The sequence below is a fragment of the Sorex araneus genome, chromosome 6 (assembly GCF_027595985.1).
Source record: "Sorex araneus isolate mSorAra2 chromosome 6, mSorAra2.pri, whole genome shotgun sequence".
NCBI classification, from domain to species: domain Eukaryota; kingdom Metazoa; phylum Chordata; class Mammalia; order Eulipotyphla; family Soricidae; genus Sorex; species Sorex araneus.
The window spans coordinates 97104067-97645662 of record NC_073307.1 but is presented as its reverse complement, the minus strand read 5'-3'; the positions used below and the strand labels follow the sequence as shown (position 1 = coordinate 97645662).

The 541596-nt window shown below is 56.8% G+C and overlaps 24 protein-coding genes, 1 long non-coding RNA gene, 1 other non-coding gene and 3 pseudogenes across 36 annotated transcripts; 13 read left to right on the top strand and 16 right to left on the bottom strand.

Moving 5' to 3' along the window:
* The first annotated feature begins 10918 nt into the window (after window positions 1-10918).
* On the top strand, window positions 10919-146124 carry TCF20 (transcription factor 20). Of its 3 annotated transcripts, XM_055142541.1 has the most exons (7): window positions 10919-11010; window positions 57609-57659; window positions 107365-113148; window positions 135543-135636; window positions 141377-141426; window positions 142119-142245; window positions 144994-146124. In XM_055142541.1, the coding sequence occupies exons 2-6, from the start codon at window positions 57654-57656 to the stop codon at window positions 142200-142202; spliced, it is 6018 nt and encodes a 2005-aa protein (XP_054998516.1). In that variant the 5' UTR covers window positions 10919-11010; window positions 57609-57653; the 3' UTR covers window positions 142203-142245; window positions 144994-146124. The 3 variants fall into 3 exon arrangements, with proteins under 3 accessions (XP_054998516.1, XP_054998515.1, XP_054998517.1); XM_055142542.1 differs by lacking the exons at window positions 10919-11010; window positions 57609-57659 and adding an exon at window positions 64856-64937; XM_055142540.1 differs by lacking the exons at window positions 10919-11010; window positions 142119-142245.
* A 1314-nt stretch (window positions 146125-147438) lies between these two features.
* On the top strand, window positions 147439-154452 carry LOC101553347 (cytochrome P450 2D14-like). The gene is made up of 10 exons (XM_004610733.2): window positions 147439-147485; window positions 150465-150683; window positions 151447-151618; window positions 152212-152364; window positions 152437-152597; window positions 152847-153023; window positions 153154-153295; window positions 153482-153669; window positions 153982-154123; window positions 154209-154452. Exons 2-10 carry the CDS (start codon window positions 150498-150500, stop codon window positions 154385-154387), a joined length of 1500 nt encoding a protein of 499 aa, XP_004610790.2. The 5' UTR covers window positions 147439-147485; window positions 150465-150497; the 3' UTR covers window positions 154388-154452.
* Window positions 154453-157982: 3530 nt separating this feature from the next.
* On the top strand, window positions 157983-161810 carry LOC129405628 (cytochrome P450 2D17-like; annotated as a pseudogene).
* A 7324-nt stretch (window positions 161811-169134) lies between these two features.
* On the top strand, window positions 169135-174130 carry LOC101546292 (cytochrome P450 2D17-like). The gene is made up of 9 exons (XM_004610550.2): window positions 169135-169380; window positions 171249-171420; window positions 171715-171867; window positions 171941-172101; window positions 172386-172562; window positions 172689-172830; window positions 173019-173206; window positions 173516-173657; window positions 173743-174130. The coding sequence occupies exons 1-9, from the start codon at window positions 169192-169194 to the stop codon at window positions 173919-173921; spliced, it is 1503 nt and encodes a 500-aa protein (XP_004610607.2). The 5' UTR covers window positions 169135-169191; the 3' UTR covers window positions 173922-174130.
* A 2388-nt stretch (window positions 174131-176518) lies between these two features.
* Window positions 176519-218010, bottom strand: LOC129405613 (uncharacterized). The gene is made up of 4 exons (XR_008630687.1): window positions 216827-218010; window positions 212563-212640; window positions 180850-180926; window positions 176519-176585 (listed from the first exon to the last, which is right to left on the bottom strand). It is a non-coding gene; the product is annotated as an uncharacterized LOC129405613 (long non-coding RNA).
* Window positions 206477-210160, bottom strand: LOC101545142 (heterogeneous nuclear ribonucleoprotein A3-like; annotated as a pseudogene).
* NDUFA6 (NADH:ubiquinone oxidoreductase subunit A6) lies at window positions 214130-219395 on the top strand. The gene is made up of 3 exons (XM_004610549.3): window positions 214130-214310; window positions 218017-218132; window positions 219192-219395. Exons 1-3 carry the CDS (start codon window positions 214172-214174, stop codon window positions 219321-219323), a joined length of 387 nt encoding a protein of 128 aa, XP_004610606.1. The 5' UTR covers window positions 214130-214171; the 3' UTR covers window positions 219324-219395.
* Window positions 219396-220682: 1287 nt separating this feature from the next.
* SMDT1 (single-pass membrane protein with aspartate rich tail 1) lies at window positions 220683-225063 on the bottom strand. 2 transcript variants are annotated; one of them, XR_008630686.1, is made up of 4 exons: window positions 224794-225063; window positions 223270-223410; window positions 221727-221868; window positions 220683-220877 (listed from the first exon to the last, which is right to left on the bottom strand). XR_008630686.1 is itself a non-coding variant. In XM_004610548.2 (3 exons), the coding sequence occupies exons 1-2, from the start codon at window positions 224977-224979 to the stop codon at window positions 223273-223275; spliced, it is 324 nt and encodes a 107-aa protein (XP_004610605.1). In that variant the 5' UTR covers window positions 224980-225061; the 3' UTR covers window positions 220683-220877; window positions 223270-223272. The 2 variants fall into 2 exon arrangements, 1 of the variants encoding a protein (XP_004610605.1); XM_004610548.2 differs by lacking the exon at window positions 221727-221868 and having other exon boundaries at window positions 224794-225061.
* Window positions 225064-225674: 611 nt separating this feature from the next.
* PHETA2 (PH domain containing endocytic trafficking adaptor 2) lies at window positions 225675-231938 on the bottom strand. 2 transcript variants are annotated; one of them, XM_055142381.1, is made up of 3 exons: window positions 231777-231938; window positions 229164-229238; window positions 225675-227901 (listed from the first exon to the last, which is right to left on the bottom strand). In XM_055142381.1, the coding sequence occupies exon 3, from the start codon at window positions 227886-227888 to the stop codon at window positions 227109-227111; it is 780 nt and encodes a 259-aa protein (XP_054998356.1). In that variant the 5' UTR covers window positions 227889-227901; window positions 229164-229238; window positions 231777-231938; the 3' UTR covers window positions 225675-227108. The 2 variants fall into 2 exon arrangements, with proteins under 2 accessions (XP_054998356.1, XP_054998357.1); XM_055142382.1 differs by lacking the exon at window positions 231777-231938 and adding an exon at window positions 230195-230706.
* A 94-nt stretch (window positions 231939-232032) lies between these two features.
* NAGA (alpha-N-acetylgalactosaminidase) lies at window positions 232033-240766 on the top strand. Its single transcript, XM_004610731.2, has 10 exons — window positions 232033-232131; window positions 232509-232595; window positions 233259-233394; window positions 233945-234116; window positions 234890-235067; window positions 236104-236198; window positions 236430-236591; window positions 238979-239176; window positions 239755-239898; window positions 240183-240766. The coding sequence occupies exons 2-10, from the start codon at window positions 232580-232582 to the stop codon at window positions 240315-240317; spliced, it is 1236 nt and encodes a 411-aa protein (XP_004610788.1). The 5' UTR covers window positions 232033-232131; window positions 232509-232579; the 3' UTR covers window positions 240318-240766.
* Window positions 240767-243095: 2329 nt separating this feature from the next.
* Window positions 243096-243202, top strand: LOC129406177 (U6 spliceosomal RNA). The gene has a single exon (XR_008630840.1). It is a non-coding gene; the product is annotated as a U6 spliceosomal RNA (small nuclear RNA).
* Window positions 243203-245659: 2457 nt separating this feature from the next.
* Window positions 245660-254690, bottom strand: WBP2NL (WBP2 N-terminal like). The gene is made up of 6 exons (XM_055143629.1): window positions 254487-254690; window positions 253937-254078; window positions 253500-253592; window positions 249279-249333; window positions 245782-245945; window positions 245660-245700 (listed from the first exon to the last, which is right to left on the bottom strand). The coding sequence occupies exons 1-6, from the start codon at window positions 254688-254690 to the stop codon at window positions 245660-245662; spliced, it is 699 nt and encodes a 232-aa protein (XP_054999604.1).
* Window positions 254691-270457: 15767 nt separating this feature from the next.
* Window positions 270458-288915, bottom strand: SEPTIN3 (septin 3). Of its 2 annotated transcripts, none has more exons than XM_055141440.1 (11): window positions 288773-288915; window positions 284214-284399; window positions 281542-281670; window positions 280768-280849; window positions 279956-280093; window positions 278829-278946; window positions 277652-277747; window positions 275746-275845; window positions 273914-273965; window positions 273549-273642; window positions 270458-271746 (listed from the first exon to the last, which is right to left on the bottom strand). In XM_055141440.1, the coding sequence occupies exons 1-11, from the start codon at window positions 288780-288782 to the stop codon at window positions 271681-271683; spliced, it is 1071 nt and encodes a 356-aa protein (XP_054997415.1). In that variant the 5' UTR covers window positions 288783-288915; the 3' UTR covers window positions 270458-271680. The 2 variants fall into 2 exon arrangements, with proteins under 2 accessions (XP_054997415.1, XP_054997416.1); XM_055141441.1 differs by having other exon boundaries at window positions 275746-275842.
* Window positions 288916-291020: 2105 nt separating this feature from the next.
* LOC129405910 (basic proline-rich protein-like) lies at window positions 291021-292256 on the bottom strand. Its single transcript, XM_055143627.1, has one exon. It carries the CDS (start codon window positions 292254-292256, stop codon window positions 291021-291023), a length of 1236 nt encoding a protein of 411 aa, XP_054999602.1.
* Window positions 292257-297628: 5372 nt separating this feature from the next.
* SMIM45 (small integral membrane protein 45) lies at window positions 297629-300173 on the bottom strand. Its single transcript, XM_055142339.1, has 2 exons — window positions 299872-300173; window positions 297629-298605 (listed from the first exon to the last, which is right to left on the bottom strand). Exons 1-2 carry the CDS (start codon window positions 300122-300124, stop codon window positions 298382-298384), a joined length of 477 nt encoding a protein of 158 aa, XP_054998314.1. The 5' UTR covers window positions 300125-300173; the 3' UTR covers window positions 297629-298381.
* A 1142-nt stretch (window positions 300174-301315) lies between these two features.
* LOC129405909 (collagen alpha-1(I) chain-like) lies at window positions 301316-329608 on the bottom strand. The gene is made up of 4 exons (XM_055143626.1): window positions 329596-329608; window positions 327319-327461; window positions 323477-324544; window positions 301316-303021 (listed from the first exon to the last, which is right to left on the bottom strand). The coding sequence occupies exons 1-4, from the start codon at window positions 329606-329608 to the stop codon at window positions 302995-302997; spliced, it is 1251 nt and encodes a 416-aa protein (XP_054999601.1). The 3' UTR covers window positions 301316-302994.
* CENPM (centromere protein M) lies at window positions 303725-309749 on the top strand. 2 transcript variants are annotated; one of them, XM_004610546.2, is made up of 6 exons: window positions 303725-304507; window positions 304917-304996; window positions 305603-305695; window positions 306186-306265; window positions 307231-307322; window positions 309461-309749. In XM_004610546.2, exons 1-6 carry the CDS (start codon window positions 304451-304453, stop codon window positions 309599-309601), a joined length of 543 nt encoding a protein of 180 aa, XP_004610603.1. In that variant the 5' UTR covers window positions 303725-304450; the 3' UTR covers window positions 309602-309749. The 2 variants fall into 2 exon arrangements, with proteins under 2 accessions (XP_004610603.1, XP_054998312.1); XM_055142337.1 differs by having other exon boundaries at window positions 303742-305695; window positions 309461-309747.
* TNFRSF13C (TNF receptor superfamily member 13C) lies at window positions 315562-320177 on the top strand. Its single transcript, XM_055142338.1, has 3 exons — window positions 315562-315837; window positions 315937-316170; window positions 316427-320177. The coding sequence occupies exons 1-3, from the start codon at window positions 315702-315704 to the stop codon at window positions 316609-316611; spliced, it is 555 nt and encodes a 184-aa protein (XP_054998313.1). The 5' UTR covers window positions 315562-315701; the 3' UTR covers window positions 316612-320177.
* SHISA8 (shisa family member 8) lies at window positions 323947-328271 on the top strand. 2 transcript variants are annotated; one of them, XM_055142336.1, is made up of 4 exons: window positions 323947-324588; window positions 326728-326849; window positions 327300-327431; window positions 327710-328271. In XM_055142336.1, the coding sequence occupies exons 1-4, from the start codon at window positions 324092-324094 to the stop codon at window positions 328105-328107; spliced, it is 1149 nt and encodes a 382-aa protein (XP_054998311.1). In that variant the 5' UTR covers window positions 323947-324091; the 3' UTR covers window positions 328108-328271. The 2 variants fall into 2 exon arrangements, with proteins under 2 accessions (XP_054998311.1, XP_054998310.1); XM_055142335.1 differs by having other exon boundaries at window positions 327689-328271.
* Window positions 329609-329690: 82 nt separating the features above from the next.
* On the bottom strand, window positions 329691-378461 carry SREBF2 (sterol regulatory element binding transcription factor 2). 3 transcript variants are annotated; one of them, XM_055142332.1, is made up of 19 exons: window positions 378199-378461; window positions 352562-353017; window positions 351650-351822; window positions 350783-350929; window positions 349025-349246; window positions 347894-348008; window positions 347632-347813; window positions 345053-345245; window positions 344543-344724; window positions 343505-343781; window positions 342249-342418; window positions 336870-337038; window positions 335446-335563; window positions 334933-335042; window positions 334162-334294; window positions 332960-333128; window positions 331805-331990; window positions 331133-331244; window positions 329691-331046 (listed from the first exon to the last, which is right to left on the bottom strand). In XM_055142332.1, the coding sequence occupies exons 1-19, from the start codon at window positions 378284-378286 to the stop codon at window positions 330829-330831; spliced, it is 3420 nt and encodes a 1139-aa protein (XP_054998307.1). In that variant the 5' UTR covers window positions 378287-378461; the 3' UTR covers window positions 329691-330828. The 3 variants fall into 3 exon arrangements, with proteins under 3 accessions (XP_054998307.1, XP_054998308.1, XP_054998309.1); XM_055142333.1 differs by having other exon boundaries at window positions 351656-351822; XM_055142334.1 differs by lacking the exon at window positions 378199-378461 and adding an exon at window positions 377798-377914.
* A 4418-nt stretch (window positions 378462-382879) lies between these two features.
* On the bottom strand, window positions 382880-391622 carry CCDC134 (coiled-coil domain containing 134). The gene is made up of 7 exons (XM_004610727.2): window positions 391504-391622; window positions 389207-389431; window positions 388368-388489; window positions 388116-388200; window positions 386530-386711; window positions 386368-386439; window positions 382880-383306 (listed from the first exon to the last, which is right to left on the bottom strand). The coding sequence occupies exons 2-7, from the start codon at window positions 389283-389285 to the stop codon at window positions 383181-383183; spliced, it is 666 nt and encodes a 221-aa protein (XP_004610784.1). The 5' UTR covers window positions 389286-389431; window positions 391504-391622; the 3' UTR covers window positions 382880-383180.
* Window positions 391623-394239: 2617 nt separating this feature from the next.
* On the bottom strand, window positions 394240-455334 carry MEI1 (meiotic double-stranded break formation protein 1). The gene is made up of 31 exons (XM_004610726.2): window positions 455194-455334; window positions 452217-452340; window positions 450960-451010; window positions 448287-448360; window positions 446578-446683; window positions 445518-445721; window positions 442880-443007; window positions 436543-436657; window positions 435814-435930; window positions 434925-435024; window positions 434685-434819; window positions 426419-426533; window positions 425323-425414; window positions 423875-424016; window positions 420977-421088; window positions 419324-419384; window positions 417897-417994; window positions 417519-417669; window positions 412203-412350; window positions 408687-408962; window positions 404645-404810; window positions 403659-403763; window positions 402529-402639; window positions 402146-402306; window positions 401022-401103; window positions 400756-400934; window positions 396906-396987; window positions 396358-396464; window positions 395258-395389; window positions 395021-395133; window positions 394240-394285 (listed from the first exon to the last, which is right to left on the bottom strand). Exons 1-31 carry the CDS (start codon window positions 455332-455334, stop codon window positions 394240-394242), a joined length of 3774 nt encoding a protein of 1257 aa, XP_004610783.1.
* Window positions 455335-455349: 15 nt separating this feature from the next.
* CUNH22orf46 (chromosome unknown C22orf46 homolog) lies at window positions 455350-466528 on the bottom strand. Its single transcript, XM_055143624.1, has 4 exons — window positions 466382-466528; window positions 460266-463448; window positions 459964-460135; window positions 455350-455444 (listed from the first exon to the last, which is right to left on the bottom strand). Exons 1-4 carry the CDS (start codon window positions 466526-466528, stop codon window positions 455350-455352), a joined length of 3597 nt encoding a protein of 1198 aa, XP_054999599.1.
* Window positions 455952-456128, bottom strand: LOC129406149 (small nucleolar RNA U3; annotated as a pseudogene).
* A 3264-nt stretch (window positions 466529-469792) lies between the features above and the next one.
* Window positions 469793-472960, top strand: SNU13 (small nuclear ribonucleoprotein 13). The gene is made up of 3 exons (XM_055142735.1): window positions 469793-469949; window positions 471676-471796; window positions 472600-472960. Exons 1-3 carry the CDS (start codon window positions 469947-469949, stop codon window positions 472860-472862), a joined length of 387 nt encoding a protein of 128 aa, XP_054998710.1. The 5' UTR covers window positions 469793-469946; the 3' UTR covers window positions 472863-472960.
* A 1834-nt stretch (window positions 472961-474794) lies between these two features.
* XRCC6 (X-ray repair cross complementing 6) lies at window positions 474795-517173 on the bottom strand. Of its 2 annotated transcripts, none has more exons than XM_055141499.1 (13): window positions 517004-517173; window positions 493241-493334; window positions 492728-492840; window positions 492177-492315; window positions 490994-491248; window positions 488453-488636; window positions 486182-486368; window positions 483256-483424; window positions 482138-482299; window positions 480365-480494; window positions 478091-478191; window positions 477852-477965; window positions 474795-475137 (listed from the first exon to the last, which is right to left on the bottom strand). In XM_055141499.1, exons 2-13 carry the CDS (start codon window positions 493317-493319, stop codon window positions 474944-474946), a joined length of 1827 nt encoding a protein of 608 aa, XP_054997474.1. In that variant the 5' UTR covers window positions 493320-493334; window positions 517004-517173; the 3' UTR covers window positions 474795-474943. The 2 variants fall into 2 exon arrangements, with proteins under 2 accessions (XP_054997474.1, XP_004610780.2); XM_004610723.2 differs by lacking the exon at window positions 517004-517173 and adding an exon at window positions 494171-494361.
* On the top strand, window positions 494564-513258 carry DESI1 (desumoylating isopeptidase 1). Its single transcript, XM_004610545.2, has 6 exons — window positions 494564-494865; window positions 505612-505633; window positions 506854-506923; window positions 508720-508829; window positions 509542-509664; window positions 511527-513258. Exons 1-6 carry the CDS (start codon window positions 494778-494780, stop codon window positions 511618-511620), a joined length of 507 nt encoding a protein of 168 aa, XP_004610602.1. The 5' UTR covers window positions 494564-494777; the 3' UTR covers window positions 511621-513258.
* Window positions 517174-521184: 4011 nt separating the features above from the next.
* Window positions 521185-527326, top strand: PMM1 (phosphomannomutase 1). Its single transcript, XM_055142655.1, has 8 exons — window positions 521185-521347; window positions 522865-522982; window positions 523794-523870; window positions 523966-524057; window positions 524172-524271; window positions 526244-526319; window positions 526680-526795; window positions 526927-527326. The coding sequence occupies exons 1-8, from the start codon at window positions 521261-521263 to the stop codon at window positions 527047-527049; spliced, it is 789 nt and encodes a 262-aa protein (XP_054998630.1). The 5' UTR covers window positions 521185-521260; the 3' UTR covers window positions 527050-527326.
* Window positions 527327-527490: 164 nt separating this feature from the next.
* On the bottom strand, window positions 527491-537574 carry CSDC2 (cold shock domain containing C2). The gene is made up of 4 exons (XM_004610544.2): window positions 537357-537574; window positions 530825-531120; window positions 529195-529317; window positions 527491-528656 (listed from the first exon to the last, which is right to left on the bottom strand). The coding sequence occupies exons 2-4, from the start codon at window positions 530998-531000 to the stop codon at window positions 528494-528496; spliced, it is 462 nt and encodes a 153-aa protein (XP_004610601.1). The 5' UTR covers window positions 531001-531120; window positions 537357-537574; the 3' UTR covers window positions 527491-528493.
* Window positions 537575-541596: the final 4022 nt, after the last annotated feature.

Genomic DNA, 541596 nt, shown 5'->3' with positions numbered 1-541596 from the left:
GCTGACTGCTGAGATGAAGGGGATGTCACAAAGCAATCCGACATATCTGATGGATTCCCAAATCAGACGCCCTCGGGCGGCACCGAGCCTGGAGTCAGGAGAACGTGAGCGGGGAAAACAATAACAAAAATAAAAATAAAATAAAATAAAATGCAACCTTGCCCTGGATGAAATGCCTTTAAAAAAAAAAAATCGAATCCTTTCGGACACCCTCTGGTTTTCACAGAGATTTTGGCTGCCAGTGATCAGCTAATGAAATGGGATTCTCTCTCTCTCCTCTCTCTCTCTCTCTCTCTCTCTCTCTCTCTCTCTCTCTCTCTCTCCCTCCCTCTCTCCCTCTCCCTCTCTCCCTCTCCCTCTCTCTCTCCCCCTTCCCTCTCTCTCCCTCTCTCCCTCCCCCTCTCTCTCTCTCCCCTCTCCCTCTCTCTCTCTCTCTCTCTCCCTCTCTCCCTCTCCCTCTCTCCCTCTCCCTCTCTCTCTCCCCCTTCCCTCTCTCTCCCTCTCTCCCTCCCCCTCTCTCTCTCTCCCCTCTCCCTCTCTCTCTCTCTCTCTCTCTCTCCCTCCCTCTCTCTCTGTCTCTCTCTCCCTCCTCCCTCCCCCTCTCTCTTTTGAATGATAAAAATTCCTGCCATTTTTCCGCAGGAATCGCTTTTTAGGGTGTGACCTTGACCTCGCTGTCCGCTGGCCTTGAGCCCATTCAGGCCACACAGGGCAGGGCAGCGGGGGAGGGTGGTCCTGGGCGCAAAGTCTCTCTTATTTATTTGCTTTTGGTCTTTCGGCCACACCTGCGGTGCTCAGGACTTACTCCTGGCTCTGTGCTCAGAATCACTCCTGGTAGGCTTGAGGGACCCTCTGGCAAGTGCCCTCCCCTCGGCACTGTTACTCTAGCCCCCGAAAGTCTCTTTGAAAGGACAAAGTCTGGATAGGAGCTCGGGGCCCAGAGGGGGGGACCCTCCATCCTCACAGCCCCCCCCACCCGCAAATGAGCCCCAGGAAGAGCTGCGGGCTGAGGGGTTCCCCCCTGCCACTCCCACCCCAGTTAGAGGCAGCACAGACATCCTGCCCGCCCCCTGCGTGGACAAGCTGTGGGAGCCACTGTCTGTGCCACGGAGACTGAACCGTGTCTGTGTACACACACACACACACACACACACACACACACACACACACACACACACACACACACAGGTGCTGGCCAGGAAGGCCCAGGCTGGCCTCACAGCCAGGAGGGTCCTGTGTACAACTGAGGGCTCTCATCACGGTTCTGCCCCCCCCCCCCCCCCCGTGATCTGTGATCTGTGTGACCGCAGTGACCTCTGGGCCTGGCTCTCCTCGCGACCACCCTGCAGGCCCCGAGTGAGCAGGTCCCCGGGTGTCACTCTGAGAGGTGACTGAGTTTGGCAGGGGCTGCTGGGGCACCGGTGGGAAGCACCTGGCTGATGGTGGGGTGAGGGTGGTAGTCAGGGGCTGCAGGACCCCCGCCCCCCACTCTCCAGATGTGCGACGCTCTGTGGCTCCCCGTTGTCCCGTAAAGTCCCTGCAGGCCCTGGAGCACCGCCTGTTCTCTGGGGGGATGACGGGGGATGTCCTGAGCACCTGCGGTCAGTCACTTTATTCTGGGCATTTTATTTTATTATTATTTGTTTGCTTTGGATTTGGGAGTCACACCCAGCCATGCTCAGGGCTTCCTCCTGGCTCTGTGCTCTGGGATCACTCCTGGCAGGCTGGGGGGGTGCGGGGAGGCGGGGGGGGGCACATGGAGTGCCCGGGATTGAATCCGGTTGGCCGTGTGCCAGGCAAGCGCCCGGCATCACTCCCCGCCAGAGCCGGAGCCTCCACTGCCCCACGCGCGCCCCCTCGCCTCTGCCAAGGCTCTTTAATCATCCGAGCGTCAGGGAGGCCTGGTCGCCCCCAAGCAGGGCCAGCCCTCCAGTGAGGTTTCTCTCTGGCTGTGGGCCCGAGCTTCTCCAGAGAGATGTTTCTGGATGTTTCTGGAAGCTTCTGTTGACACCTTAAAGCGTCATGTCTGCTGCATGGGCCAGGGGCTGGTGCCGGGCCAGCGGGGACGGCTTGGGTTGCCCCAGCAGGCTGCTGAGAGCCGGGCCCGAGGGCCAGTTTCTCCCCTTGTGGGCACTGCCCGTGTGGTGTCTTGGTGGGACTGAGCTCCCGGTCGTGTCAGCAGCTTCAGGATGGGGGGGGGAGGCGGGGGGGGGGGAAGGCTGGCACAAGGGCCAGTTTGTTTCCGCGTCTCTCCAGGCTCACCCGGAGCTGAACTCCCGGCTGTCAAAGGCAGAGGGGCCGGGGCCCTGCAGGACACCCAGCTCCTCCCAGGGTCCCCTGTCCCCTCCTGGGCACCCAAGCTTCCCTTTGGCGGTGGGCAAAGGCGCCCTTCCACCCAGCCTCCAACCCTGGGAGCCCCCGGACGGACGTCAGCCTCCCGTCTGGGCTGTCCTCGTCCCCTGGGCACTCGAGGTGCCTTCTTGGGCTCTGCTCAGCTGGTGCCTGCTGGGCAGCTGGGACCGATGCCTGCCCCTCTCCGTTTTTGCACCAGTAGGGTGATCACACGCACATATGCACGTGTGCATGTGCACATGCATGTGCGCACACACACATGCACCGACACCATGACGTATGCACAGACATGCACATGTAGGCATGCACACACGTACGCACACCTATATGCATGGACACCATGCACACATGTGCACACATGCACACACAGACACGCATGCACACACATATGCACACACACCCACATCCCGTTTCTCTGGTGCATGCAGTGAGGGTGTCTGTGGGAAGTCACAAAGCAGGGTGCCCCCAAGCCAGCACAGACACCCCCCCCCCCGAGCTGCAAACACCCTCACTGCTGTTTGCGAGTCCCTTTGAGGGCCGAGAGGATGCTCCCTGGAACCTTCTGGAAGGAGTGGACTGAGGTCCTGGGGGAAGGAGCAGTGAGCTGGAGCGTGTGGTCTCAGTCAGGCCCGGCGCCTGCGGTGGGAACTGAGTCTGCCCAGGCCGTGCTGGGGACCCTACAGCGAAGCGGGGGCGGCGGGGGGTGGTCCGCAGGGGTCCGCCCAGTGCCGGCACTGCAGGGCCACCTCGGGCAGGACTCAGCCCAGACCCCCCCCCCACCCCGCTGCTCTTCCCTCTCCTGCCCCTGCCCCGGCCTGGAACTCTGGGGGAGGGGGAGATGTGGGTCTCTCACGTGTGGACACACGTGTGTCCCAGCCGGGCCCTCCCGCAGAGCCCCCTGAAACACCGCCATGGGGCTGGTGGTCTCGCGCGTCCTTAGCTTAGCGCCCGTGTCCCGGGCCGGGCACCTGTCCCTGTCCACTCGCCCCCAAAGCCTGGGGCTCGGCTGGGGCCCTGCTCCTCTGGGGACCCCAGTGACCTTATGTGACTCCCCCCACCGCCCCTCTGTCCACTCTGGGCCCTGCCAGGCTGGAGGGTTAGAGCAGGGGGGAGGGAGACGGGCGGGTCTGGACCAGCCCTGCCGGCTCCCCTTGAACTCAGCTCAGAGGGGGCAGGCCTGGGGGGCTCAAGTGGCAGCAGGTAGGACCAGCTGGGTGCCAGGCTCGAGGCAGTGGACTGGGCCCTGAGGAGCTCATTCATTCATTCATTCATTCCTTCATTCCTTCATTTGTCTGCGCTAGAGACCCCAGGGCATGTCCTCACTGTAATGGGGTCATGCCACAGGATTTGCTAAGGGAGTAAGAGGTGCCAGGCCCCAAAGGAGGAGAGGGGAGGGAGAGGAAAGGGTGATCCAGGAGGGGACAGTGCCCTTGGGAAAGTGACCTTTGAGCAAAGTTGGCAGCGTTTGGGACAGAAGGCCAGGGCAGGGAGCAAAGGCTGAGCGGCCAGAGAAGGAATAGACCTGGCCAGGAAGCAGGGCCGAGGGAGAGAGGGAAGGTGGGGACAGGCAGGGAGGAGGGAGGGAGGGAGGGAGGGAGGGTCTGAGCGGGAAGGAAGGCAGGAAGGAAGGGCAGGAGGGGGAGCTGGGGTGGCCCCAGGGAAGGAGGGAGGAGGCGTGTGTGCAGATGAGCTCAGAAGAGAAGGGGGGGCCAGGTGGTGGAGCCGCTGAGACTCCCCCCAGAGCCCCTCTGCTGAGAGTTGAGAATAGACAGGAGGGGCGAGGAGGGCCCAGCCAGGGAGGCAGATCAGAAGCTGCCGTGGAAAATCATCTAACAGGATCTGATGAGGGATTGGCTGCAGAGAGAGAGGGAGAGAGAGGGAGAGAGGGAGAGAGAGAGGGAGAGGGAGAGGGGGGAGGAAGGGAGGGAGGAGGGGGAGGGGAGGAGGAGCAGAGAAGGAAGAAGGAAGGAGGAAGAGCTGGAGAAAGGGAGAGAAGGGGAGAGGGCAAGAGCAGAGGAGAGGGAGGTGGGGAGGGGAGGGGCGGAGGGGGAGAAGATGGGAGAGAGGGAGCAGGAAAGATGGAGACAGAGGCTGGGAGGGAGGGAGGGAGCGGAGAGGGAGAGAGAGATGGATTGACGGAGAGGGGGGGCTGGAGGGGAGGGGGGGAGCTGGGAGCAGGGCTGAGTCTCTGCCCTCACTCGGGGCTCCAGGGAACTCTGGTCAGCCTGCAGGGAAGGCCAGTAAGACTGGGGGGGAGCCCTGAGGAGGGGTGCTGGTACCCCAAACAGTCAGACCTCTGCACTGGGGGCGGGGCTTAGGGGGCCTGGGGCCGACCACGCCCTCCACCCACTAGGCCCCACCCACCTTCTAGCGGGACGCTGTGGCACCCAGCACCCCCCAGCACTCAGGACGGGCCTTCTGCACGTCCGAGCCCCTTCCCCACACCCAGTGGCAGGAGAACCCCCCCCAAATCAGGCCACTGAGGCCAGGCTGCCCAGCCTTTCAAAGCAGGGGTTCCCCGGGGTGGACGGTCCAACCAGCTGGGCACTGCCTCGAGGGGCCTGACCCTGGCACCCCATAGGGTCCCTGAGCCCAGCCAGCAGTGATCCCTGAGGGCAGAGCCAGGGGTCCGCCCTGAGCACAGCCGGGTGTGGCCCCAGACCCAAAGCATCCTCAAGGGATTTCATAAAATCATTGTCACAAAACCATTGTCACATCAGGCTGGGCCACTCCCCACGAGGGTTCCGGAAGGGACCCGGAAGACGTCAGCTCTTCTGCAGGTAGACAGAGGCACAGGAATCCAGCTCTCGTGAGACGGTCCCGCCATCCAGTGGCCTGTGAAGTTGGAGGCGTGGATCTCGGTGCCTTCACAGAGCTGCGCTCCCACTGCAGAGCTCATTCCAGAACATTCTTAGCTCCTCCCGAAGAAACCCTGAATCCACGTTTGATCTCTCTCTCCCTCTCCCTTTCCTCCCGGCCCTTTACCACCCTTAAGTCTGCATTCTGCGTCTCTTGGAGCTGGCAGCCCTGGACATTCCATAGACATGGAATCGGGTGTTTGTGACCTTTCGTGTTGCTTGAAGATCCTTTCACATCGGTGGAGGGATGAGCACTTTTCTTCTTTTTTACAGCTGAATAGTACTCCATTCTGAGAGCTGGCCAGTGGGGCTCCCAGCCCCCCAATTCTGTGTGGCCATGCTGGGGGGCGTCCACGCACTCTTCAATCTGAGGCTGTTCAGAAGAAATGCCGCAGCCTGCAGCCTGCAGCCAGGCTCGAAGGGGTCTGTCTGGGGTCTCTCTGCGACTTGCATTTAACCCTTTGGTGGCGGCGAGACTGCTCTCCGCAGTGGCCACCCCGTGCCCTTCCCTCCAGCAGGGTCGGGGAGCCCCGAATCCTCCAGCCTCCTCTGCCCCCTCCCTGTGGGTGTGGGGGTGCAGCCCCCCTGGTTTCAACAATGCCCCGTGACTTTGCACTCTTTCTCCTGAGCGTATTAGCTGTTTGGGAGTCGCCTGTGGCAAGGTGACAGAGTCCTCACTTTCCATTTCTTGTCTTGGTTTTGGGGTCACCCCCGGTGATACTCAGGGGTTACAACTAGTCCTGTGCTCTGGGAGCCCTGCGTGCGTGCTGGGGTTCGAATCGGAGCTCTTGGTCCGGTGGCCACAGCAAGGCAAGTGCTGTCCTTTAAAATCAGGCCAGTGGGCTGGCGGGGGGCCGGGGGGGGAGTCAAGTGGGGCTGATCACGTGTTTTGCAGGTGAGAGCACTAGGTTTGAGTCCCCAGCACCCCACGGTTCCTGGACCTCAGCCGGGAGTGGTCCCCAAGCACCGAGCCAGAAGCCCTGACCACAGCTGAGTGTGGCCCAAGCAGTGCTAAAACAACAAAGCTAAATGAAAACCAGGTGCTGGTGGCTCAGTTCTCGGGGGGCGAGGTGGGGGCCCTGGCCATGCTCAGGGCTCCGTGTGCAAAGCCTGAGCAAGAGCCTTTCACCTAGCCCTGCCGAGGCGACTTTCTCCCCGTTTTCCCGTTCTGGGGTTTTGCTGGTGGTTTGGGCGGTGCTGGGTGATGCTGTCCCGCCCAGTGGACGGGGGAGAGGTCACGGCCCCGGCACTTCCCTGAGCGATTTCTCGGGGTCCTGGTGCTCCTGTGTCCTCGGGCTGGGGGTGTCCATCTTCTACCAGAAACACCTTGTGCCCCCAAGTTCCCCCGCAGCCTGTGGTTGGCCCAACAGGCGGCCAGTGCTGAGCCGCGGGAGAGTGGGGTCCTCACTGCCCCCATGCGGGGTCCTGGCCCGGCTGCCGGCTTTTTTCTTTTTTTTTTTTTCTTTTTGGGTCATACCTGGCAATGCACAGGAGTTACTCCTGGCGGTGCTCAGGGGACCCTATGGGATGCTGGGAATCGAACCTGGGTCGGCCACATGCAAGCCAAACACCCTACCTGTGTGCTATCGCTCCAGCACCTGCCGGCTTTCATGAATCCAGGAGAAGGGCAGAGGCAGCCCTGGCCCCAGGTGACCGCAGACGCCAGGTGACCCCAGGTGACTGCAAACCGCAGACCTGTCGGTGCCTCAGAGCCCCGACCTGGCTGGGACGTCTGGGATCTGCGGTCGCCGGCTGGCCGGCCAGCTCCCCACCCTGTGCCCCCACTGGCTTAAACGTTCCTGAACTTTCCAGGCTTTGTAAGTTGAGCAACTCTGGCTGGGAAAATCAAGGGAAGTGAGTGTAAGACAGACCGGACCCAAGTGTGTGCAGCGGCTGCTGGCTGGCCGGGCGCAGACCTAGGCCTGGAAATGCAGAAAAGTGGGCCCCGACACAGCTAAGGGGCCCCCCAGGTGTGAGCTCTGGGGAACTGTGATGGGTCAGGAGGGCGTTTCACTGTCCTGGAGTGGGAGATGGGCACTGAGCTGAAAGCTGCTGGGCTGACTGTCCCTGGCCCCAGCCCCCTCCCCGTGGCGCTCTGCCCCTCCCCAACAGTGCTCTGCCCCCTCCCAGGCCCTTTGGTCCTGCCCAGCTGGTCTCCCTGCTGGAGGCAGCCGCGTTTTCCCCTCTAGTCCTGCTCCCCGGCTTCCCCGCTGCCTCTGCGCCCCAGCTGGGCCTGCCACCTGCCCCCCGCAGTGCCCCCTCGCCCCCCGCTGGCATCACTTTGGCAGGCGCTGTGCCCTGAGCCCCTCTGCTCCCTCCCAGAGCACTCAGCAGCCGGTGGGCTCGGGAGCCAGAGCGTGAGATTTATTGTGGTTTTTAGGGGGCGTTTAGGAGCCGATGTGATAATGTCTGTGAAGGCACTTTGTAAACTGTGGCGGGGGAGTGCCGTGTGCACTCGAGGGGCTGGGGCTGAGGGGTGGCAGCTCAGCCCCCCGCAGGACACCCTGGGGCTCAGCCTGGGGGGCCGGGGGGCGAGCATCATCATCATCATCATCATCATCATCATCATCAGAGGCTGCTGGCAGCTCTGGGGTGAAGTGAGAGCAGGTGAGTGGCGGGTCCCTCCGGCGTCCTAGAGGGGCTGTTTCGCTGACACCAGGCAGGCGACTGGGGGTGAGACTTCTGGCTCAGCCTGGGGTGGGGTGGGGACCTGCCTCAGCTCCCAGCTCCCGCCGTGGGGGAGTGGAAAGAGAGAGAGACAGAGAGAGAGAGAGACTAGGCTGCCTGCCAGCAGGGAAGCTGCCCGAGTGGGCCCCGGGACAAGTGTCCCCATCCAGGGGGCTTCTTTGGTGCCACGTGCTTATGAGCCTATAAAGCTCCTACTAAATGCTGGTCCTGCTCGAGCCGCTGATGGAGGAAGAGGAGGCCCCATCCTCCAGAATTCTCTGCCTCCCGAGGAGGGCAGAGACGGTCCACAGGGGAATAAAGGCGGGTTTTTCAAGGGGATGGTCAGAAGTGCCGGTTCTGGGGGTCAGGGCGGCTCAGCCTGTGACCTCAGGGATGCTCACGGGCCCTGGGGGGCTCAGCTGGTTCCCCACTGTGTCACCTGGCCATCACACTGCCCAGGACTGCAGACAAGGCGGCCTTGGGGGCTCTGGGCTAGACAGAAGCCGGCCCCGGGGACGTTCCCTACACTGGGCGTGTCCCCCGCCGAGGCTCCCACACGGGGTGGATGCTGGGAACCGCTCTCTGCCCCCAAGTTCCAGCTGGGCAAATGGAGGCCTGCCCGGAGCCGCCAGCACCCACACCCCAGCGTGCAGGGGAGGTCGGGACTGGAAAAGCCCGTCTGCCAAACGGAAAACCACAACCGTAGTCTTGTGAGAACAAGGACCCTCAGGGGGGCTGGGGGGGCGCTCCTCCTTCCCTTCGAGAAGCCCACGGGTGGACGGATGTTGTGTCCCCGGCGTCACAGTCTCCAGCACGAGTCCCCCAGGCTGTGAGCGCCGGCCTGGATAGGCCTGTTTTGTGGGCAGGGAGACCCAAGGCCACACAGCTGGCGGGGGGGAGGGGGGCTAGGAGGACACCTCACCCTCCGGGCTCCAAGCTTTGAGCTGTGTCTTCTGTCTCCTTCCAAAGGGTCCCCAAGCCTCGAGGCCACAGCAATGAGGCTGAACAACCCTGAATCCAGGTGAGGAAACTGAGGCCTGAGCTGGTCCATCCCATAGGGACGTGGAGAAAATCAGCGTCTAAGCTCAGGCCTGCTCACCCCAGGACCCTGACACTGGCTCTCCCGGCTCCCCCCCCCCCAGCTTTGCAGGTCTGCAGGACACTGTGGTGGGCTGAGCCTGGGACTCCCCCCGCCCGTCTGGGGCTGGGGTCCCCATCACTCCGGTTCCCCCCTCTACCCAGGACTCAGCACTGTACCTGGCCCCTAGGAGGTGGATGTCTCAGTCCTGGGGCTGCCTCAGTTGCCCTCCCTGACTGGGCTCTTTCCCGTACAGTGGGATCCTGGGAGGCTGACCACACAGTTTTAGTGTCACGGAGATGTGTGTGCGTGTGTGTGTGTGTGTGTGTGTGTGTGTGTGTGCGCGCGCGTGTGTGTGTGGTGGTGGGGGGTCCTGACCCGTCCCTCCCCTCCCCTGCTGAGAAAGGGCCATGAGACGGCCGTGCCAGCCGGGGACAGCTCTCAGCTCTCCGTCCTCCGCCAGAGCCCTGACCATCTGCAGCCCTCGGACCCTGTTTGCTTGCCCAGCTCCACAGTGGCCGGCCAAGCCCTCCCCTGCGCCCGCCGGCCACTCCCCCAGGTGCATGGCACCTTCTGGGCAGGATCTGTGCCAGTGTGAGGGCAGCGGCGGCAGCCCCGGAGCCTTGGCAGTGGGATTATCGCAGAGAAAAATGAAGCGTGGAGATCATTAGCCGCCTTGGCTGGCAGGAGCTTTCCCGAACAAACATTTGGAGCTTTTAAAATGAACATCAGCTATGGGGACTGGTGCCCTGTGCCCACCATGCTCAGGCGGCCTGGTGGTATCCGGATCCCAGCCACTGCGGGCGCCACCCCGCCAACGCTTGCGGAGCCAGCCAGAAGGCAGAGGCCCCGGTGCCAGCCAGGAGCTGAGCGGGTGGGTGGAGCCGCCTGGGGCCGGGTGGGCATCAGGGCTCGTGCCAGGGGGGGTTCACAGAAGTTGAGGCCCCCATTCGGCCAGAGTGACAGGACAGCCGGGAGCCGCTAGCCTTGCACGTGGTGGGCCTCGGTTCAGCCCCGGGCACCACACGGGGTCCCCTGAGGTGCACCCGCGTGATCCCTGAGCACAGAGCCAGGAGTCAGCCCCGAGCATCTCCAGGTGTGGCCCCAAACCCCAAAACGGGGAAAAAGAAGAAATGAGGCCCATCCCGGGCTGAGGGGCCTCGTGGTGGCCCCCGGGGGCTAGGTGGGGGCCCAGGGGCCGCTGGACTTCAGCGCAGCCTCGCCAGGGCGCAGGTCGGTGCCCAGCCCCGCGACCCCCGTCCTCTCCCAAACTCTGCTGGCCGTGCGGCTTTCCCCGAGACCATGCCCGATTTTTCAAACGATGGTAATTAATTTTAATTAACCGCCCCCCGCCAAACTATCCTGGGTTCCAACCAAGCCGGGCCGGGCGCCCCCTTCCACCACCCCACCCCACCCCAGGCCGGGATTTCTCCGCTGGGGGTGGCGCGGGGGGAGCGAGGCCGGCGCGGGTGGGGGCCGCGGGGCGGGGCTCGGCCCCCCCAGGGCGGAGAGGGGGGCTGCGCGGTGGGCGGGGGCTGGCGCGGCCCCCCCCCCCCAGCCCTGCGCGCGGCGGCCGCCCGCCGCCTCCATCCGGGCCTCTCCCCACCGCCCGCGCCCCTCCCCCGCCGGCGCGCACGGCGCCCGCGCCCCTCCTCCGCCCGCCGCCCTCCGCCCGTCCTCCCGCTCCCTCCCGGTCTCTCTTAAGTGCCATCGAGGGGCGCCGGGAATTGCAGCCAGTAAATCGCGTCCCGGCACTCGGCAGCGGGGCCACCGCCGCGGCGCCGCCCGCCCGCCCGCCGGGAGCCCGCGCCGCCCGGGCGCCTCTCCGGGGCCCGCCAGGCCCGCCCCCCGCGCCGCGCAGGGCCTGCCCCGGGCCGGCCGGGGCGCGCGGGGCCCGCGCTGGAGGCGAGGACGCGGCGGCCGCGGGGCGCCCGGCCCGGAGCGCGCGGCCCGCGCCCCCGCGCGCCCTGCCCGCGCCCGCGCCCCGCGCTCCGGAGCCCGGCCCCGCCGCCCGGGCTCTCCTGCGGGACCGATGCCGGCCCTCCGGCCGCCAGGGTAAGGGGGCAGCGCGGGCGCGGCGGGCAGAGGCGGGAGGGGTGGGTGGGGGGGAAACGACGCGGCGCGGCGCGGCGCGGCGCGGGCGGGCGGGGGGCGCCGCCCGCACCCCGGGGACCCGGCGCCCGCCCTGCGCCCGGCGGCTGGCACGTGGGGGCGTCTCAAGTTCCCTCCGGAGGCCGGACAGGTGGCGAGGACGCGGGGGCGCGCTGCTCCGAGCGGGCACCCGCTGCGTGCCTGCCGGGGCCCCATTGTACAGATGAGAAAACAGAGGCCCGGCCAGGGCAGAACCGGCCCAGGGGCCACCCCCCGGCCCCCGTCATCGCTAGCAAGTGGCCGAGCCAGCATTGACCCCCTCCTCCCGTCCCCCAGGCGCTGGACGCCCGAGCTGGGGATCCCCCCAGGGGGACGCACACAGCCCCCCCCTCCAGTGAGGCTCTGCCTGTTTCATTGTGGGGAAGGAGGGGGGGAACCAACCCAGCTATTGTCCCGCACCGCGTTGCAGCCCCTGGAGCTGCTTTTGTCGGCGCCTCGCTGCCTCTGCACCCCTGCCCCGCCTGACTCCCGCACCCCAAGGCCCAGAGGCTCGGGCCTGGGTCTCCAGCCTGGGCAGCTGCCCGCCCCGGGCTCCCGGGGGATTCTGGGACAGCCCTGTTGGGGGGCCCTGCAGGAGCCGGTAGATGTGGGGAGGGCCAGGACCGGGGGTCAAGGTTTGGCCCTTTGCTCGGAGAGGAGCACTGGGCTGGGCCCCGCGTGGAGGGGCTCCCTCGCACCCCCTCCACCTCTGCCCGAACCTGGCTCCCCCGAGAGCCTGGAGGGGGGGCAGCCTCCTGCTTCCCCTGCTGGCCCGAACACCCCAGGGCCTCTCAGAACAGTGCTCCCCGCCCCGGGGGCCAGCGTTTGGGTCCTGGTTTCTTCAAGTGCAGCCCTGGGTGTGGGGGCTGCTGGGAAGGTCCCTTCTGCACCAGTCCAGCTCCTTAGCTGACCACTGACCATGGCGTTGCTTCCCCCAGCACCCAAACCCCAGGCCCCATCACCTGCCGGCCCATCCCGTCTTCCCGCTGTCCTGGGGCAGCCCGGCCTCTGCTCCGGGACCCTCGGGGACACTGTGGCCGGAGGCCTTCCTGCCGCAGTGCCCGCTTCCCATCTCCCGTCCCAGGCCCGACTAGGCCAAACTCCTGCGCGGCCTCGAAGGCTGGCCCTCGTGTGTGCCCTGCTGCCCACGCGGGCAGAGCTGCCCTGGGCGCCCCCGGCTGGCCCCCGCCTGCACCCCTCCCCACCTGCCAGGGTCCCAGGCCCTCCCCGCCCCGTCCCCCACGCCCCCAACCCCCAGCCCTGCAGCCAACAACACTCTTTCCCAGGGGCATCGCCCGCTCTCTGCGAATCTGCCCCTCACAGCCCTGGGGGGGCACCACCCCCGCCCCCCTCCACACTGGGCACTCCTGCAAAGTCGGGCCAGGCATGGGGGCCCCGAGTGGCCAGCTGGGGGACCCTTGGGGAATGCCCCCTGCAGGGGGTTGGCAGAGGCTGGTGACCCCAGAGCCCCAGGGAGAGGCACCACCTCGTGCCCCCGAGCCTCCTGCTGCTGACCGGGGGCTGCGGACCAGCCGGCCTGAGTGGCCTCCCAGAGGAGCCGGGTCCGAGGTCCCACGTGGAGGTGCTGGGGCCGTGCTGGCGGGGGCCCCGGGCCCCTCCCTGCCCAGTCCCCCGAGGCCCCTGGTCCCTCGACCCCACGGAGCTCACCCTGCCGTGCTCCTGGGGAGCGGGGAGAGTTATGTCAGGCCCTCTGGCCGCGCGCCAGGGCTCCCCACGGAACTATAAATTGACCTGTCGGAGAGGGAAGAGATTAATGTCGGCCATCTTCATTAGCGCGTCCCCCGGGGTGACAGCGGCTGCCCTGAGCTGGCGGATCGGACGGGGGGGGGGGGGGGGGGGGGGGAGGGGGGAGGCCGGCCGGGAGGGGGCGGGGAGGGGGTCTGCGCTCCCCCCCACCCAGAGGGGAGGGCCAGGGGCCAGGGCCTGCCGAGAGCCGCGTGTCCCCCTGCTGGCCGGGGCGTCCCCCTGGCCTGCGCCTGGCAGAGGGCCGGGCTTTGATGGAGGACCCATGTGCTAATTGGGAGCAGGGATGCGGCCCCCGGGCTCCGCGGGGGCTCCCGGCCGCCCCGCCAGCTCCCGCTCTCGAGTCTATGGGGCCTTCATTAGAGGCATCTCCCCTGACCGGAGCCGAGCGAGCGCGCTGCAGGCTGGGGGGGGCCGTGCTCCCCCCTCGCTGCCTTCCCCCCTCCACTGCATTGATGGAGGGGAGGAGGCGAGGCGGCAGCGTCTGCGCAGGGAGGCGGGGGAGGGGGGGAGGGCTGGGAGCTTGGCGGGGCTTTCAGACCCCGGTGCGTCGCTCCTGCGGCCCCCGTGACCTTGGGCTAGCCCCCCCACCCCGAGCCCCGCCCCTGCTTGCTCTGCACCTCGCCCATGGCCGCTGGTGGGGCACGGTCAGCCATGGGGGGGCGGGCAGGGGGGGACGTGGGGAGCCTGTTTGGCTGCGTCTCCGGGAAGCAGGACAAGGCAGAACCCGGGGCCCAGCTGCAGGTGGGGTTTGTCCAGGTCTGGGGGTTGTCTCCCCCAGCCCGAGAGTCCCCCCGCCCTCCAAGCCTCAGTTTCCCGGCCCGTGGTGGTCTCAGGGCTGCAGGGAGCAGGCTTGGTGGGGGGAGTGGCGCGGTGCACCCTGGGGCCCTTCATTCGTTCGTCCCGGTCCGGGGCCTGCACCTCTGACCCACAGGGGCTGGGGTGTGACCTGGTGCCCGCTGGGCTCCCTGGGGAAGTGGCCCCGGGACAGGTGGGCGCGGCGGAAGCTGCCGGGACCTTGCAAAAGGCGTCTCCCCAAGCCTCAGCGTTCTGGAAGGATCCCGGGGGCCGCGGGGGAGCGGGAGCCGCTGTGGACCCCCCTTGCAGATGGCGCCACGCCAGGCTCTGCAGTGGGGCCCCCTGAGCACAAGTGCCCACTTCCCGGGCCCCCCCGACCTGGCTCTTGGGGGTGGGGAATGCCGAGACCCCCCCACACCCTTCCCCACGTCTCCACCTTTCCTGGGGTGGGTGCGAGGGTCCGGCTGGGCCCCTTGGGTTGGGCCCCGTGACCGTCAGCTGGGGTGGGCAGCAACCGAGCCGGGGCCTTCATGGGACTGTCAGGGGTTCTGTGGGCGCCGCTCTCTGAGCCCCTTGCCAGGGGCCCTCGGAGAACAGCAGGGTGGCACCTTGCCAGGGGCTGGCGCAAGCCTGGTGCTGGTGGCTGTGCTGAGCTCTGCACCCTGGTCAGCCCTGCCTCGGGCACGTCCCCCCCGACTCCTGCTCGTGGTCCCGAGGCCCCCAGGTAGGGGAGGTGTGGCTTGTCCCCCCCACCACCCGCCGTTCCGACTCTCGCCCCCCAGGCACCCGCTCTGCACTGGGCATCTTTGCACGGGCGCCTGTGATCCTGGGGTCAGAGAGTAACCACTTCTGAGTCTCCGCCAAGCCGCTGTGTGGCCCCGGGCATGTTGCTCCCAGTCTCTGAGTCTGTCCGTCTGTGTGAGTTGGCCAGCACACCCGGGGCGTGGGTGGGGGCCTCGAGCGCCCCCTCGCGAGCAGGTGAGCTCCTGCCCCTGGGTCTTGCCAGGAGAACCTGGGTATACCTCGTGGGGCGGGGGGGGGGGCGCTGGGGTCCCTGCCGGCTTCACTGAGCCATGGGGAGGCGGGGGGGGGGGGCCGCAGAGGGCTGGAGGCTTTTCCGGAACAGTCCGTGTGGCCTGGCGAGGTGGCCGATGTCCCGTCCGGAAAACGGCATCAGATGCCCCCACTTGGCCCTGCGCTCAGAGCCTGGTGAGGCTGAGCAACGTCTCCCGGCGGGGGTCCCGGCGGAGGTCCCGGCACGGCCCCGGCGGCTTCCCCACCCCGAGCCCATCAGGACTCACGTGTGGCGGCGGCTGAGGAGGAGGCGCCTTTTGTGCCAGCCCCGTCCCGCCTGGCAGCCTGTCGGGACCTGGCAACATGGCTGTCTGCCTCCGCCCCCAGCAGGCAGGAATCACTAGCGCGTTAGCGGTTTCATTAAGCCTCGCGCCAGCCTCCGCCTCCCGCCCCGGCCTCCCCACTAATTATTTTCCCAGCCCTTCCACTCGCAGCCCCTTCGCCGTGCCTGGGGATTGGCCGAGTGGCCCCGCAGGCGGGCGGGCTGGCGGGCAGCGGGGGCCAGGCTCTGCCCGGGGGGCCCCCCCAGGGGGGCACCCCCCGCCTGGCTTGCTGCAGTTCATGGAAGCTTTGTGTCCCCCTGGGGCCTCCGTGGAAGTGCGAATCCGTGGCCTGAAGGGGTGAAGGTTAACCCGTTAGGACACGCAAGGTCTTCACCGCTTCCTGGGCACGCCGCCCCGTGCAGACGGCATGAGTGGTCCCGGGCCGGGGGCTGGGTGGGCACCCGGCTGGGAGGACACTGGATTTTGGGTGCTGCTGCAAAGTTTCGACAGCCAGGCCCTCTCTCTGGGGTGTGGACAGGCCCCGCCGGGCTCAGACCTCTGATGGGGTGGAGGGTCGACCTCCCGGAACTTGGGAGCCCTGGGGGTCCCGGCCCCCTGCTTTCCAGGGGGAGCCTGAGGGGGCCTGTGGGCCTGATGTGGGGTGGGGGGGCCTCTGATAAGCTCATCACGTGAAGGGAGGCAGAGCTGGGGGCGGGGGTGGCCTCTGGATCCAGCCGCGCCTGAACCCGGCCCTAGGGTTTTTGGTTACCTGCGGAAGAACATGCCCTGTGGGGCTCGAGTCCTCTTGAAGGGGGTTTCTTTCTCTGGCAGCCAGCAGAGGGTGGGCCCAGGGGGAGACTCAGGCAGGAACTTCCTAAATGGGTGACGTGTGTAGTTGGGCTTTGACGGATGAGTAGGAGTCCCTGTGTTAGAGGAGTGGAGTGAACGGCAGGGGTCAGCTGTCGGGGCAGGACGGGGCACCTGCTATTGTCCGTCTAAATGACCCGAGAGGAGGTGGGGGCAGGGGGTGATGTTGGGGCGAAGAGTGGGATTGGCTGAGGACCCCGGGGAGCTGGGCAGCAGACAGGCGCCATGGCGAGGAGGAGGAGGGTGAGTCGGGGGAGGAGGGGGGCTGGACCCCCTGGGAGTGGGTCTCGGGCTTCTGAATTGTCTCTATTTGGGGGCCCCTGACAGCAGTGCTCGGGACTAACTCCTGACTGCTCAGGGATTGTGCCCGGTGGGCCGGGGGCCCCAGGTGTGGTGCCGGGATGCTCCTCCCACCCCCGCCCTGCGGGGTTTCTCAGCCCTTCCCGCACGGTGGCCCCTTCTGGCCTTATTTCCTTCTGTGTCCCTTCCCACCCCCACGGTCCTACCTACCAGCTGTCCCCGACAGTTACACAGTCTTCACCTGTGGCCCCCTCGGGATATGCTGGGGCCCGTGTGGCTTCCTCGGGAGGGACCCCGAGCCCCCCTTGAGTGGCCAGGCAGGTGCAGTGGCCCCGTGGAGACGGCCAGGCCGTCACGGGAGCCGGGCTCTGGGGCCAGCGGGGACCCAGAAAGCAGCCGCCCGTGGACAGCCCACCTGCTCTGTTCCCCGGTGGGGGTGTGGGTCCCCGAGGCACTCAGGGGGGCCTCACGGGGGGTGACAAGCCCAGCCTGCGGGACGCTGGGCTGGGGGTGTCCCGGGCAAAGAGAGGGGACACAGGGGTGCCTGGAGACAGGGTTGCCGTGGGGCCGGAAACCCCCGTTTCTGGACAGAGCCCCTGGCCGGAGCTGGGGGGGCCGTGGGGGTGCAGGAGGCGGGAGATTCGGCTCAGCGCCTGTGGTTGGAGCTGGGGTGTCCCCTTGGGGGGCCGCGGGGGACGCCCACCGTGTTTCCGGTCGAGTCAGGGCATTCCGACCTCACGTCCCTGAGGGTCTCATGCCTGTGGCACCCAGGTGCCCGCCCCCACGTGCCCGCCAGCTGTGGGGGAGACAGGGTGCCCTCTGGGGCAGGAACTGGGCTGCGGGCCGGGGGAGCTGGGCTGATGGGGGCCTGGCGGGGAGGGGGAGAGTGAGGCCCCTGGGGGCCTCCTGTGCTCCTGCTGCAGTGCTGAGTGCCCCGGTGCCTGCCAGCCCCCCACCGTCGGGCCTGTCCCCTCGCTGTCCCCATTTCGCAGGTGCAGAGACTGAGACCGGGAAGGCTGGGCTGACGGAGCAGACACTGGGTGCCTGGGGACACATTCCCAGGGACGCGTGCGACTGTGTGTGTGGCAGCAGCTCTGTGCGGGTCAAACCTCTGACAGGCCGGGAAGCTCCCCCAGGCCCCTCCCGGTCCTGGCCCAGCCGGACCCTGGCCGTGACGGTCGGCGGCTGCCTCTTCCCTCAGACGTTCCCGCCGGCATCCCTGCGCCCGGAGACCTGGGACTCGAACCCTCCCACCGACCACGCGGCGCCCAGAGCTGGGTCCTGCTCCCCGCCCTGCAGGGGCTCCTGAGGCGGGCGGGGCTGGTGTCACGCGTCCTCTCGGTCGGTCGGTCCCCCCCCCCCCCGCCGGGCGCTGCTGTGACCCTCCTGCGTGGGCGTCGGGACCTTCAAGGATTTCGCTGGGGCTTGAGAAGCAAGAACCTCTTTCCGCGATGCTCCGCTCTCGGTGATCCGGACAGACCGGTCACCTCCGGGCCTCGGTTTCCCTGCGTGACCGATCCCTCCCGGCCTCGTTCTGACTCCTCGCGCGGGGGTCCCCCTGGGCTGCGTGTGGGGTCTCAGGGGTGCAGCCAGACAGCACCGCCTCAGGGCTCATGTCCCGGGAGCCCCCCGATGGCCCCGCTGGGCCTTGAGGGGCGGGAGAGAGGAGGGTCGCGGGCAGGTGGGAACCAGGGGGGGGGCGTGGGGACGCTCGTGTTCACCCCCACCCCCGTCCCGAGCGGCTCTGTGGCCCCGGCTGCTTCCCTTCCCCCAGCTCGCTCTTCCCGGGCGGAGCATCCTGTCCTGGCGGTGTTGGGGAGCACACTGGCTGGCCCGAGGGGCCCGAGGGGCCGGCGGGAGCCGAGCGCGGCGGCGGCTGGCGGCTGTGCGGCTCGTCAGCCGGGCGGGCGGGCGGGCGGGCGTCCCGGGGCTGCGTTTGATTAGTTCAGGTTGACAGTCGTGCTCCGTGGCGCTGCCGGGAGGGAGCCCGTGATTACCCTAATGAAGCTTGAACGCAGTTTGTCATCCAAACAGCTGGTTCGGAGCCGCACCGCCGCCAGCTGCCCGGCGCAGCCGTGCAACTGCTCACCCGGCCCCGAGCAGCTCTGCCACCGGGGCCGCCAGGCTGGGGGCCAGCCCGGGGCCACTGCGGGTGGTGGTGGTGGGGTGTCTCAGGGGGCTGTGGAGCGGCCCGGCTGGGCAGGCCGGACCCCCTGCCGACGGACATGGAGACAGTGGCGCAGGGCAGCTTCTGAGGACTGGCCGGGCACCTCCTGGACCCCAGGACTCAGTTTCCCCCTCTCTGAAGTGGGTGCTGAGGGCTCGATGCTAGTGTTCAGAGGGGTTGTCGGCCTTCTTGGGGAGGGACCCCCCTGGACTCTGGGTCAGGGACCCCCACAGGACTTCACAGCTCTCCGACAGGGCTCCTGTCCCCTCCCAGTGGTCCTGGGCTGTCCCCGAGGGCCAGGAGGGCTGCCCGTGTGTTCCATGGATCCTGTCAGCGAGTACTTGTGTGCTCACCGCACAGGGCATGACTGTCCTGTGTGTTTGTGGGGTTTGCCTCTGACGTCGGCAGCTCCCGGCCTGCCACCTTATCTGGGGAGCTAGTGGTGGCACCCAAAAGGACAAGGAGGGGAGAGAGACACACCCAAGAAGAAAGACCCAGGCGGAAGCACAGCACGTGCAAAGGTCCTGCGGTCTGAGCGCTGTGCTGGGGAGGAAATGAGTCTGCTGGTCATGCCTTGGGTGGGGGTGGGGCGAGGTTACTGCCGATGGGGAAACTGAGGCCCATTGTCCAGGAGGGGGGGATACCCTGCAGTCCTCTTCAGCCAGCCCTGGGTAAGCCTGGAGCACGTACTGGGCCCAAATCCCGGGAGCCCTCCAGGGCGTGCTGAGCTGTGTGGCCCGTCCAGGAAAGTGGCCTCTTCCGTGCAGCCTGGTGGAGAAAGAGAGGGGGCTGGGGTCCCCCCGACAGAGAGGGCCTCTGTCACTCTGGGTCAGGAGCTGCACCTTCTGTAGCACCCGCAGAGCCTTCCCTGGGCCCGGCTTGGACAGGAAGGGCCGGGCAGGGGGACAGGGGTCCCTGGGGGCGCTGGCTCCCCCCGCCTGCAGGCCGGCCCGCTCCCCCTCGCCTCTCAGCCTCTCAGCCGCGGGGCTCCTCCTGCGTCCGCCTGCCGTGCCCGCCCTGCCCGCCCCTGTGTCAGGGGGACCACCAGGACTACCCTGACCCCGCCCCCTGCTGTCTGCACTAGGACCCCGTCTCCTCCTTCTGGAGCCCCAGCCCCTCCCCCCCGCCCCGCCCGGCCATCTGTCCGGGTCCCCGCCGCCAGGTGTGGGCAGGTGGGTGGCCAGACGCGCGGGCGGGCGCCCCCGCTGCCGGAGCCGAGCATCCCGCGGGCGGCCTGTGAGCGCGGGAAGGAGGTTTATGGCCTCGCGGCGGGAGGGCGCTTCCCGCACCGCCTTATCGCCGTTGCCGCCCGCTCCCCGCCCGCCCCGCGGTGACCGCCTGCGCCCGCGGCTCTGTGCTGCATGCTGGGAGGGGGCTGGCTTATCAGCCGCCCACCGCGGGACCCCTCGCGCCTCTGCCCTGCGCACAGGGATGGGGGGCCAGATGCCTGCCGGTCTGTCCCCCTGGTCACGGCCTTTCCTGGGTGAGGCCCGAGTGAGGGGCCAGACTGGGTTAAACGGGTCGTGTGCCTGGGCCCTGGGCTCCACGGCTGGCCCGGGGCGGGGGCCGGCAGGGGTGCGGGGGGGGGGGCGCGCATGATTTGGGGGTGGGGGCTGGCGGCAGAACTGCAGGGGGCGGGCGGGTGGCCGAGGGGGAAGGTCCAGGACGAGGCTGGGCTGTCTCCTTGTGCATCAGTGAGACCACCAGGTACCTCCCATCCTGAAGGCCCGGCTGCCTCCAGGAAGCCCGCCAGGATACTCCTCAGTGAGCCTCCAGCCCCAGGACCCTGGGCGTTGGCTGGGGAGTCCTTTGCAGACTGGCTACACTGGCGCATCTGGCCCGACTGAGGGGAGTTGAGGCAGCCGGTACAGCCGTCCTCCGTTCGAGGGTGTGCTCCCAGCCACCCCGCGACCTGGACCTGGGAGTCGAGGGGAGGGTGTCCTCCTGACGGGAGATGGGCCTGGCTGACAGTGACCGGGGCCAGTTGGGTGCTCAAGGATGGGAAAACAAGAATATGACTCAAGGCCTGTGCTGTGGAGACGCAGGGAAATCAGGAAGACTTCCTGGAGGAGGGGGCTTGATGCTGTGATAGAGGGATATGGCAGAATGAAGCGTGGTGTGTCAGGTGGAGGAGAAGCCTGTGCAAAGGCCCCGGGGATGGCAGTGACACCCATAGGAGGAGCCCATGGCAGCATTTGTGGTGGGAGCAAGATTGTGAGCTGGTGTGAGGCCTCCATGAGGCAGGACCTTGGCGGGGGGGGGGGGGGGGATGGGGTGTGGTTGCTTTAAGCTGGGCGGTGGTCCGATCCGCTGTCGAGCTGGACTCTGGGATCCTGGGCTGCCCTCCTGCCTGTCCCTCCATGTGCCTTCCTGGGCAGGGCAGCATGTCCCTGGGCCTCAGTTTCCCTGCCTGTGAACTGGGCTCCCTCTCCCTGGGTGGGAGACGGTGTGGGGTCCGGGCCCGGGGCGACCTTGTTAGCCCCCCAACCCCTAGGGGAAGCCCCCACTTGGGAAGTGAGTGACCCACCTCCCTCCTGGGCTCTGTCTTCCCCTGAGACTCTCAGCCCAGTGCTCCTTCATCTCCCCTGACCTGAACTGAGTGTGGCTGCCGAGGGGGCTTTGCTGGGAGTGGCCGCCATGGTCGGCCTCACGCAGACGGGGCGGGCCGGGGGGCCGTGACCCGTCCACACAGGAGCCTCTCGGCCTGCCGCGGGGGCCCCCGACGCCTGTCCCAGGCTGGGGAGGAGACACTTTGCCCCCCAGGGTACCCAGCTGTGAGCCCTGGGCAGCCGCCCTTAGCTGGGGGAACCCTGCGGGACCCCCCAAAGGGAGCCTGAGGGTGGGACCCCCATAGGAGTCCTGTAGCAGGCAGAGCCGGACGGGCTCTGGGGACCATCCCAGGACCATTATGTCCCCGAGACAGGCCCTGTCCTGGGGGCTGGAGTCAGGGCAGAGTCGGCCCGGCCCCGCCCCCAGCGCAGGCCCCGCCCCGCCCCGCCCCGCCCCCAGCGCAGACCGGGCCGGCCCGCAGTGGCCCCACCCGCCCGGTGGTGCCCGCGCTCTTCCAGGGGCCGCGTTCTCCGTCCGTCCTGCTGCCCGGGGCCCCCGCCGGGCGCTTGCGTGAGGGCGTCTGCGCCGCCCCCCGGGCGCCACCCACCTGCGTCCTGGCACGGTGCCCAGGCGTGGCGCCCGCAGACGCCGGCGGGATTGAATTAAACCTGCAGGCCGGCCCGCCGCGATGCTCGCCGCCAGGGAGCGAGGGGCCGCCTGGGCCAGTGCCAGCCCCCCGCCCCCCGCCCCCCGCCCCGGGCCTCGGGCAGCAGGCGGGGCCGGGGTGGCCGGGCCATGGGTGGCCTGGCTGCCAGGGGCCCTGCCCGGGAGGGCTGAGGCGCGGCTGGCAGGCCTGGACGCGGGGCACCCTGGGCGCGGGGACACTTCCCTGGGTGCCCTCCCCAGGGCTGGTCGGCCTGACCCCTGCCCCTGGGCCCCTGCCCCTGGGCCCCCGCCCGGCGCTGCCGCACCAAATGACCCTGAGGCCTCTGGGGGGAGACCCGCGGGACATGCAGCCCGCTCACGTTTGCCGCGTGTTCACGCGTGCATCTGCGCATTCTTTCATCCGCATTCATTCGTTCATTCACACTCATTCATTCCTGTATTCGCAGAGTCATTCGTTCATTCACATTCATTCTTGTATTCGACGAGTCATTCATTCATTCACATTCATTTATTCCTGTATTTGCCGAACCACTCATTCATTCACACTCATTCCTGTATTCACCGAGTCATTCATTCCTGTAGTCACCATGTCAATCATTCATTCACATTCATTTCTGTATTCACCGAATCATTCATTCCTGTATTCACCACGTGTCAATCATTCATTCACACTCATTCCTGTATTCACCTAGTCATTCATTCATTCACACTCATTCATTCACACTCATTCCTGTATTCACCGAGTCATTCATTCCTGTAGTCACCATGTCAATCATTCATTCACATTCATTTCTGTATTCACCGAGTCATTGATTCGCACTCATTCCTATATTCACCAAGTCATTCATTCCTGTATTCACCACGTGTCAATCATTTATTCAGACTCATTCATTCCTGTATTCACCAAGTCATTCATTCATTCACTCATTCATTTTCACTCATTCCTGTATTCACCAAGTCATTCATTCATTCACACTCATTGAGTCACTCATTCATTCACACTCATTTATTCCTCTATTCAGTCATTCATTCATTCGCACTCATTAATTCATTCACCCATTCATCCACACATTCACTGAGCCACTCGTTCCTTCACTCATTCATTCCTTCGTTCACTTATCTGTTCATCCGTGTATTCACCTCTTCATGCCTTCCCCGAGTCACTCCTTTCTTCATTTGCGCCTTCATCCCTTCACTCCCCACCCCTCCCTGCAGGTACCTAGTCACTCATTTCTTCCCTAATCCATCACCGAGTCACTCAGGCTCACTCCTTTGCCCCCTCCCTTCGCCCATGCAGTCACCTCCTCTCATTCCTTCACTTTGTGCATTCTCGGACTTACTCCTCCCTTCCCTCACCCGTCCATCCAGTCACCAGGTCGCATCTCACTTACTGATTCATCATTTCCTTCCCCAGGTCACCCACGCGGTCAGTCACCTGCTCCTCCATCCATCCCTGGGTTCCTCACGGTCACAGCCATTCACATCCCCTCACCCCTGCCCTCCTTCCCCCCTCCGGGCCTGGCCTTCACCTCCGCATTCAGCCCTGCCTCCTCCTTCCGCTGTGTGCCGGCGCTGGGGTGCCCAGCCAGGCCTCTCCGGACAGTCCCCGCAAGGACCTAGCTTCCCGTGTCAGGGCTCCTCCCCGGGGCGCTCCCGCACCCCCTGTGGGCTCCGACTAGCCCTGCGGTGCCCAGAGAGGGGCCTGATGGTTCTGCTCCTGGTGCCCCCAAGACAAACCAGCTCAGAGCTGCTGTGTCCCTGCCTCAGGCTGCCCTGCCTCCGGCCACTATGTCCTTGCTCTTCCGACCACATCGTGAATTTGTCCCCGAGCTCACGTGCACCTGAGCTCAGGGGCCGTGACGCAGGGACCTCAGCTGGTGCCTCCCGGCCCCCGCCCTGGTGCTGGGGCGGCCGCGGCTCTTTATGGGACCTTGGGGGCCTGTGAGTCTGCGCCGCCTGACTCCTGGGTGTTGGCACTCTCAGCCTGACATTGTAGTCACTCTTTTTTTTTTTTTTGGCAGTGTCCTGGGAGGCATGTGTCCATTCCTGGGGGTGGGGGGCCGACTGGCCAGGCACATGGACAAATGCAGCCATGAGGGCGCCCAGTCTATGGGGCTACGGGGGATGGTCCCCCCTCTTTCAGCCCCACGTTTCTCCTCTCTGCTTCTTTCCCGGGGCCTCACGTTCCCCCCCCCCCACCCCCCGAGTCTGAGCTGCAGAGCGGCTGCCTGGGGGGCCGAGGGCCCTGGGTCATCTTGTCACTCACCCGGGTGTCTTCCTGGGCCCCCACTGGGCACCCCGCCTGCAGACCTGGGGGGTTCACAGCCCACCCCCATCAGCGTGATGGACGAGGCAGAGGGCAGTGGTGACCGGAGCTCTCAGAGGATGTCCAGGCGGGGCCCGGAGGCAGGACACACTGGGTGGAGACCCTCAGGAGGAGGGCGAGGCCCGAGGCTCCGAGTGCTCCAGGGAGCATGGCTGGCCGGGCTCTCCTCTATGCAGCCCTGCGCCATGTGCCCAGGCACAGACAGATGCTTGTGGGCGAGGAGGGGAACCCCCCCTGTGCTGAGCTCGTGGCCTGGGGGACCGGGCTCTGGTGGGCTCTGGTGCCCGGCGCGGTTATGAGGACTTGGGGTTCCCCGCGGCACAGAGGGGGCCGTGGTCCATGCAGGGGGTGCCGGGGGAGTGGGATGAGATCAGCAGGGCCCGAGTGTCCCCCGGCCTGGCCCTGTGGTCCCCCGCGGCCTCTGTCTCTGAATTCAGCAGGCAGGCCTGGTGCTCCTGAGCACCGGGGGGCCGGAAAGAGGGTCTCACTAGGGTTGGATTCTCAGGGCTCGCGAGTGTCCCCACTTTATGGAGGCAGCTCAGGGCCAGGGACTGGAATTGCCCAGAGCCCCTGGGCCGTCTCCTTCACGGGGCTTTCCTGGGCTTCCCCAGCTGTCTGGGCAAGGGCAGGCCCTGGAGCCCCCGCCTAGGGCAGCTGGGCAAGGCCAGACATACACCAGCCCCCCTCCAGGCTGCCCGGGACCCTGCCAAGTCCCCACTCAGCAGCACCTCCTCCAGGGAGGCCTCTCAGATTTTCCCTCCCGCCATCACAACCCACCTCCCAGCTTGGGTTCAGTGAGTGAGGAGCTGGGTGCCCCTGGCGGGGTCTTCTCTCTCCTGGTGGGGGCTTCCCATCTGCAGTGTTGTGTCTGGTGTCCCTCGAGGTGACACTGAGCTGGGGCCAGCGACTGCAGGACCTGATCTCCCTGAGGAGGTGCCGGCCCTCTGGTCTGTGCTGGTTCCCGCCGGTCCCACAGTGGACCGTGTGCTGCCAGGGCCCGAGTGGCCACTACTGCCTGCTTCTGCATAGCAGACCCCGGTGACATCTAGTGACAGGGCAGGACCCCCGTGACAGCCCCTGGGCTACCCCAGAATGAGGCCAGTGACTTAGCCCAGAGCCAGCCCTCAGGCGGGGTCACTGGGCAGGGGGGCATACCCCGTGCACCCCGTTTCTGCCCATCTCCCCCATCCCTGCCCTGCTGCTGCTGCTGCTGTCCCCCTCCTTCAAGGCTCTGCCTTGCCGCCACCCCCCCAGGGGCCCGGGGAAGTGGAGGATGTTATTGTGTATTTTAGCCGATTGTTCCCCATAAGCCCCAGCCTCTCTGGGGTGGGGCCGGGGGGGATGGGGGAGTAAGTAAATTATATATTGAGCTCCTAACTGGGGCTGAGGCCTTGTGGTTGCCATGGTAACCGGGCTGGAAATAGCTCTACGTGACATCAGCCGGCACAGGTATAGCCGGATCCAGCCCATCCCCAGACTAGCTGGTGGGGGGGAGCCAGGGAGGAGCGGCTGATTAGCATATGCAAATCAGGGTGTGAGCTGGGTGGGGCCAGGGATGCCCCAGGGGGAGTGGGGGGGCCTGTGGCCTTGGCCCAGGGCTCTGGCAGGTAGGTGGGCGGGGCCGGGGTGCTGCGGGGTTGGCCCAGCCGCCCTGGCCCGTGCCCCTGAGCTGGTGCCTCGGTGCCCAGGCCTGCCCGCCCTGCGGGCTCTGGGACTGCAGCCAGGGGGCCCCCCAGGCTGGGCGCTGAGCGGGCGGGTCTCTCCTGGGGGCTGCCACAGGGCGTGGCTCCCCGGGCTGGCGGGTGCCTTCAGCAGCCGACTGGGCCTGTGAGGGGCTCCCTGTGCCCCCTGCACCCCTCCTGTCCCTCCAGACCGAGGGAGAGCACAGCCCCGGCCCCTGCTCCCTGCTGCACCTCACACCCCCTCTCTGGCCCAGCCCCAGCAGGACGACCGAGAGGAGCCCCTTGGGGCTCGGCGTGGCCTCCGCACTTGGCCTCCCTGGGTCTCGGGGTGGGGCCCTGCCCGTCTGTCGGCAGGTACACAGGGCAAGTCGGGGGGCCGGGGATGTCTGGGAGGTTTGTGTTCATAACGCTTGTCTGTTACTGCCCCCTCATCGTTCGTACACACACACACACACACACACACACACACACACACTTACATACTTACCACCCCCCCACACCCACAGAGCTCCTCGACTTGGCTCACACACACACATACCCACTCACACACACACACACACACACACACACACACACCTCACACACACACTCACATACCACCCGCCCCCCCCACACCCACACCCACAGAGCTCCGCGACTTGGCTCACACACATACCCACTCATACACACACACACACACACACACACACAACTCAGCTCACACTCCCACACACCAGTACCCACACCCTCACACTCACACCTGCACACACTCTCACCCTCCCCCCCCCACATACACACACACAGAGCCGAGTCCCCACCTGAGGGTCCCCACCGGCCCTCTGGCCGCTTCCTGGCCCAATGGGCTCGTTTCTCCGTGGGGGTTAGGGTGGGAGCGGGTGGTGGGGGCTGGAAACATGGTGCGGAGGGCCGGACCACATGCTTTGCACGCAGTAGTCCCAGGTTAGACCCTGGCACCTTGTGGGCCCCCAGCACCATTGGAACTCATCTCTGAGCACTGCTGGGTGTGGCCCCCCAAAAAAGAAAGAACGGGGGGGGCTGACAAGGGCAGGAGGCGGGATGTGGATGGGGCTCCGGGTGGGAATGTCCAGAGGTCCCTGTGGGAGCCCCAGCACCCAGAACTGTGTCCAGGTCGGTGACCCTGGGCAGTCAGGAGGGTGCTGGGGGGCCCCGGCAGGAGCCATGGTTCTCCTGGGCCCCAGGCCTGGTGGAGACTGTGGGAGGGAGGAGACCCCCGAATGTTCCGGGAGGGGCACGGCCGATGGTGGGTGCTGGTTTCCTGCACGGACGGGTGCTCCTTTGCCTGCTGCGTGCGGGCCCTCAGGGGTAGTGAGGGCACCCTGTTCCCCTCTCCCCAGAGACCTTTCCTCTGGCCTCGTGACTGGCTCCAGGACAGCTGGGTGGTCAGGGTGGCGCTGCCCTTGAGGGGGTGGATCGGCTCAGGGGAACAGTGACTCCACCCCGAGGATCATTGCCGCAGGGTCGGGAACCCCGTGGACTTCGGGAGCCTGGAGCAGACCCACAGCCACCCTGGCATCCAGGAAGGCTTCCTGGAGGAGGGGGCATTCGGGCTGAGTTTTTTTTTTGGGGGGAGGTGTCACACCCGGTGATGCACAGGGGTTACTCCTGGCTCTGCACTTAGGAATTAGCCCTGGTGGTGCTCGGGGGCCCTATGGGATGCTGGGAATGGAACCCGGGTCGGCTGCGTGCAAGGCAAACGCCCTCCCCGCTGTGCTATCGCTCCAGCCCCTCGGGCTGAGCCTTGAGGGGAGAGGCCGTTACAGGCAGAGGGCGAGGCGGCAGCAGAGGCTCCCGGAGCCGGGGTGGGGGGGGGGGTCACCGTACCCACAGCACAGTGTGACGGGGACCTTCCGGCGCCTTCTCTCATCCTCTGGCTGTGGGCAGGGGGTGGCGTGAATGTCCCGAGGTCCTTTTTATGCCCTTCCAGCTGTCCCACTCTCACAGTGACACACAGACACCTCCAAGGGTCCCAGCAGCGCTGGCTCCAAAGTGAACAAATAGAGGATGGGGTCTTCCTTGTGCCAGCCCGGAGGCCAGCTCAGAGGCAGCATCCGTGGGTGTTGAGTGACTCAGTGAGCAGGTGTGTGTGGTTCCGCCTGCCTGTCCCCTGGGCCTTCCGTCCACTGCCCCAGGCCCCTCCTCTCCGGACTCCCCGTGCTGCCTGCCTGCTCTGTGCCAGGCTGGGCTGGGGTATAGGGTGATTGAGGGGCAGGGTCCCTGCTCCCGCCACGCCCCGGGCGCCTGCTGGGAAGCAGCTGGGTCTAGCGGAGCCCCCGCCCCCAGGAGGCTGTGCTGTGCGGTGGTCTGGGCCCCCCGGGGGATGTCGCCGCCTGACAGCGGCCATCAATCCCCTGAGAGCAAATGCTCCGTGTCAGGCCCTCCGAGTCCCGGTGACAGCAGCCCTGGCGTTGAGGGACGGCTGAGCACAGGGCCAGGAGGGAAGGTTCCGGCCCTCCAGGCCCGGGATTAGAGGCCAAGTCTCGTCCCTGCGTCCACCCGGTGGCCCAGGGTTGTGTCCCCGCTGCCCTGCCCGGGCCCTGCTGGCCTTCAGTGCAGCCATGGGTGGGGGGAGGGGGATGGCGCCAAGGGACGGGGACACTCGGCACGGACCCGCAGATCCACTGCCCGGAGGCCCGGGACACAGAGACAGAGACAGAGACAGAGAGGAACTCAGAGGCAGACAGACACACAGTGAGACAGATAAATAGAGTAAGACAGAGACACACAGAGACGGGAGAGATAGAGACAGAGTCAGAGACTGGAGAGAGCAAGAACAGACAGAGACATGGGGAGAGAGTCGGGAGAGATAGGGAGGAGAGATAGGAGAGACAGAAGCAGACGAGAGATAGAGACAGTGAGTCAGAGATAGGAGTGAGATAGAGACAGACACAGTGAGGCAGAGAGAGACACACGCAGAAAGAGAGACATAGGAGAGAGAGACAGAGTAGAGAGACAGAGAGGCAGAGGAGAGACAGAGAGACAGCGAGAGAGCCTGGGCCAAAGTGTGGCAGGTGGGGGCTTGTCCCTCATGCTCGATCCCCGGCATCCCATGTGTCTCCGCGTCCCGCCCAGAGTGGCCCCTGAGTGTCTCTCAGGAGTGAGTCCTGACCACTGCCAGTGGCCCCCACCCCCCAGAGGGGAGCGGAACCCGCCACACACCCTTCTCGGGGAAGAACATTCCAGGCTGAGCGTCCACAGCCCGGGTCCGCTGAGGCCACGGTGCCTCTCGTGTCCAGGGGTGATCGGGTCAGAGTCGGGGTCCTACTGGCCCGGGGTGCCCCTGGCGGAAGTAGGGGCGGATTCTGGCTGACGATCGTGGATGCCCGGGGGGGGGGCTCTCTCGAGAGGGGCGGGAAGCAGGTGCTATGGGCTCTGCGGTGGGAGGGGCTGCCCTTGGTCCTGACGGGCCAGACGGTTGATGCCCAGAGAAGCCGTATGGCGCTGTTCTCTGGTGGGGAAACTGAGGCATGAAGCCGTCAAGAGCTTCACTCGTGGTTGTCCAGGAGGGGTTTAGAGCCGGGAGTCCCGCCCCTCCTCCCTGCTTCCTGCAAAGGGCCCGCGGCGCACCCTGCTCTGATCGCAGCCACCCTGGGCTGCCCGGCTGGGCCCGAGGGTCCCCTCCCAGGCTGTATCTTCTTGGGTATTGATGAAGGCGACCCCAGGATGCGGCCAGAAGTGGTGCTGAGCCCATGACAGATGGACGGGGCGTCTGCCCGTGAGTGAGCCGAGCAGGGGTGCCCACCGCTCCCCTCCCCACTCTCCATCTCACCTCCCCCCTGCGGGCGGCCTCATGGCTTCTCCCCCAGGAACTGCGACCTGCTCCCCCCGCCCCCATCCGCCCCTGTGGCCGGAAGCGATACTCAAACCCTCACCTGGGCCCCGGGCCTTCCCCCATGCCCGTCGGGGCCACACGAGAAGGTGCTGTTCACTCCGCGGAGCGTGTTCTCCCGGCCTGTCCCCACCTCACCCTGCGGGACTCCTTGAAATGTCACTTCCTCAGCCCAGCCCCCCTCCCCGGCCCCTGCCCTCCTCGACCCTCCGTCTCAGCCAGCAGCTTTCAGCCTTGACGCCTGGGAGTGGCCCGGGCCACGCAGGGCCATTTGCGAAAGGAGACGGTAGAATTGGTGACTCGCTGCTTAGGGTCCCGTGTCCCGTTTCTTGTGTCCCGTTTCCCAGCCCCATCACCTCCTGCCACCACACACATGTGCTCCGTGCCCCCACGAACCACGGGGCTGTACTTGGTCCTCAGCGCATGTGGGTGAGTGAATGTCATCTGTCATCTGTTGCCCTGATTTTTAAAATTCAGTTCCCGGGGCTGGAGCGATAGCACAGCGGGTAGGGCGTTTGCCTTGCACGCGGCCGACCCGGGTTCGATTCCCAGCATCCCATAGGGTCCCCTGGGCGGTGCCAGGAGTAATTCCTGAGTGCAGAGCCAGGAGTAACCCCTGTGCATCGCTGGGTGTGACCCAAAAAGCAAAAAAATAATAATAATAAAATAAAATTCAGTTCCCCGTGCCCCTGGGGTGAAGTCCAACCCCTCTTCATGGCATTCGAGACCTGCGGAAGCAAGGCCTTCTGCCTAGCCTTTCTCCTTTCCTGGGCCCTTGGCAAACTCCTATGCACCCTTCAAAGCCTCAGTCGATGTCACCTTTTCTATGAAGCCTTCCTGGATACTCCAGACAGCTGGAGGCTCTTCCTTCTGAATCAGTAGCTGCTGGACAACAGCCTCTGCAGGCCCTTGGGGAGATGGGCCCCTGGGAAGACGGCAGGGGGGGAGGCCTGAGGCCTGGGGCCAGTGTGGAATTGGTCTGCGGGAGCAGCCTTAGTGCATTCTGCCGTGCAGGTGGCGAGAAAGCCTGCACACTAACATGGGATTTTCTTGGGTTTTGGCTTTTTGGGTCATACCTGGCGATGCTCCGGGGTTACTCCCGGCTCTGCACTCAGGAATTACCCCTGGTGGTACTTAGGGGATCCTACAGTAGGATGCTGGGGCTCGAACCTGGGTCGGTCACATGCAAGGCAAATGCCCTCTCTGTTGTCTGGTCACTCCGGCCCTGGTTTTCTTGTCCTCATCTCCTGGGCCCTGGGTCCTCCTAAACTCTCGGATTGCGCCCGAGAAGCTGGATTTGAACTCAGGGCTGCATTCCTCGTGCGGTGCTGTGGTCTCCCGTGAGGGGCGTAGAAAGGCTGTAAGGATGTGGACTGAGCCCTGACTCCGTGTCTGGTGGGAGGACCAGGGAGGACCACAGAGACACAGGAGTGACATGTGTTTTCCAGGCAGACGAGCCTGGAGGGGTGAATGAGGCGGCAGGGTGGGCGTGCAGGAAGTGAGGCTGGGTCACCCTGGTGTCTCCCTTAGCAGCCTCCACGCCCCTGGCAAAGGAGCTCTCTGACTGTTTCCCTGTCTGTAAAGTGGACGTGGGAGGGTGCCGTTCCTGGGTGTGAAATGCTGAGTCTCCGGCTCCAGGTCCAGTGCTCACGGCGCCTCCTCCAGGAAGCACCCCCAGATCCTCCAGCCTGTGGAGCACTTCCCTGCCTTAAGCTCCCGCAGGCTGGCTTCCTGTCTCCATGGCGGGTCCCAAGGGTGCCTCGGGGGCTGGGCCTGCCCCTCCCACCCCGGGCCCCCTCTCCCCCCCTCGGCTTCCAGAGTAGGGCCGTACACATAATAGACACTTAATACATGTTTATGGAATTGAATTAACGATAAAACGAGATAATGGCCTGGAAGGAGCCTGAGTTGTTAGGCGGGAAGGCACAGTGCAAAAAACCAGGCATATTTTTTTAAGCAGATTAATCTGGTCTTAACTCATTCTAATAGCCGGGGCCCCTATTGGCCAAGGCCATTATCATAATATATGGCGAGGCCCGCGCAGCCGGGAGAGCACAGCGCCTCCGAGTCGGCCCGCCACCTCTTGGCGCTCCGGGCTGCAGGCCGGGTCACACGGCCCGCCACCCGGGAGGGGAGGCTGGAGGAGGCTCGGAGAGGCCTGGGGAGCACCGCAGAGGGAGGAGGGGCCGGCCCTGCCTTCCTGAAGCCCGGGTGCTTGCACCCCACCGCAGGTGGGAGGCTTGGAGCTAGACCCTCGTCTTCCTCCTCCCGGAGGGCTCCCCGCGCTGCTCCCCCCGTCTCTGCCCCAGGCCGTGATGTCCTGCCTGTTCTGTGGAGGTGCCCCTGAGCCATGCTGGGGGCCCCTCCTGTAGTCACTGGGCTGGTGCCGGGGGGTCTCTACAGCCATGTCCAGTGATGCTCTGGGGGCCCACGTGGTGCTGAGGCTACACCCGGGGGATGCCCTGGGCCCACGTGGTGCTGAGGCTACACCTGGTGATGCTCTGGGGGCCCACGTGGTGCTGAGGCTACACCCGGGGATGCCCTGGGCCCACGTGGTGCTGAGGCTACACTCGGTGATGCCCTGGGGTCACGTGCTGAGGCTACACTTGGGGATGCTCTGGGGGCCCACTTGATCCTGGGCTATATCCGGTGGTGTTCTGAGGGGCCCACGTGGTGCTGGGGCTTGCGTGGGCCTGAATCCCTGCTCCCCCCGGGCGGCTTTCGATCTTTTCCATGCCCCTCATGGCACCCGTCGGAGGGCCGGTGGTGGAGGCACTGGCCTAGAGCAACTGGAGGGGGTGAGGCTGGATTCCCCGGGGGCTCCGAGTGCGGGGCTTGTAGACGGGAGATGCGAGCTGACAGCTGTGAGTGAGGATTGTGGGACCCGGAACAGGGACCCCCGCCCTGCCCTTCACCTGGGGAGCAGGCTAGGGAATTGGGGGGACTGGGCTTGAATATAGGAGCTGAGGTGGCCCCTCAAGGCCCTGACCTCAGAGCACAGGAGCAAGGGTGGACAGTGCTGTCCGGTGGGGCGGGCGGGGGCACGGTGGCCCCCCCCAGCGACCTCCTTTCCGGTTCTGGAAAGTTCTGCGCTGCCCCAGCATAATCCAGCCACATTCCCCAGGGTCTCCCCCAGCCTCTGAGAACCCCGCCCTGGGGAGAGGGTGTCTCATGCTCTTTTTTTGTGGGGGGTCCTACCAGGCGATGCACAGGGGTTACTCCTGGCTCTGCACTCAGGAATTACTCCTGGCGGTGCTCAGGGGACCCTATGGGATGCTGGGAATCGAACCCGGGTTGGCTTGTGCAAGGCAGACGCCCTCCCCGCTGTGCTATCGCTCTGGCCCCGTGTCTCATGCTCTTAATCCGTGGTGCTCGGGTGTGCCGGAGGCCCCCTGCATGCAAGACATACCAAAGGGGAGGCCCAGGGGGGGCAGGATTCCCCCGTCCCAGGGTCCCTGGGGCCCCCCGAGCCCCCCCTCCCCGTTACTTCCCACCTGTCTCTTTGCAGGCGGACGAGGTCCTCAGCTGCCGGCCCAGCCTGGCGGGGCGGCTGTGCCTTAATCAGCCGTCGCCCCACTTTCCCTGGAAGGAGAAATTGCAGGTGGCAACTCGTAATTTCCCAGGCTTCTCCCTTTCATTAATTTCTCCCTGCAAAATGGAGGCTTTCTGCTGAGCTGGGGGATTGGCAGCGCCGCCGCCAAGGCTCTGGGCCGCCGTGCTGGGCGCCGGGTGGGGGGGGGGGCGGCAGGCGGTGGGGGGGGGCTCGCTCCATCGGCCGTGCATCCTCTCGGAGGCCAGAGGTCCCGCCCGTGTCCAGATTGGCTCTCCGAGCCCACTGGGTCTGGGAAATCGCTGGGTCCGCCCGGTGCTGGTGGCGCCGCCGTGCCGGGGAGGGGGAGGGGGAGGGGGAGGGGGCCCGCCCAGGGCCGTGTCCTGTGTGCGCTGGGGAGGGTCCCCCCTGGCGGGTGCCTGACCCTGGGGCTGCTCTGCCTCCCCTCCCTGCCCCAGGACACTTTCGCCTTCACCCACCTGGCCCCGTGGGGCACAGCTGGCCGCCTCCTGGAAAGCCTTGGGGAAAACCCCCGTCTCCGGCCCTGGGGTCTGGGCGATCTCGGTCAGGTGGGCAGTTGGGGACACTCTGGGGGCGGTCATGCAGGGATGGGGGGTGCCCCAGGGAAAGGACAAAGCCATTTCCCTTTTTCTTACTTTTTGGGTTTTCTTTTTGGCGGGGTGGGGGGCACCTCGGGAGTGCTCAGTACTTACTCTGTGCTCTGAACTTGGGGGTCGCTCCCGGAGAGGCTGGGCAGCAGGGCTCAAACCTGGCCACCTGTCCCCAGTGTGTCCTCAGCCTTGGGGCGGGCGGCCCGTTGGGGCCCAGGGTGGGGCAGGGCCCAGGGCCTCTTGCCAGGATCAGGGAGGGTGCTGCAGGAGGGGCCGAGCCTGTGCCTTTGTTCCAGCGTTCCTGCTGCTGCTGCTGCTGCTGCAGAGGGGACACTCACGGTCCTGGGGCCCCCCTGAGGCACGGGGAATGCACCCCGAGGCTGTGCATCTGCAGTAATTCTCAGGACCTCTCTGAACCCATTTTCCCCCTTGGGCAGAGCATACGCCCCGGGAAATAAGCAAAGCTGCCCCGGGTGGGGGGGACCCAGGCAGGGCCCCCCCCCCCCCCCGAACCAAAGTCAAGGGCTTCCATCTGGAGGAGTGGCCCCTGGCTGCCCCGTGTCCGTGCTCACCACCCTGGGACAAACCATGTAGCTCCCTGCCTCAGTTTCCCCAGATCTAAACTGAGACAAATCTGCAGCATTTGGGTGGGACTTTGATGCTTAGGAGCCTGACAGGCTGAGGGGTCGGGGAGGGGGGTTGTGGGGAGGACTAGGGGATGCTGGCGGGGGCCGGGCGGGGGGGGGGGACAGTGACAGCCAGAGACTTGCCTCCCAGGGCTCTGCTGACGAGAGGGTCCCTCAACGCCCCGCAGCAGAGTTGAGGATTGGGGAGCCTGGCGGCCAGTGGGGGGGGGGTGCCCAGGACGCGGGATGAGGACCCCCCTCTACAGCTCAGGCTTCTCTGCCCTCCGGGCCCAGCCCCGCGCCCCGTGGGCACCGCCATGGGCATGCTACCCGCCTCTGCGCCCGGCCGCCCGTTCCTGGGGCTTCTGGGCTGGCCTCCAGCACGGCCTTTCTGTGCCGGGGGAGCCCGGGCAGCTGGGGCCGGGCGGGCGCTGCCTGGATGCGTTTTCTCCCGTAATGGGGTATTAAGTAGATGGCCCAGATGGGGCTGCGGCGGGCGGGGGTGGGCTTCAGCCTGCTTTGTATCAGCCTGAAATATGGGCCCCGCACCGCCAGACCTCAAAGGACGCTACCTTGGGGCTGGTGGGCAGCCAGCTTTGATGTCCCCCCTGCAGCTGGGCCCCCCCTTGGCCCGGCTGCACCCCAGTGGGGTCTCCCACCCGGGGGGCCGCGTCTCACCCCCCCAGCTCTTCGCCCAAACCCCTCTTTGTTCCTTTTCCTTCCCCTCCCTTTCCCCTTCTTGCTCCCCCTCCTCCCCGTGCTCCTCCTCCCTCCTCCCTTCCCCGTTCCTTCTCCTTTTAGTCGAAGCCTTTGCAAGCTGTGAGCCCCCCATGCGCCCCTGTAAGTGCCCGGGAAGGGCTGCAGAGACTCCGAGGGGGTGTGAACCCCACTCTCTCCCACCGAGGGGGAGTTGCGGGTCGGGACAGGGCCGGGGAACCCGAGTCCAGCCTGGTTCTGTGCTTCTCAGACATGACTGGAATTCCGTGTCCCCGGGGCCTGATCTGGCCGGGAAAGTGAGGCAGGAAGAGCCTCACCTGGCTGCCAGCTGCTGCCGCCGCGTGCCCCGGTGGGTGCTTGGCTCAAGTGTGTGGTGGGGTGGCCCCGGGGAGGGCCCCGGTGTCCTCCCTGCGTGAAGGTGGGCGAGGGCGAGGTCATGTGCTGGGGGGGGGGTGTCCCAGGGGTGGCGCATGCTTTGCTGGTCTCCACGGGGCTCGGGCCCTGGAGCGTCGCAGGAGTGACACCCCCCACCCCAGCACAAAGATCTCCCTTAGGCCCCGCCTTCAGCTATGGCCCCAGCTCCCGGCCACGTGTCACCCGCTGAGCACTTGGCCCTTCCCTGAGGGGTTGCTGAGCGTCTGCTGAGCCCCGGTGGGGTGAGACGGGGTGAGACCTCCAGGATAGAGGCGCCAGGGGGGCCGCGTCTCTGAGCGGTGAGTGTGGGGGGTGGGGGAGGGCCAGGTCAACTTCCTGTCAGCAGCCCCTAGCCTGGCCCTGCCCCTGGCTAACTATGCCCCGGGCTAGGTGGCCCCTTGCTCTGTTTTCTCCCCCCCCCACCCCGGGCAGGGAGCTCCGTGGCCCCTGGAGGGCAGTGGGGCCCTTTGAGGAGAGAGACGGGGCCTCCCGGGCTGGTGCACAGGTGAGGTGTAGCGGAGGGCACCTGGGTGGTCCCCCTCTGTCCCCCCCTCCGCCGGTCCCGTCTGCCCAGTGTCCCTGATGGGGGTCTCCACCTAGTCAGAGCTCCAGTCCTGACTGCTGTGGGAAGCCTCCCAGCCTCAGTTTCCCCTTTTAGACAATGAGACGCTTAGCACCCTACAGTGCTGTCCCTGGTGATGTCAGGGCTTGTGCTGGGGGATGGGGGGAGCCCCCAGGCCCCCAAGCCGCCTGCCTGATGCTGCAGGGCTCGGGGTCTGCAGCAGGGGAGGTGTGACTGGCTCCCTTTGGGACCCCCCACACCCAGAAGAGCGGCTGCCCGGGCCCTGCTCCCTGCCCGCGCGGCTGCCCGGCTGGTGGCTGTACGCAGCAGGGTGTCCTCTTGCGACTGTCCACGCCCCCAGGTTTTTTAGCTGAGCAGAGGTGGGCTGCCCCCCCAAGCTCACACGCTGAGCCCCCACCCCGTCCTTGGGGTCCCGGAGCTCCGGCCCCCACTCCAGCTGCTGCCTCTCCTTGGAGGGACCCCGCCTCCTCCCATCTCTGGGCCTGTTTCTGCCGTCCCCCTGGCACCCGCCCGCCCCCGCCGGCCTCTCTCAGTCAGGCCCGGGTTCAAGCCTTGTGTCACGAGCTGGCAGAGAGTGAATGGAGCTGTCTCCTCCCCAGCCTGAGACCCCCCCCCACCAGCTCTGCAAGGACCCCCTGACCCTCCTTTCTCCTACAGACACCCCCAGGGGTGCCCCGGTCCCCTGGGAAAGCTGTCCCCAGCTTCCGCAGTCACACGGCCTCAACTTCCCTCTAACTACCAGGGGCCACACCTGCTGTCTAGCCTCCCCCCGGCCTGGGGCTGGAGCGAGCACAGTAGAAAGAGCACTGGCCTTGCACGTGGCTAACCTGGCTCAGTCCCCGGCACCCAAGTGGTCCCTGTCAGGAGGGACCCCTGAGCACAGAGCTGGGAGCAAGCCCTGGGTCCGCTCAATAATAAGCCGACCCCACTACACGGGGGGCTGGGGAGGGACTCAGAAGGCCGAGCACAGGCTTTGTCAGAGGGAGGCCGGGGTTTGACCCTCCGCACTGCAGGGTCCCCTGAGCACTGCTGGGAGCGAGCCCCGAGCAGCCTGAGAACAGCTGGGTGTGACCCAGAAACCAAAATGAAGCGGGGAGCAGGGTGGGGGGAGAGAAGAGAGAAGGAGAGACAGAGACAGAGACAGAGAGACAGAGAGGGAGAGACAGGGAGAGAGACAGAGACAGAGAAGGAGAGAGGGAGGGAGAGAAAGAGAGAGAGACAGAGACAGAGAGGGAGAGACAGAGAAGGAGAGAGGGAGGGAGAGGAGAGAGAGACAGAGAGAGAGAGGGAGAGACAGGGAGAGAGACAGAGACAGAAGGAGAGAGGGAGAGAGAAGAAGAGAGAGGGAGAGAGAGAGAGAGGGCGTGCGCGCGCGCGCGAGAGAGAGACAGAGACAGAGACAGAGAGACAGCGAGAGACAGAGTGCAGAGTGAGCTCTGCTCCGTTCTCCAAGGCTTCTTCCCTGTCCCAATCCCGGCAGGCATCCCGGAGGGCGTGTCCAGGGCTGATTCCCTGTGACCCCCAGGGCCCCAGCATGGCTTCTGGGAAGGGCCCACCTGGCTTTTCCCTTTTCCCTTGAACTTGATCCCGACTCAGAGAAGCACCTTGAGCCCGAGTGTCACCCGTGGGCGGGAGCGCGTGCGGGATGATCTGGGCATGGCGGGGTCCCCTGAGCACCGCCCAGGGGGACCCCCGGAGCCATTTGCGCCCCGATTCCTTCCCTGCAGCTCCTGGAGCCCTGGGCTGGCCCCGACCTCCCACCAGCTCTGGGGAGGCCCCGAGCCCCTTCCCCGACCCTCTCCTGGAAACCGGCCCCCAGACGCCGCTCCTGGGCCCCGCCCGCCCATCCCAGCAATCTGCCTGGCTTCCAGATCCTTCCAGCAGCCCCAGGCCCAGCGCCTTCTCCCCGCGAAGGAGCCGCACGCGGGCACGTGACCGGCTGCCGCGGCTGCGGGAAGCAGGCTTTGATGTTGCGGGATTTCAGGGGCCCCTCCCCCACCTCCTCCGCTCCCCCTCCTCCCTCCATTCCCTCCTCCACTCCTCCTCCCCCGGTTCTTCCTGCTTTTTCCCCTCCTCCACTCCCCCTGCAGCTCTTCCTTCCCCTCCGGATTCCTGCTAATTGGGGGGTTGGGGGGGGTCTGTTCCTGGCATGGGGACCTGGTCACAGGCTGCCGCGTGGGGTGCAGGGGAGGGGGCCGAGGGCCATCCTCAGCCTAGGGGCGCTTTCCTGGGTGACCCGCCACCTCCCCTGCCACCAGCACTTGGGACTAACGAGCCCCCCTCCCCCCACCAGGGTCGAGGTTGGCAGCTCCCAGCTTCATCCTTGTGTGTCCTGGGGGAAAACTGAGGCCAGGAGCATTGGCGACCCCCTGCTGGGAGGGAGGGGCGGCTCAGACAGGGAATGTGGGGGCGGGGTGTGAGGCTAACAGGAGAGGCAGCAAGTACCGGGGAGGCTGGATGGAGGGGAGGGGGAGGGGGGGCAGGGAGAGAGGGGGGGAGGGGGGAGAGGAAGAGACAGGGAGAGAGACAGAGAGAGGGAGAGAAAGAGACAAGGAGATAGAGTGACAGGGAGGGAAAGAGAGACAGGGAGATAGAAAGATAGAAAGGGAGGGAAAGGGAGGGAGGGAGAGAGAGAGGGAGAGGGAGGGAGGGAGAGAGCGCGCAGGATCCTGCCCAGGGGGTGTTCTCTGGGGGTCTCTGAAGGCTGGGGGCGGGGGGGGGGGTGCTGGCCCCCTGCCCCCCACAATCCTCAATCCCTGCCTCCTTGGCCCGTCCTGTTCCTGATCCCACTGTTTCAGGGGGCCCAGGAGGGGGTGCCCAGGGAGCTGCCTGGGGTCTTGGGGGGCCAGGTGCCGCTGGCTGGTGCTCAGGGTGGGGGGAGCAGCCTCTCCTAGTCCGGGGACCCCCCCTGCCTGTGACCCTGCTCCACTTTCCGCAGTTAAATTTGTCCTGGCGGCTGAGGCATGAAAGGCAAGTGCGGAGACGAAGCAATTAGGGCAAAAACGCTAACTGTCCCGAGGGCGCTGGGGCTCCTGTGTGCTCCGGGACACTGCAGGGATGGGGGGGGGCTGGGGCGCAGGGAGGGGCCCTCCACCCCACCCACCTGCAGCCCCCTCCTGTCCCTGTCCTGCCCCGAAGCCGCAGTGGGCCTGGCTGCCCCTGTCTCGCCCAGAAGGTCTGGCCACAGCTCGGCCAGCTCCCGGCCCTGCCGCTGGCCTCGGGTGGGCCCTTCTGGTAGCCTGGCCCGGTCCTCCCGGGGGCCCCATTTGCACCCTGGTTGGCTGTGTGGCCCTGGGTAAGCCCCTGGCCCTCTCTGGGCGGTGGGGATGGGGAGCATGGACTATTGTCTCCCAGGGGCTGCACCCAGCTGAGCTTAAGGCCGCCTCCTGGCTCTGTGCTTAGGGGCCCCTCCTGGAGGTGCTCAGGACCAAGTGCCGGTCAGGGGATAAAACTGGGTTCATGGGCTGGAGCGACAGCACAGCGGGGAGGGTGTTTGCCTTGCACGCGCCCGACCCAGGTTCGATTCCCAGCATCCATATGGTTCCCTGAGCACCGCCAGGAGTAATTCCTGAGTGCAGAGCCAGGAGTGACCCCTGTGCATTGCCGGGTGTGACCCAAAAAGCAAAAAAAAAAAACCAAAAAAAAACCTGGGTTCATGGGCTGGAGCGACAGCACAGCGGGGAGGGCGTTGGCCTTGCACACGGCCAACCCGGGTTCGATCCCTGCATCCCATAGGGTCCCCCGAACACCGCCAGGGGTGATTCCTGAGTGCAGAGCCAGGAGGAACCGCTGAGCATCGCCGGGTGTAACCCAAGAAGAAAAACAAAACAAAACAAAACTGGGTTCACCCACGTGCAAGGCAGGTGCTCCCTCCGCCCCGCCCCTGCCCTCCCGTCCCTTTCTGGGCCTGGTGCTTGTTGGCTCGCGTGAGGAGAAGGATGGTGGGGGGAGGCAGTCGAGTTGAGTCCTGCCACCTTGCGCTGATGTGAAGGGCCGGGTGTGCGGTTGCCTTGGCAGCCCTCCACCCCCACCCCGTGCCCAGCGTCAGCCCAGCACGTGCCCGAGGCTGCTCTGCGCCCTGGCCGGCTGAGGTCCAGGTCCTCTGGCCAGTTTGTCCTGAGCTCACCTTGTCTTGGGCTGGGGACGGGGCCCTGCTGCCCTGGGAACTGTCCTCCCCCTTGCCTGGGTGCAGGAGGGTTTGGGCCTGGGCAGGCTGGCAGAGCCTCTGGTGCTGAACCCATAATCCAACGGGCTGGGCGTTTGCCTTGCACGCGGCCGACCTCGGTTCAATCCCCGGCATCCCACAGGGTCCCCTGGGCACCGCCAGGAGTGATTCCTGAGTGCAGAGCCAGGAGGAAGCCCTGAGCATCGCTGGGTGTGGGCCAAAAAGCCCAAATGAAAAATATAAATGAACAACCAAGAAAAAAGCCACCCAGAGCCTCATGCCTAGGGCTCCCCGCTTCCTGCCCTGCAGGCAAGGCTGTCTGACCTGCTGTCGTGGTTCGTGGCCCTGCCTGCTGTCCTCCCTGTCCGGGGAGGGGCCAGGCCCTGTGGAGAGCCAGCAGAGCGGGGCAGGTCCTGGAGTGGGACTTTGGAGTTTGCATCTGGGTCCCACTTGCTGTGTGGCTCCGGGTGAGTGGGCACCCTGTCTGGGCTCAGTGGCTCTGTCTGGGGGGGGGGCGGGGACAGGCAGAAAGGCAGAGCCCCCCCTTCCGTCGGAGCCCCTGCGGGAGCACTGGGAGCTCCGGCAGGGAGTGAGCACTTGCCCCCGGCCGACTGTGGCTGCTGCTGTTTCTGTTATGATTTGACTTGGAAACTGCCCCCGTGCACGTGCTGCTCCTTGCAGGCTGCGTGAATCCCAGGGTGCCGCCCCCCCTCCCCCCCAGCCTGCAGGATTCCAGCCCCGAGCCTGGCCCGGTGCTGGCGTCCCCTTGGAGCAGAGGCCTGGCCAGGGTCCCGGTTGGGGCCAGGGGGCTTGGCCCTGCCTGGCCTGCCTCCTGCTTGACAGCTCCGGCCCCGGGAGCTGGCTGCCAGCCAAGCTGCCTCCTCTCCCGACTGGCTGGCGTCCCGGGCCCGGTGCCAGGGGGCCGGCTGGTGGGCAGCAGCTCGAACGCTGCAGGGCTGTGGTCCCTGCCAGGAGGCTCCGGGCAGGGCTGCGTGGTGCGGCCTCCAGCCACCCGATGTGGCCCTTGGGAGCCAGGCACAGCTGCACGGGCTCCTGGTATCGCCCCCCCACTCCCGCCCCCCCCCCCGCCCCCACACCCAGCCTGGCACCTCTGCAGGGCTAGGAAGCAGATTCTCAGAAGCGGCATGAAGAGAGCGCGGCCACGGCAGTGGGTTCCCCCCGCAGCCTCTGTCCTCACCCCGAGCTCGGGCCCGTCCTGCCTGCCTGGCCACTCTCACAGTAGGGAGGAGGACCGGCCACTGCCACTGCTAATGGCGGGGTGATGGCGGAGGTCAGGGGGATGGGGATGGTGGTGATGGTGGAGATGAGGAGGATGGTGGTGGTGGAGGTGATGGTGAAGTTAACGCCAGCCCCGGCCCTGGCACTCTTCTCCCTCCCCTACGTACATACAGTGCTGTTGCTCTGGAAGTGAGTGCTCCAAGGCTCCCAGACAGAGCACGCCCAGCGAAGCCCCCACCCCTGAGTGCAGCTGAGCTGGGGGGAAGCCGTCGCAGTGTCTGCAGAGGTGCTGGATGTGGGGGCACTGCAGACCCCACTGCATTGCTGCTGGTGTGGGCCAGAGCAGTGGGCGGGAGGGAGAGTCCAGGATGGGCTTCTTGGAGGAGGTGTCCCCTTGGTCTGGGACCAGTTGTGCCAAGATGGAGGGAAAAGCACCCTGGGGAGAGACAGGGACGGGCTCATCCGTGGGAAGGAGCGGAGCGAAGCTGCTGTCGGTGGCCCGTGGCTGTGGGGGTGGGGCAGGAGTTGGGGGGGCGGGGGGGGGGACAGAGGCAACACCCAGCCCTGTTGTGCAGGGAGGGGGTTCCCGGGGAGAGCGTGGGGCTGGGGTCCAGCTTGTGTCCCTCCCCCGCGACCATCACGGGGGTGTCTGAGCTCCCCCGCCTCTGTGATTTTGGGGTGTTCCAGGCTGGCAGCAGCCGAACTGTTCCGGCCCAAGGACAGCGTGGGGGTCCGTCCGGAGGCCAGCCCAGACCCCCTCCACCCACCCCGATCCCCACACTGACAGCAGGACTGTCCAGGCCCTCGTGAGTCCCCTCAGCATGTCCCTGCGCCCCTCGGGGCCTCGCCTCAGCACTGGGGACACGGCCTCCGCTCTCCGTCCAGTGCCCCGTGCAGGTCCGGATCCTGTGTCGGCCGGCCCAGCACCCTGGACAGCAGCGGCCTGGCCCTGCCCTTTCCCCTCTCCCCCCCCCCCCCCCCCCGCGGCCTCTCCTGGACTCCCCCTGCTCCTGGAGTCTTTACTCTCCGGCACAGCCTGGTAATTAAAAACCTTCAAGGGAGACGTTATTGAGTTAGCATTAGTTATTTTGTCAGGCTGGGAGAGCGAGAGAATTATCAGTCCTCCGGGAGAGGGCTGGGGCGGGAGCCGTGGGCTGAGATTGGCAGGTGTCTGAGCTGCGTGCTGGGGCGGCGACGCGTGTGCACTCTGTGAATGCACCGCAGTGCGGCCGGCCGGCCTCCCGGACCCTGGGGATCCCACAGCGGGGTCTCTTCCTGCCGGGATATTCCCACTTTCCGGGCCTCGGACTGGGGCTCCTGCCTTTCAGAACCAGCCCGGGACAGAGCTTGGACGGGGGCGGGGTGTCAGGATGGGGGTCAGGGTGGAGGGGGCTCCTTTGCGCCCTGAGCTTTGGGCCAGGCTGAGTCTTGCTTCGAGGAATCAGAAAAGACCCCCTTGGGATTGGGGACCCCTTGCGCTGGGCCCTGCTTTGACCTTGAGCAAGACCCACCCCCCGGCCCCCGTGCGATTGGAAACTGGCCCGGGAGTCTGTCGGAAACTGACCTAGGCTCTTGGCATTCATTTGACGCGCGCGCGTGTGTGTGCGTGCGTGCGTGCGTATGTGTGTGTGCATGTGTGTGTGTGTGCGTGGGGGGGGAGAATCACCTGCTTAGACTCCCCAGGCCCTGTAAGTTGGGTTCCCGGAAGGCGGCGTGGAGGAAGCCCTCCTTCCTTCTGTGCCACCCAGACTGCTCACGCACCAGGCGCCCACCGTGGAAGCTCTCCCTAACTGCCCAGGCCCAGGGCCCGCAGCTGGGCTCAGCCACGGCCAGGAGCAGAGGCGCAGGGCTAGACCCTGAGTCTTCGGGGGGGGGAAGCAGGGGTGCCCGCAAGGACGCTTGCCCGCCTCCGCCTGGCCTCCTGCAGGCTGGCTGGGCCCCTGCCCCGAGCACCCAGGCCACGTGCTCTGCCCTGTCTGCTCCAAAGACGGTCGAGGCAGGAGCCTGATTCCCCGACCAGCCTGGGCCTAGCAGGCCCTCCTCTGGGGGTACCGGGGCGGCCCCGGGGCCGGCCTCAGGAAAGGGCACCCTTGCAGAGCGGGCAACTGGCAGGGCTGGTGCCATTTTCCTTCTCGTCACGGCAGCTGGCCCAGGCCCCTTTGTTGTCCAGGTAGCTGCCAAGTGCCTCCTTCTCCAGGAAGCCTCTGGGCTTTTCCCAGGCAGGCCTGCTGCCCGCTCCCCCCCGGGGACCTGCTACGGTATGGTTACAGTGACCCTCTTAGCCCACTTGGACCTACAAGGAGCTGGGGGGTTGCCCACGTCCCACTTTCCTCAGCCCACACAACCCTACTGATATCTGTATCTGTCCCTATCCCCACTCTGAAGGATTCTAGTTAGGGACCCCTTTCCCCCACTCCTAGTGACTGCCTCCTCCAGGAAGCTCTCCCTAACTGCCCAGGCCCAGGGGCACTGGCAGCCCCTTCCCCGGGGCTCAGCAGGACTGTGGTCATAGCTTTCCCGGAGTTTCCATCCTCCTTCCCTTCCCCATTGAGCAACTTGTACAGCGAAGGCATTTCTGCACACAGTAGGTGCTCAGTTAATGCTTTTGCTCATGAGAGATCTGGCTGAACTCGGAGGGCTGTTTCTGAGAGGAGGAGGTGAGGTCCCCAAGACGGGCTGGAGTGGAGGAGGGAGTCTGTGTGCAGACTCCCGGGTTCAGATCCTCATGCCCTGGCTTATGCACTTCCCCTCTGTGCCTCAGTTTCTTTCTTTCTTTCTTTCTTTCTTTTTTTAATTTCCATGGTGCTGGGGCTGGAGCCCACGTTCTCGGCTTATGTGCCAGCTCTTGCTTTATCACGGAGTCCCCTGCCCAGCTCTCGAGTCTCGTCACCCAGCCCGGTCCCTGCTCTCTGCCTGTTTCAGTCTGTGTCAGCGCCATCTCCCCTGGTTCTGCGGACTCAGCGCCAAAGCCAGGTGTGTGCGAGGGGCCGTTTGGCGAAGGCCTCGGGGGTGGCAAGGCCTGGCCCAGGTCTCGGGGGCACAGGAGACTTGGTCCTCTATTTCTGGATACGGGGAATGGTCTGGAATCACCGGCTCACTGGTAGCGCCCCATGGCCAGGCCCGCGCGACCACCCCCCTCACCCAGCACATGCTCCTGAAGGGCAGCGCCAGAGGTGGCCCCCAGACACTGTGCTGACCGCTCCGTGCGGACCCCGAAGCCTGTCCCGTGCTGACCTTCCTTGGCACCTCCTGTTACCCTCACTCTATGGGGGGGTCTGCCTACTTGTGCCAAGTGAGGGGCTGCCAGCGCAGAGCTGTGCCCTGCAGGGTCCCCGACCCCCACCTGCCTCTCCCTGCGTCTGCAGTGCCCCCCACAGTTGTGGTTGTGTGTTTGGTGCAGAGGAAAGCTTCTGGTGCTTTTTTGTCTGTGTGTGTGTGTGTGGCGCGTTTGGTTGCCCTGTGGTGTGAAGACGGACGAGAAGACCCACACTGTGTCTTTGCGGGGTGCTGGGCCTCCTGCAGCTCCGGCCAGGACGTCTGAGGGGCCAGCGATGGGGAGGGGGTATGGGATGAGCGGGGCGACCCTCGGTGGATCCCTGGGACTTCTCAGGCTGCTGCTTCCTGCCGGGCCATTGCGGGGGGGGGGGGGGACGCCCTGGGGAGGGTTTGGGGTTGGGCTCTTGGCCTCCCGCTGGCCCCCCATCCTCCTGCTGGGCCCGGGGAGCCCCCTGAGCGGCGGCCAGCGGTGCAGGGGGCGCATGCGTGCGGCGGGAGTGAGCCGGCGGTGGAGAATTAATATTCCTGGAACATCGCCCCGGCCGCCTGCACACGCCGGAGAATATTACGGCGATTAGCGGTGGGAGTTCGGCCTGCGCGCAATATCTGGATGGAGAATTCGGTGTGATTAATCTGGCGCTAAGTAGCAGCCTCCGGGGTCCGCGGGGCGCTGCCATGTTTGGAATGGGAAAAAGGCTCAGGAGCGTAGCCGCGCTTCGGGGGTCTGCTGGGGCAGCAGCTGTGCCCGTGGCAGGCCGCGGGCCCCCCGCCCCTCCCCCACCGACGGCCCCCGGGACAGCAGATCTCCCCTCCATGGCGGCTCGTTGGCAGAATGCCAGCCGAGCACCGAGGGGGGTGGTGAGAATGGCAGCCCCTCCCCATGCCTCGCCCGGCCCGAGTCTCCCCCGAACCTCCTGCCCTCAGCCCCACAGGCTTGGGGCTGGGGAACCTCTGCACAGTGAACCTCGCCCCTGGCAACCTCTCTTTCCTCCTCTGTAAAAAGGGGGCACATGATTCTGTTTCACCGTCCCGGGGAAGAGGGCCTCCCCATTTTATGGCGCAAGAAACGGCCCCGTGCCCTGCACCTGGGGGTCACCCTTCAGAATTCCGTGGCTGTGGCAACCGCCCGCTTCCCCGGCTCGGTCTCTGCCCTCTGCGGGCTGAACACTCCCAAGTCTGATTTGCAGGATCACTTTTTCCCAGGATCGGTTTTAGCCTCTCCCCCCGTCTGGTGGAGAGGCGTCCATGTGTCTGAGGGGGCCCGGTCTAACCCCGGCCGGAAAAGGGACCTTCTCGTCCTGTTGCAGGCTGGCGGGGCACCGGGAACGTGTGCTGGCCCCGTTCGTCCGTGCACTCTCCTGGCTCTCAGCGTCAGAGGCCGGGCCTGGGAGGGAGCTGCTTGCTCTGTCTCGCTGACATCTTCACTTTAGAGGCTTGGGAGGAGGACCTGGACCACTTTGCTGACCGGCTGGACCTGGTCAGCAAAGTGGCAACGTTGAGGGAGGATCAATCTTGGGAATCAGTCAGACCTTGCGCGTGCCCTTCTGTCCTGGGATCTCAGTTTTCTCCTCTGGAGAATGGGACCGTCATGCCTGTGCTTTGCCGGGAGCGGTGTGGTGGGCCTGGAACGCTCAGGTGCCCAGGAGAGGCTGGAGTGAGAGCACAGTGGGGAGGGTGTTTGCCTTGCATGTCCCTGACCTGGGTTCGATTCCCAGCATCCTGGATGGTTCCCCCGAGCACCTCCAGGAGTAATTCCTGATTGCAGAGCCAGCAGTAACCCCTGAGCATCGCTGGGTGTGACCCAAAAAAGAAAAAAAGAAAAAGTCAGGTGCTCTGGAAAGGGTGCTAGGGGAAAGAACTGTTTTCTCGGGAGTCCCAGGGGCTTTTGGAAAGGGTGTCCTGCACCTCCGCCTGGCCTGCTCCCTGCCCAGAGGCCGGGGCAGCCTATGCTCTGAGCAGGGCAGAACACAGGAGTCTCAACCTCTGTGGACTGAACGTTTCCAAATCTGATTTGCAGGATCACTTTTTGCCAGTGAGGCCTTGAACCTCCATGCAAGAAATTGATACCAGATCGATCTCTCCCCCTTCCCCCTCTCCGAGGCGAGCAGTGGAATGGCGTGTGAAAGGGGGTGGGGCTGTGGTTTCCCGGTCCTGGGCTGCTCTGTCTGAAGCCAGGCTTCCCAGGAGGACTGTTTTTAGTTAGCGCTGAGATGACGGGGCACAGGACAAGGCGACAGGGCTCCCGGGGAGGTGGGCAGCTCCGAACGGCCGCTGCACACTCACGCTAACTCCTCATGCCTGGGACTGGAGAGCTCAGATTAGCTCTGCTTGAATGACACACGTGTGAAGGGATGGCTGTGCTGGCATGCCTGGTGGGACGGAAGACTGCATGCACGGTGGGAGGAAAGGCTGCATGCACGGTGGGATGGAAGGTTGCATGCATGGTGGGATGGAAGGTTGCATGCACGGTGGGATGAAAGGCTGCATGCATGGAAGGTTGCATGCACGGTGGGATGGAAGGCTGCATGCCTGGTGGGATGAAAGGCTGCATGCATGGTGGGACAGAAGGTTGCATCACGGTGGGACGGAAGGCTGCATGCACGGTGGGACAGAAAGCTGCTGCACCGTGGGATGGAAGACTGCATGCATGGTGGGATGGAAGATTGCATGCATGGAAGGTTGCATGCACGGTGGGATGGAAGGCTGCATGCCTGGTGGGATGAAAGGCTGCATGCACAGTGGGGCAGATGACTGCATGTGTGGTGGGATGGTGGCTTCGTGCACGTGGGACAGATAGCTGAATGCACGATGGGATGGTGGCTGCATGCATGGTGGGACAGGTCAGAGGGGTGGATACTCTAAGGACTGCATGCCTGCTGGTCTGAATGGTGGCCCCGTGCTTTGATAAGAAGCAGTTGGCAGAGGCCGGAGCAATAGTACAGCAGGTAGAGTCCTTACCTTGCATGTGGCCAACCTGTGTTCGATCCCTGGCAGCCCACATCGTCCCCTGAGCCCTGCCAGGGGTGATTCCTAATGGTAGAACCAGGAGTAAGTCCGGAACATCGCTGGGTGTGACCTCTCCCCGCTAAAAAAAAGCAACAAGAAAGGAGCCATAGGCAGACTGATGGGCAGATCAGGCCTGGAGCCCAGCATCCTGGGGATGGTCCCTTAGTCCTGGAGACTCCTCACTGACCTCGGAGTGCTCAGGTGTGTGGTGGGGGTCCTAGTCGCCCCTCACCTGAGACCACTTGGGGGGGCCTTCACTGAGTTCTTCCTTTAAAATGAAGGTGCGATACATGCAGCTGACTGACTCTTAGTGAAAGTCTTCTGGCCAAGGGGTGACAGAGCTACATGTGGGCCTCAGCACTGCCACGACCTGGCCATATGACCCACTTGTCTCTGAGCCTCAGTTTCCACATCTGCAAAGTGGCTAAGCCCGACAGTTCTAGCATCTGCTCCCAGCCTGTCTCTTTCAGGTCTCCATGTGACTGGCTTTTCTCCCTGGTCACATGCTCAGAGCCGAGCGTGGGTGCTCCCTGAGCACTCCAGCTCCCAGAGCCCCTGCTCTCAGGCGGGGGAACCCCACTGCCCACGCATGCCGTGGCTGCTGCCTCAGAAATGCGCTATGCCCTGTGGGTGGGGGTGGGGGGTGGCCTGGACTCTTCTGTCTGTGCGTGTGCGCCTGCCTCCCTCTCTTCCCCCAGTCTGCTTGACTGAACACATACACCTCCTCCTCCAGGAAGCCTTTCCTGGTGCCCCCTCCCAGACACACTCCCTCCAGAGTCTCTTCTTCGCATCTGTTGCTCCTGGCTGGGCTCCCACTGCAGCTGTGCGGGGGAGGCTGGCGGCATGTTTGTTGCTGAGTAACGGCATGCGCGCCCCTGGTTCAAGGAGACGGAGGGAATCCCCTTCATTGGCCGCTGAGCGCCTGGCCTGGTGCTCGGCACAACCTCAAACCCGGTGCCTGCTCCAAAGCTCAGTTAAGTCGAAGGTGTTGCTGTGCTTCCAGAGTGGAGACTCAGGCCGGAGAGATAGCGCAGTGGGAGGACACTGGCTTTGCACTCGGCCGACGTGGGTTCAATTCCCAGCACCCCAGGAGTGATCCCTGAGCACAGAGCCAGGACTAAGCCCTGAGCAGCGTCGGGTGTCCCCCAAACAAGCAAAAAAGAGTGGGGCCTTTGGACTTGGGAGGTAGTACAGGGCTTAAGGTACCTGCTGCACTGGGCTGACCCGGGTTCAAGCCTTAACACTGCAAGTGATCCCCTGAGCACCACCAGGAGTGATCCCTGAGCACAGAGCTAGGAGCAAGCCCTGAATTCAGTCAGGTATGGCCCGATACACTTCCCAAATACAATTACAGTAGTTAAGTGAGAAGCTCAGGCGTGTGGAGCCTGGTCTATTCGTTGAAAGCCCCTTTCCTGCCACTGGCCCACCCCGTCACTCAGACTTCTCTCCGCCCACTGTGGCATCTTGCAGACCCTGTCAGGAAGAGCGGGTCAAGCCCCAGCGGCCTCTGGCTGAGTGTCCACACTGCTCCAGGCGCTTCCCTTCCCTTCCACAGTCTCCAGCTTCTACCCACAGGTGCAGTAGGTAAGGCTTGGAGCAGTAACTTGTTCGAGATTGCAGAGAAAGGCGGTGGTGCAGCCAAGACTGAAAACCATAGGGTAATGGCGGTAACCATGGGATGCCCCACACAGTCTGACGGCGGTGGCCCTGGGATGCCCCACACAGTCTGACGGCAGTGGCCATGGGATGCCCCACAGAGTCTGACGGCGGTGGCCCTGGGATGCCCCACACAGTCTGACGGCGGTGGCCCTGGGATGCCCCACACAGTCTGACGGCGGTGGCCCTGGGATGTCCCACACAGTCTGATGGCAGTGGCCCTGGGATGCCCCACACAGTCTGACGGCGGTGGCCATGGGGATGTTCCACACAGTCTGACGGCGGTAGCCATGGGAGGTCATTAAAATTTTCCAGTCTGGGGGCTGGAGAGTTAGTAGTACTTTCCATGCAGCCAACCTGGGTTCATCCATGGCATCCCATCCTTCCCCCAAGCACCGCCAGGAGTAATTCCTGAGTGCAGAGCCAGGAGTAACCCCTGTGCATTTGCCGGGTGTGACCCAAAAAGCAAAAAAAAAAAAAAAAAAAACCAACAAAAAAACAGATCATGGTCTGGTCTAAAAAGAAATTTGTTTTGGGGCTTTTGGGGCTGGAGCGATAGCACAGTGGGTAGGGCGTTTGCCTTGCACGCGGCAGACCTGGGTTCGATTCCCAGCATCCCATAGGGTCCCCCTGAGCACCGCCAGGAGTGATTCCTGAGTGCAGAGCCAGGAGGAACCCCTGTGCATCACCGGGTGTGACCCAAAAAGCCAAAAAAAAAAAAGAAGAAAAAAGAAAAATTTGTTTAAAATAAATAAAACTCTGAGTGGGGTGAGGGGAGGGGAAAAAATAAATAAATAAAACTCTGATCTGGGACTAGAGGGCTGGAGCTCTCCCTCCATGTAGGGGTGCCTCCTGGTTGGTCCTCGGCCCATGGGTGCCCCCCCTGCATCTTTGGAAAGAACCCCCGGACCCTGGTCTGGGACTAGGTGGCACCTCCAGGTGTGGGTCAGATCCTCAGAAAATTTTTTTTTTGGCTTTTCGGATCACACCCGACGATGCACAGGGGTTACTCCTGGCTCTGCACTCAGGAATTACCCCTGGCGGTGCTCAGGGGACCCTATGGGATGCTGGGAATCGAACCCAGGTCTGCCGTGTGCAAGGCAAACGCCCTCCCCGCTGTGCTATTGCTCCAGCCCCACTGCTAATTCTCAAATCCACTGTGTGTCACCCAGTTTCCATAGCACAGAGATGTGTGTGTGTGTGTGTGTGTGTGTGTGTGTGTGTGTGTGTCCAGCCCGAGGACAGATGGACAGTGCCCTGAGCTGGCAGGCGGGCGCGTAGACCAGCTCTGCAGACGCACAGACCGCTCTGCTGGGGTCTCACGAGGGTCTGCTACTGCCCCCCTGGCTGAGGAGGAAATGTGAGGGTCAGTGGCCTGCCCACGGCCGCAGTGATGAGAAGCAACGCCCGCTGCCTCCCAGGGCCCAGCCGCAGGAAGTGTGGCCACACGCGGCGTGGCTGGGTCTGGAATGCTCCTCAGCGGAGACGCAGTGACCCGGAGAGGGGTGTGTTCTCGGCAGGGCCTGGAGGCTCGCGGGGAACCCACTGTGGGCGTTTGCCCGGGTCTCTGCTGGTGTTTGCGACGCTGCGCCCATTTCTATAGGGGTCACTTGATGCTAAGGTTCGCCGAGCACCCGGCTCGGGCTGGGTGGGGGAAGGACCCGTGCAAAGCCGAGTGGGGGTCTGGGGTCGGGGGTGGTAACCTTAGCTGTGGGTTTGGGGGAGTCCTTGCTGACACCCTGGATGGGTGAGGGAGTTGGGGGGGTTCCTGGTGCCTATGAACCTCATGCCATGCGGACTGGGCACTGCACAGGCAGCTGTGTGCCAGGGAAGAGCTGTTAGGGGCTGCAACCCACGCCTGGAGGGGCTTTGCAGTTGGGGGAGCTGAGAGCTTGGGCTCAAGGGAGCACTGGTAAGCGGGCTATGATCTCCCTCCTGAGGGCAGTGCTCCCGGCCTCTGTTTTGTCTGTCCCAGTGCTCCCTGGGCCCCAAGGGCCTCCGTCTGGCCATGGGGCACTGCCCCTCCCTCTTAGGCACACCCATGGGGTAAGAGGGCACGTAGCGGGGTACCAGGGGGCACGGACTGCAGTAGGGGCCCCCGAGACAGGACTTGGGGTGATGAGGACTGTTCTCCTCCTGCCCCTCCACACCCCACCTCTGCTTGGGGGTGACCTGGGCAGCTTGAGCTCAGGGGCAGCATCATTCCAGCAGCTGCCAAATCCCTGGAGGCCCTGACCCCCAACTGCAGGCTTGGGGCGCCTTCCTTCCTCCTGTGACCCCCTGAGAGGGTTTCCCACCTCTCTGAGCCCAGACCCCTCCCCCCAACCGAGGCGCCGGGAGCGGGACCCCCGTGCCCCAGCTGCTGCCCTTGACCCCGTGGTGCCCAGAGCTGTCATTCGTGGGGGGAGGGGGTGGCTCAGGCGGGAGCCAATCGTCGGGTAAGGGCCCCTGTCCAGAGCTCAAACGCGGGAGGGCTGCGCCCCTCCCCGCCCCCGCCCCCTCCACTCCGCCCCCTCCTCCCCGCCGCTCCGCCACCTCCACCCTGCAGAGGTGAGAGCGGGCAGGGGCCGTGATGTCACGGGCTCTGCTGATGTCACCGCCCCGGCCCTGTGACTTCACTTCTTGCCGGCTCGGGCAGGAGGAGCCGCGAGGAGGCTGAGAGCCGAGAAACTGCCCCCCCTTTTTCCTCCCCCTTTTTTTCCCACCCCCTTCCTTCCTCCCTTCCCTTCTCCTTCCCTTTCCCCGCCTGCTGCCGGGCCTCCCGGGGCGCTCCCTGGCCGCGGGGGCCGCGGCGGGCCGGGGTCTGGGCCAGGTGGCCGGCGGGATGCGGCCGCCCAGGTAAGGTGCGCGCGGCGGGCGCCGCTCCCTGCGGCCGGGAAAGTTTGCCGGGCGCGCGGGGCGGGCCCGCGGGGCGCTGCCTGCACGCGGCGGCCGGCGCGGGGGGCGCGCGCGGGGGCGGCGGCGGCAGCCGCGGCCCCCATCAAAGGCCGCAGCTGCTCGAGTGGCGGCTGCAGCTTTGAAACTGCCATAAAGAGCGGAGGAGGGAGGGAGGGGCGCGGGGGACGGCGCGAGCGGTGCCCAGGAGGGTGGCCGGGGCGCGCGGGAGGGGGCGCGCGGGGGGCTGCGGGGGAGCCGGGGCGGGGGGCGCGGCACGGCCCGGGAGGGGCGGGGCGGGGCGGCGAGGGCAGGACCCGGGGCTCAGGGTCCCGGAGGCCGAGTCCCCCCGCGCCTGCCCTCTTATCCCTTCGGGTCCACTTCGCATCCGTAGCCGGGGCCCCCAGCGAGGTGGGCTAAGAGGCCGAGGGGGCTGGAGGCAGGGCCGGGGAGAAAGGGGAGGGGAGCTGGCATTTCCTTCCCCACCCACCCCCAAGCCCCCCCCCCCCATTATTTCCAGGCATTTTCTTCCACCTCCAACAGGCCATTTGTCAGCGGCGATCTGGGGACAAAGGCGGGGGCAGTGGGTGGTCGCCGCAAGTTGGGCCCCGGGCACGGAGCGGCAGCGGCTGCAGAGAAAGGCCAACAATTAGGGAGCGGATCGCGGCTGGGCTCATTCAGGCTGTCGAGGGAGCCGTCATTTTGTGTTAGCGTGTGTGTCTGAGCGGGGAGGAGGGAGAGCGGGAGAACGACAGGAGGAGGATTATGACATTGTGTTGTCTCTGTTTGTGGTAAATGCAAATTTGGCACCAGCCGCTTCCCCCGGAGAAGCCGCGGCGAGTAACGGGGTCCAAGGCCCCGGCCCCAGCCGCACAGGGCGCCCGCGTGGGAGGCTGGGCTTCCCCCCCCCACACCCCGTGTGTGTCCCTCCCCCCCTTTCCTCTCTGGCTGTGCGTCTTCCATTTATTTTTACAGTGAAGTGCAGGAGACAGACAGGCCGCATGGCGGGAGGAGCTGGTTCTCCCCCTCCTCCCGCGCTGGAGGGAGACCCCCCCCAGCAAGCCCCTCTCTGCAGCCCTCACCCCTCCCCCTTGGCTGCCCTCCTCCTGCCAGGTCCCCGAGGACCTGCCCCACGAGGACCTGCCCCACGCGCCGTCCTGCCCTTAGCCTGGGCGGCCTGAGGTCACAGAAGGCGACAGCTTCCTCCGGCGGCTTCCCAAAGGGGTCCAGAGAGGAGCGCCCGGGCAGGAAGCCCCCACGGGGGGGAGGGGGTACTTGAGACCACCGCAAGGCCCAGAGCTGGGCTTGGCTCTGGCTGCAGCGCTGACCTGGCCTCCCCACGGGGCTGGCAAGGGCTTCTGCAGCCCTGTACTCCAGCCCCTTCCAGAAAGGGCCCCTGGGGTGGGAGCGGGCGCCTGACCGGGGCCAGGCAGAGCCAGAGCTGCCCCCTGGCCGGCTCGCACAGGTGGGAGCTGGGCTCCATGGAGGATGGTGTGGGTTTGACTGCGGCACAGACAGACGCCTGCAGGGACAGAGTTTGGAGCCGAGAGGCTGAGGAGGGGGCCGAGGAGGGGGCCATCCCTAGGGTGGAGGGTCTGGGCCGGCGAGGGCGGGAGGCCTGGCCTGCTGGGCCCCACCTGCGAACGTCAGCCCCTCGGATTGTGGCAGTCCCAGTCCCCCTTCCCAGACCTCCCTGCCTCTGCTGTTGCTGGAACAAGTCTTTCTGGGCTTGATCTGCCTCCTCCAGGAAGCCTCCCTGGCCCTCTGCCTGGGTGTCTATGACCTGCCTATCCCTGACAGCCTTCCCATGGGGTAGCCCACCCTCTGATGCCCACCAGACAGACCCTCATTCAGGCACCAGGTGGGCATCTGGAGGTACCAGCCGTCCAGTCATTTGCTGAGTACGGAGGAAATGGGTGCCTGGAGACCAGAGGGTGGGTCGTCGCCAGATGGAAGCTAGAGAGAGGGGGTGAGGGCTCACTTCCTTTGGACACCTGCACCCCAAAGAGATACCCCCCCCTGACAGACACACACACACACAGCCTGCTGTGAGGGAGCAATCTGCAGTTCGCCGAGGGGGGCGAAATGTCTGCCCTGAGCTGGAGGAACCTCCCAGGACTCGAAGACCCCCCGCTCTGGAGCACAGCCCTGCGTGGGGACCCCTGGGCTCGACCCCCTCAGCAACCCTGGGAATCCTTCTCCCCTTGCCCTTTTATCCCCTGACCCCCGCACCAAACACGCATTGTCTTCCGGTCCTGTGCCCCTAAGCTAATCTGTAGCACATGGCCGGGGGGGGTACGAAGAGGTGCCCACCTGGCCACCCTTCAACTGCAGCCCTGATGCCCGCGGTGCCCGCTGCTAGTGGACAGGAGAGACCAGGTGACCCTCCCGGGCACCCATGGGGGGCTGCAGGCCCACTTCTGGGCTGGGGAGGCTGGGAGGACACACGGAAGCCACGCAGGCGCCTGTCCAGGGCCCCGCGCCTGGCCCGCTGGACGGGCACCCTCTCCCTCGCAGAGGCAGGAGTTCGGCAGTGCCCACTCTTGCCGCCCTCCCGATGCGAAAGGCCCTGAGCGTTGGCGGCAGTCAGGCCCCCTGGGCGCGTTTCTCCCCGGCCATGTGCTGACGGTGTGACGTGCAGCAAGTTATTTGGTCTCTCAGAGCTGCGTGTTCAAAGGGTACAGTCCAGGAAGTGGTAACCTCGCCCCGTAAGCGGGTCACCAAGGTGAAGTTGGGGTGCCTGCACACAGCAGGGGCTCCGTGGCAGCAGGAGGTGGGGGACCGAGGAATGTCTGAGGGCGCTGCTTGTAACTTCGAGACTGAAGGGTCGGCCCGTGTGTGCTCCCAAGGGCACTCACGAGGGGCTTCAGTGGGGAGGTGGCGTTGGAAGGCTTTGAAGAGTAAATAGGAGTTTGCCAGGCTGAGGGTTCGCCGTCAGACGGGAAAGCAACAGCAGAGATTCCCAGCGACTGGAGTGAGCGAAAGGTGGGGGTGAGGAGGGAGAGGAGCTGACTCAGTGACAGACTGAGCGGGTTCCCCACCTTTTGGTTGGTGCTGGCTTGCCTTCAGGGACCGTGCCGGCACTTCGCTGGCTCTCTGCGATCCCACACAGTTCTGTTCTTGCAGGTAGTGCTGGGGGCCAGGGGAGCAGGCGGTGCCGGGGCCACACCCAGGCCTCTGCCATGCTGGTCATGTGCTCTGCCACTTGAGTCGTGGTCGCCCGGGCCGGGGCTGTATAACTGGGTGGCAGAAACTGCCCGTCTCCAGCCGGGCAGTTTCTTGCCCCCCAGTGCTGCCCAGTGGGGGTTCTGGGGGGCAGCAATCCAGCTGGGCACCCCGGGTGGCCGGAAGCTGCTGCCAGAGGCCAGGGAGGCTACTCTCAGCCTCACCATCCCCTGCTGAGACAGCAGCAGGGGGGGTGCCAGCGGTGGGCACCACCCCGGCCCTGCCCATTTTGGAGCTGTGGGAGGTCAAGGCAAGTGGCCTGGCCCTTCGGAGGTGATAACTGAAAATTGCAGGGTGGAGGGGACGGTGCCAGGAGGTGGTTCTCACCTGCGCGTAGTCACCCACTAGCTGCTGGGGGCATATGACGCTGTGTCAGCACCTGTCAGCTTGTTGCGAAGCGAGACACGCATGTCCAGGAACAGAGGCGCAAACTCCTGGCAGCCTGCTCGGAACCTCAGTTTCCCTTGCTGTGACATGGGGAGAAGGACTGTGCTTGGCGTCCCAGCTCGCACTGCCTTGACATTAGGCTTTGCTGGGGGGGGGAGGGTAGGGGTGGGGGACAAGGAGCCCAGCTCTCCCCCCTACCCTGCGCATAATGTGGGGGGACGGCCGTGTCCCAGAAGCCGACAGGGCAGAGCCCTGGACATCTGATGCTTTCTGGCGACGTTAAACTTGGTAGAGTGGCCCAGGCCAGACGGAACTGGACAGCCAGGCAGAGAGGCAAGGCCAGCGAGGGCTCACGGCCAGGGGACACCCCTCACGAGGGCCAAGCTCCCCTTCTGCCGTCGGTCGGGCCTGGAGCCGTCACCCCTGTTCCCTGACCCCCAGCATCCCTCCTGTCTGCTGCGGGGGGCTGTTGTCCCCCTTCCTGGCGACTTCTTCCCCTGGCCAGCTGCCATGGAGGTGTGAGTGGGCGGGAGGCCGGGCTCATTGATTTTTCCAGAAAGGACGCTCGCTTCCCTGAGCCATCAGCTTTGAAGAGCGAGCTGCTGACTGGCCTGCCCGCTGCCTCCTGCACCTCGGCTGGGCCGGGGGAGGCGTCCCCCCAGCGGCCAGCACCTCCTTGTATTCGGGGAGGAGCGTCCAGGCGCCTGGCTGTGAGGCAGTGGCCGGGGGTGGGGGTGGGTGGCAGATGGTGGCTTTACTGCCTTTCTGTCCCCCCAGCACAACATGGGGTCACGTGCTGGCTGTGTCCATGTTGGGGTGTGTCGCGGGCGCCTCGCTACTTGTTCCCGGGACAGCGGACCCCTAAGGTGGGCAGGGGCAAGCAGAGGGGCCGCAGCTTCTGCACGGGTGACATCAGTGCCTAGTGTCCGTGTTCCGGAGGGCTCGTGTCCCGCTGGGGTCCCCCTCCAGGTTTCCAGCCTGTCAAAGCTGGGAGCAAAGACGCGAGGCAGGGCAGGAGCGAGGACCCCGGGGTGGGCACTGAGGCCGGGGTGCAGGGCGAGGCCTCGGGGGCTGGTGTGTCTGTGCGGCTGAGACAGCACCCTCCGAGGGTGGGAATCCCGGTGGGTGGGCAGAGGGGCGTCCCTCAGCAAGCACCCGCGTGGCTGGGCCACTCCCGCACCCGTTCCTCAGCCAGGATGTGGGAGGTGGGGGTTCTGTGTGGGATGGACCCCCCCAGCTCTGCCACGCTCTGGGCTTTGGGTTCCGCACCTGTAATTGGGGAGCACCGAATGCATGCGGGTGCTTCCGGAATGTTCTCCATTGTTAGCCTCTCTGTCAGCTGCTCCGCCCCACCCCCACACTCGGAGTTCCTGAGATGCCCTTGGGGTGTGGGCGGCAGCCCCCAGCCGAGGGGGTTGTTCCGGGGCTCCCCCTTACCTCCAGCTAGGCTGCCAGCCTCGGCCCGGCCCGGGGCGGGGTGTGCGTATGGGAGCGGGGAAACGGGGCGCAGCCTGCCAGAGAATCGTGTGTTGGCTCCCACTGCTGGCCTGACAGACAACTGATGAAATATGTCACTTTCAGACCTTTGCAGAAAGAAAATTCTGGAAAGCGTTCTTAACCCCATGGGGGCCGTCAGTCCTCTGCGCTGTTAGCAGGTTCCAGCCTTGGCTGGGCCACAACGAAGCTCGGGATGCCCCGTGCCCAGGCCTCAGTTTCCTCATCTGTAAGGCAGGGCTCTTGAGCCTGCAGTGCTTCTGGGCTTCTGTTGGTGGGGGTTCCTTCCCCCCGCTGGTCCCTGGCAGACTTGGGGTGTGCAGAACTGTGGGGTATCTGCTTGGAGACCCTCCCAGCTGGAGTCTCACTAAAACCCTTGACTTTTGTGATTTCCAGAGAACGTGGAAGGCCCCTCAGGCAGCCTGGCCCCTCCCGGGGGAGATGCTGGTAAGTGCCTTGCTCTGTCTGTGACGCTCATTCCACATGTTTTGGGGGGCACTCCATCTGTTGTTGGGATATTGGGGGGGTCTGCCCTGCTTAGAGAGTTGATGCAGAAGGGGCTCCTGGCATCTGCACCTCCAAAGGGCCAGGGGTGACTGGCTGCCAAGCTGCTCACCCCCAGGGCAGCTGGTCTAGTTGAAGCGAATCCTGTGGCTCCTGCTTTTTCTGCAACCTTACATGGGTTTCCTGCCCTTCCCTGCTGCCTCCTGCTCCAGGGCCTTTGCTCCTGCCCTGCCTCCTCCGACTTCCTCACCTGGTTCCTTCTCCTTCAGCTCTCAGCTCCTGAGTCTCAGGCCCCTTTCTGTCCTGTGTGCACCTGTCACCGGCTCCCCCTAGCACACGTCACTGTGGTGATTGCCGGTGACTTAGGCTTCCTCCTGGCTCTGCACTCAGCTCAGGGGTGCCAGGGGTCAAACTCAGTCAGCAGCGGGCAAGGCAAGCGCCCTCCCCCCTCTACTGTCACTCAGGCCTCTTGTTCCCTCTGAAGCCCCGTGGGACCCTAAGCTCTCTGACCCCGGGCCCCCCTGGGGCTGAATGGCCGGCCCGCGGCAGGGGCCGCTGTTTGTGAGTGGACTTACGGTGAGCGTGAAGGTAAGGCTTCGTGAAGGCGGTTGGGTCTGGTGACGCACCAAAGAGGCCGTGACCACCGAGCGCAGGAAGAGGGACGCGCTTCCGGAGCAGGGACAGGCGCGGTCTGGCCAGCAGGCCGAGGGGCATGGGGGGAGCTGGAGAGGAGGGGGTGGCCCTGGCAGCCCTGAGGGAGGGGCCTGGGGCCGAGCGCCTTCACAGCTGGCTTTAAAGGAGGCAGCGGCTCGGAGCTGGAAGAACAGCGGGGGCAGCCGTTAGCCCCCACCTCCACCTGGCGTGGACGCTTCCAGAACATGCTGGTGCCTTCCAGGTGCCCGAGAGTCCTGGCTGGGGGTCCAGCCTGGGACCAGGGAGCAGAAACTTGGCCCCAAGCCCAGTGCCATGCCCCGGGACGGTGCCGGTGGCCCAGTCCCGAGCGAGCGGGGGAGGGGGGCTCCCCAGCGGCAGCCGGCTCGTCCTGCTCTGAGGCTCACGGTCTTCGCAGGGAGCTTGGGTTTCGGGCTGGAGATGAAGAGCGTGTCAACAGCACAGGATGGAACAAAGTCCTCCCAGCATGCCCCGGCGTGCGCGCGGCCTTCCCGCCGGGCCCGGCAGCGGCGGGGCGAGAGGCTTGAGCTTTCAAGCAGGAATAATCCCCGCGGAAAGGACCCTCCCTGTTGCTCCTCCCGCTCCTGAGGAGACGCCCCCCCACGCCACCCCCCCGCTCGCAGCCCGTCGGCTCGGCCCCTTCGCGGCCGCTCTGGGCCTCAGTTTCCTCATCTGCACAAGAAGCGCCCATGGGAGTCCCCACCTCCACCTGAGCCTGCTGGTGAGAGGATTAAGCAAGCCACCGTGGTGGAGGGTGTGTGTGTGTGTGTGTGTGTGTGTGTGTGTGTGTGTGTGTGTGTGTGCGCGCGCGCGCATGCGCATGTGTGTACATACTCTTGGAACACGTCTTTGTCACTACCTGGTGACTAGCACACGTCCGATCATTTCGTCTTCACCTTCGCACTTCACTGTGCCACGAACTGAGTGATCCGTGGAGCCCGGAGGCTGAGCTCCAATTCCTGCCGACTGCTAGCTGTGCGACCTCAAGCGAGTGTCTTGACCTCTCTGCGTGCCCGTTTTCCCGCCATGTCCACTGAAGAGGAAAATAAATCCCTGAGGGGTTGTTCGGAGGAGTGAGTGGGGCTACCCAGGTAAGGGGCTTGGCTTCCTGGAGGCAGACTGCTGGCCCCTCCTCTCGTCCACCCACGCCAGTTTGCAGGGGACAGGATCCAGATGTGCGACCAGGCTGGACTCTGGCTCTGGGGCCTGTGCTAGGCTGCCATGCCACGGGCTGCCCAGGGGTTGCTCCACAAGGGCCGGGGGGGGGTGCTCAGGGGGCAGAGAGTGAGCGCCTGGAGGCGTGGGGCTGCCAGCTTCCAGATGCCCCGCTCTGGCCCCTCGTGGCCCTGCCTGAAAACTATCGGGCTACACAGTGGTGCGGGGCCGGGGATGCAGTGACCACGAGGTGGCGGAGAGGCTGGTGCTGGCTTGTGTGCACACCCTGCATCCGCTGGCCACCAGCAGCACGTACCCCGTGTTTGTGGGGTGCCAGGGAGCGCAGCGGTCAAGACTCCAGCTACCGACCGCGGAGCACTGGGTTCGAGCCCCCCCCACCTGACCTCTTCCCAGCTGCGTGACTTGGGACAAGTTACTTAAATGCTCTGTGCCTCAGTGGCCCCATCTGGAAGGTGGGCGTGATGACCGGAGCCACCTCATGGCACGCCCTGCGCCTGCTCGCCTTGACGTGGATTCTTCTGGGCTGCCTCGTCGTTGATGGACATCTGTGCTGAAAGGCCTCAGTGCGGGAGAGTGGGGGGCACATGTGGCCCAGAGTGGCCGTGGGAGCCACAGCTGGGGTTCCGGAGGCAGATCCCCGAGCAGAGAGCCCGTGACATGAATCCATGGCGGGCGGGCAGTGGGGACAGGACCCTGCCCTCCTGTGTCTCCTGCCCGCCCTGCCCCCGGCCGTGTGCCTCATGCACACCCTTGGGCTCCCCTGGGCCCCCTCTGGACCCCCTTGTACCTCTTTGGCCTTCAAGGTGGCCCTGAGCTTGTCCAGGAATGAATTCTTCCAACCGCCTATGCCCGCGCCTGGGGGCCCTATGCGGAAGGAAGGATCCGCCACCATACTGGCCCTGCTCTTGGTTCAGACTTTTTTTTTTCTTTTTCTTTTTGGGTCACACCTGGCGGTGCACAGGGGTTCCTCCTGGCTCATGCACTCAGGAATTCTTCCTGGCGGTGCTCGGGGGATGCTGGGAATTGAACCCTGGTTGGCCGCGTGCGAGGCAAACGCCCTCCCCGCTGTGCTGTCGCTCCAGCCCCTGGCCGTGCTCTCGGTACCCCTCCACTTTGCCTGGGGAAAGTGGCTTGGCACCGCAGGGCGGGTCCCTGCTCTGAGCCGAGCCTCGGCTGGGCCCTGCCGGGGAGAGTCGGCAGGAGTCGCCCCTTGCAGAGAGCAGAGCCTGGCGCAGGCCAGAGACACAGGAGGCTGGACGCCTGCTCCAACCAGCAGGGGGAGGGACACGGCTGCAGCCCCTACCTGGCTCCCTCCACAGTCTCTGGTCTGCCGCTTGGGGCCGGGCGCCTCCATCCATCGGCGCTGACAGATGGTGGCAGGGCCCGTGACCTGCAGGCAGAAGACGCCGTTTGTAAAGTGGAGTGGCCCTGGCGCCTGGAGGAGGAGGCGGCTGAGGAGCCTGAAAGAAAGGGAGTGACACGGGGTCTCCAGAAGCTGCCGCGAGCGGGGGACAGGGAAAGTGTCCACTAAGCTTCTGCAACTGAAAGCCACAGCTTCCGTGCCAGTGGACGGGGGTTAGGAGAGAGAGAGAGAGCAGGACACGCACTGGGTCTCCACGGCTTCCGTGCCAGTGGACGGGGGTTAGGAGAGAGAGAGCAGGACACCTGCTGGATCTCCTGTCCGCTCCTCAGGGAAACCGGATTCCCGCGGCAGACATGGGGGAACAATGGGTCAGAGGTGGCCGAGAGAATGTGGGCAGGGACTCCACCTCCCGGGCCTTGGGGCCTGTGGAGCACTCTGCGCCCATGTCACAGCTCCCCCGAACCCGTGCCTGGTACTGTCCCCACGTCATTAGCTGTTTCAATTCTCAAGACCTTGTTAGATTCCTACAACAGAGAGAAATCTTTTTTTTTTTTTTTCTTATTTTGCTTTTTGTGTCACACCCGGCGATGCACAGGGGTTACTCCTGGCTCATGCACTCAAATTACTCCTGGTGGTGCTCAGGGGACCATATGGGATGCTGGGAATCAAACCCTGGTCGGCCACGTGCAAGGCAAACGCCCTAACCACTGTGCTATGGCTCCAGCCCTGAGAAATCATTTTGTCCTCTTTTAGGAAGCTTTTTTTGTTGTTGTTTGGTTTGGAGTCACACCCCATGGTACTGGGCGCTACTTCTCCTGGTGTTGGCGGGGGGGTGCTCTGCCAGAGGACGAATGGGTTTCTGCATGCACTCCAGCTCTTCAGTCATTTCCCTGGTCCCTGCCTCCCTTTTCCAGTGGGGAAACCAAGGTTCAGAGAGGTGAATTGACTTGCCCGAGGCTGCACAGCACAAAAGTGCACAGAGCTTCATCTCTGGGCCATAACGTTTGCATCAGTTCTTTGAGTTCACCCAGAGAATGAATGACACCCAAGGGAGCTGAGGAATGTGGGAAAGGAAAGGAGGGACGAGGGCCTGGGAGGCTCTGAGGAACGGGCTTCTCCCCTGCCCACCTTTTTTTCTTGGTGTTTGGGCCATAGCTGGTGATGCTCAGGGGTTACTCCTGGCTCTGCACTCGGAAATCACTCCTGGCGATGTTGAGGGGACTCTGGGATGCCGGGTTTTTTTTTTTTTTTTTTTTTTGCTTTTTGGGTCACACCCGGCGTTGCAGAGGGGTTACTCCTGGCTCATGCACTCAGGAGTCACTCCTTGCGGCGCTTAGGGGACCCTATGGGATGCTGGGAATCGAACCCGGGTCGGCGGCATACAAGGCAAACGGGGATGCCGGGGTTTGAACCTGAGTTGGCTGCGTGCAAGGCAAGTGCCCCACCTGCTGTGCTGTCTCTCCAGCCCCTCTTTCCCCTTATGAGTTCTCCCCACAGAAAAAACTGAGGGTACCCCAGCACCCCGACTTCAGGAAGACCCCCAGCATCCTTCCTCATCTGTCCACACAACACGGGACTGTGTCTAGGGTATGTCCTCTCCCCCCCTCCTGTCCCTATGTGACCCAGAGCAGAAACAAACACATGCCACTTGTTCGGGTGCTTGCTTTGGGGTGGCGCTCTGGGCTCACGCCTGGTTCTGCACTCAGGAATCACCTTTGGTGGAAGCTCCGAGGAGACCAAATAGGGTCCCGCGGATCCCACCGCACTGATGGCAGTGTCTTCCCGCCTTTGTGCTCACACCTCAACGCAGCACTCTCTCTCTCTGGCCCCTGTCTTTAATTTTTTTGCTTTTTGGGTCACACCCGGCGATGCACAGGGGTTACTCCTGGCTCATGCACTCAGGAATTACTCCTGGTGGTGCTCAGGGGACCATATGGGATGCTGGGAATTGAACCCGGGTTGGCCACGTGCAAGGCAAACGCGCCCCACCCCCTGTGCTATTGCTCCAGTCCTGGCCCCTGTCTTTTAAAAGTCTTGGTGCCAAAGAATGTGAAAAGGAAACTCACAGAACAATGGGAACGGCCAGAGGGTAGGGCCTGGCAGCCGGCTCCCCCTGGCTCCCTCTGCCCCGGAAGAGCCCAGCCCTGCCTGGCATTCAGGAGGTGTTGGGGAATCAAACGTCCAAGAATAGCCCTGACCCACTTCGGTGCCAGCCCCAACTTTGGGAGGTGGGACAGAAGCCAGGAGGTATGCAGCCTCTTGGGGTGCCACAGTTCAGCACCCCCTGCCCGACCGCCCCTGTCACACACTCCCGACCTGCCTTCCTTGGGTCCCTTTCCTGGGGCTCAGGTTGCTACAGCCTGCACCGCCTTGGGTGGCCCCTGACAAGGCGAGCGAAGTCTCTGGCTTGTGGGTGAGAGGTGAAGGGGTGGGGGCAGGCCCGGGGAGTAGTGCTGTGAGCCTCAAACCTACTAGAGCAGCGCCCTGGGCCACACCTGGTTCCTATCAGCCTCCACCTGCTGTGCAGAGCAGACCTCCAATGGCAGCCGGCTTTGCATTGAGCCGCTGCAGGGAAGGGCACGGCACACTCTCCCAACGTCTAGAATAGACACCGGCCTAAGGGACTGGTCCAAACATTCCTTCCCATTTTACCAGGGGGAAACTGAGGCCCGGAGTGGGGAGGGAATTTGGTGAACGGGCGTATCAGAGGCCAAATCACAAATACTCCTGACAGCCCTGCCTTTACTGGGACCTCACTTTTGTCAGAGGGTGGCGGGTGGCACAGGGCACATCTCCCTGGTGCTTCTACAACTGAGATTCTAAAAGGGGAAAAAAAAAATCAAGCTGTATCTTTGCTGCATAAAACATGCATGAGGTTTGCAGAGTCAGTCTGGGAATAGCCAGAGACTTGGCATTGCAAATCCACCTTCGCTCCCTATTAACCCAGGACCCAGGGTGGGGCCTCTGCAGCATTTAGTGCCCCTGCAGGTGAAGACCTTGGCACGGGAGTGTTCTGGTGTGTGTGTGTGTGTGTGTGTGTGTGTGTGTGTGTGTGTGTGTGTGTGTAGAGGGGGCTATTCAGTGGTCCAGAGATTTAGCGCTTGGACCCCTCCCGCGACGATGAGCATCACTGTACACGCTATTTTGTGGGTTTCCTCCCCGCCCCCACTCTTGCTTTCAGTGAGGAGGAAACTGAGGCTCCAGAGGGAACCAAGTAAACGCGGTGCAAAGGGTGGAGGCAGCAAGGGAACGGGGCCTGCAGGGCGCTGAGCCCGGCCAAGCCGTCCCCACGTCACGACCCACGGAGCAGGTTGCCCGGAGCGGGCCGTGCCCACACCCGCAGGTGCCCGGGCGGCTCCAGGCAACTCCAGAGAGCACAGGGAGAGAGTCGGGGCCACCAACTGCCCCCGAAGTTGGCTCGCGGCCACTCCCGGGGCGGCCCGGAGCTGCGGGTCCAGGAGGCCCGGGGGTGGGCGGCGGGACCCGCGCGCGGGGCGGCCCCCGCGGCCCCGCCGGCCCCCGGCGCGCAGGCCCGGACCCCCGCGCCGCCGCACGCGGGTGGGCACGCGCGCGCCCGCCGGCCCCGCCCCCGCGGCCCCGCCCCCGCCGCGCGCCCCGCCCCGCCCTCCCGCCCGCCCGCGCGCGCCGGCCCGGAGCCTCCCCATTGGCCGCGCGCCGTCACCTGACGCTCTGTTATTTCCTGTGTGTTGGGAGAATGGAGAGAAAAAACCCCGAGCCCAGCCGCTGTCGGCCCCTGCGAGGCGGCCGCGGCCTCCGCCGGGGGAGCCCGCCCTGAGGCGCGCCCGAGCGGGGAGCGAGCGCGCGGGCCGGAGCGAGCCTCGAGGGGCCGCGGCCCCGGCCCGCCCCGCCGCCGGCCCGGGCGCCCGAGCTGGAGGCGGCGGAGGCTCCCCCACCCCCACCCCGCGCCGCCGCCGCCGCCGCTGCCGCCGCCGCTCCCTCCCCGCCCGCCCCCGCCCGCGGCCGCGGGTCCGGGCGGGGGGCTCCCGCAGGTAACCGCCGCCGGCCCGCGCGTCCGGCCGTGGGGGCCACGGGAGGGGGCGGAGGTCCGCGCCCGGCCGGCGCCGCTGAGGGGAGCCGGCCCGGGAGCGCGGCGCGCCGCGGCCGGGCCTCGGCGGGCGCTGAGGGGGGGGGGGGGCAGGGGCAGGGGCGCCGCGGGGGGCTCGGCGGGCGCGGGGGGGTCCGCGGGTACCTGCGGGGCGCGCGGGCGGCGCCGCCCGGGGGGCTCGGCTGAGGCGCCGCGGCCGCCGGCCCCGCGAACACCTGATGCCATGTGGACGCGGCGGCCGGGGCCGCGGGGACGTCCCGCGCGCGCGCGCGCCCGGCGTGGGGCGCCCCGTTCGTCGGGGGGGCCCGGTGTGGGGGGCGCCCTCGTGCCTGCGGGGGGCCGGGGGCGGGGGTGCCGGCCCGCGAGGGGCCGCGCCGCGCGGTGGAACGTCTCGGAGCGCCGGGACGGGAGTGGAATCTAGTAAGTTGGGGTGTGGGGGTGTGGGGGGGGCGGCGCCTGCCCGGGCCTGTGGGTGGGGATTATTGTTTTTTTAAAAAAAATTTAATTTATTTATTATTATTATTATTATTTTTTGGCGTGTGTGTGGCTTTGGAGACCGGCGCGCGCCAGCCTCCCTCTGGGCAGCCCTTTGGCTTGTCCTGAGGGGACGGATCAGAACCGGGACCTTCCCCACCCCTCGGTTCCCCGGCTTGGGCTGTTTCTTTTTTTTTTTCCCCTTTTCCCTTCCTCCGAGACGAGATGACTCTGGCAACTGCTGTAAAATGGATGGAATTTTCGAGCCATTATCTACCAGGCAGATCTTTGAATGATAATTGGACCCTTATGTTAACAGCCTCAGTGAAGAGTTTTCTGAAACATCTGACGTGGGGTGGCGGCCCTGTGGAGTGGGAGACGCGGCGCCGCGGCCTCACAGGGAGACCCGGGACCCCCTGGCAGCTCCCCCCCACCCCCCATAAGTGACCCAGGGGGACTGACCGGCCCTGGGCTCTGGACCCGCGTCGGTCGGTCGCTGCCTCTGCAGCCGCCTCTCCCGCTCAGTACTTTTGTTCCCGCCGTGGGCACCTTTCCAGGGAGTGGCGGCCGTACCTGCCCCGGCTCCTCAGAGCCTGTCTCCCCGGTGACTTGCCAGCCTCTGCCTGCAGCAGCGCGTCAGCTGGGGCAGGGTCTGTCTGGGCTTCCCGCCGCCCCCCCCCAGCCCCCCCATCCCCGCCCCTCTCCTCCCGGTGCTGCTGCTGGGTGCCTCTTTGGAGTGGACCCACTCTGGGCCGCGCAGAATGTCCCTGGAACTCTCTTTTGTCTTTTCGAGAGAGACGTTACCAAAGAACACGTTTCAGCCGGGTATGCCCGGCTGGGCACTGTGCACAGGTGCCGTGTGGTGTTGACTTCAAGGGCCTCGGAGATGCCACCGTGCTGGGGCGCCGGGCAGGGTTCTTACTTACAGTTCTTTGGAGGGAGAGTTGCCAGTGGTTGGCTAAGCTTGACATTCCCAGCTCCCGGGACTCAAGGTAGGGGCAAGGTAAATTCTAGATTCTCTCCTGCAGGAAGGCAGTGCTAGTGGAATTAACTGTCACCTCAGGGTGCACTAATTATTTGCATCCCCAATTTATTCCTTAATGGCAGTGGAATGCATCCTCTCAGATGCTGAAGCACCCCAATTAGTTGCACTGAATTTATGGAGTGTGAGGGCCTTAGGCCATGCTTTGACTCAGAGATCTCCCTACCAGCCCCAGGAGTGGGTTTGTTTATCCTGAGTGCATTGGGGGACATGGGCCCATTGTGGTGTAAAATGTCTTTTTAGACCAGTTTTAAAGTTCGCTCTCTATAAACACAATTTCAGAACCGCTCGCAGCACTGGGAGGGCTGCTTATAATGTTGACTTGGAAGAGGGACTGGTCGAAATTTTCTTGGGATACTTACCAGGTCTTACACATCAGTAGACACTTTTATACAACTGTACAGTTAAATTTTTTTTTGAGGTTTCCCAAATGTAGCAATTTATGTTAGTATCTGAATTATCTATTTGGGATGAGATGTAATTTTTTTTAAATTTACAAATGTCTATATTTAATTTTATGATTTGGAGGGCAGGCTTACTCCTGGCTCTAGGCTCAGGGATCACTCCTGGCAGTGCTCAGGGGACCATGTGTGGTGCAAGGGGTAGGAACCAGGGTAGCAGCTACCACAGCCAATTGTAAAGCAAGTGTCCTACCTTATCATCTCCTGGGATGAAATTCTAAAAAAACCCTGGGTACTTAAGATTGCAAGCAGTATGACATTCATGTGTATTTGTCTTTAGAAGGGAAAGATGTAGAAACCTATTCTGCAGAGGTAATTTGTGAGCGTATATGTGAGAGAATGTCAAGGTGGAAAGATGGGAATTTTGTGAGATACTTCTGTTTGATTTGTGGAGTATAATTGGACTGACACCTCTTAGATGAAGACATTAGAGTTGGACTTCCGGTGAGTTCAACCTTCTATGGATAGATAGGAAACATTGTGGGCACTTATAAATCCTACAGGTTAAGTTCTGTTCACGGTATTTTAACTAGACTTATGAAATCTACCCTGGAGACCTGAGAACTGTATGACTGGCTCCCTTTTTTCTGAGAGGACCTTGAGGTGGTGAGGGTCAGGGCTTGAGCAGGACTCTCCTTCCCTGGGCTCCAACGCCTTTACTAGGTCCTTTATAACCTGCTGCTTGCTCAAGGCACAGATCATTTGTCTTAAGTATGGCCTTGGAGTCCATATTCCCTGCTGTGCCTCTCCCACTAGCCCTCTCTTTCCCCTTTTTAAGTGTTAGTGAACTTGAGCTCTGGATTTGGTCAAGTACTGGAAAGCATTTTTGGGATAACTCTACCATGTGATTTAGTGAACCCAGGAGTTTTCTTAACGTTCACTTTCCCCATACCTTGACAGTTTTGCCAGTGCACTTGCGATTCAGTCTAAAAGTTTCTCTTTCAGACCCGATGCTGCCATATCAGCTCATAGAGTGATAGCATATGTAAGGCACTGTCTGTGTCCGGCTGTACAGTGCTTGAATCATTATCTAATGGCTCTTCTCAGTTTGACCAGATGCACACGATGCAGAAGGAAGATAAACTAGAAAGTGAGTTATTTTATGTCTGCAACTTGTTATTTGATGCTTCTTTGTAGAGAAGTTAAGAAAGAGAAACTATTACAGACTCTGGGGAGATATTTCTGTTACTAATGTGCACCTGTAAATTCTGTAGGAAAGAGGGGAAGTTCCTTGGTATACTTGAATGTCCATTAGATCGGAAGAGGACTTCCACTTTTGAGTCTGACATCCCAGAATGTGGATGAAGGTCCTATGTGTGATTTAATTTCCACAGGCATTGCAGGGTGTTGGGGAGGACAGGGGGAGAAGGAGCCTGCTCTGTTGACAGACTGCGGTCTGAGCACTGGGGAGGGAATGGAAAGACAGCGTGGAGCGACTCCAATTGCTCCTTCACAGTGGTCATGGGGATAGCCCTGCTTTTGAAGCTTTTTCTGCCAGCAGGGCAGTCAGACTTGATCTGTGGGGTGGATGAACTGACATTAAACAAAGTAAATAATTTGCTTCAGCCCTGAGCATTTTGAGAAGTTAATCCAAAGACGAGAAGTTGGTTGATTGGTCTTCCCTTTGCTTATATGTATATGCATATATATATATATTTTTTGGGGGGGGTCACACCTGGCAATACACAGGGGTTACTCCTGGCTTTGCACTCAGGAATTACTCCTGGTGGTGCTCAGGGGACCATATGGGATGCTGGGAATCTAACCCAGGTCTGCCGCGTGCAAGGCAAACGCCCTCCCTGCTGTGCTATTGCTCCAGCACCTGTTTATATATTTATATATTGTGAATGAGGACCTGGTTGAAAAGAGCTTAAAAGGGATCATTAATGCCATGTAAACGGGAGAAAGAGGAACGTTGTCTGTTGTATTTCATATAAAAACAGGAGATGTGCCGTAATGCAGTCTTCTGCCAGGGTCATGATGAGAACCCTGCCAGCTATCCTAGTGTTCTCAGCGGAGGATTGAGGAGTGGACGGAGAGGGCCTGTAGGAGCTAATATACTAGCACAGTTTGGGAAACAAGCTTGTGTAGTTCCAGCCTCAAGAAGTGAAGGAGAAGGCTTCCCGGTTCTTGAAAGCGGAGTATGAACAGCGGAGATTCCACCACTGTCACTTCACAAAGTTGTATAGTGTCGGTTTCCCAGACCCCACTGGCTTCTCTCATCCTGACTGTGTCTTGGTCCAGATGGGAGGATACCGAGGAACCGGTTGCTGCATTCAGCATTAGCTGTGGGCTTTAGACAAGGCCCTCTAAATGTAGGAGAAATTTCTGATACGCCGTCGAAATTGAGTTCTAGATTTCGAGAAAGCTGAGGTTCCAACAGTCCTCCGTTGTTTCGCCTCCAGATCTCAGTGTCAGGGAAGCCCATTTTCACTTCTGCCCTGGCAGTGTGGGAGGTGGGTGTGAAGGTGTAGTTCAGAAACCCAGAGCTTGGGACAGGGCTGTTTGCCTGCTTTGTGCACTGGGGGACCAGTTCCCTGGGGACAGATCTAGCATCCCTTTGTCAGCAGTGCTAGAGTGTAGAAAGTTGTGAGGGGCACATTGTGGCCGTGAGGAGGAGGAAGTGGGCCTTGGTCTTCTGGCTTCTTCTCTTGTTGCCAATGACCTTGGGCATTTTGCCCACATCACCGTTTCCTCAGCTATAAAATGGAGATTGGCCCGAGAAAAGGAACTGAACTAGGGAGTTTGTGATGAGGTGCACTGCCTGCTGTCCATTGAACAAACACACCACTTTGTGCTTTGAACTGAGGCACTGCAGGAGAGCATGGATGGTTCCTGCCCATTCTATTGATTTTATGCTCTTAAATATTTGCCTGTTAGAGTAGGGCAATTAAGCGGAGGTATCAACAGTACTCCACGAGGGGGAGTATAGGACAAGGTGATATACCAAGTTGTGTCAGCCTGCCTTGAGGGCGGTCTTGGGAAACCTCCAAGACTGGCCCTGTGGTGCTCATCTACCTGCTGGTCTCAGAAAAGTCTCTGTGGCATGTTACTGTGTTCCTGGTGTTTTCTGGACCCTCAGGGTTCAGTGTAATATCCATGTCCCTTGGTTTCTTGCTAGTGTTGAAGTTGACAGACTCTCTGCTCCTCCTGCACCTACTTGGAGCTGCAGCTTGGATGGCCCCCTAGTAACTGCAGCTTCTCAAGTCAGACTCTGAGGACTTGCTCCTTGCCTGTGCTTTCTCTCCATTTATCCCCCTTTCCAGTTTCTCAATCAGATTTCTCCTCTCTCACTACTTTCTCCATCTCAGTCCATCATCAGGTTGCCATCAGGGTTTTTTCTTTTGGGGGGCAGAGTGGGCAGGTGGTGGGGATTACACTTATCGATGCTCAGGGCTTACTCCTGGCTCTGTACTCAGGAATCACTCCTGGTGGTGCTCAGGGGACTACATGGGGTCCTGGAAATCAACCAGGTTGGCCACATGCAAGGCAAGTGCCCTACCTACTGTACTATTGCTCCGGCCCCTTGTTCTTTTCATAGTGTGACTCGAATCCGTCTGCTTCCTTCACCTGTACCTTCGCTCTGCTCTGATGCTCTTGTCTGCCTGGATTTCTGGAGTCGCCATTTCACGTGCGGCTCCTCCTGTCCCCCCTCCCCCCACCACCATTTTCATTTCTGTCTCTATCCTGCTTTGCGCAGAGCAGTCAGAAGTCACCTGCCTTTCCCCCACTTCAAATCTTTGATGGTTTCCCAGAGAACTTAGAATTCCAGACTCCTCTTTCCCTCCCCCCATTTCTCATAAGCCCCTGGATACCTGGCTGCCTTTGGTGATTGACCTCCAGCCGCAAAGCCTTTCTCGTCCCGGGGATTTCTTTATATGCCATTTCTCTGCTCAGCACATTCTGGCCAGTTCAGCTTTTCTCACACCACAGGGTATTTGTTGAATGAATGACTATTATGAGATAAGGTAGCAGAGGGGTGGGGTTAAAGACAAAAAGTAACTTTGGTATGTGTCCACAAAGGTCTTTTAAAATAGGAGATACAGAAGAAGCTATGACTGAAGAACTGATAGCGTGTGTGGTTTGGCAGAGGTAGAGTTGTTCCCAGGAAAAACACCTCGGAGTCTCGGTGCTGGAACTCAGATGCTCTGCGCTGAGAGTGACTGTTGGCACTTTGGACTACTGTTGGGAGCTTCTGAAAAAGCTCCGCGGTCTGCACACGGACCCAGAAGTTCCACTTGCAGGTATTTATCCGAGAGAAGTGGAGATATATGTCCACATTGCACAAGAGGTTCATAGCACTTTTATTTTTCATTGTCCCAGTTGGAAACTGTCCAGATATCCCTCGGCAGAAAGCCGATAAATGGAACTGGTGTATTCCTACAGTGGCAGACCACTGAGCCACAGAAAAGAACTACCGGTAACTGTATAAGGAACAAACTGCTCAAACGTGCCATGTGAAAAGCCAGGCACAGGCTACAAAAATGGCCGATCGCACTTAAAGACATCCTAGAAAAGGCAAAACTAGTCTTTCATGCCAGAAATTAGGTCAGTGGCTGCCTTTTAGGTGGAAGAGGAATGACTGAGAAAGAATAGAGTGATAGAAATGTTCTGATTTTTGGTAGGCATTCACCAAATCTGTGATTTTACTATATGTAAATAAAAGCTAAAAGCAACCTAGAATTTGTCCTGGATTTCTTTGTCTCTTTCTTTCTTTTTTATTTTATTTTTTTAAAGTAATATTTATCTGTCAGGGATTGAAACCAGGGCTGCGCATATCAGAGAATGCACCCTACACGGAGCCACATTCCAGCTCCAGTTTTTTGCACTTATCAGTTAAAGTGATCTCTAATATTCAAATTGACTTATGATAGTTGCTTTCCTCAGAACCCTCCAGTAGCTTTCTTTGCTTCCCTGTGAGCACCCCTCCCCCTTGCTCCCCTCTCTTGAATACCATGAGCCGGCTACATTTTATTTGTTACTCCTGCCTGCAGCATTCCAGGCCCTGATTCTGCTGGGGCTTCTTTCTGGTGAGATTTGTTTCAGATTGTCAGGGAAGTGCTGTTAAAATGTAAACTTCTCTCAGAGGTTTACTCTGATCCTCCCTCTCACACCACCCTGCTTTATTTTTAACTCTTATCACCCTCTGAAATCATCTCACCTTTCTTTTGTTTGGCCAGGCTAGGATTGAGTTGGGCTTGGTCATTGTTGTGTACTAAATAAATGAAACTGGCTTGCGTAGACTTTGTGCGCAAATGAGTGGAGGTGGGGTGGAGGGGAAGGTGACGCCCAGAAGAGTCAAGATTTCTGGCAGAAGATACCAAGGTTAGCCTTTCTCCCATTCTCTTCATCCCCCTCTCGTCAAATACTCTTATGTTGAGTATTTACATGCACTGTCGTCCCTTCCCGTTGTTCATCGGTTTGCTCGAGCAGGTACCAGTAACGTCTCCATTGTGAGATTTGTTACTATTGGCATATCGAATACAACACGGGTAGCTTGCCAGGCTCTGGCGTGTGGGCGGGATACTCTCGGTAGCTTGCCGGGCTCTCCGAGAGGGACGGAGGAATCAAACCCAGGTCAGCTTTGTGCAAGTCTAACGCCCTACCCACTGTGCTCTCTCGCTCCAGCCCAAGTATTTACATAAGATTTCTTTTTGTTTTGTGGCTGTACCGGTGGTGCTCAGGACTTACTCCTGGCTCTGTACTCAGGGATTACTCCAGATCAGTCATGTGCAAGGCAAGTGCCCTACTGGCTGCACCATCACTCCAGGAACTGCAGATTTTCAGACACCTCTGTGTTAGGCTCTACTAATCTTGTAAAGTTGTGTTTTATTTTATTGCCCAGAATCTGTCATGTTACCTATGTGTATTGCAGAGTGAAGGCACCTTTTTGCTTGAGCCTCTGCTCTGGAATGCATCTTCCAGCATCTTTTATTTATTTTTTATTTTATTTTATTTTTTGGGTTTTTTGGGTCACACCTGGCAATGCACAGGGGCTACTCCTGGCTCTACACTCAGGAATTACTCCTGGCGGTGCTCAGGGGACCATATGGGATGCTGGGATTTGAACCCAGGTCGGCCGCGTACAAGGACGCCCTACCCGCTATGCTATCACTCCAGCCCCTTTCCAGCATCTTTTATAGTTAAAAATGTTGCCTATTTCCCTAATGTAAAATGACTTAATTTCTCCTTGGATTGTATACATGGCCACCATGTGTCCTTGGTCTCTATGTTCCCCTTACTTTTTTTTTTTCTTTTTGTGTCACACCTGGGGATGCACAGGGGTTACTCCTGGCTGATGCACTCAGGAATGCCCCTGGCGGTGCTCAGGGGACCATATGGGATCCTGGGGATCGAACCCGGGTCGGCCACGTGAAGGCAAACGCCCTCCCCTATGTGCTATCGCTCCAGCTCCCCCTTACATATTAAAGTAACAGGGAAATTGCATTCCTATATAAAGTTTGCAAGAATTTCTTTAAATAACTGAAATAGTTGTTTAAAAAAAGGGAAGAAATAGAAAATATTAGCAAAAGCACTGAGTTGATTTAGCAATAAGTTAATGAGAGTCTTATGAGGGAGTATGCTAAAGGGTGAAGTCGGGCAGGCAGATGCGGCTGGAAGGAGTGCTCGTCGGGTAAGTGAGCAAAACCAACACTTTTGGCCTTGTGAAGATCACTGGGAATTTTTCATGAGCGTTTTAGAATAAAGGAATAGACCCGTTTGTGTTCAGTTATTCCTATTTGATGGCAGAGTGTGGCGAGTATGCCCTTAGATGACTGCAGGGTACACAGTGTTAGTAAGCCTGAGATTACCAAAACCTGTACATTAGTGGATAGATGTAGGTAAAAAGTACTTGTTGCATTGAATTTGGTGTTGCTATTCTGTTTATTTTCCTAGTGGGTATGTGAGAGTAGAATTTTCATCCGTTCTCAGTTGGAGAAGTTTTTTTCCCTTAATTTTGGGCCACAGCTAGTGGTGCTCAGAGCTTACTCCTGCCTCTGCGTCAGAAATTACTCCTGGCAGTGCTTGGGAGACAATATAGGGTGCTGGGGATTGAACCTGGTTGGCTGTGTCACTCTGGCCCCGGGTTGGAGAAATTTTTGCGGACATGGATTTAGGTTCTAACATAATGAGGTGGAAATATTTGATTTACAGTGGATTCTGCTCATTTATTAAATGTTTTTTATTTTTTGGTGTTTGGGACACACTTGGTGGTGCTCAGGGGTTACTCCTGAATCTGCACTCAGGAATCACTGCTGGTGGGCTGGGGGGAACCGTAGGAGATGGCGGGAATCGAACCTGGGCTCGCTGGGCTTGCAAGGCAAGTTCCTTACCCACTATGCTATTGCTCCAGCCCCAAATGTGTGTTTGTTTTTTAAGAAAAACTTGAGCATTTTGCTACATTGGCTAGCAAAGTGCTAAAAGTTGCCTACCCCTAAAGATTAGGGACTTGGAACAAATGAAGCCTATGGGAATGAAACACTGGGGAAAATGCAAGGCAAAGACAATTCCTATTTAATTTCAGCCAAGATTGTTAAGTGGATACTATACTAGACACAGGGAATGTAGAATTATAAACCTCTTCTCTGTCCCTGGAGGTCAGTAACTGTGGGAGTATGACAGGGAAAATGAACATTTGTTCAATCTAATAGGATCTGTGGGGCTGTAAGTCTGGAGAAGCCAGAATTCTCAGAGTAGAAAGGTGGCCACAGGAGGCCAGGGCAGGGGAGGCCCTTGAACAAGAACTGGAGAGTTGAGTGGGCAGTGGCATTCCAAGGGCAGATCCTGGAATGACAGGGAAGGGCCAGTGTTAGTGCGGTTTGTGGGGGTTCAGTTAAGTGGATTATCTTGATGATGGGCCTTATTTGGGGCCAGAACACTCGGTTCTCAAGAATGGAATAAGGTTTTATAAAGAAAGTTGTGGTGTGTCCTTAAAATAGTTCTGAATGGGGCTGGAGTGTTAGTCCAGTGGGTTGGTGTTTGCCTTGCACACAGCCTACCCAGGTTCGATTCCCAGCATCCCAAAGGGTCCCCTGAGCACAGCCAGGAGTAATTCCTGAGTGCAAAGCTAAGAGTAACCCCTGTGCATCACTGGGTGTGACCCAAAAAGAAAGAAAAAAAGTTCCCATTTTAGAAAAGGCAGATGGGAAGGAAATGGGGAGCAGGAACAAAATGATAAGAGATGGTCTTTGCTTCTTCCTTTTCTGGTTTTCTAGTAGTCAAAACCCTGGTCCAGAGATTACCAAAAGTATTTGACCTACCGCCGCCTTTTCAGAGAAAATTAAATTAAAAAGGACCTCCTTTGGAAACTGTCACTGTCACTGTCGTCCCGTTGCTCATCGATTTGTTCGAGCGGGCACCAGTAACGTCTCTCATTGAGAGACTTATTGTTACTTTTTTTTTTGGCATATCCAATACGCATGGGTAGCTTGCCAGGCTCTGCTGCGCGGGCTCTATACTCTCAGTAGCTTGTCGGGCTCTCCGAGAGGGGGAGGAATCGAACTCGGGTCGGCCGTGTGAAAGGTGAACGCCCAACCGCTGTGCTATAGCTCCAGCCCCCCTTTGGAAACTACTTTCTTTAAATGAATAAGCAGAAGGTGCTCCCCAGTTGCAACTAGGGCTGCCAGCACCTCACATAGATTGTTCTAGATTCCCTTGCAGGGTTACCGTCATTCTCTTTGGGAAATACTGCCCCACTCTGTACTACTAAATTCCAGCCCTGCTGATGTCAGACATGTTGCTGGTCTTCATAAAAGGGGCTTATGGGGAATCTGATACCGCTTACTTTGATTCCAAACAGACAAAGATATTTTATTTACTGAAAACCTGAATAAATAATAGCTACTAAATGATATGACATTTTATATACAAAGTTATAAGTGCCAGAGATTGGCACATAAACTTGCTTAATTCCCCTAACAATCCCATGAGGAGAGCAGTATTATTGCCTCCATTTTTCACAGGAGGAATTTGAATAACAGCAGAGAGACTGAATGACCTGCCCCGAACTCCACCCAGAGTAGCAGAGCCAGCTTGCGGGAGGAGAGGAGAGGGTATCCTGGCTCCTGCTTCTGCTCACCTGAACACGTTACATAGACTCTGTTTAAGTGTGAGCAACTGAAACAGCTCTTGCAGAGAGAGTTTCTGAGAGAGGAGAGTGGGTTTGACCTGTAGGAAGAGGGAGTAGAGCCCGGGAACTGCCTTTGTGGGACCTGCCTGGTAGAACCTAGGCAAGGCAGGGACTTTGGTCCTCGCCAAACCTCAAGCGGCCTGCATGGCCTACAGTCAGCGCTCAGCATGTGTTTTTTGGAGTGAATTAATAATGAAATCAACGTTTGCTGCCAGTTCTCAAAGGAATATGCCATAGAAGCTTCAGTTGCTCTTCCCTGTCCCTTACCATTCACGATACCCTTTTCTGAATTAGTGAGTTCTCTAGGTTTCTCAACCTGTTCAGTTTTAGTGAACCTGTTTTATTTAGCTTTCAAAAGATGCCAGCTCAATCTACTATTTTTTGGATTTTAGAAGCCAGTGATTTATTTTCTGAACTAAAACCTTAGGTTTTAGAATTTCTTCTGTTAATGCTTTTATCTTTTCATGTGCTTTTTTTTTTTTTTTTTTTAAAGATGTAAACCTTAGACATTGGTGAAAGTTTGGATTGGTTTCTAGTTAGAGTTGTTCAGATGATGTATTTATGGGATCTTCAGCAGACCAACCCAGCATTATCTTTCTCTTTTTCCCCAGCCAGTGTTTTCTATTGTCGCTGGTCAGGGGAGGACTTGCCCAGCGGTGTCCCAGCCCTGGGGCTGCTTCCTGGTGTTTGAGACTAGCCCACCTCTTTCTCCTGAAGAGCTTTCTCAGTGAGGGATTTTATTAGGAAATCCAGAAACCCAATGATAGTACAAGACATACTGTATACTCAAGAAGTGTCTGCTGATGCAGAGTCACACCGTGGCCCATCCCTGCAGGAGTCATAGATGAATCTAATTGGTGTTGGTTGAGGGTCACTCTTTTTTTTTTTCTTCTTTTTGGGTCATACCCAGTGATGCTCCGGGGTTACTCCTGGCTTTGCACTCAGGAATCACTCCTGGCGGTGCTCGGGGGAGCATATGGGAGGCTGGGAATTGAACCCAGGTTGCCGTGTGCAAAGCAAACACCCTCCTCACTGTACTATCGCTCCAGCCCTGAGCGAGGGTCACTCTTGGTATTGCTAGGGGGTACCTGGCTTGGTGCTCAGGCGTTCCTCCCTGCAGGTCCACCCAGCTCCAGCCATTTGAGTTTTATCCTTGGCTCCTGTATCTGACTTTATTAATAAATTATTATTTTGTTCTGTTTTTTTTTTTTTTTTCCACAGCCAGTGATGCTCAGGGCGTTACTTCTGGCTATGCCCTCAGGAATTACTTACTCCTGGTGGTACTCAGGTACCACATGGGATCCTGGGGGATTGAACCTGGGTCAGCCACATGCAAGGCAAGCTTTCTTCTTGCTCTGGTCCTATTATTAAGTAGTATAGGTTCCGAAGAAGAATTCAATTTTGGTGTGTGTGGGGGCAGATACTCCTAGGAGGTGCTCAGAAGATCCGGGGCCCACCCCTGCAATTCCCAACCTCACAGTTTACTACAGGGGACCAAGAATGTGGTGCCACTCAGAATGTTCAGTGCTATTTTCTTGATTTTCAAAGTTAGAACCTCCTAGCCTGTTACCTAGGTTCTAAAAGGCAGGCCACTCTGGCATGCCTCCAGGGCTGCAGCACTCCGCGGTACTTGGAGGGTCATTTGGTGTTGGGGACCCACCAAGGCCAGCTGCTCGAAAGCATGCACCGTGACCCCTAGAGTAGCTTTCTGGCCTTAGGTGGAAAAGTCTTTTTCCTGCTTTCGTTCATTCTAAGATCATTTGGGCTTAGAAAAATGGGGGAGATGTTCTAAATTTCCATTTATAAGTGTTCTATTCAGTTTATTAATATTTTGTTAAATATAACACTTTAGAAATGATTTTGACTCCACTACATAAAAAATTGGGGGTGGGGGGAATCCCACTACCCTACAGTATTTTTTGTTCCAGAGTTAAATGGTCATATGAAAGTAGTTACTCTTGCTGAAATAGTCAAATATGGAAATAATTATATATGTAAAAGAAACAATGTCAAGAATGTTAGCATAGTGTCTTAGTTTGAACAACTTTAAAACTCTTTTTTTCTTGAAATGTATCTTTTATTATAAAATTAATACATGCTCCTGGTACAAAAGTAAAATAACAGATGTTTACATACTTTTTTGTTTTGTATTTGGGCTACATATGGTGGTGTTCAGTGATCACTCCTGGTGGCTTGGGGGACCATATGGGATGCCAGTGGTGTGTATATCCAGTGGTTCTAGACAACCTTAGAGTGACATGTGTCCACTATTAGAGCATCATACAGAGTAGCTTCACTCTCCTAAAAACTCTTAACTCTTGCTGCCTGTTCATCTTTTCTTCCTGCTTCTCTCATCCCAGGCAACCACTGATCATTTTACTGTCTCTATAGTTTTTACTTTTCTCGAAACAGTATAGTTAGAATCATACAATGTATACCTTTCTAGATGGCTTCTTTTACTTAGTAATAGGCATTTATGTTTTTCTTTCTTTTTTGGGGAGAGGAGGAATACACCCAGCTGTGTTCAGGGCTTATTCCTGGCTTTGCATTCAGAGTAAGGGTGGGGCTCAGGTGACCCTGTGTGGTGCTTGGGATTAAACGTGGGTTGGCTGCATGCAAGGCCAAGTGCCTTCCCTGCTGTACTATTGCTTCAGTCCTTTCTTTCTTTCTTTCTTTCTTTCTTTCTTTCTTTCTTTCTTTCTTTCTTTCTTTCTTTCTTTCTTTCTTTCTTTCTTTCTCTCTTTCTCTCTTTCTTTTCTTTTTATGGCTTGGTAGTCCACTTATTAGCAACGAGTAACAACTGTTTTTTGTGTGAAGATGAAGGTAATTCTTGTTTTCTTCTTTTTTTTCTGGGGCTAAAGGGAGCGTATCTGGTAGATCTCAGGGCTTCCTCTTGGCTTAGTGCTTAAGTATCACTCCTGGAAGTACTCAGGAGACTGTATGGTGCCTAGGATTGAACTTGCATGGGCCTGGTGCAAGGCAAATGTTTACTTGCTGTACTCTCTTTCTAGCCTCCTAAGGTGATTCTGTTTTTTTTTTTTTCTTCTTCTTTTTGGGTCACACCTGGCGATGCACAGGGGTTACTCCTGGCTTTACACTCAGGAATCACCCCTGGCAGTGCTCGCAGTGCTCAGAGGACCATATGGGATGCTGGGAATTGAACCCGGGTCGGCTGCGTGCAAGGCAAACGCCCTACCCGCTGTACTATTGCTCCAGTCCGTAAAGGTGATTCTTTTTATTTATTTATTTATTTTTTGGCCACACCAGGTGTGCTCAGGGATTACTCCTGTGTCTGCACTCAGGGATCACTCCTGACTGGACTCAGGGGGTCATAGGTGGTGCTGAAGATTGACCCCGTGTTGATTGCATGCAAGGCAAGAGCTCTACCCACTATACTATTTCTTGACCCTTTTTCAGACAACTCATGCTAACTTGTTAACAAGTGTCTTTAATACAGTAGCAAAATCATTTGTATATTACACCACTGATTATTATTTTTTTCTTTTTGGGTCACACCTGGCATTGCCCAGGTCTTACTCCTGGCTCATGCACTCAGGAATTACTCCTGGTGGTGCTCGGGTGACCATATGGGATGCTGGGAATTGAACCTGGGTCAGCTGCATGCCAGGCAAATGCCCTCCCTGTTGTGCTATCGCTCCAGCCCCCAACACCACTGATCTAATGGCTAACATTTATGGATTCCATAGTAAATATCGGATAGCTATACTCATTTAATTCTCACAGAGCAGCCTTTTATGGTTAGTACTTTCTCTGTAAAGTGGGCATAAAGAAAAAAATTCACTGGGGATGAAGAGATGGCAGAGGGGTAAGGCACTTGCCTTGCACACAGCTGACCCGGGTTCAATCCCCAGTACCTTATATGATCAGGGTTCAATCCCCAGTACCTCAGGAGTGATCCCTGAGCCAGAGCCAGGAGTAAGCCCTGAGCATTGCCAGTATGGCCCAAAAACAAAAAGAAAAAATTTCAAGAACAGTTAAATAATTTTAGAAGTTCCCTCAGCCACTAAATTATCAAACCAAGGATGGAAACAGTGGAACCAGCTCTGTGACTCGGATCCAGTATCTCCCTTCGGTGTAAAATACGTGTCTTGTGTAAGCACATCCTGAATGGTGACTTCCTTCCCTACTGCTCCAGCTCACAGCGCCGCCCTGCCCCCCCCCCCCATACACGCACACACTCCAATCCATTCTTCACACTTTCAGCTCAGAGAGTTTTGTGTCTTTTGTTAGTTTCTTTCACTGACTAGTATCAACTGACTAGCGTAAACTCTAGAAGCTGGAGGGTAGAAGCTGCCTTCTTGGTGCTCCCCTGACCCCCCACCCTCCATCCCTGATGTCTTGCCTTTGTTGTAAAGGGTTTGCCAGTTATCTCAGCAACTAAGCTTTACTTTGAATAGGGCAGACTATTAAGTGATGTTCCTGTGTTATTAGGGGTAGGGGATAGGATGAAGGAGAGGCCCTTTGAAGATGCTGAGGAATGCGCTGAGGGGACCAGGCACTGCTTGCCTGTGCTGTCTCCAGTTCCAGTCTCTGATACCACATACAGTCGTCCCCTGAACACTGCCAGGAATTACCCCTGAGAGTGCTGAGTTTGGTCAAACCCTCTCCCCACCAAAATTAAGCACTATGTGTGTAATGAAACCAGGCCCTTGAATAATGTCATTTTGTTTAACGTAGGCTTGGGTGCTTTTTTTCCTCATCATTGTTAAAAGGAAACGACATTGAACCAAGCAACGTTATTCTCAAATGGAAAACTAGAAGTACAGTGGATCTAGCAGTGTGGAATAGAAGGCAGGAAGCTCTAGGGGAAGTCTCTCTGGAGCCTGTATTCTGATGAGTCCCAGTACTTTCCCCAGGGCCTTTGCGAATGCCATGAGGCAGCAAGCACGTTGGCCATCCACTGAATACATAGTAAAGATGGATGGCAAGGAAGGGCTGGTACTAGAAAAACATCAGCAGATCTAGAGACGTGTTAGGGGACCATGGCAGGGTTGAGTCCAGAGGTGGCAGCAGAGGCTGGCGGCCTGCAACAGCAGGACTGCCTTGGGGTCAGGACCTTAATTGCTCCCCAAAATGAATGATGCAGAAGGGAACACAGATTTTTTTTTTTTTTTTTTTTTTAGGAAGATGATCATGAAAGGGTAGGGCTAGTATTTGAGTGTGTAGAGGAAGACTATGATTGATTGTGGTTTTCTGTTCTTCCTGTGTTTGGGGATCGGAGGGGATGGAGCAAGTGGGAATTCAGGAGCGAGGGATCTAACTAACCAAGTAGTGAAATTATTCACGCTTGGGTGTCGTTGGTCCTTTTAGACTGCGAACACTGCCTTTGCTTTATTTTTGTGAATAAATCACGTTCAATAGGTTTAACTCTAATAGCCACACTATACATGAAATCTCTCAACTTACTGATTTCCAGCCGAAAGTTTATTTTACTCTTTGGTCAAAATGAATTACTTTAGAGTGAATGTCATTAGTTCAGTGACGTTTAATATACTTGCAGCACTGTGTACTCACTAATTCTGACTAGCTCTAACTTCAATTTGCTTCTCCCAAGAAAACCCAGGCCTCTTTAGCAGTCCCCTTCGGCCCTGACCTGGTTTGGCCATTTACTATCAGTATGAAATCACATAGTATGTGACCTTTTGTGCCTAATCTATTCCATTTGTCATGTGTCTGAGGTTCGTCTTTTTTCAGTGTTTTCCAAAGTGGCCAGTACTTGGTGCTGCCCACCCAGAGGCCGTTGGAGCACCTTCCAGGCTGTGGTCAGGGAGTGCTTCCTTTCTGCTTGCTGAAAGAGGGTCGGTTTCCAGGGCCCAATGAGTGGTGGTGTGTTTTCCTGAAGAAAGGGCAGTTGGCCACAAAAATTTGGAAACATTATCTACATTGTAGTGGTAACTATGTATATCAATGTTTCCTTTTTCTGCAGGGGTAGCGGGAGACAGCCAGCGGTCTTACTCCTGGCAGTGCTTGAGGGACCATATGCGGTTTGGGGGAATTGAACTGGGGTCTTTCACGTGCAAGGCAAATGCCTTTACAGCCCTGTGCTTTCTTTCCAGCCCCCAGTATTTGATGTTTTTTCCTTGAAGAGTATTATATGTATGTACTATAGTCTATTCACTTTTTTTTTTTTGTTGTTGTTGCTGTTACTTGGCTTGGTTTGTCTTGTTTTGGGGCCACAGCTGATGATGCCCGGGGGTTACTCTGGCTCGTCTCTCAAGGACACTCCTGGCAGGGCTTGGGGCACCTTATGAGCCGTCCAGGATTGAACCTGGGTTGTCTGCGTGCAAGGCAAGTGCCCTCCTGGCTGACCCCCATTTATCCACTCTTATGTTGCCAGCCACTTGGGTAGTTGCCACTTTGGAACTCTTTTGAATAGTGCTGCCCTGAACCTTGGCTTAGGAGTTGTCTTTGGATATGTGTAAATGTGCAGCTGGTGTGTAATTGCTGGGTCAGACGGCAGTTTTTGTTTCATCCTTTGAGGAACTGCTAAACTTTATTTCCGTGGGTTCTTGCACCATTTGAAATTCCCACAGGCAGTGACCCTCTGAAGTCCCAGCTTCACCACATCCTGGCCAATACTTGCAATTTTGTTCTTTTATTATGTCCATCCAAGTGTGAGATAGTAACTCAATGTGTTTGATTTGTATTTCCCTAATAACGTGTAACAAATTTCCCTGTTCCTTTTGGACTTTGTTTATTTGATTTGGAAAAATGACTATTCAGGTTCTTGTTTCTTAATTTGTGGTCTTTTGTTGATTTGGAAGGACTCTTTATTCTTTAATGTTAGACCTTTATCAGATGTGTGACATGCATGGGAAATTTAGCATTTTTTCTTGTTATCATTTAAGTGAGTTAAGGATACATTGAAACTACAGGATTGAAAAATAGTGGGATCTCGGGGCTAGAGCGATAGCACAGCAGGCAGGGTGTTTGCCTTGCACGTGGCCAACCTGGGCTCAATTCTCAGCATCCCATAGGGTCCCCCAAGCACCACCAGGAATAATTCCTGAGTGCATGAGCCAGGAGTAATCCCTGTGCAACGCAGGGTATGACCCAAAAAGCAATTTGATGACCATGTTTTAGTTGTCTGTTTTTCTGATTTCTCTGAAACCGATGTGGTGCTGGGGCTTAACTCGTGTTAGCCACATGCTAAGGAGACACCTTACCCATTTTACTGTCTCTCCAGCCCTCTTTAACCATTTGAGCTTAATAGAAGGAAGAGTACTTAGACATTTTCCCACTGTTTTGTGGGGAAGGGGTAACACACACCCAACTGTGTTTGGGAATGGGCCTCCTGCTCCCAAAACATGGGCCTGGCCTGTGGAGTTGTTTCTCCAGCCCAGGCTTCTTTCTTGTTGTTGTTGTTGTTGTTGGTTCTTTTTTCTTTTGGGCTACACCTGGCGGTGCTCAGGGCTTACTCCTGATTCTGTGCTTAGCTCTACTGGCAGCTTGGGGGACCATATGATGTGCCGGGAATCGATCCCGGGTTGGCCATGTGAAGACAAATGCCCTAATGCTGTACTATTGCTCTGCACCCTTTAAGTTTGCTTTAAAATAATTCTCTTACGAATTAAAAAATCTACAAGTGAGAGCCCGGCAAGCTACCGAGAGTATCGCACCCCCACGGCAGAGCCTGGCAAGCTACCCATGTATTTAAAAAAAAAAAAAGCTACCCATTTGATACGACGAAAACGGTAACAATAAGTCTCACAATGAAACGTTACTGGTGCCCACTTGAGCAGATCGATGAGCAACGGGATGACTGACTGTGACTGTGGCAAGTGCTTGATTTGTGTACCTATTTTATATCCCTATATTTGGGGCCACAGAAATTTTTAAAAAATTGTTTTATTTTATAGGTTACTCCACAATATTTGATTACACTTAATATTCAAACACCAATCCCACCACCATTACACCTTCCCACCACCAAATTCAGGATGTTCCATCCCAAGCCCCAAGCTCTGTCCCAAAACACAAACGAAAGAATATGTTTTGTATTGTCTTTTATGAAGAACTGCCAAACATGCTTACAAAAAAGTGTTCATATAGAAAACAGTGTGAAGGGGCTGGAGTGATAGCACAGCGGGTAGGGCGTTTGCCTTGCACGCGGCCGACCCAGGTTCGAATCCCAGCATCCCATATGGTCCCCTGAGCACCGCCAGGGTGATTCCTGAGTGCATGAGCCAGGAGTGACCCCTGTGCATCGCCGGGTGTGACCCAAAAAGAAAAAAAAAAAAAAAGAAAAAAGAAAACAGTGTGAAGATTGTTCTGTTTTAGCAGGAGCCATTAAGACATTCTATAGGATATCACTAACATGTTAAAGTTTGGGCGATGTGAGCTTTGGTATTTATGTTTGAAAATATGCATATATGCATATATATATTTCCTTCTATGATTTGTTGCCTACTGTCTGAACCCCACCAGATATGGTGTGGTAATTATGGAAAATGGGTAGGGAGTGTCTTATGATGTGTCGCATGGCCGGTTTCACAGCTGCACGGTCCAGGAATATGTTCACTCATGTGTGAAGTTTGGCCCAAGCATGTGGAAAGCAGCCTGGAGCGTGACGGCGGCGTTGGGTTGTGGAAATCAGCTGCCAGGGCTGGGTCCCTTGGGGTGGGGAGGGCTCTCACCTGTCCCCCTCTGGGGTGCCCCGAGTGAAAACAGTCTGGTGTGGAGTCCAGTGGCATGGTTCTGGGGGCCTCATTTTATGCTCCCTTCCGGGAGAAGCAGCCGGGTCACAGAAATTTTTTGAGTAAAAATGGGTTGCAAGAGGAAAAAGTTTAAGACACCCTGTTTTCCAGGTTCAATCCCTGACACCCCGTATGGTTCCCTGAACCTTCCAGGAGTGATTCCTGAGTGCAAAACCAGGACGTTACTCTGAGCATTGCCGGATGTGGCCCAAAACCAAACAGGAGAGAAACCTTGTGCTGAAGGCATTCTCTGCTCCCCAGTGCTGCCCGTTGTCAACGAGTGCTGGGTGGAAATGTCCTTCCTTTTTTGCTTAACCTTTTCAGAGCCGGCTTGCCATGTCAGTTCAAGTATCAGAGGAAAAGGTGCTCATTAGAATGAATTATTTATGGCACCATGAATAGAACTAAGAAAGACTTGTCTGTTTAAATTTAAAACATTAAAAAATTCTTCTTCAGGTAGATGATGGGAGAGTATGAAGACAAGACTCTTGACTTTCTCGTGTCAAGGACCTGGAACTTCGTTTGGGAGGTGTTTGTTGGGCCTGCAAGAGGGATGGAAAAGCTTCTTGGGCTACACCATGGGGCACGTTGGCCTGGTTGTTACCCCTCCAAGTGGTTCTGTGCAAAGGCCTGAGGATATAGTGCTGTTTGGCTCTGTAGTGCCAGGCGGTTACTTGGGTGACTCAACTGTTGCTTGGGTGACAGTTTGTGCTGTCAGGGACCAAACTGTAGCCCCTCTACCATCTTGCCAGCATCAATCCATTGTTTTTCGTTTGTTTGTTTTGGTGTTACACCTGGGGGTGCTCAGGGCTTACTCCTGTCTCTGCGTTCAGGGATCGCTGCTGGCAGGCTTGGGGGTCTGTGTGAGGGGTTGATGATTGAATGTGGGTCTGCTGTATGCAGAGCAAGCACTTTTGCTGTACTATCTCTCTGAGCCCCCATTTTCTTTTTAAGTACTGTTGCTAGTGTTTTGTTCCTGCTGTTTTATTAGTTCTTTGATAACATAGGTAACAAGATTAGTATGATTTAGCATTATCTTATCAAGTGCTCACTTTCAAATGCCTCATATATTCGATATCTTTTTCTTTCTCCTCCTCTATGTTGTCTTCATCTTCTTCCTCCTCTTCTCCTCCTCCTCTCTCTCCTGCTCTTCCTTTTCCTCTTGTGCCTGGCTGTGCTCAGACTCTTTGCTCAGGGATCTCTCCTGGAGGGGTTCAGGGGATCATACAAGGTGCTGGGTATTGAACCTGGGTTGGCTGCATGCAAGGCAGGTGCTTTCCCTGCTGTACTATCTCTCCAGCCTCCATTGTCTTTATTTTTTATTTGGCCTCTAGTTGGATCATGGTAGGTAGTTAACTGTAGCTCTGTATTAGCAGGGTAAGCCTGTCAGTTTTGTTGTAGTTATGGGGGACATTTCTGTGGGACTTAAGGGCCATGAGGGATCGAACTCAGGGCCTTTTATGAAGACATGCTAGGGTAATAGAGGTCACGCTGGGTCTGACTTGATCATGGCCTGTGTGTTGTAGAACTCACAGCAGTTATTCTTTACCTGTTGCTTTGCACTCCCTCCCTCCCCCCCTCCTCTTAAGCTCTGGTTTGTGGGTGCATTAGACCTTCTCACTATTCTTACTGTCACTTATCCTCACCTGTATTTTTAATCCCTTTATCCTCACCTGTGTTACTGTCATATATTACCTCACTGACATTTATCCTCACCTGTATTTTTAATCCTTTTCTGTTTATTCCATTCTGCATAGTTTCTTTTTTTACCTGTCTTTATTAATCAAGTCTCTCTGATTAATCCACATTTAATTAAACTCAAGGATTCTGGGTATTTATTGTGTTTAGTTTGGGCTCATTTTATTCAAACTTGTTGCTTTCTTTTTTTTTTTTCTTTTTTGCTTTTTTGGGTCACACCCAGCAATGCTCAGGGGTTACTCCTGGCTATGCACTCAGGAACTACTCCTGGCGGTGCTTGGGGGACCATATGGGATGCCGGGGATCGAACCCGGGTCGGCCGCGTGCAAGGCAAACGCCCTACCCGCTGTGCTATCGCTCCGGCCCCCCAAACTTGTTGCTTTCAAACCTTCCTATTCTGTGCTGTTTTTCACTGTTTTTTCTTATTATTATTATTCCTAAAACAGTAAATATAATTGCTTATAAACTCTTGACTTAGTTTTAGTATCCCACGAGCCCCTTTTGGTTTGTGACTATTTGTGGTGGTTCTTACCCATGGTGTTCTGTTTATTCATATTTCTGTGTAGTACACAGGGTATTTGAAACATTATTTATAGCATAATTGATGTGTTTTTCCAAGAAGACTTTTAATTGCTTTTTCACAGTGCCTGAGAGTACAAGCAAACCAGAGTGACTATTTAGTGCCTGGGATTGAACCCGGGTCTCAGGTGTGCAAGGCATGCACTTTGCCACTGAGTCACATACCAGAATCGATTTAATCCACGTTGAGAGTTTGGAGTATCTGGAGAAACCATTTGAATCTGAATTTATTGGAAGGTTGATTTTCTTCTCGTTCACGCTTCCTCCTGGGATGCCACCATCAGGGCCCGGTCCTCTGGCTTGGGGGAGTGTAGTTACTGAGTACTTTTTGTTTGTTTGTTTCTTTGTTTTGTGCAGGACCTGGGAGGGCCAAGGCACACAGGGTTGTGTGTCTTGGCCCTCCCCCCGGCAGATCTGCCATTGATTGCCCACCCCAGTTTCCAGTTTTTCCAGGATTTTAACATGGCAAATCCTTGCACCATTGTTTGCTTTTTATTACCTTAAAAAAAGATGCATGAGTGCCAGTTGCTTGCTTTGCAGAGGTGAGGCCTGAGGCAGTGAGCTCCATGCCCGGAACTGTCCTGAGGACAGTCTGGGCGAGGTAGCCCTATTCTTGGCGACCCACAGACTGGGATCTTTGGAACCTCACAGCACGGTGTGCTTCATGGCTGAGTCAGTGAGTCCTGCAGCCAGATCTGTGGCTCAGGGAAGCCCCGCAGCCCCGGTACATAGCATCGTAGCCGAGCCCCTGGGGCACGCAGCAACAGTAGCACCGAAGGGAAGAGGAAAGAAAAGAATTTTTAAGTATATTTTATCCTATTTTTTTTTTTGCACCTAAAAAATTCTCTTTTCCTTGAGTTTATTTATTTATTTGGGGGGGCACACCGGGCAGTGTTCTGGGCTTACGGGCTTACTCCTGGCTCTGCTCGGGGATGACTGGCGGGCCTGGGGTGCCACATGGAGTGCCAGGAATCTAACCCGACTCCGCCACGTGCAAAGCAAACCATTCTGCCTGCCGTGCCAGCTCTCCCGCTCCTTTTGTTGTGTGGGTGAGGGAGGCTTCCAAACAATGCTCAGGGGTCCCTGGCACCACTCCCAGCAACAGTGGCCAGCAAGCTGGACCCATGACTGCTGGGTCCAGAGGTGCAGTGCCCTGTGGTGCCAGGCACTTACCTGTGGTGCGCTAGGAGCCTCGTGGTGCTGCGGATTGTTGAGCCGCGTCTCTGCCGCTTCCCCTGAGTCTGCCTTCCTTCCCTGCCAGTTGACTGGATGGAAGAGTGGGACCGACCGAGACCAGAGGGGTCTGCACACTTGGTTGTGGTGTTGGACTTGACCATGCTTTTAGAATTTAACTCTGCACATGAAGGGAGGTGCTGGGTATTGATGTCTGGGCCTCATCTGCCAGCTAGTCTCTGCCACTCAGCCATCCCCGCATCTCTTTGTTGAGTTTGTACTTTGTCACTGTTAGATGTAGAAAAGGCCTTCCTTGTGTGAACTTACTCTAAAATTTGCCTCGCAGCCCTGCTGTGGGTGAAACCCCAGCCCAGAGCCTGGCTTCTGCCTCCAGGTGCTGCCGAGTATGAGGCCGCCAACGGGTCAGGTGGACCTCGAGTGGGGCTGAGGAGTCTCTCAGGGTTCTGTAGCTGGAGCAGAGGTGGGAAGCCTCTTTTTTTTTTTTTTTTTTGCTTTTTGGGTCATACCCGGCGATACACAGGGGTTACTCCTGGCTCTGCACTCAGGAATCACTCCTGGCGGTGCTCAGGGGACCATATGGGATGCTGGGAATCAAACCCGGGTCGACTGCGTGCAAGGCAAACGCCCTACCCGCTGTGCTATCGCTCCAGTCCCCAGGTGGGAAGCCTTTTGAGTGTTTATAATGCCATTTGCTTCACAGTGTAGGCAGACAGGCCACGGGCAGCCAATGAGAAGCATCTGTGTCTGTCCCGTCACGTGCCAGGCCAGACCATGTGATTGATTGCATAAGCTTTATATGTAGGTCTACAGGTAGATGCCCCTTACCCCTGATTTGGAGTATGGGGTCTCGGACCAGCTGCCAGTTTTTTTTTTTCTTTCTTTCTTTTTGGGTCACACCTGACTATGCACAGGGGTTACTCTTGGCTCATGCACTCAGGAATTACTCCTGGCGGTGCTGGGGGACCATATGGGATGCTGGGGATTGAACCTGGGTCGGCTGCCTGCAAAGCCAACGCCCTACCCGCTGTGGTTTTTGTTTGTTGGTGTTTGGATCCTACCTGCTGTGCTCAGGGCCACCTCCCAGCATGTGGCTTGACAGCTGCTCCCTGCGGTGCTGGGGGCTCAGCTGGGTCTCTGGCATGTGCAGTATGCATGCTAGGTCTTGGAGCTGTCTTCCCCGCCTCTGTCAGTTTTTTTTTTTTTTTTCATCCCAATCTGCTATTTACGCTTATGGTCCTGAGCATGAAGTACTCTGTGCCTGTGATTTCTTGCTAAAAAATGGAAATAACTGTGACAGTGTTGATTAAATTAATTAATAACTAAAGTTTTCAGAATGTTGCCTGACAAATTACTAGATACATTTTAGCTATTAAAGCCCTGTGGAAAATTTAGAAGTAGCTGATTTTTCAGAAAACATTTGTGTCCTTTGACTTTACTTTTCAAATTTGGAATTGCAAGTGATGTTGCTTTCTCATCTCCCTGCTGGCAGGTTTCAGTACTGCAGAGGTAGCGTTGGCTGATCTCTTGGCAGTGGTCAGGGGAGGGGAGACAGTCTCCTTCTCTGTAGACCAGCTCCTCCCAGCTCTTCTCCCACAGTCAGGGCGCCTTCCTCAACAGGGAGAGAGAGTGGCGTTGGGCTTAGGACTCTTACCTTTGGAGTAAGCAGAGGGAATTTATTGGGGTCGGGGTGAATGTTGGGTCTGATGAGGTTTAACTCCGGGACTTATCAGATGCCTGCAGATCCTAGGGCCTGGAGTTTTCAAGATAGTGACTTAATCATAGTAGTTTTTTTGTTTTGTTCTCCCAGGTTTGTTTTGTTGTCATTCATTTATTTGATTGATAACTAATCCTTCAAGTTTCTTCCCATTGTTAGTCTTTGGACTCTCTTGTCATTGGTTTAGACATTCACTTAGGGGTTACAGAGAGGAGAGTAATAGAGTAATCCAATCATTTTAATTTCTGTGATGCTTAACACTTTGCAGATTTATTGTGGATATTCCTCTGAGACAGCAAGGTGGATTACTTTTTTTTTTTTTTTTTGCAAATTCATAAAGTAGGAACTGTGGGTTAAGGAACTCATTTTTGCAAATGCATAAAGTAGGAATTGTGGGTTAAGGAACTCATTTCAGGTCACAGAGCAAGTGGCAAAACCGGTAAGCATTTAAACATAGGTTTCCTGATTCTAAATACAGTATGTTTTCCAATGCATCACCCAGGAGAATCTGTGAAAACAAGTTTAATAGGGGAACAAGGCACTTTACTAAAATAAAATTGTGTATTTGCTCATTTTGCTTGCCAAAATAAAACTACCTTTCCAGATGATGTTTTCAATGGCTCTTGCTGCCACCTCCTTAAGGTGGCTGCTGACGGGTCCCTGATCTGTTCTCCCTAGTGCCAGGCCTCGGTGGGGGCCTCTGAGGCTTTCATGGTGATTTTTCAAGTTTTCTCACAGTAGTTCTTTCTGTCATTTTTTTTTTTTTTTTTGCTTTTTGGGTCACACCCGGCGGTGCACAGGGGTCACTCCTGGCTCTGCACCCAGGAATCACTCCCTGGCGGTGCTCAGGGGACCATATGGGATGCTGGGAATCGAACCCGGGTCAGCCGCGTGCAAGGCAAATGCCCTACCCGCTGTGCTATTGCTCCAGCCCCTCTTTCTGTCATTTTTTGTGTCTGTTAATATGTATCTTGCATCCGTCTCGTTACCGTTATGACTTGCTTTTTTAAAAAATGAAATTAGGACCCTAAATATCATCTAGGACTAGAGGCATTTGTAAATATATTATACTGTTAAGATGCTGTGCTTGTTTGTTTTTCTTTAGAAGAGCCTCCAAATTAATTTACTAAATTCTTTTTTTTGTAGGGGTGTTTATTTTTTGGGGGGGTGGTTGTTGGTCCGGATTTAATCCTGGCTCTGTGCTTGGGGGACTCTGTGGGGAGCTGGTGATTGAACCTGGCTCAGCCAGGTGTAAGACAGACGCCTTACCTATTGTACTGCCTCTCAGATTCGCTGTCTTTTTTTAAGTGGTGAGCTCAGTAACGGAACACTCTTCACGTATAGATGCCTCTAACAAAAATTGACGTGTTTTTGGAGTAGGGTGAAGTGTGACTGCGCAGTGCAGATGATCTCACCTCATCAGCTCTTATGCTCCTCTCCCAGGGACTAATCATCTGGACCCGGCCGTCCCAGGCTTGCCTCCCCAGCCATATGAAGGGGACCCCATAAACTGTTAAAAGGTCCATTGACTTTTATCTGGCGTGTCTGTACGTGGACTTCAGTTCTGCCTTTTGCTTCGTTTGACAGGTTGACCTATGGTATTGGTACCGCCAATAAAAGCAAGTCTCAGTGCTTTGGTTGACTGCATTTCTCATCCCTTTGCCCCAGCAGGCCAAGGGCATGTTAAAAATCAGTCTGTCCCATCTTGTATTTCTTCTGTAAGGTTGGGTGGTGGGAGTGGGGAAGTACTTTTGTTTTACAATGTGTTATTTGTTCGTACATGAACTTGAGTTCATCTATCCATATTGGTCACTTGGTGTTACAAGAGCTTCTTTCACTTTAAACAGGTCTGATTTACTGGCTGGTGTCTTCACTTATTATATAAGTATCTTTCAACTTTTTTTTTTTTTTTTTTTTTTGCTTTTTGGGTCACACCTGGCAATGCACAGGGGTTATTCCTGACTCTGCACTCAGGAATTACTCCTGGCGGTGCTGTGGGACCATATGGGGTGCTGGGATTTGAACCCCAGGTCGGCCTCGTGCAAGGCAAACGCCCTACCCGCTGTCTATGGCTTCAGCCCCTCAACTTTTTTTTTCTTTTTTTTTTTTTCTTTTTGGGTCACACCCGGCAGTGCACAGGGGTCACTCCTGGCTCTGCACTCAGGAATTACCCCTGATGGTACTCAGGGGACCGTATGGGATGCTGGGAATTGAACCCGAGTCGGCCTCGTGCAAGGCAAATGCCCTACCCACTGTGCTATCACTTCAGCCCCCTCCCAACGTTTTTAAAAGTATCTTTTAATATTTCACATTTCTTTGTACTAAACTTTATTTGCTTTGGGTTTTGGGCAGTACCTGACAATCTTCAGGAGCTACTCCTGGCTTAGTGCTCTGAGATCATTCCTGGTGGTGCACGGGAATCTGTGTGGTGTCAAGGATCAAATCCAGGCCTTTTGCATACAAAGCATATGTTCAATTCCTTGAGCTGAGTGTGGTGTTTTTTTGTTTTGTTTTGTTTTAATGCCCTTTGAAAGCTCAGTGCCTTTGGGAAGTACCTAATTTAAAATTGTTTTTTTAAATTTTTAAGGTTTTTTTGAGCTACAGCTAGAAGTGCTCAGGGCTTACTCCTGGCTCTGAGCTCAGGGATCATTCCTGGCAGGGCTTGAGGGACCCTCTGTGGCTCCAAAGCTTGAACCTGGGTCGTTTTGTATGCAAGGCAAGTGCCCTACCTGCTGTACTACCATTCCAGTTCCTAGAAACTCTTTTTAATTTTTACTTTTAGGGTTTTCCCTAAAATAAAGGCAGTGCTGGGGTAGACACCCTGGCCATACTCAGTCCATCAACCTAGATGTGGCAGCTTATGCTCAGGCTCCATGGTACAGTGCTTGGAGACCACCAGAGCTGCGCCGCAGGGCACTAAAGGGCCTGGTGGTCCTGGGGATTAAACCCAGGGCCAGTTAAACTGTTTCCTTGGCCCTACAGATGAAAACTTTTAAGTCTCCATTGGTTATTTTTTTTTTTTTGTAGAGAGGGAAAATTATATTGTCAATGCATTTCGCCAGCATTTGAATGCTTGCTCTGTCTTTGTACCCCCTCTCCCCGCAAAAAGAGGAGGAGCTGGAGAAATAATGCAGCGGTTAAGGTGCTTCCTGCTGCTCCAGAGGGTGCACCTTTGCGGGCACACAGCAGTGTCCCCAGGTCTGGTAAGAGGCCTGGCTCATTCAATTAATACTTGCTGCCTATGGAAATTAGCCTTGATGTCCTGCTGTCTCCCCAAACTTAGGGTCTCAAATATAATCCTGATCTCATTCCTTCCTTCAGGAGCACTGTTCCACCTAGGAGTCCTGGGCTGGGCTGGTAGCTTGTTAGCAGGTGGGTCCTGGTTCTGCAGGGCTCAGGATCACATTTTGACCATGTGCTCAGGTGTCAGGAAAGCTCAGGGCCCCCTTCTTGGGCTGCACCTCTGTCCTCTTCTTACACTTGGCTCTTGACATATCAGCTGTTGTCTTTTGTTTGGGATGGGGGTGAAGGCGGTAAGATGGGGAGAGTGGGGAGGCGGCCAAGCAGGTCTCAGGGTGTTCGGGTGCCACTCCTGACCGCATGGGACCAGGTGCTGTGGGCCACATGGCATTTGGGTGCTGGGGAGACCATTCGGTGCTGGGGGTTCAACTTGGGGCCCGAATCATGCACTGCAGCTCTTGGGAGTTCTCTCTAGACCCAGCCGTGTTGTTCTCCTAAGGCTCAGTGTTTGGACTCACTTCCCACTGGTCTTTAGGCCTGTCCTCACCTCGCTGAGTCCTCTCCGAGGTCACTTCCTCACCTATGAGAGCTGAGCCTGACCTTAACTATGCTGCGTAAGCCCCAGTTTCCTCTATGCTATCTCTGGCCCTTTAGATCCCCTTATTTTTCTCTGAGCATTTCTGAGTTCCTGATATAGCTTTGTCTGAGTGTTTGGACACTCTTTTCAGACTTTGAGAGGCTTGCTCATAGCGGATCCCAGACCAAGACCCAGTGCCCTGGGTGCAGTGTTTGCTCGATGTTGTCTATTTAGTGACAGATATACATATGTGGTCGATGTCTCCCCTGTGACCTGTGGGCTTTGGGGAGTGGAGATTTCCCCCCTCCTGTTTGCTGCTTAGCCTGCGCGTGTTCTCCAGTGCCCCTTCACTCCTCGGGCTTTCAGCCTTGCCATCACTGGGTATTGGCTGTCTGCCGCGCTGTTCTCTAAGGGCTTTCTGTGATGTTATTTAATTTCTGAAGAGTTTTGAAAATAAGTAGCATGGCTCTAGTCTTTTTTTTTTTTTTTTTTTGCTTTTTGGGTCACACCCGGCGATGCACAGGGGTCACTCCTGGCTCATGCACTCAGGAATCACCCCTCGCGGTGCTCAGGGGACCATATGGGATGCTGGGATTCGAACCCGGGTCGGCCGCGTGCAAGGCAAACGCCCTACCCGCTGTGCTATCACTCCAGCCCCAGCATGGCTCTAGTCTTAAAAAAAAAAAAATTGTTTTTTAAATGGTCATTGTCATCCTAACTTTTTGCATTCTTCCCAGCCATTTTCTGGATATCGGTTTAAAGTTTATCCGTAACAAAAGAAAGTTGGAAGTTGCTTCACAGCTTAGGAGGAATCTTGGCAAGATAGTGCATGTATCATTCATTTTACCCCAGGTGTAGCGAGTTTCGTTCTGTGGAGCACTAGAGGAAAAACCAAGGCTTGACGAAGTAATTGGCTCGAGATCTCTCTGGGAGTAAGGGTTTGACTACGTGTGGGCACAGAGGCTGCTAGCGAAGGGCACACATGGATGGTGCACATCTTGCCAGGAGAGACCCGGAGATGAGATGGTGAGCACCGGCAGGTGTTGGCACTCCAGACTTGGGCAAAAACTCAGGCGAAGTTCCACCTGTGGGGGTGGGGAGACATCGCGTGTCCGTGGAGTAGGTGACATGAGGTTGTGAGAGGTAGGTCTGGAAATTCTCTTGGTGTCAGAAGTTCAAGCCCAGTGGCTCTTAAACTAGTTAAGTATAAAACCAGAATTTTGTCTGTTTGTAAAATGTGTCAGATAAACTGAGAAGACCAGTGGCACCTCTGTACCCATCACCCAGATTTAACAGATGTCACAGTTGGTGCCTTCTGAGTCCCCTCCTCCACTTAGACCCAGGACACCAAACACCATGCCTTTTCCATGTATATTGTTTCTAAAATTATCTACAGTCATACAGAGTTGAGAGCGAGTTTGTAAAAAATCCATTTGTTATTTAAGATAATACAGTACGACTCCTTAGAAGCCCGGTCCTACTACAGGCTCACAAGTAGCCGCTCGGGCTGGTGAGATGTGCCTCCGTTAGGCAGAGGCGTCTCCTGGCTAGCAGGCACAGTGAAGGATTCTCCACTGTACCTTGTCATTTGACTGCCTCTCAGAAAGCCAGCCTCCCCTTCCTCCTCCCTCCCCTCCCACCTTCGTTCTTTCCTGTTTTCTTTCCAGGTGCCACACTTGGTGGCACTCAGGGGATGCTTGTGGCTCTGTGCTCAGGTGTGAACCCCAGCAGTACTGAGGGCACCATGTGGCTGACTCCTTTCTTGTCCCCCCCAAAACCCCCCACCAAATTTTCTTAAAACTGTCAGCATGGTTCCTCAGGAACATGAATATTTTCTTCTAAAATGAAAAATGGGGATCAGGGTGGGGGACTTGGAGAGATAGTACAGCAGGTAAGGCTCTTGCCTTGTATGTGGCTGCCTCGGGTTCGAACCCTGACAGTCCCCTGAGTCCCACCAGGAGTGATCCATGAGCAAAGCCCAGGGGTAAGCCCTGAGCACTGTCGGGTGTGGTCCCAAAACAAAAATACAATAAACGAGAAACAGGGTTTTTAAAAAATAATTTTATGGATCTTGGGTGTTGAAGTCTAAAATTATTTTTCTTCCAGAAAAGTATTACCCTTTAATTTATTGTCACTTAGAAGAAGTTGGTAGCCTGCGAGCACATATTTCCAGACTCTTCCTGGTTTTTTAAATTTCACTGAAGAAAATTAACATCTTTCCTTTTTCTTTCTGTTCCCCCCTTTGGTGAAGCAAGGTAGTTTTTATTGAAACTTATTTTGAAAGATGTAAGGGGAGAGAGGGAGAGAAGTACTTGTCTGAGAGAGAACACAGGCTTCTGCAGAGTGGGAATAAGCAAAGAAACAAGAGACCAGCAGGTGAGCTCCCTGTTCAAGGAACCCGGCCTTGAAGAGCGAGCAGCATATTCCCTTTAGGGGAATTCTGGGATTCACTTTTCAAACCCGATGGGAGGGGCTCGCAGCAGTGGCGCGGTGAGTCTCTTGGCTGAGATTTCCAGCCAAGGGGGTGTGAAAGATGAGGGTGAAGAGCGTGGGGGTTGGCTACCTTTAGCACAGTGCCTTTGTAGGTGAAGCATTGCATATATAGACATTATGGGAAATAGACCCGGTCTCTTACCTCTTGTCACATGTCATGATGAACGGGGGCCCCCGTTCAGTGGCAAAAGCCGTGAAACCACAAGTTTCATGTGCGGCTCACTGCCAAACAGGGACCCCTGTGGCCTCAACAGTGTGTGAGCTCTCTGCACTGCACACAGCCAGACCCAGGTCCTGGCAAGCATGTGTGTGACCCTAGCTTTGCAGCAGCAGCAGCAAAAGGGAAGGAGACAAAATCAATTTCAGAAGTCGGTTTAAACGCCGGGGAGGTTAGGAAGAACCCTGGAAGGGAGGGCTGGGATGGGAGGCAGCCGGCTGTGTTCACTGACCCTGTGCACCACAGAGAGAAGCCGCAGAGCAGGCATGCGTGTATTATGCATGTTGTCATTTCTGTCTAGAAGCAGCAAAGTCCCAGGAGCAATGACCAGTTGTTTAGGGCCAGACCTTTGCTTGTAAATGCTCTTCTCCTCTCCACCTCTGGGTGTCCTTGGAGAAACGGCTGGTTCTGGAAGTTGGGGCAGGGAAGTACAAGATAGCACACAGTGAGGAACAGTTCAAAGAGGGCACGTGTCAGGACATGGGAGTCTGTTTGAAGAGGTTCCCATTGGCTTAACTGGTTAATGACTGCATGAATGAAGCAATATATGGACAAAGAGGGGAAGTTCTGCCTGCTCAGGATAGCTCAGGGACCAGAGTTTTGCAACCGGCAAGGAGATGGAGTCACAGGGGAGCTGTATGAGCATGGATGTGTGGCAGGGAACAAGGTGCTGGTATAGAGGCGTGGCCTCTCCGAGGAGGTCACTACCAGTTTCAGAGTGACTGAAACTGGTAGACCCCAGCACAGTACTGATGGGGTCGCTGAGTGGAGAAATGCGACATAGACAGACTCAAGCAGGTGACAGTGCTGTTCTCCGAAGAGTGGCTCGGTTCTCCCTCTACCCCGACAGGGAGAGTGGAGCCTGCGCCGTGTACATTCAGGAGAAGTGTGTGGGGCCCCGGCCATGGAAGGCAGGAGCAGAGAGGAACAAGCCCTGGCGAGTGAGGCATCACCTGAGACTGTTCCTGGGTCTGATCTTGAACCGGTGGGAACCGTGCTGTTGGGATAACTCACAGCACCTGAATTCAAGATTCAGGTGAACCTCGATTGCGTTAGTGATGGAGCATGAAGATTGGTTTCCTAGTGTGGAGGACGGTGTGCTGGTTATGTAGGAAATGTCCTTGTATTTGGAAATAAGCCGTGTTCATTCGGAGTACATAGGTAATGACTGTGTGGGAAACAGGGCAAATGATTTGAAACATTAATTATCAGGGGCCAGGGCTCATGTGGTAGATCACATGCCTTACATATGTGCAAGGCACTGCCTGGTTCCCTAGATACCATTGGTGGGGCCCTCCCACGGCAATTAAAGAAAAATCAGTTGGGCAGCCTGGTTGAAGAGGGGGGTTATTGGAGTCTGCGCTGTTTTCTGTCTTGCGGTGGAGGCTCTCCGGCAGAGCTCAGGGGACCTGAGTCACTCTCCAGGATACTCAGTCCAGCTGTTGGGGGTTGGTGCTTCAGAGCTGGGCTCAACAATGTGTCTGTTGGGCTCAGTGGTGGTGGGGGGGGGTGAGGGGTGGGGCCAGGGCAAAATAGTATTCTTCCATTTTCCTGTACTTTTGGGAAAAAAGGTTGAAGATCCTGAAAAGCTTTGGTCACTCTTAGGTTTACAAACCTGTGAGACTCAATCTCTTAGTGACACTTGGTTTGGGTCTTTGCATCAAGAGATGCTTTGTGTATTTTAGCCTCTTTGTTATTTTTTGTTTTGAGCTCTTTTTGGGAAAGTTTGTGATTTTCATCACAAAGCTTTTAGCACTTTCACCTTGGATTAGTTCTCTGGTATTCTTCTTCCTTCCCATTTTTACTAAGACACTATGGATTACAGTACTGTTAATGATGGTTTCATGCATACATGGTTCCAACACTCTGGTACACTTTTAATTTTGTTGCTGTGCCAAGGAAAACATTTTTGCCTATGCATTGCAACATAAATGCTTCCTATGACCCTTTTGTCTATGGAGATTTACAAATGATGCACAGTTACAACCTTTAAATGAGAATCCAGTCATGGCCTGAACCCTTGGACTCAACTCTTTTTTTTTTTTTTTTTTTTGCCTTTTGGGTCACACCCAACAATGCTCAGGGGTTACTCCTGGCTTTGCACTCAGGAATTACCCCTGGCAGTGCTTGGGGGACCATATGGGATGCCGGGGATCGAACCCGGGCCGCGTGCAAGGCAAACGCCCTCCCCGATGTGCTATCGCTCCGGCCCCTGGACTCAACTCTTAATGAATATTTGTAGATACCCCCAGCTAGCCTGAGAGACGACTGGGTCCTTCTCTTGCCCCTTACCCCAGAATCCGTGGCCACCCTGCGCGTGAGGGTGTCTGGACTGGTGCGAGGTGCCCTGTGATATTAGACCTACGGCTGTCCGGGGCAGGTGGCTGGGCTGCTCTGGCCTGCCAGGAGTAGGTTTATGGCCTTTTCCTCACAGTTACAGAGCACACGCTTGATGGATGCTGCAGCCGCTGGGTGGTTTGATGGGATTCTAAAAATAGGCCTGCCCACTGTGGAGTGGGATTCAGCTGTTTTTAAGCCTGGTTCAGAAAAAAATGGCTCCAAGCCGGCGCTTTCTGTGAGCGCGCTCCCTGGGCTCCATGGTGTCTGGGACGTGTGGAGTTGGCATCAGGGTTTCTGGAGCAGAAATTCTAGAAGCCTGGCAGTGCCTCCTCTTCCCCAGCTGCCCTGGACTGGTGCGGCGTCCTGGGCCTCCTCTTTTGCCCTTTGCACAGGGAACTGCATTGCTGTTTGTCAGTCGAGCAGAGATGTGTGAGCTAGTGTGAGGGATTTGTTTTTGCTGTGGGATGAATGAGATTTTAAGGCAGTTATTTTCTTCGTAAGCACTAATATGAGTAGAAATGTAAATGAAGAAAGTCCTTGGACAATCCTTCCCTCCTGGATTAGTAAAGGGTTTTAATTTCCCCGACTGTTCTCTTTGGCCCTCTACCAGAAATGAAAGTTCAATATCCAAGTAGTTGTAACCATGAAATGGGTATGACTTTATCTGTTACTTTTCTTTATCAGACTGTACATAATAAGCTTTTTCTATGGCGCCTAGAGTCTTTATTATTTTATTTTTGTTGTTGTTGTTGGGCTGTTAGGCCTTATTTGGCTGTGCTCAGGACTTGCTCTTGTTTCTGCGATCAGGGATCCTTGTCGGTGGAGCTTCTGGGACCATATGGAGGCCCACGGAATCGAACCTGGGTTTGCTGCTCTACGATCATTTCCACCTGGTTCCATTCTCTACTGCTTTTTTCTGGCCTATTGAGAGACTTGCTGTGGTTTGAGGAAGGCTTCCTGCAGAAGGGCAGAAGGGGATCGGGACTGGGTGTCACCATCTCATGCTGTGTTGCTTGCTCAACTTCTCCACACCTGTGTCTGTAAGGAACCACTCTTTAGAGTGAGGGTGAACTACTTTGACTTTTATGCAAAAGCGCCTGGTACAGGGGGTGGTAGGTGTTAGATGTGCAGTAAATAGGGGAGCACTGCATTGGTGACAGATTTGACTGAAGTCATCAGAATCTTAAAACTGGGTTTGGGTGCTCCTTGCTGAGTTTGTGGTGCAGTGAAAGAGAGATCACGAATTTCACAGTCAAAAGAACTTGAATGCTAGGGTATTGGGTACCTTTCATGCTAGAAGAGAGTCTTAACCGCGAAGTCTCTTATTATTTGGCTCATCTTGGGTTTTTTTTTTCTCTTTTCGAAGTTGAAATATGTGTAAATCTGTATAGTGCCTAGAACATTCATTAAGAGGTGGTGTTGTATTAATGCCCACACCTTAGCTACTAGTTAAAGGAACATGCACTTTACCAAATTTATTACTACACAGAGAAAAAGCCACAAATCCTCCGTTTTCCCTTGTAGAAAAGATCGCATTTCCAGAGCCCTTAATTTTGAGAATCTGCCCAGGACACTAGGAAGGAATTTGTAGACCCGGGGATGCTTTGGGAAGGATTGTGGTCACAGAGGGTCCACAACACAGAGGGAGAGGAGTGGGTTTGCTCACAGAGTGCAGAGGAGCTGAGACTGTGCTGGGAAGATGCCAGGGGGCTTCAAGCACAGGGGAGGAACGGCTGCCCAGTATCAGGTGCAGAAATGCCCTTCCCATGAGTGGCTCTGGGACAAGAGTGACATGGAAACGATGGGGCAGGGCATGGTAGGAGGGACAAAAGGCAAACACCAGAAAATACAGGAGCAGGATTCAGAGATGTCAGAAATTCAGAGTGTCAGGAAGAGAAAAGCAGCATTTTGGTTTTTGTCACTGAAGATTAATTTAGTCACTCCTTAGTCGTGAGAGAGGAGTATAGAGATTATGCACAATGATTAGATTTTTTTTTTTTGGTTTGGCTTTTTGGGCTACACCTGGGGCTCCTGCATGCGAAGCGCCTACTGCAGTCTTGAGCTGCCTCCCTGGCTCTATATTTTAAATTCTCCAGTTCTTATAGAAATCACTGTGGCCAGGAGTGGCTCTGCTCAGTGGCTGCCTCCCGAAGACTGGAGGCTCCAGTCATTGCCAGATGGTTGCATAGTCCTGCAGCATCCTCTCACCCCCTGGTCAGAGCCCAGTACCCGGCGCTGGGGCTTAGTTTTGGCATTCCCTTCAGTTTGGAGCCCTGGGCATTTATTACTTCCCTGCAGCTTGGCTGTGCGTTTTGTCTGACATTTCTAGGTGTTTTGTAGAGGGAGGATTTTGAGTCCCTCTGGTATGCCATATTGCATGAAATAGAAGTCTCTCACTCCCCAAGTGATGATATTCTGCTCTGAAATCCTGGGAATGAGAGGGAGAACTCTATTAGTCAGGGTCCTGGTAGGAAACAGATGGCACATTCACACTGTGTAATTGGAGGAGCATTTAATTGTATCGTTCAGGGTTCATTCAGGAAAAGGAAAGCTTTCTCTTCCAGCTCTGAAAGGTTTTGCTGAAAGAAATAAGGATTTACCCAACCATTGGAAGGAGTGGGTCTGGGAAGTCAGGGCTGGTGCTCCTGACGGTCGCAGGATCCTGAGCCCCTCAGCGAGTGGTGCCCCCTCCGCACCATGAAGGTCAGCTGCCGGGAAGCTGTGTCCAATGCAGCTACCGCCAGGGTCAGCTGCTCCTTTTCTTCCGTCTTCCAAATCTCTCTCGTGCTTTTCTGTCCAACGCTAGCCCTGTTCCCAGCATGTGATCTGCAGAGGAGAACTTAGAGGGTGATGGTGAGGGACCATTTGCAAAGATGAAGCAGACGGGAGAAACGGCATCTCGAGCTGGCAGTAGCAGCTGTTACTAGCCTTCGGCCTGGAAGGGAAGAGGCCCCTGCAGTTCCTGGGGCAGAAGCGGTTGGTGGCTTGTCTCAGCCAGCCTCAGGGACTGCAGGGTGGAAACCGGAGAGAAAATTCCTCCTTGCTTTCCTCCTTTTCCCAGCCAACCAGTCTTTGAAGCTAGAAGGTCCTTTGGAGCCATTTTCTGTTTGTTTTTGTTTTGGGACCACACCTGGTAGTGCTCGGGAGGTTCCTCCTGGCTCTGCACTCAGGAATCACTCCTGGGGGTGCTTCGGGGACCATATGGGGTGCTGGGGATCGAATGGGGTCAGATACTTGCAAGGCAAGTGCCCTACCTGCTCTACTATCTCTCCGCTAGCTTTGGGGCCTTTTGACAGCCCCTAGAATATACCGCCCCCCTCCTGGCACAGGTGGGACAGGAATGCATGAGAAAGGCTGCAGGCAGCTGGCTGCTGCAGAGGGCTGTAACTTAGAAGCGGTGTTTTTTAAGGTAAGTAAGAATGAGCAGAACATTGTGATTAAACTTGGAAAAGGAGAGTTACTCGAAAAGAAGGCAGAAACTGTGTTGGAAACAGTTTGGAGAACTTTGTGACTTTTCGAAGAACAGAGAACAGATCAGAGAGTGGGGGGTGCTGGCCACGGAGGAAGAAGGGGAATGTCAGTCTCCTTTGGAGCACAGGAGGGTAGTGGAGGCTGCGCTCTGGTGCCCTCTTCCATAGACTCAGGGACATGGAAGCCCAATGCTCTGGTTCTTGCTGGTACCGCCTTAACACTCCAACCACTGAGGAAGCTAGGAGAGCGGCAAAGGGCAGGGGACGGAAAGGAAGTTGAAATGGGAGGTTTGTGGGACGAGAAAATTCAGGCGTTTCTCATTATTAATCACATGCTTCGGACTGATGATGAGGATACTTTGAGTTGTCTTAAATGGCAGTATTGGAGTGATTTTTTTGTTTTTTTTTGGGTCACACCCGGCGATGCACAGGGGTTACTCCTGGCTCTGAACTCAGGAATTACCCCTGGCGGTGCTCAGGGGACCATATGCTGGGATTAGAACCCGGGTTGGCCGCGTGCAAGGCAAACGCCCCACCCCCTGTGCTATCGCTCCAGCCCCTATTGGAGTGATCTTTGTTATTAGCCTGTTTCCTACGCTGATGGCAGTGCCCCATATACTACTCCGTGTATTCTTTGAAGTGCTGGGGTACCTGGCTTTCCTACTTGCTTTCCTTAGAACTCCTAAAAAAGATGAACTTGCACCGACTTTCTGGTAATCATTTACTTAGAATATTGAATTTGGTTTATTTAGGATGTTTGTGTACGGGCGGGGGAGGGGACTTCTGTTCTTCTGGCCAGTGAATCAGAACCCATGAGTTGTTGGGAGAAGGGTCAGCAGGGCTTCCGAGACGCCGGGAGTAGGCCTGCGTAGACTCCTATCCAACTCGTTTTTCCTTCTGTGTAAAGTGGCACACTCAGCGGTGCTCAGGGCTTACACTGGCTCTGCTCAAGGTCTCTCCTGGCCGTGCTCTGGGGACCACATGCAGTGCTGGGGCTTGAACCCGTGTCGGTCTCTCTCAGGACAAGCACTATCTGATAGGACAGGTTCAGGCGCTGCGGCTCAGGTGACCTTCAGCTCTCCTGAGCTCCTGTTTGGGAAAAATTGAGAGCAAGTAGCAACATTGTTTATACCAGATTTTTCAGAAGCCTCCTTTTATTTACAGAGGGCTAATTAAGCAACACTGTAAACTATTTCTTACGGAGAAATGGTCTTTTTGAGGAAGCTTTTAATTAAACTGCTGCATTTAGTCTGTGCTCGGCGTAACCTGTGTAGCCCCTTATTTTCCGCATAGGATAGGGCCGCTGGCGTGTGGCGCTGGGAGCGCCCCATTAGCAGAAGCAGAGCTTGTGGGCAGAGTCCTCTTCAGCTCAGTGAAACGGGTGGGAGCAGCTGAGGTGGAGGTTGAGAAAGGACACACGCAACGTCATGTTGGTGGCTGCACACTTGGACGGCTGAACTGTGACAGAACAAGCCGCGCCAGTCCCTGGCCCTTGATCCCCCTGGCTGTGTGGGAGGGCTGTGGCCTGAGGCAGACGGCCAGGCCCCGCAGCTCAGTGAATTGTTTGGGCTCCCTTGGCTGGGAAGTGCCGCTGGGGTGTGATGGGGTTTCAGCAGGTCACGGAAACACGGAGCAGTGTGCCGCGGAGGCCTCCGGAAGAGGATGCCTTGTGTTCATTTAAAGATGGCGTTTATCATGGGGCTGGAGCAATAGCACAGTGGGTAGGGCGCTTGCCTTGCACATGGCCGACCTGGGTTCGATTTCCGGCATCCCATATGGTCCCCTGAGCACCGCCAGGAGTAACCCTTGAGCATCACCGGGTGTGACCCTCCCCCCCAAAAAAAAGGTGGCATTTATCAGAAGCAGAGACCCTAGTTAAGCTCTTTCCAGAAGTGAGCCGGACTCCTGAGAGGCACTGACCCTTGAGCCATGATCCGCCCATGGAACAGTCTGAAGTCTCCGGGTCTTGTGTGACTGGGTACGGGCAGCACCTCAGCATTACACCCCCATCTCTGCATGGACAGAGGTTTGGTTTTGGATATACCTGGTGATACTCGGGAAGGTGTGGTACCAGGGATGGATTCCAGGTGTCCTGCACGCTAGGCATGTATGTAGTCTGTTGGTAATGAACTCTCTCTGGCCGACATGTGTTTTTGTCATTCTCTGAGGTCTAGTTCCCACGCCATTTACTGGTTCCAGCCTGAAAGGCTGGAGGGGAAAGTGCTTCATTGTTCCAGGCTAACCCCAAGGAACAGTTTCTGCCCACTGAAGGCTACAGCTAGTGGGGGAGAGTCAGTATGTAAGTGGCATGTGTGTGACTGGGGGAGGCAGGTTGGTAAGGCAGGGGGCGCTGTGGAGACTCTGGGTGAGGCTGCAGAGTTAGCAGTTTTCCATTATTAATGGGATGGCCAGGGAAGACCCTCCTAATCTAGCAGCCTTTCTCTTGCTGTGGAGAAAGGGCAGCCCAGGTGTGGTGGTTCCTCTGGAAATGCCACTGGCCGTTCCAGGTTCGGAGGTTAGAGGGTAGGGCAGGCTGTCAGGAGGAAGTGGGCCTCCTGGGGTGGTGTAAGACTTGGAGATAGAGAATACAAACTTACCTTTTAGGGCCAGGGTGATAGTACAGCAGGTAGGGTGCTTGCCTTGCAGCTGGTGGACCCAGGTTCAATTCCTGGCATCCAGTATGGTCACTCTAGCCTGCCAGGAGTCAACCCTGAGCACTGCCAAGTGTCCCCTCCCCCCCCAAAAAAAAACAAACAAAAAAATGAAACAAAAACCTAAAACTAAAAGCAAATTTTCCTTTAAAAGTATTGACTTGACTGTCAGCAATTTTCTTTTCAACTCCCTGTAGTAGGGAACCAAAAAAGTAGCTGTATAATAAGCCCTGGTTGGAAACTCTTTCAGCAGCTCATCCTGGCCTGTGTTTGTTTCATAATCACTCTTTAAAATACTTGATGTTGGGGTCAGGGAGCCAGCTCAGCAGTCGGGCTACATACTTCGCGTATACCAGGACCATGTTCAGACCACAGCTCCACATGCCGCCCAGCTCTCACGGTGTTTGTGCCCTGGTGGGGTACCCCAGGGCCCAGAGCAAAGCTCTAGCACTGAAGCACTGGCGGGTCTGCTGATCTCAGGCCCCAGGCCCCTTGAACACTGCCTGGGAGAACCAAACCCACCTCACGCCCCAATATTTGATACTAAAATCATTTGGCTTTGTCTTAATTCATTTGGCTCAGAAAAAGACAGACTAGAAAAAATAAAATTCCTCTTGGTTTTAGAGGAGCATTACATTCTGTTCATTACTATTAGCAGAATATGTGGTGACTTTGGGAGGAACCCAGGTGCTTGGTTTTTACTTAGTTTTGGTTTTGGGGCCACACCTGGCCATGCTCAGGGGTTTACACCTGACTCTGCACTTAGAAATTACTCCTGGCAGTGTGAAGGGGATCATGTAGGGTACCGGGGATCAAACCCAGGTCAGCCTTGTGCAAGGCAAAGTTCCCTACCTGCTGTACTATTGCTCCAATCCCCTGAGTGTTTGGTTTAGTAAATTATTTTCCTCATATCCTTTGCAGTCCTCCAAAGTGACCTATTAGATTCCCTTTTTTCATAATACTGGCTAGTGATAACTTGGTCAAATCCTGGATCAGTTCAAAACACCAAAAAACAAAACCAAGATAATCTCGTTGGGGGTTGAAGGTCTTAGTTCTTATAAACCTTCAAAAGTAATCTTTGACTGGTCAGTGGCGCTCTTCCTTATACTGCCCAGTTCTTCGGAGTGAGTGGTGAGAAGGAAGCCTTGGACGGAATCGTGATAGTACAGTACTGAGTGAGTGTCTGCAGGAATTTACACTGATTGGCATTGAGCAGCCCGGGGCCTGAACTCATCACTGTAGGCTCGCAGTAACACGCTTCGGCCAGGCTAAGGGGTTCCCTTCTGTTCTCGGACAGCTTTGCTTCTCAGCCAGGCTGGAGGGGAAAGTGCTTCATCGTTCCAGGCTCAACTCCACGATCAGTCTAATGCGTGACATGTACTTGCTCACTCCTCCTGCACCGGAACTTGAAGACTTTTTTTGAGGAATCCTTTATTTGGGAGGGGTGGCCGTGCTCGGGGCTTACTTCTGGGTCTGTGCTCATGGTCACTTCTGGTGGGCTCTGGGGACCATGTGGGATACTGGGGATTGAACCCCTGTCTGCCATGTGCAAGGCAAGTGCCCTACCTGCTGTACTGTTTTCTCCAGCCCCTGAAAACTTTTTGTTTTGTTTGGGGGCCATACCGGACAATACTGAGAGTTTACTCCCTTACTCTCTTGACTCAGAAATTACCTTTTGCAGGCTCAGAGGATCATATGGGATGTCAAGGATCAGACATGGATTGCCTGTGTGCAAGGCAAACGCCCTACCTATCACCTGTGCCTCCCCCGCCTCCTGCCCCTCCCCCCCCGCTGCCAAAGACTTGTTTTTAAATGACTGTTTTTTATTGGCAGTAACAGCCATCCCCCCCCTTTTTTTTTTTTTTTGCTTTTTGGGTCACACCCGGCAATGCACAGGGGTTACTCCTGGTTCTGCACTCAGGAATTACTCCTGGCGGTGCTCAGGGGACCATATGGGATGCTGGGAATTGAACCTGGGTTAGCCGCGTGCAAGGCAAACGCCCAACCCGCTGTGCTGTTGCTCCAGCCCCCAGCCATCCCATTTTAAAATCTAGTTGAAGGGGGCAGGGGTGTGGCTAATTTGGGGGCACTCACTTATCCAATAGTGAGGTTTTTGCTATACTGGATGTGTACTTAATTAGCCAGAGTATTTCTCCTCACACTGCCACGGGCTCGGGCCTCACTCACCAATCCATTTCTCTCGCTTATTTGCATTTTTAGAAATGGATAGGATAAGAATTAACAGGAGAGAGGCTGCAGAGTGACCATATCCACCCGGATAGCGGAATACCGCGCCCTCTCTGTTGTGCCGCCGGGGTCTGGTTTATACTCTGGAGCCACGTGGCTCATCATTCTCTCTTTTCTTCGTTTCCAGGAGGGCTGTTGGCCTGCCGCCGTGCTGCTGAACAGCATGCAGTCCTTCCGGGAGCAGAGCAGCTACCACGGAAACCAGCAGAGCTACCCGCAGGAGGCACACAGCTCATCCCGGGTAGAGGAGTTCAGCCCTCGGCAGGCCCAGATGTTCCAGAATTTTGGGGGTGCAGGCGGTGGCAGTGGAGGCAGTGGCAGCAGCGGTGGTGGTGGTGGACGGCGAGGAACAGCAGCCGCTGCAGCCGCGATGGCGAGTGAGACATCTGGCCACCAAGGCTACCAGGGCTTCCGGAAAGAGCCCGGGGACTTTTACTACATGGCAGGCAGCAAAGACCCCGTGGCCTCTGGAACCCCGCAGCCTCCGCAGCGAAGGCCTTCAGGGCCTGTGCAGAGCTACGGACCTCCCCAGGGAAGCAGTTTTGGCAATCAGTACGGGAGCGAAGGTCACGTGGGCCAGTTTCAGGCCCAGCACTCTGCCCTGGGTGGTGTGTCTCATTATCAGCAGGATTACACGGGGCCTTTCTCCCCGGGGAGCGCTCAGTACCAGCAGCAGGCGTCCGGCCAGCAGCAGCAAGTGCAGCAGCTGAGACAACAGCTTTACCAGTCCCATCAGCCTCTGCCGCAAGCCACTGGCCAGCCTGCGTCCGGCTCCTCGCATCTGCAGCCGATGCAGCGGCCGTCCACTCTGCCCTCCTCTGCCGCTGGCTACCAGTTAAGAGTGGGTCAGTTTGCCCAGCACTACCAGTCTTCTGCCGCCGCCTCCTCCTCCTCTTCCTCCTTCCCTTCCCCACAGCGCTTTAGCCAGTCCGGGCAGAGCTACGACGGCAGTTACAGCGTCAATGCTGGATCCCAGTATGAAGGCCATAACGTGGGCTCCAATGCCCAGGCCTACGGGACCCAGTCCAATTACAGCTACCAGCCGCCGTCGATGAAAAATTTCGAGCAAGCAAAGATTCCACAAGGGACCCAGCAGGGCCAGCAGCAGCAGCAGCAGCAGCAACAACAACAACAGCAGCAGCAGCAGCAGCAACAGCAGCAGCAGCAGCAGCAGCAGCAGCAGCAGCAGCAGCAACAGCAGCAGCAGCAGCAGCAGCAGCAGCACCCCCCGCAGCATGTGATGCAGTATTCCAATGCTGCCACCAAGCTCCCCCTGCAGAGCCAGGTGGGCCAGTACAACCAGCCCGAGGTGCCGGTGAGGTCACCCATGCAGTTTCACCAGAACTTCAGCCCCATCTCCAACCCTTCCCCAGCCGCCTCTGTGGTCCAGTCTCCCAGCTGCAGCTCTACCCCTTCTCCTCTGATGCAGAGCGGGGAGAACCTGCAGTGTGGGCAAGGCAGTGTGCCCATGGGCTCCAGAAACAGAATCCTACAGCTGATGCCGCAGCTCAGCCCCACCCCGTCCGTGATGCCCAGTCCTAATTCTCATGCTTCGGGCTTCAAAGGGTTTGGACTGGAAGGGGTGTCGGAAAAGCGACTGACAGACCCCGGGTTGAGTAGTTTGAGTGCTCTGAGTACACAGGTGGCCAATCTTCCCAATACCGTCCAGCACATGCTGCTCTCCGACGCCCTGACCCCGCAGAAGAAGACCTCCAAGAGGCCCTCCTCTTCTTCCAAGAAGGACAGCTGCACCAACTCCGAAGGCTCCTCGCAGCCCGGGGAGCAGCTTAAGTCCCCAATGGCAGAGTCACTGGACGGCGGCTGCTCCAGCAGCTCGGAGGATCAAGGCGAGAGAGTGCGGCAGCTGAGTGGCCAGAGCACCAGCTCCGACACCACCTACAAGGGTGGCACCTCTGAGAAAGCTGGCTCTTCGCCAGCGCAGGGGGCTCAGAATGAAGCCCCCCGGCTCAGTGGCAGCCCTGCAGCCAGGGAAGAGGCTGCCTCCCCAGGTGCTAAGGACACGCCGTCGTCCTCTGAGGGCAATCCAAAAGTCAACGAGAAGTCAGTCGGGGTCATTGTCTCCCGAGAAGCTATGACAAGTCGGCCAGAAAAGCCTGGTGGCCAGGATAAAGGCTCTCAAGATGACGATCCCGCGGTCGCCCAGAGGCCCCCCAGCACTGGCGCGGCCAAAGAAACCGGCCACACAGCGGCTGCGCAGCCGGAGCCTGCAGCCACGGGGAGCAAAGGAAGCAAGAACGGAGACAGTAACTCCAACCACAACGGGGAGGGCAATGGCCAGGGCGGGCACCCTGCCGTGGGCCCTGGCTTCATAGGTCGAACCGAGCCCAGCAAATCTCCTGGAAGCCTGCGTTACAGTTACAAAGACACTTTTGGGTCTGGCATGCCGAGAAATGTCAGTGGCTTCCCTCAGTATCCCACCGGACAAGATAAGGGGGACTTCGCTGGGCACGGGGAGCGGAAAAGTAGAAACGAGAAGTTCCCCAGCCTCCTGCAGGAAGTGCTCCAGGGGTACCACCACCACCCCGACAGGAGATACTCCAGGAGTACTCAGGAGCATCAGGGCATGGCTGGGGGCCTAGACGGTGCCTCGAGGCCTAATGTCTTAGTTAGTCAAACCAATGAATTAGCTAGCAGGGGCCTTTTGAACAAAAGCATCGGGTCCTTATTAGAAAACCCCCACTGGGGCCCCTGGGAAAGGAAGTCGAGCAGCTCAGCTCCTGATATGAAGCAGATCAACCTGGCTGACTATCCCATCCCCAGGAAGTTCGAGATAGAGTCCCAGTCTTCCGCCCACGAGCCTGGGGGTTCCCTCTCAGAGAGGCGATCAGTGATCTGTGATATATCTCCACTCAGACAGATTGTCAGGGACCCGGGGGCTCACTCCCTGGGACACATGGGTGCTGACACCAGAATGGGAAGGAATGAACGTCTCAATCCGAGTTTAAGTCAGTCAGTCATTCTTCCAGGTGGGTTGGTAACCATGGAAACAAAGCTGAAGGCTCAGAGCGGGCAGATAAAAGAGGAGGACTTTGAGCAGTCCAAATCCCAAGCGAGTTTCAACAACAAGAAATCCGGAGACCACTGCCACCCTGCCAGCATCAAGCACGAGTCCTACCGGGGTGGCGCTGGCCCCGGAGCAGCCACCCACGATGCCCTTTCCGACTATGGCCCCCAAGACAGCAGACCCATGCCCATGCGGCGGGTCCCCGGTCGAGTTGGCCGAGAGGGCATGAGGGGTCGGTCCCCTTCTCAGTATCACGACTTTTCCGAAAAGTTGAAACTGTCCCCTGGCAGGAGCAGAGGCCCCGGGGGAGACCCGCACCACATGAACCCACACATGACCTTCTCCGAGCGGGCCAACCGGAGTTCCTTACACGCTCCCTTTGCGCCCAACTCGGAGAGCTTGGCCTCCGCCTACCACGCCAACGCTCGGGCTCACGCTTACGGGGACCCCGGCGCGAGCTTGAACTCACAGCTCCATTACAAGAGGCAGATGTACCAGCAGCAGCAGGAGGAGTATAAGGACTGGGGCAGCAGCTCTGCCCAGGGCGTCCTCGCCGCCCAGCACAGGCAGGAGGCGCCACGCAAGAGCCCTAGGCAGCAGCAGTTTCTCGACCGAGTCCGGAGCCCTCTGAAGAACGATAAAGACGGGATGATGTACGGCCCACCCATGGGGACGTACCATGACCCCAGCGGGCAGGAAGGGGGCCGCTGCCTCATGTCTAGCGACGGTCTGTCTAACAAAGGCCTTGACTTGAAGCACAGCGCCCAGAAGCTACAGCAGGAATCCTGCTGGGATCTTTCTCGGCAAACTGCTCCGGCCAAAAGCAGTGGCCCGCCCGGGATGAGCAACCAGAAGAGGTACGGGCCCCCCCACGAGAGCGACGGGCACGGGCTGGCTGAGTCCGCGCAGGCATCCAAGGCTAGCAACGTCATGCTGAGACTGCCGGGCCAAGAGGACCATTCTTCCCAGAACCCTTTAATCATGAGGAGGCGCGTCCGATCTTTCATCTCCCCCATTCCCAGCAAGAGACAGTCCCAGGACGTGAAGAACACCAACACTGAGGACAGAGGGCGCCTCCTCCACCCCTCCAAAGAAGGCGCCGAGAAGGCGTTCAATTCCTACGCCCACCTTTCCCACAGTCAGGACCTCAGATCTGTTGCGAAGAGAGAATCCGCCAAGGACCTCCCCAGCCCAGACAGTAGAAACTGCCCTGCCGTTACCCTCACCAGCCCTGCCAAGACCAAAATCCTGCCCCCACGGAAAGGCCGAGGACTGAAACTGGAAGCTATCGTGCAGAAGATCACGTCTCCCAACATCCGGAGAAGTGCCTCCTCGAACAGTGCCGAGGCCGGGGCGGACGCCGTCACTCTCGACGACATACTGTCTCTGAAGAGCGGCCCGCCCGAAGGTGGCAGTGTTGCCGCCCAGGAGGCCGAGATGGAGAAAAGGAAGGGAGAGGTGACATCGGACCTGGGCTGTCCAGCAAGTCAAGAGCTGAACGTGGAAAAACCTCTGGCGAGGTCTTCAGAGGAGTGGCGCGGTAGCGGGGACAACCAAGTGAAAACCGAGACCCTCCCGGAAACGGTTACTGTGGGGAAGGAGCCCCCTGGAGCCGTGACAACTGCAACCTCACAGAAGCCTGGGAGTAACCAGGGGAGACCAGATGGCTCCCTGGCTGGGACGGCACCTTTAATCTTCCCTGACTCAAAGAATGTAACTCCGGCGGGCGTGCTGGCCACTGAGGCGAGCTCCAAGGCCGAAGAGAAGGAGAGCGATACGGTGACAATTTCCCCCAAACAGGAGGGCTTCCCCCCGAAGGGATATTTCCCCTCGGGAAAGAAGAAGGGGCGGCCCATCGGGAGCGTGAACAAGCAGAAGAAGCAGCAGCAGCAGCAGCAGCCGCCACCTCCTCCCCCTCAGCCCCCTCAGATACCAGAAGGTTCTGCAGATGGAGAGCCCAAGCCAAAAAAGCAGAGGCAAAGGAGGGAGCGAAGGAAGCCTGGGGCGCAGCCCAGGAAGCGGAAAACCAAACAAGCAGTTCCCATCGTAGAACCCCAAGAACCCGAGATCAAACTGAAGTACGCCACCCAGCCGTTGGATAAAACCGATGCCAAGAACAAGTCTTTTTTCCCGTATATCCATGTAGTAAATAAGTGTGAACTTGGAGCCGTTTGTACAATCATCAACGCTGAGGAAGAAGAACAGACCAAATTGGTGAGGGGTCGGAAGGGGCAGAGGTCGCTCACCCCTCCTCCCAGCAGCGCCGAGAGCAAGGCGCTCCCGGCCTCCTCCTTTATGCTGCAGGGACCTGTCGTGACAGAGTCTTCTGTCATGGGACACCTGGTGTGCTGTCTGTGTGGCAAGTGGGCCAGCTACCGGAACATGGGCGACCTCTTTGGACCCTTCTACCCCCAAGATTATGCAGCCACTCTCCCGAAGAACCCGCCTCCCAAGAGGGCCACAGAAATGCAGAGCAAAGTTAAGGTACGGCACAAAAGCGCTTCGAATGGCTCCAAGACGGACACTGAGGAGGAGGAAGAGCAGAAGGAGCAGAAGGAGCAGAGGAGCCTGGCAGCCCACCCCAGGTTTAAGCGGCGACATCGCTCCGAAGACTGTTCCGGAGGCCCTCGGTCCCTGTCCCGGGGCCTTCCTTGTAAAAAAGCATCTGCCGAGGGCAGCAGCGAGAAGACTGTTTCAGACTCAAAGCCCCCCATGCCCTCGACTTCAGAAGGCGGCCCCGAGCTGGAGTTACAAATTCCTGAACTACCTCTTGACAGCAATGAATTTTGGGTCCACGAGGGTTGTATTCTCTGGGCCAATGGAATCTACCTGGTCTGTGGCAGGCTGTATGGCCTGCAGGAAGCGCTGGAAATAGCCAGAGAGATGGTGAGTACCCGCAGCCTCCCAGCTGCCTGCTCTCGGTACCGTTTCATTCTGGTTCCGGTTACCCTTTTCTTCACGAGTGTCTCATGTTTGGTCATTCCTCCGAATCCAAGCCCTAAGGCCCCAGTGATGAGTGGAAAATGAAATTGGACAATTTGACTTCCTTTTATCTATACTACATGTTTGTGGGTTGTAGAGCTATGAAGGTGTGAGACAGAGCATTAAGACAAAGTTCCTAGCCCATCCTCCTCAATCCTGATTCTTCTGCTCTTCCTAGATAATATTTTGTGCGCTTTGTTGTTTAGTGATTTAAAAAAAAAAAATTTCCAACATCTTATAACTTAGAGAGTTTATGAAGTATATTTAGTTATATTTATAGTTAGATTTCTGTTTGGTTTTTGGTTTGTTTAGGGGCCACACCTGGCAGTTCTTAGGGTTTATTGCTGGCTCTCTGCTCAGGGATCACTTCTGGCGGGTCTCGGGGGACCTTAGGAGAGGCCAGGAGAGGCTACGTGAGTTGGCCACATGCACAGCAAGTGCCTTCCTTGTGCTCTCTCCAGCCCCCACTTAAGGCTGTATATTTTTTCTCCTAAAGCTTTTTCTCTCTCTCTCTGGAATTATTAGTATCTGTTTTCTGGAACTGTATCTTTTGTAGCCATACTTCCCGGTCAGGGTATTTATTCTTTTGGTCTGTTTCAAATTGGGGTCATGTTCACATGATGTTTTCTGCAGCCTGGAGGTCTCACCCTCTCTGTGTGGCCCCTCATTCAGGACAGGGCCATCCTGCACTAGTTTCCCAGAGAGGGAGTCGGGAGGTGGATAGGCAAAGATCTTTTTTGTCTGGACTTGTCTATTGCTGTCAAGTTTCATTGGCCGTTGTTTGTGTTTAAAATTCTTGATTTCAAGTACTTTTCCCGTCTTAGAGTCATTGTTCCTGACTCTCCTCTGGTGTGTCCCAGGATTAGGTGGGAGAGAACTCAGGCAGTTGTGGATTTCCTCCCTTGGTGTATTTTCTTCCTCTGTGTGTTAGAGGGTCTGAGTTCCAGGGTTCTGAAATCTTAAAACGGTCTGTCTGGAGGTGATGTCTCTCCACCGTCCTGCTGGCTGCACAGAGACCTTCCACGGTGAGCACGCCTCTCCCGTTCAGGCTCTTCCGGTGGGTCGTGTTGTGCCTTCCCTGTGTTCCCTCTGTCCCTGCTTCCTGGAGCGCCAGGCGTTGTGTCTCCTGGAGTGATGCTTTGGATTTAGCGCGCTCTCCTTTTCTAATCCTTTCACACCCTTTAACTTTATCATTTAATCTTCTGTTTATCTTTATATCTGTTCTATTTTTCTGAGAGCATTTTCTTCTAGATGCACAGTGGGATGGTGATGGTGGGGGTCGCCGAGTCAAGTTGGCACTGTCGCTCTGGTCTCCTGTTCTGTCTGGTACACCCTCCACCCTGTCGCAGATGCTTGATGCGCTGTCTTCCCGGGCTCTGCCAGGTAGCTGACACTCCACTGGCTCCCGACTGCTTTCATTCTTTTCTTCCCCCTTCGGGCCACTTGCTCTGTTCTTTCAGCTTCCAGAATGTGGCTGACTCTTGCACGTTACCGCCTCTCCTGAGACAGCTTCATGGATTTGTCTTAGAAACTTGTACCTTTATTTTTGTGGAAAGGGAGAGCAAATGTGTCAATACACATTCAGTTGGCCATATTTAAATCAAATGAGCATTTTGGGCGTGACTTAGTATTTAAACTCATACTTGATGAATTCAGATGACTGAGTTATAGTTAATATAGATTATATTTATCTGAATAGCATTCTTGGAACCTTTTTTATTGTCCTTTTTTTTGCTTCCAAAACACTTATTTTTTTGTTGCGTATGTAATGGTATTTGGAACTACTCACAAATTGTAGTCAGAATGATGATATGAAATTTAGGGGTTCTAAACAGAATGCTGGAGCTCAGTCACAGGAGTCTGCCCTGCCCTTCTCCCCTCCCTTTCTCGTCACACATGCATTCCTCTTTCTTTCTTACAGAGGCACAGCCCGCAGTGCTGGGGGTGCAGGGAGGCATCAGCCTACGTCATGGGGGGGGAGAGGGGGGACACGGACACGACTCAAGGCCTCATACATGCAGGGCACATGTGCTACAAGCTGTGCTCTCTCCCTGCCCCAACACTTTTTTTTTTTTAACCTCTTTTCTTTCCTTTCTCCATCCTCAGTGTCATTCCCAAACTCCAAGTTTAAAGTAAATTTACTTCTTAGATACAGTGACATTTCAAAATGCAAGTCCTGTAGACAGAAAAATGTTGAAGACCCTTAAAGCAAAGAATTCTTTAAGCCATTTCAAGCCCCCAGCTGTTTCTTCATTGTCCTCCAGCCCCTGGTGCTGGCCTGCTTAGGCTCTACCGAAAGTTAGAACTTGCTGCATTTGTTTGTTTTGTTTGTTACTTTTTGGTGTGTATCCCTGTCACTCTGCTGCTGTTTCAACATAGAATATTTTTACACTCTCAGAGTAATTTCAATGTGTAAATTTTTAAACACTCTGTAGCAATGATTGGTAACAAGTAATCAGACTCAATTCTGCTCAAAGGATAGATGCCTAGATTTTTGTCTCAAGCCAAACCTTGCTTATCGAAAGTAGAAGCCCTCCCCCACCTGGTCTCCCTAAATCTTAGCCCCCTCCCCCACCCCTGAGAGGCTGGGGAACAGCAGGCCTGCTTCTCAAGCTCATCAGGAATGCCTGTCTTCAGAAAGTGACACTGTAGTCTACTGCTTGTCAGCTTTGATCCCAAAATAAAATGTGGGATGTTATTATTGGAACAAATGCACTGAATATGATAAATCAGTCTTCAGCTCCCCCCCCCCTTTCACTGACTAAATGGTTTAAATAACATGATGTCTTTTAGACTGGGGATTTTTTAAGTAATTTTAAAAAATCAGGACCCTATCTCAGTGGGCTGAGTGTGGGAGTCCAGATTTGATCCCCAGCACCTCACGGTCACCCAAGCGCCACCAGGAGTGACCCCTGAGCACAGGACCAGGAGCAGCCCCTGAGCACCCCCAGGTTGACCCGAAAAATTCAAATTGGAAATGCTTCAAATTGCTCAGAGGAACAAACATTGGGAAGGCTTCATTTCCAGCTGAAGGGTAGTGGGCTGGAGGGCTAGTACAGCAGGGGGGCACTTGCCTGCACCCCTCAGACCTGGGTTTCATCCCTGGCACTGCCCTGAGCCTGCCAGGAGTAAGCCCCAAGCCTCCCCCTGCCCCTTGCCAACGAAGCAAAAAGTTAAAGCATATAAAGATGGGTAGATACAGGGGCAGGAGCGAGAGTGCAGAAAGGGGCTTGCCTTGCATGTAGCTGACCCTGGTTCCCGTCCCTGGCACTGAATGTGTTGTTTTGTTCCTCTGCCAGTTTCCATAGAGTGGGAACCAACCATAGAGTTAGGACTCCACATTTTACCTCGTCCTTTAATGACAGCTTTTAGATCACAGTTGACCAACTTGAAATGAATCCCATGGTATAGCTTTGCAGTTATCTTCTCCTTCAGATGGGTGGTCTCCTGCTTCATGAGCTTAACTTGAGGATGGTGCTAAAACCCACACGTACTCAGTAGAGGCTGTCTTTCATTTTCACTGGTTTCTGGGCTGGCAGCGTGCCATTGTGCGGCGTATTACTCTTGGGATGCTGGTAGTGACCCTCGACCCGGAGCCACCCACCACCAGCTCTGGCAGGAGAGAGAAGTGGGCGGCCCTGGCCCAGCCGCTCAGTGTTCGAGGCATGCTCAGGCCGGGGCTGCCTTCAGCTCTGCGTGTCAATGGCAGAACCTGTGTGGCCACTTTGATTGTCACTTACAGGACAGTGCTCCACAAAAGCATTCTCCTCCGTAAGATGGGCTTTGTGTGAGATGGCTTTCCTCACCGAGAGGACAGTGGTAGGGGCAACGTGCCCAGAGCACATGTCAGGCGAGGCCAGCAGGGCTGTTCTCAGGATTAGCTCATTGAATGCGTTCTCGGCTTCGTGCAGGGTTGTCATAGTCGAGGAAGACTGGCATGTTTGCTGTCCTCTGCCAAGACCAGAATACTAGCTGCGTGTGTAGAACGTAATGTCAGTCGACTTGCACGTTTTATTCTCATAAGCCGGGCAGTGTGGTGAGAGGGCAGGAGATACCGTCCCGTGGCCCTCAGATTTAAAGATGACTTAGCGTCTTCAGTGGCACACTCAGACAGTGGTGTGCTGATTTCAGACGTTGCTCTGAAATTAGTTTCTTGTCTCGGGGATGTGGCTCAAGTTATTAAGCTCATCCCAGCATGTGTGAAGTCCTGAGTTCAACCCCCAGTACCAAATGGCTTCACCAGAACATTGCTGGGTCTGTCCCTGGTGGCCTCAAGTACCACTCAGAAAGCCTCTGCCCCCAGCGTCAAAGTGTGGTCCCTATACCAGAATAAAGCCGGGGCCAGGGAGATGGCTCAGAGGAGTTGAATGTGAAAGCCCCAGGTTCAATTCTAGCAGCGTAGTTTCCCAAGCGCTGTTGCACGATGGCTGTACGACCCTTTCCTGCTTCGTCTGCCTGGCTCTGGTTTCCTTAATGTGCCTCAAGAACAAATTAAAATGACAGCAACTTGCCCTTTATTTAATTTGATAGAGGTGATTCAGTCTCCCAAGGTCACTTCAAGTCTCGTTTGAGCTAGATTTTGTCTGCTTCGTAAGCATGCCTCCAGCCCCTCACACAGGGAGACGAGGCTGCCCCGATTCATGAGGTCCATTGTGGCTTGTGGATTTATTACCTGGTGTTTCATTAAATATGCTCTCCTAACAAAATACTGTGGAGTCTCCTGTGTGCCTGCGTGAGTGCCACCTGACTCTGAAAACTGCCTAACCCGGAAAATTCAGATGGATTTTACTGTCCTCCCCCTCCAGGCTTGAGGCGGCTGAGCCGATCCCCTTCTGTTGCAGGTCTCTGATTGTGTCACACACTGGTGGCCTAGCATCTGCTCCCTTGCCTTGGTCTCAGAGCTCCCTGCCCCTTGGCCTGGGCAAGGCCTTGCACTGTGGCTGCTGCCAGGGCACTGGTGACTGTGACCTCCTGTGTTCTGCTAGACCATACCTCCCTGCTGTGCCCTAAGTGATGGTCTCCTGTCTGCGCACCCCCAACTGACCGCACCCCTTCCAGATGGACTTTTTTTTTTTTTTTTTTTGAGTGGCGGGGGGAAGGTCTGGGCCTCACCCAGTGATACTCAGAGCTTATTCCTGGCTCCGTGCTCAGGGATCTGCGAAGCCTGGAAGGCCCATTGCACCCGGTGAGAGAAGGTTGATGTGAGCTTTTCATGCGTCAGTCTGCAAATTAGAGGTGTGTGCCGATGCAGTGGGCTGCTGATGGCCGCAGACTCTGCCCTCCACGGCCAGTTTATGTGCTGTTTCTCTAACTTACAGCTTAAGTATTGCAAGACTGCTGGTAGTATCTAGCGTGTAAGAGTTACACACTTAGGTGTGAGTTTCTTCAGTAAGCTCGGGAAAGCAGCAGGGGGGGGGGGCGGGCAGCCGCATGGCATTTTCCAGAAGAGCTGGTAGGGGAAGGGACTCACAGGAGCAGGTGGCCTTTTAAGCGGACAGAAATGAGAAAGGGCTGAGTTGTTGCAGGGGAAGGGAAGGATAGAGCTTGAATTTTCAGGTGAGTGCAGACGATGCCAGTAAGAGAGGGGGAAGGTAGTAAAGAAAAACAAAAGTTACATCCTCTGTACAGCAGACAGAGGAAAACCGGGCAGTCTGATCTGCAAGTTTGCATCAGCTGATAATGCGGGTCTTCAGGACAGTGGTTTTTGTAAGAACTGGTTGGTTTTCATTTAGCTTCTCCGTAGATAAGAAACGGATAGACTTTCAATCCCAAGTTACCTGAGAGTGGGGTTTTTGCTGTAGGGGACCCCTGATTATACTTTAGTGAGAGAGAGCTGGTGTACAGGATGACATGATTGGAGCCTGTGTGGGGGGAGTTGGGGGGGGTGTGCAGGGGGGTCGAGACGACTCTGGTGCAGGAGACAGCTGTGAGCTCGGTCCGATGGTCACTGCACGATCCGGCCCTTCCTACCACACTGCTCTCAAGGTGGCATGGAAGCCTCGGAAAGGCCCATGACCTAGAAGTGGGGTGGCAGCCCACGCATTTGCTCCTGTGGCCTGGGTGGGTGTCGGGTGAAGTTCCTGCAGGGAGGGCTCTTATATTTGTAGAAAAGTAGGTTCAGGGGGCTGGAGCAATAGCACAGCAGGTAGGACGTTTGCCTTGCATGCTGCCGACCCGGGTTCGATTCCTCCGCCTCTCTCAGAGAGCCCGGCAAGCTACCGAGAGTATCTCGCCCGCATGGCAGAGCCTGGCAAGCTCCCCGTGGCGTATTCAATATGCCAAAAACAGTAACAAGTCTCACAATGGAGACGTTACTGGCGCCCGCTGCACCAAATCGATGAACAACGGGATGACAGTGATACAGCGATACAGGTTCATGAGGCTGTGCTGAGGCTGATTGACCCGTGGAAGCCACAGTCCTGGCAGTCCATTGCATAGTGTTGGGGGGTTTCCTTGACGATGTCTGCTCATTGTCTCACTGGAGAGGATAGTCCAGAAATGCTGATTGCTAACGGGGTGTGGGGCGTGTGTGTTTCTCATAGTGTCTCATCACATTTAAGCCTCCAAACAACCCTTAGGAGCCAGGAGACAGACTCGCTGTCACCACCGTCACACCACAGTAACCAGGCTCTGTGGCTTTTTTTTCCCTGTTTCATCATTTTGATTTTTGTGTTAATCTGGCTTTTTTTGTTTTGTTTTAATGTGACTGTAATGTAATTTATCCAGCCATTCCTGCCCTGTTGAACATTAAAACCTTATGTTAATTTACTAAGTTTATGCAGCAGTAAGCCTTTTTATTCATGAAGGAATATGGGGAATTTTTTTTTTCAGATATTGGACTGCTAAATCGGAAAGTAAGAACATTTTGTAGGTTTTGACAGACTTTAACTTCTTTGTGGTTGAGCTGGACCGGGCCATACGGAGCTGACCATCACCAAGACCCCGGGGCCTGGCTCTCCCGCAGCCTCCATTCACTGGTGTTCTTTCTAAATTTTTAGGATATGTCTCTTGGGGGGGGTTGTTTGTTGTTTGTTTTGGGGCCACATCTGGTGATGCTCAGGGTTTCCTCTCCTGGCTCTGCATTCAGGAATCACTCCTGGCAGTGCTTGTGGAACCATATGGGGTGCCAGGGATTGAACCCGGGTCAGCCGTGTGCAAGGCAAGTGCCTCACGCACTGTGCTCTCTCCAGCCCGCTGGTGTTCTCTCTTTGTCCCATGCTGGTGACATTGATCCCTATTTCAGTGTTTTATGCTCATTGATCACGCACTTGGAAACTTAATGTTTCTGCTTAATTGGCTGTCATTTTTCTGTGCATATTTTTTTCTTATCTGGGTGAATAACTCCTGTCGTCTGGAGATTCAGAGGTATGGAAGTTCCCCGTCAATGAGGCTTTGATAGCACTCTCAGAATGCTATAAATAGGCCAGTGACCCAAGACTGCTCGGCCTAAAAATAACTTCCTTGAAGATCTGGTAGTTTCCTCGGTGGCACCAACCCATTCCAGGCGTGTTGTGGGCTGGCTGGCGGCAGTCCTGGGAGGTGTGTGTGGCTTCTGTGAAGTTGGGTAACTCTGCTTAAACTTACTTTTCAGTTTGCAGTCAGCCAGGGGCAGCCCTGTGATTTGGGTCAAAGGTGCTTAGCAGAACTTTTTTTTTTTTTTAAACTTTTATTGAGAGATAGACCCTTACACTTAAGCTGACTCTTACTCTGTTTTCATTTTGTTTTGGGGGCCATCCCTGGCAGTATTGGCAAGGGGCAGGGGGTTGGGCAGGAAGCACACGGGAACTATTTCTGGCTCCGTGCCTGGGAGCTGTTCCTGGTGGCGCCCAGGGGATGACCACAACTGTCTCATGCAGGCAGAGCTTGCACTCTAGCCCCCCAATATTTGTTTATTGGGGGGCCATTTTTTGTTTCTTTCTGGCCACACCTGGCAGCGCTCAGGGATCTAACCTGGGTTGGCCACATGCAAGGCGAATGCGCTACCTGCTCTACCACCCCAGCATTTCTTCTGCAGTGTTGCCAGCCAACATCTCTCTGGTCATGTGTCCTGTGAGAACAGGGTGGGTAGTTGCCGAGAGCACACGCCCCCCTCTGAGCTGGCACACTGTTCTGAAGTGACTCTGGTCCCTTCTAGTGGCAGTGGGGCCCAGCTGCGGTGACACTAACTTGAGAGGCTTTTTCTTTCTTCCATGAGGCAGAGCTGTTTGTGGAAGTTTCTAGTAAAGCATGCTCTCCAAACAGCAGGCATCTTCATTGTAACTGGCCCCACGGAGAGGCCGGAGGTTCCAGACTCTGGAATCTCTGTCCGTGAAGCTTAACTGTTGGTTCAGGTGGGCCTCGGGTGTAGGCCCTGGGTGTGCTTCGAAGTTGTTTTTCTTGTTGTATAGAAACTTCTGGAAAGGTGGTTTCATTGACTAATCACTCCTTCCGATAAGCTGCCGGAGAATTGCCAGGTGATTCCCTTTGCGTGTTTCTGCAGAGGACTCTGGGAAGGAATCAGAATACATGAATGCGGTGAGAGGACAGCCCCTCAAAGACACATTATTTGCTGGCACCAGACTCTCATGCCTCCTCTCTCCCCGACTCACCATGCATTTTAGCCGCTTTTGCTCGTCAGTAGCGCGTTGATTTGAGCAGCAGCTCACACGCCCTATTCTCTGGCATCAAGCGTGTCCCCGCGCTCCCAGTCTGGCTGGCGTGCGCTGTGAGCACCTGCTGCCGTGTCTGTTGGCTGCACAGAGCAATTCCTGGGGGCCGGGTCAGCCCCAGAGCTCACCCCACTCCCCCACAGAGGGGGAACAGAACAGGCAGCTTCCGGAAGCTGGCAGAGAAGCACATGACGTGCTGGAGGCAGTTGGACCTCCGAAGCCTAAACTTAAAGTATTTCTCTGGAATCACCTGAGAGGCGGGTATCATTTGTGGAAGAACTGGGTAGATCTTAATTTCTGGAGAGATACTAAAATATAATAAGACATAGTAGCCGTCCCTTCTCTGTGCGCCTTATAGTTAGCTTCGCTGAGAAATTGGCCGATCTTCCTTTGCTGTCCAGATGCTGCTCCATGAGGCACCGGCTCCCCACCACGGCCCTGCGTTCACACAGACCTGTGCAGCCCTGCCTCTGCCTCGGCAGGTGCCTCCTGAGACGAGCATTGGGGACTGGCCTTTGAGAGCACAGCCTCCACTCGGACAGGGAGGAAGAGATGACATATGGCCAAGGGCACTCAGGCCTCAGGCACCTCCCCCGAAGCCTGCCCCGTGTGCCCCCGCCGCCCCCCCTCCACATGCATCCCATAGTTCTTGTTCCGGAATAACCCAGCTCTCATCTCTTGCCGGTCCCATTATGGAACAGCATCTCCCCCGTCCCTGGTTGGTGTTGGGGCTGTTGTAGCCGTGACTGGGGGTTCCGGTCCTTAGATACACACCTGCTATGGCACCGGGGAATCACGGCAGGTGCCGGCCACTCAGCAGTCCCCGGTGGTATCTTGATCAGTTTCCCCCATCCTGTGTTTCCACCGAGCTCTGCCCTGGCTGCTGGTGTGATGTTTGCCAGACCCTGCGTGGCTGTGGCAGTGCCAGTTCACACCCCGCTTCCTAGTAGCTCATCAGCATCTGCTGGGTGCCAGGAACAAAGCTGCCATGTCATTAAAGTAAGCATGTGACGGAACAAGAACCCGGAGCTTCTTGAGATGGGGGCCAGGTGGAGCTCCCCAGGAGCTGAGGTGAGCAGAGCTAGATCAGGCATTGCAGAGGTGCAGCAGGGGAGGGAGCGAGCGCGGTGGGTTTCAGGGCAGAGAGAGCCGGTGTCCAGGCTGGGGTCTTCCAGTGGAGCATGCTGCGGGTTTGAGACACAGACCCAGAGGAGTGCCCGTTGGGTGGGGATCATGACGTGCTGTGTCACGTTAGTCCAGACGCCTTTGAGACGTGGAGGGGAGGGGAGTGGGACAGATTCAGAGGAAGAACTTGCTGGTGGATGTTTTTGCGGCCATGCGTAGCCAAGAGTTTAGTCTAGCTCTGCTCTGAGGACAAAGGACCCGTCCAAGCTCCAGGAAGCTGCTCCTAGTGGTCAAGGAACATGAGGAAGGTCTCGGAGGCCTGACCTGCCCAAGCCTTGACCTGCCTTGGCGCATTCAGCCCTGCCGGTACAGGGGTGATGAGGGACCTGAAGAGTGAGGGGCAGGGCCGGAGCCATAGCCCAGTGGGGAGGGTGTTTGCTTTGCACATGGCTGGCCCAGGTTCCATCCCTGGCATCGCATATGGTCCCCCGAGCACCGCCAGGAGTAATTTGAGTCCAGAGTCAGGAGTAACCTCTGAGCATCTCTAGTTTGGCCCAAAAAAGACCCCCCCCTCCAAAAAAAAAAGAGTGAGGGGCAAGAGAAATGGGCCCCTGGCCCAGCCCACCCCCTGTGGCTTTCCTGAGCTGCTGCTACCCGTATCCTGAAAGCCTGCCAGGGAGCACCGCCCCCTGCTCGGAGCCAGACGCTCTCATGTCCTCCCACCGCAGCCCTGAGCATCCTCATGTGGCTTCTGTCAGCATCCAGCAGCTGACAGTGCCTCCCATGGATCTGTACAGACCCCCCCAGCTTCAGTCACGCCCCACAATGTGCCCCTGCAAGGGAATCTTGAGCAAGCACAGAGCTTCTGCCCCAGACAGCGTCCATTCTCCCAGATCCACCCCCACTCCTCGTGAATGAAGAGAACTTCATTCATGTCCTCTGGTCAGCTTGGTGCCACTAAGCTGTCTTCCAGAGCTGTCTTCCATTTCAGGTCCAGAACTTCAGAAAGTGACTCTTCTCCATGCTCCATCTGCCAGACAGTACTAGTTACTTCCACACCCAGCAGTACTCAGGTCCTATTCCCAGCTCTCTGCTTAGGGATCACTTCCGGAAGGGCTGGGGGGACCATATGGGGTGCCTGCGATTGAATCCAGGTTGGCTGCCCGCAGAGCCAGCACTGTCTTTCGCTCCCTATCTGACCGGAAACACCTTGACAATTGATTTTTTTTTTTCCAGTTTTGCTGCTGGGGCTGCCCCCATCTTCTGCGTGTTTGTTGCTTGCTTGTAATTTGCAGAAGAGCCCTGTGATGGCACCGCCTTTTGTCACATAGTCACATATCGGGGAGCCCAGGAGACCCTGGGATTGATCGAAGACACTGGGGGTGTGTGCAGGGGGAGTGTTGGCAGGGTTCCAGCGCAGCGTTCATCCGGGCATCCCTGAGAGTCGGCTTCCTGGGGACTTGTGAGATGATAAAGCCCGCAGAGCCAGCCGCTCACAGTGCAACTTCCTATCCTAACCTGTGGACCAGGCCTCTCAGGGGGCCGGAGGGGTCCTGGTCGGGGGAGTGGGAAGGGGAAGACTGAATGTGGCCGCTATACCTCATGTCACAGCACGGTGCCCCAAGCCCGGCTCTGTCGGAGCAGAGGCCGCTGTGGTGTGTCCTGTGCTCTGAGATTAATCTTCTGAAACAAACATCTCCATGTTTGTGAAAGTAGATTGAGCCCATAGCTCAACTTTTGGGGATAAGAAGCAGGGGGGTGGGGCGGGGGGCTGCTGCCGGCTCATCTTCCCTCGGCAGCCCAGACTCTGAAGTCCAGGGTGTCGCCAGCCAGCTCTCGTGCCAGTCTCTGCCCTGGGTTTGGGGATAAGTGCTTCCTCCTGTGCAAGGCGCCGAGAAGAGGGCGTCACGGGACGCAGCTGTGGGCATAGGGTGGCTTGTGAGGTGTCTTCCATCTCACCTCATTAATGGCCCCTGAAGCCTGGCGGGCAGGGCTGGGGGAGCGTCCCACAGCCCTTCCCGTGGAATCTGCCCCTTCCTTCCGGGCGGCCGAACCCTCCAGACACTTGGAAGTGGGTGACTTTGCCTAATGACTTTGTGGGGGAGGGGCACTCCAAGGTGCCGAGAGGCAGGGGCCGCGGGATTGATCCTGCAACAAAGCTTGTGCTGCAGCCCTTTGAGCTCTCCCCGGGCCTGCGGGCGGCTTTGAGCTCCGCGTGCCGGGGCTGACATGAGAGGGTGACGAGGCAGAGGGAAGGGCATGGCCGGCGCTTTTCAGCCTTTTCACTCTGCGAACCGGCAGCCCAACTGGCAGTGGGAAACCACTGATCTAGGCAAGAGAGAATAAAACCCAGACAGGTAGGAAGAAGGGCTGGGAGCTAGGGGGCGCGCCCCGGAGCCACATGTGGGCATGGCCCGGGGCCCGTGTGATCTGCACGGGAGGGGAGTCCTGTGCGCGAGGCCTCTGGCACCGGGTTTGTCAGTTCGGCTGCTGCAATCAGCAGCTAAAAATGGCACCTTGCGAGTGCCTGGCTCCGACTCCATAATTACTTTACCAGCTTTCTGGAGGCATCGAATCCCCCCCGGCCACCCCTACCCACCCCAACACCCCCTCCCCCCCCCCCCCCCCCCCCGCTCTTGGGCTCGAGAGAAACAGGGTTATGGGGAAAAGTCACTTTGCTGGCGGGTCCTTTCTCTTATCGGAAAAGATGGCCTTTTCCGATTCCGAAAGCCCTGAAGGTAATCATTCCCTCATAGGCCAATCCATCGTGTGAGCAAAGGGAAAATAAAAATAAGCTAGTACGGAGCCCTGCGTGACTCAGATCTCAGCGCAGGGTTTATCTCCGAGGCGCGGGGCGCCAGCGCCTTCTCCCGCAGACTCCCGCTGGGTCAGCCCTTTCTCAGGTTCTCAGCTGCTCTTCAGAGGAAATGTGCTAATTACTGCCTTCAGCCGCCCGGCCTCCCAGCCCCGCCTTTCTAACTTCTTAAAGGGCACAGATCCCTTTCTTCCGAAACCAGCGACTCCCCTAGCTGAAGTATTAGAATGTTTTCCAGCGAAGTTGCGCTACTGTTCTGCTGGGCCGTGAAGCGTGTGGGGAGCAGAGGGAACAGAGGCCGGGGGCTGCCTGTCCGGAGTCAGCATTGGGACCTGCTGGGAATCAATGAGGGACGTGTGGCGGCCGACTGATGTGCATCCTTTCCCAGGGGAGAAAGATAATTCGCCCAAAGTCCTGTTTTAGTGCTCTTCAAATATTCCTCCAGGGGTTGGGGTGAAGATGAGTGGCAAATGCGTCTCATGGGGAAACGCTGGCCGTTGCCTCCCTTCGTTGGACCGCAAGGGGAGAGCTGGGCACACTCGCCCGCGTCCCAGGCCCCGCCAGCTCCATGGGAGGAAGGAAGAGGTTTCCGCTTTGTGTGCCCCTTGGGAGTCGTGGTTGCCAGACCCCGTGCAGGTTGCTGTGTAGAGGGCGGTGTTGCCGCGAGGTCCTGACTGGAGCAGACCAGGAGAGGGGGAATGGGGAGAGCCGGACCCTCCGGGCCCACTCCCTGGCCTTGAGATAAGCCCGGCGCCCTGCGGGCCAGCGGCTGTCTGTCACACGGACCAGGGGAGCTGCCGCTGCCACTTCCCTCCCGTTTTCATGCTGGCTGGCTCCGAACATCCCAGATGGCATCTTAGAAAGATTCCCTTCATTGTTCGAGGTTTGATTGGGGGTTTTGCCTTCACTGGTGTTCTTAAAGGATGCTCCAGTCCCTGCCCCCCCCACCGCCCCCAGCTGGGTGTTATTTGAATGTGAGAAGACTGGGGCTTTAATTAACTGAGCTGGGGTGACTCAACAGTAGCTGGTGAGGGCAGTGCCCAGGGCTTCTGCTCCCTCCAGCCAGCACAGCCTGGGACCCGGGCCCAAGTTTGACCCTTCTGTACCCCAGAGCTCTGGCTGCGCCCATTCCTCTCTCCCTCTTCCCCCTTCCCTCCCTCTCCTCCTCCTCCGTCCCCCCTTTCTCCCCTCCCTTCTCCCTCCCTCCCCTCTAGTTTTGGGCCCTTATATCTCAGGCCACTGTGGGTGAGGCAGGAGCCAAGAGAAGGCTTCCTCCCTGGATCCCAGGAAGGCAGGCAGCCGCGCTGGCCTCCCTGGGCTCTTGCTGCTCTGTACTGGAGGGTGAACAACAGAGTAGGACAGAAGGAAGCTTCCTAGCTGGGCTTTACTCTACAGGCAAGTTTTGGATTCAGTCTTGAAATCATTTTCTTTGATAAAGCCCATTCTCAACCATCTCCTACAAAAAGATTTCTAGTAGAATCCTCACTTCGGGGCACTAGAGAGTTCGTTTAATTCAGAATAGCATTGATTAATGTCTTCTAGCTTTACTTACCTTCATTTGTCAGAAAACATTTCTTGAGATGGGACCCTCTGCTGATCCCTTGATGTCTGCCTTCAGTCAGGCTGTTTCCTCCTCCTCTGCTGGGCTTCCCTGGTGGGGGCGGGGCAGTCCCTGGTCCTGCTCTCCGGCCCTGAAGTGTCTCTGGCCTCTGGGATGTGTCCTGGAGTAAGTAGCTTTTGGGGAGAGGGAGGCTGAGGGGGCTCCCAAGCACTACTTAGGACTGTTAGCCCCAAGCCCTTCCTTGCCCACACACAGCGCTGACCACCCATGACCGGTCTCGGGAACCCCGTGGCACGAAGCTAAGCCCTAAGTCCTGCCGGTTTCCAGAGTGTCTCAAACGCAGGCATCTCCACCTCCCTCCACACGCCCACGCTCTTTATTACTTCTAGTTTGGGGGCCACATCGGCTGTGCTGCAGGTTACTCCTGACTGCCCTGTGGGCGGAGGGGGCGCAGAAGGCTTGCTGGGCTCAAACCCAGGTATGCAAGGCAAGTACCTGGCATCCACCCCTTCCCCGACTCATCCCTCGCACCCCTAACCAAGCACCAGTGAGCAGCTGCTGCCCCCCAGCGCCCTCCGTGGGCTCCCCACCCCTCTTGACGGTGCCTCTTGAAGGCACTCAGGTGTCAGCCGCTCACACCTGAGTGCTTCATTTCCGGTGTCCTGGCTTCCTTTCTCCACTTTACGCCCAGTTTCCGTGTCAGCGGTTCTCAAACTCGGACTTGCTTGGCCTCCTGCCCCAGAAGACCCTCTTCAATTAAGCAGGGTGCCCCTCAGCCCGGCCCACAGCCCTTTGGGGAAGCCCTGTCTCCGTCTCAGCCTTGCTGCAAGCCCGGGTCTCCTCTTGGTACCTGAGGCAGACACTATCCTTTCATGCCTCCCTCCGTCACTTTGCCTGGCACGTAGGACTGCAAGGAAAAAATTGAGCGAAGAGGAAATATTGCATTTCTGAAATTCATGCCCCTCAAGAAAATTTGGGTATCAAAGCGGAGACCACAAAGAATCAAAGACACCGGACTGTGAGGTCTCTTGCCTGCAGAGAAACCCGCGCCCGAGGAAGGTGGAGAGCAGCGGGGCTGAGTGGAACGGCCGCACCGCTGGGATCTGCTTTTCTGCTTTTGTGGTTTTGGTTTGCGGTGGGACAACCCAAAGTGCCTGGGGACCATGCTCAGAGGCCATGCGGGGCCGGGAGTCGGGGGCAGGCATCTTGCGTGCAGAGGCACGTGTTGGGCCCATTCACGGCGTGTTCTCCATCACCCCAGCCCAGTTCTCACGGGGTCCCCGAGTTCCCTCTTTCTGTCTCCTAGACCAAGTTGTTCGTGCGTTATGCACCCCTGTTGCCTGCGCACTCGCGTCGCACCGTGGCTGTCGTCCTAGCACACCTGCGTCCTGAAAATCTAGGTTCGTAACGGCCGCACATGCGTGTGTCGTCTCTGGAGTGGTAGTTGGGGATTGACAAAACAACAGCAGGTGCGTCTGATAGTCTCCTAGAACAGTGGTTTTCAGCTGTCCACGACTGGTGTCGCCCTTTTGCAGACTGCAGGACAGGCTTGCTGCGGGGCGTGGGGGCGGGGTAGGCACGGGAACTGAAGACTGTGGTGAAGGGGCACGGGCGGCCTGCGCTGGAGGCGAACTGTTGCCTACAAATCGTGCAGGCAGAGATTTTTTAAAACAAAAGACTGTTCTCAGAGAAGCTGTCCTCTCCCAGCGCGCTGCAGACCGAAGGTTTTCCCCGGGCCTCTGCCCCGGGCCGCTGCCCTGGGGGAAGGTGCGCAGGCTCCCTTCTGCACAGCTCCTGCCGGGCAGACAAAGGTGCAGAGGGAAGGAAGGGGTGTGGGTCGGAAGGCACCCTTCACCCCGAGTCTTCCCACTGCTACAGCGCTACAGAAAGGAGGACCCCCAAGGGCGGGCGTTCCTTGCAGGTCAGACCGGGGGTGGGAGGCACGCCAGGCAGGGCGGCTGCTGTTGATTCACAGCTCGGTCAGGCTGCCTCTGCTTGGCTCCATTTCCAAGGCCAGCCGCCCTCCCACCCCCGCCCCCTGCCGACTCAGCCCGGAGACACTCTAGATTTATAGCGTGCTTTGGAAAGGGTTCCCGGGGACGCTGATAGTTCTCAGGATATGCATCAGAGCCGCTTTGGTGGTCATCCTGGTAGTGGTTGTGGTGTGGCCACACTGCTTGAGGGTCACACTGGGCCGAGGATCAGACCAAGGGCCTCCCAGCACAGCCCAGACCCCTGGCCCTGAGAAGCACCCTGGGAGGGGCTGGGCGGGAGAGGAGCGGAGTGGAAACGGCGCTTCCATTCCACTAGGTCTCATACCTGAAAGCGGGCCATCGGGTCTCGGACTTTGGGCCAGGTGTGTTTCCTGTCGGGGGCTCGATGGGAGCCGGGGCAGGTGACCAGTGTTGGAGGAGCAGGACCACCTGCTGGGCACAGACCCACGTGGCAGCTGTGGACCCAGAAGCAAATCAGTGGTGGATGGTTCTAGAGAGCAGCTCTCCGGATAGGACACAGCTGGTACCGCCTGCAGCGCGGCGTGGGGTGGGAGGCGTCTCCGCCAGAGCCGGCTGGGAGGGCAGTCACAGTTGTGGCCTGGAATGTTGGAAGGATGTTAGGAATTCCCAAAGCCCTCTAGAGCCGCTTCATATCTTTCAGACTTTCCTTCCTATCTAGATGATTCTAGTAAGAAGGAAAGTTTGCAAGTAGCGGCTCTAGGTCTCACCTCTGAGCGGGGTCACCGAAGGAGGCCGGGGAGAGACCTGGCTCTGCGGGCAGCCCTCCTCGCGCACCGCTGGACGTGGCCCACGGCCCAGCCTGGCCGCTTGCCCTCAGCTTAGCTGTGGAGCTCAGCAGGCCTTTCTGGGGTCATTTTCCATGTCTTTGACATCCTGCTGGCGCATTTAATTTGCATATGATTTTGTGTAGTCTGCTTTCTGTTCATTTTCCTCCCAACACGGACATGGTCCTCACGCCATCGCACACAGTGCTTGCTGCCATGTGGTGGTGGACACCGTGAGGAGGGCAGAGTGAGCGTGTGACTGACCAGGAGCCAAGGGGCACCACACACTGGCAGATGGGACAGCCGCGAGGGTGCTCGCTGGCACAGACCGCCTGGGTCTGCTCAGGCGTGGTCCCCGAGCACCCCAGGTGGGGCCGCAGTTGGACAGATCTCTCAGACATGGCAGACGGGCATGCCGCCCAGACAGCGGGTGCTGTGGGTTTCGGGCACTTTTGTTAAGAGAAGATCAGCTGCAAGAGAGAATTCAGGGGCTGGAGCGATAGCACAGCGGGGAGGGCGTTTGCTTTGCATGCGGCCGACCCGGGTTTGATTCCCAGCATCCCATATGGTCCCCTGAGCACCACCAGGAGTAATTCCTGAGTACAGAGCCAGGAGTAACCCCTGAGCATTGCCGGGTGTGACTCAAAAAGCAAAAAAAAAAAAAAAAAAATTCAGTGTGTCTTTCACAGCCTCCCTCAGTGTGTGTCCTGGCTAATTTTAATGTTCAACAGCCAGGGAACATTTTGTGTCAGTTTATAAGGCCTAAGAAAGGAGGAAAACTCCCACTTAGGAAGCACCGTTGGGGTTACGTTACATGGCATCCTCAAAGGTGACACGGACTTTTGTCATTCCCATTTTACAGGGGATAAACTGATGTGCATTTTTTCTTTTTTGTTTTTTGGGTCACACCCAGCGATGCACAGGGGTTACTCCTGGCTCTGCACTCAGGAATTACCCCTGGCGGTGCTCAGGGAACCCGGGTTGGCCAAGTGCATGGCAAATGCCCTCCCCACTGTGCTATCGCTCCAGCCCCTGATGTGGAATTTTTAACTTTTGTATAAGAACTGATCACCTGGATGTCTTTCGTGGGTCCTGGCAGCACCCCAGCATTCACACAAGACCGGGCATCCCCGCCTTAGAAAGCCAGAGAGCCCCGGAGCCACAGAAAAGGACGTGAGAGCCACCGAGGCTGTGGGTGCCGCCAGCCTTGCTGCCTTCCTCGGGGGTGTTGAGAGGCTGCTCGATGGTCCCGTTCTGAACGGAGGGCTTGGCCGGGCGGGCTGAGCGCCCCGCTCTCCTCCTGAGTCTGTCAGGGTGCTGAGCCTCGGATCGGAACCGTCCTTCTGAGCTCAAAGGTAGCAAGGACCCGAAATGAGCAGGTTGGAAATACCAGCTCAGGTGCCAAGTTGCAGGGGTGCTGCAGCTTGGCCGGAGAGTCGGTGCTTGCTGGGCAGCGGGGCGTAGGGGTGTCGGCCGGCGGGGGAGAGCTCTCGCCGCACGCCGTGTCCCCCTTCACAGGCTCTGCCAGCTCAGTCTTGCCCACAGCTGGGGTTGCCAGGGCAGTCTTCATGGCACTCTCCTTCCCCCGGCAGCTCGGGCAGGTCTCAGTGCAGGGAGGCGGAAGGACGAGTCAGTGCCCGAGCGTGTGCAGCGGCTTGGACAGCGCCTCCCTCACCCACGCCTGCTAATCGTCTGACCCGAGGGCAGCGTGCACGGCTGAGTGACAGGGCAAGTTGCCCTGCCTGCCACAGGGAGTGTCCTCAGGGAGAGAAGGGTGTGGGGACTCAGCTCAGCGCCTGCGTGGGGTTCGGGTTAAACTATGTGGGAATTGGGAACTGCCTCTGACTTGACCCCCAACACACACACACACACACACACACACACACCCCTACTTTAGTGCCATGGCCAATACAAGGACCCACGTCCCTGTTGGGCTGGCCTGTTGTTTATCCGTGCCAAAGAACTAAGAATGCCTTTTATCATTCATCGCCCAGGATGATAGCATCAAAAAATGCAGAACTGCCAGAAGTGGTTTGAGTGGCCTGTACTCCCTCCCTTAGTTAGTGGACTGTTTGTTATTGAGAAGCTCGCCGCTGGGCTGTTGTGTGTTTTTCAGATGTGCCTCGGTTGCAAAGCTTCCTGCAGCGCCCCCCCCCCCCAATACTGCACTTGGATGTGTGTTTGGGGCCCCATGCACTTTTGTTGGGGTCTTTATTTCTTCTTAGACTTGGACGTAAGACTTGGAGCTGCTGTCTTGGTGCCCTTTGGGGATGGGGTCACGTCTCCGTCCTCCTGCCAGAATTCCTTGTGACCATTGGCTGGCCCCCCGAGTCTCCGGTCCCGGACTGCAGATAGCCGGATAGAGGAGCTCGTGACGTCCACACCTCTGGTCTCAGGGACGCTGGTTCAGCGTCTGTGTGGCTCTCGGTGCTTCTCGGTGCTTCTGTGTGTTCACGTCTTCCCCAGACCTGGGCGGTCTTTCTCCCAGCGTGCCTGTGTTGGTCCCTTTGCAGCTCGCACAGGCTCCGGCCTCGTGTTCCCATCTCTCTTTCTCCCGTCCCTTGGATTTGCTCGCTCCCACTGGCCTGTTCACCGTCATGATTCTTCATGCTCGCGCTCACGCCTGCCCTCGCATGCCCTGGTGAATTCGTTTACCAGTTCTCTCTCCCTCTCACTTCCTTCCCTCCGCCCTCAGTGAGCAGCCCGAGGCAGAAACTTGGTCTTGTCGGAGTATTTCCCTCGCATCACTTGCTCTTCTCGTTTCCCAGTACGTGTGTGTCTTTTAATACCCTTGTCTTTAGTATCTGCACAGAAGAAATGGGGGTGCCGGTGGCAGGCAGGTTTCCGCCAGTGGAACCCTCTGGCTCACTTCAGCTAGAGGGGGGCTTGCAGCAGTGAGGGTACCCCGCCCGCCCCACCCCCAGTGGCAGTGGGCCTGTCTGCACCTCTGTTTCCAGAAGTGGGGCCCACATCGCGACGCCAGGACAGCATATGGAAGACAGGCTTCTGTGGCGGCCACCTGGTTCCCCGCAGCTCCTTACGGGCTGCTGTGTGTCACATGCACGGCTGCTGTGGGGTGGGGGGGACACTGCAAGGCTGTGAGCCAGAAGGGACACATTAACTGCCACTTACTGGCCAAGTCTTCCTGGAAACTGCAGCTGCGAGCAGGCCAAGCCGTCCCGCCCCAGTTTCTGAGTGGCCACAGGGACCCTTCTGGCCCCGGGACTGTGCGGGATTGTCTCCGTCCTCCCGCCCCCTTGTTGCTGTTGCCTCGAGGGTTCACATGCGCTCTTGCCTCCTCGGTGGCTGTGTTTGCGAGAGCACGTCTGCTTGTGGCGCGCCCACACGCCGGGCTGTGCCCGGGCCAGCGTCCCAGAGAACAGAGCCGCCAGGCCGCAGGCCCGGGGCTGGATTGGGGGGGTTCCTGCTCTGAGGGTGCATCTTTCCGAACCCCTGGGGTTTGTATTTCCAGCACATTCCCCAGTGATGCTGCCGCTTCAGGGACCACACTCTGAGGGTCCCTGGACTCGGCACAGCCAGCCCTCCCATCACGTCTGTCTCCCTGGGGTGGGTGTCGGCAGTCCTTGCACCTTTCGACGGGCAGAAGCGAGCGCTGCTCTGTGATGCTATTTCTGGCTGAGGAACGATTCTGCTTTCTCTGGTCAGGCTGTAGGGAGAAGAAAGGCCATGGCTGGGCTCCGGGCCCGTCCTTTCCCTTTGCCTCTGAGACGGAGGATTGAGGGGGTGAGAGTGGCGGCCCCCAGGGGCCTTCTCAGGGCGTCTGCAGAGACCGTGTCACGGCAGCTGGTGCTCGTGGGTCGTGTGTCCTGTGTGTTTGCTCTCAGGTGGAGTCAGCGCACGGGCCCTCACATATGTCCGTGAGCGGACAGCCTTGGGCATGAGGCAGTGGGGAGACAAGCATTAGGGGGTGCAGGGCCCCAGGAAGTGGGCACTGGTTTCCCGGGGAGGGGTTTAGGTTTCAGCAGTGCCTCTGGTGCTTGGTTCCTCTCTATAGCCATGAGATTATTTTGACTACAGTTTTGTTTAATCGTAATTACAATTCTTTAATTGTTTGTTTAGGGTTTTTTGTTTAATTATAAGTACAAGTTACAATTTTTACTGCAAGTTACAAAGTCATTTCTGGATGATTTTAATTCAGAAACGCTTCTTCCTGTAGCAGACCTGGAGCCGGGGGACCATCTGCAGAGACCGCTCAGCGCTCGGTCATCCCGGCACCCAGCTCCTGCCCGAGGTTCCCGTGGGTGCACCCTTAGTCCCAGACATGCTCTGTGGCTCCGGCAGAAATAGACGGAGCACAGGGGCCAGGGGCCACCTTCTCCCTTGGCAAAGGTGTGAGGGCGCACTGTGGCGCGCCCCGCCGCCCAGCCCAGAGCACGGCTGTCAGCGCCCACCTGAAGCCCCCCTTCCTCAGGCGCCTCCTGCACATGCCCGAAGGAGCCCCGGCAGTCCTGTTCAGGGGCGCCCCCCTGTGGTGGCTCCTGCGCCCAGGGCCGCCTGACTCGCTCCCACTGGGGCCGTCAGGGCCTTCCCTGCTACAGGCCTACGGAACTCAGAACTCAGAACTCAGAACTCGTAGGGAGAAGGTTGCCCTTTGGCCCTTTTCCTGGGAGGGCAGTAATCGGGGCTCTCTCTCCCGTCAGTCTGAGTGCTCCGGGAGCACTTCCTGCTACCCCTCCTGGCACCAGGGACAGCGTGGGCCTCTCCCAGCTCCCTGAGATGGGCGCAGCCAGGGGGAGCGTGCCCTTCCATCCTGGCTGGCTGATGGGGGGTGGGCACGGGCGCTTGCTCACGGCAGCCACGCAGGGAGGTGGGGGTGGGGCGTGCGCTCTGACCGGAGAAGAAGGAGCATGTCGGCCGCAGAATCCTGCCTCACTTAGCCAGAAATTTGTAGCAGATTTCCTGGTGCATTTAAAATAGGATTTGTGTGTAAAAATACCGTTTGCACACAGGAACTCATATTTTCTGAAAAGGGAGATATACTTACATTGGGCATTTGGGATCAGTAGAATAAAAATAAAAAATTCCAAACATAAGAACTAGAACCCAATTCTGCTTTGAATTCCACAAGGTTTATATATAACACTACTCGCTCCCCTCTCCCCTCCTACCCCAGCCTTCCCCGGCACACACAGGCAGGCAGGCTCTGGAGGCAGCCCTGATTGGTGAGAAATGAGGGCAGGACCGGCCAGGCCAGCAGATGGGGGGGGGGGGGGAGGAAAGCTGCGTCCCTGGTGGGGGCCCTCCGCCACTTAAGTGCCTGCGGAAGTTCTGTGTGTCGTGATCGAGACCCTTCCCCCTGCGGGCGGGACACCAGGCTGTGCTGACCTCTGCCTTCCTCCTTCCTCCCAGAAATGTTCCCACTGCCAGGAGGCAGGCGCCACGCTGGGCTGTTACAACAAAGGCTGCTCCTTCCGCTACCATTACCCGTGTGCCATCGACGCAGGTAAGACCAGGCCAGCCTCTGCAGGGCGGCTGCGCGCGACTGCTGGCTCCCGACCTGGTGCTCTGTGTGATTCTGAAGGAGCATCGGAGAACAGGAAGTGGGGTGGGGAGGGCCTGTCTGACTCGGCCTTGGTCAGACAACTCGCGCTCCACCTATGCAGGATGCTCGCCTACATTCATGACGAGAAAGCGTAGATTCTCACCACCGGATAGAAAAAATAACCACTTCCTTCCCAGGGCCAGAGAGACTTTTAAAGAGGTAAATGATTCCCCGAGCACCACTGGGCTTGACTCCCAGACACAGCTGGGAGCAGCCCCTGAGCACAGAGCCAGGTGTGACCTCAGATTCCTAGCCGTGGACCCACACACATTCTCGAGTGTTCTCTCTCTCTCTCTCTCTCCCCCCCTCCCCCTCCTCCCTCTCTCTCCACCTCTCTCCCCCTCCCCCCTCTCTCCTTTCCCCTCCCCGCTCTCCCTCTCTCTCTCTCCCCCACCCTCTCCTTCTCTCTCCCTCTTCCTCTTTCTCTCCCTCTCTCTCCCTCTCTCCCTCCTCTCATACACACATGCGCACATATACATATACCCCCCACCCCCCCACCTCACAGCAGCTCCTTCTGACAGTCCCGACCTGTCAGTGGTCTATACACTACGTAGTCTTCAGACTGGCCACCTTTGCCTCACATGACGTTTGTGAGGTTTATCATGTTGTAGCAAGGACCGAGGTTTCATTGGTCTTCAGTACCAGACAGTATTTTTTTGTCAGGAATTAGATATCCTCGTTACTTGGCCTTCAGCAGTTGGTGGGTATTTCAGTGATTTCAACCTTTTGACAATAAATTAACAGGCGGTGCTGCTTGAATTTCACACGCAAGTCTGTCCTCGCTTGTACAACCCTAGGCGTGAGCTATGCCTCCTGGGGGACGCCTTCTCTGACCTTTGGAGGAACAGTCGCGTTGTTTCTCCTCTGTGGCCGGAGCAGCAGGCATCTGTCCAGCAGTGTAGGAGGCGTCCAACCCTCTGTGTCCTCTCGTGTTTATTAGCTATGACCGTCTCAGTGGGGGTGATGGAGTAACTTGTGATTTTGTCTTCTCCAAACGCAGTGGAAAGCCAGTCATCTTTTCCTGTATGTTTTAGCCATTTATGTGTCTTTGGGAAAATGTCTATTTGAATCTCTCACCCATTGCAAAATTGGAGTATTTATCTTTTTTATTGTCCAAGTTGTAAGATTTGTCTTATTAAATACATGACATCTAAGTATGTTTCTTCATTTTCCTAATAGTACTCTTTGAAGCACAAAAGTGTTTTAAAGTGTGTGTGTCCCCCACCATGTTGCTTGTTGCATTTTCAAAATCATTGCCTAATTCAAAGTCTTGAAGATTTTATGCCTATAGTGTCCTCTGGGTTTTTAAGATTTAGCTCTAACACGTGCAGCTCTTTTTTTAACTTTTAAAAAATTTTAATTTGATTTTTTTTTTAAATTTTTTATTGAATCACCATGTGAAAAGTTACATTTCAGGCTTAAGTCTCAGTGATACAGTGCTCAAACACCCATCCCTTCACCAGTGCCCATGTTCCACCACCAAGAACCCCAGTATACCTCCCACCCCCCCACCCCCCCGCCTGTGTAGCTGATAATTTTCACTTTACTTTCTCTTTACTTTGATTACATACAATATTTCAACATAAAACTCACTATTATTTGGAATTTTCCCCCCAAAATCGAACCTGCTGAAAAGGCAGCATTTGATAATTTGTTTTCCCTTGCTGAGAATAAAGAGATATGAGGTCGTGGCCGCGCGGTTCTGGATTTCTGTATTTTTGTAGCTAAGTCCAGAGAAATTTCTGCCAAAAATTGTATCACTGCAAGCTCGTACCTCTGTTTAGTGGGCCTTATAAGATGGCGGTCGCCACGCCGCCCCACCGGAAAGGAAAAGCCGAGAGAGAAAAACCTTTCCCCTCCTGGGGCGGCAGGGGGCCGTGGCTTAGTTCACAGTCTGGAGGTGTTTCTGCAAGAAGCTGCTGGTGCCGAGAGTAGTCAGATGGCCTCTGGGATCATGGGCGCTCAGCAACGGATCACATCTGGGCGGAGAGCCTTGATTTTTTTTTTTTTTTAATTGAATACACAGTTCCAAAGTTGATTAGGTTTTGGTCATAGATTATTCCAGCACCTGTCACTTTGCCAGTGCAAGTTTCCCACCAGTGTCCCGGTTTCTCTCCCGTCCTCCACCTGCCTCTATGGCAGACACTTTTCTTCTTTGCCCCTTTGATGCATTTTTAGTGTACATTTGTTTATAATGTCAGTGAAGAGTCCCAAGCGAGTTCCAGTTTTCCCGCGCCACTTGCAGAAAAGACTATTGTTTCCTCATTGAATGATCTTGGCACCTTTGCCAACAGTTGACCCGGGGCCGGGGTGAGAGTACAGAGGGGAGCGCATTTGCCTTGCAATCGGCCGACCTGGGTTTGAATTCCAGCATCCCGTAGAGTCCCCCGAGCACCACCAGGAGTGGTTCTTGATTGCAGAGCCAGGAGTAATCCTTGAGCATTGTTGGGTGTGACCCCAAAAAAGCAAGAAAAAATCAGTTACCCTAGATGTGGGGGGTTCTCAGTTGCCCAGTGCCGCCCTGTCTTGGTCACTGCGTTTGTGGGAGACCTTGAGGCTGGGAGATGCCTGTGAGGACACTGACGGTGCAGTGACTTTGGCCATCAGAACCTTTGCTGCTTCCTGAGAATTTCTGGATCGGTTTGTGAGCCATGGAAGGGGATGGAAATATAGGACCGGTGTAAGACCTGAGTTCAAGCCCTAGCACCACACCTGGTCCTCTGAGTACGGCCTCGGGTCACTCCTGACCATAGAACCAGGTGTGCCACCCAACCGCCTCACAACCCCCCAAAAAGTGTGTGTGTGTGTGTGTGTGTGTGTGTGTGTGTGTGTGCGCGTTCGTTTGGGGCAGCAGTGCTCAGGTCTTACTCCTGGCTCTGTGCTCAGCAGTCAGTCCTGGTGGACTCAGGAGACCATATGGAGTGCAGGGTTGAACCCGGGTCGGCCATGTGCTGTGCAGGCGCCCTACCTGCCGTTGAAATTCTGCTGGGGTGGGACCGGCATAGCGCGCTTCGCCGTCTGCTTAGGGAGGTGCCTTCCAGCCCCTGTCACGGGACGGCTTTCTGTTTGTTTCCAGTCTTTAATTTCTTTGAATCTTATTTCAGAACTTACAGGCCCCGAGTCTGAATTTACTCCAAAGTTTTAGTGTTGGCGACACTGTCACAGGTGGAATATTTTTGTTCCTTTCATTTCCAGCTCGTTCCTCCTGATCCCGTAGCACTGCAGTGGCATTTCGTGTCTGGAAGTTGTGTCCTGTAGCCTCCGGCCCGGCCCGTGGGCGCACAGGGCATCTCTGGGTGCCGGACATTCCTCCCGTGACTGGCTCTGCTGCTTCCGTGCCAGCCCGGGGCCTCGCGCTTCCTTCTTGCTGATTGAGGTGCCGGGCAGACATGCCGGGAGCCAGCGGGCAGCTCTAGCGCTCGGCGCTTTCCCTGGTGGCTTTTCTTTTGCCTGGGGTCAAACCCAAGTGCCTCCCCCCAGCAAGGCGTATCCTGTCCCCCTGACTGGCAGTGTTTGCACTGCCTCCGGGCAAAGTCCCGCCTGCTGCCTGCTGCCGCTCTGTGGCTGATGAAGCTGGTTGGCGTGTGTCCCTGCCGCTGCCGAGTGAGAATCTGCCCAGGAGGTGCCGCGGCAGCACTGATGGGCACCGGGCAGTGCCTGTCTCTGGGCCGAGGGCTCTCCTGGCCCCACTTGCTCTGTGTGCCAGCCCTCTGGCTCATTGCCGAGGCCCCTGCATGGGAGAAGCTCCCCACCCGCTGAGGGCCTCGCTCTGCCCGGGCCGTGGGTCACAGCTGGCCAGGTGTGAGATGGAGGCTGCCTGGGTGGGCACAGCTGGGTTCAGCCTGTGTCGGGCTCTGGCTCGGCTGCCCAGCTGTTGGTCCTCTGCGTGAAGAGCATCCGGGTGACCCTGTCACGGCGCCCGGTCACCCAGAGGCTGGGGAGGCAGGCACTGACTGCCCTGCTCGAGGGCCAGGGGCCCCCATTTGTACCTGGCACCTCTGCCTTGCCTGTAAACTGAAGGCGCGCGGCGTTCTGGCCCATCTCCGCGGAAACAGCCTTTGTCCCACGTGTATCCGTGGCCTCATGCTCTGCTCCACGTGGTGCTGACGTGAGCAGCTGGCTCGGGCTCCCACTGGGCGCAGACACGGGGTCTGGCTCCGGCCGGGAGATGCAGGGGCAGGCCCCTGAGTGCCGGTCAGAGAGAAGATGGACTGTGTTGCAGGCCGTGAGCGCGGCCCATAACAATCCCAGTGAACGCCGGGATCTGGCCTGGAGGGGCAGCTGGAGTCCCCACGGCCGCCGAGCCGTGTTGACAGCCATCAGGGGTCCGAGGGGCCTAGCCCCCTCCCCCCGGGAAGACCTCTGGCCGTCTGATGCCCTCGGAGCCTGGCTCTGCCCTCCAGACGGCCCGCCGAGGCGGGGGCTGAGGCCGCAGCCCTGGGGTCAGTGGGGCTGGAGACAGACGGCCCGGAGCACCACAGCGTCCCTGCAGAGAGTGAGCCGGCAGCCGGGCTCTCCCTGGCCGCTGCCCATCCTGCCCGCTGTCCGGCTCCGGGGACGGGAAAGCTCGGGACTCTTCCCTGTGGCCCTGCCTGGCCCAGCGTAGGTGCAGGCCCCGGACAGGACCCAGGCGGCCTCTGCTGCAGGCCCAGTGCCCGTGGCCTCTGCCCTCCTCCTCCCTCTCCCCCGCGCCTGGAGACATCTGTCCTTGGTGCCCTCCCAGGCCGGGCACCAGTCTTCGCCCTGGCTCCCCGCTCCCCTGTCCATCGTGGCAGACGAGACGGTGCCCAGGTGAGGGGGTTCCACGCCATGTTCTTGTGGGTTTTAAATGAACGTCTCACTGCCTGCGCGCTGCTGGCGGGGGGTCGTGCGGGCACGGCCGAGTCGAGTCACAAACTGATTGATTTGTGTAGGGCACAGGAGCGCCAGGAAGGCTCTCGAGTGTGTCCCCGCCCTGGTCCTGGCTTGGCCGAGGCCCGCAGGCGCGCTCCACCGCCTCCCGGGCCCGGCTGCACTCGGAGGACGCGCCATCAATATTTATTAACATTCGCCACCGCCGCGTGCCCTGTGACCCGGCTGTCGGGCTCCGGGCGCTGCGGAGTGCCGAGTGAACTCATTAATTAGATTTCCTCGCCAGCCTCTGGCGCCCGGGGCCCGCTCTCACCTGCAGGCAGGCTCATCACGTGGCACGCAGCTGTGAAGCGTTTTCCTCCGAGATGAGCCACCCCTCGTGGGATTACGCTTCCCTCCGAGGACGAGCGCGTGTTACGGCCTCCCCGTCCCTGCGGCGGGAAGGATGGGCTGGGCTCACCCCTTCGCCCCGGCCGCAGCGCCTGCGGGACTAGAATCCAGGCGCTTTCAAAGGCGTCTTTGGAGATGGTTGCTCTTCATTAAAGTAACGGGTCCTCGTGGAAGTTCAGGTCCTGCGCAGTCCTCCGAGAGCGCACTTAGGTTTTGGTACATTTCCTCTGCCTTTTTGATGCGTGAGGGCATTTTATAATAAAAAGTAGGGTTACGCTTAATAATGTGCATGTCCTGGTTTCCCAGGGAGTTTGGGGTTGCATTGTCCCTTTCGGCGGGGGAGGGGGGGGCGATCCAGGGGGCCCCTCCCCAGGTGCTGACTGTGCGCCTTGTCTTGCAGATTGTTTGCTCCATGAGGAGAACTTCTCGGTGAGGTGCCGCAAGCACAAGGTGAGCCTGGGTGAGCTGTGCCCCAGCGGGAGGGAAGGGGGGGACTCAGCTCAGGGCAGCGCTGGGACACCCAGAGATTGAGGGGCCCCAGGACTCTCTGCTCGGACACCCAGAGAGATTGAGGGGCCCCAGGACTGTGGGAAACACTGTCTCCTCCAGATTTCCCCCAGCAGGAGCGGCTGGCGGAGTTGGGGTGCTGCTGTGTTCTCCCGGACGCCCCTTTCAGGGTGCAAAGGAAGGGACCCAGTGGTCTCGGGCATCACGCTTGGCAGTGCTCTGACTGAGCTGGTTCCACGTGTTTGGCGAGAGGAAGGGTGGCACATGGGGACGCAGGATTTGGGACACGCCATCGCCTGCAGGGGCTGCACATCTCTGCTGAGGTCACACTGACACCTGGTGGTCACTGGCCATGCACAGGCCAGAAATTACTAGAAAGAGGAGGTCTCCACAGACGTGCCCAGAGATGCTCGCGTGTGTGCGCCTCCGAGCAGCTTTCTCAGCGTTGGGGGTCATTGTGTCGCATTTTCACTAACTTGCCGTGAGCGCCGCCCTATGCCCAAGAGCAGCCTGCATCCCTGCGTCTCTCCTGCTGGTCTCCGTCTGACTCCGCTTTCTCTCTCCTCTTCCATGTGCCGCTCCGCTCCTCCCTCCGCCCTGCTGTCCCTCCTGCCCGTCTCTGGGCGCCGCTGCAGCCTCCCCTGCCGTGCCCGCTGCCCCCCTTGCAGAACAAGACAGCGAAAGGCAGCCTCAGCACAGAGCAGTCGGAGCGGGGGTGAGGGGGGCGGTGTGCGCAGGGGAGTGAAAGCACAGCACGCACAGGTGAGTCGGGGCAGGCCCAGGCCCCAGCTTCACCCCTGCTCGACCCCTCTAGCAGCTCCTGGCCTCTGCCTTCCCGCTCACCCGGCCCCGAGTGTGCGGCTCGCCAGCACCTGGGGGACCAAGTGTCTCTGCGTTTGTGCCTCGCTCCCGGAGCAGCTGTGGAGAGGGAGGGGTGTGGGCAGAGCCTGGAACCGTCGCCCGTCAGAGCGGAGGGTTCGGGCTTCCAGATCGGGCCTGTGTGTGTCCTTTCAAACCGCCCCATGCCACTGGGGAGCGGCTTTCTGTTTCCGTTGAAATCTCTCTCCCCAGTCCTGTGGCGGATCCCTGTCCCCTGAAGCACGGAGGGACGGAAGATCCCTCCAAGGCTCCGGGCCTGAGGCGTCCACTTCCCGTCTCACTCTGGAATCTCCCCTGAGGGGGCCGGAGCCATAGCACAGCAGGGCGGTGTTTGCCTTGCACGTCAGTCCCCGGCCCCCCATATGGTCCCCGAGCCCTGCCAGGAGTAATTCCTGAGTCAGCCCCGAGCATCGCCAGGTGTGGCCCCCAAGAGCCCCCTCCCGAAATAAATCTCCCCCGAGTGCCTTGTGCTCGGAGTGTGTGTAGGGGGAGGGGGCTGCCGTCGTGGGGGCTGTTTGAGTCCGGGTGCATCGAGCAGAGCTGTGAGGGGAGTCGGAAGCTGACCGTTTCTCCGTCCGAGGGGGGGCCTCTGCAGGCCCCGAGGGTCTCTGGAATGGGCCCCAGTTCCACCTGTGGGAGGACGAGCCCCCCTCCCCGGGGTCAGTGTCTCGGCCCTTTCCCGAGTGGCCCTGCTGCCCTGTTCCCCGGGCCTGCGTCTCGGGAGGTGGCAGGGCGCCCCTACCCCCACAGGATTCCGGCCCCCTCCCGCAATGAAAAATGAATGAGGAATGCTGCCCGAGGGAGCTGTCGGCACCGAAACGTGCTGCCCGGGACGCGGCTGGCCCCTCTGAGGCGTCATTTGTTCTGGCGGCCCAGATAGCTCCCCTGGCGCTGTGGCGCGTGCGCGGGGCAGCGGGGCCGACACGTGAGGACTTTGAGGTCATGCTTCTCTCTCTTCCTCCTCAGGGTGGGGCTGGGATGGAGGGCGCAGAGCGGGAGCGGTGGTGCGTCTCGCAGCCAGACAGCCGCCCGGAGCCCCGTGGACCATCGGCAGCGGCCACTGGACTTCTAGAACCCTCCGGGGCCCACTGACTCTGCACTGCTTCCCTGCGGATGAGGCCGAGTGTGGGGGTCCGAGCACACGTCTCGAGCTCTGCCCGGCCTGTCCTCCCGCCTCGTGGCCTCCATGGGTGGGCCTGGGAGGCGGCCAGTAGGGCCGGCCCCGCCTCCGTGCTCCTAGTTTTCACTCAGGGAGAAAGGGCGTGTGGCCTGGGGCAGCTCTCAGCGTGTTGGTCCTTCCCCACGCGCTCAGCCCCGGGGAGGGGGGCCTGAGGGTGGGGGCTGATGGGGGCTCAGGCCGGGTGGCACCTGCCCACTGTCCCACTGCCACAGCCGGACTGTCCACACGAGCCTGGAGGCAGTTGGAAGGCGCCTGCGAACAGGGGCTGTGTCCCAGGGCTGTTCTGCGGAGAGCAGTCGGGGCGGAGCACTGTGGCCGTGGTCAGGGCCCTCGGCATCTGGGCGTCCTTCCTGTGATGGCAGGGTGGCCACAGGGTGGCCGCAGGCGGGCCTGGGCAGTGTGGGGCGCGGCTCTCACAGGTGGCCAGGAAAGGGGAGCCCTGGGGGTTGCGCCACCCCCTGTCCCGAGTGCCAGCACCAGCCCCCGCTGCCGAATCCTTCCCCTCACTCCCGATTGGTCCCCAGCACCCCCTTGCGAAGGTCCGGACCCCTTGCCGTGCCTTCCTGCCCATGGAAGGCTCCAGAAGGCACTCCGGGTTGGACCCCTGCAATTCCCCGGTGCCCCCCTGACCCAGTTACTGGCTCCTGCTCCAAGCACAAGGACCCCCGGAAAAGGGCTCACTGCAGTCGGGAAGGATTTGGCCAAGGCACTCCGTTCCCAAGGCAGTGGTGGCTCCCTGCTTGTCAAGCGCGACTGGGGTTGGCGGGGGACTGGGAAGGGACCCCCGTAGCCTCAAGCAAGGTGGGGCCCAGGGCCAGCAGGTCAGACCCCTCCCACCCCTGAGTGGCAGGCTTGGGTGCCCTCACACCCTCTATTCTGAGGTGGGGGCCACGCTCTGAGTTCGAGGCCGCATGGATGTCCCTCCCCTCTCCTCCCCTCTCCGGCCATGGCTTGAAGTGACTCAGACTGCTCCGTATCCTCACAGGGACTCCAGGTGGTCCCTGATCTGGGGAGTGGGACAAGCTCTAAGGATCCCTAAGCCTCGTGGCTGGACATGCGTGTGCTTCCAGAATGTTCTGAGTTCAGGACACCACCCGTTTCTGGTGCTGAGCCATGCAGCAGCAGAGTCTAGCACCCGAGTTCTCCCGAGGCCCTGTGTGAGCCCCGCGAGGGCCCGGGGGAGCTGAGTGCCAGGCACGCCAGAGCTGTTCTCGGGAGCCACCGTCAGGATCTGGTCGCACAGATGGGCCCAGCCAAGCGGCTCCTGCCAGGCACCACCCTGTGTCGGGGTGACGTGGGGTGTGCCAGGGCCGGGCCTTGAGATACCCGGTGGCCCCTGAGGGTCAGCACTGTCTCGGGGCTACAGAAGGGCCCCTCCCAGTGCACGCCCGAGGGCACTGGGGGTTACTGGCAGCGGGGTCCCAGCACCCAGGCTCTGCTCTGTCTTGCAGGTAAGACTGTGGAGATGACCAGGTGGTGGACACCCCGATGGATGGAACCGGCTCTGCTGGCAGCCCCACCCCGCCCCCGCGCCAGCTCTTCCTCAGCTCCCATCACACGCACCCGAGACACCCCAGGAAAGAAAGACCCAAGAAGTTGGAGTGGCTGTTTCCATGGACACAATCTCCATAGTGACAATGTGGGGGGAGGGGGGAGGGGAAGGGGGGTGACAGGGAGGGATAAAATATATATATATAAATCTATTTTTAGTCTGGAAAGACTTTGTTTAAATGAAAGGTGCGCTATCCCTTTTGATTCTATTTTAAAATTATCTAGTTAACTCCAAATTTGTTCCAATAACAGTGAAATTTAAATGTGAAATTGAACTGAATAAGCTCATCTCATAAAGGACGAGGGTGTGGCTTTGTTCTGAGTCTGTCTCACACCAGTTCAGAACATTCTAGATCCAAGATCATAAAAGCCGACCAGCCACACCCTAACCACCCTCGGTCATTCATTTGTCTCAGAGTGGGAAGGTGGGTGGCGGGGGACGGTCCATGTTTTCAAGTGTGTGGGAAAATGATGTTTCAACACAAAAATAAATTTTTTCATTTCCAGAAACACTATTTATTATTTTTAAGCTTTTTATCTTTTGGAGGGGTGAAGTTGGCAGATGCCTCAGGGTCACAACCATGACTGGCGTCACTGAGCATAGGGCCCGAGCGTCCACCCGGTATGCAGGCAGGTCAGGGTGGCCACCTCGGGGTGGGGGGAGCCGGGTAGGGTTACAGACAGGAACCTGAGTGTGGAGGGTGCAGGGGTGTGGTGACCAGGAGCGCCAGAACCCCTTTTTTCCTTTTAGCTTTCATCTTTATGAAAAGGGGGCCTGTCAGTTGAGCAGCCCGTGCTACATGATTCTTTTATGTTGTATTGTTTTGTTTTGTAAATTGTATAATTTTTAAATATCTGAGTTTTAAAAAAATTTTTAAAAGTACAAAAAAAATCTTGTTAAGGCCTTAAGAAGGGGTTAGTGCATCTTTCAGGGGTCACTCTGCCGTGGGGATAAAATAGCTGTTTCACAAACAGTTTTATTTAAAAAACAAAAAAAAATTTTAAAAAAAATAAACTTCATTTTAACCTTGTCTCTGTGTGATGTGACTGAAATGCATCTTCCTGCAGCCCCCAAAGGCGGCCCTGGGGAACACCTGCAGGAGGGAGGGTTCGGGCATTTGCTTGGTTCATCTCGGGCAATGGGCATTTCCCCAACGGTGCTGAAAACTGCACCTTTCACTCCTGCCTCCCCTGGCCTGCAGGTGGCACTTGCCAGGGGCGTGGGGTCTCGACTTGAGAAGGGAGTAGCCGGGAGCCAGGCTTCACTACAGCCCCGCTGTCTGCGTTTCAACCCCGCCACTCTCACGTTCACAGCTGTCGCAAATGCTTGATTTAAGCTGTTCTAGGTTAATCACAGTGCGCAGAAGGCACCGCAACCTTCAGGTTTGCCCTGTTTCCCCCGACAGTCTCCACCAGCTGTGCGTGAGACATGGTGATGAACCCCCACAGCTAGAGCTGATGTGACATTTCCGGGGTCGGGACTGACGCTTAATCCCCACTATAGTTGCCTCTGGCAACAACTGACGTCTCCATTGCTGCTCCTGCAGGTTCTGCCCCTCGGAGCTTCAGGAGTCATTTCTTTTTTTAATTTAATTAATTTTTATTTTTATTTTTGGGTTACACCTGGCTCTGCACTCAGGAATTACTCCTGATGGTGCTCAGGGGACCATATGGGATGCTGGGAATTGAACTCGGGTTGGCCGTGTGCAAGGCAAACGCCCTACCGCTGTGCTATTGCTCCAGCCCCCAGGAGTCATTTCTGATTGGCTCCGTTGTCTGGGTCAAGTTTCGGCATGGTGCAGCCTGTTTTTTGAACCAGGAGTTAGATCCATGGCACCACTAGGGGTCACTCGTCAGTCCAGAGCAAACTCCCCGCCACCACCATACATACACCCCAAGTGTGGCTGCTGGACTCCACTGGTGGTGAGGGCACTTTTCGTTTTGGGGTCGCTGCTGGCAGGGCATAGGTGCCAGGGGTGGAGCTGTGTCAGCTGCGTGCCAATCAAGTGTCCTACCTGCTGCACAATCGCTCTGGCCCCAAGGGGTGTGTTTCTTCAGTTGAGAGAGACAGAGGGCTTGCAGCCAGCCGTCTGCATCCTGCAGCGTTGCCCCATTTGGAGAGTTCTAAGGAGTGTAGTGGTCACGCACTTATTTCTACAGTTCTTCGGATTCTGTTACTATAAAAAAAAAAAAAAAATTCTCTTACCATCTTGCCCCGTAAGTGTTAAGGATTTTCGTGTTGTGCAATACGCCCTGAATTTGTCTTGCCAAATGGGCACTTCGGGGGCTGGCCCCGCCCCGTGGAGCTGCACCGCCCCAAGGCTTATGTGGAGCCAGAGCCGGGATCCAGGATCGCTGCGGGCACCGCTGCTTGCTGCTGGGGGCACGTCAGGTGAGACGCTTCTGGCCCCGCAGGAGCGGGAATCCAAGTTTTTAACGCTGCAGCCAAGAACCAGCCTGCGGCAGGGAGGGGCTGGACTGGCGCAGGTGGGGCCTCTAGACGGGGTGTGTGTGTGTGTGGGGGGGGGTCCCTCTGACTCTGGGGGCCCCCTCGCTGCTGCCTTACTGCTTCAGCCCCAGTGGCAGTGATGCAGGACCGTTCTCTTGGGGGGTGGGGGTGGCTCCTAAATCACAAACCGAAACCACTTAGACGTTTGGATCAAGGGGAACAATAGCTCTGCGAATGTGTCTGTTGTTTCTTGCTTTTTTTTTTTTTTTTTTTTTGCTTTTTGGGTCACACCCAGCCATGCTCAGGGGTTACTCCTGGCTCTCAACTCAGGAATTAATCCTGGCAGTGCTTGGGGGACCATATGGGATGCCGGGGATTGAACCTGGGTCGGCCGCGTGCAAGGCAAACGCCCTACCCGCTGTGCTATCGCTCCGGCCCCTGTTGTTTCTTGCTTTGAGGCCACACCCGGCGATGCTCAGGGCTTACTCCTGGTTCTGAGTTTAGGAATTACTCCTGGGGGTGCTTGGGAACCCTTTGGGGTGCCCGGATTGAACCCAGGTCAGCTGCATGGAAGGCAAACGCCATCTGGCCCAAGCACATGTTTTTGAGGGGGGCCCAATGCCACTTTGGGGCTCCTGACAGACCCCCAGGAATCCAGCACACACACCTCTTCACCCTGTGTGAAGAATGCAAGAGCCAACCGCAGAGCCAGTGCCTCACGTGCACACCTACAACTAGCGAGGTGCTGTGTGTGACCTGGACCCGTCGGTCACCCACTGACCGAGACACTCACCTGAGGCCAGAGACTCCACAGGCTTCACAGGAAGGTCCAAGGGGCCTTGGGGCTAGCCCACCAGGCCTTCGAGTGACCTCAAAACTGATCTGACTTCTGGAGGTGGGGGCCCAAACCCCACGGTCCAGTCCTTGGTCCTGTGGCCAGTGCCCACCGCCCCTTCTGCCCCTCCCTGCACAGAGCCAGACCTTTTGTTCTACGACCAGACCCCTCCCTACACACCCCATCAGCTGTCCCCGCACTGCTGGGCTGGCCAGGAATTCACTTTTCCTGAAATGCCAGACCTGTCCCACACCCTGAGCCTGACATGACCTGCGCTGAGTGTGACTGGGAGAGCACATGTGCATGTGTGTGCATGTGTGTGCTTGCAAACAGTGGGGCTGGAGGTGTCTGTGAGAAAGGAAGGGCAGTTCTCGCCACCAGGCAGGGCTGCAGCTCTGGGGAGCCAATCCCCAGGACCACGTGACCCCCCCCTCCCCCCGGCTGCAGAGCCGGGAGGGATTTGGGGATGCCGAGAGGCACCCTGGGAAGAACTTAATTCTCGTGCTGCTGGAGAGGGAGACGCTGTTTACGGGGTGTGGGGAGCCCCACTTCAGCTGCAGGGGAGCCCACACAGTGCTTGGACAGACCTGCTGCTTCCAGAAAGGAGCAAGGTTATCCCATTGGGTCTGAGGGAAGGCCCTCCCCCGTCTGAGTGTGTGCGGGCTCAGAGTCCCATCCGCACCTCTTCACCCCTGCCAATCTCCTCGATTTCCACCCTTAGTTCTGAATACAGCCCTTTCACTGGGAAGCTGGCAGGCCGCGCCCCTGCCCTGCCTTAGTCACCCACTCCTGGGCGGGGAGGAGGCACTGCCTGTCAGTAGATACTGGTGGCCTCAGCTCCTGCCTGCAGTGAACTTGCTGGCCAGGTGGTGTCAAGGTGGCAATCCCTGAGGGACCATGGAGGGGGTCAGGAGAGGGGCTGGGGCTGAGACCTGGAGTACGCGGGGAAGCTACGTCCCGTGGTTCTCCATCCCCTTCTCTTCGTCAGCCTGCGGTGCTGACGCCAGGGCAGCTGTGATGGAGCGGCAGCAGGCAGCCAGGGCACGTGCCCGCCCCATATGGCTTCATCTGGGAGGTGGACACAGGCAGGAGACTGGCCACGAGAAGGTCCAGCCACTCTGAGCAAACTGAGGCAAGCATCTCGGGCCCCCAGCTGCTCTCAGGGGTGGGCAAGGTGCCAGGGACCCTGACACCCCCACCACAAGACTGAAACCCAGAAAGCTGGCCAGCGGGTGGTCTGCTGAGGTTCTCCTGACACTTGCCACTGCCTGAGGGGCCGGGTAAAGATCTGGCCTCCCTGGCTGTCCAGGAGCTGGGGGATTCAGGGCATGGTGGATCGTAGATGTGCAAGTGGTGCATGTGCTGGTCTGGCTGAGCGTGTGAATGGCGTCAGAGGGAGTGTTCAGCGTGTGCCTGCTGGTGCGTGTGCTGAGGGTGTCGGTACCAGGTCAGGGTTCAGTGACCACCTAATTGCCACTCAAGTCCTTCTGATCACCGTGACCTCTCTACAGTACAGGCAGGTCGAGCTACATGCCAGGAAGGTGAGGGTTGCTGCAAGACTCAGATGACATATGACCCCTCCTCTGAGATATCAGTGACCAGAAAAACTGAAGCTAGACTGGGCTGGAGCGATAGGACAGCATATAGGGAATTTGTCTTGCACGCAGAAAACCCGGGTTAGATTCCCGGCATCCCATATGGTCCCTGAGCACTGCCAGAGGTAATTCCTGAGTTTAGAGCCAGAGACCCCTGTGCATCGCCGGGTATGCCCAAAAGGCAAAAAAAAAAAAAAAAAACCCAAAAACCTGACCCAAGAGACTTGAAGACCAGGGTAGTCCTTGTCCCTCAGAGTCAGGCAAGCAGGAGCTTGGCATGGGAAGGGGTACTATCCTGCCCCCCACCCTCAGACTCAAGGTTGCCCAGGACTGAGCAGCTGGCCCAGCAAGCACCTGACCCCATGCCCTCATCTGCATGCCACACTCTGAATCTGGCTCAGGGCAGAGGGCAAAGGCCAGATCAACAGCCTCATAAGAGCTGGTAGGTCGGCCCTGACTTACCCTGCACGCGTCCTACTTGGTCTGGCTCAGGTACCGGCTGTGGCGACTGCTGTTCTGCCCGGCATGGGGCTGCTGACTGGAATGTTGGGACCCCTGGCAGTGGCCGTGGTCATCTTCCTGCTCCTGGTGGACCTCATGCACCGGCGAGTCCGCTGGGCCCCTCGATACCCGCCAGGCCCCAGGCCCTTGCCTGGGCTGGGCAACCTGCTGCATGTGGACTTTCAGAACATGTCCTATTCCATGAACCGGGTAAGTCAGGGAGCGAGGGGAGAGGGGCCCGGGAGGGGGTAAGGGAAGGACGGAGGGAGGGGGCAGAGCACATCCTGGCATCCCTGACCGGGCAGGAGGCTAAAGACCTGAGTGGGACAAGAAACTGGGCCCAGAAGAGGCAGATGGACAGGCTTTCTGGAGGAGGGCCTTGTACGGCCCAAAGACAGCCTGGACTTTGCCTGAAATGTCAGTGGCACAGGCCTGCCCAATGGAGGAGGGGGTGCTGGCAGCCTGCTGGGCTGGTGATGGGGAGCAGGAAGTCTAATCAGAGAGGCACAGTGACCTGAGTGAGGTCATTTCCTCTGAGGGTCCTTGGCCCTTTTCTCCCCACTGTGACCATAGTCTCCAACTGTACTTTGGACACTGACTTGCACAAAGGCCATTCTGGGGACAAGGCCAAGGTCCCATCCAAGGTGCTGCTGCCTGCGAGATGACAGGACAGACAAAGCCTGTCAGCTGGAGGTCATCAGAGTGTACCCCAGGCAGACAGGGCACTGGTCTTGTGTAAGGTTCACCCAGGTTCAATCCCTGGCAGCCCATAGGGTCCCCTGAGCACCATCAGGAGTGACTTGAGTGCAAAGCCAGGAGTAAGCTCTGAGCACTGCCGAGTGTGCCCCCCCCCAAACAAAATGCCCTACAACTGCATGTTCAGGCAGCCAGGGTCCCCCAAATAAACAGCCATGACTGGGCTGGGCAGCCAGAGGGGCTGGCCTTGACAAAAGCCTGTGTCCTTGGCCTACAGCTACGCAGCCGCTTCGGGGACGTTTTCAGCCTGCAAGTGGCCTGGACACCGATGGTTGTGCTCAATGGGCTGTCGGCGGTGCGAGAGGCGCTGGTGCAGCACAGCGAGGCCACCTCAGACAGGCCCCCTGAACCCTCCTACGAGCACCTGGGTTTCCACTCACACTCTGAAGGCAAGGAGAGGAGGGAGGGAGGAGCAGGGGTGGGGGGAGACGGGCTGTGCTTACCACTTAGCAGAGATAGGTGTGGTCAGTGGGCACAGAGAAGCAGGTGCAAGAGGCCAGTACCCACGAGGCAGGGAGGGCAGCCATGTCAGTGTGGGCCTGCAGGGGCAGATGCGGGTCATTGCCAGAAGCCCTAGTCAGGAGGGCTGAAAAGGTGTCAGTTGGGTGGGAAAGGACACTCCAGATGTGGAGAAGGGTCAAGGTGGAGAACGTAAAATCTGTCACTGTCACTGTCCTCCCGTTTGTTCATCAATTTGCTCAAGCGGGCACCAGTAACATCTCCATTGTGAGACTTGCTGTTACTGTTTTAGGAATATCAAAGAAGCCAGGGTAGCTTGCCAGGCTTCCCCGGGGGAGAGAACATGCTGTGGGCAAGGGTGGGGTTCCCTGTGGGCAGTTCCCGGTGGGCTTGCCGCTAAGAGCTGGTGGGTGTCCACAGGTTCTGGGACTTGTAGGTACATGAGAGTGACAGCAATACTGACAGGGAGAATTAGGGTGGTCGAGGGTTCCGAGTCCATTCAAGTACCTTCCCCCGTGCCCAGGCGTGATTCTAGCGCGCTACGGGCAGGCGTGGCGCGAGCAGCGGCGCTTCTCCGTGTCCACCATGCGCAACTTCGGCCTGGGCAAGAAGTCACTGGAGCAGTGGGTGACAGAGGAGGCCGGCTGCCTCTGCGAGGCCTTCAGCGACCATGCTGGTGAGTGAAGGGATGAGGGCTCGGGGCAGGGATCCTGAGGGAGGTGACCGCTGACCTGCATTGCCCTTTCAGGACGCCCCTTTAGTCCCCGCCTCCTTCTGAATAAAGCCGTGAGCAACGTGATCTCCTCCCTCATCTACGCGCGCCGCTTTGAGTACAGGGACCCGCGCTTCACCAAGCTGCTGGAGATAATGGACACGGCCCTGGAGGAAGACTTTGGTTTGATGCGTGAGGTGCGAGGAGTGGGGGATGGGGTTGTGCTGACCAGGCACTTCCTCCCTCCGGTTACAGGACTGGACAGAGGAGCTGACAGGAGTCTTGGATCTCCTTTGGGGCCAGGGGAGCCGATGCATTTGGATCTTCCCAGGTCAGGGCTGGAGTCTGAGGCTCACAAGGAGCCTCAGGCTGTGGCTGAGCCTGGCTGTTCTCCCGGACACCTGAGCAGCCAGCACTCAGGGCCTCTCTCTGATCCCGGGCCCCAGGTTCTGAATTCTATCCCGGTGCTTCTGAAAATCCCGGGGCTCCCTGCCAAGGCCTTCCCAGGGCAGACTGCCATGATGGCCATGCTGGATGAGCTGAACACGGAGAACAGACAGACCTGGGACCCCACACAGCCACCTCGAGCCCTGACTGATGCCTTCCTGGAGGAGGTGGAGAAGGTGAGGGGCTGCCTCTTGGGCTCAGTGTGGGTGGAAGCTGAGTCACCAGTGAGCAGGCGACGGTGGCATTTGGGGGTATCCTTGGTCATCTCCTCCCCGGCCCCTGAGCCTTCTTCTCTGCATGGCGCAGGCCAAGGGGAACCCCGAAAGCAGCTTCAGTGATGCCAACCTGCGCATGGTGGTGGCGGACCTTTTTACTGCCGGGATGGTGACCACCTCGACCACACTGGCCTGGGCCCTGCTGCTCATGATCCTGCACCCCGACGTGCAGCGTGAGCGCCACTGGGCTGGGGGGTGGTACCAAACAACCAAGGGCACACCCAGGACCCAAAACTGGCTGGGCCGAGAGCTCAGAGGGAAGCTCAGCCTCCTGCCCTGTAAACTCAGCCCCAATCCCGAATCAGGAGGGGCCAGAGCACAGGCCCAGCCTCTGACCCACGGGGACCCTGTCTGTCCAGGTCGTGTCCAGCAGGAGATCGATGAGGTGGTCGGGCAGGCACGGCCACCAGAGATGGGAGACCAGGCCCGCATGCCCTACACCATGGCCGTGATCCACGAAGTGCAGCGGTTTGGGGACATAGTTCCAATGGGTTTACCCCACATGACATCCCGTGATGTTGAAATCCAGGGCTTCCTCATCCCCAAGGTAGGCGGTGACCCCTCAGCCTCACACACCACAGACCACCACTGGGGCAGGATGAGCCCCCGCCTTTCCCCAGGGCCCCTCCCGCAGCCTGGCAGGCTGGGGCTGTGCAGAGGGTCAGCCCTGCCCCACAGGTCCCAGGAAGATGAATGATGACAGGCCTGGGCCCTGGAGGGGGCCTTGCCCACCAGGATGGGTGGACTGAGGTGCCTGGGGAGACGGGTCCCTGTCCTGCCCAGGGCTCAGGAGGTGCTGGGTTACCTGAGTCCAGGTGTGCCCAGCCACTGCCCCACCCAGCCTGGCCTCTGTCCCCAGGGGACGACGCTGCTCACCAACCTGTCATCGGTGCTGAAGGATGAGACTGTCTGGGCGAAGCCACTCCAATTCCACCCAGAGCACTTCCTGGATGCCCAGGGCCGCTTCGTGAAGCACGAGGCCTTCATGCCCTTCTCAGCAGGTGCCTGCGGGTGCCCGGTGTCTGTGCCTCCTTGGGGTGTCCTGGGGGAGGAGCCCACACACACTGAACCCCCATTTTCATACAGGTCGGCGTGCATGCCTCGGGGAGCCCCTGGCCCGCATGGAGCTCTTCCTCTTCTTCACCTGCCTCCTGCAGCGCTTCAGCTTCTCGGTGCCCGCAGGCCAGCCCAGGCCCAGCGACCACGGCATCCCTGGCTTCCTAGTGATCCCAGCCCCCTACGAGCTCTGTGCTGTGTCTCACTAAGCCCCGACACCCAGTCTCTGCTGTGGATCCAAATGCTCAATAAAGCATCCTAGGCCTGGGCCTGATCTGAATCTACCAAGTTCCTTCACAATGGGGCCCCCACTCTACCACTATCCACTGACCCTAACAGCCCATCTCAGACGTGGGCATACTGAGGCGCAGTAGGCTCCATCTTGCCTTACCATTTCTTTTTACTGTCAGTCATGAGATGTCTTGGCTGCTGGTATGTCAAGCAGAGTGAGGGGGGGACTTCTGATGCGACTAGGCCCAAAGCTTGAGTGAGGTTATTGGCTGCCAGGGGTGCCAGGAGCTTCCTGGCTTTCAGGGACTCCCCGTTGTCCTCACGGCTGAGTTTGCTGCTGTCCTTGTGCGGAGGTTCTCATGGACGGGCCCAGGAGCGTCATCTGAGATAAGGGTGCTTGGGAGCAGCCAGCACAGCTCCTGCTGCCTCCGGAGGCCTCCTGCAGCTCTCAGCTGTGGGTGCTGTGGGTCTCCCCAGAGACGAATCTCCACCCAGGCTCCTTGGTGGGTTTCCAGGCAGTCAGGACAGGCACACGGCTGCCTCCACACTCAGCATCTCCCTGTAAGGGCAAATGCACACATGGTCAAGGCACTTCCACAAGTCACAGTGTGTTCTGGAACCATGATCTCAGTGCAGGGCCTGGCCTGTGTCCCAGCTGCTGTGAAATCAATATTACATTCCCTTTTGTGCAGAGTTCATATTTTGCATCACAGGCTGTCCCTGGCTTGTGCCTAACACACCAATGCCATCATATTTGTTTGTGTGTGCTCGTGTGTATATAGGGAGGGTAACACTGCGTTCCATCCTGGGCCCTATTCCTGGCTCTGCTTTCAGGAATCACTCTTTGCAATTCTCAGGAACCAAATGGGATGCTGGGTATAGAAGTCAGGTCAGCTGACTGCAAGGCAAGCCCCCCTACCCACTATCTCTCTGTTGCCTATTTTGCATCTGTTAGTGTGTGTGGTAACACCACCACCACATGACCTCTCTTAACTGTTTCCAAGGCACTTGAATTGCCCCCACTGACTTCAAGTATGGAGTCACCAACATCCTTTCCCAGAATCTTCCTCACTGGGCATCAAGGAACTCTGTCCTCGCCAGACATTATGTCCCCTCCACTCTTAGGCCTTAAGATCATCCACTTCCTCTCTGTGAACTTCATAACCAGAGACCTACCTCACGGGATGGAGTCTGGCCCGTGATCACTGTCTCCCAGTCCTCAGGCTCCGGCCCTGTTGCAGCAGGTGTCACAGCTGCCCTGTGAAGGCTGAAGGCCACGAGCCCAGAGAGGCCAGGCTGCCTCTGCTTCCAGCTCCTCTGGAGACTGCTGCTCTGAACAGGAGGCGCAAGCTCCCTTTGAAACACTGCGTTCCCTCCTGGGGACTCTACACCCAAAGTGGAACTGCTAGGTCATAGATTAGTCTGATTAGTAATAACCTAAATTTATTAAGAGCTTAAATATCATTATCATCAATCATTGATTAATGATTAACAACTATTTCAATTACATCTGTGTCTCCTCTTGTCAAGCACTGAACTGGGGTCTGCCACATGCAAGGCAAGTGTCAGAACTCCTGTCTGGCTCTATTCTGATTCTTTTGGGGCCACACCCAGTGTGCTCAGGTCTCCCTCCTGCTGGGGCTCAGGACTCAGGGAACCACATGCAATGGTTGCCCTACACACCCCCTGGCCCGAAGCTAGGACGTTAAAAGTGTGTCAATACCAACAGAGAATACCCCAGCAAAGACTAGAAGACTCATTCAAAGCACATTTGTTAACCCAATAATCATGAACCCACCACTCCCAAGACAAGAGACTTTGGTGGTCACAGGAAACAACATTGTGACCATAGAGTTGGTCAGAAAAGTCACTAAGGGGACCGGAGTGAAAGTACAGTGGGTAGGCTGTTTGCCATGCACATGGCTGACCCAGGTTTGGTTCCTGGCATCCCATATGGGCTCCCAGGCGCTGCCAGGGGTAATTTCTGAGTGCGAAGCCAGGAGTAACCCCTGGGCATCACCAGGTGTGACCCAAAATGAAAAAAAAAGCAGTCACTGAGAGAACCAGCAGGCACTATTAAACAATCATGAGCAAGCCCTGGGGATCAAAGAGAATCTGATTTCCAAAGGCCGGGTTATTTCAAATGTCTTGTTTTCAATAAAAAATGCCATGCCGGGGCTGGTGCAATAGCACAGCGGGTAGGGCATTTGCCTTGCACGTGGCCGCCCCGGGTTCAATTCCCGGCATCCCGTATGGTCCCCCAGCACCGCCAGGAGTAATTCCTGAATGCAGAGCTAGGAGTAACCCCTGTGCATAGTTGGATGTGATCCGAAATGCCAAAAACAAACAAACAAACAAAAAGCCATACCATTGTGAGGAAAGTATGATCTATCGAGAGGAAGGAGCTGAATGGAAGCAGTTCTTGGCGTGGAAGCCACTGGCCAAAGCCGGGCCTGAGCTGAGTCCACATGTGCAGAATGAAGACCACAAACAGGTCATATGGGACATGAAGTGTCACCAGCGGAAGGACTATCTATGGGAGAGAATTAGACTGTGGATGTGACTCCAGGATAATCTATATCCCTGGCATGCCTGTGAGCTGGGTTTGATTCCACAATACTGTGAAGACAATGAATAAAAAGGACACAGAATTTTTTCTAAAAGAGCAGGGCAGTGACAGCAGGCAGCCAGGGCACGTGCCCGCACCACATGGCTTAATCGGGGAGGTGGACACAGGCGGGAGACTGGCCACGAGGAGGTCCGGCCACTCTGAGCAAACCGAGGCCACGGTCTCGGGCCCCCTGCTGCTGGTCAGTGGCAGGGGGAGTTTCTGGCACTCTGACACCCCCATCCACTAGGCTGAAACCCAGAAAGCTGGGCCAGCAGGCAGCCTGCTGAGATTCTCTTGACACTTGTCACTGCCTGAGGGGCCGGGTAATGATCTGGCCTCCCTGGCAGTCTGGGGGCTGGGGGATTCAGGGCATGGTGGGTTGTAGATGTGCAAGTGGTGCATGTGCTGGTTTGGCTAAGCGTGTGAATGGCGTCGGCGGGAGTGTTCGGCGTATGCCTGCTGGTGCGTGTGCTATGGGTGTTGATACAAGGTGAGGGTTCAATGACCACCTAATTGCCACTCAAGTCCCTCTGATCACGGTGACCTCTCTACAGCAGAGGCAGGTCGAGCTACATGCCAGGAAGGTGAGGGTTGCTGCAGAGGACTCAGGTGATATATGACCCCTCCTCTGAGATATCGGTGACCACAAAAACTGAAGTTAGAGACTTGGAGACCAAGGTAGTCCTTGTTCCTCAAGCCAAGCAAGCAGGAGCCTGGCACAGGAAGGGGGTACTTTCCAGCCCCCAACCCTCGGATCCGAGGACACCCAGATTGGGCAACTGGCCCAGCAAGCAAGGACCTCACACTCATTGCATGCCACACTCTGAATCTGACTCAGGGCAGAGAGCAAAGGCCAGATCAACAGCCTCACAAGAGCTGGTGGGTCGGCCCTGACTTACCCTGCACGCGTCCTTCTTGTTCTGGCTGAGGTACCGGCTGTGGCGACAGCTGTTCTGCCCAGCATGGGGCTGCTGACTGGAATATTGGGGCCCCTGGCAGTGGCCGTGGTCATCTTCCTGCTCCTGGTGGACCTCATGCACCGGCGAGTCCGCTGGGCCCCTCGATACCCGCCAGGCCCCAGGCCCTTGCCTGGGCTGGGCAACCTGCTGCATGTGGACTTTCAGAACATGTCCTATTCCATGAACCGGGTAAGACAGGGAGCGAGGGGAGAGGGGCCCGGGAGGGGGTAAGGGAAGGACGGAGGGAGGGGGCAGAGCACATCCTGGCATCCCTGACCGGGCAGGAGGCTAAAGACCTGAGTGGGACAAGAAACTGGGCCCAGAAGAGGCAGATGGACAGGCTTTCTGGAGGAGGGCCTTGTACGGCCCAAAGACAGCCTGGACTTTGCCTGAAATGTCAGTGGCACAGGCCTGCCCAATGGAGGAGGGGGTGCTGGCAGCCTGCTGGGCTGGTGATGGGGAGCAGAAGTGCGGCCAGAGAGGCACAGTGACCTGAGTGAGGTCATTTCCTCTGAGGGTCCTTGGCCCTTTTCTCCCCACTGTGACCATAGTCTCCAACTGTACTTTGGACACTGACTTGCACAAAGGCCATTCTGGGGACAAGGCCAAGGTCCCATCCAAGGTGCTGCTGCCTGCGAGATGACAGGACAGACAAAGCCTGTCAGCTGGAGGTCATCAGAGTGTACCCCAGGCAGACAGGGCACTGGTCTTGTGTAAGGTTCACCCAGGTTCAATCCCTGGCAGCCCATAGGGTCCCCTGAGCACCATCAGGAGTGACTTGAGTGCAAAGCCAGGAGTAAGCTCTGAGCACTGCCGAGTGTGCCCCCCCCCCAAACAAAATGCCCTACAACTGCATGTTCAGGCAGCCAGGGTCCCCCAAATAAACAGCCATGACTGGGCTGGGCAGCCAGAGGGGCTGGCCTTGACAAAAGCCTGTGTCCTTGGCCTACAGCTACGCAGCCACTTCGGGGACGTTTTCAGCCTGCAAGTGGCCTGGACACCGATGGTTGTGCTCAATGGGCTGTCGGCGGTGCGAGAGGCGCTGGTGCAGCACTAGCGAGGCCACCTCAGACAGGCCCCCTGAACCCTCCTACGAGCACCTGGGTTTCCACTCACACTCTGAAGGTAAGGAGAGGAGGGAGGGAGGAGCAGAGGTGGGGGGGGGGGCGGGGAGGAGATGGCTGCGCTTATTACTCAGCAGAGAAAGGTGTGGTCAGTGGGCACAGAGAAGCAGGTGCAAGAGGCCAGTACCCACTAGGCAGGGAGGGCAGCCATGTCAGTGTGAGCCTGCAGGGGCAGATGCGGGTCATTGCCAGAAGCCCTAGTCAGGAGGGCTGAAAAGGTGTCAGTTGGGTGGGAAAGGACACTCCCGATGTGAAGAAGGGTTCAAGGTGGAGCACTTAAAATAGGAAGAGAAAACCCAGAAGAGTGGAGACCATGTTATCGGCAAGGAGGTGGGAATTTTTTCTGTGGTGGTGGGGCCTGGTGGGTGGGGCTCTGCTGGTGCTAGGGGCCCCAGTTGATGTGACGCTAATGCTGGTGGGTGTGCACAGGTTCTGGGACTTGTCATGTACATGAGAGTGACAGCAATATTGACAGGGAGAATTTGGGTAGTAGAGGGTTCCGAGTCCAATTCAAGTACCTTCCCCCGTGCCCAGGCGTGGTCCTAGCGCGCTACGGGCAAGCGTGGCGCGAGCAGCGGCGCTTCTCCGTGTCCACCATGCGCAACTTCGGCCTGGGCAAGAAGTCACTGGAGCAGTGGGTGACCGAGGAGGCCGGCTGCCTCTGCGAGGCCTTCAGCGACCATGCTGGTGAGTGAAGGGATGAGGGCTTGGGGCAGGGATCCTGAGGGAGGTGACCACTGACCTGCATTGCCCTTTCAGGACGCCCCTTTAGCCCCCGCCTCCTTCTGAATAAAGCCGTGAGCAACGTGATCTCCTCCCTCATCTACGCGCGCCGCTTTGAGTACAGGGACCCGAGCTTCACCAAGCTGCTGGAGATAATGGACGTGGCCCTGCAGGAAGACTCTGGCTGGAAGCGTGAGGTGTGGGGCAGCTCCAGAGCTGACCAGGAACACCCTGCCTCCGGTTACAGGACTGGAGAGATGGGCTGCCAGGGGTCCTGGACCTCCCTCAGGGGCCAGGGGAGCCGATGCACTTGGATCTTCCCGGGTCAGGGCTGGAGTCTGAGGCTCACAAGGAGCCTCAGGCTGTGGCTGAGCCTGGCTGTTCTCCCGGACACCTGAGCAGCCAGCACTCAGGGCCTCTCTCTGATCCCGGGCCCCAGGTTCTGAATTCTATCCCGGTGCTTCTGAAAATCCCGGGGCTCCCTGCCAAGGCCTTCCCAGGGCAGACTGCCATGATGGCCATGCTGGATGAGCTGAACACGGAGAACAGACAGACCTGGGACCCCACACAGCCACCTTGAGCCCTGACTGATGCCTTCCTGGAGGAGGTGGAGAAGGTGAGGGGCTGCCTCTTGGGCTCAGTGTGGGTGGAAGCTGAGTCACCAGTGAGCAGGCGACGGTGGCATTTGGGGGTATCCTTGGTCATCTCCTCCCCGGCCCCTGAGCCTTCTTCTCTGCATGGCGCAGGCCAAGGGGAACCTCGAAAGCAGCTTCAATGATGCCAACCTGCGCATGGTGGTGGGGGACCTTTTTACTGCCAGGATGGTGACCACCTCGACCACACTAGCGTGGGCCCTGCTGCTCATGATCCTGCACCCCGACGTGCAGCGTGAGCACCACTGGTTTGGGGGGTGGTACCAAACAACCAAGGGCACACCTGGGACCCGAACCTTGGCTGGGTCGAGAGCTCAGAGGGAAGGAAGCTCAGCCTCCTGCCCTGTAAACTCAGCCCAGTCCCGAATCAGGAGTGGTCAGAGCACAGGCCCAGCCTCTGACCCACGGGGACCCTGTCTGTCCAGGTCGTGTCCAACAGGAGATCGATGAGGTGGTGGGGCAGGCGCGGCCTCCAGAGATGGGAGACCAGGCCCGCATGCCCTACACCATGGCCGTGATCCACGAAGTGCAGCGGTTTGGGGACATAGTTCCAATAGGTGTACCCCACATGACATCCCGTGATGTTGAAATCCAGGGCTTCCTCATCCCCAAGGTAGGCGGTGACCCCTCAGCCTCACACACCACAGGCCACTACTGGGGCAGGATGAGCCCCCGCCTTTCCCCAGGGCCCCTCCCGCAGCCTGGCAGGCTGGGGCTGTGCAGAGGGTCAGCCCCGCCCCTCAGGTCCCAGGAAGATGAATGATGACAGGCCTGGGCCCTGGAGGGGGCCTTGCCCACCAGGATGGGTGGACTGAGGTGCCTGGGGAGACGTGTTCCTGTCCTGCCCAGGGCTCAGGAGGTGCTGGGTTACCTGAGTCCAGGTGTGCCCAGCCACTGCCCCACCCAGCCCGGCCTCTGTCCCCAGGGGACGACGCTGCTCACCAACCTGTCATCGGTGCTGAAGGATGAGACTGTCTGGGCGAAGCCCCTCCAATTCCACCCGGAGCACTTCCTGGATGCCCAGGGCCGCTTCGTGAAGCACGAGGCCTTCATGCCCTTCTCAGCAGGTGCCTGCGGGTGCCCGGTGTCTGTGCCTCCTTGGGGTGTCCTGGGGGAGGAGCCCACACACACTGAACCCCATTTTCCCCACAGGCCGCCGCGCGTGCCTCGGGGAGCCCCTGGCCCGCATGGAGCTCTTCCTCTTCTTCACCTGCCTCCTGCAGCGCTTCAGCTTCTCGGTGCCTTCAGGCCAGCCCAGGCCCAGCGAATTCGGTGTCTCTGCCTTAGTGGTGACCCCAGCCCCCTACGAGCTCTGTGCTGTGTCTCGCTAAGCCCCGACATCCAGTCTCTGCTGTGGATCCAAATGCTCAATAAAGCATCCTAGGCTTGGGCCTGATCTGAATCCACCCAAGCAGCTTCTCTTGGGGCCCCATCCTACCACTATCCACTGACCCTAACAGCCCATTTCAGACGTGGGCATACTGAGGCGCAATAGGCTCCAGCTTGCCTTACCATTTCTTTTTACTATCAGTCATGAGACGTCTTGGCTGCTGGTGTGTCAAGCAAAGTGAGGGGGGGACTTCTGATGGGACTAGGCCCAAAGCTTGAGTGAGGTTATTGGCTGCCAGGGGTGCCAAGAGCTTCCTGGCTGTCAGGGACTCCCCGTTGTCCTCACGGCTGTGTTTGCTGCTGTCCTCATGAGGAGGTTCTCATGGACGGGCCCAGGAGCGTCATCCGCTGTGGGGTCCCCCCTGCGGGCATCATCCTGTCCCGCAGGGAGGACCCTTCGTGGGGCTAAGGAGGGGACGCAACCGAATGAAGAGACGCAGAGCCAGAAGGAGGAGAAAAAGAGAGAGAGTTTATTCACAGCAGTTACAATACTTATACCTCTTGGTGGGAGGGGGTGGTATGCATGCTTGGACCCCCACAGGAACAATAGTAAAATGTTGATCAGGCATGGCCGTTCGCTAGTGAGACAAGTGGTGAAATGATAAGATCACAGGAATCCCAAGCAGCCTCTGCTTGACTAGACGATAAGAGCCAAGCTCTGTAAGATGGCTCCCTACAATCCGCGATAAGGGTGCCTGGGAGCAGCCAGCACAGCTCCCGCTGCCTCCCGAGGCCTTTTCAGCTCTCAGCTGTGGGTGCTGTGGGTCTCCCCAGAGATGAGTCTGCTCCCAGGCTCCTTGGTGGGATCCCGCCAGTCCGGACGGGCACATGGCTGCCTCCACACTCAGCATCGCCCTGCAAGGCCAAATGCGCACATGGTCAAGGCGCCTCCTAAGTCACAGTGTGTCCTGGGACCCATGACCTCAGTGCAGGGCCTGGTCTGTGTCCCAGTAGCTGAGGAATCAATATTAGCATTCCCTTTTGTGATGAGTTAATGTTTTATGTCACAGGCTGTCCCCGGCCTGATACTAAAACACCAAGGTAATCATATTTGTGTGCATGTGTGTGTGTATTTGGGAGAGGTATCTCACCGGCAATGCTCAAGGCCTACTCCTGGCTCTGCTTTCAGGAATCACACTTGGCAGTGCTCAGGAAACCAAATGGAATGCTGGGTATCAGCTCAGCTGAGCAATGCAAGCCCCTTCTACCCACTGTACTATCTCTCAGATGCCTATTTAGTATTTGTTAGTGTGTGTGGTTACTACACCACATGAGCTTTTTTTTTCTTTCTGGGTCACATCCGGCGATGCACAGGGGTCACTCCTGGCTCTGCAATCAGGAATTACTCCTGGCAGTGCTTGGGGGACCATATGGGATACTGGGGATTGAACCCGGGTCAGCTGCATGCAAGGCAAATGCCCTACCCACTGTACTATAGCTCCAGTCCCTCTGATAGTTCTTAATTTCAAATTCTTTTTTTTAATTTTGCTTTTTGGGTCACACCCGGCAATGCACAGGGGTTACTCCTAGCTCTGCACTCAGGAATTACCCCTGGCGGTGCGCAGGGGACCATATGAGATGCTGGGATTCAAACCCAGGTTGGCCAGTGTGCAAGGCAAACGCCCTACCCGCTGTGCTATCACTCCAGCCCCTAGACTTTTCTCTTAGAAGTTATGCAAATGGGCACTCAGCACCTAAAAAGATAAGAAATGGGTCGTCATTAAGAATTTGAAATTAAGGGCTGGAGCGATAGCACAGCGGGGAAGGCGTTTGCCTTGCACTCGGCCAACCCGGGTTTGAATCCCAGCATCTCATATGGTCCCCTGAGCACCACCAGTAGTAATTCCTGAGTGAAGAGCCAGGAGTAACCCCTGTGCATCACCGGGTGTGACCCAAAAAGAAAAAAAAAAAAGGAAAAGTCTATTCCATTTCTTTGCCCATTTTAAAATCAGGTTGTGTTTTCATTGCTTAGCTGAGTTGTAGTTCTCTATGTAAGCCATCATTTTTGTGGGTATAGAACTTCCTTTTCATACAGTCAACCCATATTCAATCACTGGAATTGCATATGGCCCCCTAAACCCCACCACAAGCCCTGAACACTACCAGCTATAGTAAAAAAAAATCATATATATCCATACAAATATATAGACAAATATATCATCATTATATATAATCATGTATGACTATCATCATAGTGATCCATGATTTGCAAATTCATACCTATTTGTAGGTTGCCTAGTATTTCTTACTATCACTTTATGGGCTGGAGCGATAGCACAGGGCTGGATTGATAGCACAGGGGTTGGGTGTTCACCTTTCACGCGGCTGACCCGAGTCCAATTCCTCCGCCCCTCTCAGAGAGCCCGGAAAGCTACTGAGAGTATCGAGCCCGCACGGCAGAGCCTGGCAAGCTACCCGTGCATATTGGATATGCCAAAAACAGTAAGAATAAGTCTCTCAATGAGAGACGTTACAGGTGCCCGCTCGAACAAATCGATGAGCAACGGGATGACAGTGAACAGTGAATCACTTTATGTATAATGCTTTTCCATTTTCACAAAATCCAGCAAGTATTTTTTCTTTTCACCTTTGTATTTGCCATCATATCCCAGATATCACCGAGAACCATTGTGGTGAGGTGCTGTCCGATCCTTCCAAAGAGTTTTTTGTTCTAGCTCTTATAGTTAGGTCTGTAACCTACTCAGGTAATTTTCATACAAGAATTTAGATATGGGTCCAGCTTAGTTATTTTGCAGTTAGATATTGAGATTTCCCAACATATGCTGAAAAGACAGCCTTTTCCCCCAATGAGTATTTTTGGCAGTCAGCCCAAAATTCTGACCTTATAATGGGTTTCATTCTTGGTCTCTATGCTGTTATCTGTCTTTATGCTGACATCAGTGTTCCTACAGAACATTGTAGTGTGGTTTCTGATATCAGAAACTCCTCCAGTGTAGTTCTGATTGAAGTTCTTGTACCATGTGAAATCCCTATAAATTCCATACTTTTAGGGGGTGGCAGAGTGTTGAGGGAGCCCAAGGGCCACCCTCAGCAATACACAGCCTCATGATACAGAACTAGAAGCTGGAAGTCACCAGGGCTGCCCTCAGGCATGCACTCTAGGAGGCTTCCACCTATCACCCAGCTGCACCATATGTTTTTAAGGAATTTTTCTATGCAAAGTCACTGGATACTGGTAGGCAGAGAGTGCAGTCCATCTGTAGATCACACGTTTACATGACTTCCCAGTCCACGGGTGTCAAGCAGCCTCTCATTTATTGGGTTCTGCATTTCTCAGCAGTGATTTGTTTTCATAGTCCTTTGCCTCTCTCTTCTCTGTAAGTCACTGTTTGCTTCATTCCATTTTCAGACTGTGCTGTTTGTACAGCCATTGCCAGCTGACCTTTGTACACAGGTTTCTTACCCTGTCTGATGCTGGCTTTGCCCGAGCTCTGGCCGGTCTGTTCTGGAGTGGCTGGCATCGACATACATGGTCGTTGTGCTCCTGATCTCAGGTTGGTGCGGCTGCTTCCAACTTAGAGCCTTTTTCTTTCCTCTCCTATTGTTCTAGCAAGGACCTTCAGAATTCAGTTGACTGCCAAGTTGTAAAACTAAACAGCCCACCAGAATTTGGCATCTGGAAAGAGAATTCTCACACCCCTCAGGAATGGCTTTTGGTTTGAGGGCAAGAATGTCCATTTCTGACTCTTTAGAGGAAAAAGCCTAGGCACCTACTTTTGCGAATGAAGCCGGGTGTGAGCCTGTAAACACTAGTAGGCGAGGGGAGCCAGAGTACTCCTCAGTAACCTTGAGCCCTTGCACACAAGACGTGAAGGCTAAGAAAAGTTGTAAATGTTCAATCTTTAAATTAATTTTTTAAGCTTTTTAGGTCACACCCGGCAATGCTCAGGGGTTACTCCTAGGTCTGCCTCAGAATTCCTCCTGGCAGTGCTCGGGGGACCACATGGGATGCTGGGAGTCGAACCTGGGTCCACTGTGTGTAAGGCAAACGCCCTACCCGCTGTGCTATCTCTCCAGCCCCTGTAATGTTTTTAAACAACTTTTGCTTTACTTCCTTTGTGGGCTGTACCCACAAAGCGGTGCTCAGGGCTTACTCCGGGCTCTGCACTCAGAGGTCACTCCTGTTGGGGGTCAGGACTCAGGGAACCACATGCAGTGGTTGGCCACTTGCAAGGCAAGTTCCCTACCCACTCCCTAGCCACAAGCTAGGGTGTTAAAAGTGTGTTCAACACCCACAGAGAATATCACAGCAAAGACTGGGAGACTCAGTCACAGGCATATTTGGAAATCTGTTGTTAACCTGCCAATCATTAACCCACAACTCCCAAGAGAAGAGACTTTGGTGTCACAGGAAATAACGTTGTGACCATAGAGTTGGTCAGAAAAATCACTAAGGGACCGGAGTGAAAGTATAGTGGGCAGGCTATTTGCCCTGCACATGGTTGAGCCGGGTTCGATTCCTGGCATCCCATATGGTCCCCCCAGCATTGCCAGGTGTAATTTCTGAGTGCAGAGCCAGGAGCTAACCCTGAGCATCGCCAGGTGTGACCCAAAAAGAAAATTAAAAAGTCACTGAAAGAACCAGCAGGCACCATTAAACAATCATGAGCAAGCCCTGGGGATCAAAGAGAATCTGATTTCCAGAGGCCGGGTTATTTCAAGTGTCTTGTTTTCAATAAAAACTACCAGGACAGGGGCCGGAGCGATAGCACAGCGGGTAGGGCGTTTGCCTTGCACGAGGCGGACTTGGGTTCGATCCCCGGCATCCCATATGGTCCCCCAAGCACTGCCAGGAGTAATTCCTGAGTGCAAAGCCAGGAGTAACCCCTGAGCATCGCTGGGTGTGACCCAAAAAGAAAAAAAAAAACTACCAGGATGGGCAAAGGGAGAGGAAAGTATGACCAATCCAGAGGAAGAAGCCGAACGGAAGCATTCCCTGGTGTGGAAGCTTTTAGCCAAATCCAGACCTGAGCTGAGTCCATATGTGTGCAGAATGAAGACCATCTCCACAAACTGGTCATTTGGGATATGAAGTGTCACCAGTGGAAGGAATATCCGTGAGAGAGAATTAGCCTGTGGATGTGACTCAGTAGTGATCTACATCCCTGGCATGCATGTGAGCTGGGCTTGATTCCACAACACTGCAAAGACAATGAATAAAAAGGACATAGGATTTTTTTTTTAGAAGAAAACCAAATACAAATTGTCCAATAACTGCAGAGGTTCATGGAACTCTCTGACCAGATAGAGAAAACAGGTGAGCATGAGGCTGGCTGACAGTATGAGCCTGAAGATCAGAAACAAGAATGAAGAACAAGCAATGGAAACTAGGACCTGTGAGATGCCTTCAGGTGTAGAACACACACAAGGAGGTGGAGTGCAGGAGAAAAGCTCAGAAGGAGTATCTGAAGAAACGGTTGTTGCAAACTCCACAGGCAGCATGAAAAGCTCTCCAACAACAGAGGCTTTTGTCCAGGAAATGCTGGGACAGGCACCGGATGCTGATGCTGTGTATGTGTCTGTGTTCCAATGTCTGAGGCTGGGTGCTTTGAAGGGTGTGAATATTTGTGTGTTTGCAGGCAAGGTCTGGTGACAGAACGCAGTGTGAAAATTTAAAAACAAATTAGAAGATGAAGGCAGTCAAGGGGTTGGTAGGGATGTTGCTCCCCTCCCAGGTTCCTGTCTCATCAGGAAAATGCAGGGGGCCAGCCCCGGGAGGGGAAGGGTTTCTGTCCCTTGGCCTTTTCTCCCCTGGACAGCATGGCGACCGCCACCGTTCAGAACCAATTGGACAGAGAGGTAGGAGTTTTCAGTGACGGGATGGGATGCATGGGGAATCCTGTGATGGGGGAGGCAGAACCGGCCCTGCCTCCTGCCCAAATGAGACCCTGAGCCGTCGCCCATGAACAGCTCCTCTGCTCCTGAACAGCCATGATCCCAGCACCACACAAACCAATCTCAGAATGCAGCAGCTGCTGGCAGAAATACCTCTGGGCTTAATACCAGAATTCCAAAACTGGGCGGCTGCTTTCAAGACCATGCAACATCATATGCTCTTTGTTACCAACAACAGAAAACATACAATCTAATGATGCCATTCCGACAGGTCTGACTGTTGGAGGAAAAACTCCAAATAATGATAGAGAGTTCCTTGTCGGAAATTGAATTTAATCAAAGTAAGGAAAGAGTAAAGTGAAAATCATCTGCCACACAGGCAGAGGAGGAGTAGGAAGGGGGGGAATGCTGGGGGTTTTGGTGGTGGAACATGTGCACTGGTGAAGGGATGGGTGTTTGAGCATAGTATGACTGAGACTTGATCCTAAAAGCCCTGTAACTGTTCTCATGGTGACTCAATTAAAAAATAAATAAAAAAAAAAACTACTATACTAAAAGAATTAAAAAAAAAAAAGAAAATGCAGGGAGCCCCAAAAAAAGGCAATCAAGAGGGTCATTTGACATATCTACGGGCAGGATCTCTTCCTGAGATGAGACTGTGACCACAATCAAGCCATGAGCCTAAGGGCCAGGAGACAGTACAGCAAGTGGTTAGGGCCCAGGCCTAACGTGCTCCCAAGCTGGGTATGATCCCCAGGACCACATGGTCCCCTGAGCATTAAGAGTGGTGGCCCTGGAGGCCCCCAGCACTTGCTGGGTGGCCCAGATAATGCATCGAAATCCTTGGGATCACGTTCTGAATGGACAGCCAGACCAAGAATGGCCAGCAGGGCCTCTGTCTTCCTGGCCTCGACTTGGGACACCCAATAAATCAATAAAAGACAACCTGTGGGCCCGAGACCAGAAAGACAGTACAGCAATTGAACATCTGCTATGCATGCTGCTGACCTGGGTTTGATTCCTCATGGTCTCCTGAGCCCTGCCAGGAGTGATCCTGAGCACAGAGTCAGGAGTAAGCCCTGAGCATAGCCAAGGGCAGCCCACAATCAAACAAACAAAAAACAATAACCTGTGGGCCTAGAGGAAGCTGCAGGCATCAGAATCGAGCAGAAACACCAGCTCCTCCCTCAGGGTCCTGACAAGTGCTGAGCCAGGACCGGGAGGGGTCCAGTTTCTCTCCTGTACTCTCTGCAGCGGGAGAAAGCCCAGAGAAGGCAGAAGGGACAGGACTCAGTGGACGCCCAGCACCTTCCCTAACCCCATCCTGCTCTGTTATATATTACACCCATATCTGAGTGCAAGGGACAAAGGGCAAAGGGTAGTATTACTCCCTTTATAGAAAGATTCACAGTAGGAATTCAGAGACTTCCTGGAGTAAGTAAAGCTGCCAACAGAACCAACACAGCCATGGGGCTGCTGACTGGAGGTCTACTGGAGCCACTGGCAGTGGCCGTGGCCATCTTCCTGCTCCTCGTAGATTTCATGCATCGACGAGTATGCTGGGCCCCTCGCTACCCGCCAGGCCCCTGGCCCTTACCTGGGCTGGGCAACCTACTGCACATGGACTTTCAGAACATGCACTATTCCATAAACCGGGTAAGACAGGGAGGGAGGAAGAGAGGGAGGGTGGAGAAGGGGGAGGGGAGAGGGCGAAGGGAAGGGGGGAAAGGGGGAAGAGGGAGAGGAGGGAAGGAGGGGAATGGGGAGAGGGGAGAGGAAAGGGGAGGGATGAGAAGGAGGGAAAAAGAAGAGGGGGAAGGGGAGGAGGGAAAGACCATAAGGGGGGTGGTAGAGCACATCCTGGCACCCCTGACCCGGCAAGGGGTTGAAAACTAGATGGGACAAGAAGCCAGGCCTAGAAGAGGCAGATGGACAGGATTCCTGGGGGAGGGCCTCATACAGGCCCAAAGACAGCCTGGACTTTGCCTAAAAGTTCAGAGAGGCAAAGGCCTGCCCATGGGGGGCGGGGGGGGGGTTGCTGCTTGGCAGCCTGCTGGGGTGGTGATGGGGAGCAGGAAATGCAGCTCAGAGAAGTACAGTGACCTGAGTGAGGTCATTTCCTCTGGGGGTCCCTGGCCCTCACTCTCCCCACTGTGACCACAGTCTCCATCTGTACATGGGACACTGACTAGCCCACTGACAGTTCTGAGGACATGGGTGAGTCCTAACTGGAAGGCCCCATCTGTAAAACATACAAAGGCACGTGTGCGGGAGGGGGTGATGTGATGTGTGTCGAGTTGTTCGAGGGCTCTCAAGGCAGCGTGCTCTCTCTCTCGCCGCTTGCATTTGGTGCTCTCATGTATGGACCAGATCGGGGATGGCTCCTCCTTGTGCTCTGCTTCTGTGTGTGCCGCTGTGCTCTCTTCTGTCTATCTCTATCTCTGTAGTCTCTTCTCTGGTCTCCTCCGACCTCTCTCTATCTCTGCTTCTGTGTCTTCTCTCTGCTTCTGTGTCTTCCCTGTTGCTTCCGTGTCTTCTCCTGTGTCTTCTGTCTTGCCTCCGTTTTCTCTCCACTTCTGTCTCTTCTCCTTGCTTCTGTCTTACCTCTGCTTCTTCTCCCTCCCTCTGTGCCTTCTACCTACTTCTGTTAGTCTTAGTTTACATAACAATCACATAGGGCAGTAAGAGAAAGGTGGGTTGAATATTAACAAATCAACAAAGAGGGGTAAAACCACTTCTCCAGGAGATTAACAAAATCGCATCTAAGGATATTAGTCCAGATTACTAGGAGATCAGCTCAAGGGTGGGATCCAAACAAGGGTGTGTGGACTTCTTCCTTCCTCAGCTAGTAATCCACTTAAATAGTTATAGTAAATTTACTTCTAATATTTCTGACAATGTCATTCTGTATGAGCAAAGAGATATATCAAACTTAGAGTTTGGTTCTTCCTGAGGACACTTCACTGTATATTCCAGACCACAGTCCTCAGGTCAGGTTAGTCTTCCTAACCCCAGCAGGGTCCTAGTCTCGTTGTTACTTTTGGATCATGACAGTATTTGTCTATGACCATGTTCTCAACTTATAGTTGAGTATTGTGGTGCTTTGGCCTGGCCCATTTCGATGCCAGGGTAGCTCACAGCTTGCCCTGGGTCCATTCCGTCCCTCATTGGGACCCTGCTTTTGGGGTGCTAGGAACAAAGGGCAACTGAGTTGAGAAAGCAGATGCCCAGGAGTAAATATTATTGGAGTCAATCAGCTCCCAAGTTCAAAGCATAATATTAACTGTCTTCCTGTGTCCATACAGAAAGAACGTTGCTTTAAGGTAAACTAAGTTCCCTGCCGCAAGGACAAACCCAATGTTATCCTACACCCATCCAAAGTGTTGTTGCCTGCAAAGTGACAGGACAAATAACGCCCTTCACTGCTTACTACAGGCACCCAGGCATCCCCCAAACAGTCAAGAGACTGGGGTGGGCAGCTGGAAGTGCTGGACCTGACAAAAGCCTGTGTCCCTTCGCTGCAGCTACGGAGCCGCTTCGGGAATGTGTTCACCCTGCAGATGGCCTGGACACCCGTGATAGTGCTCAACGGGCTAGAGGCGGTGCGTGAGGCGCTGGTGCACCAGAGCGAGGACACCTCTGACCGCCTTATTATACCCATCACTACCTGCTTTGGTTGGGGCCCCCGCTCTCAAGGCAAGAAATGGCTTTCCCGTGGCCTTGAGGGACTGAGCCACAGAGGGACAGGTTCCCGGCCAGCCTCGCCCTCTTGAGGAGCAGTAGCGGGGCTGGCCAGGGAACAGCGGGAACTGTGTGGAGCAGGAGCTGAGCGACATTTAGGGTTGAGTGGGGCCTTTGCAGAAGGGTCGGAAGCATTGGAGTGGGTAGAGGGGCCAGAGCCGTCCTACAGAGGGGTCAGCTAAAAGTGGGCAGTGTCCTGGTGCATAAGCTTGGGAGAACAAACCCACCACGTGCCCATCTTGCCCCCAGGTGTGATTCTAGCACGCTACGGGCAGGCATGGCGCGAGCAGCGGCGCTTCTCCGTGTCCACCATGCGCAACTTCGGCCTGGGCAAGAAGTCACTGGAGCAGTGGGTGACCGAGGAGGCCGGCTACCTCTGCGAGGCCTTCAGCGACCACGCTGGTGAGTGAAGGGATGAGGGTTGCGGGACCGGGATCCCGAGGGAGGTGACCACTGACGTGCACTGCCCCTTCAGGACGCCCCTTTAGCCCCCGCCTCCTTCTGAATAAAGCCGTGAGCAATGTGATCTCCTCCCTCATCTACGCTTGCCGCTTTGAGTACGGGGACCCGCGCATTATCAAGATGCTGGAGCTAATGGACACAGCCCTGGGAGAACAATCGGGGTTCCTGGCCCAGGTACGGGAGACTAAACACATCCACTGAGGCCACTGAGGCAGAAATGGCTTTCCTGTAGAGTTGGCCCCAGGAGCAGGCTGGGTCCTGCACTTCCATCATGGAGCCAGTGCCATGCGATTTCAGATCTATCCTCTGTGCAGAGAGTCTGGGCCTACCCCTCACTCTACCCCACTGACCCCCCCGCCCAGGAAGAAATCAGGGCATTATGGGCGAGCCTGCAGGCAGCAGGATCCATGGACCACTGACGACAGGAGACCCAGATCCTTTCTGTTCCTGGCCCCCAGATTCTGAATGCCGTCCCAGTGGTTCTGAAAATCCCGGGGCTCCCTGCCAAGGCCTTCCCAGCGCAGATTGCCTTCAAACGCATGCTGGATGAGCTGATCACAGAGCACAAGGGGACCTGGGACCCCACCCAGCCACCTCGACACCTGACTGACGCCTTCCTGGAGGAGGTGGAGAAGGTGAGAGGCCACGGTTTCGGCTCGGTGCGGGTGGAAGCTGAGTTACCCAGTGAGCCCAAGGAGGGGAAGGGGGAGCAGAGTGGTCATCTCCTTCCTGGCACGAGCCTTTTTCTCTGCATGGTGCAGGCCAAGGGGAACCCCGAAAGCAGCTTCAATGATGCCAACCTGCACATGGTGGTGGCTGACCTGTTTTCTGCCGGGATGGTGACCACCTCAACCACACTGGCCTGGGCCCTGCTGCTCATGATCCTGCATCCCGATGTGCAGCGTGAGCGCCACTGGGCTGGGGGGTGGTACCAAACAACCAAGGGCACACCTGGGGCCCGAACCTTGGCTGGGCCGAGAGCTCAGAGGGAAGCTCAGCCTCCTGCCCTGTAAACTCAGCTCCAGTCCAGAATCAGGAGGGGCTAGAGCACAGGCCCAGCCTCTGACTCTCAGGGAACCCTGTCTGTCCAGGTCGTGTCCAGCAGGAGATCGATGAGGTGGTGGGGCAGTCGCGGCCTCCAGAGATGGGAGACCAGGCCCGCATGCCCTACACCATGGCCGTGATCCACGAAGTGCAGCGGTTTGGGGACATTACCCCAATGGGTGTACCCCACATGACATCCCGTGATATTGAAATCCAGGGCTTCCTCATCCCCAAGGTAGGCGGTGACCCCTCAGCCTCACACACCACAGGCCACCACTGGGGCAGGATGAGCCCCCCCTTTCCCCAGGGCCCCCTGTGCAGCCTGGCTGGCTGGGGCTGTGCAGAGGGTCAGCCCCGTCCCTCAGGTCCCAGGAGGATGAATGATGACAGGCCTGGGCCCTGGAGGGGGCCTTGCACCAGGACGGGTGGATTGAGGTGCCTGGGGAGAGGGGTCCCTGTCCTGCCCAGGGCTCAGGAGGTGCTGGGTTACCTGAGTCCAGGTGTGCCCAGCCGCTGCCCCACCCAGGCTGGCCTCTGTCCCCAGGGAACGACGCTGCTCACCAACCTGTCATCGGTGCTGAAGGATGAGACTGTCTGGGCGAAGCCCCTCCGCTTCCACCCAGAGCACTTCCTGGATGCCCAGGGTCGCTTCGTGAAGCACGAGGCCTTCATGCCCTTCTCAGCAGGTGCCTGCGGGTGCCCGGTGTCTGTGCCTCTTTGGGGCATCTTGGGGGGAGGAGCCCACACTCACTGAGGCTCTTTTCCCCACAGGTCGGCGCGCATGCCTCGGGGAGCCCCTGGCCCGCATGGAGCTCTTCCTCTTCTTCACCTGCCTCCTGCAGCGCTTCAGCTTCTCGGTGCCCGCGGGCCAGCCCAGGCCCAGCGACCACGGCGTCTTTTCCGGCATGGTGGTCCCGTCCCCCTATGAGCTCTGTGCTGTGCCTCGATAAGGGGAGACACCGTGCCCCACCTGCTCTCTGCTTTGATCTAAAAGCTCAATAAACCAATCTGGATTGAGGCCTGATCTGAATTTACCAAGTCCCCTTCCCTTTACTTACAGGCCCCCTCCCTACCCCAGATCTACTGAACCTGAACCTGACAACCAGCCCATATCAGAAGTGGGGATATTGCGCTCAGAAGGTGGCCCGGCCACTTAAGCCCTGAGGTCCATGGAGCCCCCATGTGGGTACTCAGGTTGGAAAGAGTTTGCTCCTAGTCTTGCTTTCCCTGAACAGGCTCAGAAACACTCACCTCATGGTAACAGGTAAAACTGCTCAGCCTGAGTCCACAGTCGGGGCAAATTCCACACTGCCCCACAGACCAGCACCCAGTGTGCACCACTGATCCCGAACCTTCACTGTCTATGACATGTCTCAGATGGCTATCGGGGACCCAAAATACAAGACTTAGATAGCAGGGGCCAGAATGCACCCTGGGTTCTGACTGCCGCCAGGAGTGAGCATGCGCAAAGCCCTGAGTCCCCCGAGAGAAGATCGCTGCCTCCCCAAGCCTAGAATATGTTTGTCCAGGCATCTGCCCCCTGGGAGTGGCCCTGGAGGCCAGGCTGCAGTGTGAGGGGGAAACATGTTTCGGCTCAACCAGGGGCACTGTCCTCTGAGCGGAGACTTTAGTGGGGCCTCAAGATCTACCCCGAGGCAAGAAACAAACTCCCTAAACCCACATGCCCTAGGGATAGTGGCAACCTTGAACCCTGTGACACTGGGGTGGCCTGATGAGCAGGTAGATGGGGGCCCTGGAGGACACATCCCTGAGTCCCTGTACTTCTAGCACCCTTCAGTCAATGAGGTGGCACTGGCCAGCTCTATCTCCCTACTCTGTCTTCTGGGCTGTGAAAAGGTGTTAGCCTGGAGTCCCACTGAGGGCAGGGACTGCCCGTTTCCATCTGTACCCCTACCCCACAATGGAAGGTTCTGGACTAAGCACACAGGCAGCACCTAGGGCTGAGTGCTTAACCACGTGTGGGCAGACACTCTGATGGAAGAGTTCGGGATGAGACCAGAGATCCACAGGGCAGAAGCAACCCAGGAGTTTGGCAGGATACCAATTGGACCCACCCAACAGCACCCCTAGGGGTCCAGTGATCCTTTCAAGGCCCCGGAGAGAGCGCACTCCCAGCCCCCGTGTGAGGGGCTTCTCTAACACCCAACCGGGGAACCTTCCCGAGCTATTCTCGCAGTCTACGGGCAGCTGGGGGCCAGGAGGCAATGGGCCTGCAGGGGTGTCCTCTGGCACATTTATTGGGTGCTTCACTGTTTGTGACTCAGAGTCTTGGGGATACCGGAGGCTGGGAACTAGTCCGGCCAGAACTTCCTCAGCAACAAGGGGACCAAGTCCCCAGGACTCTCCTCTTTGCGCTTCTCCTCAGAGGCCTCTAGAACAGCACAAACAGGCAGGCACTGTGGGTCCCCTGCCGGAGGAACCAACCCCAGGGTCCAGGGACCCTCTGACCCTGAGGGGCAAGTCACTCTGTGCTCTCCAGTCAGGAATAGTGGTTGGGAGTTCCCGCCCCCACCCCCCACCCCAGGCAGAAGCAGGAAGCTGCGGAGGCTTTCTCATGGGTCTCTGACTACGGGGCTCCCTCCCCACCCTCCAGGCAAAGGTCCGAGAGGAGCATGACTCTCCGTGACTTCAGCAAGGTCTCGGGATTGGGGGGAACATGGTCCTGCTTTTCAGGGTGGAGTCTGCTCTCCTACCTGTGGGATACACAGCGATCGCTTCTCGGGCCTTTCCATTCTCCTGGAAAGGAAACAGAGTGACCAGTTGGGCCAGTGAAAAAGAGGAAGTGGAGGCCTGGTTCACTAGAAGTCGGGGAGCTATGGGAGACTCTCAGCTGCCTGCTTCACTGGCTGCTGCCTGGTCAGTGGTCTCAGGGGTGCTGCACACCAGCCTCTGCCCCTCCCCACCCGCTGTGCTCTTGCTCCAGGTAACATTCCGGTGACCAGTCTTCTCCTCCTCCTTTCTGGGGTCCCTCCAAGCAGCCTCCTTCCCAGCAGGATTGTATCTATTGCCTCCTGCCCCGGGGCCTCACCTTCCCCTTGTCCTGAGACTGGTCACTCCCCTTCCCAAGGGCAGCATCCTTCTGCAGGGAGAAACATGAGGGCAGCTTCTGGGCCGGATGGTCCTGAGCATCCCGTCTCACCTCCCTGCACCAGCATTGTGGGTAATCCTGCTTTTCCGGGGCGCCCTTCCCTCCCTCCAGAGTAGTAGAGGGTCCAAGTTTCTAAGCAGGGGTGGAGGGACCCCGCCACAACCCCTGGAGCTCCTTGCCATGAGCTAAGCAGGGGCAGCTGGGGCCTCTTTGGGTTGCATGGCACGGCAACAGGAGAGTCCCCCAGCCCTATCCCTGTGGGGCTCACTGACCTCTGAGGCCCGCTGTGTCCCAGGCTTGACTCTGCGTCTCTGCAGAGGGAACCAAGAGAGAGGCTGCCACCTAGGATGCCCAGTGCTCCCCGGGCCCACCATGCCTCCCCCAGGAACTGAGCACAAGCCAGCCACTCCCAGGAACGGGGTGCCCGGCCCTCACCCACCTGAGCAGTCCGAGGGTAGCACTTATCCATCAGCCCCCACACTGGCCTTATGGTCTCCCCTTTGGGCTGCAAGATGAGAAGGAGAAAGGAAGAGGGGCTGAGGGGAGGCCTTAGACACCCGCTGCTTATGCAGACCCAAAAGCCCGGCAGCAAGAGGAAAACTCCAGGAGCAAACCGAAGTCAAACTACACTTGATGTCTTCAGAAATTAAAACTTTGCATGCGCACAAGAATAGAAGGCTCTAGCCTAGAAATGTTTAGATAGTACTACCTCTTTTTTAAGCTTATGTGACCAACAACCAGTGGTGCCAGGGGCCCAGGGCCATACCCAGTGGTGTTCAGAGAGTCCTGTGGTGCCTGGCACAGGCCCGTTACCTGATGTCACTTGAGCTACACCCAGCCCAACCTGTAGCTCTGTGGGGGAGGGGAATAGAAAACTCAATAAAAGTTATAACAGGTAAAGTTGAGGGGGGAAATACAAAAAAGAATAGGGAGAAGAAAACAACTAGATCTTAGTTTTTTTCTGAAATCTGAGACAGAGATTGACAGACTGGGGTGGATACCAAATAAATTTTTTTTGCCCACACCTGATAGTGCTCAGAGCTTGCTCCTGGTTTGGTGCTCAGGAGTCTCCTGGCAGGTCTCTGGGGACGGTACGTGTTGTTGGGGATTGAACCTGTTCAGCCTCATGCAAGGCAAGTGCCTTACTCACTGTACTAACTCTACACCCTAATTCATTTCTTTCTTGTCAAAGACATGAGTTTCCAAGAGAGGAGTTAAGTGTCCAGATTAAAGAGCAATACCCCAGAGCTTACTACTGATGCCTTTCAGAGTACCAAGGACAAAGAACTGGAAAATGGAGGCTGGAGTGATAGCACAGCGGGTAGAGAGTTTGCCTTGCACACAGCCAACCCTGTTTTGATTCCCAACATCCCATATGGTCCCCAAGCATGGCCAGGGGTGATTCCTGAGTGCAGAGCCAGGAGTGACCCCTGAGCATCGCTGGGTGTGACCCAAAAAGAAAAAAAAAAAACTGGAAAATGTCTATAGAGAAACAAGGTAAAAAAGGAACTCAACTTTCTTGTGTGTGTTTTTGGACCACATCTGGCAGTGCTCATTGTGCTCCGTGCTGGGGGCTGTGGCGGGGAGGGGGCGTCACTGCCAGCAGTGCTCAGGGGACCATGCGGTGCTGGGGATCAAATCCAAGTTTCTGGCACATAAAGTGTGCATATGAGCCCTTTGAACTATCCACCCAAGCCCCAGGAATTTGACTGTCTTTTAGGAATTCAACTTTCATCACACTTTTCAACACCAGTCTTTGAAGCTAAAAGACAATGTAGATCTTTAAAATCTGAGAGGAAACAATTTGCAGTCTCAGAATTCTAGAACTAACCACACTCTTATTCAAACTGAATTGAAACTTTGTGAGGTCCAGTGCCACCGCAGTTTCTGGCTGCATCCCAGCTGAGTACATGCATCACAGCTATAAGGACGCAAACCCCAGTGAGCACACCTGGAAGGAAACAGAGGTGACTGCAGCCAGGAGTGCGGCCCCTGGTGAGCATGGTGACCAGAACGCACACAAGCACAGGGCAAGTGAGAACCTGGTAGGTGTGTGCATGAGCACCCAACTAGAGGAGGGAAGCCTCAGTAAACACTGTGGCTGAGAGTGCAAGCATCTGACGCATGCACCCCCCTGAGCACAACTAAACGTGTGAGTGTCATAACCAAAGCAAGTGTGTAGGCCCCAGGCCACACAACAAAAAGGGAAGAGAAAGGGGGCTGGGGCTGGTGTTTTTTTTTTGTATTTTTTTTTTTTGCTTTTTGGGTCACACCCGGCGATGCACAGGGGTTACTCCTGGCTCATGCACTCAGGATACTCCTGGCGGTGCTCAGGGGACCATATGGGATGCTGGGAATCGAACCCGGGTCGGCCGCGTGCAAGGCAAACGCCCTACTCGCTGTGCTATTGCTCCAGCCCTGGGGCTGGTGTTTTTAAAGCAATCTCTAACAGGAATCAGGAAGTCCAGAGGGAAGTGAGGTACATGTGGAAGTGGCGGTGCAGAGATGTAGTGGTTACTCCCTCCCCCACTGCAGGAGTTCATGGATAATGTTTACATCTGAAAATCTGAGGCAAAGCAGGCTAAGATCTGTTTAGAAGCATTGGTTATTTTTTCTTTTTCTTTGCTTTATGGGTCACAACTGGCAATGCAGAGAGGTTACTCCTGGCTCTGCACTCAGGAATCACCCCTGGCAGTGCTCAGAGGACCATATGGGATGCTGGGAATCAAACCCAAGTCAGCCGCGTGCAAGGCAAATGCCCTACCCGCTGTACTATTGCTCCAGCCCCAAGAAGCATCGAAGTTTCAAATCCAAGGCTACAACTGGAGGATTTCCATGCTAGGTAAGTGAATCATAAACAGGAGGCTTGGGCCACCAGGACAGCAGTATTCCTTCCAGTGCACAACACTGATCCATCAAACTATGCACATATATATCTACAGTGGTAACAAAACTTTGATATGATTTTGATTTGGGGGTCACATCCGGCAGTGCCCAGGGTTAATTGTGGCTCTGCATTCACGATTCACTCCTGGCAGGCCCAGAGGACCATGTGGGATGCCAGGGATAGAACCTGGGTCAGCACATGCAAGGTAAGTGCTTTACCTGCTATACTATCACTCCAGCTCCAAGAAAACTTTTTTAAATGGAAATTTGGGGGCCAGGGAGACAGGACAGACCCCAGTCCAATCCCTAGCTATGCATCGCTCCTGAGCATCCCCAGGTGTGGGGTCTCATTCCCCTGCACTGTTGCCCAAGCAGCACCGCATCCTCGGGCATAGTACTGAACCACTCAGCCCAGTTGTCCAAGTATTGCTGGGAATAGTCCGGGGCCCCTGTTCACTGCTTAGGAGGCCCCAAAATAAACCTAAATAATCACTGTATCATTGTCATCCCATTGTTCATCAATTTACTTGAGCGGGCACCAGTAACATCTCTATTACTCTCAGCCCTGAGATTTTAGCATCCTCTCCTTACTCGTCTTTCCCAACGATTGGAGGCTCTTTCAGGATCAGGGTAATGAGACCTAAATATGCCTGTTTTTGGCATATCGAACACGCAGGGGGCAAGAGAGCACATTGCTCTCTTCTGGAAGCTTGGTTTTATAGTCTCTGGAAGTTGGCCGTTGGTGGGATTACATGGTGCTGGGGGCAGTTTGTGGGTGTGGCTGCCAAGCTACTAGAAAATGGGGGGTCTGGGTGGAAAAGGCCCAGTCCCAATCTGAGCAGGCTTGGAGATCTCAGCCCCGGGTCCTGCACACTTGGGTTCCTCTGCTGGTCCCTTCATGTGTCAGGCTTGTCTGAACATGTGGAGAGTGGCTTTGAGCGTGGCTGTGGCTATGCTAAATAAATAGATGGGAAATTAACCTTTATTAAAAAAAAATCTGCAAAGCTAGACTCAGTGGTCTCTATGGACTTAATGGGGGCTTTACAATGGGCTCCATGCAGAGCAAACTACTTGGTGTTTCTGAGTCACAGATAGGCTTGAACCCACGGGGATCCCATCTTACTGAGAGCACTGGATGAACAGTTGGAGACCTCCTGGGACCAGATATGGAATTTTTTTTCTTTTTGGGTCACACCTGGCGGTGCACAGGGGTTACACCTGGCTCTGTACTCAGGAATTACCCCTAGCAGTGCTCAGGGGGACCACATGGGATGCTGGGAATCAAACCTGGGTTGGCCGAGTGCAAAACAAACGCCCTACCCACTGTGCTATTGCTCCAGCTCCAGATATGAAATTCTGCTCTGTCCCCTTGGACAGTCTGAGTCCAGTCATTGCCATGGGAATCTTTTTCCCATAAGTGGGAGCTGCTGGGATGCTGTGACATTTCAGTGACATAACAAGTGGGCAAAAGAAAACCCAAAAAGAAAAAACAAGTGGGCAGCACACAATCAGCACACTACTTGGTGGGCACTCAGCAGGTCTTCTGTCCAGGCCTAAGAGGCAAGGCCTCCGCCATAGGTTTTTGGGCCTGAGACACTGAAGTATGCAACTCAAGCAAAGGTTCTGGGCCCCTCCATGCACTCACAGGAGTGCTGAACCCCTTTCCACAGATTCCACAGATACTCCGTGCTGAAGGGTACTGTTCCTTTAGGTCTAAAATGCTGCTATGGCAGACAGAAATGATCATAGATCCAGTACAGGAGGGGGCACCTCTGATGTCTCCAGAACAACCCCAGAACAACACATCACACACACACAGAGGATGATTCCTAGAGGTTACAGCAAGACTGCCTCAGTCTTCACATACCAGCAGACATCCCTACCTGTGATGATTCTTCAGAAATCTCATGTTTAGGGGATGTTTTCCTCACAGATCCCTGAAAACAGTAGTATACCACTCCTGGAAATAATGAAGGAAGACTTGTTGAAGCGTTTGAAAGTGATATCATTAAAAAAAAGTGATATCATTACTTTAAAATGTTTATATTTACAATACAACAAAAGTATACGCTCTTGGGGATCAAACTCAGAACCTTTGACATAAAAGACATGTTCTTCCACTGAGCTGCATCCTTGGTCCAAAAAGTCATCCAATTTAAAACAAAACTTGAAATGAAAGGGACCAGTTATTAGCTTTAAAGGTGTTAAGAGAGAGGATAATTTTCCAAAAAGTCTGCAAGCAAAAGCTTCTTGTTTGTTTGTTTTGTTTGCTTTTTGGGTCACACCCAGTGATGCATAGGGGTTACTCCTGGCTCATGTACTCAGGAATTACTCCTGGCAGTGCTCGGGGAACTATATGGGATGCTGGGAATTGAACCTGGGTTGACCACATGCAAGGGGCAAATGCCTTCCCCACTGTGCTATTGCTCCAGCTCTGAACAAGAGCTTTAAAAAATATATTTATTTATTTATTTATTTACTGGCTTTAGGGTCACACCTGGTGATGCTCAGGGGTTACTCCTGTCTCTGCACTCAGGAATCGCTCCTGGCATTGCTCAAGGACCATATGGAATGCTGGGGATTGAACCCTGGTCAGATGTGTGCAAGAAAAACACCTTACTCACTGTACTATCGATTCGACTCCAAGCAAAAGCTTTAATACCACTCCTAACAGGGCATGACATTGTTTCAGGTGTATTCTTTGTGTGTGATGGGGAGGGCAGAGGGCATGGGTATCAGGGACTTAAGAGATAATGTGTGCTCAAATCCCAGTTTCACTATAAAAGTGCAGAGGAGAGAAGGAGATCAAGAAGAATAGCTTTGAGCAGTCCCTGGGGAAGTGGGAAGCCTTGGAAGATCTCCAATGCGCAGTGAGCTACTGGTCACTGGAGTGGTCCTGAAGTGAGAACCCCTTTCCTGAGTCCTGCTGTCACCTTTTATTTGCCCCAGCATCTGAGCGCTTACCTGCAAGAACAAGGATCTGTACTATGTAGAGGAACTTGGAGAGCCTAGGTGGAAAGCAGAGCTGATGTGACACTGGAATTCTTATGCCCTGACCAGTGAAACTGGCTTTCCTTCCCCGTCCAAGCCTCAGGGCCTGCTCTACCAGGGCAAGTCCAAACATCTGGGGATCTGGGGATGAATCAATCTATTGGCTCTAAGAGGATCAGCCTGGGTTCTCTGCTGACTTTGTGCCTCTTACATTTCAAAATCCAAACTTAGAACCTGGAGTACACACAAAGACCTCTGCCCTTCCCTTCTCCTTCCCCCCGCCCCTGTTTACAGGTCCCATCTTGCTTCTCTATCTCCAGTTACTTGGTCTTGGCTGAGCATGCATAGCTGTTCACTCAGTGCTGGACCAACTTTTCTCCCCACAGTGTTCCAAATCCATTCCATGTCTGTAATGTTCTATTACTTCTTCCTCTTCAGGGACCACCCCCACCCCACTGCCTTGGGACAAGTAGAGTATCTTGGCACTGCCAGAATGTGTCTCCCTGCCTACACATGCACACACACATGCACACACTGGAAGGATGATTCCTCCTGCCAATATCAGACCCAATAGAGCAATTCTGAGTCTCAGATACAGAAGATCAGTTAAGAAAAGGGGAACCCTGTTTTCCCTCCATCTTGGGTCCTTTCTGGCCATTTGGGGCATGGTAGCAGAGCCCACCTAAACTTTACCTCTCTCTCAGGTAGCAGAGAACAAACACCATTTTCAGTCTAAAAAGAAAAGATGGGCAACAGTTAATGCACCACATAGTCTTTGGATCACATTCCCATTACCTGTGGTGGCAGGGCGGCAGTGGGTCAGAGGCAGTTGAGGTTATGACAAGTTTCTCTACCTCCCTTACTCAAACCAGTGGAAGGCCTGTTATTCACAGCTGAAGGTCAAACTGAGGATGAAGTGTGCCAAAAACTTGAAAAATACTCCCAAATTTCTACAGACTTCGGAGTCACAAACCAAAGTTGGCTTCACTGTCCTCATTGCTCAAGATGTGGGTCTCAGCAATTCAGAATGGGAAAAAGGCTTGGCACAGGATTAGAGAAGCAAGAGGGCCAGAGCAACAATACAGAGGTAGAATGCTTGCTTTGCATGCAGCCAACCCCCTGGGTTCAATTCCTGGCACCCCATATGGCCCCTCAATCCCCACCAGGAGTGATTCCTGAGTACAGAGGTAGGAGTAAGCCCTGAATATTGCCAGATGGGACAAAAAAAAGGTATAACTCTACTAAACAAAAATTTTATTATAATAGTTAATAATAACATTGAATAATAAAGTTAAAGATAATCAATATTTTATGTATTGGAGGGAGGGAAGCTTGAGCCATACCCAGTAGTGCTCAGGGTTATTCCCAGCTCTGTGTTTAGGGGACCATATGGTGCTAGGGACTGAATCATGGTCAGGGACATGCAAAGCAAGAACCTTAACCTCTATGCTACCTCATCAGTCTAAAAACTACCAACACTTTAATTTTTTTGTTTGTTTCGGTTTTGGTTTCTGGGCTGTTCAGGCCTTACTCCTGGCTCTGTGCTCAAGGATCACTCCTGGCAGGCTCAGGGTACCATATGGGGTGCTGGGGATCAAACCCAGGTTGGCAGCATGCAAGGTATGCACCCCACCTTCTGTACTATCACTCCATCCCATCCGACCAACACTTCAAAGTATTTTCTATGTCATGCTATGTTTTTAAAGTAAGTTTAGGAGTATTTGGGGAGATCCCTGGTCTACTTAAAGATACCCTGTATGAAATCCCTCACCAGCATCAAATTCTGCGGAAACTACACATGAAATCAGCTGGATCCATAAACTAGCATCAAAGACTGCACTTTGTTCTTCACCAATGTATTTCCTTCTTTTCCCTTTTTAGGTGGTAGGAGTGGAATGGGGTTGGGGCACACCCAGCCATGCTCAGAGCTCCCACCTGGTTCTGCACTCAGAGATCACTCTTGGTGGGCTCGGGGAATCACATGAGTTGCCAGGGATCGAACCCACATTAGCTGTGTGCAAAGCAAGCACTCGACCTGCTGTGCTATTACTCTGGCCCAACAATGCATTTCTTTTCTTTTTGGGGCAACACCCGGCAATACTCAGGAGTTATTCTTGGCTCTGCACTCAGGAATTACTCCTTGTAGGGATTGGGGATATCAGATGGAATGCCAGGGATTGAACCCGGGTAGGTCACGTGCAAGGCAAACACCCTAGTGGATGTACTATTGCTTCAGTACTTACTAATGTCTTTTTTATCATCTCTCACACCCCTTTGGCTCTTGTCCTGCCTTCTGACATTAAAAGATATTCTTAAGCATTGTGTGTTTGAAATTGAACCAGGTCCTCTTATAGATGGAAGGGGGGACCTGCTGAGACTCCTGAAGCTTACCCTGCCCCAGGATGCCACAGAGAACAGCCAACACAAACACTCTGAAAAGATATCTGAAGCTTAGCAGACTTCTTCTTCCTGATCACCCACTTCCCCAAACTTTCTCCTAACTTACTTTCCCATGCAGCCCTTAATAAACACATAATAGTCTAAGAATAAGATGGCTGGGGTTGAAGGACAGAGAGCACAAGGGTTAAGGAACTTGTCGTGCATGTATTCAATCCAAACTTATCCCGCACACTGAATACTGCCAGGAGTGACCCTGAGCTCAGAGCTGAGTGAGCCCTAAGCACTGTCCAGAGTGCCCTAACCCCAAAGCCCCACCAAAAAAAAAAAAAAAAAAAAAGATTGGTTTGGGGGACCAGAGAAATAACAAGCTGGGTATGTGCTTTGCATGCTGGAGGCCTGGGTTCAATTCCTAGCCCCATGGTCCCCCAAACACTGCTAGAAATAACCCTTTAAACACTAGACTGGGAGTAGCCTCTGAGCACTACTGGGTGTGACCCAAAACAAACAGACAAAACAAGTCTGCCCTCTTAGGTTACTACCACCTGAATAAACCTGTTTTCCTCAGACCCGTTCCTGTTTCTTGAATATTTGCTTTCAAGAGGCAAATCATCAAAGTTGGGTTAGGTATCCACTGAGTCTCCAATGTGAGTTGGAACCTTGTATGTCCTGCTAAACCTCCATTTCCTAGGTCTGCTCCCCACTCTCTAGTGGGACTATTTCAGAATATTTCATTAAAAATCATCTCCAGTTCCAGCTCTTCCTCCCTCTCTTTCTGCAGAGAACCCAGGCACCGTAAGAATGGAGCTCTCTCAACATCCTGCCACCAAGCTCACTTCTTGGCTTCTGAAAGACCATTTCCTTCTTCAGAGGAAAAAGCTTCTATCTCTGAGGATGATCCCCTGCTTCCTGCTCTCCACTGTGTCTGGGTTTCTCACAACCTGATATTGTTTAGAGGTTCCCTCTTTCACTTGGACATTTGGTCTTTCCTTCTGATTTCTTCTAAGCAGCATTTAAACACATGGCCTCTTCCATTAAAACATCTCTGGACATATCTGAACTCAGAGGTCTTCCTCAGCTTCCATCCACCTCATCTCTCCCTTCACATCAGTCTATAGGAGAGCATTGTCCTTGGTCCCTTCTCCCACTCAATCCCTTCCTGGTCCTATGAGCTCTGAAGCCTCTTATTATGTCCACTCCAGCTCTTAGTCACCACTATGGGGACCTTTCTCAACCTTGGCTCACTTCCTCACCCTGCATAGTACAACAGCGCCTCCCTTGAGTCACCTCTGAAAATACTGCTAACCATATTCTCCATGCAAGCCTTTCAATTATTTATAACTTAGAATGAGTGAAATTATCAGGCTTTTCTGAGAGTTTTGGAGTTTGGAGGGAGCGGATCTGAGTCCTGAGGAAGAAGAGGAGAAGCAGAAGGAGAAAGTCATGTAGGAGGGGACGCAGAAAAGTTAAGGTACTAGTCAAAAAGCCTATTTCCACCCACTTGATAGTTTACGGCAGGCAGCCTTTAGTGTCTGCTTACCAACTCTGCCACCCCTGACGAATTCAGCGATGTGTAGGGTATTCTTTGACCATATCTGTGTGCTGGCAGCCTGCTCCCCTTATGCTCCAGGACTGAGCCCGAGACGGGCAGTGGAGCCAAGCAAAGTCTGGGAGTTCAGTGCACAGCCCCTCCCTTTGCAGGGAGAATGGTGTCTGTGTGTGACATCATGTCTTAGGGGGCTTTGTGACAGGACCACCTCTCCAACTTTGGTCAGCACAGTTTGTCAGTTGCCTCAATGAGGGGAGATGTTTAAACATCCTTGTCAGCCAGAAGCAATCCTCTGTAGGTGACTCTTGGGCTCCAGGCGATATATCAGTCTGAACAAGCACCAACCAAGTGCCTACACCTGCTCAAAATTCCACAGAAGACTAGAGGTGTGTAAGTCCTGTCATGTAACACATGAGTGTATTTATGAATCAAAAGCAAAACATGGCCTGGCCATTCCTAAATGTCATCCATTAATTAAACCAGGGTCTGCTAAGCCTCCATTCTGCACTAGGAAGAATGCTGAGGGAGCAGCAAAGTCAACAAGGATCCAGAATCTGCCCTTGAGGAAACTGAAGAAATCCACAAACATCCTCTCACTCAAAATAATAATGTCTAGGGGCTGGAGCGATAGCACAGCAGGCAGGGTGTTTGCCTTGCACACGGCCAACCCGGGTTCGATTCCCAGCATCCCATAGGGTCCCCCGAGCACCAACAGGGGTAATTCCTGAGTGCAGAGCCAGGAGTAACCCCTGAGCATCACCGGGTGTGACCCAAAAAGAAAAAAAAAGTCTATCCTCTTCAAATTACTATAAAGTTGTTCACTAATTATCATGATCTGTAAATCATTACAAAATGGGACCAGAGAGACAGTATATTAGGTCTTGCACGTGGACAGCCTAGATTCAAGTCCTATCACTCCATATGGTACCCTGAAACCGCCAGAAGTGATCCCGAATGCAGAACCACGAGTAAATACTGGGCACAGTGGATGTGGCCCAAAAAAACAAAACCAAAAATTTTTAAAAATCACCAAATCATGGATGGTAGAACTAGAAGAGTATCTTAGTTCTAATAAGCATGAGATATTTACCAAGAAACACTATATTCCCATTCATAAAACATACTTTGGCCAACTGAAAAATTTTAATTCAATCCATGACACCACATATAGTCCACACTAGGTGTGACCCAAAAACCAAAAAATAAATTTAAAAGATTAAACTCATTTCAAGTATGTTCTTCAACTCACTGGTACTGGACATCAGAAACAGGAATTTCTGTAACTAGTTATAAAAAAACTCAACAATACACCTTAACAAGGGGCTGGAGCAATAGCACAGCGGGAAGGGCGTTTGCCTTGCACGAGGCCGACCCAGGTTCAATTCCCAGCATCCCATATGGTCCCCCGAGCACCGCCAGGCGTAATTTCTGAGTGCAGATCCAGGAATGACCCCTGTGCATCGCCGGATGTGACCCAAAAAGCAAAAAAAAGAACAATACACCTTAACAAAATGCACGGGGTTCTAAGAGAATGAACAGTGGGCAGGGCTTTTGTTTTTCATGTGGCATACCTGTGTTTGATCCCTGGCACCTCCATATGACATTCCAAGCAATACCAGGAATGATCCCTAAGCACAAAGCCAGGAGTAAGCCCTGAGCACAAATGGGTGTGTCCCCCCACAAAAAGCTGGAATGCGTGACCCAAAATGCCAATAAATAAATAAATAAAGGTAGAGCTGCCACATGAGTCAGTTATTACCACTCTGGGTTACTACCCAAAGGATATTTAAAAAAATGTAGACTGTGATAGAAAGGTATATTCACTCCAATGTTCATTCAATAATTACCTACAATAAAAAATATGGAGCAACCAAAGTACTTATTATAGATAATTAAAGACAATGTGCTATATTTGTATGTTGGAATACTATTCAGCTATTTTAAAAAAGATGAAATTAGACTGGAGAGACAGCAACATGGAATGAGAACATGTTTTGCATGCAAGAGATTCAAGTTCAATCCTCAGTATCACATATAGTTCCCCAATCACCACCAGGAGTAATTCCCAGTCACAGATCTGGAAATAGCATCTGAGTACTACAGATGTGACCCAAATCTCCCCCCACAGAAAAGAAAGAACAAAAGGAAGGAAGGAAGGAAGGAAGGAAGGAAGGAAGGAAGGAAGGAAGGAAGGAAGGAAGGAAGGAAGGAAGGAGGGAGGGAGGGAGGGAGGGAGGGAGGGAGGGAGGGAGGGGAGGGGAGGGGAGGGCGGGAGACTGGAGCAATAGCACAACGGGTAGGGCATTTGCCTTGCACATGGCCGATCTGGGTTCGATTCCCAGCATCCCATAAGATCCCCTGAGCACCGCCAGGAGTGATTCCTGAGTGCAGAGCCAGGAGTAACCCCTGTGCATCGCTGGGTGTGACCAAAAAAGTACAAAAAAAGAGAGAAAGAAAGGGAAAAAAATTGAAATTTTGCCATTCACAAAATGGAAGAAGCTTGAGGAATTTGTGTGAAGTGAAATAAATAAGAAGTTAAAAAAAAGACAAGTACTGGATTATTTTACCCATATGTGCAATATAAAAAAATAAAATAACGACAAAAATAAATTTCAAAATAAACCAGCAGAAACTGGTAACAGAACTAAGGTTACTTTAGAGGAAAACTGTGGAAATGGAAGATAAGGTGGCAGAGTATAGAAAGGTAATGGGAGGAGGGAAAATAATCCCTGGAAGGGATTAACCTACTGAACTACATTCATTAACTCTTTCAGAAAATGTATTGATTCCCTACTATGTGAGAGGCATCATGTGTAAATTAGAAAATTACCCAGTCATTGGGGCTGGAGAAATAGTACAGTGGAAAGGGCATGTGCCAGACCAGAGCAATAGTATAGCAGGTAGGGCGTTTGCCTTGCATGCAGCCGACCCGGGTTCAATCCCCGGCATCCCATATGATACCCCCCAGCAACGCCAGGAATAATTCCTGAGTGCAGAGCCAGGAGTAAACCTGAGTATCACTGGGTGTGACCCAAACGGCAAAAAAAAAAACACAAAAGGCAGGTGCCTATCCTGGGTTCAATCCCTGGCACACCATATGGTGCCCTGGGTATGGCCAGGACTGATCTCTAAGCACAAAACCAAGAGTAAACCCTGAATGCAGTTGGTATGGCCTAAAGGGAAAAAAGAGAATTGGGGCCAGAGTGATAGTGCAGCAGGTAGGTGTTTGCCTTGCATGTGGCCAACTTGTATTTGATCCCCAGCATACCATATGGTCCCCTGAGCACCACCAGGAGTAACTCCTGAGTGCAGAGCCAGAGGTAACCCCTGAGCGTGAGCATCGCTGGGTGTGACCCAAAAAGAAAAAAAAAATTAACCAGACACATATTTTGATCAGAGAGCTTATTTCTAATACTGCGCTTGTTTCACTTTCTTTTTAATTTGGGGGAAGTGGGGTTCTCCAATACAACACATGATCATGATGGTTGTCATTCCTATTTTTAATACATTTCCCTGTGCATATTTAGGGATATTCCCAATGCAATAAAAGTGAATAAGACATTGTTAAAAAGATAGCCTTAGAAAGAAATGCGTAGGGGCTGGAGCAATAGCACAGCGGGTATGGCGTTTGCCTTGCACGCAGCCAATCCGGGTTCAAATCCCAGCATCCCATATGGTCCCCTGAGCACTGCTAAGGGTAATTCTTGAGTGCAGAGCCAGGAGTAACCCCTGTGCGTTGCTGGGTGTGACCCAAAAAGCAAAAAAAAAAAATGCGTAAATAAATAGACACTAGAAGTACCAAGGCCTAAACAGAAACATATAACCTGAATAACTAAAGACATTGAATTAACTTTCCCACAAAGAAAACTGTCCACCAGCTTCAATAATGAATATGAAAGTTTTTAGAAAGATATAAGACCAATTCCACACAAACTCAACCCAGAAAAAGTGGGAACACTTAAAATCCCATTCCAGGAGGATACCATTATCTAACATTCAAAGCAGGGCCTGGGGGTGGAATATGTGCACTGGTGAAGGGATGGGTGTTTGAGCATTGTATAACTGAGACTTAAGACTGAAAGCTTTGTAACTTTCCATATGGTGACTCAATTTAAAAAATAAATAAATAAAAGCAGGGCCAAAGTAATAGTATGAGAGGGTAGGGCACCTGCCTTGCATGCTGACCCAGATTTGGCACCATAACTCAGGTTTAGTCCCCCAAGTCCTTCCAGGGGTCACTCTGAGAACAGAGCCAGGAGTAAGCCCTGAATATTGCCAGGTGTGGCCCCAAAACAAAAACAAACCAAAAATCCAAAGCAGACAAAGATTACATAAGAAATCTACAAAGCAATATCTCTCATAAACACAAATAATATAATTTTTATCATTTTTATTGAGACATGGGATTTAGAATACCATTAATTATACTTTTCATGTATATATAATTGCAACACCACACCTAACACGAGAGTGACTGCTTCCCTCCACTATGTGACACAAATATTATTAACAAAAATGTATTTATCTGAGGGGCCAGAGCAATAGTACAACAGGTAGGGCATTTGCCTTGCATATGGCTGACCCAGGTTCGATCCCTGGCATCCCATATGGTCTCCCAAGCACCTCCAGGAGTAATTCCTGAGTGCAAAGCCAGGCCAAAAAGCAAAACAAAAAAAAATGTATCTATCTGAAACCAAAGACATATAAAAGGGACTATATATGACTACAAAAGTAATTTATCTTCAGAAATGCCAAACTGGCTCACATTCAAAAATCAATCAACAGACAGGGTGTAGCTTAGCAGTAGAGCACATGTGAAGTCCTGGGTTCAATCTCAAGCACCTCAAAAACAACAACACAAACCAATACAACTCACTATGTTAACAGACTTTTTAAAGTCATGTGATTATCTCAATCACTGCACTTGAAAATGAACAAAATCAGTATCTGTTTCTGAAAAATAACAAAAATCTTTTGGCAAATGAGAAATAGTGGAGGACATGCTTAACCTAATAAAGGCCAGCAGTTAAAAAAAAAGAAAAGAAACACCTGGAGCGGGCCAGAGAGGTAGTATAGCGAGGAGGACGTTTGCCTTGCACACAAACAATCTGGGTTCAATCCCCAGCATCCCATAGGGTCCCCCAAGCACCACCAGGACTAATTTCTGAGTGCAGAGCCAAGAGTATCCCCTGAGCATTGCTGTGTGTGACCCAAAAAGAAAAAATGTCACAAAACCTAGAGCTACCAACATACTCAGTAGTAAAATATGGAGTAATTTCTCCCTACATTCAGGAATAATCCATGGAGGGCTGACCATGCCAATTCTATAAAACACCAAACTGGAAGTCATGGACTATGACAAGAATCAAGAAAAAGAAGCAATTTTTTGTGTGGGGGGGGTGTTGGAGAAATACCTAAATGAACTGGGTGCATGCTTTGCACACAGGATGCCCAGGTTCAATCCCTTGGCACAACATCATCCCCTGTTGGGGACTGCTCAGGACCCTGAACAAAAGAGGACCCCAAAACCTTTACCCTGGACAAACCAGAAAATTCCATTACCAGCTTTGCTTGACCTGAGGCACAGGTGCCCTTGTGACAAAGGAAATAGCCAAACTCAAGAGGTAAAAGTAGCCCAGGGCAGTTAACTAAGAGACGCCCCTAAGTAGAATACCTTCCTCTACCTTGTGCATTCCTCCTGCCAGATGCTCCTGCCAGATAGACCCTTGCCTTCCCCTCCCCACTATTTCTCAATCTACTCTTGAAGAATGTTGTAAGCCCACCTAATACACCCCGAACCTTTCCTTATTTGGTCTGAGAAGACACTTCCCTGATGATTGACAACTTATGTACTAACCCCCTGCTAAGAAAAGTATAAAACCAGCGTGGCAGTTAATAAAGTTGCCCTTGATCGGCATGTGTCGTCTTGGGCCCCCTATTTATTATCCTCACTAGTTTTATTTCAGGTCGGAACCGCTCACAGAACCCACCCAATTAGGAGCGCTTTCCACTGCTGTCTCTCCGCGGGCCGGAGAGATCTCCAGGGGAACTCGCAACTGGCGCCCAGCGTGGATTCGTGAGAAAGGTCACCGATCGGACGGCAGAGCGACGAGTCCGGAGCCACTCGTAAGACGTCAGGTACTCCCTCTAGGGCGACGCAGAGCTGGGTTAGTCTAATAAGGTACCTTTCCACCGCCGTCCCATCCACCCCTCTTAAAGATGGGGTCCCGTGTTAGCCAGGAGGCTGGATTTATTAAAGGCATTCAGAAGAATTGCGTGATAGACATCTCGAGGTTAGGAATAGGGTTATTTTAAAGTTCCTCCTTTTTGTTCACAAGATTTGTCCCTGGTTTGTTGTTACTTGTCCCACTATCAATTGTGTTTCTTGGGAGCGGGTAGGCTCTGAGCTCACTTCCTTTTTTGCTTCTAAAGGGTCGGAGGCTGACAAAAGATTTATGCTCCAATACTGGTCACTCCTCAAATCCATTATCACTAGTGCCCACAACAACCCCCGTTCAGCCCAGATTATTAGCACGGCCCAAGTGCGCTTAGAGATGGTCTCCAGGGGCTGTTCCCGTGCCGCCTCTCACGCCCAATCCTTCTTGGACCTTCCTACTGTTGCTTCTAATCCTTCCCCTCCGAAACCCAAATCCCTGCCCCCGGACAAGGGCATGATGACTTTAGAAATCAACGGGAAGGTGCTTTCGGGTCTGATTGACACTGGTGCAGATGTAACGATCATTGCCAAAAAAGACTGGCCAAAGGAGTGGCCCCTCACCGCCTCGCTGACTCACCTTCAGGGTACAGGCCAATCCCAAAACCCTATGTTAAGTTTGTCCCCACTTGATTGGCGCACCGAGGAGGGCAAATCCAGGACTGTATGCCCTTATGTTCTGCCTGGGCTCCCTGTCACTCTCTGGGGCAGGGATATTCTCTCACAAATGGGCTTTTTACTAATTGACACCTAGGGCCCCCTTCCCATTGAAAAATTACAGGCCGCCAAGTTGTTAGTACAGGAACAGCCCGGCACCCCACCCCCATTTTTGTGATTAAAAAAGGAAATCCGGTAGCTGGAGGCTCCTCCATGACCTCCGGGAAATAAATAAAACTATGATCCCCATAGACGCCACCCAGCCTGGCCTCCCTTACCCATCGGCTATTCCCCACGGCGGCTCTAAGATTGTCCTTATTCTTAAGAATTGCCTTTTCTCCATTCCCCTCCACCCAGAGGATTGCAAACGGTTTGCCTTTTCTCTCCCTGTCACAAACTGTGCTGGGCCCCAGCCCTCGCTTCCATTGGAAAGTCCTGCCCCAAGGCATGTCCTATAGCCCTACCCTTTGCCAAAAATACGTTGTTTCCATAATTTACCCTTTTTGCGCTCTTTTATCCCTCCTTTTACTTTGTTCGTTACATGGACAACATCCTCTTGGCCGGTGCAGCCGCTGACCTGCTTCACTCGGCTGCGCAGCGTCTGACTCAGACGCTGCGACACAGGGGTTTCCCCATTTCCTAGGATAATACAGATGCACCCTCCCCAGCTTTTCCTTGGTTTTGAACTTGCTGCCGTGTCCAAATTATTTGCCTCGACCCCTCAACCCTTTAATCTTTATACAGATAGCTTTTATATTGCCACCCCCTCTCCCTGGAACACACCAAAAAAAAAAAAAAAATTGGCAGTTGGTGACTGCTACGGGATCTATGAGCAGTAAATAATACCATGATCATTTTTTGGGGTACTTGAACCTGGACTGCCGTCCCCAGCAGCCATTCCTTCAGAAATGTGTAAGATAGTACTTGATTTAAAAGACTGCTTTTTCTCAATTCCCTTGCATCCTGATGATCACCCCTGCTTTGCCTCTAGTTTGCTAGTTTCTAATTAGAAAGAGCCCGATGTACATTGGAGCAACCCCATTGTCAGGGGGACTAGACCAAAGGTAATGTGGATGCCCGTAGGGCAGGTTTAAGAATTTCTGTGTGAATGTGGTGCGTGGGGTGCGCACCGGAATGAAAGAGGACCGGTCCGAATGAGTGCAGGAGTGTGATTTGTGCGTGTGCCTTTAGTGTGTGTGTATATTTGCCTCATTATATTTCTCTTAGTTATGCTTATTATTATCAGCAGAGAAGTCAGGAAAATGCAAGATCATGTGGTTGAGTGTTTAATAATATCAGGAATGAAACAGAGTGTCGCTAAGGTGGTCTATCCACCTCAGAAGTAGTCTTGATCTTAAAATTGTGACATCTGACATCTTAGGTTTCAACAACTTTGTCATGGATTGTTTTGCCGGCTTATATCAACAAAAGCGCTTTCTTGACCCGTTTTTCACAAGCAAGGAAACTGGCTGGTCAGGCAGAGAAACGGGGAGCAATGTTCCCAATCGGCCGACAGGGCTTAACTTTGCCCTGGGGACTTGTTCCTTCTTTTCTCAGTCTATCAGTTTTTTCCCTGCCATTTCTGAGGGGGGTCAGATCGATAGATCAACTGCAGATGTGTGCACATGTACATGTGGTGTTTTTTAGTGAACTTATTGTCTGTCTGTTTGTCTGTCTGTCTGTCTCTCTATGTGGAACACTTGAGTGCTGGAGCCAGAATGAAAATCAGTGGTAAAAAAATTAGGCCTGGGGAAAACAGGATCATCTCGAGAGATCAGGGTGATATGCAGTTCAGCAATTTAAAGGATCTATGTGATTTTGGAACCTGTTAGACCAGGTTTAAACAAAGATTTCTAATTAGAATGTGGCGCCTACAACGAAATTGAAATTTTTAGTCTAAATTTTTTATTGGAAGAACATTAATAGTTATTACCAATTGAAATTCTTTTGAATTCCAGTATCTGTACTATCTAGAAACAGCTACAGAACTAGAGCCAGAAATCTAAAAGTGAATTGAGAATTCAGAGTGCAAGGTTTATCTTATAAGCCTCCGCCAATTTTAATGAGGAATTTAGCTGTTTTTCAAACAACAGAGGTACAGAAACCCTCAAAATAAACAAAGTTACTTGTGTTTCCATAGACATTTGATAGTCAAAATTTTTTTTCCTATGCTATTATCAAAGTTTGGTTAAAAAAAAAAAAAATATATATATATATATATGTATGTATACCCGAAGGGCTCTTTCTGTGTTTGACAGCATGCTTGTATTGTGGAATTGATAAAGTTAGAAAGCTCATGATTTGAACTAAGGTACAAAAGCTGTTGAACTTAAGCCAAAGAAGATTTACTCATGTTTCATGAAAATTGATGGTTTAAAGGTCTTATGCTGTTGTGTCAATGTACATATACATCTGCATTAGAATGTGAGCTGAAATAATTGTAATAAAAACAGGTTCGGGGAGTAATGATTTAGTTAAAACATGAGTTTTTTTGAGTTCTAAAATTGGTTGCAAAACTTGTCCTACCAGTGTTTTATTTGATTTGAGATAACAAAAAAAAAAAAATTTAAGCTACTTAGCTCAGGGTTATAAGGAGTTAATCTCAGATGTCAGTTCGAGGGTTTTTAAAGATTTCCCTGGATCCCCCCACCCCCAGCATTCCCAGCTCTGCCCCAGTCAGACTGGAAAATGCAGACCCTCCTCAACAGTGAATTCTAATCACACTTTTGCCCAACAGATAAGACTGGCTAATCCAGTTTTTTGACTCTTCCAAGTATCTGGTTCTTGCAACTTTGTGAATGAGAAAGGGCTTGGGAAACAATTGATTCTTATATTTGCATTAGAACACACAAAAAAGAAATAGTGGGAAACCTCCTTGTAGGAGGAGAAGTCTATGCTTATATTTTAACAGATAACACCTACTAATGTATTCCTGGTCCTGCTATGGCTTCATCTGGAGTAAACTTCATCCTCCTGGTACTGACTCAGACTCCACAACCCACAAGGTCCTGCCGAGCTGACTGCTGCGGTTCGCAACCTCGCTGACCCTGTCCAGGACGCCGTGACGCCCGATTCTCCTGTCCACCATGACGGGGCTCATGCTTCCACCTCCCCTGCCCCCTTATCTCCCCTTTCCCCATCTCCTTCTGATTTTTAGCCCCCCTCCTTTTTTTTGGGTACCTCCCCTGATTCCTCCCAGATTTTTAATTTTACTTGGCAAGTCCTTAATGAAGCGGGCGATGTTGTCAATTCCACTTCCACTTTGCTTCCACTACACCCTGGCCCGAGCTCTGGGTTGACCTCTGCGCCCTCCCAATGCCCAGCAGTTTCTGGTCTCTCCCTGATTACGCTGGCGGCCACGCGCCCAAAGCCATTCCTGGCCATGGTGTCATTTCTGAATGCTCCACCCGCCGCCACCGCCAGAAACTTCTCTCCGACCCCATCTACGTTTGCCCTGGCGGCCGCCATAGGCTACACCTCTCTTGCCCGCACTTGTGGCGATCGCCCTGATTTTTTTTTGTGCCACCTGGGGCTGCGAGACCACGGGTGACACCTATAGGAAACCTTCCTCCCCCTGGGACTTTATCACGATCCGATGAGCACCTCACAGGCCCTCTGTCGATTGCAACCGTGCGTGAAATTTCCTCACCATCCAATTCACTTCTGCTGGCTAAGGGCATCCCTGGTCCAGTACTTTGCCCTGGGCTCTTCGCCTGTATCACCTCAGCTACGATAAAGGCTTCACCTTCTCCCTTCGCCTTCTAAAAACTGCCCTCTCCTCACGCCCTATTTCCATGGGCCCCAACAACACCCTTCACCATCATCGCCCCCCTACCCCCCGTCGCTACCCACCGGCGCCCTCCGGGACCCCGCCACCCACATCCTTCTTCCGTCCTACTCTGCCTGCGGGTCCAGCACCCTCTTCTCAGCCCATCCTGGATATGGTCAACGCCTCTGCTGCCGCCATCACCGACCCCGCCTATGACCAATGCTGGATCTGCTACTCCTCTCAACCGCCATTCTACGAAGGCATTGCTGTCCTCGGCTCTCCATTGAACGTCTCTGACACCAACGAACTCTGCTGGGAAGTGGGGCCCACGCACCGATTGACTTTGGGACATGTGGTGGGATCCGGACTTTGCCTATTGGGGCCCAATATGCTCCCCCCGTATGATTTAGTACCCGTTTGCAATCAGACTCTTGTTATATCCAATTCCTCCCTCCGCGTTAATGCCACCTTCTATCCTTCCTAAGTCGTGGCCCCCGCTGATACCTACTTCGCCTGTTCCTCTGGCCTGACTCCTCACATTGTTACATCTGCCTTCCTGGCACATAGAGATTATTGCATTTTGGTTCTGCTTTTGCCACGCCTCACGGTTCGCCCTGCCAATGCCCTGGTCTTCTCCTCTTCTTCCTCTCTCCTGCGCCACCGCCGTGAGCCTGTTACTGCCATCACCTTTGCCCTCCTCCTCGGTCTGGGTGCTCCAGGCGCCGGTACGGGCATCTACTCCCTTGTCTCCTCTCAGAAAACCCTCCACCAACTGTCCCTTGCTGTGGAGGCTGATGTCCGCGAACTTAAACAGGGCCTTAACTACCTAACTGACACTGTTGGCTCTCTGGCTGAGGTCATCCACCTTAACAGACACAGCCCTGACCTGGCCTTTTTGAGAGAGGGGGGAGTATGTGCCGCTCTTTAGGAGGAATGCTGTTTCTTTAAAGATAAGCTTGGGCTAGTTAAGGATAGCATTAGACGAGTGGAAGAAAACTTAGAGGAAAGTAAAAGATTGAGAGACCAGGAGGAATCTTGGTATAAAAATTGGTTCTCCACCTCACCCTGGCTCTCGACCCTGTTGCCTAGCCTCCTTGGACCCTTCATCGGGTTCTTACTGCTAGTTTCCTTTGGCCCATGGGCATTCCGCCAACTCATAAATTTCATTAAGAACCAGGTTGATGAGGCAACCAAACGTTCAGTACAGGTGCACTCTCAGCAGCTCTCCCAACACGACCCCGAAGGGCTGGATAACTTGGAAAAGCCCACACTTCAGCCCCTGAGCTTTGCGGAGTTCGAGCACCTGAGTACCTGGCATACCGCCCCCGCTCACTCTGTTCCCGGCTGTGGAAATGCCTAAGACGGGGATAGCTTGGTGCCAGTATCTGGGTGCAAACATGGCACCACCCAGAGTCGTGCACACATTTTTTTCTAACCTTTTTTGGTCACTGCCATGTCCAGAACTGGGAGCCCACCAAGTAACCTAAGACAGGCACTCCACCCACTCGCTCATTATTATAATAGAAAAAGGGGGGAGATGTTGGGGACTGCTCAGGACCCTGAACAAAAGAGGACCCCGAAACCTTTACCCTGGACAAACCAGAAAATTCCATTACCAGCTTTGCTTGACCTGAGGCACAGGTGCCCTTGTGACAAAGGAAATAGCCAAACTCAAGAGGTAAAAGTAGCCCAGGGCAGTTAACTAAGAGACGCCCCTAAGTAGAATACCTTCCTCTACCTTGTGCATTCCTCCTGCCAGATGCTCCTGCCAGATAGACCCTTGCCTTCCCCTCCCCACTATTTCTCAATCTACTCTTGAAGAATGTTGTAAGCCCACCTAATACACCCCGAACCTTTCCTTATTTGGTCTGAGAAGACACTTCCCTGATGATTGACAACTTATGTACCAACCCCCTGCTAAGAAAAGTATAAAACCAGCGTGGCAGTTAATAAAGTTGCCCTTGATCGGCATGTGTCGTCTTGGGCCCCCTATTTATTATCCTCACTAGTTTTATTTCAGGTCGGAACCGCTCACAGAACCCACCCAATTAGGAGCGCTTTCCACTGCTGTCTCTCCGCGGGCCGGAGAGATCTCCAGGGGAACTCGCAATCCCCCACACACTGCTGGAAGTGAACGTCCCCAGCAGAGTCAGGTGTAGCCCATGAACAATGTCAGGTGTGGCCCTCAAACAAGCAAAGCTTTTAAAAAAGAAGCAATTGTCCTTTACTTCATCAACAAACAATATCAATGGGAAGTGTTATATCAAACTTCACTTTCTCATATCTAATCTAGCCTAATAGCCATCTAAAATTGGAAACGATTTTTTCAAATTTACCACTTTATTTCCCCCACCCCCAAAGTCAAACTGCACACTCTGAATTATCTATGGATAGAGCATCGTTACTACAATTATTTCGTCTTTACATACTAACACACATATACACATCTCTTAAAATACTGTTTGTCCATTTCATAAAAGTTGCAACATTTTCTCCATCAATCCTGCTGCAGTTTGCAAACTAGAAAAAAAGATTTTAACTTGGTAATATTGTCCATAAATTATACTGTTTTTCTTTTTTGTTGTGATTTTTGTTTGGGGGCCCATATCCAACAATGCTGAGGGGTTACCCCTGGCTCTACACTCAGGAACACTTTTGGTGGTGCTCAAGGGACCATATGGGATGCCAGAGATGGAAACTGTGTTGATGGTATGCAAGGCAAGTGCCTTACCCGCTGTACTATCACTCAGGCCCAGTAATACTGTTTTCAACATTAATAATCACCACGGCCAGAAAGGCATTTACTTTGCACAATGCAGACTCTGGTTTAATCCCCAGCACCACATGGCACCCAGAATACCACCAGAGTGATCTCTGGAGCACAGAGCCAAGAGTAATACCTGAGTACTTCTGGGTGTGGCCTAAAGACAAACATACAAACAACCTTCCCCCAATTTCTTATGATCATTCCACCCTATTATTAACAGTATAATAAACCATTGTGCTTTATTTTTTTAATTTATTTTTTTTAATTTCTTTTTCTTTTTTTTTGGGTCACACCCGGCAATGCACAGGGGTCATTCCTGGCTCATGCACTCAGGAATTACCCCTACTGGTGCTCAGGGGACCATATGGGATGCTGGGATTCGAACCCGGGTCGGCCTCGTGCAAGGCAAACGCCCTACCCGCTGTGCTATCACTCCAGCCCAAACCATTGTGCTTTAAATAAAAAAATAATAATATAGAGGTCAAGAGATAGTACAGCAGGTAAGGACTCTGTCTTGTACACGGCCAGACAGGTTTCTATCCCCGCATCCTGTGTGGTCTCCCAAGCACTGCCAGGAGTGATCCCTGAGCACAGAGCTAAGAATAAGGCCTGAACATATCCAAGTATGACCACCAAAAAAAAAAGTATGTAAATATAATTCCTTTCAATGAACAACAAAGCTTAAAGTAAAAGAGAAGTATAAAAGGCAATAATGTTGGAAAGAATGAAGTAAAACTGCTGTATTTACTCTGCAAATAACATGACTGGATCAAAATCACATGGGGGCACCCAGAGGCCCCAGGGGCTCAGCATCAAGAGCACCTGCCTTGCAAGCCTGTGGCTATAGTTCAATCCCCGATGCGGCCCACATGTGCAAGCCAGTCCCAGTGGGTTTGCTGTCTGAGCCTCCTGATGTTGCAACAGAGCCTGTGATCGCTAAGCACTGTGGCCAGGTGTTGTGTAGCTATGCTGTTGACCAACAGCAAGCACCACAACCCAAATATGCACAAATACAATGACTAAGAGAAGGTGACACCCAACAAGCTTGTGTGCACGCACAACACTGAAAGGTGGACCACAGCCAAATGTCCAAACACTAAAACTAACTGCATGTCTCCCTTGTCACTGCAACAACAAAACAAAGGGCAGGGGGACAATGCCACAGTTAGGGCACAGGCCCAATCCAGGTTCATTCCTGATATCACATGGCCCCCTGAGTATCACTGGGCACAGTCCTACTAGCCCTCAAACCATCGGAGGGGGGAGGGGGCAGGTGTTCCCAGCACCACAAAGTCTGAGCAGCACTGCATCCTCACGCCTTGAACTGAATCACTGGCCCGGTGGGCTGAGAATCATCTGTGGTGGCCCCAACCTCCTGAATACCTCTTGAGAATCTCCCCCCATCAACAAAAGGATATAGCAAAGGGAAGAAAAGAGAAAAGAACCCTCTTAGATCATCCAAAAAGCTACCAGATATTTTATTTTGGGAGGCTGGGGTGATAGCACAGCAGGTAGGGTGTTTGCCTTGCACGCAGCCGACCCGGGTTCGATTCCTTCATCCCTCTGGAAGAGCCCAGCAAGCTACAGAGTATCCCGCCCGCACAGCAGAGCCTGGCAAGCTCCCCGCGGCGCATTCGATATGTCAAAAACAGTAATAAGAAATCTCACAATGGAGACATTACTGGTGCCCGCTCGAGCAAATCGAACAATGGACAACAGTGCTACAGTGCTATTTTTTAAGTGTAGGAGTACTGCTATTTTGTCAGCCATTGATCAAGCTGATTGAATTGGACACGAAATCCACATTACATTTTTTTTTATTTTTTATTTTATTTTATTTATTTTTTTTTTATTGAATCAACATGTGGGGGGTTACATAGTTCTCAGGATTATGTCGGTTATACAATTCTCAAACACCCTTCCCTTCACCAGTGCCCATCTTCCATCACCAACCCCCCCAGTATACCCGCCGCCCCCTCCCACCTCCCCAGTCCCCACCCTTGTAAATGATGCTTCGCTTCATTTACGCCTTATCACGATTACATTCCATGTTTCAACACATAACTCACTACCGTTGTTGGGGTTTCCCCCAAAAAAGAAAAGCAGTCCTATTGCCAAGGAGGCATTTGATAGTTCTCCACTGCTAAGAATATAGAGATATTAAGTCCCGCTGTTTGTTACCTAACTTTTCTTTTTCCCCCTTGCCCCGCGCCACCGAGTTCACGCCTGTTTTGTAATCGCCACGCTGCCTGACAAGGGAAAAAAAAACCAAAAAGGGTGGTTATTTCCCGTCATCAGCAGGCGTGGGGCTCTGGCTTAGTTGATAGACCAGCAGAGTGTCTGCAGGCAGTTTCTGGAACCAGAGGTCCTGCGCTGGTATCGGCTCCGGCTCGAGATTCCACCAGCGTCCCACTGTTCCATGTACATAATTTCCCCCTTATATCCCATTCCCACGCCACCAGGTCTATTCGCCTAATGGACATCACACTATGTTTAACACCACGCCGCGCTTCTTCCCGAGAAAGAAGGGTATTTCTTCTCAGCCGGTGTGGGGATATAGCTTAGTTCAGTCTAGAGAGATGGCTACCACTTTGATTGCCTTCAATATTTCAGCAACAGACTATTCTTGATTAGGATCTCCCACAAAAGTCTGACCTGTTAAAGAGGAACCATTACATATTGCTAATGCTAAGATGACATTAGGCCGCGCGGTTTTGGGTTTGTGTATAAAGTCCAGGGAAAGTACAACCAGAAATAACATCACTACAAACTTTTACCCTTATATGGTGCTCCTAAGATGGAGAAATCTAGAGAGAGACTCGGAGTTGAGAGAGAGAGAGGTTAGAGGAATTGGGGGATGCCCGGCTCCCACTGTTTCAGCGCCGTGAGGTCTCTGGTCCCGTGCCGGAATTAGTTCAGTGGGCAGCTTAGAGTCCAAGGGCGCTTCCTTGGGCTCTTCCATCGTGCTGGCTCCGCAGCAGGTTCCAAAAGGAGGCACACGTGGGGGAGGTGGGTTTAAGTATCTATTGCGGTGGGCGGGGGTCACTGCCCCCGCCCCCTGGGGCCTCCCGCAGCCGCGCGCATCCTCTTTCAGCCCGCTCAGCATTTCCATTTTGCGCTCAGGAAAACCGCGGGTCCTGCGCTCTGTTCAGAAGGAGTTGAGAGAGAGAGAGAGGTTAGAGGAATTGGGGGATGCCCGGCTCCCACTGTTTCAGCGCCGTGAGGTCTCTGGTCCCGTGCCGGAATTAGTTCAGTGGGCAGCTTAGAGTCCAAGGGCGCTTCCTTGGGCTCTTCCATCGTGCTGGCTCCGCAGCAGGTTCCAAAAGCTACATTTTTTTTTAATTGAATCACCATGAGATATAGTTACAAAGCAGAAAATAAAGCTACTAGATATTTTAGCCAGGCTGAAGAATACCAGATAAACCAGATTAAAAATGAATTATACTGCAGAGAACCTAAATTTTCTCTTAAAAATGAAGTATATTTAAAGTGCATTTATTTTAAAAGAAGGTATATTTAAAGTGTATTCGGTCCATTCAATAGGATTTGGGTTATTTTTACTTTGGGGCATTATGAATTATGCTGTTTTAAAGTCTTTGTGCGGAGAAATATTTTAATTTCTTCTGGGTAAGTACCTGAATTGGAACTGCTGGATCACATAAGTCTACGCTTAAGTTTTTTCTTTTTGAGGGGAGGTCTAGGGGCACACCCAGCAGTGCTCAAGGATTGATTCCAATCATGCTTGGGAGCCATGTGATACTAGAGATTAAGCCAGGGCTGGCTGAATGCATGGCAAGCACCTTAACCCCTTAACTATGTCCAGTCATATATTTAACTTTGTTTTTATTTTTGGGTCACACCCGGCGATGCACAGGGGTTACTCCTGGCTCTGCACTCAGTAATTACTCCTGGCGGTGCTCGGGGGGACTATATGCAATTCTGGGAATCGAACCCAGTTTGGCCGAGTGCAAGGCAAACGCCCTTCCCACTGTGCTTTTTTCCACAGTGGCTGCATCATGTTAAAATCCCATGAAACCATATTCCCATTAATATAATTCCATTTCAGAGTTGTAATTTCTTCATATCCTGAATATGGATTATAAATTGTCTTTTTTATTGTTCTAGTTTGTAAGAAATGTTATTTTGTGTTGAATTTGATTTCAATTTTCTTTTTTTTTAATTTATTTATTTTATTGAATCACCATGTGGAAAGTTACAAAGCTTTCAGGCTTATGTCTCAGTTATACAATGCTCGAACACCCGTCCCTTCACCAGTGCACATATTCCACCACCAAAAACCCCAGTATACCTCCCACCCTCCCACCCCCCACCCTCACCTGTGTAGCTGATAAATTTCACTTCACTTTCTCTTTATCTTGATTACATTCCATATTTCAACACAAAACTCACTATTGTTGTTGGAGTTTCCCCCAAAAAAACCAGCCCTGCTGAAAAGGAAGCATTTGACAATTAGTTTTTCATCCGGCCGCTATTGCAGCCACGCGGTTTGGGATTTCTGTATTATAGTATTTTAGTAACTAAGTCCAGGGTAGATTTATGTCAAAAATTGCATCATTTCCCTTACTGGGGCAGCCTGGGGCTATGGCTTAGTTCACAGTCTAGAGAAATTTCTGCGAGCAGCTGATGGTACCAAAAGTAGTCTAGCTGGCCTCCGGATCGTGGTGGATCAGCAGCAGAGCGGCCGCACAAACGTGCAGCTACCTGGTCGCACCTCGGCAGAGAGCACGCCGGTATCGCCCCCATCCTGAGAACACCCACGCGTCCCACTGTTGCAAGTTCATATCTCTTTTTTTTTCTTTTCTTCCTGCACCTCCAAGTTCATACCTCCTTAATGGTCCTTATAAAATGGAGGACGCCATGCCGTCTTTCCCTGAAAAGGGAAAAAAAGCCGAGAAAGAAAGAACTTTCCCCTCCTCGATCGGCATGGGGCTATGACTTAGTTCACAGTCTAGAGACATTTCTGCAAGCAACTGCTGGTACCAAAAGTAGTCTAGCTAGCCTCCAGATCGTGGTGGATCAGCAGTACAGCGCTGATCCGGGTGGCATCCCAGCAGAGAGCCTCAATTTTCTTAATGACTAATATTTTTTCAAATATTTATTATTCATCCTTATATCTTGTAGGAGAAGATATTCTGCCCAGATTATCTTCTTATCCCATTTTCCAGTAGCTAGGGGGTCACACCCAGGGACTGCCCCCCCCCAGCCGTGTAATCCCATCAACAGCCAATATCCAGAGACTATAAATCCAAGCTCCCGGAAGCGACATCTTATAGCCTACTTCTCCCTCTGGGAGAACCTGGCAAGCTACCGAGAGTTTCCTGCCCATATGGAAGAGCCTCACAAACTCCCTGTGGTGTATTCATATGCCAAAACCAGTAACAATGCTGGGTCTCATTCCCCTGACCCTGAAAGAGCCTCCAATGCGTCATCGTTGGGAAGGATGAGTAAAGAGAGGCTCCTAAAATCTCAGGGCTAGGATGAATGGAGATGTTACTGAGACCGCTCGAGAAATTTGACGATCAACAGGATGATGATGATGATGATGATGATGGTGATGATGATATCTTATAAGAAAGAACTATTCAAATCCTTTGTCGTTAAAATTATATATACATGTATATATATATATACATATATATATATATTTGTTCTTGGCGTCACACCCAGAGATGCTCAGGAGTTTCTCCTGGCTCTGTACTCAGGAATTACTCCTGGCAGTTCTCGGGGTCTATAAAGGATGCTGGGGATCAAACCCAGTCAGCGGCATGCAAGGCAAACGCCCTACCCATTGTACTATCACTCTGACCCAAAATTAGATTTTTTTTTAAGCCTATTTTAGGTTCACACAAAATTGAGTGGAAAGCAATAAAAATTTTAAAACATTTTAAAAGGGGGGCTGGAGCGATAGCACAGCGGGTAGGGCATTTGTCTTGCACGTGGCTGACCCGGGTTCAATTCCCAGCATCCCATATAGTCCCCCGAGCACTGCCAGGAGTAATTCCTGAGTGCAGAGCCAGTAGTAATCCCTGAGCATCACTGGGTGTGACCCAAATAGAAAAAAAAATGAGTGGAAAGTACAAACTTCCCATATACTCCTTGCCTCTATCCCTCACTGCCCTCCCCACACCCTCCACTCTCAACACCTCCCTCCAATTTATAACCATAAAACCTACACTGATACAGCACTGTCACCCATTCATAGCTTACCAAAAATAAGCTTAGCATTGTGCACTTACTCAACCCACAATGGCAGGCAGCTATCATTTTACTATCATACAAAATAATTTTACTACCCTAAAAATCCTCTTGCTATACTTAAACATTCTCCCTTCCTTATGCTCAGTCCCTGAAAGTAATCTTTTTATTGTTTCCACAGTTTTGCCTTCTTCAAGTATGTCAAGAATGTTAAGTATTTCACATATGGAATGGACAGCATGAAGCCTTTCAGACTGGCCTTTTAAAATTGTATAAAACTTAGTAATATCCATTTAAGCTTCCTCCATGTGTCTCTTCAAAGCTTGAGCATTCATTTCTTTCTAAATGTAAAGAATATTCGATTATCTGAGGGGTAGAACCAAATTTATTTATTCATTCACATCCTAAAGAAATTCTTGGTTGCACCTAAGTTTTGGCAATCAGGGAATAAGGCTGTTATAAACATCTGCATGCAAATTTCTGTGTGCACGTAAGTATTCAATTCATTTGGATAATATCAAGGAACATGTTGCTCAGTCATGTGGTAAAAGTATATTTAGTTTTGTAAGAAACATTTTTCCAAGAGTGGCTGTATGATTTTGTGTTCCTGCCAGTAGTGAACGTATCAATCCTCATTTTTATGTCACCTTTGCTCATTTTTTTTCTTTGCTTTTTGGGTCACACCCGGCGATGTACAGGGGTTACTCCTGGCTCATGCACTCAGGAATTACTCCTGGCGGTGCTCAGGGGATCATATGGGATGCTGGGAATCGAACCCGGGTCGGCCGCGTGCAAGGCAAACGCCCTACCCACTGTGCTATTGCTCCAGCCCATCTTTGCTCATTTTTACTAGGATATTTTGTTTTTTTATTATTGAGTTTTTAAGTCTTTTATACATTCTAAATATGAGCAAATTTTTCTTTCAGTTTGTGGGGTTTTTTTTTGAGAAGTTAAAAATTCCTTAATTTTTTATTCCTGGTACCACTACCACAATTTACAGGGCAATATACCTGATGTAATGAAAAGAAAAAGAAAAAGACAAAGCTACAACAGATAAAAGACCTCAGGAATGTACATCTAATTAACACTACATTGCATTAATCAATAGCTGCACTTCTGCAAACTGTGGCTATGACAGTCCCGAACAAGAAGGGTTTCCTGTTTAAGCTGCAGTAACTTTTCTGACTATGGATCATCGCTCCTTCTGTGGCAGATTTTTACAGTTCCTCTAATGGATTTGGGACGACTGTCTCAAAGTGACCTGCAGCTTTCCTGACAACTCCTCTCTCTCCTGCTAAGAACTGTAGCCCTTTTCTGCTGAGTTTTTAGAACCTTCTGCTACCATAGCCACCACTTCCACCACCAGATCCATAACCACCACCATAGGGACTGCCCAAGCTTCTTCCACCAAAACTGCCCCCTTTCATGGGTCCATAATTTGATTGCTGTTGTCCACTATACTTTCCAAAATCATTATAGTTCCCACCACCATCATAGTTACCACCGCCAAAATTTCCTCCTTCATTGTAACCATCATATCCTCCACCACCTCCACCATATCCACCACCTTGGTTTCCATATCCTGGTCCTCCACCACCATAGCCTCCTCTACTACTTTAACCAGGACCTCCGCCATAGTTGCCACCATCACCTCCAAATCCATTATATCCACAATCACCTCCTTCATAACTATCTCTGCTGCCACCACCGCCACCACCATAGTCTCCTCTTCCACCAGAGTTTCCACCACGGCCAAAGTTTCCTCCACCACCTCCAAAATTGCCTCCATGACCCATAAAGTTGCCAGATCCACCTCCATGACCTCTTTGCAATCCAGCAGACTGCATTTCTTGTTTAGAAAGGGCCTTTTTCACTTCACAATTATGCCCACTAATAGTGTGGTATTTCTGAACAACAATTTTATCAACTGTATCATGATCATCAAAAGTTACAAAAGCAAATCCTCTCTTTTTCCCACTCTGCCTGTCTTCCATAACTTCTATGGTTTCAATTTTGCCATACTTTTCAAAGTAGTCTCTCAAATTATATTCCTCTGTATCTTCTTTAATACCACCAACAAAAATTTTCTTCACTGTTAGATGGGCATCAGGCTTCACAGAATCCTCTTTAGAAACAGCTCTCCTTCCGCCCAGAGATGAACCAAGAGCCGCGGCACGAGAAGCAGAGCCTCCCGCCTACTGACTGTGATCCTGAGGTCTCCTAACCCATTTTGGCACCAGAGCAGATTCTTGCAGCCATGCATTTTGACTGTGAACTGAACTACAACCTCGTGCAGCCCGGGGAGGGATTTTTTTCCCTCTCCACCCCATTTTTCTGAGCGAAAATGGCGGCAGCGGCAGCAGCCACGCGGTGAGAGCCACCCTCTAAGACCCCTCCACCAGGAGGTAGGACTTTCTTTAGTGACGTAGCCTGTAGGTGATCCTGGGAGGGGAGGTGTTCCCGGCGCGCCTTCCGCCCAGAGATGAACCAAGAGCCGCGGTACGAGAAGCAGAGCCTCCTGCCTACTGACTGTGATCCTGAGGTCTCCTAACCCATTTTGGCACCAGAGCAGATTCTTGCAGCCATGCATTTTGACTGTGAACTGAACTACAACCTCGTGCAGCCCGGGGAGGGATTTTTTTCCCTCTCCACCCCATTTTTCTGAGCGAAAATGGCGGCAGCGGCAGCAGCCACGCGGTGAGAGCCACCCTCTAAGACCCCTCCACCAGGAGGTAGGACTTTCTTTAGTGACGTAGCCTGTAGGTGATCCTGGGAGGGGAGGTGTTCCCGGCGCGCCTTCCGCCCAGAGATGAACCAAGAGCCGCGGTACGAGAAGCAGAGCCTCCTGCCTACTGACTGTGATCCTGAGGTCTCCTAACCCATTTTGGCACCAGAGCAGATTCTTGCAGCCATGCATTTTGACTGTGAACTGAACTACAACCTCGTGCAGCCCGGGGAGGGATTTTTTTCCCTCTCCACCCCATTTTTCTGAGCGAAAATGGCGGCAGCGGCAGCAGCCACGCGGTGAGAGCCACCCTCTAAGACCCCTCCACCAGGAGGTAGGACTTTCTTTAGTGACGTAGCCTGTAGGTGATCCTGGGAGGGGAGGTGTTCCCGGCGCGCCTTCCGCCCAGAGATGAACCAAGAGCCGCGGTACGAGAAGCAGAGCCTCCTGCCTACTGACTGTGATCCTGAGGTCTCCTAACCCATTTTGGCACCAGAGCAGATTCTTGCAGCCATGCATTTTGACTGTGAACTGAACTACAACCTCGTGCAGCCCGGGGAGGGATTTTTTTCCCTCTCCACCCCATTTTTCTGAGCGAAAATGGCGGCAGCGGCAGCAGCCACGCGGTGAGAGCCACCCTCTAAGACCCCTCCACCAGGAGGTAGGACTTTCTTTAGTGACGTAGCCTGTAGGTGATCCTGGGAGGGGAGGTGTTCCCGGCGCGCCTTCCGCCCAGAGATGAACCAAGAGCCGCGGTACGAGAAGCAGAGCCTCCTGCCTACTGACTGTGATCCTGAGGTCTCCTAACCCATTTTGGCACCAGAGCAGATTCTTGCAGCCATGCATTTTGACTGTGAACTGAACTACAACCTCGTGCAGCCCGGGGAGGGATTTTTTTCCCTCTCCACCCCATTTTTCTGAGCGAAAATGGCGGCAGCGGCAGCAGCCACGCGGTGAGAGCCACCCTCTAAGACCCCTCCACCAGGAGGTAGGACTTTCTTTAGTGACGTAGCCTGTAGGTGATCCTGGGAGGGGAGGTGTTCCCGGCGCGCCTTCCGCCCAGAGATGAACCAAGAGCCGCGGTACGAGAAGCAGAGCCTCCTGCCTACTGACTGTGATCCTGAGGTCTCCTAACCCATTTTGGCACCAGAGCAGATTCTTGCAGCCATCCATTTTGACTGTGAACTGAGCTAAAATATTAGAAACCCAAAACCGCGCGGCCGCAGTAGCGGCCGCGCGGACTCAAAGTCTTCACTTTTACCAAGGAAGAGAAATTATTAGATGATGCTTATTCAGCAGGCCTGATTGTTGGGGAAAATTTCCAATCAACAATAGTGAGTTCTGTATGGAAATATGAAATGTACTCAATATATAGAGAGAATAATGGGAATATCATCAGCTACTTAGATGGGGGGTGGGGTGGGAGGGGGGTGTATTGGGGTTCTTGGTGGTGGAATGGGTGCACTGGTGAAGGGATGGTGGTTTAATCAGTATTTGACTGTGACTTAAACCTGAAAGCTTTGTATTTTTTTTTCTTGTTTTCACGGTGGTTCAATAAAATATTTCTTTAAAAAAAAAGAAAAAAGAAACAGCTCTCCTTGGTTCCACCACACGCCCATCAACCTTATATGGTCGAGCACACATAGCTGCATCCACCTCTTCAACACATGAGTAAGTCACAAAACCAAAGCCTCTGGAACGTTCTGTTTGGGGGTCTCTCATCACCACACAATCTGTAAGTGTGCCCCATTTCTCAAAATGTTCTCTTAAACTATCATCTGTAGTTTCAAAGCTCAAATCTCCAATAAACAGTTTTCTCAACTGCTCTGGTTCCTTTGGATCATGGCCCTCCTCCCCCCCGGCGGCGGCGGCTGGGCTGGGGGCGACCGGGTGGCGGTTTTACCTCCATTTTGAGACCGAACCCGCCTCTTCCAACTCAAGTTCAAAATGGGACCCAGTTTGTGGGTTTTTACTTGGGGTGGGGATCACACCTGGCTGTGCTCAGGGTTTACTCCTGGCTCTGCACTCAGTGATCATGCCTGAAGGGGCCTGGGGAGCCCTATGGGGTGCCTGGGATCAAACCCCAGTCATTCTGTGCAAGGCAAGTTCCCTACGTGGTCCCTGTATACATTGTTTTAAAGACCTTTTGTGAAAATAAAAAGGAGAGGGCCAGAGAGATAGTCTAGCAGGTAAGGCACTTGCCTTGCACACAGTTGACCTGTATGACCCCCAGCATCCTATATGGTTCCCTAAGCCCTGCCAAGAGTAATTCCTGAGCACAGAGCCAGGAGTCAGTCCTGAGTACAGCCAGGTATATCCCAAACGCCATATATATGTTTGTATATATAACACAATATATAATATACATATATAAATTTTTTGAAGTAAACAGATTTTATTTATTTAGAGGTTTCTGAGGGAAGGAGGAAGGGATAAGTGGGAGAGATAATAGTAAGAATAACACGCTCAAGAGAGAATGCAGGCTTCTCCAAAGGGTGGAGAGAGCTCTACACACATCCTAGCACTGGACACAAAAGCATGAAAGTACACATCTCAAGGGGGAAGATGCGGGCGACACATGTGCTTGGGCACCAAATGTGCTCGGCCACGTGGGCACAAGCAGCACATGGGCTCAGGCAGCATATGTGCCTATATATTTTTTTAACACTAGAGTTCAGTTCTAGGCAGTCACACCCAGAAACTGCCCCCGGCGCCCTGTAATCGCATCAACAGCCAACATCCAGAGACTGTAAAACCAAGCTCCCGGAAGCGACATCTTATAGCCTACTTCTCCCTCAGAGAACCTGGCAAGCTACTGAGAGTTTCCTGCCCGCATGGGAGAGCCTGGCAAGCTCCCCATGGCGTATTCATATCAGTAACAATGATGGGTCTCATTCCCCTGACCCTGAAAGAGCCTCCAATGTGGCACCATTAGGAAGTAAAGAGTAAACAGTAAACAGTAAAGTAAAGTAAATAGAGGCTTCTAAAATCTCAGGGCCAGGACGAATAGACACATTACTGAGAGCACTCGAGAAAATCAAATTCGACGATCAACCGGATGATGAGGATGATGATGAGAGTTCAGTTCACGTATGAAGGAACTGGCAGAGGAACCCAGGCATGCAGGACCTGGGGCTGAGCTCTCCAAGCCTGCTCGGATTGGGACTGGGCCTCCTCCACCCAGACCCCCCCACTCTCCAGTAGTTTGGCAGTCACACCCACAAACTGCTCCCAGTGCCACAACGGCCAAGATCCAGAGACTACATAAAACAAAGCTCCTGGAAGCGCTCAGCTGCAAAGCAGCCATGCGAGTTCTTATACTCTAGCCCGCCGATGTGCCTAAAAGCAGCATAGAAGTATTTGATTTTAACATACTTGCTTGTATTCTCTGATATACATTTCAGTTCCTCTCGGAGAGCCTGGCAAGCTACCGAGAGTATCCCACCTGCACGGAAGAGGCTGGCAAGCTCCCCGTGGTGTATTCGATATGCCAAATACAGTAACAATAACAGGTCTCATTCCCTTCACCCTGAAAGAGCCTCCAATCGTTGGGAAAGACAAGTAAGGAGAGGCTGCTAAAATCTCAGGGCTGGGACGAACAGAGACGTTACTGGTTTTTGCTCAAGCAAATCGATGAACAACGGGATAACAGTGATACAGTGATAGCTAGAGTTCAAAAGTTTCCCTTTTCTAAAAAACAAACAAAAGGGGGCTGGAGTGATAGCACAGTGGGGAAAGCGTTTGCCTTGCACACAGCCGACCCGGGTTCGATTCCCAGCATCCCATATGATCCCCTGAGCACCGCCAGGGATAGTTCCTGAGTGCAGAGCCAGGAGTGACCCCTGTGCGTTGCTAGGTGTGATCCAAAAAGCAAAAAAAAAACAAAAAAATAAATAAAAACAAACAAACAAACAAACAAAAAAAAAAAAACCTACTCAGAATTGAACTCCCATATGACCCAGCAATTCTACTTCTTGGTATCTACCCCAAGGGCCCAAAACCTCTATTCAGAAAAGACAAGCGTGCTCCTATGTTCATTGCAACACTGTTCACAGTAGTATAAGAACAGATGACCGGGTAAAGAAACTATATAGCACATATACACGACTACTACTAATTGACTACAAGAAAAGACAAAACCACGCAATTTCCTGCTACATGGATTGATCTGAGAGTATCATACTGAGGGCCAGGAGAAGAGGGACAGATGCAGAATGATCTCTCACATAGGGGGCAGAAATAACACACGGCGAAATAACGAATGGCCAAAGACAACAGAGCCAGAGAACTGGTCTGCAGAATGGAGCTTACCATGGCAGGGAGGGGAAGCGAGGTCGCCAGGGCCACCCTGGTGGGAGGTGTGGTGTTGGACGCTGAATGCAGGAAACCCTACAATAACAAATCAAGTTTGTTTTGTTATTAAATTTTTTCAAGTTTCCTTTTCATTATAGTTCAGAACATATATGCTGCATGCATTTTTTTGTTTTTTTGCTTTTTGGGTCACACCCGGCGATGCTCAGGGGTTACTCCTGACTCTGCACTCAGGAATTACTCCTGGCGGTGCTTTAGGAAAATTTAATTTTCCTAAAATTAAATTTTTTCAAGTTTCCTTTTCATTATACTTCAGAACATATATGCTGCATGTGGGGTTTTTTTTTTCGTTTTTTTTGGTCTTTTTTTTTTTTTCTTTTTGGGTCACACCCGGTGATGCACAGGGGTTACTCCTGGCTCTGAACTCAGGAATCACCCCTGGCGGTGCTCAGGGGACCATGTGGGATGCTGGGAATTGAACCCGGGTCGGTCGCGTGCAAGGCAAACGCCCTCCCCGCTGTGCTATCGCTCCAGCCCCCTGCATGCGTTCTTTTAACTGAAAACTCAAACGTACAAAAACACCACAACACATAATAAAAGAGGGAAATCCATTTGGGGGGCAGTGTTGGGACCACAACAGACGACTCTCACAAGCGATCCCAGCTTGCTGCTCTGGGACCGAACCCCGCAAATCCTGTGCTCCAGCCCTCTGGGGTCACCCCGCTGGCCATCAACTCTGATTTCTGACCCTTTAAGGAAAAATGGGTGCACCGCAGGCTCCGGAATCAGCGCTAAGTCCAGCTCTGTTCCTTCTGTCACACATGTCCCCTATCACACGTCACACGTTCAGCCTGTGACCTGTGTCCCTGTCACACCTGTCCTTGTCACACTTTTGCGCTTCTGCAAAAGTTCAGAAACGGGAGTCGGTTGGGGGGCAGGGAGGTGCCCCTTAACACACGTCACACCTGTGACCTGTGTCCCTGTCACACCTGTCCCTGTCACACTTTTGCGCTTCTGCAAAAGTTCGAAACGGGAGTCAGTCGTGGGGCGGGGGGGTGCCCCTTAACACCACAGGTGACCCCAACTCGATCCCACCTCGGTTCCTTTCCCTAAGGCTCGGGGCTCATAGGACGAACCTGAACCAGCAGATTCGGGGTCCGACAAATATTTCGGGCTCTGGGGCCTGAGGAGCTTTCACAGAGACCGCAGGTTTCGAAGGAGAACGTTCCAGAATATTCCAGAAGCTCGGCGGGGCCGCGAGTCCCACACGCCACCTGAGGGGCGCGCCGCGAGCGCGGGCCGAGACTGGTCGTCGCGCGACCCAGCGGCCAGCCTGACGTCCGCGCGCCCCCTGGCGGCAGTTCTAGCGACTAACGGCCGATCTCGCGGTTTCGCGAAGGAGCGCACGCAGTTCTCGCAGAGCCTGTCCATCCCTTCGAGAGAAAGGCCTTCCCGCCAATCAGAGAGCCTCAACAGCTCTCCTCCCGCCCATCCCCGGGTTTGGGGGTGTGGCTTTCCATTTCAGCCAATAGGAAGAGAGGTTCGACCTTCGCCCACACTCCCGAGTTAAAAAAAGGGGGTGGGCCTGGGACGAGGCTTCCCGAGCAAGATGGCGGCGAGCGGCCTCCGACGGGCCGCTGCGGCGACCAGCACGTCGGTGAAGCCCATTTTCAGTCGGGACATGAACGAGGCCAAGCGGAGGGTGCGCGAGCTCTACCGAGCCTGGTATCGGGAGGTGCCGAACACCGGTGAGAGGCAGCGGCGCACTCGGGCCCCCCGCCGGGGGCAGCTTGCCCAAGGTCGCAGCCGCCCCGGCCGCCCGTGTCTCCTGGGTCCCGCTGAGGTCACCAGCTGGGGCACAGACGCCTTCGGGGCCCGGAGGGGAGGAGGGTCACCATCACCATGGTGGGTCCGTCCTAGCAGCAACCTCGGGGTCAGACCTGCGGGGCCCCACCTCCGAAATCGCGCGCCTAGGCGCCCACGGCGATTTGGATCGCTTGACAACCCCCCACCCCCGCACTTTTTTAATCGGACCCCCTGATCGGGGGAACAGGGACCGTCTGTGACATGCTTATTGCACAGGTGAGGCAGCGGAGGCACTTGGCAGGGACAGTCAGGCGCGCCCCAGCACCAGCCCCCGTGCGGGCTCTGGACCGCTCAGGTCAACTCGCATGCACCTGAAGATAACTGACCAAGGGTGCCTACGGGCCAGGTGTAGGATTTGAGCCATCCTCTGGTTCCCACAACACCCACGAAGACAGAAACAAAGGGAGGGGGTTTGCCCAAGGTCATCCTGTAAGTCAGCGGTGCCTCCTCCAGCCCCTCCTGCCCGGCTTCCTACCTTGTCCCCTAGCTCGGTCAGCGCCTGCCCCCACCCACCCCCACCTGTGCAGGGATGGATGGCTGTTCACTCAAAGGTTTAACTAGAACTGTCCCCATGCTGTTTCCTGTTGTACTTGATGGAAGAAATTAGGAGACAATCCCCCATACACACTCCCCAAATTGTCATAGATGTCAGAGTTGGTGGATATTTGGCTGACTGAGTGTTTTCATATGTGCATCCCTGATTGTCTGAGCGCAGAAAGTGTTTCTAAGCAGCAGGAGTCCGTGGCACCCACTCAGGGCAGTCACTTCCCGCCTGGGTGAGAGGCAGCCAGACATGCTGGTTGCATTAATTTTTTTTTTCTTTTTGGGTCACACGTGGCGGTGCACAGGGGTTACTCCTGGCTCTGCACTCAGGAATTACCCCTGGTGGTGCTCAGGGAACCATATGGGATACTGAGAATCAAACCCAGGTGGGCCGCGTGCAAGGCAAACGCCCTACCCGCTGTGCTATCGCTCTAGCCCCTAGTTGCATGAATTTGATTCCAGACTTTGCCCCTCACTAGCTGTGTGTCCTTGAGCAACTTACTTAGTGGTGCTGTGCCTCCGGTTCCTCTTCTGTAAAATGAGGTTGATGACAGGACCTCCTTCAAAGATGTGAGTTTATTTGCTTAGTATAACTCAGGCACTTAGGATAGGACCTGGCCCTGGGGAACACATTAAATTGCTGTTCTTATTGTTCCTGTTATTTGCCTAACCAGTTCTTTGATGAACAGAACTTAAACCCAAAAGGCAGTAGCAGGAGGGAAGAATTGTAAATGATCTGGTTCAGGGACTGCAGATTCACGTGCCTCAGGGAACTGGTGTATAAGTGTAGGGGAGTGGAGCCTAGTAGGCGAGGTACCGTGGGTATGTTGGTGTGGCAGGGTATGTCGTGACCACCCGTGTATGCACGTTCATGTTTGGGAACAGGCTGTTTGCTAAGCAGCATGCTCCTGTGAGTGTGCAGAACCCTTTCTAGTTGCAGGAAGGAGCAGCAGGTGGCGAACAGGGCAACAAATCCAGATGCAAGGAAGGGCCAGAGCAATGTAGTACACCGGGTAAGGCATTTGCCTTGCATGTGGCCAACCCTGGAACCACATATGGTCCCCTGGGGCCCACCAGGAGTGATCCCTGAGTGCAGAACCAAGATTAAGCCTGAGCCCCAAAACAAAAAATAAATTAACAGACACCTTAAATTCAGGGCTCACATTGGTAGGACGCTGGTATTAAGACTTAAGGCAGGGGGGCTGGAGCGATAGCACAGCGGGTAGGGCGTTTGCCTTGCACGCGGCCAACCCGGGTTTGAATCCCAGCATCCCATATGGTCCCCTGAGCACCGCCAGGAGTAATTCCTGAGTGCAAAGCCAGGAGTAACCCCTGTGCATTGCCGGGTGTGACCCAAAAAGCAAAAAAAAAAAAAAAAAAAAAGACTTAAGGCAGGACCCAGAGCGCTCCCTCAATCCCGCAGTGGTGAGAGGCTCCTCTCCAGGATTCCTGCGCCTGTGCATTGCTTCTCTGCCTGCACCTACTCCTTGGTTTGCTCTTTTCTGAACTTCCTGATAGACAGCTGGCGCCTGCCAGCTCTCTGGAGAGAAACCGGGCATCACAGTGCTCAGTAGTCCCATGCTGCGAGGAGCCCCACCACCACCCAGGTATAGATCCCAAGGTGGAAGCCGCTCGCTGGGTGCTGAGTCCTGGGAGAGTGAGGACTCCTGTCTCTGCGAGCAGTTCCCTGCAAGGCCGGGAGGCCAGTTCTAGTGGACTGGCTTATGGCCTGGTAAGCGCCGGGAGGTGTGTACTCACAGTCCAGCTTTAGTTTTTGTCAGTTCTGTCACTAGACCTTGTGAGGGGCCAGAGCGACAGCACAGTGGGGAGCATGCTTGCCTTGCACACTGCTTACTTGGGTCCGATCCTCAGCACCCCATATGCTTCCCTCTCCAGGAGTCTTTCTGAGTATCGCCAGGTGGGGCCCAAAACCAAAAACTAGCCCTTGTGGTTCTCCTGGTTGTTCTGTAGAGATGTCGCGGGAATGACCACAGCACGTGGGTCTCCTCAATCCCAGTCCTTGATCCAGCCCCATCCTGGTTTCCACTGCCCCCTCAGCTGAGGGCCCCTCTCTTCCTCTCCTAGTACCCAGCAGGTCTGCAGAAGGTTGCCAGGGGCTGGGACTACTGATGACTGAAAGCTGATTTCCCAGGATGTCCATGTACCTGCCCCTAAGTCCCAGAGTCTGAGGCGCTGCTGTGGTTTTTACCCTTGTGTTCATGGATGGTGCTCCCGCCCGAGAGAACAGAGGTTCCTTGGAAACGTCTTTCCATCCCCTAAGTAACCTCACAGAGTGGTGACTGCTGCTGAGACGCTGTCATGCCCACAGGCCCTCCACTGTGTCCGTCAGCTCAAAGCCTGCGTGGGGTACAAGCCTAGACCATTGTTTGTCATGTGTCGACCCCCTCATCTTTTGCAAGTTGGCCCATATACTACTAACAGGGCTAGTGATATTGAGTACTTCACACCGGCCACTGGCCACAGGTTCCTGGACTACCTCAGGATGGACACAAACCGCGCTGATGCTCAGGGCGCTCCTCAGTTCTCTCAGAGTTGGGCACAGAGAAGTTCATGTTCTCAGAGCCACAGAGCAGGGATGTAAGCCTTGTGATTTTTGGGTTCTTTTTTTGTTTTCTTTTTTGCTTTCTGGGTCACGCCCAGCGATGCTCAGGGCTTATTCCTGGCTCTGCACTCAGGAATTACTTCTGGTGGTACTCCAGGGACCCTATGGGATGCTGAGGCTCAAACCTTGGTTGGCCGCATGGAAGGCAAACGCCCTCTCCGCTGTACTCCAGCCCCAGTTTGTGCTCTTGAACTAGACTTTCCTTGTCAAAATGCACTGGTCTGGCTTCCCCAGGCTGGAAGCTCTTTGGGAGCATCTGGGCGTCCTGTGCCTCGCCTTCTCCAGCACCTGGCTTGGGTCCAGCTTGTATCGGAGAGTGAAATGAACGAGCGCCTGTCTGTTCAGTGTCAGGTCCTGACGCCACTTTCTGAACACCTGAATAGCCACGTAATCTCTACCCTGCGTCGTGTTTTCTCTCTTAGTGCACCTATTCCAGCTGGATATCACTGTGAAACAGGGTCGGGATAAAGTTCGGGAAATGTTTAAGAAGAACGCCCACGTCACAGACCCCAGGGTGGTGGACCTGCTGGTCATTAAGGTAACTAACTCAGCCACAGCTCGTGCTGTGTCTCTCTTTCCAGGTGGACATTTTGTCTCCCAGGTTTTAAAAGGCCTGCGAGGCCAGCACGCAGTTGCTTAATTTTCAAAGAACAGCTGAATTTGGATCTTATCACCTGGTTAAATAGAAAATAAGATTATTCAAGGGAAAAAAGTTCACCTAGGGGTTGCATTTTAAAACTAAACCAAGAGAGGGCCAGAAAGTGCAGCAGGTAAGGTGCCTGACTTGCATGCAGCTGACCCAAGTTCGAGCCCCGCCACCCCATGTGGTCCCCCAAGCCCATCAGGAGTGATCCCTGAGCCCAGAGCCAGGAGTAAATCCCTAGGCACTGCTGGGTGTGGCCTAAAAAGCAAAAACAAAAAGAACTAAGCCAAGAGAGCAGGAGGAAACTTTGAACTCCTCCTGAAGGTTGTCCCCAAGGGCGACTGCTTCTCCCCGTTGCCAGCTTAAGAGCTGCACTGTGGGGCTGGAGCGATAGCACAGCGGGTAGGGAGTTTGCCTTGCACGCGGCCGACCCGGGTTCGATCCCCGGCATCCCGTATGGTCCCCCGAGCACCGCTAGGAGTAATTCCTGAGTGCAAAGCCAGGAGTAACCCCTGAGCATCACTGGGTTGTGACCAAAAAAGGAAAAAAAAAAAAAAAGAGCTGCACTATGTAGGCCTGTAGGCGAGTCCTCTGAAATCAGAATCAAATCTTGGGCCCTCTTGAGCTCACATGAGCATAAGATTTCAGCACGAACCCGGGAAATAACAAGGAAGGACTGTTAAGCAGAAACATATGAAGCCAGTCAGGTGAGGCATTCAGGGCTTGCAAGTGATCTGGAAACCTCTTAAAGCCGGTTAGCCAGAGGAGAGCAGTGGAAAGGCCTCCAGGTCATCATTTAGTTCAGCTCCCTCATTTTCTAGATGCAGAAACTGGTCTAGGCCTGAGTGTGTTACTTTCCCAAGGCCACTCAGCAGGTCCATGCCAGAGCAGATCCAGGTCCTGATCTTGTGTTGTGCCCTTTCCATTGACCACTTGTCCCCCCCACGTGTGCAGGGGAAGATGGAACTGGAGGAAACGATTAAAGTGTGGAAGCAGCGGACACACGTTATGCGGTTCTTCCATGAAACAGAAGCGCCGAGGCCAAAGGATTTTCTGTCCAAGTTCTACATTGGCCACGACCCGTGAAGTCTCCGTGGAAAGATGCATGTTGCTATTTAAGTACTTTAGAGCACAAATAAACCCAGTCTGTGATGGTCACTCTGTGGTAGCGTTGCATTGGAGAACCAAATGGATGCTCCCCTTCTGCAGGCTTTCTAGTTTTTTGCCAGAACAAGTGGGGTCTTCATATACACACCACCTGTTCTTCCCTGTAAATTAGATTCCCTCTTCTCGGAGCCTTACATGTGGGTAAACAGGAAGGGTAAGGCCATCTGCTCAGAAACTGTCACGCTGGGTTTAATAAGCTCGGCTGCCTCTGACTTTGCTAACTTCACCGGCTTTCTACAGCCTCCAGGATTGGAGAGCTTGGCATTACAGTACAGTTTGCCCAAATCAGCCAGCTCTCTCTGTCCCCAAGGATCACGCAGAGGTGGGCTGACACGCCGCGGTACACACCGCTGCTGATGTTTTTACAAGCTGGGGTGTAGCTTTATAAATTTTTTTTTTTTTGCTTTTTGCTTTTTGGGTCACACTCAGTGATGCACAGGGGACAGGGGTTACTCCTGGCAATACTCGGGGGACCATATGGGATGCTGGGAATAGAACTCAGGTTGGTTGCGTGCAAGGCAAATGCCCTACCCACTGTACTATCACTCCAGCCCCAGTAGAATAAATCTTGACCAAAGTTTGGGGTTGTTTTTTTGGGAGGGGGCGGAGGGCAGAGTTGGTCACACCTGAAAACACTCAGGAGTTACTCCTGGTAGTGCTTGGGGACCATATGGAATGTCGGGGATCGAACCCCAGTCGGTTGTATGCAAGCCCTGCGCACTATAATCTTGACCAAATTTAACTTGATCAATTTGTTTTGGATCAGTTTCGTTTTCCTTCCCTGGGTCATTTAAACTGATGTAAAATGAGGGTAGGGCATTTGCCTTGCATACGGCCAACCCAGGTTCGATTCCCAGCATCCCATATGGTCCCCTGAGCACCGCCAGGAGTAATTCCTGAGTGCAGAGCTAGGAGTAACCCCTGTGCATTGCCGAATGTACCCAAAAAGCAAAAAAATAAATAGACTCGGAATCTCATGTGGTTCCCTAAGTCCCGCCAGGAGTGACCCTCAGCAGTCAGGAGAAAAAGCCCTGACCATTGCTGGGTGTGGCCAAGAAGAAAATAAAGAACAATTTTTAAAGCCTATGTAGTTTTAGTGAGGGAAAGATGTTAAATAGTTCCCAGGCCCCCATAGTTCTCTTTGTGGCTCCGTACTGGGCCCTGAAGTTAAGAGATTAGAAGTCAGAGTTCTCTGTTCAGATAGTAAAGAAAAGCAGAAGAAGCAGCAGTAACTACAGCCTTGAGTTGAGAAACCAGCCATCACTCAGTCTACAGAGCTGATATTTATTCTGTTTATTTATAATCTGATGGCGTTCAGAGGAAAGCACAGCTCAGGGAACCTCACGGGTCCCATGGATCTGGGGTGTGGTCACAGACCATGCACGAGGCGTCACTGATTTGAAGGAGAGGCTGTGAGCATCACCATTTCTTCAGGAACTGAGGGCTTGTGTCGTCTTGTACCTCTTCCATGCCCTTAAAGAAGGAAAGCAGCAGTGAACAAAGTGGTGTCCTGTCCACATCCTAGAGGGCGGTACAACAGTCCTGTCCACACCCTAGGGCAACAGAACAGTGCTCTGTCCACATGCTAGAGGAATCCCAGAGTAGTTTTACCACACAGGGCAGTAGAAAGGTTTGGAGTATATTTTCATTCATTTCCTGAATACTCGTCAGAGACCTCCCATGTGGGTTCAAAGGTATTAAAACTTCCTTGCCAGTAATAAGCTCATGATCTAGTGGAGTTAGGTGTGGGCGCATGCTTAAGCATGTAGTACTAGGTACTGAAAGAGGAGCAGGTCAGCCAGAAAGCACAGATTTACTGACAAATGAGGGAAAATGAAAAATCAGTAAAAATAAGAGCAGTCAGAAGTCGTTTTCTGGGGCTGGATAGTACCAAGGGTAGGGCACTTGCTTTGCATATGGCTGGTCCAGGATGGATCCCCAACATCCCACATGGTCCCCCAAGCACTGCCAGATGTAGCCAAAAAAACAAAGTGCTTTCCTGGGCCAGAGCGTACAGGGGTTAAGGCTTATGCCTTAGATGTAGATGACCCAGGACTGATCCCCAGCACACATCATCTGTCCACAAATACCACCAGGTACTGCCCTGGAGGCTTCCCTACCCCTCTGGCACAGCCAGGGTGACCCCAGCGTAATACCTGGCACCACAGGGCCTGAGCTGCACTGCATCCTTGGACCCTCTCACTGCCAGGTTGGCCGAGAACTCCGGAGGGGCCCTCAGGCCTCCTGATCATTGCTTATGAGGTCCAATAAAATAAATAATGTCCTAAAAAGAAAACTTGGTTTAAGAAAGAAAAAAACCACCTTCCAGTTAGGAGGAACAGCGAACCCGTGCTTGAAGTTGGATAATAGCATAGTCTGGAGCTGAGAGAAGTCCAACAGGGAAGCTGCCTGCACTGTACACGGCTGAGTTCGCTCCCCAGCCCAGCACAGGGTTCCTCGGGGCCTGAAATAGAGCCAGAGTAAACCTTGGGCACTGCCAGGTGTGGCCCCAAAACAAAAGAATGGAGTATAATTCAAGAAATAGTGAACTCTGGGAGAGGTTTGTGGTTGGGAGTGTAGATCGTGGGTGTGGCCAACCTTGAATGCCAGAGTAATCATAAGGGTTTTATCGACTATAGTAATGCGTCAAGCGCTTATCAGAGCACCTGAAGTCAGCACAAGCAAGCTGAATGGGACTGGCTCTGGGCGCAGGTGAGAGTCTTCAGGAGCCAGGCTATGGCGCCTGTGTGCACACTACTTGTGCAGAGCTTAGAAATCAAAACCAGGGCTGGAGCAATAGTACAGCGGGTAGGGCATTTGCCTTGCACACAGCCGACCCAGGTTCGATCCCCGGCATATCATATGGTCCCCCAAGCACCACCAGGAATAATTCCTGAGTGCAGAGCCAGGAGTAACCCTGAGCATCGCTGGGTGTGGCTCAAAAAGAAAAAAAATAATAAATCAAAACCAGTGGCTGGAGTGATAGCATAGGGTAGGGCATTTGCCTTGCACGCGGCCAACCCAGGTTCGAATCCCAGCATCCCATATGGTCCCCTGAGCACCGCCAGGAGTAATTCCTGAGTGCAAAGCCAGGAGTAACCCCTGTGCATCGCCGGGTATGACCAAAAAGCAAAAAAAAAGAAAAAAAAAAAAAGAAATCAAAACCAATGGGTGAAAGTAGCCAGGAGATGGAACAGACTCAGAATGATCTCTCTCATATGTGGAATAGAAAGAAACCTCGTACGGGAATATCAAATGCCCAATGGCAATAAAAATAAAGAGCAAGAGAACAGGTCTTGGAGTAGGAGTGAAGGAGATAAGTTAGGGAAGGGAACACTAGGACAATGGGGGTGGGGGAAAGTGCCTGCCACAGAGGCAGACTGGGGGGAGGGCAGTAGGCATTGGTGAAAGGACTGGTGTTGGAATGATGTACACCTGAAACTCGATCATTAATATCTTTGTAACTTCCCTCCTCCAACAGAAAAGGCAAACCAAACAGCAGGGGTGGGGGGAATGGCTCAAAGGGCTGGAGCACATACTTTGCATGTGGGAGCCCCAGGTTTGATTCCCACAGGTTAACACATAAACACACCCCAGACAGAGCAAAATATCTTTCAAGCAGGTGGAAGCAGCCAAACTGCCACAGTTGACGGGGCCGGAGCAACAGTACAGTGGGGCTCGGGCTCTTGCCTTGCACACAGCTGACCTGACTTCAATCCCTAGCACCCCGATAGTCCACCGAGCCCACCAGGAGTGATCCCTGAGCACCGCTGGCTGGGCCCCCCTCCACCCAAAAAAAAAAAAAAAAAGCTGCGTCACAGTTGAGATGCCTCACCTGGCACTCCCCAGGGGAAAGGCAACATACCTGTTAATCATCGTCATCGTCATCCTCTGGGACAAAAATGTCATGTTCCTCAAGCAGGGCAGCAAAGTTCTTGCTAATGAGTGTCCCGACATAGAGGAAGGGGATCACGATGGAGAAGACGCGGAGCAGGCCGAAGGACATCTGCGGAGGGCCAGAGAGCAGCTGAGTCCAGCGCGCACCCGGCTAGGACAGAAGGCCTGGCACTCTCGGCAAGCCTGCTGTGAAGCCCAGACCCCGCATAAGAAGTGATTTTAAAATCCTTGGAAATCAATTCAAAGAGGGGAAATGGTTTTATGGTCTTACTTAAGGTGGATACTGGAAATCAAAATATAAGACTTTCTAAATGAGTGCAGTACCTGATAGTTACTTGCAGGTAGAGGAATTGCACTACAAACAGAGTTAAGAGCTGGACTCTGAAGGGGTGTTTTGCAGGTTTTTAACTAACAGTTTCCCTGGTGCCTGAGACATTTTAATTTGTCACATTAATTGTACATACATCTATCTTGAAAAAACAAGTTTTCCTTCACATTGGCTATTGAGATGGCCTGGGGGAAGTGTCAATAAAATCTCCCTATTTCCTTGTATTTTCATAGTTTCAGAAAACTTTTCCAGCTGTGCCTTTTCTAAGACATCTTTTCCCCGATTCTTGGGAAACCCTGAACTCGCCAGATTAATTGGGAGTATAAGGGCCTGTCTGCATTTTGCTTGGATCTATCCAAGCAAAGTTTACTGAGGGCACGCGATAGCATCCTGTCTTGGGTGGTCGGGCAGGAAGGAGAGTCGGATTCCAGGTCCAAACTCAGCCTCGAGACACGGGCTTCAAGACTGCCCGCCACGCCCCCATTTATTGGGTAAAAACAATCATTCCGCTGATTCTCTGCAAACCTCGCGGAAGTACAAAAACACACTTAATAGGTCAAAACATTTTTTAAAAAAATGGGAGCTAGAGAGAGCAGCGGGTAGGCCTCTTGAGCATCCTAGGTGTGGTCCCAAAACAAAAAAGCTTTCAAGGTCTGAGGGCCAGAAAGATAATACAGCGAATAAGGCGCTGGCTTTGCACGCGGCTGGACCCCGACACTACATACGGTGTCCGAGCCCGCCTGGACAGAGTCCTGAGCACCGCGTGGAGGGGAAGGGACAAAAAATGACATGAAGTGTCCCACGTACTCTATTTTCAAAGTCTTCCCATCTCATCAACTGGGGGAACACTACGATGTGGCATGATGTCTATAGTGGACGCATAAAGCCGAACTCCGGAAAACGTGTTTACTACAAAATGCCACTTTTCTCAGCTCTTCCCCCTTCCCTTGTTCTGTCTCCAAGCAACTCCGGGCTCTGAACGCGACTTTTCCTCCCACCTGTCAAAGTTAGCGGCGCATTAGCGCAAATCTTTGTCCTTGATCCGTCTTCCGGTCTAAGCAGGCGTACGATTGGCCTCTGCTGCTATCAATCAGCGCCGACCCACGCACAAGCCCCATGCGATTGGCTTCAGCCCCTTCGCCCCGCCTCCAGGCAGACACTCACTTTCACCGGCTTGGGCAAAATGGCGCCGCTGCGAGTAACGATGACTGACCTCGACGGTACCAGGCTCCGACCCAAGCCGCCCGGTCCGGCGGAGACATCTCCAACGTTTTGTAGGTTCTGCCCGCGCCGGAAAACCCCAGACCGGACAGGTGCCAAAGCCAGCCAGCGAGCCGCTCCGGACGCCATCGTGCAGCTCCGCCCCTAGCCCGGCACCGGGACCCCACGCCCTGCCTCGGCGACGCCCTCCGGAAGAACGCCGCCCCAAGCCTCGCGAGCCTTCAGGGTTGAGGCGAGAGGCCCAGCCCTCACGCTTGCGCAGTGCACACGTCCCCGGGCGCCGGGGAGAGGCGGGGACCGGAGATCCGGAGTGGTGACGTCACAAGACGCCGCGACCGCGGGCCCCGCCTCCCCGGCCATGATGGCTGCTGCAGTCGCCTGTGACCTCGGGTACCTGCCCTTATGCCTCCCGCAGTACAGTAGATGGTTGTTGAAATTTTAAAACATCACATTAAGCGAACCTGACAGCTGTATTTTTGTTTCTAATCCTTTTAAGGTAGCGGCCAAATTTATTCTGAATTTCTCCAACCCCCAATACGTAAATGGTTCGAAATTTCATATCCATGACAAGGTGCGTGTTATCCATAAAGATGTGTCTGAAAAGGGTGGAGATTGGACCTTTTTTTGTTTGTTTGTTTGTTTTTGACCCATACGCGGCATTGCTCAGGTTTTTTTCCTGACTTTGCGTTCAAGGATTATTCCTGGTGAGCTTGGAGGACCATACAGGGTATCGGGGTCCCCTGTCAACGGGTGCAAGGTATTGTGGCTTCCTTTCAGAGCCACTGTCCCGGTGATTGCTGATATAAACAAACCAAAAATGAATAATAAAATCAAGTTTTTATTCATATATAAAAAAGAACAAGATCAAAGAGCCTGTAGTGTCTGCGTGTATGACAGGTGCTGTGGAGCCGGACAGCCCTCTTCTGGGGAGCAGGAAGGAGCCCTGGACCCTGGGCAGCGGCTCAGCTTCCTGGACTTGAGGTTCCCAACTGAAGCCACTGGAACTGGTTGGGCCTTGGTCACAGCACCCAGAGAGCCCCATAAGGGAGAGAGGGGCTAAGACAGGGCAGATTGTGGACATGGGGGACAGGACTTGGTCTGTGCCGGGCTCTGCATCTTCATCCAGCCACTTCCTGGCCCCGTCAGCCCAGCTACTTTGCCTCCCAGAACATTCAGGAAAGAACATAGTTGTCCTCTTGCTGCTGAATAGCTCAGAAAGAGTTTTGGCATATACACAGAAGGGTGGCAGCAGGGCTGGAAATTCTGCCAGCGGTGGACAGGACCAGAAATACCTCCTTGGGGGCCCCGGTGAGAAGTTTATTACCGGGGTTCTAGGGATCCGGTGCCCAGAGCTCTTCCAAATGCCCAAGACTGGGAAGAAACCAAGTAATAAAGCTTATCTTTGGCTGTCTCTTTGGCACTCCAGGAGTTGGCTGCCAAGGACAGAGGGCAGAGTACAGGAAGGTTTCTGCCGTTACCGCAGCAACTAGCACCGCTGGGGGGGATGTCCTGTTGATGGACAGCCAGGGCCCCCGGCACTTTGAAGCAGAACAAAACTCTTTGTTGTCTGAAGGCCCTCTTCCTCCAAAGGGCCCCACCCCAGTTGCACAACAGGGGGCCCACACCCCCACCTTCCCACCATTGGTGGGAGCAAGGTCTTGGGAAATCTGGTCTCTTAAACTAGGCTGCAGGGCTGCAGACAACTTCTGGTCCTTTTTTTTTTTTTTTTTTTTGGCTTGTTGGATCACACCTGGCGATGCACAGGGGTTACTCCTTGCTCTGCACTCAGGAATAACCCCGGGCTGTGCTCCGAGGACCACATGGCATGCTGGGAATCGAACCCGGATCGGCCGCATGCAAGGTAAACGCCCTCCCCGCTGTGCTATCGCTCCAGCCCCCAACTTCTGGTTCTTGAATGCACACAACTCTTGACACTGGAACATCGAAAAAGGGCAGGGCGTGACAGGCACTTCTTGCCCCTAAGTAACAGGTGGGCCAGCACCATCAGACATGGATTTCCTGCACTGACAGCTGAGCTATGACATGTGCTCTCTGGGCCTTGGGGAAGGGCTGGGAGGTGTAGATTCCTCGGGCCTCTCCAGGACGGGGAGCAGGAGAAGGCTGGAAAGCAGTGGGGAAACGTCCCCTTAAGAAACAGCAACTTCAGGAATGAGTAAACATAAACGTGTAAAATCGCGAGGGCGGGCGTGGGCCAGGCCGGGTGTCCTGGCCAGCAGGACAAACCCGAAGGGCCTGGCTCAGGGACTCTCCTGCTCGTCACATTGTGACTGCTGGCCCTGCGCCCTCTGCAGCCACCCGCGCCTCAGTGCCAAGATCTCCTGGCCGTACCAGTCGTGCAGGGTGGAGAAGCAGGAGGTCTCGGGGGACACAGGGCTCTGTCCCCTGCCAAGGAGGAGACTGGCGGGGCCCTGCGGCTCCCACTCCACCATGCCCCGCCCCACGGACCTGCTGCCCCCCTCCCCGACCAAGCCCAGAGGGCTGCAGTCCCTGGAGAGGGAGTGGCCGTTCTCCAAGGCCTGCGAGCAGCCGTCAGGAGTCTGGGGTCTGCAGCGGGAGCTGGCAGCTTTCCAGGAGGCGCGCCGGTGGCACGCCAGGCTGTGGCGGGCCTCGCGCAGCTGGCTCTCCAGCTCCCGCACTACCAGGCGCATGTAGCCGAAGTTGGCCCTGGACAGCACCTTCAGCCAGGCCTCCTGCGCCGCCAGCCCATCCGCCGCCAGCACATGCGGGCGCACCCCGGGGGCGTTGAAGCGGATGGCGAAGGCGAACTCCTCGGGCACCGGGGCCTCGGCCAGCTCCACCGTGCAGCCCTCCAGCACCACCAGGCCCAGCGGGGTGCGGCTGTCCGGACTCTCGAAGGAGAAGAGCAGGTTGCCCTTGAGGACAAACCAGCACCTCCGGCCAGTGCCACTGGGGGTGGAGGGAGTCCCGGGTCCCCCCCAGGTGCGCAAGAAACCCGTGTGGTCAGCTGGGGAGTCGCTCAGTGCATAGTGGGTCACACTTCTCTCGTTCAGCTTCATGGCTCCCCTAGAACTGGGAGAGGGGAGAGGTGGTCAGGGGGGAGGAGTGCTGGGAGGAGGGAGAGGCGGTCCCAGGGGGAGGAGGACTAATGGGAGGAGGGAGAGATGGTCAGGGGAGGATTAGTGGGAGGAGGGAGAGGCAGTCAGGGGGAGGACTCGTGGGAGGAGGGAGAGATGGTCAGGGGAGGATTAGTGGGAGGAAGGAGAAGCGGTCAGGGGGAAGACTGCTGGGAGCAGGGAGAGGCAGTTGCGGGGGAGGACTTCTGGGAGGAGGGAGAGGGGATGGGGAGGACTGCTAGGAGGGGGAGAAAAAGAGGGAGGAGTACTGCTGGGAGGAGGGAGAGGCAGAGGCGGGTATTGGGGGAGGCCTGCTGGGTCTGGAGGGGGCCTGAACCCCTGCCTAGTGTCCTCTGGTCTCTATCTCCCTGTGGGGACGGGCTGGCCTGCCGCCCTCCCAGAGGGGCCGGTTTCGAGAACCGGCCTCAGGGTGCAGAGAAAGGCTGTGACTGTCAGACTGGGGAGGGGTGGCTGGGTACTGAACCACATTTCTTCCAGGATGAGGGGTTGTTTGGGACACACCCCGTGGTGCTCAGGGGTCACTCCTGGGAGTGCTTGGGGAACCACATTTCGGGTGGGGATTCATACCAGGGTTGTGGGTGCAGACGTCTAACCCTGGGTACTAGATCTCCAATTCACCAATCCAAAGTACCTTTGTTTTCTGTTTTTGTTTTGGGGTCACATTCAGCAGTGCTCAGGGCTTACTCCTGGCTCTGTGCTCAATGAGCCACTCCTGACAGTGCTCGGGGAACCACACTTAGTGCTGGGATTTACCCTGCACGAGCCCCATGCAGGGCAAGCATCATGATCCCTGGACTAGGCCTCAGGCCCTCAACCACTTTTTTAAAAATTAAAAAAAAAGGGGGCCAGAAGAACTAAAATAGACCCCAGCTCCCCCTCCCATGATATAAAATCTGTGAATTTAGCTCATTCCCTAATCAGAGGCCCCCTCAGCTCCTGCCCTGAGGCCCTCCGGGGCTATAGCTGTCACCTGCAGCTACCCTGTCATCTGTGTGAGAGCCTGTAGCCTGCAGGGGAGACTGGGGGTGATGGCTGTAATTCTGTCACCTTCCTCTTCATGAAGCCCCAAAGTGGCACCTGATCCGAGGGTCCTGACTTAGGAACCCCCGAGGCCCAGGTCACCCAGGCAGGAAGAAGAGCCTGGCTTCCCGATTCTCCCACATCCCTGGGGACAAAACTGAGCAGTGACCCACTTACCAGCAGACCTCACTGGGCTTGGGCCTCTCTGGTCCGGATGCTCAGCTCAGGCCTGGGAGCGCAGGGCCCCGGCACCTGCAAAACAGACGCCAAGCCCCCTCAGTGATCAGGATGCCCCTCAGCCACTGAAACCACCTCCTCCCGCCTTCTGAGCACTGAGGGCCCCCACCAAGGCCCACCCAGGAGAGCTGTTCATGAGCAATTGCAGGCATCGGGATACACACACACACACACACACACACACACACACACACAGAGGCTTGCAGCTCCTTACAGTTTATGGCTTCTGTTATGACCCCAAATATCCTGCCTCCTGCAGGGCTCAGGAAGCGTTTGATTGGTCTGAGGCCACAGCCGGTGATGCTCAGGGGTTACTCCTGGTTCAGGAATGCCCCCCCCCCCGCCCCGCAGCATAGGGGGTGCGGGGGGGAGGGGGTGTTGATAAGTGTACTATCTCCCAGCTCAGCAAGTTTCTATTGTATCACCTGAAACTTCCCGGTGGGCCAAACCGTGACCCCGCTGCTGCACCGAGCCAGCGTTCTGGAAAGGAGACACCCGGGGAGCAAACTTTATGATAAATGTAGGGGCCGTTCTAGGCCGGGTGGGGGGGTCAAGAAGGAGGCGGCGGCGGCTGAGAGGAAGGGGGAATCACGGGCGTTTGCGCCAGTCTCCGCCAGCCCCGGGTGCGAGGCTGCTGCCCCGGCTGTTCCCGAATTCTTTTGTTGCAGGGGCGGGGGGCGGGGAGAAGGAGCGGGGCTGGCCCGAGCTGGAAGGCCCCGCGGCGGACCCCCGCTCGCTGCAGCCTCGGTTTCCCGGTGCTGGCAACGAAGCTGCCACGTCCCCGCCGGCCACGCCCTCCCGGAGCCGCCTTCTCCCGGAGCCCGCCGGGCGGCTCTCACCTCCGCGCGCGCGCGGCCCGCGGGGCAATCCCGGCTCCGGACCCTCCCCCCACCCCCCACGCGCTGCTCGGCCGGCCGCTGCCCAGGACCCCGCCGCGAGAGCCCCCAGGCCGCTCCCCGCCCGGGACTCACCAGGCCTCGGGTCCCTGAAACCTCCCCCTGGATCCTCGCGGGCGGGAAACTGAGGCCCGAGAAGAAGCCGGCACGCTTCTGGCCCCCAGAACTGGGCAGGCGCGGGCAGCCTCGAACCCAGGGCCGGCGGCCCGAGAACCCCGCGGCCTCCGGATCGACCCTCCGGCGCCCCGCTCCCCGCCCGGCCGGCCCACTTCTCCGGCGGAGCCAAACCCGGGGCGGCTCCGGGCGCCTCCTCTGGGCGGGCCACCGCGCTGCCCAGCCGCGCGATAAGACCCCCCAGCCCCGCTCTGGGACGACCGGTTTCCGCTCCTGCCCGCCAGGGGCCTGCCAGTCCACCGTGGCCCCCCACTTTGGTCTGGTTCCGCTGCGGCTGGTCGCTGGAACCCCCCAAGCCAGCTCAGGACCCAACTGGTGTCCCCCTCAAAGCTCGCAGAGCCTGCAGCCAGCAGAGCCCTTGCAGCTCACCTGACCGCTGGGTGGCCGGGCCGCTGGGCACCTTCCCATCCCCACAGGCCCCAGGCTCGCAGGGGTCTCTGGCTCATCCAGGACACCCACTTTCTCCATGGCACTAACCGTCCCCAAATTCCTGTTTCCCCGCTTAAGGACCGGGTCTCAAACTTAGTCCATTCCTTCTGGAAGCCCCTCCAGCTGTTGAAGGAACCACCAGGTCATGGGTTGGGGGGTGGGGTGGGGAACTGCCTGCAGGTAAAGGGTCAGGAGGCTTCCCTGAGGAGGGACACTTGCAAAAAGGAAAAAAAGGAAAGAACTGGGCCAGAGAGAGAGAGAACTCAGTGGGGAGGACGCTTGCCCTGCCCAGGGGCCCCAGGTTCATCCCAGCACCACATACGGTCTCCTTGAACCTCACCAGGAACTGAGCACAGCTGGGTGTGGCCCCCAAACCAACCCAACAACCAAAGGAAACCTGGAAGGCACTTGAGGTTATCAGTTCTGCCAAAACCTGAAGGATGAGCATTCCAGCAGGGAGGACAGGAGGCATGTGCAAAGGCCCAGAGGCACAAGACTGAAAGGGGTGGAGGGTGGAAGGGTGAGGTGGGGAGGGAGCAGAAAGGGATTGGGTCAGACCCCACGAAGAATTCTGACTACAGGCAGGATGAACAGCCACCCCAGGGGTCCACGGAGGTGTGGCCTGGGCTAGGGTTTCCCCATCTGCTTGGCACATTGGTGGGTGGTGGGGGTGCTGGGGGCACCCGCGAGAAGTTTGAAAGCTCTATGAACGCACGATACACACGGAAGCCCCCTTGCTTGCTTTTCCCCAACAGGCTGGGGGTAGGGGGGAAGGGAGAGTGCAGGGCGGGTGCAGCAGCCCCAAGCTGGGACCCCTGGAGGAAATCTTGCCATTCCCCTACGCCAAGGAGGGGGCAGGGGCTGGGTCCGGGCCCAGGGATGCTCGAGAAGCTGCGGCCATGCAAGAAAAGGTGAGAGCACTGAAGTTCCCAGAGACTCCATCAATATTCGACTAAGGAGAGAGGGGCGGGAGGGACAGAGAGCGGCGGGGGTGCCCGGCGGGGGCAGGGGGCGCCCCTTCTTCTCCCGCGCCCGTTTCTCCCCAGCAGCTTACTACTTCGGGGCCTCGGCTCATTTCTTCCCAACCCAGGGCCTCCGCCGGAATTCACGCCACCGTGAGAGGCCGAACCCCGCGGAGGGGCCAGGCCGAAGCCCCTTCGGGGAGCGCCGCGCTCAGGGTCCCCCAGAGCCAGCGCGCGCGGCCCCGCCTCGGCAAGCGCGCCCTGGCGAAGTGGGCGGGGCCCGGAGCGGGGCGGGGGCGGGGCTTTGTTGTGGACGTTCTGATAGGCTCGCGGGCAGGGGCGGGCTGTCGCCGGGCCCCGCCCCCCAGAACGGTAGGTCGAACCTTGCGATTGCCCAGCGCGCGGACTGTGGGCCCCCGACGCTGGAACGGGCGGCGGTTCCGAGCGGTAAGAGTCGCGGGCTGGGTGGGGGGGGTTCCCGGGAACGGAGGGGAAGGTCCCCGTGCCGACAGAGCCAGGCCCCGTGGGAGCCGGGAACCCGGCCCCGGCCCACTCCCTGGGCTCTCCCAGCTGGTCGCTACCTGGCCCCCCCCACCCCCCGGCGGGGTGCAGGGCCGCCCATGGGTGCTGGGGCTCCCGACCCTGCAGAGATATGCGGGACAACGGCTCCTGGTTGAATATTCCTTAAGCCAGAAAGGATTAGTAAACGGGAAGTGGCGGCTGGGGGAGGCGGGTGGCGGTGGGGCGGCCCCGTGCGCTCCACGCCCCGGGAAGGGCAGCCGGCGATGGTGACACCCCACCTCGTGCTTTTTTAACTGTTTTAGCTTCCAAAGTTCAACACTTTCAAGTGTCCAAAGCGGAGCAGATCAGGTGCTGAGCCGCGGGGTCCAGAGCAATGCTGCTGAAGAGAGGTACCTGCCGGGCCCCGCGGGGACGGGACACCCAGGGGTGGGACACCCTCGGGGCTGGTTCCTCTTGCTCTGTTCTTGGAATTAGACCGGGGAAGGAGAAGGAAATGACACCACCTAGGAATCAGTTTCCCCCACAGGAACCTCTCCCTCCCCCTCCAGACCCCAAAATACAGAGACCGCATCTTCTGTGACAGTCACATAAAGTCCCCCGCAGGAATTCCGTCAATTCCATCTCACAGGGAAAGTGCTCCCGCAGGAAAGGCAGGATTCCAGCCTGCTGATGGCTTAAACCCTTCCGAGGCCTCTTGGGGGTTGGGAGAGGTGCTGGTCTGAGCCCCAGCAGAGAGCCTGGGTGAAGACCCCAAGGTCCTGTACCCCACAGTGCCGGGTTCTATCTGAGCAGGACAGGGAGAGCTGGGCAGGGTATGGGAAGGATTTCATCTCAGACATCATTATTGCAAGTTCCCACACTGCTGTGGCCACATCAAGTGGCCCCCCCAGGTCCCACTCCTTTTTTTCCACGGGCACCGGAAGTTGGGAGTGGGAGAAAAGCCAGATTCTGTCTCTAGCCCAGGGATCTGGTTCCCCGTGTGGTGCTTATGGATGGGGGTGGGGGGGCCATGAAGGCCCACACAGTCGCGCCCCCCCCCGCCCGCTTCGCAGTGCTCCTGCTGACCCTGCTGGCCCAGGTGCAGACGCTGGAGAATGGGCTGCTGAGGCGGCCGCCCATGGGCTGGCTGGCCTGGGAGCGTTTCCGCTGCAACACAGACTGTGATAAGGACCCCAAGAACTGCATCAGGTGAGGACAGCACATACCAGGCCTGCCAGGGGAGTGGGACGAGGGGATCAGAAAAAAGGGCAGCAGGCCAGGGTGCCAGGACTGTGGGGAGGGCGTTTGCCTTGCAGGCAGCCAACTGGGGGTTCTAGCATGGGCCTCTCCTATGGTCCCCTGAGCTCTGCCAGGAGTGATCCCTGAGGGCAGAGCCAGGAGTAAGCCGAGGGCAGCCCCCCAGGCTTCCCGCCTCTGCTCCAAGGACCACCTGCCGCCTGAGGGGACTTCTGAGATCACCTGGTGCTGCCTTAGGCCCTGGCTGCTGGGAGCTAACCCTGAGGCTTTGTGTTGGACCCAGCCCCCGAGGTCATCTAGAGGAGATCCCTGGCAAGGTGGCCCCCCACTGGCCCCATGACCTAGCCCTGGTGTCTTCACCTTTGCTGAGAATAAACTCAGATTCACCTTTTGAACGTCGGAGGTGTCTGCACAGCTTGGGCACAATGAGGCCGGGGCGGGGGAAGAGACAGAGTGAGGGCCTTGTCCACTGAGCTGCCCCTCCCTCCCTCCCCATGGCCAGCGAGCGGCTCTTCATGGAGATGGCTGACCGGCTGGCACAAGATGGATGGCGGGACCTGGGCTACGTGTACCTCAACATTGACGACTGCTGGATCGGCGGGCGCGATTCCACAGGCCGCCTCGTACCCGATCAGAAGCGTTTCCCCAACGGCATTGCCTTCCTGGCTGACTACGTGAGCCCCGGGGCCCACTCCATCCCGGGGCCTGGCCCATCCTTCCACCCTGGGAAGCTCAGCCTGACAGGAGGAAAAATAGATGAATTTATTAGTTTGGGTGCATAAAAGGGCTGGGGGTTCTTTTCTTTTTTTTTTCTTTTTCGGGTCACACCTGACGATGCACAGGGGTCACTCCTGGCTCTGCGCTCAGGAATTACTCCTGGCGATGCTCAGGGGACCCTATGGGATGCTGGGAATCGAACCCGGGTCGACCGCATGCAAGGCAAACGCCCTCCCCACTGTGTGATTGCCCCAGCCTCAGAGGCAGTTTTGTTTGCTTGTTTTTCTGGCTTCCAAGCAGTGCTCAGAGGCCCCCCCCCCCCGGGCACTCCCGGCAGTGCTCAGCTCTGACTAGGCCCAGCAGTGGTGGCGACCACCCGCGCCATCCAGGTGGTGCCTGGCAGAAATTGAACCGAGAACAACTGCATGCCAGGCACAAGCCCGGCCAGGAGGCAGTTCTCGAGGTGATAGCAGAGCGCTGGCCTCTCATGCCCCCGGGATGGCAGAGCAAAGGCCTGGAGGCCGACGTGACCTGTGGGTGAAGTTTGTGTTGGACGGAGGGGCAGGACCCAGGTGACAGGCAGGTCAGGGCCATATCCGAGGACCCTTGCCTGTAGGACCCACTTGGCGGGGGAGGGGGGTGTTGCGGGTTTAATGGGGCTGGTCACATGCCCCTCCAGGCTCCCCACGGGTCCGGCCTGAGTGTCCCCTGCCCTCCCCCCCACACACAGGCTCACTCCCTGGGCCTGAAGCTGGGCATCTATGAGGATCTGGGCAACTTCACCTGCATGGGTTACCCAGGCACCACGCTCGACAAGGTGGTCCAGGACGCCCAGACCTTCGCCGAGTGGAAGGTGGACATGCTAAAGCTGGACGGCTGCTACTCGACCACCGAGGAGCGCGCCCAGGGTGCGCCTGGAGTGGGGTGGGGAGACCAGGGGGCAGTAGGGTGGACGAGGGCCGGCCGGCAGGGCTGTCTGTCTGGCCCTGGGAGGGTCGTTTCCCGGCTCCCCTTGCCCAGTGACTGAGAGGGGGGTGTCTCCCAGATCCCCTATCAACGTGGGGTGGGACTCAGGAAGTATTTTTTTTTTCTTTTTGGACCACACCTGGCGATGCACAGGGGTTACTCCTGGTTTTATTTTTTTTTTTTTTTTGCTTTTTTGGGTCACACCTGGCGATGCACAGGGGTTACTCCTGGCTATGCACTCAGGAATCACCCCTGGCCGTGCTCAGGGGACCATATGGGATGCTGGGATTTGAACCCGGGTCGGCCGCGTGCAAGGCAAACGCCCTACCCGCTGTGCTATCTCTCCAGCCCCTGGTTTTTTTTGGTTTTTTTTTTTTGTGCTTTTTTTTTGGGTCACACCCAGTGATGCTCAGGGGTTACTCCTGGCTTTGCACTCAGGAATTACTCCTGGCGGTGCTTGGGGGACCATATGGGATGCCGGGGATCGAACCCGGGTCGGCTGCGTGCAAGGCAAACGCCCTACCCGCTGTGCTATCGCTCCGGCCCCTTACTCCTGGTTTTACACTCAGGAATTACTCCTGGCAGTGCTCGGGAGACCACATGGGATATTGGGAATCGAACCCTGGTCAGCTGCGTGCAAGGCAAACGCCCTACCCTATATACTATTGCTCCAGCCCCGTGGCAACCCTTTTTTTGCTGGGGGGGGCCACATCTGGCAAGGCTCAGGGGTTCCTCCTGGTTTTGTACTCAGGACTCACTCCTGGCAGTGCTCGGGGAAACCTATGGGATGCTGGGGATCGAACCCGGGTCAGCTGCAAGCAAAGCAAATGCCCTCCCCACTGTGTGGTCGCTCCGGCCCTTGCAACCCTCTTTGGAGCCTCCGTGTCCTCACATTTGAGGGAGGTTTTGGCCGAGACCCCGAATTTCCTCCTGGACCTCCTTGATCCTGAAGTGTGAGGAGGGGTTGTTCTTCTCCAGGGTACCCCAAGATGTCGGCTGCCCTGAACGCCACCGGCCGCCCCATCGCCTTCTCCTGCAGTTGGCCGGCGTATGAGGGGGGCCTCCCCCCGAAGGTGAGCGCGTGGCTCCCCCACGCCCCGTGCAGCCTCCTGGCTTCCTGTGCAGCCAGACAGTGGGGCTCTGGCTGAGAGAACGGGGGGTGGGGTGCAGTGGGGCGCACTGTGGGGCGGAACTGAGCCTCTCTCCCCAAAGCCTGGATCCTCTGAGCTTCCCCGCCCCCGCCCCCCTCCCGCACCCTTTGCAGGCCCCGGGGCCCAGTGTGACAGGTGGGCTCTGGCTTGCAGGTGGACTACAAACAGCTGGCCAACATCTGTAACCTCTGGCGCAACTACGGAGACATTCAGGACTCGTGGAGCAGCGTGCTCTCCATCCTGGACTGGTTCACGGCCCACCAGGACATCCTGCAGCCCGTGGCCGGCCCCGGGCACTGGAACGACCCAGACATGGTAGGAGTAGGGGATGCCAGGTGTCACGGGCCTGTACCCCCCCAACCCTGTGCTCTGGGACACTCAGCATGGGGGACCCACATTGGGTGCAGCTTGGGCCTGTTTCTTCCGTTCGGTTCCCAGAGCCCCTCCCTGCCCGTCGGAGTTCTCGGGGGCCCCTATTGTCGGCCGTCTGCTCCTTAGCTGTGCTGCCTGGGGCCCCAGGATTGAACTTGGGGTCTCTTCCCACTGAGCTCCATCCCGCACCTCTCTTGGTCCTTGCGACCCAAGATGTATCTGCTGTGACTTTCCTATGGGAAGGGCTACACCTAGGGGTGCCCAAAGCTCGCTCCTGGCAGGGCCTGGGGGACCATACAGGGTGCGGAGACTGAACCTGGGTTGACTCTTTTTTTTTGCTTTTTGGGTCACACCCAGCGATGCTCAGGGGTTACTCCTGGCTCTGCACTCAGGAATTACTCCTGGTGGTGCTTGGGGGACCCTATGGGATGCTGGGAATCGAACCCAGGTCAGCTGCGTGCAAGGCAAATGCCCTACCCGCTGTACTATCATCGCTCCGGCCCCTGCTGTGACTCTTGTGTGCAAGCAGCATCATTTCTCAGCTGGGTCACGAATTGCCCACTTGCCCACTTTCTTGTCATTCCATCATCCCTCGGCTGTTCTCCCCACCCCACCTCTTCCTCCCCCACCCTCCTGCAGGGCCGCAGCTTCCCTCAGAGCCTGTGACTTACCCGCGTGCTGTTTTTCATGCAGCTTGAGAGCGGCCTGTCCTGTGGCCCAAGGATGATAATTGCAAAACCCAGGGTCCATGGCAGCTCCAGAAAAGACGGGCCTGCTGTGGGGATCTAGTCCCAGCTCTGCCGCTGCCCAGGGCCAGTGGCTCCATTTTTGTGAGCTTCCGTTTTCATCTGGCAGATAATGAAGCTAGACAGATCATGCAAAGGAGTAGGGTATTTGCTTTGCTTTGCATGTGCCTGACCTGGGTTCGATCCCTGTTCACTCCATATGGTCCTCCAAGCCTGCCAGGAGAGATTCCTGGGTGCAGAGCCAGGTGTGGTCTCAAAACAAAGACGAGGAAAAAAAAAATGAGACTTACTAGGATCGACCTGAATAGGGTGGTTTTGTGGGCTCCGTGGGGGCGACCCTCCGTGGGACAAACACAGGGGCTGAGACTGGCAGTGAAGATGCCACCAGCCCACATGAGCAGTAACTGGTCATGTCCCATGGCTCTTTGCCTCAGGTGAGGGTCCCACAGTCCTGCTGCTGTGGTCAGTGGGTGGCTGGCTGGCATCAGGAGCACAGACTGTCCAGCTCTGGTTTGCTGCATTCCTGTCCTCGTCATTGTCACCCCGGCAGTGGTCAGGCCTTACTCCCAGGGATTATCCCTGGTAGTGCTCAGGGTTTGAACCCGCATCAGTCACATGGAAGGTAAACCCCCACTATACTGCAAGAAATATTTTTTAAAAAGTATAAAATAGAAGAAATATAAAAGGGGCTGGAGCAATAGCACAGCAGGTAGGGCATCTGCCTTGCATGCAGCTGACCTGGGTTCGATTCCCAGCATCCCATAGGGCCCCCTGAGCCCCGCCAGGAGTAATCCTGAGTGCAGAGCCAGGAGTAACCCCTGAGCATTGCTGGGTGTGACCCAAAGAGGGAGGGAGGGAGGAAGGGAGGGAGGGAGGGAGGGAGGAAAGAAAGAAAGAAAGGAAGGAAGGAAGGAAGAAGAAAGAAAGAAAGAAAGAAAGAAAGAAAGAAAGAAAGAAAGAAAGAAAGAAAGAAAGAAAGAAAGAAAGAAAGAGAGAGAGAAAGAGAGAAAGAAAAGAAAGAAAGATAGATTACTTCTTTTGGTGGGGAGGAGGGCACTTTATGCCATACCCAGACAGGCTCAGGAGTGACCCCTGGCAGTGCTCAGAGGACCAGGCCAAAAATGAGTGCTGGGCATCGAGCCGAACCATGGTCGGCAGCATGGCACGGCAAGGGCCTTAGCCCAGCGCTACCTGCCGGCCCCTCATCCTCCCCCTATGTTGGCCTGTGGCTGCAGGTCCCATTGGATCCTCCAAACTGCGGACACGGCTGGAGCCAGTGATCAGCCACCCCCGCTGCTCGGTGACAGCAGTGCCGGGGGGGGGGGGGGAGGCGGTGCTCAGTGGTCGAGCTTGTCCCTCTGTGCGAGCTCCCACCTTCCTTCCGTACTCCCGAAACATGACTGAAATGGGCTCAGATGGAAAGTGACTCGGTTCACCTGAGGGCTGCAGCCCAGGGCCTGGTGTTGGCAGTCTTCCCTCCCCGCCGTTTCCCTCTTCTCCTGCCTCGGCTGCCAGCTGGTCCGCCCGCCCTGCCAGGGGTGCCAGGGTCGCCGAGGGTCGCAGCGGCCTCTCCTCTGCCCGCAGCTGCTCATTGGCAACTTCGGCCTGAGCTTCGAGCAGGCGCGCTCCCAGATGGCCCTGTGGACGATCCTGGCCGCGCCGCTCTTCATGTCCACGGACCTGCGCACCATCAGCCCCCAGAGCGTGGACATTCTGCAGAACGTGCTCATGATCAAGATCAATCAGGACCCCCGAGGCATCCAGGGACGCAGAATCATCCAGGTAACGGGTGTGGGGGAGACAAGGGAGACACTGATGCATCGGGCCCTCTGCAGACAACACGGCGGGGGCCGGCGGGGGGGCGCCAGGCTGTGGGTTCCACCCAGCTGTCCACTTCCCCCTTGGCGGGAATAGCAGGTCCAGAGCAGGCCAGCGCCTGGGGTTCAGGGTTTGGGGACTGGGGCTACACAGAAGCCAAGAAACCAGTCCCTGTTGTGCGTGGGGTGCCTGGCTGATGCACCTCAGGGGGGAGGGGCTCCCCCTGTTCCCCGGGGGAGCAAACTGTGACTTAGATTTTATTTTATTTATTTATTTTTTTTGCTTTTTGGGTCACAATTATGATGCTCAGGGGTAACTCCTGTCTTTGCACCCAGGAATCACTCCTGGCGGTGCTTGGGGGACCATATGGGATGCCAGGGGTTAAACCTAGGTCGGTGGCATGCAAGGCAAACACCCTCCCCGCTGGACTATTGCTCAGGCCCCATCCTACTCCAGATAGGGAAGGGGGGGTACCCAGCTCTCCAGGGAGAGCTGGGAAGGGGCGGGGAGGAGCCCAGCCAGTCACCACCTTCCATCCCCAGGACACGGACCACATAGAGGTGTTCCTGCGGCCCCTGGTGAACCAGGCCTTCGCCGTAGTGTTCTTCAGCCGCCGGACGGACATGCCGTACCACTACAGCGTCTCCCTGGACCAGCTGATCTCCAACAACTCCACGGTGTATGAGGTAAGTGTGAGCAGAGGACGTGTGACTGGGGTGGTCCTCACACCCCCACCGTTTCCCAGAGACCCCCGGGGCAGGGGCTGGCACTGTCCACTGCCCACTGCCCTGGGCCTTGCAGGCTATGCACACTGAGCTCTGGGTACGGCGGACACCGGGCACTGCCCCTCGCTGCGGGTTCGTGCTCGCCGCCCCCTCTCTCTGGACCCCCCGGCCCGCATCCATGGGGCAGCGGTGGGGAGTCGGGGGAGTTGGGGCCAGCCTCTCGAGTCACCCTGCCGCCTCTGCAGGCCCAGGACGTCTACACGGGTGAGATCATCAGCAATCTCAAGCATAGCACCAACGTCACCGTCACCATCAACCCTTCAGGGGTGGTCATGTGGTACCTGTACCCCCTCCAGAAGCTGGAGCGAAGCCAGCACTGAGGAGCTGGACGTGTGACAGGCCGCTGCAGCATGGACTGGGCCTGGACCGGGCCGCCACCTCAAGCACCGAGGGCCTAGCGGGCCGGGCGCCCCGCCACCCAGCGGCCCCATCAGACCCCACATGCAACCGCCAACCTTGGGGCCAGGGGCCACCCAGCCCTGCCCAAGCGTGCGTCCTCATGGAAATTCGAGGTGTCCCGTGGCCTCTCGACGCCTGGGCCAGCCTGCTGGGCCCCCAAGGCACAGTGACGGTGCCCTCGGAACTCCCACCAGCCCGATTCTCGCTGTGAAGTCAGGATTCGGAACCGGTCTCGCCAGGAGGGGAGATGGAAGCTGGTTGGGATTAGGAACTGGGCCTTCCTGGGGGGGGCAGGCCCTGCAGCAGGCTGACCCTGCTGGGGCGGGGTCCCCGGTGCCCTCAGGTCACCAATAAAGCCATATTCCGTCAAGTCCTTGTCTTGGGGACAGAAGCTCCCCAGCACCCCCCGGCTGCCCGTTTCCCCTCCCGAGAGACGGGGACCGTCTCCTCAAGCTGAAAGTGCCCACAGGCCTCCCATTTCGGTGCCCGCCCTGCTCTGCCCGCCGCAGCCAGGGCTGTGAGGGCGCGGGGCCTGGTCTGCAGGCTTCGGGCCTCCGTCCCGGATGCTCGGGGCGTGTCTCTGTCCCCAGGCCCCGAGGCTGGTACCTTCACTTCCCTGCACCTGATGTCCCCAGGGCTTCTGTCCAGCCTGGCCGCTGCCTCCCAGGAGTGTCCGTGAATGGCTGCAGTTTGAGTGCCAGTGAGAAGCCCCACCAGGCACTACCCCAGAGAGGACGGGCAGGGGAGATGGGTGCAAGCTTTTTGGTGTTTGTTTGGTTTTTTTTTTTTGCTTTTGGATCACACAGCGATGCTCAGGGGTTACTCCTGGCTCTGCACTCAGGAATTACTCCTAGTGGTGCTCGTGGGACCCTGTGGGATGCTGGGAATCGAACCTGTGTCAGCCACATGCAAGGCAAATGCCCTCCCCGCTGTGCTATTGCTCCAGCCCCTCCGCGTTGTTTTTAACCAACTGGTGCCAACCTTTTATGAACTTTTTTGGGTTTTGGGGTCATACCCAGCGATGCTCAGGGGTTACTTCTGACTGTGTGCTCGGGAATCATTCCTGCAGTGCTCGCGGGACCATATGGGATGCTGGGGATTGAACCCAAGTCAGCCACAATTGCTACCCACTGTATCATTTTAGCCCCAAGATGTTAATTTTGGGGTTTTTTTGGGGGGGTCACACCGGTGATGCTCAGGGGTTACTCCTGGCTCTGCATTCAGGAATTAGCCCTGGCAGTGCTCAGAGGACCATACGGGATGCTGGGGATCGAACCTAGGTTAGCCGCATGCAAGGCAAATGCCCTCCCCACTGTAGTATCACTCCGGCCCAAACTTTTATTTTAAAACGTATTTGAGCTGCATCAGGAACCTGAGGTGTTCGTCTGGGTTCGTCTGAGCCACTGCCACAGGAAGGGGGAGGGAGGAAGGGAGGGAGGGATGAGAAGGAAGGAAGGGAGGAAGAGGAGAAGGGAGGGAAGGAAGGGGAGGAAAGGGTTGATGACAGTATCAGGTTCACATTTCAGCTCTGATAAGCCAGACCCAGCCACTAACCGCGTCCCCTTCCACACCAGTCCCCCTCTTGCTGACCTCTCAAGCTGCCTCGCAGCAGACGGATCGTGTGAGACCTCAGGGACAGCTGCGGGGGAGACGCGACTAGCAGTGACTGGGGCTCACCTGAGTGGCCCTTTGCCCCCACTCACCGCTTGGAATGTGTGTGTCACCAGCCTTCCCCCGGCACCCCAGAAGCCGCCCCAGGACGTTATCTCTAAGCTAAAACATTGTTCAGACCGTCTGCACCAGGCGCATGACCCGGGAAGGGCCTCGGCCGAAACTTTTATGGTTTGGAGGGTGGACGCAGACCCGGGAGAGCTGCAGAGCCATGGGAGTTACTTAGTCCCCTGGGACGGTCTGCCCTTTGCCTTCGTGTCCCCTGGCCCTGCGTGCAGGCAGGTCAGCGCAACACCTGGGAGGTTCCTGCAGTGAATATTCAGCCTTGAATGCTCTCCCGTGCACGCACCGCGCCCAGGTTTAATTCTAGGCACTGCATATGGTCCCCGGTACTACCAGGAGTGAGCCTGGAGCACACAGCCAGGAGCAGACCCCGGGCACTGTGGGTATGGACCCCCAGCTTCCCCCAAGTTAAAGACAAGCGAGTCCTTCCGCGACCTGGGAAGCTACGATGTTAGTGTGATCACGAAAAGGACAAGACTATTGGCTCCGGGTATCTAAAACAGGCAACCCCAGAGAAAGAGCGAGAGCTGCGGCTGCCAGGAGTTCGGGCACACGGGAAGTGGGGAGCTGCTTAGTGGCTATGGTCTGAGCTTTGCAAAATAAATTATTTTTAGAGGCTCACTGCATAAGAATGTGAATAAAGTTAACGCTGCTGAAGGGTATGCCCGGAAATGCTTCTTCAGGCTGGAGAGACAGAGAGCACCGGTGTCAAGCAGCTGCCTTGCACGTGGTCAACTCCAGCCCCATCCCTGGCCACTCACATGGTCCTGAGCGCTGCCAGGAGTGAGCCCTGAGCACAGAGCCAGGAGTGATCCCTGAGCACAGAGCCAGGAGTGATCCCTGAGCACAGAGCCAGGAGAGAGCCCTGAGCACAGAGCCAGGAGTGAGCCCTGAGCACAGAGCCAGGAGTGAGCCCTGAGCACAGCCCGGTGTGGCATCCAAATGATAACAAAAATGCTAAGATAGTGCTCGCTTCGGCAGCACATATACTAAAATTGGAACGATACAGAGAAGATTAGCATGGCCCCTGCGCAAGGATGACACGCAAATTCGTGAAGCATTCATATTTTTAAACTATTAATTAAAAAAAAATAAAGTTTTCATAGTTGCTTCAGTCTTGCAATGAGGTACAAAACTCAAAAAAAAAAAAATACTAAGATAGGGGGCTGGAGCGATAGCACATCGGGTAGGGCGTTTGCCTTGCACACGGCCGACCCAGGTTTGATTCCCAGCATCCCATATGGTCCCCTGAGCACGGCCAGGGGTAATTCCTGAGTGCAAAGCCAGGAGTGACCACTGTGCATTGCCAAGTGTGACCCCCCCCAAAAAAAAAAGCTAAGGTAAAGTTTGCGTTTTTCACATTTAAAAATACACACCAGATAAAGTTTGTTTTTCACATTTAAAAATACACACCCCCGAGTCTGAACCAGATGGTATCCCATCATTTTATTTGGGGGGCCCAGTCAGTATCCCACCTGGCTGAAAAGGAGCCCTCACAGGCAGAAACAGTCGCACAAGCAAGCAAGTGACCCACAGGACCACCGAAACCCTAGGCAGACCTGACCTTCGTCGGGAGTGAGGATTCTCTTTCTCTCTTTCTTCTCTCCCTTTCGCTCTCTCTCCCGCCCCCTCCCTCTCTTTCCCACCCTCAGGATTGGGTCCACAGAAGCTCAAGCTAAAAGTTTCCATACTCACCGGTGGCCAGGCCCAGGGAGAGGGACCCTCCGAGCGGGCCAGCGGGGAGAAGGGGCTCCATCCCAGAGGGCAGAGGGGGGTCAAGGCGGACAGCCGCACAGGGTCATCTCTCGGGCAGTCCGGCCACTTGAGCAGAGGGCTGGCACAGGGCGGCCCCGCAAAGCTGGGGACGGGAACTGAAGTGTGGGCGGACTCCTGGGGCGCTCGGACACCTCAGCGCACGGGACTGGCTCATGCGGAGGCTTGGTCCTGAGGTGACCAAGCTCCCCCGGGCTCTGCTGCTGAAGGAAGACGAGGACAGCACCCACCGCAGTGGGGATGATGGAGAGTGGACGAGCACGTGCTAGCTGGTGTACGGCCTGTCAGGTCACATCTCGGGCCTGTCAGCACCAGCCGAGCTCTATGGTGGTGACATTGGCAAACAGGAAACACATAATCCATGGCTCTGGGTTGGAAGATGTGAAACGGAGTTTTGCTCTCGTGATTGTTCAGCTCAACCAGGAGGTGACAGCATTCTCGGAGACAATGTTTTTTTGCAGGGTGGGGCCACACCCAGCCATGCTCAGGGTTACTCCTGGCTCTGAGCTCAGGAATTACTCCTGGCGGTGCTCGGTGGACCATATGGGATGCCAGGGATCAAACCTGGGTCAGCAGCATGTGAGGCAAATGCCCTCCCCACTGTACTATGCTCCGGCCCCTGAAACTTGACTTTTTTTTTTTTTTTTTTTTTGCTTTTTGGATCACACCCGGTGATGCACAGGGGTTACTACTGGCTCTGCACTCAGGAGCCACCCCTGGCGGTGCTCAGGGGACCATATGGGATGCTGGGAATCGAACCCGGGTCGGCCACGTGCAAGCCTGGAAAGAAAACGCCCTACCTGCTGTGCTATTTATTGCTCCAGCCCCGAAACTTGACATTTTAATGTCTAATCCTCCCAGGCAAAACTGATTCTGCAGCTGATCACCTAAACTCAGTGGTGTGTGTGTGTGTGTGTGTGCAACACGTCAGAAAACACATTTTTCTGTCTCTGTTCACACAATAGAAGTTTACCAGACATCCACTTGCATCTGTGAGGCGTGTGGAGGCCCATGAGGAGAGGCAGCCTCTCTCTCTCACAGGGCCTCACGGGGCAGAAGGAGGAGCGCACAGTCCTGACGGAACTGGTGCCGGGCTTCATTGAGAACACAACACACGGTCAGCACGAGGGAAAAAATGCTTACAGGGGGCTTGGGGAGACGCTTCTCAGAAGAACTTCTGGCTGGTGGGGCTGGAGTGATAGCACAGCGGGTAGGGCGTTTGCCTTGCAAGCGGCCGACCCAGGTTCGATTCCCAGCATCCCATATGGTCCCCTGAGCAACGCCAGGGGTGATTCCTGAGTGCAAAGCCAGGAGTAACCCCTGTGCATCGCCAGGTGTGACCCAAAAAAGCAAAAAAAAAAAAAAAAAAAGAACTTCTGGCTGGTTTGAAAGATAGGAGAGTTGGGCAGGGTTTGACTCCGTGGTAGAGTACCTGCCTCGTATGTGTGAGGCCCTGGGTTCTATCCCCTGTACCCCTCCCCCACACACACACACGCACGCACGCAACCAAATAATCCTACTTCTCCTTTAGTCCACCAAATCAGAAGCTGACCCTAAAGCCAAGCCTGGAAAGAAAGCACCTGCCTCAGAGACCGCCCCTTCGGAGACGGCAGCCACCCCCCTGCACAGGTTTTCCCGAGTACCTGAGTCCTCCTCATCAAGGAGCCACGTTTGCTTTATGACTCTTCACAGTTTACTGAGAACAAGCCTGGGGTACGGTGGAAGGAAGAACAGCCCGGCAGGCTGGGGGTGCGGGTTACTGATTCCCGGTGCCCTGGCGAGAAGGCGGGTCATCTCCTGCAGGCGGTGATTCAGACCTGGGGGCTGGGGCTCCACTTCTTTCCAAGGGGGGCCCATATGGCAGAGGTGGGGGCGCACGTGGCAGAGGTGGGGGCCCATGTGGCAGAGGTGGGGGCCCGTATGGCGGAGGTGGGGGCCCGTATGGCGGAAGTGGGGGCCCGTATGGCAGAGGCGGGGGCCCATGTGGCGGAGGTGGGGGCCCATGTGGCGGAGGTGGGGGCCCATTGGGTGAATATGGAGGCCTGTATGGCAGAGGTGGGGGCCCATATCTCGGAGGTGGGGGCCCGTATGGCGGAGGTGGGGGCCCATATGGCGGAAGTGCGGGCCTGTAGCTCTGGGGCGCGGGTCCGTATCCTGGTGGTGGGTGTCCGTAGGAATAAGCTGGGTCTACTAAGAAGAAAAAACATTTTTGTTTTTTATTTTTTTGTTTTTGAGCCACTTCTGTTTTTTTTTATTTTTGTTTTTGTTTTGCTTTTTGGGTCACACCTGGTGATGCACAGGGGGTTACTCCTGGCTCTGCACTCAGGAATTACTCCTGGCGGTGCTCAGGGGACCGTATGGGATGCTGGGGATTGAACCCGGGTCAGCTGCATGCAAGGCAAATGCCCTACCCGCTGTGCTATGGCTCCAGCCCCTTGAGCCACTTCCGGAGATACACTGCGGTTACTACAGGCTCCTTTACTACAGGTTCCACACTCAGGGATCACTCCTGGTGGCTCAGGGGACCATATGGGATGCTGGGGATGGAACCCAGGTTGGCCGAGTGCCAGGCAAGCGTCCTACCCACTGTACTATCTCTATGGTCCTGAAGGAAAAAAATTTTTTGCCAGTCATTTTTGTAGATGGTAACCAAGAACACGCAGGAAGGAGAAAATAATGTTGAAGCATTCAGCATTCAGACAAACATGAACGTGAGCTTTCAGTCACCCAGCTGAAGGCTTTATCGCTGCCTGTTGTGGAGGGATTAAAAGTATCATGAAAACAACCCAGTATTCATTATTTGTGCAAAGATATATATTTGCTTTTTGGGTCACACCTGGCTATGCACAGGGGTTACTCCTGGCTCTGCACTCAGGAATCGAACCCGGATCGGCTGCATGCAAGGCAAATGCCCTACCCGCTATGCTATTGCTCCAGCCCAAAGATATATATTCTTTACCTCTTAAAATTTGTTTTATGAAAAAAGTAAGACAAGCTCCGAAAGATGGAATCAGTCCAACTGCCCATCAGTGGATGATCAGATCAAGAAGTTGTACTCCGCAGACTTAATGGAATACTGTTTGGCTCTCATAAAAAGGTGAGTAACATGAATGGAACTTGAGGTGGCCATGTCAACTGAAGCAAATCAGGAAGTGAAAGGCAGTGGATGGCTGCTTTTCATATGTAGAATATAAATAGCAAAAGCAAGTCAACTGGCAAAACACCACAAAAATAAACCCCAGACAAAAAAAAAATTACTTAGACTTGCCCTTGTTTTATAATATTACAGGATCCTAGGGGATGGTGTTATATATCCACAGAAATTCCACCACCAATGTTCTTTCAGCATCCCACTATCATAAAGAGCCCTGTCTGGGGCAGGAGAGACAGCTCACAGGGCTGAGCACATGCATCGCATGCAGTCTGCCTGGCCTCGATCCCCGGGACTGCACGATCCCTGAGCACCGCCGTGGACAACCCCAAGCACAGAGCTGGGGGTAGCCCCTGAGCACTGCAGGTATGACCCAAACTGCCTCCCCCCAAATAAAACAAATCACAAAAAAAAAGCCCAAATGATCCCTCTACCCTTTCTTCCCACCACATCTCTTCCCTACAATTTGGGGGGGGGGGAAGGACCACACCCTGAGGGGCTCATACTCCTGCCTCTGCACTCAGAGGGTACTCCTGCGGGTGCTCAGGGAACCATACATGATGCTAGGGGCTGAGTGGGGGTGGCTGGAGGCAGGGAAAACACCTTAATCCCCTCTGTTATCTCTTAAACCCTTCTACAAATTTTGGGTTTTGGGGTAACAACCTGCAGTGTTCAAAGGCTATTCCTGGCTTGGTGCTCAGGGGACCATATGTGGTGCCAAGGATTTGAACAGAAGTTGGTCAAATGCAAGGGAAGTACCTGACTGTCTCTTTGACCTCACCTTCCAAGATTTCTTCTTTCTGTTTTGTTTGTTTGTGGTTTTGGGCCACACTGGGTGTTGCTCAGGGCTTACTCCTGGCTCTGCACTCAGGAATCACTGGTGGTGCTGGGGGACCATATGGGATGCCAGGGATCAAACCCGGGTCGGCTGCATGCAAGGCAAATGCCCTACCCACTGTACTCTCTAGCGCTGCCTTCTACAATTCTTACCTAGATCATTTTACTTGGCATCATAAAATGTATTTATTGTGAATTGTATTTCAGAAATTAAAAGCTGTTCCCTGTTTTCTATGAGTCACGCTACTAATTTCTACTTAATTTCCCTGCCGGAGAAGCTACCATTTCCAATTAATATTGCTAATACTATTATTATAAATTACCTATTAACGACTTGATAAACAATGAATTGTACCTATTTCCTTAACGATATCCTCAATGTACGTTTTGTTTGTTTTTGAGCCATATCCAGTGGTGTTCAGGGTTTTCTCCTGGCGCTAAACTCAGGGATCACTCTTGACAGTGTTCAAGGCACATACAGGATGTCAAGGATTGACCCTGGGTCAATCACACGCAAGGCAAACGCCCTCGCCGCTGTACTATCTCTCCACCTCCCAACGTAAAGTTTCACACTGTGAATAAATAACTGAGCCCAGGTAGATAGGTAAGTGTAAAGTTGTTCTGTGAACTAGGCAGAGAGCTCTCAGAACTGGACTAGGTGCTCTGCATGCAGAAACCCATGCCTGATCCCTGGTACTACATGTCCCGCCAACCACCTCAAGCACTGAGCTGAGAGTGGTCCCTAAGCACCACTTAGGTGTGGCCCAAGAACCAATCAATCAAAAAGCAAAAGGAAACTGAGAGAATAATTTCATTTACAGTAACCTAAAAAAGTACCTAGGGAAATAAAAAGTGCTCAAGTCTTTCACCTTTGTAGGCAGAAAGTTCACTACAAGGTGAAAGGTTTCAGCACTGTAAACTGTTAAATATGAGTCATTTAAAGACCTGAGCCAATAGAATTTCCAAGTTTATAGATTAGAAGACAACAGTGAGTGAAAACAGCAATCCCGGGGGGCTGAAAAGGTAGTGTAGTGGGGAGAGCGCTGATTGCACATGGCCAACCTGGGTTTGATCCCCGATATCCCACATGGTCCCCTGAGCACCTCCCCAGAGTAATTCCTGAGTGTAGAGTCGGGAGTAACCCCTGAACATTGCCGGGTGTGGCCCCCAAACAAAACTCCAGCAATTCTCCTTGTTGAAAACTGATTGGGGAGACATGTATTTAAGGTTTATTCTTTCTGCTTTTCCCCCCCGAAGAGTTGCAAGTAAAGTTTCAGCCATGTAAATCAAGAGCCCCTGGCTGATTTTCCCGGCTGTCCGCCAGACATTACCTGCAGAGGACGGGTCCTGCGGGAGTGTCCTGCATGTCTGCTCAACAATCACGTACAATCCTGGATGGCCGATCCAGTAATGGACCATCCTCAGTGGGGTTCCTCTGGCAGCTGAGAAGTCAAAGTGGATACCAGTGTGACTCCCGAATCCCACTGTCAGATGACAGCTGCTATCCACCAACTCAGAGAAGTCGCCATCACCGAACACGCGTTCACCAGGACTTCAGCTAATACAGCGGCACAGCCCTGTCCACAGCTGTGTGCTACTTGAGGCCCACGCAGCTTATTTACTTGGCTTCTTCAGGACCGGGCAGAGCTTAAATCTACAACAGGTATCAGAAAAGAACTCTAGGGAACAATTCCCTCAAGTTGGCCGGATGCACAGTGTGAAACGGGAAAGCACCTGCCAACCTTTCTCTCTCTTCACCCCTCTTTACAGGGAACCTGTGACAACATTAGGTGGGTAATAATCCAGGGTAATCGCCTCATCTCGAAATCCTTGCAAAGAATAATTAGTAATTACAGGCAAAGTTAAACTTAAAAGGGGTCTGCAAGGACTCTCACCGATTGACTGGCTTTTATAGAAACACTAATATCTTCTCTCTTAAAACTCGGATAAATTGGAGGACATTTGTTTCATTATTTTTTACAGTTATCTATGAACCTTTTTTTTTGGGGGGAGTCATGCCTAGCAATGCTCGGGGGTTACTCCTGGCTCTGCACTCAGGAATCACTCCTGGTGGTGCTCAAGGAACCATATGGGATGCCGGGGATTGAACCTGGATCGGCCGCATGCAAGGCAAAGCCCCTACCCACTGTGCTATCACTCCAGCCCCTATTCTCTTGAATCTAACGTCCTCCTTACTCCTTACCCCCTTCTAATATCTGATTGGTGGCCCTCAGGACACTCCCCTAGAGTAATGCTTGTGTTCACCCGTATGTTTGCTTGTTTCTTCTATGGCTCTCACTGGGCTGTGAGTTTGACAAAGGCAGCGGTGGACACTTTGATGAGTTAACACAATGATGAGTTCATTCTAAAGGCCTCACTGACACCTACTTTGTGAGCCCTAATGCTCCCTGGGGAGACCCCGAAACTGGGATATAATCAGAAAGCCGAGAATTACCACCCACTGGACCACATTTCTCTGAGTGGCCTAAATCCTTTCCAAGAGATTGTCCAACTCCTGGGACTCTCACCCTAGCGTGGCAGGCCAAAAAAAATCTGATGAGAATAATATTATTATTCCATATTTGGCAGTGCCCGGAAGACCCCAAGGTGCCAAGGACCCAGTCTGAGGCGCCTATATGCAAATCACCCCTTCCAGCCCCGTGCACCATCCCCCAGGCCCGAAAAGCAGCTCTTAACAACGAGAGGATCCTTGGTGCTATCTGACGCTCGCCCCATGATCTGAAGGGTAAGGCATGTGCCCCTGACAGCGGTGAGGCCAAACGTACGAGGGAAGAGACCCCAAGTGCCCCGGCCTGGGTGCCCACAGCTCTACTCCCTCTGAATGCCAGGACCCTGTGCCATACCCCTCGGACTTCAACTCTTCACGGCTTCTGCTTGGGCCACGAAGACCTGGACTTCCAGTTTGGCACGCGATTACCAGAGTGGTAGAAGCATTTCTCATGCCTCTACTTCCTCTCCTGGGCCCTTCCGCCATCTGTCTTTGCCAGTGTTTCACTGCAACCTCACTCAACACCTAGCGCAGACTTCAGCCGTCACACTCGTTTTCAGTCCACATCCCCCATGTGTGTCTGCAGCAGCCGACACAGATGACTGCCCGGTAGTGGTCCGAGCCTCCTCCTCTGACTCCGGGGACCATAAACCCACTTGGCTCCCCTCCTGCCCCAGAGCCAGCTCCTCCTCCGCCTGCATTGCTGGGTCCCTACTCCAAACCCCTTAGGTAGAGAGGCCCTCGGAAACGCCATCCGTAATTCACTGCACGAACCCATCCCTCCCGTGCTCCGCAGAGGAGCTGCGTGATGGAGATGATAAATCAGTCTCCAGAGCACTTCATTTTAGGAGCTCCGAGCTGCACTGGCCTCTCCCACCCCTCTGGTGCCAGGGTTAAAAGTGTGAGCTCACGAGAATCTATCTGTAGAGAATCTCAAGAGAATCATTCGCTTATATGCTACTTCTGCCAAAAGCATGACCTGAATATAATCATGAGGAAATAAACTAAGATTGGGGCTGGAGCAATAGCACAGCGGGTAGGGCGTTTGCCTTGCACGCGGCCGACCCGGGTTCAAATCCCAGCATCCCATATGGTCCCCCGAGCACCGCCAGGAGTGATTCCTGAGTGCATGAGCCAGGAGGAACCCCTGTGCATCGCCGGGTGTGACCCAAAAAAACAAAAAAAATAAATAGTAAATAAATAAACTAAGATTAAGGGAAATACTACAAAACAATAGACCCATAAGTGATTCTTGTTTGGGGCCACACGTAGCTGTGCTCAGTTTACCCTTGGCTCTGTGCTCAGGGATCAGTCCTGGGTAGTGCCCTGGGGACCTAAGTGTGCCGAGGATTTGAATTAGGGTCAGTCTGATGCAAAGCAAGTGCCTTAACATCTGCACTTTCTGGCTTTCAAAAAAAAAATTTTTTTTTAAGGGCTGAGTCCAGATAACAGGAGGTTAAAGAAATAAGCAAGGCCTGGGCATTGTTGGGTGTAGCCCCCACCCCCACCCCCAGAAAACTTCAAATTCCAGCTTTATCACTTGCTAACAGAATAGTGCCAGGAAATTATAGAACTATCACAGACTCAGTTTCCCTCGTCATAAATTACAGATGATAGTACCACGTCGTAAGGTTTTCATGAAGATGAAACTGACACAGGTAAAAAGGATTTGGATGTGGGACTGGAGTGGTAGCACAGCGGGGAAGGCATTTGCCTTGCATGCGGCCGACCCGGGTTCAATTCCCAGCATCCCATAGGGTCCCCTGAGCACTGCCAGGAGTAACTCCTGAGTGCAGAGCCAGGAGTAACCCCTGAGCATTGCTGGGTGTGAACCTAAAAAAAAGCCAAAAAGAAAAAAGGACTTGGATGCTTCGGAGTTCGATGACTGTTAGGTAGAATGAGGATGGAGCCCACTTGGCCTCTGACCCTGGCTTCCAGCATCACGAGGCAGTCAATCTTTTTTTTTTTTCTTTTTGGGTCATACCCGGCAATGCACAGGGGTTCCTCCTGGCTCTGCACTCAGGAATTACTCCTGTCAGTGCTCAGGGGACCCTATGAGATGCTGGGAATTGAACCCGGGTTGGTCACACGCAAGGCAAACGCCCTCCCCGCTGTGCTATCGCTCCAGCCCCGCAGTCAGTCTTCTAAGTTAGGAACTTCACTGCGTTGTCAGCCCTTGGCCCATGCCTATGACACAGGCCGTAACATACGACAACAGATTGGCCAACTCCTCTATTAGTGTTCATTTCCACAAGATTGGCGCTGGAGGAGGAAGGCCAGAGGGAGAGAGGAACAAACCAGAGTGTAGCCAGAGGGCAGAGAGAGAGAGAGAGAGAGAGAGAGAGAGAGAGAGAGAGAGAGAGAGAGAGAGAGAGAGAGAGAGAGAGAGAGAGAGGACTACTTCGGGCTCCTCACGGGTCTGGGAGACCACCCAAACAGTGTCCCCCAGAGGGCATTGACATGACCGAGGCGGGCAGGAGCAGCTTCCTACCGCTGGGGGGCGCTATCTGTCAACCCACTTAAAGGAGCCGGATTCCTAGGGGAGCACTAAGTCATTTTGTTTCTGAAAAGCGGGTGGTAGGCCACAAGGGTTTGGGAACCCCGGCTGCAAATGGACGGAGGGTGGACTCAGTCACTCGGGTTTCTGGAAATTCCCACAACACTGCACGCTCCTTCCCATGGGGGAGGTGCCGAGTAGTCCGCCTCCCCCTCGCCTACTGTGTGGGCACGCAGTAAGCAGGCACAGAAAATACCTCTGAGACAGGCACCAGTATCAACTGGCTGACCACGGCGGGCAGAAAAATCTGGACAGGCTCACAGTCCTACTTCTATGCCACAGATCTCAAACGGCCAGAATACTTGCTGTCTTTGTTTGGGGGGCCACCCCCGCCCCCCAACCAGTAGGCTCTGGGCTTACTCCTGGCTCTGTGCTTGGGGATCAGTCCTGGGGATGCTCAGGGAACCATACACAGTGTCAGAGATTAAACCAAAGTCAGCGGCATGCAAGGCGATCGGGCAAACCGTTGCTGTATCTTTTCAGCAACCCCCCCCCCCACCACCTTGCACCACCCCCGCCAGGCTCCCATAGGTCTCGCTCACCGGCAGAGGAAGCCTTCATTAGCCACTGGGCAAATTCAATGGCACCTCCACTGGGGAAGGATAACTTGAAGGTAGCTTTGCCTTCCCAGCCACCTGGAGGAAAAACAGGCACACACTCACTGAGAAGCTGGCAGCGGGCCCCGGGGACACTCCCCAGAGAGGCCGGGCAGCTTCTGTGGGAGTAGAAACATGAGCTACATCTGAATGGCAAAGCGGGTATATACCTCGGAAACAGGCACTTACCGGGGCTGGAGCAATAGCACATCGGGGAGGGCATTTGCCTTGCACCCGGCCGAAGCGGATTCAATTCCCAGCATCCCATAGGGTCCCCCGAGCACCACCAGGAGTAATTCCTGAGTGCATGAGCCAGGAGTAACCCCTGCACATTGCCGGGTGTGATCCAAAAAGCAAAAAAAAAAAAAAAAATAGGCACTTACCATCCGGAGCTGCCTGGATCTCTCCTTGAATGTAGTTGGGGGAAAGGATCGGCTGTTCCAAAGTGCAGTTACTTATCAGATGAAACGGCATCATAAACGAATGCAGGGGGTCCGTGATGGAGTGGGAAGTCACGAAAATTACCTATGACAGGAAAGAAACTGGAGCAGTGGTGCAGTCTGTCCTGAGACGTCCAGGGGTGACTCCAAGGCCCAGGCCGTAGGGACTCCTGAGCTAACCATCCCCATGTTCTTCCACTGCTCAACATTTCCACTTCAAAATTCCACATTTAAATCCCACCCCACCCCCACGGAGGGCCCAAGTACAGCAGGTAGGACTCTCGCCTTGTATGGGGCCAACCCAGGTTCCTTCCCCGGCACCCCGGATGGCTCCTGGCGTGCAGCCAGGAGTGATCCCTGAGCACTGATCCCTGAGCACTGAGCCCGGAGAACCAGCCCTGAGCACCTCCAGCGGCAGCCTCCAAACAAACCGATTCTCCCCCCATTTCCAGGAAAGCGAATGTAGAGTTCGTCAGCTCGAAGCAGGAGTTACCCGGTGTGAAGTGAGATACAACGTGCCCTTCTTTGTACCATTAAAGAGCGGGGCTGTCTCCGGGTGTCTCGGGAAGGACAGGTCCACATTGTCTCTCTGCCTCAGGACGCTGCAGAGAAGGAAGGCAGAGAGCGGGCAAGTTAGGTGCCTCGGAGGACACATGGCCTGGGAAGGGCTTGCCAAGTCACTGGCCGCTGCTGCCATGCCCGCGACACTCCTGAGCTTGCTGCTGCCAACGCCACTGCGTCTCACTAAAATAGAGACGGGAATCACCTTCCTCCCCCACCACCCACGTACTCTCCTCCCTCCTCCCTCCTTTTTTTTTTTTTTTTTTGCTTATTGGGTCACACCCGGCGATGCACAGGGGTCACTCCTGGCTCTGCACTCAGGAATTACCCCTGGAGGTGCTCAGGGGACCATATAGGATGCTGGGAATCGAACCCGGGTTGGCCGAGTGCAAGGCAAGAGCCCTACCTGCTGTGCTATCACTCCAGCCCCCTCTCCTCCCTCCTTTTCACCGAATTCTTTCCTTCCTTCATTAGAAAATTATGGGTTTTTTTGCATATCTACTTTTTTTTTTTTTTTTTTTTTTTGCTTTTTGGGTCACACCCAGCGATGCACAGGGGTTACTCCTGGCTCTGCACTCTGGGATTACTCCTGGAAGTACTCGGGGAACCATATGGGATGCTGGGGATTGAACCCAGGTCGGCCGTGTGCAAGGCCAACGCCCTACCTGCTGTGCTATCGCTCTGGCCCTGCACATCTATTTTTATGGTTGCAATGTGCTCATCTCTCTTTCTCCTCTCCCCCACCCTCCCTTTTTCTTTGTCCAAAACTCAGGTTCTCACTCCAGAAAGTGGTCTACCACGGACCCGGGCCACGCTTAGTCACTCTTATCCTTTTTGTGTGGTAAGTATGAAGTATGGGCTGGAGCCATAGCACAGCAGGTAGGGCGTTTGCCTCGCATGCAGCCGACCCGGGTTTGATTCCTCCATCCCTCTCGAAGAGACCGGCAAGCTACTGAGAGTATCCCACCCACACGGCGAGCCTGGCAAACTACCCATGGTGCATTCGATATGCCAAAAACAGTAACAACAAGTCTCACAATGGAGACGTTACTGGTGCCCGCTCGAGCAAATCGATGAACAATAGGACGACAGTGCTACAGTGTTAAGTATAAAGCATGAGAGGAATGAAAGCATGAGGGAAGTGAGGGAAGAAGTGAGGGGATAAGAGGCTGGAGAGATAGCACAGCGGGTAGGGCGTTTGCCTTGCACGCGGCCGACCCAGGTTCAAATCCCAGCATCCCATATGGTCCCCTGAGCACGGCCAGGGGTGATTCCTGAGTGCAGAGCCAGGAATAACCCCTGTGCATTGCCAGGTGTGACCCAAAAAAGCAAAAAAAAAAAAAAAAAAAAAAAGAAGTGAGGGGATAAATGTAAGGGACACAGAGCACCCCAGAATCCTCTGATGCGGGCTCCTTGTGTCCTCCTTGTGACCGCCTCCTCCCTGCCCACCCCATGGTCCCATGATTCATTTTTGTGGGTGGGGAGGAGGAAGGGCACACCTATAAGTTCTCAGGGCTTACTATTGGTTCTGTGTCAGGAGACGTACGTCACGCTGTCTTTTTTTTTTTTTTTTTTTGCTTTTTGGGTCACACCTGGCAATGCACAGGGGTTACTCCTGGCTCTGCACTCAGGAATCACCCCTGGTGGTGCTCAGGGAACCATATGGGATGCTGGGATTTGAACCCGGGTCGGCCGTGTGCAAGGCAAACGCCCTATCCACTGTGCTATCACTCCAGCCCCAAGCTTAGTCATTCTTATCCTTTTTTTGTGTGGTAAGTATAAAGCAGGAGAGGAATGAAAGTGTCAGGGAAGTGAGGGAAAGACATGAGGGGGTAAGCATTAAGGGACTCAGAGCACCCCCATTTCCTTGTGTCTGATCCAGATGGCATGGGGCCTACCACACGCAAAGTCAACACCATAGCTGTTTACTGGCCACCCATGATTAATTTCCGAGCAATTTTTCTTATCTTGTACAGAATTTAGCTTTTTAACAATTTACTTTTTCCCCCCAGTAGGAGGCACTGTGACTCTAGGAAATTTGCTTTCCAGAATCAGGGCTTGTGGGGAGGAGGGTGGCCCGAGATTGCTGGGCCAGGGGTCCGTTCAGTTACGACTCTGGGTTGGGGGGAGCATCCTGGATATAAAGTCCTCTAGCGATTGTGTCCGTTCACTCTGCTCAACACCTGTGAGTGGCCCCACAGACTTAACTGGGTTTCGAAAGAGGGAGGGTCCTGGGTCTGGCACCGTCTCTGGGCTTCAATGTCTGATTGAAGGTTCATGCGGAACCTTCCCCTGCTCTGTGACTGGAATGTTCCAGCGACCACAGTCTGCAGAAATCACCAGAACATTATTGACAGCACCCAGCCTTGGATGGCGATCTGGATACTTCTCTCCACAAAGTTCCCCTGGAGTGCTGCCTGCCTTGGCCCTTCCACTGTTTGCTCTGCCAAGGGCAGGGCCGTGGACACTCTCTGCTGGGCCGAAGTCCCAAAGGCCAGTTTCTGCCGCCTGTGACGCTGAAGGCATCACTCAAAATCAGGGGGGCAAGAGGAAAGGATTTGCTCTGCTGTGCTCTGACTGCTGACATTTCTGGGTTTCACACCAGCCTGTTAGGGCAGGTATCACCAGGAGTGGGCTTCTGGGGCCCCTGGGCACCACTCGGAGAGGACCCCCCCAGATAGTACTACTTCTACTTCTAGGTTCTGGAGACTGGTTATTATTTTAGGTGGCCACACAGGTGAAGGAGCTCCCTGGAGTTCTAGACACCTGGGTGTCCCCAAGGGCCCCCGTCCCCGTGTCTGCTGTGCACGTGGCCCTGGCTGGAATGCTGTTGTTGTTTTTGCAACCGTGAGTTTGAACCCAGGTCTCCTGAGTGCAGGACATGTACTTTGCCACTGAGTCACATTCCTGGCCCTTGGGCCCAATTCTGACCTCCCTCTCGCTATCTGGCAGCACTGTGGCTCCTGTCAGCCACTTTCTTCTTTTTTTTTTTTTTGCTTTTTGGGTCACACCCAGCGATGCACAGGGGTTACTCCTGGCTCATGCACTCAGGAATTACTCCTGGCGGTGCTCAGGGGACCATATGGGATGCTGGGATTCGAACCTGGGTCGGCCGCATGCAAGGCAAATGCCCTACCCGCTGTGCTGTCACTCCAGCCCCATTTTTCTTCCTTTTTTTTTTTTTTTTTTTTTTGCTGCCAGCCACTTTCAAAGAGGCGGTGCTCTGGGCTGCTCGGGCAGACCCTGTGACGAGCCCAGGCCTGCCGCTGAGATGCACAGTTTCTGTCTGTGTTTTAAGGGCTATTTCCCGCACAGTCTGTTCTGCCATATTTTATGGATATGTTCTTTTTTTTTTTCTTTTTGGGTCACACCTGGCGATGCACAGGGGCTACTCCTGGCTCTACACTCAGGAATTACTCCTGGCGGTGCTTGGGGAACCATATGGGATGCTGGGAATTGAACCTGGGTCGGTCGTGTGCAAAGGAGATGTTCTTTCTTTCTCTTGTGACACATTTATTTCTCCGACATCCTGTGCATTTTTTTTCACTACTGTATCCCTAAGCCAACAGTGACCACTGGTATAAACTCAAGGAATCGGTGAATGAAAAAAATGAACATAGAGAATAAGGCAAGCGACATGATATGAATCACACAAAAAAATGGTAATAAAAAAAGATACGGCAAGGACTGGAGAGATAGTACAGGAAGTAAAACCTGCACGCTGCTGACCAAGGTTAGAACCCCAGAACTCTACATGGTCTCCTGAGCACCACCAGGAATGACCCCTGAGCACAGTGCCAGGAGCAAGTCGTGAGCACTGACAGGTGTGGCCCAGCAACTGTCCCTGGCCCCCCTGCAAAAAAAAAAAAAGAGTCACAAAATTTACTGGAAGAAGAAAATTTTGTTTTGTTTTGTTTTTTGGGTCACACCCAGCGATGCACAGGGGTTACTCCTGGCTTTGCACTCAGAAATTACTCCTGGCAGTGCTTGGTGGACCATATGGGATACAGGGGATCGAATTCGGGTCGGCTGTGTGCAAGGCAAACACCCTACCCGCTGTGCTATCGCTCCGACCCCGAAATCTGTTTTTAAATAAATTATATATAACCATATACAAAGGTTAAAATTCGAACTGTTTTCATTTTGAGTGCTTTGAGTATTTTTTTTTTTTTTGCTTTTTGGGTCACACCCAGTGATGCACAAGGGTTACTCCTGTCTCATACACTCAGAGATTACTCCTGCAGGTGCTCGGAGGACCATATGGGATGCTGAGAATCAAACCTGGGTCGGCCACGTGCAAGGCAAACGCCCTACCCGCTGTGCTATTGCTCCAGCCCGAGTCTTTTCTTTTTTTTGAGGGGGAGGGCACACCAGACAATCCTTTGGGCTCACTTCTGGCTCTGCACTCAGGGAGCCATATGAGGTGCCAGGGATCAAACCCAGGGCAGCTGTGTGTAAGGCAAGCACCTTACCTGGTATATTATCCCTCTGGCCCCAGAATTCTTAAGAAAAAAAGAGGGTATTTTGAGGGGCCATAGTGATAGCACAATGGCTAGGGTGCTTGCCTTGCTCCCCATATGGTCCCCAGAACCCCACCAGGAGTGATCCCTGAGCACAAAGTCCAGAGTAAGCCTTGAGCAGGGTCAGGTATGGCCTCCCAAATAGCCAAACCAACAAAAAGGATAGTGTTTTGATCCAGGGATAGAGCTCAGCGGTAGAGCAGTAGGCTCAGATATGTGAGGTCTCGGGTTTGATTCCCAGCAAAACAAAATAGAAAAGGCAAGGGGCTGGAGCAATAGCACAGCGGGTACGGCATTTGCTGGGTTCAAATCCCAGCATCCCATATGATCCCCCGAGCACCGCCAGGAGTAATTCCTGAGTGCAGAGCCAGGAGTAACCCCTGAGCATTGCCGGGTATGACCCAAAAACAAACAAACAAAAAAAGTAGAAAAGGCAAGAGAAAAGGGGGGGAGGGAGAGGGAGTGCTCAGCAGTGAGAGGTGAGCACAGGAGATGATTCAGACAGGAGATGAACAGCCTTCCTGTAAGCACAGAAGGAGCAGGGGGTGCCTCGGAAGCCAACTCCTGAAGAGCAGCAGTATATCCGCGTGGCTGCATCGAGCACAGCACGGGGAGCAGCCGGAGAAACTAGGAGCTGCCGCCAACTCAGCAGGTCACTCACATGACGAAGGGGGTGGCAGTGAGAGGGATCCGTCAGAGACTTCCGAAAATAGTGCTGATGTGAGGAAAGAAGAACTAGCGCGGCAGTGGCAGTGTCTGGGTTGAAAAGGATTCTTAAAGGAATAGGAAAATCTGAAGCCCCGGCAGCACCCAGTGGCGGACTCCAACCCCTCGTACAGTCCCCACATGCCATCTGCAAACTGCGGTGAGAAACGGCAACAACAGAGGGAAGGAGAGGAAGATAATACAACATTTAAAATGTTAGCAACGGGACTGGAGCAATAGCACAGCAGGTAGGGCGTTTGCCTTGCATACGGCCGACCCGGGTTCAATTCCCAGCATCCCATATGGTCCCCTGAGCACCGCCAGGAGTCATTCCTGAGTGCAGAGCCAGGAGGTAAGCCCTGTGCATTGCCAGGGTGACCCAAAAAGCAAAAATAAAATAAAATAAAATGTTAGCAACAATGTTAGAAAAGGAACCTCAAAAGGAGTCTAGGGGTCACGCAACAGTACAGTAGGGAGGGTGTTTGCCTGGCACGCAGTTGAACCAGGTTGGATTCCCAGCATCCCAAATGGCCTCCCAAGCCCAGCCAGGAATAAGCGCTTAGCACAGACAGGTGTGTCCTCAAATAGAAAACAAATCAACTAAGAAGTCCGTCTAGGGGATGGAGCAATAGCACAGCGGGTAGGGCATTTGCCTTGCATGCATTCGACCCGGGTTCGATTCCCAGCATCTCATATGGTCCCCTGAGCACAGTCAGGAGTAATTCCTGAGTGCAGAGCCAGGAGTAGCCCCTGTGCATCGCCAGGTGTGACCCAAAAAGAAAAAAAAAAAAGTCTGTCTAGAACTCTAAAGTACAATAATAATGAAAGAGTCACACCCAGGAACTACCTCCAGTGCCAATTAAGTTCTTTCACGGGCCATGATCCAGAGACTCATAAATAAATCTGGAAAGAGATCAACAAGTTGCAGAGGATTCTTTCAGACACCCACACATGTCTGAGTCGTCCAGGGCACCCCAGAGAGGGCTAGGTCGGTCCAGCGCCTGCCCAAACAGAGTCTCAGCATCAAAAGCTCTCACACTCCACAATTGCCGCCATGCACCTGGCCAGACTCCGCTGCTCAGGCCAAGCCTCACTCTGAAATTAATCTGCTGGAAAATTTGGGTATGTGGGTTTTGTGACTAAAATATCCAGGCTTTCATTGATTCGGGATGGTCCACCTCCCCACATCTTGTACTTTCAGAAGCCCCGGCAGTCATACACACATACCCTAAATACACCACCAGCTAAAAATTTAACTCCAGTTGTATCATCCCATTAAAAATCCTGAACTTCTGGAGTGACCATATAACATATCAAATGCTACAACACGGATAAACCAGGAATAGCACACCAGATTGGATGGGATGTTAACAGAGAAGGCAACCAATCTTGATTAACAAAATATTAACACAGGAGGCTTAACCTGTAACAACATCTTAGTAATTTCTTATACAAGGACTTAAGATACAATTTTCACTATGTTTCTCTAAGGAAACATTTTTCGGTCATTACGCTAGCAAATTATTGGTAACAAGCGATATAAAACAAATTACTGAGGGCCTGCCAAGGGGGCAGGTTTAAGGAGTGGTTGAGAAAATTTGAGAAAATGGTGGAGGAAAGGTGTTATAGTGGTGGAATGGTTGTTAGAATACTGAATGCTTGGGGCTGGAGCGATAGCACAGCAGGGAGGGCGTTTGCCTTACACGCGGCTGGCCCAGGTTTGATTCCCAGCATCCCATAGAGTCTCCTGAGCACCGCCAGGGGTAATTCCTGAGTGCAGAGCCAGGAGTAATCCTTGTGCATCGCCAGGTGTGACCCAAAAAGAAAAAAAAAAAAGAATACTGAATGCCTGTAGCAAATTATTGCCATTACGAACAACTTTGTAAATAAAGTGTAAGGGGGAAATGTACATATGTAGGCCTTACCTATTCCATGTGAACTCCAAAATATATTAACACAGAAGTGCTTTAGAAGTGTAATTAATGACAGGTGAAACATGATATTATCATAATGAGATCTAAGTATAAAATAAAATTAAATATAATATACTTTAGATTCCAGAATTGAAAATGCATGTGTCCAGAGTTGAAAATGTATATATGTAAATGAGAATAGGCATTTTTAAATATTTTATTAAATGGTTTTAATTTTCTTATTTACATAGATCAAAATAATATGTTACTGTCACTGTCATCCCGTTGCTTATCGATTTGCTCGAGCAGGCACCAGTAACATTTCCATTGTGAGACTTGTTGTTACTGTTTTTGGCATATTGAATACGCCACGGGGAGCTTGCCAGGCTCTGCCGAGCATGCGAGTTACTCTCTGTAGCTTGTCGGGCTCTCTGAGAGGGGTGGAGGAATCAAACCTGGGTCGGCCGTGGGCAAGGCCAATGCCCTACAGCTGTGCTATCGCTCCAGCCCAATAATAATAATAATAAAATAAAATTAACATCCTGAATTTAAAAAAAGTAATGTGGAGTTCATGCCCAATTCAATCAGCTTGATCAATGGCTGAATAAATAGCAGTACTCCTACATTAAAGAAAAGTTTGGAAATTAAGTCATCTCATTGAATTTTTATTTCGTTCATTTAAAAAAATGTGGAGGATTTATTTAAAATTTCTGTAAAATATTTGGGGGCTGGGAAGATTGCCCAGAGACCTGAATGCCCCGAGTTCTGTGTGTTCCCAAACACCACCAGATGTACCACTGCTTCCCCCACCCCCATGGGGCATTGGCTGCCAAGTTATCGGGACCATGAAAGCTAGGCAGAGTGTTGCCAGGAGGGGCCCTGTACCCTCTGAGCCCCTCTTCCTCCCATACTGCAACTGTAATATAGTAATCATTAACTGACCCTTATTAACTTATTTTATTTAGTTATTTATTTTGGCTTTTTGGGTCACACCCAGTGATACTCCTGGCTCTGCACTCAGGAATTACTCCTGGTGTTGCTCTGCAGACCATCTGGGATGTCGGAGACCAAACCCCGGTTAGCCACATACAAAGCAAACCCCCCAGGCCCCCCCAACCCCCGCCCGGCTGTACTATCACTCCGGCTCCCTTAACTTATTTTCTGATCATGTTATTTGTCAGTTCTTAAAGTTTTGCTGGGAAAAACAATATAAAGTCATAATAATAATAAACCCGTCTAGTTACTAGAGGGATGTTTAATCAAGACAAAATAGCTCTCGCTGAGAATTTTAATTTACCCCATACAATCCTCCAGTTCTCAGCCTGGCAATAACAACCTCGGAAACAACTATCTCTGGTGTAGGATCCAAACAAAGAGGAAAGAGAAAGACTAATACTTAAGTAGGTGCAGGAACCAAGAAATAACTGTAACAGGCGACAACAACATACACTGATGAAGAGGGAGGAATCTGGGAGCGGATTGCATTTAATCTGGTACCAGATCTGTAGTCAATATTTCAAGTTTTCAGCTTTCAACCAAAAAAACTACAGGGCATATAAAGAAATAGGAAAAGACAGCCTATTCACAGAAGAAAAAGAAATCCATAGACACTTCCCCCAAGGAAGACCTCGCATCTGGATTGACTCGGCAAAGACCTTAAGCAAACTTTGGTAAGGGGAAAGTGGTAAGGGGAACTCAGTGGTAAGGGGAAAAGGAACAAATGAGAACAGTGCCTAAGAGAAAAATAACAAGAGACAAAGATTATAAAAAGGAACCAAAGGCCAAGGATATGGCTCAGTGATAGAGCATTTGCCTTGGGTTCAATCCCCAAAACAGTAAAATAAATTTTTTAAAAGGAAGCAAATGGAAATTCTGAGATTACTGACCATACAATAAGCAATGTAAACATTTAAGTAGTGTGGGGGGGCCTTCAGTGACAGATTCTAGGAGGCAGGAGAATCGATGAAATGAAGGTCACACAGAACCAGAGAGCGCGGGAGGTTACAGTGTCTTGGCGCCTTGCATGCACCTGACCCTGGTTCAAATCTCTGGGACCACATTCGGTCACCCCAAGCACCTCCAGGGATCATGTCTGAGCACCACAAGTGTGGCCCCACCCTCCCCCTCACCCCAAAGCTAGGTTAAATAAAATAAGTTACTACTTGAGCAACAAAGAAAAAAATTAAAGGGAGGGAGAGATAGTACATGAGAAAAGTATCCCTGCCCCCAAGGGCCAGAGCGCCCTGTGTCCTCGGGCCTCCACTCCTGGTGGTGCTGCTAAGCACTGGCCTGGTTGTCCAAGAATCATTGCAAGAGACCGCCTCCCATTTAGCACTATTGGGGAGGCCCCAAAATGAAAATAATAATGATGATGATCAGAGGGCCAGAGTGATAGAACAGTGACTGGGGCACTTGCATGTGGCAGACCCAACACCCAAAACCCATCTCAAACTCTGGCATCCCATGGGGCCGGAGCGATAGCACAGCGGGGAGGGCGTTTGCCTTGCATGCAGCCGACCCGGGTTCGATCCCCGGCATCCCATATGGTCCCCCAAGCACTGCCAGGAGCAATTCCTGAGTGCAAAGCCAGGAGTAACCCCTGAGCATCGCTGGGTGTGACCCAAAAAGCAAAAAAAAAAAAAAAAAAAAAAAAACTCTGGCATCCCATACGGTCCCCCAAGCCCACCAGGAGTGACCCCTGAGAGCAGAGCTAGGAATAAGCCCTGGGCACTGGCAGGTGTGGCCCACAAACAATAACACTGTCACTGTCACTGTCATCCTGTTGCTCATCGATTTGCTCAAGTGGGCACCAGTAACGTCTCCACTGTGAGACTTGTTACTGTTTTTGGCATATTGAATACGCCACGGGGAGTCTGCCAGGCTCTGCCGTGCGGGCGGGATACTCTTGGTAGCTTGCCGGGTTCTCCGGGAGGGGCCGAGGAACCGAATACCCGCTGTGCTATTGCTCCAGCTCCAGAAAAAGTAGTGAAGAAAAATGAACAGAATCTAACAGACCAAGTATCCTAACACACAAATGCTGATAAAAGAGGAGAGCGAAAGAAACATATCAAATATCTGAAGAAAACTGCAGGCCACTATCCTGGAAAGTCTCCATGTAAAATTCCTCAACAAAATCTAGCAAGTTAAATGTAACAGTACACTAAAAAGGATTAGACACAATGACCTAGAGGGACTTATTTCTGAATGCAAGGATGGTTCCACATATAAAAATCAATTAACTTTGGGGCTGGAGCAATAGCACAGCAGGTAGGGTGTTGTAGCCTATTTGCACGCGGCCAGCCCAGGTTCGATTCCCAGCATCCCAAAATGTCCCCTAAGCACCGCCAGGGGTAATTCCTGAGTGCAGAGGCAGGACTAACCCCTGTGCATCGCCAGGTGGGACCCCCCCAAAAAAATAATCAATCAACTTAATAGAGAATTAGAGCAACAGTACAAGTATGGTGACTGTCTTACACGCAGCTGACCTGAGTTAAATCCCCAGCACCCTATATGTTTCTCCAAGCCCGCTAAGAGTGATCCCTGAGCACAGACCTAGGAGTAATCCTTGAGTACTGGTTGCCTTGCATGTGGCCTGGTGTGGCTGCAGAACAAAAAAATTTCAAAACCACTAATACAAATGAAACTACCGCACAATCCAGAAGTCCCATTTCTGGGTAGCCAAAGAAAGTAAAATCTGGATGTTGATGAGAAAGCTCCACTCTCACACTCACTTAATATTCAAACATTATTCACAACAGCCATGAAAACAAACAAAGGTGTGCTATGTGTCTGTATGTGTAGACATGTAAATAAACACATACACACAATGAAATTATTCAGTATTGTGAAGGAAGGAAAGCCTGTAGTTTGTGATAATACAGACAGATTTTTTTTTTTTGCTTTTTGGGTCACACCTGGTGATGCACAGAGGTTAGTCCTGGCTCTGCACTCAGGAATTACCCATGGTGGTGCTCAGGGGACCATATGGGATGCTGGGAATCGAACCCGGGTCTGCCGCATGCAAGGCAAATGCCCTGCCGGCTGTACTATTACTTCAGCCCCTACAGACAGATCTGAAGGACACAAAGCTAAATGAAGTAAGTCAGAGAAAGACAGAAGCTACCTGATATCATTTATATGTGGAATCTTCAAACTTATAGGAACTAGTAAAAGAAGAAAACTAAACAGAAAGGCTATTTATGAAAATCCCGAGCAAATATAATAACTGATTTTTTTTTTGCTTTTTGGGTCATAACCGGAAATATGCAGGGGTTACTCCTGGCTGATGCACTCAGCACTCATAAATTACTCCTGGCAGTGCTTGGGGGACCATATGAGATGCTGGGAATTGAACCCGGGTTGGCTGCATGCAAGGCAAACGCCCTATCTGCTGTGCTATCACTCCAGCCCCCAAACATAATGACTCTGAAGAGAGACTAGACATTTATAATCTAAGAGCTGAAATAAGGCAATTTCACCATGCCCAGTCAACAAAATACTGGGAGTCTTAGCCAGAGAGATCAGGCAAGAATAATAAATGAAATGCATTCACATTGGAAAGGAAGAAGTAAAATAAATGGTTCACAGATGACATGAGCTTATATATGGCAAATTCAGGGGCAGAATAGATAATACAGGGGGAAGACACTCGCCTTGCATGAAGCTGACCTGGTTTGATTCCCAGCATCCCATACGGTCCCTCCAAGCCAAAAGTGATCCCTGAACACAGAGTCAGAATAAGCCCTGAGATTGCTGGGTGAGGCCTAAAACAAAAAAAGGAGAAAGAAAACCCAAAGTGTACATGCATGGACAAGAAGCCAATGGCCTGTGGCCCTAGAGAGGTAAAGACAGATTAGAGAATAGCAGGGCTCAGCACAGAACCCCAGATTACAGGGCTCAGGCTGAACATTCCAGAACTTGTACACTGGAGGGAGAACATGTAGGGGCAGGACCAGAACATTACACACTGTCAGCAGGCCGATGGTGCAGGGCCGGGGCCAGGCCAGGATGCAATTCAGAGTGGGCATCAGAGTGGGGGAGCAGAGAAAGTAACAGTGTACACTGGTCAAGGAGAGGCCTGGATCTGGGGACAGACCCAGATCCATCTACTTAAGCTGTACAATAAACTATAATTGCTTAAGCATCTGAGGGTGCTTTTTCCTTGTTTCTGTTTGGGTGGTTTTTTTTGGGGGGGTCACACTCGGCAATGCACAGGGGTTACTCCTGGCTCTGCACTTAGGAATTACCCTGGTGGTGCTCAGGGGACCATATGGGATGCTGGGATTCGAACCCGGGTCGGCCGTGTGCAAAGCAAACGCCCTACCTACTGTGCTATTGCTCCAGCCCCAGTTGGGGTATTGTGTGTGTGTGTGTGTGTGTGTGTGTGTGTGCTGTTGTTGTTTTGCCATACTGGTGGTGCTCAGGGCTTATTCTTGCCTCTGCAGGGGATCATTCTTATAGCAGGCCTTGGGGAATCATATGAAGTGTTGGGGATCGAACATGGGTCAGACACATGCGAAGCAAGCACCCTACCTGCTATACTATCTCTCAGGACCCAAGCATCTGAGTTTTATTTATGGTTTACTTATTTTTGCCTTGAGTTACATATGCAAATCTTTCGTGCTCAAGAACTCCATCCAGAGCTCAGGAATAAATCCACCATCGTGATAAAAATCTCTCAGCCCTGGGGCTGAGGCGATAGCACAGCGGGGAGGGTGTTAGCCTTGCACGCCGCTGACCCGGGTTCAATTCCCAGCATCCCATATGGTCCCCTGAGTACCGCCAGGAGTAATTCCTGAGTGCAGTGCCAGGAATAACCCCCGTGCATCGCCGGGTGTGACCCAAAAAAAGCAAAAAAAAAAAAAAATCTCTCAGCCCTGTGTGGCTATCTAGGCTATCTAAATTTGGAAGGTGTTGGACCACCCCTGCAGTACTCGGGGGGCTATTCCTGGCTCTGCACTCAGGAGTAATCCCTGGCAGTATTCAGAGCCATATAGGTGGCGGGAGATTTGAACCAGGCTCACAGTGGCGACAGCGGCAAATACCTTACCTCCTGTGTGCTCCAGCGACACCCCTTAAATTCTTTCTATTTTTTCTGCAATGGATATATACAGCATCAGCTGCCCATGTTTGATAATAGGCTATTAAAAAACAAAACGTTAAAAAAAAACCGTAAAAAATTAAAAAAATAAAAAATAAAAAAAAAACAAGAAAAAGGGGGCTGGAGTGATAGCACAGTGGGTAGAGCATTTGCCTTGTACGCGGCCAACCCGGGTTCGATTCCCAGCATCTCATATGGTCCCTGAACACTGTCAGGAGTGATTCCTGAGTGCAGAGCAAGGAGCAATCTGAGCATTGCCAGGTGTGACCCAAAAAGAAAAAAAAAAAAGTAAAATAAAAAACGTAAGTCAATGTTTTGTTTCAGTAGCATCTGGCCCATTCATTCATTCATTCATTCATTCATTCACAGGCTCCTCTACTAGAGTCAGGGAAAAAGAAACAAACTCTCCACAAGACAGAGCCAAGCAGTGATGAATTGTCCCAAAGTGCGTCTTAGGCAGAAGTCAAAACAAAACCATTATTCTTCCTCTCCGGCTTTGTCTCTAAAGTAGTTCCTATTCATGACGCCAGGACGGCACACAGGACCTTCTTTGATGAGAGAAACCTGGCAGCCATCCCTGGCCCCTGGGAGGGACAGCTGGAGCGCAGGAGTGAGGGTGCAGGCCCTGAGGTCAGCCGCCCCGGCTCTCCCACCTGCCCAGCCCAGCTGGCCCTGAGCACCTTCTTTCCCTCCTGTGCCATGTGGGAGCACCGTGCAGATCGCCAAGGTTGAGGGAACAGCCCTAAAGCACCAAGCTCTGAAAACAGCGTGTGCAAGTACTCGAGGATGCACCCCCTAATGACAAACAGTCAAGTCCAAGCGGTGTTGTCTTTGTTCCACGTGCGCTCCATGCCCGGCCTCAAACACACAAGGTAGGGCAGAGGCCCATGGAGCTGGAGCGATAGCACAGCGGGGAGGGCGTTTTCGCCTTGCACGCGCCGACCCGGATTTGATTCCCAGCATCCCACATGGTCCTCTGAGCACCGACAAGCGTGATTCCTGGGTGCAGAGCCAGGAGTAAGCCCTGTGTATTGCAGGTGTGACCCAAAAAGAAAAAAAAAAAAGATAAGAAAAGCAGCGGTCGGGGCTGGAGAGATAGCACAGCGGGTAGGGCGTTTGCCTTGCACGCGGCCGACCCGGGTTCAAATCCCAGCATCCCATATGGTCCCCTGAGCACCGCCAGGGGTAATTCCTGAGTGCAGAGCCAGGAGTAACCCCTGTGCATCGCCAGGTGTGACCCAAAAAGCAAAAAAAAAAAAAAAGCAGCGGTCCAAGGGCTGAGCACCATGTCCCTGATCCCCGCGTCCGCAGGGCTGACGTCACCGCCCAGACCCTCGGCTGCAGGTCAGCGAGCTCCCGTCCCTGGAGCAGGTGTGGGAGGGGCGCTGGGCAGCTCGGCCCCCACCGTGTGACCGAGCACGGCAGCAGCCCAGGAGGGAGGGAGAAAACACGCCCGGCGGCGGCGGAGCAACAGCACAGCAGGGAGGGCGTTGGCCTTGCACACGGCCGACCCGGGTTCGAGTCCGAGCACCGCCCCCCAGGAGTGATTCCTGAGCGCAGAGCCAGAAAGGAACCCCTGAGCATCGCCGCGTGGGACCCAGAAAGAAAAAAAAGGAAACACGCCCGGCCGGAAGCAGGGGCCAGAGAGCTGGACATCAGTGCCCGGGACTGTCCACACGGACCGTGCTGGTGACTCGGCTGAGGCTGCCCCCTCACCTGGAGGCACCTCGCGCGGAGGCCGGGGTTGGGCAGCGTCGGGGAGGCAGGTGAGGAGGCGCGAGAGGCGCGCGCTGCGAGGGGTGTGGGCGCCCCACAAGCCCCGAGCCCCCTGCGGTGCGGCTGCGCAGTCCTTCTCCTCAGACGTCTTAACGCGCAAGCCCCCTGACCCCCCCACCGTGATGCCTTCACGTCGGGACCCCTTTGACACGGGGGCAATGACAGGATGCGGGGGGTCTGTTTGAGTCTGAGGGCCCGGGAGAGGCTGCCATTTCGGGGGCCCTTCCAGAAGGTTCCATCGTCAAAGATCTCAAGCTTGGGTGGTAGCACTGCGTGACGGGGAATGACCATGTGTTTCTGCCCCGTGCCAGCGCGCGCCCACCTTTGTATGGGGGGGGGGGTGGGCAGCGCCTCACATCCCTTCCCGGGACGCCGGGAGTCCAGTTCCGACCTTCCCGCTCGGCAAAGTCCTGCCTCTGCCAGAGTCGCCTCAGACAGCCCCAGGCAGGTGCGCACAGGCGCCCTGCCCATGGGGGCGGAGCCAAGCGGGACACCCGCAGAAAAGGCGGGAAGAGCCCTGATTGGCTGAACCCTCCCGCTCAGCACCTATCCCCCCCCCCCCGGCTAACGACGCCCCAGCCACCCCCATAGGCACCTGTCGCCGCAAGGGATTTGAGCCCCCACGTGGCTCTCGGTGTGGTTCTGATTCACAGCCAGCTTGCTCCGGGCACCTGCTGCGGACCCTGGGATGGGAAGGGGTGGGGCTTGCAACCACGTGATGGGCGTGGCCTGGAGGGGTGGGCGGGGATTATGGCGCAAGTGGGGGTTGCTCCCCGTTCGGGGGTCGGGGGGGGACCATGCGGCAGCTGCTCATCACCTCGACAGTTTCTGTCTCACCCTCCACGGGTCGGTGAGAGGTTGCGGGACCCCCAAAGAAGACACAGGCCAGGCGGCTGTTCAAACAGCAACATTTAGTTATACAACACAGAAAATCTAGCAACATTTACACAACCAGTTTGAATGTTTGTTGGCTTGGTTGGGAACTTGAATCATCGCGTCACCAAAAGGTGGGCTGGGACTGGCAACGTTGAAGAAACGGGTCGTTCTGCATCCCCTAGGCTTGGGCCTCGTGCTCCCACAGGACTTGGTTGGTAGGTCAGTGGCCCACAAGTCACCAGCCTTTGAGCAAGTTGTGTCCAGGTGGAGATGGGGGGGTGTTGGGGAGGGGAGGTGTTTCATAAAGACACAGTGAAGGGGGACTGGCAGCCACATTCGCGAACATTCATGCATCTGATGGAGGGCTTTGCCCTCTGCGGGGGACTTTCCACTGGCCCACAGTGGCAACTGTGCGCAGTTAACTCATGACTCACATGAACTGGGTGGGACTACTCCAGGGGTGGCTGGGAAGAGCTCCCTCTTATTGCTACATGGACAGAAGAGTAAGTTTTTCTTCCTCAAATTCACATCTTGTGGGCTTCTGGAATTTTCTGCGTGTGTGTTTAGTTCCCCTCCTTTTTTTTTTTTTTTCCTTAAAAGTCTGAGGACAAGGAAGTCAGTTCCAGAAATGTCTCTTCAGGGAAATCACTCTTCCAAAGTAGCTACTTTGTGGGGTAAGAAAGGATGTGAAACTATACGGCCAAATGGGGTGAGGTGTGTTAAAAAAAAAAAAAAGCAATCCTAGCCCTTGCTCCCCCTTCTGGAATGATCCATCCTGACAAATAAGCTTTAGATAATGCAGGAGACACCCTTGTTCCACAGCGGGGCTCACACAGCTGACGTCCACAAATCTGACAAGAAGCAAGGTTGCCTTCTTGGGCCCTTGAGGGGGTCCAAGAGCGGCGCATGCAGCGAGCAGGGAGGGGGCCGTGCCATTCCCTGGGAGGTGGTCACAGGTGGCTGGCATGGGGTGGCAAGGGCAGAAGCAGCGCTTGGTGAGTTCTTTCACCCCACAGACAGGCCGGGACCGGCGGACACACGATGGAGGGCAGTGCGGCGAGAGCTCCATTCCACAGGGAGAGGGTGGCGTGGAGCGTGGAGGAAGCAAAGTGTCCTAGGGAGGCAGCCAGCCGCTGCCGCCTGCTGAGGGCGGCCCCCCTCAGCGCCCCGAAGGCCACGGCCGGCAGCTCTAACAGCCGCGAGGCGTGGCAGGAGAAGCGGCGCTTGGAAGGGCCTTCACTCAGCTGTGGGGCAGGGGGTGGCTGGCACCGGTGGAAGGACAGTGCCCAGGAGACCTTCTCCCTGCGGGGGGGGGGGGGAGAACGGTTGAGGGTACGGAGGTCAGCAGCTGGCCAGAGACATGAAAGACAGTTGCTTCAGGGGGACTGAGATCAGCCTCTCCAGCACCTGCCCCCACCCTGAAATCTGCCCTGGAGTCGGGGGCGGGGGTCTAGCCCGTCTCCATCCTGAACTGGCTGTGGAGGCCGGGGCAGGCCATTCTGTGGAAACGCTTGCATGACTCAGGGCCCTCTGTGTGTGTGTGTGTGTGTGTGTGTGTGTGTGTGTGTGTGTGTGTGTGTGTGTGTGATGCTCTGGGGGATGCCGTGTCGAGAGCCTCAACACAGATGGAGACAGGCGCTCAGGGTCACTGGCAGTCTGGTCACCCAACCCCTTCTCCTGGTCTGCTGAACCCTGGGCTTTTTCCTAGCACCTGAGTGATGAGTTGACTATAACGCTGGGATTCCCAAAGGCCCAGAAGAACTCCTAGGAGCGAACCCGGGTCAGAATAGAAGGCTGGGACAGGGTTATTGTGAACTGCACCATTTGGTGCTTCCCGGCCCCAGATTTCAGCCACCTGATGGGCTAAAGGAGGAGGAATCTGTGTAGAAATGCGGCAAGGTTGCGCGTGTGGAAATGTGCATTCATAAATAGAGGGCGGAGGCAGCAGCTGCAAGGCGGCTGTCGGGAATGTCTGCGGGATTCAGGAGGGGGCGTCGGAGATGCACAGAGACAGGCAGGCAGACAGAAATGCGGTTAAGTTCAGCACAAAGAGGAGATAGCAGTGAAGCAGAGTGCAGGGGGTGGGGGGGGCAGGTGCGAGCGGGAAGCAGCTTTCAGGAGAAGAACTGCAGGCCAGGCCCACTCGGGAGGGCTCTGAGCCTTCTTTTACTCGGTTCTAGAACAGAAGGCCTGCGAAGAAGGCTGAGCAGAACTCAGGCACCCGTGCCCCCCTGCACCTCGGACAGCTCTGGGCCAGGGTCAGCGTCCACGTGGCTGTGGGCACTGTCCACCGGCCTCCCTGCCGCTCCGCTCCTCCCAGCCTCCCTCTGGACTGGCGGCTGCCATCAAGTTTGGAAGTCGGGGGGAGCGTAAGCCCCCAGATACAGACAGGAAGATGCTGCTGCTTATCCCTGAAGGAGGCAGGATGAGAAAGGCAGGGAGGAGAGGCAGGGACAGGAAGGTGCGGTGGGGGGGGGGGGGGCACGCAGCCAGCAGTGACAGCGACAGGGATAGCCTTTGGACAGGACACGGGCCCAAGGGTGGAGCTCCCGTCCATACTGGCCTGCCCTCTGCTCTCCCAGAAATTTCAGCCTGTCCCTAGTGTCCCAGGCCACCCTCAGCCTCCCAGAGAAGGAGAGGAACGCTTCAAGCTCAAATGCTCCGGAGTCTCCCTGGGGACAAGCTCAGAGATGCACATGAATTTCCGGTGAGTCCCGTGCTCCTGTCATGTTGAAAGGAAACGTTCCCCCTGGTCTCTTGAGAGAGGCCCACCGCTTGTTCCGGGACACGGGGAGAGAGGGCAGATCACAGACAGCCACAGGGAACCCAAGTGACACAGAACTTTCCCGGGAGGGCCGGGAGAAGACCTCAACCCACGCGCCTCGCTTGCACACACAGACACACGTGCACACGCACACACAGACACGCGCACACACAGACACGCAGTGGACACGGCACTCCACAAACAGCAGACAGGCCCCCGGGACAGAGGAGAGCGGGAGGCAGTGTGTGGGATGCCCCGTGTGGTTGGGGGGGGGGGGCGTGTGCCGGGACGGAGGGGGTCAGGGGTTACTGTCGTGGCTGGCCTCCGTGTCCGCGCTCACCGGGGGGAGGCCTCCGTTGTCATTGAGCCTCTTGGCCCGGTAGGTCTCGTAGTGGATGTTGTGCGTCACTTCCTTGAGGTCCTGGAGGTGGGTCCTGAAGGACAAGAGGTGGCAGGGGAGGGAGGAGGTACGGGTAGGTGGGGGAGAGTACGACAGGGGGGTGGGAGGGGGACAGGGAGGCAGTGAGTGGCTGGCCACAGAGCTGAGGCGGTCGGTCCCCTTCCAGGCCCACAGCCCCCATGACTGGGCCCCGTCCCCAGAGCCTCTGGGACTTCCTCCACCCCTCCTGCCCGGGACCGGAGCCGGAAGTGGACCGCGAGCCTCCGGGCCCCAACAAGCCCGCCCTGTGGGGGAGGGCAGCTTACCGGATCACGAAGTCACGAAGCAGGGCAAATTCACAGTGGCTGAGGTTCTCCACTGCGAACAAAACCAAGCGGTGACCCTCCCGGAAGACCCCACGCCCCCCTGCCCCCAGCGGCGTGCTCACCCGCTGGCCTGCATCCAGGAACACATCTGTACTAAGTGGCCCTAGCGGCACCCAAAACAGTCGGGCAGCAAATAGGGATTCTGGCTTTTCCTGATCCACACTCAGGAAACTTTGCTTGTCCCCACCCTGCAGAGGCCTCTCACGGGAGCGGGAGGGAGTCTGCAAGCCGGGCCTGAGGGTTCGGGAGGCAATGGCCTCACTCCAGAATGAACACTTCATCCCAGGGCACTTTCCAGCTCAGACGTGTCATCCGAAACCGACTTGGAATTCCCACATCAGCACCAGTGAGTCCAGCTGCTCTGGAAGACCTGCTCCCTTCCCCGACAGGGAAGGTGGCTGTTCCAGAACAATCCGTTAGGTCCCGACCCTTATATCGCTCCCTCTTTCTGGTGATAAAAAGAAACCCGGGGCCGGAGCGATAGCACAGCGGGTAGGGCGTTTGCCTTGCACACGGCCGACCCGGGTTCGATCCCCGGCATCCCATATGGTCCCCCAAGCACCGCCAGGAGTAGTTCCTGAGTGCAAAGCCAGGAGTAACCCCTGAGCATCGCTGGGTGTGACCCAAAAAGCAAAAAAAAAAAAAAAAAAAAAAAAAAAACCCTTGTTTCCTGCACGGCTCTGCAGACCCTGCTACTTGCTGCAAAGCCGCCTGATATCTGTTTCGAAAAGCCTATTAGATTTCTAAATGTCTGAATTTTGTAATGTAGAAAATAAGTCATTTTTATTTTATTGCGGGGGGGGGTGGTTTGATTTTTTTTTTTTTTTGGCCAGGCCCAGCAGCATTCAGGAATTGAACCCAGGCATCTCACATGCAAAGCATATGCCCTCAGCCTGCTGTGGTCTCCCTTTAGACAAGCCTTCCATTGGAAGCTGCAGGAGAAGTGTCATTCCACATCCATTAGGCACCTACTATTTGCAAGTCCTTTGCCAACCACTGTGGGAGCAGCAGAGAAAGAGGAAGACGGGAGCCCTCCAGGCTTAATGGACAGAACAGACAGTCTCATAAATAATTTCAAGTCAAGAACTAGATGACGATGACAAAACGCTATTTTTGTAAAGAGGCTCCCTCGTCCTCCTGTGCAGCTCAGGGGCAGAGCGCGTGCCTGGTGCCTAGTATGCGTGAGACCCGGGTGTAGCCCCCAACACCGCAAGAGACTGAAAAACAAATTCTCATGAATCGGGAGAGAAATAACCCAATACGATGGCGTGGGCCTGGGAGTAGAGTCAAAATCACCGAGTCGGCCGGGGTAGCCAGGCTGTCCCCTGCCTGGCACCACTCTTGGTGGACAGGAAACCAAATCGGAGTCTGAACTCCAAGGACCACCGCTAGGAAGTCAGTGGCTCCCGCAGGGCCCTTAAGCCGAGATCCGGCTGCCTTGGGAGCAGGTGCCAAAGCCATTCTCTGAAAACCATCAGAATCCTTAGACTCGGCCACCACAACTCCTACAGGCACACGCGCTTCTGGGGACAGCCGCTCCCTGGGCCCTGAGCTGTCCCACCACGGGAAGTATCTGACACCCCCACCCCCCACCACCGAGTCGGTGCCGGGGTGGACCCAGAGCTTCCTGCCAGGGTTCTCGGCTTCTCAGATTAAACTGTAAACTCTGGACGGCCCCCCCCGCCGGCCAGTGCATTTCATTTCTACCGTTCTCCAGCCGCTAAACAGCTACATAAGCATCATTCATGGCCAGTAGCTGCAGATCCAGTTACCTTCAATGATTCCCCAGGGGGTCTTCCTGCCGAGCACGCGCTTGCCGTTCACTTGGTACTCCTTGTCACTCCCCACCACGGCAAAGGGCATGCTCTCCTGCTGGAGGGCAGACACCAGTCAGGCGCCGGCCCTGACCTCTGGCGCCGACGGCTGGGCCACGCTTCTGCCACCGCTTTGACAGGTTCGGTTTGATCGGGGAAGAATGTTAAGAGAGAGCTGTACCACGGACACCCCTGGGGACCACCGCTCTCTACTGCCAACCCCATCAAGCCACCCAGCAGAGCCTCTCACCTGAGCGCTCAAGCTTCAACACACCCACTTCCGGTGGGCACCGGCTTCTCTGCCCCAGCAGTGGGGCTGCGGCTCACCCCCGCCTGTGCTCCTCTATCTATCTGCCTCACCTGCATGAGGTTTGTTTTTTTCTTCTCCAGTTTTTACATTCTTTTATCTGTGGGGGCAGAGGGGTTGGGCCACACCTGGTGATGCTCAGGATTTACTCCTAAATCTGTACTCAGCGGACCATAGGAGTGAGTGCCTGGGGGGGTGGGGACTGGAGTTGGTCACATCCTAGGCAAGTGCCTTAACCACCCTGTCCTATCTCTCAAGCCTCTGTAACAAATTCGTTCTCTCCTCTCTCTCTCTCTCTCTCTCTGGTGGTGGGGGGAGTTGTTTGGGTCACACCTGGCAATGCTCAGGGGTTACTCCTGGCTCTGCACTCAGGAATTATTCCTGGAAGATCAGGGGGACCTTATGGGATGCCAGGGATCCAACCTGGGTCCACTGCATGCAAGGCAAACACCCCACTGTGCTATCGCTCTAGCCCAACAAGTTCTTTTTTTCTTTTTTGCTTTTTGGGTCACACCCGGTGAGGCACAGGGGTCACTCCAGGCTCTGCACTCAGGAATTACCCCTGGCGGTGCTCAGGGGACCATATGAGATGCTGGGAACCGAACCCAGGTCGAACGTGTGCAAGGCAAACACCCTCCCCGCTGTGCTATCGCTCCAGCCCCCCAACAAGTTCTTAATAGTGGTTCAATTTGCTGTCCAGCAGCAGCAGAGGCGCCGGGTGACCAGTGTGTAGGTGCTGCTTCCCTTAGAATTAGTGTTTCAGAAAGGCTGGATAAAGGGGAGCTGCTCTGGCAAAAAGGACTGGGTTTAGGCTTAAAGAAAGAGGTCTGGCCTCCAGCTGTGTTCAAGGACTAGGATAAGTATGTTCTGCATGACTTTAACCCAATACCTGGATCAAATTAAAATAAGTTTTAAATAAATTTTAGATGAGCTCCTCGTTTAATGATTTCTTCATTCCTACTCTTCCCATACTATGACCAGGGAAGAAGCTGTCACTGAGAGTAACACGTTGATGTTGGTGCTACAATCTGTGTGAGGCCCCGCCCAGTGTGAGCCCCCAGAGTAACGCTGGCTCCTCCATGGAGGGAACGGCCCAAAACAGTGAGAACGTGCGTGCCAGGTGACGCTAAGCTTAGAGGAAAGTCCCGAACAGAACTGGGGTTCTGATGCCAAAGCAGACTGCAGAAGGTCAGAACTGAGAAAGAGAGAAAGAGCTCGACTTCCCAGCCAGGTGGCGGAAGCCCTCTGCAGCTGGCCCAGGTTCGATCCCGGCACCCCATTCTGGTCCCGTGAGCACCGGCAGGAGTGATTCCCCAGTGCAGAGCCAGGAGTCCGCCCTGAGCGTCACCAGGTGTGGCCCCCAAAAGAATGAACACAGAAATCAGGTGATTTCCCAGCCAGATCCCCTGAAACCCCAACTCTAGGGGGCTACCTTGAGGCTGCGGGGTGGGAAGCAGGTGAAGGGCGGGGTCGGGGGGGAGACGGGGTACTCGATGGCCCTCCCAGGGTGACCAGGGAGGCCTGAGGGGGCTCCGAGGAGCCGAGATTCGCACCCACCCGAATTTTGTCATTCTCCGTCTTGTCCTCCAGGTCCTCGTCGAATTCCTTCTGGGGATAGAACTCGATGCCGTTGACCTCGAGCTCCTTGCGGACCTGGCGGGAGGGGCAGGAGGTGTGCAAGAGCTGAGGGGGGGTTGGGGGGCACCTGCACCCGTGTGGCCCCGAGGTGGTGGGGTCCCTCTGGAATTTGTACCCTGGCACAAGGCAACACAGCCTCACCCGCTGCCTGAGGTGACAACCAGCACACTGCCGGGAGCAAAACTCGTGACATCCCCCTGTCCCACCCACCCTCCCATTTGCAGGGAGCCCAACACCCACCACTCCTCTCTCTAGCCTGAAATCCTGCTTCCTCCAGGAAGCCGTCCAGGACCGCCCCAGCGCTGCTCTACTTGACTGTCTCTGGGTTAGCTGCCTTTTTTTTTTTCTTTTTGGGTCACACCCAGTTATGCTCAGGGGTTACTCCTGCCTCTGCACTCAGGAAATACTCCTGGTGGTGCTTGCAGGACCATATGAGATGCCAGGTTCGAACCTGGTTCAGTTGTGTGCAAGGCAAATGCCCTCCCCACTGTGCTATCGCTCCAACCCTTTTGGAGGGAGGAATCCCAAGCATTGCTCAGGGGCACGGGGCAGTCCCCAGGGATTCTCGGCCCGGCTGTGCAGGCCTGACAGTTCCATGCTCTGCCCGGCGGTGCCGGGAGCAAACGGGGGCCTCAGTCACGCCAGGCTTGACCAGCTATTGTAGTTTTAGGGCCATACACAGCAGTGCTCAGGGCTCATTCCTGGCAGTGCTCGGGGGGCCCCTACGGGGTGTTGGGGATTGAATCCAGGTCAGTTGCATACAAGGCAAAAATTTTTTTAAAAAGCCCAGCTCACTGTGCTATGGTCCAGCCCCTGACTTCTAAGCGTTTCAGAGGCAGTAGCTGGCCTGTCTCCTGATCTTGCATCTCCCTCCCCAGTGGTTCCTGCGCAGGGAGGACTTCTAGAACATTCCACTAAGGTCTATCAGGTGGTCAGTCCCATCAGGCAACCTAACGGCACCGTCTCCCAGTCCTGGTGTCAGGGTATGTGGGCGGCAGGGAGGAAGGTCCCCACCTTGGCCTTCGGTCCTCAGCCACGGCGCCCTCAGCCCCGCTCAGGGCTGCATGGGGAGGGGCGGGGGCGGGCGGGGTCTCACCCTCTGCTTGAATTCTGACTTCTCCTCCAGCGTCATGGTGTCGGCCTTGGCGATGACCGGGATGATGTTCACGACTTTGCTGAGGTGCTTCATGAACTCCAGGTCCAGCGGTCGCAGGCTGGGGGCACGGAGTGTGGGCTGTCGGCGCCACCCCCAACCCCAGCAGCAGACGCTTCCTCTCCTGCCAGGCCCCACCTCCTCTCACCTGCCCTCCTTGTGTCCCCCACTGCCCACCCCCACCCACCCAGGGCCTCCTTTCCAGCCCGGGTACTGCTTGGTCCCTTCAGCCGCTCCCCGAGACCCGCCCAGATGCCTTTGCCTGCTGGTGTCTTTCTCCTGGGGACGGCATCTCGGCGGGACTGTTCAACTCTCTGCTCGGGCATCTTGGAGATCCCTGTCCCCTTCCCAGGGTTCTGGGACCCCAATCGTGGTGGTGAGGGAGAAAGTGAACCTTTCTGTCAAGTCTCTCGGCCCCTCCATCAGACGCCCACTGGGGTGCGGGTTTCTCCAGTGCTGGGCGGGGGGTCTTGCCTACATCTTCATCTTCTCTAGATGTGAGCCCTGGCCTGGCAGCCCCCCCCACGCCCACCCAGGTCACCCGATGTCTTCACTGTCTGCCCTATTGCTCGGCCCACCCCCCATCACCCCTCCCGCCGCTGCCAGTCTGCACCCTGCTCCACGATGCCCAGGGGCCTTGGTTGCCCACCAGCTACCCACAGCGTGTCCCCGAGCACCAGCCTGTGCCACGCCCACCCCGAACAGGCATCGACAGTGCCCGGGAGCCTCCGGCACACACTGAGCACTTTTCCTGAAGCATCACTGTGCGACAGTGCCAAGACAGGTCCTGGCTGCCTGCCCCGGCCCATCTTGGCCTCCCGGGCTGAGCCCAGGTCTCAGCAGGGCCAGCGCAGATGAGCCCTGGGGACAGCACTGAGGGGTCCATCCGAGTGTCCATTGCAGGGACAAGCCTTGGGGACGACACCCCCACAGCACTTGGGGGGTACATATGAGTGTCCGGTGGGGGTGATGAGCCCAGGGACACCCCCCACAGCACTCGGGGCTACAGACGAGTGTCCAGTGCAGGAGAGGAACCACCGGGGACACCCCCGCAGCACTGGGGCACGTACGAGTGTCCGGTGGGCGAGATGAAGTAGAGGCAGCAGTGCACGCGCGTGTCGGGGATGCGTTTCTTCCGGGCGATGTTCACCTCCTCCTTCAGGAACTTCTCGTACTGCTCGTTGATGTACTTCTCGATGGGCTCCCAGCTGCGGGGCAGGGCGGGCGGGCATGGAGGGCCGGAGCGCCCTGCCCTGCCCGCCCCCCACCTTCAGGACCCTCCGGGACAGCTGACCCCAGGCCCCCACCCTGCCCGTTCCTCCAGGCTGTTTCTCCTGAAATGAGGACGCCTGCAGGAAGGCCTCGAGGGCTACGCAGAGCAGCCCATGGAAAGTGCTAGACGGCTCGCAGGACAACCCCCAATTACCACAACAACTGACCTTCCTCTGTGAGGGACACACACACACACACACACGCACACACACACGCACACACACACACACACGAGGCAGAGGGTCATCTCCCCTAGCTGTCCGTGTGGGGGGCACCCCAGCTCCCTCCCCAAAGCACAAAGAACTCCACCCTTGCCTGGGGGAACACTTCAGTCTAGAACCTTCCATCTGTATACCGTTGTGCCAATTCCACCACTGCCCCTGCTGCCAGCCACGGACATGGGCTGCCGTGAGAGACAAGACCGGCCTTTTCCCAAAAAATTAAATTGAAAAGTAAAGTAAAAAAAAAAAAGACTGGCCCTTCTCAGTGGTCCATGCCCTATGCCCCGCCTCCAGGACTCCCCCAGGCCCCTCAGCTCTGTCCCCCCCCCCCCAGCCACACACGGGGCCCACGTGGGCCTCTGCCCTCCTGACCTGCGGCAAACACATACCAGTTCTCGTTGTTGATCTGGTCCCCAAAGCCCGGTGTATCCACGACCGTGAGCTTCATCTTGACGCCGCCTTCCTCTATCACTGGGGGGCGGGACACAGCACCCGGGGAGGGGGCGTCACCCGGCGGGCCAGCCGGGGTGCCCGGGGCCCCACCCTCGGGAAAGGCAGCCCCAGAGCCTTCCCGAGTCCCACCCCCTTCCCGGTTTCGGGTACCCAGGTAGCCACATCCGCAACGCGGTCCCCCTGTATTTTTGTTGTTCTGGGGGGCGTTTTGTAAGCCACACCTGGCTGTCCTCAGGGATCACTCCTGGCAGGGCCCGGGGCACCATATGGGGTGTCGGGGATCGGCCAGGGCTGGCCACCTGAAGGCAAGCACCCTGCCCGCTGCACTGTCGCACCCACCGCCCGTCCCCACACCATCCGGCTCAGAGGAGGCGTCAACTCGCCTCGCTGGTGAGAGCCTCTGCACGTGCCCCGCCCCAAGTCTGTGCGCCTGCACCCCGCATCCCTGCCCGGCCCCACCCCCAGATCCCTGCCGGGCCCCGCCCCCGCATCCCTGCCCCGCCCCGCATCCCTGCCCCGCCCCACATCCCTGCCCAGCCCAAACCCCTGCACATGCCCCTCCCCAACTGTGTGCCCACGCCCCGCATCCCTGCCTGAGCCTCAGCACGCCCCTGCCCACCGCCCTGCCCCTCATCCCGCGCCCCTGCCTCACCACACCCCTGCCCGCGCTGCACTGCACCCCACAGCCCTGTCCGCGCCCTGCGCCGCACCGTGCCCCACTGCTTTGATCTCCACCGTCTTGGGGATCTTCTCCTCTCGGTTCCAGCTGGAGGCCTTGCGGCTCACCTGGGATTTGAAGAGCGTGTTCACCAGCGTCGACTTGCCCAGCCCGCTCTGACCTGCGCAAGGCGGGGGTGAGAAGGCCTGGTCGGGTCCAGCTCTGAGCCTCGTGCTCTCCCCGACCCCCCAAACCCCCCTGCCCCCAGAACTCTGGAGCTGTGATCACCATCACGGGATGGCGCAATTGGCTTCTCGATGCCCAAGGTCTGGGAAACCCAGTCCGTCCGTGTGGAGCCCAGGATTTGTGGGGAGGACCCCATCTCGCTGCCCAGTGAAATGTGTGTGTGTGTGTGTGTGTGTGTGTGTGTGTGTCTAGCTGAAGAGCTGAAGTTTCCCATCTTTATCACAGCATGAAGAATGCCACTGTCTTGCTTTTTTTTGGGGGGGGTCACACCCGGTGATGCACAGGGGTTACTCCTGTCTCTGCAATCAGGAATTACTCCTGGAGGTGCTTGGAGGACCATATGGGATGCTGGGAATCGAACCCAGGTTGGCCGCGTGCAAGGCAAACGTCCTACCCGCTGTGCTATCCCAGCCCCTAGCGCCACTGTTTTGCCTCCTGCCCTTAGTGGTATCCAAGCACCCCACCGTGATGACGGACCCCACTGGAGTGGGCTAGAGAGGGGAATGCCCAAGAGGGCAGGCAGGGCCGCCCCCACCCACCCCTACTCCATGGGTGTCAATGTCTCTGCTGGCTCCGCCAGAGCTTGTGTTCCCAGAAGTTCCACACTGGAAACGGGGCCGGGACTCCACTGGGTCCCCAAGGCAGCCCACAACCAGGCTTGCCAAGGAGCCCCCCACCCCAACACATGCAAGAAAGGCTAAAAGCTGCTCCAGCAGCCTTTGCCAAAGTGGGGGGACACTGTCCCTCCGGGGGGGCATTGGAAAGACGGGGGCAGTGGCCAGTGGTGTGGCTGGGGAACACTTCCTGTCCGTACACTGAACGGAGGTGGATTCCCAGCAGGGAGCAGAATCTTTCTCTTTTTTTTCCCCTGAAATGGGGGCAGTAGGACACGTGTGGGCCCCGAGCGGGGTCACCTTCACTCTCAGGAGCTGGGTCAGGTGGAGGAGATGCGAAGACCTGGAGAAGCTGGCAGGGTGTGTGTGTGTGTGTCTGTGTGTGTGTGTGTCTGTCTGTCTGTCTGTCTGTGTCTGTGTGTGTGTGTCTGTGAAACAGCATGTGCAAAGGCTGCGGGGGGGAGAAAGAGCCCAGCAAACCGTGCCTGGTAAGGGCGGTGCAGACCCGCTGGGTCAGGTGGAGGAGATGTGAGGACCTGGAGAAGCTGGCAGGGTGTGTGTGTGTGTGTGTGTGTGTCTGTGGAACAGTGTGTGCAAAGGCTGGGGGGATGAGGCCACTCAGGTGGAGCAAAACCGGAGACTCATGAAGGGTCTTCAGTGGACTGGGCACTGGGAGGAGTCTGGAGGCTGGACAAAGGGGTCTGAAGGATGAAGGATCGAAGTCCCAGAGGAAGGAGAGAACTCGCTCCCGCTACCTGGCGTGAGAGATTTGCACCTACGGTCCAGAGCGGTGGCTCAGTGGGCCGGCGCTACCAGGATACCCAGCACCCTACGGCCCCACACACACCGCCAGGAGCAAGCCTGGGCCTCCACGGGGTAGAGAGCAAAACGGCAGGAGGCCCCAAGAAGGAAGTGGACGGCGCAGAGCCGCCGGGGCTCCCGGGGGACCCTCACGCTGACGCCGGGGCAGAGACCCTGTTCCCAGCACGGGGAGGAGAGGGCAGACTCCCGGGGCCCGCACAAAGGAAAGCTGACAGAAGCGGTGACGAAGCTCAGGGCTGACGACACAGGGGCGATGACATGGGCCAGGTGTGGGTTTGACCACCGAGGGACCGTGTCCTGCCGTTATGTTCCACAACTCAGGACACTGCAGTGACCGAGGTCCCGAAAATCCTAACTTGAAAAGTGCCCCCGAAAGATCAGACACCCGGGGCCGGGGCAATAGCACAGCGGGGGTGGGGGGGGACGTTTGCCTTGCACGCGGCTGAGCTGGGTTCGATTCCCAGCATCCCATAGGGTCCCCTGAGCACCGCCAGGGGTAATTCCTGAGTGCAGAGCCAGGAGTGACCCCTGAGCATCACCGGTGTGACCCAAAAAAGAAAAAGAAAAAGGTCAGACGTCCTTCCTTGCCCTTTGCTCATAAGGACGGGGGGAGGAATTCCCTCAGCTTACTCCATGGCTGAGTAAACAGCAGTGCTCCTACATTAAAAAAAAAAAAGGGGGGCTGGAGCAATAGCACAGCGGGTAGGGCGTTTGCCTTGCACGCGGCCGACCTGGGTTCTAATCCCAGCATCCCATATGGTCCCCTGAGCACCGCCAGGGGTAATTCCTGAGTGAAGAGCCAGGAGTAACCCCTGTGCATCGCCGGGTGTGACCCAAAAACCAAAAAATAAAAAAATTTAAAAAAAAAGGCTGAGGGAAGGACCCTGATGCTCCCCCAGACCAGATTCTTGAAAGCAGGTGGTGGGAGAGGCGCCTGGGGATTCCCTCCCCCCGGCGCTGAGGTCAGGCCTGACACAGTGAGCACTGAAGCGAGGCCACCCTTGGTGCCCGCCCCCCGCCCCGGGCCCCCGGGCGCCCGTACCCACGACCATGACGTTGAAGTCGAAGCCTGTCTTCATGGTCTTCTTGCGCATCTGCTCGATGATGGTGTCAATGCCCACGTAGCCCAGCAGGCTGGAGTTGACGCTGACGTTCACGGGCTTCATGGGCACTGCCGGCTTCGGCCTGGGCTCAGGCACCAGCTCTGACATGGCTGCGTCCGAGAGCCCTGCAGAGCCACAGTGGGGGGCGGGCTGCAGGCAGCACCTGGTACGGGCACCGGAGGGACCCCGCGACTGGCCCAGGAAGCTGCGGGACACGGCGGGAGGGACATTCACCAGTGTACTTAGAGGGCCCCAAGCACTGGCCTGCGGGTCACTGTGTCTGCGGGTCACTGTGTGTGGGTCACCGTGTGTGGGTCACCTTGTGCGGGTCACTGTGCCTGCAGGTCACTGTGAGCGGATCACTGTGTCTGCGGGTCACTATGTGTGGGTCACTGTGTCTGCGGGTCCCTATGTGCAGGTCACTGTGTCTGCAGGTCACTGTGTGCGGGTCACTGTGTGCGGGTCACTGTGTCTGCAGGTCACTGTGTGCGGGTCACTGTGTGCGGGTCACTGTGTCTGCAGGTCACTGTGTGCGGGTCACTGTGTGCGGGACACTGTGTGAGGGTCACTGTGTCTGCGGGTCACTGTGTCTGGAGGTCTGATTGGGCATTTTCCCCATGCCCCCCCCCACAGGACATGGTGACATCTGGGGTCCAGAGTGATGAGTGGATCTGTCCTGTGTATGGTGTGACGTCGAGGGCGCCCCTGGCTCTCCTAGATGCTGGCAGGAGCCGCCCCGACTTTGACGGGCGACAGAAGCACATTTGCACAGGCACCCGCTGCCCCCTCCTGCAGAGCCCCCAGTCTGTGACAGCTACACTGGGTCCCTCCTTCCAAAGAAAGCCAAAGGCCTTCTAGAAGCGGCCGTCTAGGGACCACTGGGCACTGTCCTCCCTGGCTTTGTCGTTTAGGTGCAAGCAGGGCCACACCCCTCCCTCCTGGGTCCCTGGCCTCAGTGTCCCCTCTGTGGGGGTGGGGGGGCGGTCTGTGCCTGAGGAGAGCCAGCCACTGGCCTCACCAGCCTCACCAGTACTCATCTGCAGCAGGAAAATGTCACCCCTTGAGGCACACAGGAAGAGCATGATGGGTGGGAGCAGGGGCTCAAAGGGGTGAAGGCACGCACCCACTGGCCGGGCCCCAGGCTCCATCCCCACCATGGCACCGTCCCCCAGCAAGGCCGGAAATGACTCAACAAGGAAGCAACAAAAATGGTGCCAGGAGCGTGAAGGAGGGGAAGGTGAGGAAAGTGTCCCCTGGACGGGGCAGAAAACGGGGTGTGTGTGACATGGACTGTAGCCCTGCCCAGGGCCTTGGACAGCGGGGAAGGCATTTGCCTTGCACACAGCTGACCCAGGTTCGATCCCCAGCATCACTTAGGGTCCCCCAAGTACAGCCAGAAGTAATTCCTGAATCAGGAGTAACCCCTGAGCACCCCTGGATGTGGCCCAAAACAGCAAAAAAATTTTAAAAAGAAATAAAAAGAAAAAGAAAGTGGCCCTGCTCCTTTGGAGCGTGGGGGAGGGAGGATGGGGACCCCCTGCTGGGAGCCTGATTCCTCCTCCCCCGCCCACGCCCCCACAGATGGTGCCTGGAAGCTCCCCAAGGGCCACACAGGAACCCACTGGCTCCTGCCCAGTTCGGGTTCCCCAGGAGGAGGTGCGAGGCCAGAGCACACGCGGACTGCAGTGGGGAGGGGTGACCCCGATGCTCCTGAGCCCCGCACTCTCACAGGGACCCTTCGGGCCTGGCCACCCTGGACCCCTGCAGAGACTTGGCTCTGAGGGGGACGCACCGGGCATCGGATGGGCGAGAGGGAGAAGGGGCGGGATCGCCTCGCTCCTGTACCCCCTGAGCCAGGCAGGAGTCTGTTCCTGGACCTTCCTCCACCGCGCCAGCGGGAAACCTTTCCCCCTGCTCCTCCAGGCTCTGCCCATCCTGACAGGCCCCGGGAGCTCCGAGGAGCCTGGCACGGCTCCCTCCGGCTCCCCGGGAAGCTGCCGGCAGCCCGAGGCTCCAGCCGGCAGCAAGATGGACCCAGCTCTGCCGCAGCTGCCTCCAGGCGGCCCGGCTCGCTGCCCTGCACCCGGCACACCTGCACGGCGCCCAGGGTCCCCACGCAGCTGCTCCGGCAGCTGGGCCCTTCTCCTCCTTCCCCTCTTAGAGCAGAGTCCGTGCAGTCTCCACAGCGCGGACACAGGCCAACAACTGGCCTGCGGGCAGAGTCTCAGCAGCTTCAAGGCCTGGGAAATCAAGTCCATTTACTTTTTTTGCTATTTGGGTCACACCAAGCGATGCTCAGGGGTTCCTCCTGGCTCTGCACTCAGGGATGACTCCTGGCGGTGCTCGGGGGACCCTATGGGATGCCGGGGATGAAGCTCAAGTTGGCCGAGTGCAAGGCAAACACCCTCCCCGCTGGGCTATCGCTCCGGCCCCTCCGTCCATTCGGCTATGGGGACAGCTGTAAGTCTTCTCTGGTTTGTTTTGGGGCCATGCCCAGCGGTGCTCAGGGTCGACTCCTGACTCTGTGCTCAGGCTCTGTGTGTGACTCCTGGCGGTGCTGAGGGGACCATATGGGCTGCTGAGGATCGCACCAGGGTCAGCTGTACGCGAAGCAAACGCCCTCCCTGCTGTGCCAGCACTCTGGCTCCCAAGGGGGAGCAGATGGGACCAAGGTCTCGAGCGCATGCCTGGCGCGCATGAGGCCCTGAGTCCCATCCCGGCACTGCCTGGGCCCTGAGCTCCACCTCGCCCGCCTCAGGCACGGAACCATCGTGCCCGCACAGCCAGGCCTGGCTCCCCACGTGCCACGTGGCCAGCCCCCCAGGTAAGTGAAGAATCAACAGTGTGTCTTCACCGGGACCACGGCCCACTCGGCCTGGCCTGTCTTCAGCAGCTGCCCAAAGGTGACCCGCGCAGCCCCCAGACGTGGCGGAGCCCATTTGTGATGCAGCAGCAAGAACGCCACCTGCCCCCGCTCTGCACACCGGCTGGCACAGCCTCGACCATCACCTGCCAGCCACATGCCCGCCACCACCGCTGACCATGAGGAGGGTGGCCACTGGGGGCCCGCTGGGCCGCCACCCCCACCTCTTGCCCCAATCAGGAATGCCCTGCGGGGCTGCCTAGGCCCCCAGAGTCCCTTGGTCCTCACTCATTCATTCATTCATTCATTTCTTCCGTCCTCCACGAACTCCAGACAGGCCAGGGCATCCTGTCTGCTGTCCAGTGGAAACCTCCTCTCACACCCCAGACCTGTGCCAGGGGCACTGGAGTCCAGACACGGCTGAGCCACCCAGCGAGGCTCCCTGACACATACGAAGACATCCAGGCCCAAATTCTGTAGTTCCAGCCTCTGCGTCCATGGCCCTGCTGGCCCCTGCAGGCCAACCTCAGGGGGGTGACCTCTGTGTGCCTCGCTTTGCCCGGAAGGAAGATGGGGCCTGGCCCCCACTCTCGCAGGAGCTGTGGGAGTTACCCAAAGGGACGGACATCATTTACCTGGCCCTGAGCAGGTGTTCGAACCCTCTGCCGGCCGGGGGTGTGTCCTACCCACCTCCGTGCTCCAGGGTGGCACTCAGCAAGCGAATGAATGAATGAATGAATGATGGCTGAGCTTGAGAATGAATGAGCAGATGGTGACCCCCTCGCTCCTCCCTCGGATACCGGTTCCCGGCAGGGCTGCTGACCTCCAGCCCACAGTGGGGACACTGGAGACCAACCCTGCTAGTCCACAGATGTCCACGGCATGGTGGTTGGGAGGGGGGGCGGGCTCATCGTGGGATCACAGCCCCCACAGGGTCCTGGAGGCCCCCTTAGACTCTAGGTCCTCAGCAGCCCACGGAGAGGCCTATCCACCTGGCTCAGTTCTGGCTGTTGCCCCCACAGATACAAGATCGCCCCCAACCCCCGCTCAGGCAAGGAGCCAGCGCCCCCAGCCCGGCTTTGTCTGGTGGGGGGACCCCACCCCTCTGTGGGAAGGAAGCCACAGGGATCTTCCAGTGCAGCACCTGTCCTGGGGGCTGGGGGGCTGGGGGTGGCGCTTCTTTCCTGCGCAGGACCTACTCCCAGACAGACAGACAGACAGACAGACAGACACACACACACACACACACACACACACACACACACACGCTAGGCGCCAGCCCGGCTCTTAGAAAGGGGATCACAAAAGACAGCTCAGCCCTTTCCCATCCGCAGGAGCAAAGGGCTCTGGGACACCCCCGTCCCCTCCCAGCGCTGGAGGCCGGCGGGTTTCCCTGGGAGACCACCGCCCGCCGGAGCCTGGCTGGCTCGGTGGCCCGGGCGAGCGGGGGGAGGGGGTCCCCGTGCGCGCGGGGTGCCGGGGCCCGGGTGGCCCCGATACCTGCGCGCGTCCCGCTCGCGTGCGCCCGGCGTGGGGCGTTCGGCGCGCGTCCGGCTGCCCGCAGCGCGGGGCGGCGCGCGTGGGCTGCGCCCGTCCCCGGGGGGCACCTGGGCCCGCCGCCCCCGCCGCCCCTACCTTTGGACATGAATCCTCCTTTGTCTCCGCGCCTCCGGGAGATGCTCAGGGCGCGGGGCTGCCGGGCTGAGCGCGGCGCGGGCTCGTTCGGGCCCGAGCGGCCCCCGCAGCCGGGCCTCGCCCCTCGCCGCTGCCCGCCCCGGGACTGGCCTCGTCTCGCTCGCGCCGCTGCCCCTGCCCGCGCGCCCCGCCGCCGCCGCCGCCGCCGCCGCCGCTGCCACCCGCACCACGTGACCCGCGCGCCCGCGAGCGCCCCTCCCCCTCCCTCCCGCGGCGCCCGCACGCACGCCCGCACGGCAGCACGCGGGAGCGGGCCCGGGCCCGGGGACGCGCCGGGGTGCAGCCCGCAAGGTGCACGCGTCTCCGGCCCGGTGCGCCCCCGCCTGCACCCCTCCTGCACCCCCCTGCTCCCCGCCTGCACCCCCGCCTGCTCCTGCCTACACCCCGCCTGCACCCCGCCTGCACCCCGCCTGCACCCGCTCGGGCCTCCGACCCTCTCCCAGCTAGTCACGCGGTGACCCGTTCGCCCCGGCGCGTGTGCCCGCACTGCCCCAAGGCCAGGGCCCTGCAGAGCCTGAGCCCTCTGACCTTGACCAGCTCTGACGCTTGTCCGTGCCTCAATATACCCGCTGGAAGATATTTCATGCATGCATGCATGCATGCAACCGACACTCCGGGGAGGTGTTGTGCCTGACTGGCGGGGGTGGGGGCGGCGCGGGGCGCACCGGGAAGCAGGCTGGTCCCCTGCAGGGCGGGGTATGCGCGCAGGTGGGCACCGTGAGAAAGAGGTGGGGGGAGGGAGGGGGCGCGGGGAGGCGTGGGACGGTGGTTTGCAGGAAAGGAGGATGGGGAAGGACTGGCAGAGGGAAGGGGGAGGGGCCCCCCAGGAGGTGAGGATGCCTGCGCACCTAGGAGGTGAGAGGCTATAGGGGTGTTAGTGGATGAAGCTGAGCTGTCGAGGCTGGGAAAATTCCAGTGGGGGCACGGGAGAGAGCTACAGAGGCTGGAGGTGTCCAGCCCCGCTAGTCGGGCTCAGGGGCTGAACTTGGAGGAGAATGGTGTCACCAGCGCCAGGAAAAATGCACTGCCCAAAGCACTGCCGGCAGAGGTGAGGCCCTGGTGAGGGCAGAGCAGACTGAAGGTCAAGTGCAGACGGAGGACACACACACACACACAGCCCCTATGCCCCCTCCGTCCCCTCCCACCACCACGACTGGGAGGAGGAGCTACCACGCCTGCATTTAGGAGAGAGCCCAGGGGTCAGCGGAGCCCCCAGGCTGGGTCAGGAACTGCATCTCAGGGGGCCTTTGAAAGGTTGGAATGACCCAGGTGGGAGGGGTGGTACAGCAGGTACTTACAAAGCCAACCTGGGCCCCCCTCCCCCAAGCCCACCAGGAGTGATCCCTGAGCACCACTAGGTGTGGCCCCAAAACAAAACAAAAGAAAAAAAATGTTGGAATGAGGTCACCGCAGGAGCTGGGTTCCAGCCAGCCTCCAGCCACCAGACTAACGTCTGCCTCAGTGGTCCTGTTCAGAGTCCAGGGTACTGGGGTGGGAGCGATAGTCCAGCGGGGAAGGGTTTGTCTTGCACGCAACCAACCCGGGTTCGATCTCCAGCATCCCATATGGTCCTCTGAACACTGTCAGGAGTAATTCCTGAGCACAGAGCCAGGAGTAACCCCCACCCGAACAAAAAGAACAGAGTCCAGGGTACCATATCCCTGTGCAGGAGGCACCCACTAACCTCTCAGCCTCAAGGTGGGGGGACCAGCAAAGGGACCCCCAGCGGTGACCCCTTTTAAGCATCACTGCCCTTCCACCTTCCCGTCAGGCGGAAGGGGGTGACTGAGGGGGTTGGAGGTCAGAGGTCACAGATAAAGTCACTCAGAGAGGAACACCAAGGAAGACCCCCCATCCCCACCCCCCGTGACTGTAGAGGGGGGCTGCATTTTATGGGGGAGCCTTCGGACTGGGCTTTCCCTAGAGCCAGCTGATTGTTTCGGATGTTTCGGGAACCGTGGCACAAGCAGAGCAAATGCTACAGGAAATGGACCAAGTCGCCGGTGACCCCCAGAGACTCTGGGTTGCTGGACCCAGCTCCGGCCGCGGCATGTGTCCCGCGCCCCCAACTCACCCCTGCACCCCCAGCCCCACAGTGCCTTCAGCTCTGACCTCAGAGCCCCCCCATTTATGACCGAGCCTGACCAAGCTCCAGGACCGCCCCCCCCACCCCGCCCAGCCCCCAAGCTCAGCGCCCTTTACCTGCCGTCTCTCTGCTCCGGTCCGGGTCCGAGTCCTCTGCGGGCTCTGCTGATGCGGGCCCCGGAGCTGGGGCTGGATTCGTACCTGGCCTCTGGGGGGAGGCAGCCGTGTGCCCGGGGGCCGGGCCAGTGCCCTGGGGGGACTCCCCAGTGGCTGGATCTGGGGTGACAGGCACAACCCAACCCGGCGCCCGGCCCGGCCTGCTCAGAGCAAGGGTAGCCCGTGCTGTGCCCGGCGGCCCCGGGCCTGGCGCTGCCCGCCCCAGGTAGCTGCTGCCCGCGCGTGTGTCACCCGGTGCTCCGGCTCTACCCAGCTGGTCTGGCGCCGGGGCAACGGGACCCATGGCCACGTCAGGCTTGGCTGAGCCCACGGTGGGCAAGTCCATGGTACTGTCCCCCTTGGTCTCTGGCGTGGGGGCCTCTGTGCCGGGGTCCCCTCTGCAGGCGCTGGGGGTGGCCGGGCTGACAGCCCTGTTGAGCCTGTTGGTGGCCCGAGCGGCTGAGGATCTGGCCACACCTGGCCGTGCCGTGTCCAAAGCCGTGTTTGTCCCTGGCCCCACAGCGGGGCCGCCTGGTGGACCCCTTTGGAGAAGCAGCCGAGGCCTCGGGAGAGCCCGGGCCCCCAGCTGGCCTCTGCCCGGGGAAGCTCTGGCAGGCTCCAGGGGCACAGGCAGTGGAGGGGGGCCCTGACCCCCGGGGCCCGAGCCCCCAGGGCCTGCAGGCGTCCAGCCCAGGTGCGCCCGGAAGGGGAGACTGAGGCAGGAGCTCACCACAGGCCTGTCCGCCGTGGCGTTCCTGCTGGGCGTGGGCAGCCAAGAGCTCCTCGGGCTCCCTGGGTGCCCCCTGCCCCCCTGGGGGAGGGTCTCGGGGGTCCAGCCCAACAGGGTTGCCCTCCGTCCTCCCTGGGGGGCGGCCTCCCTGCCCAGGTGGGGGCTCAGGGCCCAGGGCCGGCTGGGGTGGAGGGTCAGGGAGACAGAGCTGAACTTCCGGGCCCCCAGGCTGCCGCCCCTCTCACTGCGGGCCCCCAGGCCCGGCCGGCTGGGAGCCGGTGGGATGTGATTCGGGGAGAACGCTTCCAGATGGATGGTCTTCCTGAGCACAGGAACGAGGGGGGACGTCGAGGGGCGGGCAGGGGGCCCCGGCAGGTGGCTGTGGGAGAAGGAGGCCCCCGGCTCCGGGGCCCCGTGCGGCTGCATCTCACAGTGCTCCATCCGTGTCCGCATCCTCCCCAGGGGCTGCTGAGACAGAGCCCCGCAGGCATCAGGGCCGAGGCCCGGGGTGCCCACCCTTGCCCCTGGCCAGGCCTGCTGGTCTAGGCTGTCAGTGAGGTGCCTATGTCCCTTCTGAACATGTATATCATACCCCTGCACGCGCGCGCTCAGACACACACACACATACAAACACGCACACATGCACACACACGCGCACACACACGCACACACAGGCTCTGCCGCCCTGTTAGCATCTTGTGGGTAAGAACTTAATGGCTCGACCCCCACCCCTACCCCAGCCTGGGTGCAAGAGTGACCCCTCTCCCTGTGGGGGCTCCGTGGTGGTCCCAAGGGGGCAGTTATTGGAAACTGTCTCCCTCCCTCTGTCCTTCCAGAAGGAACGGAAGGTCTTTATGTTGTGGGGAGGAGGCGGACATGTCGGGTCTGTGCCCGACAGCTGCCCTTTGGGCAGAATGTCACAGGGGTCAGGCAGCAGGGCGGGGGGAGCTGAGGACACGCAAGGCTGAGGCTGGAGGGGCCCGGCTCAGGGCACAAAGCAGCAGGATGGACGGGGGGTGTGGGGCTCCGGCTGGTGTCCAGCCAGTGTGGCTGAGACAGTCCCCAAGGGGGCTCCAGGCCCCCCCAAGTGCCAGCTGGTGCCCACCCCAGGGTGAAGCTGTGTCTGTTGCTTCCAACCCAGCAGGTCTTTGCGAGATGCTAGGGGTGGGGGGGGGGACAGAGGGTGGTCTAAAGCCAGGAGCAGTGGGGGTCAGCCCTGAAGGGATGCCCCGACCCTGCTGGGAAATCCGCCCTGTCCCCCCACCGCCCACGGAGCCCCCACAGGGGCAGGACTGCTGAGATGTGTTTACTCTGTCACCAGAGTCTCACCCCGCACCCCTCCATCAGAGGGTCTGCTCTATCCCGTCCCCATCTCTCTCTCTCTCTCTCTCTCTCTCTCTCTCTCTCTCTCTCTCTCTCTCTCTCTCTCTCTCTCTCTCTCTCTCACACACACACACACACACACACACACACACACACACCTACCGTTTTCGGAGATCACGAAGGGTCCTCCGGCCTGTGTGTGGCGAGGAGCCCCCCCTCCCCTCCTCCGTGCCCAGAGTTTGGCCACGGTGACCAGCTCAGCGGCCTCGTCAGCGGCCTCGTCAGCGGCCTCGTCCCTCTCTGGTCCCCTCATAGACTCCTGCCCAGACCCTGGTCACAGTCCCCTGCGCTGTGGGCCCACGTCCTCTCGGTGCCGGCCAGGCAGGGAGGGGCCGGCTCCGGCTGTGGGTGGCAGAGAATGGCAGCTCTGGGCCTCTGGAATCCGCGGGTCACGGAGGCCGGCACGGGCCAGCGGCCTGTTCTGGACTGAAGGCCCCCGGGGTCTGCGCCCTGCTGCCCACCCCCAGGCCCGCTCATTCCCCCACAGACCTGAGAGAAGTCGCAGAAGAACGAGGGTGCTGTGACTTGGCCTCGCTCCGGCAGGCCATACCGTGTCCCCTCGGGCCACCTTGCCCACCTGCCGGGTTCTTTCCTCCAGCGAGCCGGGGTTCCTGAAGGCAGCCCCCCTGCAGCCCACACTGCCCCCTGGGGTCCTGCTCTCCCCCGCCAGACCGAACACTGGGGCCCTGAGGGCGGGACGGTGCCCCAGTCGGGACTGAAGAGACCCTTTTATTTATTTATTTTTGCTTTTTTTTTGGCGGGGTGTCACACCCAGCGATGCTCAGGGGTTCCTCCTGGCTCTGCCTCAGGAATCACTCCTGACAGTGCTTGAGGGACCATATGGGATGCCGGGGTTTAGAACTCAGGTTGGCCGTGTGCAAGGCAAACGCCCTCCCTCTGGACTATCGCTCCGGCCCTGAGGAGCCCTTGAGCCACCCGGAGCTGCCCTGGGTGCCGGCTGGAGCCCTCAACTGCCCTGGCCGGTCAACCCTAGGAGTCGCGCTGGGCGTGAGAGCTGGTGTTTACTGAGCACTGGGGCAGGCCTGGCACTGGGCCAGGCGCGGCTGCCGCTCACCGCGCACCTGGGCAGATGGGCACGTGCTGCATCTGTGCAGTGACCACCGTGGGGGCCGCCTGACGCCACACACGCACCCTGGGCCGGGGCCCGGAGGCCCGGCCCTGCCCGCTGTCCCATGGTGGCGGTGCTGAGCATGTCTGGAGCGGAGCCAGCCGAGGGAAGCCCCTGGACAGTGGAGATGTCTCCGTGCCAGCCCGGAGCTGCGGCCGAGCACTTGCAGGCTGGCAGCGCTAGAGAGCTGCTGAACGTCTGACTAGGTTTTAATTTGTGGCTCTCGCACAAGAAAGCGCAATTCTGAGAGGACTTGACTTTCTTCGTGGTTGTGTTTTGGGGAGCAGACTCAGGGGTGCTCTGCTGAGGTCTCCCTCCTGAGGCCCCACTCAGGGATCAAACCCAGGGTGACTGTGTGCAAGGCCAGTGCCCTCCCCACTGTGCTATATGTCGCCCCAGCCCCGAAACTCCGGCCTTGGGGCTGGAGCGATAGCACAGCGGGGAGGGCGTTTGCCTTGCACGCAGCTGACCCAGATTTGATTCCCAGCATCCCATAGGGTCCCCTGAGCACCGCCAGGAGTAATTCCTGAGTGCAAAAGCCAAGAGGTAGCCCCTGTGCATTGCCGGGTGTGACCCAAAAAGAAAAAAAAAGAACAGAAACTTCAGCCTGGCCCATTCTCCCTGCTCCCAGCTGGGGCATCAAACCTGGCTGCACCCTGGTTACGTGGGGGCGGGAACTGACTAGGGTGCTCAACCCTTTCTTTCTCTTTCTTTCTTTTTGGCTTTTTGGGTCACACCTGGGGATGCTCAGGGGTTCCTCCTGGCTCTGCACTCAGAAATGGCTCCTGGCGGTGCTTGGGGGACCCTATGAGATGCTGGGAATCGAACCCGGGTTGGCTGTGTGCAAGGCAAACACCCTACCGCTGTGCTATCACTCGGGCCCCCTCTCCCCTCTCTCTTACTCGAGGTCTCAGGACCAGCCCAACTTGAGGAAGGAGAGCGGTCTAGGGTCTGGTGGCAGAGTTCTGCCTGCACACGCTGGGAACCAGCCCCCCCACTTCGAAAACATCATCTCCCAAGTGTGAGCGAGGGGTCCTGGGTTGGCAGTGTGTAATACCCCGTCATCTCACTTGCCCTGCTGGGCCTCGGTGGGCTTTTCGAGCAGGGAGCGCCTGTCTCTGTGGCACTGAGTCTCACTGTCACGGGCAGGTGTGGCCCAAAACAGGGGTCTCTGCTCTGGGTCCACAGCGGGCGCTTGGCCACGGTGTGGCGCTTGGGCGCTGCTGCCCTCTAGTGGCCGAAAGTGGCTGCGCCCAGCCCGCGCATCCTCCTCTTCCCACGCCAGCACAGCCGCGGCCTCCTGGACAGGCGTTCCCCGCAAACACGCATCCCGGTGGTGGCCCCGCGGACCCGCGGCACCAACTCCAGAATCTCAAACCAGGACCGCCATGTGTTCTTAGGTGGGCGGCAAGAAGCGTGGACGTGGCCTGGACCGATAGCACAGCGGGGAGGGCATTTGCCTTGCACACGGCTGATCTGGGTTCGATTCCCAGCATCCCATAAGGTCCCCCGAGCACCGCCAGGAGTAATTCCTGAGTGCAGAGCCAGGAGGAATCCCCTGAGCATCGGCCGGGTGTGACCCAAAAAGCAAATAAATAAATAAATAAATAAATAAAAGCGTGGACGTGGTTTGCGGCCACAGATCCCAAGGGAGGACAGGCTTAGGCCAGGGTCCAGAGCCATGGACAGCCACCCAGGGCCTCCTCTCTCCCTCCTCCCTCTGAGCCCCACCCCCAGCCCCTGGTCCTGAGCCGGGACACAGAGAAGGGGGCGAACAATAAGGGGTTTGTGCCGCCCCCAGGCCTCCGTCCCCACATGGCAGCCCTTCATTCCTGCACATTCCTGCTGGGGCCCAGAGCCCAGCAGGGCCAGAGGCGAGTTCCCAGGACGCTGCAGAAACCCGCACAATAGCCAGCACCAGGACGCCTCAGTTCTGCTGGCATCACCCGGGAAGCCTTGGCAACGTTTACACAGAGACCGCTGCCAGTCAGCCAGCACGCTGGCTTTCACTGACGTCTGCCCAGTGCCAGGCAGGCTGACGGGGGAGGCCACCGCCGACTTTCACAACACGTGAATAAAATCACAATGCAAAGTTAGGGCTCTGAGGGAAAAAGTTGGGCGGGGGGGGGGAGGGTGGTAAGAGAAGGCAGGGGAGGCTTCCTGGAGGAGGTGGCTCCTGGAAGTTCAATCAGGTTCTCTCCCTGGACCAAAGCTTCACTTGAGAAATCACTTGTGGGCTGCTCAGTCTCCAACCCACCACTAACTTTCAGTCTGTGCTTCAGGGATTCCCACAGGCACTGGCTTCTCAGGGACAGGGATGGTGCTTAGTTCATTGCATCAGGGCTGGAGTGATAGAACAGCGGGTAGGGTGTTTGCTTTGCACGCCAACGTGGGTTCGATTCCCAGCATCCCACAGGGTCCCCTGAGCACCGCCAGGAGTAATTCCTGAGTGCAAAGCCAGGAGTAACCCCTGTGCATCACCGGGTATGACCCAAAAAGAAAAAAAATAATGTATAGCGCATCTGGGCACACCCTAGGCCAGGCGTGGGCCAGCACTGGTGTGGCAGGCTGGGAGGAGGCCGGGAGAAGGGCCCTGGGGGTGGGTTCCCGCTGCTCCCCAGGACAGGGGGGCTCTTCAGCCATGAGCCCTTGCGCACAGCTGCCCACCTCAGCCAGATGCTGTATTTGAAAGCGTTTGGGAGACCGCCTGACTTAGAGCTGTGAGCAGTTAATTCATTTGCAGTCTGCGACCCCCCCCAAAAAAGTGTATTCCATATTCATCACAGCAGACCCGGCTTTCCGCTAAAGGCAGCCTGAGCTCCCCCTGGCCTGCTGGGCTGAGTTAGGTCCCTTGGCCCCTCACCCAATCTGTCTGCCTGTCCATCCGTCCGTCGGTCCATCTGTCTGTCCATCTGGCTTGTTCCTGGGGGAGGGGGGAGCCGTCTTCCCACCCCAAAGGGATGTTGTTCTGAAATGACACAAATGGGGGGCGAGGGAGGCTGCCCCCCAACAAAATGATTGTTTCAGGTGTCCCCATGGGGGGCAGCAGGCAGACAAGGCTGGAGCACGGGGCTTCACGTCAGGGGGGTCTGTCTCTTCCCCAGTGACCACCTGGCCCCCCAGTCACAGCCTGGACCCCGAGCACTGAGCCAGGAGTACCACTGGGTGTGCCCCCCCCAAATGAAAGAAAAGTTTCCTGGTACCTCCTGCTGTCCCTCACAAGCCTCCTTGCCTCTGTCCTACACCCTGCACACGGGGCCATGGGGCTGTGGCACCTGAGGGCACCGGTGTGGGGACAGAGCTGGACAGGGCAGGAGAGACCAGGGCGATCTTTATTACGCAGCAAACTCAGCGGGAAGCAGTCAGGCGGCGTCCCCCCACGCGGGGGCTGGGGGGCGGGGGCGCAGGGTGGACACGCCCAGAGGGGACAAGAGCAGGCAGCCCCCACGCTGCCCACGGAGCTCCCCAGTCTGCCGGGGCCCTCCCTCCCTCTCCTCTTTCTCACCCACACCCCCCTTCCTCTGCGTGGGCCCCTTGGCACTCAGTCAGGCCCAGCAGGGCAGGATGGGCCGGGCCAAGCTGACGTGGGCTCCGTGGGACCCTTTCCCGGGCTCAGGCTGCAAGGACAGAGCGAGGTGTGTGTGTGCGCATGCGCACGTGTGTGTATGCCTGCGTGTGCATGTGTGTGTGCGTGTGTGTGTGCGTGCATGTGTGCGTGTGTGTGCGTGCATGCATGTGTGCGTGTGTGTGTGTGAGTGTGTGGTCCAGCATATCCCAGAAGCCTGGAGGCTCAGAACAGGCTGGGGCAAGGCGACGGAGCGAGTGCGGGCGGTTCAAAGGCACTGGGGCCAGTGGGGAGCATCCCCAGAGCTGGGGAGGACTGGCATGGGGTGCGCAGGCTTGAGGCGGAAAGCAATCCTTCAAGGCACCCAGGGACCCCGACTTCGCTTCCAGCTTTGGGGGAACCCGGGAACTTCATTTGGGGGCCGCCCAGGCTGCAGAGGGGCAGCCTGCAGGAGTCCAAGTCTCTGGACGTCCAGGTTGGCTGGGCACGGAGGGGGTCCGCTCAGGCCTCGGCGCCCCCGAAGGCCAGGTTGTCGCGGACCATGAGCGTCTTGCGGAGGTCTCGGTCCACCAGGGGGCGCTGCATGCGCCACTTGTGCGCCTCCTGCAGGCCCGGCTCGAAGTAGTAGATGCAGGCGCCGAAGCCCACCAGGATGAGGACGGAGATGACCAGGTAGAGGGGCACGAACCAGTCCAGGAAGTGTGGCATCTCGACAGCGGCCGGGGCTGGGGGGACGGAGCCGGGCGTCACGGAGGGGCCCCGTCCCTCCCACCTGCCCGTGGGGTGCAGGACCGCCCCCCACCTCCAGGTTCACAAAACAGCCCTTTACAGGAGCACTGAGGCCCAGAAGAAGGGGAGGGTCCTAACCGAGACCCCCCTGTCCCGGCTCCCCCAGCAGACCCAGAGGGACCCCCTCTGCTCCTACCCCCCAAGGAAGAAGGAGCTTCTGGAGAAGTCATGCTCAGCCTGTGTGTCCTCGGGAAAGTGGCCTGGCCTCTCTGGGCCGCCCGGCCGTCCTGAGGGAGGGACCTGAACGGGAATGGGGGCCGCCTGGCCTGTAAGCAGGGAGTGTGGACCTCTGATTTTTCTGGCCGAGACTGTTAGAACATCTCTACTGGCCTTTACAGGTAAGTCCATGGCCACGTTTCATTAGGAAGGAAGGTCCCCAAGTGGGTTTTGGTGGCCACTGTGGGGACGATCCCGGGAAACAGTCACCAGAGGCCGCGGTCACTTAGGGGAATGGGGAGAGGGTTGACCCGGGGCACCGGAGGCTTCCCTGGTTTGTCCCCAGACCCCGCCCCACAGGTGAGTCTTGGAGGGGCTGGGACCCAGGGGAGGGGGAGACGCCACTTCCTGTCCTGTGTCCCTCCGGCCCCCACACACCTGGTCTGAACCCGCACCGTCTGCAAGGACCCCATCCCAGAAGGCAGTGATACGACTAGAGGCCTCAGGGCTGGGGGTCCCCCCAGTCTCTGCCTTTCTGGCCTGCTACAGAGAACTCTGGATGGGGGGGACAGAGGAGAAGGACTACACCCCCCCAAGCAGGACGCCGGCCTAGACCAGCCTGAATGAGCCGTGTTCCCACCGAGTTTCTGCAGCTCAGACACAAGAGCAGGCACTTGGGGCCCGGCCCTGCTGTGAGCCTGTGGAGGGGGCTTCAGGGCCCCCCACCGTCAATCCTGTCCTGAGCAAAGTGCCAGGCTCCTCAAGCCACCTGGAGACCATGCAACGTGTCCAGCCTTGTCAGGGCCTTGGCCTTGCTGAAGCCAAAACTCCGTCCTCCTGTGTGACCTTGGGCTATGCCTCACCCTCTCTGGGCTTAGGGCTCCCAGCGAACAGAAGCATGACGGGGCAGGGCGGGAGGGGGCCCGGGGGCTCAGGGAGATGTTCCAATCCCGTTCCAGGCTGTCGAGCCCCTCCGCTGCCTCCCGGGCCCCAGCCACTGGGTGTCCCTGCACCCCTGCCCGCCAGCCCCCGGCCCGCAGACCCACCTGGAGCCCTGCCGATGCCCCGTCTGCAGCTTCTGGGCTGAGCACAGGGCCCTGGCCTGGGCAGCTCAGCGCTGGCCTGTGGATCCCGTCGCCGCGGCCGCCCCCAGAGTCTCTGCCGTCTGCAGCCGCCCTGGGTGCTGGAGGCGAAGGGAGGAGGGGGAGGCCAAGCCCCCCCGGGAGAGAGGGCCTCTGGCCAGGCCGGGAGGGGGCTGTTGTGGGCCGGCTCCACACCCTGGAACCTCTCCCTGCCCATCGGAGACCCTGGCTTCAGCCCCCCACTCCCAGGATGGCAGGAGGTGGGACCTGGCTCAGCCAATCAGCGGGGCGGGCAGAGCCGGGGCTTTATCCTCCGTTGCCACGGCAACCAGCCTCTGTTCTGGATCCCAGTGGTACAGAGAGGACGGACGAGGGTGCAGATTCGGGGAGGGGGGCCTGGAGAACGCTCAGCAGGGGTGGCGCGTTTGCCTTTGGAGAGTAGCAAGAGCTTGGGGTCCCGGGCAAGCGGGTGTGGACAGAGGCAGTGACCCCATGAATCCAAGGGGACGGGTGGTTGTTTGGGGGAAGGAACAAGGCAGAGACTGAGGGTCAGCATCCACCGGCCCAGGGCAGCACCTGCATCCTAGCACCGGATGCTGATTCCGGGGCCTTATGGAGTTTGACCCTCCAAGGTCACGAAGCCAGAGAGTGGTGAAGCCAGCTGGCCTGTGCGGGCCCCAGCTCCGTACCCGGCAGGGGTCCCCCCAACACCAGGCCTCAGCGGTGTTGTGTGGCCTCCCCAGGGGGCCTCTGTCCCCCACCTGCTTTGCTCTTGTGCAGCCTCTTTTTTTTTTAATCTTTTTGGTGATGTTGAGGGGTTACTCCCGGCTCTGCACTCAGGAATTACTCCTGGAAGTGCTCGGGAGTATCTATGGGATGCTGGGGATCAAACCCGGGTCAGCCGTGTGCAAGGTAAACACCCTGTAACTCTCACTCTGGTCCCTCTTGTGCAGCCTTTGCTCGTGTCCTGTTGGTGTCCCCACTGGTAATTCCCGCTGGGCCCTCCTGTGGTCTCTCCTTCCAAATATCTGCATTTGCTCCCTGAATCCAGGGGCTACTCAGACCTCCCCGCTCTTGGGGAGGCTTCTCTGGCCCCCAGAATAGCTTCTTCCTACCTGCCCCTCTTGGTCCATCCCCAGATGGACTTTGTCTTCACGCTCTCACTGCCCTACCTGACTTTTATTTTTTTACAGTAGATTTTTATCTGTTTATTTTTTTTTGTTCTTTTTTTTGCTTTTTGGGTCACACCTGGCGATACACAGGGGTCACTCCTGGATCTGCACTCAGGAATTACCCCTGGCGGTGCTCAGGGGACCCTATGGGATGCTGGGAATCGAACCTGGGTTGGCCGCGTGCAAGGCAAACGCCCTACCCACTGTGCTATCGCTCCAGCTCCTTATCTGTTTATTCTTAATTCTTTTTTAAAAATTTTTTTATTGAACCACCATGTGGAAAGTTACAGAGCTTTCAGTCTCAAGTCTCCGTTATACAATACTCAACACCCATCCCTTCACCAGTGCACATATTCCACCACCAGGAGCCCCAGTATACCTCCCCCCCACTCCGCCTGTGTAGCTAATAGATTTCACTTTACTTTGATTACCTTCAATATTTCTTTTTTTTTTTTTTTGCTTTTTGGGTCACACCCGGCAACGCACAGGGGTTACTCCTGGCTCATGCACTCAGAAATTACTCCTGGCGGTGCTCGGGGGACCATATGGGATGCTGGGAACCGAACCCGGGTCGGCCACGTGCAAGGCAAATGCCCTACCCGCTGTGCTATTGCTCCAGCCCCGATTACCTTCAATATTTCAACAAAAAAAAATCACTATTATTGTTTGGAGTTTCCCCCCCCCCCCAGTCAGACCTGTTGAAAAGGAACCATTTGATAATGTTTTCCATTGCTGATAATTAAGAGATATGAGGTTGTGTGGCTGCTGTTGCGGCCGCGCGGTTTCAGATTTCTGTATTTTAGTAACTAAGTCCAGGGAAATTTCTGCCAGAAATTGCATCACTGCAAGCTTTTACTTCCCTTTTGTGGTGCTCATAAAATGGAAAAGCCGAGAGAGAAAACCCTTTCCCCTCCTGGTGCATCGTGGGGCAGTGGCTCAGTTCACAGTCTATAGACATTTCTGCAAGAAGCTGCTGGTGCCCAAAGTAGTTTAGTTGGCCTCTGGGATCATGCTCGTGCAGCAGTGGAAAGGCCGCACACGTGTGGCCACTGCACTTAAATCTCCGTGGAGGGCGGGGCCGGTACCGCCCCCATCCCAGGATCTCCCATGAGTCCCCGTTTCTGCAGGCTTGTACCTCCTTTTTGTGCTCATAAATGGTGGTCGCCATGCTGTGCCCGGAAAAGAAGAGCCGAGAGAGGAAAAACCCTTCCCTCCTGGTGCAGCGTGGGGCAGTGGCTCAGTTCACAGTCTAGAGACATTTCTGCAAGAAGCTGCGTTGCCCAAAGTAGTTTAGCTGTCCTCTGGGATCATGCTCGTGCAGCAGCGGAAAGCCCTACCTGACTTTTAGGGGGCCCTCCCCACCCCAGGTGGTGAGAAACCCAAGCCCCACCTGGGCCGGCACCCAGGAAGCCATTTACAAAGCAAGACATGCCGTGTCTGGGTCAGCAGGCACGTGAGGACCCCGGGTTCTCACGGTCCGCTCCCACGAATAGATCCGTGTCTCCGTGTCGGAACAGGAAGGTCCCGACTCCTCCTCGGTCATGGGAGGGGGCGCCAGGTCTGTCCCAGAAATGCCACGAGTCCCTGCTGAGGAAGAGCCGGGAGTTAAGTCCTGAGCTGCAACATCCCCACCGATTTATATTCAGATTGACAGTTCCCCACCCTGACCGCAGCCAAACTGGGCCCCTCGCCCAGCTGCACCCAACCCGCTCCCCAGAACTTCCTGTTCGAGTCCAGATCCAAGCCTGACCCTCGTTTTCTGCAAGCTCTGGGGTCTCGGAGCTCCACATTCTGGCACTGGGGGGGGTCTCTGGTCTCCCTCTCACCTCCAGTTTCCTAGGAATTCTAAATCCTGTCTCAGGACCGTCAACGAAGGTTCCCTCGGGTAGAAATGCTCTTCCCGCAGTCACGTGGCTCATTCTCGGCTTCGTTCTTGTTTCTGCTGCAGGGGGACCTTGTCAGTGGGCCCCCTCCTTAGCCGCCCCATCTGAAGGGGAGCCCCCCAACACCCTGGCTCCCCTTTCAGCTTCCATTTTCTCTACAGTCTTGTCTTCCCATTTTGTCAGAAACTGCACAACGTCTGAGATTTTGCCCCCAAAACGAATGAATTTACTGTTCCTGACTGTTTGGCAACTGTCTGGGACTGTTCCTTGGTTGTTTTGTTTTCCCGACAGTCAAGAAAGCTCAGTTGTGGGGGTGGAGCGATAGTACAGCGGGTAGGGCATTTGCCTTGCACACGTCTGACCCGGGTTGTTCGATTCCCAGCATCCCATATGGGAGTAGCCCTGAGCTTCACCAGATGTGACCCAAAAAGCCAAAAAAAAAAGAAAGCCCTGTTGCCCCTAGGACCACCTTAACTGAATTATAGACCCCACAGACTTGCTTTGAGATTGGGAGTGGTATATAAAGAAGAAAATCTGAGCTTGGGGCTCAGGTAGCACAGCAGGAAGGGCATTTACCTTACACGTGGCTGACCTGGGTTTGATATTCCCAGTGTCCCATATGGTCCCCCGAACACCATCAGAAGTAATTCCTGGGGCTGGAGTGATAGCACAGCGGGTAGGGTGTTTGCCTTGCACGCGGCCGACCCGGGTTCGAATCCCAGCATCCCATATGGTCCCCTGAGCACCGCCAGGGGTGATTCCTGAGTGCATGAGCCAGGAGTGACCCCTGTGCATCGCCGGGTGTGACCCAAAAAGCAAAAAAAAACAAAACAAAAACAAAAAAGAAAACCTGAGCTTTTCTTTCTAAGAGGGGAGGCCACACGCAGTGGTGCTGGGGACGGGGCCTCAATCTCCGTGCTCCCACGTGCAAAGCAAGTGCTCCAGCCTCAGCACCATCTCCCCTGCTGGCTCCCAGGGATTTGTAGGAGCAACTGCAAAGATGGAATCAAGCTGGGAGGGGGGTGGGAACGTGGTCCAGGGGCTGGAGCAGGGGGACCTTGTCAGTGGGCCTCCTCCTTAGCCGCCCCATCTGTGCCAAGGCCTGAGGGCGCAGTCTGCATCACCACAAGCCTTGGTCCCCACCCAATTAACCAAGGTGGAGAAGTGGGAGGTAAGGTTTGGAAGGAGGACGCCACAGGAGAGCGAGTGAGCATAGACGAACGAAAATGAACACTGAATCCCCTGACGCCTTCTCTCTCCCAGGCTGTGCCCTAAAAGGCTGGTCCCACTAAGGCATCAAAGGCCCGCGCAGCCACGCCCCCTTCTGAAAAGGAGCTGCGGTTCCTTTAATGGGCCCGCCCCGCCCCGTCCCCGCTAAGCCCCGCCCCCAAGTCACGTGGGCTTCGGCGCCGCGCTTAGGGGCGGGGCTCAGGGTCTTTTGAAAGTCCGGCGCGTACCCCGGGAGAAACGGTCTGACCCGCGACTGCGATGTCGGTGCTGCGGCCGCTGGACAAGCTGCCCACCCTGAACACGGCCACCATCTTGGTAGGGCCAGCACCCCGTTTCCGCGGCCGCCTGACCTCTTCTGCTGCCCCGCAGCCGCCCGCTGCCCTCTCCGAGGGGCCCTGGGGCTCGCTCTTCCGGCAGGGTGGGTTGTGGTAGGCGGGAGAGCCACGCTCAGCTGAGCCAATCGGTGCAGCCGCTCTGTGAGACGGAAGGACGCCTTCACCAATAGCTGCGCGACGGGCTCTTTCTGATTGGCTGGGCCCGAAGAGGCGCGCGGACCTCTTGAGTTCGGCGCTCTGATGGGTTTCGGGGGCTCGGCTGCACGGACCCCCGCATCCCAGAAAGCTCAGGCTTCCCTGGAGAGGGATGGGGTGGGGGGAGGTGTTGTGCAAACGGGACCCGAACCTGGAGCGCGTGGTTCCCAGCCGGCTGCTTTCTGTCCAAGCAGCTGGTGAGCACGGAGGACGCGCTTCTGCAGCAGCTGGCCGACGCGATTCTCCAGCAGGACTGCGCCTCCGAGCTGAAGATGTGAGTGGCGGGGACGCGGGCTCCTCATCACTCACTCCTTGGTGGCCGAAGCCCCGACGTGGGTCCTGTCCCTCCGAATCTTCTCCCGAAACCCCGCTTCAGGATCAGGGCTCAGCTCCGGCCCTCTTCTCATTCTCACTGGTCAGCGCCCCATCCTAGGTGTGCCCCGTCCCTCTCGGCCGCGGTCGTCATCCCCCTAGTGCTCCAGGAGAAAGTTTCTTGTTCACTGGGCTCTGTGCTCATCCCTGCCCCTGCCATCTCCAAGGACCCCAAAATCAGCCCCTTCAGGACCAGTCCTCTGACTTCTGATCATTGGTGATGCTCTGAGAGTGGACTTTTTAATAGCCCCCACATGGACGGGGGAAGAGCACATGCCCAGCGGCGTGAGACTGACCCCATCCACCAGCCAGTCCTAGCTGGCCAGCCCTGGGACATCGGATCCCCAGTTCCCTCCTGCCTGGAGGAAAGAGTCAGGAGTATTTGGAGGGTGGGGGCACCCTACAATCCTTGCACCCCATCAGCCGGCCACTGGCCTCTGCCCTATGTTAGGTGCCCTCTGGGGTGGGCGCATGTTGTCTTTATTCCTGCCATTTTCTGCCCTTTCAGCCACTTGGCAAACTCTCTCCCACTGCCCTCCAATGTCAGCCGGCCTCGGATTGACCTGATTGTGTTTTTGATCAACCTTCACAACAAGTTCAGGTGAGAGCAGGGGGCTGGGCAGCTGTGGGGTTCCCGGGGACCTGGCCGGGGTGGGCTGGGCTGTGACCTCCCCCAGGACGGGCGGGAGAGCAGGGAGGAGGCTGCAGGAGCGTCGCTGACGGGCTTTGTGCTGTCATCTGAGGTTTGGTCTGGGTCCCTGCCCTCTTGCGGGAGGTCGCAGCTGCTCCTGGTGCCTGCCAGGGAGAGGAAGACTTCAGCCGGGGCTGGCATGATAGTACAGTGGGTACAGCATTTGCTTTGCATGCTGCCAACCCGGGTTCAGTCTCTGGCACCCCAGATGGTCCCTTGAGCGCAGGGCTGGGAGCGAGCCCCGAGCACTGCAGGGACTTGTTGCAAAACCGCAACAACAACCAACAAAAACACAAAAGACTCTTGGGCAGTTTCCTGTGCCCTGATCTGGCGTGAGGAGGGGTCGCTGCTGTCCCCGCACCCGCCCACGCTCCGGCTTCCCTTCTCCGCCCGCCGCCAGCCTGCACAGCGTGGAGGGCTCCCTGCAGCACGTGGACGCCACCTTCTTCCTGGGGAAGGTTCTCTTCCTGGTCACCGGCGGTAAGTGCCCCCACCCGCGGGCCCAGGGCACTGGGATGGCACCTTCCGGAAGAAATCTGAAGTTTCTTGAGATCACTGACGAGACCTGCCTGGTGGTCCCCTGCCACCTCCGAGTCCGTGTAGACCCTGGGAAAGGCGCCTTGCACGTGGGGGGCTTCCAGCAGCCCCTCAAAGGTGGCGCCCAATCCCAGGTTGCGTGGGCTGAGGCTCCATCAAGCGCTGCCAGCGCCTGACCCCGTCCAGCTCCCCGCGAGCCGGACAGTGCCCTGAGCACCTTGTTTCCGTCCTTTTTTTTTTTTGGGTGGAGGGAGGAGCCCCCCCTACAGTGCTCAGGAGCTTCCCTGGGGTGGAATCAGGTTCATGTGCAGAGTCTGTGCTGAAGCTCCCTGAGTTTCCCTGGCCTCAGCCTCCACCCAGTCAAGCCTCTAAGGCCGGTGGTGTTACCTGTTTACACCCGAGCAGACTCGGCCCTCAGCTGCTCATCCGCTAATGACCTGCCCAGACCCTGTGACAAGGGGGAGCCCGGATGGGCCTGGGCTCAGCTCCTCCGAGGCCTTTTCCTTTCCTTCACCTGCCTTCGAGGCCTGGGTCAGGCGTGTCTGGGCACCCCCTCTCCTCTCCATGAGGGTCCCTGTTCTGTGGAGCCCTCCCACGCCCCGCCCTGAAAAGCAGGATGAAGGGATCGTCGCCCCACTGACAGGAAGAGAAGTCCCTGGAGGCCAGAGCGTTAGTCCAGCGGGGAGGGCGTTTGCCCTGCATGTGGCTGACCCCGGTTCAATCCCTGGCATCCCTCATGGTCCCCTGAGCACTGCCAGGAGCAATTCCTGAGCACAGAGCCAGGAGTTGACCCCTGAGCATCACCAGGTGTGACCCAAAAAGCAAAAAAGAAAGAAAAGGACACGGCCCCAGGGGGGCCCCCGGGGTGCGGCCAGCGTGGAGGTGGACACTGGCACATCCCTTTGCAGCCAGCCGGGAGGACCGCTGCAGCACGCACCGGAGCACGGTGGAGAAGCTGGCTCGCACCTACCGGAGCCCCCTGCTCTTCTGCGAGGTGGAGGTGAGGCGGGGCCGGGGCACGCAGGGCAGCGGAGTCGATCCTGGCGTCTGCCCAGGCCCGGCACCGGCACCGGCCACTCAGCCATTTATTTTGAGGGGCACAGGGGGTCTTCACATTCCTCCTGCCCACCCCGAGTCTTCCTCGTAGGACCCTGGGTGCGTGTCGCTCAGGGACAGGGGTGAGGTGAGGCGGCCCTGGTCTGTCACTCGCCAGGGTGTCCCCGTGCCCCTGGCCTGCTGGGCTGCACCCTGGGCGGCCCCCCCGCTGGGGCGGCTGGGGGCCGGGGGGCCTGGCCCGGGCCCGAGGGACGGATATGGGGTTGGCTCTGCCCTCACTCGCTTCCTTTGCTTTTCCTCTCAGAGGAGCCGGGTTCTGTGGCCCGCGTGGCCGTTTCTGCTTCGCTTTCAGGCTCTTCCTGCAGAACTAATCCTGAGGAGCGACTATTTTTTTTCCTTTGGCAGTGCCAGGGGTTGAACCCGGGGCCTCCGCCATGCGCGGACCCTGAGCACTGTCTCTAGGCCACACCCCGGCCAGGGCGGCCTTCCCTTCCCCTCCGTGAGCACCAGCGCGCTCTCACACCCAGCCCCGAGACCGCCCTGACTGCACACCCGCTGGGCTGCCCCCACAGATCTGATGTTTGGAGTCACCTGGCCATCGTGTGAGCAGGGTGTGTGTGTGTATACATGTGTTTGTAGTGTGTGCGTGTGCATGCGTATGTGTACTTAAGTGTGTGCTGTGTTTGTGAGTGGGTGTATATATGTGTTTGATGTACATGTGTTTAGTATGTTTAGTGTACATGTGTGTGCATGTGTTTGTGATCATATGTGCGTGTGTTTGTGAGTGTGTTTATGTGATATATGTGTGTGTTTATGTATATATGTGTATGTTTATGTGTATATATGTATGTGTGTGTCTGTGTTTGTTATGTGTAAATATATGTGTGTATATGTGTGTGCATGTATGTTTGTGTATATATGAGTGTGTATGTGTGTTATGTTATGTATTTGTGTCTATATGTGTGCGTGTGTGTGTGTTTATGTGTATATGTATGTACGTGTTTGTGTATGTGTGTGTTTATGTGTATATGTGTGTGTGTGCGTGTGTCTCTGAGTGTTTATGTGTAAATATGTGTATGTGTGTGTCTCTGTGTTTATGTGTAAATATATATGTGTGTGTTTGTGTGTCTCTGAGTGTTTGTGTGTAAATATATGTGTATGTGAGTGTGTGTGTCCTTAACTTTGTGAAGACTGGTGCAGTTCCCCGCGTGGCCATGAGGTGGCGCCCCACGCCAGCTCCTGGGGCGCAGGCCTCTGGCTCTGTGAGAAGCTGGGGCTGGTGGCTCAGGGAGGGCAGGCAGCGGGCACTCGGGCACTCGCTCTCGTCACTCAGGTGACACTGGGGCTGCCTTTGCGCCTGAGGCCTCTGGAAGGAGTCAGGCTGTTCCTGAAGAAGAAGCGCAGCCATGGCTGAGATTCGCCCTGACTCTGCTGAGGGCCGGGCTGAAGATGGGGTGACCAGGGGGACCAGGCCCGGCCCCAGGGACAGTGAGGGACAAAGCCTGGGCTGTCGGGGTGCCACCACCTGCCGCGAGCCAGGCCAGATCCCACAGCACCTGTGGGCCAGCCCCGCCTGAGGGACTCTTGTTCTCTGCTGCACCACAGCGGGGGGGCGAGACATTGCTTGCGCTGGTTTGGGGTGCAGGCAGGGGGTCCCAAAAAGCAGACCCTCGGGGCTGGAATGATAGCACAGCGGGGAGGGCGTTTGCCTTGCACACGGCTGACCCGGGTTCGATTCCCAGCATCCCACATGGTCTCTGAGCCAGGGGTAATTCCTGAGTGCAGAGCCAAGAGTGACCCCTGAGCATCACCGGGTGTGACCCAAAAAGCAAAGAAAGCAGTCCCCGGATGGAGCTCAGCACGCGTGGGTGGTACCGGGATCAGGCCCACGGCCTCACAGCCACAGACGCAGTGGACACTTTGCCACCAAGCTGCACCCTGGGACCTTGGTGGCTGTTCTACAGCCTCTGCTCCCCGCACCCCCCCCCCAATCTCCCGGTCTCAGCCATTAGGACCGGGAGCCCGAGGGACCGTGTCTGCCTGCTGCGGACTGCCCCCCGTGACGCTCGCTCTCCCCCGCAGACGGAACCCCTCCGCGGCGCACTGGCCCTGCGTCTGCTCCGCCTGCTGCTCATCTGTGCCGGCCACGTGCCCGGCGTCTCGGCGCTGGACCTGCTGGCCCTGCTGAGGCGGCCAGAGAGCCCTGCGCTGGACGAGCTGTGAGGTGCCCAGCAGCCGCCCCCTCAGGGGGGTCCCAGCAGCCCCCACCAACGGCCTCGTGTCCCCATCTGGCAAGTTGGTTCTTTCCCACGGACCAAAGAGTCAGGGAGTCCCGGTTCCCACCTGCCACTGAGGTTTGCCGACGAGGGGGCTGAGGCAGGACTGCAGGTGCGGGACTGGGCCTCGGGGCCTTCCAGAACCTTCCAGGGAAGGGCTCCCGTTGACGCGGCCACCTCTGGAGGCTTGAATGAAGTGAGCGGGGCGCCCTCGAATGGCCCCCGAACCCTGTCGTCCTGCGTCTCCACTCGGTTGCTTCTTGGTAGAAGCCGGATCTGGATCAGAGCTGGATGGGCAGCGGCAGACAGCGTCACCCCCCTCTGGGCCCGTCAGCACGCTGGGGCCGCCTCCCGCTCCCCTGGCAGTGCCACCCGGGCGGGCCCCGGCTGCGGGAGGCTGGGTCCGGCCTCTCGCCTTCCCTCAGGCCCTTCCAGAGCCTCGTGGGCGCCCCGTGGGGTCTTCAGACACCTGCCGCCCCCCACCCCCAAACCTGGAGACCTCAGCGCTGGCTCTGGGAGGGCCCCGATGCCTCCCGCCCCCGAGGCGGGCAGCCACCTGCTTCACAGGGCCTTGGTACACGGACCTGTTCCCTGCCCGGCCTGGCCTGGGCTGGAGCCCTGGCCTCAGGGGTGCCCACAGCCAGCTGGCAGCTGGCCCAGCCCACCCACCCTCCAGCTGGGTTCCTGTTCCCCATGGGTGGAAGGGTGGGGACCTCGGGCTGAGCCTCTGCAAGGGGGTGGCCCCGGGGACCCCAACCTGTTACCTGGAGAACAGACATCCATCCCACAGGGTCAACTCTGGGGGTGAAGGGCAGGGGGAGGGAGGGAGGCCTCTGGGGGTCTCAGGGAGGGGATGTCAATGCCTGCCCCCCCCCCGTGCCATTTAACAAGGGAAGGACATCATGTTCCCGACCGAGGATCTGGGACCCCTCCAGATGTCAGCTTTGGGGTCCCCTGAGGCTGCCCCCCCAGCAGAGCTGCTCCCTGAGCCCCTGGGGAGTGTGGCTGGGGGGTGTCACAGCCAAGCGGGCTGGGGCTGAGCAGGCTGCGGGGAGTGAGGCCGTGCCTGGGGCCGAGCTCAGGCTGTCACCTCCCAGGGGGGCTCAGGGTTCCCCCCAGTCAGGGCTGGCTGAGGCGGAAGCCAGGAAGCCGCGACTCTGTCCTTCGGTTCTTGTGATCCACTGAGCCGAGGGGCCTTGGTGGCGTCATTTCAGATGTCTGTAAAGTTCCTGCTGCTCCTTCACAAATGGGGTCAGTTTCCCATCCCCACCCCCCGCGGGACTAGTGTCCCCCTCAGGGCCATTGTCCCCACAGGGCAGTGCCCCCCTCCCTGGGACTAGTGTCCCCAATAGAAACTTCCCCTCCTGGGGCCAGTGTCTCCGAGAGAAACTGTCCCCACAGAGCGAGCACCCCCGGGGCCAGTGTCCCCCGCTCGGCAGCACCAAGGTTTGTGTCTGTGCATCGGGGCTCGGTCCTGTGGCCCGGGGGTCCCGGCCCGCTCATGCCACTCGTCCGCCCGATCCTGACACCTCACCCAGCCCTCCCGGCTGCGTCCACACCGCCAGGGGCATGTCCATCTCCCCTCGCGCTGAGGAGTGTTCGGGGGCGTCGGGGGACCCCCTTCTCCAGTCCACAGCTGGGGGTGAGCACTGGGATGGCTGCGGGGCCTGCCGCAGCTGCGACCAGGAAGTGGGGGTCTCGTGTGTTGGCTTCGGGGAGGGCAGAGCCGAGTTCTCAAGGCCAAGGGGTCCTCGGGGGGTGGTCCCACATCTGCGGCGCCACCCCCCAGCGGGCGTTCGAGGAGAAGGGGCGCTGGGGAAGGGGCTGCCTTGGGCTTGGGCGCCCCTCATCTGCCGGACAGCACCCCTGCGCGGCCAGGCCAGCAGAGGCCCCGGCCCTGGTGTTCTGCGGCCACGGGCTCCCGAGGGGGCAGCGTCTGACCCCACCCCAGGGGCTGGAGCTAGAAGTGGGGCGTCCTGGAGGGGGTGAGGGGCCACGGCCACCTCTGTGGCAGCCTTGGGGCCGCTGTCCCCCAACCCTTCTCTGCCTCCTCGCTGTCCCCGCGCCCGCCTGGCCTGGGCACGGGTACTGGCCGGTCCTGCGCCTTCCCGCCGGGGTCTCCTCGGTGGCCTTGAGGAGCCTCACGCCCCCCTCCCCGGGCTGGAGCGTGTGTGCAAGGGCCCGTGGGCGCGTGGCAGATGCAGGGGACGGGGGAGGTGGGGGGACCCAGCAGGCCCCCTAGCTGGGCTCAGGGCTCCCCGCCCCCATCCTTATCCTCCTCCTCACTGTTCCCGCAAGGGGGACCCTTCTTGGGGGTCTTCCTCTCCGTTCCTGAGAGGCAGGCGGAAGCCCGGCTCTGGGGGTCCAGACGGGCCGGCCACAGAGAACCGGCCAGTTCCCTGCAAGGCCGGGGGCTGCCCACTCCTCGCGGGTTCTCGAGAGTTCGGGTATTACTCACAATTACAGAGAAAACACTGCCAGGACACGCAGCCCGAGTACTTTCACATCCATGCCTGGGGCTGCCCCTGGGGACCGCCCCCCCCCTGCCCCCAGCGGGCCCCACGGCACCTCGCTCACCCCCACCTGCCCCCGGGGGCCACGCTTCACCGCCGTGGACCCCATCATCCCTCCACCCCTGGTCGCTTCACTTCCCCATCAGAGAAGGGGCGTCCGAGGGGTGCCTGTGTCGGCCGGGCGGGGTGTTGGGGGACCCTCGCCCTGGCAGACCCCCAGTGAGTCACTTCCTTACACTCCCCCGGCCCCTGCTGGGGTCGCCGCGGGCCTCGCACACGCGTGCTGGTGCGGTCGCGGTCACCTGAGCTGCCCCCGTGGCAGGTGAGAGCGGACACGCCTGGCGGGTGAGACCCGGGGCCCATGCAAACGAGGGCGTCAAGTGACTGAGTCCGGGAGGGCGAGACGGCCCAGGGCTTCCCAGCTCTCCTCTCCGGGGGTGGCGCCCTTACGCCCGGGGGGCTCTTGGCAGGGCTGTGGGGGCTGCGGTGCCACGTGGTGCCGGGGGTCCAGCCCAGGCCTAGAACCTTCGGAACCCAGGACCCGCTGGGGACCCCCAGGACTCCCCGCTTCCTGCTGAGGAGCAGCGGCAGGGGACAGGCGTGGGGGGCTGGAGCCTGCTTTGCACGCTGGAGGCCCAGGGGTCGAACCCTGTCACCACAGGAACCTCACCTGAATGTCCGCTGAGCAAGGCTGAGAGTGCCTCCACTCTCTCGGGCCCGAGACGGATTTCTTTGTCTTTTTTTTAAAGTTTTTTTTATTTGGTAATTCTTTCCTTCCTTCCTTCCTTCCTTCCTTCCTTCCTTCCTTCCTTCCTTCCTTCCTTCCTTCCTTCCTTCCTTCCTTCTTTCCTTCCTTTCCCTCTCTCTCTCTCTCTCTCTCTCTCTCTCTCTCTCTCTCCCTCCCTCTCCTTCTCTTCTCTCTCTCTCCTTCTCTTTCTCCTGTATGCCAAAACCAGTAACAATGCTGGGTCTCATTCCCCTGACCCTGAAAGAGCCTCCATGCGGCACCGTTGGGAAGGATGAGTAAAGAGAGGCTGCTAAAATCTCAGGGCTAGGACGAATGGAGACGGTACTGAGACTGCTCGAGAAAATCGACGATCAACGTGTTGATGATGATGATGATTCTTTCTCCTTTCGTTTCCTTTCCTTTCCTGAATGGCGTTTGCCTTGCACACACCAGACCTGAGTTTGATCCCGGCATCCCGTATGGTCCCCTGAGCACCACCAGGATTAATTCCTGAGCACAGAACCAGGAGTAACCCCTGAGCATCGCCAGGTGTGACTTTAAAACACTGGATTGGGGGGAGGGGGTGTGAGCCAGCAGGAGTCGGCCCCAGCTCAGCCATGTGTGTGTTAAATGTGCTTTCCACTGTACTACCGCTATGGCCCCTTGGTAACATGGCTTTACAGCTAAAAAAAAAAAATTGTTTTGCTTTGGGGCCAGCACACCCAGCGATGCTCAGGGCTCACGCCTGGGTCTGCCTTCAGGGCTCAAACCCTGTAGGCCTCTTGCAAGACAAACACCTCCTGGCTGTCCTGTCTCCGACTCCTGAGGGTAATTTAACTGCTTCATCATCCCAGCAAAGATCCCGGGCCTCCCCGAACCCGTCCGGGGGGCCCAGGAAGGCGTGTGGGGGTCCAGCAGCGCCTCTTCCTGTCGCCTGCCACCTGCCAAGCCCCTGCCCTGGGCAGGCCGTGGAGACGCCCTGGAATGTGGGACTCCGAGGGCGGTGTGCGCCCGGCCGAGAAGCAGGGCTGCCACAGCAAGACAGGCTCACGGCAGTGGCCCTGCTCTGCCCCGAGCACAGCCCAAGTGACCGTCACACAGGCACCTGTGCCTTTGTCCCGTCACCACACCCACTCGTGCCCAGATCCTCCTCGGCCGCCTACGCCTTCCTGCCCGGAGCTGCTCTGGCGCATGGTAGGGGCGGAGGGCCAGGCCCCCTGGGGCCCCCTCCGAGTGCCCGCTCCTCCTAGGTGCCTGCTGGCTGAGGCCCTGCCCACCCACCTCCTCCTGCCCCATCTGGACGCCCAGGCCCAGAAGCCACAGAGGGCTGGACTCACCCCTGCCAACTGGCCGTAGGTCCCCCTGCCCTGGGCCCGGAGCAGCCAGAGGCACATCTCCCCCTCGGCCCGCCTTGCCACCTGGCCACTGCCTGGAAGGTCCCGCCGGAGCTCTGAAGACCCTCTCCCGCCCTCCTGCCCCTCGGAGCCCTGGGACAGTTCCCGGCTCAGCGCGGAGGGTGTGGCACGGTTGCCATGGCCACTGGTGTGAGTGCAGGTGTAGGGTGTGTGTGTGTGTGTGTGTGTGTGTGTGTGTGTGTGTGAGAGAGAGAGAGAGAGAGAGGGAGAGAGAGAGGGAGACAGACATGGGCCAGGGGTATGTGGCGTGTGTGTCAGGGATGCGGGTCAGGGATGTACATGTGTGTCTGACATGGGTGTGGTTGTGTGTGCAGGACACTGATCAGGGGATGTGTGGTTGTGTGTATGGTCCTTGGTTCAGGGTGTGTGTCTGACCCAAGTAGGGTGTGGTGTGTGTGTGTGTGTGTGTGTGTGTGTGTGACACGGTCAACGTGTGGTTGTGTGTGCAGGACACTGATCAGGGGATGTGTGGTTGTGTGTATGGTCCTTGATTCAGGGTGTGTGTCTGTCTGACCCAAGTCAAGGTGTGGTGTGTGTGTATGTGTGTGACACGGTCAGTGTGTGGTTGTGTGTGCGGGACACTGGTCGGGGGACATGTGATTGTGTGCATGGTCTTTGGGTTAGGGTGTGTGTCTGTCTGACCCAAGTCAGGGTGTGGGGTGTGTGTGTGTGTGTGTGTGTGTGTGACACGGTCAGCGTGTGGTTGTGTGTGCGGGACACTGGTCTGGGGATGTGTGGTTGTGTGCATGGTCCTTGGGTCAGGGCGTGTGGTGTGTGTCTGTCTGACCCATGTCAGGGTGTGGTGTGAGTGCAGGACACGGGCACAGCCTCTGGCGTCCCTAGCAGGCAGCAATGGGGGGAGGCCCGTGTGTGGGTTTGTCCTGTGCCCCATCTGTCTGTCCATCTATCTGCAAGTCTACGATTCCCTCCTACTGGACACAGACCTGCCCCCCATAGACACCGGGGCTGTCTGCGCCAACCAGGGGGTCCCTGCTGACTCAGCTCTGAGGTCACTCGGCGGAGAGCCCCGGGGGGCCGCCTGACCCCAGCACAGCAGCCTCTGGCCCAGGCGGGCCCGGAGACCTTTGCCGACGCTGGCCAGTCCCTGTCCATCATCCCTCCCCGAGCCCGCGCATGCATCTCAGATGCCCCCCTGCCCCCCGCTGGTGAACTCAGCGCTGACCCCGAGGTAGGAGGGTCTCCAGGGCTGAGGCAGCCGCGGGCGGGCGAGGGGCTGGCGCCCCCAGCTGGTGCCCATTGGCGGTGTCAGAGCAGAGGAAGCGCAGGGCCCCGGGGTCCCACCCCAGCGGGCAGGAGGCGGGGCCGGGTGGCCCCTCCCAGCGCCCCGGGCCGCGCGGGCCGCAGCGGGACACCCCGACCTCGCGGCGCGGCATGAGGCGCGGGGCCCGGGGCGCGCGGGGCCGGGCCGGGCCGCTGCCCCCCACGTCTGTCCAGCCCACGTGCTTCGACCCGCTGGTGCGCGACTACGTGGCCTGCTGGATGCTCGGCGCGCGGGGAACCCGGCCGGGTAAGCGGGGACCCCCCCCGGGGCTGGCGGGGGCGGGCGGGGGGGCCCCGACATCGCGTGACTCCCCGCCCCCCCCCCCGTGTCTCTCCTCCCGGCCAGCCCCGACTGGCGCCCCCTGCGCGCCCTCGCTGTCCCCCGGGCCCGCAGCCTGCACGGGCAGCCCCGCGCCCGGGTCGCCGGCGCCGGTGGCGGCCCTGCGGCTGCCCGCGCTGCTCCTCGGCGCCCCGGCCGGCCTGGGGCTGGCGCTGGCCCTGGTGCTGGTGGCCCTGGTGACCTGGCTGCGCAGACGGCGCGGGGCGGCGCCCTCAGCCGCGCGGGACTCGGAGTCAGAGGGTGAGTGGGGGCTGCGCGCCCCCAAGGGCGAGGGGCGGGGAGGGTGTCGCTGCGGGGGGGGGGGTGGGGGACAGGGTCCATCCAGGCCAGTGGCCAGCCTGCTCGGGCCTCACCTGCTCGAGATGCCCCTCCGTCCACTCTGCCCTTTCTGTCCCCACCGCCTCCCCACCCTGGGAAGCTTCCAGAACAGGGGTAGGGAGGGATGGTGGCGCTGGTCCTCTGAATCCTGACCTTGGGTCCCCTATTCCCACTCCAGAGTCTCCGGACATTGTCATCGTCCTGTCCCCCGGAGACCCGAAGGCCTCAGCGCCCGCCTGGCCGCCACCCGCAGGAGAACCGGACACGTTGGCCCCTCCCACCCACAGCGTCCCGGTGCCGGCCACGGAGCTGGGCTCCACCGAGCTGGTGACCACCAAGACAGCCGGCCCTGAGCAGCTGTAGCGGCGGGGGCCGGAGGGGGCCGGCTTGGCTGTCCACGCCACACCCCCTGTCCCTTCCCTGGGGGCCCCTCGGTCAAGCCCACAGAACCACAGACCATGCGGCTCAGTCCTGGGGTGGCCACGTGCACTCGATGGCGTGTCTCTGGCAGCCCTTGGGGGTCGGGGCTGATTCCCTGTGGGAGGGAGAGGCTGGGGTCCCTCTGGGGCAAAGGGAGGGGGGAGGACGCCCGGGTCAAGGCCCAGTTTGCAGCCTGGACAGTCTCTCTCCCGTTTGCTGGCAGGACTACCCGCTCTAACCTGACCCAGTGACCTCGGTGGGGCTTTGGGGGGCCTCTGGGGAGCCGCCCCAGATGCGTTTAGGAGGGAGAGAGCCTGTGTCCGCTGATTCTGGAGGGCCTGTTCCCTCAGCTCGGACCCGGCAGCTCGCTGGGGGCTACCACAGACGCGCGGGCTTGCCCTCACGGGGGCTGCGGACCCCTCCACTCCCTCTTGGCCCCTTGTCCACGTGGGCTGCCGGAGTCCCCTGGGCTCAGCCCCGCCTCTCACAGCAGCACCCTCGGACCTTCCTGACCCACCTCCAGCCCTGGACACATCCTTGGAGCCTGGCACGACTCAGCACATGTGGAAGGAGCACTAGACTGGGAGTCAGACTGGGAAGCCCGTCGACCCATGTTCTTCCGCTCCAGCTGCCCCCCCCACCAGACCCGCCATCCTGGCCAGAAGCGTCTCAGCTCCAGGGCGGCTGCGCCCCCCATTCATGTCCATCCCTGAAGGGCGCCTGGTGACGGAGTTCCAGGGACCTGGCCATCTGCTCCCACCCTGGGGTTGGGACCTGTCCCTGGGGCCTCACCCAGCCCTATTTTACAGATGAGTAGACTGAGGCAAGCGAGGGCGTGAGCATATGGCGTCGGTATCATGTAGCTAATTGGGGGCCCGGCCCCCACCCCTGTTCCAGGCTTCTCCTGGTCACCCATGTCCCACCTGGGTGAAACCCTCAGGCCTAGACACGCCAACTCCAACCTCACTGTACTTGCTCCCCCCAACCCTCCTCGCAGAAGCCCAACCTCTGGGCAGCTCCCCACTCCCCACCCCCACCCTCGTCGTATCAGTTTCCTTTTCCGAAACATCTTCTGACCAGTCTCCCTCAGAGAATAACTAGAAGAAAGAAGCTTCGAGACACTTCCATTTTACAGATGGGGAAGCTGAGCCACAGAGAGAGCTAACGTGCATCACTGCCCCCGGGCCCATGGCAGAAGGGGCATTCCTCAGGAAGGAGCCAGGCGAGAAGGCAACGGAGATGGGCTTGGGCCCCCAAAGCCTTCCCGCAGACGGTCAGGCAGGGACAGCCGCCCCTGGTCTGTGCTGTCAGGGGACCCCGCGCCTCCTTCCTCTACTGTTTGATTAATTGGGGGGCAGGGATCCAACCCGGGGCTCCACCCCCGACCACTGAGCCACCATCCAGCCCTCCTCTCCTCCCGTCTCTGTTTTTAATTGTTGTTGTTGTTGTTGGGTGTTTCTGTTTGCTTTATAAAGTTTTATTTAAAACAATCCAGAGGCGTATTTTGTACCTTGGAGAGTTCGGGACGATCCCGCCGGCTGTCCCGGCTGCGGGGCTGGGGTGTGTTTCTACGGGCTTTTGGTTCTGTTCCTAGAGAGTCTCATCTTGATCACCCTGTTTGGGGGATTCCGGTCCTTTCTTTTGGGAGGTGGCGGGCACACCCAGCAATGCTCAGGGCTACCGCCTGTCTGGTCTTTAAACACTTCACCAAGGTGTGCGAATGTGTGAAGTTCTCTCCGTTCCTGCTGCGGCCTGACAGGCTCCAGCCCTCCTGGCTTCCAGCGCCCGGCCTGCCAGTGCATCCCTGAAACTCGGCCCAGGGTGGGGCAGTCAGCAGCCGGACAGCGGACAGCGGGGCCCTGCGGTCCGTCAGCAGTGCTTGGTCCCCACTGGCTCTCAGGGGTCTTCTCAGATTTCTCTTCCCACTAGTGGCCCCAGGGGTCCGAGACAGATTCAGAGCCAGGAGGAGGCCCCCTCCCTCTGCGTTTTGGGTCTGCGGTCTCCACGGAGGGGCTGGTCCCCGCAGGTCCCCGCAGGTCCGGGGGGGGGGGGGGGCCCAGGTGGGGCGGGGCTGGCCGGAATCTCGGTTCCTCCTGCGTTTCCTGCAGGCATCTTTCACTTCCTGCGGCGGCCCCACTGCGCCTTGGGGGTGGGGAGGCGCGCCCCAGGTCCCGCCCCGCCCGCCCCCCCCAGCCCCTTGCCCCTTGCCCCTTGCAGCCAGCTGGTCTGGCTCCCATCTCCCGCAGGGGCCCGAGGGCTCCGCAGCCGCGAAGGAAGGGGGTCCCCCTCCGCCCTTCCCTGGGGACGCGCCGCTGTCCGGATTCCCACCCTCAGAAACCACGCGCCCCACCCCCACCAGTGACTCTGAGCGTTTCCCAGCCCCACGCCGCCTGGGCCCCCTCGGCACACGCAGCTCCTCGCCCTGCCGCTAGAGGACAGCACGCGGGGGAGGGACAGTGAGCCACAAGCTCCCGGCCGGGTGATCCTACGTGGACGGTTCCCTATATAAGGGGTGGAGGGGAGAGGGGGGAAGGGAGGGAGAGAGGGAAAGAGAAGGGGGAGAGAAGGAGAGGAGGAGCGGGAGAAAAGGGGAGGGAGAGAAAGGGAGAGAGGAAAGAGCAGAGAAGGAGAGAGGGAGGAGGGAGAGGGAAGAGGGAGAGGGAGAGGGAGGGAGAGAGGGGTCTGCAGGGGAGCAGGGCAGGGTCTTTGCTCGGCGGGTGCCATCCGGACTGGACACCTCTGGGAGCAGCCGCTCCTTGACAGCGCTGGGCATGGCCCCCCAATAGTAAGGGCAGGGGAGGGGGGAGCGGCGCCGGCCACAGCGGTCAGTACCGTCCAGAGCGCCCCCTGGCGGGCTCCCCTGGGCTCACGCTGGGGTCTCCCTTCCCGACCCCGCCAGACGCCCCTGGCCCGGCGCCGGACGGTGGGAGGTCACCCCCGCGGGCTGAGCTCCGGCCAGCGGCCCTGCGGAGCTGAGATCCGGCCTGTCCCCGCTCTGTGCCGCCGCCGGCGGGTCCGGGGGTCCTAGTGGGGGAGACATGGGGGGGCCCGTGGAGAGCCGGGGAGGACGCGAGAACGCTGCGGGGTCCCGGCCTCAGAGGGCCAAGGAATCGCCTCGCCAAACTGCCGCGAGTTTAGGGTCCGGCCGCAGGAGCCCCGACGCGGACGGCGGCCTCGGAGAAGGCCGTGGGTCCGCGCGGGCGGCCCAGCGGGGACCACCTGGGCGGCGGCCGGGAGCTGCGGAGGAACCCCAGGCCGGTGTGCGGGGCCGGGCTCGTGAAGGGCGGGGCCAGACGCGGGAGGGCGGGGCCAGACGTGGGGCGGGGCCAAAACAAGGTTGCCAAAAGGGGTGGGGCCTGAGCCGGGAAGGTGGGCTTAAAGCCCTTTGATTTCTATGGGGGCGGGGACCACACCCCGCCGTGCTCGGGGCTCACTCCTGACTGCGCTCTGCGATCACTCCTGGTGGGGCTCGAGAGACCTTATGGGGTGGGGGAGATGGAAGCAAGGCAAGCACTATCACTCCGGGCCCCCTGGGTCCCCCCCGGCCCCCCCCTCTAGACCCTGACCCCCGCGCTCCACCCAGCTCCTCGCCTCCTCGAGCCTCGCAAGCCAGCAGGGGTCGGACTTGGGGTAGAGATGGAGCGCCCGGAGCTCTGGGCTCCGAGTGGCGTTCCAGGAACCTCCAGGCTGGCGAGGCTTTGGGCTTTGGAGTCAGGGGCTTGGGGGGCTCACATGCTGCCCCTCCCCCCTGCTGAGCCCGTCTGTCCCTGGTCCCTAGGACTGGGAGGCCAGCTCAGAATTTACAAGTTCCCCGAGGGGCTTCGCAGGGTCTTCGAGCCAAAGAAGAGAGACGTCAAGGAGGTGATTCAGGCGTGGGGACTTGGTGGGCACGTGGGAACCAGACTTCCCAATGGCAGGCTTGGAATGTGCGTGTCGGTGGGGGGGTATGGATAGGGACGGGCCCCTGGGGAGCCCGGCTGCGCCCCAGCTCCCACCCCCAATCCCCAGCCCTCCGCTCCCTCTCAACCTCAGGAGCCCAGGCGCCCCCTCCCTCCCACAGACAGCTGGAGCCTGAGTCACGAGCTGCCTCCCAGGGACAAAGGAGGTGGGGGCCCTCCCCTCCAGACCCCCTCCGGGGAGTAGCTGAGGCATCTGAGCTAGCGGGGAGTCCATCAGCCTCTGGAATCTGTTTCTTGGGGAACCCGCCCCGGAGGAAGGGGACGGAAGGGACAGAGTTCGGGCTAGGGAGGAGGCACCCACAGTGGTAATCACCATCGCTTGTGAGGGCTGGCAGCCTGAGTGCACCTGGGGGACTTTCAGCACCCCAACCCCGCCCCTGGGCCCCAGAGCGGCCTCAGCCCATCCAACTGGCGAGAAAACTGAGGCCTGGGAAGGCTGATGTCCGTTTGAGCAGGAACTCCGGCCGTCTGGGTGCTATCCGGCCAGAGAACGGCTGGAGCATTTCCTGGTGGAGAACAGTCTATGGGGAGGTTCTGGGTGCGGCCTCGGCTGAGGTTTGTGGGTCGTGGTCAGCAGGTGGGTAAAAAGGCTCCGGGCCCCTCGGCTCCCACCTGCAGCTGGGGTGGGGCCTACCTGGTCATTTCCCTCTCGGGGTCTCGGAGTCGGCTCCAGGGAGGCCCTGGCGCCCAGTGAGGTGGCCTGCCTCCACCATGGGAAGTGCAGACGCTGGGACACCCGTGACCGCTCAGGACCTCCTGGGGTGGGGGTGGGGGGCGCATGCGGAATGCGTGTGTACAGGTGCGCGCACACCGGCGTGGGTGCAGGGTGCGGGCAGGCCCTCGCAAGCATGCCACCCCGCAGGAGTGCTCAGACAGCCGCACGCACGCCGAGCTGCCAGCAGTCGGAGCTGGGGGCGGGGCGGGTGCCCTTCACACGCGGAGACGCGGCTCCTCTGCCCGCCCGCCCCGTGGGGCCCGCTGCAGATGCCAGAGGTTATTTTAAGCCAGGATCAATGGACGATTTTAGGTGACACAGACTGGGGGTGAGGGGTGGGATGAAGGCAGAGGCGACAGCGACAGAGGCGACCGTCCTGGTGTCTGGCAGTGGCAGGAGAGACCCCAGGGTCCTGGGAGGAGCGTGGACAGAGGGGTCCTTCTGCCAAGATGCTTTGCCTCTAAGTCCCCTTGCCCTGCAAATGGCAATGTGTGTGTGTGTGTGTGTGTGTGTGTGCTGTGCAGTGGGGCGTGGGGGGGGGTAGTGTCCACTGGTTCCGGGGCTCAGGCTTGTGTGGGCACGAGGAGAGGGCATTGACCCGGCACCAGGGTGCAAGCTGACCACTGAGCCAGCCTGAGACAAGGAGGAAGCCCAGTGTGTGTGGGGAGGCGGTGGGGGTGACGTCCAGTTTTAGGGGAACCCAGCCCCTTCACTGAGCAAGTGGCTGGCTACCTAGTCAACAGCACCTCGTGGGAGGCAGCATGAGACTGAGGGGCCAGGGAGTGGCCCTTGAAGGGCTGAGCACTGGCTTTGCATCAGGGCCCCCAGTTTCACCCTTGCCACCACAGGGTCCTCCCAAATAGGCCAGAAAACAAGAGAAGGCAACATGAAGTTGAACTTGAAGATCAACGGTACAGGGCGGCAGCCTGCAGGGGGGCGGCTGCAGGCCCTGGGCGGAGAAGATTCACTGGTCAGGGGCCGGCTTCCCTGCCACACCTGGGACAAGCAGGGAAAGCCGCTTCCTGCCTACCTGCAAGGTCTCCCGGGAGCACAAAGCAGGTCTGCTAAGATGCCAGCCAGAAGCCAGCTCTGAAAGGGTGGGGAAAGTGGCCCCCTACCACCCTCGTCCCGAAATGCGGGCATTTCTGTTCTTCCCTCGGATTGGATCGTTTATTTTTTTCTCACTCTAAACTTGGAACAATGCATGCGTCTGGGATGCGACTCTACAGCAAGCCCATTCCTCCCCCCTCACACACAATAGTAAAAGAGAATTGAGCAGAGGGTTTTTTTTTTTTGGGGGGGGGGATATGCTGGCGGGAGGGCATTCCAGGGGGAGGGGCCCGGGATCACCTGCAGCTGGCAGCTCATTGCCTGAACTCTTCCCTCGCCAACACCTGAAATTAGCCTGTCAGCCCTTCTGAGCAGGATTCGATTCCCCTTACAGTGGAACCCTCCCCTTCACGCAGGGGTTTGATCAGCTGATGCGGCCTTGGAGGGCAGAAAGGGCAGAGGCGCGCCAGGAAGAAAGAACTCGAGCCGGGTGTCCATTTGGGGGGGTCACAACGGGAGCTGAGGACAGGGGCGGGGGGGCCTGGCTAGGGGTGTCACACCTGCCTCCCAGAGCGACAGGATACGATATCTGTCATCATGCTAGGAAGAGTTTTGGAGACTAAGATGAGAAACTGAGGCAGAAAGAAGCAAGGTGCCGGGACTCGTAACACATTTTCTGGTTAAAATTAACTTCGATGTCCCCATGACCCCCCCAAACACACACACACACACACACACACACACAATCCCAAATCCCCAAACCAGCTTCAAAGCCTTGACCGGACCACGCTGGGCCGAGAGTCCGCCCAAGGGCCCCGTGCCCTCCCGCTCCTGCCTGTGGTGGCCGCTGTGTCCCTCGTCCTAGTGGTGGGGACGGGCCCTGGACCCGGCGTCCGCCTGGCGCAGCCCGTGCTCTGCAACGGCTCCGGCTCCTGCCCATTTCGCAGGAGGGGAAACCGAGGCGGCGCAGAGCCGGAGGCGGGGAGGGCCGCCCTCATATCACGGCTCCGTGTCCAGCAGGACAGAGGCGGCGAGAAGGCGCGGAGGGCCGGGTGGCGTCGGTCGGTCCCCACTGTCCCCTCACCTGTAAACAGCGGCCGCAGGTCCGAACTTTCAGTCCCTGAGCGGAGCCACCGGCGCGCCAGGCTTCGGGGAGTCCACGGGGGCTCCGGACCGCGCGGGGAGTCGGGGGGCTCCGGGCCGTGCGGGGAGTCGGGGGGCTCCGGGCCGTGCGGGGAGTCGGGGGTGCCGGGCGCGCGGGGAGTCGGGGGGCTCCGGGCCGTGCGGGGAGTCGGGGGCGCCAGGCGCGCGGGGAGTCGGGGGGCTCCGGGCCGTGCGGGGAGTCGGGGGGGCTGCGGGCCGTGCCGGGAGTCGGGGGGCCAGGCTGCGGGGAGGCCCGGGGCCGTGCGGGGGGCAGGCTGCGGGGAGTCCCGGGGGGCGCCGGGCCGAGCGCGCCCCCTCCTCGCCGCGGCGGCCGCGCTCCTCCCCCGGCGCCTCCCGCCCGCTCCTCCCATCCCGCGCGCCCGAGCCGCAGCCAGAGCGCGGGCAGCGCCGAGCGGGCGGCGGGAAGGCAGCGATCCCCGCCGCCCCCGCCACCCGGGACCCAGCGGCCGGCCGCGGCCCGAGGAGGGGACGAGTCCCGGAGGCGGCGGCGGGCGGCGGGCATGCGCCGGGCGCCGTAGCCGAAGGCGCGGGCCCGATGGAGCGGGCCGGGGCGCGGGGGCTCCCGCTGGCGCTCGGGCTGGCGCTGCTGCTGGCGCCGCCGTCGGGCCGCGCGGGGGCTCCCGAGGCGCCCGAGCCCGCGGCGGCGCCGGGCACCGCGGCCCCGGAGGGGGGCGACCGCTGCCGCGGCTACTACGACGTGATGGGCCAGTGGGACCCGCCCTTCAACTGCAGCTCGGGCGCCTACAGCTTCTGCTGCGGCACGTGCGGCTACCGCTTCTGCTGCCACGACGGGCCGCGGCGCCTGGACCAGAGCCGCTGCTCCAACTACGACACGCCCGCCTGGGTGCAGACCGGCCGGCCGCCCGCGCGCGCCCGCGAGCCCGCCGCGCCCCGGGACCCGGCCCGCGAGCGCAGCCACACGGCCGTCTACGCGGTGTGCGGCGTGGCCGCGCTGCTCGTGCTGGCGGGCATCGGGGTGCGCCTGGGCCTGGAGAGGGCGCACAGCCCGCGCGCGCGGCGCACCGTGACCAGGTGAGCCCCGCGGCACCGCCCCCCCGCCCGGGGCGCCCCCGACCCCTCATCCCGCGCGGCGCCCTCCGGGGAGCGGCGGTCACTCCTCGACCCTTGCGCCCGGCTCCCCGCTCCCCGCCCCGGTCTGCAGCAGCTCGGCCCCTCCCCGCCGTCACTTCTCCGCCGTCACTTCTCCGAGGGCGACAGCTGATACCCGCCCCGGCGGCCGGCGGAGCTGCCTCTCCTTGACCTTCGGAGGGGTGCTGGGTGCTGGGTGCTGGGTGCTGGGGCTGCCTTTCCCCAAGGCCTTGGAGGAACCCGCCTCCTGAACCGGACACTCGGGGCAGGGCCCCCCTCCCCGCCCTTTTGGGGAGAGGGGCACTGGGGGATGTGATTGGGTGCCTCCAGCCCCAGGGAAGGGAAGCGACCTTAGGCTGCGGCTCTCCTCTCCTGCTTCTTCCCCCCCTTCGCTCCCTGCTCCCGGACCCCCCTCACCCTGTCACTGTGACTCAGGTCTGACCTTTCCTGGGATTCTAGGGAACCTCCTCCGCTCCCCTCCTCTGTCCCCACCCCAGGGCCCCCTTGGGCCAAAGGGTGCCATCGTGCCTGGGACTCTTCTGCAGACAGGCGCTGGCTGAGGTTGCGGGTGCGGGGTCCCACAGGACACAGCCCTGTGCAGACCCGCAGACCCTCATTGGCCTGGTGCCGGCGAGTGACAGAACGGGCCACGGAAGCAAGCTGCGACGGAGCAACCCCCAGGGCCTGCTCAGGGCCCTCAGCTGGGGGACCCCCAACCCCTCAGCCGCTCCTCCTGAGAGCTGCAGAGCATGCGTGAGGCTGGAGCCGCTGGGCCCCACAGACGCTGAGCTGAGGGACGGCTGAGCCCCCAGAGCTCCGAGTTGCTTGTGCTGGGGGAAGGCAGGGGACAGGCCACGTCCCTGTCCCTGTGTGGGACGATGGGACCGAAGGCCAGGATGGGGTGCGGGAGTGACGGGGCTGGTTCCCTCCCGGGCATCCGTCTCATCTACCCTGCTTCTCTCTTCCTCTGGGAGCCCCTAGAGCTCATGTGTACCTGTGTCCTGACCACCACCCTCCAAGTGTCCCCCCAGTTCTGCCATGTTGGGGGACTGGCCCCGGACAGCTGTGCAGAGGCTTGGAGCAAAGGGTCTGTGCAAAGAGCCCGAGGCAGGCGTCACCCAGGTGTCTGGGGGGCTGGTGGTGAGGCAGGCGTCACCCAGGTGTTTGGGGGTGCTGGTGGTGGGCAGGCAGGGCCCATGGTGGTCTGGCCTCTCTCGGTCCCAGCTACCCCAGGTGCCCCCTCGCCTCCCTGAGTCAGTCATTTGAGGCTTCAGCCCCAGGAGGAGGGTCAGACCGCGGAGGCGGAAATCATGGGCTCTGGGCACTGCAGGCAGCTGGGCTGAGGTTCCGTCAGACGCTGTCACAGCTGGGTGGGGGCTGGGTGTTCTGGTCCCCAGGGCCGTGCCTGCCCAGGATCACGTGGCCTGCTGGCTGCCCCCTTCCCTCCTCTGCCCTCCCTCTTCCACGCTGGTGTGGGCAGCTGGGTCTTGGCACCCAGCAGAAGCCCGACTGCAGGCGGGGACTTAGGGGGACAGGTAAGGAGGACTTCCTGGAGGACAAGGGATTCTAGTGGGGTTTGCAGAATGAGGAGTTTTGGGAGAGGATGGAGGGATGGAGGGAAGAATACTGTGGGCAGAGGGATGAGCAGAGTCCAGGAGCCTGATTTGTTCACCAGCTCGGGCTGGGGTGTTTATCTTGGCCTTCCCGGAAGCGTGTGTGTGTGTGAGTGTGTGTGTGTGTGTGGCATTTGTATGAGCATGTGAATGTATGAGTGTGTATGTGGAATACCTGAGGATGTGCATGTGTGTGTATGCAAGTATGCGAGTGTGTGTGTGTGTGTGTGTGTGTGTGTGTGAGCGTGTGCACGTGCAGGTGAAGGCCCTGATTGTGTAACCCGATGTTTCTCTCACCAGCTCTGGAAGCCACAGGCCATTCGTGGTGGGAAGATGCAGATGGAGAGGTCGGGGCGGGAGGGCAGGGGGCCCAGGGAGGCTGCCGGAGCCGCCTGGGGCTGCCCGGCTGGCCTCACATGTGGCGACGGGGAGGCGGAAGACTGGAGCCGCCTCTGTCCACTTCCCACAGGACGCTGACGGAGCTGCTGAAGCAACCTGGCCCCCCGGAGCCCCCGCCCCCGCCTCTGGGCAGCTGCGTGCAGGTGCAGGTGGGAGACGGGCCCCGGCGGGGCTCCCCACCCAAGAGCACAGGTGTGTGCCTCCCCCGTCCTGTGCGGGCCTGGGGCGCACAGGGGCAGGCTGGGGTGGGCGTCGCCCTGGTGGGAGAAGCTGTCTGCCTCTCCGGGCCCCTCTGGGGGTCCGGTCCAGCAGCTCCCCAGTCAAGGACGTGACTGAGAGAAGGCTCCGGGTTCCTCTGGCCGGGCTGTGTGCCCACCTCTTCCAGGCGGACGCCCCCCACCTCCCCCATATGGCTTCGACTGACTCCTCAACCTCCCGGGGTGGGGGTGGGGGTGGGCAGGCCGGCCCGGGGACCGTCCATGAGGTCAGCTGCTCCTCGGTCCAGGCTCTGGCGAGGCGCGGGGAGGTCCGGTTCGGCCCAAATGGGGAACTCGCACTGGCTCGCAGTCGGGGTGAGCACGGAGAAGAGGTGCAAGAGCCCGGCCCTCAGAGGCGTCTCTCTTCACTCCCCGCCCCCTCCAGACAAGAAACGCCCCAACACCGCGGCGCTGAGGCCCTCGGCCACCCCGGGGCCCCCGCGCTGTCCCCGGCTGGACGGCGGCGGCCTGACGCTGCAGCGCGACTTCGCCAAGTTCGCCCCGGTCAAGGCGGCGGGTGAGTGCGCGGGGCTGAGCGCCCGCAGATCTAAGCCCCCCGGACAGACGCGGGCCCGGGGGCCTCAGGCGGCGTCGCCATCCCCTAAGCCATGCAGTTCAGCTCCGCATGCAGCCCCTGGGGCGCCCTACTGAGGTCATTGTCCCTCCCGCACCCCCGGGTCCCGGCGCCAGGCCCCGCCCCTCGCCGCAGAGCCCCGCCCATCACGGATGCCCCGCCCACACATCCGACCACGCCCCGGGGCCCCGCCCCCTCAGGGTCCCCACCTGTACCCGCAGAGGCTGGCCCGCCCGACTTCTACCAGCGTTTTCCTGCCCCGGAGCCGGCTCCGCTGACCCTCCCGGCGCGGGCTCTGCGGCCCCCTGAAGACTTGTCCGAGCTGCTGGAAGCCTGTCCCTGGGCCCCTCCGGGCTACGCGCCCCCCGGCGGCCCCAGCCCGTCGGGCCACTACAGCGCTTGGACCGCCGGCCGCCCGCCCCGCCCCGTCCCCCGCGGCCACCCGGCGGCTCAGGCCTCCCCGCACGCCCGCCGGCCTGGCCACACGCCCCGCCGCCAGTACAGTGTCGAGAAGCTGCCCGAGGCCTTCAGCGCGCACCCCCCGGGCCTGTACTACGGCAGCGCGGGCCGCGGGCCCCGGCACCTGAGCACCAACAGCAAGGCCGAGGTCACCGTGTGACGGCGCCCACCCGCAGGCAGCCCCACCGCCTGCCGCGCGCGCGGGACAAGGGGGCCTCGAAGCCGGGTCTTAGGGACGACTGGGCAGTCAGTGTGGGCCCTTGTGTAAATAAACCCTCCCGTCCCTGAGAATAAATGAGCCCCAGCCCGGCGGTGAGAGGCTGATGGTGGAGGCACCGATCACTGCTGCACAGACGGGCACAGCGTGTGCCCAGGCAGGCAGGACTGGCAGCGTGTGCTGGGAGCAGGGAGCAGTGGCTGCGGAGGGAGGGCCGGGCTGTGTGCCAGCCTTAATGTGGATGCCGGGGAGCCCTGGGGAGGGGGCCGTTAGCTGCTGGCCAGCTTGGGGCTCGGGCACGGGCAGTGGGGAGGTCCGAGCCCCTGGCTGCGGTGAGCCCCCTCCAACGCGGCGGAGCCTGTGGCTGCTCGTTGACGGTCTGGCCCGGGGCCCGGCCCCCTGCCCGCAGGCCACTTGGCCAGCTTGGCCCGGAGCCACCCCCCAATGAGTGTGGGCAGTGGGCCGGGTGGACAGCTGGTCTCGGGATGGGAGAACCTCCCTCCCGTAGCCGCTCTGGGGGACAAGGGGCCGGGGGTGCTGGAGCCCGGCTGTCCCCTCCTGGGGTGTCCAGTTCTCCTAGGGCAAGGCCTGTGGCCAGTGGCCGGGCAGTGCCCTCACTGTGACCTCCACGGAGCACCCCGCTGGCCTTACTTCCTGAGGTAAACCCTGGGTAAAGCTGAGTGGGGGGTGTGGCTGCAGCTGCCCTCCGCACCTGGGGGCTCTGGGTGCTGACCGCTCCTGACTCCCAGGCCTTGGGGACTCTGCTGCCACAGTGAATGTGACGGGGAGCTGGGGGGCTGGGGCAGGGAGGGGCCTGACCCACCACACGGGCTGGACACTCCCCTCCTCTGCTGCGAAGGCTTCTGGGAACCGTGGGGGAGGTGGGGCCGCATTCCTGCTCCTGAGGGTTCCAGTGGGATGCAGGGGTGCCAGGGTGCGGGCAGGCACCCCTGGGCCCATTTGCCAGCTGTGTAGAGCCGGGGGAGAGGGGTGGGCGCTGAGTCATGGCGCCCGCCGAGACTCACAAAAGGAGGCCCGGGCACCTGGGCCACCCACCCCGGTGACGCAGGCCCTGGCTGGGCAGGACCCGGGGGGTGGGTGCAACCTCTTGACTCATTCCTAGATCCAGGGGTCCCGGTTCTCCCCACAGGGGGCCTGGCTAAGGCCAGTGTTGGGACCTGCCCTTTCTCAGCAGGGGTGCCCTGAGGGGCCCACCCTGTTCCCACGGGATACTCGACCCGTCTGGGGGTGCCAGAAGCCAAACCTGGTCCCGGCCCCTCCTGTGGCACTTGGGTGTCTGGCCCAGGTGGACGCAGCCTCCTTCGCCGAGGCCCCAAGGGGAGGCCCAGCCTGGACGTCAGAACTGGAGATGACCCTGCGGGCCACCAGGTCCGGGGAGCGGGAGCGGAGCACGTCCAGAGCGAGCCTTACGAGGGGCGGACATGGCGAGCAGAGCCGAGGCACAAGAGTCCCTGAACCCGCGGCCGCACCCCGCCCGCCCGCACAGACCTGCACACACGGCCTGCTGGGTGGTACCAAGCTGTGTTTATTGAAGGGTCTTCGTCCAAGACACGGGGATGAAGCCAGAGGCAGCCCGTCAGGACCCCCCTCCCGTCCCCCAGCAACCACGAGAAAAGGCAATCTACACAGGCGGGGGGCGGGGCGAGGGGGGAGGCCCCAGAGGGCCCCCAAAGGGGCCCCATCTGTGGCCCCGAGGCCCCATTCCTCTTCCTCACGCCCGTCCAGGCCGCGGGGAGGGGCGTATGGAGGGAGGGCAGCAGCCCTCAGGCCCCGGTGGAAATGACCTTGGGGTCGGGGGACCCCAAAAAGTGCAGCCATGTTCCTCCAGGACCCCCTTCGAGGTAGGACCCACCTCAGGCAACCTGTGTTCACCCGCAAAGGGGCCTGCTCGGGGCCGTGGGAGTCAGCCCCCCACTTACAGGGGTGAAATCAGACCAGAGGTAGGGGTGGGGGTGAAGGGGATTCAAGCCCATGCTGAATCAGCCCCCAGCCCCCCAGGGCCTCCCCAGAGCGGGGCGGGCGGGGCATACATCTGGGGGCGGGGGCAGTGGGACGGAACAGGACAATTAAATAAGATACCATTTATTTCTTAAAAAAATTAAAAAATAATGCCGACATTATTTCATCCACCCCAGGCCTGGCCCTGCCTCCCGCCCGTCTCCCGGCTGCCCTGTGTCGTCGCCCAGGCGCCACGCGGCACGGGAGGGGACGGGTTCGGGGAGGCGGGCCAGGGGCCAGCCACGCGGCCCTGCACCACGGCAAACCAAGCACACTGGTATAAAAACATCTGTATAAAAAGGGAGCGGGGGCGCAGACCCCCAGAGGGAGACTCATAAAAACGAGGGGCGGGAAGGGGCGGTGGGGGGCGGGGAGGCTCTGCTGCTGCTCCCACCTCAGGGGCCCCCAGCTCCCGTGGCCCCCACCTTTCAGCCTCCAGCAGCGCGGGGCGGGGGGCGCGGGCGTGCGAGCTGGCCCGAGAGCCTTGGCGGGAGAGCTCAGCAGACAGGGCTCCCGAGGGAGAAACTGAGTCACAGAGGAGAGAGGCAGAGATGAAGGGGCGAGAGACGGGGGGGGGGGGTAGAGAGATGGGGCAGGGGTGAGGGGTCGGGAGGGCGCGAGACCGGGCGCGAGCAGGGCCGGTGGTCAGGACGCGGCGATGGCCGTGCCGCCCCCCAGCTTGACGATCAGCTGCTGGCAGTCACCGGAGCGCCGGTCGCCCACCTTCTCCAGGGTGCGGGCGGCCTCGGCCAGCAGCACGGCGCGCTGGCCCGGCGACGAGAGGAAGGACAGGGGCAGGTGGCGGCAGGCCAGCAGGATGGCGGTGGCCCGCTCACGCTGGCCGGGCCAGGCGTCCGCCTCGCCTGTGGGGACGAGACCGGGGAGATGGGCTCACCGCGAGTGGGGGACCGGGGGTGGCGGGGACAGCACCCCTACCCGGGGGACTCACCGTGCTTGGTGCTGGGGGCCGTGCGCCGCCGCAGGCTGTGCTCCAGCAGCTGGTGGGTGCGCGTGGGGCTGGCGCCCGCCATCAGCCGCACGGTGGCCTCGTGCAGGAACACCTGGGGACAGGCCACGCCTGACGCTGCCGCCTCCCCCCGGTCCGGCCCGGGCGGCAGGCCCCCCGTGTGGCCCTCCCTTGGCCCCCCGAAATCAGCTGGAGGGGTGGTGGCCCCGGGTGGGGCCGGGTCGTGGGGCGCAGGGCCAGGACTGCAGGACAGCGACTCTCACGGCCACCACCCTGGGGTCCCTGCCCTCAGCATGGGCCCCGGGCTCGTCCTCTCGCCGTCCCAGCTCGCTGTGCCCAGTGCCCGTGACGCTGTGACCCGACGCCCCCCCCGGGCCCTGCCCGGCCCCTCCCTGGGTCAGGCGAGAATTCTGGCGGGCGCTGACTGACAGCCAGTACCAGCCGCACGAGGCAGGGACGCGGGCCCAGCACCAGGGGACCCCGCCCGAGCACTGGGGGCAGAGCCAAGCCCGAGAGGCGCAGGAGAAGGGGCTGCCGGGGCTTAGCCGCTCAGAACTGTCAGGAAAGCCAGAGGGTCTTTCTGCCCGCCCAGGAAAGGGGTCCGCGCTCAAGGCGACCCTGCCCGCCCCCCTCCCGCCCCCCGAGAGGCCTCACCTTTCGGTAGGCCGGCCGGAAGTTGTGTGCCAGCCGGCGCAGGCTGCCCAAGTCCCGCTGAAAGCCGGCCAGCTGGGTGCCCGACGCGTGGTGGGTGTCGCCCAGGGCCTGGCTGGCCCCCGCCTGCTTCTGCCAGAGCGCCGTCCGCAGGGACAGCAGCAGGTCACAGGTCAGCAGCTGGACCACCTGTGGGGGCAGGAGGGAGGACAAGGGTGACGGCCCGTTGCTGGCCGGGACACGAGTCCCTTCCGGGCCCAGGTGACAGCTCTGCAGGGACACAGGCCGGCGGCTCTGCATGAGACCCCCAGGCCTGACACACTGATCTCGCCCAGTTCGTGCCGCCCACCTGCAGGCTGAGCCGCCCTATCCTGGGCGGTGGGGGAGCCAAGGCAGAGCGGGCGGGGGGCACGGAGACCGCCCAGGGGGCCGACACCCACGGCTCCTGGCGCACAAGCATGCTTCCTGGGCCTCAGTTTCCCCAGCCACGAAATGGGCGTGCAAGGGCAGTCCAGAGGGCCGCCGTGGGCATGCCTGTGTGTGGTCCTCACGAGCACTGGGCGAAGCGGTTCCTCAGCTGCTGTAAGGGCAGCTGGACGGGCCCTTCCTGTGTAACGATGCCCCAGCCCTGCTGATGGTCCTTTCACATAGCCACGGGGGCGGGGCCGGGATCCTGGCCTAAGGCCCGCCAGGCGCCCCTCTTCCACAGGGCAGCCCCCGGGGTGGGGGTGGGGGTTATGGCTGGCCACGAGAACAAACAGGCAGAAGGTGCCCCAAAAGGCATGGAGGGGGTCAGGCACCCTCGGGCCAGGGGCTGGGCTGTCTGCTGCTCTCTGTGGTCACTGCGGCCAGACCCCGGGGGCAGGGCTCAGGACGTGACCCTCCAGGACACCCATCCCTCCCTCTCTGGGTGACCCCCGCCCACCTCCCCCACATGCACCCTCCGGGAGGACGTTGCTGCGGCCTTCAGGGGAGGGGGCGGGGGGTCTCGAGGGCCAGGCAGGCCTCTGGGATGCACTGCGGGAACATTGCACAGTACGGCCAGAACGTGCAATGCAACTACAATGCACCGCAGCGGCCCGCGAGGAGGGGCGTGGCGGGGCTGGCGGCGGGGGGCGGGAGGGTAGCCTGGGGACTCTGCGCTGGAGGGGCACTCACGTGGTTGAGGGTGGGGTCGCAGGACGTGCCAGTGACGTTGAGGCTGCTCCACAGGTGGCCGCTGGCCCGCTCGCAGTGGCCTAGGGCGCTGAGCTGCCCGTCGCCTTTCCCGGGCAGGGAGGCGTGCATGGCCCTGCACGTGTGCAGCACGGCCTTCACCAGGGTGCTCCTGGGGGCGGGGACGGGCGCCGGTCAGGGCTGGGCAGCGGGGCGACAGGCACAGCAAGGTAAGGGGGCCCTCTGTGCAGAGGCGACATCTGGGCGGGCCTGAGGAGGGAGGTGGAGGCCAGAGCCGGTGCTCCCTGCCCCCATCTCGCGTCCGATCTGGCCTGTGGGTGGCTGCTTCCCAGGGTCAGCTGGGCACTGTGGGGCTCTTGAGATGGGGACACGCTGCCCCCGGAACTGTCCACACCAGCTGCCCGGAGGAGGGGGCCTATTTGCTCGCCTGCAACTCACTTTTTTCCCCTTCTCACTGTTGAGGGCTGGGGTTAGGCCACCCCTAACAGGCTCAGGGCATCAAGTGGGGTGCTGGGAATCGAACCCAGGTTGGCTGCGCGCGAGGCCTTCCCTGCCGTACTGTCGCTCGGGCCCCGTGACTTATTCTTGCCAGCAGCTGTGGCCCAGTGTGGCCCACGCTAAGCATCCACAGAAGGAACAACGGAATCACAGAGAGGAGGGCTCAGAGGCTGGAGCTCGGCCACCAGGACCGAGATGGTCCTTCAAATACGGTGGGCCTCAGTTTCCCCTTCTGTATTGTGGGCATAACACCTGCTGGTGCTACACGGTGGCCTCAGACGCTGCCCTGATGTCAGGGGTCCTCTCTCACGACTCCTCGTGCTGGAGGCTGTGGCCCCAGGGTTGTGGCAGAGAAATCTCTGTGTGAGGCTTCGGGGCCGATGAGGCGGGGACAGGGAAGAGAGTTGGATACGAGACCCCCAAAGGGGGGGACAGCTGCGGGGTGGGGTGGGCTGCACTAAGCTTCCCCGGGGCCACTGCTCCTCTCCTCCGTTTCTCCAAGTCCCCAAGCCTCACCCATGACAAATCATGGCGACATGGAACTCAGAGCAGTTCCGTCCCCTGGGGGCGCCGCACTCGCCTGGGTTCCAGAAGGAACTGACGGAGCTGGTTCCGAGGGGGCCCCCAACCAGCCCGGCCCGGACGGCCACAGGAGCGAGCCCCGGAACCCCCGAACAGCTACGTACTCAGTCACTTCCAGGGCCTTGGGCACGCGCTCCACTTCCGTGAAATGGGTGCGCACAGCCGCGTCGTCTCCCTGGAGCCAGCGGATGGCCATCGTGATCGCAGACACCCACCACCGGCAGACGAGGTCTGGGCCTGGAGGGGGAGATACTGACCGTCACCCCCGGCCCTGTCCCCAGGCCCCTGTGCCCGCTCTCGCTCGTGCACATGTGGATTGGCGCCGGAAATACGGGCCGGGCACCGCCCACCGAGGGACCCCCTTGAGTGTCACAGGGAGACTGCCCCGAATGGAGGAGGACATTGGACAAAGATGCTCGCTGCGGCTGCTCGTGCGCGTAGAGCCAGCGCGGTCACTGGGCTCTTCCTGGTTGCAATGGGCCGCGCCTCGAAGCCCCGGGCTCCTGCCACCTCGTCCCTCCCAGCAGCCTCGAGCCTCTGTGCTCCGTGTGCAGCCACACACAGCGGGCTGTTCTGCTGCCACTCCGGCCAGCAGCTGCCAGTGCCCTGCGGCAGGAGCTGCAGGCTGGTACAGACGCCCAGATAAACGGACTCTGAGCCCCTTCAGAAAGGGGAGCCCCCCTGTGGTCGGCTCTTGGTGGGGGGGGAAGCAGGGCCGGGAGGACATTTCCGGGCATGTGGACCCCAAGAATCGCTTCTGCTTTCCCCTGTGCTGCCGCAGGGAGCCGTGGGCCCTAGACACAGTCCTGAGCCTAGGGCGGTCCTGAGTCCCCCCTGTCACCGAGCGCCCCCCACCCCCGCAACATGAGGCTCACCCAGAGCGGACTTGAGCACGGAGCTGCTGGAGAAGGGGGCGCTCACGGCCTCCACGGAGTCCACAACAGAATGGAGTAACTTCAGGTACTCCAGAGCACTGGAGAACTCGCTAGAGGAAAGGATCCACGCGTGAGGGGCAGGATGCCCGCTGGGCCCCTGGACCCTCAGAGTGCCGGGGCACCTCTGCCGTCACCCACATGCCTCTTGCTCTCACCTCCCACCCCGAGACCTGACTCCACCCCACGGGGCCCAACGTCCCTCCCTCCAGAAGCTTCCCTGGCTCCCAGCAAAAATGCCTTTTCGCTCTGCTCCGGTGCCCTGCAGGCAGGCCTGGCCAGCTACTGGGCCTCCTAGATCTTACTGGGAAGGAGGCCCCGAGGTCAGAAAATGTACTGCAGGGCCCTCAGGGCGGGTCCCAGTCCCTAGCGTAGCCAGGCAGAGACGGACCCGCCCAGGGCCCACCCTTCCCCCCGCAGAACCCAGAGCCGCCGCCGCAGTGTTGGGGACCCTACCAGCTCTCTTCCTCCGGGTCTCCGGCCTTCTTCTTGGCCTGAGGCTTCACCAAAGACTCCACCGCCTGCTCTAGAAGGTTCCTGCAGAAGGCCTGGTGCACCTGGGCGATGGGGTCGGCTGAAGAGGAGGCGGAAGAGCTAGTGAGGGCCAGTTCCGACTGCAGGGCCGAGGCCTCGAGCAACAGCGAGCCTCTCAGTGGGGCTCAATCCCTTCCCACGCCACCCCGCTAAGTGGCCTGTCTGGGGCCAGGAGGTGAGGGTGTGGGGCCCCAGGCGCCCGTGGGCCTGGGTGGGCTCCGCAGCGAGTGGAGAGGGTGCGTGTGTGTGTGCACGTGTGCCCTCGCCCTCGGCATGGCGTTCAGGACTTCCCTTCCAGGCTTCAAGGCTCGGAGCTGTAAGCGGGGTAGCGCAGTCTTGTCGGAAACCAGAAAACGGGGGCTGGGGTGCCGGCTCACAAGGCTGAAAGCGTCCTCTGCATGTGGGAGTCCCCAAAGCACCGATGGATGCACCCACAAACTCCAAGCCGGGAGCAGCCCCACCAAGCTGCCAGGGGTGGCTCCAACACCAAAGAGGAGGGACTGAAGTGATGGCACAGCACATAAGCTGCTTGTCCCCGAGCCCGCCGGAGCACATACCCCAGAGTAATCCCTGAGCAATGCCAGGTGTGATCCCCAAACCAAAAAATTAAAAAAAGAGGGGTGCTCTGAGCTTTGTCGTCAGACTGGCCATCAGCCAGGGTCAGGCTGCACGGGTTAAACAGGGGTCCCTGGAGGCTGGGGAGAGCTGTTCCCCACCTCCTGTGAGCCCAGAGAGGTGCCACCCCCCCCCCCCGCCCTCCCCCAAGCCCCGAGGCACCCTCAGTCGGCTAAGGATGAGGTAATACTTCTGAGACTGTTTTTTTGTTTTCGACTCTGGGCCATACCCAGTGGTTCTCAGGACTGAACTCGAGGGACCACGTGGGGTGCTGGGGAAGTGAACCCCGAGTGGGCTGCGGGCAAGGCCGGTGCCTGCCCCCGCACTACTGCTCCAGCCCCAAGGGCAGGACCCTTCTCACACACTCGGGGTGACAGGCAGTGGCTCTCCGTGGTGGGTGGAGACAGTGGGGTGACCGAGAGACTCGGGGTGTCTTGTTCCAGCCGCGCCTGGTGGGGCGGGGCACCCCCGTCTCTAAGCAAAGCCATTGTTAGAAATGAAGCCCCCGGCCCGCACTGTCCCCATGGGGAGCCACGGCCGTGCCGGCGCATGCGCCAGTGCACCCGCCGCCTGCCCTCCCCTCCCGGGCACACGTGTCAGCTCCGATCGCTGTCACACAGCTGGCGTGTCCTCCTGGGCCTGCAGCGCCCGGGGCCCACTGCCCGCTGCGTGACGCTTCCCGACTGTCCGGGGGTGTCGGGAGCTGAGGGACGGCGGCCGCCCGGCCCTACCTGGGTTCCTCTGGGTGCAGTACAGACTCTCCTTGGCGGTGGCCTTGGCCGACCAGCTGCGCTCCGTGAAGAACTTCTGGCCCAGGGGGTGGCAGAGCCAGCGCAGGGAGTCGGGCACGGCGCTGCGCTCTGGCCCGCACAGGCTCTGGGCGCGGCTCAGGAAGTAGCTCTGTGGAAGGACAGCCCCGAGGGCACGAGGGTGACGGAGGGCCAGGCTGGGACCCTGAGGTCGCCCCACCCAACAGGAGGGGGGGTTCTGCCGCAGCCGGTCCTGGAGCACCTGCCTGATCCCCCCGCTGCGCTGCCCCCCTCAGCCCCAAGGGTGCTCCCGTGCCCACGCCAGGCAGCGCCTCGACGCAGGACTCTGACTCTTGTCACCTGTCACTTTAATGACCGACTGTGTAGGGTGATGGGCCCAGCACAGGCGAGGGAGGCCTCCCTGCACGGTGGGCCCAAGGCGATGCCTCTCCATCCCTGGGCGAGCCTCGGGTGGACGCGGCAGCCTGGGCCGAAAATGCGGACCGAGGGCGCCCAGGGCCCGCCTCGCCTCAGCAGCCAGACCAAAGCGCTCCAGCCCGTGTCAGAAACACCACCTTTGGGGCTGGATCGATAGCACAGCGGGGAGGGCGTTTGCCTTGCACGCAACTGACTCGGGTTTGATTCCCAGCATCCCATACGGTCCCCTGAGCACCGCCAGGAGTAATTCCTGAGTGCAGAGGCAGGAGTAACCCCTGTGCATTGCCGGGTGTGATGCAAAAACCAAAAGAAAAAAAAAGAAATGCCACATGCTTCTGCTCTGAGGATACCTCATTTCCCATCCCTAAAACCACTTGTTTCAGGGCCAGAGAGAGCACTGCAGGCAGGGCACTTGGACGTGGCTGACCCTGACAGATCCCTTGGCACTGACAGATCCCTTGGCACTGCACGGGGGTCCCCCGAGTCTGGAGGAGCCACTGACCCAGGAGGAAGCGCTGAGACCGCCAGGTGTGACCCCGGAACAGAGGAAAACCTCACTTGCTTCAGGCTGACTGATGAGGACACGGACGGAGCGGGCGCAGCAGGGGCCGCTGGGCTCAGGCTGACGGCTCTGACCTTTCCGGGTCAGAGGCTGGAAGTGACCCGATTGCCCGCGTGGGAAACACACCGCCAGGGCCGCTCGAGGCCCGAGGAGCAGGACGCCCCTCTGGTTCTGGGGAGCTAGAAGCCGCCTGAGCCCGGACGGACGGTTCTCAGACCCACTCCGGCCCACTCCCAGCACCAGGGGCCCCGGGGGCTGTGTCCACACCCGCTGCCTCAGTCACGGCGCTGACGACCCTTCCTCGGCTCTGCGGAAGGGGGTCACAGACACGCTCAGGAGAGCAGGACCCTGCCGGGCCCTCGAGAAAACACTCACAGGCTCAGAGCCTGAATCACCACCGCAGCGGAGGTCCCGGGAGGCAGAGGCGCAACTGTCCCCGGAGCGTGTGTGGGCAACAAAGGGGGCCTGGCGGCGGCTCGGGACACTGGGGACCCGAGTTCCCCAGAAGGACCCGGACCTCACCAACAAAGGGAACAAACCCATTAGGCTGAGTGCAAGCGGACCCCAGAGGAGCCGTAAAGAAAGCCACTTAGTTCAAATATATTAGGCTTAATTCTTAGAAAAGAAACACGAGCGGTGTAACGGCCCTCAGAGGGGGCAGCGGAGCGGCCGGGATTAATAAGCAGCATAAATTCTGGGATGCGGCGCGCCTGCTCACAGGCAGATGGAGGCAATAACTTCCGCTGTACTTTTCATTTGCGTGGCATTATCACCCTCTGAGCACTTTCCTGACTTGATTGCTCCCAGAAATCACCCGTGCTGGAGCCCCAGAGGCCTCTCCGTCACTCACCTGCCAATTGCGGGGCTGTGGGCTGGTGGCACAGACCCAGACTGTCGACACCCCGAGAGCTGTCCTGCTCCCTGAGGCCTGGCCCCAGTTCCAGGGTGTCCTTCCACACCACGCACCCCAGGGAACTCATGGGGTGCCCCTGGACATTTCACACACCACTTCTGGCAGTGCTCAGGTGTGTCTGCTCTACCTGGACCAGGGGTTTGACTTTTTTCAAGGCCCACGTTCAGTGCTCAACACGAACCGTACCAGAGTAGCCCCTTGGGACGGCGGGGTTGGCTCCAAGAACCCAAAATGAGGAAATTAAAATATCTCTTTTGGGGGCTAGAGCGACAGCACAGCGGGGAGGGCGTTTGCCTTGCACGCGGCCGACCCAGGTTTGATTCCCAGCATCCCATAGGGTCCCCTGAGCACCGCCAGGAGTAATTCCTGAGTGTAGAGCCAGGAGTGACCCCTGTGCATCGCCGGGTGTGACCCAAGAAGAAAAAAAAAATTTCAATTTTCTGTATTGGGCACGAGAGACAGCATGCCGACCTCCACGTCGTATAGAACCCATTCCAGAGGGTGTGAGAGAAGGACAGGACAGCTGAAGGACCGAACATCCAGAACCCGTGCTTACCCACCAGCGCCATAGAGGACAGAGCTAGAGAAGACAGGCAGGCTGAGCACGGGGCCTGGGTTCAGTCCCCAGCACCACAGGGACCCCCCCTCAGCACCATGGGGTGCCCCTTCCCCCATTACAGAGAACAGACAAGGCCCGGAGTGGGAGAGACGAGCAAAGCACTCCAGCCTCAGATCAGAACCAAAGACTCGGATCGGTAAACAAGTATCCCGTCAGCAAATGGGCACGAGGCCCGGGGAGGGGGCGAGCACAGAGCGGGCGGGGGGTCTGCCTTGTGGACAGCTGACCCAGGTTCAACCCATGGTACCCCATATGTCCCCCGGTCCCCGCGGGAAGTGATCCTGGAGTGCAGAGCCAGCAGTCAACCCCGAGGGCTACCAGGTGTGGCCCCCAAACAAACGAGACAATTAGGGTGTTTTGTTTGTTTTGCTTTTTGGGTCACATCCAGCTATGCTCAGGGGTCACTCCTGGCTCTGCACTCAGGGATTACTCCTGGAGGGGCTCAGGGGACCCTATGGGATGCTGGGAATCGAACCTGGGTCGGTCGTATGCAGGCAAATGCCCTCTCCACTGGACTATCACCTGGCCCTGACAACAGGGTTTTTACAAAGGACACCACCCAATGACCGATTTATCCAAACGGCCAATGACTAGGTTCCCGACACCATTAGTGACCAGGGAAAAGGAAAGGAATCAAGGGAATACCTAGCAGGGCTGGGCACCCCTACAATCTCTGACCTGGATGCAAAGCCTCTCCTCTAAGTGCAGTCACGTGGCCATTGAAAGAGAACAGGGACACTCAGCAGTCTGTCCAGAACCCACAAGTACAGGCAGGGGCTGGCGAGACAACACAGGGGTTGTTCGGATGCTGGGCTTGCACGCGGCTGACCTGGGTCCCGGTCCCTGGCACTGTTATGATCCCTGAGCACAGCAGGGCACGGCCCCCGCGGAAGAAAACTCCACCTAATGATAGTCCAGTTACTCAGTGGAATAGGACAGTCGCAACCAACACACGACAGCCAAGGTGGACCGTGCAGAGGGGACCAGGACGGCTGATGGGTGGGGCCCGAGGCTCAGGGTGTCGGTGGGCTCAGTTCCCAGTCTGTTGGTTTCACAGGGGTGTTCGCTCCGTGAAACTGTCGAGCAACTGATGCCCCGCGGACTGTTCTAGACCCACACTGTTCAAGGTGAAGGTTACGAAAACAAGAATCACAGGCAGATCAAACTGGTGACAAGAATCAGGAATAAGGGTGACCGTGGGTGGGCGTAAGGGGAGGCGAAGTCGGCAAGAGACGCTGGGGCCAGGGGACGCTCTGCCTTCCTTGGTGGAAGCCCAGCAGGCTGGGAGCTAAAACGTGTTGTCTCTGTTGTTGGAGCAAATCAACGTCTTCAAGACACTCCCGGGAGCAGAGAGGCTCCAGGTGAGAGGGACCGGCCCAGACGGCAGAACTGAGCACCGGAGTGAGGTGCTGTCTGCACGTGGTCGCGCTGAGCAGGACGCTGCCTCCACCCAGAAAGCCCGAGGCTCTGCACATTCTCACACAGGTCACTGTCCCCGAGCCGGCTCCCTGTCGCGCCCACCTGCCGGCCTGTGAGCTCCCAGGAACAGGGCAAACGTCCTGGCCACCACTGCGGGACGCAGTCATGCTTGCTGAATGAGAAGACCCAAATACGAGCCTAGGAACCGGAATTCCGACACAGAAACATGCCCTGGGCTTCCTGCACCCCTCACCTAGAGCCTAGCCTTTTTTTTTGCTTTCTGGGTCACACCCAACGACGCACAGGGGTTACTCTTGGCTTTGCACTCAGGAATTACTCCTGGTGGTGCTCAGGGGATCATATAGGATGCTGGGATGCTGGGAATCGAACCTGGCTGTGCACAAGACAAACGCCCTAACCATTGTGCTATCACTCCAAGCCCTGAGCCTAGTCTTTTATTTTTTTGGGGGGGGTCACACCCGGCGATGCACAGGGGTTACTCCTGGCTCTTCACTCAGGAATTACCCCTGGCGGTGCTCAGGGGACCATATGGGATGCTGGGATTAGAACCCGGGTTGGCTGCGTGCAAGGCAAACGCCCTACCCGCTGTGCTATCGCTCCAGCCCCAAGCCTAGCCTTTTTCAATGGGAAAAAAAAATTTTTTTTTTAAATTTTGGGGTCACACCGCTGGCAGTGCTCAGGGACCATCTGGAGTGTCAGGGATAGAACCTGGGTTGGCTGCATGAAAGGCAAGTGCCCTCTTTGCTGTGCTATCGCTCTGGCCTTGAAACAAATTTATGACTTGCTGTCAGTAAAGGTTGGATTTATGTATCTATTTTACAGGCCCAGGGCCTGGAACAAATGTCTCGGGTAACAGGGGCTGTGAGTGGGCAGTTTTGGAAGCTGTGATGGGCTTCAGAACCCTCCAAAGCTTCCACAGCGCATGCGCCTGTCTGTCCTCAGCCACGCGCGGCTCCGCCAGGACGGGCAGTGACAGAGATAGGGCCTCTCAGTTTCCTCCCCCGAGCGAGCACTGAATGAAACCCCCCACCCGTGCCTGTGGGAGTGAGAGGTGGCTGCGGGCTGCAGGTGCTCTATTAGCAGTTAGCAAGGACCGGGAGGGACCGACCGTGGAATCTCACGGCTTGATCTGAGGGATGCACAGTGCCAGGTCAGCGAGCCAGGCACCTTCGGAGAGAACAGCAGCACCGGAGACACGCCGGGAGATCCACGCACTCGCGGCTGCTCGGAAAGGAGAATTCCGAGCAACCCCCAGATACAGCCCCACTGTCCCGGGACCACGCTTATGTGGGGACCGCACTGTCCTGGCTCAGCTGGTGAGGGGCTGAGTCTGTTCTGTCGGCTTCGTGTCGAGGGAGTGACGGGGGCGGGGGGCAGGGGGCCACTCACCGCCAGGAAGCCCAGCTTGCCGCCGCAGCGCGTCTGCAGGCCCAGGGCGGCGGCCAGGTGGATCTCGACCAGCGTGCCAGGGGGGATCTTCTCCTCGGCGCACTCGGCCAGGTTCACGGCACACAGGGCCATGTGCACGTCAGAACAGGCCGAGCCGGCCGGAAGCTTCCCTGCGGTGGCAGAAACAGACACGAGTCTCCACGGATGCCCCTGCAGCTTCTCCTGCTGCCGACGGTGGCACGAGCCAACAGCAGAGCCACGGGGCCATGTGGACCGGGACCGGAGACAGGCCCGGGGCAACACCCGGCCCTGGGCTGGTAGTTACGAGTCCTTCCCAGCCCCAGCAGACTGCTGGAGGTGGAGGGGGCCGAGAAAATGAACGTCAAGTGCCTGGCACTGGGCACGAAGCCCGGGGAAATGGAGCTGCTCAGCTCCGGGCCTGTCCTGCTGAGCAGAGCAGGGGGTGGCCCTGCGCTCAGGACCCCCGCATGCAAGTGGCCCTAAGTGGGGATTATGATGACAACAGGTGGTTCTAAGAATTCCCGGACACAGTTTGCTGGTGACAGGTCAAGGACAGTAGCTGCTGTGCCAGGGAGCCCTCCACGGTGAGAGAGATTAGGTCAAACAAAATGGAAATAAGAGAAATCGGCTCTCAGGCCAGAGCCAGTGCAGGGGGGAAGGCGCTCGCCTTACACGTGGCCAGCCCGGTCCCATCGGCAGCACCACGTATGGCCGCGGGCACAGAGTTGGGAGTAAGCCCCGAGCACGACTCGATGTGGCCCCGAAATAACAATGACGGGAAAGTCCCCTGGGCTGCACCTCGGCCCGGAAGGGCTGCTGAGCTCTGCGTTCTTTCAGCAACCCCCCGAAATCCTCCCGACAAAGCCGATGGCCAGCTCTACCGCGGGCAGCGACTCCCGAGGTGGCTGCCCACCTTTCTACAAAGCTGGGGACCGTGGGGGCGGGACGGGGTCAAGTCATCGCATCTGAGATGCCACCGACTGTCAAGTCCCCCTTGATGGGTCACTCAGGGCAAACGACGCACGTGCCATGCCGGGCATGCGAGAGACCAGGGTGGGAAGCCGGGGGCGCAGGCAGCAGCCAGCCAGCTTCCGGGCACGCGGGAAGGTTGCGTGCCGCAAGGGCCGTGCAAAGGCCAGGCCGTGTGGGCCGGAGGCCTGGCACAGCGCCTGAGGCGGCGAGCTGGGCCCGGGGAGTTCTGGGTTACTGAGCCCGGCCGCGGCCGCCGCTCCCACCTGTGATGTGCAGCTGGTGCAGCCTGTGATAGGCCAGGGCGGCGTCGCGGGCGCTGGTCTTGGCTTCGTCCTCAAAGCCGGCGGCCGTGGCCGGCGTGGCCTGCCAGCGCTGGACCACCTTCTTGAGCAGCCAGCGCACCAGCCGCAGCTTCTGCAGGCTGTAGCGGATCACGTTCCAGGAGAGGCTGCAGGCCAGGTCCAGGCGGGACGCGGGCAGGGCGCGGCCCAGCACCGACAGGCACGTCTGCAGGTTGGCAGCTGCCGCCGCGAAGTCCCCCTGGGAAGCGACAGGAAGCTCCCTCAGCCTGCCGTGTCCCGGGCCTCGGAGCGTGTCACCACTGAGCACCCGGAGGGAGGCCCAGGCGAGACTGCTCTGCCGCCCGCCCTCCCCACCACCAGGGTGACCGGCCTCTCGGGCCTGCGCTTCTCAGGGCAGCCGGGTGGTGGCGCCTTTCTGGAAAGGAGCGCGTGGACTCAGCCTGCAGGGGACCAGCGCGCTCCTGCCCTCTCCCGGCCGCTTTCTCAAGACCAGGTGTCATTCCGTCAGAATCCACGGGGGTCCCCGGGCCATTTCTCACGCCTCAGGGCCCTCCTGGCCTCTCTGAGTCCATCTGAGCACTGTGGCCGAGCCCCCGACTCTGCAGTCCACGGCACTGACATTCCCCTTGTCTCCCCTCTCTAGCACCAAAGCGTGCCCCTCCCATGCCCAGTGCCCACCTCTCACCCGGCCTAGTCCAAGGTCACCAGCGTGTCTCGGTGCATGCCGTGCCTCCCTCCTCCCGCTGTCGGAAGGACAGGGTGCCCCCGGCTCAAGCCCAGGCTCCTGGAGCCGGATGCGTCATTTCCCACCCCGAGCCCTGGCGTTGCACCTGCTCCGGTCCACAGGCCACGGGCCACCTGGGCTCCCCGGGGTGATTCATGGCGCTGCCCCCCTCCGCTGTCCCGGGGCCCTGAGAGGCAGGGGACCCTCTTCGTGACCCTTGAAAGCACTCTGGGAGGTGTCCAGTGCTAGGCCATCAGATTACTGCCCAGACTTACCCTGGCGAGGTCCAGGTCCGCCTGCTTCCGGTGCCGCCAGAAGGCGACGGAGGAGCGCGAGTGAGGCCGGATCACTGGCTCCCCGTGGACCAGCAGCTTCACGAAGACGCTCAGGACGATGACCCCATTCACCAGCCACAGCAGCAGCGTCGGCAACATCCAGTCGAACCAGCTGCCAGAACCTAAAGGGCAGCGCTGCCGGTAAGCCCGTGGCGGGGGGAGGGTCTGGGGAGCTGCCAGGGTTGGGGTGGGGTCGGGGAACATGGCGGGCCCAGCAGGCCAGAGAGCTCAGGTCAGGAGGAACGGCTGCGAATGGGAGCAAGGCTGAAGCCTGGTCACTTCGGACCCGTGCCCCGCGGGCATGCACTGCGTTGGCCGTTCGTGTCCGGACACCGGACCCTTGTCCTTCACGCAGGAGCCGCCCCCTCGCCCGCAGGGGGCTCAGCTGTGCAGGGCGCTGGCCGGCTCTGCTCTTTTCCGTGAACTCGGGGTAGCCCGCCCGCCACTGACCTGCCTCCAGCGACAGGATGCTGCGTCCGGAGCCCGAGTAGGGGTGCTGCTCCGCGTCGCCGGCCCCGCCCCAGCGCAGCAGGACCGTCAGGGGGTTGAAGGACAGGCACAGGAAGGTGAGGAAGCAGAGCAGGATGCGCGAGCGATCCACCATGCCCAGCGCCACGGGCGGAGAGTCCGGCTCATCTTTGACCTTCGGAACATGGCCGGGAGGACGCAGTGAGCACGGTGGGGCTCGACAGGGCTTTCCACCCGAGTGACGGTCGAGAACCAGAGGGCACAGGTGACATTCAAGGCCACTAAACCGGACGGAAAGCTAAGAAGTGAGCTAAGAAGTCACAGGACAGGGGCTGGAGCGACAGCACAGCGGGGAGGGTGTCTGCCTTGCACGCGGCCGACCCGGGTTCGAATCCCAGCATCCCATAGGGTCCCCTGAGCACCGCCAAGGATAATGCTGAGTGAAGAGCCAGGAGTAACCCCTGTGCATCGCCAGATGTGTCCCAAAAAGCAAAAACGAAAAAAAAAAGTCACAGGACAGACTGGAGAGATATAGTACAGCAGGGAGGGAGCTGGCCCGGCACACGGCCAACCCAAGTTCAGTCCCCAGCACCCCAGAAGGCCCCCCCACCCATTCTGCCAGGAGTAACTCCCGAGGGCAGAGCCAGGAGTAACTAATCCCTGAGTATCGATGGGTGTGGCCCAAAACAAACAAACAAGCCACAACAATCAGCTGACCTGCCCATCCTGCCTCCCCCCCCCCCCCGAAGCAAATGGACTCAGAGCTACTGGGGACACGCAGGGTTGGGTGCTCAGTTGCAGGGGAACACTGCGACAGCTTCAGGAGAACCCCCCAAAAGCGAAACCAGGGTGTGGAAGCAGACCACGGGGGTCTGAGCTGGAAGAGGGGGCCTGGGGTTGCTCCTCTGTGGGGATGGAGATGCCGTCCCTCCTGCTGGAGTCAAAACCTCTCGGGATTGCACCGCGCTGTTGAGTCGGCATATTGTATTCCACACCCACTGGGCCTTAACGGAGTGGACTGCAGACCGCAGTCTGGGGGCCGGAGAGAGCAGGGCGGGCAGGGTGCTCGCCTGGCATGCAGCCAACCTGGGTTCGCTTCCTGGGACCACATATGTTCTCCCAAGTCCCACCAGGAGTGATTCTTGAGCACAGAACCAGGAGTAAGGCCTGAGCAGTGCTGGGTGTGACCCCAAAAGCCCAACCCAAACCAACACCCCACAGGAATGACTACTCTGAAAGGACAATGCTGCCTCTGCCCCCCCCACCCCGACGTCTCAGAGGGAAACCAGGGGCGGGGGCAGCCCATGAGGGAGGAAGGGCAGTGAGAACCCAAAGTGCGCCTGTCCTGTCACATGGTTCTTGGCATGTACTCGATCACTGAGCTCAACCCCACTGCTACTCAGCATTTTATTTTCACTGTTTCACTGTCATCCCATTGTTTATGGATTTACGCAAGCGGGCGCCAGTAACGTCTCCATTTGTCCCAGCCCTGAGATTTTAGCAGCTTCTCCTTACTCGTCTTTCCCAATGACTGGAGGCTCTTTCAGGGTCAGGGGAATGAGACCTGCTATTGTTACTGTTTTTGGCATATCAAATACGCCATGGGGAGCTTGCCAAACTCTGCCGTGTGGGCGGGATACTCTCCGTAGCTTGCCAGGCTCTCCGAGAGGCATATATATCATTTTATTTTATTTTTACTTTTTGGGTCACACCCAGCGATGCACAAGGGTTACTCCTGGCTCATGCACTCAGGAATCACGCCTTGCGGTGCTTGGGGGACCATATGGAATGCTGGGGAATGAACCCGGGTCGGCTGCGTGCAAAGCAAACACACTACCCACTGTACTATCGCTCCAGCCCCTTCTCGGCGTTTTAAAACCATCCGAGAATTTCTGAGGATTCAGATGCTTAACTCAACCGGCACATCATTATAGCCTGTTATTACCAAACAGAATGCCATTTACTTCAAAAACAAACCTTCCTCGAAGCACTTAGGACATGCCACAATGAACAGTTTGGTCCGACCCACGGGCTCGAGGGAATCTCTGTTTTTTGGTGTCAGAAACCACCAGTATCAAGTACGCTGCTGCGCCGCCCGTCTCGGTCTCCGGGGGGGCCCTGGGGAAGCTCAGCGGGCTCAAGCCTCTTTTAACTAATTCCATTACAGCGCCACTACCGGGGGCTTTCCGGGCGATTAAGAGCCCCGGGCTGCGTGCTATCCGTTAAGACGGCAGACTGTTATTTCCAGAAGAGGGCCCAGAGGTGGCCCCAGCCTACACGCTGCTCGCAGAGCATTCTTGCCAGACTTCCTTTCAGAGGAGGGAAGTAATGAGGCGCTCCCGCGGCAGCTGCTGCCTCTGCTGTGGAGCCAGCCCAGATTGCTCTCTGAGGACCAGTCACAGTGGAGGGGCCCCCGCAGCCCCTCCCAGCCTTCCTCTGCCCAACATTCGAGTCCATCTCCCGTCCCGGTTCTCTGGACACCGGGCTGGGCCAACTCCTGTGCCCCCCACGGGGTTATGTGGAGCTGGTGGGCACGGGATGTCGGGGGTTGGGGTTCATACCTTCGCATCATCCAGCAGAGGGCTGCCCGGCTCCGAGTCGATGGAGTAGGGGGAGAAGCCGGCCTGGGAGCCCGAGTCGGAGGCCGGCGGGGACATGAGGAGGACGTTCTGGTTGAAGTCATCAATCTTCAGGTCCACTTCACTGTCCACCAGGCTGCCGAGGTCAATGCCCTTGAGGAGCTCTGCAAAGCAATCCCCCGGGTCAGCGGGGCCGGCCGAGGGGGCCCCTGGGCCTGCCCCTGCCCCTGCCCCGGGCACTCACTGCTCTTCTGGCTGGCCAGCTTCAGGACCATGTTCTCCTGGCGCAGCTTGTGGTTGACCTGCTGCAGGTACTTGATGTAGTCGATGGCCTTGCGCAGGACGCCCGACTTGTGCATCTGGAAGGGAGGGGAGGAGCCGGCTCAGCGGGGCGGGGAGGGGGGAGCATGGCTCTGGGGTCTGCATGCTGACCCCCACCCACCGATGAACTGTGCCACTCAAGAGGAACTCCCCTTCCCTCTGCCTCCACACGGGGACAATGGGTGGCACGAGTCGAGGGCTTGCTTGCTGGGTTGCGATCACACGTGTGGAAAGCTCAGCCCAGGGTCCGAGGGAACTCGGAGAGTGGAGGGCGTGTAGCCGGGGTCTCTCTGGCACTGTATACGGTCCCCTGAGCATGGCGGGGTCCCTCTTCTCCAAACAAACAAAAAACTGGGGCCAGATCGATAGTACAGTGGGGAGGGTATTTGCCTTGCACAGGGTCAGCCCGGGTTCAATCCCCGGCATCCCATATGGTCCCTCAAGCACCAATTACTCAGGAGTAATTCCTGAGCACAGAGCCAGGAGTAACCCCTGAGCTTCACTGAATGTGACCCAAAAAAGCAAAAATGAAACAAAAACAAAAAGGCTTAGCCCGAGGACTGGAGAATACTAAATGGACTGCAGCGTATCGTTTACCTGCAGGAGCCTGGGTTTGATCCCCGGGACCAGGTGGTCCCACGGTTCCCCCAAACTCCCGTAGGAACCTGTTAGGTAGCCTGAGTGGGCGACGTAGGCCTGAGTCCCCATACAGGCAGATTTCTGTGGTGAAGAGTTCTGGGCTGTTCTCAAATTTCAGGGCATCTCAGAAAAAATTTTCTGGGGCTGTCACTGTATATGTTTTTTTTTTTTTTGTTTTTTTTGCTTATTTTGAAGTTTTTGGGCCACCCCCAGCTGTGCTCAGGGCTTCTTTACTCCTGGCTCTGTGCTCAGAGATTACTCTTGGGTGGGATGGGGGGACCACATGGGGTTCTGGGGATCAAACCTGGGTCTGCCGTGTGCAATGGAAGTGCCCTCGCCGCTGTACTATTAGGGAGATGCATGCAGCCGCCCACCCACAGGGTCAGGCTCAGATATCATCGTTTCTGGTACTTACTTTGGCGTCTGTCCCCATGACCAGGTCCTTTAACTCGATGATTTTGTCATTGATGGAGGAGCGATACCGCTTCTCGATGATGTTATGTGTCGTCCGCCTTTCCCCCTCTTTGGGGGGCTCAAGCTGCTTGACTCCGCCGGGGACCTGCTTAATGGGCACTTTCTCTTGCCCCATCATCACTGGCATTGTGGTAAGAATGGTCCCGTTGCTGCCAACCAGGGTCTGGACGGGCACAGACAGACACAGGCAGAAAGGCGCCGCGGTCAGCCTGGTGGGCACAGACGGCCGCAGGGCTGGGCCCCTCCAGCATCACCTTCCAGAAACACACCCAATGCGGCGGGTGTCTTAAGATTGTTCCAGGGATGCTGGAAACAAGGCATTTGATTTCCGCTTTGCCGTGGGCCGTGGCTGAGCTCAAGGATCCTGCGCCCTGCACTCGGGGTTTGGAACAACTTCCTGCCAGGCCAGGGCACATTCCCCCTCTCCGGTGACAGCCCCCTCAGGGAATAAATAAATGCCCAGGGGGCTTCCCTACCGTTCTCCTCAGCTTTCCTTCTCAGCTTTCCTTCGTTTCTAATCTCATTACTTTAATTTTCTCCAATTAATGGCCTGAAGATTGAAAAGGCCAAGCAAAGGAAAGCGGCTCCACTTCACTGGGCATCAGGAAGCGCCTCAAGCATGAGACACACACACACACACACACACACACACACACACAGGGCATCAGGAAGCACCTCAAGCATAAGACACACACACATACACACTGGGCATCAGGAAGCGCCTCAAGCATGACACACACACACACACACACACAGAGGGCATCAGGAAGCACCTCAAGCATGACACACACACACACACACACACACACACACACACACACACACACACACACAAACACACAGGGCATCAGGAAGCGCCTCAAGCATGACACACACACACACACACACACACACACAGAGGGCATCAGGAAGCACCTCAAGCATGACACACACACACACACACACACACACACACACACACGGCATCAGGAAGCACCTCAAGCATCACACACACACACACAAGCATGCAGCTCTGCGTTGTAATGTGTGTAAAATGTGAGTAAGCCAGAGAGCCCAGCCAGTCACGGACTCTGTCCCACCAACAGTTCCCTTGGGCCCTGCCTAGCGGGGCTGTCTGCACACGCCATGATGCTCCGTTAGGGTTTGGCCACGTGGCTGCACCGCACACATCAAGCTCCTTCTTGTGGGGCTGGAGTTCACCGGATGCCCCTATCATAACCCTGTGGACGTTTACTCTGTGGACGAACATCGGGGCTGTTTCCAGTGTCGGCCTGACGGACGCCGCTTGCTCTGCAACGCTAACCCCCCTGGGCTCTGCCAGACGCTCTTGCCGCAAGGTGCCGAGGCTGCTGAGAATGATCTTGCAGGAAAGGCTCCCCTGACCCCCTCACGGTCTCTCCCTACTGGGTGGCTGAGGCAGATGGCCCTGCGTGGAGCTGCTGCCCAGGCCCTGGGCCCTCTGCTAGCCCTCTGCGCCCCTCTCAGAGCCCAGTGCTCCCACAGAACCAGAACGGGTGGGACTTCAAGGAGAAAGAACGGCAAGAGGCTGGTATCTGAGGTGGGTGAAGCATTCACCAGGCTTCTGTACCTACCGCCCAGGGTACGGAGGATTTCGAGGTTGAATTTTAACACCTTGCGGGATGTTCGGGAGGAGGGGGGAGGAGGGAAGGGGCAGGGCGGCGGGATGTGCGGCTCTTACCGGGACTTGCAGGGCGGCCGTCTGGATGGGGGCCGCGAGGGCGGTGAGGGCCGGGTTCTGGACGGCGGCCATGACCGGGCTGCCATCTGTCTTCAGTGTGGTCAAAACCAGGGAGTCTGTCTTGATGATCTGAGGCTGTACCAGGACCTGGAGGACGAAGGAGGAGGCGTGAAAGGCAGGCAGGCAGGCAGGCAGGCAGGCAGGCAGGCAGGCAGCCTGTTTCCTAAGCTCCCATTCACTCCCGCTGCACACACAGACCCATGCCCCGGAATGGAAAGATTAAGGTTTCATGAAAGCAGCATCCTGAAGCCATTTCCAAAGTTGACCCTTCGTGAAACTCAAGGGACGGGGAGGAAGGGCCTATCACAGAGGGTCCTGGGCTTCGGGGAGCAGTGCCAGTGGCCTGGCGGGGCCACGGAGGGCATGAGAGAGGAGAGAAGTCTGATGTAGAAAAACTCAGCCAGGCTGAGAAGCAAAAAAGGCAAACGTGGCTTTTCTTTTCTTTTTTTCTTTTTGGGTCACACCCATCGATGCTCAGGGGTCACTCCTGGCTCTGCACTCAGGAATTACTCCTGGAGGTGCTTGGGGGACCATATGGGATGCTGGGAATCGAACCCGGGTCAGCCGCATGCAAGGCAAACGCTCTACCCGCTGTGCTATTGCTCCAGCCCCAATGTGGCTTTTCTTTTCGAGATAAGTGTCTTAGGCCAGCGCAGCACGGCGGGACACGGCGTGGAGACAGGCCGGCCCCTGCACCCGGGTTCTCCAGCCCAGGTGCCTGGGAGCAGTGCGGCTGCGTGAGTGCTGGGGCCTCTGTGCATGGGAACTGGGCCGTGGCTCCCCCTGCCCTCTTGGCCAGCTACCTACCGGCACCTGCTGCACTTGGGGCGCGGCCACCGCCTGCACGGCCGCTGGGGCGAGGGTCTGTAGTGTGCCACTGGCCGTCTGCGTCAGCACCCGCTGGGCCTGCACCGTCTGCTGGATAGTGACAGGCTGCACCTGCGAGGGCGTCACCAGGCTCTGAACCTGTGGCTGAAGGACTGGGGAGGAGAGCGGGAGAGTCACGCGGAGGAACACACAGGCCAAGAAGGGGGTGCCTCCTAGGGAGCCCCAGGGCCCCCCTGCTGCTGTGGGGCTGGCTGAGATTCCTGGCAGGGAGTACCCCGGCGCCTGCCTGCGGGTGCCGAGGGCGGGCAAGAGCGTCCAGCCCGGGAGCCAGCAGAGGCCCCGCCCACCGCTCCCGGGGCTCCTGAGCTCAAGTTCAGGCCTGGGCCTCCGCCACCCCGCAGCCCCCAAATCCCGGAAGTCTATTAAAAACACTCTGAATTGGGGGGGGTCAGGGAGATGGTTCAGAGGGGAGCGCGTGCCGGGCATGTAGTCCCCCGAGCACTGACGTAACCGGGAGTAGCCACCCGCCAACACCAAACCAAAGCCAAAGCGAAAACAAAACGCCCGCAAGAAAATTCAAGCATTGGCTTCTGAGCTGCAGTGTCAAGCCCCCGTTTTTCTCGCTCCAACAGCCCTGGGGCTGCGAGGCTGGGCTGGCTCAGCTGCGTCTGGGCCTCGTGCTCGGACCCGAGTGTGTGTCCCGGGGCAGAGCGCCTCGCACAGGGACAACAGACATGGAGGAGCACGAACTGGCCCCGTGCAGCCAGTGACCAAGGACACACTGAGACAGGGCCAGGAGCAGACACGCCGTCAGGCCCGGCCTGAGCACCCTGGAAACGGCCCCGTCAACTCTGATCTGATGTGCCCGTCATGCTGGGCTCGGCAAGTCACCTTGGAAGCTGGTCGCTGCGTTCTGGTATATCAGAGGCTGCTGGATGATCCTGGTCTGGGGCGCGGTGCTGAAGGTTGGGGTGATCATCACGGTCTGCTGCTGCAGTGGGGCGGGGGGCTGCGGCTGCGGCTGGGGGCGCGGCTGGAGCACGGGAGTGGCCCTGGGCGGGGTGGGGATGGTGGGAGGGGACACTTTGACCTGCAGGGCGGGAGCCTGGGGGGGCGCCGTGGAGGGGGAGAAGGAGGCTAAGGGGACCTGGTTGAAGGGGCGGGGCATGGACGGCTCGCTGGCTCCGCTGCTCCCACCACCCCGGCTCCCGCTGCTGTTCCTGCCGCCGCTGCCACCGCCACCGCTGCCGCTGCCAGCCGTCCCGGCGCCCGGGAAGGAGCCGCACAGCGGCTCTGAGAACAAGTCCGAGAACTCTCCCACTTGATTGCTGACGAACTGCAGCATCTCTGGAAAAGAAACAACAGGAATCACGTCACTGCTACTCAAACCCTTGCAGCTTTCTGGGGCCGCTGCCCGGCACGCAACAGCGACCGCCCCGAGCCCGGCCAGGAGGAAGCCCTCGCCCCACCTGGTGGCCCCGAAACAAACACAAAGGATCTGAGCTTTCACGTGTGTCTCAGAGGCATGACATCCCGGGCTCTCCTGGGACGCCAGCAGAAACAGGGCCCGGGGCTGAGCACTAGCCAACGTGCCCACTCCTTCCCCCGTCCACTGTTTCCATCAGGGCCACAAGGGCCTGGGTGTGTAGGGGGAGGGTCCCGCTGCTCAGTGGGGCAGCAGGGACGAGAGCAGGCAGTCCCCATCCTGGAGCAGCCTGGCACCGTGAGGCCACCTCCCCGGACGGCAGTGCCCAAGCCAGGCCGCCCTACTCTCCCTCCCCGGAGGACCATACGGGGTGCTGGGAACAGAGCCTGGGTCGGCTGCGTGCAAGGCAAACGCCCTGCCTGTCTTACGATCTCTGCCCCCTGAGTCCAGGCTTTAAAGGGGACGCCCTGGCCTTCTGATTCCCCCCCCACCCCTCTATGGAGCCCTGAGAGCATCCCCGAGTTCCCGGACCTCAGACTTGCTTGCGGGACTCATCCCTCATCGCTCCACACCTGGCTTGAAGCAGGCCTCTTCCTCCTCGTGGCGGCACCGGACAGACAATCCCCCACACTCCCCTCCCTCCCCACTACGTGCTTCTTTTTTTGGGGGGTGGGGGGGAGTGCACCTGGCCATGATCAGGGGCTACCCTCGGCTCTGTGCTCATGGCCCGTTCCCAGCAGTGCTTGGCGGGGGGTGGGGGGGTTGCACATGGTGCTGGGCACATGCTCAGCCCGCCGGCCGTCTCTGTGCTTCTCGGCCATGATCCTAAGAAGTCACAGGTGCAGGTGCTCAAGGCCAGAGGCTGTTGGGATGGGAAAAAAGGAATCACCTGTTTTCGACCCTCGAGACCAGCTCGTTCCTCCTAGAGGGAGGGGGGAGGGGTGGTGTGTGTGTGTGTGTGTTTTGGGGGGCCAGTGTTGCAGTATGAAGGTTTACGTTGGGCCTAGTGAAAGCTACTGGGGTGTAATATAATGTTATCTACTGTGGCTTCATCTGGGACACCTTCACTTTCAGTGTCAGTCATTCCAGCCTGCCAGGAGGACGGTGTCACCAGCACTGAAATGGCTCGGGGCCCGCCCTATTCACCAACGCCTCAGCTCTGCTCTGTCCCTCTCAGCCTGCCGTGTTGGACGGGACATGGGCCGACTGCCTCCAACAGCATAAACTGTACCAGCCAATTTTTTTTTTTGTTTGTTTTTGGGTCACACCTGGCAATGCACATGGGTTACTCCTGGCTCTTCACTCAGGAATTAACCCTGGCGGTGCTCAGGGGACCATATGGGATGCTGGGATTAGAACCCGGGTTGGCCGCGTGCAAGGCAAATGCCCTACCCACTGTGCTATCACTCCAGCCCCTGTACCAGCCAATTCTAACCGCTTGCACAAGATGAGAGCTGTCCACAAGCTCCACACTCAGCTTAAACAAAGTAGTCGCTGCCTGCACCTTCCAAGCACGACACAAGCTTAAAAAGAGCTTGCAGAAAATTATTAGGAGAAACCTAATAATTTGTTGAGCCATCAGAATTCCCATAAAATCTCCGCGGAGAACGAACACAGTCTTGCTTTGTGAGCCAAAAGAAACTGCTCCCGACGATTTCATCCTTGGCGAGCTAACGAGGCCAGTAGGCAAGGAGGCCTGGGCCTGGTGGTTGGGCACAGCCTTGGGCCATAGGTGGCCCCAAGGCCTCTTTAGCCAGCTGTGCGGACCCCAAGGTCCCGTGTCGGCCGTATGGGCCCGAGGGTCGACCCAACCAGTCGTGTAGAGCGGGGAAATGACTTCCGGCCACAAATGCAGCCTGGAGGAAACTCACTTGTCTTGTCTGCTGTGAGTTTTCGGCGTTTTCAGCATTCACGCCTGGTGCTGGCTGTGCCCCTGGAGCACGGAGTGAACGGGTACCAGGTGCCACCCAGCTCAGCTCACAGCACCCAGCTCTCTCCTAAACCTTTGGAAATCTTATTTTTTTTTTTGCTTTTTGGGTCACACCTGGCGATACTCAGGGGTTACTCCTGGCTCTGAACTCAGGAATTACTCCTGGCGGTGCTCAGGGGACCACATGGGATGCTGGGAATCGAACCTGGGTTGGCCGTGTGCAAGGCAAATGCCCTACCTGCTGTGCCCCTCTCCTAAACCTTTGGTGGGCAGATGACGGCTCGAGGGTGAGGCTCTGTGGGCGGCAAAGCTTCGTTCAGAGAGGAACAGGGGGCTCGGGTGGAGGGGCTGCCGCTTCCACAGAACCTGAAGCTCCCGCTTGGCCTCTCGCGACAAGCTCGGGTCAAGCAGATGGGCCCAGGTGGAGGGGCCTTGGGGTGCGTTAACACGCAGGCGCCCGCAGACAACCCCGTCGGGGCACGCGGGGCCTCCCCAACCCATCTGGTCTGCAGTGATAGCGAAGGGGGTGCCTGGCTCAGGCGCGGCGTGCTCCGGAACTCCCCTGCTGTCCCCACTGTCCCCGCTTCAGCTGCTGTGTGCCATTACCCGGGCGCTGGCCTCCGCATGGAGAAACGGGAGGCCGGGTTTTATGGCCAGACTTTATGGGGCTTTGAAAACGAAGCTGGTTCCGGCACGAAGAGCTGCCGTCCCGGAGCTGAGGGACACACACACACAGGTCCCCTTGGTTCTGGGGGGCCCCTGTAGGCCTGCAAACCCAGTGAGCTGTCACTTCCCCCACTAAGCCCCTTCCTGTCCCCAGTTTCAACCGAGTGTTAAGTTGTTTGAAAAAAGCAGGCTGGGTCCCCAGAGACTACTACCTCGGGGGTTTGGTCTCAGTAACCAAACTCAGAGGCTCTGGGTGTCACTTGTGTGCTGTGACCTACCTTGGGCCTCAAACACAGACACCCCAGACCCCAGCCCCCTGCCAAGGTCACACGGACCTGTCACTCTGCCCAGCTCAGCCTAATAGTGCCTGCGAGTAAGGTAACCCCAAATCCATTCAGCTTGGATCTGGGCAGGGATAAGGAACCCACAGTCCCAGAGGGGGTAATGCTGCCGCCCAATGCACGGCCAGCCCCAGGTCCCTCTCGGGTTCTGTGTCACCCTGCTCTGCTCAATGCTGGCCGAGCCGGCTCCCAAAGGCCATTTATCCTCACCGCTCATATGAACTGCACACCCTGCTGGAAAGGCTTCGTTCAGCTTAAAAATATGCAAATATGTACTCAGAGGGCCTGGGTCCCACATCCCGCTGGCCAACTGGGCCAGGTAATTCAATGCTCGGTCCGAGGACACTGAGGTGCTGCTCTGTAGTGGCTGGGACCACCCCAGATACCCTAGAAGTGCTCCGGGCCCTTCACGCCAACTTGGGGGACCATGTGTACAGGGGATCAAGGCGTGTGCCCCAGATACTGTACTCTCTCTCTCTCTCTCTGGCCCTGATTATTTCTTATTTCCCCTTTTTAGGGTTTTCGGCCACACCCAGCTGTGCTGAGGCTTACTCCCGGCTCTGTGCCCAGGGATCACTCCGAACAGGTTTGGAGGGCATCTAGGGTGCCAGGGATTATACCTGGGCTGTCCACACGCAAGGGCAAGGCGGGCACCCTCACTGCTGTACTATCTCTCCGGCCCCTTCTCAGCATCGTCTGCTCCTCCGACAGGAGGAAATAGCCGCAGCTGTCAGCCCTGCAGTTAAGGGTGCAGGTGGAGCCCTCCCACGCCTCAACTTTACTTGGCCACTTCTGCATCTGTAACTTACCTGCTCTTTTTTTTTCTTTTTGCTTTTTGGGTCACACCCAGAGATGCTCAAGGGTCACTCCTGGCTCTGCACTCAGGAATTATTCCTGGCAGTGCTCAGGGGGCCAAATGGGATGCTGGGAATCGAACCCAAGTCAGCCGCGTGCAAGGAAAACGCCCTCCCCGCTGTGCTATCACTCCAGCCCAATTACCTGCTCTTGTACCCATTTTATTTTGCATTTGTCTTTGACCACCCCCCACCCCACTCCCCTAACAGAATACAAAACGCCCATTTGTCCTTTTACTCATCTGAAAAACTTTCACCTAGTAAGGACATTTGCTTTTTATCATGGTTGTCAAACTTTATTTTCTTTTTTTTTTTTTGCTTTTTGGGTCACACCCGGTGATGCACAGGGGTCACTCCTGGCTCTACACTCAGGAATCACCCCTGGCGGTGCTCAGGGGACCATATGGGATGCTGGGAATCGAACCTGGGTTGGCCACGTGCAAGGCAAACACCCTCCCCGCTGTGCTATCGCTCCAGCCCCCCAAACTTTCTTTTCTTTTCATTTATTTAGGGGCGAGAATGGCATAGCGATCAAGTAACCGTATCCATTGAACTTGGGTGAGTATTACCTTTCGGCACCATGGAGGTTTCTCTTCCACAAACCGTGGCTAGGGCTGGGGACACAGTTCAAAGGGTACATATGAGTCACTGCCTGCCCCCGGCTATGCCCCCCACAGACCCGAGCGCCGACACAGTCCAGGGAAGCAAGGCCAATTCTCTCGCCTCGCTGAAGACACCCCACGGCACCAAGTGTGGCTGCCAGTCATTCCCACGGAGCTGCTCTGAGCTAACATGGCCTATGGCCAGAGCCGCTCACAGCGACGGCTGCGCGAGCCCTTGCTCGGTACAAAGCACCGGATAACAGGGGTCAGCTGTGTTGACTTACACATGACAGAACCAGTAGAAAATGCAGGAGGGCAGACTGCGCCCCGCCAGCCGTTGCCTTCCAGGTGGGCTCCAAACTCTTCCACCTGACTTCGCTGAGCCTGCCTGTGCCCCTGGTGCTTGCTGGGCACTGAACCCAGGGCCTGCCTGACACCAGCCCATGCTCTTTCACGGAGCCGCGGTGCCAGCCCCACGGGCCCTTCCCAGTGAGGCGAGTGTGACCTCCCGACGCCCACTCCCACGAGCACACATCCCAACTTCTCTAAGGTAAGTGCCAGACTTATCGCGGTATTTCTGCACGTCTTAGCCATCCAACACCCGTAAACCTGTGCTGCTCAGTTAGGCCCCCGGCCCCCGCTCCGGTGTACACGCGGGACACGTGGACGCGGCGCCGTGATCAAACGCACTGCTCTCGCAGTGCTGGCTCTCCTGTGACCCTGGGGATGAGGGTGGGCCCCACTGCTTCCTGTCTCGAAAGGAACTGTCTTGTCATTTCCTGCTTCTGTCTCTTGGGGTTACCCCCTGAAGTTTTTGTTTTGGGGGCCAGACTCAGTGGTGCTCTGGGGACCGAGCAGGGCCAGGGACAGAAGTTGGGGCTCCAGCAGGCCAAGCTCAAATCTGGGGAGCTGTACTTCCCCAGACTGACCTTTGGGTTACAGCTGAACACATTTCCTCTATCAGCCCTAGGAGTTTCTACTGCCTTATGGCCTTTTTTTTGGGGGGGGGGGGAGGGGTCACACCCAGAGACGCTCAGGGCACTCCTGGCTCTGTACTCAGAAATTACTCCTGGCAGGGCTCGAGGGGACATCTGGGATGCTGGGGATCGAACCTGGGTTAGCCACGTGCAAGGCAAATGCCCTCCCCGCTGTACTATGGCTCCAGCCCCAGCCTTTGGCGTTTATTGAATGTTTTCGTATGAAGTAGTGATTTTAGGAAACTCACACATTTGTTTCCTTGCAGCAGAAGGGACCGTATATGAGTCTGAGTGCTGCTGAGTGGAAGAACATGATTTTTCATTACTTCTCCAAGATCAGATCATAAGTTTTGCCTGGATGTTCTTCATTTTGTTTTGTGCCTGTGATCTTTCGCATTACAACTACCCCACACATCTCAGTCCACAGAAACAAGCATGGTTTTAATGTGTACTGACTTCTGAGGTGAGATGGGTCACCACCAACCAGCACGGAGGAGGAGGAGGGAATTGGCAAACCTAATTTTCAGCAGGTGTCCTTTTCTTAAGATGTAGGAGTATTGGTATTTATTCAGCCACTGATTAAGCTGACTGAAGCGGGCATAAACTCCACAATCAATAAGTATCATGAGGAACAAGTATCCTGCTTTCATGGCGATGACCCTTTCTCCCCACCTACAAGGTTTCTGAGACAATGGGCGGGGAGGGGAGGGAAATCCTAAAATAATAATAATAATAAAAAAAAATCAAATGTAGACCAGTAGATCAAACCTGGGTCAATGGTAAGATAACGGTTCTCTCTCTCCCCCGTTCTGTTCGTGATCCATCTCCATTTCTATCTCAAGGACCTTAAACATCAGTCACCCCTGAATATTCCGGTGGCCCAGAGGAACAGTTAGGAAGCTGGAACCCATCAGTCCTCCTACAGCAGTAACATCAGAAGGCTGAGACGGAATAGGTAACTGCAGTCTACAATCACTCCACCAAACAGCCAGGAGGCACAGGGATTTGGTAAGAGAGCATCAAGTACTTCAAGGGGATTCGCTATAGAAGCTCAGGAAAAACACCTCAGTATTTTAAATTCTTTATTGACAAAGAAAGCACAAAAACAAAGAACAACTGAGTGTGGTGGTAAAGGTTCTCTCAAGTGTTTGTGTTATAACACATGCAACACACGTCAACACACGTAAATGCATATATTCCTTCACACATGTATGACACTACACGTTTGAAAATTAAGAGCAAAGGAAAGGTTAAAGGGAAGCCCAAATAAGTGTCCCGTGCTTTCCTGGTCTGCGCTGGCCTGCTGGGGTGCCAGGGGCGCCTCACCTGACCCAGCTCTGGCTGCTTTGCCCCTGACTTGAAACTGGAACACGCTCGTAATTGTTCTTTCTTCCCTCTGTCATAAGTTGAATTTCTGGCAGGTCACCTTCCGAGGTATCACAGATTTCTTTGTTCCACTTCCACACTCCGCCTTGATTTCGATTGCGGCTTCTGACCCAGTGACAGTCTTGGCTATCTCGTTGGTTCAACCGTCCTTCAAACCGAGGGGAATTTCTCAGCCCGGAGCCTCACAGCTTCCTACTGACTGCTCCCCCTGACTGCTGGTCACTATCCTCTTTTGCTTTTGGCCCACACCCAGCTGTGCTCAGGGACTACTCCTGGCTCTGTGCTCAGGGATCACTCTGGCAGGCTCGGGAGGACCATTTATGGTGCCAGGGATCAAATGTGTGTGGGCCGTGTGCAAGGCAAGTGCTCCATTCATGCACATCACTCTGGCCCTTGTCCTCTTTCTTTTAAAAAAATTAACAATTTTTTCCTCCTTCTGAGTGTCACAATTACATTTCAAAGCGGCTGACAATGATTTTCATCAAGGATTCTTTTCTACCTCAGATCTTGCCATGATCTTTTGAACTCAGGTGTGATTTGTTAAGAAAAAATATCCAAAACTTGAAAATGAGGCAACCCGCCCCCCCCTCCACAAAACCCAAACAAAAATCCTGAAAAGTCCCAAATAACTTGTCTGGTCAAAAACAACAAAATTTCAGGTGCCAGAAAGGAGGTTCGAGAGGCAGAACATAGGTGCAAGGGCCCGGGGCTGATCCCAAACACTGGGTGAGGACCCACGTGTAAAATTTTTAAAGAAAATTTAAAAGAAAACAAGAAGCTTTGGTTTTTATTGCCCTGCAGGAAATCTAAATTATTATTATTATTATTATTATTATTATTATTATTTTGCTTTTTGGGTCACACCCGGCGATGCACAGGGTTACTCCTGGTTCTGCACTCAGGAATTACCCCTGGCAGTGCTCAGGGGACCATATGGGATGATGGGAATCGAACCTGAGTTGGCCGCATGCAAGACAAACACCCCAGCAGCTGTGCTATTGCTCCAGCCCCCTGCAATCTTATTCTTACATTATTATTCTTTCTGCCGAAGAAAGTGTCAATCTTGCATTTGTACTGGATCCAGTTGCTGTCATTGTGTTACTGTGTTGGGTTCTTCATTAGTGATAACAATAACGCTTTATTTTCTGATGACATATTGGCCTGAGTATGTATTCAAGTTTGTTTTTAAATTTTTTAAATTTAATTGAATCACTGTGAGACAGTTACAAGCTTTCATGTTTGTATTCAAGTTTAAAAAAATTTCAATTGTCGGGGCTGGAGAGATAGCACAGCGGGTAGGGCGTTTGCCTTGCACGCGGTCGACCCGGGTTCAAATCCCAGCATCCCATATGGTCCCCTGAGCACGGCCAGGGGTAATTCCTGAGTGCAAAGCCAGGAGTAACCCCTGTGCATCGCCAGGTGTGACCCAAAAAGCAAAAAAAAAAAAAAAAAAAAAAAAATTTCAATTGTCACACCACAGACAGTAGTTTTTTAAAAATGGCTTTCTTGTATCCTATGTTCCAAAGTGCACAGACAAAAATCTTTGTCTGCTTCTCCAAGTACCGTGTATTCTGGAGGTTTCAAACACTGGCACTGATTCTGAACCTCAAACACGGTCTCCTAACAATGAGATATTTTTAAAATTTAGGTTATTCTGGAAAATGTGGGAAAATCTATGCAATTTAAAAATCTAAGCTTCCCCTTTTGATGAAGCAGATACATACAAAAACACAAAGAGATTTCAAAGCACCATTGTATGCCCCCTGAAATGATGAAACTCACCCTCTGAACTTACGGAATCAGAGAAAATAATATGACGCGGCCTGGACAGTCACGGAAGGCAGAAACCAAGGAGGTCAGAGGGAGGACAGGGCAGAATCACGGACTCTAGTGGGCCGAGCCAAGCGCTGGCGTGCAGGCGGCCGGGAGGTAAGGGGCAGCTGTGCCCAGGGCATCCCAGAAGCCAAGGCTGCGGGCATGAAGCTGCGTGGGTGACTGGAGGAACAGGTGAGTGGCAGGGCCCCAAGCTGGGCAGGGAGTCACTCAGCTGTCACTTCTCCTCGTTAGAGACGGTGGAAGCCATAGCCCGCAGACAGGGGAGCGCCTCCAGCTCAGGGTTGGTGGGTCACACTTACAGGGGGCGCACCTGCCCGTAACCTCAGGACCCAGTGAGACTCATTCGACACTAAGCCTTAGAGCTCAAGTCTGATGTTTCAAGAGAACATCGTGAGAGCTAGAACAAAAAACTCAGGCAATTTCATCAACCGATGGAGATAATCTGAAAAGCGAGTAAAGCCAGTCTGACTGTGCATGCAGCTCAAACGCAGAGGCCCCGTGGGAGACGGGCCACCTCCCTGGGATGAAGGAGGGTGGCGAAGAATCACTTTCCAGAAGAAAATCAAGAAGGCAAAAAAGCTAAACCAAGAACCAGCAAGTCAAATGGAACAGGGAATTCCAAGTTGAAACCGCAAGAACGCAACTCCTCAGCAGAAGGAAAACGAGGTTTGATATCCCTAAGGCCAGGCTGTGAGTCCCAGAAGGGATGTGCTGGGACACCTTTGGAAAACGATTCCTAGTCCAGATTCTGATGCTTATACGTAGTCATACAGGGGATAATGTCCCGTACATGACAAAATGCATTTGATTCTTTCATAAAACGCCTCCCCCTCCCCGTCTGGGGGCAACAGGGGCCTACACCTAGCTCAGTGTGTGCAGTCTCTCCCGGCAGTGCTCAGCCACCCATGCGGTCCTAAAGGTCAAACTGAGGCCTCGGCAAGTATGCAATCCAGTGCACTGAGCCATCTCACCCAGATTGGTAATTCATTTATTTTTTTTCTTAAGGGAGACTTCTAGAATGTGCCAGGTATCAAACTTAGGGTTTTATAGAGGCACATACTGTGTTAGTGAGACTCATAGTACTTAAAAAATATATTTATTTTATTTTGGTTTCGGGGACACACCCAGAGGTGCTCATGGCTTACTCCTAGCTCTGTGCTTAGAAATCATGCCTGGGGGGCTCGGGGGGCCATATGGGATGTCCGGGATTAAACTTGGACTAATCTTGTGCAAGGCAAATGCCTTACTCATACCATTCCAGCCCCTCATAACTTTTATGGGGGGGGGATCACACCTGGTGATGCTCGGGGGACCATGTGGAATGCCAGGCATCAAACACGAGTTGGCTACGTGTAAGGCAAATGCCCTACCTGCTGTACTATTGTTCTGGCCTCTTTCATAACTTTTTTTTTTTTTTTTTGCTTTTTGGGCCACCCCAGTGGTACTCAAGGGTTACTCCTGGTTCTGCACTAAGAAATTACTCCTGGAAGTGCTTGGGGGACCATATGGAATGCCGGGATTGAACCCAGGTCGGCCATGTGCGAGGAAAATGCTGTATTCGCTGTACTATCTCTCTGGCCCCTCTTTTGTAACTTTTTCAAATATAAAGGTTTGGGGGCCGGAGAGGTAGTACAGTGGGTTGGGCACTCGCTTAGCACATGGCCAACTCAGCAGCCACATGTTCCCCTGAGCACCGCCAGGAGTAATTCCTGGGTGCAGTGCCAGAAGTAAGCCCTGAGCATCACTGGGTGTGGCTCGAAAAGTGAAAAATAAATACATAAAGTATTTTTTTTTCTTTTTGGGTCACACCTGGAAATGCACAGGGATTACTCCTGGCTCTGCACTCAGGAACCAACCCTGGCAGTGCTCAGGGGACCATATGGGATGCTGGGAATCGAACCCGGGTCGGCCGCGTGCAAGGCAAATGCCCTACCCGCTGTGCTATTGCTCCAGCCCCCTAAAGTAATTTTTTAATATATAAAAAATTGGGGTGGGGGCACACCCAGCTTTGCCCAGGGATCATTCCAGGCAGGCTCAGGGAACCCTATGGGATGTGTGGGATAGAACCCAGGTCAACTGCATGCAAAGCAAGCACCTTATTCGCTGTACTATTGCTCTGGCCCCTAAAATATAAATTTAAAGAACATTCTCCAGGCTAGATTCCAATTTAATCTTTGACTGAAAGTCACTGGTAACATTATTAAAGTTTGAAAGAAGAAAAAAAAGAACAACTCAGTGACAAATTAACCTCTTTCCAATGAGAAGCCACACTGATAGCTTACTTACTCTTCAAGGCCGGTTTCTCCCTCGAACACTGACCTCGCCTGCCTGTCTCTGGGCTCCTTTGCTCGCCTTTATTTCACCCTGGAGAAGCATGTGTTCTCTCTGGAACATACTTCTTACCCCTCACGTCTTTCTAATTAAATTTCAATAAAAAACTATCTTGCTTTTAAAAAAAATCACATTTATAGACTGTAGAGATGCTTGAACAGAAGGAATCCAGTGCTCCAGTGCTCCAGAGAGGCTTGTGACTGAAATTAAGCTAATTCCACACTGACCCCGAGTGGGCAGCATCACAATGGCCACAGAGGTGGAAACCTCCTATCCAACCTCGGGCCAGCCTTACTTCCCCCACAAACAATGGCTTTCACTTGGGAGGGGCAGCCCCAGGGGTGCTGGAGGGTGTTTCTCCCACACGAAATCCAATGAAGGGAAGGACGTTAACTCAGTGTAAGGAGCCATGAGAGGCACTCACGGGGATGTGGGAGAGATTCTGTCTGGCTGTTTTCGGTCTTGCAAGAATCCCTTCCTACGCAAACGTGAAATCATTTGGGTCTTACCCAAATAAAACCTTACGCCTGACAAAATGCTCCTTTCTAGAAGCCTCCTTTTTAAAATAAAGAACAAATATCAGTAAGTAGACCGCCCTTAATGTGCACTTGACCCAGTCCACTTATGTGCTGGCCACAAAAATAACGCCTTTAAGAGGCTGCGGCGAGTCATGCTAGCATGCCCGGGCGTGTGCTCGGTGTTACGGCGAACAGCCTTGGGCAGGGGACAGGGCTCAAGTGACAGAGAATGCATGTGCGAGGTCCTGAGACTGATTCTCAGCACCTGATGCCCGACCCACCAATGTGGCCCCCACAATAGCAAGAAAAAACCAAAAAGATACAATCGACAGGAGAAATCTCTTGGACTACAAGAAAGCTGCTTTCTGCTGGGTCCCAGAGACGGTGCAGGAGTCAAGGCACAGGCCATGCGCACAACAAACTCCAGTTGAGTCCCTGGTGTCAGAGGGTCCCCCAGCACCACGGAGTCACTCCTAATCAGAGCCAGAAATATAGCCCCTGAGTACGGTCGTGTATGGCCCAACTGACTCCCCCCTAGCTTTTGTTACTGATATTTTTTTTGGGGGGGTCACTGATTCTTACTACTTGACATTTGTATTGTGATGGATATAAAGCTGAGGTGTGACTTTTCAATTGGAAAATGACATTGTTAGTGTTGCCATTCAGTTGCTTTTGCCTCGAACCCTACTAGCCTTTTCATATACATACATAATCTTCCGACCGACCTGCGAGGTGGCTCTGTGCAAACTCCTCTTTTCTTTTTTGGGGGGATCCCAAGCAGTGCTCAGAGGCCAAGGACCTCCTCCTGGCAGTACGTGGCTGACGAGGCCAGTGTTCCCCGGAGAATTCCGTGCTGCTTGGGCCATGGCGTAGGGCTGCCCCGGGCTGCCCTGAGGGTGGGGGGACCTCCAGGACCAAAGCAGGAGCAGCTCCAGTGTGTCCATGGGTGTGCCTGGTGAGGCACAGTGGACATGCTGGGGCTGACCTGGAGTTGGCTGCGTGCAAGGCACGTGCTTAAACCGCATGCTACCTCCACCCCTCCCCCAGCTCGCTTGAGTGTGCTCTTCTGTGCAGCGCTCACAGCGGCGCCCTGTATATCCTCAGTCCCTGAAGAGTGGTGGTGACAGTAGTCAAGAAACAGGAAGACGCCAAGCGGAGTGCCAGGGCAGGAGAGATGTGCAGGAGAGGGGCTGGCCGAGGCCTCTCCTTCCTCTTCCTTCATGGGCCCCATGCAGGGTCCCGCACCCCAAGTGGGGGTCCTGCAGGGAGTCATCAACCAAGGCCCTGGAGGCCCCCATATACCCCCCATGCAGGAGACCCCTCGGCGGCCAATCCTCACCCAGTACCCAATTCGAGGCCACACCTAGTGAGCACCCACTCTGAAGTCCAGCTTGTACCCCTGGTTACTCTGAAATGTCCACTCAGAGGTCAAGACGAAGCTCTGGGAACAAAAAAGGAAAATCCTTGAGCGGACAAGCCGGGATCAGAACCACGGCACCGCAGTGAGGGCACTTATGGGGGCGTCACGCCCTTTGCATCCATTTCCTCCCTTGGTGCCTGTCACCGCAGTAGGCGCCACAGCTGGCGCCAATTCCAGCAGAGGAGCCAGGGCGGAGGGTGAAGGCACCAGCGTGGCGTCTCCCACTCGGGAGAGAAGCTCCTATCTGGCTCCGCTGGGGGCTCCGTCTCAGGGCACCGCAAGCAGCCCGCGGGCCAGGCTGCTTCCTCTCTCACCCTCCTGGAACAGGTGACCGCCCGTTGGGCAAGAAGCTAGAGTGAGAGTCCAGGCACGGATCCCGCAGGGTCCTGGTTGCACAATGCAGCCACCGGCGGGCCACAGTGTCAGGCAGCCGCTGCAGCTCACCTGGCCCAGGGCGTGGTCTCCACGGAGGCTGACCCGCCCCTTCCAGCCCTCCAAGCCTTGGAGCAAAAAAAGAAAGCCCCCCCCCAACAACCTACCCGCCTACTGCCCCCTGCCACCCTACCACAGCCCCGAGTCTCAGGTTTGAGCTGCGACCACAGACACCCCTGCAACCTGTGGGGAGCTGAGCGCCTCGAGGGCGACTGTGCCGGGTGAGGGTTCTGGCACGACTCCCTTCCCAGGCTCTCCCAGGCGACTGAAACACAACCAACCCCACCCTCACGCCCCGCCAGGCCAGTGGACAGACTGGCACAGCAGGGCTGCAGCATGCTCGGAGCCCAGGACGGAGAGAGTTAATTCCCGGGGGCAGAGAGGGAAGAGGCAACGCACGAGCATAACCACAGCACCGGGAAACGCCTCGCGTGTCACTGAGTGGGAGCAGTGGGTCGCGAGGTGGGGGGAGCTGCCTTGGTGGCTGCCTCGGGCCACTGCACAGCCCTCCGCTTTGGCTATCAGCGGAGTGTCCAGGACAGGAACGCAATCCTACAGGAAAAGGACGGGGACAGGGCCAGTGGGCCGTGGGCAGGGGGGTCCTCAGGCAGGGAGTGTCCCCCACTTCTGGTCCCATATCCAAGGCTTCCCACTTTTCTGTCAATTCTTCGCCTCCTTCACCCAGTAAACTTCGTTACCGTTCATGCTAGCCAGAGGCAGTTTCTGCTGCTTTCCTCGGGACCCAGCCTTGTGACAAGGCGTGCAGCAGAAAGGGACCGGTCAAAGCTGTGCCTGAGGAAGATAGCTTATCAAGGCAGATTCTGCAAAGGAACCACCCCTGCCCCCAGCCTCCCAAGGCGGCTCCTTCCACCCCTTGAGCCCTAAGACTCAGGTTCACAAAGCCCCTTAGGACCCGGCTCTGATTCTGCCCCTCCACTCGCTATGGGCCGTCCTGGAAGCTGGGTCAGCCCTTCCAGACCCTGGGAACTTACTGATGAGCTCCGAGGCACACTCAGGTTTGAGACTGTGGCTTCGGGGGATTCCAAATTATTCCCCATATTTATCACCTTCTGTCCACCTGCCTTTCACATCTCAGCTCATGAGTTTCCCAATTCCCTTTCATAATGTCCCCAAAATTCCAAGTTTGTGCACTGTTCTGGTTTCTGCTGTCTGTTCCCACCACCCCCCCCCCCCCAACCTCATACAGCTATCTATGTAGTGGGGCCACACCAGGCAATGCTCAGGGGATCACATGGCATGCTGGTGACTGAACTCAGGTGGGTCACGTGCAAAGAGAGCGCCTTACTTACTGCTGATCTCTCCGGCTTCCCGTACAGAATTCTGACTTGCTGTTTAGACAGTGGCTTTCTGAAAGCCAGGACCGTTTCACTCACCCCAGAGTCCAGCCATGAACAGAGCAGACGTTCATTCTCACTGAACTAGACTGAAGCAGGGGTTTGACACGCTTCTACAGGAACAATCAGGGGCCAGGGAGCTGGCGGGCAGGGATGTGCTCAACAACAGAGCACTTGGCGCCCACAAAACCCTCCCTCTCCGCCCCAGAAAGCGATCTGCCCATTTCATGAAGATGGGACGCCCTGGGCCAATCACGTTTCCAGTCTCATCTCATCTTCAAACAGTAACAGAAGTCAGACTCCGCTCCAGTACTGGCAGGAGGAGAGACGGGCCGAAGGGGCCTCGGGGAAGTGTAAGGGCTCGGGGCAGGGCTAGGAAGGAGCATCTGAGCAGCCACCAGTGAGCAAAGCAGTCCCATAGCTGGTTTGGCAGCCGAAATTTCATCACTGTTTCATGCCAACCCCCTAAACCCAACAGACTTGTTCCACGGGACCAGATGCAGAACTAGATTCTGAGGGACATTTAGACACATATTCATTAGCAATCCCAAAGGCTGGGGAAAGGCTCTGCCTTCTCGCTTCAAAGTCCCTGGATGCTTTAGGGTTCGTTTCTGAACGGGGGTTCCCCAGGGAGCTCAGGCGCTCCGATCCGGCTACTAAAAAGTTCCATCAGGTCAACGAGGCTCAACCCTTGACCCTTGTGTGCCAGAAATGGCATTGCCCTGCACTCTGACTGCTCCTTGTCTGGCCCCACACCTACAAAAATCCTTTCAAAAGGGAAAAATCAACATTTCCAAACCGCGCTCTTTAAAAAAAAAAAAAAAAAGAAAAGAGATTCCTTATTCATTCCCAGAGCTCAGAGAGAATGCTGGTGCCTGTCTGGGGACTTTCTGCTGCCCACCCCCCCCCACCTTTTTCCAGAGTGACTGTGGACACTGGGGGTGCGGGAGGGTGGGTGGCAGCCTAGGGTTCAAGCTCGTGACTCCCTCGTCTCCTCTACTTTCCCGGCTCACCTCATTTTTGCAGCACAGACATCCCCCAAACCCACCTCACACGGGGAACGAAGGCTCAGGGCAGGCTGGCCTCGGGCATGTGACTTCAAATGCCCGCAGACGCTGCCAGGCGCTCCACAACACAACACCCCGTGTGCACAGCCAAGACGCACTCCCGTGTCCAGCAGGGCGGTGGCACGGGGCTGGGGCGACTGAGACCCCTTGTACCATGTACTAGATCTGGAATCTGGGTCTTCATTTCTTTCTCTGTAACCAGCTAGAATTAGAGAAAGGATTGAAAGCAAAAATATGATGAAATAAAGAAGTTTCTCAAGGGGCCGTGCTTCCTTCCAGCGCCGCACACGAGGTCAGCGTGGGTTCCTAATCAAACGTGTGCGTGTGGGAAACCACTCCACATAAGCGACGGTAAGCCCAGCCCTGCCCAAGAAGGATTTTAGAAAGTCCACTCCACTAGCTCAGAAAAACTACCCAGATCGATCTCTCTTTAAAATCAAAGTGTTGAGAGCTGAGGCTATTTATAACAAAAAGGGCATTTCTTAAAATACCTGCAGATTTTGAAAAATGGTATTAAGAGAATTACAGAGAAAAGACACTGACTTCTAAAACACCATTTATGTGGCGGGAGAGAGAGTACAGTAGCCAGAGCCCTGCCCTCTACACAGCCAATACGGGTTCGATTCCCGAGTGCGGAGCCAGGAGTCAACCCCAGGCACTGCCGGCCATGGCCCCCAAACTTAAAGAGAATAAACGACACTTATAGTGATGGAAAGCCCCAAAGAATTTTTATGATACACTGAAATTTGGGGACAGCCCACAGCTACCCCTATGGAAGTACAAGAAAGAGGATTCGGGGCAGAGGTCCAGGAAACACTGCAAAGGAAGACCCCTTCAGGGCCCAGTTTCAAAGTACAGTGAGCAGGCGATGTCGTGTCGTGGGAAAGGGGCTGCTCCACAGGTAGCAGGCCAGGGGCTCAGCCTCGGCACACACGCAAGCAAACCAGATGAAAGAGGAAGGCTCGCCTGGGACAACCAGCTCGGCAGAGGGACAAGACAGTCCCAAGCACTAGGCCTCTGGGCAGGCTGACAGGGCCTGGGGGAAGGGGAGGGGGCGCCGCTCAGAGTGTGGGTCCGTCTCCCTGGGCTGCTCCACTGGGAGAGACAGTGGCCAGGACAGGTTTGCAGATGTGTTGCTGCAGGGCCAGGCATGTTCTAGTTCTGACCCGGTGTGTGTGACACTGCAGAGACAGGAAAGGGACGGGAGCCCCGGAGCTGCAGGCCACCTGGATGCCGAGGAGAAGCGGACCGTCTCCTACTCGCTCGGGGAGTGTGAGTCAGTCCGTCTGCTCCAGAGCGCAATGCGACAGGACCCAGGAGAGCCACATATGCGCAGAGACAAAGAGAATTTTGGTTGCTGCCCTTCTTCTTCTTTTCTTTGCTTTTGTCTTTGCTTTTTGGGTCACACCCGGTGATGCCCAGGGGTTACTCCTGTCTCTGCACTCAGGAATCACTCCTGGTGGTGCTCGGGGGACCCTATGGGATGCTGGGACTCGAACCCGGGTCGGCTTCATACAAGGCAAACGTCTTACCCTCTGGGCTATCGCTCCAGCCCCAAGGAGCGATAATTAAAAAAATTAAAAAAATAAAATAAAGCCCCTCTTTATTTTAGTTTCTGTGGTTGTGACTGTTATTCTGCTTTTGGGGGGGCCACACCTGGAGGCACTCTGGGATCATTCCTGGTGGGACTTGGGGGACTATATGTAGTGCTGGGAATAGAACCTGCATGGTCTCCGAGCGTGCGAGGAAAGTGCTCTATTCCATGTACTACCGCGCTGGCCCCTCTCAGCTGATTTTTGCAGCATCTGAGATGTACGTCTCAGCACCCCCCTTTGATCCAGCAATGCCACTTCTGATCATTTCTCTCGTAGCACCAACTGCATGAATGTGAATCGGTGAATTTACAAATGCTACGGGACCCCCTTCACTTGTCTACTTAATAGGAACTGGGTAGCTGAATGTGCAACCATCTGAAGAAAAACCATGTAGCACTGAAAAAGATTCAAGAGATCTCGAAGGCCTACTGCTAGCGGAGGGAACAAGGGGCCCGTGCAGAAAGACCAAGTTTCTAACATGCTACCTATGAAAAAAAAGGGAAGCAAAAAATTTGAAACTCACACTTGATGTGCTTATAGCTGCATCTTTGGGGTGGAGGTGCGGGAAGTGTTTGGGTCACACCCTGAGGTGCTCAGGGCTTACTCCTGTCTCTATGCTCAGGTTCCTGACAGCGCTTAGGGGACCATATGGGGAACCAGGGATCAAACCTGGGTCAGCTCCATGCAAGGCAAGCAAGGGGCAGGAAAGATGGCTCAAAGGGCATACTTTTCTTTTTTTTTTTTTTGGTGGGGGGAGGAATTTTCTTCTTATTACAAAAATTATTTATTTCGGAGAGATTTTATTACAAAATCTGTTACACAAATACACTTGACCGGAAGGTCTAGAAAGAGCCCAGGCTCCTGGCCCTCCCCACTGCCTGGCCGTCCAGGAATGAGCCCGCATGCCCAAGGAGCCCTTCTTAGAAGAGTCACTGTGCCCTGGGCAGTTCAAAGTGGGGTCCTGCAGGAGAGATGATCCCAGTGGCGGGCAGGCCCTGGACGCAGGCCTTGGGGACAGCGGCAATGGCTGTGAGTCACAGTTCAGGACTCCCACTGCATGTGGAACCCCAGACACAATACCTGGCACAATACAGTCCCCCAATAATGTTGGGGAGTGACCAGTTTCTGAGGAAACAGGTGTTGTGGGTCCTAAGAAAAGGGTGGACATGCCTAGGTTGTACCCTCGTATAGTTTTGACTTTGTATCGTATGAATATATTAAATCTTCTTTTAGAAAATATCTTTTTCAAGTTGCCAACACCTAATCACCACAATAATTTAAAGCAACGAAAAATTTACAAAATAAAAACCTGGGGTTGGGAGACGACTTTAGCATGTGCAAGGCCTTAGCATGTGCAAGGCCACGTGTGCCTGATCGGCCAGTACCCCTGGCCCCCCAACCCAGCACCACCAGGGGAGGGCAGTCCTCAGAAAGCAAGAAGGAACGCATGATGGAGAGAGGTGCCGGCTGGCAGTGCTGACGCGCCCGCCCAGGTCTGGCGGGGACAGTCCTGTCAGGGCACTCGGTCCGGCGTGCTGTAGCCTTCAGAGCGGAGGCAGCCCCGTGAATGCTGAACTACAAACACCGGGCACTCTGCAGGGACGGGGACCCAGGGACTCCACTGCCCCCACCATTTCAACACCCAGAAACCTGCTGTGAGGATGGTGCAACAGCCCGTGCGCACTTTATCAAGGGCCAGGCAATCTGCTCGTTAGGAAGTGCTGCTTAAATAATGTTGCTTAAGAACTTCCTTTTTTTTTTTTAATCTTTTTTTCGGGTCACACCCAGCTCTGCTCAGGGGTTACTCCTGACTGCACTCAGGAATTACTCCTGACAGTGCTGGGGGACCATATGGGATGCCAGGGAATCAAACCTGGGTCGGCCACGTGCACGGCAAACGCCCTACCCACTGTGCTATCGCTCTGGCCCCAAGAACTTCCTTTCTAATTATGAAATTGAGGGGAAAAAAATCTAGTTGAGAAAGAAGCTCTCCAAAACAAAAAAGAACACCAAGACATGAGCTGAGTAAGAGAACAGAAAAGACTGTGAATGACGAGGCTGGTGCTCGGAACACTGGGCCAAAGGCCTAGGTGTGAGCGTAGAGAATGTTTGTCAAGGGCGAGGCCAAACAGACCTAGGAAAAATCCGAGCGGACTGGTTCAGAGGTCTAAACAGCACCAGAAATGTCCCAGGAAACGGGAGAGAACAGGAGAAATGGGGGAAACTCAGTAAGCTTCGGGCGACTGATGCTCTTTCACTCCAAGCACCGGCGGGAGCCGCAGACACCCCGGGCCCAGACAGAGCTTGTTCTGGGGAAAGGCAGACGCTCGGGCGAAAACCAGCTTGGGGTTTCACCTCATGGAACAGTTTTTCCAAAGTGTGACTCACTGGGGAATTGTGAAGTTGGTTTCTACACCTCCAAGCTTCCGCCTCCCGGGGGTGTGCTGGCCACACCCTCTGCATACTCAGCCCTGCCTCACGGAGATGACCACGCAGCCTTCCCAGGGGTGCTGGGCACCAGGCCGGGCCCACCCACTGCCCAAATGGGAAGTGCCTTTCTCTGCTCATCTCCACTGTGCTGCCGGCCACTATTGGAGATCGGAGGACTCACAGTGGAGCGGACTGTCATAGGTAGAAGCCAGCGAGAGTCCCAAGACAGCTGCACGGATAAGGCTCAGGCGATGATGGGGGGGGGCTCCAGCTAGGGAAGAGCATGGACAGCGTGTCTGACAGTGAGCTCAGCAGCGCACATGCGCAGGAGCGGGCGGCAGCTTAGCTGTACCATGATCAGTGTCAGGGCCTGCAGCACACCAAGGATAGGACAAGAGAAGCCTGAATTCCCCGCGAAGAGCGACCACACACAAAGGATCAGGAATCAAAATAGCGGACTTTCCAGTACCGAGAAGCTAAAAGACAATGAGTGCTGCACTCAAAATTCTGGTATAAAGTGATGTTCAGGGGCGGGAGAGGCAGTCCAGGGGTCAAGCTGCTTGCCTGGCATGTGTTAAGCTGGGTTTAATCCCTGACACATGGTCCCTCCAACACTGCCAGGATTGCTACGCCAGCGCCAGATAGTATGTAGTATAGCAGGAAGGGCAGTTGCCTTGCACCCAGCTAACCCAATTCGATCCCCAGCATCCATATGGTCCTCAGAGCTCTGGCAAGGAGTAATTCCTGAGTGCAGAAGCAGGAATAACGCCTGAGCACCGCCGGGAGTGGTTTAACACCCCCCTAAAAAGGAGTGATCCCTGAGCACAGAATCAGGAGTATGCCCTGGGCATAGCCAGGTGTGTTTCCCCCAAAACCACGTCAAAAAAAAAAAAAAAGTGATCCTTGGGGACAGTTAAGCATAGTTCCAGGACAGCTGACCTGTCAGATGGGGGAATAAGGAAGACTCCAGAAAGACATCGGACTGGAACAAATAGAACTGACCACCACACTGGGAATTTGTCAATTTGTCACAAGATCTGAGTTTACATGTCTACGGAACATGTATTTACCCAAGAGAAATGAAAATATGTCCCCACAAAAAACTTGAACAATAGTGTTCATAGCAGCTTCATTTATAATAGCCCCCAAGTGAAAACAAGCCAAATGTCCATCGATGAAGCACTTGTATCACTTGTCATCAATGAATGGATAAACAAAATGAGGTGCGAGCTGTACAGGGGATCACGGATGAACCTCAACTGTATGCTAAGTCAAGGAAATCACATATTGCATTATTCCATTAATCTGAAATGTCCATGAGACAAATCCATACTCAGGAAATAAACGAGCCACTGGAAACGCTCCGGCCCCTCTCCAAACACAAGAGCTGCCTCTACCTGCCCATGAACACCCATCCCTCACTCCTCTCGGACCCTTCCAGGAAACTCTGTCGGAGATCGGCTGTGTCCTTGCAGTCCCTGCAGGACTATCTCCACCACACATAAAAAGCTCTCACCCTTAGTTCATGAGATTCTGCCACCTGATCTAATCTCCGGGTTCTAGGTTCTTCTATCAGCTCTATTCTCAATTCTTCAACAATCACTGCTCTTTCATCTTGCCTAGTTTTGACCTTCTCCTGAGCAGCAATCTCCCTCCCATTGCCTCCTGGACGCCACCCCACTTCCTCACCTCAGTCTTGGCCAATTCCAGGTAAATTTTTATCTCTCCCAATCTGCTTCTCTCCCTGATTTCTCTTTTTGCGGTGCCAACCAAAGCCAGGGCCTCACACACAAACACAAGGCAGGCGCTAAACTGCTCAGCTACACCCACTGTCCTTCTTGTGGGTTTCTGAACCCCCAGTGCCCAGATCAAAAAGCCTTGAAGGCATCTTAGAATCTCACTTCTGCTGCCTCCAGAGTCCAGCAACACAGTCACTTCCCCCGAGAATCCCGATGGCCACGTAGCGACACGGGCTCACATCTGGATGCCCTGGTTATCTACAGGTGGGTCACACATTTTTTTTTTCCTGCTCTTTTTTTTTCTTCTTTCCTGGGGACTCACGAGCAGTGGTCAGAGGGCTCAGGGGCCACTCCTGGTGATCCTCCACTTGGGGATGACGGCCAACCTCAGCAGTGCGTGAGAGTTACAGCTGGCAGTGCCTTTGAAGTCCCCAGGTTCACGAGTGTTGGCGCTCCGAGGGTTCAGGGACTATATCGGGGCCCACTCACGCGAGGTGCATGCTTCAGCATTTGGAGTTATCTCTGAGGCACTGAATTATTTTTAAGCCTACATAATTTATGCCATTTCCCTAATTAAAAATTCTCAGCAAGTCCCTTCCAACATAGAGTAACACATTTACTCTGGCATGAGAATTCCACAAGGTGAATTCAACTCTCCTTCCAGGATTACTACCGTTTCTTTACACATACCACACAGTTCACAAAATCACTGGCCATCACTATTCCCAAGGCAGCTGATCGGACCCGTAAGCCTGTCATGTTGCTTCTGACTGCCATCATTTCTGGTCCAGCAGGAAGGCTGAGCCAAACCTCCATGTCTGTATGGCTCCTCATCCCAGTGGGAAAAAATGGTCCATCTCTCTGCCCTTCAGCAGACCTGGCTTATCACACTGCATGAGGTCCTTGCTCACAGGAGATAAGCACCAGAAAAGGAAGAGATCGAGATATCCTATCACCAGAGACTTGAGGGCCTTGGACACCAGAACATTCCCTGGTTAGGTCAAGGCTTTGACGATCACGTTAACACAGAGGCTTTGCTGGGCCTACAGTAATGTGTGGAAAAAAGAAAACAAACAAAAAAGCCAATATACAAAAATCTAAATATTCCACATAAAAACCCAGACTTGGGGCTGGAGCTATAGCACAGCGGGTAGGGCGTTTGCCTTGCACGCGGTCGACCCGGGTTCGATTCCCAGCATCCCATATGGTCCCCTGAGCACCACCAGGAGTGATTCCTGAGTGCAGAGCCAGGAGTAACCCCTGTGCATCGCCAGATGTGACCCAAAAAGAAAAAAAAAAAAACAGACTTGGGCATCTCTTGTAAAGGAGATAATGATCCCTCTCCCAGAGGCCTCTCTTGCCACCCCAGGTAAGTCTCTGTAACATGGCCCCGTTTGATTTTCTTCATGGTACCCTGCCAACGGATTCAATTACCTTACCTAACTTTTGTTCCTTCCCTTGAGAGCTGAAGTTCCCTGAGAGAGGAGACACTGTGTCTTATTCAGAGTTGTCTTGGAGGGGATGGTGGCGGTGGAGGGGGATACGGCTGAAGTGGCAGAGCATAAGCTCAGCCAAGCACAAGGCCCTGAGTTCAACCCCAGCTACAAGCTCGACCCACACTCACCCCTGGCCACCCCAGCACTGCAAGGAATTGCTCTGTTTTTTTTTTTTTTAAGCAGTCCTTGGCATGTTGTCCACGCTGGGTACCTCCACTCCCACAACACACACAAACCTCAAGGATAGGTTAGTATCCAGTCCAGCTCAAGGTTGCCAAGTTCATTCAAGCTTTCCATAAATATTCAGTTTTAGGTAAATAAAACAAAGGCGTTTGCCCTCCCAAAGCCAACACTCTGGCGGGGGTGTGGAAGGACACCGCTATCTGCAGACCACTGGCCTCCAGCTGCCCGGCCTCCTTGGCGTGGTCTTTCCGGCCAGGCGGCCCCTCCCAAGCACCCTTTCTGCTGACTTTCACCCAGTGTTCTAGCACTATGGTTTATTGTCACTCATGTCAAGTTCCAATTGGCCATAAAACTCTCGTGTTCTAGCGTGCATGTTCCCATGGCCCCTACAGCTCAGAACCCACTGAAGGGGAAGCTGGTTTCTTTCAGATCTTGTCTGGGGACCTTTGCAGACCTGGAACTACTGGGGTAGTTTCCAGAATGGACCTTTTACTCAGAAGTCTGCGGGGGATCAAGTTAATTCTTAACCACTAGCTAACTGAACTGGTCACAGATGCAGGCGAATACGGAGCTGCTTAGAGCATGGAGATGCAGGATGCACATAGATTTCTTCTTGGGACCGTGCTGGTAGGCAACTCAGCACATACATCTTCCAGCCGTGTATTCTTGAGGAAACGAGTGAATCGCCTTGGGGAGGACCCTCTGAAAGGGATGGGGGCACAGTTTCAGGATAAGTGAGGGGGCGAAGAGAAGTTTCTACATAACAGTTGTGTCTACCTGGTGGGGTTTTTGAGGATGGAGAAAATGAAGGCGCACAGAGCAAGCAGCCACAAATACTCCAAACATGTGGTTCTGGGAGCTGCCTGCTTCCATTTGCTAACCTGGCTCTGAATTTCGGAGCACTGCACAGAAGAGTCTTGGGTTGGAGCTGGCATTTCAATAAACGATCTCACCAAATGGCTCAGGTGGAAATCAAGCCAAGGGGTGAAATGCTTTAAAATAAAATAAAATAAAATAAAATAAAGGCTACTGGGGAATATGAGAAACTGGATCTTTTGGGATTGACTAGCTGCTGTCCCCAGCCTCTGGCCCCACGATCCTGTGCCTTTAGATTCATCTGCACAGGAGGGGAGGTGACAGATGCCCCGAAAGAGCCTCAGATGCAGGAAGGAAGGAAAGCCAGGGGGGAAGCCCCAGGCACCAGGCAGGGGACCCCAGAGGAGTCACTGTCACCTGGCCCCTGGCCCCTGGCCCTGAAGAGGTGGCGCCGGAGAAGCGCAGAATCCCAGGGGCCTGGGACATCACCGGGGCCAGCTGCTTGGAGCTGTTATTACTAACCTGTTCAGCGGCTCCTCCCCCCTCCCCCCCGTGGGGGACAGGTGGCAGCCAGAGGCCGCACGACACTACGGCTGGCCTGGGCCCTGGGCTCGGGGACCAGAGGGGTGACCTTGGCCAGGTGGCCGACCCTCCCTCCAAACCCTGGCACCCCCGCACCCCCGCACGGGCGCCCGTCGGGCGGGGGCGGGGACGGCGGGGCTCCTACCGGCTCTTCCTCGCCGCCGCTACGGCTGCCGGGGCCAAGGCCACCCGCTCCCCGGCCCGGCCCCAAGGGGCCGCGACCCCGAGCCCGGCGGCGGCCGCCCGGGTCTCCATCCCCGGGAGATGCGGGGGCGGGCTCGGGGCGCGCCGCACCGGCGGCGGGGGGCGGGGTGGGGGTCCGGCGTGACAGGTGCGGCGCGCGGGGAGTCGGCGGCCGCGGGCCCCGTGGGCCCGCCCGGGGCTCCCGCCCGCCCGCGGCGCCCGGAAGGGCTGAGCAGCGCGGCGGCGAGCGCGCGCGCCGGGGCTGCTTCCCGCGCGAGCCGGGGCGGCCGGGGGTGGGCGCAGGCGCACCCGCGCGCGCCGCCGTAACCCCTTCCTCCCCGCGCGCCCCGACCCCCCACTCACCGTCGATGTCCCCCAGGGTCAGCTCGTCGCCCAGCTCCGTGAGCGTCTCCATGGTCTCCAGACCGCCCAGCTCGCCGCTCTCCTCCATCGCCCGGCTCGGCGTAGAGGCCCCCCCCACGCCGTCCCGCTCAGGGAGACATGGGGGCGGTACCGCCGCCACCGCCCATGACACCCGACAGCCCCGCCCGGTACCGCCTCACCGGCCGCTGCCAACAGCCGCCATGTTGGCGCCGCGCGGGAGGGGCGGGGCGGGATTCCCCCGCCCCCACCGCGCCGCTGCGGCCCCGCCCCCGAGCCGCGCGCCCCCTTGTTTGTTGTCAATGGGACCAGGCTCCCGGCGGCCAATCGGCGCGCCGAGCGGCGCGTGGGGTGATGGAGCGTCAGCGATCAGCAGCTGAGATTTGCATAAAGAGGCCCCGCCCCCTGCGGCCCAACAGCGAATAAGAGGCCGGGCCCCCGGCTCCCGGGGCCGTCCTGCTCCCCTCGTTTAAAGCAGCTGCTGCTCTTTCCTGGCGACTCGTCTCTGCTGGCTCTTCCCCGAGGCGGTCGGGGCTTGAAGGGTTAATGCTTCCCTCCGCCGCCGCCTCCCCCACACCCCACTGCCCGCAGGTTTCCCGCGGAGCCCGCTGTGGGCACGACGGTCTCTCAGCTCCCACCCCCACCCCCCCACCCCGTCCCGTCCCCGACCGGCCGTGCTGGAGGGCAGGAGACTCGCACCCGGGCCCCCATGGCTGAAACTCATTCGAGGCTGAGACCTGGACGCCACGTTTTCCCCCAAGCCCCTTACAAAGGCGGAGACGAGGCACCCACGCGCGCCGCCCGTCGTCCACGTGCCGAGCGCGCTCAGTTCCCGTCTCTGCCCCAGAGCTGCCGCAACAAGGCTTGGTTGGCATCGCGGGGTGCCCGCCTCGGGGACCTGGGCATCGCTGGCACATCCTGCAGACGGGGCCCCAGCCCTTTGAAAGCATCGGGCACAGCCCTCCCACGGATTCCCAGCCCCGCTCGCACCTTGCCGCCCCCCCCATCCCACAGTTCTGGGCACGATGTAAATCAATGCACAGACTTCGAGGAATTTCTCCTCCTAAAGACTCAAGTACCCAAAGTCCACAAATGTGCCTTCGGAGGCGTTGGGCACGGCCGCCTCTCCCTTGCAAAGCCCAATAAAGGGAGGGATGAAAGACTTGAGTCACACGAGGGAGGAGCATGAGTGATTAAGGATCGGTACATAAATGTGCAGTTATTGACAGGACTTTCACAATGTATTAAGAGGGAAAATTAAGTTTACAGTGCATCTCCAAAAGGCAAGTCTTGGCTTTGTGGTCAAGACTTCAACACATAAAAAACGGCGGAGACAAAGGGATCCACTAATGTGCTGTGTGACCTTAGGCTGCCTGAGTAACTGTTCTGAGCGGTCACCTGGGAGGAGTTAGAGCCCCCCTCGTAGTTGTGAAGATTAAATGACTGTTATGCACATCCATCTGAAAATATTTATTTAACATCTCATTCTTAGGCAAAGTGCCCTGCCCACTGAGAGCTTCCAGTCTAAGGAAAACAAACATTAAGCAAATGAAAGTAAAGCAAATAAAAGATAATGGTAGAAGAGATCAGGGAAAGTAAAGGGTGTGCTGAAACTAACAGGCAGGCAAGGACGAAGCCTGCAATTACGATTATTTCTGTGTAGTCAGGGCTCCCGGGCCACATGGGCCACGGCCCCGGGCAAGGAGAGCGGCTGCCAGCCAGCACTTGGCAGCAGGCCTGGCACTTTGTAAGTGCCCAAACAAGGTAGCTATTGTGACTGAAGGGACAGGACCCACGTTATCACACGAAGGGCAAAAAGAATGGAAGGAAGTTAGTCATGGCTGCAGGAGTGGAGGGGTTCAGGGCATTTGGGTGTTTCCATGGTTTACATAATGAGCACATGTGACAGAAATAAAGGGTCACAAATAAAGCAGGTCCTGGGGCCAGCGCCATAGTTCAGTGGGGAGGGCGTTTGCTCTGTGGCCGACTGGGATCCCGTATGGTCCCCCGAACACCGCCAGGAGTTATCCCTGAGTGCAGAGCCATTAGTCCTGAACACGGCCGGGTGTGGCCCCAAAACAAAACAAACCAAAATACCCTTAGAAATCATGCAGCTTTTGTATTATGTGCATTATTACATAACGGCGGGGGTGGGTGGGAGGCAGGCAATGTTCTCTTGGTGATTTCCAAGACTCCGGGTCTCCCCCAAAGCTCCGCCCCACACAGCAGCACCCCAGCACCAGCCAGAGGAGGCGCTCAGGCCACACGAAGCTGCCCAGCCTTGGGCCCAGGCCTGCTTGAGCCTGGGTAGCTCATGGGCCCCCTCCCTGCCCCCCCAGGAAGCTGCCCAGAGAGGTCACAGCACCCGGCAACAAGCAGACTTAAATGAAGGCTTGAGAGAAATGGCAGAAGAGGGGCCAGAGCGATAGCACAGCAGGTAGGGCGTTTGACTTGCACGCGGCCGACCTGGGTTCAATCCCCGGCATCCCATATGGTCCCCCAAGCACTGCCAGGAGTAATTCCTGAGTGCAAAGCCAGGAGTAACCCCTGAGCATCGCTGGGTGTGACCCAAAAAGCAAAAAAAAAAAAAAAAAAAAGAAAGAAAGAAATGGCAGAAGAAATCCAGTGTCACAGCAGGGAGGGCGTTTGCCTTGCAGGCGGTCGACCAGGGTTCGATTCCCAGCATCCCATAGGGTCTCCCCAGCACCACCAGGAGTAATTTCTGAGTGCAGAGCCAGGAGTAACCACTGAGCATGGCCAGGTGTGACCCAAAAAGAAGAAAAAAATCCGGAGTCACTCAGCAAACCACCTGCTGGTCACCCCATGATTCTAGAGGACCCCGGTATCAAAAGGGGAGGGGCTGGACGCGATGACTGTTATGTTCAGAGAGGGACCAGAGTGGGCCCTGAGCCCAGGTCCCCGAGGAGGGCCAGACACAGGCGTCTTCACCTCCTGCCTCTCCCACCTCCCCGCCGGCCTCAGGCCCACCCCCTCACTTTCAGGAAGCTTCCTCCGGAGCCATCACCCCACAGCGTCACTGTGGTGGGTGTCTCACTCTGGGAGCGAGAAATCTGTTTGCTCGGGAATAAGCTAAAACATAAAAGCCAGGTGGCAACAGGGCAGATGCCATCAGCGGTGGACTATTAGTTTGCCGCTGCCAAGAAAGGGGCAGGGACACTAAGCCGGGAAAAATGATGTAAGGGACAGGTGAAGAAAGAGGAATGAGGAAGGGCGCAGACTCAGACCCAGGGCTGAGTAGGATGCCACGATGGGCCCGGCTGGGAGGGCGGCTGGAGGCGGAGGGCTGCAGAGCGCGAGAATCTGGCCCCAGGCGGACACACAGCAGTGTCTGGGGACAGGACTGCCTGTCAAAGCCAGGAGGATGCGACTGGTATCTGGGGAGCAGGGGCCAGGAATGCTGTGCGACATCCCACAATACCCAGGACCCCGCCCCCACCCCCTCACACATACAATCCAGCCCCAGTGTAAACAGGGCCGGTGTTAAGGGATACCGGGGAGCAACCAGGCTCTCCTGAGAAGCAGGAACAATGTCAAGGCCATGCTGAGCCGCATGACATCACCGGCCACTGAAACCACTACCGCCCTCCAGCGATGCCCAGTACTCGTGCTCACCGCCTCCGCCTCCTCCCACAAGCTGGTCCAGCTGGCTGGCCACGCCAAGCCACAGACTTTTTGAGGGGGGAGGGGGCCATGGTCACACCCGCAGTGTTCAGGTATTACTTCAGAGTGACCCCTGGCTGGTACCTGGGAATTTGTATCTGGATCCCCCTGGTCCCAAAGTCACTGAACTGAATCCCAGCTTCAAGGATGCAGTTAGTGAGACTCAAAGCACAGTGCCCAGAAGAAGGGGCCAACGCAAACCATGGCAAGGAAGGGCAGGAGGGGGGGGAGCAGGACGGTTTTGTTCTATAAGGGTGTCAGGGGGGAAAAAATACAGGTGCACCCAAGGGTGGAAAAAGGGAATAACAAATATGCAGGCGCAGAAGGCAGGGCCGGGAGGATGGAGGCTCCCTGGGCAGGGGCGGGGGCAGGGGTGGGCAGGACTCGGCCTCCTCTGGCCGTGCCTGCCAGGGGGCTCCGTCAGGCCTCCCTGAAAAGGCCCAAACTCGCGGCAGCTGAGGGCTGGCGGGGGCTCCAACACACTCAAACTCACTTACAGGGAAGCCACCGGCCCGGGAGGGCCCGGCCAGGGTTGCCCACCAACACTGCTGGGCTGAGGAGACCCCGTTTCCCCGGCCGCAGCCCTGAGCGTGCATGGGGGGGGGGGCTTGTGGACCTCAACCCTGCCGGGGGCAGCCCTGCCTTGCCCAGGCCCAGCCGCCTGCAGAGCCGAGGGCTGACCAGCAGAGCCGGCCAGGACAGCGGGCTCCGCCCTGCGCCTGCCCAGTGGCTGTCCCCAGGCCCCTGGAGGACAGAGCTTACTGCTCCAGGGTCAGCGTCGGCTGCAAGCTCTCCCAGAACACTGGCCACTCCTGACCCTTCCGGGGTCTAAGCTAAGCGCCACCCCCCTCCCCCACTGGGGCCTGGGGCTTCTCCCGATGGGGCGGGAACAAGCTCAGGGGTTGTCTTAGGAAGCCCGAGGGTCCTGTCGCCCGGCCCGGGGGCCCACAGCAGTCTTGTCGTCAGACCGGGAGATGGCCCGGAGGTTTGCAGGCTTTTATTGTGGCCGCTGAGGGTGGCGCCTGCGCGCTGGCTCTGGCCTGGTGCTGCCACCTCCCCAGCGGGCCGGCAGGCAGCTGGCAAGCGGCCCTTCCCGCGAGGGTCCAGCCCAGGGCCCAGTGCCTCCAGGGTCCGGCTGAGGCACATGGTCTGAAGGGCCCCGGCTCAGGCTCCGCCGATGGGCCTGGGAGGAAACGGCCTTGGGTGGGCCTCCGCTGGCGCTCCCCGTAGCCGGCAAAGCAGTGCGGCCTCCTCCTGGCCCTCGAACCCTGGGCCACTCGGGGTCACAGCTCAGACTGGGTCCTCGAGATCCTCGGGCCTTTCCGGATCTCTTTCCGCTTCTCCTCTTTCTTCCGGCGCTTCTCCTCCTCGCGCAGAGCCTTCTGGAAGGGGTCGGTGCCGGACGGGAACTGAGGGGAGAGCGGAGCGGGGCGCGTGAGTCTGCGGGCAGCAGAGTTGGGGGACAGGACGCTGTGGGGTGGGCCTGCAGGGGGGAGAGAGGGCCCCCTCCCAGGCAGATGTCAGGGGGCGGACCCTGGCGTGAGAAACGCCAACCCCACTCCTCTCGGGGCAGGGGCCGGGAGCAGCCCTGACAGAGACACAGGCTGCAAAGGCCCCGCGGCCCGACGGGGCAGCTGGCGCCCAGGCCGACGGGGCAGTGCCTGCTGAGGCGAGGGGACACAGGCTGCTCCTCAAATTCCACCGCCACGGCACCCCCAAGCCCACACCGAGCACCCTGCTTTCCACATGGAGTCCTGTGCCCAGCGGCTTCTCCCCCCACCCCCACCCCCACCCTGGCCCAGTCACTCTGGGAGCCTCAAGGTCACACACACCCACTGCCTTTGTCCCTCTTGGGTCATTTTCTCAGGCTAGTTGGCTCTCGTCCCAGTGTGCACCTCCTGCCCCCCGGCCCGGGCCCAGGGCGGAGTTCCCGCCCTGACACCCATGGCCGCCCTGGCCTCCTCCGCCCTCCCACACTTCACCGTCTTTGGGTTCTTGGGCTTCCAGGTTCCTCCTACCTCCTGGCCTTTGCACAGGCCCGGCATGCTCCTCCGAGCTCCCACCCTCTTCGGCACAGCAGCGCCAGGCCTGCTCCTGCCCTCAGGGGGGCTGGGCCCGGCTTCTGCTGGGGCCCCCTCCCTCCCCCTCCCTGTTCCTTCTGGTCTATGAGGACAGGACGACATGTTGGCCAAGTGTCACCCTCTGGCACGCGGCAGGGTCCACGTTAAAGGAAGAATTACAGTGGCCTCCAAACCCCGGGAGCTTTGCAAGATCGATGGGGGCTGACATCCGAAACCAGCCTCCACGCTGTGGCTTGGTGGCCCCAGGTGCGAGACCCCAGGTGCGAGATGGCAGAGCGGCAGCGTCATAAAAGCGTGTCCCCCCTCCAGCCCCCCAAGGGAGGGAAACTCAAATCACACAAGCGAGAGATGCCCACCATTCCAGCCCCAACCCCCCCCCCACCTGCCCGGAGCGTCCCCTACACTCTGCCATCCCCAAGGGGATTCGGATACTTCGAAAGCGCCAAGGACCCTCCCCCCATTTGCTAAACATTTCCTGTCTGTATTACAACGAAATGTTGCACGAACAAATGCAAATGGGAGGAAAACCTTGGGCCTGAGCCTGGCCTGGGCCATGGGGGTCAGAGCAGAGCGCTTCACAGGCACGGGGGGCCTGTCCCCCACCCCGTCCCACATGCCTGGTGCTCTGACAGTCCCGTTAAACCTGGAGAAATGAACGTTTCCACCGTGCGTGGAAGGGCTGCTTTCCGGCTGGCACCTAGGAGCGTGGATTTGGGGGGGAGGCCCCCCAGAGACGAGCCGCTCGCTTACCCTAAGTATCGGCATGAATGTGTGAGCCCGGAGCTGGCAGCGGGGGTCTGCGTGACCAGCGGCCCTGGCACGAACCCTGCACACCCACATCGCGTCTCTACCACCCCTGGAGGGTGGTGCTACCCTGCGTGGGGCATCAGTCACAGGAGGACTCGGGAGCCCCGGGACTGCCCCCACGAGCCGTCCCCTTCTCGGGGAGCAGCCAGGGAACAGCAAGGCCTGAAGTTCTCCACCCGAGGTGCTCCCAGAAACCCCGACGCAGGTGTCTCCGGGGAACAATGTCCAAAGCCACTCACTGCCACGGAGGCTGCTGGCCCAGGACGTGAGACCCAAGCCGCCCCCTTTGCAGAGACACGCTCAGCAGCCTCCTCTCTCCGCAGCAGCCTGGTCATCTGCGGGGCCCCAGGAAGGCTGTCAGGCAGACAAAGAATCACCCTCACTGGGGCCGCCGGAGGCAGAAGCGAACTGCGGTGGACAACACAGGCCTGGTCACATGTTCGCATGCCTACATACAGGAAGGCGGCTGACAAGAGTCAGCGTGCAGGGCCGGAATGACAGCACAGCAGGTACAGCGTGTGTCCTGCACACAACCAGACTGTGCTCGATCCTCAGCATCCCATATGAACCCCCCCACCCCCGCCGGAGTGACTCCTGAGTGCAGAGCCAGGAATAACCCCTGAAACAATTGCTGGGTTTGGCCCCCACAACCAACAAAATTAAAAAGGAAATAGAAAAGCTGGCACCGAGCCGGAGAGTCCAGTGGCGGGTGCGGGCCTTACCCACGGCCCACCTCGGCTCAAGTCCTAGCAGGATCTCTGAGCACAGGGCCGGGAGAGGCCCTGAGTTACAGCCAAGCGTTGCCGCCACACCGAACCCCAATAAAGGTACAAAATGCTGGGACTGCCTCCTAAGTGCATCAGTGCAGTGCTCATGGTGACCCAGCCCCCGCCACGGGCCGGGCCCAGGCTCAAAGCCCTGGGGTCTGTGGCTGGAATCAGAGTCTGTAATCATTAGGAGAAATACCGGGAGCCAATACTGGATTCCCAGCACCCCCTATGGTCCCCTGAGCCCGGCAGGGGTAATTCCTGAGTGCAGAGCCATGAGTGACTCCTGAGCATCGCCGGGTGTGGCCCAAAAAGCAAAAAGCAAAAAAAAAAAAAAAAAAAAAAGTGGGGCCAACTGCAGGGGGCGGTGGCGCTGGTGTGGGAGCCACGAGTTCATGCCTTGGGGAAGGGACGTCTTTGATTCCAGAAAGCACAGGAACAATTAATCCTCTGTCCCTTAGATCCAGCACCAACAGTTGGCAAAACAAGCCTCGCATCTGGTCCAGCCAAGAGGCCGCTGCGGCTGCGTATGTGACAGCTGCCGGCCGTGTCACGACCACAGGGTGAAACCTGCACAGTTGGGGCCAGCCCGAATCATGCCACGAGGCCGAGGCTGGCCCCGCTGGGCTGAGGGCACACAGGTGGGCAGAGCCTGGTTCTGGGGGCCGTGGCTGACATACCTGCTTCTCCTGGCGTCTGAGCAGCCCTGGGTGAACGTGCCATGGAGGGCAACCCCTGTCCACCCCCCGCCAACGGAAGAGGCGTCCTGAGACCGAGGCAGGACCCAGCCTTGGCCCCAGCCACCCGCCGCTCACCTGCGTGCGGTCTGCCAGGAAAGGGTTGTGGAAGTCTGAGTCCTTCTCGCTGATCCCCAGCTCCTGGGCCATCTGCAGCGAGGGCCAGCGAGTCCCCTGAGCCTCACCCCGTGCCCCACGGGCGGGGGGCCTCGACCGCCCCCCTTCCGCCCACGGCCCTACCAGCCGGAGGATGGGCGAGTGGGAGCCCTGGTCGAAGACGCCCGACTGGTTGCAGAAGCTGACGCCCCAGCGGATGAGGACGTTCCAGTTGGAGTTGCGGTCGAAGTAGTGGTGCACGATCCGCGGGAAGCGCAGCAGCACATCCCCGAAGAAGGCCGTGTTCTCCAGCACCTGCGAGAAGGCTGCCCGCCGGCCACGCACACCCTCAAGGACGGGCACCAGCCCAGCCGGCAACTCAGTGTGCTGGGATCCAACCCAGGGCCTTGCCCATGCGACACCAGACCGGAGCCTCGGCCCAGAAGGTTCTCTCACTTAGCCGCCGCTCAGCTGGCTCAAAAGGATCAGGGGACGGAGGGAGGGCATTGGAGGACAGCGGGGAGGTGTTCGCCTTGAGTGTGGCTGATCTGGGTTCAATTCCTGCCACCCCAAAATGTCCCCAGAGCCCACCGGGAGTGATTCTTTTTTTTTTTTTTTTGTTTTTGGGTCACACCTGGCGATGCACAGGGGTTACTCCTGGCTCTGCACTCAGGAATTACTCCTGGTGGTGCTCAGGGGACCATATGGGATGCTGGGATTTGAACCCGGGTCGGCCGCGTGCAAGGCAAACGCCCTACCCACTATCACTCCAGCCCCCACCGGGAGTGATTCTTGAGTGCAGAGCCAGGAGCTGACCCTGAGCACCACGGCATGTGGCCCCAAACCCAAAAATAAATAAAAAATATATATTAAAAAAAAAGGATTAAGGAGTAGGGGTGGAGCAACAGCAGAGGGTAGGGCACTTGCCTTGCAGGTGGCCGAACCTGAATTTAATCCCTGGCATCCCATAGGGTCCCCTGAGTGCAGAGCCAGGAATGATCCCCAGCTCAGAGCCAGAAGTAAGCCCCGAGTACTGTGGGATATGGCCCCAAAATGAAAGAACAATGAAAAGAATTTGGATGGGGGTGGGCATGGAGAGATGGTACAGCAGGTAGGGCATTCCCCTGGCATGTAGCCAACCCGGGCTCAATCCCCGACATCTTACAAGGTCCTCCGAGCTCCACCAGGAGTAATTCCCGGTAGGGCTTAGAGTAAATCCTTGAGCATAGCTGGTGTGACCTCTCCAAAAAAAGAAAAAACGCCTTGCATGCAGCTGTCCCTGCTTTGATCCCTGGCACCATATATGGTACCTTAAGCACTGCCAGCGAGACGTGGGACAGAGCACAGAGCCAGGAATAGCCCCTGAACACCTCCAGATGTGGCCCAAATTACCTCTCCCCCTGATCCCATCAAACAAACAAACAAAAAGGAATGAAAGAGAGTTGGGGCTTTTCGAAGCAGCAGTGAACGCTGGTGACTGCCCCACCTGCTCTCCAGAAGCATCGGGGTGGCCGAGAGGGGGGACAGAGGGGCACAGGGCCTTTGTCCTGACAAACCAAGAGATCACGCCAGGGGCACAAATACTGGCTCTGAAGCCCAGCAAGGCCCGGGGAATCACAGATCAAGTGCCCATCAGCCCGAGGGAGGTGCCTCGAAGGGCACATGCAGAGAGGAAGGAACGGCAAGAAACGGGAGGTGCCAGAGAGCGCCGGCTAATGGGCAGACCTTACCTTCCTTCAGCTTCTCGTCCTGGGGGAAGGGCCCATCCGGGAGCACGTCAGCAGCTAGGAGCACCGTCTGGGAGTCCTGTAGCACCTACGGGATCCCCAGGGCTGGGTGGCTGTGGCCATGCAGCAGACTGACCTACGTCCACCCCGGGACCTGTACCCGCAGTGCTCTCTTGTGACACACATAGCCTCCGAGAACTCCTATGCATCCCTCAGTGCCCAGACTGGAGACTGTTCCCGCACACATACACGCACCTTGAAGAGACCCTTGAGCATGACGTCCAGGATCTTGTACTGCTGGTGGACGTCATTCAGCTGTACCAGGTTCTTCAGGGCCTGCAGCTGCTCCCGCCGCTTCACCTCAAACATCTTCTTGTCTGGAGAGCACTGAGTTAAGGGGGCGGGGGGTACTTATACTCCTGCCCGGACAGTCCAGGGTTCCCCTCTTAAGGCTGGGGCGGAACCAGCCGTGGCAGGATCTGAAGGTGAATGAACAGGTGTGTCCCTGCACAGCATTGCGGACATGTCCCCCAAACCCCACGCAGACTTACAAAGCCCATCAGAGGCGTCCCCAGAAGAACCCTGGGAACAGTTCAGCCAATTCTACCCCTACAGGCTCGGCCAGGTTCTGCCACTCTCCATCACCCACTGTTCCAGAACCTTCTCTCTGGCTCCTCGGCTCCCACTGCCCTCACTTCCACTGCCTGGGAAGGGAGGGTCCCGGCTCGCATCTGTATGCCCAAAGCCAGGCCACACAGTAGGTGGTCCCGGGTGCGAGGGTCTCCCCAGAAAGCACTTGGGATGACCTGCTAAGCACGCGGCTGAGAATGCACGTCACCTTCTTCCGTTTAACTACGGAAAAGCTGAACACCCAGGGCTCATCCGTGGGGACGCGTCCACCAAAGGCCTCAGACATGCAAGATGTGTGTCCCGCCATTAGACCACGCCCCCAGTCCATGACACCCTGACCTGTCCCCCCGTCCGTGTCACCAGACTGTGTATGTGGGAGAGAGAGAGAGAGAGAGAGAGAGAGAGAGAGAGAGAGAGACCCCATTCACAGACCCCTCAGAACCACCTCCGACCCCCAAGGATACAGATCTCCAGGCTCGGGTCCCCTGCGCCCAGCCCGGAGAACAGCAGGACAAAGACGCAGGCCAGGGACTGCAGAGCCATAGCCACGAGCCCCGGGCGAGGGGACAGGAGCGGAGCTCAGCGTCACAGGAAACGGGTGCGGCCAAGTGACTTCCTGGCAAGGCGTCGCCTCCAAATATCCAGACCCACACGGCGGAGTCCTGGGGGCCCCACGCTTGGTCCGGGACCTGTGACGGGCAGAGACACAACAGAGACTGAGGGCTGGAGAGAAACGTCAGTAATGCGGGAGATTTAGGACACCGTAGGGCGTGTCTGGGGCGGATGCAGGTGGCGAGGCCTCTCTGGGTACCAGCGTCCTCAGCTGTGAGGTGGGGTGAGGTGGTCACCCTATAGTGGGGAGGGCCACGTGAAGCTCTGTACCTGGTCCATATCATTCTCATCATCGGCCCATCCTGGCCTCCAAGGAAGGGACCTGTGGGAGGAGGCCGCAGGCAGACTTTTTTGGGGGGAGACACATCTGATGGTACTCAGGGCTTGCTTCTGCCTCGGAGATTAGGGATCACTCCTGGCGGTGCTCGGGGAACCATATGGGATGCTGGGGATTGAACCCAGATCGGCTGCATGCAAGGCAAGTGCCCTACCCACTGTACTATTTCCCAAGACATCCTTTCTACGGTCATCAGCAAGGAAGAAGGAGGCAGGTGAGAAGGGAGTGTTGGGGGAGAGGCCTGTGCATACCCTCTGCACCTCCAGGCACGAGCCCCCTTTTCAATACCCCTCTTGACGGAGAAATTTTTCATGACCCTTGGTTAGAGAGCTACATAAGATAGGTAGCACTGTAGCACTGTCATCCTGTTGTTCATCAATTTGCTCGAGTGGGCACCAGTAACGGCTCCATTGTGAGACTTGTTACTGTTTTTGGCATATCGAATACGCCACAGGGAGCTTGCCAGGCTCTGCCGTGTGGGTGGGATACTATCGGTAGCTTGCCAGGCTCTCTGAGAAGAATGGAGGAATCGAACCCGGATCGGCCGCGTGCAAGGCAAAATGCCCTACCCACTGTGCTATCACTCTAGTCCACATAAGATAGGCACACAAATCAAATTCCTGGGTTCCAGAGCCGGAAACCTGGGACTTAGACAAACTCCCTGCATCCCCGGTATCTGGGCCCCCGCGCCGGGACAGAGGCCTTGAGTGGGACTCAGTGGGGTAAAGCGTTACATGCAGTGGCCAGAGAGGCCGTCCACTCAGGTGGCAGCTGTCTGATTTTATCAATGAGGTCACCAAGGCATAGAAAGTGAGGGGACCCCAAACTACAGGGACAGGAACATGCCTTCACGCTGGCCACTGTTCGGCCCATATCCAGCCCAGGGGAGCCCTCCTGGGTTCCTTGGATGTGAACTGGGCTGTGCAGGGTGCTGCTTTCGCCCCATGCTGATGGGACAATGAGGGTCTAGAGGCCCAACCCAGGACTTCCTGCCTTCCAAGGTCCCAGCAACACTGCTGGGAACCAGCGCGAGCCAGGGCAGAGGCCAGGGACCAGGGGGTGTTACAGGCGCACTCAGAACTGAGGCAACGCGTGAGAAAACGCTGGTAGTGTAAGGTTTCGGGGTGTGTGTGTGGGGGGAAGAAACCTGGGGCTTCGTGCATGCAAGACAAGTCATGTGTGTGTTTGTGTGTGTGTGTGTGTGTGTGTGTGTATACGCATGCAAGGCAAGGTGTGTATGCGTGTGTATGTCGGAACTGGGGCTTCACACATGCAAGGCAAGTCGTGTTGTGTGTGTGTGTGTATGTGTGTGTGTGTGTGTGTGTGTGTATGTGTTTGTCTCTGTGTATACGCGTGCGCCAGAACCTGGGGCTTCGAGCATGCAAGGCAAGTCATGTGGGAAGAGGGGAGAGGGGAGAAGGGAGAGGGGAGATCAAGGGAGAAGAGAGGGCAGAGGGGAGAGGAAGAACTTCACGCATGCAAGGCAAGTGTCCTGTCCCGGAGTCACCTTGCCAACCCTGCTTTCTCCACGGTCACTCCCACTGCCCTCCCAGAGCTCCAGCAGGCAAGGCGGGCAACTCTGCCCGCGTCTGCAGGGGCGGCTGGTGGTGGCCCCAGAGCCTGCGACCCGGGCTCCCGGGCTCGGTCTCGGTCCCCTGCCTTTCGCGCTGCGGGACGAGCAACCGAGAAGCTCCAATGACAGGCGCGCCGGAGCGCGGACCTCACCACCGCCCGTCCCGGGGAACCGGGAAACCAGAGACCGGCTCCGAGCCACAGCCCCCGCGCCCACCCCGCGGCCCCCTCCCCACCTACCAAGCCGGGGAGCGCGGGAACGCGACCAGCAAGCAGGTCCCTAGGAGCGCAGGACAGCGACGCACGGAAGCCGGTGCAGCCCGGAGCAGAGGCACGTGAGTCCGAGCCCCGCCCCGGAGCCGCTCCCAGCCAATGGGCAGAGGCCGCGACGGGCGCTCCTCTGACGTCACGTCCGGCCCCGCCCCGCCGAGCAGAACGGGTCCCTAGCACCGTGGGTAAACCTGGTTACGCCCACCCGGCGCCCAGCCTGCCCAGCTGGGCTTCACGTGGCGCTCTGCCAAAGGTGGGTTGAGGCAGGTTCACGCTGCTGGCTTTGCCTAGGGTCCACGCCCAGTTCAGAAGGGAGTCAGCATACCGGGGACCTTCCGCGCCCCGCCCCCAAACTGTTTCTCCTGTTCTAAATGTTTCATCTTCTGGGTGATGCTGGGTGCTGAAATGAGTCTTCATACTTACGGGGTGGGGCGTACGTTCTATTACTAAATCACATCCTCTACCAGTGTATGTATGTATATATGTATGTATGTATGTATGTATGTATGTACTGCCTCCCAAGAGGTGCTCAGAAGGCCTGGGACCCTACCTGCAAATCTCAGCCAGTTGGGACCCAGGGAAGGGCTGCTGATTGTGCCCTACCCGGCGTGATGCCTGGGTCACCCAGGTCAGTTCGGGGAGATGCTTAAGCAGGACCATGTGATGCAGGGACCTGAACCCATGTTGGGCAAATGCAAGTGCCTTACTGAAGCACTGTCTCCTGACCCCTCTACCATTTGGTGGTGGCAAAACTGTGGTCGCAGCACTGACTCCTGACTCTGCTCAGGGATCACTCCTGGTAGGAATCAAGGGACTATATAGGGTGCCAGGAATTAAACAGGGATCAGCCACGTGCAAGGCCAGCGTTTATCCCTGTGCCATCTCTGATCCATCTACCAGTGTTTTAAAACTACAATTAGTAAGAGTCTAGTGAGCCATGATTACTTTTTTTAGTATATATATATTTTTTATTTTAATGTAGGAGTACTTCTACTTATTCAGCCACTAATTAGGCTGAATTTTTTTAATTTAATATCTGTTAGATAGATATTACAAAGCTGTTCATAATTGGGTTTCAGTCATACAATGATCCAGCACCCAATCCTACAATAATGTACATTTCCCACCACCAATATCCCTCTTTTCCTACCACCATCCCCCAACACCCCTCTCCACCCCTAGCCTCCCTCTATAGGAGGCACTTTCCTTCTTGCTCTCATCTCTTCCTTTTGTGCATTATGGTTTGCCATACAGATGCTAAGAGGTCCTGGTGTTCGTTCAGAACATTTGGTATTTTTATCGGGATGGTAAGGCTGGAGTAGCTTTTCAATTGGCGGCAGGTTTGGGGTGTGGATGTGACGGCTGAGGCTTCCGAAGTACAGGGAGGTGGGGGAAGGTAGCCATCCTGACCCTGAGAAAGCCTGGAGATTTCAGTCACAAAACCTGCATACCAGAATTTTCAGCAGATTATGTCTTGGTGAGATCCGTCCTGAGATAGTGGAGTCAGACCAGGGGCATGGCAGCGATTTTAGATTGTGGGAGCAAGCAGCTGCTGGGGGCTCTGCCTGGGCGGGCTCCAGGCTGACCTGCCCCCCCTTCCCCCGATTTACCCATCTGTTCAGCCTTGTGCTGGTCTGAGATTAACTGTAGCTTTTGATCTCTTTTTTTTTTTCTTTTCGAGTCACACCCAGCGATGCACACGGGTTACTCCTGACTCTGCACTCAGGATATGGGATGCTGGGAATCAAACCTGGGTCGGCCGTGTGCAAGGAAAACGCCCTACCTGCTGTGCTATCGCTTAAGCACCCTATGGCAGCACATATACAATCCAGTTCCCTGTGGATCTCTGAAATAAGGCCAATAAATGAGCTTGTATAGCTGAGTTGGAGGTGGTTTGTGGGCGTGGCTTCCACATACCTAAGTTTTTGACATTTGATTTCTTGGTAAACTTGGTCCCAAGTTGTTGGGATCTGGCCAAAGGCACAGTGGTGATTTTGGGGTATCAGGAAGCCTGAAGTCACCATCAGGCTGCTGATGCACTCACCCTGCATGTACAGGTTGACCTGCTGACGGCACCATACCCCCATTGTGTTTGTTTTGGGGCCACATCTGCTGTGCTGGGGCCCCCCCTATGCCCAGGTAGCAAGCCCCTCACCCCCCAGCCCCACTGTGCACTATGCTTGGAACAGCTGTGAGCCCAGAAATTAGAAGCAGGGGTGTGGCTGTACAGATACAAGCTCAGAGGAAGCCCTGACAAAGGAAAAAGGGGGCTGTTTGGACCAGACAGGAGTTGGCAAGGAAAGCCGAGAATTCGGTTGCTCTGTTGCCTTGCCTGGAAGCGACTCCTCGCCACCTTCTCACGAGGCCAGGCGGCAGCTCGAGTACGTCTCGGAGCCCCTGGATCACAGCAGGACCCGCAACATGTCTGCTCTGCCCTTCCGGTGGCACCAGCTGCCTCTGGTGCTTCTTAGGTGCTGCCAGAACAAATCCTGCCCCTCGGGCTCCCGGGGAACCAGCTGGTTGAGTCTTTAGTGGAGAGAAATGACTTTCGAGAGCCACGGCAATGCAAGGGTCGTTTTATTTCCTGATTCCATTTCAACAATAGAGTATGGCAGCGTCACCACCCATTCCCGCGACATCTGTGCTCTGATCTGTCTTCCCCAGGCCTCCTTTCTCTTCCGTTTCTGGGCGTGCAAGTCCTGAGGGTCAGTCTCTGATGTGGGACAGTGACACAGCCACCCCTCCCAGGCAGCTGGCAGCAAACATGAGCAGAGAACAGCAGAGAATGGGCCCGGTCCCAGAGACATGCTTCCAGCTGCCTGAAAGGTCGAACGTGACAGGAGCAGAGGGTCCTTGGAACAGTGGGGCCCGCTCTAAAACTGGGGCCTGAACAGCTGGGCCAGGAACTGCAACACACACACACACACACACACACACACACACACACACACACATCATAACCCCAAATAAGATCTCAGGTAACTGCCTCAGCCCCACTTCCTCAGAGCCCTGCCTCCACCCATTCGGCTTAGGCGAGTGTGGCCGCCTTCTCCAAAGCTCCGGGGGCCACGCTCTTTCCTGAGCCGTCCTGTGATCTAGTCACGCTTTCGACCTGCCCATGTAAGTTCTGGCCAGACAGCACACGGCACACTGGGAGGAAGGCAACAGGCAGGGTTGCTGGCCCGGGTCTCCATTCCTGCTCCTGGCTGGCCCCGCGCTGCAGAGTAGTGGGGTTCAATCTTTCCACACCTGCAGACAGGTGAAAGATAGCAGGGGGTAGGGGGGCGGGGGAATTACTGGCCAAAGAAATAAAGCCCCTTACTCCTAACAAGAATGCCTGAATATCAGTCTCTGGTGGCGCCACTGATGTGCCATGTGGTTAAGTGGCGAGAACTTTTGCAGAACAGCAGATATCTGTGGGCGGGCACGGGAAAGCACCGCTTAGGGGCCCGGCCCCGGCCCACGCTCCCGGGTCACGGAAGGATACAGCATGTCCTGAAGGGGTGGCTGGGCGGAGGCAGCCCCGGGGCAGAGATCCTCCAAGGAGGGCTGCAAGTCCTGCACCAGGCTCAGGTCAGTCAGGAGGCCGCGGCTCCGGACCTGCAGGGAGGACAGAGACCAGGGGCGTCCTCAGTGCTCCCCCGTCTCCAGCTCTCCTACCTGCCTGCCGCCGCCCGCCTCCCCCCCACCCCGCGCCCCGGGGCAGGGAGGCCGGCGCACCCACCTGCAGGACGAAGTCACGCAGAGCTCGGGCTGCAGTGTCTGAGAGGGCGGCGGGCCCCGCTGCGGCTGCTCCGTGCAGGACGTGCCCCACTTCCGTGGCGGAGAGGACACCGCGGCTCCCGAACCGCACGAGCTGGCGGGAGGAAGCCCCGCGAGCGGGCAGTTGGCATTTCTTTCGGAGATGTGTCAGGGGCACCTGCCTGGGGACCCGGGCCTGCCTGGGGGGCTCGGGATTAGAGAGCGGGAGTGGAGTTGTGTCACGAATGCACAGCGATGAAGCTGATGGGGAGGGACCCCCTTGCCTAACGCGTCACCAAACACTGCCGTGTTCCGTTAAACCTACACCTCTCACTTCGCTTCCTCGGAGACTTTCCTCTTTGTCAGAAATGTTTCTGTAGTGGGGCAAGAGGGGCTCAGGGCTCAGAGGTTCACTGAGGGCTGAGGCTGCAGTGCTGAGTGGGCCCTGCAGTGCCAGGCGTCACCCAGGGCCACCCTGGTAAAGCTCGGGTGACCTGCAGGGCTGTACCCAGCAATGCTGGGGGAGGCCCCCCGGGGCCAGCCACATGTCAGGCAGGTGCATCAGCCCCAGACTCCTCTGCCCCCCTCCACCTGCCAGCCCTTCAGCCTCACGTTCCCTTTGTCGGTGAAGAGACACGGGCACCGACGGATATCAGACGGGGCCTATCCCCACGGTTTCGCGGAGCGAGTCCTCTTTCTCACGGGCCCGCTCCCAGCCCCGTTCACTCGGGCTCCGCGTCTCTGTCCTCACGGGCTTTCGGCCTTGTGATTTCACCGGCAGGAGTTTACGATGGGCCGGGCCCTGGCTTACCCTCTCCCATCCGGCTAACGTCTCACCCGAAGCACCAGTTTCTGTGTCTACCGTTTTCTCGAGACTGAGCAGCCCTTCCAGGCAGTGCTTTGGGCTCACCAGCATCGGTGGCACCTGGCCCAGGGTCCAACACGTGGCAGCATGAGGGTGAGAGCGAGTAAGGAGTGTGGGCACGGAGAGGGACGGTCTGGGCCGGCCTCACGAAGGGGAAGGCCCCCTGGGTCAGCCTGCACAGCCGTCTTCAAGTCACGCGACCATGTCTCTGCACTTACCAGAGTCATGAGCCTCAAGATCTCAGGTCTGAGGAAGGAATTCTCTCCGGCGTCCAGGAGGGTGAACAGCAAAAACCGATTCCAGGGCTGGGAAGCCACGTGTAGTGCTGTGGGAGACAGCGGTCACCCTGGGGCGCCAGTGCCACCTTCAAGTCCTGCTAATGTGGACTTGCTCCTTCCTGTTGGTGCAAAAAGGTCTGCGCGCCTAGAGGCCAGGCCCTGGCCAGGCCGAGCCCAGGGGGGTTCTGGGCCCCCGGGGTGGCTATGCACCTCTGCAGCCTGGCCCAGCAAGACCACCATTGCCATACTTGGGGAGGCAACGACTGGCCAGGCGCGGCCCCATCAGCGCTCTGAGACTCTGGCTGAGCTGAGACTTGACCTCAGGGTTCTCTTCTGTATAATGGACCTGAGCGTACCCTTGCAGTGTTGTTTAAAGAATGAAGTGAAACAAGCGTGAATCACAGACCAGGGGGTGGAGGGTGGCCCCACCTCCAGTTTTCCCCATGGGAACATCAGAGAATTGATCGGGGAGTGGGGGGGACACTTACCTAGCTCTGGGTTCCTGGCATGCAGATAGTCAAGCAAGGCCTCCAGGCAGCTGACACAGGCCTGGGACAGCAGAGGGTCCTTCTGCAGGAAACAAAGACAGAGAGATGGGACAGCACACCCCACCTTGCCTTGGTACCCTATATAGCCCCCTGAGTCCTGCCAGGAGTGATCCCTGAGCACTAGACAGAAGTAACTGAGCTATGGCCCAAGCCACACCACCTCCAAATCAAACAAGCATACCCCACAAAGAAGTTCATGTCGTATCTTGTGACCAGTGAATTTTGGTGCCATCGAAAAAAATTTAAAAGTTGGTTTTCTTAGTGATAGGCCAAGATAGTCTGCACTTGCCTTGCACATGGCTGACCTGGGTTCGATCCTTGGCATCACATCTGGTCCCCTAAGCATTACCAGAAGTGATCCCTGAGCTCAGAGCCAAATATGGTCTCCAAACCAAACTAAATCAATAAAGAAAAAAACCCCAAATTCATGATTAATCAAGAAATATTATAAGGGCTTCATTTTGCACCCAAGTAGGGAGCATGAGCTGGGGCTTTGCTGATGTTCGCTCCAGAGCAGTGAGCACCGGGCGCCACGGGTCACGGCTCCGGGCAGCGTCCCAGCTGCTGTGTTGCTGCTACGGTCTGGTTGGTTTTCCTTTGAACCGGCTTCGTCACGGTACAGCTTGGCCCAGCCGTGCTCGGCGCAGCTGAACTAGAGCCTGGGGCACTACGGGAGCCCTGTGGGGCCAAGGTCAGGCCCTGGGCCTCATGCATGGGCTAGGCATGTGCTCTGGCCCTGGGGCTCTCCCCAGGAAGGAGCCTCCCAACGGATCACAGCAGCAGAGCCTTTCGTCAAAGCTGCCCGCTCCAACAAACAGACCTTAGGGAAAGGTCGACCCCAACTCCCCTGAGCTGCCTCTCCGTACCCCACGCTGGAAGACAGACAGTGCAAACTGGACGATGGGAGCAAAGCAAACTGTCAGCTGCTCCACTGTGGAAGAGAGCAGCCTGGCGGCCCTGTCCCAGGCCACGTGTCCTACCCAGCGGAGGCCCACACAATGAGATGGCTTCGTGACCTCTGCTCCTAGCCCTGACTCCTGTCATCATGTCATTTGATATGGCACAAGGGAGATTGATTGGATCTGATCTAATCCCACCAGACATTTCGTTTTAGGGAGTGCTCAGGACTTACTGGCAGTGCTCAGGACTTACTCCTGGCCCTGTGCTCAGGGATCCCTCCTGGCAGGGCTAAGCGGACCATGTGGGTGCTGTGGATGTAACCTGGATTGGCTGCATGCAAACCAAGTGCCCTGCACCCACCGTACTATCTCTCTAGCCCCACACCAGTCCTTTTGAAGCTGAATTTTTTTCTCTATGGGTGGCAGAAAGAGCCCTTGTGGACGAAAATGTGAGGACTTGATATACACCGCTGGCGGGAGGACAGAGTGGCCATGTGGGATGACATCTCCCTGCTAACAGTCTCTAAGACAAAGATTTATTGAGATACAATTTACAAACAATCAAATTCACCCTCTAAATGGGGTCATTCATTGGTTTAGAATACTCAGAGTTGAATAGCTATGAATTCCATTTTCATTATCCCTAGAAGAATCCCTTTATTCATTAATGCAGTGGCTTCCCATTCTATTGCCCCCCCCACAAAAAAAAATCCTTGGGGCGGTGGCTGGAGAGCTAGTATAGAGGGAAGGGTGCTTGTCTTGCACATGGGCCACATTTGATTCCCAGCACCCCCTATGGTCCCTCCAGCTACCTGAGTGATCCCTGGATGCACAGCCAGGAGTAAGCCCTGAGTACCACTGGGTGTGGCAAAAAACAAACAAAAGCCCTAGGAAACTACTAATTTTCTGTCTCTATGGAGTGAAATAATATTTGGCCTCTTGTATCTTGTATCTGGCTCTTTTCACCTTTTTTTTTTTTTTTTTTGCTTTTTGGGTCACACGCAGCGATGCACAGGGGTCACTCCTGGCTCCTGGCTCTACACTCAGGAATCACCCCTGGCGGTGCTCAGGGGACCAAATGGGATGCTGGGATTCGAACCCGGGTCAGCCGCGTGCAAGGCAAACGCCCTACCTGCTGTGCTATCACTCCAGCACCTTTTCACTTAGTTTAATACTTTCAAGGTTCATTCATGTTGCGCTAGGTCAGTCCTTTATTTCGTCTTCTGGTCAAATCACGTTCAGTGGCGTGTTATGTATATAGAGTTTCTCCATTCACCATCGGTGGACGGACATTGGGGCTCTGCACTTGTGGGTTTCTTAGAAAATGCTGCTCTGAGCATTTGTGAATGAGTTTATTTTTTAACACTTTTTAGACTGTATTCACTTTACTCTTATTATCGTGGGGCCAGTCACAGCAGAGCTGGGAGTCACCAGGGCCACAGCCAGTGGTACTAAGTGGGGGTACTGTGTGGTACTGGGAATTGAACCCAGAACCTCCCCCAAGGCTCTACCATTTGTGCCGCACCCCAGGGTGTGCAGACAAGTCCTCACGCGGTCAGCCATTCCCCTGCTCTCCGTTTCCTGAGGCCGGTGCCTAGGAGAACTCTTCCAAGCAGCCCCCCTGCCCTTTCCGCGCTGCTAAGTGTGAGGGTCCAGCTGCCTGGCCTCTCCGGGAAGCAGGGGACTGGCTGCCTGCGCTGCGGAAGGACGGCCCAGGGGGTAGGAGATGGCCTCCCGGTCGCTGCCTTGGATCACTGCAACCGTCTTGCTCAACCGTGCCTCTCCAGCCCTCTCTTCCTACCCCATTCCTGACTGGCACTCTCTGAACTTCCAGAAGCACTCCCGCACCTCCGAGGCTCCCACACCCCCGCGACACCCACACTCCACGGCTCCCACACCTCCACGGCTCCCTGACACCCTTCACCGGGCACCGGAGGCACTGCCTGTCCGCCCCGCCTCTCTGCCAGCCTCACCTTCTCCTCCCCCCGCCCCCTATGCTCCTCACCCTGCTTCCGCTCATGCTGCCCTCCCCTCTCCCTCAACCTCTTCAAGTCCAAGTTCAAAAGTCCTCTCCTCTGGACAGGCTCATCAGGCCTCCCCATGCAGAAGCTTTTACATGAAAGAAGTTGAGCAGCTTTATGGAGGAAGAGGATGTGAACTGCTGATTGTATGACGAAACAGGCTAACCGTGATCTTGACCCCGGCAGAGCCCGGTTTGCTGAGTGACTGTGTGTGGAGAGTGGCTGAGCAAATGCAGATGCCCTGAGGCTCTGCCAGAGGCTCCGCCTGCCCCAGGGAAGACACAGCTTCCCCCGCCCCCCAGCCCCCGGGGTGGAGGTCCATTTGCTCTTTATGACTCGGGGGAAGAAGTCCATCGATTCCCAGAAGGGGACATGGTCTGTGGCGCTGGCACAATGTCCCCAAGTCTGTGCCTGGCACATCTCCCAAGTCCAGCTAAGCATACTTAACGCTAGGTACTTCTGGGAAAGAGAAACACTTTTTGCTTTTTTGATTCACTCGGTGGCTCTCAGGGCTTACTTGTGGCTCCAGGCGCAGGGGTGGCTCCTGGTGGGGCGCGGGAGACATGAATGACGGCGGGGATTGAGCCACGGTCAGGACGTGCAAGGGAAGCACCCTAAGCCCTGTGCTACCGTCTCTCTCGAACGAAAGAGAAGGAGACAGCTGTGCTGCTGCAGGGACGCAAGCCAGGAGCTGCTCCTGTCACCCCGCCACGCGCTGGGGGAGAGACACAGAGGCCTCCTTAGGGACCCCGCTGTGACCAAATCTCAGCTGCGGATGCAGCCATTAAAGCGTCACTCGGGGGCACCAACAGGGAGGCCATCCCTTCACTTTGCAGGGCCACAGCGAGGGGACCTCAGCAAGGGCCTTACCTGCACCAGGAGGTTCTGCAGCCCGATGACCAGGGTGAGCACTTGCGATGTTCCGAGGGGCGCGAGGACAGCGTCCTCGGGGGCCGGCGGAGGCTGGACCCCCGAGGGCAGCAGCAGCAGCACGAGGCCCGAGGAGAAGCTCTGCCGGAGCAACGTGCGCAGGAAGCACAGGATGGCGGCTGCAAGTGGCCGGGCTCCGTCAGGGCAGGAGGCGGTGGCGGGGAGCGTCCTGCCCGGGGGCCGGAGAGCGAGGGCGGGGGCCATACCTGAGAGCAAAGCCGGCTGCTTCCTGGGGAAGCTGAGGGCCTGTAACACGTGGGCGAGTTCCACGGACACGTTCTGGTGAACCTGACACAGAGTGGGGAAGGGCGGGTGCCCCACTCAGGGAACAACACCCCGCCACCACCCACACACGCTCCCACACTGCCTGACAGAGGAGGGCACATAATCTGATCGAGCCGGCTGAGGACCGCGCCACAGTGGCCAGTCCTGGGGGAGAGCCGAGTGTGAGGCACGCACCCGGCTACTCGGGTGGGCCGTGATGACGGGGAGCGCGGGGCGGAACCCACTGCCCCCCACTCCCCACAGCGCGTCTCCAACCTCCCCACACTGCCCCCTGGCACGTCCAGGTCACGGGCTGGCTTCCGCCCCATCAGCCAGCCTCTCCTTCGCCGCTCCCGGCCCGAGGGCTGGACTGTCCGGCTCCATGCCTTGCCCCGGCTGCCCTCCCACTGAGCCTTCCTCCCTGCCTCTGCCCGGCGCGTCTTATCTTTCAAGGATTTGCTCAAGAACTCCAGGGCAGGGCCTGGCTCAGGGTCGAGCACTTGCCTTGCAGGCAAGGCCCTGGGTCCTATTCCCGGCACCACATGGTCCCACAAGCGCTGCCAGGCATGACATCCGAGCACCAAAGCTGGGTTAATCCTTGAGCACCATCAAATATTGTAGCAAGGACGGGGGAGTCCGAGGGAGAGTGCGGGGGGTTAAGACATCTGCCTTGCATGTGGTCAAGCCGGGTTCAGTCCCCAAGCACACAGACAGAGGCTGCTGGGAGCAGGCCAGTACTGCAGGCCCTGAGCAGCACCACGTCCTTGGGCCTCACAGGCTGGGCGTGCTGGGAAGGGCTCCCTGGCCTCATGAGCAGATCCTGGCAGTGCCCCCCACCTCCCAGCACACGCCCACACACACGGGAACGCCAATACTAGTTCTCTAAGGGTGAATCAGCAAGCGCCAGTGGATTGAAGTAATCCCACCTTGACAAGGCCCTGCTGCCCCAGGAAACCACCTCACCCGGGCACATTCCCCGGTGACCTCTGCCCCGGTTACCCGCAGAGGAGCCCCAGGGCTAGGAGCAGTGTCCCTTGTCTGCCTGTCCCCCCCGCTGGCCACTCACCTGCAGACTGGCGCGGTGCTGCTGCGCAGAGCAGGAGGCGGTGAGCAGCCAGGCGGAGCAGAGCAGCGCCGAGCGCGGCGGGCCGGGGGCAGCGCCCGTGAGGGCCAGGATCCTCTCCAGGAGCGCCAGCAGGGCCGAGCTGCTCAGGAGCACTGCTGCAGCTGGGGGGTCACAGAGGAGCTCGGGGAGCACTCACATATGGGGAGCAGGCAAAGGCTTCCCAGCCCCAGGTGCTGGAAACCAGGGCAGCTTTCACGGCCCCGCCCCTTAAGCTGGGTCTCCCCTGTGCCAGGTGTGCGCAAGACCCCTTTGGGCGGTCTCCCGGGCCCCATCGCTCCTTCTGAGACGAGGGTCAGGGTGCAGATACCGTCGGGCCTCCGCACCTCTTGGCTGGCTGCCCGGCGCCGTGTGCTGGAGGCTCAGGTACAGGAAGTTGAAGGAGGGTCGCAGCATGTCCTCGTCGGCGGGGCTGCACCTCCCGCACAGCGAGCTCACTGCGAGAGAACCGGCCGCGTGACCCGGGGCCTCCCCTGCGCCTGCCCATCTCGGCAGCTCCCCCATCCCCTTCCCCACGTGCCAGTGGAGCTCCGGCGCTTGCCATGCAGTTCCCTGGACCGGCCGTTTGCGCTTTCACTCAGCCTCCTTCCGGCCGGCCCCAAACCCCAACTCCCGGCCAAGACTCAGCGCCCAGTTCACCTCCTGAACCCTGGAACCTCGCTGGGCAAGAGTCCATCACCCCTCTCGGGGCATGGGCACCTCGGCACCCCGCCCCCGCCCCACAGAAACCTTTGGTGTCACAGGACACTTAGCCTGTGGCCGCCCAGAAAGAGAGGTGTCCCCTGGCCCCCTGAGCTAATGCTCTCCCTCTGCTTCTTTCACTTCAGGCCACTGTTTCAGGCCATTATTTTTCCTGTCAGAGGAGCCTCTGAGGGTCACTCCTGTCCCACCTGCTCTTCCTCAAACCCTCCTCTGAGGTGGGAACGTTCCATTGTCTTGACAGGGTCTGGGAGGGGAAGAAGGAGGGAAGGAGGGAAGGAGGGAAGGAAGGAGGGAAGGAGGGAAGGAGGGAAGGAGGGAAGGAAGGAAGGAAGGAAGGAAGGAAGGAAGGAAGGAAGGAAGGAAGGAAGGAAGGAAGGAAGGAAGGAAGGAAGGAAGGAGGGAGGGAAGGAGAGAGGGAAGGAAAGAAGGAGGGAAGGAGGGAAGGAACACCCCTGAATTAGGCCCAGCAGGGAACCTTCTCTGAGGAATCCAGGCTCAAGGGGGCCAGTTCCTACCCAAGGCTGCACCACCCAAGGCCACAGTGAGTGAGCGGGCGGGTCAGCCCAGGCTCCAGCTCAGGAGCCCAAGGTCAGTGAGTGAGTAAGTGGGCGCATGAGACCACCCAGGCTTTGGCTCAAGATATTAGGCTTGTTACATACCCCCCCGCCCCCCGCAACACTCCCAGAGAACAGGCAGAGAAAGATCCGGAAGTCCCTTAGCCAGGAGCCCAGAGGCACAGACGGGCTGCCGGCACCTTGGTGGAGGAGCTTCATGGCGGTGCCGTCCAAGGCCTGCCCCGGCCCGTTCCTCAGCTGCACCAGGGAGAGCAGGCTCAGCAGCAGCGGCAGGTTCCCGGGGCCTACACGGAGCAGGGGGAGGTCAGCGGCCCTGAGGCAGGCCAGGCCGAGGCAGAGCCCCACGCTCACTCTCGCAGCCACAGATGGCCCACGGGAGACCGCTGGGAGGGAGGGGGCAACAGAACCCCCGTGTGCCAATTCGGCTGTGGGCACAGAAAATCACCATCTCAATCCCTTCAGCCTTGTGCGAGGCAGGGGTTGCTCCTCCTCTGCGGAGTGAAAGAAGATGAGAGAACAGCAGGCCGCGGGGCTACACCCCTGCTCAGGGCCCACAGAGGGACGCGCAGCCAGTGCGGGAGCCGAAACCCGCATCGAATGGCCATTCTGTCCGCCGTGTCCCCGAGGAAGGGGCACAGCTCCTCCCACAGCCCAGAGGGCCCCTGCCACTGACCAGGGCCCCCTACCCCCGACTGCGTGGGCACTTCACTTAAACCTTCCTGAGAAGGAAGCAGGGAAAGACCAACCACCCCAGGCCTTCCCGGCATGCTCAGACGGCAGCCTCCCGACTGACCGGTTCCTCTCTAGATTTGCAAACTCCCCTCTGGCTCTCACGGGGACCTCCTGCCGCCCGACCGCCCCCACAGCTCCCTCTTTCTTCCCAGCTGGGGGCTCTTGTGACAAACAGTTCTGAGCACATGCAGAGTGGGGACATGCTCGCATACATTAAACACACCCACCCATGCTAGACACACACACACACACACACACACACACACACAACACACACGCGCGCGCATACCCGCCTCCACTCTCCAGTGACGGGGGGGAGGGGTACACTTTAACTTGAAGTCGGACTGGGGGGATTCTTCTCTTGCAGAGAAAGCGCCGGGGTCCGTCCTGAGCAGACTGCTCCCACGTGTCCCGCAGCGAGCGACAGACTGACCTTGGGCCGGGGAGGCCCCATGCTCCACCAGCATACGCTGCAGGATCAGCAGGAAGTGACCTCGGATGAGCCCCCCGACTTGGATATCCTCGTTCCCCCGCAGGAAGCTCCTCAGGGCAATGAGCACTGTGCGGGCTGTCTCCACGGGGCTGGCATAGATGAGGTCCTGCATGGGCGAGAAGGAGGCCGGAGCTCAGGGGAGCCTGGGCAGGTGCAGGGGCAGGGCAGGGGGCAGAAGCCCGCAGTACAGGCAGGGCAGAGGTCTGAATGCGGGTTTCCTGCTTTCGAGGATGCATAGGGAAGCCTCGGGTCAAGGAAAGGCTCTTCAGGGCCCGGGAGGCTCAAAGGGCTGAGTGCGCAGCTGTGTGTGTGTCTGTGTGTGTGTGTCTGTGTGTGTGTGCGCGCGCGCGTGTGCTAGACACCGGGGCACCAGCATGCCAGGGTTCCGTCCTGGACAGAGATGAGAGGTGAGAGGAGAGGAGGGAGGGCGGGCAGCAAGTGAGAGAGACAGAGGCAGGGCCAGCAATCAGGGCAGAGTGGAGGGGGATAGGAGGGAGACGCAGAGAGGGGAGTTATTTCCGGACAGGCACCTGAGCCGCCTTACGGGGAAGAAGCAGAGGGCAATGATGTCACAGGACAGGGAGAGGATGGGTTAGGACAGATCCAGGACGCAGGAAGGCCTCTGCCATGGCTTTGCCACAGAGCCTGGCTACTTCTGCCTCAAGCCATGAAGGCCGTGGGCTCAGAAGGTGAAAAAGGCACTGCCTTCTGCTGCCGGCCACCGCAGCGAGAACATGCCAGAAGCAAAGTCCGCTGAGTCTGCTGGCACCGACCAGTTCCAACAAGCCGGTTCCTCTGGACAGCGAAGGCTGGGGGCCATGAGCCGGCTGTCACGGCAGAATCCCTCTCCAGCAAAGACGGCTGCTGACACGAGAGGGAGGGTGGCTACAGGGGACCTGGCCAGAATAATCCAGACGTCACACTTGGGCTCGGCTCTTCAGAGATGCCCACAGCTGCGCTACCAAGAGCAACCACTCACTTAGGGCCTGATGACATCAGGTGCTTGGCCGGGCTTGAGGGGAGCTGCCTTTGCTCACACTCTGCATCTCTGTCAAGACTCTCCCCTCTGGGGGTTGGAGCGATAGCACAGCGGGTAGGGCGTTTGCCTTGCACGCGGCCGACCCGGGTTCAATCCTCGGCATCCCATATGGTCCCCCAAGCACCGCCACGAGTAATTCCTGAGTGCAAAGCCAGGAGTAACCCCTGTGCATTGCCAGGTGTGACCCCCCCCCCAAAAAAAAAGCAAAAAAAAAAAGAATCTCCCCTCTGACGTCACCATGCTTTTCTAACAGCGCAAACTGGGCAGATTAAGGAACCTGCCTCAGGGGAAGTGGGGGGATCCAGTGCACATCGTCACTGTCACCTTGGAGGGACTGCAAGTAACCCTCCCTGGGAGAAGAGGCCCACAGAACACAGACCAGAAGGGCTGAGGGGATGACAGAAATTTCCCTCAATTCTCTTCCTGTCTAGAGTGGAAGGCTGAACCTGTGAGGGGACGGGCCACATCCAATGTCACGGGGCCCCCGACCAAAGCAGTCCCCTGTCCTGCTCCGTGACTGGCGTACGGCTGCCTGGCAGCCAGAACCGGTCCCTCAGAAGCTGGAGCTCAGAAAACCTGGAACCTGAGTGGACGCAGCTCCTCAGGCTTTGGAGGCCCCGGTGGGCGCAAGGGTGTGCGGGCATCTCGGGGCCGCCCCGCCACCCAGGCAGCGGACAAGGCCCCCTGCAGCCTCTCCCACTAGCTCTGTCCAGAGATGTCGGGGCAGGCTGGGAGATGACAACGAGCTCCGGTGGGGTCATGAGGCCCGACTCGGCATGGTCCCGAGCACCACCCTGTGTGGCCAGAGAAGTCCCCGAGAACTAATGCAGCTCTGGGATCCTGAGCACAGCAGGTTGGCGCTCGTGTGTAAGAATATGATACAATCAAACTTCCAGATACCCCAAAATTGCTGCTGTACCTTTGACCAGACCCCAACAACTTGGGGCCAAGTTTACCAAGAGTTAAACGGCCAAAAGTTAGGTGTGTGGGAGACACACCCACAAACTACCTCCGGCTCAGCTATATAAGCCCATTTATTGGCCTTATTTCAGAGACCCATAAATCTTGAAAGAGATCAAAAGATGCAGTTAGGGCCTGTTGTGCAGAGGTAGGTGGGAACCCACGACTGAGAGTCCCAGGCTCGCCTGGATCAGAACTCAGCCTCCTCCCCCCAGGTCCCTAGTTTTCCAGTACCTTGGTAGTCACACCCACAAACTGCCCCTGGCGCCATGTAATCTTATCAATGGCCAAGACCCAGAGACTATAAACTAAAACTCCCAGAAGAGAGTGCCACAGAATGCCCTGACCCCGCGCCAGGCTGTCTTCACCAGGGCACCTTGGAGGGGGGTGGGTTGAGTTTCCCTCCCTGCCCCAAGCAGAACCCCGGCAGCTGAAAACCTCCAGAACCCAACAATAACCATGCCCAAGGCCACTCTCCACATGCTCGGGCGAGCCTCACCCAAAATGGGATGAACCGTTTCATAGAGCGGACCGGCAGGAAAACCCAGATATACGGGAACCCATGACTGAGATCTCCAAGCCTGCTTGGATTGGGACTGGGCCTCCTCCCCCAAGGTCCCCAATTTTCCAGAAGTTTGGCAGTCACACCCGCAAACTGCCCCTGGCGTCATGTAATCTCATCAATGGCCAAGACCCAGAGACTGTAAACTAAACCTCCCGGAAGAGAATGACACAGAATTTCCTGGACATTATATTCTATCCATAACAAGAAAGTCTACCATTGCCTTTTTGGCAAGTTTGAGTGGTGGTGAGACTGGTGTCAAAATATCAAATGTAACCAAAGTAGTGAGAGAATATGAGGGAAATTGTCTGCCACCCAGGCAGGGGAAGGGTTGGAACAGGGAGTGGAGGGAATACTGGGGATTTTGGTGGTGAAAAGTGTGCACTGGTGAAGGGATGGGTGTTTGATGATTATATGACTGAAGCTCAAACATGAAAGCTTTGTAGCAGTATCTCACGGTGAATCAAAAAAGGGGGGGTCAAAAAAAAGAGGGGGGCGAATAATAATAAAATAAACATTCAGAATAGAATAAAAAAAAAGTAATGTGGAGTTCATGCCCAATTCAATCAGCTTAATCAATGGCTGAATAAATAGCTGTACTCCTACATTATTAAAAAAAGAGAATATGATATGTATACATGTACAAATTACAGCAGCTGCTACTGGAATCATATCACTCCACTAGATTTGTTTTCCAATGTAGTTTCTTGAGTGGAAGAAAAGCTGAATTTCAGGCAGTGTTTTATCATAACAGGCAGCCTACTGACCTAACGAGTGTGTATGAGGAATTCCAGGAAGGAGTGTCTGACTTCCTGATCAGAGCCCGGCGCTCCTGACAATCCCCAGTGTCTCTGAGGGTGTGAGTTGTACATGAAGCGTTACAATCGTCTGAGTGTATGTATTTTGGGGAGGGGGTCTCCCGAGCAGTACTCCAATGCCCAGGGGCCCCTCCCTTCACTCCTCAGCCAAGCAGATGGACAGTTCACTGCCAGGGCTCAAGGATGAAGGCTGCTCAGGCCCCAGGGTGTTTGGGGGCCGCTGGACTCACACCAGGCAGTGCTCGTGGGTCTCCAGGGCTCTACCCAATGATGTTCAGGGGACCATGAGGTGCCGGGGATCAAACAGGTCAGCTACAGACCTGGACAATCATCTCTCTGGTCCCACAAGGTTTCCCTTATTTGATATTAAATTCCTTTCAAGCAGACTCTGCTGCGAGAAGGCCAGGTGAGAGGGGATGCTGGCTGCACATCTCAGCTGCAGGGAGGCAGTCACCCAGCTCTGCCATCAGGCGCCCGGCAGCCAGAAAGCTCCCGCACATGACAAACTGCTGCGTCCAGGTCCTCGTGGCCCTGCCCTTAGTGATCCAGCTCCCACAGGGGCTACCCGTGTCCGAATGCAGAAACAAGTGACTGGCCACCTACTATCAAAATGAGCAGGATGCTGGGGCTGCTCCTGAGCAGGCAGAAGAGGGTCCCGAGGCTGGCAGGAAGGGTGGGCTTCTCAGGAGACACAGTCTCCTCCGGCTCCTCAGAATCATACTTTTCCCAGGAGAACCACAGTTCCAGGATACGGTATCCGAACCTACTCATCAGCAGCGGGTACAGCAGAAAGAACCTGAGCACGAACGGGTCATGCGTGTAGACCAGGTGCAGGTCTGGGATGGCCTCTAGGAATTTTCTGACGGCACTGACCATGGCCTGGAATCGAAAAAAGGAAGGTTGTAAATGCATTCCAGAGAGGAGCCGAGGCAGGGGGGCAGTGTACTGACAACTCACCGCTACATCTCAGGTCCTCTCACAAGAAGGAAACCCCACTGTGCTTACTTTGTTATAGGAGTCCCAGTCTGGAAATGTGCCCTGAAGCACATTTGGAAATGCCTAGAAACACATTTGGTTTTCCTGATTTGGGGAGGGGGAGAGTGGAAACATGCTATTGGCATCCCGTGGGAGAGAACAATGCACAGGGCGCCTCTCGCCTCCCCTCCCCCCTCCTCTCCTCTTCTCTCTCTCTCTCTCTCTCTCTCTCTCTCTCTCTCTCTCTCTCTCTCTCTCTCACACACACACACACACACACACACACAGACATAATTTACATTGTGCAAAATGTCCACAGTGCCAAGGAGAAGTCCAGTGTGCACAATACCACAGTGGGCTCTGATGGTCAGTTCACAGGTCCATCTCTCTGGCCTTGAGCGGCCGGAGGACAGCTAGGGTGAACGCATCAGTGCAGAGGGTCTGGCATAGAGGGGCCAATGGGTTGGGACATTCAAATATTTATTAAGCCTCAGGGTCAGAGATAGCACAGTGAGCAGAGTGCTTGCCTTGCACGTGGCCAACCTGGGTTCAATCCCCAGCACCCCATCTGGCTCCCAGAGCCCCAACAGGAGTGATTTCTGAGTGTAAAACCAGGAGGAATTTCTAATCATCAGTGGGTGTGGCAAAAAAATACCACAAATATTTATTAAACCTCAAAGAGCATTTCTTCCCATTGTACACATCACAGTTCAAATTCCTTAGTATGGTCTTTCAAGAATTTTAAGTGTAGTGGGTATGGTGCCGCCAACGGTCAACCTGTACCTATGGGGTGAGTGCATCAGCAGCCTGATGGTGCTTTCAGGCTTCCTGAAACTCCCAAATTGCCCCTGTTCCTTTGGCCAGACCCCAACAACTTGGGACCAAGTTTACCAAGAAATTAAATGGTCAAAAGTTAGGAATGTGGAGCCATGCCCACAAACCACCTCCGGCTCAGCTTTAGAAGCTCATTTATTGGCCTTACTTCAGAGACCATAGATAAATCTCGAAAGAGATCAAAATCCACGGTTAATCTCACGGCTTAAACAGACTGGGGTAAATCGGAAGTAAGGGTGGGTTGGCCTGTGCCCGCCCAAGCAGAGCCTCCAGCAGTCACTGCTTCCATAATCCAAAATCGCCGTCATATCCCTGGCCTGACTCCACCATCTCAGGACGAACCTCACCAAGATATAATCTGCTGAAAATTCTGATATTCAGGTTTTGTGACTGAAATCTCCAGGCTTTCTCAGAGTTGGGGTGGGCTACCTCCCCCTACTTCCCAACACTCATGGAAGCATTGGCAGTCACCCCCCGAACCAACTCCAGCACCACCCTGTAAGCTCTACTACTGGCCTTGCTTCAGAAACCCCTAAATAAATTGCGAAAGAGATCAAAAGCCACAGTTAAGCTCGGACCCAGTCTGGCTAAACTGGCTGGGGCAAATCGGAGGGGGTGGGTTGGCCTGTGCCCGCTCAAGCAGAGCCCCCAGCAGCTGCTTGCTTCCACAATCCAAAATCACCACCATACTCCCGGTCTGACTCCACCAACTCAGGACAGACCTCACCAAGATATAACTTGCTGAAAATTTTGGTATGTGGGTTTTGTGACTGAATTCTCCAGGTTTTCTCAGGGCCTGGATGGGCTATCTCCCCCAACCTCCCCGTACTTCCAGAAGCCTCTGCAGTCACATCCACACCCCAAAGCTGCTACCCAACTGAAAAACTATTCCATCCTGATAAAAATACCAAATACCCTGAACAAACACCATGACCTTTTAGCACTTGTATTGTAAACCATAATGCATGAGAGGAAAAAGAATAAGAGAGCAAGAAGGAAAGTGTCTCCCTTAGAGGAGGCTGGGGGTAGGGAGTGGAAGGCTGAGGGATGGTGGTGGGGAAACAGGGGACATTGGTGATAGGAAATGTACACTGGGGGAGGGATGGGTGCTGGATCATTGTATGACTGAAACCCAGTTATGAACAGCTTTGTAATGGTCTATCTCACTGATATCCAATTTAAAAATTTTTTTAAAAGAGTAGTGTAGAGTTCATGCCCAGTTCAATCAGCTTAATCAATGGCTGAATAAATAGCAGTACTCCTATTTTAAAATAAAAATTCAAAGTGTACAGTTCTGGCTCTTTCATTAAGGTCTCTGATCTATTTGGGGTTAATTTTCACATTAGCATGAGGCAAAGGTGCCATTCTATTCTTTCGGAGTGGAGATCCAGCACCACTTATCAGAAGTTTTCCCCCACTGAATCGCCCTTGCACCCTTATCAGAGCCCGGTTGACCGTGAACACCCTGGTTTAGTTTTAGGCCCTCAATTACATTCTATTGATGTAGATGATCACCAGTGTCCCAGAGCCACGCTAGTTTGATTACTATAACCTTGTAGGAGATTTTGAAATCAAGAAGTATGAACCGGGCTGGGAAAATAGTACAGGAGTGAAGGTACTTTCCTTCCATTTGACTGGCCCCGGTTCAAATCCAGCTCAATTCCCAGCAGATGGACAAAACGCTGATGAGAAGATGCTCAACATCAATGATCATTAGGAAAATGCAAAGTACAAAGAGGGCCAGAAAGGTAGCTCAAGGTTAGCGGGTGTCTGGCGGTGGGAGACCGTGATTCAGTCCCTGCTACCCCTGGGACTAGCCAAGTCAGTCCCGAGAGCCTCTATTATCAAGAAGCTGGGAGCTCCCCAAGTATGTAGGGGCTCTGGGGAGCCACTCCAGGTGATACTTAGCCAATCAGATCAGTGGGCTCGGTGCAGAAGCCCTGTGGTGCCGAAGACCACCAAGAGCCCCCTGGCAGTGTTCAGGGTTCACCACGGTCATAGCAAGTCACTTTGGGTGTCCAGGCCTATACCAGGAGGTAATGAGGAGCCGTGGGGTGCTGGGGATCAAACTGGGTTCACCTGCACCATCTCCCCAACACTAAAATCTTGATTTTCTATGTGGAAATAATGCAAACCATGTATGTGCCCCCGCCCACCCCACTTTCCCAGCACCTCCCTAGCCTCAATGTATAGCATCAGGTCTCTCAGGGAACCTCAAAATACACGCAGGAGGAAGGGGAGAGTCCCAGGCGCCAAGACCCACACCTGGAACCGCAGGAGGAAGGGAAGAGCCCAGACGGAGACCCATACCTCATCGAGAGGATCATCTTGGTCCTGGCAGACTGCAAGCAGATAGATGGAGGCCCTTAAGACCATGGGCGGAGGGTGTTCACCCTGGTCCTGCAGAGACAGGAGGAAGCTTTGCACGGCCACACACAGCTCTGCTTCCGAAACAAACCTGTTGAACGGGGAGAGTCTGAGGGAAAAGGGCAGAGATGGCCACTTGCCTTCCCACACCCGCCCTCAGCCACCTCTTTTCTGTCCCAGAATTTTCATGGTGTGACAACTTTGCACACACAAAAAAATGTGTTGTTTGGGCTGGAGTGATAGCTCAGCGGGTAGGGCATTTGCCTTGCATGTGGCTGACCCAAGTTCGATTCCCAGCATCCCATATGGTCCCCTGAGCACCGCCAGGGGTAATTCCTGAGTGCCGAGCCAGGAGTGACCCCTGTGCATCGCTGGTGTGACCCCCCCAAAAAAAGTGTTGTTTTAGTCTCAGGACCGTTACATGTGTACAGAAGATAGTCCTATGCCTGGTGCAAAGCCGTAAGGAACTAGAGGCTCTTGACCCACCCCTCAGAGTGAACCAGCACTGGAGTGAGAAGAATGCGCCCTCTGGGGCTCAGTAGCCACGTCTACTGTTCTCATCAAAGTGTATCTGGTGGGTTACTTTCGGAGGGAGAGGCCCATGCAAGGGAGAATGGCGACGAGAAGGAGACTGACTTTTCACTCTAATATCTCTTTAGACCCTTTGGATTTTCTATCGTGAATATATATCACATGGAGTACCTGAGAAAATTAGACATTTCAAAATGGGTAATAAAGGGATAGGTGTTAGAACATTATATAACTGAAGCCCAATCATGAACAACCTTGTAACGGTTTATCTCACTGTGATTCAATAAAATATTTAAAAAAAAATACAATAGGGGCTGGAGCGATAGCACAGCGAGTAGGGCGTTTGCCTTGCATGCGGCCGACCCGGGTTCAATTCCCAGCATCCCATATGGTCCCCTGAGCACCGCCAGGGGTGATTCCTGAGTGCAGAGCCAGGAGTAACCCCTGTGCATCGCCGGGTGTGACCCAAAAAGAAAAAAAAATACAATATATAGTTTTAAAAAAGTAATTTAAAAATACAATATATAATAAAACAAGTATTTAAAAATAATTAATTAAAAAGGGGTATATACAGGTACACATGCGGGGTGGGGGGCTGGGGAGGTGGGGGGTGGGGTGAGGTATACTGTGATTCTTGGTGGTGGAATATGTGCACTGGTGAAGGGATGGGTGTTCGAGCATTGTATAACTGAGACTTAAACCTGAAAGCTTTGTAACTTTCCACATGGTGATTCAATAAAAGAATAAATTAATAATTAAAAAAAGGGTTATATAACAAACGGCTCATCTGCTCCCGAACGGCCATGATCCCAGAGGAAACTTAGTGAACTAAGCTACGGCCCCGTGCCGCCCCAATAAGGGAAAGGTTTTTGTCCCTTGGCCTTTCCTTTCTGCAGCGGTGGCTGCAGCATGGCAACCACCATCTTTTTTTTTTTTTTTGCTTTTTGGGTCACACCTGGCTCTGCACAGGGGTTACTTCTGGCTTTGCACTCAGGAATTACCCCTGGCCGTGCTCAGGGGACCATATGGGATGCTGGGATTTGAACCCGGGTCGGCCTCATGCAAGGCAAACGCCCTACCCGCTGTGCTATCTCTCCAGCCCCAGGCAACCACCATCTTATAGAGCCCACTAACCGGAGGTACGAGCTTGCAGTGAAGTGACTTCTGGCAGAAATTTCTCTGGATTTAGTTACTAAAATACCAGAAATCCAAAACCTCATATGCTCTTCATTCTCAGCAATGGAAAACAAATGATCAAATGATGCCTTTTCGGCAGGTCTGATTGTTGGGGGAAAATTCCAAATAATAATAGTGAGTTTTCTGTCAAAATATTGAATGTAATCAAAGTAAAGAGAGAGTAAAGTGCAAATCATCAGCCACACCAGCGGGGAGGTGAGAGGTGGGATGGGAAGTATACTGGGGTTCTTGGTGGTGGAACATGTGCACTGGTGAAGGGATGGGTGTTTGATCATTGTATGACTGAGACTTAAACCTGAAAGCTTTGTAACTTCTCTCATGGTGATTCAATAAAAATGCATATAATATTCTAAAAAGAAAAAAAATTTTAAAAAAAGGTCATATAGGGCAGGAATGTAGCTTAGCAGCAGAGCTCTTGCTCTGCATGTGTGAGGCCCCGGGTTCAATCCCTAGCAATAATTAATTAAAATGGGTAATGCTAAACATGGTAAATCATAAACAGTACTTTAGAAGAGAGAAGAGAAATGTCGGAAACACTAGAAATCTGAATAAAGTATGGTTAATAGTAACATACCCTCACAAGTATGGCAAAATGACTGTCATCAGAGGTGGTAAGACCATTCATCAGGAAAAAACATTCTTTTAAATAAATGATTTGAGAAACTGGATATACACATGCAAAAGAATGAAGCTGGGTGGAGGAGCAATAGTACTGGGGCCCTGCGCACTAATGGGAATGACCTCAGAGCACTGAGGTGGGAGTAGCCTACCCTTTCCCACCCTACCCAGTACCACAAAATATGAAAAAAGGGATAATAAAAGTACTGGCAGACAAACCACAACCTTCACATGCTGTCGTGATAATAAAATAGTTCAATCATTTTGGAAAACAGTTTAGAACTTTCTCCAGAAGTTCAAAATCAGGTCAGGGATGCAGCTCGAACAAAGCAGTCAAACACTTGCTTTGCATGCGTCAGCCCCTGGACTTGATCCCCAGAACCACACACGCACACACACATAATGAGGAAAAGAGAAAGCTAAAGACAGACTTACCATATGAAGTCTTTAATTCTATTTCTGGCATATGCCAGTAAGGAACAGAAAACAAAACCTCAAATAAATACAAGTACGCAGCATCGCTGTTAAGGTGAAAACAGCCCAAATGTCCGTAAATGGTTGAACAAATTATGGCATACACATACACTATTAAGTCACAGAGTAATGAACAGGCAGCCAGAGAGATAGTACAGGAAGGAGGGTGCTTGTCTGTGTGTGGTTGACCCTGGTTCGGTTCCTGGTTGACTGCCCACGGCCCGGGCAGTTAGGAACAGCCCCCGAGTGCTGCTGAGTGTAGTCCTACTCCCCATGCACAGAAAATCAGGGGCATGGCAGTGCAGCTCAGGGGCCCAGCAGTTGCCTTGCATGTGTTTTCTGGGCTCGAGTCCTGGCACTGCTTTTTTTTAAAAAAAGATACATCCCACCAGTACAATACTAACTGGATGAATTTCAAAATCATCTGAAGTGAAACCAGACTCCGAAGATCAGCATAGAACTGTTTGGCGTAGCTCCGTACAGAGACAGAAGTGGCGGCTGCTTACCAGAGACAGAGCGGGAGCAACGGCAGTGCCAGCCTAATGGGCAAGGGGCTTACTCGGAAACACTGTGAATGTTTCCAAAGCCCATGGCCTAGAGGTGGTGGCTGTACAACACCATGGATAGCAATTAAATCCTGGCTGTAAGATGGCCATTTGAACCAGAGGCACAGCACAGTGGACGTGTATCTCCGGGGGAAATCTCCAGGGTTTCCCCGCAACAAGCACGATCCCAAGAGCTCTGATAGTTTGTTGAGTTTTATTTGTTTGCTTGGGTTCACACTTACTCCCGGCTCCAAACTCAGGGATCATTCCTGGTAAGGCCTGGGGGACTACGTGGTGTCTACACCGGGGAACAAACCCGGATCTGTCACATGCAAGGCTGTCCGGTGGCTCTGGCCCCAGAGCTCTGACGTGTGAGCCCGGCAGCTCTGCCCTCTGTGACCCCTGGTGGTGTCAGTGATTTCCAGTTGTACCACAGCTGGACGGGTGCAATCAGCAAGAAAAGGGGTTGTGAGTACCAGAACTAAAAAGATTTGCAGTGCTACTGCCGGAAGCACACGTGCGTATCCGCCGACCCCTGGATATCCATCCGGAGGCTGTTTGCCTCAACTGTGAGCGCGAGCCACAGCAGGCATGGGTGTAAGGCCCACAGCCACAGCGGGCGCTGCTACCCAGGATGTGAGACCTGAAGGCTGGTGGGCGCCCCTGCCCAGAGGGCACCACAGTGGGGCGGAACAAGGAAGGGGAGCCACAGGGGGAGTAAGAAGACTATGGAAGCTCACTTTAAAAAGTTTAAATGGTTAATTTTATCTAATGTGAATTTTTTTTTCTTTTTGGGTCACACCCGGCAATGCACAGGGGTTACTCCTGGCTCTGCACTCAGGAATTACCCCTGGCAGTGCTCAGGGGACCATATGGGATGCTGGGAATCGAACCCGGGTCGGCCACGTGCAAGGCAAACGCCCTACACGCTGTGCTATTGCTCCAGCCCCCTAAAGTGAATTTTTACCTTAATAAAAAGGTTAAAGCTTAAGAAAGACTATATTCCTTTGGATTCAAGCTTTTAATACATTGAAAGGCAAGTCTATGTGTTTTGCAGTTTGGGGCCATACGTGGGTGCTCAGGGCTCACTCCTGGCGGGGCTCGGCACGGGGACCACCTGCAGTGCGAGGGACTGGATCAGAGGGGGCCACGTGCAAGGCAAGCACTTAACCCCGGTGCTACCTTGCCAGCACATGAGAAATGATTCTTTTTTTTTTTTTTTTTTTGGTTTTTGGGTCACACCCGGCGATGCACAGGGGTTACTCCTGGCTCTTCACTCAGGAATTACCCCTGGCGGTGCTCAGGGGACCATATCGGATGCTGGGATTAGAACCCGGATTGGCCGCGTGCAAGGCCAACGCCCTACCCGATGTGCTATCGCTCCAGCCCTGAGAAATGATTCGTTTTTTTTTTTTTTTTTTTTTGGGTCACACCCGGCGATGCTCAGGGGTTACTCCTGGCTTTGCACTCAGGAATTACTCTGAGTAATTCTGGCGGTGCTTGGGGGACCATATGGGATGCTGGGGATCGAACCCGGGTCGGCCGCATACAAGGCAAATGCCCTATCCACTGTGCTATCGCTCCGACCCCCAAGAAATGATTCTTAAAACCAGCGTAAACTTGGAATTTTTTTGTTTTCTGAATACGGGCAACACCCTCCAAGGATGCCCAGAGACTTTTCTCCGCAGTGTAGAATCTCCCCCTCGGTCTCCAGCGCCGAGACCACCCACTGTCTGGATGGCAGCCCACACCCCAGATGCGAGCCTGGACATGTCTCAGGAAGAGAAGTCACCCCAGGGGCCCTGTGTCCCCAGTGTCCAGCCGCAGAGATGGGGAGGATGCCTGTGACTACTGACCGGAACCAGACCAGCCAGCCATGGCTCTGAGCACTGACCTGTCCTCGTGGAGAAAGGCCAGGTAGAAAAGCAGCAGGAGGCAGTACTGGCTGTGGGGGCGTCCGTCTGGCAGGTGGGCCAGGCTCTCGGGAGCCCTGCTTCTCAGCTGCGGCAGCCCGTGCTGCAGGAGCTCCGCGGCCGCCGAGAGCTCTGAGGGACAGGCAGGGAAAGGCGCAGAGAGAACCGCGGACCCCCATGAGCGAGAGGGGAGCGATCCGCAGGGCAGAGGGTGCACCCAGGGCGCAGGGCGCAGGGCGCAGGGAAGGGAGCGTCCCCTCCCCGCCCTCCCAGCACCCAACCCGGACTCACTGCCCACCTCTGCCAGAGCGCAGAGCACCTCAAGCAGGGGCGGCAGCTCGGGGAAGCGCCCGCCTCACCTTCTGGGGAAGGAGGTCCAGTCTGCTCGGGCGCCGACAGCAGGCTGAGGCACATACAGTACAGGAACCTGGAACACGCTTGGTTGAGGGCGGAGTGACTTCGAGGGAGAAGCAGAGAGGATGTAAGAAGGGTCGCTGGGGGGCCCACGAAGAGCTCAGCGGTAGCGTCCACCTTGCAGGGATGAGGCGGCACCATCCCACAGATCAAGTGCGCTCCAGTGACGCCACCAAAGCGCGTGGTCTCCAGGGCACCACAGCCAAAGGTCTGACCCGGGCGTGCGCCGACACTACCGAAAGTGTGCCAGCACCAAAACCAAGTGTGTGATCCCCAGTCACTGCCACAACAAAAAAAGGAGCAAGGGGACGCTGATGCCAGGGACAAGCCTGCCCCACTGTCTTGCGCCTGATGCAATGAAATTCTAAGCCTGGTACGGGCAGAGAGGTCCGGAGGTGACTGTGGAGTGAGTGCGGGACCTGTTGCCCGGAGCTGTGACCATACAGCCGTTTGCTAAAAAATTACTGAAAAAAAGTAATCAATTTAACAAAACATATAAAGTGCTCCTGCCTTAGGAAAGGGCGAGAGTTCTAGAAACAGGGAAGCTACTGCCCCAGCCAGACCCAAGGTGTCCCACAAACACCCAGAATCCCGACCACCCTCCACCGGCTCCTGAACTCTGGGTGCTGCGGCTGGCCGAGGGCCGGAAGGAGAGCCAGACACCACATGGTGCTCCCCCTGGGCTGGAGGGAACGGGGGCCGGGGGCCCTCTGGCTCAGAAACGCAGGGAAGGTAGGAATACGTGGGAAGGCACAGACATCGGCCCTACAGACCAGACAGAGACTAGGACAGCAAGTTCTTTTGCTCTTGGGGTTGGGGTGGCAGGATGGGCCACACCTGGTGGTACCCAGGGAAACTCCTGACTCCATGCTCAGAGGTCACTCCTGATGGTGCTCAGGGGGCCAGAAACAGTACTGGGAACTGAACAGGGTCAACGATGCGAGTCAACGCCCGCAATATGTCTCTGCCCCGACGTGGCAATCTCTACTCTGCACGAGCTGTCCCCTAGGACTGCCGGGCCGACCACGCCGGGCATGGCCCTCTTGATGGACACTGCAGCTCTCAGCCTCTGAGGGCTCTGAGGGCCTTTGCCTCCCATCTGTAAATGGGGAGGGGGGGAAATGATCTCCAAGCACCCTGACATTTTTAAGGCGACAGGTGTCCTTCCAGGCCTCACAGGAACAACACTGTGCCAGCACCACAGCAAATGTGACACACAGAAGTGTGGCTGATGCAGGCCACCAGTTGCTGAGTGGCCTGACATGTGTCTCCAGGGTCCCAGGATAAAATACACCAGCCAATCAGTTCCACTCATCCAGAACTTTCCAGGGGAAGCCAGCGCTCTGGCCGTTCTTCTTGGGCGCGTGCCTACCTCTGGCCGCCGCAGAACCTGGCCTTCAGCTCCAGCGCCAGTCGGATGAAGGACGAGGAGGCTTGGGAGAAGTGGGAAGAAAGCCAGAGTGGTTTAAACTGGACATGTTTCCAAGATCCCCAAGTCTGAGTAGTGCCAAACATATGACAGACTAGGGTTCAGATTTCGCCCCACACCTGTAGCAGGGAGATGGGACACTTTTACCATCCCTGAGACTCACGCTGGATCTCTACCCCTCACAGGTCGCTGTGTAGTTGACATCAGCGTAAACAGAACAGTGAACAAACGCTAGCTTGGAGGGAGGTGCTGAGAACTGCTCACCCCACTCCTCGCCGAGTTGTGCAACTGGCAACCACCTGGGAAAGACGCCTGCTCATTCTAGCCCTTCTCCCAGTTTGGTAGGAAATGAGCTGGTTTTAGGCTCACTCCTGGGGCTAAGGCACATATCCAGCAGGAAAGGAATTTTCTGAGTATCAGGGCCACTTTCTGGGCCTGTAGCTGTAACCCGTGACATGCCTTCAGCTTGCCTGTTAGAAGCCCCTGAGCAGGGAACAGACCTGTGGCCACATCTGACTCCTGGTCCATACTAATCCAAGCAGGATTGGTCTCAGAAATCTGAGCATCTGACACCCCTTCTTCTTTTTTTTGCTTTTTGGGTCACACCCGGCAATGCACAGGGGTTATTCCTGGCTCTGCACTCAGGAATTACTCCTGGCGGTGCTCAGGGGACCCTATGGGGTGCTGGGAATTGAACCCGGGTCGGCCGAGTGCAAGGCAAACGCCCTACCCGCTGTGCTATCACTCCAGCCCCTGACACCCCTTCTTTAAGATACAACAAAGCCCACATTCTTGGGGCTGGAGCAATAGCACAGCGGGTAGGGCGTTTGCCTTGCACGCGGCCGACCCGGGTTCGATTCCCAGCAATCCCATAGGGTCCCCTGAGCACCGCCAGGAGTAATTCCTGAGTGCAGAGCCAGGAGTAACCCCTGTGCATTGTCGGGTGTGACCCAAAAAGAAAAAAAAAAAGCCCACATTCTTCACACGGCAGCAAGGCCCTGCATGACTGAGCCCTGGTGTCTCTCCAGGAATAGATGTGACAGGAATGAAAGACTAGCGGAAAACAGGTGAGCAGAGCAGAGAGATTAAGAAGCAAGTCCTATGGTGCGATTTCCCCGAGCCAGATCCTCGGCATAGGATGTCTGTGATGACTGTGGGGAGGGACTCAGTGTCTCCTGTTTCACGGTGCCCATCCGCAGAATGGGAACAAACGCTTCATAGCACCCCCGCCCCAAAGGTTTGCCAAGGCCTCAATGGCTTCATACATGTAAAGCACCCAAATCACTTCTCTGGGCCAGAGCTCTGGCTGAAGAGCACGTGCCTAGCATGTGCTGGCGGGGCAGAGACTACGGGGACAGTAGAGACAGGTGTACTGTACATCCAAACTGGACAGATCCGGAGAAGCAGCAGGAATTCTGAGAAGTGCCTCTCTGGACTCTGGGTTGCTGGCTGATGTTTCTGCCTTGCACCGCGTTCTGGGCTGCTTCTGAATGAACACGGGAACTTCCCATTCACGGCTATGCGCTCGGTAAACACTCGGAGCAGCTGTCAGAGGTGCCCGCCGCCCTCCCGACTCCACATCTGCCCGCTGCCTACCGAGCTTTTTGGAGAACTTCTCCTTCATGTGGGGCACGATGACAAAGAGGCTGTGTAGAACTGACAGGAACACTTCCATCAAGCCTGGGTGGGTCATCTTCTCCGAGTGTCTCTGCAAAGAATCCAACACACCAGAACTGAGGAAGAAAGGCATCAGCCAAGCCGGCACGGCGGGCCTGAGAGGGGCTAATGGGCCGCAGGACAGGCCTTCCTGGGGCAGCCTAGGTCCGATCCCGGGACCCCACAGGACCCCAAGCGCTATGTTTCAACCTTGGTGGCACCTGGAGGGCCACACAGAACCTGGGCCCCGTGCATCCCCTGGAGCTATCTCGGCAACCCCAGTCCCGTCTGTAACAAATAAAGAACAGCCTGAAATTCCTTTCCTACTTTATGAGGAAATAGCCCCAGTTTTTCCCCTTCGGAGAAGCTCATGACTTGATTTTTCTTTTTTATATGGCTCACACCCAGTGGTACTCAGGGCTGACTCCTGGCTCTGTGCTCAGGGATCACTCCTGGTGGACTCAAGGGACCAGGTGGGATGCCGGGGATATACATATACATACACACAGTGATTATGAGTAATTTTGTAAACTACAGTGTCAATACATTTTTTTAAATAATAATAACGAAAACTAGGATCAGGGTTGTAGCGGAGTGTAAAGCTCTTGAGTGGCATTCTGAGATGCTGGATTTGAGCCTTGGCACGCCCTGTGCCCCACAATGATAACTAGCATCCATGCTCGTATCTCCATGGCCACAGCATTGGCAATACAGCTCCCGAGCTGCCTTCACGTTTCTCACCCTGTCATCTTTCTCATGTGACCTTTCAGCTTTAAGGAAGTCTGCAGGAGCAGGCGGAGGTCTGGGTTAAGAGCAGAGAGCCTGGAGTTTTCGTTCAAGCTCTGCCCAGAATCGAGTGTCAGGCCCTGCCTTCTCTACCAGTAAGCATGTGTGGCCTAGCCTCTTTTGTCTCTAAATTTGGAAAAGTAAACATTATTATTAAAGAAAATGTGCAAAATACAAAATTTCAGAAAGCACAGTGCTCGCCTCTCTGTCTCACTCCCTCCTTCTCTCCCTGCCCAACACCTCTCTGTCATCCCATTTTCTCCTTAAAATTAGTGCCTTCGTCCTCTCTCACTGAAACTCTTTTACTTCAGTTAAAAAAGAGGGGGTGGTGGTGGTAGTTTTGAATTATGTGCAGGAGAAACCATCGTTAACAATACTGTAAGTCACAGAACCTTAATCCTAAATTTTTTTTCTTTTTGGGTCACACCCAGCAATGCACAGGGGTTACTCCCGGCTCTGCACTCAGGAATTACCCCTGGCGGTGCTCAGGGGACCAGATGGGATGCTAGGAATCGAACCCGGGTCGGCCACGTGCAAGGCAAACGCCCTCCCGGCTGTGCTATCACTCCAGGCCCCTAAATATTTTTAAAAAGTAGTAATACAACAGTCCTAGATTTGGTTCCATAATACATAAATTACATTATAAATATACTAATCCTGTACTTAGCTCTACTGCATCATAAATGTAAGGGGAAGGTAGGACAGCTGAGGGATCCACCGTGACCTATGGGTCAGTGCTGCACCCAAAGGACTTGGCACTGCAGCTCAAAGGCTTCTGGAAGGCAAAGAGGCTCATGAAGACCAGAGGGTGCCCCCTGCTGCCCCCTACTGGTGAGAAAGTGTTACTCGAGTGACTAGTCGGAGGCAGCCCGGGACAGCAACAGCGCTGCCTGCTCCTGCTACCATCTCAGTCTCCAGAGAGCTGAAGGGGGTGCCGCCCCCCATCTGCTCTCTGCAGAGTGGCCGTCTCACTGGGCTGAAAACACACCGTGCTCCCTAGCGCAGCTTGGAAGGCAGACATTTATCACTCTTCATTAGGCAGGACACATGGGTTCCAATCTCAACCTCAGGCCCAATGTCCACTTCCCAGAGCCAAAGCCAGAGCACATCAGGTAAGGCACCTGCCTTGCACGCAGCCACCCAGGTTCCAACCCCAGCACCCCATTGGGGCTCCTAAGCCCTTGAGCATCCTTCCTCCTTCCTCCCTCTCCCTCTCTCCTCCCCCTCCCCTCATACTTCGGTACTTGGGAATGGCTGCAGGGTGTCAGGATGGAAGCTGGTGCTCCCGTTCACTATGCATGCACTCCAGACCTCTGAACCATCTTCCAACCCTGACACGACCTTATCTTAAGTTGGAGGGTGGGCCACAACCATTTTGGAGTCACGGAAGAATTAGATAAGGAATACTTGCCATTCACATTATCCATCAATATTACAGCTTATTTTTTTGATGTGGGGCCCACACTCAGTAGTACTCGGGGCCACTCCTGGCTCAAGGGACCATGCAGTGCTCCAGCCCGCGGAGCTATTCCTCAGCCCTGCTTTCCCCTTTTTTCAAGGGCAGAAAGAGCTTCTACAGTGGAATGTTACCTTCTGTTTCCACCTTTTGTTAGTTTGTTTTGGTTTCTGGGTCACACGTGGCATGCTGAGGGGACCATATCGGTGCCAGGGATTGAACCCACGCCTCCTGCATGCAGAGCCTGTGCCCCAACCTCTTGGCCATCCCTGGCTGATACTGTGTGTTTAAAACCATAGGGAAAGTGGGTGCCTGAGCACTGCGGAGCCCTTTGGAAGTCTAGCTGAGGGCCAGGAGGCAGCTTGGAGGGCGGAACACAGGCTCCACTGCTCCCGGGCACTGCATGATCCCTCGCCCCCTAAGCAAAGAGCCAGAGCAGGCCTTGAGCACCTCTGGGTGTGCTCCAAAACAGCCCCCCGCACCCCCACTGTCCAGCTGAGGAGTCTCCTCTGCCTTGCATCTCTCAGCCTGGCTCCCATCTTTCTCCTCCGCCACCCCCTACCACCCCCGCCAAACTCAGTGCTCGGCAAACCCACCATCACCATGGGGATACAAAGGGAGTCACAGGCACTCAGAAGAAACTCTGAGAAGGTGTCCAAGGTGTCTTCCTTCTCGGCACTGGGTGCAGTGAACGGGTTCTCCTGGGCGGAAGGTTCGCTCTGGAACGCCACAGCCAACCTGGGGATGAGAGCGTGAGGATAGCCCCTACGACTTATGCGATATAAACGTCAGCCTCGGGCCCCCGGAGGATGCCCGAGTTCCGGGTCTTAGGAAAGCAGGCCCAGCAGCAGGGCTGGGGAGTCTCCGTCAAAGAGCACAGAAACACTACTGTTAGCAGTATCAGAGTCCTGGCACCGAATAAGAACTGGAGGAAAAAAAGAGAATTAGAACGTCTTTTTAAAAAAATTTTTTGGAAGAAATTTTATTTATTTTAATTTTTTTTGGACTGGAGCATTAGTACAGCAGGTAGGGCATTTGCCTTGGATACGGCCGACCCGGGTTCGATTCCTCCATCCCTCTCAGAGAGCCCAGCAAACTATCAAGAGTATCCCGCCCGCATGGCAGAGTCTGGCAAACTACCTGTGGCATATTCGATAAGCCAAAACCAGTAACAACAAGTCTCACAATGGAGACATTACTGGCGCCCGCTCGAGCAAATCCATGAACAACGGGACTACAGTGCAACAGTGCTATTTATATTTTAGCTTTTTAGGTTACACCGATGATGCGCAGGGGTTACTCCTGGCTCTGCACTCAGGAATTACTCCTGGTAGTGCTCAGGAGACCATACAGGATGCTGGGGATTGAACATGGGTCGGCCACATGCAAGCAAATGCCCTACCCGCTGTACTATCGCTCCAGCCCCTAGAACTTCTTTTGAAGGGCCCCAATGAGGAGGTGAGCTGTGCCCGGCACCTCTCCACTTGGGCCCCCAGCTCCTCTCCCATGCTGTGGGCCTCTTCCGCCTGACCCCACGGTCCACACTGCCCTGCTGACTGCTGTGCATCTCTCTCCTTTCCCATCACTGCCTGCCCACCCAGGAACACTATCCTTAGCTCGGCACCACTCAGTGAAGCCCACGTCCATACACAGAACTGTCCCTGCCTTTGCAGTAGGCAGGGCTTCCTGCAGGAAGGGGCCTTTCTGAGTGACCTTCCTACTCCTTCCTGCTCCACTGTCCGGCACCGGGCCTGGCACTCTGTAGGTACAACAGATCATTTCTGACACCCCCTGAGGTTATTGAGACGCATTCATTGAATGCCTGCAGTTGAGGTTATCTGGGAGGAGGAGCGAATCGAAGGAGACACCCGCTCCCTGCACAGGATCTCGAGCCTCCAGCCGCCTGTCCCCAAGCCTCCTCACACCCTGTCCCAGCCCGTGGCCTCTCTCAGTGCAGCAAGGCATCGGGAGTCACGTGCTCCTCTGGATCGCCTGCTGTCCTGGTGCCCCCCACCCGCCTGCAGCAGACAACAGGACCCCTCACCTGCAGGCGTTTCTGAATCCCTGCAGAGTGCTCAGCAGGAACTCTCCCCTTCGAAGCAGCGCCTTCTCGGAATCTCTGCTGGAGGCACGGCCCTGAGGGAGGACACAGGGTCTGACCGGTCAGGGACTTCCTGGCCCCCACTCTGCTCGGAGGACCACACACTTCTTCCTCGCACCCTGGGGTCTGCCACGGAGCTGACCCTTCCAGGGAGACTGGGTTAGAGCCGTGCTAGTCGGGAGAGCGGAGCCTTCTTCTCTCTGAAGCCCAGGACTGGCTCTCGGTCTAGCACGCGCACAGCTGCCACGGGCTCCCGGCAGCCTGGCTGGCTGTAATACCCGTAGGAACAGCCTTTTAGCACAAAATCCCCCACCTCGCCAATTAGAAGTGTTTCTGAATTTAATCATGAACATGATCAGCATTTCACATGAGTAGTATCTTTTTCTGTTATTTTATGTTCACAGACTAAAGTCAACAACGACATTATACTGCACGCTGGTCAGATTCTGAGATTCAAATGAATGCAGCCTTAAAGAATTTTGCATGCATATTTACCAAACCTGCCTGAATGACATCAGAGATGAAATGTGTAGTGGGCTTGGTTACGGACACTCTGGGGTTTACTCTCCAAGCTCAGACACTTGCTAGTTTGGAGCCTTAGAAAATGACTTCAGTTTCCTTGATGGTAAGAATGAGGAGAGTTGTTCTTCGGCTTCACAGGTCTGCATTTAGAAATAATATTATCCCACTGTGGCTGGAGCGATAGCACAGTGGTTGGGCGTTCGCCTTTCACGCAGCGGACCCGAGTTCGATTCCTCCGTCCCTCTCGAAAAGCCCGTCAAGCTACCAAGAGTACCAAGCCCTCTCAGCAGAGCCTGGCAAGCTATCAGTGCATATTGGATATGCCTAAAACAGTAACAATAAGTCTCTCAATGAGAGACGTTACTGGTGCCCGCTCGAACAAATCGATGAGCAATGGGATGACAGTGACAGTGTATTATCCCACTGTAGGTATGCATGCATGAGAAAAGTTTTCAAGTGGTCTACTTGAAAGGCAATGCACGAGCTTCTAAAAAGACAGGGGCAAAGGGGCACTGACCAGAGGCTTCCTGCTCAGCGGGGTCTGGGAAAACTCTGCACACCGGCTCAGCATGGCCTCAAGCAAGGCCTGCAGCTCCCTGTACTGCACGGGTGGAGCGCCCTGATGGTCCTTCCTGTGTGGAGAGAGAACAGCCGACCTAGACGGGGAAGGGAATGCCACCATGCAGGCGCATGGGGTGCCTTACACATGAGCTGAGACGTAATGTGATCTTTAAAAAAGAAAATCCTTGAGGCTGGAGCAATAGCACAGCGGGTAGGGCGTTTGCCTTGCACGCGGACAACCCGGGTTTGATTCCCAGCATCCCATATGGTCCCCTGAGCACCACCAGGGGTGATTCCTGAGTGCAGAGCCAGGAATAACCTCTGTGCATTGCCAGGTGTGACCCAAGAAGCAAAAAAAAAAAAAGTCCTTGCAGGGCTGGCACGATAGTACAGCGGGTAGGGTGCCTTGCACAAGGCCTACCCAGGTTCAATTCCCGGTACCCCAGATGGCCCCCCAAGCTCATCAGAAGTGATCCCTGAGCACAGAGTCAGGAGTAAGCATTTCTGAGTGTGGCCCCAAAACAAATCCTTGCTTCAACACGTATCTAGCTGCATGACCTATGCACATTACTTACCTCTCTAATCCTCAATTTATTAATCTATTAAGCAAGGTTTATTAAGAGCTATTATTGTTAACAACCATCATTATTGCTACTAGGCTACAGAGGGTTTTCTGAGAAGAGCCTCCTGCTTTTTAAAGGACGAGCATTATCAAGAATTCGGGGCCAGAGCGACAATACAGCGGGGAGGGTGTTTGCCTTGCACGCAGTCAACCTGGGTTCCATCCTCGAATCCCATATGGGCCCTCGAGCACTGCCAGGAGTAACCCCTGAGCATCTCTGGGTGCGAGCCAAAAAGCCAAAAAAAAAAAAAAGAGCTTAAGTACAGCAAGCCACTATTTTTGAAGTAAGTTACAAGCTCTCTTGGAGAAGAGATAAAAGAGTTGCTTTTATCTTGATCAGGAAATCAGCTCAACAGGCAAATGCTATCAAGACCCAGGTTTTATCTCATTGTGAGGAGTAATTTCTTTTCTTTTGGGAGCAATAGCACAGCAGGTAGGGTGTTTGCCTTGCACGCGGCCGACCAGGGTTCGATTTCTCCATCCCTCTCGGAGAGCCCGGCAAGCTACTGAGAGTATCCCACCCACATGGCAGAGCCTGCCAAGCTCCCCGTGGTGTATTCAATATGCCAAAAACAGTAACAAGTCTCACAATGGAGACATTACTGGTGCCCGCTCGAGCAAATCGATGAACAACGGCATGACAGTGATACAGTGGGAGGAGGGGACACACCTGGCAATGCTTGGGGCTTCATCCTGGTCCTGTGCTCAGGGATGACAGCTGCTGTGCGTGGGGACCATAGGAGATGCTGGGGATCCAACCCAGGTGCATCATGGCTCCGGCCTCTTGTGAGGAATAATTTCTTAGGACCAAATCTATATGTGGGTTTCCTTCATTACGCAAAAGTAGATCTTTCCTAGTGAGTATGATTTGGCAGATTGGAACTAGGAACATCCATAGATTAGTCTACGTAATTAAAGGCAACAGTTCTCGAAGCCCCCGAAGTGCCCTGCCAAGTCCTACTGAGAACAAAACACGCGCGTTCAGAGCAGGGAAAAGCTCAAGAGGTGCGGGGGAGGCGAGTGCCTCACCCTGAGTGGCTGTGCGCAGAGGGTAAACTCAATCATTATAAACTCAGGAAAAATGCAAACAAGTGTCACTTAGGGTCTATTTGTACACAAATACTCTAAAATTTCATTCACCGACAAGTCTAATTGGCACCTCCGACAAGCCAAGACCCAGTTCCAACTTTCCCCTTTACATCAACAGAGCTAGCTGCGTGGCAAACTGAAACTAGATTAAGAAGATGTTGGAGTCAGGGTTGTGGCCCAGCCGCAGAGAACCTGTACTGCACGCATGAGGCCCTGGATTCTATGCTAGCACCACACACAGGGGTTAAGCGAGGAAGGAGCACTTGACGAGGTGTGAACTGGCCTGACTAGCTCCACAGGGGTCTCCAATAAACCACTTCGAGCTGGGTGACTTCACTTGACAAAGAAGGCTTTCACCGTTTGGGTGGCCGGATGTGTAAAAGCACCGATCCCCCTCCAAAGGCTGCAGGGCAGACGTCAGCTTTGAATCCTCCGCTTTCAGTGTCTGCTGTCAACCCTTGTCATGGCTTGGCTTCTAGATGTGCTAGTCCAGTGTCTGCCTGTCTTCACATGGACACCTCTCCTGTGTCTGCCCATGTCGCTGTACTGACCCCTGTCCTTATACAGAAGCCAGTCACTGGCTTTAGATTCCAAGCTTATGACTTCATCTGAACGTGACTTGTATTTACACAGGCCCTATTTCCGAATAAGGTCACGTTCATAGGCCCTTCAGGGGCACAAGCTGGCGAGGGATGCTGTCCACACCAGTGCAGCGGCTGAGAGGAACCGAGGCCAGGGAGGGTGAGAAACTTTGCCAGACCAACCCCAGCATCTTTTCAAGCACTGACAGTATCTGCTGGGAACTCCTGACACACATACACACACACAGACACACATACACACACACACACACACACACAGTGAATTAGACAGCCTTGAGACTTGCTTTCCGCTTACTTATTCCTAGAAGCTCGAACTTTCTGTCCTATACTGGTCATCAAGCCCTGCTTCGATCATCAGCAAATTTGATTCAATAGTTCTCGCTCCTCATTCTTCCTTCCTTCCTAGGTACCCTCTGAAGCACTGAACCTCTCAGGAACCTCCTCCGCAAACAATCTGGGAAATTTAAGTCGAAGTTTAAAAAAAAAAAAAAACACACAATGGATTAATAACCTCTCAGGCCCCATCACTCTCCTCAATTTTTTTTTTTTGTTTTAGGGCCACTTCCAGCGGTGCCCAGGGCCCGCTGCTGGCTCAGCTCTCAGGACTGGCTCCTGGCAGTGCTGGGGGAACATATGGGTGTGGGAGAAACCAAACTCCAGTCAATTGTGAGCAAAGCAAGCACCTCACCTGCTGTACCGTCACTCTGGCTCCTACTCTCCACAATCCAACCTAACCAACTCTCAGGCTTCTTCAAGCACCTGTCACCATTTGGAAGCTTCGGGGCCAATGATAGCCCTCCGAGGGATCCTTTCGGACCAGAACCCCTGGCCCTGTTCCAAACCCAAACCCTCTCACTCCTCAGAGTACCTCCTGCCACGATGCTGGTCCCCCATAACCGACCTCTGCCCTCCAGGAGGCTGCCAGCTCTGCTGTTCTTATTTGGTGCCTTTGTTACCTACTGGGTTACTCATCTCAGCCTCACTGGGCTTCATGGCCCGGATTTAGAGATACAAATCCACAAAAGGACAAAGGAGAGAAAGAGGCAACTGAAGTCATTGTTATGTAAATGTTATTTTTGTTTCAATTTTTAGAACTAACCTAGAGTCAAATCACAGACTTAAATCTGGTTACAGAAAGACTATAAATATTAAAAGCCTTTACAATGTAAAAATTAAAGGTACAGCTAATTGACATTAAGAAGCAGAAGGCAGGGAGAAGAAGGAGCTGGGGTCCTAATATACTCAGCCATGGCGGAAGACAAGAACTAATGTTTCAAGTTGAGGGGGGAAATTACTAGTTTTAAGTATTTTGAAGACGTAAAATATTAAGTTTCCAAAATGCCAACTATATGTAAAGAATCTAAGAGGAGCTAAATCTGTTCTTTCTCACTGGCAAGACAATGAAGTATGCCCTAAGTTAACAAAGAAAGAGCATTATAAGGATACTACTTAGAGATCTAGGGATGACTCATCCGAACTGAAACCAAAGAAAGTTGCTTCCTTTAGGGGGTGGGACAGCACGAGAGGGCTGCACTTCTGTCCATCTTTGTCATTCAATGAATCGTTCCTTTGTATTTTGGAAGGAACCCGCTGACGGCCTGGAGGAAAGGCGCAGTGGCCTAGCGGGCCTGGCCTGCAAGCATAAGGCCATCAGTCCACAATCCATTGTCCCTCATGCACCAAGCACAATTGGCGACGCTACCACTGGAGGCTGGCAGCTCTGCGGGGATCCCTGGTGCCACACGTGACTTCCAGCCATGACACAGGTGTAAGGAAGCACCACAAACGGGGCGTAAGCACACAGACATGGGGGTATCGCAGGAAGGAAGCACCCCCTGGGGAGCACCTCTAGGAGAACCTGTGCACGTCCACCAGTGCGAGTCCCAGGGAGCGTGTGCAGGAGCACTGCCACTAAGAGCGCTCAGACCTTGGCGAGCGCCACGGCCAACGTGCGAGCAGCACACGCCACCACCAGTGGGCAAGGCTGCACAGGCAGGCGGGTGCGCACCCGCAGGAGGCAACGCCACGAGCAAAACTAAGGAGAAGGGAGGGGGATGGAAGACAAGATCATTGTTTGTTTTGGGGCTCTCCTAGCAGTGCTCAGAGCTTGCTCCTGGCTCTGAGCTCCGGGATCAGTCCTGGCAGAGCTCAGGGGACCATGTGGAGTGCAGGGGATCAAACACAGGTCAGCTGCATACAAAACAAGTGCTCTGTCTGGTGTACTATCCCTCCAGTTTCTAAAAAAAATATTTTTGATCGTGGAAAATTAATTTAGTACATAAATATGGGCGTCCCTGTGGGTGTGAGGGGGGGTGTCTCAAACCCAGGGCCTCTCATATGTGGGGTCAGTACTTGACCTCAGAGCTACATTCTCAGGCCAGTCCTCCATTATTTCTTCCCAGGAGAGGGAGCGTCAGGCTATCATATCTCACTTGGGCCCAGGAATTTTTTTTTTCCTTTTTGGGTCACACCCGACAATGCACAGGGGTTACTCCTGGCTCTGCATTCAGGAATTACTCCTGGCGGTGCTCAGGGGACCATATGGGATGCTGGGAATCGAACCCAGGTCGGCCGCGTGCAAGGCAAATGCCCTACCCGCTGTACTATCGCTCCAGCCCCGGGGCCCAAGAATTCTTTTGTCACACCACTTCTCTTAAGATCCTCAGTCACATACTATCCACCGGGAGCCAGACATACTACAATGAAGAAAATGGCATGAGCCCTGATCTCTGGAGATTTATATTCTAATGGGAAGGTGACGGTATCAGGATGAACCTCAGTGGAAACTGCATGCTTTGCAAGAGCTGGGTTTGAGCCTTGGCACCTCAAAAAAAAAATGAATCAATAAAGATGATCAAGTGTTTTGTGGATGCTGAAGACCAAATGGATTAGGCAGGCAAGGACACTGTGAGTGAGCAGATGTTGGGTACTCGTCACGCAAAAACTGAAGGGAAGAGGATCTCGAGCAGAGGGGCAGCCAGTAGAGAGTAAAAAGGCTCCGTGACGGGTACAAGTTGCTGTGTTCAAGAAACGGAAGACGAGAGGGGCTGGAGTGATAGCACAGCGGGTAGGGCGTTTGCCTTGCATGCGGCTGACCCGGGTTCGATTCCCAGCATACTATATGGTCCCCTGAGCACGGCCAGGGGTAATTCCTGAGTGTAGAGCCAGGAGTGACCCCTGAGCGTCGCTGGGTGTGACCCAAAAAGAAAAAAAAAAAAGAAAAAAGAAATAGAAGACGAGAGGTGACTGAGGGGGCCGGAGAGATGACTCCGGGAGCTGAGTGCATGGTAGGATTCAGGGGGCCGCGCTTTAAGCCCCAGCACCACGTGGTTCTCTGAGCAACATTGGGAGCAACCTTTGTGAGCCTGCAGCAGATCCCAGCATCTCAGACGTGACCAACAGGCACTCACCCAGGAGTGCTCAGGGGCTACTCCCGGCTCTGTGCTCAGGGGTCACTCCTATGATGCTCAGGATCATACATAGCACCAGGGAAATGGGACCAACTGCATGTCAGACAAGCGTCTTAACCCCTGTATTCTCTCCCCAGCCCTCAATTTCATTCTTTCACTCTGGCAGCACTGGCAGACTGAGCCCGAGGCTTATGGAGTAAGGGTTCGAGCAGCGGGTGACGTCGTCTGCCACTCAGCCCAGCTCTGGAGTGGCTGAATGCGGGCTTCCTCCAAGACGGAACATGATGTTACATGACTAAAATTTCCCATATTCTATTAATCTAAGATTTGGAAATGTTGAAGCTATCCAGGTGAGCCCTGAATGCTATCACAAGCATCTCTGAGATAAGTCAGCGTGAGACAGAACACAGATACATAGAGAAAATAACCATGCGATCAGAGAGGCAACACTGGAGTGGCGGGGTCACCAGCCAAGGGCCACAAGAGGCAAGGAAGGATTGTTCTTGGGAGCCTCAGGACGGACGGGCGATCCTGGAGACACCTTGATTTCGGTCCAGTCATATTGATTTGTTTTCCAGTTTCTAAAACTATGGAAAAAGACCCACATTTTCTTTGTTTTTTTTGTTTGGGGGCTATTCCCAAGCAGTGCTCAGAGAACCCGGGGTCACCCCAGCAATATTCAATGCACCTGGATAGAAAGTTCAATACTTGGGGGCCCAGAAAAGTAATACAGTGGGCAAGGCGCTTGCATTGCACATGGTTGACCCAGGTTCAATCCCAAGCACCCCATAAGGTCCCCCAAACCCTGCCAGGTGTGATCCCTGAGCACTGAGCCAGGAATAAGGCCTGATCACTGCCAGGCATGGCCCCCAAATCAAATATAATACTAATCACTGTATCACTGTATCACTGTCATCCCGTTGTTCATCGATTTGCTCGAGCAAGCACTGGTAACATCTCCATTGTGAGACTTGTTGTTACTGTTTTTGGCATGTCAAATACGCCACGGGTAGCTTGTCAGGCTCTGCCGTGCAGGCGGGATACCCTCGGTAGCTTGCTAATACTAATCACTGTATCACTGTCATCCCATTGCTCGTTGATTTATTCGAGCGGGCACCAGTAACGTCTCTATTACACTCAGCCCTGAGATTTTAGCAGCCTCTCCTTACTCGTCTTTCCCAACGACTGGAGGCTCTTTCAGGGTCAGGGGAATGAGACCTATCGTATTAGTATACATATTAGTATAGCTAATACTAATAATAAATTTAAAATGATCTGGGGGCTGGAAGGACGGCTCAAGGACTGAAGTGTATGTAGGTGCCCCAGGTGGGTCTCCTGCAGTGCGTGGTCCCCTGCACAAAGCAGGATATGGCACCTCCAAACAGAAACAACTGGACCAGTTTCTTCCACTTTTACAGCAAAGCACTACCCCCAAAGGCAGAAAACTGGAGGTTTATTCTCTAAGGTCAACCAAAGAGCCTCAGCGCCCAGAGAGGCTCTGTACTGGATGCAGTGGGAGGAGGGACACGGAGACGCTCTACTCTGTTCCCAGGGCGGGAGCACCAGGCGCACCTCCTCTGCAGGACACTGGGGTCCGCCCTCTGCCAACCAGACAGCCTAAGACCAAACAGGATTGGCACTAAGGCTTTCCTCAGCAATCCCTCAGCCCGTGCCCCCTTGCTGCAGCCCACCCAGGTCCTTCCTCAGCAAACTCTCAGGCCGTGCCCCCCTGCTGCAGCCGATCATCTACAACTCCCTGTCGTGCGCAGAAGCCTCACGTACATTTTTTAGTGCCCACCCTGAAAAATAAGTCAGTCAAACATTATGCATCGAAAAACAAAACAAACAAACAAAAGCAACTGAAAGAAAATGACTACTTTTACAAAATCCTCCCTTAAATTTTAAGAATTCTGGGCTGGGATTTGGCCTTGTATCTGTGAGGCCCTAGGTTCAATTCCTGGCACAGGAAAAAAAAAATCATATCCATGAAATAAATGCAAAATAAAGTACTATTTGGGGGGCGGGGAAGCATAAAGAACTAAAAAGAACACTTCCATATTAAAAACATGAACACAGGGAGAACCCAAGAGAAAGACTGAAAGACAAAGCCAAGAAAACCTCCCAGAGGCCAGAGAGAGGACAGGATGAAGGCACTTGCCTTGCGTGCTGCCAAGCCCAGGGTGATCCGGGCACCATGGGGTCCCCCAAGTCCTGGAGAGCAGCAGGGCGGTCCGGGCACCCTGAAGTCTTGGTACCAAGCCCCTGACTCAGCTGGCTGAGAACCCCCAAGGAAGGGCCCGAGAAGGACTGTCTGGGAGACCACCCCCAATTCACCCAGTGAAGACCATCCTTTTGCAGTGACAACAGGGAAAACTGTCAGAAAACAAAGCAGACTTCAAGGCCCAGTCTGGGCCATCCCGTAACGGAAGGGTCCCAGAAAAAGAGAGCAAAGCAGAAGTGCAGGAAGAACCTCCCTCGACGGCGCACCGGGCCCCTCACCTCAGAAAGGCCGACGTGGCCTTCACGGCCTCGGCCGCCACCTCCAGCACCGGGCTGCTCACCGCCTCCTGGAGGGCTCGGCTGGTGTCAGCGCACAGGGCGGCGCTGCTGAACAGCCTGATCTCCTCGGGCTGCCTGGGGGACAGTGCACGGGGACACGCGGCGTGAGGGGGCGAGCTCCGGGCACAGGGCTCAAGGGCCCCCTTGCTCTCTCGCTGCGCCCCTGCAGGCTGGGCTCACCGAGTCAGGATCTCAGCCAACAGCAGCAGGCCCTGCTTGTGCAGCTCTGGGTTGTTGGTCCTCAGGCTTCTCTGCAGGCTCTGCACCACGGACTCGATCCCTAAGGCAGAGACCAGGGACCAGGCTCACCCTCTCACAGCGGCCAGAGGGCCTGCACAAAGCTCAGCTATGGCGCCTTCTCTCGCTTGCTTCGGTTAATCCCAGATCCAGTACAACAAGTGCTTAGCACAGGCCCTGGGTGAAAGCCACCAGGTGAGCTAGATGAACTAAAGCTTCTCCACCAGAAGATGCTATTCTTCCAGGATATCAGATCAGAATTCCCTTCCTCCAGGCAGCCTTCCCGGATCCACTCGGGCAGAGCTAAGAGCCTTCCTGTTCCTTCTGTCCCTGTACTCCTGTCAACTTCCAGACGGAGGGACCGCCTGCTCCACATCTCTAAGTCTCTAGGCCCCAGCTGGCGTCTAGGAACAGTACAGAAGACAGATGACTGAAGGCTCTCTCAAATGCAGATGTGGTTTGAGAAAGTCCCTGTCAGGGCCAGAGCCGCAGCTGAGCTGAGTTCAATTCCTGGCATGCCATAGGGTGTCCTGAGCCCTGCCAGGAGTGGTGCCCAAGCAGAGAGCCAAGAGTAAGCCCTGAGCACTGCTGGGTGTGGCCCAAACAAAACAAAACAATTTAATAATTAAATCATTAAATAATAAAGTCCCTCTCGGGCACGGGAGGAATTCACTGAGTGGCTAGTAGCATGCCCTCGCCTGGCTGAACGCACGTTCCTCAGCCGTGAGAGGCAGCACGCCTGCAGACGGAATCTGAGGGGACCGGAGTGGCCGGTCCAGCACAACCCTCCAGCAAGTCCCCACCACGTGGCTGCTGCCCGGCCACTACCGACCGTACACCGTGTGGCACTTGGAGAAGAAGAGCGGCTCTTCTGCCAGGAGGATCAGGCAGTTGTAGCTGGACCAGACAAGCACGTCGCTGGGAGAGGACAGATGCTCGAAGAGGAACTCTGTCCAAGGAAACGGGGAAAGCGGTCAGCGACAGGGACAGGCTCGTGCTCCCTCCCCCCGGGGCCTCCCGGGAGCCAGCACCTCCCGCCTGCCACTTCATCTCTTCACACACCCGCGCTACAGACGAGATGGTGAGCTGGAAGGCAAGCCTGGGGGGGAGCAGGGCTCTGTCGAGACAGGCTGGAGCCCCGGCCTCGCTAGGGACGGTGGGTCCCGACTCTGCAGCCGCACAGGCTGGGCACCCTGACAGTAACCTGGCCTCCGTCTGTCCTCTACTTAACAAAGACGTTACTGGTGCCCGCTCGAGCAAATCAGTGAGCACTGGGATGACAGTGATACAGTGATATATCCTTGACCCACTGATGACTGGCCTTGTCCCCTCCAGCCAGCGGTTTCCCTTCTCGGAGCCCTCATTTCCCTGTTCTTTGAACAGTGACTGCGAGCACCCAAATGGGGCCCTGTGGGCAGTGCACCCACACCACACGCCAGGACCCGAGGAAGGACAAAGATCACGAACGAAAGGTTGGAGGTGACAGCAGACACCTGCAGCCCCCAACAGGCCCACTGCTGGCCTCCGGGGTCGTCAGAGGAGAGGGCGAGCAGGGCCTTACCTGGGATGTCAGCGTGGAGGAAGGCCGGAGCGTGCTGTGCGGGGGAGTGGACGAGCACCGCGGCGATGCAGTGCGTGCTGGCCACCTGCAGGGTCTCGTCTCTCGAGAGGAGGAGCTGGAGAAACAGGCAGCAAACCGTGTCCCCGAGAGTCAGGCTGACAGGAGGAAGTGAGCCGAGTGCCTCTAGAACCCCAAACCCTTCAGAGAACCTCAGGGATGTCTGCATCCCTCCTGCACTCCACCACAGAAGGTCCCTCCCAACAGTGCTCTGCGAGCACCAGGGGAGAAACTAAACAATCCCAAACCCACAGAGGCACTCGCACAGGCGCCATCTGGAGGGGACAGCCTTCCCTGACAGGACTTCCTTTGCTCTTGCTGTCTGCAGCAGGGCTGAGACTCGAGGAGAGGGTCTGTGTGAGGCCCACTCAGAGTACGCAGAACAGGAATAGTTGGTTCTAGAAAGCTCTGCCTACAAGGCTGGCCTCTGACCGGGTGGAGAAGCTGGATTTCGGGAGGGTCCCCACAGCGAGCATGGCCGGCTGTGCCCAAGCTGTGCACCGTCTATCCTGGGCGCCTGGCAGCGGGACCTGCATGACTGACCAGCCCTTGCACAAACCCTGCCCTGAGTTTCCCGAGCTTCCCCGAAGGCGGCCCTGCTCCTGTGAGGAATCCGGAGCAGCCCGCGGGTCCCCTGAGGAAGCACTCATAGAAGTGTGGGCTGGCAGCCCTGGCGCCTGGCCCCACACTCTTTCTCTCCTGCTGGTTTCACTCGCTCTCCTTTCACTGTTAGAAACTCCTAGCTAGCACAGAATCTCCTGCCCCCTCGCCAGGCTGTCTTCACCAGGGCCCACTTGGGGTGGGGGGAGGGTTGAGTTTCCCTCCCCACCCCAAGTAGAGCCCCAACAGCCAAAAACCACCAGAACAAAGCCGCAGCCATACTCAAGGCCACTCTCCACACGCTCGGACGAGCCTCACCCATGAGGGAACCAAGAGAGAAACCCAGGTATGTGGGACCTGTGGCTGAGATCTCCAAGTCTGCTCAGATCAGGACTGGGCCTCCTCCACCCAGATCCCCATTTTTCCAATAGCTTGGCAGTCACACCCACAAACTGCCCCTGGCACCATGTAATCTCATCAATGGCCAAGATCCAGAGACTATAAAACAAAGCTCCCAGAAGAGAGCGACACAGTTTTTCCTGGATCACTCGGCCACACCTCTTATAGCCCACTTATGTACCTAAAGCAACACACATGTGTTTGGTTTTAACATACTTGCTTGTGTTCTCTTATATACAGGTTTAACGGGCCCCACAACGAAATCAACAACCTTTACACACTTCCCTCTTATTGTGGTCAGAAGATGCTTGCTGGCTAGGTGGATGTTTGAATATTATCTGTAATGAACCACTGTGAACTACTTAATGAAAATTAAATGTATAAACATTGCAAAAATAAAAAAAAATCCAACAAAAACTCCCAGCTAGGGGTATAGGTAGACATGAGTCACTGAATCTAAGGGTTATTTGAGGTACCCTCAGCATACACAGGAGGGATAAAAGCTCATGTTAATGAACCCCACAACTAATCAACAGCCCCATAGCTAATAAGTGACAAGAACTAGGCAAAAACAGGTCAACCAAGACCAAATCTAGGAAACTTCCTACAAGAGAGATGTACCCCACTAGAATTCTAGATCAGACTATTACTCTACTCAAAACATTTCAATGAGGGGCAAGAGAGATAATACAGTGGGCAGGGTACTTGCCTTTGGTCCTTAGCATACCATATGGTCCCCTGAGCCCCATCAATATCATCCTCCACATCCCACATGGCCCCCGGCACTTCCAGAAGTGATTCGTAAGTGCAGAGCCAGCAGTAACCCCCTGGCCACAGGTGAGTGTGCCTCCCCCAATAAATGAAAGGAAGTGGGGGGGAAAGGTCGTCTGATTTTAAGCTTCAAAGGGAAAGGACAGTGATGTTCATGTCTAGTAAAGGGCAGCTGAGGACTGCAAGATGTCTAGACTGATTCAGTTACACTGGACTAATAAACAGACACATAAGCAACTTCTGCTGGGACGCAAAAGGATTTCTAGAAGTTAATCACTATCTTGATTTCTTTTATAAAGGAAATGAAGTACTGTATTTTAAGATGCTACTGATGTCAAGCAAACCATTATTTCATGTAGTACTGAAAAAGGAAAAGAGCTATAATTAAACTATGACACATCATTGATGGTAAAATGTCTCCCAATTTCAGAGCTGTGAAATGTGGGGGGGTGGGGGGAAATGTGTCTAAGAAAAATATATTTATCCATCAGGCAAAACAATGAACAAGAGTTCTGGTTCAAAATGAACGTTCCTTATTATACTGAAATACATCCCAACCCTATCTTTCCATCATAACATTACGAGAACATATCTTTTAGAAATCTTAATTAAGGTAGTACAGGGATTTGTCTTGCATGCAGCTGACCCCGCAAAGCCAGGAGCAGACCCCACCAGCACAGTTGGGTATCATCCAAAACCCAAAAACATTTCCTAAATATTAAGACTTGATAACTGAGTTCTCAGGCTTGATCTCCAGTCCCATTCAAGCCACTTCAGGCAAACGCCCTTTCACCTCCAGCCCCCCTGGGCCCCCACAGGTCTCCCAGTTTGGGGAACACAGTAACAGCTCCCAGCCTCTCGTCTCCCTCGTTCTTCCCCGTGCCAGACGCTTTCCTGCTCACTCGGCACATCACCAGCTCCCTTTCTTCCAACATTTCCGCTTCACTGTCACTGCGGCATAACTGAGGCACGCCGTTGCTTTTCTTTCCCAGCCTGAGACTTAACACAGCCTCCTGCATGCAAGGCAGGCCCTTGACCTGACCATATTCCCAGCATCCCGGGGAGGTTGGGAATTGTTTGGATGTTTCAAATGTCAGCTAAATGTCAGGCCTTCAGAGCAGTCTGGCCTGACCACAGGACTGTAGGTGCTCGCTCTCCTCTCCCACCTTCTCTCCAATTCCTTCCTAGCCCTTCTCACAGTCTGTAATTACTGACTTTCTTGTCCGCCTTCCCCTCCCTACTGTGCAAAGGCAAGGCCTCACTAACACGCCGGGACAGTCCCGGTGCCCGACAGGTCACTAATGCCTAACGCTGGGAACTGCTGCTCAGTAGGTATCTGATGAAACAAATGATCGGCTGACCCTGCCAACAGCACTACACAATCACTGAAATATATTCCCAGGGACCTGAAGTTTGGGATAATCTTTAGACAATAGAAGAAAGGAATAGCATTAGATTTTGGCAATTACAAAAATGTCTGAATGGAGGTTTAAGAATCTCTCTTCTCGGGCTGGAGTGATAGCACAGCGGGGAAGGCGTTTGCCTTGCACGCGGCCAACCCGGGTTCAAATCCCAGCATCCCATAGGGTCCCCTGAGCACCGCCAGGGGTAATTCCTGAGTGCAGAGCCAGGAGTAACCCCTGTGCATCGCCAGGTGTGACCCAAAAAGCAAAAAAAAAAAAAACAACTCTCTTCTCTCTGCCCTCCTCTCTCTCTCTCTCTCTCTCTCTCTCTCTCTCTCTCTCTCTCTCTCTCTCTCTCTCTCTCTCCTCTCTCTCTCTCTCTCTCTCTCTCTCTCTCTCTCTCTCTCTCTCGTACTGGCACCTACCCACTCAGTGCTCTTGATTTCTCCTGGCACTGTGCAAGGGACACCATGGATCTGAATGGATCTGAAGACTGCATCCAGCTGCAGCATGCAAACATGCACTCTAGGCCTCTGAGCTACCTCTCCAACCCATGCTGCCCTTACCTTTTAAATCTTCATACTTTGGGCTGGAGCAATAGCATGGCGGGTAGCACATTTGCCTTGCATGTGGCCGACCTGGGTTCTATTCCCAGCATCCCATATGGTCTCCTGAGCACCACCAGGAGTAATTCCTGAGCATAGAGCCAAGAGTAACCCCTGTGCATCGCCGGGTGTGACCCAAAAAGAAAAAAAAAACACACTAAATCTTCATACTTTGCTCATCATGTATTCTCCATTAATTTTTATGCTTAAAAAATTTTTTTGGTTTTTGGGTCCCACCCAGCAATGTCCCACCCAGAAGGCTCTGTGCTCAGGGATCACTCTTGGCGGTGCTTGGGGGGACCATGAGTGGTACCAGGGATCCAAATCAGTGTTGCTGCATATAAGGCAAGTGCCTCAACCACTAGTGATACTAGCTCCCTGACCCTTTTGAAAATCATTTTTTGATTTTTATTTTTGGGTCACACACCCAGCAATGCTCAGCAGTTACTCCTAGCTCATGCACTCAGGAATTACTCCTGGCTCATGGGACCATATGGGATGCTGGGAATCGAACCCAAGTTGGCTGCATGCAAGGCAAATGCCCAACCTGCTGTACTTCGCTCCAGACCTGAAAATTCCTTTAAGGACTACATTACAACATTGACTGCTAAGTATTTTAGGGTGCCCTTGTGCACCTTAGGCACCTGTGCCAAATGCCCCTTCAGCTCGCCCTCATCCCAAGCTTGCTGGGTGCTGTAGTAAAACAGAGTCCTCAATGATCCAAAGTCACCAATGAAAAGCAGTCTCCACACACGCCCGTAGGCTGGGGGCTGCACAGCAAGCACCCGTGTTTCAGAGCACTCTCGATCGGGGACGTGCTCTCTCCTCTCTGCTATCCCGGTGCCTCGGTGCCTTGCAGGGCACAATTCCTGTATCCTTGCCAGGCCCAAGCCCAGGGGCTCTGACCAGGGGCTCCAGTAAACTCTGGACGGCAGCAGAGAAATGAACACAGAGTAACAAAGGGGATTTCCTGGCTTGGAGAAAATGCACGGGCCATTTGAGAGGCGTCCTGGGAGCAGGAGTGACAGGGAGCTCTGGCCTCTAACGCCTACCACGTACCCCTCCCCATTTCTGAGCGGGGCCCCTGCTCTTTGCAGAAGCACCATAGTCTGTTCAACCACTGTCAAACGAGAGTCAGCAGCTCTGCCAGAAACCAGGGAGATGGAGCCGAAGGCTGAGCACATGCTTTGCATGTGGGTAACCCTTATTTAGTGCCCAGCACCACACAATCCCGGGAGCACCACCAGGAGTGACCCCTGAGCACAGAGACAGGAACAGCCCCAAGCACTCTCCGGTGTGTTGTCTCCAGAGCAAAACCAGACCAGAAAGCCACTCTGCCACGCCCTGTGCTGAGCACTGGGGAGAGCCCTGCCACACTCAGAATCTGCCCGAAGCACCCCCACTGGGTCCAGGGAGGCGGCTCAGAGAGATGGGACATACATGTGCTTTGCATGCAGAAGCGATGGGACATACATGTGCTTTGCATGCAGAAGGTGGGCTCATGAGAGCTGCTGGAGCAACCCCTGGGTACTGAGTCAAGAGGAGCCCCTATGGGGCCGGAGAAATAGCGCAGCGGGGAGGGCATTTGCCTTGCTCCCAGAAGATCCAGGTTCAATCCCCAGCTTCCCATATGGTCCCCGGAGCACCAACCAGGAGCGATTTCTGAGTGCAGAGCCAGGAGTAACCCCTGAGCACAGCCGGGTGTAGCGCCAAAAGAAGAGAAAAAAAGAGCAACCCCTGAGCACCACCAGGTGTGAACCCCCCCCAAAAAAAAGAAAAGAAAAGGCTCCAAGTTAATTAAATACAATACAGGTAATAACATTCTAGCAAAGGGGTACAACCTGCCTAAGGGAACCCAAGTCACAGGGAGCCCCAGAGACTCAGAAGGCAGAACCAGAAATGAGCTGAGCAAGGCCAGGGGAAGGCTTCCCGGGACGGAGGCGGCATCGCAGGGGTGGGGGGGGGAGAGCTGTGTGTGGCCGGCCAAGGATGGGAGGTGAGAAGGACGAGCAGAGTCCAAGTAAGCAGCTCAAAGAGCCCAACTTGAATTTCCCCCTGAAACGATGGAAGTATGTGTTTCTGTCGCCGCAGACACCCTTCACTCTCCCTGAGCCCTGATGTGAAGGGAAGGACATGCCGGCGGATATACAACTGAGAAGAAACCGACTTTGAGTCTTCTCAAAGAGCACTGTTCTGGCCAGTTCAGAAACACCTGGAAAATCACGGCCAGGGTCCAAGCGATCGTACAGCGGGGAGCACGCTGACCTTCCACATGGCTGACCTGGGTGTGATCCCCAGTATCCCATATTTCCCCCAGGCACTGCCAGGGGTCACTCCTGAATGCAAAACCAGAAGAGGGAGGGGGGAGGGAAGAAGGGAGGGAGGGGAGAGGAGGGAAGGAGGGAGGAAGGAAGGAAATCACAGCCAGGGTAGAGCATGAGGCCAAGGCAGGAGCACTCAGGTTCCCTCCGTGGGGACCGAGACCAGGAAGGAGACAGCTACCTTTTTCAGGACCAGGGGCAGTGAGCTGGCTGCCGGCGGCCCCGAGACACCCGCGCTTCCCACCAGAGCAGACTTGCTCATGATCACAGACACGAACAGGTCGTACTTCAGCAGCTGCCTCAGCAGACCTGGAAACAAGAGCACTGGGAGTGAGTCAAGACGAGCACAGGCACTAGAGTCAACCTAAGGCAGCCCAGACATGACCCAGAAATGTCTTCCTGTCTCTCAAACTATCCATCTTTAATCTTTCCCTTTGGTTTTATTTATGGGTTTTTGTCGTTGCTTTGTTTGTTTGGGGGCCTACACTGGGAAATGCTCAGAGTTGATTCCTGGCTCTGTGCTCAGGGATCACTCCTGGCAACGTTTGGGGGACCCTATGCAGGGCAGGGATAGAATCTGGGTCACCTCGGGGCTGGAGCAATAGCACAGCGGGTAGGGTGTTTGCCTTGCACACAGTCGATCCAGGTTCAATTCCCAGCATCCCATATGGTCCCCTGAGCACCGCCAGGAGTAATTCCTGAGTGCAGAGCCAGGAGTGACCCCTGTGCATCGCCGGGTGTGACCCAAAAAGAAAATAAAAGAAAGAAAAAAAAAAAAGAATCTGGGTCACCTCATACAAGGCCAACACCTTACCCACTCTCTCTCTCTCTCCCTCTCTCTCTCTCTCTCTCCCGTAAATAAGAAATGGTTTTATTAATTTGAGGAGGTGACTCCCGACGTGCTCAAAGGCATGGAGGCAACCCCAAGGCCACCCGGCCAATCGCGCTGGGTATTCAGTGCCGCAATCTGAGGGTACGGAACTGCTTGGGCCATGCCAGAGACCTGGAGGTCACCCAGCTAGGCCCCAGGGCTGGTTTAACACAGCAGCAGTGCTCAGGACCCCCCAGAGCTAGCCCACAGTGCTGGAGAGCCATGCGGGTGGGGGCCATGACCAGGGTCCCTATGCTGCATCCCTGGTCCCTGTGCTGCCTCCAGAGCTTTTCTCCGTTTCTCTCAGATCGCTCACTGTGACAGAAACACAAAGGGCTTTGTATCCTATACTGATTATAGGATTAATTCATTTATTAGTTTTGACATATTTTGTACAGGGCTGGAGCGATAGCACAGCGATAGAGGTTTGCCTTGCACACGGCTGACCCAGGTTCGATTCTTCCGCCCGCTACCGAGAGTATCTCGCCTGCACAGCAGAGTCTGGCGAGCTACCCGTGCGTATTCGATATGCCAAAAGCAGTAACAAGTCTCAAGATGGAGATGTTACTGGTGCCCGCTCGAGCAAATCGATGAGCAATGGGATGATAGTGACATAATTTGTGGACTCTCTAGAGTTTTCTCTATATAAGATGAACTCATCTGGGGCTGGAGCGATAGCACAGCGGGGAGGGCGTTTGCCTTGCACGCAGCCGACCTGGGTTCGATTCCCAGCATCCCACACGGTCCCCCAAGCACCACCAGGAGTAATTCCTGAGTGCAGAGCCAGGAGTCACCCCTGACCATTGCCGGGTGTGACCCAAAAAGAAAAAGAAAATGAACTCATCTATGTAAGATGGACTCATCTATAACCTATTTTACTTCTTTCTTTTTATGCTTTGATTTTGCTTGTGTCTCGCGAGGACTTCTGACACTGTGCTGATGGGATCCCACCCAGTCACTGCCTGGGCTCCAGCTGGCCACACCTAACTGACACAGCTGTGAGTGACCCCAGGCTGACCGCAGAGGCCCACCCAGAATGGATCTGCTCCCTCGGTGTGGCTGAAGTGAATCAAAGAGAGAAAGGAGGAGCGGAGGATAGAAACAGCCTGCCACCCCCGGGAGCTCCTGCTCCACACGAGGCCTCACCCAGTGACCAGTCATAGCAGCCCCCACTGTATCCAAAACATGCAAACTTCAGGGCAGAGAGAGAGAGCACAATGAGGAGGGCACTGGCCCTGCATGTGCCTGGCTGACCCGGGTTCAATCCCCAGCACCCCATATGGTCCCCCGAGTCCTGCCAAGGATAATCCCTGAGTGTAGTGCCAGGAGTAAGTCCTGAGCACCACTCAGTGAGGCCCCCGCCAAAAAACAAAATTATGAAAGTTCCTGAGAAGCAGCACTTGATGGATCTCTTGTGTTGCCCAGGAAGCAGTGAGAGAAGAGGCTTCCTGGATCCTCTGGGGCCCCAAAGCACTTCAAATAACAACAGAGAACCGGGCCATCCCCCTGGGCCAGAGGCACCAAAGCCGACATTTCACCTAGGAGGCTGACAGGATGTAGGGCGCAGCATGAAGATCGACTTGGCAGCACCAACAGGACACACCAGGCCAGACAGTGAAGTCCGGAGGCAGAAATGCTTCTGTCCCACTTTCTCTCCTCTTCTCCCTCTGCAGGAGCCGTGTCAGGGCCCACAGCGACTGCAGGCAGCTCTCAGGCAGCCTGTGTCTCACCACCCAGCCTCGTGGTCTCTAATCTTCGAAAAGCAGCAAACTTCCCCCCCCCCAACATCAAAGCAATCAATATCTCAATTTCTCAAGCCAGACCTCAAAAGCTGTTCTCGGCTTTGGGGTGGCACCCAAGCACATGACTCACACGTGTGCTGTCTTGGGCTGGAGCCAGGACTAAGCAAAAGAAAAAGCTGCCCTCTGTCGACGGCTCCGCGACTTACCCAGGCAGTTGACCTGGAGCTCCCTTGTCTGGGCACTGTCCAGGGCAGAGAGGAAGAGGGGACACAACTTCTCCCGGAAGTGGCCAGAAAGCATCTCAGCGGCTCCTGGTGAGGAGAAGAGTTTCCCGTAGAGGTAACAGACGGCAGCTTGCACCTCCTCACTGGGGTAGACTACACCCCGCAACAGATGCTCCATCAGGCTACCTGTCCGAAACACAGCAAAGGGACGAGGGACACTGCAGTGTCAATAGTCAATGAAACCCCAAACTACAACCCTCAAAGGGCAGTGGAGTAATCCCTGATAATCCCCACAATAAATGCTTTCAGGGCACTTAAGGGAAAGGGAAAACTAAGGCTTAGAGAAGTTAAGGATTTTACAGTTGGGTAAGTCCTTTGTGAGAAGGAATTATTTCACATCTTACTGATAACAAAGGGGCGGAAATAGGTGCTTCTATTCCAGACATAATTCATTCTGTTCAAAAAAGATATTATCGGGGCCGGAGCGATAGCACAGCAGGTAGGGCGTTTGCCTTGCACGCGGCCGACCCGGGTTCGATCCCCGGCATCCCATATGGTCCCCCAAGCACCGCCAGGAGTAATTCCTGAGTGCAAAGCCAGGAGTAACCCCTGAGTATCGCTGTGTGACCCAAAAAGAAAAAAAAAAGATATTATCTGGGAGGTATTTCATCAGTGTTAAAGCAATGAACAGAAGGCTGGAGAGATGGTATGGGGGGTAAGGTGTTTGCCTGGCATGCAGCCAACCCCCTGTTCAGATCCCCAGCGAGACATATGGCTCCTGTGCATGGCCAGGGGTCTGGCCTGAGCACAGAACCAGGTACAGGCCCTGAGGTCGCTCCCAAAACAATGAGCAGAAAGAGCAAAAGATCATAATTGAAGAACTAACTTCTCAAATTGGTTGACATAGAGTACCTGTCAATAAGGAAACTAAAAGAGCAAAGAAGGAAAATAAGGCCCTGACAGGTGAAGGCAGTGAGGGGACCAGCTGGACGGAAAAGTGACATAGCGGGTGGGAGGCTGCTCCTTCCCAGGGGTCACTCACTGTGCTCCCTCACAAGCGTGTCCGCCACGGCAGGAATGGCGTCTACCAACTTGCCAAGAAAGGTCAGCAGAGCCAGGCTGCCATGCGTGGAGGGCATGTCACACATCTGCAGAAAGTATACACACTGGTTGGTCAGTGAGATGAGACAGATGTCCACAGAGACACACACCAGCTCCCGCAGCCCACCTCTCCCACCGTGACCAGTGACCAGTGCCCCGGAACCAGAAACCCTGATTATCCCAACAGCAACAATAAAGGTATGGGAGCGGGGAGAGAAGAAAAATATGTTGCACTGTCGTCCCGTTCCTCATTGATTTGTTTGAGCAGGCACCAGTACCGTCTCCATTGTGAGACTTGTTGTTACTGTTTTTGGCACATCGAATACGCCACGGGGAGCTTGCCAGGCTCTGCCATGCTGGCAGGATACTCTCGGTAGCTTGCCGGGCTCTCCGAGAGGGGTGGAGGAATCGAACCTGGGTCGGCCATGTGCAAGGCAAACGCCCTACCCGCTGTGCTATCATTCCAGTCCTATGAGTATAATATTATTTCTAAATCTTTTTTTTTTTAAGTTTTTTGGGCTACCCCTGGCAATGCTCGGGGTTTAGGCAGGGGAACATAAGGGATGCCAAGGATCAGGTAAGGCAAGCATCGCATCCACTATATGATAGCCCCAGCCCCCATGATTATGATATTATTTATAAATCTTTTTTGGGTCACACCTGGCGATGCTCAGGGGTTAATCCTGGCTCTACACTCAGGAATTACTCAGGAGACCATATGGGATGCTAAGGAGACCATATGGAATACTAAGGATACAACCCAGGTTTGCCACATGCAAGGCAAATGCCCCACCCGCTGTGCTATCGCTCCAGCCCCTATTTCTAAATCTTAACCGAAGAACTGCATGTATAATTGAAGCCTTTGACTACACTGAAGAAAGCAAGTTATGGGACCAGGGAGAGAGCTCCTAGCTCGGCTTGGAAAAAGAGAGAATGCAAGCTCAGCTGGCAAGAATCCAGGCTTGAACCCCACATGGCACGTTTCTCCAAATGCTGCTGAGAGTGATTCCCGAACACCAAGCTAGATGTAGCGGCCCCCTTACCCAATATGGCCAGGTGGAGTCCAAACAAAAGAAAACACAAGGGAACGGAGCAATATTACAGCAGGTAGGGAGTTCACCTTGCACATGGCCGACCCGGGTTCGATTCCCAGCATCCCATGTGGTCCCCCAAGCACTGTCAGGAGTAATTCCTGAGTGTAGAGCCAGGAGTAATCCCTGAGGATCGGTGGGTGTGACGCCCCCCCAAAAGAAAAGGGAAACACAAAACAGGTTCGCATTTATTTAAGATGCTGATCAAAGCAAGTACTTTCAGTATTCAATGAAATATACGATCCAAACCAAAAATGACACTAAGAGGCAGTGAATATATTTCCTTGATTAATCAAGGAAAATCCGTATTATGTTTAGGAAGACAGAGAGAGTAAGTGAGAGTAAGTCAAGCAATGATTATACCCAAAAGACGAAAGCAATGGAAGGGTTGGAAGGGGCAGGAAGGAAGCTGCAAAGAGCAAACTATGCCACAACGACTCAGTGCCCGCGGTTAAGTCTCTTTTCCTCCAGGAATCCCGGTCTCCCAGTCTATCCAGCAAGCCTGGCTAACGCTGGAGGGTCCTGACAGGTACTCAAGAACGCACGGCCGCTTACTGACCTCTCTGTGGCACTCATCCAGCAGGCAATGGACGGTCTGCTCGAGTTTCAGCTGAGTCGTGAGCTGGATAAGGACTGAGCACAGACACAGCAGCATTACTAAGCATCAGAAGGCAACCCAGAGCCCAGGATCTACCTCGCCCTTTTCTTCCCCCTTAGTGTAGACTGAACCTAGGGTCTCACACATGCAAGAGTTCTACCGCTCAGTTACATCTGCAGCCCAGAATTGACTTGTCTTAGTCTGACTCAAAGCAAGTACAAAGCAGTGATTTGCCTACCCCATGGGTAGGAGTCTTCTCTATCCGCTACATTAAACAATGTATGAGTATCTAAACCAAAGGGCTTCAGGCTTTCTCCACTGATTTAAATCAGTGATTCTCAATGAGGCTGGACATTAGCAGCACGTAGGAAGCTTATACACAGAATGGGCCATGGAAAAATAAAACTATAAACATTACTAACTTTGTGTGACCAATTAAGGATGCAACAACAAGAGGAGAGTATCTATCTATCTATCTATCTATCTATCTATCTATCTATCTATCTATCTATTACCTATATATATTAGCTCCTTTTCTCTCTTTTCCTTATTATTTGTAGAAGGTCATCTTCAAAATTTCATCTCTAGGAGCCGGAGAGCTATCTCAGTGGTCAGAGGTACATTCCAAGCATTTGGTAGAAATGGAGTTCAAAATGACCCCCTTAGCATGGTCAGGTGTAACCCTGGAGGACCCTTAGCATGGCCAGGTGTAGCCCTGGGGGCCCCAAGCACCACTGGATCGGCCTCGGAGTTCCCAGCTCATCTTTGGGCCCAGCTTTCAACCCTCCAGCCAAGTTGTTGAGTAATGCCAAGCAAGCGTGGCCCTCTGAGGCCTGATAATACAGCAGGAAGAACACTTGCCTTTCATGAAGCCAACCCAGATTCGATCCCCAGCACCCCATATGGTCCCCCGAGCCCCACCAGGAATGATCTCTGTGCACATCCAGGTGTGGTCCAAAACAAACAGAAACCATCAATTCCAAGAGTGGCACTCAGGACCCTGAGCACTGCTTGGGAGGCCCCTCCCCACCCCAAAAATCACTCCGCAGGAGCAGAATATTCAGAAAGGGCTGTGGCTGGTTTTGGAAATCAAGAATCATAGTCCACACACGATACACAGACATTGATAGAAGTATTTCTGGAACTCTTCCCATGAGTGCCATCAATCTCATGACAGCAGCGACGGGGAGGAGCTCCATTGTACAAAGGACAGTACATCGTGCCAGGCAAAACCAAAGTTGGAGTTCTTTGGGATTTGAAATATGTACAGAAGGGGGGTGTGGACACCAAGGGAGTGAACCAATCTAGTTATTACCCTTCTGTCTCAGAGCTCCAACTTGATCCTTGTACTTTGCTTTCAAAAGCTGGACTGAAACTCGACAACCACATTCCAGTGTTCGAGCTATCCCCTATCCCGGTTAGGTTGCGCTGCTGCGGGCCAGAGAAGGGCAGGGAGAGGAGGGAGCGGCTGCTCCAGGCCCTTCACTAACTCTCGGCTTCCCCTTTACCTGGATCCGATGAGGACCTTTCAGCCCCGGCACTGGCAGTTCTTTCCAAGGACAAAAGCTGAGCCAGTTCAGTTTTTCCAGAACCAGCCTCACTGTATCCCTCCGGTCCTACCTGTCCAGCCTCACCTGGTCCTTCCTCAGAGACTAGGGTCCCAGCACCACGGGCCTCGTCCCCAAGCTCAGAGCCTGGTAGCTGTCAGGCGGCCTCTCCTCAGAGCTCTGAATTACATGAATGTGGCCCCCTTCTCCATAAATGTGTAACTTTTAATAGTTCTAGTCTCTTCACTTTGTCCCCCATTTCTAAGGGTGGAACTGCATTTTCCCCCTCTATAGTTACCTAGTAAATAATTCTTTATGGAGTCTGAGATAGGACAGCAGGTAAAGCATGTGCTCTGCCTGCAGCTCACCCTGGTTCAATCCCAGTGCACATATGGGTGCCTGGGAACTTCAGAGAATCAGGAGTGAGTTCTGAGCACCGCCAACGGTGACTGTCCCCATTATTAATTTGTAAATTAATTTATAATAAAGTAATGAAGTAACTTATTACATTTCTTTTAATAAAAAGTAATTCTCTGTATTAAAAGGGCTGTTGTGTATTTATTTTTCTGTTCAAATAATTGGGTATGATCTCTGTTTACTAACTCAATCCTGACTGACAGAATTATTGCACTTTGTATAAGATCATCTCCCCACCCCCAATAATTGTCTTCGTTCTTCTCAATCCCATTATGGGTAAAACAAGTCATTTCACATCATAACCACCACTTACATGCACACATCTGACGACGCTTTATTACATGTGCGTTAAAAATAGAGTTTTGTACATGTCTTTCCAACAGTGCTCACTGACTCTCACTACTGACCAGCCAGTCTCTCCTCCTCACTGGGAAAACTAAGCAGCCAGGTACTATATTTTAATCTATTTGTACTCCTACTATCATTTGTCACAGTACTCTGCACAGAGAAAGTGACCAAGAAAAAAAATGCAGAATTCATGATTGACAACGAAATGAGTCCTGTGTCTAAAATGACACATTTCATTAGCCTCTAAGGTCTCAAAGAGTCGGAGCTGCAGTTCAGGCTCAACATCCCAGTATCAAAGGCCAAGTGCACAGTTCCGCCTTACCCTCGATACAGAGGTTGGTGAGACTCCCGTCTTCCGCCTTGCATAACAGTCCTTGGAAACAAGGGACATAAGAGGGGGGGTGGTTAGTAGTTAAAAGAGAAACAAAGCCACAAAGGCACACTGTGAATTCTAAAACTAAGAGCAGCTGTAAGCACTGTCACCGCTAAATTCTATCCTCAGCACCAAATACCTTGACTTTCAGTGACCCACTATGGTTTTAAGAGGATAAAGACAGGGTGGCACAGCAGAGAAACTGTGTTCTCCAAAGTCTGTAACAGATCCTGGGTAAAATTCCAGTTCTGCCAGTTAGGAGTTGACCTCCCTGACCCTGGAGGATTGTTCTCTTCCCCTTAAAGAACATTCTTGGCAGTTAAAAGCTTGAAAAGCCTTTAGCAGAGAAAAGCACACAATATGAGTTAGTGTCCCCCTTCTATAGAATATTAACTACATAAAAGAAGCGGCTGGGTTGGAAAGATAATAAAGCGGTTAAGCACTTTTTGTATGTGGCCTATGGGCCTTCAATTGGCTGTTACCATATATGGTCCCGCTCACCACCATATATGGGATCACTCCCTAAGCACAGAGCCAGAAATAAGACCTAAGCACTTCCGGTGTGGCACAAACACCAAAAGGAGGGGAAGAGATGGGGAGGGGAGGGCCGGCGGGAAGGAGATAAAGAGATGGAACATCTGGACTGGAGAGATGGTACAGTGGTAAGGCATTTGCCTTGGCTGCAGTCTCAACCCCAGTTTGAATCCCTGGCATCACATTAGGTCCCCTTATTAGGTACCAGGAAACTAGGAATAGCCCTTGAGCACACTGGGTGTGGCCAAACACCAGCCCCCACCAAAAGAGAAGAGACCTTAAACTCCATTTTATCCTAAACAGGAAAAAACTGAGGCATAAGAGAGGCAAAGTGACTCAGAGTCACACCCCAGTTGGCAGACTCCTGCAGTCTGGAGCTGATCCTATTCAGAGACCACAGTGAAGGGATTGAAAGATCACACATTTTCCAATTCGTATTCGGATTTGTAGAACCTCTTACCTATAGCAAACCCAGCTACTCTACAGATGCATCAGAAGTCTTAGAAAGCAAACCAATTTGCCGGGAAGTTAAATTATTACACTGCAAAAGTGTAAATCATCTTTCCCAGCCTGCTCCTTCATGATCTCAAAAGCAAAAACACACGATAATCAGGTTAATCATGCAAAACTCATGCATTAGAAAAGTAATATCAAAGTTCTGCTCGATCTCACCGAAAAGCATGTTAATGAGGTGCACACAAATTTTCTGCTCCTGTGCCACCAGCTGCATGACAAGGGCCGTGTGTCGCACGAGGGCATCCCGAAAGCAGGACAACACATGCTTCTTGCGCACCACCTTGGGGAACATGAAGAGAAAAGATCCAATAGGAATCAAGCTTCAGTGATTTGGGGTGGGGGGGGCATACCCAGCAGTGCTCAGGGCTTGCTCCTGGCTCTGCACTCAAGAACTATTCCTGGGCTGGAGTGATAGCACAGCAGGTAGGGCATTTGCCTTGTACTCGGCCAACCTGGGTTCAATTCCCAGCATCCCATATGGTCTCCTGAGCACCGCCAGGGGTGATTCCTGAGTGCAGAGCTAGGGGTAGCCCCTGTGCATCGCCGGGTGTGACCCAAAAAGCAAAAAAAAAAAAAAGAATTATTCTTGGTGGAATAATTAAAACCAAGCTCCTGGAAGAGAGCAACGCAGAGAGTCTCTTACCTCCACGCCTGGCTATCTTCACTGGGAACCCTTGGAGGGGGTGGGCTGAGTTTCCCTCCCTGCCCTGAGTAAAACCCCAGCAGCCAAAGACCTCTGGAACCCAGCCACAGCCATGCTCAAGGCCCCTTTCCACACCTTCGGACGAGCCTCACGCATGAAGGAACCGGCAGAGGAACCCAGGTGTGTGGGACCCAGGGCTGAGATCTCCAAGCCTGCTCGGATCAAGACTGGGCCTCTTCCGCCCAGATCCCCCATTTTCCAGTAGCTAGGCAGTCACACCCAGAAGCTGCCCCCGGCGCCGTGTAATCCCAACAACGACCAACATCCAGAGACTATAAAACTAGGCTCCCGGAAGCGACATCTCATAGCCTAGTTCTCCCTCTCGGAGAACCTGGCAAGCTACCAAGAGTTTCCTGCCCGCATGGAAGAGCCTGACAAACTCCCATGGCGTACTCATATGCCAAAACCAGTACTAATGCTGGGTCTCATTCCCCTGACCCTGAAAGAGCCTCCAGTGAGGCACCACTGGAAAGGACGAGTAAAGGGAGCCTTCTAAAATCTCAGGGCTAGGGCTAATGAGATCGCTCGAGAAAATCGATGATTAATGGAATGATGATGATGATGATGAGTCCTGGTGGTGCTCAGGAGACTGACCATATGTGGTGCCAGAGATCCAACCTGGGTTGACTGTGTGCAAAGCTGAGGCTCCACCTGCTATACTGTAGCTCTGGCCCGCAGTGAGTTCATTTTACTTTATTTTGGCTTTTTGGGTCATACCTGGCGGTGCTCAGGGGTTACTCCTGGCTTTGCACTCAGGAATTACTCCTGGTGGCACTCAGGGGACCATAGGAGATGCCCTGGGATCCAACCCGGGTCAGCTACATGCAAGGCAAACACCCTACCAACTGTACTATCACTCTGGTCCCATCCCTCAGTGATTTTAAACCAAATTTCCCAATACAGCTACAAGATACTACTAGAAGAACCATTAAACTATTGTCAGATCCACACTCTTAGTAACTGGCAAGAGAAAAATGCTGCTTGACCTATAAGAACCCCTGTGTTCGAACTATAATGTGAACTAAGGCTCCTCATCGCCTAACAGCCTCCACACAGCACCTAAACTGGTCCTAATCAGTCCTGTCTATGCTCTCTTTATGCGGAGAGTTGGTGAGGCTGGGGCCTGAGTCACAGTGCAGGGGGCAGGACACTTGCTTTGCAAGGGACCGACGTGGGCTGGATCCCTAGCACCACATACGGTCTCTTCAGCCCCAGCAGGAATGATCCCTGAGCACAGAGCCAGGAGTAAGCCCTGAGCACCACCAGGGTGACCCCCAAACAAGCATACACACAAACAAACAACCCAAGTGGACGAAGGAAGCCCAAACAGGTATTATTACCATCGCTGCGCTAAAGAGGAGACTTCCCCGAGAAATCAAACCCAAGACTCCACCCAGCTTTAGTCTGCGGCTCTTTTCCCGTCAACAGGCCGGCCGGGGACAGCGAAGCTGGGGGAGTGGTCCCAGGACACTCTGAGCACTGCTTTGCACACACACACACACACACACACACACACACTCACCCATCCCAGGACACTCAGAGCACTGCTTTGCACACACACACACACAGTCCCAGGACACTCTGAGCACTGCTTTGCACACACACACACACACACACACACCCATCCCAGGACACTCTGAGCACTGCTTTGAACACACACACACACACACACACATCCCAGGACACTCTGAGCACTGCTTTGGCGCGCGCGCAAACACACACACACACACACACACACACACACACCATCCCAGGATACTCTAAGCACTGATTTGCACACACACACACCCCATCCCGGGATGCTCTGAGCACTGCTTTGCACACACACACACCCCATTCCGGGATGCTCTGAGCACTGCTTTGCACACACACACACACACCATCCTGGGACGCTCTGAGCACTGCTTTGCACACACACACACACACACACTGTCCCAGGACACTCTGAGCACTGTTTTGCACACACACACACACACACACACACACACCCATCCCAGGACACTCTGAGCACTGCTTTGCACACACACACACACAGCGTCCCGGGACACTCTTGAGCACTGCTTTGCACACACACACACACACACACACAAATACGCGGGCCCAACCCCAGACAACCATGATCTCCCAAAAGCTGCGTGGAAGCATCTCTGGTCGTCCCCGGGGAGCTAGTAGGGGACCACCCCGCGCCCCACACCCTGCTGGCCCACATCTCTCCCCTGGATGGGTGCGGGGCGCTGCAGGGTTGGAACCCAGCCTTGAGCAGCTCTGTGAGGGCCCACCTCACGGTGACTTAAGAAAAAATACAAAATTAAATGAAAAGCAAAGCCCCGCCTCCCCTGCCCCCCACACCCCACCTCTGCCTTGGCCGTAGCTGCCCCCAACGCACTCCCGCCCCAGGGACCCCCCCAGACTGCCCGGGACGGGGCGCACCGACACCCCCGCGTCCCGGGGCAGCAGCTCCAGCACGCAGGCCAGGCACAGGCGCGGGGGCACGGGCAGCAGCCAGCGCGGGTCGTGTCGGAAATGGGCTTTGCCCAAGAGCGGCGCCGCCTCGTCGTCCCTCAGCGCCATCTTCGTCGTCACTCGTCACTCGCACTCGGGCCACACACGCCGCCTGTTCCCGCGCAGCGCCTGCGCCTGCGCACTGGGGGCCCGGCGAGCACCTGCGGGTGGGTCTGCGCCTGCGCGAACAAGCTCCCACGTCGTGGGGGGGGGGGTTGTCCTTGCCGCAGTGACAAGTGAAGTGAAGGCTTGAAAAGTATTTATGAGTATAGGCGGTGCTGAGGAGCCGGGGGACACTCCTGGCGGTGCTCAGGGATCACTCCTGGCAGTCAGGAATCGAACCCGCATCAACCCCGTTCAGGGCAAGTACCTTACCTGCTTTACTATGCGTGTACAACTCGTGCCTTTAGTATTTATTTATTTTTTTGCTTTTGCTTTTTTTTTGGGGTCACACCCAGCGATGCTCAGGGGTTACTCCTAGCTCTGCACTCAGGAATCACTCCTGGCGGTGCTTTGGGGACCCTATGGGATGCCGGGGATCGAACCCCGGGATCAAACCCGGGTCTGCCGCATGCAAGGCAAACGCCCTACCCGCTGTGCTATCACTCCGGCCCCACGTGCCTTTAGTATTTAATATGATTCACACCAAAAGCATTTTTTAAAATTAATTTTTATTCTTTTACAAAACCACTCAGACTGCATCCTCGCCGTCTCCCTCTTCCAAGGGAAGAACACGCTAAAGGACCCCCAGAGCTGGCTTCAGGCTCAGGAGAAGATGCTCGAGCTCCTCCTCGTGGTTTCTGGTGCTCTACATCATCCGCGAAACTTCTCTGATAACAAACGATTCTTGAAGGTATGTGTTTATTTTAATTTATGATTGTTTCTGGGCCACAGCTGGTGATGCTCAGGGCTTCCCCCCTGGCTTTGCACTCAGAGATCACTCCTGGTGGGACTGGGGGACCATGTGGGATACCAGGGATCAAACATGAGCTGGCTGTGTGCAGGGCAAGTGCTGTACCACCATACTATCGCTGCAGCCCCTGAAAAGCATGTATGAAGAAGCAGCCTTGGAAGAGTTACGGACACACTCTGCATACTACTTTAAAAATTAATACGGGGGGCCGGAGCGATAGCACAGCGGGTAGGGCGTTTGCCTTGCACGCGGCCGACCCAGGTTTGATTCCCAGCATCCCATATTGTCTCCTGAGCATCACCAGGAGTGATTCCTGAGTGCAGAGCCAGGAGTAACCCCTGCGCATCGCCAGGTGTGACCAAAAAAAGCAAAAAAGAAAAAAATTAATACGGGGCTGGCGTTCATGCTTTGCAAGTGGTGTCCTGGATCAAGCCTGGCCCCCAGCCCCAGCACTACCTGGAATAAACCCTATTAAGCCAACTTAATACAGAAACTGGGGGTGTAGTTCAGTGCTGGGGTGTGTGCCTCGACAGTGTGATGGGCTTAGGTTCTATTCCCAGCACTAAAATTAATTTAAAAGTAGACAAGAAGTCCACCCCCCTGTGAGGAAGAGCATGTTTCTCCTGCATTCTCCCAAGTTTTGAGGTCTAACATGGAATTATTCACACCCCATGACCCGAACCCCTTGGCAGTATAGTGGGAAACAGTGGGTTTTAGTACAGCCACGAAGTAATGGTGGAGAAAAATGTGAATATGGAAAACTTCTCATTCCAATGCTAAGTACAGAAGCTTCAGGACTGTGCAAATCATTGTTAAACATCCAATACAGCTTAAATACATTAGAGGCAGTAAAATTTGCTCAAAAAAGAATTTTGATATTTATTTTTCTTGTTGAGGGTTACTTCTCCCACAGGGGCTGAAGGATTTTGCAGTACTCAGATTGAACCTGGGCTTCTAAAATACACAGCACACGCTCCAGTTTGTTTTTTGGTTTCGTTTTTGGGTTTTTTTTTTTTTGGGTCACACCCAGCGATGCACAGGGGATCCACATTCCTGGCTCTACACTCAGGAATTACTCCTGGCAGTGCTTGGGAAACTATATGGGATGCTGGGAATCAAACCCGGGTTGGCCGCATACAAGGCAAATGCCCTACCTGCTGTGCTATCACTCCAGCCCCCACACACTCATTATTTGAGCCATTTTATCATTCCCTTTTCTTCTATTGTCCTTACACTCTTATTAGTGTTGCTCCTAGCAGAGCTGAGGTCCCAAGCAGTGACACTTTGTGGGGCAGGAGGTGCCAAGGGTCATATTCAGAGTCTTGTGCATGCCAGGTATTGTGCTCTACCACATGATCTATCTCCCTAGCCTCCCCCACCTGCCACATCTGTTGTTACAATGGCCACGTACAAAGGTCTGTAAACTCTCTTTCTCAGAAAAAGAGCTGGACCTGCACTACTTGCTGTCCCGGGAACTCACCCTCCTCTGATCCGAGGAGCCACATACCGCCCAGCAAGGGGCAATAGGAGGGTTCCCGTGTATCACATATATCATCTGTTACTACATGGCCAGGGCCCGGAGAGATGGCACACCTGGTAGGGCACTTGCATTGCTCGCAGCCAACCCAGGTTTAATCCCCGGCATCCCATATGGTCCCTTGAGCACCACCAGGAGTATTTCCTGAGTGGTGTGACCTAGGAGTAATCCCTGAGCATCATCAGGTGTGGCCCCAAAACAGCAACAACCAAAAAGAGCCCATATGCGTTTTAGGGTTTTTTTTTTTTATGACTATATCACTGTATCACTGTCATCCTGTTGCTCATCGAGTTGCTCAAGCGGGCACCAGTAATGTCTCCATTGTGAGACTTGTTGTTACTGTTTTTGGTATATCGAATATGCCACGGGGAGCTTGCCAGGCTCTGCCATGGGGGCGAGATACTCTCGGTAGCTTGCCATGCTCTCCGAGAGGGGCGAAGGAATCGAACCCGGGTTGGCTGCATGCAAGGCGAATGCCCTACCCACTGCGCTATTGCTCCAGCCCAATAAAAATTAATTTTTAATAATTGTTTGATCTCACAATAGTGTCACTGAAGGGACTGTGTAGGATTTACTGGGATGGTCGGTACTGGCTGAACACCCACTTTTTTTTTTTTTTTTTTTGCTTTTTGGGTCACACCTGGCAATGCACAGGGCTTACTCCTGGCTCTGCACTCAGGAATTATTCCTGGCGGTGCTCAGAGGACCATATGGGATGCTGGGGATTGAACCCGGGTCATTCGTGTGCAAAGCAAACACCCTACCCATTGTGCTGTTGCTTCAGCCCCACCCACATATTCTTTTCTTATTTAAAATTTTTTATTAGTGAATTATTTTTTATTAGTGAGGTACAGCTACAGACCCACAAACCTTCATGCCTGCACCTCAGTTTTACAGCGGTCGAGTGCCCACCTTCCAACCCCATTAAACGGGTTTTTAATAGGGGTATTTATTTGGGGCCGGGGAGGGTTTACATATTACAATTATGTAAATGTCCTGTATTCGTGGGAGAGACCCAACAGGATTGAGTGGCTCATCCCCCTAAGCTTCTGCAACCACTGTAGATCCCTCACGTAAAGGACGGTGGGAAGGAGGAAGGGACAGTCAGCTGGGGAGGCTCAGTAACGTAGATTTGAGTTTTGCCTTCTCGGAGGGAGTGGGGGCTGGAGCAATAGCACAGCGGGTAGGGCATTTGCCGTGCACTCGGCCAACCCGGGTTCGATTCCCAGCATCCCATATGGTCCCCTGAGCACCGCCAGGAAATAATTCCTGAGTGCAGAGCCAGGAGTAACCTCTGCGCATCGCCGGGTGTGACCCAAAAAGGAAAAAAAAAATTGTTGTTGAGTTTTGCCTTCTCCATAGAAACACAATTGGTGTTCCTAGAGAGCCCCCCCGCCCCCCCCCCCCATGAAAAGGGTCACATGGAAACAGGCTTCAGAACGCTTTCCTATAAAATCAACCTGTTGCCAAGATGATGTTTGGGGGTGGCAGGCATTTGCTCCCCTGCCCCTTGAGCCGAGCTTCTTTTCCCACGTCTTCAAAGCCACGAATGACCCCACACAGGGCACACTCAGAGGACACGCGCTGCGGAAATCAGAAACCTCCAAAGCCAAATAATTGACTTTATTTGCGACCACTCCGAGGCCTCCCTGAGGTGCTGAGGGCGCGGGGGACGTCTCCCTACTTTCTTAAACCTCGCTGCAACAGAAAATACCGTAGATGCTTCATCACAGCAGACTTCGGGGAAGCCGCCAGACCCGGAGGGGCCCCTCTGGGCTTCTTCGGAGCCCGCTGACCGTGGGGGGCATCTGTGTGGCGGGGAGCAAGCCCAGCGTCTCGGCCGTCTGGGCGCTGGAGGGGGAGTCGGATGCCGTCCTCTCCGGAATGTGGGGGACCCCGGTGAGAGGGCAGCGAGGGGTCAGGATGCCTTGGCCTCGGAGTGGGGGCCCATTGCTGGCGCCGGGCCAGGCGCGGGCTGGAGGTTATCCTGTTCCACAGGGCCGTGCCCAGCCTGGCCGCGGTGCCCTGCAAGCTCCCTTTAAAGCTGGCGGCGCCTGGGGCACGGGAGGAAGGCTGTGGCCCCCGCAGGCGGCTCTCCGCGGGCTTCAGACTCCCTCTTCTCTGGAGTGTGGGCAGTTGACGTTGGCTTCGGGGAGGCTCAGGGGCGTCCTGGGGGCCCGGGCCTGAACTGGAGCGTGCGACCCCCTCTCTGCTGGACGCCCTGGGGGGCCCCGGGGAGGCTCCTGACCGGCCCGTGTTGCTGCTGCTGCCTTTGCTGCTGCTGCCTTCCTCAAGGCAGGGCCCGGGGGCCGCTTCTGGGCCAGGCCTGGACTCTGGGAGCTGGGCCCTAGAACCAGCTGCTTCCTGCTCTTGCCGTGGTTCTCTGAGGCCCCCTGCTGGCCGGACTCTTCTCGGCCTTTCTGGACGGGAGGGACGGTCCTCAGATGCCCGCCGGGGCGGCCCACGCCTTTCCAGCCGGCTGCCTTCGGGAGGACGTTGCTGGCTCTTCCTCTCCAAGGGCTGAGCCCTCTCTGGGAACCCCGCGCCCACCTTGGAGTCCTGGGCCTCCCCGGGTCTTTCCCGCGGGCCTGGCTGCTTGCAGTCTCCGTGGAATCCGGGGCGCGCCGTCGGGGCCAGGGGTGGGGGACGGGGGCCTGAGGCGGAGAGCAGATGGGACGCCAGGATGCGCTGCGGGAGGCCCCAGTGCAGGTGCGTACTCTTACTGCGCAGGACGGACTCCAGGAGCAGCCGCTGGCTACTCTTCAGGACCAGCCGCTTGGGCCAGCCCGTGCCGGGATGCGTGGAAGCATCTAGAACCAGGGAGGCTTTGGGGGCCCGGCACCACGGCCTGGAGGGCAGGCCTGAGTGAGTGGCCAGAGCTGGTGGGTCGGGGTGCATCGGGGACGTCGGGCCTGGGTGGGCAATGCCTCCACCCGCGGCTTTGTTCTTTCGTGGCCTTCTCCTGGCTTTGAGCGGAGCCGCGGTCTCCTCGTGCCTCCCGTCAGGGGTCATGGGCCGGCTTGCCGAGTGCGCCCCCTCCGCCCGGGCCACCAGCTCCCCCGGCTGGGGGGGCGGCTCGCTCGCTGGGCAGCGGGCAGACGCTTCTGCCTCTTCTTCCCCCGGGGCTGCACCGCGGGAGCCAGCCGGGGTCGGGGCGCCCTCACCCGCAGAGGGCTCCAGGTGGGGACCGCTTCTAGCTGCATCCACGGCTTCGCTCTGGGCCTTGTCTTCTCGGCTTCCTGCGACCTCCTGGCTTCCCGCCGCCAGGATCTCCGCCCTGCGCTGGGGTCCTTGCCCCGGCACCCGCCTCTCCCCACCAGTTTCGCTTCTTGACTCTTCCCCGAAGTCTCCCCCAGGAGCCTGAGTCTGCGTCTCAGTGTCGCCGCTGGGCCCTCCCGGGCTTCTCTCCCCTTCGATGCCGACATCATTGTCGCCTCCTATCTCGCCCGCGGCCGGCCATTCCGCCCAGCCCGTCTCCCCGGCGCTTTCGCTTCTTAGCTGTGTCGGGAGCCCTGCCCGGCGCTCCCGGACGCCAGCCGCCTCCGTCCCAGCCGCACGCTGGCTGCTCCTCTGCTCTTCCGCTTCGCTCCCTGCTCCTGCCCGCTCCCTGTCCTGCCCCGCTGGCGGGTGGCTCTCTGCAGAGTCGCCTCCCAGCGGTCCCGGACCCCCACTCTTGGGGCTCTGGGTCTCCCCCACAACGCCCTTGCCCTCAGCTTTGCTCTCATTTCTCTGCTCTGGGGCCTCTGTTCCGCTCTCACCTCCTGCAGGGCTTGGGGTTCCTTCTTCCTCTCTGTCCTCCTCCCCATCCTCCACCTGGTTCTCTGGAGCTGGAAGCTCGGTGCTCTTCCCGCCTGCCTCCCTCGCCCCTGATGAGTGAGTTTCTTCAGCGGCCTCGTCGGGTGACTCTTCCCCGTTCCCTGCCCTGGGTGCCTGGGTGCCACCCTCCTCTCGACTCCACTCCTGCGTCGTCTCCCACTCTGGCCAGTGAGTCTTTCCAGGACGGCCGCTGTCGGTCGGAGCCTGCTCTTCATCCCCGGGTGCCTGGGTCTCTCCCCGGTTTGCTCTCTCGGCCTCTCTCGGGCTTGTCTCCCCAGGAGCCTCCACGTCCAGCTGCTCCCAGATTGTCCTCCCTGCGGAGCCTCTGGATGAACCCGGCGCCCCTGGCTCCGTCCCCGCGGCAGGTGCACCCTCAGCGGTGCTCTGGCCTCTCCTCTCTGCTGCCTGGAGCTCCGCTCTGTGTTGGACTGCCGTCGGGCTGCGGTGCTCCCCTGCCGCCAGCCCCAGCTCCCCGGCCGTGGTGCTGACCACCGGCATCGCGTCTGCCCGCCACAGCGCCTGCATCACCACCCAGTCCTCCTCTCTCACCTCCCTGAGTCTCGTCTTCCTGGAACCCTCCAGCCTCCTCCGACGCTGGACTCCCCACGTCTGAAGTTCGCTTTTCAGTTGCTCCCAGACCTCTGCCCTGGATGTTGGTCTCTGCCCGGCTCTCTCTGCTGGGCCGTGGGTCTCTGTGTCATCCTGTTTCATTTTTCCCAGGCCCTCCCCTGCAGAAACCCGGGTTTCCCAAGCTTTCTCTCTGCCAGCCTGCTCCTGGCTTCTCCCCTCTCCTGCCAGAGTTTCTGTACCGGAATCACCTGGAATCTGGGCTCGGCTGCCCCCTCGGGGCTCCCCTCCAGCCTGGTCCTGCGCCGCCATTCCTCTGATCTCCCCTCCGGTGGCTCTCCGGTTCTCCTGCACCACCGGGGCCTCCGCAGCACCGTTAGCCCCACTCTCGTCCTGCAGCACCGCCCGTCCCGACGTTAGCGTCTCTGAGTCCGTCTCCCCTCTGACCGCCTCCTGGTCCTCTCCTCTGGGCGCCTGGACGCCAGCCTCCTGTGCTCCAGGAATCTCATGTCCGCTTTCCCTCCGACTACTGTCCCCTAGTTCTTCAGTGGCGACCCTGTTCTCAGCTGCCACCCGCTTCTGGGGGAGGCCCGGAGTCTGGCTGCGCCCTCCCAGGCCGCGGCTGTCCGCACAGTCCTCCCGTCTAATGCCCATCAGGCGTTGCCTTCCGGGTGCCGGGGCCTCCCTCGCGTCCTGCCGGCTGCTCTTGGCCTGTTTCACCGCCCCTCGAGCCTGGGCCCGCTGACCACCATCTCTGCCTACTGTCGGGCGTCTCTTCCCAGCGGCCCGGTCCCGCTCCCTGCTGGACGCTGCCCCTGGCTGGCTGGGAGGAGCCAGCAGGAATTCTTGGGGGCAAATACACAGTGTCTGGGGCGGAGGGAGAGCAGTGGCCAAAGACACGGACGGGGGGTCGGGCCGAAGGTTGACGACGGGTTCCAGTGACACCAGCTCCTCCTGCGCTTCGAACAGCAGATGCTCCATCCTCTCGTACATCTCCACGGCCGCCGGGGACAGGGACTTGAAAATCTTGTCATCACTGAAAACCCAGGACACCGGCCACGATTCCCACACGCTGTCCGGGGGGAGTGTGCTGGTGCCGGGGAAGGGGGTACCGCAGCACAGGGGGGCTGCGGAGGAGAGGGCCTCCCGGCACGGGGACGGCCAGGGGAGCAGGTACAGGGGCCACGACTCCCAGAGCTGTTTCTGGTGTCTCCCTCGCTTCTTCTGTGCCCACTGTTGGATGTGCGCCTCGAGCTCCCGGAACTTGCGAGGGCTGAAGTGAATGGCGGGGGCGAGTCTGGAATGCATGTCCGGCCTCCTGGAGGCCACTGTCCACTTCCGTGGTGACCCCTGTAGGGGAGAACAGAGAATAGGAAGCCTGGACCCTTGGATGCTCACCCATCCAAGTGTCACCCCCATCTGCCAGCCAGATGAGGCTGCTGGGGCTCAGAGCAGAGGGCGTGTATCGAGACTGGAATGTGGCCTTTCCTCCACGTCTGCTCTGGGTGTGGAGGCGAAGGCAACAGACATCAGACAAGGTCCCGTTGGGAGCAATGGTCCGCACGCGCAAGACTCAACAATCAGCTATGCACCAGGATGGCAGGAGGTAGCACAGCAGGGAGGGCGTTTGCCTTGCACGCAGCCGACCCTGGTTCGGTCCCCGGCAGCCCATAGGATCCCCTGAGCACCACCAGGGATGACTCCTGACTGCAGAACCAGGAATAACCCCCTGAGAACTGCCCCCAAGCAAACAAAAAATATCAAGTGTATATCAGAATTTTGGGGTATGGAAGAGTATTCTGATGGAAATAAAAGCTGAGTGGAAATGGGGGGACTGGAGGACTTCTTAGGGGAGGTGACATTTGATGGGAGACCTGAATAAAGTGAGGGAGAAAATCTGGGAAGAAAGAGCAAATTTGGGGGCTGGAGCGATAGTACCGCGGGTAGGGCGTTTGCCTTGCACGCAGCCGACCTGGGTTCGATTCCCAGTATCCCATAGGGTCCCCTGAGTAATTCCTGAGTGCAGAGCCAGGAGTGGCCCTGTGCGTTGCCGGTGTGACCCAAAAAGGGAAAAAAAAAAGCAAGCAAATTTGAAGACAGAGGCTTGGAGGATAGAACAATATGACATCTAGAAGACTAGCAGGAAAGAACCGCAGGGATGCAGTGAGCAGGGGCTGGGGGGCTAATCTGCTGCCCGATTGCACCCAGGGGCTCTACTGCTTGGGGCTCCGTGCTCCACACCAGAGTGTGCAGTCTCTGGGGCGTGGTGGCTGCTGGTGTGAGCACCACAGCTGGCTGCCCCCACACCACAAATGTGCTGAGATCTAGACTAGTGGGTGGACCCACCGCAAATAAAGGGGTGGGGGCGCCGCAAGCAGCAAAGGCATGGGGAGGGAGCCACGGTCACAGTCACCCCCCCTGGGAAAGAGGACGGGGGGACAGGCTGGCCACCATGTGGCCAGAACCAAGTGATGAGGAAGATGATGGGAGATGAGGTCAGAGACGGTCAGCCGGGGCCTCGGAGTCGGGTCAGGGGCCTGGACTTCCCTCTGGGCCTAAGCAGGAGAGCATCTGTCAGGACTATTGTGGGAGTTTGATTTGCAGAAGGCTTTGTTCCTCTTGCCTTGATTTTGCTTGGGGGCCATACTCGGTGGCTCAGAGGTCGTTCCCGGTGGTGCTCATGGGACCAGGTGGTACCATGAGCCCCGGGTCCCCCCATGTGAAGCATGCACCCCCTTTTGTTGAGTTGTCTCTCCAGCTCGCTGTGATCTGTTAAGTTTTTCTTGGGGCTGGGATCTAGCCCAGGGGTAAGGTATGTGCCTTTCACATGTAAGGCCCTGGGTTCAATCCTTGGCAACACATACACACCTTTATTCTTTTCTGTTTTTTTGGGCTACACTGGCGGTCCTCGGGGCTTGCTCCTGGCTCTGTGTTCAGGGATCAGTCTTTTTTTTTTTTCTTTTTTGGTCACACCCGGCAATGCACAGGGCTCTGTACTCAGGAATTACTCCTGGCAGTGCTCAGGGGACCATATGGGATGCTGGGAATCTAACCCTGGTTGGCCGCATGCAAGGCAAATGCCCTACCCACTGTGCGATCGATCCAGCCCCCGGGGATCACCTTTTTTTTTTTTTTTTGCTTTTTGGATCACACCCAGCGATGCTCAGGGGTTACTCCTGGCTTTGCACTCAGGAATTACTCCTGGCGGTGCTTGGGGGACCATATGGGATGCCGGGGATCGAACCCGGCCCTACCCGCTGTGCTGCTGTGCTATCGCTCCAGCCCCCCCGGGGATCACTCTTGATGGGCACAGGGGACTATATGGGGTGCTGGGGATCAAACCCAGGTTGGCCACATGCAAGGCACAGCCCCCGTGGCTGTGGGGATGATGCGACCTGTGTTGTTTGATCTCTTCTTTGCTCCTGCCCGCTGTGCTATCATCCCAGCTCCATATACACACATCTCTCCGACTCACAAACAGGTTTGTGAGTGAAAAAATAAAAAGCTTATTTTTTTTCCACACATGCAGAGCCAGTCTATGACAGGAGACACCCGCATGAGGACAGAGAGATGGCACACAGGGCCAGGTATCTCCTTGCATACGGCCAACTCCAGTTTGACCCCCTGAACACTACCAAGAGTGACTCCTGAGCACCACTGAGGGCAGCCCTAAATCCCCCACCCCCAAATAAATAGCAAGGAGAGAGATAAAAGGGGAGGGAGAGAGAAGGAGGGAGAGGAGGAAGGAAGAAGGGTGGGAGGGGGGGCAGCTGTCCTGTCAACTCTGGAAGCAAAGGCCGTGGTCAGGCAGGACCCAAACAGAGGGCAGCTCCTAGGGTGCAGAGGTCTCCCCTGGAATGAGAGGGGGCGCTGGAGAAGGTTTGCCAGGCTTGCCAGGGGACTCTCGGGTGGACTGAGTGCAGAGGGCGGGAGACAGGAGTCCAGGATGCTTGTCCTGGCCGCTGTGCTGCTGCAATTCATTTCCGGTCACCGAGACCTTGAAGCAAATGGTCGTGGGACTGGAGGAATGACAGTCCAGCGGGAAGGGTGTTTGCCTTGCACGTAGCTGACCCAAGTTCGATCCCCGGCGTCCCATAGGGTCCCCCAAACACTGCCAGAAGTTACTCCTGAGTGCAGAGCCAGGAGTGACCTCTGAGCATCGCCAGGTGTGACCCAAAAAGAAAAAAGAAACAAGTGTCCGAGCCGCTCACCTTGCTGGCTTCCTTCCTGCTGGAGCGCCCCCTGGTGAGCCAGCGCCAACAGTGCTGAACCTGCCAGATTACGAAGAGGCAGGAGACCAGCAGGTTCCCGCAGCACTGCGGGTGCCGGCAGCTGCGGTCCTGGTCGGTGAGCAGGACCCTCACGGGCTCCCACTCGGGCCCCTGGAAGGGGCCCACCAGTGCACAGATGCCCAGCAGTGACAGCAACATGGCAAACCTTAGGTCAGCAGATGGTACTAAGGGGTTGGAGGGCTGCACCTGTATGGCTGAGCCAGCCAGCGGGGAGCAGGATGACCCCCCAGTCACCCCCCATCACTGGACACCTCACAAAGGAGCCTGCTGCCGGGCCTCTGATTCAGAGCACCCCCAAGGGCAGTTGGCCCGGTGGCGGGGGGCTGCCCAGGGAGGGAACGGAAGCAGGGTTTGTCTGACACAGCCTGTCCTCTGCAGTGAGGAGATACAGGCTGCGGGGATGATGCGACCTTTGTTGTTTGATCTCTTCCTTCTGTTAGATAGTCTGGTGCAGTTATTCGTGTGTCCACCTCATTTCAGACATTTGGCGGTGTTGGTGGTGGCAGCCACACCCAGGAACAGTGGAGGGATGTGGCATGCGCTACCCATCAAACCCATGCAAGCCTGTGCCCGCCCGAGCCACATCTGACATCAGCGTTTAGTGGACACGCATTCAAAACTTGGGTTTCCTCATTCCCCTACCCAGCATGCCTTTCTCATTGTTCACAGTATCCTGATTTTCTCCTGGGACATTTACTTTTCCCATCTCAGGCTCAGTTTCGGTGGAAGAATAAATACAACCCTAAAATCGGTCTTACGCCCAAGGTCATCTTCAAAGCATCGGACAGGGCCGGAGAGACAGTAGAGGAAGGAAGGTGGCTTGATCCCCAGCTCTGCTTCTAGTCCTTTGAGCCCCACCGGGAATAACCCCTGAGCACAGAGCCAAGAGTGAGTCCTCAACCCAGCTGGGTACGGCCCCCCAAACAACACAAAAGCATGAACTATGTAGGGGCACAGATATATACCTAATCAGAACAGGCTCAGCTTTAATCCTCTCTAGTGGGGTTATAAGTGGTCCCCTGATAATCAGGGGGTACCAGGAGAAGGCCGTCATATATGAGCATAGATGGGGCTGATGGCACAACTCAGATCTGATTCTCTCACAGGCTCAGATGAGTCAAGGACAGAGGTACATGCTAAGTTGGGCAGCTGGACTACCTCTACCAGGGTGGCTCTATGAAGAACAGAAATTCAAGTGAGGAACAGGAGGCTGATGGGAAAAGAATTAAAAAATTTTTTAAAAAAAAAACCTGCAGCCAAGGACAGGGAGGACCTGGTCAACTCTCAGGCGGCCTCGCTGTTCATTAGTCACTGCCTTCCTGACTCTGTGCCTAGCCTAGGGCTATCCTATCACTGTATCACTATATATCACTATCATCCCGTTGCTCATCAATTTGCTCGAGCGGGCACCAGTAATGTCTCCATTGTGAGACTTGTTACTGTTTTTGGCATATAGAATATGCCACAGGTAGCTTGCAAGGCTCTACCGTGTGGGCAAGATACTCTCGGTAGCTTGCCGGGCTCTCCAAGAGGGAATCGAACCCGGGTCGGCCGTGTGCAAAGTGTTTACCTTCCACGGGGCTGACCCAGGTTTGATTCCCAGCATCCCATACCCCTGAGCACTGCCAGGAGTAATTCCTGAGTGCAGAGCCAGGAATGACCTCTGTGCATCCCTGGGTGTGACAAAAAAAGTGAAAAAAAAAAAAAGGTGGGGAGGGCTCTCCTATAGAACAGAAATTACCTAATGGCCACCTCAGACCAAGGCACTCTGGGACTAACCGAACAAAAGCAAGACCACTTCTGAACGATGTCAGTTCTCAAATAAAACCTAGAAAATTATCAGATGCCCCCTTCTCCTGGCCACAGTGAGTCATTGCCATTATAGTGACAGAACCTCAATCCTGCAACCTGGCCGATAATGTTTATGAAGATGCCCAGTCATAGACTTATTCATACTTCCTGATAGCATCTAATTCAAGCAAAGTCCACTTGCATGAACTTCCCTCCAAATCTCCTAAACCCAAATCCTGGAGTTAGTCCTTTCCAACACCGTCTTACTGAGAACCCACGATTCCCCATGGTGCGAGTTCTCCCTGTCACAATGAGCAGAGAAATCAGAGCTGTGCCACATTAGCAACAGAGTGAGATGCACGGTATTAGCACTGCCCTGCTCCCCTTCAGCCACCCTCTGGGCTCCACAATCTTCTCTCAAACTTGCCACCAAACATATCTATGTGAAACAAGCACTTCTTTAGACAAGGTATGATGCCATAAACTAGGTGTGCCAGGTTTCCCAGCAGTGACCAGCTCTGTTCTGGGCGTGGTAAGAAAGATAATGAACCAAGACAGGGTCAGTGAGTGCTATAGACAGCAACTACAGAGTGGGCGTGGGTGCTCCTGAGTCCATCCAAGAGAGGTGATTACCTGGTCCGAGGGAGGCTTCCCTGAAGTGATAAACAGGAGTTAATAAAGGAGGAGACTGGAACATAGGACCGTCAACAGAAGGGGCTGAATGAGTAGAGAGAAAGGGGAGTACTTATGAAAAAAAAAAAGAAGTGACTGGATGTAAGACCGTGTGAGGTGGGGAGGGCAGGTGGAGGAGGGCCTAGAAAGTCTTGGAAAGGATTTTAGGGTCTTAAGTACAGAAGTATAGAGACTGGGGGTATGGATCATTTGCCTGGTATATATGAAGCCCTGAGTCCAATGCCCAGGACCAACAAAGAAAATAAAGGTTTAACTACAAAAGTGTAATAAAAGATGAATGGATCGTGAGAGTATGTCAACATTTATTAACAGCGAAATAGCAAGACCTAAAAGGGTCAGCTGGTTCTGAGAGAACTGGGAGATGAAGTTATTATACAATTGGGAAACAAAATTAATTAGGTAAAGCATACAGGCTCATTGTTCAAGAACATCCTACTTTGATTTTTCAAAAGTGAAAATAATGGGGCTGGAGCCCGGGTTCGAATCCCAGCATCCCATATGGCCCCTTGAGCACCGCCAGGGATAATTCCTGAGTGCATGAGCCAGGAATGACTCCTGTGCATTGCCAAGTGTGACCCCCCCCAAAAAAAAAGCAAAAAAAGAAAAAAGAATATCGGGGTTGGAGGTGGAGAGATAGTACAGTGGGTATGGCTCTTGCTGTGCTCTGGGCTGGGTTTGATCCCCTGACCACCCGGTACCACATAAGGTCTTCCAGCACTTCCAAGGGTGACCCCTGAGTACAGAGCCAGGAGTACTGATGTCATTTCTTAGTTGTGCTACATGTTCGTACTGGCTTGACTCATTACGCCGGCCAGTAATTTTGCAGACTGGGAAAAAAAAAAAACAGAACAATACTTCCGGTCCGTTTCCCGGAAGCGAGGCCTTTTCAGAGAGTTCCGCCCTTAGAGGGGCGGGATCTTCCGGCTCCATGACGCTGCTTCCGCTTCCGGCCGCGCGCGCGGCCATTTCTACTCCATCGCGGCGCCTCTTCGGCCGGAGTCGAGCGCTGCGCGTCGGCGGGCGGGAGGGCGGCTGAGCTCCGGGAGGTGTGGCGCGACCGCTGGACCCAGCCATGGTGAGTGCGCGTGTCGGGCCCGCGGGAGCGGGGCTCGCGGGGGTGGGCTCGCGCGCCCTCCGGGGAGGCCGAGACCCTGCGTGGGTCGGAACCCGGGCAAGCGCAGCCTCGCCGCTGCCGCGGGGTCTCGGCAGGCCCCGGGCTGCAATCCGGGCTCCCGGGTGCTGCCGCAGGGGTGGGGGCAGGGGGCTTTGCCCGTCGTCCGCGGAAAGCCCGAGTTCGGCGAGCGGCGCGGCAGCCAGAACCAGCCCACGTGGGAGAGCGCGGGGTGTTGCACGAGGGACGCCCGCCCCGCCCTTAGCTCCCGCCCCTTCTCTTTTCCGTTTCTTTTCCCGGTTTGCGTGGTCTTGTTTTTTTAGGGGGCTGGTGTGAAACCTGGGTGCGGAGAGGCTGACCCGGCTGCTGACGGCTCGGGAGCGGGAGATCCGGGAATCCCTGGGTCCGCCTCTGGTTCCGACCGCGAGCCACGCGTGCCGGGGGGCTTGGAATTTAGAGCCTGGAGGGGAGGGGCGCGTGCGGGGTCCCCGCTGCTAGCTCGGGGGTCTCCGACAACTCGGATCCTGTTGTCACGGGGGCTGGTTTCTTGCAGATTGAGGTTTATTTAATTCCTGATGGGACTTTGAAACCCGGGCGGGGGCGTCTCTCGCCGCCCTGCCATCCCTCCCTCCCTCCGGACCTCACACCCGATGGAATTCGGGGTTTGTAGTCCGATCTCATCCCCAGTGGTTCCGTGGGAAGTTTTTTAATGGGAGGGGCCCAGAAGCCGCTGGACTTGGCTGTGTATGGAATGAGCTGGGCTGCCTTGCATGGTGAACACTCGGTCCTGAGGCCCGGGGAGACCCAAAGACCAAACGAGGGGGTCAAGTCGCCTGGCGAAGGGATCTCACGCCCTCCTCTTTCTGATGGTGCCTCTCCTGGAGGTCTTTATGTGTCTGTCATTGCAAGTTGTGAGTTCTTATTTCTAGAGATGTACTAATCTCTAAAGCCTGTTCGAGATCACTGGCATTAAAAATATATATATACTTAGGAGGAGTGATTGGAATTAAGGTGGCGTTGAGCCCTTGTTTGCTGAGTCAAGTTTAGCAAAGGGGGGGGGAGGAGACACACACCCCCAGCAATACTCGGAGCTACTCCTGGTTCTGAACTCAGGAATCCCTCCTGGTGGTGCTCAGGGACCATCTGAGATGCCCGCCCAGGTCCGCTGAGTGCAAGGCAAATGCCCTATCCCGCTGCACTATCTATCTCCAGCCCAGCATTTTTATAATCTAGGGACATAAATTGTAACCACGCAAAGGGTAAGGATTAAGAGGGAGGGAGGGAAGAGAGGAAATAGCAGATGTGACAAAAGGGGTATTTTGACCCTTTTTTTGGCAGTGCCAGGGATGGAACCAAGGGCCTCACATATTAGGCAAGTGTTCAACTGCGGAGCTGTATTCCCAGCCCTGAAGGGAGATATTACCCCAGTGCATCCACACTGTAAGGTTCTAAGTGCTCCAGTCAAAGCACAATGTGGGGGCTGGAGTGATAGGACAGTGGCTAGGGCACTAGCCTGGCATGCAGCTGACCCAGGTTCAGTCCCCACACCCCACATGTTCCCTGAGCCCTGCCAGGAGCGACCCAAGCATCACCAGGTGTGGCATAAACACAAAAGTGTTTAATGGGTTGTTTGTTTGGAGGCTTGTCTGGAATGCTCTTGGCTCAGTGTGATGCTTTGATTCCCCCCTAGGCTGACGCTGACGTGAACCCGAAAGCTTACCCCCTCGCAGATGCCCACCTCACTAAGAAACTTTTGGATCTTGTTCAGCAGTCATGTAACTACAAGCAGCTACGGAAAGGAGCCAATGAGGGTACGGCAGCCGCAGAGGGTGGGGCACCACCGGTCTCTGGTCGGGGCTTTGGGCTTGGGAAGGGGCGGGATCCTCTTGATGGGGCCCACGAGAGAACTGAAGGGCAGCATTTCATGTGGCACTGAGGGTCCGTGGAACAAAAACATCCCTGTTGCGGCTGGAGGAATAGCACAGCAGAGAAGGCGGTTGCCTTGCACCCGGCCGACCCGGGTTCGATTCCTAGCATCCCACGTGGTCCCCTGAGCAAAGCCAGGATTAATTTTTGAGTGCAGAGCCAGGAGTAATCCTGAGCATTGCTGGGTGTGACCCAAAAAGCATTTAAGTACCCATGCCTCCTGTGAGAATGGGCACCAGGGTCTGAACTCAAGCCGGGTGGCTCTGGGGCCTGTACTCTTGTCCAGTGCTCCAGCCTTATTACCCTGCATGGGCCACACATTGGACCAGCGTGAGTGGGTATTGTGTGGGGTTTCCAGAAGCCTTGGTCATTGCGGTTGGCAGGAACGCCCTGATCTTTGGTATGAATGAGTTGAGGACCTGGGTATGGAGAGAGCTCAGGGGTGGAGCACGTGTCCTCATGTGTGAGTCTCTGGGTTCCTCTGGCGCACACACGCCCAAAAGAAGATTTGTGATGTGTTTTAACAAGATTGTTGCCTCGGTGTAGGGTGGAAAGGCTGGGGTGGGGCGTATCGGTGTTCAACCCCTCATTTCCACCAAGGGACAGAAACGCCAGGGCTTGCCCAGTTCTCTGGCACCCGCCCTGCCTGAGCCTCACCAGCCCCTCTGGGCCCTGTGTCCTCTTGCAGCCACCAAAACGCTCAACAGAGGCATCTCAGAGTTCATCGTGATGGCTGCAGACGCCGAGCCCCTGGAGATCATCCTGCACCTCCCGCTGCTGTGTGAAGACAAGAACGTGCCCTACGTGTTTGTGCGCTCCAAGCAGGCGCTGGGTAGGGCCTGCGGGGTGTCCCGGCCCGTCATCGCCTGCTCCGTCACCATCAAAGAGGGCTCCCAGCTGAAGCAGCAGATCCAGTCCATCCAGCAGTCCATCGAGCGGCTCCTGGTCTAGCCCGCGCCCAGCCCCGTGCCCCCTCCCCAGTGTTGTGTCTTCCTGTCTGTCCGTGTGTAGGACCCCGGCTACTTTCTATCATAAACTATTGTGGTACAGTCGGGTGTTCGTGGGCTTGTATTTTCAGACTCGGCCCTCCGTCTCTCCCTTTGGTGGTCCTTCTGCCGTTGAATCTCTCTGGAGAAATAGGAACTATGCCCCAAACTGGGAGCAGAGTGGTGGCACCGTTCAATGCAGGGAGGAGCCAGGAAAGGGGTCTGGCTCCTGCTGTGTGCAGGAAAGTGGTTGAGCAAGCACCCCCCGCTGTGGTCAGCTCTGGTGGAGTTTGGTCAGTGTGTCAGCAAGAAGAGGTTCTCTGTTCTCTGGGGGCTGCATATCCTTTGGGGAGGAAGCCCATGTTCTGTGCAGTTGTCACCCCTTCGTTAGGGTCCCTCTGTTTGCATTGGGCACTGGGGTGCAGTTTTCCCCTCCAACGTGCCCAAGGATGGCAGGCAGCAATGGACCAGGCTGCTGTGGGATCCAGAAGTGGCCCTGTGGAGACGAGACCATAGGCTGCTGACCTGGGTCTTCAAGGGACCAGGAGTGAAGAGAAGGAGCCGATGGGTCCTGCAGTGAGGGTTCTGGCAAGGCAGACACCTGGCCGGAAGCCACCGCAGAGGTGCAAGTGATGGACTCCGGGGAAAGTAACCTGTCTGGGGTGAATGGAAGGTCCTTCCATGGCCCTGTGGGTGCCAGTGTCGGTCAGGTGTACACCATAATGGTATTAAGTGCCACCTCTGAGCGTCTTGAAACATTCGAAAGAGCAGTTCACTGCTGGGAGAAATACACTGGAGCGGTTCTGTCCTCTCAACTACACCAGGGGCTCTGGAAACGCCACAACCTCCCAGAACAGGCTCCCTGGCCCCTTGGCGGGTCAGTCTGGAGGGGTGGGGGTGGGAGGGCGTGTGCACACAGCCCTGGGGAGTTGCTTCAGGTGGGAGCCGAAGCTGGGAGTAGGGGCTGTCCTTCCTGCCCTCCTTCCCCCAGGTGCCCAGGTGTTCCCAGTGAAGAACCACTGTTGCAGAATCAGGGCTCCTAGTGGCGCTTGGCATCTGCTTGAGGTTGTGGGGGGCTAGTCTCAGCCCTTCTTCCCCCCTCCCCTGTAATGACCTGAATTTCCTTCCACCTGTAATGTTTTCTTCCAAGGGAGAAGTACCTGGGCCTGAAGATGTACCCAAAGTGCTGGGGCGCTGCCTGGTGTTGTGGCTCCAGTAGCCCCAGCACTGCTGGGCCATGGCAGCAGCAGGCCAGAAGCAACCCCGGGGTCCCAGGCTCCTGTGCGCTGCTTTAGAGTCAACCAAAATAAAAGGCACAAAGTAGGTTTAAAGACAAGAACGGGGCCGGAGAGATGACTCCGCAGGCTTTGCGTGCCGGAGGCCAAGGACCAAGCTTCCTGAGCAGCAGAAGCCCAGAAACAGCAGAAGCCCAGGGAGGAGACCCCACCTCTGCCTCCCTGAAGTGCTCATTCTGGTCTGAAAGGAGCCCCAAGTCCTGACACTCCCACACAGGTTGCTTCCACACTCAATCCTCCAAAGCAGGCTCGGGGCCAGGGAGACACCCCAACACCATGTGGTCCCAAATACCTCCGGGCGCAACTCCAGGCACTGGACTGGGAGTCGCTCAGCACCTGTGTGAGGCCCCCAAACTAAAGCAGCAGAAGAGCAGGAAAACGACCTCCGACCCCCAGATATTACCCTCAGAATGAGCCAAGCACATTCTCAGGCTGCAGCCAGGGAACAGGACTGGGCAGGGAGGGGACTGTTCTCTGTCCTTAACTGTCAAACTCACTCCCACTGGTATGTGGTTCCCACTGGGATGTTCCCACTGGAGTTAAGCTGGTGGCACATGCTTTCTGGGTGCAGCAGGCACCTCTCTCCCACAAAGAACAGTCCATAGCACACCATCGGGTTCTTTATTCAGACCGAGAGTAAGGCACACAAGTGGGAGGGCTACCCTGTCTCCAAGGCAACAGAAAATCCTTGGCATCGCTCCAGGCGGGAGCAGGAGAGCACCAGAGGGCAGCCTGGCGGCAGTGTGGACGGTCAGGCCTGAAAGTGCTTGGTGAGCGCGTCCAGCAGCTCCTGCTTCTTCGTGCCCGCCTTGAGCTGATACACCCTGCAGGCCTCCTTCAGCAAGGGCACGGTGAGCTTGCCCAGCGTGCCCGCGCTCACGTGGGCCTTCAGCGCCTCGTCAGACAGCTCCACCTTGGGCCTTTTGCTTCCGGGGCCGTCCTCATCTGGGAAGGAGGTCAGTGGAGGTGATGGGAAATGCACGCATGGGAGGTGTGTGCTGCGGGGTGCTGCACTGAACCCCCTCCCCCAAGGCTTGGGCCTACGTAGAGCACCCCAGGATGCAGGTGTCTGGCTAAGCAGCTTCACTGAGCAGAGTCAAAAGACTGAGTCCAAAGGGAGCCACGGCGGAGCCTGCGGGGGCTGGGGGCGGCTCAGTGTAAACCATTGGCTCTGCTTTTTTTTTTTTTTTCCATTTTATTTTGTTTTGGGGGTTTGTTTTGTTTTTAGGCCACACCCAGCAGTGCTCAGGGCTTACTGATGGCAAGCAAGCGCCCTCCCTGCTGTCTGGCCTCTCCACCCCACTTGTTCTGGATGTGAGGCCCTGGGCTGGAGCCCCAGCACAGCGACAAGAAGTGGCGTGCACACCATCCTTACGCATGGCCGCTTCCCTTGCTGCCGAAGGCATCTCTGGAGCACGGGGTGCTCAGTGAAGGGACAAGAAGGCCAGCACAGGCGGGTGCGCTGGGACCCACCCCTGATGCAGATGGAGATGTCTCACTCGTCACCCCCCAAGCCCCTCAGCGCCTACGTCTTGTGTGGAACCCCAGGCCTCTGCCTCTGACGTGCTCCACCCTGAGCCACATCCCTGGCCACCTTGTAAGTCTTTGAGGCACAAGCCCCAGTTTGGCTCCATTGGCCAAAGACAGCCCCAAAGCCCTCGCCTGTACCAGGGCTGTTCCCAGATGGTGAGCACTCAGAACCCGCTCCCGAACTGTGAGCCTCACTGCACGCGGAGAAGAAAAGGGTCCAAGCCTGGAGAGCACCACAGGGCAGGGCACGTGCTTCCAGGCAGCTGAAAGGGGCCATCCGGGCCTGGCACAGGGCAGGGCACGTGATTCCAGGCAGCTGAGCCCACTTCGGTCCCCTCAGCTCAGGCTTCCCCGCAGGTGCAGTCCCGGAGGCCCCAAGCAGCGCCAAGGTCACTCCTGTCCACAGGGCTTGAGCACCAATGTATCCTTGCAGCAAACTCCTGACCCAGGTGGCCAAGAAGTCCACAGAGGGCACAGTTGCCCTGCTCCCCCCCGCCCAAAAAAAAAAAAAAAAAAAGGACAGTTGCCCAGCTATGGTCAGTGCAGACTCACACCTCTCCTCAAAAATACCTCTCAGTCAGGGCTGGAGAGATAGCACAGCGGGTAGGGTGTTTGCCTTGCATGCGGCCGACCCGGGTTCGATTCCCAGCATCCCATATGGTCCCCTGAGCACCACCAGGGGGGTAATTCCTGAGTGCAGAGCCAAGAGTGACCCCTGTGTATCGCCAGGTGTGACCCAAAAAAAAAAAAAAAAAAAACTCAGTCATAGCCGGAGAATTGCAAACCATAACCGTGAAATCCCCCCTCCCCCTTTTCATTAGAAAATGAAATTCTTGGGGCTGATGTGATAGCACAGCGGGGAGGGTGTTTGCCTTGCACGCAGCTGACCCGGGTTCTAATCCCAGCATCCCATATGGTCCCCTGATGACCGCCCAGGGTGATTCCTGAGTGCAGAGCCAGGAGTAACCCCTGAGCATCGCCGGGTGTGACCCAAAAAGCAAAAAAAAAAAAGTAAAAATTATAAAAAAATAAAAGTAAAAATAAGAAGGCAAGGGGCTGGAGCGAAAGCACAGTGGGTAGGGCATTTGCCTTGCACGTGGCTGACCAGGGTTCAATTCCTAGTATCTCATATGGTCCCCTGAGCACCGCCAGGGGTAACTCCTGAGTGCAGAGTCAGGAGTGACCCCTGTGCATCGCCGGGTGTGACTCAAAAAGCAGAAAAAAAATAAAATTAGAAGGCAAACCACAGATCTGGGTGTTAGAATACTGTATGATTGAAATCTAATCGTTAACAGCTTTGTAAGGGTCTATCTCACAGTGATTCAATAAAAAAATTAATTTAGGGGCTGGAGAGACAATACAACAGCGGGTAGGGTGATTGCCTTGCACGCAGTCAACCCGGGTTCAATCCCTAACATCTCATATGGTCCCTCAAGCACAGCCAGGAGTAATTCCTGAGTGCAGAGCCAGGAGTAACTCCTGAGCATCACTGGATGTGACCCCCCCTAAATTTTTTTTTTCTGTTTTTTGGGTCACACCTGGCAATGTACAGGGGTTACTCCTGGCTCTGCATTTAGGAATTACTCCTGGCGGTGTTCAGGGGACCATATGAGATGCTGGGAATCGAACCCAGGTCAGCCGCGTGCAAGGCAAACGCCCTACCAGCTATGCTATTGCTCCCAGCCCCCCTCCTAAATTTTTTTGATTAAATATTTCCTTAGAATAACAAAACGTGCTTTGAACTAAAAAGACAAAAAAACACCCCAAAGGTAAATGGCTTACATGTCCACAGTGCCTTCAGTTGGTCGGGCACATAACCCTAACAACAGCCATCCCAAGGAAAATGAAGTAGTGAATCAAGTTTGGTTTCTGGAGGATAAATTGGGGCTACATCCAGCGATGCTCAGGGGCTACTCCTGGCTCCATGCTCACCCCTGGAGGGGCTGGGATCAGACCTGGGCCACCGGCACGCAAAGCCTGCACACTCGCCCTCAGAACCACCTCCAGCCGTCTGGACTGTAGAGCGCACTAAGGCATGGGGCCGCCCTCCTGGACCCCCAGCACCAGGAGCCATGACCACTGGGCTTTGCAAAGTGAAAACTCGCCCTTCCGGGCCCCCAGCTCCTCACCTTGCTTTCGCTTGGGAACCTTTCCCTCGGGACTGTAGCCTGGCGGGTAGACAAGTTCCTTAAATTCATCCACCAGGGAGCCCAGTCTTTTATCCATCGCTTCCACCTTGGGCACTAGAAAAGCCAAAACACAGCCAGAGGGGCTCGGTGAGGCTCAAGCTTGTGCTGAGGGGGACGAGGGGCAGAGGGAGCAAGGAAATGCACCCGAGGGAGGACAGCCCCCTGCTCAGCCTCCTTACGAGTCAGGTCCTCCGCCTGCTCAGGCTCCATCAGGTCCAGCGCCAGGGCCTCCAGGTTCCGGAAGTGCTGCTGCAGCACAGGATTCTCGAAGCTGTCACTTCTGTTTAAAACAAGAGGCAACACAGACATATCAGGAAACAAGCACCAGTGTTTGCTTTCGGGGCCACACCTGGCAGTGCTCGGTGGGGTACCAGGATTGAACCTGCAGCGACCCGGCTGTGTACCAGCCCTCTCAGCCCTCTCCCTGGCCCCCAAGTCATAAATGTTTTGAAAACAAAATAATAAATGACAGCTCTGGCGAGAGTGCAAGAGGTCTGGTTTTGCATGCAGGGTCAGTTCCTAACATTGCATGGTGCTCTGAGCATTGGACAGGGAGTACTGAGACCTCCAGGTATGACCAACTCCACCCCCCACAAAAAAATAATGAAAAAAATGCTATTAAGAAAGTTCAGGTACAAAACCAGTTGAGAAAAACACTTCAAATACAACAGTTGGGAATCTTACAGCACCGAGGTCGAACCCAAGATTTTGCACACATGTGGGGCCCTTGAGTAACCTCCCTGGCCCTCTCCAATTTCTTAATTAAAATCACAGTGCAGTGTAATAGTAATGTTTCAGGTGTGCCACATTCTGAACCCCCCCCACCCCCAAGAACCGTTCATCTGACCCGAGGGCTAGCTTAGGGCACAGCACCTGCCTGGCGTGGGGCCTCCCTCTGGGCTTGATTCTCAGCACTACAAATCTTTTTAATTTTTTTTCTGGATTTGAGTATCCCAGTGATGCTCAAGAATTACTCCTGATGGTTCTCGAGGGACTATAGGGGAGGCCAGGGATTGAACCCGGGTCAGGTGCATGCAAGGCAAGCACTTACTCACTGTTCTCTCTGTTCTCTCTTCAAACCCCACATTTTAAAAAATTTTAAAGTCAGTTTTGATTCTATTTTATTTTTATTTTTTTGCTTTTTGGGTCACACCCGGCAATGCTCAGGAGTTACTTCTGACTCTGCACTCAGGAATCACTCCTGGCGGCGTTTGGGGGACTATATGCGATGCTGGGAGTCAAACCCGGCTGTGCTATCGCTCCACCCCCTCGATTCTATTTTAATCCTAACTCTATTCACTATACAGTTGACCCCTCCTTGTTTTTTACATTTTAATTCTTTTTTTTATTGAATCACTGTGAGATATAGTTACAAAGCTTTCATGTTTGAGGGGCTGGAGCGATAGCACAGCGGGTAGGGCGTTTGCCTTGCACGCGGCCGACCTGGGTTCGATCCCCGGCATCCCATATGGTCCCCCAAGCACCGCCAGGAGTAACTCCTGAGTGCAAAGCCAGGAGTAACCCCTGAGCATCGCTGGGTGTGACCCAAAAAGCAAAAAAAAAAAAAAGAACAAAGCTTTCATGTTTGAGTTTTAGTCATACAATGATCAAACACCCATCCCTCTACCCGTGCACATTTTCCACCACCAATGTCCCCAGTATCCCCCCATCCCACCCCTCCCCCTGCCTCTATGGCAGACAATTTCCCCCATACTCTCTCTAAGTAGACCCCCTTTTGACCTGATTTTCAACTTAGCTAATGCTAGAGATCCAAAAGCCGACTAGAAAGCAAACGATGACAGCTGAGGAGCCGGCAGAGGCGGTCAGGCACTTGCTGTGCCCACAGCTGCCTCAACTAACTAGGTTCAAACCCCAACATCACATATATTCCTCCTGAGCACAGAGGCAGAACCGGTTCCTGAGTACTGCCAGATATGGTCCCCAAGGCCCCCAAAATAAACTGAACTAGACTTAAAAATAAAAGCCAACAGTGGCAACCCAGCACTGGAAGCTGTGCACAGACAGATGAAGGGTGGTCCAGGCGAGGACAGAGGGAGGGAGAGGAGGGGGAACGTCTGGCGACCCCTTGCTGCTGCTGTTCTGTGCCTCCCAAAAGTTGGCTCAGCAGGTACATGGTGCTGGGTCCGGCCCTCTGTGCCATCTCCCCAGTCCCTTTCTGCTGCTGCTTTAAAAACTTGCCCAGTAAGCACCGCCCCAGGGTCTTCACTCTGATTCGACTTGCCCTGCTCGAGCGCTTCCAGAAAGCAACGGGCTGAGCACTGCCAGGAGTGATCCTCGGGCACAGTGGGGGGTAGCCCCCAGCATCACTAAGTGTGCCCACACCAAACAAAAACCAGAACAAAACGTGACCCTCAATTATCTCCAGAGCACCAAACCACACGCCCCGCCTCCACTGTACGTGAACTCGCAGCAAGACTCCTCGGCTCGCTCACCGGTATTTGAAGCGGAGCTTCTGGACAATCGCCTTCATCTTGTCCACTTGCTCTGGGGTCGCTGAGACTTTGCCGGTGAAGGGCACCTTCCGTTTGTCATCAGCGTAGGGCAGGAAGATGAGGTGGAAGCCTGGGGAAAGAGGCGTGGAGGCAGCTCTGAACAAAAGGTTTCAGTTCCTGAGCTGTCTATTTCTGCTCCAAAGTCACCTGCCTCTGTCCCGGGCACTAGGACGGGTCCCTGCCAACCCCCTTCTCCATGGTCACCCCCTGGAGGGGCCAGAGCCATAGTACAGCTGGGAGGGCAAATGCCTTGCATGAAGCCGACCCCGGTTTAATCCCCGACATCCCATATGGTCCCCCGAACACCACCAGGAGTAATTCCTGAGCGCAAAGCCAGGAGTAACCTCTGAGCATTGCTGGGTGTGACCCCAAAACAAATATGATCACCCACTGGAGACAGCACAGGAGACCCGAGGCATAAAGGGTACACCAACTGGACTGCCACAGGCCTTTCCAGTGCATCCAGGGCTAGCTGGGCCAAGACCCTGAAGTCCCTGAGGGCCATCTCTGCCCTCTATTCCCCCTCCCCTGCCACATGCTCCAAAAGAAGCAGGGGTCCAGCCAGCAGCTCTCAGAGAGAACTCAGCTGCCAGGGGCCAGGTGGGTTTGATGCCCACACTGCCTGCCTCCCACACGCCCCAAGTTGCCCCAATATCCACCTCCAAATTGACAATTAAAAGGGAAGAGGTCAGTGCTCTCGGGCTATAGGGTTCCACTACTAGCCCTGCTGGCAATGCCAGGGCACTAAGCCATAAAGAGCCAGCCCCTCGCTCTCACCCACCCCAAAGCCTCCCTCTGGCGCCACTAGTTATAAATATATACGTGTTACATCTGTGTGTTTACATGTATATATGTGTATGTGTGTACAGACATTGCTGTCCCCCCGGGGCTGGGGATGTGCCCTGGCACGGAGCACCCGTTAGTTAAGCAGCTACTGAGGCGAGGGCTGCAGAAACTCAGGCAGAGGTGCAGAGCGGAGTGTGAGGCTGGAACTGAGGGAGGGTGAAGCGCAGGTCCTCGCTCTGAGAGTGCAGAGCAGGGTTAGAGGGATCCCGGTGGAGGGCGGAGGGCGGGCGGGGAGGGAGGAAGGGAAGGCGGCAGGCAGGAGGCTCCCCCTGCTGGCCACTCGGTGTCAGGCCCTTCAATAGCGACCCACCGTTTCCTCAAAGCACCAGGAGCCCAGGTGTGGCCTCTCAACCTCCAGGGAAAGTTACAAACAGAAAAGCTGTAACGGCGCCCAGAGGCAGCAGGCTAACGAGGGGCAGAGAAGAGTAGGAAGGAGATGGGGCAGGCTCTTACACTTAAGAGAGCCAGGCCTGACGTCACAAGCCAGGAGGAGGAGATATGCAGCCTGGCATGCCAGGCTCTGACACTAGGCACCACCACGGGGGCCCAAGCAGTGGCAGGTGGGGCCCCTACAAACAAACAAAGCAAACAGAAACCAGTCTTCCCACAATGCCTCTCTGCCTCGGCGGGCACAGACCAGGCAGCCGGACAATGGTTCTCAGTGAAGAAGGGTGCCAGCGGGCCCTAAGCCTGGCCACCCCCGACCCTGGCAGCTACAGGCTGCGCTGACTCTGAAATGTGGCTACCTCTGCAGCCGCTCACCTTGAAATCCTCAAACCACACGTTTCCCCACAGCAAGTCTGACGTGGGACCCCAAAGCCCAAGCAAGCCCCAAGCGAGCCCCCTGGGAAGCTGTCGGCCACATACCTGGAGGCGTTATCTGAACTTTCTGGTCATCCAGTTCCTCTTCCTGGGGCATCAAGGCCACAAAATAAGGAGGAATGTTCTGGCGGGGCGTGTACCTGCACAGGGCCACCACGTCCTTCTCCAGACACTTGGTGAGCAGCGCGTGGAACAAGGTGGAGCTTCCTGCAGAGCAGGCCCGACCCCACTCAGGTGCCTCCCGGCTCACTTGGGGTGCCCCGCCGCCCGCCCGCCCACCCACTCCACCTACTGGCCGATTCCCCATTTTCTCTTCCATTTTCTTAGAAGAACTCGTGACCCGTGCCTGGGAGAGGGATGAGTGTCCCAGAGTTGAGGGGCAAGAGGTAGGTGCCTGGAACGTTCCGTCCCTAAAGGGCAGTTGACACCCGGCAGAGGACATAAGCCCTAGCAGCAGTCACGTTAGGTGGCTTGTTGGCTCCTGCCAGCGCAAGCGCCATGTCCCAGGCTTCCTCTGCTGCTGGCAGGGTGGGGGAAAGCTAATTTTTTTTTTAACTGTGGAGGCCCCGCCTGGGGGTGCCCAGGGGCCACAGGGTGCTGACGCTGGAACCCCTGGGGAGTGCCTGCGAGGCACATGCGCAGCTTCTTGAGTCCTGGCCCCGGTCCTGGCTTCTGTTGTGCCAAACTGTCTATACAAGGCCTCAGAGAAAGAATTCCATATGAATTAGGCATAAACCATGCTACTTCCACAGCGCCCTCCTGGAGAGTTACACTGTGATCCTGGGGTAAGGCACTTGCCTTGCATGCAGCTAACCGGGGTTCTATCCCCCAACCCAAGAGGTCCCCTGAGTGCTGCCAGGAGTAAGGCATCAGCATCGCTGGCTGTGGCCCAAAAAACAATGAACAAATATTGAAGGGCCTCAAGAGAGCTCTTCAACTGCGTTTAGTCCCACACTTCAAAAAAGTATCTGAGCATGAAATAGTTTCAGAGACGGTCCAGCGGCTGCTACAGCAGATTGTGCAGGTGCAGAGGGGAGGCGCTGGCCTGAGCTCAAGCCACAGCACCTCACAGTCCCCCGGGCCCTGCAGGGACTGACAAAATGCCCCCTTGGTGCCCCCCCCCATCCCCATTCCCAGCAGCGCCAGCCTGTGTTCCCGCCTACCGTTGACCAGGTGCTCCTCGGGGTACAGGAACAGGGAGGGCCTCAGGTACTGGTGCTTCTTCAGCATGACCGAGGGCTTGAAGCCGATGAGAACCAAGCCCGGTTCATCAAAGCGCCTCAGTGCTTCTGTCTCCTCCTTCTCGAAAACAATCTGCCGGTTCCCATAGACCTGCAGTGGGGCCAGAGCACGAAGGGCGACAAGAGCTGGAGTGGGGAGTGGGCTTCCCAGCTCTCACCACGGAAGGAAATTCAGTCCATTCGGTTATCATCAGCCTGCAGAGCCCGACATCTGTGCCCTGCTGTGTGCCTGGAAAGGCCTGGAGGGCGAATCCCAGGCCCAAAGAGAAGGCACGAAGCAGGGGAGCGTATCCTCTGCACGCCCAAGGCCCCGAGTGTGAGCCCAGCACCACTGGGCCCTGGTGGTCCCCAAGTACCAAACCATTAGACTAAGCACCATTGGGCCAGTTTAGCCAAGAGTGGTCACGAGCCAATGAGCACTATTGGGGAAAGTGGGGCCCAAAAAAGAAAAACAAAACCAATTTTAAATATTTAAATTTGGGGACCAGACAGCACAGTGGGTAGGGTGCTTGCCTTGCACATGGCTGACCCAGGTTTGATCCCCAACACCAGTTGGGGACCCCCCCCCCCCCCAAGCCCTACTGGAGTGGTATGAGAGCCAGGAGTGGTACAGCCCATAAATCCAACCACCCTCTGCCAAGAAAAAAAAAATTATCTCCTCCTTCAGAAAGTTGAGTGCAAACACTCTGCCTTCAACTGTGAGCTCCAAGAAGCATCTCGTGGGGCTGGGGGTGGCTTGGCAGGAGAGCGCTTCCCTCACACGTGTCAGGCCCTGGGTTGCATCCCTGACATCGTCAAAAAGAATCTCATGGGTTGAATCAAAACAATATTTAATTGGCATGTAACTGATCTAAGTACTGAAATTATACAAAATCTCTCCCACGTTTCACATAATTAAAGGAGGGATGACTCACTTGAATTTAATTTTAGATATCAAACCCTTCTACAGACTGAACCACAGTGAGAAAATGAGGGAAGAAAATGTTCTCTGGGCTAGAGCATAAAACAGTGGGTAGGGTGTTTGCCTTATACGCGGCAGAGCCCGATTCAATCTCTGGCATGACATCTGGTCCCCTGAGCCCCTCCAGGGGTGATCCCTGAGCACAGAGCCAGGGGTAAGCCTTGACTACTGCTGAGTGTGGCCCTAAAACAATAAAGGTGCATATGCTGCCTGAGCCCATGTGCTGCTTGTGCCCATGTGGCCAAGCACACGTGTTGCCCGCACCTCCCCTCTTGAGATGTGTCCTTTCATGCTTCCATATCTAATACTGGGATATGTGTAGGGGCTCCCTACATACATTCAAAAGAGAAGCCTGCGTTCTCTCTTGAGCGCGTTACTCTTTCTCTCCCTCCTTCCCCTTCCTAAAATCTCCCAAATAAAATCTTTTTTACTTTAAAGAAGTTTTTAAATAATAATATTTAAACAGCAACAACAACAAAAAAAAGTGTTTGGCATGGGAAGCAGTGGCAGTTTAATGGACTAGAGCACAGGCTTTGCATGCAGGAGGCCTGGGTTCAATTCCCACACAGGCGTGATCCCCCTGAGCACTGACTGCCATGTGTGTTCATCTCCACACCCATCAGAAACGTTCTGCATTTGAAGACCATCTTTGAGAGTAACCTGCTCTGGAGGTGAGAGAGACAGCACAGGGGTTAAGGTGCTTAGCCCAGTCAGCATTCAGTCACCAGCGCCACCAGGAGTGACCCCAGACTCAGAGCCAGGAGGACAGAAGTGGGCCCTGAGGAGTGTGGAAGTTAGCCTTAGCCATGCATTCAGTCGACCTCAGCCCAGGTCCATGGCATCATATACGCCCCCTGAGCACCACTAGGGAGCACTTCTGAGCAAAGAGCCAAGATTAGCTTCTGTGTACTGAGATGGCCAATAATTTTTTAAAAACCCACAAATAGGGCTAGAGAGAGAGAAAGAGTACAGGGGGGAGGGCACTGACCTTGCAGGAGAAAGGAATTACAGACAGGTAAACCTGCCAAGGATCGAGGCCTCAAGTTTTCAAGCACCAACTCTTCTCTGGTTCCTGGGCATCACTCTCTATGCATCACTCTCGCTGCTCCTGGGCATCTCTCTATGCTCCCGAGCATCACACGCCTACTCCTGAACCTCTCTCGCTGCTCCTTGGCACCAATAACTCTCTCTGCCCTGGGCATCTCTCCACTCCTGGGTATCTCGCTCTCAGCTCCCAGGCATCACTCTCTACTCCTGGGCATCTCTCTCTGTTCCTGGGCATCTCTCTCTGTTCCTGGGCATCACTTTTTCTCCTCCTGGGCATCTCTGTCCTCTCCTGGGCATCTCTCTCTGCTCCTGGGCATCTCTTTTCTCTCCTGATTATCTCTATTCCTGGGCATCTCTGTTCCCTGGCATCTCTCTGTTCCTGGGCATCACTCTCTGATCCTGGGCATCACTCTCTCTGTTCCTGGGCATCACTCTCTCTGTTCCTGGGCATCTCTCTGTGTTCCTGGGCATCTCTCTGTGTTCCTGGGCATCTCTCTGTGTTCCTGAGTATCTCTCTGCTCCTGGGCATCTCTCTCTGTTCTTGGGCATCACTCTCTCTGTTCCTGGGCATCTCTCTGTGTTCCTGGGCATCTCTCTCTCTGTTCCTGGGCATCTATCTCCTCTCCTGGGCATCACTCTCTGCTCCTGGGCATCTCTCTCTACTCCTGAGCATTTCTGTCTGGCTCCTGATCATCACTGGTCCATGTACCGCAATCCCCAATAGCAGCATCTGTGCACACGCTTCAGAAGTGAACAGCACTTCAGACCAGTGTTGGGCTGCCAGGATCTCCCCCCAGCCCACTCCCCAAAGAGACACTATCGAAGGCCGAGGCAGCCTACCTGAGAGCGCTTGGTATCACTAGGCAGAAGCAAACTGCCCGTGTTCACATTAAATGTCCGTGTTTTGGTTTTCACGAGCTCATTTGTTTCTCGGTAGAGCTTGACAGGAGCTGGCTTGTAAGCCTTCTGGACCATATTATAAACACCAACTGTGAACTCTAGATCTTTGTTGAGTTTAAACTTCAACCTGAAAGAGAAAATAGACATGCACAGGGGCTAGAGTGATAGTACAGGCGGGAAAGATGCTGACCTTGATGTAGCCGGTCCGAGTTCAATACCCAGCACCCCATATGGTCCCCTGAACTCCTCCAGGAATGACCCCTGAGCACTGCTGGGTGTGGCCTCAAAACCAAAACAAAAAAGAGCTGAAGAAAGAGTATAGGGGAAAGGCACTTGCCTTACATGTGGCTGACCACATTTGGTCCCCCAAGCACCGCTACAAGTGACTCTTGAACACAGAACCAGGATTAATTCCTGGACATTGCTAAGTATGGAGTCAAAACAAACAAAAATGTCCCTAAAGCAAAATTTTTCCAAGTCTTAAATTCGTTTCAGACAGATTAACTACTTAAAATTTGTGATACACACTTAGGCCAGGGAGCTGGCTCAGAGCATGGGAGCACATACTGCACACTCAAGAGCCCCAGGTGGGTCCCCAGTACTACACAGTCCCCCAAAGCTCTGAGCACAGCACAAGAACTGAGCGAGGAGTAACCCCAGAACAACACTGTCACACATGGCCCAAACACACACACACACACACACAAATAGAACACTAAAACCAAACACAAAAAGAGTCAATTTTAAATAAATGATAGCTGAGTCAAAGATATTGGTATTATCAGGTCACACAGTGGAAAAAACATTGGTTTGAGGTAAAATCCTAATGCAGGATTTGGTTCCTGGAGATGCCCCAGATATGCCTTAATTCAATTCAGAAATTGTTGGGGTTTTTTTGTTTGTTTTTTTGTTTTGCTTTTTGGGTCACACCTGGCGGTGCACAGGGGTTACTCCTGGCTCTGCACTCAGGAATTACTCCTGGCGGTGCTCAGGGGACCATATGGGATGCTGGGAATTGAACCTGGGTCGGCAGCGTGCAAGGCAAACGCCCTACCCACTGTGCTATCGCTCCAGCCCCTCAATTCAGAAATTGTTGATGTAGCTACAGATGAGTAATGGTAATTGGTAATGGCTGGGCACCACTATATCAACTAGCTGATGGCTTCCTATTGTCCACTGTTCTAGCAGGCCAGAGAGAAAGCTCAGTGGGCTTAGCATGTGGAAGTTCGAGGTTCGACCCCCAGCACCAAACATGTCCTGAACTGGGAGTGAGCTTCAAGTACTGAGCCAAGACTAGCCCGTGATCAAAATCATTTGTGGCTTAAAATCCAATAAACAAATAATCTTTTAAAATATTTAAAAGGGAGCCAGGAGTAACCCCTGTGCATCGCTAGGTGTGACCCAAAAAGCAAAAAATAAAATAAAATATTTAAAAGGGGCTGGAGCAATAGAACAGCGGGTAGGGCTTTTGCCTTGCATGCAGCTAACCTGGGTTCGATTCCCAGTATCCCATACGGTCCCCTGAGCAGCGCCAGGGGTAATTCCTGAGTGTAGAGCCAGGAGTAATCCCTGTGCAACGCCAGGTGTGACCCAAAAAGCAAATAAATAAGTAAATAAATAAAATAAAGATAAAAATATTTAAAAATTGTTACAGCCCGTAAATGTCAAGTGTGGAGCTGTGCTGGCATATGGCTCAGTGTCAGTGGTAAAGTGCATGTGTTTTAGGGAAAACTGGGTTTAATCCCCAGCAAAAATAAAATAAAATAAATTGGAGGACTGATGCTCTTTAAAAAGAAGCACTGGAGGCCAGAGCTATAGTCAGAAGGTTAGCCTTGCACATGGCCGACTGGGTTCAATCCCCAGCATCCCATATGGTCCCCCAAGCACTATCAGGAGTAATTCCTGAGTGCAGAGCTGGGAGTAACCCTTGAGCATCTCTGAGTGTGACCCCAAACAAAAAAGAAGCACTGGCAGAATAAATGAGAAAAAAACAAAAAGCCCTTCAGATTTTATTAAAGCACTAAGTAGCATCTGACGATCTGGCTTCTAATGGCGTCATCCAGCATGTTCGAACTCAGAACGACAGACCTGAACCATGATAATAACAAGGGTTTATCGAGCTCTTGCTCTTTTTGTTTTGGTTTGGGGATAGGGGTTGCACACCTGGTGGTGCTCAGGGCTTACTCCTGGCTCTGCGCTCAGCGTGCTCACCTGCAGAGCACACGCTTTCGGGTCTCTTTGGCTCGAACCTTCCTCAGCAGGTCTTCGAGCTTGCTGGATTCCTCAAAGTGCACACCGAGGTCCTCATCCTCCGCGATGCTGATGATATCTCTGTAGAACAAGGATATGTCAAAGCCTCCGTCTTTCTTCAGATGCATCAGGTCAAGGAAGATTCCTGGGCAGACATACAAAACCAAGGGGGAATCAACAGTTTTAGCAGGTAAAACTCCAGGACACGGGAAACAGGGGTTACAGGGAGACTCAGGAGGGGCAGCATCAAGACACTTTGGGACATATTTGTCCAGCAGCCACAACCAGGAAGTCAGGATGTATGTGGCCCTGCAGCAATCTGGGAGGAGTCACTTCAGCCACAACTTCTTCAGACTCGTCACACTGATTCGGCTGAGCCCCCCTTCCTGTACATGTGCAGATGTGGCACATGAGGACCTCGAACATGGCCTGGGCAGGGTCTCATTCACATGCTTCTTTGTTTTGGGGTTTTGAACACCCAGCAATGTTCAGGGCTGCCTTCTGGCTCTGTGCTCAGGGATCACTCCGGGCAGTGCTGAGATACAACCGAGGCAAGTGACTTGCAAGGTCAGCACCTTAACCCAGCTGGTCCCTGACCCCCACATACTTTTTGTGCTGCCTCTAGGTACCAATGGAGATGGTGATGGCCAGTGTGGACCCTGTCTGGAGCCTGAGACTAGGGACAGCATAAATGACCCTCTGGAAGGGTTCTCCAAGATGCCTGGGGCTGCAGACAATACCGAGGAGGCTGCTGGGGAAAAAGCAGGTGGGCTTAATCGCAGCAAAGCGAGGGAGGTTCCTTACTCAGCTCAAGCGTGCTTTTATTTTTGTACTTTTATTTCTTGGTTGTGCTAGGGATCAAACCCACACTTCACACATGCAAATCATGAGCTCTACCCCTAAGCCACATTCCTGTCCTGCAGACACATGTTTCAACAATCCCCAGGACTAGGACAAGAGCTAAATAGGCTGAAAGCATACTTTGCATGTGGGAGGTCAGAGTTCAATCCCTGGCCTTAGGGCCCTGAACATCCCAGCAGCAATCCCCAAGCCTAGCGCCTGGAACAGCCTCTGAGCATCACAGGCTGTGGCCCCCAGAGCAAAACTAAACAAGGTTCCCTCGGAACTAGATCAAAGGGTGAAATACTAATGAAAGCAATTAGATTTTTGTTTGGTTTGGGGCCACACCTGGCAGTGCTTTGGGGTTACTCTTGGCTCTGCACTCAGAGGTCATTCCTGGACTGTTCAGGGAACTTATGGGGTGCCAGGTATCGAACCCAGGTCAGCCACATGCAAGGCAGGGGCCCTACTTGCTATACTATTGCTCCTGCTCAATTTCTAAAAATCCAGTTAGATATTTTAAAAGAAACTAGTAAATTAATCTTAGGGGCATAAAGATAGTATAATAAATAGATAAGGCCTTGCACATGGCTAACCCAGGCTTAATACCTGCCACCACATATGGTGCCCTGGGCACTGCCAGGAGAGATTCCGGAGCACAGAGCCAGGAGTAATTCCTGAGCACAGTTGGATGTGGTCCAAACCTCCCCTGGCCAAAGTAGAAATGAACTTTTTTTTTTTTTTTGGCTTTTGGGGTTACACCTGCTGGTGCTCAGGGGTTACTGCTGGCTGCACTCAGAAACCACTCCTGGCGGTGCTCAGGGAATTATACGGGATGGTAGGAACTGAACTCAGGTTGGCCACGGGCAAAGCAAATATCCTACCTGCTGTACTTCTGCTCTCGCCCAGAAATGCACTTCTTTTTTTTTTTGCTTTTTGGGTCACACCCAGCAATGCTCAGGGGTTACTCCTGGCTTTGCACTCAGGAATTACTCCTGGCAGTGCTTGGGGGACCATATGGGATGCCGGGGATTGAACCCGGGTCGGCCGTGTGCAATCGCTGTGCTATCGCTGTGGCCCCCCAGAAATGCACTTTTAAAAAGCAAAGTCTGGAGGTCTGTGTGGTAGTAGAGTGGGTAGAGCATTTGCCTTGCAAGTGGCCAACCTGGGTTTGATCCCCAACAACTCATATGGGCTCCCTGAGCCCCACCAGAAGTGATCCCTGAGCACAGCCAAGTGGCCCAAAAAAAATTTTTTAATTAAAAATAAATAAATAAATAAAAAGCAAAGTCAGGGGCTGGAGTGACAGCACAGCAGGTAGGGCATTTGCCTTGCAGGCAGCCGACCTGGGTTCGATTCCCAGCATCCCATATGGTCCCCTGAGCACCGCCACAGGTAATTCCTGAGTGCAGAGCCAAGAGTGACCCCTGTGCATCGCCGGGTGTGACCCAAAAAGAGGAAAAAAAAAAAAAAAAGCAAAGTCAGCCCAGTGGAGAATCCTCTGCACAGCGAGGAGGAAGGCTGTTTCCGGTGGGAATGCACAACTTTCTCCCCAGCCCCCGTTACCTCTCATCTTACTCTGAGTGGAGAAAAGCAAACATCTGACATCAGCGATAAGACACAGTGAGGGCCAAATGACAAGGGGAAGGGAGCAATACCCACCGGTGTCCCGGAGGTCCCCGGCCTTAGTCCTGGCCCGGCTGGCTTTAGCGCTGTCGCTGCGGTGGGGATCATCCTCATTGGTGAACAGCATGATCCGCTTGTGGCTCATCTTGACCTGAACGCTGCTGAAGAGGTTGGCGCAGACCCACAGCACCTCGCTTAGGGAGTACTCGGCCCCGTGGCCAAGCAGCTTCTGGAAGTGTTCTTTCCCCTGTGGCCCCTTGAACTGGTCCAGCTCCAGCACTCGCTTAGCACCTGATCGGAAACAGAGGGTCAAGAGGGAGAATGTCGGGGCACTGCCAGCAGCCACTTTCCAGGATACCAGAGGGCCAGGGTCCTGGCCTTCCCCAAGGCTCCCTAACCCCAACGAGAGGCCCCATGTGTGGGAGCATAACAGGCTTGCCTCATTTTACTATTAGCGAGCCCAGGGATCAAACCCAGGACCTCATGCTGGCAAGGCAGGCGCTCAACCACTGAGCCACAGCCCGAAAGCGCACTGCAGTCAGCACCACCCAGGTGCCACAGTTCCAAGAGTCTGAGCTCTGAGCTCACTCTGACCAAGCCCCTGGGCCCACTTCAGCACATCTGGTATACGGCGTGCTCTGCCCCCAACAGACAACTTTGCAGGGACGGAGGGAGAGACCGCAGCAGGCCCTGCTGCAGAGAACCCGGCTTCCATCCCTGCACCCACAGTTCCCTGATCACTGCCAAGAGTGACCCCCAAGTACTGCACCATGAACAGCTCCCAAGCACCGCCAGCCGGGGCCCAAACTGCACCCCCGCCTCCAACCCTATCCAAAAAACATACATAAAAAACATACATCATAGTAGTGGAAAGAGAACTTCCCCATGTGTGGCTTTCTGCTGAGAGGCGGCATCTGGGTCTGGGAAGTGGTCATGGCATTTCTGAGTGTGCCCAGACACCAAAGTCAGGATGACCGACACACCCCTCTCTCATCTGGGGGCCCCCTGGCAGTGCTCAGGGCTTACTCCAGGATCTGCACTCAGGGATTCCCTCCTCACTCTGAGCGTAGGCATCATCAGGGGATCTTATGGGTTGCCGGGGATTAAACCCTGGTCAGCCACATGATAGGCAAGCACCTGACCCCCGTAGTCTCTCTCAAACCCCTCTGCACCCCTCTTTGTTCACATAAGAGAAAGCAGAACTTAGGAAGCTACTGACCTGGACTGTCCAACTCTTGTAAAACATAAATATGTTTGAAATCCACAGAATTTTTCTCCTTCTCTGTGCCATAGAACACCACCGCCAGGAGATCCCGGTCACTGCTGATGATCTTATTGGTGTACACGCTCTGGATGCACTGGAACACACGGGTTCACACTGTTACGGTGTCGGGAGTCCCAGACACAGGACAAAATATTCCTAGAGTCAAAGTTCAAATCCAGACTGCACATCTGTACTCCAACACTGCTACACTTTTCCAGCTACAAGTATGGGTACATATCCTGGGACGGGGACACACACACACACACACACACACACACACACACACACACACACACACACATTCTGGGACGGACGGACACACACACTCTCTCTCTTATTTGTTTTGTTGTTTTTGTTTGTCAGAAACTACACCTGGCTCTGTGCTTGGGGGTTGGGGGTGTGTGTTAGGGTGCATGCAGTGACAGGGATTGAACGTCAGCCTCCCACATGCTTTCATGTGCTCCAGCCTGAATACTTTCATTCAGTTAAATAAAAAACAGTCTCACCTGGATACTCATATCAAAAGGAGTCAATCCATCTTCACCCTGAGAGTCAAACATGGCCCTCGAAGCATCAACAAGAAAAATCAAACTATCCCTTCCCGAATATTTATATTCACCTACGGGGGGAAAATGGAAGGAAAAAAATCATATTGATGACTACCATTCATATAAAACCAATTTATACTTACGGTTCATATTTGTATTTGTCTTTACCAGTGATACAGAACAAATAGAGAAGAGGACATAGAGTAAAAATAGAATTTAATCAACTATGAGAAGGTAAACACCCTTGAAACCACACCCCACATAAGGACACTGAATCAACCTACCAGTACCCTATCTAAGTTTCAGTTGACTAGACCAGAGCCTGACTAAAGAGCTTAGGACAGGTTTGCAAAGAGAAGAGGGTCTGAAATTGGGGAGAGAAGGCTGCCTTTGGGGTTCACTGCAAAGGACAGCAGGCAGAGCCGAGGGGACACCACTTCCACACAGAGACAGGTTTCACGGGTCCCTTACCACCAAGCTCCTGGTTCTCCTCTTGCTCCTCTTCCTCTTCTTCGCCCTCATTTTTGTAATAAGACTCCCACCCTGACATGTTGGTGCCGGCTCACTAGGTGAAACAGAGCTCAGATCAGTGACACGCTGACTGAAACCTTGAAACGACCCTCTCCTGAGCGCGGTCCTGAGGTCTCAGGTCCCGGGTGAGAGCTGCAGACGCGCTGCCTTCAGGGTTCTGGCACAGGGACCACCCTAGCAGCTGCCCCGCCTTCACTATCCCCTTCAGACGTTACAGGGCCAGCGGGGAGGGGGGGTGGGTGGGAGCAATGCAACAGCGGGCAGGGTGTCTGCCTTTCAAACGGGCCACCTGGGTTCGATTCCCGGCATCCCGGATGGTTCCCCCCTCCACACACACACACACACACACACCAGGTAATTCCTGAGTGCAGAGCCAGGAGTAACCCCAGAGCATCACGGGGTGTGACTGAGAAAGCCAATAAATAAATAAAACATAGGGACAGCGGTGGCCTGGAGCGGAGCAGCTGCAGACAGGAGTCTGGGGATCCTCCCAGAGGGGAAGTGCCCACCCCCGCACCCTCTGGACTCGGAGACCCCACCTCAAGGCTTGCTGTCCTCTAAAGCCCCTTCCTCTCCTCGGCCTCTTCCCCTTCCGGGTTTGCTCCGCTCTGCGGGCATGTCCGAGCAGCCTCGTCCCCTGAGGTGCCCGCCCCCTGGCCTTCTCTGACGTGATTTTCGCCCGGGGCCCCTCAGAATATCCTGGGTCGAGACACGCTGGGCCCCGCTGGTTCTCTGCCCGGCCCCGAGTCTTCCCCAACCCCTCAGCTGGGGCAGTTTCAAACACGGCCGGGCCTCCGTAGTCGGTGTCACCTCCCTAAGGAGCGAGGAACGGGGATCGAAGGCCGTCCCTACCCCTCCTCGCCCTCCTACCTCCGGCAGACTCTGCCCCGCTCGACGAGGCTGGGGCGGGAGGTGGGGGACGCCAAAGAACGAAGGGACCCAGCAAGATCCGGCAGCCCTGGCCAGCGGGCCGCAGCCTCCACAGAACACGGGCCGGCGCCGCCGGGTTCAGGTACAGCCAGCGCCACAGGCACCGAAGGCGGAGCTCCGAGCACGCGCGAGCCCGCATCCCTCGCCCAGTCAACGCCCGCGACGTCATCACACAGAGACGCCCTTTCCCGACACGCCCCCCGCGCCGCCCGCTCGCGGCTTCCTTCCCCGATTTCCGCGGGCCCGTTCGCCCAGGCCCCGCCCCCGCCGCTCGCCCCGCCCCCCAGGTGCCCGGCGGCGCGGACCGCACATGCGCGCGAGCGCGGCCCCGCCCCCGCCCTCTTCCGCGCGCCCGCTGCCGGGTCCTGCTCTGTCACCTCACACTAGTCGTTGCCGGTGGCGGCTGAGGGGGCGCGAGCAGCGCTGGGCATCAGTGCCCCCCCCCCCGCCCCACTCCCGCCTCTCCCGACCCGCGTCGGGTCCGGGAAGGTCCCCGCCGCTGCCGGGTGCCTGAGGGACTTCGTGGCCGCCGCCGCCACGGGTCCTGATGGAGCCGCCGAATCGCTATCCGGTGAAGCTCTACGTGTACGACCTGTCCAAGGGCCTGGCCCGGCGCCTCAGCCCCATCATGCTGGGTGAGGGGGCCGGGGCCGGGCGGGAGTGGGCGGCGCAGGGCCCCGGGGGAGACGCGGGGCCCCGACTTCGGAGGAGAGCGGGTTTGGGCCCGGGCGCCCCCTGCAGTCCCCCCCCAAAGTCTCCCCGCCTGAATCCCGGGAGGAGGGATGAGGGCAGGCACGCCCGCCTGCTGCTGGGGGGCTCGGCCGTGACCTTGCCCTTGCGAGCGCCTTCCGCACCGGGCATGGGGCACCCCGGCGGTACCCCCACCCCACTTAGGGAGCCCCCCCCGCACGCCACCCCGTGCCCCGTCGTCCGCGCCTGGCCGCGCGGTGCCCCTCGTGGCGAGAGGGACACTGCGGAGGACACGCTCGGGTGGCCCGCGGACAGCCTTGCGGCCCAAGCCAACTGCGGTGTCGGCGGCTGGGGGGGCGGCAGCGCTGCGGGCCGGCCACCCCCTGTGCCCGAGCGGGGAACGTGGGGTCCTGGCACCCCCCGACTCCAGAAGTCGCTTAGTGGGACCTGCCTGACAAAGCGGGCCGGGCTGCTCAACAGTTTGGAAGTGACTCGCCTTGGCCCAGATGGCTAGAAGGCAGCTCCGGGGTGGGGGGTGGGGGTGGGGGGATGCGGCCGTGTCTGGGGGCGGGGGGATTAGGAAGGGAGTTTGTGGCCCCCGTTAAACAGCTTAGCTGCCAGGAGAGAAAAATCCAGTCGTAGCTCAGCGTTGACGCACGACCTGGGTAGAACCCAAGCAGCCAAATGCCTTGTGTGGCCGGGGGATTGGCAGGGGGGTGGTTTCAGGTAATGCTGGGGCGGGAAAGGATGCCCGGGATTGGAAATCGAAGGCGTCTGGCAACAGCCATTGGAAGGGCTAGTTTTTCCTGCTTTCAAGGGAAACACAGTTGAATAACGAATGTCTTAGTAAGCAAAGCCACTTTTGAGGACATCTTTGCAAAGTCCTGGGTAGATCCATGTGCCCCCGGATAGTATAGTGAGCTGTTATCCCTTAAGCCTGGTTGGGCGAGGGGGTTGGCTTCGCATGAGAATCACTTTGGACACTTATTGAAAATGCAGAGCCCAAAACGAAAAATTTTTAATTCAATTTAAAAAAAAGAAAATGCAGAGCCCTTCATTTCCTCTGTCTCTTGCTAAATGGGAAAGCCCCAAGTTAGAACGGTTCTTTAAATATGCCAGTGTGTTTTAAGATAGTGTATATATGTTCATTCTGTGCTTCGGCAAAGAATTATTTGCAAGAATACCTGGGAAATTGGGCCATGGTCGTAATTTATGGTAAGGGCAGAGGAGTGGAAGGGGGTGACGGGCAGGAGGACCTTTCGAATTGTGAGACATATATATATATTTAAAATAAAGTTTTCTGTATATGGATTCTACAGGTCTTTCGGGCAGCCCTCCCCAGCAGTGCTCAGGGATGGCGCTCAGGCCACCAGGGCAACACCCAGCACGGGGACACGTGGTGCCAGAGAATGAACTCCAGACCTTGTGCATGCCAGGCCTGTGCTCCAGCCCCGTGAGCCACCTCCCTGCCCCAGTTGACAGGTGCTACAGCCCTGCTGCACACCTATTAGCTAAGAACCATTGACATTTTTTGATTCCCATATCTGTACTTTTAATAAACAGACCGTTCTCATGTAGCCGGTCCATTATGAGACAGAAGTTGGGCTTCATCAGCCATTGTTAGAAGGAGGGAGGCAAATCCGAAAGTAAAACTTACAAAGTCACTGAGGAAACAGCTAGTCACTGATAGATTAGATCAGTCAAATTCTAACTAAACTTCTTTGGAATGAAGCCATTTTTCATCAGTGAGATGTTGCTTAGATATTTCCGGAGCCATAAATAAAAAGCTTCCCCTTGACACTGAGTTCGTTGTTGTTGTTATTTAGTAGTCATTGCTTTTAGCTGAGAGGGGTTGTAAAGAACATTGCCTGATGATTGGCAGGTGCTTATTGAGTGCCTACCACGTGCCAGCCCATGTGTTAAGCTTAACTGAAAATGATACGAACCAGGATGTTCTCTGCTATTCTGGAATTTTTTTTAATTGGGATAACATTTATACACCAGAAGCAGAAAAATGAACATTATTGTAAACCATGTTACTTCAACGGTAATAATAATTTGGGGGAAGGGCACACTGGCAGTGTTCAGGGCTTCCGCCTGGCTCTGTGCTCAGGGATCACTCCTGGCAGTACTTAGGGGACCACATGCAGTTACAGAGATCAAACCCAGGTCAGCCACATACAAGGCAAACACCTTACTCCCTGTACTATCTCTCCAGTCCCACCTCCTTGCTTAATTGATCTTAGAAGGCCTCAATTTGATCTATCTTTGGCCAATTGCAGTGGTATTTCGGTATGGTTTCTTTTTTTTTCTTTTGAGAAGCAGTGAAGGGTCCACACCTGACGGTACTCGGGGCTTACTCCTTGCTCTGCACTCAGGGATCACTCCTAGTAGTGCTTGGGGGACCCTATGGGGCGCCAAGGAACAAACCCAAGTTGGTTGCACTCAAGGCAAGCACTGGCTGTGCTGTCTCTTCAGTCCTTCATAATGCTTTTTATGCCTGCTGGTAAAATAGTGGATGCATTGGGGAGGGAGAAAGAGATGAGCATTTGGACAGTGGTGGAAAGTGTTTGATACTTAAAAATATATATATGGAAGAGTTCTCAAGGGCCGGAGCAATAGTACAAACGGTAAGGCATTTGCCTTGCATGCGGCCAACCTGGGTTCATTCCCCAGCATTCTGTATGATCCCCTGAGCCCACCAGGAGTGACCCCTGAGCACAGAGCCAGGAATAATCCCTGAATAGCCCTGGTTGTGACCAAAAAACCAAATATAAATAAAAGAGAAAAAGCTTACAGAAAATGAACATTGTTTCATCCTGTTCGGATAGCATTAACTTCACATTGGGTTTGTCTTTCACCGAGTAATCACTTCATTGATTTTCCACCCCTACAGAGAGCCCAGCAAGCTACTGAGAGTGTCTCACTCGCACAGCAGAGCCTGGCAAGCTACCCGTGGTGTATCCGATATGCCAAACACAGTAACAACAAGTCTCATAATGGAGATGTTACTGGTGCCCGCTCGAGCAAATCAATAAGCAACGGGATGACAGTGACAGTGTCAGTGACATAGAGTTGAACCTTTACAAAAGTGATTTATTTCCTGGATTTTATGATGGATTCTAGCAGCATGTCGAGAGCTTGCCATATGCCAGGCCCTTTGTTTTCTGCATGTTTGCGTGTGTTGTGACCCTTACCACATCTGCGTGAGCTCGGTCCTGCTATCACTCACCTCTGTATTGCAGCTGCAGAACCAGAGGTGCAGTGTTAGGAAATACACCCCCCACCTCCCAGCTGCAAAGTGGCAGAACTGGGTTCTAAACACAGGCTGGGGGGCTGAAGTGATAGCACAGCAGGTAGGGCATTTGCCTTGCACTCGGCCGACCCGGGTTCGATTCCCAGCATCCCATATGGTTCCCTGAGCACTGCCAGGGGTAATTCCTGAGTGCAGAGCCAGGAATAACCCCTGTGCATCGCCGGGTGTGACCCAAAAAGCAAAAAAATAAGTAAATAAATAAATAAACACAGGCTGGCTTCTGTGCTCACTAATTCCGCTCTCAGCTCTGCTGTGTAATGTGCTTCCTTGTAACATATACAACAGGCACCTTGTTGGAGTTCACACGGTACCTTTGGCCATGTAGTTCAAGTTCAGAGGAGAAAAAGCATTTTCACTGTTCCTGCTCTTCATAATCCTTAGATGTATTGCTGGAGAGATAGTACCAGGGATAAGGTGCCTGTCTCTTATGCAACCCACCTCCTCAGTTCTACCCCTGCTATCATGTGTGGTCCCCCAAGCCCACCAGAGTTCCTCTGAGCACAGAACCAGGAGTGAGCCCTGAGCATCACCAGGTGTGGCCCAACAACCTCCTTAAAAAAAGAAATAAACCATGATCTGTAAATATTTGATCCTTCATTTTCTCATGAAATTTGCAAGTCCCTCTTCCTCATCACTTCTGCCAGTTTCTCGTTTTGGCACGCTGTCTAGCTCTGGGGAGAGCCCGCTGCCCGTCATCCCTGCGACAGCGTGACCTCTCTGCAGTGTCAGCCTCTTAGAACTGCTTCCCTTGAAAAGTATTCGTGTTTTACCGTCCTTCAGTCACCGTGAAAAGTCCCCCAATTAGCCTTAGCTATCTAATCGAGCCTGCTGGCACCTTTTTTTCATACTCATCACTTGTCAGACATAATTAGCTCTTATAATTGTCCTTCATTTCCTCTTAATAATTTTGCTGCTCTTTAAATTTCTTGACCTCTTTCTGGGTGAAAGTACATAGAGGTAAATTCGGAGGTTTTGTTCATTGTGATCGTGATTGAGGGCTTGACAGTGATTGCTTCCTGATCCCAAGTTTGCAGTGCCTGGTCTGTTCAGAGGCCACATTTATTGTCCTTTACACGGCTCTTTTGAAGTCATTCTCACCCAAGCTCTAGATGTGGGAATATGAGCTATAACTACATCTGTAACCATATTCCTTTTGCTTCTCAGAAAGCCGTGAACATTCTAGATTGTGCTCAATGGTCTAGTGAAGGGCTGGAGTGATAGCACAGCGGGTAGGGCGTTTGCCTTGCACTTGGCTGACCCGGGTTCGATTTCTGGCATCCATATGGTCCTCTGAGCACTGCCAGGAGTCATTCCTGAGTGGTGCAGAATAAGGAGTAACCCCTGAGCATCCTCGGGTGTGACAGCCACCCCCCCAACCCCGAAAAAAAAAAAATACCTGCAGCATTAGATGGCAGTTTAAAAGGCATTATGGTCAAAAGCTCAAATGAGTAAGGAAGTAGTTGTTTCAGTCCTTGACAAGATGGGCGGGGAGGCAGTGGGGGGTGGGATGGGGACACTTCTGTGACATCCCAGGGCTCCTGAGAGAATGAATCGGCTCATGCCTCTGCATAGTCCCAGCGGCCAATCAGAGCTGTGCTCGGAAAATACTAATTATCAGAATGACTGAAACTTAAGCTTCCAGCTTAAGGATTAAGTGAAATTTGTTGAATCGGAGGGTATTTGTGTGTGTGCGCGCGCTTCAAGCCATCTATTGTGCTTTGTTTCCAATTTTTATTGTTCATTGTGTGAACTGATTTATATCCATCTACTGAGTTCAGCAGTCATGCCATTTCTTTTTTTTTTTCTTTTTGGGTGACACCCAGCGATGCTCAGGGGTTACTCCTGGCTTTACATTCAGGAATTGCTCCTGGCAGTGCTTGGGGGACCATATGGGATGCCGGGGATCGAACCCGGGTCGGCTGCGTGCAAGGCAAACGCCCTACCCGCTGTGCTATCGCTCTGGCCCCCAGTCATGCCATTTCTTGATGGCAAAGGGAGAACGAATGCGGCTGAAGAACCCCTGGCATTCCCGCTCCGGCTTCTCCGCCTCTCCACAGACCGAGGCCAGCACCCGAGGCTTTCTCCGCCAAGTTGCTCAGAGGGGGTTGCAAGCTGAGGGATTGTTTTCTCAGCCCTCCCAAGACGTACCTTGGGGGTGCAGTGGCACTTAGAGCTTCATTCTCACAAAGCGCCCAGTAGAGAGTGGCTGCCGTACCCCAAATGGGATGAAACCTTTACTCAGCAGACTTCTCTGGAGCTCTGCCTTGAGCCAGGGACATGTTCCCTCCCATGTGGCCTGCCTCACGTCATCCCTGAGGTCTCAGCAGAAGCGACCCTTCCTGCTTCCGCCTTCACTCTCCCACACCGAGGTCGTGTCTCCCATCTATGCTGGTAACACCCAGGACTCTTTAGCATTCATCTTTCTGTTATCTTCACTTATTGTCTGCGTCTCTCTCTCTCTCTCTCTCTCTCTCTCTCTCTCTCACACACACACACACACACACACACAGGCCTGACTAATAAACACCCGCATGATCGCGTAATGAGGAGGGCACTCAAGCCTGTCACCCAGGGACGCAAAGTCCTGGCCCCGGGCCCTTTCCAGCTCCAGGACAGCCACTGCACACTTCAGCCCACACTGCAGAGCAAGCACATCCCCGGCAGACTATTTCTGATGTGTGCACTGGACAAACTGAGTTTTTGTTTCTCCTTTGTAAAATGTTAACAACTTTTTTGGGGGTAGGAGGCCTTGCCCAGCTGTGCTCGGCGCTTACTCTTGGCTCTGTGCTCAGGGATCACTCCTGTCGTGCTCAGGGAAGCATATATGGTTCCAAGGACTGAATCAGCGATCTGCATCTGCCATGTGCAAGGCAATTGCCCTACCCGCTGCACTATTTCTCCAGCCCCCATTTGTTCATTTTAAAAGTCCCTAGTTCCAAGTGTTTCAGAAATGACCACATAAATGGATCAATGAATAGCTGAAGGGGTCTGACTCTACAGTTCCCATGAGCACTCTGTGAGTGATGCAGTAAAAATGTTTGCGGGTGATTGGGGCTATTTCTGATTCTCTGCTCAGGAGTGACCCCTGGCAGTGCTGGGGGTACTGTGTGTGATGTCAGGGATGAAACCAGAGTGGGCCGCAATGTAAAGCAAGTTTCTTCACCCCTCTGCCATCTCTCTGGCCAGACGAGAGATCCTTAGCGGACCTTATTGTAGTAGGAAGAAATCTAATGTGACCTTCAAGTGATCACTTTAGTGATCAATACAGACAAGATCCAGGAACAGAAAGTATGGCTTGTGGCCTGCTTGTGGCCTGGGACTTGTAATCTTGGAAATCTTATGAAGTAGATACTGTTGCTTTGTTTTCAGGCCACACCCAGAGGTGCTCAGGACTTACTCCTGGCTCTGCACTCAGGAACCACTTCCTGGCAGGCTCGGGGGAGCCATGTGGGAAGCTGGGGATGGAATCCGGGTCGGCTGCATGCAAGGCAAGTGCCCTGCCCACTGTACTATCGCTCCGACACCATTATTATGTATTATTTTTAACAGAACAGGACAGTGAGTCGAAACTGCTGGCCCGTGGCGAAATGTTCTAGATCTGCCCCAGTACCTGTTTGGTACTGGCCGTGGGGTTAGTTCAACTGAGGAAGTGAAGAGTTGTGAATTTACTTTATTTTTCATTCTATTTATTTATTTGGCTTTTGGGGTCACGCCCAGCGATGCTCGGGAGTTACTCCTGGCTCTGCACTCAGAAATTATTTCTGGCGGTATTCGGGGGAGCATATGGGATGCCGGGGAATTGAACCTGGGTCGGCTGTGTGCAAAGCAAACACCCTCCCACTATACTGTCGCTCCAGCTCCAAGAGGAATGAATGTAGGTGCATAGGGAAATGGGGGCTAGCAGTTGACAGAGGGTCAAGACATCTTGCTCCGAGTCTCTCAGTTCTCCTAGGAGTGACGTGCTCCCTTCCAAGGTGAAGCGTGGAGTAACTCGCGCCCTGGGCGGAGCGCAGGCCGACTCCTCGCCTTCCTCCCCTAGGAAGTCACGGGCAAACCTGAGAAGTAACATTCAGCAATGTGTAAACTGTCACAGTGAAGTGAGCGCAAGTGACATGTGTTGCAACCCCACCCGCCTCTTCTGCTTTCTTCATATCACCCCTTTAGCAGCGAGGGTGATACCACCCCCCGGGGGGCATGGAATGACCCGGGGGTCCTATGAGCTTCCAGACCATAGTCCTCAGGCCAGGTTAGTCTTTCCTAACCCTGCAACTGGGCGGTGCTTTCTGTTTGTTCTCTTCAGAAAGGTCCATTTCCAGAAGGTTGCTAAGTAATTTTGTTGTTGTTATTGTTGTTGTTGTTGTTGAAAGGGGGCAGATAGGTGTGGAACCGTGGCTCTATGCTGTAGTCACCTTTAAAGTTCTGTATCCGGCAGGGCCAGAGCAAATAGACAGCAAATAGGGCACCTTCCTTGCATGTAGCCAACTGAGGTTCAGGGCCTGGCATCCATTCTGAGCCCGCCGGGAGTGATGCCTGAATACAGATACAGGATTAAACCCTGAGCACCGGGCTGGAGCAGTAGCACAGCAGACAGGGCGTTTGCCTTGCACGCGGCCGACCCGGGTTCAATTCCCAGCATCCCATAGGGTCCCCCAGCACTGCCAGGGGTGATTCCTGAGTGCAGAGCCAGGAGTAACCCCTGTGCATCGCTGGGTATGACCCAAAAAGGAAAAAAAAACAAACCCTGAGCACTGCCAGGTGTGGCCTAAACACTAAAAAATAAGATTCTGTGTCAGGGAGGAGGGCTCAAAGTGATAGGACAGGGGCACGGTGCTTGCCTGGCATACAGCTGGCCCTCATCTGATACCCGATACCACATGTGGTCCTCTGAGCACAGGGTCAGGAGTAAGCCTTGAGTACTGCTGACACGATGTGGCCCAAACCTTGTTTCTTTGGGATCAGAGAAATAGTCCAGTGGGTAGGGCACTTGCTTTGCTCATGGCTGACCTGGGTTTGAGTCCTGGCACTCCATATGGTCCCCTGAGCCCTGCCAGGAATGATCCCTGATCCCTGAGCACAGAACGAGGAGTAAACCCTGAGCATCACCAGGTATGGCCTCAAAACAGAACAAAACAAAACAATTATACCTTGGGCCTAAGAGAGGCTCAAGGGAGAAAGCACAGGTGTTGCATGTGGGAGCCTGGGTTCAGTTCCTTGGCACGGCATGGTCCCCACTGCCAAGAACGACCCCTGTCGGGCACCACCCCTGATCTGGGGTTAGCCCCTGGCACCCCGGGGTCTGACACCCAAAGAGCAAAAGTGAAAAACTGAATAAACGCATGATACCGGTGAGGAGCAGGAGAGAGAAGACGGGGCCGAATGCTTGCCTTGCCAGAGCCAAGCCCACTCAGACCCACCCCCCATGCGGGCCCCCAGGCCCAGGTGCCCTGCTGAGCACAGAGCCTGGAGGAAGCCCTGAGCGCCTCCAGCCTCGACTTCCTCCTAGCCTTCGTCACCCCCTCACACCCACCATGTCTAGGGCCTTGTCCTGGGGCCCAGGTGCCTCTTCAGCCTGGCCTGGAACCCTGGCACCATGTGCCCTGGCCCCTCCGCCACACACCTCAGCGAGTTTCACAGCTGTGCCCCCACCCTGCTTGATAATGGCGGGATTGCAGCTCATGAAACCAGTTCTTTATCATCTAGGACATCTGATTTCTACCTGGAGAGCCTGTCGACATTGTTTCGGGTTTTTTTTTTGTTTTATTTGGCGGGGGGGGGGGGGGGGGGGCGGGGCACAGCCAGCAGTGCTCAGGGCTCACTGCCCTTAGGAACTCGGGGGTCGTATGGGGTGCTGGGGATTGAATGCAGGTTGACGCAACCCTCCCCGCTGTCCCAGCACCCCGGCCCGGTTTTCCTGTGTCTCCTGCTGGGCCTCGCCCCATACAGGCTGGGAGTGAGCCACTCGCCCTCAAGTTGCCACACCTGCGACCACTTCTGGCCCCCAGAGGCGCGGGTACTGAGCGACGGACTTGCAAAGTTGAGAGGATTTCTCCTCGCTTTGCTCAGTGAACAGCAAAGCAGGTCACTCCCAGTGCTGCTGGGGATAGAGGGGACATGGGCGCCAGCGATCAACCCCAGGCCTCTGCGTGCAGGGCACGTGCTCCACCCCCTTGCGCTCTCCCCAGCCCCCTCTCGGGCCCCGCCACTCTCGTAGCTACAGATAAGACAAATTTAATGATTTGGGGGCAGGGGGTATACATGATGACGATCGGTGTGGTGCTCAGGGGCCACTCCCAACCGTACATTTTGGGGGACCGTGGCGGTTCTGGGGGTCAGACACAGGGCTCTGTGCTGCAGCCCTTCGTGCCCATTCCCCAAGCCCCAGACAAATTTGTTTGTTTTGGGGCCCCACACAGCGATGCTCAGCGGTTCCTCCTGGTTCTGCACTCAGGAATTACCCTTCTGCGGTGCACAGGGGACCATATGGGATGCTGGGGATTGAACCTGGGTCAGCCGCGTGCAAGGCAAGCGCCCTACCTGCTGTACTATCACTCCCACTCTGCCCCAGACAAATTTAAAGGGAAAAGTTAAAATGACTCCAAAGAGGGAAAATAACATGAAAGGGGTATATCTTGGGGCTGGAGCGATAGCACAGCGGGGAGGGAGTTTGCCTTGCATGCGGCCAACCCGGGTTCAATTCCCAGCATCCCATATGGCCCCTGCGCCCTGCCAGGAGTAATTCCTGAGTGCAGAGCCAGGAGTAACCCCTGTGCATCACTAGGTGTGACCCAAAAGGTAAAAAAAAGGGGGGGATATATCTCTACCAGTGCTTTTGTTATTTTTTGTCTTTTTTTCTTTAGTTTTAGGGACCTGGAGGTCCTGGAGGTGTGTTTTGGGACCATGCAGAGTCAGGACCAGGGGTCAAACCTGGGCCTCTCACATGCAAAACACCTTTGAGCTCTCTCCCCAGCCCGTACCAGTATTGTTATCTTGGATTCTTTTGGGGGGAAAGAGAATCAGACTCAGTCTGCTCCGGGCCTTACTCCTGTGTCTACACTCAGGAGTCACTCCTGGGAGGGCTGAGGGTGCCACATGGGGTGCCGAGAGTGTAACTCAGGTTGGCTGCATGCAAGGCGAGTGCCCTAGCCTGCTCGTTATCTTGCATTCTGATGCAGAAATCTGACCAGTTTTCAACTTCAGACAACATACCCGTGACCCGAACTAATGACCTTACTGGCCAAGTTGCCCGCCTGGAAAGCCCACCCGCGAGGGCTAGAGTCGGGGGCTGCTCCGGGCTTGAGTGATGTCTGGGGTGGACTCGGGCTGCGATGCCATTTAGTTTCCTCTCAAGCAGCTAAATCTCTTCTTCTCTCCGCAGGGAAACAGCTGGAAGGCATCTGGTAAGTCACTGGATCCCCTTCCGGAGGGTGACCCTCAGCTCCCAGGGTTCAGCCAGTTGCTCGAAATCTGGCTCTGTCAGAAAGCTTCAAGCTCTCCACCAGGTCCATGTTAACTCCTGTCCCCAGGAGGGCGTTTGTCAATGTCTCTGACATCTGGTCGGGGGGCTGGGGTGCCCTTGCAAGCTTCCCGGATCCATGGAATTTTCTGCTGCAGTTGAGAAACCCAGGGGCTGGAGCGATAGCACAGCGGATAGGGTGTTTGCCTTACACACAACTGGCTCGGGTTCAAACACCCAGCATTCCCATATGGGTCCCCCAAGCACCGCCAGGAGTAATTCCTGAGTGCAGAGCCAGGAGGAACCCCTGAGCATTACTGGGCGTGACCCAAAAAGAAAAAAATATATATTTGAGAAACCCAGCCCCGAAGAGAGGCGGATGGTGCCCTGGCCACTCCCGCCACAGCCCACACTGTCTCAAACACACCTGCCGGGGGTCCTCAGCCCTGCCGGGCCCTGAGCAAACCTCGGGCAGCCCAGAACGCCCCTGTGCCGTGTTGGGCTGCCACCGTGAGCACCTTTCCCTGATGCAGGTGCTCACTTCCGTGCTCTGGGGGCTCCCTCCGCGGGGTCCAGGCCAACGCTGCTGTCTCTGGGACGTCAGCATGCCTCGCAGAGCGTTATTTCCGTAACTGATTTTCAGTGTCAGGGTGAACCTCTGGCCCCGACGTGCCTCTCTGCTCCGTGGTGGCCACAAGCCCCCACAGATGTTTGATTGCCACCACTGCCGGGTGCAGCTGCGGGCCACTAGAGAGTCAGCGCCCAGGGTGCTGCAGAACATCTACAACGCACAGGCAGCCCCCCCGAAACTCCCCAGCCCGGTATCGTCCCAGCTGAGAACCTCTTCTCTCCAGAGAAGAGAAGTTGTTGTTGTTGTCTTTTTGCTTTTTGGGTCACAGCCAGCGATGCCCAAGGGTTACTCCTAGCTCTATACTCAGGAATCTCTCCTAGTGGTGCTCGGGGGACCCTATGAGATGCCGGGGATCGAACCCGGGTTGGCCGCGTGCAAGGCAAACGCCCTCCCCACTGTGCTATCGCTCCTGCCCCTCCAGGCCTGGTCTTCCTCTGGCCTTTGCTTGGCTCTCTGAGACCAGAGCACCGGGCCCTGGGGGCAGTGGCCTGACTGCAGCCCCGCGCGCCGGCTGACACCCCTCCGCTTTGCAGGCACACCTCCATAGTCGTGCACAAGGATGAATTCTTCTTCGGCAGTGGCGGGATCTCCAGCTGTCCCCCGGTGAGTGTCTCCCCACCCCCTGACCTGCGCCCTGGCGTCCCGGGCCCGTGCCTCGGAAGCACCTAGGGCTCGTCTCAGGAAACCCTCCCGGACACACACGCCCGCCAGGTTCCCTCTTGTCTGCCGCCCTGCCACAGGGCAAGCCGGGCGCTGTCCCCTGGTGCCACGTTGCCATAGTGCGGGGATGGGAGCCGCGGTCCCGGGTCCCGCCCCCGCCCCCCCCCCCCGGAAGGGTTCCCGTAAGCGAGGACAGCATCCTGCTCCAGGGCACCACCCACTCAGCTTCTTGCCCTGCTCCCAGGTGCCAAGTCAGTCAAGGTAAAGGGAGTGGCAGGGCGCCGGGAGCTGAAGGGGGCCCGGGGCCCATAGCCAGGAAGACACGGGGCACATCTCAGGCCTGACCTGAGCGGGGCCCGGCAGGCAAAAGGCAAACGAGGCTCCCTCCGCGCCACGTTCATGGGGAGACTTGCCCAATTTCCTCTCCTTGATACCCCTCCCCCCGCCAAAGCCAGTGCCCCTGCCGCATGCCCACACCCCTGACCCGATCTGTCTCCCGTCACCCCTTCTTGAGAGCTTGCACCCAAGTCCAGGCCGCCGTCCTGTCGGGCTGGGAGCAAGCACCTGCCTGCGTGTTCCCCTCAGCCGCCTCTCCACAGGAGGAAAAGTGCGTGTTTCAGAACGAGACCCCGTTCGTGGCATTCCCCTGCCAAAGCCCAGGGCCCACCCGTCCTTGGAGGGGAACCCCGAAAGCCCCGCGTGGCTCCCCAGGCCTGGTCTGGCCTGGTCTTGGGTTGAGCCCCTCTCAGCCTTGGACGCTCCCTGGTCTCAGCGACCCCCGGGTCAGGGCTGCAGGTGGCTGAGCCCACTGTCACCTCCTCGGGCAGATTTCCCCATCCCACGTCCTGAGAGCATTCTGTCCTTTTCCAGCAAGACTTTTGTCACCACTGGTGGGTCAGCCTGACCCCTGCCCTGGGCGCTCCCTGAGGGCAAGAGTCGAGTGCCTCTTCCCAGGCGCAAGGCCAGCACAGGGGACGTTCTCAGCACCTGCCTGTCTGGGGGCAAGTCCCAGAGGCCTGAAGAGTGACCGTTGGGTGTCTTACAAGTCGGAGATGGTCCCTCCAACGGCTGTCACCACCCTGCTTGTAGGCGGCCCCCTGCCTGGCCCCGCGCCAGCATTTGGTGCTCTAGAGCAATTGGGAGAGTCAGTGACCTTTGTGGCAGGGAGCTCCGCTCTGGAACGTTCTCCCTGACTCCCAGCCCGTTCCCAGATCTGTTCTCCCCGGTGAGCCGCTGCGTCCTCCATGGCCGGCTCAGATGGTGATTTTCAAGCATGGGCCAGGGTAGGCGGGGGAGAGCGGGCAACCCTGGCTCATGCGGCTGCAGGCCCGGGTCTTCCTCCCCAGGCATCCTCTCCTGGCCTTAGCGTAGCCTCCCAGGTGGAAGAAATAACCAGGCCATGGATGCGTGCGCCAGCCGGCCAGCTTTCTCCCGCCCTTCTCCTTCCCCGTGGCCACGGCCTAGCCATGGTGTCCCCACACCAACTGCCATGGACATGAAGCGCCCTGCCTGGTGGGAGCCACTTCTAGGTGTCCCTGGGGACAGAGGCTCAGGGTCTGGGGTTTCTCTCTTCTTTTTCTGGCTGCCTGAGTGGACGCTGGCTGATGCCGTCCACATATCCAGTCTCCAGGCTCGGGACCGGCTCTGCCCGCGCGCGTCCGCGGCCTTCCGGGGGAGTCGCCTGCCCAAGGCCAGCGGGGTTGGTGATCTAATGACTTTCTTTGGGTTGGCTCTTTTAGGGAGGGACATTGCTTGGGCCCCCCGACTCTGTGGTTGATGTGGGGAGCACAGAAGTCACCGAAGAAATCTTTTTGGAGTACCTGTCCTCACTGGGGGAGTCTCTGTTCCGGTGAGTGGAGACAGGGTTGGCGGTTCATCGTGTCTGTCTCCCCCACTAGAAAACAGGCCCTGGAGGCCAGCCGCTGGACACAGCCCCCCGGGCACCCACACCCGGCGCAGAGAGATCAGGACTCGGCCCCCAGAGCGAGGGCTCACTCCCGGGCCGACACCCCATCCCGGCTCCTCCTGCCTAAAGTCAGCGGCTGCCGGGGCCGGAGCGATAGGACAGAGGGCAGGGCGCTTGCCTCGGACACGGCTGACCCTGGTTTGATCCCTGGTGCCCCATGTGGTTCCTCCGTATCACCAGGAATGATCCCCTCGAGCACTGCCCCATGTTGGGGGGGGGAGTGTCCCCCAAGATAAATTGCAGAATTTAAGTCTGCCGCGCTGTTGGGCAGAGCTCCACTCACCAGCTTTGTCCTCACACTGGAAGGCCTGGTAGGGGGCTGGGGCTTTACCCCAGCCAGAACAGATTTTATCTTAAAGAAAAAAAAAATAAGTGTCGCTCCAGCCCTGGAGCCCACGCTGGGGTGGCTGCAAAGGCCCGGGACTGTCGAGGAGCCGCATGTCTCATCGGTCAGCCCTGAGCTGACCTGGTTTGGCTTCGGAGGAGGTGCTGGGGGAGTGGGCTCTCGCCGTGCCGGGCGGCTGTGACACCAGCCTTCACAGTGGCCATGCCGCCTGCCGCCCTCTCAGCCCTGCCACCTCTCTCGCCCCGACAGAGGGGAGGCCTACAACCTCTTTGAACACAACTGTAACACCTTCAGCAATGAAGTGGCCCAGTTCCTGACCGGGCGGAAGATCCCTTCCTACATCACTGACCTTCCCTCTGAAGTTCTGTCCACGTAAGTGGCCTCTCCCTGCCTCTCCTGCGCCCTTTGAACCCCGGGATCCGAGCAGGGGCCTGGTCCCAACAGGCTCTCGCCGGGTGCCTTCCCTTCCCTGATGGGGACCGTTGCACCAGCTCGAAGTGCACCTGCCCAGCTTACGTCCACTGGACGCTGGTTCAGGACTGATACTGGACCCCCCTCCCCGGTCATCTCTGCCAGCTGCCCAGGAATTGTGCCGCTCAGCAGTGCCCATTTGAAAGCAGTTTCGGACTAAGGAGAAAGGAGGTCAGAGCAGTAGCCCTGGAGGAGAGTCCACCCTCCCTGGGACATGCTTCTCCTCCCAGCCTTGTCAGCCAAAAGTCAGGCCGCCTCGCCTCCCAGCTCCTGACCACAGGCTGCCTCCGACCCGGTTTCTCCTGACACGGGCCCTGTGCAGCGTTCCCAGCAAGGGGTGCTGGGCTCGGGCTCACAGGACAGCCTTACGGGGAAGGAGCCCCGGGTGCGCGGAAAGTCCCACAGCATCACGGAAGGACCTCGGCCGTGGCCCCGAGCCGTCCCCCATGGCTCAGTGTCTGCACTGTTTGCATACGTCAGCTGGCCTCCCTGGGCTTGCTTGAATCAGGGGAGATGCTCCTGGTCTCATCTGTTCACACGGAGGAGCCCTGCATTCCCTTCGAGCCTGGGGCCCGCTGCCCAGGGTGGCAGCGGCCGGGCCATGCCGTGGGCTCACTCCACGATCAGTGTCCTGTGAACCTTAGAAAGTGGCTTCTGGGGCCTGAGCGAGAGGGCAGTGGGGAGGGCGCTGGCCTTGCACACCCAGCCTGGGTTCCATCCTCAGCAGGGTCCCCTGAGCCTACCAAAAGTGATCTCTGAGCACAGAGCAAGGAGTCAACCCCAGGGTGCAGCCAAAAACACTTGTTTTAAAAGGAAGGAAGGACCAGAGAGCTGGCGGACAGGGAGCTCGCCTCGCATGCTGCTGACCCTGGTGTGGACCCCTGAGCACCACCACATGTGGCCCCAAACCAAAGGAAAGAGCAAGTGGGCGAGTGGTGGCTTAAAAGGGCAGAGCAGTAGCACTGTGCGTAGGGCATTTGCTTTGCACGCGGCTTACCTGGGTTCCATCCCTGGAATCCCATAAGCCCCTCACACACACACACACACACACACAAGCACCGCCAGGAGTAACCCCGAGCATCAGAGTGTGGCCCCAGACCCAAAAATATCAGTAAAGACTGCTGCCAGGGGGCCAGGGCCTAAGGCCAAGCTTGCTTCTATTCCCAGCACCACCTGGTCCCCAAGCTCCTCGGGGAGTAGCCGGGCCCCAGACCCTGCAGCCCCCCCCCCCTCCGTAAAGAAGCCCAGCTGACCAGGAGCCAGCGGCAACAGGTTTAAGATGGGGAGACGGGGCGGTCGGGACGCAGAGTGTCCACGTAGGGACCCCGTCTCAGAAAATCGACATGGACGGGGCAAGGGCACTAAGTGAGGGGACGGCACCCATGCGGGGGTAGGGGGGAAGATTACTACACCCTGAGCCCCCCCGGGCCCACCCCATCCCTCGTCGGTTCTCTCTTGTGTGGCTTCTGGGGCCTGAGTGAGAGGGCAGTGGGGAGGGCGCTGGCCTTGCACACCCAGCCTGGGTTCCATCCTCAACAGGGTCCCCTGAGCCTACCAAAAGTGATCTCTGAGCACAGAGCAAGGAGTCAACCCCAGGGTGCAGCCAAAAACACTTGTTTTAAAAGGAAGGAAGGACCAGAGAGCTGGCGGACAGGGAGCTCGCTTAGTCGGTCCCAACAGGCTTAGCTCGGGGGTAGGGGGGAAGATTACTACACCCTGAGCCCCCCTGGGCCCACCCCATCCCTCGTCGGTTCTCTCCACAGGCCCTTCGGACAGGCCCTGCGGCCATTCCTGGACTCCGTCCAGATCCAGCCTCCCGGGGCGAGCACCATGGGCCGGCCCAACGGTCAGAGCTGACGGGACTGCGGGGACCGCCTGCCTCTCCAGGGCTTTTCCTTTTTAAACAGAACAAACCCTATCAGATTTCTATTTTATAATTTTACATCAGAGCTAGCCATCAGGGGGCGGCTTTCTAACGTTCCCAGGAGGGCGAGCCCGTCAGGCCGCTGCCGAGGCAGCACGCGGTGCCCCCCCACCCCCAATAGCATTATACTAATTTATTAAGGCTGTCTTGTCTGTGCGTTCACTTCTGACGCTGCTTCCTGAGCATCCTCCGCTCCGGAGACAGGGAGGCGGTTGGGCGGAGCAGAGGGGCCCAGGTGAGTCTGACGACACCCACGACCGGGAAGCAGTTCCTCCAGCATTCACGGAAGCAGAGGACATGGGACCCGGGATAGCTTGGCCCAGCCTGAGAGCTTCGGCTCTCCCTTCTGACCCCACACGCCACCGGGCCAGGCCTGCTTCGGCGTCCCAGGAGAGTCGGGCCCGAAGAGACAGGATAAAGCCATTCCTCCTCCCGCCCAGACCCGTTGCCAACCCTCCGACGCCCGCTCCGGTGCCTCGAGTCTGCTCCCGCCGACTGGCACGGCCGGCCTAGCCCGGTCACAGCTGGGAACTGGGCCCCCGGCCCCACTCCCGTCATTGTGCTCAGGCAGGGACGCCCTGCTCCGGGGTGATGCTCCTGAGATGACAAGAAAACGCGGAATCGGGATGGCCGGGAACCTCGTGTCATTTCTGAGAGTGTTCCCTCTGCTGCTTTGACGCATGGCGGGGCTGTGGGGGCCTCTCCCTAAAGTGCTTCCTCCAGGGACTGCGGGGCCGAGAACAGTCTGGGGCTGGAGATGGGACAAGGCCGTCCCGATTGCTCTCTACCCCCATCAGATCTCTGCCACGGTCCCCGAGCACTGCTGGGTGCAGCCCCCAAACTAAAACGGAACAGTCTGGAAGTTTTTTACCCGGCCAGGCTTTCAGCTGACCCCACCCCCCTCCACGACCGGGGGGAGTGAGGAGGGGGCAGGCTCTGAGCTGTGCCGGCTGCAGCAGAGGCCTTTGCTCGAGGTGCCTCTGGGGGCCCGGCCGGAGCACTTGTCATTCTGCCTTAGCCTATGATTGTTCCCAGACAGCCCGTGGTGATGCCAAATGACATTTTGGAACTCGGAAGGTTGGAGACCATGCCATCGAGCCCTTGAGTCCCTCCGCAGACCCTCCAGTTTGCCAGTGTTGCGGGGGAGGAGAGACTGGGGCGGGGGCTGTGCTGGACGTGGCTCCCCTGGGCCCGTGGCCAGCAGGCAGCACCCCCAAAGCAGGGCTCTGACCCAGAGCACGTGAGTGGTGTGTTTGTCAGTGAGCCTCTTCCCAGATCTCCAGGGGAGGGCACCCCGGCCCATCCTTCTAGCCCCGCATCCCAGCGCCCGGGGAGAACGCCCCCGGCTGCCTGGCCCCGCGTTGAGCCCGAGCAGGCGGGCAGGGAGTGAGCCGAGTGTGCGTCACGCTGCAGACGCCCCCACGGAGGCCCGCCGTTCCCAGAAACAGCGCTTGTACCTTGGAAACGCCTTTCTGCCCCGGGAGTCGAGCTAGCTACTGTGTCGAGCGCAGAGGGGGTTGCTGGTTTGCTTTGGTGTTTTTTCTAATGCAATAAACTCATTTCTGCCTGTGTTTGGGCACCTGTGTGGTGTTTGCACGTCTGGCTTCAATACAAAGTGGCTTCTCGGACTCGCCCCCTCCCCCAACTGAGCCTAACCCGGCGGCGAGTCTGCTTATGGCGAAGAAGTCATGAGGACTGGGGGGAAAGTCTGTCCCCACTGTTGTCAAGGGGGGAAAACTCCTGCCCCACTGTGCAGCCCGCTCCAAAGCCAGGGTTTGTTCCCCGCAGCAGGACACTCCATCAGACACGTATTCCCTAACGGGTGTCCACTTCTCCTGACCATCTCCAGGCCTGATAGCCCAGCACGGCTGCAGCATCTGCAGAAGGGAGACGGTTCACAGACAGCAGCGGGCGGCCACATTCTCACCACCCAAGAACTCGCCCCACTGGCCGGGGAGACAAACCCGGTTCCTAGAACAGAAACCAAACTCCAACTAATCCTGGGGCTGGAGAGAGAGAGTACCGCGTTCAATCCCCGGCATCCTATTAGTTCCCCTAAGCACCCCCATCAGTTCCCATAAGCACTGTCAGGAGTAATTCCCGAGGGTAGAGCCAGGAGTAACCCCTGAGTATCGCCAGATATGGCAAAAAAACAAAACTCACCTCAAGTGAACCCTAAGGCCGTATTCAAAGGCTGCCTGGGCCTCAGGGTGGCTCAGAAGGGGCAGAGGGGGCTTGTCAGCACAGCTCAGGGCCAGGCGGGGAGGAGCACAGAGCTGATGCTGGGGGGTCCCTGAGAGACACAGGGAAGAGCAGCCCCTGCGTGCAAGAGTGAAGCGCGGGGCTGTGCCAGCAGCTGTGCGGCCTGGGGGTCCGACGGGAGCAGCTCCGTCGCCAGGGCCGCTGTGGGCAGAACTCAAGGCCGAGACCCCACCACCACACGCGGCACTGGAGGCGTGTGAACGACTGTCACTCCCCCTCACTCACCACGGCTGAGCATGAGGGGGGGACACCCAGTCATGGCGACCAAAACGGGAAGGGAGAAGGCAAGGCACAGTCCCCCATGAGGGCACAAAGGCGAGGGGCGGGGCTGGAGTACAACGGGGAGGGCATTTGCCTTGCACTCGGTTAACCCGGGTTTGATTCCCAGCATTCCATGTGGTCCCCTGAGCACCGCCAGGAGTAACTCCTGAGTGCAGAGCCAGGAGTAACCCCTGTGCATCGCCAGGTGTGACCCAAAAAGGAAAAAAAAAAAAAAGGGAAGGGGCAGAATCCCTCCCTCCCCAGAAGTTCTCTCTGGCACCTCTGTGGTTCCAAGTGTGCGGGTTGGGGGCTCGCAGGCAAGGCCTGGACAGACTGAGTCAGAGAAACCGGAGCCCTAGGGCCGAGAGAAGAGCACAGCGCTCAGGCGCCACACAGTCCCAGAGCGTGGCCCAGCCCCGCCACGAGTGGCCCCACCGAGTCCTCCGGCCCTTGTATTGAATCGCTGGGGAGGCTCCCTGTGCTTCCAAACTAAGAAGGCATGGGGGAGGGCGTTTGCCTTGCATGAAGCTGACCCGGGTTCGATCCCCAGCATCCCATAGGGTCCCCAAAGCACCGCCAGGAGTCATTCCTGAGTGCAGAGCCAGGAGCAACCCCTGAGCATCACTGGGTGTGACCAAAAAAAGCAAAATAAACAAAAAAGAAGACAGCTCGAGAGAAAATAACGGGCACAGCTCCCCAGGGGAGCCTTCGGTAGGCGGCAGCTGCCGGTCACAGAGGGCTGACCCGAAGCAGATGTCCCCACAGGCTGATGGCCGGCCCACGCCTGTCCCCAGCTAGACAAGGGTGAGGCACATCACTGGGAGTGAGCCCTTCTCATCAGGACCTGCCTGCTTTGGAAGGAGGCAAAGGAGCTGATGCTGGGCCTGGTTCTGGCTCTGAGATCTCTTGCCGGTTCTGAATCTGGTGGTTCCGTGCTGCAGTGGGAGACACGGCCACCAGGTGGCACTGTGGACTCAACTTCCCAGCCCGGCACCGAAGTCCATTTGCCTGAGGTACCCCGGCCTCCCTTCACGCCCCCCCACACGCACCGCCAATATTGCACAAACAACAAGTTCTTTCCTTATGAGCCCTACCCAGCGGTGCTGGGGCCACCAGGGCTGCATCTGGTGGTGCAGGGCTAGGGTTGGCCTCTGGGCGAGGCATGTACTCACCCCTCCACCCTTTTCCCCATGCCAGCTGAGCTACTTGCCCTCACAGTTCTCCAGGCTCTCCTCTGACTGTCCAGAAGGACCACGCCCGGGGCTGGAGCTATAGCACAGCAGGTAGGGCATTTGCTTTGCATGTGGCTGACCTGGGTTCAATTCCCAGCATCCCATATGGTCCCCTGAGCACTGCCAGGAGGGCATGAGCCAGGAGTAACCTCTGTGCATCGCCAGGTGTGACCCAAAAAGCAAAAAAAAAAAAAACCGCACAAAAGGACCACAAGTTCAACCTACCTGTCTGCAGGTGGTTTCGACCCGGGCCTCAGTTTACCCTGGATTCCTTCTCACTGAACCTGAGGAACCCCACCAGGCCCATGCAAGGGCAAGGGCCCATGCAAGGGTACAGCGGGTCGGGCACTTTCCTGGCTCACAGCCAAATCAGGTTCATTCCCCAGCATCTCTTAGGGTCCCCCGGGGAACCACCAGACGCAATCCCTAAGCGCAGAGCCAGGAGTAGGTATGTGGCAAAGTAGAACACCAGCCTTTCCTACCTCCCAGCAGGGGCAGGGGCTGGCACACGGCAGGCTCCACCAGTCCTGGGGAGGGCGGAGGTGGAGAGGCGGACCCGGTCAAGCTGTGGTCTGCAACCAGCCCAACCCGGAAGCACCCTTGCCCCAGAAACCTCGGCCAAGCCCTTCCCCTCTCTGGGCCTCAGTTTCTTCATCTTGGCATGAAAACGATGAGTGAGGGCTGGAGAGAGCACAGGGGTGACGGCGCTGCCGTGCGCACGGCTGACTTGGATTCCATCCCCAGCACCACCAGGAGTGAGCCCTGAGCACAGCCAGGTGTGGCCGCCCAGCCAAAAAAGAAAACGAGTTTGGTTGCCTGGAGGCCCCTCCTGCCAGGACCCCACTGCTTGGCCAGGCTCTGTCCCATCACAGTTGAGCCCAGGTTCACAGACATCCCAGACCCCAATGTCGGGAGACCCCATTTCCTGTGCCCTGTCCCGTGACACACCAGCGCTGTGGCCCAGGGACTGGCCAACCTGGGAACAGCCCGGCCCTGTCCAGCCCCTCCACCCGAGGCCATCGGACCCATGCGCTTGGCGAAGAAATGACAGCCACACCCAGGATTCTGATCAGAGACCTCGGAGGACCTCCCTCCTCGCCCCCTTCTCTTCCCGACAGCCCAGGGGAGCCGGCGAGGGACCTGGCCGGGGTGGCAGGCTGGGGAGGGGCCGGGGGCGGGGGGGAGGACAGCAGGGAAGGCAATTGCATAGCACACGGCTGGTCCAAGTTTGCTTCCCAGCAGCGCCTTTGGTCACCCCACAACCCCCGGGACTGAACCCTGAACACAGAGCCAGGAGTCAGCCCTCAGCAGCACCGGGCGTGACCCCAAGCAAGAACAAAACAAGACAAGCACTGGTGGCACCCCAACTGCAGCGTCCTCGGGGTCCGAACTGCCACCCTCCGAAGGGCGCAGAGGTCCCCAGACCCGGCATGGACACTGGCCTGCCAACAGCCAGGGCGCAGGAGGTGGGCTTCAAGGGAAGGGAAGGGAAGGGAGCCGAGTCCTGACAATGGGGACGTCCCGGGAACGCGCCCCTGCAGCCAGGAGCAAGGGGACTCACCTCAGGGGCTGCAGGGAGGAGGAAGGAAGCAGCCAAGGCAGGCGGTCCGCTGGCCACACCAAGCATGGCTGCCCGGGGGTGCTCCAGGAGAGTCCAGAATCTTCACTCCTGGGCAGGATCCTGCCAGGCTGGCGTCTCAGGTGCCCCTAGCATGGGGCCTGCCTCTCCTCGGCGCCCCGCTCTCCTTCTGACCAGTCTGTTCCCCAAGTACCGCTCCTGGCCCTCCCCAGGGCCACCGGGGCCCAGCTGAGCGCCGTTGCCAGGGGTGAGGCTCCCTCTTAAAGGGACACACTGGTGGCCACGAGGGCTGCCCGGCCTGCCCCCCTGGGAGCTGTGTCTCAGGCAACTCAAGGGCCCTCTCGGGGGCCCACGGCCTCATCCGAGAGCAAGGTGTGCCAAGAACGCGTCAAGGCATAAAGATGGCAGGGAGGAGAGGGGGTCACCAGTGCCCCCGTTACTGATGCCCGGGGATTTCTGTCTGTGAAAGGTGGGCCTATCCACAGGGGACAGGGCACTGTCCCGTCCCATCCGCTTCCGGATCCGGGCAGCCACAGTTCCTGGGGACCCCTGAGTACCAGGAGGTTGATCTGGACCATCCAGCATCGTCCTCAGGCCCTGTGCCAGCTGGGCCGCGGGAGGGGGCACCCCCACACCCCACTTCTCAGGGACCAGAGCTGGACGGAGCAGGAAGTCAGGGGAGGAGTCCTGTCCCCTCCCAGGGAAACGCTTGTGTGGCCTCTGCCTTGCACATGAAGGACACAGCCCTTATTTCCTGCCTGCTGTGGGTTGAAGGAGGGACTCTGGAAAGACAGACAGACGGCAGACAGACGGTTCCTCTGCCCCAGGGTCCAATATGGCTCATTAATGGGCTTATGGCACCTAGTCATTTCCAGTTTTTTTTGAGAGAGGGGCTTTTTGGCTTTTTTGGGCCACACTTCCCGATGCTCAGGGGCTTCTCCTGGCTCTCACTCAGAAACTACTCCTGACAGTGCTCAGAGGACCAATGGGATGCCGGAGATCAATGCGAAACAAATGCCCTCCCTGCTGTACTATAGCTCCGGCCTCTCCACTTGTTTTTTTTTTTTTTTATATAAGAAATCTTCCACCTGTCGGGGGCTGGAGTGATAGCATAACAGGTAGGGCGTTTGCCTTGCACTCGGCCAACCCGGGTTCAAATCCCAGAATCCCATATGGTCCCCTGAGCACCGCCAGGGGTGATTCCTGAGTGCAGAGCCAGGAGTAGCCCCTGTGCATCACCAGGTGTGACCCAAAAAGCAAAAAAAAAAAAAAAAAGAAAGAAATCTTCCACCTGTCTAAAAATGCATAAACTCAAGGGACTCAAAGACCCCAAACACGAGGCTTTGGTAGCCACCGAGCCCAGTAGCTGCCTGGCACACCTGGCAAACAGGAACGCGGCTTATAAAGCTCCCAAATCCGATCTTAAGCTATAATTCCTCATTCCTGAGCTCTGAAGCCAAAGACTACATGTTTTGTTTGCTTTGGCCAGGCTCTCAGGCACAGCCCAGATTTGTACCAACCCAGTCACATTTCAGGATATTTTATTATTTTATTATTATATTATTGAATGGGTTCTCAATGCCAACCCCAATCCCTGGCGCATTTCCCCACTGCACAGCACACACTGGAGTCAATGACAATAGAGTCTATGACACATGAGGCTTCCACATCTGGTTTCGAGCTATGTCTCCTCATTCTTCGGTTTTAAGGCTCCTTTATTGTGTGTTTGGCTCATGCTCAGGGAATCACGTGTGAACTCGCATCTCTTTCCCTGAAGCCCATCTCCCAGGTCCTGGATGTGGGCAGGCCAGGGTCAACATGTTGCTGAGTGAATAGAGGGGTCTGGGGGCCTCTTTTTCCCTCCAGAGGGGGCATTTCCAACCCCAGGGACACATCAGGAACCATCAGGGGGCCGTCAGGAACACATGTACCAAATGTGCACAAGGAGTCAAACCATGCATCTGCAGCCACAGGGAAGACAAGCGCCTTGACTTAGTACTAGCTCTACAGTCCTTGACTGCATTTTTTTTTTTTTTTTGCTTTTTGGGTCACACCCAGCGATGCTCAGGGGTTACTCCTGGCTTTGCACTCAGGAATTACTTCTGGCAGTGCTTGGGGGACCATATGGGATGCCGGGGATCGAACCCGGGTCAGCCGCGTGCAAGGCAAACGCCCTACCCGCTGTGCTATCGCTCCGGCCCCACCTTGACTGCATTTTTAAAAAAATTTTAGGTCACACCCAGCTCAGGTTACTCCTGGCTCATGCACTCAGGAATTACTCCTGGTGATGCTGTGGGGGACCATATGGGATGCTGGGAATCAAACCCGGGTTGGCCGCGCAAGGCAAATGCTCTACCCACTGTGCTATTGCTCCAACCCCCCTTGACTGCATTTTGATTTTATTTGTTTGGGGGCCACACGCAGCAATGCTCAGGGCTTCTTCCTGGTTCTGTGCTCAGGGCTCACTCCTGATAGGGCTCAGGGCACCATATGTGGTACCCAGGGATCAAATCCAGGCCAGCCGCATGCAATACAAGTGCCTAACTGACTGTACATCTCTGCAGCCACATCCATGACTGCAGTTTTTAAATTAAATCAGGTTCCCCCAATCTTTCACAGGAATCTTTAACTGCCAGACTCTGGTATCCAGCATCCGCACCTGAGGTCTAGTTCCTAGATAATGACCCTGGGATGATTCATTTCTTCACACTTAGGTTATTTTTTTTCTTTTTGGGTCACACCCAGCGATGCACCGGGGTTACTCCTGGCTCTGCACTCAGGAATTACTCCTGGCAGTGCTGGGGGGGACTATATGGGATGCTGGGAAACGAACCTGGGGTTGGCCGTGTGCAGGGCAAACGCCCTCCCCGCTATGCTATCACTCCAGCCCCTGGGGGATTAATTTTGGTTTTGATTGTTTGGGGGACCACACCCAGTGATGATAAGGGGCTACTCCCAGCTCAGTGCTGAAGGGATGCTCCCACGGAGCTTCCAGTGGTAGGGACAGAAGCCAGGGCTCCTACGTGCAAAGCATGCACTGCAGTCCTTTGGGCCACCTACCTAGCCCTTTTGGTTGTTTTTTGTTTGTTCCTTTGATTGTTTGGGACCACACCCAGCAGTGCTCAGGGATTATTCCTAGTGAGTCTTTGGCTATATATGGTGCTCTGGATGGGGTCAGCCCATGCAAGGCAAGTGCCTACTTGCTGTTCGCGCTCTTTTTTTTTTTTTTTTTTTTTGCTTTTTGGGTCACCAATACCCCGGCGATGCATAGGGGTTACTCCTGGCTATTGCACTGAGGAATTACCCCTGGCAGGGCGCAGGTGACCATATGGGATGCTGGGAATTGAACTCGGGTCGGCCGCGTGCAAGGCAAACGCCCTACCCGTTGTGCTATCACTCCAGCCCCGTCGCGCCGGCTTTCTTCTGACTTTGTTTGGGGGCCACACCTGGAAGGTTACTCCCAGCTCAGAGTCACAGTGCTCGGGACCATCTAGTGCTGGGGGTAGCCGGGGCTTCCCTTATGCAAAGCAGCTCTAGCCCTTTGGACCTTGCTCCTGGCCCCCAGGAAGGGTTTCCGACAGAGGCGCACAGTGAGCAGGGCTTACGAAAGAGACGGAATCACAGCAAGCGGAGGAAGGGCAGGGAAGGTCATCTGGTCAAATCCAGAGGCCGAGTAAAGGTCATTAGAATTGGCTATTGCCCTACAGCTCATAGGGCAAAGTGCTTACAGCAAGGGAAGAAGAGGGTGAGTCATAGGCTGAGTGAGGGAGGGCGGGGAGAGCAGGGACCGCACTGCGGCCTGGAAGCTCCTCCCCGGTCCAGCCCCCTCGCCTGACCAATGCAATCAATCTTCTCTCCTCCGGGTCCCACCTTGACCCCATCCCTCTTTTCCGGTTCTCTCCCTCCGAACCCGCCCGACCCAGACTCACACCCCACCTCCCATCAGGTTTAGAACAATCCGACCACTGCGGGCGCGCTCCTGCACCGCCTCCTGACACGCCTCTTCTCCTGCTGGTCCAATCAGCATCGCTCCTCCGAGCTCGCTCCGGTCCCTCCCGCCCCTTCCGGGCCCCGCCCCGCCCCGCCCAGACCACACCCGACCACGCCCCTTTCCCCGCCGGGCCTTTGGGCTGCCCAGGGCCACGCCCATTTGTGGGCGTTCTCTCCCATAGCCCCCGCCCCTCCCGCGCCTCCGGGCGCGGCCCCGCGACTCGGCGGCCCGCGAGCCGAGCTGCAGCCATGGCGGTCACCGCTGAGGGCGCCCGCAGGAAGGAGCGCGTCCTCTGCCTGTTCGACGTGGACGGGACCCTCACGCCGGCTCGCCAGGTAGGGCGCCGAATTCGGGAGCTGCGGTGGGCAGTGCCCGGCGGGCGCCCGCGCCACCTGCGCTGCTCGGCCGCGGGATGCCGCGGGGCTGACGTCCCGGCCCTGCGCGCCCACCCTCTAACCCCCGTGCCGCAGGGAGAAGGCTCCGAGCCCCGACCCCGGGCTTGCACCTTGCACCGGCCCCCGCCTCCGCTGAGCTTGCGGGGGCGCCCACCCCAGCCCCGTCTGCGGGCGCACCAGTAGCTTGCAGCCGGCGTTGGAGCCCAAGTCTGGGCGCTTCTATGTCTCGGGAACCGGGGGGGTGGGGAGTCTTGAGTCTAGCTCAGGGTCGTTTCTTGGGTCCCTCCCCTACGTTATCGCCCACCCGGAGCCCTGATGCGTGTTTGTGACTCCGCCCCCCGCATCGGGATCCTGGTTGCCCAGGGGATGGTGGCCAGGCCGGAGGCTGCAGGGAACGCAGGCCCTGGCCTCCCTTCTTAGGTGGTGAATGCGGAGATTTGGGGAGGGGAAAGACAAAAAAGTGGTGCCCGACTGTTCTGTGCCCGCCTGCGACGCTTTGACGAGCACCCTGGCGTGGGCGACTGTGTCGGGAGCGCAGGCAGGGCTGTGCGCCCCAGGCTCCCGTGCAAGCTTCGTGCTCAGGAGCCCCGCTGGGAGTGACACAAAACATCCTCCAGCAAAGCTCCCTCCACGGGAGACGGGGAAAGTCCGGGTGACTAGGTGGGACGCAGGCATGGGACTTTCCATAGCTCTCCCCAGAGTACCCTCCCATGTCGCCATGCCTCCAGACACTGGCGACATCCCTAAGCTCTTTCCCCCGTGGCCACCGTCCCCGCTGGACAGTATCAGTCTTGACTCTCCGAGTGCTTGACGACGAATGCGCCGGGTTATGTGTCCTGGTGGGCTGTCTTCTGGGGTCACCAGGTAGTTAGTTGCTTGGTGGGGGCCCGGCACTGTGGAGGCACTGACTCTCCCTGAAACCTACCAGTGACCCCCTTCCAGTAGCAGCTGTGGTCACCCCGCCTTTTGTAGAAGGGACAGAGGAGGCGGAGAAAGCCAAGCCTGGGCTGGAGGCTCAGCCTGATGGGCTGCGCAGAGGCGCTGCGAGCAGGTGGCCCAGCTGTGAGGCCCAGTAGCCACACGGGCCCTGAACTCAGACCTGTGGCCCCAGAACAAACAATCGGGCTGGCGCAGTAGTGCACCAGCAGGGCGGTTGCCTTGTATGCCTCCGACGGGGTTCCCCTGCACCCCATATAGTCCCTCGAGCCCCTGCAGGAGCGATCTCTGAGCTCATAGCCAGGAATAAACCCTGAGCACCGCCCGAGTGTGGCGAAAACAAACAAATAAATAAATAAATAAATAAGCCGCTTCAGAGCCTTGCTCAGGGTCGTCCTGCTGTTGAGGTCACTTGAGCCGGGGTTGAAGCCAACACCCAAGTGCATCTGATTCTGAGCTCTGGGTTCTCTGCTGGGAACTGAGTGCTGAGAGGCCCGGTGCTTCCCCGCCTTCCCTTGCAGAAAATCGACCCCGAGGTGGCCGCCTTCCTGCAGAAGCTGCGCAGCCACGTGCAGATCGGCGTGGTGGGCGGCTCCGACTACTCCAAGATCGCGGAGCAGCTGGGTGAGGGGGATGAAGGTAAGGGGTCGGCCGCTCGGGAAACAGTGGGCCCAGGCGGGTGGGCATGGGGGACCACGCTGCTCTCCACGGCCTGTGTTGGGGTGTGGGGGGGGTTGCCCAAAAAAATCAAGCAAACAGCCCTCCTGCTAAACAAATGAGCTTCTGGGCAGGGCCCCGCCCCAGGTCCTTTGCATCCCACTCCCCTGGCCGAGCCCTGAACGTGCCTCCTGTAAGGCAGGCACAGCGGCACCGTCGCACAGTAATATGTGACCGAGGACTGGAAGTCACCAGAGCCCCAAGCCCTGTGGCGCCTCTCAGTCTTCAAAGCAAACACTTTTTTTTTCTTTCTGGGTCACACCCAGCGATGCAGAGGGGTTACTCCTGGCTCTGCACCCAGGAATTACTCCTGGCGGTGCTGGGGGTGCCATATGGGATGCTGGGAATCGAACCCGGGTTGGCCGCATGCAAGGCAAACGCCCTACCGGCTGTGCTATCGCTCCGGCCCCCAAAGCAAGCACGCAAGCACTTATGTCTGTCTCCATCTTCACTGCCCTCTGGGCCCCAGCGGTGGCCTCCTGCTCTGTGGGCACTTTCCCTGCCCCTCTGGCAGCAGGCAGGGATGAGAACCCCCGTGAGGGCCCTGAAGTGTGTGGAAGTGCTGCCCCCTGCTGGGTGGGCCCTGGGAGACAGGTGGGCAGCAAGCTCTGCGCCCTGGAGCTGGGACCGGCCTAGTGGGCGGGGCAGGAGCCCAGGGGCTGAGAAAGCGGGTTCCTCGGGGACCCCGGGGCAGCCGGCTCTCACCCCAATTCTCCTCTCTGTGGCCCTGAAGTCGTCGAGAAGTTCGACTACGTGTTTGCCGAGAACGGGACGGTCCAGTACAAGCACGGCCGGCTGCAGTCCAAGCAGGTCAGTGCCAGCATAGGTGGCGGCGGGTGGGCGGGCCATGGGCAGGGAGGCGTCGGTCACCACGGTCACCGCGCTCAGGCTGTGCCCTTGCCCAGACCATCCAGAGCCACCTGGGGGAGGACCTGCTGCAGGACCTGATCAACTTCTGTCTTCACTACATGGCCCTGCTCAGGCTGCCCAAGAAACGGTGAGACACCCCCGTGCATCTGCACCCCCCCACCCCGTCCCCACCTGTGCGGTGGAAGGGCGTCCCCGAGGCCGGTCCCTGGCATGCGCTCAGGGTTCCCGCCCCGCCTCGCAGAGGGACGTTCATCGAGTTCCGGAACGGCATGTTGAACATCTCACCCATCGGCCGCAGCTGCACCCTGGAGGAGCGAATCGAGTTCTCGGAGCTGGACAAGGTGCGGGAGTCCAGCCGCCCAGCGCCGGCCTTCTTTCCTCAACACCAGCTGGGGGCATGGGGGCTTGGTCACACGTGGCCCCTCCCTCCCTTGGCGACTGAGCGGGTGCCACATCCCTGCTCAACTGCGCAGGGCCCTCGTTGTCCCCCACTGGGTCTCAGCTGGTCGTTTGTTTTCCCACCTCCAGGCAGTCCTCCAGGTCTGCCAGCCCTCCTCCATTGGCTGCCTCAGGCCCACCTCCCTGGCCTTGAGGCGCCCCGGGAGGTGTGTGGTGGACGGAGTGAGAGGCGAGGAGGCCCGTTTGCTGAGGTTCCAGGAAACTGGCTTTTGGGGGGCATGGGACTCACTCGAGTGCTCAGGGGATCAGTTAGAGAGGGAGGAGGCAAACTCGGGGCTCCTATGCAACGCGCGGCTGCTTCTCGGGGTCTCCTCCAGGCCTCGGAAGAAGGGAGAAAGCCATGAAGGTCTTTTTGTTTTGGTTGGTTTTGTTTGTTTGTTTTTGGCTTTTTAGGTCACACCAAAAAGGGGTTACTGCTCAGGGGTCACTCCTGGCTCTGCACTCAGGAATTACCCCTGACAGTGCTCAGGGGACCATATGGGATGCTGGGAATCGAACCCGGGTCGGCCCCGTGCAGGGCAAACGCCCTCCCCACTGTGCTATCACTCTGGCCCCTCGATTTGCTTTTTGGGCCATACCGGCAGGGCTTCCTCCTGGCTCTGCACCCAGGAGTACCTCCTGGCGGTGCTTGGGGGACCAGATGGGCTGTCGGGGATTGAACCCAGATCACCTGTGTGCAAGGCAAATGCCCTCCCCGCCATGCTGTCACGCCGGCCCCAGGTCCCTGAAGGTTGCTGGTGCAGAGAAGCCGTCACAGCAGGCCGAGCCGGGCCCCCCAGCCCCCTGCCTGCCCACCTGCCCGGGTAGGGGTGCCAGGACCGGGAGCCTCTGCCCTCAGCTGGCGAGGCGTGCTGGCTCACGCTGACTCAGCGTCTTCTCTCGTCTTTGGCTCCCGGGCACCCCACCCCAGCCGAGCCCCAGAGAAGCCATTAGGCCCGGAGGCCTGGGATGACCCGCTTGGGCGGAGGCTCAGCCCTGCTGGGGGGCGGGGTTGCCCAGCGGCCCCATCTGCTCTAGCCACAGAGGAGCTTCTGGGCCAGCTCCAGCCCTCCCGGGGGCCCCTGCCTTCTGGGAAGCAAGGCCAAGGCCACTGGGACGCCTGTCCCCTCCTTGTTCCCTCGAGACTTCATTTGGGATTTCATCCTTTTCTCTTTGTGGGTTTTTGGGTCATACCTGGCTCTGGCGGTGCAGGGCACAGTGTGGAGTGCAGAGCGTTCGGACCAGGGTCGGCCGCAAGCCAGGAACGTGCATTAGTGCCTCCCCCCACCCCCCGCCGACCCCCCGTGCTGTCTGGCCAGCCCCTGGTCCCCACAGCTGCCGCCTCATCCTGGGCCCCTTCTGGCCCAGACACACACACACACACACACACACACACACACGTGTGCCCGGGGACCTGCCCTGAGCCTGTCCCTTCCTGCCCCCATGGAGCCCCGATAAAGGCCCGGCCTTCTCCAGGCCTCTCCTCTGTTTCATTTTTTATTCCTTTCTTTCTTTTGTTTCTGTGTTTGTTTTTTGGGGCCACACTCAGCAGTGCTTCTGCCTCTGTGCTCAGGGATCACTCCCAGCGGGGCTCAGGGGACCCTGTGGCGTGCCGGGAATCCAATCCAGGTCAGCCACACGCAAAGCAAACGTTCTCTCCGCTGTGCTCCTGCTCCAGCCCCTCTTTATCTTCTTCTTTTTTTTTTTTTCCGGTGGGGGGGTCTTTGGGCCACACCTGACAGTGCTAGGGGGCCTGGGTGCCGTGGGGGTCAAACCCGTAGGCACAGCGTGACCTGCCGGGGCCTGAGGAAGGGGGGGTGTCCCACTGGGAGCCTGGCGCCCTCCGCCCCTGAGTCTGCCCATCGCCTTCTGCAGAAGGAGAAGATCCGGGAGAAGTTTGTGGACGCGCTGAAAACCGAGTTTGCTGGCAAAGGGCTGAGGTTCTCCCGAGGTGTGTGCACCCGCCTCCCCTCAGCCCTGCACGGCCGCGCTTTCCGGAGTCCTTAGGAAGCCCCCAAGCCAGAGTCTCCCTCCCTTCCCAAGTCTGGTCCAGAAGCAGACCTGTCCAGAATGTTCTGGAAGCTGGCCTGCTCCTCCCCCCCTGCACTGCCAGCTCTGATGGCCTCTGGGGCTGCTGCGTGCCCTCCCTCAGGCCCTTGCCCCCAAGTCAGCCCACCCTTGCTGGCTTCCTCCCCCGGGGGGCCTGGTCAGTTTGTCCCCAAGAGTCCCCTCCGGGAGGGCAGCAGCGTTCTTGCGGGTATGGGCCGGGCCCAGGTGCCCGCAGACAGCCTGTCGCCCCCCCCCCCCCCAGGAGGAATGATCAGCTTCGACGTCTTCCCCGAGGGCTGGGACAAGCGCTACTGCCTGGACAGCCTGGACCAGGACTGCTTCGACACCATACACTTCTTCGGGAATGAGACCAGCCCCGTGAGTGGCCCCTCCCCCCCCCCCGGAACCCTCCCCAGCCCGTCCGACATGGGGTGACAGAACCGCTCGGAGGGCTGGGCCCCGGGTGCGAGGAGGCCGCCCCTCACACCCTCCCGGCCGGCTCTGCACAGGGCGGGAACGACTTCGAGATCTACGCGGACCCCCGAACCGTGGGCCACAGCGTGACGTCCCCGCAGGACACGGTGCAGCGCTGCCGGGAGATCTTCTTCCCCGAGACCGCCCACGAGGCCTGACCCGCCGCCCAACTTCGGACTTCCGGGGAATTCCCCACACACACACACACACACACACACACACACAGGGTGGGGCACCCCAGGGCCAGGACCCAGTGAGACCCCTCGGGGTCGGCCTTGCAGCCCCGTCCCTGCCCTCGCCCGGCTGCAGCTGCTGCTTCTGCCTCGGACCCCTGCGCTGTCTGCGCCCCGGGAGGCGCGTGCGTCCGTGGCACTGGGCTGGCACCTCCTCAGCTCCCGTCCTCACTGACATTAAAGCGCCAGGGCAGCAAGGTCACAGCGTGGCTTTGGATGGCTTTTGTCTGCTGGGTCACAGCTGTACCAGAGCCACCAGGGCAAGAGGTGACCCGGCGGGTCCCTGGAGGGGCAGGTACAAGGGGAGTGTCCCCCTCAGGCCCTCTCCCCAGTACACAGACAGACAGACAGAGCGCTGGGCCGGACTGAGTCACAGTTGAGGGTTTATTGCCAGTGTGGGCGGTGGGGAGTTGGGGAAGGGGGTCTCAGGAGGGTTCTGGGGCCTGAGCAGAACTGACATCTGCCTCCCCTGTCCCCGCAGCCCCCACCTAACTTGTGTCTGCAGGGGGTGGGGGGTCCCCACGGCTGGCCAGTGTTTTTGGGTTCCCTGGGCTCAGCTTCTGCAGGCAGCTTCCTCGGCCAATCGCCAACCCTCATCTGGACATCTGAACCCCAGGTCTACTCAGAGGAGGGCTCTGAGGGCCACTGTCCCTGGCCAGCCTCCCTGGACCCCCACCTCCTTCCTGATGAGGTGTCCCATTCTCCCGGGAAAGGGCTGGGATAGAGTGTCCCCTTCCGGCCGCCCCCCCCCCACCGCAAGCAAACACAGAAACGCACACGTGCACACAGACCCCATGGACACAGCTCTGCAGCCCCGCCCAGGTGGGGGGTAGGGGGAGGGGGGCGTGTGTCCATCTGTCGCTGGCCCTGGGCTCTGGGCGGCAGAGCAGGTGAAGGGATGGTGGCAGCATTCCCCCATTGGGCACTACACCTTGTCTCCTAGGGGGCAGCACGGCTCAGGGAGGGCACAGCAGTGGCCAGGTGGGGGCCCCGGGCTGCCTCTGGGGGGTCGAGGGGGGGTCGGGGAGGGAAGTCCACGGCCCCCAAGGATGTCCTGCTGGCCCCACTCGGGTGCTTCCGGGGCGAGGAGGCACCTCCCTCAGAGTGGCCCCCAGGCTGGGGCCGGTGCGGGGGGCTGAGGCAGGGGAGCAAGCTTGAGGGGCTGACGGGACCCTTGGGTGCCCCCAGACCCCGGCGCCGGGCTTGGCATCACTCGTGAGCAGGTTGGCGGAAGGGGGCTGGGTGGGGGTAACGACAGCACGACAGGATAGGGGGTCGCCCTGGCCCAGCTCACGGGACCGTCACAGGTCACGGGGTAGAGGGTGGCACGCGAGCACGGACAGACGGGGAGGGGGGCCGGCGCCCCGGCCTAGGAGCCCACCACCTGGCCCGACCAGGTCTCGTGTGGCGTGTGCGGGGCCAGCTGTGTGAGCACCACCTCCACGGCCTGGAACTTCTGGTTCTTGGGCGGGATCGGGCACATCTTGTAGGTCACCTCGTCCCCCTCCACAGGCACATACTCGCCCTCGATGCTGGCGGGCAAGAGAGGGGCGTCGGCCGGCTGCACCCCTGCGCCGCGCCTGCCCGGGCAACCCGCCCCCCCTGTGCCGCTTTGGGGGTGCAGCAGAGGCCCCGGGTGGGGTCTGGGAAGCACCATGGCAGTTCAGACGCTTTCTTGGATGCCCCTGAGCCTGGTGTGGCCCCCAGTGCCACGTGTCCCCACCCTCTGAGCTTTGCTGGGGACCAGCCCAGAAGGGCCTCGGGTGGGGTCCAGCATCCTGCCCTGGGGGAGCTCTAGGGCTTCTTTTTTTTTTTTTTTTGCTTTTTTTTGGGTCACCCAGCGATGCTCGGGTTCCTCCTGGCTCTGAACCCAGGAATTACTCCTGGCAGTGCTCGGGGACCGATGGGAGGCCAGGGATCGAACTTGGGTCAGCTGCATGCAAGGCAAACGCCCTCCCCACCAGACTGTCGCTCCAGGCCCTCCTGGGGCTTCTGAGTGTCCCCTCCCCCACTGGCCCCAGCACCCCCCGTCTGCTGGGAGGAGGGGACCAGGCAGCGCGAGGGCCTTACTCGGACACGTGCACGAAGATGTCCTCGGAGCCGTTCTCGGGCGTGATGAAGCCGTGGCCCTGGGCGCGTGAGAACTGCTTACAGACGCCCCTGAACACCGGCCCGGCCGAGGCGCGGGCGGTCCTGAGAAGAGGGGCAGAGGGCCGGGGTTGGCCGCTGCCTGGGGATGCCCCCTCCACCCCCAGCTTCCCGCACGCCGCTCAAGGGGCACGTTTGCAGGACCTAGCCTGGCTGGCGCTCAGCACTCGTGTCTTCGGAAGCCTCCCCTGCTCCCCACCCCACCACCCCCAAAGGGCCACCTGAGGCTCAGATTCCATCCGGGTTTTCCCTCCTGTTCAGCCTCAACCTTCGCCTGTTCCATCCCCCAGACCCAGCAGGACCCTCAGCAGAGGCTCATGCCCAAGCCGGCACCTCCCGCAGCCCTGCTGAGCCAGACTCAGCACAGCCCTCCCCCCACCCCGCCCCGCCCCTAGCCTCAGAGAGAGTGAGAGTGAACGAGCAAAGGAGAGAGAGGGAGGGGGGGAGGGGAGAGGGGGGAGAAAGGGAGGGAGGGAGTCATGGAGGGAGGTGGAGTGAAGGAGGAGGAGGGAGGGAGGGTGTGAGCCAGTGAGGGTGTGAATGGGGGTATGGAAGGCCTGAGGGTGTGAATGAGGGAGTGAGTGAGAGAGAGTAAGGGTGTGAGGGAGGGAGGGAGGGAAGGAGGGAGGGAGGGTGTGAGTGAGAGTCTGAATCAATGAGGGAGTGGGTGAGGGTATGAGTGAGGGTGTGAGTGAAGGTGTGAGGGTGTGAGGGAGTGAGTGAGGGTATGATTGAGGGTGTGAATGAAGGTGGGAGGGAGTGAGAGAGAGTGAGAGGGAGGGAGGGAGAGAGTGAAGGTGTGAGTGAGTGAGAGGGTGTGAGTGAGGGAGAGAGAGTGAGGGTGTGAGGGAGTGAGAGGGAGTGGGGGAGGGAGAGAGGGAGGATGTGAGGGAGTGAGAGGGTGTGAGTGAGGGAGAAAGTGAGGGTGTGAGGGAGTGAGGGAGGATGTGAGAGGGTGTGAGTGAGGGAGAGAGAGTGAGGGTGTGAGGGAGGGAGAGAGTGAGGGTGTGAGGGAGTGAGAGGGAGTGGGGGAGGGAGGGAGGGAGGATGTGAGGGTGTGAGAGGGTGTGAGGGAGGGAGTGAGAGAGTGAGGGTGTGAGGGAGTGAGAGAGGGTGGGAGTGAGGGTATGAGGGAGTGAGAGGGAGGGAGGGAGAGAGTAAGGGTGTGAGGGAGTGAGAGGGTGTGAGTGAGGCAGTGAGGGAGGGAGGGAGGGAGTGAGAGATGGAGTGAGAGTGAGGGTGTGAGGGAGTGAGAGTGAGGGTGTGAGGGAGTGAGAGGGTGTGAGGGAGTGAGAGGGGAGTGAGAGAGGGTGTGAGTGAGAGTGAGGGAGTGAGAGTGAGGGAGTGAGAGTGAGGGTGTGAGGGAGTGAGAGGGGGTGTGAGGGAGTGAGAGAGGGTGTGAGGGAGTGAGGAAGTGAGAGGGTGAGGGAGTGAGAGTGAGGGTGTGAGGGATTGAGAGGGAATGAATGCTGTCACAGGGGTCTATGCCCAGCTCCCCCTTGCCGCGCACCCTCAGGCCAGCGGCCAGTGGGCAGCGTGTCCCTGTACTCACGCCGAATACGTCCTGGTCCTCTTAGTGGGCAGAGGGCTGGGCAGGTCCCTGGCGGAGATGCCGCCGCGCTCCCAGACGCGGCTGCCCTCGCGGTGGAAGGGGAAGGTGGGCCAGACGGGGGACTTGGGGGAGTGCAGTGGGGGCACGACAGGGGGCGAGGTGGGCTCCGACGTCATGGCGGGGTCTGGCGGAGAGGCTGCTGCAGGGCTCCCGGGCTCGGCGGGCGGGGGGCTCTGGCGTCCTCGCGGGCAGGGCCCAGCCTGGCCCTGCGCGCCGGCTCCAGCCTCCGGCTCCGTCTGGAAGGAGAGGCCAGCTGAGAGGGCCGCTGGGCGCTGCCGGCCTCCCGGTGACTCCACACAGGCAGGGAGGACTCCAGGGGCCGAGCTGTGTGCCCCAAGGGTCCTGCAAGTCCCACTGCGGCTCTGCCACTCTGGGCGGCTGGGGGACCGGATGGCCCAGTGGGCAGTGCTCGGAATAGTTTGGCACCATTGTTAACTGTTTCTTTTTTTTTTTTTTTTTTTTTGCTTTTTGGGTCACACCCGGCGATGCACAGGGGTTACTCCTGGTTCTACACTCAGGAATTACTCCTGGCGGTGCTCAGGGGACCATATGGGATGCTGGGATTCGAACCTGGGTCGGCCGCGTGCAAGGCAAACGCCCTACCCTCTGTGCTATCGCTCCAGCCCCCTACTGTTTCTTTTTTTAAAAAAAAAAAAAATTGTTTCATTTATTTGGTTTAGGGGCCACACCAGCAATGCTCGGGGCTTAGCCCTGGCTCAGCACTCAGGAGTTACTCCTGGCAGTGCTCCGGTGACCAAATGGAGTGACAGAAATTGGACCCAGGTTGGTATGTGCAAGCCAAGCATCCTACCCACTGTACTATCTCTCCTCCGGTCCTTGTTTATTATTTTTTAATTATGTTGCATGGTGGGGGATGGTTCTTGGGTCAGACCCAGCTTGGGTACTACTCCTATCTCTGCTCACGGAATGGAACTGGGGTCGGCCACATGCAAATCAGACACCTGAACCCCCCTGTACTATCTCTCGGGCTCAGGTAGCTGTTTCGTTATACTGGGGGGCCACTTGAAGCGTGCTCGGCAGAACAGCCCAACTACTCTGGCCGTGCTCAGAGGACCACAAATGGTGCCAGGCCTCGGGCTCAGGTCGGCCACGTGCAAGGCAAACACCTGCCCTGCTGTTCTCTCCCTGCCGGCTGTTTAAAATCCACAGAACAGGGGCTGGAGCAATAGCACAGCGGGTAGGGCGTTTGCCTTGCACGCAGGAGACCCGGGTTCAATTCCCAGCATCCCATATGGCCCCCTGAGCACCGCCAGGAGTAATTCCTGAGTGCAGAGCCAGGAGTAACCCCTGAGCATCGCCGGGTGTGATCCAAAAATAAATAAATAAATAGATAGATAAATCCACAGAACAGGGCTTGGTGTTTTTGTCATTGTCAGTTGGTGGCAAGTAAGTCACCTCATGCAAGGCAGACGCCCTACCCACTGTACCATCTCTCCGACCCATGTTTTGTTCTATTTTTTGGTTGGGGGCAGGGGGGCGGGCTGGCGGTACTCAGGAATCACTTCTGGCCGTGCTGGAAGACCATATGGGGGCCGGGGGGTTGAATTCGGGTTGGCCACAGCAGCAAGGCCAATGCCTTATCTCCCAGCCCTTTGTTGGCCAACGTTCTTAGCCTCTGGGGCTGGAGCGATAGCACAGTGGGTAGGGCATTTACCTTGCACGCTGCCGACCTGGGTTCGATTCCCAGCATCCTATATGGTCCCCTGAGCACCGCCAGGAGTGATTCCTGAGTGCAGAGCCAGGAGTAACCCCTGAGCATCGCACGGTGTGACCCAAAAAGCAAAAACAAAAATGAAAAACAAAACAACAACAAAAAAACGCTCTTAGCCTCTGACTCTGCCCTTCTGTGTGCGAGGGGCACTGTGTGCAGAGAGGAGCGGGAACAGTTTCCTCAGCACCGGCTGGTGAGCTCTGATGCGGGCGGCTTTCCCTCAGCCTGTGCCCTCTGCTCCGAAGTGAAGGGCCAGAGAGATAGCCTGGTGGGGAGGGTTCTCGTCCCCAGCAGCCTATATGGTCCCCAGTGTACCACAGGGAGTAATTGCTGAGCAGAGCCAGGAACAAACCCTGAGCATTTCTGCCAGTTGTGGCCCAAAGCCCAAGCAAACAAAAAGAAAAATGGGAAGTGAGGTGGAGAGCACTGAGGCAGGAGGACTTGGGGTTAGGGACGAGAGCAGCTGGCACCTCCGGACACCTGCAATTGTGGGTACCAGAGCTTCTCGGCACGGCCCACGGTCACAGCGCAGCAGGGACGGCCTAGAACAAACCTTCCCCCTGGGCCCTGGGCCGGGCCGGTGGCCCGACGGGCAGAGCTCCGTCCCATCCCCAGCACCTCCGAATCCTCTGAGTCAGCCCAGAGCACTGAACTGGGAGTAGCCCCTGAGCACACCTGGGCGCTGCCGCCAAACCAAGCTAAGCCAGTGGGCCCACTCGCCAGCCTCACGCTCTCCGAGCCTCGCTCCCCCTCATCTCAGTCGGGGAAATACGGAAGCCGAGAGCAGGAAAAGACTCAGCGGCGGGTGACCTGCTCTACTTGCACTGACAAGGCTGTAGGTTCGATCCCCAATGCTGCACGCGCATGTGCAAGCACGCGCGCGCGCGCGCACACACACACACAGACACACGCACGCACACACACACACACACACACACACACACACACAGAGCTGATGACGTGGGGCGACAGGCCCCCCTCCTCCGTAGGCCCTGCGGTCAGACGCTGCGCTGCTCTATTTCTGGCCTCGGTCCTGGGTTTCCCGGGAGAGTTAAGGTGGGCGCCAGCGCCCCTGGCAGCGCCCGCACCGCCCGCCCAGCTGACGGCCCTGGAGACGCAGAAGCAGGTCTTGGCTGCCAGCTCGCAGCAAGTGGGATTTTTCTGGGTCACGATGATCTGTCAGCGCCACAGTTCCCCCCCCACAACCCAGCCAGCACTGCAGGGTGGGACTGCCAGCTCTCGGCATCCCCCCCCCCGACCAGTGAGGGGTTTCCTCTGCTCCAAGCCCCCCGTGGAAGGCCAGGAAGGCTGAGGCTGGCCTCAGAGAGGCGGAATCACGGGAGCGTGCCTGGCGGTCCTGGCCCCGTTGTCCGGGAGCCACCCCTGGCCAGAGGTCCCCAAATGTCACCGGATAGTAGCAGTAGCTGGTGGGGGCTCAGCCAGCGGGGTACCAAAGTGCAGGCCCCCCTGGAGTGAGCTACAACCCTGAGGCTGCAGACAGGGCGGGTTTCCTGCTGGGGTGTTTGACCCCTGGACCAGGGGAGGGCTGGCGGGGACCCAGAGGTCGCTCCCGCACACAGAGCCCCCGAGCACTGCAGAGAGTGCCCGAAAAAACAAACAAACAAAAAAACAGAAACAGAGATGGGGCCAGAGCGATAGCACAGCAGGGAGGGCGTTGGTCTTGCACGCCGCCATCCTGGGTTCGATCCCCGGCATCCCATAGGGTCCCCTGAGCACCACCAGGAGTCATGCCTGAGTGCAGAGTTGGGTGTGACCCCTGAGTATCACTAGGGTGTGACCCAAAAAAGGAAAAAAAAACAACAATCAGAAGCTGGAGTGATAGCACAGGAGGGAGGGTGTTTGCCATGCACACGGCCGACCCTGGTTCAAGCCCCAGCACCCCATAGGGTCCCCTGAGCACTCCCAGGAGTGATTCCTGGGCGCAGATCTGGGGGTTACCTCTGGGCACTGCTGGGTGTGACCCAAAAACGAAAAATGAAAATGGGAAAAGACAAACAGGAGCAGAAGTCGGAGGAACAAGGACAGCAAAGGCTCCGATGGCTGGGGGTCGGGTCCAGCCTCTCTGCCTTAGCTCATGCACCGTCGTCCTCAGCCTCAGTTTCCCCATCTGTCAGTCGAGCTGCCAGTGGCCCCCTGAGAATGGGCCGCTCTCTGGCTGTCTCACCTGGCCCAGCTCTCTCTGCCTTTGGGCTCCGGGACCCTGAGACTCCACAGTGAGGGGTCAGCGGGGCGAGAATAGAGCACCGGCCTGGGAAAGGGTTTCACCCTGCTGGCCGGTGACCCCTTCGCTGGGTTCCCAAGCACCCCCAAAACAGACCAGGGCTCATGCACATTTCTGTCATCGTAGGCAGATCAGGACGAGCAGTCTGTCTCCAGCCCCGTGCTGTGCTCATGCTGTGTGACCTGGGCCCAGCGTCTGCATCTCTCTGGACCTCACTTTTCAGCTGGTCCCACTGAGATGATGAAGGGTCCACTGGACAGACCCCTCAGGTGGTTAGAATACAGAAGGGAGCAGATCAGCGGCCTGGAGGAGACACCCTGCCACTGAGCCACTCCAACCGAGACCCGGAGGGCCCCAACAGGGATGTGCTGGAAGGACCCGTCACTCTGCCCATTGGTTGTCACCATGCGCCCTGCGCCCAGCTCCCTGCTGAGTCCTCCATCACCTGCCTCCATCACCACCAGTATCGCCCCATTCTGCAGAAAGGTAAACTAAGGCCCAGAACAGTGTGGTCAGGCCGGCCTGGTGCTCCCGGCCTAGGAGATTTGGATTTCGGGGTCCAGCCCTTGGGGAGAGGGAGAGGCAGGGGCAGGTGGGGAGACACGGGGCACTGGGCCTGGGGGGTGGGGGTTGTGTCTCAGGCTTGGTGCTGACTCAGACGGTGACCCTGGGTGAGTCACTCGCCAACCCAAGCTCACAGAAACCCCCCCCCAAAAAAAGCATCCCGGGCCCCGCCAGCTATGGAGGAACCAGGGACGGGGGCGACAAGGGCCGCCAGCCTGAGGGAGGGGTGCCGCGGGCGGGGCTGAAGGGTTCTGGACACTGAGGCCTTGTTCGAGGTGGGCCTGGCAGGGGGAGAGAACAACCTGATGTCCCCGTTTCCAGGCGCTCCCTCCCCGTCCCCCACACCCCCCCCAGAGTCTGAGCAGAGCCGGTGACCTGGTTAGACCTGGGGCTCCCCCCACCCCCAGTGCACTGGAGGGGCGGCCCGGTCAAAGGTGAGCCTAGTGGAGACCCTTGTCCCAAGCCTGCTCCATCCTGGGGGCCCCCTGCCCTGCCAGGGGACCCTTTGGGCTCCTTGGGGTGTTTGGGACAGGGAGGCTGTGCGACCCGGGGAGGATCCCTCTCCTCTGAGCGACCTGGGACCCAAGTCAGGTGACCCCGAAGCTGTCCACTCTGGGCCCCATCTTTCCTCTGGTCCTCGGGCTGGGGAAGCCCCTACCGCGTGCCCTCCCCCCTGCAGCTCTGCGTGGAGAAAGCCTGGCCCCACGCCCTTCCCACCAAGCTTGGGGTCCTGCCTGCAGCTCGGGACCTCGAGCGCCCTCTGCTGGCAACACTGTTGCAGGGGGGGCGATAGGGACCAGCCTTAGGGGCTTCCCCTCCCCTCTCCGGACCATTTTGGGGACCCCCGACATGCACCATGCACTCTGCTGACTCTGTGGAGGTGGCGAGCCTCTGTGTCCACACTGTCCCCTACCCCGGTCCCCGGCTATGGAGTCTTCCCGGCGGGGGCAGCAGCTGGGGCGGGGGGCGGGGTTCCGTGTTGAAAGATTTCAAAGAAACAGGGGCAGGAGGGAGCGAGCCGACTTTGAAAGTCCCAGGGGCCTCTGGGATGGAGTCAGGTTGGGGGGGGCGGGTACTGGCTCCCCACCCCCCCAAGGGAGAGGTCTGTCTGGGGGGAGGGGCCCTGCCGCCCACCCCCTCCGCCAGCCTTCCTCCCCCTCCCCAGCGGCAATCTGCATCTCACGCGGCATTTGTGATTGTTCTCGGCCCTCCGCTCCTTCCCCCCCCCACCCCAGGCTAGGCAGGGATCGGCCTCTCCCGGGTGGGTGCCAGGGTTAGGCAGCTCAGCGACATGCCCCCCCCTCCCCATCCACAGCGGGGGGTGCGGTGTGAGAGCATCACCCCAGTTTTCTGGGGGCTGGAGGTCAGAGGGGATTGAGAACAGAGGAGGGGAGTGGTCTGGGAGCCCCTCTCCAAGGCCATTATCAGGATTCACCCATCACCCACGGCAGAGGGAGGGAGGGAGGGAAGGGAGGGAGGACAGCAGCTGGGTCCGACTGTCGCTGCCCCCCCTCCCCGCCCCCCGCAGCCCCCCCCAGCCCAGCCCTGGATTCCGGGGAAGAAGCAGCCGCTGTCTCAGCTCTGTCCTTCTGCCTCTGCCGGGAACATTGTTTCTAGTCCTTTCTCTCCGCAGGTTCCCAGACGGGAGGCTGCGGATTGGCAGGTGTCTGCCGCTCTGTCTGTCTGTCTGTCTCTCTCTCTCTCTCTCACACACACACTCACACACACACACGCGCGCGCGCACACGCATGCAGGCACACTGAAGCGCACACTCGTGTGCAAGGAGACCACACAGCCTTGTGTCCCGGAGATGCAGGCGGAGAGGAAGGCTAGAGCTGCCCCCTCCCCCACTGAACCCGGCCCGCGGAGCTGCCCTCCCAGGTCCGTCCCTCCCCCGAGGGTTCTGGCCGCTGCCCTGCCCTGCCTGCCCTTACCTCTCCAGCAGCCGCTTCCCGCCGCTGAGTGTGTGAGTGTGAGTGTGTGCGAGCATGCGGTGCCTCACTCACTCACACGCCTCCTCCTGACGTCAGGAGGAGCAGGACGAGGCCGGTGGGAATTTGTACTCGGCTTAAAGGCCCCGCGGCCGCCAGACACAGCTCTGCGGGCACCAGCCTCGGCCCCCGGCCTGAAAGCTGCTGTTTTTGGAAAGTGGCGTTTATCCCCACGCCAGGGTATAATTTGCCCTGCCAGGTGGGAGTAGCTGCCGAGGAATGCAGGGGAGGCGGGTGGCAGCATTCCGGGCAATTATGCAGTGCGCATGCGAGGCGGGATGGAGGTCACCGCCAGCAGGAGCTGTCCCTGCGCCGCCTCCCCCTGAGTGTCCCTGTCCTCTCTGAGCTTGGACCCTGGGGGCCCCCACTCAGCCCTGGAGCTGTTTGCATTGAACCAGCTGAGCAGGGCCAGTGACGGGCTCACGTCCTCTCACACTTCTACATACAGTCACATAATCACACACATCACACACTCACACACACAATCTACTCCTCACACACACAATCATGGATCGCACAGTCACAAGTCACATGCTCACAACACACAATCACATACACTCAGAATCACATACTGATCACCCAGTCACACCCATACACACACTTTCACACACACAATCACATACTCATCACACACTTATCACACAGTCACACACAATCACTCATCACATAGTCACACACTCATCACACACAGTCACACAATCACACTCATCACACACAGCCACACAATCACACTCATCACACACAGCCACACAATCACACTCATCACACACAGCCACACAATCACACTCATCACACACAGTCACACAATCACACTCATCACACACAGTCACACAATCACACAATCACACTCATCGCACACAGTCACACAGTCACACACACTTTCACACAGTCACTCATCACACACAGTCACACACATAATCACACTCATTACACACAGTCCACAGTCACACACGCACATACACTTGCATGTATACACTCAGTCGCACACTCAGTCACGCACTCACACACTCATACAGCAACACACACATACACACAGTCACTTGCACATACACAATCACCCACTTTTACACACACATATATCCGCATATGCACACTCCCATACTCACACTCTCATGCAGTTACATACTCACTCACTAATACACCTTCACAGAGAAACCTGCTCTCAAAATGCACACACTTTTGCATCACAGGAACACGCGGTCACATGTGTGTTTAGCATGCTCAGTCTCCTCCTTGCCAGTCCCTTCCCCTCAGCCTGGCACACAGAGGGACTCACACACACACACACACACACACACACACACACACACACACACAGAGGTTGGCATCTCCAAAGCTATTTGGAAATAATGTGCAGTGAGGAGTGAAAAGGAAAACATTCAAGAAAAAATACGAACAACTGGGCCTGCAGACGAAGTACTGGCTTACGGAGCTTGCCTTGTGCACAGAACCCAGGTTCAGTCTCTCCCGGGCCCCACACAAGGATTTCCAATGCCACCGTATATCCCTGTCCTCTAGAACCTTCTACAAGGATTGGGCTCTGCAGGCTTCAGTTTCTCCTGTTACCAGAGAGATGGAAAGACGCGTCACTTGTCATCACCTGAGGCCTGGACCTCTGGTTCTGCCCCCTCGGCCGAGAGCAGCCCCGCTGGAAGCCCTTTCTGCAGGGCAGACCCGTTCCCAGGGCGCCGGGGATGCGGTGTGAGCACACTCGGTGTGAGCAGCCCCTTCTCTTCCCTGAGCTTTGTCTGCTTGAAGCCAACAGGCGGGCGAGGCTCAGGAGGGATGAGCGGGCCGGGCGACTGCCCGAATCCCACCCTCAGCGGTTTCCCAGCCAGCCGGAGGGCGGGTGTGGGGGGCCACGGGGATGTTTCCTGCTCCTCACCCTGGCCCTCGCCCGCCTCCTTTGTTCCTCAGGCTCTGCTGACCAGCCCGACCCAGTGATGGCCCAGCTGACCGGGACCCCTGCACGATGCTCACTCTGAACCCCAAGAACACAAAGGAACCAAGTGGGGGCCCCGTCTAGAACTTTTTTTCTTTTTGGGTCACACCTGGCGATGCTCAGGGGTTACTCCTGGCTCTGCACTCAGGAGTTACTCCTGGTGGTGTTCGGGGGACCATGTGGGGTACTGGAAATCGAACCCGGGTCGGCTGTGTGCAAGGCAAATGCCCTCCCGGCTGTGCTACCGCTCCAGCCTTTAGAATTTATTTTTACTTTGGGGTCACAGCCAGTGGTCCTCAGGGGCTTCCCCTGGCTCAGCTGTTGGGGTTCACTCCTGACTAAGCTCAGGAACCCATGTGATACCAGGGATCGAACCCGGGCCTTCTGCATGCAAAATTGCTCCAGCCTGCAGTGCTCTCCTGGGCTCTGAGCCGGGGCGGAGTGGGGAGGGGAGAGGATCCTGCCCTCAGGAGGGGCCTGGGAGGAGGGGAGAGGAAGGCGGTGAGATGGGAGACCGGGAGGCAGGGCCTTGAAGGCCAGTTCTGAGGAGCCAGACGCCAAGGCCAAGGGCCCCTGCCGGACTGGGCCCTCCCCGTGTGCCCCGCTCCTCCTGGCTGCGAGCACAGCCCCGCCAGGGCTGGAGGGAGTGTCGGGACTCTCCCCAGGACTGTTCATTCAGGGACCGCAGCCGGGCTCCGCCCAGCCACCCACCAGCAGCTGAGTAACAAAGACACGGCTGCTGGAAACAGGGGCTCAGCGCCGAGGTTATTTTAGTGAAAAGCTTGAGAATTCAATAGCTCATCTCCTGCCAAAGGCGCCCTGGCCAGGAACAGCTGGAGAGGTGGGTGCGGGCACGCGGCTGATTCATCCCGATAGCGGCTCCCGCTGGCTGGCTGCCAAGTGCCGGCCCTCACTCAGCCCAGAGGAGGTATGGCTGCCACTTGGCACATGCGGAAAAATACAGGCTCGGGGAGGTTAAGGAACTTGCCCCTGAGCACTGCTGGGTAGAGCCCTGGGGCACCTGAGCACCAGATCATTAAGCCTTTTGACTAACTATTACTGGGTTGGCCCCGGGCCCCCAGCCTGAGCACGCCCAGGAAGCCATAAAAATAAACCCAGGCCTGAGAGATAGGAGAGCAGACAGGGGCTCACCTTACACGCTTGCTTCTGACCCGGGTTCAATTCCCAACATCCCATAGGGTCCCCCCAAGCACCATCAGGAGTGATTCCTGAGTGCAGAGCCAGGAGTAACCCCTGAGCGTCACCGGGTGTGACCCAAAAGCCAATAAATAAACAGAGAGCAGGGGCTGGAGCAATAGCACAGTGGGTATCGTGTTTGCCTTATACGTGTCTGACCCGGGTTCGATTCCCAGCATCCCATCATCCCTGAGCACCGCCAGGAGTGATTCCTGAGTGCAGAGCCAGGAGGAACCCCTGTGCATCGCTGGGTGTGACCCAAAAAGCAAAAATAAATAAATAAATAAATAAAAATGGACAGAGAGCTAGCGCAGCGGGTGGGAAACTTGCCTGGTAGGGCCCCAGAGCTCCATCTGGGCCCCTGAGCACTGCCTGGAGCGATCCTGGTGGAGCCAGAGCCAAGAGCCAGGCCTGGGCACTGCTGGGCCAAGACAAATAAGATGAATCGTGTAGGCGGCACAGGCTGGGGCGTGAGCACCGTGTGCTTTCCTGTGGGAGTCCTGGACTGGGTCTCCTGCACTCGCCCCCGCAGCACGGCCCAGCGAGCACTGCTGCTCCCGCCCGCCCGGGCTCACAGGCCTAACACGCACGGTGGCTTCGCCTCTCTCTCTCTCTCTCTCTCTCTCTCTCTCTCTCTCTCTCTCTCTCTCTCCTTCTCTCTCTCTCTCTCTCTCTCTCTCTCTCTCACTTCCTTCTCTCCTTCCTCCTTCCTTCCTTCCTTCCTTCCTTCCTTCCTTCCTTCCTTCCTTCCTTCCTTCCTTCCTTCCTTCCGTCCTCTCTCCCTCCTTCCTTCCTTCCTCCTTCCTTCCTTCTCTTCCTTCCTTCCTTCCATTCCTCCCTCCTTCCTCCTCCTCCTTCCTTCCTTCCTTCCTTCCTTCCTTCCTTCCTTCCTTCCCTTCCTCCTTCCCTCACTCCTCCCTCCCTCCTTCCTTCCTTCCTCCTTCCTTCCTTCCTTCCTTCCTTCCTTCCTTCCTTCCTTCCTTCCTTCCTTCCTTCCTTCCCTCCTCCCTCCCTCCCTCCCTCCCTCCCTCCGTCCTTCCTTCC

Excerpts from the sequence above, each read along its gene's own strand:
- TCF20 (XM_055142541.1), top strand. Across the intron at positions 113,149-135,542 it reads TGGAAATAGCCAGAGAGATG|AAATGTTCCCACTGCCAGGA; the intron begins GTGAGTACCCGC and ends CCTTCCTCCCAG. Across the intron at positions 135,637-141,376 it reads CCCGTGTGCCATCGACGCAG|ATTGTTTGCTCCATGAGGAG; the intron begins GTAAGACCAGGC and ends CTTGTCTTGCAG.
- LOC101553347 (XM_004610733.2), top strand. The coding sequence starts at position 150,498 with ATGGGGCTGCTGACTGGAATGTTGGGACCCCTGGCAGTGGCCGTGGTC. Across the intron at positions 152,365-152,436 it reads GGCCTTCAGCGACCATGCTG|GACGCCCCTTTAGTCCCCGC; the intron begins GTGAGTGAAGGG and ends TTGCCCTTTCAG. Across the intron at positions 152,598-152,846 it reads ACTTTGGTTTGATGCGTGAG|GTTCTGAATTCTATCCCGGT; the intron begins GTGCGAGGAGTG and ends CCCGGGCCCCAG.
- LOC101546292 (XM_004610550.2), top strand. The coding sequence starts at position 169,192 with ATGGGGCTGCTGACTGGAGGTCTACTGGAGCCACTGGCAGTGGCCGTG. Across the intron at positions 171,421-171,714 it reads TTGGGGCCCCCGCTCTCAAG|GTGTGATTCTAGCACGCTAC; the intron begins GCAAGAAATGGC and ends TCTTGCCCCCAG. Across the intron at positions 173,658-173,742 it reads CTTCATGCCCTTCTCAGCAG|GTCGGCGCGCATGCCTCGGG; the intron begins GTGCCTGCGGGT and ends TTTTCCCCACAG.
- NDUFA6 (XM_004610549.3), top strand. The coding sequence starts at position 214,172 with ATGGCGGCGAGCGGCCTCCGACGGGCCGCTGCGGCGACCAGCACGTCG. Across the intron at positions 214,311-218,016 it reads TCGGGAGGTGCCGAACACCG|TGCACCTATTCCAGCTGGAT; the intron begins GTGAGAGGCAGC and ends TTTCTCTCTTAG. Across the intron at positions 218,133-219,191 it reads TGGACCTGCTGGTCATTAAG|GGGAAGATGGAACTGGAGGA; the intron begins GTAACTAACTCA and ends CCACGTGTGCAG.
- SMDT1 (XM_004610548.2), bottom strand. The coding sequence starts at position 224,979 with ATGGCGTCCGGAGCGGCTCGCTGGCTGGCTTTGGCACCTGTCCGGTCT. Across the intron at positions 223,411-224,793 it reads TTTTGCCCAAGCCGGTGAAA|ATGTCCTTCGGCCTGCTCCG; the intron begins GTGAGTGTCTGC and ends GGCCCTCCGCAG.
- PHETA2 (XM_055142381.1), bottom strand. The coding sequence starts at position 227,888 with ATGAAGCTGAACGAGAGAAGTGTGACCCACTATGCACTGAGCGACTCC.
- NAGA (XM_004610731.2), top strand. Across the intron at positions 236,199-236,429 it reads AGGGGGGCCTCCCCCCGAAG|GTGGACTACAAACAGCTGGC; the intron begins GTGAGCGCGTGG and ends TCTGGCTTGCAG. Across the intron at positions 236,592-238,978 it reads ACTGGAACGACCCAGACATG|CTGCTCATTGGCAACTTCGG; the intron begins GTAGGAGTAGGG and ends CTCTGCCCGCAG.
- WBP2NL (XM_055143629.1), bottom strand. The coding sequence starts at position 254,690 with ATGGCAGCAGCGGCCAGTGACTTGGCAAGCCCTTCCCAGGCCATGTGT. Across the intron at positions 249,334-253,499 it reads AATGAAGGCTTCCTCTGCCG|CTGCCAGAGGAACCCCACTG; the intron begins GTGAGCGAGACC and ends TTGACTTCTCAG. Across the intron at positions 245,701-245,781 it reads TGGGCCCCCACCTCTGCCAC|GAGATGACCCGCCTTCTCGC; the intron begins GTGCGCCCCCAC and ends CACCGCCTGCAG.
- SEPTIN3 (XM_055141440.1), bottom strand. Across the intron at positions 280,850-281,541 it reads GATCAAAGCAGTGGGGCACG|TGATAGAGGAAGGCGGCGTC; the intron begins GTGCGGCGCAGG and ends CCCGCCCCCCAG. Across the intron at positions 277,748-278,828 it reads AGTCAGAATTCAAGCAGAGG|GTCCGCAAGGAGCTCGAGGT; the intron begins GTGAGACCCCGC and ends CCCTCCCGCCAG.
- LOC129405910 (XM_055143627.1), bottom strand. The coding sequence starts at position 292,256 with ATGCGGACACGGATGGAGCACTGTGAGATGCAGCCGCACGGGGCCCCG.
- SMIM45 (XM_055142339.1), bottom strand. The coding sequence starts at position 300,124 with ATGGGCAGGGAGAGGTTCCAGGGTGTGGAGCCGGCCCACAACAGCCCC. Across the intron at positions 298,606-299,871 it reads GGGCATCGGCAGGGCTCCAG|CCCCGGCCGCTGTCGAGATG; the intron begins GTGGGTCTGCGG and ends CCGTCCCCCCAG.
- CENPM (XM_055142337.1), top strand. The coding sequence starts at position 305,349 with ATGGACGGGGGAAGAGCACATGCCCAGCGGCGTGAGACTGACCCCATC. Across the intron at positions 305,696-306,185 it reads AACCTTCACAACAAGTTCAG|CCTGCACAGCGTGGAGGGCT; the intron begins GTGAGAGCAGGG and ends GCCCGCCGCCAG. Across the intron at positions 306,266-307,230 it reads TCTCTTCCTGGTCACCGGCG|CCAGCCGGGAGGACCGCTGC; the intron begins GTAAGTGCCCCC and ends ATCCCTTTGCAG.
- TNFRSF13C (XM_055142338.1), top strand. The coding sequence starts at position 315,702 with ATGAGGCGCGGGGCCCGGGGCGCGCGGGGCCGGGCCGGGCCGCTGCCC. Across the intron at positions 315,838-315,936 it reads CGCGCGGGGAACCCGGCCGG|CCCCGACTGGCGCCCCCTGC; the intron begins GTAAGCGGGGAC and ends CCTCCCGGCCAG. Across the intron at positions 316,171-316,426 it reads GCGGGACTCGGAGTCAGAGG|AGTCTCCGGACATTGTCATC; the intron begins GTGAGTGGGGGC and ends TTCCCACTCCAG.
- SHISA8 (XM_055142335.1), top strand. The coding sequence starts at position 324,092 with ATGGAGCGGGCCGGGGCGCGGGGGCTCCCGCTGGCGCTCGGGCTGGCG. Across the intron at positions 324,589-326,727 it reads GCGCGGCGCACCGTGACCAG|GACGCTGACGGAGCTGCTGA; the intron begins GTGAGCCCCGCG and ends CACTTCCCACAG. Across the intron at positions 327,432-327,688 it reads CGCCCCGGTCAAGGCGGCGG|GGTCCCCACCTGTACCCGCA; the intron begins GTGAGTGCGCGG and ends CCGCCCCCTCAG.
- LOC129405909 (XM_055143626.1), bottom strand. Across the intron at positions 324,545-327,318 it reads CCGAGGGCCTCAGCGCCGCG|GCCCAGGCGCACCCCGATGC; the intron begins GTGTTGGGGCGT and ends CGCCCTCTCCAG. Across the intron at positions 303,022-323,476 it reads CCTGCGGCCGCTGTTTACAG|CAGAAACAAGAACGAAGCCG; the intron begins GTGAGGGGACAG and ends GTCCCCCTGCAG.
- SREBF2 (XM_055142332.1), bottom strand. The coding sequence starts at position 378,286 with ATGGAGGAGAGCGGCGAGCTGGGCGGTCTGGAGACCATGGAGACGCTC. Across the intron at positions 350,930-351,649 it reads CCCAAGTGCAGCAGGTGCCG|GTCCTGGTACAGCCTCAGAT; the intron begins GTAGGTAGCTGG and ends TTCGTCCTCCAG. Across the intron at positions 344,725-345,052 it reads CATCCTGTCGCTGGAGGCAG|GTTCTGGCAGCTGGTTCGAC; the intron begins GTCAGTGGCGGG and ends GCTGCCCTTTAG.
- CCDC134 (XM_004610727.2), bottom strand. The coding sequence starts at position 389,285 with ATGGCTCTGCAGTCCCTGGCCTGCGTCTTTGTCCTGCTGTTCTCCGGG. Across the intron at positions 388,201-388,367 it reads TGCTCAAGGGTCTCTTCAAG|GTGCTACAGGACTCCCAGAC; the intron begins GTGCGTGTATGT and ends GGGATCCCGTAG. Across the intron at positions 386,440-386,529 it reads ACTCGCCCATCCTCCGGCTG|ATGGCCCAGGAGCTGGGGAT; the intron begins GTAGGGCCGTGG and ends CCCTCGCTGCAG.
- MEI1 (XM_004610726.2), bottom strand. The coding sequence starts at position 455,334 with ATGGCGCTGAGGGACGACGAGGCGGCGCCGCTCTTGGGCAAAGCCCAT. Across the intron at positions 421,089-423,874 it reads TTTGTATCCCCATGGTGATG|AGACACTCGGAGAAGATGAC; the intron begins GTGGGTTTGCCG and ends GATTCTTTGCAG. Across the intron at positions 417,670-417,896 it reads TGGACCTCCTTCCCCAGAAG|AGCTCTCGGCGGCCGCGGAG; the intron begins GTGAGGCGGGCG and ends CCTGTCCCTCAG.
- CUNH22orf46 (XM_055143624.1), bottom strand. The coding sequence starts at position 466,528 with ATGTTGCTGTCACTGCTGGGCATCTGTGCACTGGTGGGCCCCTTCCAG. Across the intron at positions 460,136-460,265 it reads GGGAGGCCCAGGACTCCAAG|AAAGGCCGAGAAGAGTCCGG; the intron begins GTGGGCGCGGGG and ends CCTCCCGTCCAG. Across the intron at positions 455,445-459,963 it reads AGCAGCAGCAACACGGGCCG|GCGCAGACCCACCCGCAGGT; the intron begins GTCAGGAGCCTC and ends TTGTTCGCGCAG.
- SNU13 (XM_055142735.1), top strand. Across the intron at positions 471,797-472,599 it reads ACGGAAAGGAGCCAATGAGG|CCACCAAAACGCTCAACAGA; the intron begins GTACGGCAGCCG and ends GTCCTCTTGCAG.
- XRCC6 (XM_055141499.1), bottom strand. The coding sequence starts at position 493,319 with ATGTCAGGGTGGGAGTCTTATTACAAAAATGAGGGCGAAGAAGAGGAA. Across the intron at positions 492,316-492,727 it reads CTTTTGATATGAGTATCCAG|TGCATCCAGAGCGTGTACAC; the intron begins GTGAGACTGTTT and ends CGTGTGTTCCAG. Across the intron at positions 477,966-478,090 it reads GCAGGCGGAGGACCTGACTC|TGCCCAAGGTGGAAGCGATG; the intron begins GTAAGGAGGCTG and ends TGGCTTTTCTAG.
- DESI1 (XM_004610545.2), top strand. The coding sequence starts at position 494,778 with ATGGAGCCGCCGAATCGCTATCCGGTGAAGCTCTACGTGTACGACCTG. Across the intron at positions 505,634-506,853 it reads AAACAGCTGGAAGGCATCTG|GCACACCTCCATAGTCGTGC; the intron begins GTAAGTCACTGG and ends TCCGCTTTGCAG. Across the intron at positions 506,924-508,719 it reads GGATCTCCAGCTGTCCCCCG|GGAGGGACATTGCTTGGGCC; the intron begins GTGAGTGTCTCC and ends TGGCTCTTTTAG.
- PMM1 (XM_055142655.1), top strand. The coding sequence starts at position 521,261 with ATGGCGGTCACCGCTGAGGGCGCCCGCAGGAAGGAGCGCGTCCTCTGC. Across the intron at positions 524,058-524,171 it reads CTCAGGCTGCCCAAGAAACG|AGGGACGTTCATCGAGTTCC; the intron begins GTGAGACACCCC and ends CCCGCCTCGCAG. Across the intron at positions 526,796-526,926 it reads TCGGGAATGAGACCAGCCCC|GGCGGGAACGACTTCGAGAT; the intron begins GTGAGTGGCCCC and ends GGCTCTGCACAG.
- CSDC2 (XM_004610544.2), bottom strand. The coding sequence starts at position 531,000 with ATGACGTCGGAGCCCACCTCGCCCCCTGTCGTGCCCCCACTGCACTCC. Across the intron at positions 529,318-530,824 it reads AGGACCAGGACGTATTCGGC|GACCGCCCGCGCCTCGGCCG; the intron begins GTGAGTACAGGG and ends CCCTCTTCTCAG. Across the intron at positions 528,657-529,194 it reads ATCTTCGTGCACGTGTCCGA|CATCGAGGGCGAGTATGTGC; the intron begins GTAAGGCCCTCG and ends CTTGCCCGCCAG.